This window comes from Pelophylax lessonae (assembly GCF_965119305.1).
Source record: "Pelophylax lessonae genome assembly, chromosome: 8".
In the NCBI taxonomy this organism is placed as follows: domain Eukaryota; kingdom Metazoa; phylum Chordata; class Amphibia; order Anura; family Ranidae; genus Pelophylax; species Pelophylax lessonae.
In genome coordinates, this window is record NC_138775.1 from 43,198,567 (window position 1) to 43,775,282 (window position 576,716).

The 576,716-nt window shown below is 45.2% G+C and overlaps 2 protein-coding genes across 2 annotated transcripts in view; one reads left to right on the forward strand and one right to left on the reverse strand.

The window, feature by feature from the left end:
- The first annotated feature begins 189,869 nt into the window (after window positions 1-189,869).
- On the forward strand, window positions 189,870-483,855 carry FRMD4B (FERM domain containing 4B). Its single transcript, XM_082264943.1, has 23 exons — window positions 189,870-190,048; window positions 221,275-221,340; window positions 223,313-223,407; window positions 245,583-245,675; window positions 268,506-268,590; window positions 308,792-308,848; window positions 327,447-327,469; window positions 386,566-386,649; window positions 389,260-389,325; window positions 391,418-391,475; window positions 400,758-400,844; window positions 459,807-459,883; window positions 461,768-461,906; window positions 464,630-464,765; window positions 465,934-466,067; window positions 468,976-469,095; window positions 470,467-470,695; window positions 470,892-470,948; window positions 471,221-471,362; window positions 475,202-475,327; window positions 478,246-479,045; window positions 481,252-481,387; window positions 483,458-483,855. The coding sequence occupies exons 1-23, from the start codon at window positions 189,887-189,889 to the stop codon at window positions 483,579-483,581; spliced, it is 3,096 nt and encodes a 1,031-aa protein (XP_082121069.1). The 5' UTR covers window positions 189,870-189,886; the 3' UTR covers window positions 483,582-483,855.
- A 68,585-nt stretch (window positions 483,856-552,440) lies between these two features.
- PDHB (pyruvate dehydrogenase E1 subunit beta) overlaps window positions 552,441-576,716 on the reverse strand; it is a 58,227-nt gene continuing 33,951 nt past the window's right edge. The window contains exons 9-10 of the mRNA XM_082266650.1: window positions 570,270-570,411; window positions 552,441-552,629 (exon numbers count right to left, since the gene is read on the reverse strand). Coding sequence (XP_082122776.1) covers window positions 552,481-552,629; window positions 570,270-570,411 — 291 coding nt within the window. The 3' untranslated portion in view covers window positions 552,441-552,480. The remainder of the gene's footprint in view (window positions 552,630-570,269; window positions 570,412-576,716) is intronic.

The window sequence follows — 576,716 nt, forward strand, 5'->3', positions numbered from 1 at the left end:
TAATATGTAAAAATCAATTTTTTTTTAAATTTTTGGCCAATTTGTTTTATGCTACCTATGTTTGGTAAAAAAAAATCACAATAAGCGTATTTTGATTGGTTTGCGCAAAAGTTATTACGTTTACTAACTAAGGGAAAGATTTCTGTCATTTTTGGTGTTTTTTTTTTTAACGAGTAATGGCGGCGATCTGCGATTTTTTTTTGCGGGACTGCGACATTGCGGCGGACAGATCGGACCCTTGGCTGACATTTTTGACACTTTTGGGGGTACCAGTGACATTACTGCAGTAATCAGTGCTATATATGTGCACTGTTACTGTAAAAATGACACTGGCAGGGAAGGGGTTAATTTTATTGGAGAGGGAGGGGTTAATGTATGCCTGGTGCTTACTGACGTGTGGGGGGGAGGTGACTGAGTGAGTCAGGGACAGATCGGAGTGTTCAGCTATGCTGAACACTCCGATCTGTCACTCCCTGTCACTTAGGAGATCCGCCCGCTCTGTTTACACAGGCGGCCGGATCTCCAAACTAGATTCCCTGACGATCGGGGAAGAGCAGCGGCGATCGCCGCCGCTCCTCCCCTGGCCCGACTCCCGCTGTGAATGAAAACAGCGGGAGCGTACCTCCGGCGGCGTGCGAGCGCCGCCTACAGGGGGAGGGGTCCAGCGACGTAGGTCTACGTCGCTGGACGATAACGAGCCACTGTGCCGTAGTAGAGGCACAGTGAGCGGACGTAAAGCGGTTAACCTTGTAGATATTATCATGACATATATTCTAAAATATTCTGTGTACATATCTATTTTTATTTTTAATACAAACTTGCAACAACAACATTAGCATATCAGGAAGACACATGTGTAGATCCCCTTTAGATATCTCTGTTGGGTTGATGGACATAAAAAGGCTTGTAACTGAGGGCATCATTTAGGCCTGGTAGAGAGGTGGCATTTAATATAAATATCCACCTTGCCTCTCCTTGTAATAATTTCCTGTCAAAGTTACCTCCCCTTGGATCTTCTAGAACCTTTTCAAGTACAGTACATTGGACCATGGTGGATGTATTGTCAATAAGAGCTACGCTTCTTCCTATCGGAGTATAAAAGACATTTTTTCTAATATTTTTTCTAATATAGCAAATATGATCGTATATTCTTTTCCAAAATTTTCTAAGAGTCTTCTCTACATAAAATGCTCTGCATTTACAGAACATTATGTATATATCACACCCGGGGTTTGACAGTCAACATAGCATTCATTAGTGTGGATGTTTCCATTCGGTAGTTGAAATGATGGTCCCTCAACTACCCAAATACAGTATTCACAAGCACCCCATTTTTGCATTCCTTTTACATCTTCCCTATCAGGGAGACCTCCTCTAAAATTACTCTGGACCAATTGGTCTTTTAACCACTTTAGCCCCGGAAGATTTTGCTGCTCAATGACCAGGCCACTTTTTTCAGCTTGGCAAACTGACAATTGCGCGGTCATGCAATGCTGTACCCAAACAAAATTTACGTCCTTTTTTTCCCACAAACTGAGCTTTCTTTTGGTGGTATTTGATCACCTCTGCACTTTTTATCTTTTGCGATATTAATAAAAAAATAGTGAATATTTTGCGCAAAAATTGACATTTTCTACTTTGACTGTTAAAAAATATCCAATATATTCCATTTTTGTCTTATATTTAGGACAAAATGTATTTAGCTACATGTCTTTGACCAAAAAATTCTCAATGAGCGTATTTTTATCCACTTTAAGACCGGAAGATATTACCCCCTTCCTGACCAGGCCATATTTTGCGATTCGGCACTGCGTTCGTTTAACGGACAATTGCGCGATGCTGTACCCAAATTAAATTTACATCTTTTTTTTTCCCTCAAATAGAGCTTTCTTTTGGTGGTATTTGATCACCTGTGTGATTTTTAATTTTTGAAAAAAAGAGCGACAATTTTGAAAAAAAAAAAAAATATTTTTCACATTCTGCTATATAACATTGCCAAAAAAAATTTAAAAATCAAAATTGTTTAACATTTTAGGCCAATTTGTTTTCTGCTACATATTTTTGGCAAAAGAAATAGCAATAAGCGTATTTTAAATTGGTTTGCGCAAAAGTTATTGCGTTTACTAACTATGGGAAAGATTTATGTCATTTTTATTGTTTTTTTTTTTTTTTTTACTAGTAATGGTGGCGATCTGCGATTTTTAGCGGGACTGTGACATTGCGGCAGACAGATCGGACCCCTAACAGACATTTTTGACACTTTTGGGGTTACCAGTGACATTACTGCAGTAATCAGTGCTATACATATGCACTGTTACTGTAATAATGACACTGACAGGGAAGGGGTTAAAAATGTTGGTGATCAAGGGGTTAAATGTATGCCTCATGCTTACTGACGTGTGTGGGGGGAGGGGGTTCTGTGACACAGACAGAGATCGCAGGTTCAGCTATGCTGAATCCTGTGATCTCTCCCTGTCTGTCACAGAGAAGATCCGCCTGCTTTGTTTACACAAGCAGGCGGATCTTCTCACACTTTCCCCGACAATTGGGGAAGAGAGGCGGCAACCGCCGCTTCTCCTCCTCTGGCCCAACTCCCGCTGTGTCTAAACACAGCTGGAGCGAGCCTCCGGCGGCTGCCGAGACCACTAGGAGTCCAGCAATGTAGGTCTACGTCGCTGGACCCAGGGGAGCCGCTGTGCTGCAGTAGCAGCAACGTGAGCGGTCGGCAAGTGGGTAAAGATCGACTTTTTTTGTATGTGACAAGTGATCCCATTTTTAAGGAAATACTTACAGGAATATCCCCAGATCACATACAAAAATAGTAGATATGATTTAGGAATAATACGATATTTGTGATACAGACTATGATGTACATTATTGATATGTAATCTGCTGTGCTTTTTTCTTTCTGGATAGATCAATTATTTTTCTTTGCAAACTATAACGTTTGAGGTCCTGAGGAAGCAATAATTGTGAAACGCGTCAATCCTCATCACATGTTAGCAAAGGAATATTGGAGAAGTTTCTTATTGGTGATCTGCATTATCCATATAAGCACCGATCTATATGTTTATACAGTATCTCACAAAAGTGAGTACACCCCTCACATTTTTTCTTTTCATTTCCCCTTTTATTTTCCTTCCCTACCCCCCGGTCCCTCCACTTCCTCCACCCCCACCACCCCAAAAAAAAAAAATCAAATTGATTAAATTAAAGGGTGTATCTCAGTGTAGGAACCATGGTTATCCACCCTGATCCACCCTCCACCCTAGTGTGAATAAGGACCTAAAAAAAATTGGTGAGTTATACACTAAAATATTTTATTTTATCAATCTGTGTATTATTAATAGATTTTTTTAAATGTATATTTCTATAGCGCTTTTCCCTGGGGACTCAAATTGCTATAAGAGGAGGTGAGGCAGCCTTGGGTGCTTCCAAAGTGGAACTAAAGTCTAATAATAAAAAACTGAGAGCAGGCAGGCTCTTTATATGCCATGTCTCTTCTGTAATAAATTAAACTTACCTGTCTGCTCGCAGTCTTGTACAGGTGATGTCATGATGTGATGTCATCCTGAACCAGCCAAAGACCTGTCATGGTCTTACCTTCTTGCTGTTCTCCTTCGTTTGACATGTGCTGGCGGCCATCTTGGTTTCTGGGTTTCTTGTAGCTTCCCACCCTGCGGCTCCTCCTTCCCACTGGGAGGAGCTGGATGCCTAGCTCATATATATAGGAGGTCTGTGGCTTCAGTTCCCTGCTTGGTCCTCCTGTGTTCACATGCTACTAAGACTGCTGCTACTTCTGGTTCCTGTTCCTGGCTTCGTCTGACTACCCTGTTGGTTCCTGATCCTGGCTTCGTCTGACTACCCTGCTGGTTCCTGACCCCTGGCTTCGCAAAGACTCTGCATCGGTTTCGCCATCCGTTTGGACTTTTGCTTTATAGCTTGTTTTTCAATAAAGCTGTCTTATTTTCACTTATCTGTTGTTGTACGTCTGGTTCATGGTTCCGTAACATTAGGACCAAGCCATGAATTCTGACGGTACAGGGCCATCCTCGCTACCCACGCTGGTTGCCAGACTTGATCAGCAGGATCACCTGTTGGGTCGGTTCGCCGTGGCGTTGCAAACCCTGCTTGAACGCACGGTACCACAGGCCACGAATTCTGACGGTACAGGGCCATCCTCACTACCCACGCTGGTTGCCAGACTTGATCAGCAGGATCACCTGTTGGGTCAGTTCGCCGTGGCGTTGCAAACCCTGCTTGAACGCACGGTTCATTTCGCTCCCGTTGCCGATGGGTCGGTTGTCGCTCCTGGGTCCGCTCCTACTGCTGCTCCGGTTGTTGCGCCAGAGTCTACCCCGACACCTGTTGTTGCGCCCGCGGTGTTTCGGGGTATGTCCGGTTCTGCCCCCCTTCCACAGCGCTTTGGGGGAGAGCCAACTCAGTGCCGAGGTTTCCTTAACCAGGTGGGCATTTATTTCGAGTTGCTGCCACATGCCTTTCCTACTGAGAGATCAAAGGTGGGCTTCTTAATCTCGCTGCTCTCGGACAAGGCCTTGGCCTGGGCCAGCCCTTTATGGGAGAACAACAATCCGGTGGTTGCCGAGTTTTCCGGTTTTGTTGCTTCTCTTCGGAAGGTATTCGATGTGCCGGCTCGTGCTGCCTCTGCTGCGAAGCTCCTTATGTCCATCAGACAGGGTTCACGATCCGTAGCTGAATACGCCATTGAGTTTCGTACCCTGGCAGCAGAGGTGGGCTGGAATAATGAGGCTCTGGTCGCTGCTTTCTCTCATGGTCTCTCGGATGCCTTGAAGGATGAGGTTGCAGCTAAGGACCTACCAGTGGAGCTCGAGTCTCTTATTTCTTTCCTGATTTTGATTGACACCAGACTCAGGGAGAGACCTTCCTTTAAGGAGAGTCTGCGGAGGCCTCCTAACAGATTGGCGCCTACCTTTGTTGTCCCACCCGTGCCTCCCTCTCCTCCCACGCCTCCTGGAGATTGTGTCGGATCGGGGGAGTCAGTTTGTGTCCAGGTTCTGGCGCGCCTTTTGCTCCCAGTTGGGGATTCATCTCTCCTTCTCCTCGGCCTACCACCCTCAGTCCAATGGGGCCGCAGAACGATCCAATCAGGCCTTGGAGCAATTCCTTCGTTGCTATGTCTCCGATCACCAAGACAATTGGGTTGACCTCCTGCCTTGGGCTGAGTTTGCCAGGAACACGGCGGTGAACTCTTCCTCTGGGACGTCTCCCTTCATGGCCAACTATGGGTTCCAACCTGCCGTGTTACCGGAGGTATTCTCTCCCCAGGATATTCCGGCTGTGGAGGATCACCTTTCCGTCCTACGTGCTTCTTGGGTACAGATCCAGAAGTCCCTTGAGGTCTCTGCGCAGCGCCAGAGACTCCAGGCTGATCGCAGACGAGCGCCTGCTCCTTCCTACCAGGCCGGAGACCGTGTATGGTTGTCCACCCGCAACCTCAACCTTCGAGTGCCCACTCCCAAGCTGGCGCCTCGCTTTGTTGGTCCCTTCCGAGTGCTTCGCAGGGTAAACCCGGTAGCCTATGCCCTTGCGCTTCCTCCTGGCATGCGGATCTCCAACGTGTTTCATGTCTCCCTGTTGAAGCCTCTGGTGTGTAATCGTTTCACTTCCTCGGTTCCTCGGCCTCGTCCGGTCCGAGTGGGCAATCGTGAGGAGTATGAGGTGAGCAATATCCTGGACTCACGCCTGGTCCGCGGTCGGGTGCAGTTTTTGGTTCATTGGCGTGGTTATGGTCCAGAGGAGCGTTCCTGGGTTCCCTCCGCAGATGTCCATGCTCCTGCCTTGCTCCGAGCCTTCCACGCACGCTTCCCTCAGAAACCGTTCTTTACTCCGCGGAGGAGGGGCCCTTGAGGGGGAGGTACTGTCATGGTCTTACCTTCTTGCTGTTCTCCTTCGTTTGACATGTGCTGGCGGCCATCTTGGTTTCTGGGTTTCTTGTAGCCTCCCACCCTGCGGCTCCTCCTTCCCACTGGGAGGAGCTGGATGCCTAGCTCATATATATAGGAGGTCTGTGGCTTCAGTTCCCTGCTTGGTCCTCCTGTGTTCACATGCTACTAAGACTGCTGCTACTTCTGGTTCCTGTTCCTGGCTTCGTCTGACTACCCTGTTGGTTCCTGATCCTGGCTTCGTCTGACTACCCTGTTGGTTCCTGATCCTGGCTTCGTCTGACTACCCTGCTGGTTCCTGACCCCTGGCTTCGCAAAGACTCTGCATCGGTTTCGCCATCCGTTTGGACTTTTGCTTTATAGCTTGTTTTTCAATAAAGCTGTCTTATTTTCACTTATCTGTTGTTGTACGTCTGGTTCATGGTTCCGTAACAAGACCGGCACCTGGAAGAAGCCGGGGAGAAAATACCAGCACCTGAGAGGGGCCCTGTGGGTGACAGACAGGTGAAGCAAAGGTAAGTATTGCTGAGTTTTCTTCTACTTTAATTCCACCTTGGGCACACTCAGTTTCCAATAATTATAAAGATGGATTCCAAAGAGCCATTCCCTTTTGAGGTGTGCCAAATCCCCCATATATAAATAATATGGGAATTTTTAGATACAAAAAAGGACATCCTACAATTGCTAAACTGATAAAATTTTATGGATGTACATGTTGACATAAAATGTTATGAATATATAATTAAAATTTAATAATTGACCAGTATAAAATGAGTAGAATACCAGTACCTAAAAATTCATAGTTGCCTCTTATAGTGTCAGTGTTACTCTGTTTTACCACTGGAGGGCAGCAAAGGAGTATATACATTTCAACAATTAAAGTACAACTAAAGACAACTTTTTTTTTTTTTTTTTTTTTTTTAATTTTGCACAGAGTGGAGATGGATTAGAACCCCTGTCAGTTGTTGTTGCTCCTTGTTAGGAAGATTTACCCTCTCTGTTTACTGTTATCATTAAAAGTGAAAGCAAATGCCAAATTTTGGGCTGACATCAGAACAGGAACAGAGAGGAAATATTCCACTGGAGACACTAGTTCTAGTGACAGCCAGGGATTCTCTCACTTTGCAGGGATTTCCTCTCACTTCCTGCTTTGGCTATGAGACAGGAAGTGAAGGGAAATCTCCACAATGGGACACAGATGGCAAAAAAAAAAAAAAAAAAAAATGACAGGGGTTATAATAACCCTCCTTCACTCTGTCCAAAACAAAAAAAAAAGAAAGTTTGCCTTTATTTCTACTTTTATGACCTTTCATTGTAAACATGAGGGCAGTCACTGCCAACCTGTCTTCTGAAAATGCTATTTTCCTGGCTGTCATGCTGAAACGTTGGCTTTGGCACAGACATGTGAATAGGAATGTCTGCCTTTTCCCTGGCTTTTCTGATTTGCTTAGTTGATCGAGCTCGCTAACATTGAAAATAATGAAGCCAAAGGATCAGCATAATGACCAGGAAGCTCACATTATCCGACAGCGGTGAGCAGAAGTGATAGCTTCCACGTTATCTGTGATGCAAGTGGATCCATGGTGGATCACTTTTCAGAGGGCAGTTGGCCGCCTGTTTTTACCCTCAAATGGCTCATTCACTTCAATGTCTGTGTTTAGGTGGGTGATGGAGAATGGTAAAATGTGGCTCAACTGCCACTCTATGGCTGCCTGTGTAAAGGGGCCCTAACAGAATTAAAGCTGAACTCCAGGCAGTTATAAAAGATACAAAGGGATGCAGCTCTGCATTCATCATCATCAGTAAAGGTAATTTTTTTAATGCAAGTAGCATAGGTATCTGAATTTGCCTTAATACCAGCCTCTTACAATCCTTTTACAGCAGAGCTCAGACTGGAGAAGGGAGAAGCAGCATAAGAAGCTAATCAGGTGTCCTGTGGTGCAAGGAACATGTTGATAGTAGGAGCTCATCAATATTCTGCTCATCATCAGGCTGGAGAAGGATAAGGCCTATAAGTGTTACTTAAAGCAGAACTATAGCGGAATTGTATCTGAGCACCGCACACCGGAAATGCTGTTTAATTCATTTTTAATATTTAAAGCAAACTCTCTTATCCATCCATGTCTACATGTTTTTTTTTATTGAGAAATTACTTTAAAGAACACCCCCCAGCATTTATAGCTGCAGCCATCTTGAGTAAGGGCATATAATTAATGTAACACTTACTTCCTGGAATCCATCTGCTCTTAGCTCAGGCATGCAGGCAGGAGAGTGTGTCTAGCTGAGAAAGCCCCTCCTCTCCTCCTGAAGACTCCTGGTATGTATGACATCATTTGCTTAGGTCTGGAAACCAGGAAGTAACTGAAGAAATGTAAAAAAAAAAAAAAGGACAGTGGAATAAGGGAGGATCAGAGCAGACAGGATCAAACAGCCTTTTTACACAATGCACAGGATTAACCCCTTAGGTTCCTCATAATAATAATAATATATAATACATAATACATAATAAATAATAATAATATACAAACTGGTTTTACTGTTATGGGTTTAGTAACACTTTAAGTTAAATCGGAGTCCCCCCCCCCCCCTTCAAAAATTAAAAGTCAGCAGCTACACATACTGTAGCTGCTGACTTTTAATATTAGGACACTGTCCTGTCCTGGAGTCCAGTGATGTTGGCACTGCAGCCGATGTTTCCATTGGCTGTCGGGTGCTGCCGCCGCCTTTGCTAGTGAGGGAACCCCGCAATGAAGCCTTGCGGCTTCACGGGCAGGTCTCTACTGCGCATGCGCAAAGCACGCTGCGCATTCGAATTGGCTCGGCGGCAGGGGAAGGAGGAGGGGGCCAAACTTCAGAGGGACGGACCGCGGCACCGTCTCCCGAAAGTGGGGAAGGGTACCTGTTAAAAACAGGTACCTGTTCCCCCCTCCCCCTGAAAGGTGCCGGAGGGGGGGGGGGAGAAAGCAAATGAGTGGAAGTTCCACTTTTGGGTGGAACTCCACGTTAATGACACCCCAAAACAGATTGCAATATGCAGTGCGATTGCAAGAATCAGATTGCATGGGTGTGATCGCCTATGTGATCCGATTCCAATGCAGCAAAAGAAAAATATGCCTGCACTTTTTTTTTTTTTGCTGTGCTGTGCTGTGCAGATTGGACAGATGCAGACTGAATGGGCCCAAATCGCACTGCAAAGGATCGCATGTGATGCGAATAGGAATGCTGTGCGATTCCTGTCTGAATCACATGCTGTGTCCCACACCGTATATATGTGAACTCAGGCTTATTGAAGGTTAAGGCTGCATTCACATGTCAGTGTATGATCGCGGGCAGTACCGCCGCGGTTCCGCCCGCGATTCGGAGATTTATTGCCTAGCGTTGCCCGTTGATTTGCAATAGCCCCCCAAACGCCGAGCGATGTTGCCACGATTTACGCCCGCCAAATCGCGGCAACATCGCGCAAACAAAATCGCGGGACGCAATACGCTCAATACGTACAAGAGCTTCTTTGGAGCGTATTGCGTCCCGCGATTTTGTTTGCGCGATGTTGCCGCGATTCGGCGGGCGTAAATCGCGGCAACATCGCTCGGCGTTTGGGGGGCTATTGCAAATCAACGGGCAACGCTAGGCGTCCCGCGATTTGCAATAAATCTCCAAATCGCGGGCGGAACCGCGGCGGTTCTGCCCGCGATCATACGCTGACATGTGAATGCAGCCTAAAATAAATAAATAAATAAATAAAAGAAAACAAAAAGTAAAAAAAACAAAAACAAACAAACAAACACCTGTTTTGGGTTTGGATATTCAAACAACTTGTTTTCTCATTGTGGTTTCTGGAAAGCAGAACAAGCATCATGTGCAAGTCATGTAAAGGGTTTAAAATAAGCGTCCAGTGACCGGACTTGTTGGTGTCGGTTTTGTTATTGTGACGCATTTTGGACAATTGTGCTTTGGTGGCAGCTGATGTTTTTGGCAGCAGAAGACTGTTATGGTTTTGCTAAAGTGGGTGTAATATACGAGTACAGTATATGAAGATCGGTGTTGTGGAGCAACTTGAAACAATGTGTACACTGCTTTTACTTTAAAATCCAAAATCCAGCCAAAATATTTTTTTTTTGGTTAAATACAATGGGTTATAATCTCAGGGTAGTAAGTAATATGGAAAAACTGATTAAAAGACCTGATTTAAACTCAAACACCAATTGTGTAATGCATTAAAAACTGTGACGGTACTCACCATCACTTGAAGTGAAAGAGATACTTAATGGGTTGGATTCCTTCAAGTGGGACAGTAATATTTGTCAGCCATGTATCTCGAGAAATATGTGAGGACTATTCCTGTTTGATTCTGAACATGTTCATTGAAAGAGCTAATCACATTGGCTTCTGTTTCATGTCCTTCAATGTCAGAGACAGGCTTTCCCTATTGTTTGTGTATGGAGATAATGTGTATTGTATTGCAGGAGCTCGAGGACGGAAAGTCTGCTAGGTAATTGGCTCAGGTTAAATGAATCACTGTCCTCTGTTAGTTGCTGAGTGGAAATAGTATACTGTTTGTGTTGGTTTGGATATGCTTATTCTATTTCTGTACACAATTGCATCTGCATATGATAATGTAATCAGGCAACCCCTGACCTGTGTTTGGTAATCTGATCAGGAGGGGGAGGTCCATGCTTTATATAAATTCTGTATGACTGTTCAAAAAAGAGAGAATCCAGTACAAGCTAAGTTGTTGGCTAGCTTTGTATGGGGGCTGCTAGGATTTGATATCTACGTTCACGATTGGGAGAAAGCCGTATACTAACGGAAGTCCACAAGTACAGTGTGGGTTGCGGTTCTGTTACAGGTACCAAGACTCACATCATACACACCTAAAAACATACATCCACCTCTCTCACTGAATATACATGTTTGAGTAAGCCCCTGTATACACAAATATATGTAATAAGTCATCAAACAATCAAAACTATCAAGGATAATGATGGTAATACTGTAGTGATCCCATGTATGGTGGGTAGATGTAACTATGGGAAGAAGTTCACTATTTGGTGGGAAGACAAGCTGATAGCCATTCAATGATTATTTTCTTATGAAAGATGATGGTAAAACTCATAAATGCCAATATTCCAAAGTGCCAAGTGAAAGGACAAACAAAGAAGCATAGATCTCTGGATGACCCCCATTGTTAACCACTTAAGCCCCGGAAGATTTTACCCCCTTCCTGACCAGGGGGTATTTTGCGATTCGGCACTGCGTGACTTTAACGGACAATTGCGCGGTCGTGCAACGCTGTACCTAAACGAATTTGACGTCCTTTTTTTCCCACAAACAGAGCTTTCTTTTGGTGGTATTTGATCACCTGTGCGATTTTTACTTTTTGTGCTATAAACAAAAAAAGAGCGTTTATTTTGAAAAAATAACAATATTTTTAACATTTTTTTATATGAAATTCCCCCCAAAAAATATGTAAAAACCAATTTTTTAAAAAAATTTTGGCCAATTTGTTTTTTGCTACCTATGTTTGGTAAAAAAAATCGCAATAAGCGTATTTTGATTGGTTTGCGCAAAAGTTATTGCGTTTACTAACAAAGGGAAAGATTTCTGTCATTTTTGGTGTTTTTTATTTTAACGCGTAATGGCGGCGATCTGCGATTTTTTTTGCGGGACTGCGACATTGCTGCGGACAGATCGGACCCTTGACTGACATTTTTGACACTTTTGGGGGTACCAGTGACATTACTGCAGTAATCAGTGCTATATATATGCACTGTTACTGTAAAAATGACACTGGCAGGGAAGGGGTTAATTTTATTGGAGAGGGAGGGGTTAATGTATGCCTGGTGCTTACTGACGTGTAGGGGGGGAGGTGACTGAGTGAGTCATGGACAGATCGGATGTCCAGCTATGCTGAACAGTCCGATCTGTCACTCCATGTCACTTAGGAGATCCGCCCGCTCTGTTTACACACAGCGGGCGGATCTCCAGACTCGATCCCCGACGATCGGGTAAGAGCAGCGGCGATCGCCGCTGCTCCTCCCCTGGCCCGACTCCCGCTGTGAATGAAAACAGCGGGAGCGAGCCTCCGGCGGCGCGCAAGCGCCGCCCAGAAGGGGGAGTGTCTGACGACGTTAATACTACGTCGTCAGACGATAACGAGCCACTCTGCCGCAGTAGTATTACTGTGAGCAGACGCAAAGTGGTTAAATCAGGACTTTTAACTCTTTTTTTTTTTCCAGTTTTATACTCACTGATATACTCCCACCATTTAAAGCCACTTTGAAGAACCTTAGCAGGTGATATTAGGGGCTATGTCAGAGTGCCTAATTTAGTGTTTTTTTTTTTTTTTTTGTAGTAACTTAGTAATATAAAATCTTTGTAACAGGAAAGCAGACAAAAGAAAAACACATTTCTAGTAATTGTGAAGGGATAGAACTCCTGACAGTAATTTATTTGCCATCCTTGCCTTAAGCCTCGTACACGCTACTGGATTTTTCTTGTTCAACCCAAGGGTTGAACGAAAAAAAAAAACTGACAGCTCATGACGGAGCCGTTATAATTTGATGTTGGTACAGCAATCTGACAGGGGGTGACCCCAGATCTCTTATTTACCTTTAAAATCAAAAGAAAAAATAAAAATTTTGGCAAAAGAAAAATGATATGTTTATGCCCGAGAACCAAGCGTGATTTTAGAGGTTTCTCCAGTCCTCCAAGGGCATAGAGCTGACTGTGGACCATCACTCGACTTCCTGCCCAGCAAACAGGCACATGGGATCGCTTCCGGGTTTACAGACAGCTCTGGTAAGCTCGGAAACAACCGGAAAGTGGGTGACCCCCTACCGCCGCCTCTAAAAGTGATACCATGGCAAAATCACCCACGGGACCACTTTTATCCAATGCTGAATCAATCACAGTAAAAAACGATATCCGGGTGTCAAAGTAATGACATATTTTTACTAAGGGCCGATTGGCAAGCATAACTTTTAAGAAAAAAATATTCCCCTCTGGGTGATTTTTGTACATTGTAAGGATTTTAACAAACTTTGTTGCAGATTCCTACTTTTTGTCACCCTGAAGAAATCATTGTTTATTTGTGTCCATGTGCCAAGTGAATCTGTATGGGAGTAGTTTTATAATTATCAACCAGCTGCTGCTCCTGCAGGGCTATATTGAGGAAGTCTGCTGGGTCTGCATCCCTTTAGACGTGTTCCTTTCGGGAGTATCTCACCAAAAATTACATTTTTGTTGCAGGGGATGGCTGAAATCTGACTTGTATCTTGGAGCGGACTTCTGGGAAAATCAGTAAGCCAATCACACAAGCAGGAAATTACATTTCGGGGGGGGGGGGGGATAATTTTTATAACATTCAGTTACAGTATGACTTGTGTTAAAAGTTGTAAATGCTATAATATTTTTTTTATTTGCTATTTTTTTCTCACAAAAGTGGAGTTACCCTTTAATTTATAGTCAGCCCCTGGCTTCTTATGATGCCTACCATAATCCAGCAACTACAGTCAGTTCCGGGACACGGTCATCTAGAGCTCAGGGCGAATATGCCAAACTGCGACCCCCCCCCCAGATATATGAGCATTATGTTTCAGCAAAAATTCCCCCAGATAAACAATGAGCATGAATCTGTATGCTTACCCCCTAAGCATACATTCCCCCTCCTCCCAGTATAAATCTGCCCCCCTGCTGAAATCCCCCCTCTCTTGCCCCCCATCCCCCAAATCCCCCCAGTTCAAATGCCCCCCCCCCAAAAAAAAATTCTCCCTCCTAGCAGAAATCCTCTACCCCTAAAATTTCCCCTTGTAGTACACATCTTCCACCCCGCCCCAAATCCCCCCTGCCAGCACAAATTCCCCCCAAATCCTCCTTTCCCCCTCCCAACACAAATCCCCCTAAATCACCACTATTTCCACCCCCCCCCCCCCACACACACACAATTTCCCCTCCTAAATCAATACTTACCCCCTGCTGCCCATCAAATGCCCCCCTCTAACACAAATCCCCTCCCCCTCAATCACTTTGTGGTGCCCCCCCCCCCTTCTTCACATGATACCACAGTGCCCAGGGCAGCCACCCCCCCCCCCCCCACAATTTCCCCTCCTAAAACAATACTTACCCCCTGCTGCCCATCAAATGCCCCCTCCAACACAAATCCCCTCCCCCTCAATCACTTTGTGGTGCCCCCCCTTCTTCACATGATACCACAGTGCCCAGGGCAGCCGCCCCTCCTGCCCATCCCTTGTCCCGGCCCTGACTACAGTATGTCCATCTGGAAATGTTGGCTCTCTCGTGCAGCTTTGTATGTCCCATCATCTGTTATATTTTCCATATAGAAAAAAAATAATAATCTATCAGGGATAGTGGGAGCTCATAATGAGCACAGCGGGTGTGCAGATCCAAGACTTAAGCCCCGTACACACGTACCGATCGTCGGCCGAACGATCGGCCGTCTTTTGTCCGAGGGCTGACGTGTCTGTTGAAAAGTGCAAAAGACTGCACACGAATTTTGTCGGCCAACAACAGCCGACTGCAGAAGTGATGTCATGTGATGGTTAACTTTCCTTGTCTTTTTTCTTTTCTGAGCATGCCCAGTCTTGCAAATCTGCTGTCTGTCGGCCGAAATCTGTACTGACTGGCGAACAATCAGCCGTTCTGGTGTCGGCATACAAAAATTTTAATGCTTGCACGACAGATTCTGTTCGGCCGAAAGTGCGCTGTCGGCTGTCGGAAGCATCATACTAACAAGCCGAAAATCGGCCGATCGTTCGGCAGCCGAACAGTTTTGGCCGACAATCGGTACGTGTGTACGGGGCTTTACTACAGATTTCCCACCAATCTCCGAGAGACAGAATGACTCTACATGGAACTTAAATATCACATTTGGATGGACTGACCCATCAAGACATTTAAAGCGGAGTTCCGGGCAGAGAATCGTTTTTTTTTTGAACATACCCCCGGGACAGTCAGGGCTAGCACATTCCACAATGGCTAGCCTCTGATCTGTCCCGGTTCGCACTTACCTTTTAGAAGAAATACTTACTTAGAAGTTTTCTTCCACAGCGTTTCCATCTCGGTTGTGGGCAGCTGAAGCCGGCGCGGTCCTCTTCTCCGTCTTCTTCCGCGTCTTCGTGTCCCAGAATGCGCTGCACCGGCCCCTCTCGTCACTTCCGGTGCGGCGCCGCATTCCTAAACAGCTTCTGGGCATGCCCAGAAGCTGTTTAGCAGGGGAATGCGGCGTCGCCCGGAAATGACGAGCGGGGCCGGTGCGGCGCATTGATTCCTGGGAGCTATGACGTTTAGCTCCCAGGAATCATCGCGAGGCAGGAAGTGACGGGGTGAGCCGCGGCGCTGGAGGAGGAAGCTGTCATAGGTGAGTATTTACGATCGTCAATAAAAAGGTGAGTAAACAAAAAAAAAAAAAATAACTATCCAATTCCTTTTCAGGTGCGGCATACCTAGCGGAGGGGCACAAAAAAAAAAATCTTTTTTGTGCCCGGAACTCCGCTTTAAAGGGGGTAACTCCACTTTCATGGCAAAAAAATAGCAAATAACAAAAAATAATAATATAGCGTAAATGTTATTAAAAATGATCTTTCCTTTTCAATTTGCAGCTCTGTAATTTTCTGTAAAATGCAATGCAATATGGCTACCTGGAGGTGTTCTGTATACAGAAGAAAAATAATTTCCTGCTTGTGTGATTGGCTTGTGAAGTCTGCACTAAAGTCAAATTTTTGGCATCCCCTGCAATAAAAATTTAATTTTTGATGAGATACTCCCAAAAGGAAATCATGTCTAAAGGGATGCAGACCCGGCAATTTTCCTCATTAGAGCCCTGCAGATGCAGCAGCTGGTTGATAATCATGAAACCACTCCCATTAGACTCACTTGGCTCAGGAGCACAGACAAACAAACATGGATTTCTTCAGAATGACAAAAGGTAGGAATTTGCAACAAAGTTTGTCAAAATCCTTACAATGTACATAAATCGCCCAAAGGGGAATGTTTTTATTTTCTCAATAAAAGTGGAGTTACTCTTTAACATGATATATTCTCCCACAATTTTTTCGGAGCTGTATTCCAATTCCGCTAAAAAAAAATGAATATTGCCTATTCGGCAATCAGCATTCTAATTGCGTTCACTATGGCGCGTTCTTCGGCTCCGTGAGTTATTTGATTTGGACTTTACAGGGAAATTTCTGATGCCTAATAAGTCCAGCTGGAGCCAAATCTCATTTTGTTATAATATCACTGGAAACCCGGGAACTGCAATCTCCATCCGTTTTATCTCTGCCGTCTGCGACAGCTATTGATTGCTGCGTTTTATCGCCATCCATCAGCGGTGATGACAGAGAGCAGTGGAGGGGATCGCGGAAATCAATATGTGCAGAATTTAATAATGTTTCGGAGATAGTTGATCCTAAGGACCAGGAGCTGAAGACTGAAATATAACCGAGCTAGAACGGCGAGGAAAGTAGACGGGATGTAGGCTGAAATGAAGCATAATTCCACTGAAAGCCGACATTTCGGTAGATTTATTGCAAGTCTAAAAAAAAAATAAAAATCCAGACATGTTAAAATATACAAAATAATTATTCAAATGAGCTGTACTTGTTATTACTAAAAAAACAGCCCTTAATCTCCAGTTCAGAGACTTTGCCTACGGTCAGATGATGTCATCAGCCTTCTGCTGATCCCCCTCCCCCACTGATCAGACTACAACACTGTAACTTTATAGCAAGGGTTAACCACTTGAGCTCCAGAAGATTTTACCCCCTTCACGACCAGGGCATTTTTTGCAATTTAGCACTGCGGTTTTTTACCTGGGAATTGCGCGATTATGCAACTCTGTACCCAAAAGAAATTTATATAATTTTTTTCACACAATTAGAGCTTTCTTTTGGTGGTATTTGATCACCACTTGGCTTTTTTTTTTTTTTGCAATATAAATGACAAAAGACCCACAATTTTGAAAACCCCCTAATATCTTCTATCTTCTGCAATAAAACATATCCAATAAAAAATCAAATGTCTTCATTCATTTTGCCCAAAATGTAGTGTGCTACTTATTTAAAAAAAAAAGTAAGCATGTATTGATTAATTTGCACAAAAGATATAGTATCTACAAGCTATGGGATATTTTTATTTATATTTCATTATTTAATTTTTTTTTTTTTACTAGTAATGACAGCAATTAGCGCCTTATCACGGGACTGTGATATTGTGGAGGACATTCTGACACTCAGTGACACTTTTGACACTTTTTGGGAACCAGTGACACTAATACAGTGATCAAACGAAAGAAGACCCACAATTTTGAAAAACCCCCCAATATTTTCTACTTTCTGCAATAAAACATATCCAATAAAAAATCAAATTTCTTTAATAATTTTGCCAAAAATGTATTCTGCTACATGCCTTTGGTTAAAAAAAAAAAAAAAAAAAAGCAATAAGTGTATAATGATTGGCTTGTGTGAAAGGTATAACATCAACAAACAATAGTATATGAGGGTGGCTGGCTGGCTGGTACAGGGCCTGTGGGTGGCTGGCTGGCTTGTACAGTGCCTGTGGCTGGCTGGCACAGGGCCTGTGGGTGGCTGGCTGGCTGGTACAGTGCCTGTGGCTGGCTGGTACAGTGCCTGTGGGTGGCTGGTACAGTGCCTGTGGCTGGCTGGTACAGGGCCTGTGGGTGGCTGGTACAGTGCCTGTGGGTGGCTGGCTGGCTGGTACAGTGCCTGTGGCTGGCTGGTACAGGGCCTGTGGCTGGCTGGCTGGCTGGTACAATATTGGCAAGATTGGCAAGTTTGGGGGCCGATTCCGATATATCGAGGAAAGTGCATATCGGCCCCCGATATATCGGCCTTGCCGATAATCGGTCTATCGCTAACTGACACCCCCAGCGATTTGCATATGAACTGCCCGCTAGTTTAATGCGATGTGGGAAACTGCAGTGGATTTGCAGGTTTCCCGCATCGCATGTATGTGAACCGGGACTCATATAACTAAGAAATGTTATTCTAACATCAGTTTTTATTCAGCAACTCCTGTGAAAAAAACAGATACATTGTACTTAGCTGTAGATGACAAGTGCAGGTAATACAATGTATCAAGGTTTGTTTACATTGTAACAAAAACTGGCACTGAAACACATCTGTGCTGAAGCTGCTAATGACAGATTCTCTACACAGACAGGAATCACTGATGACAATCTGAAAGCACACCATACTTGGAGGAATGAAAATAAAAATCACCGCTGACAGTTTTCTGGTACTACGACCCTTTAGGCTGCATTCACACTTGAGCGTAGCGTTTTTTACCGCGATTTTACCGCGATTTTTACCGCGATTTTTTCAGGCGTTTTTCATTGACATCCATCAAAAACGCTGGTAATCTGCCCAAAAAGAAGCTCATGTACTTTTTTCAGCTACAGGCGTTTTGCAAAACGTTCAGATGTGAACAGGGGCAATTTAAATGAATGGGGTTTTAGTTGTTGGGCGTTTTGGAAGCGTTTCTTTTGAGCGTTTTTGGAGCTGAAAACGCCCAGGTGTGAATGGAGCCTTAGGCCTCTTGCACACAATACTCCTGTTTGAGCATCTACTTTTCATCTGTTTTTTTTTATGTATTTGCACATATGCATTTGCGCAATTTCGCGTGCATGCGTGCATTTTTTGTCAAATGCGCAGAAATGTATTCTCATGTTCTTGTTTTATGCAATATGTAAATGGCCATTAATCCCACGTATTTGCGCGCATTTCACACATGAGGCATAAATTACTCACCAAAAATGCAAATTCTTCTATTTTGTTCTTACTGTAGAATGCACAGCGCTGGTTTACGCGCCTGTGTGCATAGGCACATTACACTTAATGGGCTGTATTTTAGATCTGTAAAAAAAAAAAAAAGCTATACTAAGCTTTTTTAGGCTACGTTCACATGTGGGCGTAGCGGATCACGGGCAGAATCGCTGCGATTCTACCCGCGGTCCAGAATCAATCATTGCAAATGGCGGGATGCCTTTGCGATGCTGATTTGCAATGGCACCCCAAACGCTGTGCGATGTTGCCGCAATTTCCGCCTGCTGAATCGCGATAACATTGAGCAAACAGAATTGCCGGACGCATGAAGCCCAAAAAGGTACAGGAGCTTCTTTTGTGCGTGATTCGCGGTGATTCTGCCCGTGATCCGCTACGCCCACATGTGAACGTAGCCTTATGCTGCAGTATGCAAGGGGCCTTACAAAGTTTTTCCAAACGTTTACTATTATTGTACCAAGTCTAAAAAGAATTATCTTTAGGTAGTAGATAACAAATCTGGAGGTAATAAGGACCTACTTTAATTTGCAGAATGCCAGTCCCTGTACGGAGTGTAGTAGAGCGGCATATTTACTGCCTTTACCATCTCCCTGTCACTGGTTGTTAAGGACATTGTCAATTTCACAGCCGACAGTCTCCTAGCAACCAGTGATGCTGCAGTGGGTGGAGCCGGATGGGGAACCTGAGACACTAGTTCCCTAACAGGTCTGCTCTTGCCTTATGATTGACAGCAGACAGAGAGTAGATTAGCCAATAGCAGGCTGTCTATTGGCTAAGGCTCCACCCACTTCCTGCTGTCAATCACAAGGGGAGGAAACTTGATGGGGAATTATTGTGGAATCTCTGTCAGGCTCTGCCCTCCAAGTGCGTAAATTACCGCCGCTGTGCTCTCTGACAGGTGGCGGGGAGGAAGCGCAGTGGCAGTGTGAGTGAAGCGTCTGTATGGATGGACATTCCCAACCTCATGGTGTGTGCTTCAGAATTTATTTACTTTTGGTGTAGAAGCTAAAAATGAGCTCCTCATGAATTCCCCTGACTGATGGCAAAACCAGGGGCGTAACTACAGGGGATGCAGGGGTTGCAATCGCTACCGGGCCCCATGCTCCAGGGGGCCCGGTAGCAAACCAGTGGGTGAACTTCCAGGATCGCAAAGGTCACACTTGCGACCGGACCCTGGCATTGCACCACTGTGGGGAGGCCCCAAGATTGCAGGAAGGGGGCCCACAAGATTGCAGGAAGGGGGCCCACTGCAGAACCTGTGAAAGAATCCTGCTGCGGGACCATAATAAAAGGCCATGCAATGAGTGTAAAGAGCCCCAGGATTAATTGGGAAGAGCCCTGGGCTTGAAGGTAAGGGCCCCGGCCAGGGGTCTGGGGGGCCCTTCATGGTTTCTTGCATCAGGGCCCTGAAGGTTCTAGTTACGCCTCTGGGCAAAACCCATGGGCCCAGGAGGGCCGGACTCTGGGACAGAATAGGTATGGCCTAGGTTTTTAACCACTTCTGGGCCGGAAGATTTTCCCCCTTAATGACCAGGCTATTTTTTGCTGCACTGAGTAATTTTAGTGGATAATTTCGTGGTCATGTGACACTGTACCCAAATAAAAATGGTGTCTTTTCTTTTCCTCACAAATAGAGCTTTCTTTTGGTGGTATTTGATCACCTTTGCGATTTTTATTTTTTGCGCCATAAACAAAAAAAGAGCGACAATTCTTAAAAAAAAAAAAAAAAAAAATATTGTTCACTTTCTGCTATCAAACATTCCCAATAAAAAAAAATAAAAAATCGAATTTTTTTCATCATTCTATGCCAATTTGTTTTTTGCTACATATTTATGGATAAAAAAAATCCCAATAAGTGTATATCGATTGGTTTGCGTAAAAGTTATCGCGTCTACAAACTGGGGAAAAGATTTATGTCATTTTTATTTATTTCATTTTATTTTTTTTTTACCTGTAATGGCGGCGATCTGCAATTTTTACCGGGACTGCGACATTGCAGTGGACAGATTGGACCCCTAACTGACATTTTTGGGGGTACCAGTGACATTTCTATAGTAATCAGTGCTAAAAATATGCACTGTTACTGTACTAATGACACTGGCAGGGAAGGGGTTAACCCAGGGGCAATCAAACGGTTAAATGTGTCCCTAGGGGGTGCTTTCTAACTGTGGGGGGGTGGACTTTTGGAGTGAACACAGAGACCTGTGCTCCTAACTGACAGAACAACGGTTTGCCGTGTTTACAATGGCAGACCGCCATTCTGTCTTCACAGGGAGCAATCGTGGCTGCCTGCCCCACAGATCAGCTTCGCCTCTGGTGAATGGGCACACGGGTGCCCCCACAATCGCTCCCATGAAGCGACTTACGGGTACGTCATTTCGTGGGAACATGCCGACCTCCTGCCGTATATATGGGGGCTGGTCAGCAAGTGGTTAAACTGTATCTAATGCCATTTTTTTAAAAAATACTTTTCCTGCCACTTCCTGTTGTGTCTGCAGGACAGGAAGTGAATAAAAATATCCCCAGTGGGACATCGATGAAAAAAAAAAAAAACGGCAGAGATTTTAACTATTCCTTATTATATTCAAAATGAATAGGGGAATTTCCGGCTTGGATATTTTTATGGTGTAGCTTTTTTTTAACTAACAATTTCCAAAAAAACAAAAAACAAAAATACATTGTAATTTAAATCTTTTTTTTTTTTATGCTAGCTTGTTATATTAATATGAATATTACATTTTAGTGAATGTTACAGTACAAAGGACTAAAATTGTCATTCCACAATACCCGAGTCTGTACCGAGACACAGCTCATTACTCAAGCCGCCGCGGGGTAAAGCTGACAAAATAATATAATCTAATGCTCGCAGGTCCATACACAGATAGAGATATGCTCTAAAATGAAATTGTATTGTCCTTGAGGGAACCACAATATTAATGTAGGCAGAGGCTCTACGCAGAGGCGCATTTTTCATGTGAAATGTGATTATGGGATCCTATTGACAGATTTTTATATGATTCACAATAAATGTCATTATTAAAGGGGATTTACAAGAAATATGTTGTTTTTTTTTTTCATTTGATGCAACTTCTCCATGTAGTAACATGTAGTAACCTTACATCCTGCAATTTCTAGGTTTTTTTTTTTTTTGGACCAGGAGCTGCAGTTACAGATTTCAGTTGAAGCTCCACCTGTTGGTGAAATCTGGAATTACTCCTCAATCACCTATAGAGGTTGTAAACTCCTTAAAGAGGAAGTAAACCCTCCTCTGACACTTTTACCTATAGGTAAGCCTATAATAAGGCTTACCTATAGGTACTGTAAATATCTCCTAAACATGTACCATTTAGGAGATATTTACTTTACATGCAGCAAGTGACGTCACTGGCGCATGCGCTCTGAAGGAACGGCCGCTGGTGCCGTTGCTTAAGAGTCCCGTGCCGTGACTGTCGGCTCCCGTGCTCGGGAGTGACGTCACCGCGGCTCCGGCCAATCAGATGGCCGGATGCCGCGATCCCGGAAGACGGGCGACTGGACGGGACGCACTGCGAGGGCTTCGTTCTAAGGTAAGTGTTTCATAATGAGCTAGTATGCGATGCATACTAGCTCATTATGCCTTTGTCTTTACAGGTTTCTTTTTTTCTCATTTTTTACTTCCTCTTTAATAAATGGGATTCTCTATAAATACTGCATTTCTTTTTAATGGTCAAAATTGTAGCTCTAAGCTCCACCTGCTGGTGTAGGCTGCTGTCAATTACAGCCAGTGAGCCAATCAGAAGAGAGCAGGGCTGAGCAAAGTTCTGTGTTTGAATGGACAATGTCCATTCACTGGAGTGTGGCTCCAGAGCAAGCCTGCTCGAGTGTCCCCATGGCAATAGGCTTGCCAGGATGCTAACCCCTTTCTTACCCAGTGTCATTAGTGCAGTGACAGTGCATATTATTAGTACTGATCACTGTATTAATGTCACTGGTGATGTCAGTGGCAGTTAATCAGTTCAGTTAGTGTCAGATTTCCTGCCACATTATCGCAGTTCCATTATAAGTCGTGATCACTGCCATTAGTAGTATAAAAATAAATAAATTAAATTCCAGTATATATACAACATATTTTTGTAGGAGCTATAACTCACACAAACCAATCAATATACGCTATGGGTCCTTTCACACGGGCTTTCCGCCCAGCGGACTCTGTTTTGCTCAGTGAGGATCGATCCGCCCATCCCCACTGAGCAGGCGGATGACATATCCGTCTCCGCTTACTTTGCAGACACAGACCTGTAAGATCCCTGCTCTCCTCTATGGGAGAGTGGATAAAAACGGACCGCCTGTCCGTTTTCATCCGATCCTATCTGATCCGATCCTTCAGACGGATTAAAAATAGGACAGGATCAGACAGGATCAGATAGCAATGGGTGTCAGCGGAGATGTCACCGCTGACATCCGCTGCTCCATAGAGATGCATGGAGCATCCGATCAGGTCTGCCTGAAAAAAACTGACAGGTGGACCGGATCGGAAAGTCCGTGTAAAAGGGGCCATATTGGGATTTTTTTTTTTTTACCATAGACATGTACATGTTGGTCAAAATTTATGAAGAATTTAGATTTTTTTATACATTTTTTATGGGATGTTTTATAGCAGAAAATAAAACATATTGTTTTTTTTTTTTTTTTTTTTTTTCAAAATGGTCTTTTTCATTTATATTGCAAAAAAAAAAAAAACCTAGTGGTGATCAAATACCACCAAAAGAAAGTTATAGTGTGGAAAAATAGTATAACTTTTGTTTGTGTACAGTGTTGCATGACCGCACAATTGTCAGTTTAAGTAGCGCAGTGCTAAGTACCAAAAAATGGCCTGGCCATAAAGGGGGTAAAATCTTCCAGAGGGCAGGTGGTTAAACCCAAATGCAACCATTTATTATATTGCAGCTCAGAACTTAGATGTGATGGCTGCATTCATTTTATTTTTTCTTCTTTCTTTTATTTTTACCTGGTAATTCTGCCAGTAAGTCTGTTGTTTTTTGCAACAGAACAAGGTGTCCTGTAGAAACTGAAGCTAGAGGGATGAGACAAACCATTTACCACTAGCATGGGGTGCTTACAATGATTAGCTTTTATTTATTCATGTAAAACCTTTATCCCCAAAGGAACAAAACTGTTTGCCTATAAAGTATTTGCTGGAATTTGCCTTTTGTTAGTGTATCTAAATCTGCTAGTCCATCTAACGCTCTCCTCCTCCCTGACTGAAATTGCTGCTGACCAATGGTGCTCCCTGTTCTCCTATATCCAGAGTGGGGGCGCTCTAATACAGGAGGTGTGTTACTGACAAGATCGCTAGGTGAAAACTATGGAAGAGCCCTGGGGCCATCATCATTTTTTTTTCAAGATTTCTGAGCTTGAAATTTTTTTTTTTTTTACAGAATTCTGAGTTTGAAAGTCAGAATTATGAGATTAAAACTCTGAATTCTGACTTTTAATCTCAGAATTCTGACTTTTAAACTTAAAAATTTCAAACTCAAATCTTTAAAAAATAAAAAAAAAATGTATGATGGCCCCAGAGCTCTTCCATAGGGAAAAAAAGGCAAAAAAAAAAAAAAAAGTAATGCAGCCACCACATGTAATGATTGGTAAACTGCAATATATTTGATTATTGGGTTTAATACTACTTAAAATACACCAGGAAAAATCTGAATGTTCCCTGAAGCATCTCAAACTGGTCTCAAATTCAAGCAAAATAATTGAAATCAAACTGCATTTGCCCATCAAACAAACCCACAGCTGTGAACATAGACCATAGCAGAGGGATAAGCAACGTATTGATCATGGGTAGGTGATAGATGGATTATGACTGACCCCGCCGTGCCTTCAGCTTCACCCTCCTGCCACCTCTAAGACCTCAGATTACAGCGTCACTAGAGAGCCAAAAGGAAGCTAACCTATTCTTCTTCCCTACTCCACGTGATCCTCCTCTCTCATCTGTAGAAGATGCAACATTGGGGTCTTTGGTTTGATTCTCAGCCATCCCAGTATCTGCATGGAGTTTGCATGTTCCGCCCATTTTAACATGGGTTTCTTCCCGATACTCCAGGTTCCTCCCACACTCCAAAGACAAGGTTATTTGGCCCCTGTCTAAATTGGCCCTGATATGTACACTACCCGGCCACTTTATTAGGTACACCTTGCTAGTACCGGGTTGGACCCCCTTTTGCCTTCAGAACTGCCTTCATTCTTCGTGGCATAGATTTAACAAGGTGTTAAAAACATTCCTCAGAGATTTTGGTCCATAGTGACATGATAGCATCACGCAGTTGCTGCAGATTTGTCAGCTGCACATCCAAGGCCATCTTACCGAATGGGTTGCCTGGGGGCCCCACCTGCCCAGCGCGCCAGCCCCAGCCAAGCATTAGTCCCAATTCCTGTGTGCATCCCGCCGCCAAACTTAGCAGATGGCAAGCACCCGTTGGCCCTGCGCTGCGGTCAGGCCACTTGGGCCGAGGAGGGGGAGCCCACAACTGCAGGAATGCCTGTCCGCCTCCACGGGAACAGGCACACACAGGACAGTCAAGTCTGACTCATGTCTGTGTGTGTGTTTATCGGACCCAGCTGTCCAACTTGGAAGCTGTCATTAGCCTGGCACTGCTGTACCAATAAATATCGCCTTAGCGATAATTTGCATTTTTTATTATCGTGGGTGATTGTGTAGGCGGGGCCTCAGTGCACTGCATTGCATGGGGCCCTTTAATGCTCTTAATATGGCACTGTGCTCATCTCCCGTTCCACCACATCCCAAAGGTGCTCTATTGGAAGGGGCCCAAAGTGTGCCAAGAAAAGATCCCCCCACCATTACACCACCACTACCAGCCTAAGCCATTGATACAAGGCAGGATGGATCAATGCTTTCATGCTGTTTACTCCAATTTATGACCGCATCATCTGAATGTCTCAGCTGAAATTGTGACTCCTCAGACCAGGCAATGTTTTTCCAATCTTCTATTGTGCCATTTCAGTGAGAATTGTAGCCTCAGTTTCCTGTCCTTAGCTGACAGGAGTGGCATTCGGTGTGGTCTCCTGCTGCTGTAGCCAATATGCTTCAATGTTTGTTGTCTTGTGCATTCAGAGATGGTATTCTGCATACCTTGGTTGTAACGAGTGGTTATTTGAGTTACTGTTGCCTTTCCATCATCTCTAACCAGTCTGCTCATTCTCCATTGACCTCTGACATCATCAAGGCATTTTCGTCCACACAACTGCCACTCACTGGATATTTTCTCTTTTTATACCATTCTCTGTAAACCCGAGAGATGGTTGTGTGTTAAAATCCCAGTAGATAAGCAGTGTTTGAAATACTCAGACCAGCTTCTCTTGCACCAAAAAACGTGCCACGTTCAAGGTCACTTAAATCCCCTTTCTTCCCCATTCTGATGCTCGGTTGGAACTTCAGCAAGTCATCCTCACCACGTCTAGATGCTTAAATGCTTTGAGTTTCTGCCATGGGATTGGCTGATTAGCAATTTGTGTTACCAAACAATTGAACAGGTTTACCTAATAAAGAGGCCGGTGAGTGTATGTACATGGATTATCACATTCTGCATGCCAGTCCTATTGGGGACGGTTGAGGAAAGACCTGGTGACCTTCCTCATAAAATAAAAAATGGCAAGAAAATTCTCTGGAAAAAGCTTTCAAGCCTTGGTACCAAAAAAGATCACAAGAGTTGGATGTGACTGAGTAGATACATACAAGGTACATACAAAGGTTTAGTAGATGATATTGTGAACTCCACACCAGTAATGGTTTCTACAGAGGCATTAGAAACTCTAACATTTATTTATTTTTCTGTATTTTTCTTTCCCGGCTTTCCTGCCATTCACAGGAACTCTGTTCCTTCCTGTTTTCTTTTTATACTCCAGCACTACGCACAGCTATAACTGGACAACGACGTAGAATGGCCTCAGATAGGCAGATGGCTCAAGGAGAACAAAGGTTAGACATCTTCCTGTCCTCTTTGAACTTTTGTGCCACCAGGACCCTCCACTGTCCCTTCCATCCAGATGATTGTCCTACACACATGGCAAAAGCTTTGTTCTCACTTTGTCCACAAAAAAAGAGGGTTGGTCTCTTTTCTTTTTTTTTTAATAGATTTCTGAATGTGCCAGAAAATCTCTGTGTATTAACCACTTCCAGTCCGGGCCAATTCTGACATTCCTTTCCTAAATTTTTTGCTAGAAAACTACTCACACTAGCTGCAGCCACGGCTCGTAGCAGGGGGTTCTGTTCTCTGTTTCAGGTGCGAATCAGATCAGAATTTTTGCAAGACGCACAGGACCATTTTCCTGTGGGATCGGTTTTGGATCCATCCCGTCATCACCCAAAGGGAAAGGAGGCGCCAGTTCAGGGTCCTTTATAACAACCTCCGTGCTCATGAAGACAAATTCTTCAACTACACACAGATGTCAATTAGAAGGTGTGATCATGTGTTCATGTCAACTTGCAACTGCCACAAGATATTTTTTTGAAAACGTGTATATGCATGGTCTTTTTCTAGTTTTTAGCATAGAATAGCTAGAACTAGAAGTGGTAAAAAAAAACTGAGAAAATAAAAACCAATGGAAATATAGTAAAAAATGGTGTATGCTTTTGCTTCCTATGTTGTCATCACCGCACATTTACAAGCAGTCACTGTACAATGTACGGCATTTTTACATGGACAATGTAGCTAATAGCCACATATTTTCTCTTTACTGTTTTGATGAATTGTTGGCTTTGTTCTCGAGCCATCTAGAGCAGTGATCCCCAGCCCCCAGGCCGCGGACTGGTACCGGTCCGTGGATCAAATGGTACCGGTCCGCCCAAAGAACATTACATTATTTCCATTTTAGAAAAAAAAATTCAGAAAAGGGTGGACCCGGGGCACAGAGCAGTGCGCCCTGAGCCCACCCATTTGTGTGACAATAGCGAATGAATATTCGCTATTGTCACACGGATCCTCCTCCTGGCCAATCAGGAAGCGGGTCCGAGACCTGTTTCCTGATCGGCCGAAAGGCGAACCCATGCCATTGGCCAAGGAGGAGGAGGAGGGAGAACTCGAGGAGACGTGGGAAGACTGAGGAGAAGCCGCCGCTGCAAATCAGGTAAGTACACTGGTCACTGTGCATTGATTGGGGGCACGCTGGTCACTGTGCATTGATTGGGGGCACGCTGTGGCACTCTGCATTGATTGGGGGCATGCTGTGGCACTCTGCATTGATTGGGGGCATGCTGTGGCACTCTGCATTGATGGGGGCATGCTGTGGCACTCTGCATTGATTGGGGGCACGCTGTGGCACTCTGCATTGATTGGGGGCACGCTGTGGCACTCTGCATTGATTGGGGGCATGCTGTGGCACTCTGCATTGATTGGGGGCATGCTGTGGCACTCTGCATTGATGGGGGCACGCTGTGGCACTCTGCATTGATGGGGGCACACTGTGGCACTCTGCATTGATGGGGGCACACTGTGGCACTCTGCATTGATTGGGGGGAAGCTGTGGCACTCTGCATTGATTGGGGGAACGCTGTGGCACTCTGCATTGATTGGGGGCACGCTGTGGCACTCTGCATTGATTGGGGGCATGCTGTGGCACTCTGCATTGACGTTCCCCCCCCCCCCCCCCTCAGTGGGCCACGGAAAAATTATCAAACGTTGACCGGTTCGCGGCGATAAAAATGTTGGGGAGCACTGATCTAGAACATCACCAGTTTCTGAAGGAGTATTCCAGCCATTGAAAGACTCATTATAACATTGAGGCAACTTTTCATACCTAATTTTTCTTCTTTATACCTCATGTGTGGCATTTGGAGATCGACATCATTATGTAACCCCTTTTTATTTATGCATGAAGTGAAATAATTAATACTATCATGTAGTTGTGGGTGTGATTGTGTTTGCCATATTATTTGTCCCTGTTCACCAGTGTCTTTCTCCTGCTCCTCTTCTTCCTTCATTTCCTCAAGCACCTCCTTCCAAGCTTGCTTGTTTTGTAATATAGAGTATTGTTAATAAGCATCATTCTTTATTAACTTTGCCATTTTAGGTACCTGGCAACTGGACATTCCTTTGCAAGTTTGTATTTTGAGTTCTTGGTTGGCAAAACTACTGCCAGCAATATTATAGATGATACTTGAAGAGCCATCTGGTACGTTCTTAGGGATTTGGTCCTGAAGAGGCCCACTACCAAAGATTGGTGCAAGATAGCAGAAGTTTTCTGGAACTGATGCAATTTTCCAATTGTGTCGATGCAATTGACGGAAAACATATACGAATAGTGAAGCCCATTGGCAGTGGAAGTAAATTCTTTAACTGTAAGAAATACTTCTCGTTTGTCTTACTAGCGGTGGCTGATGTCAATTATTGTTTTAGCTATGTAGATATAGGATCATATGGCAGCAGCTCGGACTCGAGTATATTTGCGTGATCCTCTTTCAGAAGAATGTTAAGGGAAAATGGATTGGACCTGCCACCCGACCTCCACTGCCATTTGTATATGTTGGGGATGAGGCCTTTGCTCTAAGTCACCATCTACTAAGGCCTTAATCCAATCTCTGAATGTTGACAAGAGTATTCAACTACCGCTTAATGAGGGAAAGACGAGTTCTTGAATGCGCTTTTGGCATTTTAGCTAACAAATGTTCCTACATACAGCAATAAATTTAAAAATGGAGAATGCAATATCTGCAGTCAAAGCAGCTTGTGTGCTTCATGCTATGTCGGAATTTGTGATACCTTTCTGAAGATTCCCTCATGCATGATATGGAGGGCGCACATTGGAATGCCAGTAGGGGTACAAGCAATGGTGCCACTGAGCTTGAGGAATTCACGTCCTTTTTCATGTCTGCTGCTGGTTCTGTTCTGTTCCCTGGAAGCAGGATGCTATTGCATAATGTATCTCATGTTAAAGCATTTTCTGTTTTCCTATGGTTACATATAGATTTTCCAGGTAGTGAAAAAAGGCTATACTGCAGCATTACGGTTTTTCTTTTATGCCACCCAGGCTGTTACAGCTTGTTACCCTGCGTGGGTGACATATACTTCAATTTTGTATGTTTGGTTATTTTTGTTGTTTTTTTTTTATCTATGTCTTTTTATGTGTAATTGCATTCAAATGCTGAATATTATCTTTAAAAAAAAAAAAAAAATGCTTACATATAATAAAACGACATTGCTTTGTCTTGTGTTCTGTGTTCACATTATATATACCTATATAACACAACAGACAGTAATGAAAGTACTCCACAAAAAAAAAAGGGGGGAAAAACACATAATGTAACCTGAGTATTTTTTATTTGAATATTTTTTTGCATACATTCACAAAAAATAAACTTTGTTTTTAGTTAACAATACCAATTTTTAATCTTTTTTTGGCAACAAAAACAAATAAAACATAAATTAACAGGTACTTAACACAAAAAAAAAAAAAAAAAACATAATTTCCACTGTGGGACTTCTACTGATTTTACTACGTATTTGTTTCTTCTTTTAGTTAACAAGACAAAGATGTCTTATGACTTGAATGTGTCTGTTTTTTTTTGTGCCCTAATGCAAGTCAACAGAATATTAACAGGTACTTAACACCAAAAAAAAAAACACATTACAACTGCTGGTAGGTTTTTGGTTCAGTGGACCCTGAACCTGACCTAGTGGGTGGTCCAGGGTAATCTGTTGATGCTCTATGGTAGTTTTGCCTTTCCTGAAAAGGCGGAACCTGAGTGGGTGTAGGCGGCATAAGTTGGTGAGTGGTTGGGGGGCAAAGGGTGGAGGTAATGGGGGTTGGAATTGGATGTAACATGCGGGGCCTTAAGGGATTCAGCATATTACCATATTTCTCAAAGTATGGGCGGTTTATTTGCACTTGGAGGGGGTGGGTACTGGTGATAAGGGGGATATGTGGGGAAGGGGGGGGGGTCTTACATACATGCTGAGTTTGTTGTTTGCTCCTCACCCACAAAGAATTGAGCAGTTGACATCAAAGCCATCTTGAGGGCATATTTTTTACTGGGGGGGGGGGGGCCTTTTTACAACCTCAAGCACTTACCCTTGTAGATCTTCTGCAAGACCTAGAGAAATCACTAGGCCCCGATTCAGCCTCCCCCTCTATTGGAGTAACATTCCTGGACACACCCTAACCACCTTGTGCACAGTTGGGCGTTTTTGTAGCTGGTGTTTTTTTGGGGCATTTTTTGGGCGTCTTTGGAGGCAGGCAAAACATCTGAACTTCTGTATAGTGGTATATATACACACACACTTATATGTATTTATACACATACACACATATAGGTGTGAAAATAGCAGAAACCTTATGCTTGCGCAAATGAAATAATTAACACCCATATGGCTTCTCTGCTATAACACCTATATATGTGTATGTGTATAAATACATATAAGTGTGTGTGTATATATACCACTATACAGAAGTTCAGATGTTTTGCCTGCCTCCAAAGACCCCAAAAAAATGCCCCAAAAAAACGCCTGCAATAACACACCTGGGCGTTTTTTTTTTTGGGCGCAGGCGTTTTTTGGGCATTTTTTTGGGGTCTTTGGAGGCAGGCAAAACATCTGAACTTCTGTATAGGGGTATATATACACACACATGTATGTATATATACACATATATAGGTGTGAAAGTAGCAGAACACTATGCTTGCGCTAATGAAATAATTAACAGGCATATGGCTCCGCTCCTATCACACCTATATATGTGTATAAATACATATAAGTGTGTGTGTATATAGACCCCTGTACAGAAGTTCAGATGTTATGCCTGCCTCCAAAGACCCCAAAAAAATGCCCAAAAAAAACGCCTACTGCAGAAACACACCTGGGCGTTTTTGTAGCTGGCGTTTTTTTGGGGCATTTTTTGAGCATCTTTGGAGGCAGGCAAAACATCTGAACTTCTGTATAGGGGTGTATATACACACACACTTATATGTATTTATACACATACACACATATAGGTATTATAGCAGAGAAGCCATATGGGTGTTAATTATTTCATTAGCGCAAGCATAAGGTTTCTGCTATTTTCACACCTATATGTGTGTATGTGTATAAATACATATAAGTGTGTGTGTATATATACCCCTATACAGAAGTTCAGATGTTTTGCCGGCCTCCAAAGACGTCCAAAAAATGCCCAAAGAAAAAGCCAGCTACAAAAACGCCCAGGTGTGTTTTTGCAGCAGGTGGTTTTTTTTGGGCATTTTTTGTGGGTCTTTGGAGGCAGGCAAAACATCTGAACTTCTGTATAAGGGTATATATACACACACACTTATATGTATTTATACACATACACACATATAGGTGTTATAGCAGAGAAGCCATATGGGTGTTAATTATTTCATTAGCGAAAGCATAAGGTTTCTGCTATTTTCACACCTATATGTGTGTATGTGTATAAATACATATAAGTGTGTGTGTGTATATACCCCTATACAGAAGTTCAGATGTTTTGCCTGCCTCCAAAGACGCCCAAAAAAATGCCCAAAAAAAACGCCAGCTACAAAAACGCCCAGGTGTGTTTTTGCAGCAGGCGTTCTTTTTGGGCATCCGCAATGCCCATAGACATACTTTATGTCCGTATATCATCCGCAAACGGATGGGATGATATGCGGACATACGGAGAAGATGACACTTGTGTAAAAAAAAAGAAAAAAAAGCACCAGAAAGGAAAAAAAAAACTGAACGGCCGTATGAAAGAGCCCTTAAGTAGTGTTGAAAGAATGCGCCATAATAGAACCTGATTGGCTCTCCTGCCTTTTGTGTTGGCTGCTATCTCTGCATAAGGTGCCCACAATGTCCAGATGCTGCTGGAGGAATGTACAGCAATTACTTTCGGTGGTTGCTGCCCAGCCATATAGTGGAACCTTAGAAGTAACTTTAGGAACCGCAAGGCGATTGTGCACTCGAGACTTCTACCATTGTTGGTTTATAAGGATCTAGGCATACCTGTTATGGCTAGCTAATGACTGCTTGCAAGTATCCCATCATTGATCTGGAAGTATTGAAGGAGTACTTCACCTAAGTTGGACAAAGCAATCCCACTATGGGATAGTCAAACAAACACCCACAGGCTCTTGATGTCATGACAACAGCAGAACTGTGAACTGCCTGCAGCTCAAAGAACCTCCCCAATAATTTTTAAACCATAAGCTGGCTTTAGATAAGGGTGAATGTCCATCTGGTAGAAAAACAAACTGAGCACCATATGCGGTACCCTCCCCATCCGCACCAACTATTCAAATCCCAAGGACAGGCCCACGGAGCACATTCCCCTCATGGGGAGTAGTCCCAAAGCCTACCCCAAAAATGCCAGCGCAGACGGAAAAAGGACAACGGACAGCACCCAAATGCTCCCGTAGCAAGTGCACTAATCTGGACTACAAAAAGCTCAAGACCCTTGAAAAACACAGCGAAAGTGAGGATAGAAGCTTTGGTGGCAGCCTTGCCTTGCCTTGAGAAACTGTAGTCTGCAGCCAAAAAGAAGAGGAAAGTAATGGCTGACAGAAAACCTTTCCATCCCGAACACATCCATCCCGACCACATCCAGAGATGGAAACTTCCTTTGGATGAACTGGGTGCAGACCAAAGAACTGATTAAGGATGTCCTGTTTGAGAAGACAGATAGAAACTACCTTAAACAAAATGGAGAACTGGGTTCTAACAACCTTGTCCTATAAACCAATGAACAGTTCCATGCCAGACAAGGCCACCAGTCTTAAACAGTCACCTCATCAATTAAAGGCTATGCGTGAACTACTTAAGATCCCACAAAGTCACATGTGCTGCAATATTAGGAGCTAATGCTGACCTAGTCCCAGTTGCAGGAGAGGACTTGTCCAGGAAGGAAACTTCTAAAGAGAAAGTCTTGAGGCCAAGATAAGCGTGTATCACATATCCAGTGATAGATTTAACATGAAGACCTCCTTGCTTAGCATCAAGGCATTCCTAGACTCCACAATGCCATGTCTCTCAGGATTTGAGCTTCAATCATCAAGCTTTCAAAGGCAGCTTGAAGCTGGATGGCAAAACACAATCCTTGGGAACAGTTCATCCTGATCCAGTAGATCCCTCTGAGCAACTGACCGGCATCCGTTTTAAGTGGATATACCACATCTGCCTGGATCAGCCTAGAAAAATTAGGAACACCAGAATGCTTTCCATGCTGAACATGCCAGACAAACAAGGGAAGGAAATATTGAGAGTCACAGGAGCATCCTACCAGAGGACCAATATACCCTAACCTTTAGTTTGACCTCAGAGGCCCAGTGGTTGACCTCTGAAGTTGCTTACCTGGGACACCCCTCCAAGTATTGCTCCAGGGGTAGAAGCAGGGGAGGACTGGGCCAGGGGTCAGGGGGGAAATTGCCCCCTGGGCTGCTCTGATGTCCTGTAAAAAGGCTGCACCACTTCTGCCACAGACATGCCTAAAAGATTCCTGGTGAAGAGAAGTAAAAAGTTCCTGCCACTGACATACTGAGTGCGGGTTGAAGACAAGGACGGAGCGCAGGCCCCCCCCCCAGCATGAATGGTGTAAACTGTGTCTGAGCAGAGGCCGGTTCCATGCCCCACTGGAGACTCTCCTCCCCTGACCAGCCCCGACCGAGCTGCCCCAGCTCCCCCCAACCGCCCCCTGCTGGCCAGGTTGGGAACCCAGATTCAGCCGGTGAGTAGACAACCTGGAGCAGGGCATCGGCCTGGAATGAGGGTCAGAAGGAGGACAGGAAGAGGGAGAGTGGGAGGGGGGCCAAGTCGCTGCACCATGGGCCTCTGGTTTGTAAGTGCCCCCTGGGCCGAAATTTGCCAGTCTGCCCCTGGGTAGAAGTCCATCTCACAGGTTTAGGCACTGCTGTCAGATGTAATCTGCTTGCCCCTGTGTATACTTGGAATTTTCATGCTTGACAAGGCTGGAGCATGATGTTTTGCCAAAGATACCAATCTGTCTTTTGCTACTGCAAAAGTCTGAATCCATCTTAAAATGAAAGTAAACCACCTTCATGGCATTGTCTGCTTGGATCCAGATTGTAAAAAAAAAAAAAAACACAGAACTTCTGGATGTTCCTTTGAGAAACAAGATGCCAAAGACAACCAAGCCCCTTGATATCAGGGGGGGTCTAGGTCTCTTCCCCAGATCCACTGTCTGGAGGTGTCTTTCTATGGGGATTCCTTAAATCACGAAGAGAGGACTTCCTTGCTTGAGAGCGAGATCCCTGGGCCTTAGCAATAGGGAAATCACCTGACCAAAGTCTAAGTCAATTTAACCCTCTAAGAACAAAGGTCTGTAAAGGCCTGGGGTGAAACCAGGCCAAAGGAATTGCCTCACATGAGGCTACCCTCAGTTCTAGGCCTCTCTTACAAAAGTGGAGATCCAAATCGCTCCTGGTCCGAGACCAGAGTGTGCAAAGTCAATCAGGAAAAGCTCTCTGTCCTGAGCTGAGAGTAGGGCCATTCAGACATTCCCAAGTTGAGTTGGTTCCAGCGACAGTCTCTGAAGGCTCTGAACCTTTCCAAATTACTGGAATATCTGGAGGACCATGTCAGGATGCTCAATTATTCCCCATCTAAAGATCTCTCTGAGAATATTTCAGGAAGGCGATACACAAAGTGCTGACCAATAGACGAGGGGCAGGATCCCAGATTGGTAGTGCATGGGTCTGATAGCAAGGTACAGAAAATTCTTAAGGGATGGGAACATTACCGTATATACTCGAGTATAAGCCGACCCGAGTATAAGCCGAGGCCCCTACTTTTACCACAAAAAGATGGGAAAAATGATTGACTCGAGTATAAACCTAGGGTGAGAATGCAGGGCGGCGGCATGGTGCAGGAGAATGCAGGGCGGCGGGCATGTAGCAGGAGAATGCAGGGCGGCGGGCATGGTACAGGAGAATGCAGGGTACTGGCATGGTACAGGAGAATGCAGGGTGACTGGCATGGTGCAGGAGAATGCATGGTGGCTGGCATGGTGCAGGAGAATGCAGGGTGGCTGGCATGGTGCAGGAGAATGCAGGGTGGCTGGCAGGGTACAGGAGAATGCAGGGTACTGGCATGGTGCAGGAGAATGCAGGGTACTGGCATGGTGCAGAAGAATGCAGGGTACTTGCATGGTACAGGAGAATGCAGGGTACTGGCATGGTACAGGAGAATGCAGGGTACTGGCATGGTGCAGGAGAATGCAGGGTACTGGCATGGTACAGGAGAATGCAGGGTACTGGCATGGTACAGGAGAATGCAGGGTGACTGGCATGGTGCAGGAGAATGCAGGGTGACTGGCATGGTACAAGAGGATCCGGGGTTGTGGGCATACTACAGGAGATGCAGTGCTGTGGGCATGGTACAGGTGGACCATGCCCGCAGCACTGCATCCCTTGTAGTATGCCCACAGCCTTGCATAATGACAGGTAGTGCAGCAGTTTCCCTTACCTGTTCCAGAGGAACCTTCATTTTAAAAATGGCGCCGCCCGGCGCCGACACATCATTGCGCACGCGCCGCCGCCGCTCGTATACTTTCGGCTATTCCCGGCCTCTCCCGAGCGGCGGCGGCGCGTGCGCAATGACATGTATGCGCCGGGCGGCGCCATTTTTAAAGCTCAAGCACGTCGGAGCGGCCGGGAACTTTTTTTTTTATTTGTTGACTCGAGTATAAGCGAGGGGGACGTTTTCAGCACAAAAAAATGTGCTGAAAAACTCGGCTTATACTCGAGTATATACGTTAATTATATTTGATGCCAACCGAAGCTAGAAAGTGTGTATTTTTTTTATGGAAAACTTACATCTGAACCCAGTCCCTTAAAGCTTCAAGATGCATACCAGGTAATACCACCTTGGGCTTTTGGATAGTAAGCTGTTTGCCACCACAACTGGGGCAGAAACGCCTTGACCCAGAAAACCTTCAGAAGATATGCAGAAGCTCCAAGTGGAGAACATAAAAGGGAATGGGCTGTTGTGTGGGTGTTAACTTTTTATGCAGCTATGCACTGGTCCTGAGGGCGGAAGTAGGCGGGGCTACTATCACAGGTATGCTGCCATGGAGGCACCAGGAATTTTTATTTTTATTTTTTGTGTGTATATCTATATATATATATATATATATATATATATATATACTGTATATATATATGTTAGTCATTAGACTACTGAGAAATAAAATTATTTTTGCAAAACAATATTGGCAAAATAAAGTCTAGTGCAACCCCAATAAAAGAAAGATGTATGGATTACTTTCTTAACCTAGGTGATCGGTAATGACAACGTTTTGGAAGAATAGATCCATAACAGAAATATACAGATTGCTGAGGTCGGTGATTGGGGTATAAATGAATGAGATCTGAACTGGTTAAACAATCCCGGGAAGACCTTTCACCGTTCCGATGATTCTGTACACACAGGCTTCTCCGAGCCTCACATGGAAGAAAACATCTCGCTTTCAAACAACACTTTGGTGCCTGTTTACACAGAACACTTCCTTATTTTGTTTTACAGAGGAAATCTGGAAATGTAAAAACAAACATTTAAGAAAAAAAAAAAGCCGGTCGCTGCGTTTAGAAATAAATAAAGTGGAAATAGAGGAAAAAAGAAAACCTAACTTCTAAAAACTGGAGAAAAGGAGAACAAAAATAGAATTATTGCCCACAGCAACCAATTAGAATTCCTGTATAACTTTCTTCATGAACGGGAAGATAAATTCTGATTGGCCGCCACGGATAATACATTTTGTGCTCAATATTTTTTCCTCCAATTGTAACGTGTCACTCCTTAGTGCTTTTTCAGGTCATTTTTTTTTTTCATTTGAAGCAAAAACAAGTATGTAGCACCCCATATGTTTTGGTCTGATGGGGGTTGCAGGGCCAGATTTAGACCTTGGGGGACCCGGGCACTTCAGGCTCAGGATCCCCTTATATACAGAGTTGGTTTACACTCTCACACATTTTTAAAATCCATGGCACAACCTCAAGTGCTTAGTGCTCAATGTGTGCCTCACTTGATTCCCCAAAATTCATTTTTTTTTAATTTCGTTTTTTTAAAAGTGACACAATATACCAGTCCAGAGAAAAAACTTTTACAGATAATGGCCAGCAAATTATTACCGGTACTTCCCAAGATACATTTAATAAAAGAAAGTTATTGTTTTATTATACCTTTTTATATAATTTTTAATTATTTATTTTTATGTTATATATATATTTTTTTAGATTGTTTTATGTCATTTTTGTATAGAGAGGGGGGGGGGTCCGAGGCAGTTGAGACTTTTGCCCCCTTATAAATTCAGGACTGGTTGCAGAGCTTCAGCGAATTGAAGAGAAGACAGGTAAGTTTTATACGTCTTTGTTTTCAGGGGTCTGATTTTCAGATTTTTTTGGGTGACACCAGGGCTGCTTTAATACTTTTATTGAAGTATAATATTCAATAGCCACAAAGATTTTTAACTACTTCAATACTGGGCACTTTCACCTTCTTTCGGCCCAGGCCAATTTTAGCCTTCGGTGCTGTCGCACTTTGAATGACAATTCCGCGGTCAGGCTATACTGTACCCATATGAATTTTTTTATCATTTTCTTCACACAAATACAGCTTTCTTGTGGTGGTATTGAAATCGCTACTGGTTTTTTTTTTTTTTTTTGCTAAAAAAAAAAAAGACCAAAACTTTTGAAAAAATAATTTGCTCTTAGTAGTTTGTCATTAAATTTTGTAAATAAATAATTTTCCTACTTCACTGATGTGCGCTGATGAGGCTGCACTGATGGGCACTGATAGTCGGTACTGATGGGCACTGATAGTCGGTACTGATGGGCACTGATGAGGGGGCACTGAAGTTCATTGATGAGGTGGCACTGGTGAGGAGGCACTAATATGCAGCACTAATGGGAACTGATAGGTGGCACTGATAGGCAGCACTTATGGGCAATGATAGGTGGCACTGATAGGCAGCACTTATGGGCAATGATAGGTGGCACTGATGACCAGTGCCCTGATTACCTTTAGATGTCCCCCCTGTGAGCAGATGCCGCTGATAGGCTCTCCTCCCCTTACACTCTGTCAGTGATTGGACACAGCCAATCACAAGGGTAAAGAGCCACGGCCGCGGCTCTTTGATAAGATCGGGGTCGGGCAATATCCCAGGAACACTGCGCGACTTTACTGGGCGTGTCATATGACGTCGTCCCAGAATGAGAACCGCACCCCTCTGCCGTCAATTGGCGGCAGGTGGGCAGCAAGTGGTTGATCAACTATGTGTGCACAGAATACCTTTACAAACCCAGATATGACCTGGTAAAAGTAGCAGTGACATCATCACTGGGCTGTACATAGCCTGTGCTGAGAGTAGAACTGTGGGAGGTGCCCAGCAGTCTCCACCCACTACAGACTGCCTGAAGAAAACTACAGGAGAGGGCAGAGCAAGACCTGTCACCCTGCACAAGACGAGAGCATAGCTCTGGGAGGGGCCCAGCAGGCTCCACCCACTACAGACTGCCTAAAAAAAACTAGAGGAGGGTCCAGAGCAAGCACAAGGCGAGAGAGCAGAGCTGTGGTAGGGGCTTAGCAGGCTCCACCCACTACAGAAAACTACAGGAGGGGGCGGATACAAGACCAGTCTCCCCGCACAAGGAGAGAGAGAGAGGTAATGACCATTCTTTATCACAGAATGCTCCCGCGTCACAAATAAGCATAATACTTTGTCTAATATGTTTATCTTCTAGGATTATCAGCTCCATCTAGTGGTTGTAATGCCTTATTTTCCTGAAATTGGGAAATTCTGCATTATGGCCGTTAGACGGTGATGACAATCCCTGCAATGATTCAAGGAAGACTAAACGTGACTCTTGTATTTAGACAACCGTTCTTTATCTCAGAGTTCAGCTTTAAGGCAGCACATACCAGTATAGGATGTTTTTATTTTTTGGCATCTTGTAGGTTTACTGATATGTGAAAGATAGGCTCTCCTGGTGGATCTCCTGGTCCAGTGAGTGGGAGGCTCATCATCACAATGCATTTAGTAACCTCCAGGAAACTTCCTCTGTGTGAAAGGTTGGTGTACATCCCTTAGAGTGACCTCAGCACAGCGATCCCCCGCTTTCCCACAGTCCTCATACAATGATAGGAAAACACTATACAGCCTGTGAACCTGCAGTAAGAGGATGGACAGTTATTGAGTCATAGCGATTTCTCAATAAAGCTTTATTAGACCCAAAACCAAAAATCTCATATATTGCAGCTTACCAATTATTAGATGTGGTGGCTGCTTTACTTTTCTTGGTAGCTATTTTCCCTCTGTTATCACCTAGTGATCTGGCCAGTAAGACACCTCCTGCATTAGTGAGACACAGCTCTGGATGAATAAGAACAGGAGGCACAGCACACGGAAGCATTGTCAGATTGGGGGGAGGGGAGTGATATTTTTATTCATTTATCTATTTACCCACGGTTTGTTTTTATGGATATACACTTATGAATTATGAAGAATAATTTTGCACTTTATTTGCTAATTAGCACTGTTGTTGCACCTTAATGAGATTCATTTATTTGAGGTTGTTGGTGCAATATTAGAATGCATATAAGCTGTACATAATTTGCACATTCTTTGCACTTTACCTACCCATTTTGTAATTTGCACATTAATTTTGCACTTTATTTAGTATACCTGTTTTGCGCTGTGTACCATTTTATTGAAGGACCTCTGACGTGTTTCGGGAGACACACTCCCTTCATCAGAGATCTGAGGAAGGGAGCGTGTCTCCCGAAACTCGTCAGTGGTCCTAGCACAGGGACGTGTCCTTTTCTACACTGAGGTGGATATGTTTTATGCGATTTTACTCTTCATGTTTGTGAATATGTTTGTGGCATTATAATACATTTTCAAAAGGTGTCGCAGGGTAATGCACTAGGCGTTTGCGCCTCCTTTCTATTTTGCTTTTACTGCTTTACAAATGTTACACATGTAACATATTGCTGGCAACAGTACAGAATATAGATCATTTATGGTTATGCCTGGAGCTCCACTTTAACCACTTGCCGACGGCCGCCCGACTATATACGTCGGCGGTCAGCCCCTCCCAGGCAAAGTGACGTACCGGTACGTCACTAGCCTGGGAGAGAATAGGGGGCGAGCGAGCGCCGCCGGAGGCGCTACCGCCCCCGCTCGTACCCGAAGAAGCCGGCGCGTGTGACCAGCGGACCCGATGTCCGCCGGTCACTCGCGATCGTCGGGTGGAGAGGGAGAAAGGCAGGCGGCTAATGTAAACAAAGCCGCCTGTCACTCTCCCCTGTGTAAAAGCACAGATCACTCGGTCCTGCTATGTAGGACCATTGATCTGTGCTGTTACACACAAAGCCACATCCAATCACAGTAAGAAACGCGCCCCCAGGGACCCACTTAACCCCTCCCTCTCCAATAAAGTTAACCCCTTCCATCCCAGTGTCATTTTTACAGTAACAGTGCATATGTATAGCACTGATTACTGCAGTAATGTCACTGGTACCCCCAAAAGTGTAAAAAATGTCAGTCAAGGGTCCGATCTGTCCGCCGCAATGTCGCAGTACCGCAAAAAAAATCGCAGATCGCCGCCATTACTCGTTAAAAAAAAAAAAACAATAAAAATGACAAAAATCTATCCCTTAGTTAGTAAACGCAATAACTTTTGCGCAGACCAATCAAAATACGCTTTTTGCGATTTTCTTTTACCAAACATATGTAGCAAAAAACAAATTGGCCTAAAATTTTAAAAAATTTTGATTTTTAAATTTTTTTGGGGGGAATTTCATATAAAAAAATGTGAAAAATATTGTTATGTTTGCAAAATTGTCGCTCTTTTTTTGTTTATAGCGCATGATCAAAAAATCGCACAGGTGATCAAATACCACCAAAAGAAAGCTCTGTTTGTGGGAAAAAAAGGATGTCAATTTCATTTGGGTACAGCGTCACACGACCGCGCAATTGTCCGTTAAAGTCACCCAGTGCCGAATCGCAAAATAGGCCTTGGTCAGGAAGGGGATAAAATCTTCCGGGGCTTAAGTGGTTAATATACACTCACAGGCCACTTTTTAGGTACACCTGTTTAATTGCTTGGTAATAAAAAATTGCTAATCATCCAACCACATTGCAGCAGCTCAATGCATTTAGGCCCCTAGAGGTGGTGAAGAAGACTTGCTGAAGCTCAAACTGAGCATTAAAATGAAGAAGAAAGGGGATTTAACTACTTGCCGACCACCCACCGCCAAATGGCAGCGGAGCGGCTCTCGTTCAGGGAGGTGGAACAGGAGATTCACATCATGGATGTGCAGCCGACAAATCTGCAGCAACTGTGTGATGCTATCATGTCACTATGGACCAAAATCTCTGAGGAATGTTTTTAACACCTTGTAGAATCAATTCCATGAAGAATGAAGGCAGTTCTGAAGGCAAAAGGGGGTCCAACCCGGTACTAGCAAGGTGTACCTAATAAAGTGGCCGGTGAGTGTACAGTATATCTGAAGAGAGTTTTCTATGTTCCTGGAATTCCTCTTTCCCGTTTTCTGTTCTATCCATAATAAATCAGAACATTATGACTCTGACAAATGATTCTCGTTATTTTATTAATAGCCATAAACTGCAAGATAAATATTTTTACAGGCAAATGAAATGTATACAGAGCTGAGGAAGGTGTCTGGGGGGATTTAACTGCCTTGTGAATATTCATAAAGAAAATAGGTCCTGACTGGTGAGAAATGATAAGGAGCGGCTCTAATACCCATAACAACCCATTAGATTTCAGTCGTAATTTTATCACATTTGATTAATAAATTAGGGCTTTTTATTGAAAAGTGAAGTATGGCCAAATGTGTTGTAGCACCCTCCTAGGTAGGTGCTAGAGAGAAAGTATAATGTTTTGCTCTGTCTGCTTACCAGAAGAGCTGCAGGTAAATCTTTATTGCTCTCTGCCTACCAGAGAGCAGGATCTGTTAGTAAGGTCTGCTCATTGTGCTCAGAGTGCAACTAATTCTGTCTGCAGAGTGTTTCACACTGGTCCAATAGGAAGGCATATTAGACAGTGGGAGGAAACCTGACAAATGAGTGCACAGGCGTTTGTTACAGCCCTGGTGATTTGGCAGAGGAAAGTGCCTTGGTGCATGCTGGGATATTGTCTAAAAGCCAGGAGCACATGTGCTCAGCGTCTTTTGGACTTGATAGCGGAGTCCCTGAGGGAGGGGTCCGCTGCCTCCTCCTCTGTAGAGGTGCCATGTGGCCTCAGGTAGTTGTCCTGAGGGCCTAAAGAGTGTCAGTGAGGAGCTGAACCCAGAGGTCCTGTGAAGCTGACTGGAAGGGGAGACACTGAGGGATCTGATTCTACAGTACAATGAGTACAGATCTGTGTCAAGTAACCTGACCTGAGGGGGGCCACCCTTGCAGCTAGAAGACTCAGTGGATGGGTGTCAGTAAAGGGGATGCTAGTGAGTGTCCTAAAGAGAATGTAGATCACTAATGCCTCGTACACACGCAACGATTATCGGCCAACCGATCGGCCGTCTTTTGTCCAGTGTTGTTGTGTTGGTTGGAATGTGCTCTAGACTGCACACAAATTTTCTCGGCCAACAAAAAACAACTTCAGAAGTGATGTCATGTGCTGGTTTACTTTCCGTGTGTTTTTTCTTCTCTGAGCACGCCCAGTCTTGCTCATCAGATTTTTGTCTGTCGAAATCTGTACTGACTGACCGAAAATCGGTCGTTGTGTTGACAGCCAAAAAAAACTTTATAGTCTGCACACCAGATTTTATTTGGCCGAAAAGTCGGAGTCAGTTGTCGAAAGCATCATACTAACAAGCCGAAAATCGGCAGATCGGACGTTGGCCGAAAATTCCTGGCCAACTATCGACGCGTGTGTACGGGGCTTAAGTCTATTGCTGGAGAGAGAGAGCAAGGAGACTTAACCCTTTGCATACATGTGGCAGTATGGAATAAGCAGTACAGCTGCTTCCACAAGCAAACTGGTGAGGCCAAGTGAGAGTTGTCCTTATCCATTGTGAATAGTTACAGTTGCAGTATCCCACTATTCCCTTCTCTCATCCAAGTTCTAAAATAAATACTAAAAACCAATACCCCTGGACTGTTTATTGAGTGACGAGCCATAGGAGTAAGGAGAGATGTGTGAACTGAACTGTACCCTAAGTGACTGTCTGCAGGTAATCAGAGGAGGCCCAACAAGTCATCATACAGCAAGCCCTACAGGGACAGTGCTACATTGATTTTGGTACATTTGAACAGTATAAATACAGTACGTTACCTCCAATGAATTGTGCTCCATCTCTGGCTGCTGCAGCGTTTGTTACAACATTTACTCAGTGCACAGTTCCCTGTCGGTGCCGAATGCCCGGTGCAGAGACTTGTGGTTCTGGCTGTGTACAGATGACACAGGAGGTCACTCGCTCAGCACCTCCTCCATTCAGAAAATCCTTACATTCTTTTTACTGAATACAAGGCTTTTTCCGAATGGAGGAGGTGCGAATAAATGTCACAATCTCTGTCCTCCAATCACAGATCACCTTGCATTCAGTGAAAAGAATGAAAGGCTGTTTATGAAAGTAGTAGGTGCCAAGCGAGCAGCGTGCTGTAAGCCAAGGCTGCATGCTGATATCCCCAAAAGAGTGCAAGGCTGCTTATGATTGGAGGAGGTGCCAAGCGAGTAACTCAAGAGTACTGTGAACCCAGGCTGCATGCTGATATCCCCCACGACAGCTCGGGCATACCTCCCAACTTTTTGAGATGGGAATGAGGGACACCTATTAGAAAGAATATATAGGCATAGGACACACCCCCTGTCATACCCCCTTTAACCACTTCAGCCCCGGAAGGTTTTGCCCCCTTAATGACCAGGCCATTTTTTGCGACACAGGACTGCGTTATTTTAACAGACAATTGCGCGATTGTGTGACGCTGTACCCAAATAAATTGATGTCCTTTTTTCCCACAAATAGAGCTTTCTGTTGATCACCTCTGCAATTTTTATTTTTTGCAATATAAACAAAAAAAGAGCGACAATTCTGGAAAAAAAAAAAACTTTCTGCTATATAACATTCCCAAAAAAATTTTTTTGAAAAAATCTAATGTATTCATCATTTTAGGCTAATTTGTATTCTGCTACATATTTTTGGTAAAAAAAATCCCAATAAGTGTATATTGATTGGTTTGCACAAAAGTTATCGCAACTTCATACCAGGGGAAAGATTTAGGTCATTTTTATATATTTTTTTTTTTACTAGAAATGGCAGCGATCTGCGAACGTCATCGCTCCCAGGAATCAATGCGCCTGCACCGGCCCCGCTTATCATTTCCGGTGTGGCGCCTCATTCCCTGCTAAACAGCTTCTGGGCATGCGCAGAAGCTGCGGAGGAATGCGGCGCCGCACCGGAAGTGACGAGCGGGGCCGGTGCAGGCGCATTGATTCCTGGGAGCGATGACGTTCAGCTCCCAGGAATCATTGTAAACTGGAAGTGACGGCGCGGGCCGCGGCCACAGAGGGAGGAAGTCCGACAATGTTTCTTTTATTGAATGTAATGGTGTGAATTTTTCTCAATAAAGCTTTTTCTTGATTTAAAAAAAAAAGACAGCTGGCTTCCTTATTTGTTTAAATAAAATAAAAAAGATTACAGGGAAACTGTCTTGGAAATCATTATGTGGATGAAGCCTCTATCAAGGAAGCAAAATGGACCAGCTGCTTACAGACCACTTCCCAGAAGAATTGCGCTGCCATCATACACACCAGCAATTGGCAAAATGCTTCAGCGCAGACTACTGGGTCTGGTAGGCAACGATGCGATTGGATCCCTTGTTGTCTATGGCTCCTTTGAACAAGTCCCCTTAGGAATTAGCAAAGCAGTTTTAAAAGAGGAGTGCCAGTCTCTCACTCCCTTATTACCCATCATATCAATTACAGCAATAGAAAATACATTACAATGCCAGTGAGAACAGTAACTATAGATTGATGATTTGTAAACATTGCTGCCAATTGTGTTTGCTGTCAGAATTATTGGTCGCTGTTAAACAGAGTATTGATTACTGTGAGGTCACAGCATGGAAAAGAATCAATAACTGCCACCATCACATTTCCCAATAACTTTCAAATGTCACTTTTATTTCCCTCTAGGACCGTTATATTTTTCCAAAATGTAATTTTTTTTGTTTGTTTTGTATTTTTATTATCATTAATTTCCCTAGTGGTAATCCCAAGTGTGGCTCGGGGTTAATTTTCAGTACCAAAAGCGGTAACCCTGAGCCACACTCGGGATTACCCTGTAGTAAAATTTACCTGCGATCCCCCGATGTCCTCCGATGTAAAGGCAGGCGTCCCAATACATCTGGCAATATATTGTGTGTGTGTATATAAATATAAAACAAATAATAATAATTGAATTAATAAATAAATAAATACTGTATATATATATATATATATATATATATATATATATATATATATATATCTATATATATATATATATATCTATATATATATATATATATATATATATATATCATTATTAATAAAAATATATAATATATCATTCATTAATATATAAAATATATGATGTATATCAATAATAATCTATAATTATTCATATTATGGTTATTTATGGGGGGGGTTTCAGGCCAAACCAAGTCAAAGAGCAAGTCAAAGAGCTTGCACAGATGAATATGGAGGATGTTACAGGTGTCAAACACAAGGCCCGCTGGCCGAATGCGGCCCCCCAGGCCATTTCATGTGGCCCTCGCACCTCTCCTGCAGCTGCAGCACCCCCCTTGTCTCTGCCCCCACCTTGTCTCTGTAGTCGACAGCAGAGAGGACAGAACTCCTTTGCCAGATTCTGCACTCCTCTGTGCAGCTGTAGAAAGGCTCCTCTTTGCCCCCCCAGGACACGGGGTGCTCTGGACATCTAATCCTACAGATATAACCGGGCCTTTTGAGGGCAACCATAATGCTGATGCGGCCCACGATGAAATGGAGTTTGACACCCCTGTTATAGAAGCTTTACTGTCCCAACGTTTTGGCGAGTCACTGTCCACCTTTGTCAATAAGATAAATTCCCCATGCTCGATAAGTGGCCAATAAAGGGACACCCCCTAAACCAAAATCTCCCACCCGAATCATACTTGGATCTATTTTTAAAACAATTTGCTGTGAAAATATCTCCAGCATTCACACAGTCATCACAAATATTTTCAGCAATTTGCCTAATTTGTTTATTTCCAGGGATTGTCAGCGCCATCTTATGGCCATAATGCAGTATTTTCCCAATTTAGGCATTTCAGGAAAAAAAGGCAATATGACCCCTAGATGGAGCTGATGATCCTATGAAATAAACATATTAGTTGATGGTGCTTTTTTGTGATGCAGAAGCTTCCTGTGGTAAAGGCCGGTCATTGCTGCTCTCTCTCCTTGTGCAGGGTAACTAGTCATTTCCCCCCCCCCCCTGTCGTTTTTGCCGGCAGCCTGTAGTGGGTGGAGTCTGCTGTGTCCCTCCCACAGTTCTGTGCTTTGCACAGGCTATGTACAGCACATGATGTTACTGCTACTTTTACAAGGAAAAATCTGGATTTGTAAAGGAATTTGGTGCGCTCCATATGAATTTATAAATTCTTTGTAGCTAATGAGGAATATTTTTGTATTGAAAGTTCAGCTTCTAAGGGCTTATCAGTTTATGGTTGTCACCTATAATTGGTTGATATGGGATTGCAGCACTTAGCTCTACTTTATCAAATACAACATTGTTCATAGTCCAGTGTATTAGGGTTCTCAATGCATTTAGGTCTAGAGAGCTTCCATGATACAAGTAATTATAGTGACCTAGAAGACTGCCTCCGGAGGCCCACACTTCTCCTTGCTGATATATTTTTACCCCCCCCCCCCCCTCTAAGTGTACCGTACTCATTTATTCATGAAAGCAAAAGAGACCAAGGAATAACAAATCTGACAGAAGTTAGGAAATCAAACGCACTCACAGGCCTTTGAAAGGTTGCTTTAGCAATCCGAAAATTTCCAGCCGGCCTTCAAATCTGTCAGCGTCCTCCGTGCTTCATCCTGAAGAGTGTGACACCATTTTCTGGGATGGCATAGATTTCTCTGCTGTGGTCTGCGATGGAAGATCTGAGAGCTGAGGTGTAAAATCAGACAGCATGGCCAGAAGGGTGACGCCCCACTCAATGTTAGAGTTTGGGAATACAGTGGGGTCACCTCCCCGCCTGCGGCATGATAGTTGGACAGTGAAGCAGCAACACAATTAGAAGTAAACTCGGCTCACTCTGCTCTCTCCTCCTGTTAGCATGTTACCTGTCAGCACATAGGAGGTCCTGATTGGCTCTTCTTCCTGTGCTTTTATGCAGGAGATAACAGGAAGCTAACATGGAGACAGATTACGATACATCTGCTACTTGTTCATTAACCACTTCCGGACCACTTACTGATTATTCGCTGCGGCAGGCTGGCTCATACAGGCAAAACGACGTAGATCTACGTCGCTTGCCTGGGGGCAACTAGGGGGTGAGCGTGCGCCGCCACGCTCCTTCCCCCAATCGTCAGCGGGGAAGCCGATGCGGGTGTCAGGTGGCTCCGATTGCCGACTGACACCCGCGATCGTTTCCCGCTGAGAGAGAAGGGCGGTCAGCTGTTGTAAACAAAGCCGACCGTCCTTCTCCCTGGGATGATCACAGAGCTCATGTGATCCTTTTATATAGGATCACATGTCTCTGTGATCATTTTACAAGCCACGCCCCCCCACAATTAGAATCACTCCCCTAGGCTCACACTTAACCCCTTGATCACCCACAGGGTTAACCCCTTCCCTGCCAGTGTCATTATTACAGTAACAGTGCATATTTTTAGCACTGATTACTGTAGTAATGTCACTGGTCCCCCCAAAAGTGTCGAAAATGTCAGTTAGGGGTCCGATCTGTCAGCCGCAATGTCGCAGTCCAACAAAAAAAAACGCAGATCGCCACCATTACTAGTAGAAATAAAAAAAAAACAATAAAAATGACATACATCTTTCCCGTAGTTAGTAGAAGCGATAGCTTTTGCGCAAACCAATCAAAATACGCTTATTGTGATTTTTTTTTTTTTTTAACCAAAAATATGTAGCAGAAAACAAATTAGGCTAAAATGTTAAAAAAATTTGATTTTTACAATTTTTTTTAGAGAATGTTATATAGCAGAATGTAAAAAATATTGTTTTATTTTTTCCAAATAGTTGTATTTTTTGGTTTATTGCGCAAAAAAATAAAAATCGCACATGTGATCAAATACCACCAAAAGAAAGCTCTATTTGTGGGAAAAAAGGGACGTAAATTTTGTTTGGGTACAGCATCGCACGACTGCGCAATTGTCCGTTAAAGTAACACAGTGCCGAATTGCAAAATAGGGCCTGGTCTAGTCTTAAAGTGTATATATATATATATATATATATATATATATATATATATATAGCGGGTAAAATAAGTATTGCACATGCTAAGTAGATTTCTAAAGATGCTATTGACATGAAATTTTCACCACGTCGGTAACAACCCATGCAATCAATACATACAAAGACACCAAAACAAATAAGTTCAGAAATTAAGTTATATGTAATAAAATGGAATGGTACAGAGAAAAAGTATTGAACATATGAAGAAAGGGATGAAAAGCCAAGACACCAGATGAAATCTGTCAGTAATTAGAAAGCAATCCTGCCCTTTGTCAGTGCAAATTAATATCAGCTGGTTCAGATCTCAACTGATGGCCTATAAAAAGGTGTCTCATTACCAAGGTGTCACACAATAAACATCTCATGAGGGGTAAAAGCAAAGAGCTCTCTCAAGACCTTCGCAACCTTATTGTTGTAAAACATACTGATGGCATTGGTTACAGAAGGATTTCTAAACTTCAGAATGTTCCAGTGAGCACTGTTGAGGCCATAATCCAGAAGTGGAAAGAACATAATTTCACCATAAATCAGCCACGGTCAGGTGCTCCTCGCAAGATTTTTGACAGAGGAGTGAAAAGAATTATCAGAAGAGTTGTCCAGGAGCCAAGAACCACTTGTGGAAAGCTTCAGAAAGATACGCAATTAGCAGGTAAAATTAGTCCAAAGAAAAGAATAATTAATGCACTCAACTGCCATGGCCTGTATGCACCACGCAAGACTCCATTGCTGAAGAAAATGCATGTTGATGCTCATTTAAAGTTTGCTGCACAACATTGAGACAAGCCTATGAAATACTGGGAGAATATAGTCTGGTCAGATGAGACCGAAATTGAACTCTTTGGATGCCATAATACACACCATGTTTGGAGGTCAATTGGCACATCACCCCAAAAACACCCCAATACCAACAGTGAAGTGTGGAGGTGGGAACATCATGGTGTGGGGCTGTTTTTCAACATACTGGGAAACTTTGTATTATTGAAGGAAGGATGAATAGAAAAATGCACCAAGACATTCTTGATAAAAATCTGCTGCCATCAACCAGGATGATGAAGATGAAATAGGGGTGGACATTTCTGCAAGACAATGATCCAAAACACAAAGCCAAGGAAACTCTCAATTTGTTTCAAAGAAATGTTAGAATGGCCCAGCCAATCCCCTGACTTGAATCAAATAGGAAACCTATGGAAAGAACTAAAGATCAGAGTTCATAGATGAGAACCTCAAGATTCTGGAAGATTCTGTGAAACAATGGGCTAAAATCACACCTGAGCAATGCATGTGACTAGTTTATCCATTCAGGAGGCATCTTGAAGCTGGCATTACCAACAAAAGATTTTGTACAAAGTATTAAATACTTTTCAGTTAGCGTGTTTTCCCTGTGTCATTCCATTTTATTACACATAACTTCATTTCTAAACGTATTTGTTTTTTTTGTTTTTTTTGTATGGATGGATTGCATGGATTGTTACCAACGTGGTGAAAAGTTTAAGGGCTCTTTCACACGGGCCGCCTCTGCAGGCGGATCCGTGTTGCTCAGCGGGGATCGATCCGCGATCCCCGCTGAGCCGGGCGGATGACAGCTTGCAGAGCGGAGAGGGAGGTGTCTCAGCACCCGCTGCCCTCTATGGGGGATCGGAGGAGAGCGGACCGCTTGTCCGCTCTCATCAGATCCCCTCCGATCCGATTACTGAACGGATGGAAAAATAGGGTTTCCATCCGTCCAGATTTCACGGACAGGATCGGATACGGATGGCAGCGGGTGTCAGCGGAGGTGACCTCCGCTGACACCCGCTGCCCCATAGAGCTGCATGGAGGATCCGATCAGATCCGCCTAAAAAACTGATAGGCGGATCTGATCGGACCGCCCGTGTGAAAGAGCCCTAAGTCAATAGCACCTATGGAAATATATATACCTAGAAAAATGGTGACGTGTTCAATTCTTATTTTACCCGCCATATACTGTATACTGTGTGTGTGTGTGTATGTGTATATATATATATATATATACAGTATCTCACAAAAGTGAGTACACTCCTCACATTTTTGTAAATATTTTATTCTATCTTTTCATGTGACAACACTGAAGAAATGACACTTTGCTACAATGTAAAGTAGTGAGTATACAGCTTGTATAACAGTGTAAATTTGCTGTCCCCTCAAAATAACTCAACACTCAGCCATTAATGCCTAATGTACAGGTACCTGATTTTGCCTGTAGGAGCCGCTGCCCCGCAGTTCATATACGTGGGACAGTCGGCAAGCAGTTAAGGATTTCTCTAGAATTTCCAAACCTATTATATATTCTTGGAGTAAAAAACTATAATATGTTATTATTGATGGTATTAAGGTTTGAACAAACTCACAGATACAGATTTAGCTTCTCTGGATAGTCTGAGGTGGCCTGTAATGCACACAGTGCTCTGGACGGTGCTCTGGACAGTGGTCTCAGAAGGCCTGTAATGCTGCACAGTGCTGTGGATGGGGGTCTTAGGGGAGGCCTGTAATGCTGCACAGTGCTCTGGATGGGGGTCTTAGGGGAAGCCTGTAATGCTGCACAGTGCTCTGGATGGTGATCTAAGGGGAGGCCTGTAATGCTGCACAGTGCTCTGGGTGGTGGCCTGAAGGGATGCCTGTATTGCTTAACAGTGCTCTGGATGGTGGTCTAAGGGGAGGCCTGTAATGCACAGTGTTCTGGGATGGTAGTCTAACTCTGATAGGCCTGTAATGCTGCACAGGGCTGGATGGTGGTCTGAGGGGAGGCCTGTAGTGCACAGTGCTCTTGATGCTGGTGGTAAGAGGAGGCCTTTAATGCACACAGTGCTCTGGATGGCAGTCTGAAGGGAGGCCTGTAATGCACAATGCTCTGGGTGCTGGTGGTAAGAGGAGGCCTGTAATGCACACAGTATTCTGGACGGTGGTCTGAGGGGAGGCCTGTAATGCACACAGTGCTCTGGACGGCGGTCTGAAGGGAGGCCTGTAGTGAACAGTGCTCTGGGTGCTGGTGGTAAGAGGAGGCCTGTAATGCACACAGTATTCTGGACAGTGGTCTGAGGGGAGGACTGTAATGCACACAGTGCTCTGGACGGTGGTCTGAAGGGAGGCCTGTAATGCACAGTGCTCTGGGTCCTGGTGGTAAGAGGAGGCCTCTAATGCACACAGTGTTTTGGATGGTGGTCTGAGAGGAGGCCTGTACTGCACACTCTCACAGTGCTCTGCTGTGGATGGACGTGAGTTGGGACTTTCACCGGGAGGCCTGTAATGCACAGTGCAGCTCTGAACAGTCGTTTTAGGAGGCCTGTGATGCTACACAGTGCTAACTGCTAAGCATGGAGCTCAGTGGAAACCGAAAGTTCAATATGGTAAATATCGCTTCCTCAATTGACTTTTGTCATAGTTATCGTCAGTGGACAAAAACATGGTGTATATTTCGTTTAGTTTTCGTCACTGTAAAAAGGCCGCTGATAAAAATGTTTTAGTTGACTCTGGATACAAGGCATTTCTTACCTTCCCCATCCATTCCCTGATTTAAAACCACAAGCACTTGATTTACTAAAACTGGAGAGTGCAAAATCTGGTGCAGCTCTGCATTGAAACCAACCAGCTTCCTTTTTTTTTTTTTCTCAAAGCTTTATTGAACAAGTTGAAGTTAGAAGTTAGCTACTGTGCACAGCTGCACCAGATTTTGCACTAGCCGGGTTTAGTAAATTAACCCCAGAGTGTTGTATTCTCTCTCATTGAATGATACAGAATTCTCATTGCTGTGCCTGATAATATTAGTGTAGAGGTTTCCCTAATGACCCTTGTAGGTTCCATCTATAGGGTCTTTCTCACCACCCCCTATTCATTTCCATGCTTGGCTGAGGCTTCAAGAGGCTCATTACCATAAAGACCCAAATTAACAGCATCCATGAAATTGGGGAAAATACAAATTGAGAAAACCATTATGATAATGGCAATGTAGATAATTACTCCATTCCATTCGGTGTTCACTGTAAATAGTTCTATATGAGCATAACAGTAAATAATAGACTCTAAAAATTCATGAGTTAAAGCCGATGTAAACTCAATTATTAAAATCTTTTATAGGCTTTAACATGGTTGGAATTGCAAAAGTTATTTTAAATTCGTCTGCTTTTATTAAAATAATACCTGCTATGAAAGTCTTTGTTTAGGGCCGGCACTTATTATCCTTGTTATAGGGTGACAACGCTTTCTCCCAGTTGTTCTCTTATGCTGTCACATGGGTTTAGAAATGACCATTTCAACACACATTACGCAGGCATAAGCTACTGTTGTCACCATCAGGAAACCCACCCTGAGAAAAGCCATGGATGGAGCCATCACCAAAGTGCATGTAGGTAGGAAGTGCCTGCAAATAGGCTACAGGAAAACAACACAGAGAAAAAATACTGCATAAAAATTGGAAGTTGCTGGTAATACACAGTGCTTTGACAAACATTGTTAATGGGCTATAGTCTACTTCTTCTTTAACCACTTGCCGACTGACGCACGCCGATCTACGTCGGCGGTCAGCCCCTCACAGGCAAAGTGACGTAGGGCTACGTCACTAGCTTGTGAGGGTCTAGGGAGCAAGCGCGCGCCGCCGGAGGCGCGCTCCCGCTCCCGCGTGGTCACGGACCCCCCGGCGCGTGTGACCGGCGGACCCGATGTCCGCCGGCCACTCTGCGATCGGCGGGGGAGAGGGAGAAAGTCAGGCAGCTTGTGTAAACAAACTGCCTGTCATTCTCCCCTCTGTATGAGAGCTGATCATATGGATCTACTATGTAGATCCGTTGATCACTCTGCATACAGCTGAAGCCACAGCCAATCACAGTTAGAATCACGCCCCTAGGGACACACACAGCCCCTCCCTCTCAAATAAAGTTAACCCCTTCACTACCAGTGTATTTTTACAGTAACAGTGCATATATATAGCACTGATTACTGTAGAAATGTCACTGGTAACCCCAAAAGTGTCAAAAATGTCAGTCAAGGGTCCGATCTGTCTGCGGCAATGTCGCAGTACCGCAAAAAAAATCGCAGATCGCCGCCATTACGCGTTAAAAAAAAAACAACAAAAATGACAAAAATCTTTCCCTTAGTCAGTAAACGCAATAACTTTTGCGCAAACCAATCAAAATACGCTTTTTGCGATTTTTTTTACCAAATATATGTAGCATAAAACAAATTGGCCGAAAATGTTAAAAAATTTTGATTTTTACATTTTTTTTGGGGGGAATTTCATATAAAAAAAAGGGAAAAATATTGCTATTTTTGCAAAATTGACGCTCTTTTTTTGTTTATAGCGCGTGATCAAAAAATCGCACAGGTGATCAAATACCACCAAAAGAAAGCTCTGTTTGTGGGAAAAAAAGGACGCCAAATTCGTTTAGGTACAGCGTTGCACGACCGCGCAATTGTCCGTTAAAGTCACGCAGTGCCGAATCGCAAAATACCCCCTGGTCGTTTAGCAGCCAAATCCTCCGGGGCTTAAGTGGTTAAGTATATGTAAACCCTCGCCTTATAAAACAACCCATTCAGTTTAAAATAAAAATGAAAGGCAATTAGGGTATACATATAAAAAAAACATTTAAAATATATTTTTTTAATACATGATCACATATTGTTTTTAGCTGCATAGAGAGCTGGGGGAGGAGAAACAGCAGCTCAATTATGTTCCCAGTGAATGGCTGTGCAGGGGGAGGAAGGGGGGGGGGTTGGCATGTCAGGACAAGTTATCAGCACAGCTGGAAAACTGACCACTCTGTGCTCTCATGCCTAACATGTTACTTTTTTAATAGGAAAGCAGAAGGACTGTCAGGAACATCAGGAATTTCACATAAAGGAAGCAATACAAAAAAAAACAGGATACTTTCTCATACAGGTACATGGTACAGCAGGCACATATCAGGAATATGAAATGTTCAGCTTATATATGCTTTAACCACTTACCTACAGGGCACTTTCATCCCCTTTCTGTCCAGGCCAATTTTCAGCTGTCAGACTTTGAATGACAAATGTGCGGTCATGCAACACTGTAAACATATGAAATTTTTATCATTCTCTATTTACATAGTTACATAGTTAGTGAGGTTGAAAAAAGACATCAGTCCATCCAGTTCAACCTATGATGTGTGTGTGTTTGCTTTTAACCGTATATTGTATACCCCTGTATGTTGTGGTCTCCAAGGTGCCCATCTAATAGTTTTTTGAAACTATCGATGCTCCCAGCTGATACCACTGCTTGTGGAAGAGAATTCCACATCTTTACCGCTCTTACAGTGAAGAACCCCTTACGCATTTTAAGGTTAAACTGCCTTTCCTCTAGTTTTAGTGAATGGCCACTTGTCTTATTGTATCTCCTCTCTCTGAATAGTTTGTTCCTTATGCTAGGGTCGCCAGTACAGTATTTCACAGAAGTAGAGATTTATTTTGGTGGTATTTATTCACCACTGGCTTTTTTATGTTTTGCTAAATAAACGGAAAAAAAAAAAAAACAGTTTTATAGTTTTTGATAGTGAAGGAGTAAAACTTTTCATCTGTTTTTCTCCTTCACTGATGGGCACTGATGAGGCTGCACTGATGAGGCTGCAGTGATGAGCACTAATGAGGCAGCACTGGTGGGCACTGATGAGGAGGCACTGATAGGCATTAATGGACACTGATAGGTGAAACTGATGAGGAGGCACTGGTGAGCACTGATTGGCAGCACTAGTGAGCACTGATGGGCAGCACTGGTGGCCACTGATAGGTAGCACTTATGGGCACTGTTGGGGCTGCACTAATAATCAGGAGACTGATAATCAGTGCCCTGATTATTAGTGTAGATGTCCCATTCACACAAGCCAGTTACCGGCTCTCCTCTCTTCATGCTGCCAGCTTGAAGAGACATCAAATAAAGTCCTCCCTAAACACGCCCCACGGGCCATGCTGCGGCGTGGTCTGTCACCTGCTGTGTTCACTGGACACAGCAGGTGACTGATCAGTGTACCGGCCGCTGCCAGTACCATTTGATCAATGCGACCAATCACAGCTGATCACATTACATGTACACAATGAATGGCTTTGATTGATACCATTCATTGTGTGCAATTGTGTTGATTTCTGTGATTGGTCACAGTGATCACATTGTACAGACAGGGCCAATCACAGCCCTTTGGACCATGTGATTAGCCATGTCCAATCACAGCTGACCACAAAAGTGAACACTGAATGAATCAATTTCATTCAGTAAAAAGGTTGCTCATAACAGTGAACTTCACTGGTATAAGCAATCATAATTTGTAAAAAAAAAATTCTGATCACTTCCCTTGAGTAGTACAGTGTTACTATGGTAACACTGTATTGCTCTGGTCACAGTGTATTAAAAAAAATCATAAAACTAAAGTAATAAAAAATAAACAACATTTTTTTTTTTTTTTACATACTGTCACCATCCAGTGTCCTTGACCACTGCCACACCAGTTATATGATGATGCTGTACTGCACTAGTGACAGTATGTGACCCATGTCGGGGGTATTTGTACTGTCCTAACATTTTGGGGCCTCAAGAAATGAGAATGTCAGTACACCAGGATTGATCAATTTTCATAAATATACCCGGCATATATTCCATAGTTTGTGGATTCTATAATTATATACAGACAGTCTACAGGATGATATACGCTGTGTGGGGGTAATTATTTGTATCCGATGACTTATGTTTGTGTTCGCACTCTTAGAGAGTCTCATAATGTCCTATAGAGGGTTAGTTTTTCTGTTAGTGTCGTTTTGCAATACATACTCTATGATAAATGCATTATTTGTTCCAAATGACAAGTTTGTATGCTGTAACAGACATATACAGGCCTGGACTGGCCATAGGGCAGACCAGGCATTTGCCCGTTGGGCCAGGGCCACCGGCTCCATGGCCAGTTAATGAACAGGCTGCACAGCGGGAGGTAAATGGCGACCGCGGCCTGGACAGGGTTAACACAGGCTGCGGCCACCGCTTACCTGCCGCTGTGCGGCCATGCCTGTGTCTCCTCCGGTGGAACTACAGACGAGGTTGATGGCTGCAGGGCTGAGCCTCAGAGCCGCCACTGACAGTTCCCTCTCCTCTCCTCTCTCTGCAGGGCCTATCTGCTCCTCCTCCCGCCCCTCTCCTCCTGGGTCTGCCCCGCCCACACTTCCCCGAGGAAGTTTAAACCCAGAAGAGAAAAGCTTCAGACAGCCTGTGCCAGAGACTCCCTCCTGGAATGAGTAAGCTCACCCTCTCTCCTGCCTCTTAGTATATAAAATTTATTTAAGGAGGACTCTGTGGACTCTGATGCAAGAGGGGGCTTTGGTGAGCAGAGACCCCCTTACATCAGAGTTCCCCTTTTGTCCACAGCATTCCCCCTTAAATCAGGGTTCCCAGAACACCCCTTACATGAGAGTTCCCCTAAATCAGAGTTCCCTTTTACATTTGAGTCCACAGAGCTCCCCCCCTTACAGTGTAAGTGGAAATTCTGCAGGCCTTAAGTGGGGCTCTGTGCAGACTCTGGTGTAAGGGGGGCTTTGTGTGGACTGATGTAAGGGGGGCTTTATGAGGACTCTGATGTAAGGGGGGGCTTTGTGCAAACTGTGATGTAAGGGGGGCTCTGTGCAGACTCTAATGTAAGCGGGACTCTGTGCAGACTCTAAAGTAAGGGGGGCTTTGTGAGGACTCTGATGCAAAGGGGGCTTTGTGTGGACTCTGATGTAAAGGGGGGCTCTGTGCGGACTCTAATGTAAGGGAGCCCTTTGCTGACCCCCAATGTAAGGGGGGGGCTTTGTGTGGACTTTGATGTAAAAGGGGCTGTGCGGACTCTGATGTAAGGGGGGCTCTGTGTGGACTATAAAGTAAGGGGGGCTCCGTGAGGACTCTGATGTAAGGGAAGCTCTGTGGACTGTGATGTAAGGGGGCTCTGTGCCGACTCTGATGTAAGGGGGACTGTGCAGACTATGATGTAAGGGGGACTGTGCAGACTATGATGTAAGGGGGACTGTGTAGACTATGATGTAAGGGGGACTGTGCGGACTCTGATGTAAGGGGCACTGTGCGGACTCTGATGTAAGGGGGACTGTGCGGACTATGATGTAAGGGGGACTGTGCGGACTAAGATGTAAGGGGGACTTGAGGGACTATGATGTAAGGGGGACTGTGCGGACTATGATGTAAGGGGGACTGTACGGACTATGATGTAAGGGGGACTGTGCAGACTATGATGTAAGGGGGACTGTGCGGACTATGATGTAAGGGGGACTGTGCGGACTATGATGTAAGGGGGACTGTGCAGACTATGATGTAAGGGGGACTGTGCGGACTATGATGTAAGGGGGACTGTGCGGACTATGATGTAAGCGGGACTCTGCAGTCTATGATGTAAGGGGAACTGTGTGGACTATGATGTAAGGGGGACTGTGCAGACTATGATGTAAGGGGGACTGTGCGGACTATGATGTAAGGGGGACTGTGCGGACTATGATGTAAGCGGGACTGTGCAGTCTATGATGTAAGGGTAACTGTGTGGACTATGATGTAAGGGGGACTGTGCGGACTATGATGTAAGGGGGACTGTGTGGACTATGATGTAAGGGGGACTGTGCGGACTATGATGTAAGGGGGACTGTGCGGACTATGATGTAAGGGGGACTGTGCGGACTATGATGTAAGGGGGACTGTGCGGACTATGATGTAAGGGGGACTGTGCGGACTATGATGTAAGGGGGACTGTGCAGACTATGATGTAAGGGGGGCTCTGCAGACTATGATGTAAGGGGGACTGTGCGGAATCTGATGTAAGGGGGACTGTGCTATGATGTAAGGGGGACTGTGCATGTGAGGGAGCAGGGGTGGGAGGAGCTGGAGATCTGCTCAGTAAGCAGAGTTTTAAAGGGGGCATGATTGCTAGGGGCAGTGCATTCAGTCATGGACAGTGCCTCTTTACAGTGCAGTCCCCTTTTATATCACAGTGTCCCCTTTACATTACAGTGTGGAGGACAAACTCTGAATACCCCGTCGCCAGACACCCCCCTCCCTGGAAAATTTGGCTGCTCAGTCTAAAATGCCCGGGCCTATTTGTTGTCCCTGTCCTGGCCTGCGACTGACCCTTGAAGCCCAGGGAAGCCTCCACCTATAACAGAGCCCTTGACTGCGCTGCCTCTCCCCCATGATAATGACTGGGATAATGACTCCTCTCCCTAGATGATCCCCACAAATCCCGCCTTCTCCTGCGATCGTCTTCTATAACACAATATCCATCTCTCTGCTGCAGGAAGTTAATTTTTCACAGTAAAAAGGAGAACGTTGTATTTCTTTTCTTTCCAAGTGCAGCTTGTGTTACATGTTCCAGCGCTGGCAAGAATGTAAAGTGGATTTATGATGTAATGCTGAAAGATTAAGAAATTCTAGAGATTGCACATGGAGTCATTGAGTAATATGGAGGTAACAGGAGGGACGCCAGCCATGAAGCGTTCCAAATGGTCACATCTGCCGCCGCTGGCTGGTAATATATTTCTGCATGAAGGCTGATTTGTGTCAGATTCCTCCTCCCCTGTCAGCACCATCAAGCTCAACAAAAGTTGATTTTTATCCAGGCGGAAAATTGTCAGCCAAATAGTGACACCAACTGTGCTGTTACACCAATATGAAGAATATAATATAATGCATAGTTGTAGTAATGTTATTATAATTGGTCATTATGCTGCCATCTTGTTGTTGTTTCAGTTGTTGAGTTGTTGCACTTGCTTTCTGTCTATCCTTTCTGTGTTCCCTCCCACCTGTGATGTATTTCCTCTTCCTCTTTCTTTATGCTTGTGGGAATAGAGATGGCCACATCTATCCAGGCCTTCATACAATCTGCTCACATCCAGGAACACATTACCATGTTTTGACCTGCAGATACCATCCTTCAATCATCTGCTACATTTTGTTGTCTGCTATACCCACTGCTTGCAATAAAACCTATGTGGATAGAAATAAACAGTGTCTGGTGAGTTCAGCTATCTGATAACGATTGTCCGCGGTGATTGTATCTGCCTATACAGGCCAGGAATAGGTCTCAGCAAGGGATAAGTCAATAATACAACAATTGGAGTCAGAATACCATCCATTTAGCTACAATCGCTGGTATTCTTTAAACTCTGAGAACGTCACCAGAAGTGACGAAACGCGTCAGTTTGGACCGCATAGCATCATCACGTCACGTCTAGGTGGAAAGCAAGACGGAAGCCAGCCCGCCACTCTGCGAGGATGACGAGCAGCCCGCACCACGTATACCAGTATCCACCAGTTATCACAGCAAGCGCTGTATTTGATCTTTCCTCAAGATCATTCACATTGTGTTACTTTAACTGACAATTGCCTGGTCATGCAGCATTGTACCCAAATTAAATTTGTGTCTTTTTTTTCCACAAATAGAGCTTTCTTTTGGTGGTATTTGAACACCACTGGGGTTTTTTTTTTTTGTGCTGAAAAAAAATGTTTTTCTTTTTGCTATAAAACATATACAATAAAAGAAATTCAAAAAAATCAAATTTCTACATAAATTTAGGTCAATATGTATTCTGCTACATATTTTTGATAAAAAAAAATCAATAATATTGATATTATATTATTATAATATTATAGAGGGTTGGTGAAATTCTCGCGCTGTCTCTCTAATTATTGTCTACAAAATAGGCACCTTTAATGCTGCAGGTACTAAAATTGGTAACCTACACAATACAGATAAATAAAGTTGGGGGGAGTACCGCGCTTTAAAAGTGCTTAAATAACATAGATAAAAATATATAAATATGTAAATAAGTGAAAAAGTGCCAAAGTGCTTCTTAAATAATATTAAAATTGTGTCTTAATGTATACAATAATACAATCCAATATAATTCATACAATAAATGTAATAGGTGATGAAATATTCACTAAATAAAAATAAATCTTATTGAAACCAACTATATCAATCCATTATACAGTGAAAAATTTATATAAAATTAAAATCGGTGACTTATTTAAATATAAAAGGTGCTCTAAATAGGTGATATCCAATAAAGTGCTGAAGTGTCCTTTTAAAATTATTTTTATGAATATATAATGTGATGAACACAATCTTCTTAATCCAAATTTCACATGCAGGTGCTTCGTGCGGTGCCCACTAGGTGTCCTAAGCGCTCACCTCACTGCTCCTTTAAAAGAGCCTTAGGTTGTATTCCCCAGTATGCTGTTCCTTCCTCCTTATTGGCATATATGTACCATTATAAATCCTTGGTTATATCTCCCTTGTAAATGCAGCTATCTTCCAGGGGATATATGCGGTTCTTTGTATCTCCAAAAAAATCAAATTGGGCCCAACATAGTGAAGTACGTCCCATAAATTTTATTTAGAAAAGTAAGAGTAACACTCACATTGCTTTGCGTCTTATTTCTAGCATAACATACGATCCTTTGCCGATACGTCACTTCCGGTTTAGCTATCCTACGCGTTACGCTGCGTCATCACGCAGCTTCTTCCAGGGATAATATTATTAATAATATACAATATTGATTTGTTTATACAAGCGTTATAGCATCTACAAACTATGATATATACACTGGAATTTTTTTTTCTTTTTAATACCAGTAATGGTGGCGATCAGTGACATATAGTGGGACTGTGATAGTAATGCGGACAGTCTGACACTAACTGACACTTAGTGGGAACCAGTGACGCTATTACAGTGATCAGTGCTAAAAATATGCACTGTCACTGTGCTAATGACACTGGCTGGGAAGGGGTTAACATCTAGGGGCGATTAAAGGGTCAAATGTGTGCCTAGCAGTGCTTAGTGTGTTTACTGGAGGTGGTTTTACTAAGGAATGTGCTGGTTTTTATTCCCTGCTTTGCAGGTAAACAAAAACCAGCACATCCCTGCTGAGAGGACAGAGCTCTGTATGGTTTACACTGAGAGAGCTCTGTCCTGTCTTCCTCCTGCCGATCAGCAGATGGCAGCGGTCATCCATTAGCCGGCATTCGCTGATTAGCTTGTGCTGCGTCTAATCACAGCCCAGCGGGAGCGCTGGCGGTGGGCGCGCATGCTATTTACCTTGGGCACCGGAGAGCCACTCTGCCGCCATACTCATTCATGAGGCGATCGGCAAGTGGTTAAAACTATAGGTTTATGACTAGATTTAAGGGCTCTTGGTTGTGGCAGTGCTCCGCATGCAATATGACTGTATTTCCCTGACCAATGTGGCTTGCGATCAATGCTCTGCCCCCTTTCCAGTTCTCTTTTTTTCCTAATTTATAAGACTGTTGGAGGCCTTATCTCTACGCGGTTTAGCTTCGGTTCACACTAAATCGCAACCCGTTTATGCAAGTGTATGTTAAGGTAATGACATCCCAAAATCAGTTTGCAAAACAAAGTGAGATTTGCAGAATCGGATTATATGGTTGTGAACACCCATGCGATTTGATTCTGGTGCAGACAAAAAAAGGGTCCTGCACGAGTTTGGTGCGAATGCGATGCAATTTGAGACATACAAATCCATGGCTCACATCGCACCCCAGAGACAGCGCATGTAATTCGCACAGGAATGTGCTGCGATTCCAGTGCAAATGCCCTAGGTCGGTGCACCCTTTTCTTTTTATTGTTGTCTAGACTATAAGGATACCCATTGTCCTAAGGGGGCAGCAAAACCACTGGCACTAAGGATTTTTTACACTGTGTCCCTCTTGGCTAACCATTGTAAGCATTGGGAGAATGATTTTTGAATGTAGAGTCTCTTGTTGGACCTTTCAAATAGTTTTGGCCATTATATGAAGATTGCTTCTTTACTTGGAGGTTGATTTATTGAGATATTTTTGACAGCTCCTATATGGGGGTCACAATTGTTCCAATAAGCATTGCATGAGAGTGAGAGGTGTCACCTTGGCTATCTATGAAGTTCTGAATTCTCACAGATGTAGTACTTTCTTCTCTTTATAGCTTTGTGAACACATTTTGGATATACAGTGGGGAAAATAATTATTTGATCCCCTGCAGATTTTGTAAATGTGTCCACTTACAAAGAAATGAAGGATCTATAATTTTTATCATAGGTGTAGTTTAACCACTTGCCGACCAGTCACGTTGACTGTACTGCGGCAAAGTGGCTCGATTCCGTCCAGCGACGTAGACCTACGTCGCTGGACTCCTCCCCCTGTAGGCGGCGCTCACGCCCCGCCGGAGGCGCGCTCCCGCTGTTTTCAGTCACAGCAGGAGTCGGGCCAGGGGAGGAGCGGCGGCGATCACCGCTGCTCTTCCCCGATCGTCGTGTTTACACAAAGCGGGCGGATCTCCTAAGTGACAGGCAGGGACAGATTGCAGGGTTCAGCATAGCTGAACATGCGATCTGTCCCTGTGTCACTCAGTCACCTCCCCCCCCCCCCCCACACGTTAGTAAGCACAAGGCATACATTAACCCCTCCCTCTCCAATAAAATTAACCCCTTCCCTGCCAGTGTCATTTTTACAGTAACAGTGCATATTTATAGCACTGATTACTGTAGTAATGTCACTGGTACCCCCAAAAGTGTCAAAAATGTCAGTCAAGGGTCCGATCTGTCCGCCGCAATGTCGCAGTCCCGCAAAAAAATCGCAGATCGCCGCCATTACTCGTTAAAAAAAAAAACACCAAAAATGACAGAAATCTTTCCCTTAGTTAGTAAACACAATAACTTTTGCGCAAACTAATCAAAATACGCTTATTGTGATTTTTTTTTACCAAATATAGGTAGCAGAAAACAAATTGGCCAAAAATGTAAAAAAATTTTGATTTTTACATTTTTTTGGGGGGAATTTCATATAAAAAAATGTTAAAAATATTGTTATTTTTTCAAAATAAACGCTTTTTTTTTGTTTATAGCGCAAAAAGTAAAAATCGCACAGGTGATCAAATACCACCAAAAGAAAGCTCTTTGTGGGAAAAAAAGGACGTAAATTTCGTTTGGGTACGGAGTCGCACGACCGCGCAATTGTCAGTTAAAGTCGCACAGCGCCGAATCGCAAAAAGTGGCCCAGATGTAAGACAGCAAAATCCTCTGGTGGTAAAGTGGTTAAATGATAGAGACAGAATATCAACCGAAAATCCAGAAAAAAAACACAATACAAATGTTATAAATTGAGTTGCAGTTCAGTGAGTAAAATAAGGATTTGATCCCCAAGCAAAACATGACTTAGTACTTGGTGGAGAAACCCTTGTTGGCAAGCACAGAGGTAAGACGTTTCTTGTAGTTGGTAACCAGGTTTGCACTCATCTCAGGGGGGATTTTGGTCTACTCTGCTTTACAGATCTTCTCTAAATCCTTAAGGTTTCCTGGCTGTCTCCTGGCAACTTGAAGTTTCAGCTCCCTTCATAAATTTTCTAGGGGATTAAGTTCTGGAGACTGGTTAGGCCACTCCATGACCTTATTGTGCTTCTTCTTGAGCCACTCCTTTGTTTCCTTGGCGGTATGTTTTGGGTCATTGTAATAATGGAAGTCCCATCCATGACCCATCTTCAGTGTTCTGGCTGAGGGAAGAAGGTTCTCATCTAAGATTTTACAATACATGTTGTAAAAATTCTGACTATGACCCTAAGAACACCATCCCTACAGTCAGGCACGAAGGTGGGAACATGCTTTTATGCTGTTTCTCTGCTAAAGGTACAGCCGGACTTTACCGCATTGAGGGGCCAATGGACTGGGTCATGTATTGTAAAATCCTAGATGAGAACCTTCTTCCCAGAACACTGAAGATGGGTGGTAGATGGGTCTTCCAGCATGACAATGACCCAAAACATACTGCCAAGGCAACAAAGGAGTGGCTCAAGAAGAAGCACATTTAGGTCATGGAGTTGCCTAGCCAGTCTCCAGAACTTAATCCTATAGAAAATTTTTGGAGGGAGCTGACACTTCGAGTTGCCAGGAGACAGCCAAGAAATCTTAAGGATTTAGAGAAGATTTGTAAAAAGGAGTGTCCCAAAATCTGGTCACTAACTACAAGAAACGTCTTACCTCTGTGCTTGCCAACAAGGGTTTCTCCACCGAACACTAAGTCATGTTTTGCCTGGGGATTAAATAATTGTTTTACTCACTGAACTGCAACTCAATTTGTAACATTTGTATCATTTTTGGTTGATATCCTGTCCCTATCATTTAAAATACAACGATGATAAAAAATTATAGACCCTTCATTTCTTTCTAAGTGGGCAAACTTACAAAATCTGCAGGGGATCAAATAATTATATCCCCCCACTGTACACATTTATATGGACTTTTTCTCTATTTTGATTTGTGGCTTAGTTTATATTCGTAGCCTCAGTTTCCTGATCTTAGCTGTCAGGACTGTCATCCGGTGTGGTCTTCTGCTTTTGTAGCCTGTCTGCGTCAAGGTTTGACGTGTTGTGTGCTCAGAGATGATATTCTGCATACCTTGATTGCAACGAGTGTTTTTTTTGAGTTACTGTTGCCTTTCTATTGTCCCGAACCAGTCTGCCTATTCTCCTCTGACATTATCAGGGCATTTTCATCCACACAACTGCTGCTCACTGGATATTTTCTCTTTTTTGGACCATTCTTTGTAAACCCAATAGACGGTTGTGTGTGAAAATCCCAGTAGATCAGCAGTTTTTGAAACACTCAGACCAGCCTGTCTGGCAACAACAACCATGCCACATTCAAAGTCACTTAAAGCGGAGTTTCGGTCTATTTTGCAACTTTAGGGATCCCTGGAGTGCTCGCTATGCTGATCAACAATTGGGCATTTTACATTTTTTTTGGGGCTCCCTTACCTTATTTTCAGGCCATTTTTGATTGCATTTCCTCCTTCTCCCCCCTCTGTGGTCACGGCCACCGACATCACTTCCGCCTTTGCATTGCATCCTGGGAGCTGTTTGTCATCTTTCCCAGGAGGCTGAAATCAGGAAGAACTCCCAGAACAGTCCCTGGAATCAGGAAGAAGGATGCAGCAGATTACACTGTGGCTTTAGATGCCCACATCCAAGATGGCCGCACTCAGACAGCATTTTTAAAAGGAAGATTTTGACTAAAATCCAATACTGTACACCTTGTAAGTATGAGAATAGCGGTTCTGTAAAGGGTGATGGATTAGTATTATAGGGGTATTTTTTGTTAAAAAGGTATTTGAGGCCGGAACTCCGCTTTAAATCCCCTTTCTTCCCCATTCTAAAGCTCAGGTTGGACTTCAGCAAGTTGTCTTCACTACGTCTAGATGCCTTGAGTGTATTGAGTTGCTGCCATGTGATTAGCAATTTGTGTTTCCAAGCAATTGAACAGGTGTACCTAATAAAGTGTCCTGTGAGTGTATACAGTATATCCATTTTCATAGAACATTTTTGTCAAACGATTTAAGCGATTGCTTACATTTATGACTGAAGATTGTATTTTCAGTTGATCATCTGTGTTGCATTGTATAATATTGGAAAATGCACCTGAACTGATCATAAATTGCTGTGTCTGGCCATTTAGGATTGCTCTGTAGCTTATCTGTTATAGAAACCTGAAGATTCAAGATGTGATTTTGACATCTGTCAGAGCAGAAATGCCGACAGTTGAATTAATGGTCCACCAATGGGCAGGGCTCTGTTGAAAAGCAAAAGCTGAGGAATAAATGAAATACGATCCCTGCGTTCTGCTGCCTTCCAATTAGGGTGACTCCATACAATAAACAGACTACTAATTTGGAATGATAAACTTGCCAGACGCTTCATGGACAGGCTGGTACAGTGCGGTGCAGATTAATAAATATTTTATGGGGCAGTCTCCAGTTTCTACAGAGCAAAATGTTGCATTAAAGGGAACCTGTGATGAAAGAAATGCATAGTCTTCCATTCAGGGCCGGATCTAGCCTGTCTAATCTGGGGGTGCAGTAAGAAAAAGTCAAGGGGGCAGAACAATCCCCGCAATGGTTGATTTTTTAGGCCCTGTAATAGCTGCCTAAATAACACAATTTTTACTAAAAATACACTAAAATCATTATTAACACAAAAACAGAACATACTGTAACTTACAAAATTCCCATTAAGTTGCTACCATGTACAGGCCAAGTGTACGCACATGAGGATGCACATAGGGTTGCCACCTCATCACTTACAGAGGAGTTCCGCCCCCCTTAAAAAAATTAAAAGTCAGCAGCTACAAATACTGTAGCTGCTGACTTTTAAATAGTAGAACTTACCTGTCCTGGGAGCCCGCAATGTCGGCACCCAAAGCCGATTTACATATCGGCTCTCGGGTGCCACCGCCGCCATCCAAGGTAAGGGAACCGGCAGTGAAGCCTTTTCGGCTTCACTGCTGGTTCCCTACTGCGCAAAGTGCGCTGAGCTTTGTAATTGGCCCAGCGGCGGAGGAAAAAGGAGGGGACCGAACTTCCGAGGGACAGCGCCGCGGCACTGTCTCCCAGGAAGTGGAGAAGGGTACCTGAAAAACAGGTAAAGATGAAAGGTGCCATATGGGGCACCAGAGGGGGGGGAGGAAGCAGATCAGCGGAGTTCTACTTTTGAGTGGAACTCCGCTTTAAGTCTCGGTTCACACATATGCGATGCGGGAACCCTGCAAATCCACTGCGGGTTTCCACATCGTACTCAACTTGCTTCAAATTGTTGGGGGTGTCAATACAAAGTTTAAACGACACCCAGTGCCATCTTAAGAGCATTGCACTGGGGCCCCGCCTACACAATCACCCACGAGAATAAAAATGCAAATTATCGATAAAGCGATATTTATTGGTACAGCAGTGCCAGGCTAATGACAGCTTCCAAGTTTGGTGGCCGGGTCCGGTGGACACACACACGGACAGGAGTTAGACTCAACTGTCCTGTGTGTGCCTGTTCCCGTGGAGGTGGACAGGCATTCCTGCAGTCGTGGGCTCCTCCTCCACGGCCCAAGTGGGCTGACAGCAGCGCAGGGCCGACAGGCGCATGCCACCTGCTAAGTTCGGGGGCGGGATGCACACAGGAATTGGGACTAATACTTGGCTGGGGCTGGGTCACTGGGACGGTGGGGCCCCCTAGGCAACTGCCCAGCATGCCCATTCGGTAAGATGGCCCTGACGACACCCCCAGATCAGGTCACATATCGCAGTGCGAACTGTCAGTTCGGACATGAATCAGGTCACATAGGTGTGAACACCTAAGCGATCCGATTCTGGTGCCGACCCAAAAAAGGGTCCTGTGCGTGTTTGGTCCGAATGCGATGCAAATTCAGCCATACAATCTGTATGGCTGAATTTGCATCGCACATACATTGCATGTGATTTGTAGAGCAGTGTGCAGCGAATCAAATGCGATGTCTGCCATTGCATATGTGTGAACCGGCTCTTAAACCTAAACACATATTAATTGCACAGGTTCTGATTAAGGTGGTAAATAACCCGTACATGGGCTTTAAGAAGCGGTTGTACCAGGATAATGCCTCTAGCTGCAGGCATAACCCGGTACCATTTTTTAGAGCCAGCGGTTGGCTTTCAGGAGATAGCAGCCGATGTGGCTCAGCAGCCGCTCGGCCGTCATCCCAGCGAGCGGGATGGAATGTCCAACCCAACTGCAGCTATGCTCGGGTACACCGTTGCGCAAATACCGCGTGACAAAAAATATTGCAATGACCGCCATTTTATTCTCCAGAGTCTTTGCTAAAAAATATAAATAATAATTGGGGTTCTAAGTAATTTTCTAGCAAAAAATACTGATTTTAACTTGTAAATAACATGTGTCAGAAATAGGCTTGGTCCTTAAAGAAAAACTGCACTGCATCTGGGCACCACAAACCAAAAACGCTATTTCATTTATTTTTAGTATTTAGCAAACTCCCCCATCCATCCATGTCTCTATGCTTTATTTTGCTCAAAATAATTTTTTAAAAATGCCCCCTGGCATTTCTGGCCGTGGCCATCTTGAGTAAGGGCAGATGATTCATGTATCATTTACTTCCTGGAATTCGTCTCAGGCGTGGCCCACACGAATGTCTGATCCCAATCAGACATCCGTGTGGGCAGGGCTGTGATGAGCCAGTACAACTGGCCCTGTTGTATCGGAAGGGGGTGAAAGTGCCCTGTTTTGAAGTGGATAAAGCTCATCTAAATCTCTGTCATCTGATCCTTGCTCTGCTAGTGTAATGATGAACAATCCAGAATACATGACACATAATGGTCGGCTCTATGTATTTCCCTGTTGTTGGTTGAATAGGAGTGGTTTTGTTTCATCTACACATTAGCAGCACCTGTTCTAGGACAGGCTGTGCCCGATTTCAAAGGTAACTAAAAGGATTCGCTTTGCTTCAACTCTAAACACACATAAGTGCGTTCATTCATCAGTTCATTACCTGCTCATCACTCAGTACAGAAATTATTACATGACACGAGCAAGAGGAAATAATAGAATTTTTGTAAGAACTTACCGTAAAAATATTTTCTCTGAGTCCTCTGACAGTCGCAGCCCATTCAGTATGCTTTCACCATTGGGTAATGGTGCCCTCTGCAGGAGTAAGCTAGGCAGTGAAAAGGTTTAGTAAAAAAACTTTACACTAAGACACACCTCTTGGGGGCTGTCCCTCAGACATTACCCATCAGCCACTTGGTGCTGCTCTCCAGTTTTGTAGCAAGCAGTACAGAAAGACAATCAACCCCAAAAAATAGAGGGGCGGGGGCTGCGACTGTCAGAGGACTCAGAGAAAATAATTTTACGTAAAGTTCTTACAAAAATTCTATTTTCTCTTACGTCCACTGACAGTCGCAGCCCGTTCAGTATGCCTTCACCATTGGGATGTCCCAAAGCAGTGCAGGTATGAGGGGTGGGAAGACGCAACCAAAGAAAGGCAACGTGGCAACCAGGCCGGAGAAAAAAAACTGAGCCAACAGGGCAACAGAAGCTCAACAGGAGCCAACCCCAGAACAAATTCACCCCAAGAAGAGACAGAACAACCGTCTCTTCAAACAACCGCCGCGCTCAAAACTTTCAAAGAAAAAGACAAAAAAACTGAGACATAGGTCCCAGCTGGAAAACCTAAACCTACTCCTGACGCTAGGCAGCAAGAAACTGGAGAGCAGCACCAAGTGGCTGATGGGTAATGTTTGAGGGACAGCCCCCAAGAGGTGTGTCTCAGTGTAAAGTTTTTTACTAAACCTTTTCACTGCCTAGCTTACTCCTGCAGAAGGCACCATTACCCAATGGTGAAGGCATACTGAACGGGCTGTGACTGTCATAGGACGTGAGAGAAAAAGTATTTCCCCCCAAAATAAGCCTGGGTCTTATATTAATTTTGGCTACAAAAAATGCATTAGGGCTTATTTTCGGGGGATGTCTTATTTGTACCTTCTTCTCTCCCCCTCTCCCTCCCTGTTAGCTCAGGAGTCAGCATCTCTGTATTCCCAAAAATAAACCCTAGGTAAAATCATTTAATCCGCTCTGTAAATGGATTATATAATGTTCAGTGTGTGTCTCTTTATGTTACATTGTAGGAAATCCCTTATTTACAGCGTCGCTGGGCGCTCACATGACCCGCCGAAGCTCTTCTTTCCCGCTACGAGCCGTGCAGAGGGAGATGCCGAGTTCCCCGTTGACGTCAGCCCTGCTCCAACCACTGCAGAGGGAGATCCGAGATCCCCCGCTGACGTCAGCCCTGCTCCGAGCACTGCAGAGGGAGATGCCAAGATCCCCGCTGACATCAGCCCTTCTACAAGCACTGCAGAGGGAGATGCCGAGATCCCCGCTGACGTCAGCCCTGCTCCGAGCACTGCAGAGGGAGATGCCGAGATCCCCTCTGACGTCAGCCCTGCTCCAAGCACTGCAGAGGGAGATGCCGAGATCCCCGCTGATGTCAACCCTGCTCCGAGCACTGCAGAGGGAGATGCCGAGATCCCCGCTGATGTCAGCCCTGCTCCTAGCACTGTAGAGGAAGGGGCCGCTGACATCAGCTGGGAGGAGAGAAGGAGAGCTCTGGTGGGTCACATGAGTGCCCAGCGGTGCCGTAAATAAGGTATTTTCTACAATCATGCTACATAAAGACACACACTGGACATTATATAATCCTTTTTACAGCGTGGATTACATTACTTTACAAGGATTTTAACTAGGGCTTATTTTCGGGGTAGGGCTTATATTGCAGCCATCCTACAAAAAAGGAGATAGGTCTTATTTTCGAGGTAGGTGTTATTTTTGGGGAAACATAGTAGTAGCAGTAAAAGTAGACTTTTGGATTCACACCTTGGTGTTTTTGTTTGATGCATTTTCTTAGGCCAGGATCGAAATTCCCTGCTGAACTGGACAAATTTAGATCCATCCATTGGCAGGCTGGTTGTACTGAAGTCCATCTATCAATCAATTTTAGTACAACCAGCCTGTCAGGTTTTTCTCATGTGATCACTGCTAGCAGCTATAGCAGCCAGCAGTGATCATTGTATTCTGACAATGGGGAAACCTCCCGCTGTCTGACTATAATAACACAGCAGGAAGGATTCCCCTATCAGCACTGACTGTGTTGATGGGAGAATCCAGTGATTTTCTTTCCTTCAACCATGGGTTACAGGAAAGTAAATTGCATAATCTGTGGCTTGCTGCACTCTTCCAATATGAGCCGACTTTCAGATTGGCTGTTAGGTGCTGCCGCCGCCATTTGTCATAGGGGAGAACGTCAGTGAAGCCTTTTGGCTTCACAGCCGGTTCCCTACTGCGCATGCGCGAAGCGAGCTGCACCATTCAATTGGCCCAGCAACGGGGGAAGGTGAAAAGGGGCCGAACTTCGGAGAGACGGCGCCACTGTCTCCTGGTAGTGGGGAAGGGTACCTGTCAAAAACAGGTACCCGTTCCCCCCTCCCCCCTGAAAGTCAAATGACATGATCCCCTGCAGTAAGATATGGCAAGATGGGGGGATGATGTATAGCATCGCCCCTCCATCAATAGATCCTATTTTATTCATAGAAGCTGTAATGCAGTTGGGCAGAAAGGGTGGGATATTCGGGATTTCTTGATGAGAACCTGCGACAGCCTCTTAGTTGCTTTAACCCAACCGCACCATAAGATTATGGCAGTGGAATGGTGGGGAAAAGACAGAGGAGTAGGATTTCTATTAACAGAAGAGGAATCAGCACAAGGAACACATCCTACTGACTGTAAGCTATGTCCCTTGTGCTGATTTCTCTGGTTTAGATTTTGGCTGCATGTAGGTTTTAAGCTAGCCATGCCAAAAAGATAACCTTATGGGTTCAACGATATTTTTCTACTTTTCTCAAGTATCACTATCAGCGTCTTGCAATTCGATATACAACAAAGCTCAAATAGGAGAGAAACAAGCAGCACAGGAGCCAATCAGTGCTCCTGTGCTAACATGCTGAAAGGAGGAGAGGGAGGAGTTCATTAGTCTGCTTCTTCTTTCACTGACCAGTCACAGGCTGGAGAAAGGACAAGACAATGCATTTAGTGGCGTTTAGTTGTGTTTAGAATTTCAAATCTGATTTTGAATGTGTAGAATTCAGTTTTCTCTGAACCAACTGACCACACCTAAATGTAAGTAAATGTTCAATGCCAATGGCACCACTGAGAATTACATGCACTTATATGTATTTAGAAACGTCCTCTAAATACATATCAATGCAGGTTTGACAGTGTAAGTGCGAATGGCGCCTAAGCCTTAATTGCAGCAGACGTAAATCTTATCTCCTGTCATGCTAGACAGGGCTGTGCTGTGCAGCAGAGCTGTTTACATTTCAGTACTGGATGGATAGAAATATAACTCCCTACCTTTGGCAGGTAAAACAACGCCCATATAGTATGTCAATTATTTGTGTATGTAGCTGTAGCTACAAGGTCCTAGTGATTGCACCAAGTCATTGGCCTGTGACCCTGACAATAGGTTTTGTATCGGATGACTTATGTCTTTGGTCTGCATTTTTCTCTTTTCTGGATATTTTAAGAGAACTTACTCTACAGGAGAAACCTGTTTATAATGAATAATTCCTGTACACTGTGACCTGTAAACATGTTCCTATCTTGTCAGTCTCATGTACCTGAATAAGAGAGTTATGGTAGTGGTTATTTTAATGGTTAAAGGTCATCACCGTCCTAGAGGAATGTAAGCATGCCCCGGACGCTTCAAATTACTAGGTGCCCATTTGCCTGCAGTGCAATTATCATGACCATCAGTGAAGAGATATATTAACTGTACGGGCAAAGATTGTTCATGACCCTGATGACCGGCAAGACCCCATTCACACTTCTGCATTTAAAGTGGCCCCCCTATCAATATAAGGTCAAAATGAATGTAAAGCCACCCTATAAAAAAATTCAGTATACTCACCTTTTTGTGTTACATATTCCTCCTATGCTAATCTCTGTCCACCACAGATATCTGACACTTCTGGGTGTGTCAAAGACCTGATCCCCCACCACAAGATAGGGAGAGGATTTTTAAGAAAGAGACTGCTGAAAAGGTAAGCATGCTACAATATTTTGCATTATAGCCAAAAAATTACAAGATAATATGAATGGCCCATTAACCACTTTCACACCCTTCCTGCCCAGGCCAATTTTCAGCTTTCAGCGGTGTCACTTTGTGAATGACAATTGCGCAGTCATGCAACACTGTTCCCATGTGAAATTTTTATAATTTTCTTCACACAAATAGAGCTTTCTTTTGGTGGTATTTAACCACTTGCCGTCTGAGTACGGTAATACTACTGCGGCAAAGTGGTTCGTTATCGTCTGACGACGTAGTACTACGTCGTCAGACACTCCCCCTTCTGGGCGGCGCTTGCGCGCCGCCGGAGGCTCGCTCCCGCTGTTTTCATTCACAGCAGGAGTCGGGCCAGGGGAGGAGCAGCGGCGATCGCCGCTGCTCTGCCCCGATCGCCGGGGATCTAGTGTGGAGATCCGCCCGCCTGTGTAAACACAAGCGGGCGGATCTCCATAGTGACAGGGAGTGACAGATCGGACTGTTCAGCATAGCTGGACATCCGATCTGTCCATGACTCACACAGTCCCCTCCCCCCCCACACGTTAGTAAGCACCAGGCATACATTAACCCCTCCCTCTCCAATAAAATTAACCCCTTCCCTGCCAGTGTCATTTTTACAGTAACAGTGCATATATATATAGCACTGATTACTGCAGTAATGTCACTGGTACCCCCAAAAGTGTCAAAAATGTCAGTCAAGGGTCCGATCTGTCCGCCGCAATGTCGCAGTCCCACAAAAAAAATCGCAGATCGCCGCCATTACGCGTTAAAAAAAAAACACCAAAAATGACAGAAATCTTTCCCTTTGTTAGTAAACGCAATAACTTTTGCGCAAACCAATCAAAATACGCTTATTGCGATTTTTTACCAAACATAGGTAGCAGAAAACAAATTGGCCAAAAATTTTTTAAAAAATTGTTTTTTACATCTTTTTTTGGGGGGAATTTCATATAAAAAAATGTTAAAAATATTGTTATTTTTTCAAAATAAACGCTCTTTTTTTGTTTATAGCGCAAAAAGTAGAAATCGCACAGGTGATCAAATACCACCAAAAGAAAGCTCTGTTTGTGGGAAAAGAAGGACGTAAATTTCGTTTGGGTACGGCGTCGCACGACCGCGCAATTGTCAGTTGAATTCGCACAGCGCCGAATTGCAAAAAGTGGCCTGGACGGAAGACAGCAAAATCCTCCGGTGGTAAAGTGGTTAATCACCGCTGAGGTTTTTTATTTTTTACAAATTAAATTAAATGAATTAAGACTCAAAATTGTGTTATAAAATTTTGCAAACAGGTATTTTTTCTCTTTCTGATGTGCACTGATGAGGCTGCACTGATGGGCACTGATGAGGCGTCACTGATGGGGACTCATAGATAGACTGCACTGATTGGCACTGAAGAGGCAGCACTAATGAGGCTGCACTGATAGGTGGCACTGATAGGCAGCACTGATGGGCATTGATAGGGGGCACTTATAGGTGACACTAATGAGGAGGCACTGATGGGCACTGATTGGCAGCACTGATGGGCACATATTGGCAGCACTGGTGGGCACTGTTGGGACAGCACTGATAATCAGGACCCCTTTTACACAAGCCGGTTATCTTCTGCCTTCTGTTTACCTCCGTGATCAGTTGTCAATGAACACAGCTGATCATGCGGTAAAGAGCCGCTGATTGGCTCTTTACCTCAATCTGTGATCAGCAGTGTGCTCTGTGATCACAGAGCATGCTGCCTGTGCCCCGAAGTGGGCATGCGCGATCACAGTAGGCCATATTATGACGGCCTCCCAGAACTGGATGACTGCGCTAGTGCGGTCGGCAAGTGGCTAAGCCCCTGTTCACACTGAATTTGGCTTTGAAATTTTCTCCAGAGTCCAGGTTGTCCCGGACCAGCCCCCAGCCAGAGACTGGACAGTGAAAGAGGAAAGCATAACGGCGATGAGCTCATCTCTATGTCACTCTGCTTCCTCCACCTATCAGTATGCCTCTGGTCAGCACATGAACTGATTGGCTTCTTGGGCCTTCTTCCTCTTCGAACTCCAGCTCTGCTGTACAGGGAGCACTAGAGGCTGATACCAGGTCAAATTCAGGTAGTTTTACTGAGGGCATTTAAAAAATAGGTTTAATGATGTATTAATGGTTACAGAGCTTTATTAAAGTGGTATTAAACTTAAAACCAAAAATATATTAGATTGCAGCTTACCAATCATTAGATGTGGTGGCTGCATTAGTTTTCTTTTCTCAAGCTGTATCCCTCTGTTTTTACCTAGTGATCTAGCCAGTAACACATCTCCTGTATTAGTGAGATACAGCTCTGGATGAAGGAGCACAGAGGACACATTTGGACAGCAGCATTGTCAGTCTGGGGGTGAGTATTATTCAATGTTTTAGCAGATTTAAATACACTAACAAACTGAAGCCAAACTCCAGCTCACACTTTATAATCTGTTACAGTTAAAGTGTTATTAAACCCACAACAGTAAAATCAGTCTGTATATGCAGTAAAGCATGCTTGGTATTCTCATTGGAGAACCTAAGGGGTAATCCTCTGCATTGTGTAAAAAGGCTGTTTGATCCTGTATGCACAGATCCTCCCCTTCTTTCACTGACTCCAAAATATCTCCTAATAAAGCAGAGCCTTTGGAGTCAGGCTGCACATACTCAGTTTGGTGTATATTTCTAGAGAGGTTTTTTCTTTTCTTGGGAGAGTGCATGTGATCAGCACAGAGCCAATCAGCACTGTCCAGACAGAGGGCCAGGGGTCCTGCAGCCTCATAGGACAGCTCAGTGCAGTCTGAAAACTCCTACAAGCTTCACCAGGAACTGATAGAAATCACAAGACTGCTATATACTGCTGATGAGAAAAGGTATTTAGCAGTTTATATTTACTAAAATAATTGCATCTCCATGTTCTGTGTACTGTGGGAGAACCGATATAGTGAATGCAGGCTCCTGGGTTTACTAACACTTTAAAAGTTTTGCATGAATAAATAAAAGATGATCATTGTAAACACCCCTGTCAGTGTTAAGTGGTTTGTCTCATGCATGTAAACTGATACATTCTGCTGGAGAGCTTGAGCCTCTGAAAAACAACAGACTTGTTGGGTGGATCACCAGATGAAAATAGAAGAAAGAAAGCCTAAAAAAGAAAAATAATGCAGCCATCACATCTAAGAATTGGTAAGCTGCTTTTGGGTTTAATACTGATTTAATGTGTGTCTTCTATATCTGCAAAGACTTCAGCTTCAACCTTCCACCACTCTAACTCCAGAGGTTATTATTGCCGTTTGTGTCCCCGTCTGTGATATTTCCTCTATTTGTACTGGTAACCACTGTTACTGGGATTGAAAGATCCAAAAGTTTGAGAACAGGGAAAATCTCCTGTAACATGGCAGAAGCCTCTAGCACAGCCTTTCTCATTAACAGGGGAACCCCTAAAATAACTTTCAGGTTTCAGGCAACTCCTGATAATATAAAATAAAAGGACTCATCCAATAAACTAGCCACCAAAGAGATGATTCCTACCACAGCGCCAATGATTGAACACTAACAAGCTCTTAATGCAGGTAGCAATAATACATGAATCAAAATACAAATGAATAAATGATAATAAGTGATGCTAGCTAGCATTCAATACAAATGAACAAATAAAAAATTCCACATTCCCATAATAAAAAATTCAGAAATGCAGCGCATCTAAAAAGTCCCAAGAGAGTGAAAACGCGCAATGCGATTACTTCAGGTGCACAGGTGTAACTGAACAACAGTTCATCCAAATATCCTTTGTGACAGTCCTTAGAGGATAATGCATGCATGTGCCGACCACCACACCGCGTGAAGGGAAGGGTAATGACCCCCCAAAGTGTGTACACTTACCAGATGCCTGGTAAAAGCAAGTGTATCAAGCCAACCTTTCAGCAGGCTGTATATGATGGCAATTCTCAACGACTGCAAAGGAAATAGGGGTCCATATAATAAAAAAAAGTAGAGGGACCATAGCGTAAACCAAATTAAAACAGGACTTTATTGAACTAAATAAGAATTGCACTCACATATTCCTTGAATAAACAACGCATAACAAGCTACTCAGTACATCACAAGATCCATCCGGGCAGCGGAGGATTTGTAGAGGGCCGTCTCATCAGCACACATCAGCTGTGCCCTGCAGCGTCTCCACACAGACACAGACGCGACATCACTTCCAGGTGACCGGACGAGCGTAGTGTGTCATTCGTCTAGCATTGCCGTACAGCCAAACAACCCGACATGTTTCGTCACACGGACTTACTCATGGGATTGGCTGTACGGACCGGCAATTGGTGGTCAGTGGGAAGAACGCCTCTTTTATTGGTGGTCAGTGGGAAGAACACATCTTATATTGGTGGTCAGTGGGAAGAACACCCATTATATTGGTGGTCAGTGGGAAGAACACCTCTTGTATTGGTGGTCAGTGGGAAGAACACCTCTTATATTGGTGGTCAGTGGGAAGAACACCCATTATATTGGTGGTCAGTGGGAAGAACACCTCTTGTATTTGGTGGTCAGTGGGAAGAACACCTCTTGTATTGGTGGTCAGTGGGAAGAACACCTCTTATATTGGTGGTCAGTGGGAAGAACACATCTTATATTGGTGGTCAGTGGGAAGAACACCTCTTATATTGGTGGTCAGTGGGAAGAACACCCCTTATATTGGTGGTCAGTGGGAAGAACACCTCTTATATTGGTGGTCAGTGGGAAGAACACCCATTATATTGGTGGTCAGTGGGAAGAACACCCATTATATTGGTGGTCAGTGGGAAGAACACATCTTATATTGGTGGTCAGTGGGAAGAACACATCTTATATTGGTGGTCAGTGGGAAGAACACATCTTATATTGGTGGTCAGTGGGAAGAACACCTCTTATATTGGTGGTCAGTGGGAAGAACACCCATTATATTGGTGGTTAGTGTGAAGAACACCCCTTATACTGGTGGTCAGTGGGAAGATTGTTCCCTACGTTGGTGGGAAAGAACACCTCCTATATTGGTGGTCAGTGAGAAGAATACCCTAATATTGGTGGTCAGTGGGAAAATTGTTCCTTACATAGGTGGTCAGTGGCAAGATTGTTCTTTACATTGGTGGTCAGTGGGTGGAATGCCTATTAGGTTGGTGGTCAGTGGGAATTATACCCTCTTGCAGATAGCTAAAAAGACCATTGGTTACTTATTTGAGAGGCAGAAATTGACGATTGCTCAAGGAACCCCTAGTAACCTTTACGGGAACCGTAGTTGAGAAAATCTGCTCTAGCGTCTCCCCTACCATGAAGGCAATCTAGAACAGTTAACAACAGTTAATAAAAGGCAGCCATTATTATTATTTTTTTTTTAAGATTTAAGGACATAAAAGGACTAAACGCTATAGATTCTATTTTCAGACCTTTGATGTTTGGCACTCTTATACATTAGTTGACAGTCTCTTGTAACACACAATCTCTTGCACCATGCAGTAAGTCACTTGCAATGTGTTAGCTCTCTCTTGTCATGGGGTCTCGTGTCACATGCTGGCTCTCCAAAATCACAGCTGTTCTCTCTTTGGTCACAGTAAAGTAAAATTAAAGTGGGGTTTTTGGTGGGTTTGTGGTCTAACCAAGCACAACCTCTCAGGTTGGGTGGCAGATAAAATTGGATTCATGCATCTGGTGTCAGTCTACCGAAACAAACCGCCGTATAGACTGCAACGGTGGCGGTGGCATGGGATTAATGTGGGATTCTCTATCTAGGAGGGGAGGAGGGAGTGTCTATGAGGAAGGGGCATCCCCTACGTTATCACACACACACAAGCTGGGGATTGTATTGCAGTCACTGAGACAGGAGCTGATGTGACAGGCAGCGCTCCCCATGCAGCAGCAGCTGAGAGGGGAGGAGAGAGAAGTGTGGCTTTGTGTAGTGGAGACAGAAAGAGCATTTGAGGGAATAATAGGACTGGTGCTGGCTAGCAGAGGCGTGGTGCATTGAGTGTAGTGTGTGTACTCCGGGATACAATCACTGAACCTCACCGACTCAGCAGTCACCCACATGGGCAGAGGCAGAGCCTTAACCAACCTTGTCTGTGAATGAAAGCACCCCGTCGGAGGAGCTGCTCCACAACAAAGAGGTAGGGACCCCCCCACTTATCTTCCTTTGCATTTGCTCCAGCACAGATGAATCTGCAAAACAACCGACATGGCACTAAGTTATTATAGATTGCATGCAGAGGATATGGAAAATGTGGCAGCAAGGGATCATAAAAAAAAAAAAATATATATATATATATATATATATATATATATATATATACACACACATTGGTCTTCCATTGGAAATATAGATTGCATTGCAAATGCAGAGCAATATTATTCAAGCACAGTATGCTAAACTGCATGTATGGAAAGGAAATATTGATACTGGATGCTAGCAAATATTTACAATATGTAACAATACAGCTGCGGAAACAAAAACATTATAGTAATAAAAAAAAAAAAAAATGACATTTAAAATATTCATGTAAAAATAAATATAAATATACATGTATACACACAATACCATATATATATATATATATATATATATATATATATATATATATATATATATATATATATATATATATATATATATATCTAAAAATAAAATTATATATATACACACACACACATATCTATTTCTATATAAAGAAACAATAATTATATATATATATATATATATATATATATATATATATATATATATATATATATATATATATAATTAAATATATATGTATGCACACTATATAGATAGATAATACAATATATATAATATATATATAATATGAACACACAACAACTACAGATATACTAAAGATTATATCAGCAGAAAATATTGATACTTCCATGTGTTGATTGACTGATTTGTTCTAAAGCCGGTTCCCCCTCCCCGCCACCACCACCCTCCACTGAGCTGTAGTTACATTATGTTTGATGGATGTGATGTTGAGGATAATCCTTGTACTATGATCACCATGGGACTGCCCCAGGGTATTGGCTGCCACTCCAGAGATGCCCATTGTTTGGAGCCTGTTGGCCCCCTGGGGCTCTTCTCTGCAGCCTGCACACTCAATGGCACTGCAGCCTGTAAACCATGACAAGGCAGAACGGTGTGGAGTGGATTGTAAGCCTTGGGCATCCTCTCCGCCTAATCACCATTATTAATGGGCAGGACGGTGGCAGAGTTCATGTTCACTGGCTGAGACACAATGAAACAAACACAGGATGTTGCATTGGGACATGACCCGGCTTCCCATACAAATTTATAGGGTAGAACGACAGCACAATGTATTGATTGTTTTCTTGGCTGTGTACAATTATCATTGGGGTATAGTTTATTGTGTTGCTGTGTTATATATTTATTACTTTTGTATATTTAATGTAAATATGTTGTTTTGCAACACAAAATACGTATATGGTAATAATAATAATAATGTACTTCAATACCTGTGAATTAAAACATTCTGTTAATACTGTATTTACGGACAGCTGTTGACATTTTGGTAATTTTCTGGTGTATTTTCACACTTGGGAAATGTAGCCCATATCCACCAAGGTCGCTATTCACACTGCAGTACAAACTGTGCGCCGTGATTCCAAACTGCTGCATGCAATGGTTTGGGTGATTTTTCCACTAGCTGTAAGGATAGAGGTTCCATCAAAAAAATGCTGCACTGAAGTTGTTTTGGCAACTTTGGATCTTTTGTAGGAAATAGTGAAAACATGAAGTTTGCAGTATGAAGACTGGCAATATGTTGCACATGATATGTGTGTATGATTATGATAACTTGGGCTCATGCACATGGGTGTACTGTGATTTTACATCGTAAAATTTAGAATCTTGCTGGCAGCTAGCAGTCGTCTAAACACTGTACACATGTATCATGTTTACATTTGTACAAAATACAGTATTAATGCAGCTTTTATTGGTTGCTAGGACGCAGGCCACCATTGCCACCTAGTGCCTGCTGCTAGGACGCGGACAGCTATAGCCACCTAGCGTTCTTAGTTGTTGGATGCAGGTAATAATTCCCAGATAGTGTCCTTCATTGTTAGGATGTAGATGACTATTGCTGCATAGCAACCCTTGCCATAAGGATCCAGGTGACCATTGTCGCCTAGCGTCCTTTATTGCTGAGATGCAGACGGCCATTGTCACCTAGCAGTTGTGATTGCTATGATGCCAGCGTCCACTGCTGCCTAGCATCTTTCATTGTTTGAACACATGTAGCAATTTCTGCCTAACATTCTTAGTAACTAGGATGCAGGCAGCCATTGTTCCCTAGTGTTCTTCGATGCTAGAACGCAGGTGGTTATTGTAGCCTAGGATCCTTTGTTGCTAGGACAGAGGCAGCTATTTCTGCCTGGCATACTTAGCAGTTAGGATGCAGGTAGCCATTGCTGCCTGGTGTCTTTCATTGCTATGATGCAGGAAGTTATTGCCACCTTGTTGATCTAGTTGCTAAGACGCAGGTGGTATTTCCCGTCTAGTGTGCTTTGTTGCTAGGATGCAGATGCCCATTGCTGCCTAGCATCCTTTGTTGCTAGGATACAGGCAGCTATTGCTGCTTAACATTTTTAGTAGTTAGGATGCAGGCAGCTATTGCTACTTAACATTTTTAGTAATTAGGATGCAGGCAGCCATTGCCGCCTGGTGTCCTTCGCTGCTAGGATGCAAGTGGTTATTGCCGCCTAGTGGCCTTAGTTGCTAGGACACAGGTGGTTATTCTTGCCTAGTGCTCTTAGTTGCTGGATGCAAGTGGTAATTGCAGCCTAGTGGCCTTAGTTGCTAGGACAGAGGTGGTTATTCTTGCCTAGTGGCCTTAGTTGCTAGGACACAGGTGGTTATTCTTGCCTAGTGCTCTTAGTTGCTGGATGCAAGTGGTAATTGCAGCCTAGTGACCTTAGTTGCTAGGACAGAGGTGGTTATTCTTGCCTAGTGACCTTAGTTGCTAGGACAGAGGTGGTTTTTCTTGCCTAGTGGCCTTAGTTGCTAGGACACAGGTGGTTATTGCCGCCTAGTGTCCTTAGTTTCTAGGACACAGGTGGTTATTCTTACCTAGTGTCCTTAGTTGCTAGGACACAGGTGGTTATTCTTGCCTAGTGGCCTTAGTTGCTAGGACACAGGTGGTTATTCTTGCCTAGTGGCCTGGGTTGCTAGGACAGAGGTGGTTATTCTTGCCTAGTGGCCTTAGTTGCTAGGACACAGGTGGTTATTCTTGCCTAGTGGCCTTAGTTGCTAGGACAGAGGTGGTTATTCTTGCCTAGTGGCCTTAGTTGCTAGGACACAGGTGGTTATTGCCGCCTAGTGTCCTTAGTTGCTAGGACACAGGTGGTTATTCTTGCCTAGTGGCCTTAGTTGTTAGGACAGAGGTGGTTATTCTTGCCTAGTGGCCTTAGTTGCTAGAACAGAGTTGGTTATTCTTGCCTAGTGGCCTTAGTTGCTAGGACACAGGTGGTTATTCTTGCCTAGTGGCCTTAGTTGCTAGGACACAGGTGGTTATTCTTGCCTAGTGGCCTTAGTTGTTAGGACAGAGGTGGTTATTCTTGCCTAGTGGCCTTAGTTGCTAGGACACAGGTGGTTATTGCCGCCTAGTGTCCTTAGTTGCTAGGACACAGGTGGTTATTCTTGCCTAGTGGCCTTAGTTGCTAGGACACAGGTGGTTATTCTTGCCTAGTGGCCTTAGTTGCTAGGATGCAGCCGGTCATTGCTGCCTTGTGTTCTTCAGTACCATGACACAGGCAGCTCTTGTACTACAAAAAAGTAATTTGTGCTTTATCTTGTATGTGTGTAAAGGTTAGCACAAGCATTTATATGCATTCAGTGTAAAACACCGTGCAATGCAGGATTGTGGATGCATATTTTTCATATTTTCATATTTTGCGGTTGTGTGGATGAGGAAAATAGCAAACCATACACCTGAGTTTAGATCTCGTAAAACAAACAGAGAAAAATGTTGTTTTGTTTTTCATCCATGTGCATAAGCTCTTATGATTACTGTTGGTAGTTCTGTTGTTTCCTATATGACTATAATTAAGGTAATTTGCTATGCCTGTGTCTGGGTCAAATGACGACTTTTTTGTACAAGCTCCGCCCCTTGCGCCATGTGATTTTAGAAAAAAACTAGCTACTGATCCTGCAGTCTGTGTCATTTTTACAACATATTTTTAACAGTACTAATTAACAAACAAGAAGAGATGGCTTTGGCTCTGTTTACACTGGAGCATTTTTCAGCTTGTAAAACGCTCATCTCTGAAGTCTTAGAGATAGGATTATAGGATATAATCCTATAAAGTATAGGATTGTGTATTTGGGATTGTATGGTTGGGTTTTCAATACTGTGTTTTTTTTTTTTTTTGTTGGTTGAACCAGATGGACTTGTGTCTTTTTTCAACCTGAGTAACTATCTAACTATGTAACTATATGTCTCAAAACGCCCAACAAGCAAAATCCCATTCATTTCAACGGCCCCTGTTCACATATGAGCGTTTTGTCACTTGAAGCAAATGGCCTGAAGCTCAAAAAAGTACGTGAGCTTATTTTTTTTGGCAGATTACAAGTGTTTTTGTTAGATGTGAATGCCTGCCAGTGGCGGCTGGTGCTATCCATGCCTCTAATGTACATGCGGGGCGCCAGGCGCATGGAGTTCAATGGGACTTTTTTTTTTTGTAGCATGTGATTAGAACCAGACGCTCTAATAGGCTAAAAAAAAAAGGCTGGGCTCGGGGCGCAGAGCACTGCGCCCTGAGCCCACCTAGTTATGTAACAATAGCGAATGAATATTCGCTATTGTCACAGGGATCCTCCTCCTGGCCAATCAGGAAGCGGTTCTGAGACCCGTTTCCAGATTGACCGAAAGGAGAAGCCATGCTATTGGCCATGGAGGAGGAGGGAGGAGATGCAGAAGACTGAGGGGGATGAAGCCGAAGCCGCCACCTCCGCAGTTTTCTGCTGCAGCTGCACATGTCCAGGCAGGGTGAGTGAGCCGGCAGGGAGGGTTGTTATGGTGTGCAGCCTGGTGTGGTTCGGGGTTAGTATTGTCTGATCCGTCTGACGCCAATCCCCCCGGCCCATGGAGCACCAGCATTAAAGGCCCGCACACACTTGACAGAAATCTGACGACATATCCTCCGATTTTTCTCTCTCTTGCTCAGCATTCATAACCGTTTTTAGTTGACAGTGCATAAATGTTCCCAAAATTTCTCGTCCGATTTTTTTTTTTTTGGGACATTTGTTCCTAGACTTCTGGGTTGTCAGCAACTTCAGATCATGCGCGGTCTTTCATATCCGATTTACGTACTGCATACACATTAAACGAAAATTGGTCGTGCTGGGGACAGACGATAAAAATTTTGGTGTTTGTCCCTCCGTTTTTTTTCGTTGAAAATGTCGGCATCGGCTGCTGAAAGTTGTGTACACACTAGCAGAAAATCGTACGATTTTACCTCGGGCGGGAATTTTCGGCAAATTTTCTCTCTTTTCACTGTGATTCTGCCAGTGATTCCAAATCGCCGCAATACATGTAATGTGTGTCTTAGTGCCAATATTCCTAATGCTACCCCAAACTCTGTGTGATTCTGCCGCATTTGTCACGCGACTGAACCTGCGCCACAACTGCAGCGAATCGCGTGTTTGAAAATCACGCTAAGCTTGTTTCTCACAAAGGAACAGGAGCTTCTTTTGGGGCAAAATTGAAGTGACTGGACTGCCCTATGTACAACTTGCAGAAACTTGTGTTAAATTGCGCTTTTAGCCTTGGTTCACACCGGGGGAACTTCATGTGATTCGGACAGGAATCGCACCACATTACTGTTCAAATCACATGCGATTCTTTGCAGTGCAATTTCAGACCATTCAGCTAGTATGGCTCAATTCGCACCGCATCAGCACGAAAAAGGTGCATGCACCTTTTTTTGCCACGCTGGAATCGGATCGCAGATAATCTGCAGTAGGGCAGCCCTCCTGTGCGAACTGATGTACTTGTACGTCCCCCCCCCCCCCCCACACACACACACACACACACACACACACATAGTTAAAAAGCACTCCCTAGGTCCTAGGAGCAAATTTAACCCTATGATCACCCCTGATGGTAACCTCTTCCCTGTCAGTGTTATTTATACAGTGACAGTGCATTTTTTTTAGCACTGATCACTGTATTGGTGTCACTGGTCCCCAAAAAAATGTCACTTAATGTCTGATTTGTCTGCCGCAATGTCGCAGTCCGGATAAAAATTGCTGATCGCCGCCATTACTAGTTTTAAAAAAATAAAAAAATATTGTTTTTTTTTTTTTTTTATAACTGCTGATCTTTTTTTTATAGCGCAAAAGATAAAATAACGCAGACGTCATTAAATACCACCAAAAGAAAGCTCTATTTGTAGCAAAAAAAAAGCACATACATTTTATTTGGGTACAGTGTCGTACGTCCACGCAATTGTCATATAAAGTAACGCAGTGCCGTATCGCAAAAAATGGCCTGGTCATTAAGGGGGTAAAACCTTCCGGGGCTGAAGTGGTTAACATCATTGACTGCTTTTAAAAATAGTACTAAAAAATCTACCCCCTCCCCCCATGCACACTCACGCCCCACATCCCTGCGGCCCAAATTCTGCCTTATTTTTGTCGCGTTTCCTGTGGTTTTTGGGTTGCAGCTTAATTAGAGATTGTGAGTTAAGTTGTGACTGCAGACAGACTGGAAGTATTCATCTCTTGGAGAGGACAGACGGCTCAGCCCAGCATCGCAGTGACAATGATAGGAGTGCGGGAAGTTGCAGGTGAAGCCGCTATTTTATGCGTCGGGGGGCTGCAGCACCTGTAGCGACGTCGTGGTGGACGAGGGGTTAAACAGATTTGAATGCGGCGGTGACTCTGGGCGCAATTTGTGGTTTTTTAGTCCCCCGCTATACAGACTCAAGAGGGCTCAGTGTCTGCCTGTGATATATTTTCTGCTGCTTTGTGAGCTAAATTGAATAAATCACTTTTATTTCAATTTGTCTAAAGCGCTTTGTCTGCATCTCTGTACGGTCTAATCAGTCATCGTGTCTGCGTGGCAGAAAATTGGTGCGAGCTGTTGAAAAGACTCTGCAGCTGTCTGAGCTCATAGGTAACTACATTTATCATTCTTCTAACAGAGCCACTACAAGATCAGTGCTACCTGCTGGGAGTACCGCCATTGCATTGATTTAAAGGGCCGGTCCACTCAAAATGAATGCTTCAGGTGACAGAGAGTTAAAACACTTTAGGGCTTCTTATGTTGGGAATTTGATTGCTGTGGCCATTATGAGAGGTGTCCACTCTCCCTTCTGGAATTTTTATATCATGCAGAAGTAACTGGGGGGACACCATAAAGATAGGTGGGAATTATGTTATGGGGATCTTTTTTGAGATTGTTAGATACAGAGAAAAATGGGTGGAAAGCATCGCTCCCAACTGTCCCTGATTTCAAGAGACCGTCCCTGATTTGGAACAATTGCGGATTTGGTGCTATGGAGGAAATGAAGCACGACAAGGTGTATGCGGATTATGCTTGTGTTGGGGCGAAGCACGGTGCTTTCCTGATACTGGGATTTTGAGGATAATGAACTATTTTGGAGTCAAGCAATACATACAAATATTTACAGCCCTTTCCTCCTTGATTTGGTTGGACAAATGGATTTGGGTGGATTGTTCCCTTCCCCCTCTCTACTCTGGATGTGATTGTGTCTGGCTGTATCTTTCCCTCTTCGTATTTGATTCCCTTTCCATTGATATGCTAGCAGACCATCTACCCGGGATAAGGCAAATATCCTCTATCTCCTCTGAAATCCCAATTTAGTTTCTTCACTTCCTTCTGAACCCTCCTCACCTAATACCCCTGATGAAGCCATATAGGTGAAACACGTTGGGAAGGGAACGGCTCTACCCTCTACTATGCACATGGGTACATACAGTGTACCCATGTGCATATCACACATGGGTACATCTGTTAGATACAGAAAAAAATGGGTGGAAAGCATAGCTCCCAACTGTCCCTGATTTGAAAAGACGGTCCCTGATTTGGAACAATTGCGGATTGGGTGCTATGGAAGAATTGAAGTACGACAAGGTGTATATGGATTATGCTTGTGTTGGGGCGAAGCACGGTGCTTTCCTGATACTGGGATTTTGAGGATAAGGAACTATTTTGGAGTTTAGCAATACATACAAATATTTACAGCTCTTTCCTCCTTGATTTGGTTGGACACATGGATTTGGGTGGATTGTTCCCCTCCCCCTCTCTACTCTGGATGTGATTGTATCTGGCCGTGTCTTTCCCTCTTCGTATTTGATTCCCTTTCCGTTGATATACTGGCAGACCATCTACCCAGGATAAGACAAATATCTGCTATCTCCTCTGAAATCGCAATTTAGTTTCCTCACTTTCTTCTGAACCCTCCTCACCTAATACCCCTGAGGAAGCCATATAGGTGAAACACGTCGGGAAGGGAACAGCTTTACCCTCTGATATGCACATGGGTACACTGTACATACTGATACTATGGGAGAGATTGAGTCTTTTATTGAGCAGGTTGATTCTTTTATGTATTCTATTGTTATGTGTACTACTATGATGTATGGATTATATGTATTTTGATTGATTTGAATAATGAATTTTATCTTTTTTGATATTAATAAAGTAATATTTTTTATGGATTTATGATTTTTTTGTGGGGTAGTCAAGCACTGGAAAAGCCATATTTCTCTTTTCTTTTGTTTACCATGTGTCATATTTGGGGTGTGGTGCTTTACAAGATTGACGAGGCCGATACAATATTACTGATTTGGAACAATTGCAGAGTTTTGCCCATTGGGACTTTAGATGAAGCGCCACACAACCAGTAATAAAAACATAGTATACGTTTATTGAGTATATACCAGCAAAAAAAAGGGGAAAAGGTGTCATAATGCCAAACAGTTGGCTGAAGAATATAAATCCATTATATTGGTATATACAGAAATCAAATAGAACATAGTAAATGTGTCATTGCATCTGTGGTGACCCGACGCATTTCGTGAGTTCAGTCTCACTCTTCAGGGGTTGATGCATAGACATAAGATATAAAGTAAAATGATTAAAAAAAATATAACATAGTAATGAACATGGATATGTATCTGGTAGATTGGAATGTGGCAAACAGTTCTTGTATTAACAGAGTCATGGACTCCAGAGAGAGAGATATCATTTTGCCCCTGTACAAATCATTAGTAATACCTCATCTGGAATATGCAGTTCAGTTTTGGGCACCAGTTCTTAAAAAGGATACCGGGGAACTGGAGAAAGTGCAGAGAAGGGCAACCAAACTGATAAGAGGCATGGAGGAGCTCAGCTATGAGAAAAGATTAGAGGAATGGAAAGTATTCTCTCTTGAGAAGAGGAGATTAAGGGGGGATATGATCAACATGTATAAATACATAAGGGGTCCATATAGTGAACTTGATGTTGAGTTATTCACTTTAAGGTCAACACAGAGGACAAGGAGGCACTCTTTACGTCTAGAGGAAAACAGATTTCCTCTCCAAATTCGGAAAGGTTTCTTCACCGTAAGAGCTGTGAAAATGTGGAATAGACTCCCTCCAGAGGTGGTTCTGGTCAGCACAGTAGATTGCTTTTAAAAAGGCCTGGATTCTTTCCTGGGTGTACTTAATATAATTGGGTACTAAAAATTTTTTAGGTAAAGTTGATCCAGGGCATATCCGATTGCCTCTCGGTGGATCAGGAAGGAATTTTTTTCCCCTGCTGTAGCAAATTGGATCATGCTTTGCTGGGGTTTTTTCGCCTTCCTCTGGATCAACTGCGGGTATAGGATTGTGTATATGGGATTGTATGGTTGGGTTTGTAATACTGTTGTTTTTTTTTTTGTTGGTTGAACCAGATGGACTTGTGTCTTTTTTCAACCTGACCAACTATGTAACTGTGTAAGACTAAAGCCCCGTACACACGTACCGATGGTCGGCTTACAAATGTTCCTCTTTTCTCCCCGGGATGTCGGTGTCTGCTGAAAAGTGCAAAGACAGCACAAGGACAGCACAAGAATTTTGTCCGCCGACTGCAGAAGTGATGTCATGTAATGGTTAACTTTCCCTGTGTTTTCTATTTTCTGAGCATGCCCAGTCTTGCAAATCTGCGGTCTGTCGGCCGAATTGTGTACTGACAGGCGAACAATCGTCCGTTCTGGTGTCGGCATACAAATATTTTCATGTTTGCACGAAAGACTTTTGTCCGCGGATTGTGCGCAGACATCTGTCGGAGGCACCATACTAACACGCGTACAATCGGCAGATCCTTCGTCCACCGACGTTTGTATGCCGACGATCGGTACGTGTGTACGGGCCTTAAGGGATCCATACTCACAAAAATGCAGGATGATGCATGCCAAAATTGCACCGGCAGCCATCTGACCCGGGGGGAGCTGCGGGTAAAGGTTCCAAAATGGGCCAGCAGCAAAAAACAGGAAAGATGGAAAAACTGGCAAACAGAACGGTCCAACATAACCTGCCAGGATGGTGGCTAGAAAAAAAAAAAAAAGAGTGTAAATGGGTGGTGATGTGCAGAATTAAAATGAAAAACGATGGAAAGGTAAAAAATCAGAAAGAAAAAAAAATGTTTTTAAAATAATGATTGAATGGCCAAAAGCAATCACATGGTAAAATTAGGAATGGTGAAAGTGACCTGCACAGCTGAATTAAAAGAATCCACAAGGTGAAACTAAGTATATTGGTTATAAAGTATAAGACCCGGTTCACACTCATGCGAGTGCCAGGTTCGCATGTAATGTCGGAGCGCACTGCTCCGACATTACATGCGATCAGCTGTGCGGTGCGAGTTTAGCCATACAGTTTGTATGGCTAAATTCGCATCGCACCCGGTGCAAACACGCACAGGAGGCATTTTTGCAGCCGCATCAGGATCGGATCGCACAGCGGTTCACACTTGTGCGATCCGATCCTGTGCGAACTGCACGATCGCACTGCGATATGCGATCAAACTGGGGGTGTCGTTAAGATTACATTGACACCCCCAGCGTATCGCATATGGCAGTGTGAACTGCCGGGGGTGCGTGTGCGATGCGGGAAAAGGCTGCGAATTCGCAGCCTTCCCGCATCGCAATAGTGTGACCCGAGCCTAAATGCAACTTGGTGAGGCAGTGACACCAGTGAATGGGATTATCCCAGGAGTGCAAGGTCAAATCAGGTCAAAGAATTAAGTATGTGTGACAAATAGAAGGAGAGATTTGGAACAAAGTCCCTCTGTCCCTCTTTCCTCCTCATTTGTCCCTTATTTTGGTCTGATCTATATATATAGTTGTATATAAAATGTACTATTTATCTTTCAAAAAGTGTTTCCCAGTGCCAAACCTTTCAATTTCTAAATTGCTGCGTTTGTAAATTTCAAAAGCCAATATAAAGGAATAAAATAATAATAATAATATTAATAAATAAATAAAGGAATAAAATAATAATAATAAATAAAGGAATAAATTACTAATAATAATAATAATAATAAATAAATAAATAAAGGAATAAAATAAGGTAAAAAAAAAAATCACTGGTGAGTTTAACTAATAATTTTTTTTGTATAATTCTCCTTTAAGGGGGGTGTGGCAGGGGGTGTGTCCTATGCCTATGACATACTTTTGCTAATAGGTGTCCCCCGTTCCCATCTGAAAAAGTTGGGAGGTATGGGGGAGAGGGTGGTTGTCATCTCATACCTATGGATACCTTAAAGGCGAAGTTCTGCTTTTCCTCCTCCTTCCGCCTCCTCTTTAACCGCTTAAACTCCAGAAGATTTACCCCCCTTCATGACCAGGCCATTTTTTGCTATACTGCACTGCGTTCGTTTAACTGACAATTGCTCGGTTGTGCAACTCTGTACCCAAATAAAATTTGTCAATTTTTTTCCCCCCACAAATAGAGCTTTCTTTTGGTGGTATTTGATCACCTCTGCGGTTTTTTTTTTTGTTTTTTTGCGCTATAAACAAAAAAAGACTGAGAATTTTGAAAAAAAAAAAAAGAAAAACAATATTTTTTACTTTCTGCTATAAAACATATCCAATTAAAAATTCAAATTTCTTCATAAATTTAGGCCAAATGTATTCTGCTACATATTTTTGGTAAAAAAAATCCCAATAAGTGTTTATTGATTGGTTTACACAAATGTTATAGCGTCTACAAACTATGGGATATATTTATAGAATTTTTTTTTTATACTAGTAATGGCGGCAATCAGCGACTTATAGCAGGGCTGCAATATTGGGGCAGAAAATCGAACACTAACTGACACTTTGTGGGAACCAGTGACACTAATAAATTGTCACTGTACTAATGACACTTGCTGAGAAGGGATTAAACATCTAGGGCGATCAAAGAGGTAAACAGTGTGCCTAACCAGTGTTTATGTGTATACAGTGTGCTGCTTTCACTAGGTGAAGTAATTCGATTCTAGTCCCTGCTTTGCCAGAACACAGAATCCACCCCTTCCCCCCTGTCAGAATGGCGATCTGCCTTGTTTATATAGGCAAATCGCTGTTCTGTGTTGTTTACCATCAAACGGGGGGTGCCAAAGGACACCGAGTGCCCGACACCCACAGATCGGCTTCTACTGTGAAGATTCACAGCAGAAGTGTCCCACCGGAGGTGAGTGCACACCCCCTGCAGACGGTAGTGCAGGATCACGTATATATACATGCTACAGCTGCCGCCCTGTAGCAGTAAAAGTGCTGTAGGGCGGTCAGCAGGTGGTGCCAGCAAATGATCCTGCCTTGAAGGTCTTTGTTCAGGAACTTCTTGTTATAAGGTGACAACATTCTTTCTGTATCCCAGTTGTAAGTCTATGTTGTTATATGGGCTTCCAATGGAGATTGTGAATACACAGGCATAGTCTGCTGCCTTGGTCCCCAAACTGTGCCCTGCGGATCAGATGCAGCCCTTTGCTTGCCTTTACCCTTTTGGGCACTGTTCCTCCCATTGACGCCAACGATGGGGCAACATTCTTTCCACTGACACCAACAGTAAAAACACTATTCCTCCCACAGACACTAACGTGGAGGCATTATTCCTTCTACTGACACTGACAATTTTTCATCCCACTGACACCAATGAGGGGGCACTATTCCTCCCTCTGACAACAGCAACAGTACAGTATTCCTCCCTCTGACACCAACATATAGGCACTATTCCTCCCAATGACCCCAACGATGAGGACCCAGTTCTTCCACTGACACCAAGAGTGGTACACTATTCTTTCCAGTGACACCAACGTTGACGCACCATTTCTTCAACGGACACCAACAGCAATGAGGCACTCTTCCTTTCATTGACACCAATAATGGGGCACTATTCCTTTCACTGACACCAATAATGGGGCACTATTCCTTTCATTGACCCCAACAATGGGACACTATTCCTTTCATGGACACCAACAATGGGACACTATTCCTCCACTGACACCAACAATAGGGCACTGTTTTTCCCACTGACACCTATGATGAGGCACCATAACTTTACATACAGCAATAATGGGTAACTATTCCTTTTACCTGTAATAATCAGTTTTTTCATTGCACACGTTCCTGGGGAGAGCTCCAGGATACTGGGTGTTGGAGCTACCACCAGCTGGAGACTAGGTCATGAAAGCCACAATGAATATATTTGCCAGCAAATGGTGTGCTGACATATTCATTGTGACTATTCCAATGATGGGGCATTATTCATCCAACTGACACCAACGATGGGGTACTATTCCTCCCATTGACACCAAAGACGAGGCACTATTCCTTCCACCAATATAAACAATGGGGCACTATTTATCCCACTGAAAATAACAATGGGGCATTATTCCTATTCCTACCCCTACTGACCACAGGCTCTATATAATTTTTTATCCCACTGACCACCAAGCCTGAAACATTGGTTTCTCCCACTGACCACAGTCCATCCCCCCTAAAGTCTGAAGGATATTAAACTGGCCCTGGCGTTTGAACATGTTGAGTAAATAGGCACTCAGTTACACTACTGTCACCATCAGCACACTGGCCCTAAGAAATGCCACGCAGCCATCACTGGGGTGAATGTAGACAGGAAGTGGCTGCTTTTGTGCAGGAGGAAGGCACAGGCGCTCCATCCAGGCCCCACCTGTATAACTCTAAAAGTTGCTGTGGTCACCACATTGAGTGGTACTAATGTTTAGGGCAGTATCCGCCCAAGGATGAATGCCTGGAACACAAGAAGCATATTGCCCTAAATCAGCCTTTTTCAACCAGGATGCCTTCAGATTTCTTTAAGGTTGCCTTTGCAAAATGCATAAAAATTTCCCAAAAATATACAAGCCAGCGGGTGGATGAAGCCTTTTAGTTACATAAAGCCACAGGTTTTTATTGTGCTCCATTACAACCTTCAAGCCACCAGTATCCTAACAACCAATGACGTTATCGGTTGACGTCAGGCGCCTGTACAGCATCCTTGTTTGTTTCTCCCCTGCTCCTCTGTCTGCACTGGGGTCACATTAGCTGAGTGAGGCAGAGAAACTGACAGAGGAAAGAAAAATTGGAATAGTAGACAATACCAGTGTGAAAAGGTGTGTTTGCTTTAGAACAGGGGTCTCCTAACTGCGGCCTGTTGGCTGGATGTGGCCCTTTGCTTGCCTTTATACCCTTGGGGCACTAATCCTTCCACTGATAGGAGGCATTAGTCTTTCCACTGACAGCAAAGATTGGGCATTATTCATCCATCTGACACCAGTGATGGGGCACTCTTCCTCCATCTGACACCAGTGACGGGGCACTATTCCTCCAATTGACACCAGTGATGGGGCATTATTCCTCCATCTTACACCAATTATGGGGCACTATTCTTCCATCTTACAACAATGACGGGGCACTATTCCTCCATCTGACACCAATGACGGGGCACTATTCCTCCAACTGACACCAGTGATGGGGCATTATTCCTCCATCTTACACCAATTATGGGGCACTATTCTTCCATCTTACACCAATGACGGGGCACTATTGCTTCATCTGACACCAATGACGGGGCACTATTCCTCCAACTGACACCAGTGATGGGGCATTATTCCTCCATCTTACACCAATTATGGGGTACTATTCTTCCATCTTACACCAATGACGGGGCACTATTCCTCCATCTGACACCAGTGATGGGGCACTATTCCTCCATCTGACACCAATGATGGGGCATTATTCCTCCCACTGACACCAATGATGGAGCACTGTTCCTCCATCTGACACCAGTGATGGGGCACTATTCCTCCATCTGACACCAATGATGGGGCACTATTCCTCCACCTTACACCAATGATGGGGCACTATTCCTCCACCTTACACCAATGATGGGGCACTATTCCTCCATCTGACACCAATGATGTAATTTTTTACTCCCACTGACCACCAAACCTATGGCATAGTTTGCTCCCACCAGTGCTAGGGCATTTTCTACTCCCGCTGGACACAGTTTCCCCCCGAATATTTGAAGGGCAGTCAACTGGCCCTTTGTTTTGAAAGTTTGGAGACCCCTGCTATAGAAGAATAAATCATCTCTATTGTTGGGTGTCCTACATGTGTGGACGTTGCTGCATTATATAAAATATTTGTTTATTTTTTCTACATTTTAGAATGGGATGCCTTGAGATTGTGCAGAATTTTAAATGGTGCCTTGACTGGGAAAAGGTTGGGAAACACTGGCCTTAATATTAGTAGCACTTTTTGCACCGTTTACCAGCAGCAGCTTTCAGCCTTTGATAGTTTTAGACCCTGCCGCCAGCGGGGCTGGGACGATACACCAGTGCTTTCCACCCTCATGATAACACTGCGATTGGTCACACACAACCTAGTGTGCATGTGGCTTAAAATAAAACATCTTCAATAGAAAAAGAAGTGTAAAATAAAAGTTCTACATCTGAAAGCTGTGTTTATGCTGCCTTTGTGTCTGTAAATTGATTCCCAGTGGGAATTGCTCCATGGGGGGCGGCCATGGCAGTGCTAAACATCGTATGTCCCATCCATTTACAGGTTAATACACTTACACCACGGTACAGTAGACCCGCCCTGCTGGGCCGCCGGGGGAATTGTCAGGAGTGTTTTGCATTCCCAGGTTGCCCCATGACTCATTACTTATTCATGACTATTGTCTACACGCATTAATCAAGCCGTTTATCTTTCACAGCCTGTTAATGTATACGGCGTGGATTAGAGGCCTTCAATTATTGACATTACAGGGGGGCCATTCTGCTGTATTTATGGAAAAGAAATTCACTTTTGCAATGTAATTATGATATTTGTCTCGGGGACAAGTCGGGTCTTTTCTTGTGTAGCAGAAAGTCGGCTCTTACTGGAGACAATGCGCTGGTTAAATCTTCTCTTCCTCCAAGTAATGACAGACTAGGAGGCCATGAGCTGGATACACACAGGAAACACTTCCCTTTGGATCTATTTTAGACCTCTCTAGTTTTTCGTTGTTGGCTTTTTATGTGTTCAGGGTTCATGTCTTTAAAGGGAAAGTACCGTATATTTTGCATGATCACATATTTTGCATTTTAATTAAAGAACTACCCAATATTAATTTTGGATGTGACTTTTTAAATTTTTTACATGTTTACGCTTCCTTTTATATATATTTTTTTATGTAGAGGTTTGTAGATAAGACTAATGGCCAGGCGGTTTAAAGCATATCTAAAGGCTAAAACGTAACCCCCCAATTTCCCCCTCCTCCTCTTGATTTTTTTTGACTTGCGTGCTAAACGCGTTGTCACTGCAATTGACCCTTCATTGGTTCCAGGCTGGCTCTTCCTAGTTCCAGGTACCAGTACGTCACTTCCGCCCCAGGGCCCTGAGGCGGATCTACGTTACGCTGGAGCGCCGGCAGGTCTGGCGTTGGCTCTCGTCCGCTCATGGTTCCCTAGGCAACTTCCACCTTTCAGCGGCTTTGTTCCCTGATCGCCGAATGGACCCAGCAGCTATTCACTGGTCTTCACTGTACTGGAACAACCTGGTATCGTATTTTAACTGACTTGTGTCCATTAACTTGATTGCAAAATAAACTGTTACCCTGATATCGTTTCTGGCAATATCTGATCACTACCAAGATTACACAAACCCGTGTAGTGCTGTCTTCTCTGGTTGCCTTCCTGATTTTTTTTATTTTACCAATTCTGACACTTCGCTCCTACATATAAAAATCTACTTATTTTTTCTAGAAAATTACTTAGAACCCCCAAACAATATACATTTTTTTTATTAGCAGAGACCCTAGAGAATAAAATGGCAATCGTTGCAATTTTTATGCCACACGGTATTTGCACAGTGGCTTTTCAAATGCAAGTTTTTTGGAAAAACTACACTTTAATAGATTTTAAAAAATAGTTACTGTAATTCTTTTGTGTAATGTGAAAGATGATGTTACGTCGAGTAAATAGATGCCTAACATGTCTTGCTTTAAAACTACTGTGCTTAAAATTCTCCATAGGCATTGCTTTGAACGCCTTTAAGAGTTTAGAGTTACGCAGGGGGTCTGGTTCTAGAATTATTTCTCTCTCTAACGCTTGCGGCGATACCTCACATGTCTGGTGCAATCACCGTTTACATATACATATGTATGTGTTCACGTTTGTGCGTAAACATGGGGGGATGGAGGTGCTTTAATTTTTTTTTCTATTATTATTTTTTATTTTATATAAAACCTTATTTTTTACACTTTTTTCTTGATTATCTTTATTGCTATCACAAGGGATGAACAACATGCCTTGTGACAGCATGGGCTGTGACAGATCCTCTTTATGGAGAGATCTGGGGTCTGTAAGACCCCAAATTTCTCCTCTGGCCTCCAATGCTACCGATCAGCCAAGCGGCCAGCCAAACAAAGCGGCGGAACTGGAAGTGACGACATACCCGTCACTTCCTGTTTCTGGGGTTAGAGAGAGAGGAACATTGTCAGTTCCTCTCTCTCTGTTCCATGCAGCCGATGCCGCCGGCTGCATCACTCCTGGGCTCTGCGATCAGACAGTAGAGCCTAGGAGAGGAGACTGTGGGGAAGTGATTGAGTGGCTATTTAGCCACTCAAATTACTTCTGCTACAAAAGGAATCGGCGGCTAAAAAATTGTAGGTGCAGGCATCATCCCGGTATAACTACTGCAACCCGAGGACATCCATTGACGTCTTAAGAGTGGCAAGTAGTTAAAAAAAAAAATATACATAATTTTTTCCTGCAGTCTTCTAGGTGGTCCTTAAATGTCATGGTAGCTTCCTCTCCATTAAGTGTAAGTTCACCTTTTCAGAAAAATTAAACTAACACCCTACACCCTCCCCACCCAAACCCTGATGTACTTACCCCTGGGGGTGATGAGCTATCAGTTTCCATGCAGCGGTCCAGGGATCTCCACTGCTCTTCCTCTTGTTTTAGTAGGGCTTTAGGGATGTATTGGTCAGCGCCAGCATATGACCACTGTGACCAATCAGAATTGCTCTCACCCAGTCCTGAAAGCTGTATAGAAAGAAAGAGAAGTAGAGCAGGGATTCCCAGACCACTGCATGGCCACATGCTCATCACCCACAGAGGTAAGAAGAGTGGGGACCCGGGGGGGTACGGGTGTTGGTTCACTTTTTCTGAAAAGGTAAACTAACCCTTTAAGCCGGTTATACACATAGGTGTGCACACGGTGTGCCGGATGTGCCTGGGCACACCCTAATCACCTTGTGCGTATTAACATTATCACTCTGTGTTCAGGCATGGAGATGGGAAAGATCCCCCTCTTATCAGCTCTGCCATAAAAGAAGTGCCTAGACACCTCTTTCACTGTGCCGGCAGGGAGATCAATGTGCTGGAGTCATATATATGTAGACACACTTATGCATGTGTGTTTGAACTTTGGGGTGCACACCCTATTGCAATAGGCTATGCACACCTATGGTTATACACTTGTAGAATTTTGTTTGAAATGTTTTATTTGTTTTTAAATACCATTCCCCAATGTGTTTAGGACCCACTCAGTGGCCTACGAGTGCCGGTTACCCGTTTTAGTAACTTCAGACCAGGCAGAGACAACTGTTTAAATGCCTTACTTAAAAAAGTGCAAAAAAAAAAGCATTAAAAGGCATAATTCTTATTTTCCTAACTCTAACAATAGGGTGTGTGCTGCCCCGGCATACCTGCAAAGGTAGTGTTCGTGTAATACAGAGTCCATCAGAGGCATTCTTTCAGAGCTGGTATCTTTGGGGTGTTATTCTCTGTCTCATTCCCTTACTGGCATCAGACCTGATGCGCTCCCTGGATCTCTCAGAAGTCTTGTAGCCTCTTCAATTCTCTTGCGGGGCTCCCTGTACCGGATCACTGTCCCATTTATATCTTACAGGATTAGTGGGCTGGACTCAAGAAACCACCAAAGAACTGGGAAAGGTGTTAACTTCTACCCTCCCAGCCAAGACAGCGCCTAACTGGCATATTGCCTACAAATGTGTGGTCAGATCCTCTCCTGCTGTAGCAGGGAAAGGGTGGGGGTGGGCAGGTATAACTCATGAACTGAGAGTCATGGAGCACTCTGAGCCCAGCCTGTGTCTTGATGTGCCCTTTGGGGTATAAAGGAGAGGGTGGGCTCACAAATGGGAAATGGGCAGAATGACATGATAGTTGTCCCACACATGCACGCTGTAGTTATATTATCTCTGCAGCATCTGGCACCATTCCCACTGCAGTCAACATGCTGTTTAAATTAATTAAATTGTTAGCAGATAATTGAAAGTGTTTTTGGCATTGTTTAGTTAAAACACAAAAAAGAGAAAGTGCACCGGCCTAGTGCAACACCTTCTGACACCACTTACATAAAAGGTTGATCAAAACACTCACCTAAGGAGTAAAATACAGGCATATCATCATATACCAAATTTGGGGTCTCTTCCTTCTTATCATTCTTCCTCAGCGCTCCTCAGAGCTCCTCAGAGCTAGTGAAGTAGTACTTAACAACGCTTTTAGTAAAATGAGCATTCAGGAGCTTATCAGTGGTAGTACTGGACATGAAGCCCAACAGACCATGGCCAAATGAGAGACCACCACAGCAAGTGACCTGTTCAAGGAGGGTAGACTAGCTGTGTCCTACGTTGCCTGGGCATGCCTCGGAGAGGGGATGGAATTATGATGAGCTTCAGGGATCAGCTCCTTCTCAAGCCTCTTGAGCCTGAAACATTCCACCACCGTAATGCTTCTGGAAGTAATTCCATTGCCTCTCTAAGGCACGTCCAGGTAACTTAGGACACAGTTAGTCTACCATCGTTGCACTTTCTGTGGTGGCCTCTCCATTGGTCATGGTCTGTTGGGCTTTGTGTCCCTGCTTGACCCCAGAACTACCATAGAAAGACAATAGGACTTCTTCCCAAAGTGTTATTGTGGTGGCATGTTTCAGGCTTCAGAGGTATGAGAAGGAGTTGATCCCTGAAACTTATCGTAATTCCATCCCCTCTCCGAGGCATGCCCAGGAAACTGTGAGGGTGCTGTTAGTCTATTACCCTTAAGCAGGTCTCCTAATATGGTGGCCTCCCCATCGGCTATGGTCTGTTGGGCTTTTATTTGCTGCTGGACCCCTGCACTGCCATTGATGTGCTGCTGATTGTTTATTTTACTGTAAGTGTTTTCAAGTTTTACTTTACTACTCTATGGAGTTCTGGGGAAGAAGGTTTGTCATTCATAATGTATTAGCAGACTTGCGCCTACTGCAGGTGCTAAAGATGTCTTTTAATGGAATCTCCAGTCTCTGGAGGGAATGGAATTACTACCAGGAGCAGTATTGTGATGGCGTGTTTCGAGCTCAAGAGGCTTGAGAAGGCGTTAATCCCAAAATGCATTGCCATGGTAACACTACTGGTAGCAATTTCGTCCCCTATCTGAGCCATGCCCAGGCAACTGGATACATCGCTAGTCTACCATCGTTGAGCGAATCTCTCACTGCGGCGGTTACTGCTGATGGATAGATCTATCACACAGTCCTGGCACTGGCCATGGTGTGTTGGTCTATCCCAGCTGGATAGCTTAGGAGGGATCCGACTGTGTCCAAACACGCCAAAGCTCATCCCTGCTCCCTATACAGACAGCAGCAAAGACATGGAATGGTGTTTCCCCATTGCTGTGCAAGTTGTGAGGGCACCGTGGTCTCCCTGGGGGCAGATGGATACGCCACTGTCTTCTGTTGTCAAAGTGCTGGATTCTCCCTGATCATCAGGAACTGCATTACCAAGCGTGTTCCTTCCCTATTTCCTTTTGGATGGATGGTGGACTTTCATGGACTGATTGCTTTATTTGATTTACACATGTCAGTGTGCTGCTATTCTTTCTGTCTTTTTGTCTTCTACCAAAACCTCACCCACCTTGCAAACAGATTTGCATTTAAAGTTTACTTATACTCAGGGCTTTTTTTCAGCGGGAACGCGGGGGAACTGGAGGTGTGCTGCAGGGTCTGTTGATGCTGGTTACTGGGGATCTAATGTCACTGGAGGGAATCTATTATTGCAGGGGGTCTGTGGCTGGGGAGATCTGTTGTTGCTGGCAGGGGATCTATTGTTGCTAAGGGTGGGTCTTATGTTGCTGAGGGATCTACTGTTGAGGAAGAGGTCTATTGTTGCTGGCTGCTGGAAGATCTGTTGTTGCTTCCAGGGGTCTATTGTTGCTGAGGAAGGGGTGGTATTTTCTTGTAGGTGGTCCATTGTTGCTGGGGGGGGGGTTTATTCTTCCAGAGGGTCTGCTGGTGCTGGCTGCGAGGAGATCTGTTGTTGCTGCTAGGGAGGGGGTTGTTTTGTTGTGAGTGGTCCATTGTTGCTGGCTGCAGGGGATCTATTCTACTGCTTTTCTTGTTATCATTAACAAGCTCAATACAAATTAGTTAGTACCACAAATGTTACTGTATTATCTAAAAGGGGTGGTCTTGGGAGGTGGGTAATGGGTGGAACCAAGAAACGGTGCTCAGAGGTGGGTAGGGGCGGAGACAAGGGGTGACTTGAAAAGGGGGAGTTCCTGCACCTATTCTCTGTGAAAAAAAGCCCTGCTTATACTTTAACGCATGTTATATTAGGTCAGACCATTTATTTTGAATGGGCTGCCAATGTACCAACTCACCTAAACCAGACATGGATATTTTTTAACGCAATGCACAGATGGTTCTCCATAGGAATATATAGCGCTTAATGGAGACCGAGACACCAATACAGAGTTAATGGCAGCTTTAACCTTCCCACATTCTACTTACACTAAAAATATTAATTCCAGTTCAGGGTAGATACAGATATGATGCTAAATTCCCTGTAATAGTTTTAGTTTTCAGAACTTTTAAAACTGAAATGGAAATATTTCTTTTAGTTCAGGCTGGGCTAATATTTCCAACAACAAATACACACTGGGATGTAATTATCACCTTTATTAGTAATGAGAACTTATGTGAAACCTTTCATGCAGAGAAGGATTAAAATAGCCAGTCATGAGCAATAAGGTCGTCTGACTCAATGTGTATCTAAGGAAAGAACAGAAATGGAAAAAACTGCAGCTTACCAAACCTGAGATGTGATGGCTGCATTCGTTCTCTTTGTTTAGGCTTTTCTTCCTTTTTCACCTGGTGATCCTGCCAATAATACACTTCCTGTTCTATGGTGACAACGCTCACTCACTGCACTGTATCTATGGAGAAGCAGCATGATCACCCTTGGATGAGAAGTGTGTTAAGGTTACAGAACAGCTCCCTTCTTCCTCCTCTCTATTATATAGAGGAGGGTGTTCTGTAGTTCACAGGGATGAGCTGGGCGGGGCTGATAACCCATTTTAATTTACACTGTGTAGATGGATCTGAGGATCCTAGTAAATAAGTATTTATTTTATATGATCATTAGCGCCATCTAGTGACCATAATGCAGTATTTTCCTGATTCCCTCTTTGAATAAATAACATTTGTACTAGACTAGAAAATAGCCTTGTAGTGTTTGATTTTGCATCTTTCATACAGGACGACGTGCTCTGTGAATTTTTTGTAAACACAATCCTTAGTTAGTAGTTTTTTTACCCCCTTTGCCTCTGATGACTTTTAATAAACAGCCACTCACCTGTCCCATGATACAGCGCTATGATCGGCCCAGCTGTTTTTAACCTGTTTCCTCCCTCCCTGGCGCCAGCATCTTACCTATGGGCACCTGGCTGGGACAGCTTGTGGCTTCAGGTGCCGACAAAGCATGCACAAGCGGCGCTGCGCACTGAATGGTCCAGCAGTCTTCTGGGACCTGTTAGATGTCCCATTAGACTGCAGGGGGAGGGGGGGAATGAGAACTTTCACTTCTGATAGCTTGGGTGGTCAGAAAGGAAGTGGAAGCAGGACCCAGGGCCGGCCCTACCATGGGTCCCGATGGGTCCATTGGACCCAGTCAGCACTTTGAGAGGAGCAGCAAATTGACTCCCAAGATTTTTTTTCCAGCAGTTTTGTGTATCATCAGTTTGGGGGGCGTTACGGGAGGCATTTTCCCATCTCATACTGCCGTCCGTATTGCAAACTGATGAGTATGAGGAGGGGGAGCGTCTCCTATGGGGAACGTCCCTCGCATGATCGTGGTGTGCATAATGATGTCAAACATCTGCGCACTCCATCTCACGCAGGGCAGGCTGGATCTTCTAGGGCAGTGGGTGCGACAGACACAGGAGTGACAGGAGGACTGAGGACAGACAGTAGGTGTATGGTGGACCGGTCCGGTGGTGAGTTATGGAAGAAGATAACAGTATATATAATATTTTCAAAATGTTATATATAATGGATGTGTGGGACTTTTGGTGGGCCTGATTTTTTTTTGGAGGGGTGGACAGCATTTCATTCTTGGACCCAGGCAGCACAATGTCTTGGGCCAGCCCTGACAGTACCTATCAAAATTGGGTACCCACTCCCCCCGTCTGCTCAATTTCAGAAACAGGAGCAGGGGAAGAGGCCTTGAAGCGGAACTTCCCCTTTTGGGGGAAGCTGCGCTCTAAACACTAAAAAACACTAAATAAAATGTATTTATCTATGTATTCTTTACTCAAAAAAGCCCCTCCAAATCTCCAAATACTTTTTTTTTTTTTTTTTGCTGGTGTTAGGGGGTGGCTACTTTCGTTTTGCATGGTTCCACTGTATGTGGAAACCTAGCCACACTCTCTGGTTTGCTTGCTGGACTAAGGACTATAGGATTTGTAGTAGGGAATCGGCCGATATGCACTTTCCCCGATATATCGGCCTTTTGATTTACTGATATTTCGGGAAAGTGCATGTACCGGGGTGATGCCTTTCTGCAGCTAGAGTCATCATCCCGGTACCGGTGTCCATAGCCAACGGTCGGCTGTCTTGTAATGACAACCAATGCGGCTGAGAAGCCGCTCGGCTGTCATTCCAGGGAGGGGACGTTCCCCCCCCCCCTGCCTTCCGCAGCTCGCCCGGGTCTCCTGTCCCACCGGGAGACCCGGGCATCCTACCTTCACCGCTGCCGTCTGACCGAGTCTCCATTTCTTTGAATTCGGCGCCGCCGAGTACACGGAAGTGATGTCGTGTCATGACATCACTTCCGGGTACTGTCGGCGCTGAATTCAAAATCTTAAAGCATTCAAAACTTGGTGTTTTGAATGCTTTAAGTGCAGAGGAGGGGTTTGGGGTCAGATCCCTCCACCACAGTACCTGTAGACATTAAAAAAAAAAAAAAAAAAATGTAATGGCCAATACCGATATCCGATGACCAAAATATCGGTATCCGCGGTAAAAAAACGATATCGGTCGATCACTATTTTGTAGTATACATGAACACAACACAGTGAGCTGAGGGGTAAAAGGAGAGGTACGGGAACAAGGAGGGAGTGGTTTAGCCAAACATTGATGTCAGGCCTGAGAGAGTAAAGAGGGTCAGCAAACAGCCTCCTATGGTACGGTGTGATGGAATTTTAGGATGGACATTCAAGTTTTATATTATTTTTTCCCCTCCATGGACCACTTTAATCATGGATGATATATATATATATATACTGTGTATATATATATATATATATTGTCTCTATTTATAGACTTGCGAATCATTTTCAGCATATGTCAGAAACTGCTGGTCATCATAAGCTGCTAGACTCCTATTAAACATGAAGAATTACATAATTACCCACATCTCAGTGAAATCAATATTTCATCGCGGTAATGGCATTCTCATTTTTCTTCCTGGATGATATGCGATTCCCAGTAATTTCTTTTTAGCAATGATCTCACAGGAAAATGATGACACCTGGCCGAGTGGTAATCGGGTCAGATCTCCTGACTGTGGTAGGTCGGATGTTGCTCTGTACAGAAGCAATTGACTGCATGCGGTGTCACCAAAAAAAGGGAAAGTACAGATTGACATTTGCTCAGAAGGGAGTAATAAGGAACCTCAGACTGTATCCTGGGACATGGGAAAGTGAGGATGTATTCACGAATTAGGTTTTTCACTGTTGGCTGGCACTGCAAGCTCTTGGCACATGATTCTTTACTGCAGTCCCTGCTCTGAAAAGTAAAGAGGACATTGTCATATTTAAAGCAGATCTCCAGCTTTTCCTCTCCAAAACAACAGATTCATTGTGCATATAAATGAATCACAACCCCACTGTCATTTTATCTGTATCTTACCTACTTTACCTGTATATACTGTAACAGGTTCCATGTCTGTGATGTCACTCCTTCTCCTGACTGAATTTCTAAGTTCTCTCACTTCCTGTTTCCTTCCCTTACCAGTCCTGATACTACATGTCCCATAATGCTTTGAGCCTCTGTAGTTTCAGGTAGGGTTCAGGCTCTGGGAGGGTGTGATCTGTGAGGAGGGACTTGGGAGGTTTTCGACTCTTCCTGTAGGTGTGACTGGGCTGGATTGAATGCTAATTAGGATTTATTCAGTCCCACCCACCATCAGAGCTGTGAAGGAAGTTACATCATTTGCACAGACTGAAAGACTACAGAGAGGTGTGTTATAGGCTAGAGATGCAGCAGGAAGTGGCTGTGGAAGGGTCTCAGTCTACACCCAGACTATACAGAGTGTCACATGGTACAAAGCCACAACTAAAGGCAGAATATCAGAGGACCTGCAGACAGCAGAGCAACATGGTACAGAGGTATGATCTATGCTGGGACTGATCATTCCATTCAGTTCTAATGAAAAGAAAGTTGGAGTTCAGTTTTAACCAATATATTAGTCCCAGTCTCTAACACTGTCTCCATGGTCCACACTTGACACACACACTTTCCAGATGGTCTTGGCCAGACCATGTCTACTTCCTGGCACAGTCATGATTCCACTCTCAGTTAAAAACCTTTTTTAATTACTGCATGCTCAGTAACTCAAAAAAGGGTGTTGTTGTGATCCCAGGACACCGTCTGGGACACAGCATCATTGCAACAGAGGTCTAAGATGTGTCCCAGCATATCAGCGACAGTTGGCATCCATGCAAAATGCAGAACTGGAAAATAAGAGACCCCATATTTAAAGGCTTGGGTTCAGTTGTAAAATATGCAACAATAAAGATTTAGCAGCATCCGACTTGATGACTGCTATTCAAGCCTACTAGCCCTCATAGTGTAATATAATTAACCACAGGGCCACTTACACACTTACAAAATAAAAAAATAAAAAAAAGACCATCCCTGTAAAAGAAGCGACAATATATTTACCTTTCCAGGAGCAAGTGCCTTGAAACTCACTGCTTCAGTGCACCCCAGCTGTTCCTGCTAATCCACTTTTTCATGTCTGTGACTACCTGCTCCTATCGCTGCAGAAAGTGGCTTCTCCTACTGGCTTGTACATCAACCCATCCAACCAGCCTGCAGCGTCTCAAGAGCACTGAAGTTGCAGCATTTGAAGACATGAAGAAATAGCGCACACAAGGTCAGCAGTCACTATTGGTCTTGCATTGTACATGGTGACATTGGAGTTCCCTCTTATGGATTATCCCCTAGAGCAGTCATTCTCTACCAGGAATCAGTGTAAATGTAACATAGAAAAACATCAGCGCTAAAGGTCATTAGAAACCTCAAGTCTATTGAAGTCTATAGAAGCAATCATGAGTGATACTCCCCTTCTAATCTCATTAGAGCAACGTTTCTCAACTCCGGTCCTCAGGGCCCACTCTCAGGCCAGGTTTGCAAGAAAACTGAAATACCTCACAGGTGATATAATTTGCTGCTCAGTGATTGCATTATTCTAGTCTGCATCTCCCCAAGGTAATACTTAAAATCTGGCCTGTTAGTGTGCCCTGAGGACTGGAGTTGAGAAACACTGCATTAGAGTATAACAGATAGGTCCATAAGGAGCTCTGCAATCTATAGGCTTTGCTGCCCTCTTCAGATAGGGGAAAACTTAAACCATATGGATGAAACAAAGAGAAAAAAAGAGGGAGCACCGGCCTAGTGCATTACCATGCCAAAGATTTAATAGGAAAAGATATTTTCCAACATACTCACAAAAGTATAAGACTTCAGGCATATAAAATCAATCCAGTGCAGATAATTAAACGCTGTCCACTTAGCTTACGTGTTTACGTGGGCATAGCTTACGTGTTTCAAAGGCAGTGCCCCTGAAACGCCTAAGCTATACCGGAGCAAATGGGCAGTATTCAATTATCTGCACTAGATTGATTTTATATGCTTGAAGTCTTATACTAAGGCCCCTTTCACACATGCTGTCCGTTTGTCCGTTTTTCATCCATCCGTTGACGGATGAAAAACGGACATCAATGTATCTCTATGTAAAAACGGATGACAACTGATGATCATCAGTTAACATCCATTTTCATCCGCTTCCGTCAATGTCCGTTTTTTTAAATGTATGAATGCCCTATTTTTCATCCGTCAAAAAAACGGATCGGACGAAAAATGGATGACAACGGATGAAAAACGGATGAAAAACGGATGACAACGGATGAAAAACGGATGACAACGGATGAAAAACGGATAACTGACGAAAAACGGATAACAACTGACGAAAAACGGAAGAAAAACGGATAACAACTGACGAAAAACGGATGACAACTGATGAAAAACTGATGAAAACGGATGAAAAATGGATGAAAAACGGATGGAAAACTGATACATGATACGTGACTGAACTGATAAACTGAACGGACCGTATGTGTGAAAGGGGCCTTATACTGTGGTACACCAGCAGGTGTGACAACGTCATAGGCCGCTAACTCCTCCCTACATGTTTCGTCAGTGCTAGGGACATCCTTAGGGACATCCTCAGGGACATCTGGGTACCATTTATATAACTTTATTAAGGAAGAATTCCAGCTGAAATTGATGAGGGCCAGAAAATGGCTGAAACAGAAAGTGATGGTCACTCGGCCACTCTTTTTGTTTATTATTCCAACAGAGATTGCTTGAGGTTTCTTGAGCATTGACTAAACAAGCTCTCATTTGGCAGGGTTCCATGGCCAACACCACTTAAAAGAGTCACCAGTGATCTTTTTAGCTGTCTACAGGAGTGGAATTCTTCCCACTGACCCATAATAAGTTGGTTTTAGCCCTGGAAATGATATCAAGGGTTCCCCTGGAGTAAAGGGGGTTGGGAAATGCTGGTCTAGATTTTCTAGTAAATTGTATTTCTTCATACATTTCGCATTATATAGCATTGGTTTTATCTGGAAATTGCAGCAGCTGTGGCAGTTCTGCATACAATTAAAAATAGCTGACTTGCAATTAGCATCTTTTCAGTACAGCTGTAATCAATGAATAGAAGTACAGACGATTACCAAGAATGGAACCGACTTTCATCATCATCCAAGAACTACTGCTTCTCGTTTATAAATACTATGCATTTGGTTCATTTATGTAGCCTTGGAAAATTCTACGGCGTGGATGGAATTGTTCAAAGGAGCCTGGGAGCCTAAATGCCAGGAACAGCCATTTAAAGGGCTCGTTCATACTAACGGTGCTCTCTGAAAAGTGTTTCACGTTCAGATAACTCTTCAAAGAGCATTTGACAGGCAGTGAAGAGGCATTGATTCACCACTTTACTGCTTACTTTAACCCCTTGATCGTCACCGCTTGCAGAAGTACTTGCATGGGTTGTGTTTGGTGGGCGCTACACCCACTGCAAGTGACAGGGTGTATAATTCCTTCCGCAGCTGCAAAGCAAGGTATTATGGCTGAGACATGTTTGCACACCCTGTTCTGTCTCTGCATCTAAAGGAAGTAGTAGTTGGGGTGCAGTAAAAGTGCCCCCCCCCCCCAAGCTCATGTGTGAACAAACTCAAATAGGGCCTTTCACTACACCATTCATTTGAACAATTTTCCCATAAGATTATGCAGTGTGTTCATGTAATGTATTTAATGCAGGGTATTTACCTTTACAATTTTCCTATGTGTAGTCATACCAAAGCCCTAAGACTACTGCTGGATGCCGCCATCTTGGATGTGATATCAGCAGCTCCAGCAAACTCTGGTCTGTCGCTCAAGTCACACTCTGTAATAATCCATTTAGCTCCTCCCCTGGCAGCTACATAAAAAGGTTACGTAGGGAGGTGAGGGGATCGGCGGAGGAGCTGGGCCATCACAGACAGTGATTAGATACCCCCCAAATGAGGAGAGGACTATGATGTGTAAGAAGCAAGGGGGGTGCTCCAGCACAGTGGTCGCTAAACTGCTGCCTTTTGCTTGCTTTTATCCAGCCCTTGGGGCAATATTTCATTTTTTGACACCAATATTCATGTATAATTCCCCCACTGACACTAAATGGTCGCACAATTACTCCAAGTCACACCAACAATGGGGCACAAATCCTCTCAATTACATTAGCGATGGACAACAGTTCCTCCCAGTGACACCAACGATGGGGCATGATCCATTTCACTAAATGACATCAACGATGGGGCACAATTCCTCCCACTGACACCAAAGATGGGGCAAGTTTACTCCTACTGAGGCCGGGACATTTTCTACTTCCAATGGCCACAGACTGGCCCCCCACTAAAGTCTGCAGGACAGTAAACTCACCCTTTGTTTAGAAAGTTTGGAGACATAATTATATGTCTAGGTAATGAACTCTTCTGAAGTAGTCAGATTTGTCTTCTTAAGTATGTCATATAATATTATTGGGAGGTTTTTGTTGAAATAAATGTTCTGGGCTTCTGGCATCAGGGTCTATTAAACATTTATCTGTTATAACTCAATTTTAGGATTGCATCTATTTAATGATTGACAGTTGTTCAATGACTGTCCAAAATTAAAAGTTTAAATAAAGTGTATTCATTATAATTGATGGCAGACTGAACACAGAGCTGACACAGATACTTAATGGGCATTATACCCTCTGATCAGATTGCCTCTGGTGACAGTCTCCTGTCCATTAGCAGCCTCAAACTGCGGCAAGGGGTTTTTATCACGTGCATGGTTGGCCGCCTTGAATTCTCATCTGCTACATGGAGCTACTGACACGTGTAAAGTAGGTCAGCATTTCGGATCAATCGTCTTTTTATCAGGAAGGCGAGCGCAGACGGCACTGACAATTGTGTAAGGTCTACAGACTTGTATGGCCAAGCTGTATATAATTAGTGGTCTATGCTGTGGAGGTTTGTATACAGTAATTATGAAGGTTACCTAAAAAAAACTTTATACATGCCTACTCCAATGGGGATGGTGTGACGTGAACTGTAGTAGGCTTTTCATGACAAGTAGTTATAATTATGTTTAGTTGACTACTGCTCTTAAAGGAAAACCAGGTGTCCACAATTCATCAAAGGTCATGGCAATAGTGAAAAGGGAAAATATTTAAACAGGTTGGTTTTAGCCCCCTCCCCTGCACCCTCCTCGAACGTTACACTTACCTGTCCAGGCTACTCCAACATTTTTGCTATAGAGCTTGCTGGGATTTGAAAGTCTCTCAGCTGGGCTATCCTTTTGTGCTTTCCCCAATTAATAGGGTGTAGGACCTCGGACTTGCCCTGAACATCCTGGGAGGGGGGGGGGGGGTCATGTGGCCTTTTTGTCAGGTCCCCCCCCCCCGTCCCATGGGGTCTCCCTTTGGGGGAGCAGCACTTAGTACTTGGGTTGACTTTGCTTCAGCAAGCCTCCTGAAGAAAGGGATCCACCTGGTTTTGGCTGGGTGGACCATGAGTACCCCAGTCCCTGTCAGGAGCCTTGTGCCCCAGGGGATCAGGGCCAAGGTCCTTTCTCTTTGGAGGAGAACGGTGTGTACAACCTTGTGCACTTTTGTGTGTGCTTCACATTTTGCCCCCCTGCCCCTTTTTTATGCTGGTCGGCTTTGGCTGAATATGAGAAAAGGGTTTTGCCAGACCTTTCAGCTAGGTGGACCTGAGTGTGCCTTACCCTCGGCAGGAACTTTGCATCTCAGGGGGTCAGGGAGGGGTCCTACTTCTTCGGGAGGAGGACCAGAGACGTGCCCTAAGTACACTTTTTTGTTTATTTATGGTGTTGGGTTTTTGCACACCCACCACTGGCTTCAGTACAAAAAAAATGTGCATGACTACCACCAGGGCAGCTTTAGGCTTGGGCCCGCCAGAGGCCTTACAACCAACATTCCCCAGGGCCCGCCCACTGGCCATCCCACCAAAACCAACAGCCCCATATATTCAGCAAAGAGACATCCCCATATATTCAGCAAAATGACAGCCTAATCTAGCAAAGAGACAGCCCAATCCAGCAGGGACATCCCTACATATTTAGCAAAGAGACATTCCAATTCAGCAAAAAGACATCCCCATATAGCAAAGAGACATCCCCATCCAGCAAAGAGACAACCCCATTAAGCAAAGGGACATCCCTATCAAGCAAAGAGACATCCCCATCCAGCAAAGGGACAGTCCCATCCAGCAAAGAGACATCCCCATATAGCAAAGAGACAGCCCAATCCAATACAGAGACAGTCACGGCACAGGCCCAAATCCAGCAACATTGTCAGGCAGTTTACCAAAAATGTGATGTCTAACAACTTGTCCCTAGCACAGCTCTTCCACATGCCTGAGCTGGGACTGGTGCTCAAACCAGCATCCGGTCTGCAGGGAGAGGTGGAGTGCAGATGATATCACTGGAAATAAATGAGCTGCATCGGATCACTCCGCTCCCTCACTGTCTCTGGGGAGTAAGTAAGTTAACAACTTGTTGGTTTGAGGGCCTGGACCCATACCAACAAGTTGTACTAGTCACTAAACAGCGGCAACAAGTGTTGGTTGGGGCCTGGGCCCCTCGGTACGCCTGGGCCCCCTGCAGGTGTATGGGCTGTCCCCCCCTGATGGCGGCCCTGACTGCCACAGTCTCCATTCATGCCTATGGAAAGGCAAATCACCAATAGTCCCAGACAGAGTAAGAAGATGTCATACTGTCTCCCATATAAAGGAAACTTCTTCAGGAGGTGGGGGAGCTAACCAACTATAATTGATAAAAGAACATATAATTATTATAACAAAACATTGAGAAAAATCCATATAATGTGAATAAATATAATGTACCATAAGTTTACCAATCCAATGGAGGTCCAACAGCTCAGGGAGGGGCAAGCAAGGCCACAAGAGAAACACATAGAAGAACTTTACTTTACCCATATAAGACACCCCACGTACATGTGGAAATCATTGGACTCAGAATTTGTATTGAATTACTACTATTAGGTTTTAATGTCTATGGGTACTGAAGGCTTTATATCAAACACCTAGCGTATACTGTTTGGTTTTTAATGGTTTCATAATTGCCAGTTTAAAAAGTGTATTTTAATTACTATTGTCGTAATATGACACCTTAAAAGTCCACCTTGTTTCTTTCATTTTTTTTTAATCAGTTGGCATTTGTTTGACTGTGTAGCAATGCCACCAATTCCGTTTTCGTAATTCTATATCTGGAATAGCGTCTTCTGTAAGTTTAAAGACTTGTGTCCAGAAGCTAGCTACCGATGGACAAGGTCCAACAGATGTGTGCGTAAATCCCTTTCAACTGTTTGTTACTGAATTTCATGTTTTAAGCTCTTCTTTAAAAACAGTGATAAATTCACTAACCTCCCCAATCTAATCAGAGATTTCTGGTCGAAACCCATTTCTGGAATTCACCATTCTTCTTCCTCCTACACTTTCAGGGATGCGTAATTGGTGGGAGACAAATTCTGAAAAATGATTTTCATTACCCAGCCCAGCCAGTGACCCGGATTAAAGTCTAAGCGTATGTAGCCAGATAGAATTCCTGGCATCATGCTCAACGGCTTCCACTCCCGAGCCCAGCCCATGCCTCGCCATGTGCAAAACATCTCTTTGTGCTGAGAACTATTTGGATGGTGATGTTGTAAACACATGTATTTGTCAACCTACAGAATACTTTAAAAGAGCACTCCAAGGCCAACTGCAAATAAAGTCTCATAGTAGATCAAAATCCTAACTAGAATATATTTAGTTTGGTAAAGCACTGTGTATCATAAACAACTGCCTTTTGTTTTTGTTTTTCTTGTTTTCACCTTTTTTGATCCTTTCTTGTGCTTTCAGCGCTGCTGATCTCCTCTGGCCACTTTCAGTCTAAATGTACACTCTATTGTCAAAAGTATTGGGACATCTGCCTTAACTCGCACATGAACTTTAATGACATCCTAGTCTTAGTGCGTAGGATTCAATATTGAGTTGGCCCACCCTTTGCAGCTATAACATTTTCAACTCTTCTGGTAAGGCTTGCCATCTCCACTCTAATTCATCCCAAAGGTGTCAGGACTCTGCAGGCTAGTCAAGTTCCTCCACCACAAACTCGTTAATCCATGGTCTTTATGGACCTTGCATTGTGCACTGGTGTGCAGTCATGTTGGAACAGGAAGGGGCCATCCCCAAACTGTTCCACAATGTTGGGAGCATGAAATTGTTCAAAATGTCTTGGTATGCCGATGCCTTAAGAGTCCCCTTCACTGGAACTAAGGGGTCAAGCCCAACCCCTGAAAAACAAACCCACACCATAATCCCTCCTCCACCAAATGATTTGGACCAGTGCACAAAGCAAGGTCCATAAAGACATGGATGAGCGAGTTTAGGGGGGAGGAACTTGACTGGCCTGCACAGAGCCCTGACCTCAACCGGATAGAATACCTTTGGAATGAATTAGAGCGCAGACTGCGAGCCAGGTCTTCTCGTCCAACATCAGTGCCTGACCTCACAAATGCCCTTCTGGAAGAATGGTCAAACATTTCCATAGACACACTCCTAAACCTTGTGGACAGCCTTCCTAGAAGAGTTGAAGCTGTTATAGCTGCAAAGGGTGGGCCAACTCAATATTGAACCTACAGACTAAGACTGGAATGCCATTAAAGTAAATGGGCGTGTAAAGGCAGACATCTCAATACTTTTAACAATATAGGTTATATCTTTGATATAGACCAGTGGCCTCAAGACTGCAACCCGCAGCCTGGATGTGGCCCTTTGTTTGCCTTTATGCAGCCCTTGGGATACTATTCCTCCCACTTTCTGTATGTGAGGCCTACTGCCTTCAACTGACACCAAGGAAGAAGCACTACTGTTCCCACGGACATCAACCATGAGAGATTATTCCTCCCTGACACCAAAGATTGGGCACCTTCCACTGACACCAGCCATAGGGACTATTCTTCCCACTGACAACATCAATGGGGCACTATTTTTCCCAATTACATCAAAGATGGAGCACTATTCCATTCACTGACACCAATGATAGGGCACTATTGTTCCCAGTGACAATAAAGATGATGCGCTTTTCATCCCACTGACATCACAGATGGAGCAATATTCCTTCCGCTGATATCAATGATGGAAGTACTATTCTTCCCACTGATGCCAAAGATGGGGCACTATTCCTCCCACTGACACCATATCAAGTCAAGAAATGAGAGCGGGTGGCTGTACTGCACTGCTGTGGTGTGAACAACTAGAGTTTTTCTGTGGTTCAGTGGTATTGTTGGTGCTGTGTGTCATGGGGGAGATCTGTGTGTCATTGGAGAAGGAGCTGGTTATCTGGCAATTGGTTTGCTTTGCACTTTGGCTGTAGAAGGTGGTGATGGTGACCACACTATTTAACACTCTTTCACATTTTGCAGCACTGCCCTTTGCATGCTGCCATTACTTGTCAACATAACTGACCCAGTCCCTGGGACACTTCTGGATGGTCCCACCCAGATCATGAGCATGTTCTTGGGGACCCTGCCCTTAATTATGCAAAACTTGCTGCCATGACCCCCTCAATTCATATCATTTATTTGGTTATTAAGCATGCTCAGAAACTCGAGAAAAGGTGATGCCTTTATCTCAGAATACAGCCTAGGACACATTTTTGGGGCAGAGTGCCTAGATGTGGGACTGTCCCAGCAAATCCGGGACAAATGGCATCTATGCCATTATACTTCACTTGGATGATCTGAGCAAACTTAAACCCTAGCAAGACACATGGAGGTCTCAAATTCTTCCCTCAATATAGCACATAGCACAGAGAAGGTGGGTCAATCACAAGGGTAGGTGATTATTTCATAAGTAAAGCACTTCCAAAATACAGTATATATGTCTCGAATCTGCATTTAGCAGCTGGCTGGAGTTATTCTTTACTCAAATCCAGGTTGTCACATTTCACACAAGACTATCATCCCACGATTTCGATTTAGTACCATTTTACAAGATAGTAGCACAATTAACTGCAAATGGAATACGACTGATATGTGATAAAATATGACGGAAGCATGTATATTTCTTTGGGACATTGTAAAAAAAAACTGTTAAAATATTTCTTCGACACAGCTAGAGCTGAGAGGTCTTTTCAGGTTATTTGCATAGTTCCCGTTCTCAGACTGGAGGTGTTAAAGTTACACTATCGTAAGTGCAGGCAGGGAGCTGGATATAGCGTTCTGTGATATGAGCTGCATTTTGTTGAGTGAAAGTTTGTATGTGTTTTCTTTACTGTTCTTAGGTGATAAAATAATGCAAAAGTAGATGTAAGCCCAACCACTTAAATCTCACTTTAAATATTTTAAATCTGAATTTCTCAATTAAATAATACCTGGCTGATAAAGCCATAGTGGACTTGTTTGGGCACTTCCTTGTTCATGGCAATGACACCTTGTCCCTGTCTGCGTTGCCCTGTCTGCATATTAAACCAACGCTAAAATGGATGTAAACCCAACCACTAAAATCTCACTTTCAATATTTTTAATCTGAATTTCTCAATAAAATAATACTTAGCTGGTATTGCTATAAGGGCCTTGTCGGGCACTTGCGGGTTCATGGCAACCACACTCTATTCCTGTCTGTATTGACCTGTCTGGGTGATAAAGCAACACAAAAAACACAAAAATGGATAATAAAGCAACCCAAAATGGATGTAAACCAACCACTAAAATCTAATTGCAATAGTCACTTTCAAAAACTTTTATCTGAATTTCTCTATTAAATAATACCTGTTGATCCTACCGTAAGGGCCTTGTTCCTGGTATTGGCAACAACGCTCTGTCTCTGCCTGTGTTATCACCCTATCATGCACTCTCCCAATGGAGACTTTAGGCAGCCATGCCAACACACATTGCACAAGCAGGGTCTACTATTGTCACCATGAGGAAACTCACCTTGGGAAATACCATACAGCCATCACTGGAGTGCATGTAATCAGAAAGTGTCTGCAAAAGGCAGCAGGAAATCAACAGCATGGAGGTGTTACAAAATAAGGAAAAAAGTGAAAAAAAGTATCTTGTTATACTAAATAAAATGGGTCAGAGAGAGTAGATATTCTGCTCAGGAATAAAATGTTCTCAGGCTGCCACTGACACCAGGGTTCCTCCAGTCATCAACAACTCACACAGTCTATACCAAGCTTCAGAGGAGTAGAAAGGAACTGCTCAATGAATAAAAGCCTCAAAACACTTATTTTGTGTCTTCCAGCACAGAGGCTTATCCATCAGGATATGCAAACCCTCTAACGCGTTTCACTCGGTCAGGAATTCATAGCTCCTGAGTGAAACATGTTGCAGTGTTTGCATATCCTGATGGATCAGCCTGTGTGCTGGAAGACACAATAAAAGTGTCTTGAGGTTTTTATGCAGTGAGCAGTTCCTTTCTTCTATTATGGAGCTTGTTATAGACCAGTGGTGTCCAAACTGTGACCCGGGGTCTGGATGCGGCGCTTTGCTTGCCTTTATCTGGCCTTTGGGGCACTATACCTCCCATTGATGCTAGGCACTATTCCTTTCACTGACACCAATGATGGGGCACTATTCCTTTCACTGACACCAATGATGGGGCACTTTTCCTTTCACTGACACCAATGATGGGGCACTTTTCCTTCCACTGACACCAATGATGGGGTACTATTCCTTTCACTGACACCAATGATGGGGCACTTTTCCTTCCACTGACACCAATGATGGGGCACTATTCCTTTCACTGACACCAACATTGGGGGATTATTCCTTTAGCTGACACCAATGATGGGCTATTCCGCCCCTTGATACCAACAATGGGGCATTATTCCTCCCATTAATGCCAATATTGGAGCATTGTTTACTCCCATTGATGTTGAAGCATATTCTATAATCACTGGCCACAGTCTGGTCCCCACAAAGTCTGAAGAACAGTTAACCGGCCCTTTGTTTAAAAAGTTCTGAGACCCCTCATTAAAAAAACAAAAAAAAAAACAGGAGTTGTCTATAATATATAGAGCTTTAGCAAATTAATGAAATTTAGGAAGACTAAGGCCAGCCATACATGGTTAGAATCTTGGCGGGATCAGCAGGAACCATCCGAATTTCGAACTTCGGATCAACTTGGGTAAAACCAGCCTGCTGGATTCTCTTACGTTATCACTAGTGGTTGCTATAGCTGCTAGCAATAATCACTGTCTTCTCCCGGTGGATTTGGCTTCCCCCACAGGGGGCAGACAATAGCTTGGCAGGAGAGATTCCCCTGTCAGCAATATCCATGTTGATAGGGGAATCAGGCAAAAATCTCTCCTGCAACCCGTGGTTGCAGGAAAGAAATTCGCATGGGTGGCCTAAGTTTACGCTAAAACTGCTGTGTCTCTGAAAAGCAATTCATGTTTGGATCGCTTTTGAGAGTTGTTTCACAGGCAGAGAGGAAGCAATGCGATGACTCTTCACCCTCCTGTTTTAACCCTGCAATTGCTGCACCAATGGGCCACAACTGTCTGCATTTCCAAGCGCTTTCCCATTCCCTTGAATAAGTTGTGCTTGGTAGGAAGTAATGAAATGATAGTTTTTGCTGCGGGTGCAAAGAAAGAATCATGACTTCAACATGTGAACACCTCTGCTGCAGATTAAGTGGGGTGCTAAAAACAGGGCTCAACTGCACTTATTAATGCCCCAGACCGCAAGTCTAAACACTTGCTTTAAATGCTCTGAAGTCACATAAAATTAAAGGGAAATAATATGGATTTGTCCATGCAGTGATTTTGCATTGTTAATATACGTAATATCTGAAAAAAAATTTTTTTTATTCTCATTTAGTAAATCTTCCCAGTCGGGGCTGAAACTAATTTTGTTTGGATTGAAGTCTCGGGCCATCAGGACATTTTCGCTTGTAATACAAAGCTCATCTTGTTTTACATATCTAGTTATACAAAGCGATTCTCATCTAGACGGCTGTACTGTATATAATCACCAATTTTGCCAAGTAAGAGCTCCTCTCCCATGACCGGTATGTGAACAGAATCCCTAATAGGCAGATAAAGGCGCTGGATTTCGTTGATTCAGCACAGAGAATATCATTTTTCTCATTGTGTTTGTGTCCAGTGTTGTATTATTTAGTTATCCGCGGGGGCCCCCTGTTGTGAGATGCGTTCGGCGTTCACCTCCAGGATTGTTTTGTCTTCCAGGCAGATATAATGCTTAGACCCACACACAGCTGTTACCTCCATAGAAGCCTCCTGTGGTCACACCGCCTGCGGGCAAACCCTCCATCCACTGCAAAACCCCCTCCCAGACATATTTTAAGCATACATTACTACATTTTTTTTAAAAAAACTGTCAAATGAAATAAAAATGAGATCCAAACTACTGAATATTGTGAAGAAAACTGTTATCCAATGTTTGCCTTTTGTTTTCGGATGCAGATAACACCTTGCTTTAGGCAACGATCTAGCCTAGCCATGCCATGCAATTCCATCCAGCAACAGGACCTATTCAAATCAGCAGTTAGAGAGGCTTTAAGGGCCATACACACTATACAATTTTCTTTAGATTTTTTTCCTTCAGACTTACCAAAACCATATAATATGAGGTCAAACCTAAACACTTTCAATTTGTATGCAATCAGGCAGGCCCTTGCACTACATAGAAAAGGTAAATCTAAAGGAAATCTGACCACAAAAGTTGTATAGTGTGTATCCAGCTTTATGCCCCATACACACGTGCAGATAATCTGAAAACTTTTGTCTGCAGACTTACCAAAACCATACAATATGAGGTCAAACCTAAACACTTTCAATTTGTATGCAATCCGGCAGGCCCTTGCACTACATAGAAAAGGTAAATCTGAAGACAAAAGTCTTCAGATAATCTGCACGTGTGTATGGGGCATTAGGCTCCGTTCACACCTAGGCGTGCCAGATCGTGGGCGATATTGCCACAATTCTTTCCGTGATTCCAAATCACTGCAAAATGCCAGATGCGCTTGCAATCCCTTTTCATTTCAATGGCACCCCAATGGTGAAATTTCTTTTGGGCGACAGGCGTCCCACGATTCTGTCTGGCGACAATTGCGGCAAAATCGCGCCGCAATTGGGGTGCCTTTAAAAGTAACGGGGATCGCAAGCGTGTCCTGTGTTTTGCGGCAAATCGGGATCGCAAGCAGAATGGCAGTAATTTTGCCCTGCATGTGAACGGAGCCTTAAAGTATGTAAATCCTCACCTTGTAAAACAATCCATTCAGTTTAAAATAAAAGACAAAACATTTGTGTATATATATATATATAAAAAAATTATAAATACTTTATTTTTTTATAAGTGATCACATACCCACTGTTTTTAGTTGCATAAGAAGCTGAGAGAGCTTGGGGAAGAGAAAAAGCAGCACACTGGTCTTTCCAGTGTGTGCTCCTGCTTGGTGTGGTCAGTTTTTAATAGGAAAGCAGGGGGACTGGCAGGAACCAGGTATTTTACACAAAGGAAGCAATACAAAGAGAACAGGATACTTTTTCATACAAGTACATGGTACAGCAGGCACATATCAGGGATATGAAATGTTGGGTTTACAAAAATTTAAGGTGCAGAGAACTGATTTGTAAATCAGTTCTAGGTCAAAGTGACCACAATACAGAAAAGTGACCACAATGCAAAAAAGTGACCACAATGCAGAAAAGTGACCACAATGCAAAAAAGTGACCACAATGCAAAAAAGTGACCACAATGCAGAAAAGTGACCACAATGCAAAAAAGTGACCACAATGCAGAAAAGTGACCACAATGCAGAGCTGCTAAAGTCACCAACACTCATTGACTGCTTCCAATGTTTGAGCCTTACCGTTGGTTAGCAGTAGCTAGACTTGGGAGGTAGACATGTGCCCTTCAGAAAATCTAACTGCCCATTCAGGAACTAGAGGGGTCTTCACTACAATCTAAGTGCCAGTTTCAAAGGATTTATGGAGACATAGGCTCACATTAAGGACACAACTTCTACCACTTTACAGAATTCTGGATCGTCCACATCCTAAATATGCTGTCCAGTTCTGGTCATCAATCTCCAGAAAGGATGTGCTGGAAGTGGAGAGAGTCCAGAGAAGGGAAACAAAATTAATAAGGGAACTGGAGGACCTCAGTTATGATGAGCAACAACTACAAACCTTCAACTTAACCGGTTGCCGACCGCCGCAAGTACATATACTGCGGCGGTCAGCCCCGGCCAGGCAAAGTGACGTACCGGTGCGTCACTAGCCTGGGAGCCAATAGCGGGCGGGCGTGCGCCACCGGAGGTGCGCTCATGCCTCGCTCGTTCACAGACACCTCCGTGCGTGTGACCGGCGGACCCGATGTCCGCCGGTCACTCGCGATCGTCCGCAGTGAAGGGAGAAAGGCAGGCGGCTAATGTAAACAAAGCCGCCTGTCATTCTCCCCTGTGTAAAAGCACTGATCTAACGGTCCTGCTATGTAGGACCGTTGATCTGTGCTTTTACACACAAAGCCACATCCCTGCACAGTAAGAAGCACACCCCTAGGGACACACAAAGTCACTGCAGCTCTAATAAAGTTAACCCCTTCCCTGCCAGTGTCATTTTTACAGTAACAGTGCATATATATAGCACTGATTACTGCAGTAATGTCACTGGTACCCCCAAAAGTGTCAAAAATGTCAGTCAAGGGTCCGATCTGTCCGCCGCAATGTGCAGTCCCGCAAAAAAATCGCAGATCGCCGCCATTACTCGTTAAAAAAAAAAAATGACAAAAATCTTTCCCTTTTCCCCCTTAGCAAACGCAATAACTTTTGTGCAAACCAATCAAAATACGCTTATTGTGATTTTTTTTACCAAACATAGGTAGCAGAAAACAAATTGGCCAGAAATTTAAAAAAAATTTTGATTTTCACATTTTTTTGGGGAATTTCATATAAAAAAATGTGAAAAATATTATTTTTGCAAAATTGTTGCTCTTTTTTTGATTATAGCGCATGATCAAAAAATCGCACAGGTGATCAAATACCACCAAAAGAAAGCTCTGTTTGTGGGAAAAAAAGGACGTCAAATTTGTTTAGGTACAGCTATGCAGGACCACGCAATTGTCCGTTAAAGTCACGCAGTGCCGAATCGCAAAATACCCCCTGGTCAGGAAGGGGGCAAAATCTTCCGGGGCTTAAGTGGTTAATCTCCCTGGAGAAGAGATGCCTAAAGGGGATCTTCACTGAACCACCCTATCCCTCCATCATATTTATGCTTCTCCTGATTACCGGGTGGTGTGTTGGGTACATTTGAGATACTCACCCACCCATCCTGCTGAGATCCTCCTGACTTCCATCACCACTCGGTCCCGCACCACCATTTTTTATGAAGTCATCAACAGACCTGCCTGCTTTTCCCGGTCCAGCTGGCACGCCTCTCACTGGGCAGGCCCTTCTCCACTTCTGTGAGTGAAGGAGGCATTGGGAGTGTCTAGGCGAATGACATGCATAGGGGGGCAGAACGGCCCCTTTTTTTTTACAAAAAAACTAAAAGGTAAATAAACAAAATAAACAGAAGAAAATTATATTGCTAATCAAGTAGAGGAGGGGAGGAGGGGTGGCGAGGAGGAAAGTACCTACAGAGGGTGAAGATCCTCTTTAGAAGGAGATATGATCGTGATATACAAATCTTTAAAATCGTTCTTAAAGTGGAGTTCCACCCTAATTTTATACTTACCTCCATCTTCTCGCTCCGGGTCACCTCAAAAACAAATAAATAATCGCATTTTTTTTTTTTTTTACTTACCTCGTAGCGAAGAAAATATACTTACCTTACTTCCTTCTTCCTCCTTCCTCGGCCGCGGCCCGTCGTCACTTCCTGGCTTTGCAATAATTCCTGGGAGCTGAACGTCATCGCTCCCAGGAATCATTGCGCCTGCACCGGCCCCGAAGTCAGTTCCAGGGCGCGCGCGTCATCCCCTTCTAAACAGCTTCTGGGCATGCCCAGAAGCTGTGGAGGGATGACGCGCGCCCGGAAGTGACGGCGGGGCCGGCGCAGGGCATCGTGGGACCGAAGAAGGCGGAAGAGGACTCCGAAGAGGATCTCGCTGGCTTCAAGCTGCCCACATCTGAGATGGCAGCGCTGGACAAGACTTTTTCAAGGTAAGTATTTGTCCTAACAAGTAAGTGCAACCCGGGACAGATAAGAGGCTAGCCATTGTGGAATGCACTAGCCCTGACTGTCCTGGGGGTATTTAAAAAAAAAATTCCAGGGTGGAACTCCGCTTTAAACTGTGTAAGGGTTTCTTTATTGTTAGAGCAGTAAGTATGTGGAACTCCCTGACGCAATTGGTGGCGTCAGCCTAGATAAATTCAACGTAACTTTTAGATGTGTTTCTTAGTGAACACAATGCACGGGGATATTGAAAATGGTAGTGACATAAACACACACACAGGTTGAAAGGGCCAGTGTCTTTATATAACCTTACCAACTATGTATCTATGTAACTTCCACCAAACTAACTCTAATCTGCTCAACATAAGACAAACTTGATGCCTTTTTCTGATGTCTGGTCCTGCACCTGCTAACCCCCAGGCTCCTATTAAGGAACTTCACTCTTCCAATCAACATAGGGTCTATTGATGCTGGCTCCAGTGGTATCTACTGTGTTGTTACATTGGGGGTCTATTGTTATTGGGGTCATATTTTTTTTAGGGGGGTCTATTGTTGCTGGGGAGGGTATTGTTGTTGGGAGATCTATTGTTGCAGGGGGATTTATTGTTGCTTGCTGGGAGGTGGGTAGGAGACAGAGACAAAGAGACTACCTGCACCTATTCTCTGAGAAGCCCTGGTGACAATATTTCCCCCCAATAATTACAGTACAGTGAGTGAGCGTTGTCACCCTAGGACAGGAAGTGTATTACTGGCAGGATCGATAGGTAAAAATAAAGACTGAATAAGGAGAATGAATGAAACTATTACATCTAAGGACTGGTAGGTAAGCTGCAATATAAGACATTTTTGTTCTCGTATTTCGATACACAGTATTTCACAAAAGTGAGTACACCCCTCACATTTTTGTAAATATTTTATTTTACCTTTTCATGTGACAACACTGAAGAAATGACACTTTGCTACAATGTAAAGTAGTGATTGTACCGCTTGTATAACAGTGTAAATTTGCTGTCCCCTCACAATAACTCAACACACAGCCATTAATGCCTAAACCGCTGGCAACAAAAGTGTGTACACCCCTAAGTGACAATGTCCAAATTGGGCCCAATTAGCCATTTTCCCTCCCCTGTGTCATGTGACTCGTTAGTGTTACAAGGTCTCAGTTGTGAATGGGGAGCAGGTGTGTTAAATTTGGTGTTATCGCTCTCACTCTCTCATACTGGTCACTGGAAGTTCAACATGGCACCTCATGGCAAAGAACTCTCTGAGGATCTGAAAAAAAGAATTGTTGCTCTACATAAAGATGGTCTAGGCTATAAAAAGATTGTCAAGACCCTGAAACTGAGCTGCAGCATGGTGGCCAAGACTATATAGCTGTTTACCAGGACAGGTTCCACTCAGAAACAGGCCTCGCAATGGTCAGCCAAAGAAGTTGAGTGCACATGCTCAGCGTCATATGCAGAGATTGTCTTTGTGAAATAGATGTGAGTGCTGCCAGCATTGCTGCAGAGGTTGGAGGGGTGGGGGGGGGGGCAGCCTGTCAGTGCTCAGACCATACGCCACACACTGCATCAAATTAGTCTGCATGGCAGTCGTCCCAGAAGGAAGCCTCTTCTAAAGACAATGGACAAGACAGCCCACAAACAGTTTGCTGAAGACAAGCAGACTAAGGACATGGATTACTGGAACCATGTCCTGTGGTCTGATGAGACCAAGATAAACTTATTTGGTTCAGATGGTGTCAAGGGTATGTGGCGGCAACCAGGTGAGGAGTACAAAGACAAGTGTGTCTTGCCTACAGTCAAGCATGGTGGTGGGAGTGTCATGGTCTGGGGCTGCATGAGTGCTGCCGTCACTGGGAAGCTACAGTTCACTGAGGGAACCATGAATGCCAACATGTACTTTGGCATTCTGTAGCAGAGCACGATTCCTTCTCTTCGGAGACTGGGCCGCAGGGCAGTATTCCAACACGATAACGACCCCAAACACACCTCCAAGACGACCAATGCCTTGCTAAATAAGCTGAGGGTAAAGGTGATGGACTGGCCAAGCATGTCTCCAGACCTAAACCCTATTGAGCATCTGTGGGGCACCCTCAAATGGAAGGTGGAGGAGCGCAAGATCTCTAACATCCACCAGCTCCGTGATATCATGAAGGAGTGAAAGAGGACTCCAGTGGCAACCTGTGAAGCTCTGGTGAACTCCATGCCAAGGAGGGTTAAGGCAGTGCTGGAAAATATTGGTGGCCACACAAAACATTGACACATTGGGCCCAATTTGGACATTTTCACTTAGGGGTGTACTCACTTTTGCTACCAGCAGTTTAGACATAAATCGCTATGTGTTGAGTTATTTTGAGAGGACAGCAAAGTTACACTGTTAGGCCCCGTTCACACTGGGGCGACGCTAATTCCCGGGGCGACCTCACAGGTCGCGGCACGCTGCTCGCACCGCGACCTCGGAGCGGCCGGCACGGACTTCATAATATTGAAGTCAATGCAGGTCGCTCCAGGTCGCCCCAAAGAAGCTCCGGACCCTTTTTCTAAGTCGGAGCGACTTGTGTCGCTCCTATTAGAACGGGTCCACAGCTTCTCTATGGCAGGCGACCTACGGCGACCTGTCAGGTCGCCCCAGTGTGAACGGGGGCTTATACAAGCTGTACACTCACTACTTTACATTGTGTTGTCACATGAAAAGGTATAATAAAATATTTACAAAAATGTGAGGGGTGTACTCACTTTTGTGAGATACTGTACTTTACCAATGGCGGTGGGCACCTAGTCAGTCATGTACTTGTATGTCATTGTGCCTGTATGGGTTTAGGACTGTAAGCGGCAATATTGGGCATTTTTGTTCTTGTGTTTAGATATACTTTAATCTCCTCTCCACTTGTTGTCTGTCACCTCGTCAGAATACCATAAATTCCATACGCCATCTACAAAGCCGCTTGTGTTGGATAGGATAAAAATACCTTTCTTTTATTTATCGCTGTGTAAAGTGTTACAAGCTAGACCCTCTTCAGCTCCTGGAGTGCTTTTATTCCAGATGAACCCCTTTGTGATGGCACGCGTTGCTGGAAACGATTGAAATGTACACAGTAACCTCAGCAGAACTCTCGGGAAAGAGTGTTGCCGTCTTCAAGAAAACGACTGATTGTTTAAGATGAGCTTTGTGACAGCGACCGTCAGCTGCTTCCTTTTTTTCACCCCCTCAAGTGTATTATTTTCACTTGTTCTTTAATCTGAGGAACCATTATACCTATTAAGGGGCTGACACAGACCGGCTGTGAGCCGCAGCGGGTACCTGTCACTCATCGCACAATCAAAAGCTAATGCAGTCTCTGCGAGAAGCTTCCCTCCGCTAAAAGTGCAGCTTTATCTCATTAGTTGGAGTTCACAGCAAAAAGTCAACTGAATTCAGGAAGCATTTGTGTAAAGCTGCCCATGTATGAGTCAGTTTTTTTCGTTCAACCCGCAATAAAAACGGAATCAGTTCCCCATCTACAAAACTGATGCGGATGGGGGGGATCCTCCCCGCTGAGTTATTGTATTCTGACAGTGGGGAGACTTCCCTAGCAATAGCTGGTGGCACCGATCAAGTGAGGAAAGTCCAACAGGGTTCGTGTACAGAAATTGATTGGTAGATTGACTTCCATGCAACCAGAGTGCCTGTACATGGGTCAAAATTTGGCTGGTCCCTGCTGAACCGGCCAAATTTCGATCCATGTATGGCCGGCCTAAAGTGGTTTTAACCCTAAAAATTAAATAAATGATCCTGTTCCTTTAAAGCAAGATGTAAAGCATAGTGCTCGTGTGGTGTCATTTGTCCCTCATTATGCTGTAAAATACCTGGTTGATCCTGCCTGTTCCTGTGTCCCTCTTAGTGTGCTGACCACGGTAATCATGGCTGCTGATCCATGATACTGTGGTCAGTTTACGGGCCTCTGTCAAACTGCAGTCTCTCCCTCTTCCCCTCCCTCCCTGTGACCCATAATATCTTTATGTGCCGCTCAGGCTCAGTAGATGTGGGGTGTGTGTGTGAGTTCCTCAGCAATCCACTGCACTGCGCTTTTCCACTGCATGGAACCGAACGGTTCGGCTCGCTTTTGTGCTTTTCCACTGCTGGTACCGCATGGTATGGTGTAGGAACGGTTCGGTACGGTACGGTACGGCGGCGCTTTTCCACTGCATGGAACCGAACGGTACGGCTCTCAAAAACAGTACCACCTCGATTGTGGTTCCAAGAGGTACCATACCCGGTACCATATCCCACAATCCTTTGCATGCAGTCACTACTAGCCACTGATTGGTCAGGGAATCCCACCCACCCCGTTGTTATCCCACCCACTTAACTTTAGTACTACTTTAGTGGAAAAGCAAACCATACCGTACCGAACCGTTCCAACACCGTACCATGCGGTACCAGCAGTGGAAAAGCAAACCGGGCCAAGCAGGGCAGAGTAGAGCCGAGCCGGTACTTGCAGTGGTAAAGTGCCAGTGCTGGTGAGGGATGGAGCCCATCCTGGCGCCTACAATGGCTCAAGGGAAGGAAAGGAGGTGATCCCCGATGCCACACATCAATGTGGTCCTATGGAGGTGAACAGAGTGGCAACCTCAGCTTGGACTCCAACCAGGCCACGCCTTTAACACGCTTCGCTCTGCCCTGGAGGCGCCATGACTAAACGTGTTGGGATCGTGGCCTGGTTGGAGTCCAGGCTGCTGTTGCCACTCTGTTTAGTTTCATAGGACCACACGGATGTGCGGCATCAGGGATCACCTCCTCTCCTTCACCTCCCTCCCTGCCTGTTAATTCAGGAATCTGTGTGTCAGCCATCTCCTCCCCGCCCCTCCCCTTCTACCGTTATGGCTTTAAAATCATGAATCCCAAATCCTGGAAGCCCCTCTGTTCCAGCAAATTATACTGTGCAGTATCTGTATTTTAAAAATTATGCAGCAAAATACCTTATTTCAGAGCGCCACTGTGCAGTCTTGCTACCTCCTGCCGCTCTCCTCCTCTCCTCCCAGCTGACGTCAATGGGGAATCTCAGCCCCTTCTACTGTAGTCCTTGTGCACCGTAGTGCACAAAGCAAGGTTCATAAAGACATGGGTGAGCGAGTTTGGGGTGGGGGAACTTGACTGGCCTGCACGGAGTCCTGACTTCGACCCGAGAACACCTTTGGGATGAATTAGAGTGCAGACTGCGAGCCAGGCCTTCTCGTCCAACATCACAAATGCCTTTCTGGAAGAATGGTCAAACATTGCCATAGACACACTCCTAAACCTTGTGGACAGCCTTCCCAGAAGAGTTGAAGCGGTTATAGCTGCAAAGGGTGGGTCAACTCAATATTGAACCCTACGGACTAAGACTGGGATGCCATTAAAGTTCATGTGTGTGTAAATGCAGGTGTCCCAATACTTTTGACAATATAGTGTATATTGGTACGGTACACACCCAGTTATTCAAAAACTTAAACTGGAGGCGGAGCCATGAAATGGAGTTTTTACGTCTAGCCATCCGCTATAACACTTCTCACGGTTGTTTGTTCCATTCATAATGAATTGCTGCGACTCTTTACCTCGACTCCGGAGACGGCGCTTGACGTATTGTTTAAAATGTTTGTCAGTCAGGAAATCCTGTGAGATTGCTATTTCTGTGGAGATTTTGAATGATTAAGATGTTGTTTGAGCACGTTGTGTTTTCTAATCCCCTGGCCAGCCCCGGGAATTGCGCCTGACACTGAACATATTAATAAAACATAGGTAGCATATGGTCGGGACATACGTACTTTCTGCGATGCCTGAGCGAGCCACATTGCCACATCACACCAGCCAGTTGCATATGGCCGGGGCAGCTGTGCCTCCGATAAGAGATTCAATGCTACGACGGCCCTGAAAGTTTCAAACTGTTCTGTTAAACGGGGGAAATCGCACGCATATGCAGCAAGAAACCATTTCATGTTATATTTTATAATATGTGATCTCTTTTTGTTGCTTGATCTTATTTTCTGAATGATTACTGTGAGAAAATCACTTACCCTAGGTCCACATCTACGCAGCTGCAGTCGATGCGTTTTTCCAGCACATTTTTCTTTTTTTAAACCCTCGTTTTTTTTATGCGTTTTTTGCATGCAGTTTTCATGCAATTTGTGGTCTTTCTTTTTTTTCTCCTTAACCACTTGTCGACCAGCCGCCATAGTTTTCCTGTGGCAGGTCAGCTCTATTACGCGAAACGACGTACCTGTACATTGCTTCGTGTAATAGATAGTGGGGGCGCGCACACACACCAATTGGCCAGAAAGGGAGCCAATCGACAAGTCCGGCGGTTGCAATGTCCGCCGGCCACCTGTGATCGCTCTCCATAGAAACAGAAGGGTGGTCTGCCTATATAAACAAGGCAGACCGCTGTTCTGGCAGAGATTATCACAGGGATCCCCTATTCCTCCTATTTAGGAACACGGGTCTCTGTGTTCATCTATTGAGTCCATCCCCCACACAGTTAGAAAGCACCCCCTAGGGACATATTTAACCCTTTGATCGCCCCTGGTATTAACTCCTTCCCTGCCTTTATTAGTTTCACTGGTCCCCAAAAAAGTGTCAAAAGTGTTAAGCCCCGTACACACGTAGCGATTGTCGGCCGAACGATCGGCCGTCTTTTGTCCGGTGCTGTCCTGTCGTTGAAAAGTACTAAAAGACTGCACACGAATTTTGTCGGCCAACAACAGCTGACTGCAGAAGTGATGTCATGTGATGGTAAACTTTCCGTGTGTTTTTTCTTCTCTGAGCATGCCCAGTCTTGCTCATCTGCTGTTTGTCGGCCGAATTCTGTACTGACCGAGGAACAATCGGCCGTTCTGGTGTTGGCCAACAAAAATTTTAAAGCCTGCACACCAGATTCTGTTTGGCCGAAAAGTCGCAGTCGGTTGTCGGAAGCATCATACTAACAAGCCGACAATCGGCCGATCGGACGTTGGCCGAATATTTACGGCCGACAATCGCTACGTGTGTACGGACCTTTAGTGTCCAATTTGTTCGCCGCAATATTGCAGTCCCACTATAAGTCTCTGATCGCCGCTGTAAGGGTCCTTCAACACGAGCTTTCTGCCCGGCGGACTCTGTTTTGCTCAGCGGGTGATCGATCCCCTGATCCCTGCTGAGCAGGTTAATGACAGGTCTGTCTCCGCTCTGTGTGCTGGGATGGAGCTGTCAGATCCCTGCTGTCCTCTATGGGAGATCGGATGAAAATGGACCGTCTGTCTGTTTTCATCCTATCCGATCCTCCAGACGGATGGAAAATAGGGTTTCCATCCGTTTGGATTTCCCGGACAGGATCGGACCGGAGAGCAGCGGAGATGTCTCTGTTGACACCTGCTCCTCCATAGGGATGCATGGAGCATCTGATCAGGTCCACATAAAAAACTAACAGGCGGACCGGATCGGAAAGCCCGTGTGAAAGGGGGAGAACCAGATTTGCTGCAATTATTGATGTATGCCATCGCTCCGGCCTAGCCATTCCAGCTCCAAGACGCATGACCCAGATTGCCATACAATCTGGCAATTTGGTTTACAACCACTTTAGTAAATTAAATAAAACTAGAAAAGGAGAATGAATAAAATAATACTAAAAAAAAAAAATTTAAATAAATGTTGAGTTGTGACAGTGGAGGGATTAGGAAAGGGCCCTTACTAGTAAAAAAAAAAAAAAAAAAAAAATTGATAAATAAAAAATTCCATAAATATATCCCATAGTTTGTACACACTATAACTTTTGCGCAAACCAATCAATATACACTTATTGGTATATTTTTTTGTTTTTTTTTACCAAAAATATGTAGCAGAATACATATTGGCCTAAATTGATGAAGAAATTAGATTTAGACCGCATTCACACTGGTACGACTTGGACCGCGACTTGTCAGCCTGACAAGTTGCGGTCCTCGCGCTCCCATTGTGTAGTACAGGAGCCGTTCTAATAGGAGTGACACAAGTCACTCCGACTTAGAAAAAGGGTCCTGTACTACTTTGGGGCGACCTGGAGGCGACTTGCATTGACTTCCAATATGTGAAGTCCGTGCAAGTCGCGCCGAAGTCACGCTGCACGCGACTTCACAGGTCGCCCCCTAAGTCGGAGCGACCTAATGTGAACGGAGGCTTATTTTTACATTTTATGTATTATAGCAGAAAGTAAAAAAATATTTAAATTTTTTTCAAAATTGTCGGCCTTTTTTTTTATTTATAGCGCTAAAAATAAAAATCACAGAGGTGATCAATTACCACCAAAATGAAGCTCTATTTGTGGGGGAAAAAAAGACAAAAATGTATTTTGGGTACAGTGTTGCACGACTCTTGCAATCGCCAGTTAAAATATCGCAAAAAAAAATGGCCTGGTCATGACGGGGGGTAAATCTTCGGGAGCTGAAGTGGATAAGTATTCATAGATTGTTCTCGGCAGTCTGCACTCTCCATGGCCTGACAATTAATGAGGACAGCTCTGCTCTAATACCAAAGGACTTGGGAAGCAGAAAATGAATTGAAGGTATAAATAAATCAGTCTCGGCAGGCCTCTGTAGATTGTGGTGATGGGTTAGTGGCTCCCAGGAGTTCCTATAACTCAACCCAGCAGCTGTCTCCAGGAGTCACCCAACAGCTGTGAGTAAGTCAATGCCAAGGCGGGCACACTGCAAGCAGCCCCGAATGTCTTCTACCAATCCTGTGTGACTGATTGCTGCAATTTCATACAATTAAACTTATTCACATGCAAATTCCCCCCTTGGATAAGTGATACATAAAATTCACTGACAGTATTTTCCGTAGCTGTGCAAGACTGAAAAAAATACTAAAATTGGAGATTATATAAATGTTTTGCTTAACCACTTAAGCCCCGGAAGATTTTACCCCCTTCTGACCAGGGGGTATTTTGCGATTCGGCACTGCGTGACTTTAACGGACAATTGCGCGGTCGTGCGACACTGTACCTAAACGAATTTGATGTCCTTTTTTTCCCACAAACAGAGCTTTCTTTTGGTGGTATTTGATCACCTGGGCGATTTTTTGATCATGCGCTATAAACAAAAAAAGAGCGACAATTTCCCCCCAAAAAAATGTAAAAATCCAATTTACGGCCAATTTGTTTTATGCTACCTATGTTTGGTAAAAAAAAAATTGCAAAAAGCGTATTTTGATTGGTTTGCGCAAAAGTTATCGCGTTTACTAACAAAGGGAAAGATTTTTGTCATTTTTGTTGTTTTTTTTTTTAACGCGTAATGGCGGCGATCTGCGATTTGTTTTTGCGGGACTGCGACATTGCGGCGGACAGATAGGACCCTTGACTGACATTTTTGACACTTGGGGCTACCAGTGACATTTCTACAGTAATCAGTGCTATACATATGTTCTGTTACTGTAAAATGACACTGGCAGTGAAGGGGTTAACTTTTTTTGAGAGGGAGGGGTTATGTGTGTCCCTAGGGGCGTGATTCTAACTGTGATTGGCTGTGGCTTGAGCTGTAGGAACAGTGATCAACGGTCCTACATAGAAGAACCGTATGATCAGTGTTTCTACACAGGGGAGAATGACAGGCGGCTTTGTTTACATCAGCCGCCTGCCTTTCTCCCTCTCCACCGAGGATCGCGCTCGCTCCCCAGAGCCTCACTGGCTAGTGACGTACCCATACGTCACTTTGCCTGTGAGGGGCTGACCGCCGCAGTATATGTACTTGCGGCAGTCGGCAAGTGGTTAATTAACTACTTTAAGACCGGAAGGATTTGCCCCCTTAATGACAAGGCCCTATTTTGCGATTCGGCACTGCGTTACTTTAACGGACAATTGCGCGGTCGTGCAACGCTATACCCAAAAAAAAAAAATTGATGTCCTTTTTTTCCCCACAAATATAGCTTTCTTTTGGTGGTATTTGATCAGCTCTATGTTTTTTATTTTTTTGCGCTATAAACAAAAAAAGAGCGACAATTTTGAAAAATAAACAATATTTTTCACACTCTGCTATATGACATTCTCAAAAAAAAAAATTTTAAATCAAAATTTTTTAACATTTTAGGCCAATTTGTTTTCTGCTACATATTTTTGGTAAAAACAAAAATTGCAATAAGCGTATTTTGATTGGTTTGCGCAAAAGTTATCGCGTCTACTAACTACGGGAAAGATTTATGTCATTTTTATTGTTTTGGGGGGTTTTTTTTACTAGTAATGGCGGCGATCTGCTATTTTTTGTGGGACTGCGACATTGCGGCAGACAGATCGGACCCCTAACTGACATTTTTGACACTTTTGGGGGGACCAGTGACATTACTACAATAATCAGTGCTAAAAATATGCACTGTTACTGTAATAATAAAAATTGGCAGGGATGGGGTTAACACTGTGGGTGATCAAGGGGTTAAATGTTTCCCTGCAGGGGTCTTCAAACTATGGCCCTCCAGCTGTTCAGGAACTACAATTCCCATCATGCCTAGTCATGTCTGTGAAAGTCAGAGTTTTACAATGCCTCATGGGACGTGTAGTTCTGCAACAGCTGGAGGGCCGTAGTTTGAGGATCCCTGACCTAGGGGAGTGTTTCTAACTGTGGGGGGGGGGGGGGGCGTGGCTTCTGAAATGACCATAGAGACCTATGATCCTATATAGAAGGATCACATGAGCTCTGTGATCATTCCAGGGAGAAGAATGGTCAGCTGTGTTTACAACAGCCGACCGCCCTTCTCTCTCAGTGGGGAAAGATCGCGGTTGTCAGGTGGCAATCTGAGCCACCTCACCCGTGCATCAGTTTCCCCGCTGCCGAGTGGGGGCGGGGTGCGCCCCCTAGCTTCCAGCGCGCGACCGACGTAGACCTACGCCGGTTTTCGTGCAGGAGAGCCACCCTGTCGCAGTAAATCTGCGGTGGGTGATCAGGAAGTGGTTAATTGTATTCATCAATAGCCACAAAGGATATAAATCCATTTTTGTGCACCAAATGCCTTTATAAACCCAGATATAACCTTATAAAAGTAGAAGTGACCTAATTACTGTGCTGTACATAGCCTGTGCAGAGAGCAGAGGTGTGGGAGGGATCCAACAGGCCCCACCCACTACAGGCTGCCTGCAGAAAACTACAAGAGGGGCGGAGACAAGACCAGTCACCCTGCACAAGGAGAGGGAGAAGCAGTGAGTGGTCTTCATTACAGGAGGCTCCTTTACAGAGGGGAAGTTTCACACTGGATCACTACACAGATCTGGAGGAAATGCACAGAGAGTACCAAAATGTATCCGTTTATGGACCGCCCCATGCATATATTCTGCGGCAGGGCGGCCCTCCTGCATGAAATGACGTACCTGTACTATATTTCCTGCACTGGGTCTGGGGCTGCCAGCGCCCCACTCCTGCTGTGATTGGACACAACAGGAGCCAATCAACACCCGGCAATCATGTGTGAGAAAGGCGGAATGGTCCCCCACAGTTATTACCTCTTGTATCTCTTGACCCTCCCTCTTTGATTGTAAGCTCTAAGGAGCAGGGCCCTCTGATTCCTCCTGTATTAAAGTGTATTGTATTTGTACTGTCTACTGTCTAAGTTGTAAAGCGCTGCGTAAACTGTCAGCGCTATATAAATCCTATATAATAATAATAATAATGGCATCCTGCCTATGTAAACAAGGAAGACCTCTGTCCTGTGAAATGAGAAGATGGAGATCCTGTGTTTCTGCTAAGCAGGAACCCTGATCTCTGTCTTCACCCAGTCAAAGCACCTCCCCCACACAGTTAGTAAGCACTACCAGGGAACACAATAAACCCTTTGATCTTCCCTGATGTTAACCCCTTCCCTGCATGTGTCATTAGTACAGTGACAGTGCATTTAACACTGATCACTGTATTAGTGTCACTGGTCCTCAAAAAGTGTTACTTAGTTTCAGATCTGTCCGCAGCAATGTCGCAGTCCCGCTAAAAATCGCTAATTGCTGCCATTTCTAGTAAAAAAAAAAAAAAACTTTAAATAATTAAAATTCCATAAATCTTTCCCATAGTTTGTAGACGCCATAACTTTTACTATTTATACCCTCTCTAGCTTTAGTAAATAAACCCCTTAGTGTCAGATTTGTCTGCAGCAATGTCGCAGTCCCGCTAAAAATCCCTAATCGCTGCCATTTCTAGTAAAAATAAAAATGTAAAAAATTAAAATTCCATAAATCTTTCCCATTATAGTTTGTAGACGCTATAACTTTGACTATTTTTGCCCGCTCTAGCTTTGGTAAATAAACCCCTTAGTGTCAGATTTGTCCGCCGCAATGTCATAGTCCCGGTAAAAAACACTGATCGCCGCCCATTACTAGTAAAAAAAAAAAAAAATGACATAAAAATATTTCATAGTTTGTAGACACGATAACTTTTGCGCAGACCAATCAATTTACACCTATTGGGATTTTTTTAACCAAAAATATATAGCAGAATACAAATTAGCCTAAATTGATGAAGAAATTCGATTTTTTGGATTTTTTTAATTGGATATGTTTTATAACAAAAAGCAAAAAATATTGTTTTGTTTTTCAAAATTGTTGACTTTTTTTGTTTCTAGAAAAAAAAAAAAAACGCAGAGGTGATCAAATACCACCAAAAGAAAGCTTTATTTGTGGGGAAAAGAAGACATGTGTGTTTTTTTTTTTTTGGCTACAGAGTCACATGACCGCGCAATTGTCAGTAAAAGTAACGCAGTGCCGTTTTACAAAAAAAAAAAAACCTGGTCATGAAGGGGGGTAAATCTTCCAGGGCTGAAGTGGTTAAGGAAGAATACACATGATGATGACAATTTTTACCTGCTACCCATCTGTGCGCATGCACAGGGAAACCCTTACACGTGATGTACGGGAAACTGTAGTGCAGATGTGCCAATGGGCTTTTGGGACCTGAAGCTCTGCGGCACATCTGCGCATGCATTGAAACCAGGAGGGGGCCCAGACATTATTCTCGCTTAAACAAAAATTATATAATTCGCAGCACAATAAATATCTGAAGAAAAAGGATCCAATTTATTTAATTATTATTTATTTATTTATTTATTTTTTTCAGGATCCAATTTAAAGTGGTATTAAACCCGAAAGAAAGCATTTCTTATATTACAGCTTCCCAATTCTTAGATGTGACGGTTGCATTCGTTTTCTTTTTTAGGGTTTCTTTCCTTTATTTTCACCTGGTGATCCAGCCAGTAAGTCTGTTTTTTTTTTTGTTTTTTTTTAAACAGAACACAATGTTTTGCAGATGCAGCAGTTAGAGGGTTGAGACAAACCATTTACCAGTGACAGGGGTGCTTACAGTGATCAGCTTTTGCAAAGATGTCAAACAAACTTCTTTCATGTTGTCATTATGGGGTATTGTAGGAAAATAATGAATTTAATCCATTTCGGAATAAGGCTGTAACATAACAAAATGTGGATGCACAGTATACATCAAATGTGTTATTTTACAGGCATTTCTTTGTTAAGGTTTTTTTTTTTTTTTTTTTAAGCCACAAAGTCACTTAAAACTACAAAATAAGAACATAGAACTCTCATGATTGTCTGATTGGTGTAACTAATCTATGATTACAAAATGCAGTTAACAGTATTCAAATCAGCTGGTAGTTCATCTAATGGCACCTAGGTGGCACTGTCCCCCACAAGGAAATCAGGGCAATCATGTCCTTGCTCTACTGAGACAATTTTTTGAACTTTCATTGCTTGCCTCTTTCTAGGATTCTGCTTACCTGTCTGCCTCTGGATACAAATTTTTTGCCATAACTCACTTTAGATTAAAAACATTTTGATAGAGCTGAGGCTGCGATGTCCACAGGATCACTTGACATAACCTGCTGACAGTGTCCTGTCGGATAATTATTCAACAGGACAACGGCGTTGCACTCCCTCTAACCATCGCTATGCTCGTTTCTGGTATCTTCTTTCTTCAGCCATTGGGCAGTCAGTGACAATGGAACTCCCATGCATGCCCACTAGAGCTACACCACCCGCCTCTACTGTACCAAGAACAGTCACTGCACATGGGCCACAGGCCCTGTACTCTGTATCAAAAAATAAATAAAATAAAATAAAATAAAAAATCAAATTTTTAAAATGTAACAATTTTCAGTTCTTATGCTTTCAGAGCTGTTTTGGAGACCGAGGATAGTATAAACCAGGGTAATGAATCAAGGAGGTCCAGTCGCTAAAAGTATCATTGTATGTCCATCAAAAATATATCAGGTTCCCCCATCAGAGTGCCCTCTTACATCAGGTGCCCCCTTTAGAGAACCCTCTTATATTAGGTGCCCCCCATCAGAGTGCCGCTTTATATCAGTTGCCCCATTATAGAGCCCTTTTTTACATCAGGTGCCCCATCAGAGTGCCCATTTACATCAGGTGATCCATCAGAGTGCCTTCTTACATCTGTTGCCCCCATCATAGTGCCCATCTTACATCAGGTGCCCCCATCAGAGTGCCCATTTACATCAGTTGCCTCCATCATAGTGCCCTTTTACATCAGGTGTCCCATCAGAGTGCCCTCCTACATCAGTTGCTCCATCAGAGTGCCCTCTTACATCAGGTACCCCATCAATGTGCCCTCTTACATCAGGTGCCCTCTTACATCAGGTACCCTCATCTGAGTTTCCCTTTACATCAGTTACCCCCATCAGAGTGCCTTTTTATAATGGGTGCCCCATCAGAGTGCCCCTTTACATTAGTTGCCTTCATCAGAGTGCCCTCTTACATCAGATGCCCTCATCAGAATTCCCCCTTACATCAGTTACCCCATCAGAGTGCCTTTTTACATTAAGTGCCCCATCAGAGTGCCCCCTTACATCAGTTGCCTTCATCAAAGTATCCTCTTACATCAGGTGCCCCATCAGAGTGCCCCCTTACATCAGTTGCCTTCATCAAAGTATCCTCTTACATCAGGTGTCCCATCAGAGTGCCCCCTTACATCAGTTGCCCTATTAGAGTGCCCCCTTACATCAGTTGCCCCATCAGAGTGCCCCTTTACATCAGGTGCCCTCATCAGAGTTGCCATAAAACATGTTAAGCTGTGCTTTTACCCCCACCCCTCCCCCACTTGCTACCCACTTTAGTTGCAGGGGCAACGGCTGGGGGTGTACACATGTTGAAGCCACTATTCAAAGCAAGAATTATACCCCGTTGTATTCGTCCAGTGTAGCGCTCCTTGAACGTGGCCCATTCATGTGATTAGGGCCGCTCTGCAAGCTCCACACAACTGCATGCAGTGCACGTGGTTGCGACTCGCTAGTGCAGGGATAAGGGGTTAAAGCAGGCGGAGAGGAGGCGATACATCTCCTTTCCACTGCTTGTCAAATTCTCTCTGAAGTCACTGCTAATGTTAATGAGCCCTTAGGGATTCCTCATTTGCTATGAGGCTAACTGAGAGCAGTCTATGTACAGTATGTATATATACAGTATATATTCATTCAATGCTATTCCATGGCTCAGCTCACTGGGCACCATGGCTAACTTGATGCCGACAGTGTCCTGGCTGGGATTTGAACCAAGGACCTCAGTGCTGCATAAGGACTAACCATTACAAGGCAAACTACTCATTCTCTAATATACAGATGACCACTAGAGGGAGTATAATGTTCATATTACAGGACAATGAGCAAAATGTAAAAATCATGTCACAAATTGTGTGAAAGCGGCTGCAGATCTGACTCTCACCAGGCAAGATGGTGCTGGACACATGGATGATGAGTCCTTCTTCTTTAATTAAAAATAGAAATTCATTGTGACAGCATATTACATCATAAGCAATGTATTTCCACAGGGAGGAACAGACATTAACCACTTCAACCCCAGAAGGTTTTACCCCCCTGACCAGGCCACTTTTTGCGATTCGGCACTGCGTTACTTTAACAGAAAATTGCACGGTCGTGCGACGCTGTACCCAAATACAATTGATGTCCCTTTTTTTCCACAAATAGAGCTTTCTTTTGGTGGTATTTGATCAACTCTGTGGTTTTTAGATTGTGCGCTATAAAAAAAAAAAAGAGCGACAATTTTGAAAAAAACGCCATATTTTTTACTTTCTGCTATAAAACATTCCCAAAAAAAAAATGTTAAAAATTTATTTTTTTAACAGTTTAGGCCAATTTGTATTCTGCTACATATTTTTGGTAAAAAAAAAATTCCAAAAATCGTATATTAATTGGTTTGCGCAAACGTTATAGTGTTTACAAACTACGGGATAGATTTTTGGACTTTTTATTTATTTTTTATTAGTAATGGCGGGGCTCTGCAATTTTTAGCGGGACTGCGACATTGCGGCGGACAGATCGGACCCCTAACTGACATTTTTGACAATTTTTGGGGACCAGTGACACTAATACAGTAATCAGTGCTAAATAATATGGACTGTTACTGTATAAATGACACTGGCAGGGAAGGGGTTAATACTGGGGGTGATCAAAGGGGTTAAATGTATGCCTAAGTTGCTTACACACTGTGTGTGTGTGTGGGGGGGGGGGGGGGGTTCTGTGACAGGCACAGACAGATCGCAGTTCCAGCTTAGCTGAAACTGGTGATCTCTCTCTGCCTGTCTGACAGAAGATCAGCCTGCTTTGTTTACATAAGCAGGCGGATCTTCTCTCTTTTTCTCAGACAATCGTGGGAGGGCAGCGGCAATTGACGCTATTGGTCTCTTCTGCCATAATACCTTCTCCCTGTCTGTCTGTGCTTGTGTACACTAAGCCGCGCATGCACAGCTCAGCATACATTTACAGCACAGGCAATGTGACTCCTGTGCACATGTGCAGGCGTGATGCCATCCTGGCCTGGCCAACCAAGCCAAAGCATTGGAGCCTAAAAGGAAGACCCAGAGAAGATGGCAGCACCTGTGATTGATGGGAGTGCTGACAGCGCAGCTCTGGATGGGATCGCTAGCCTGGAAAATCTGCTATAGTATGCATGCTTATTTTTTTCTAGCATATTGTAGCTAAAAGCTTCATGGGGTACAATTTACATTTATTTATTTTTTGCTGCAGAGGTTTATTTCCCTTTCAAACATGCATGATCTTAACACTACCACCTAGTGGCAGGACTAATAAAACACAGATTACATATGAAAATGGTTGTTGCACCTACGCTTCCATAAACAGCATGCTAACAAAAATTATATTTCGGGAAAATGCTGCAAAATGGGTCCAAAATCTGCACAAACTGTAAATATGCTACAGTCCCCTTTTAACCTGAGGCTGGGCAAGTGAAATCAGTTAGCATTTCCTGGGTTTTGATGGTAGCTCAGCGTAGTATAAATTGCTTCTTTAGTAATTTGTTCAGCGCTTAGCACATATTGGTTACTTATGGAGCCGCAGGCTAATGAACTTAGTTTGTATTAAGTGTGCTGCCTACTGAAGAACATGTTCTCATTACGATTCAAGGACAGCGTTTGGTATTCCGGAGAGCGCGCATATGCAGATTTATAGAGCATTCCGGGCATGGCGGCTCCTCTCCAGCTTCCTACACTGAGTCCGAGCAAACAGAGCAGGACCACTTAACTACAACTCTGAATGTAAATGCTTATTTATTCCGATGTTACCTTTCATTATATTCTGCTTATTCAGTAAGTAAATGTAAAGACATAAATGTAGGATATGCAAATTGCAGTTACCCCACAACAACCTGTCACAAATCACTTCTTAAAGAGGCCCTGTCACCAACTTAAACACTTGCAAGAAAAGCACAGAAAAATCAAGTATTTTAGATGCTTACTTGCATTGTTTTTCTGTGCTATAAACTTTTTTTTTGCTTGTAATATGTCTTTGAATGTGCTAAAAAAAAATTGACTACTGCATGAGAGTCAATTCCCTAGCACTGCCCCCTCTCTCCTGCCATGGCATAGCCTGCTCTGTGTCTAGAAGTTTCCAATTACTGTCTGTGCTGACCCAGCTCCTCCACTCCCCTCCCCCTTCACCTCTTTTATATAGCTGCTGGGGTAGATGTTAAGGGGAATACTATAGAGCAGGGGTTTTCAAACTATGGCCCTCCAGTTGTTGAGTAACTACAATTCCCATCAAGCCTAGTCATGTCTGTGAATGTCAGAGTTTTACAATGCCTCCTGAGACGTGTAGTTCCGCAACAGCTGGAAGGTTGAGGATCCCTGCTATAGAGCATTGGTTCTCCGCCACCAGGCTGTGGCCTACTGTCCTGCTGCAACCTCCTCTCTCCTGGGAATCCTGTCATCTGCAGATCCTGCAACCTCCCATAGAGCCTCCCAGCTCCTCTAATAACCCCCAACCTTCCATAATGGCCTCCCTGAGAGCCCTCAGCCTCCACTGTGCCCCTAACCTACTATAATGGTCTACAGTGTTCTCAATTACCCTAGAGAGCCCTCACTCTCCACAGTGCCCCCAACCTTTAATAATGGTCTACAGTGCTCCCAGGCTCCCTGAGAGCCCTCAACCTCCACAGTGCCCCCAACCTTCCATAATGGTCTACAATGCTCCCTGGCCCCCTAAAGAGCTCTCAGCCTCCGCAGTGCCCCCAACCTTCCATACAGTGCTCACAAGTCCCCTAAAGAGCCTTTACCCTCCACGGCGTTCCCGACCTTCCAAAATGGTCTACAGTACTCCTAGGTGCCCTAAAGGGCCCTTAGCTTCCACAGTGCCCCCAACTTTCAGTAATGGTCTACAATGCTCCCTGGCCCCCTAAAGAGCCTCCACAGTGCCCCGAAACCTTCCATAATGGTCTACAGTGCTCCCAGGCTCCCTGAGTGCCCTCACCCTCTACAGTGCCCCCAACCTTCCATAATGGCCTACAATGCTCCCAGACCCTCTGAGAGCCCTTGGCTACCACAGTGCCCCCCCCCCCACCTTCCAGTGCCACCCAGCATTTGCATCCCCATACATTTATTGTGTAACTATAAACTTTATTCATTACTATTGTGGCATGCCCCCATTCAATGCAGAGATGCCAGCGTGCCCCCATTCAATGCAGAGATGCCAGCGTGCCCCCTTTCAATGCAGAGATGCCAGCGTGCCCCCTTTTAATGCAGAGATGCCAGCGTGCCCCCTTTCAATGCAGAGATACCAGTGTGCCCCCTTTCAATGCAGAGATGCCAGCGTGCCCCCTTTCAATGCAGAGATACCAGTGTGCCCCCATTCAATGCAGAGATGCCAGTGTGCCCCCATTCAATGCAGAGATGCCAGTGTGCCCCCTTTCAATGCAGAGATGCCAGCGTGCCTCCATTCAATGCAGAGATGCCAGCGTGCCCCCATTCAATGCAGAGATGCCAGCGTGCCCCCTTTCAATGCAGAGTGAACAGCGTGCCAAGCCCCCCCCCCCCCCGAGACCAGTGCACTTACCTCAGGCAGCGGCGGCTTCTCTTCAGTCCCCCGGCGTCTCCTCGAGTCCTCAGTCCTCCCGCCTCCTCCTCGGCCAATGGCATGGGGTTTGCCTTTCGGCCAATCAGGAAGTGTGTATTGGACCCGCTTCCTGATTGGCCAGGAGGAGGATCCGTGGGACAATAGCGAAATTTCATTTGCTATTGTCACACAATGGGTGGGCTTGGGGCGCACTGCTCTGCGCCCCGGGTCCACCCTTTGCTGAAGCCTATTAGAGCTGTAATCAGGTGACAAAAAAAAGCCCCATTGAACTCCATGCGTCCGACTCCGCGCATGCAGATTAGGGGACGGATGCATGGATGGGGGGTGGCGCCCCTGCGCCCCCAATGCACCGGCCCCCACTTTTTGGCAGTATTCACAGGCAGCTTGACACTAGAAATTATGTTTTTTGAGTCTTTTATAGTGTAAGAAGACAATGACTTTCCTAAGCCCTGTCTGCGAAGCACATAACAGTGAATGAGGGAACATAGAAGAAACAGGGAGCGTCTATCTAGGACTGAACTAACTAGTACTAAATAGAAGGGAAGGACTGAGGAATATAGCAAATCACATAAGTAAACAAGTTCCTTTTTAAATGCAAAATCACGTGTAAGTGTAACATGACAGTACTTCATTGGCTTTTCTCTCCAATAAGAAAATAATCTATTCCTACTTATTCTTCCTAAAGTTGCGGCAATTTTAACTTGGGCTGCAATGTCACCGCCTGTCAAACATGCCCATTGAGATCAAATGCTTGGCACAGTCCCGCAATGCAAAATTACCATATCATACCTTTAAAGCTTTTGTTACCCCCAACACTTCATACTCCTGATATAGGCCCAATTCTAATGCAAATGAAGCAAAGAACAAAAGAAGGAGACAGCTTGGAACGCAACAACGATGATATTCAAGGAGGGCCCAGTGGCCTAATGGATAAGGTGTCAGCCTCCGGAGCTGAAGATTGTGGGTTCAAGTCCCATCTGGGTCGTTGTATTTATGTTGCTATATATAATGGAGAAAATCCCACAATTCCACAAATCTTCCTAGCTTAAATCCAAACAGTCACATCTTACATTATCCATAATGTAAAATAAAAAAATCCAAAAAGAAAGGAATTGATTCCAACTACAAGGTCATCCTTGGCTGGTTGTCAGGCACTCTCCAGTTGAACCTAAAGAGTCTATTAGCAAATGTGTTATGCAGAACTTTTTGAAGCTGCATGATTTGCAAATAAAGCAAAGAGCAAAAGAAAAACTCAGACTGATCAGTGCTATGCAACATGACCCAGTGCCCTAATGGATATGGCATCAGTCTCCTGAGCTGAATATTGTTAAATCCAGTCCCGTTTGGGGTGCTGTACTTATGTTGGTATACATAATGGGATCTCTTCCAGCAGCAAGATCTTCCAATCTATTTTGGATGGTATAGCCCAACATGTTACATTCTCCATAACAAAAAAAAAAAATCCACCAATTCTGATGCAATTGAAGCAAAGAACAAAAGAAGGATACAGCTTGCAACGCAGCAATTATGGTGCGGCAGGGAGGGCCCAGTGGCCTAATGGATAAGGCGTCAGCCTCCGGAGCTGAAGATTGTGGATTCAAGTCCCATCTGAGTCGCTGTGTTTATGTTGTTATATATAATGGAGTAAATTCTACAAATCTTTCTTACCTTAAAATCCAAACTGTTTAGGATGTTATGGCCCCATATCTTACATTCTCCATAATGTAAAATAAAAATAATTCAATAAGGAAAAAATCCATTCCAACTACAAGATCACCCTTGGCTAGTTGTCAGGCACTCTCCAGTTGACGTATCTCTGGTGTTGTCAGGCACTCTTTAAATGCACTCTCCAGTTGAACCTAGAAGTCTATTAGCAAATGTGTTTTGCAGAACTTTTTGAAGCTGAATGATTTGCAAATAAAGCAAAGAGCAAAAGAAAAACTCAGACTGATCACTGCTATGCCACATGACCCAATGCCCTAATGGATAAAGCGTCAGTCTCCTGAGCTGCAGATCGTGGATCCAAGTCCCATGTGGGGTGCTATAATACTGTTGGTATACATAATAGGATCTCTTCCAGCAAAAAGGTCTTTCTTCCAATCCATTTTGGATGGTATAGCCCAGTGATGGCACACCTTGGCACCCCAGATGTTTTGTAACTATATTTCCCATGACGCTCATGCATTCTGCAGTGTATTTGATCATCATGGGAAATGTACTTACAAAACATCTGGGGTGCCAAGGTTCGCCATCACTGGTATAGCCCAACATGTTACATTCTCCATAACAAAAGAAATTCCACGAATTCTGGTGCAAATGAGGCAAAGAACAAAAGAAAGACTCACAGGAGTCCACTTGGAACCCAACAACAGTACCTTGACAAGGAGGGCCTAGTGGCCTAATGGATAAGGCGTCAGCCTCCGGAGCTGAAGATTGTGGGTTCAAGTCCCATCTGGGTCGTTGTACTTTTGATTTTATCGATAATGAAGTAAATTCCACAACAAAATCTTCCTACCTTAAATCCAATCTGGATGTTATGGCTCCACATCTTACATTCTCCATTAAATAAAATAAAAAAAATCCAATAAGGAAAGAGAAAACCCCTCATAATGGGCATAGCAAGTGTGCAGACCTGAGCTCTTCAGCTAGTCTGGTGCTGACTCATCTAAGGCCTGTTTCACACGGCTTCAGCTTGTATAAGAGCAGTGTGAACAGCAAGTTTTTTGAAGCATTTAAAGTACCATTCAGCTCCAGTTTTTAAATGATGACACCAGATCCTAATGGGAATGCTGATTGTCACTTTAAACAAGCTGCTGGCATGCTTCAGCGTCTTTTGAAAGCCTGCTAGCAGTTTGCTTAAAATGCCATTCAGCTCTCCTTTTAGAATCCATGTTCAGCATTTACAAACAGGAGATGAATGGAACTTTAAAAGCTTTAACAAAGCTTGCTAAAAGCTCTGTAAATGCTTTGTCAAAGCTCGCTGTTCACACTGCTCTTATATAAGCTGAAGCTCAAGCATTCTGCAGTGTATTTGATCATCATGGGAAATGTACTTACAAAACATCTGGGGTGCCAAGGTTCGCCATCACTGGTATAGCCCAACATGTTACATTATCCATAACAAAAGAAATTCCACGAATTCTGATGCAAATGAGGCAAAGAACAAAAGAAAGACTCAGAGAAGTCCGCTTGGAACCGAACAACAGTACCTTGACAAGGAGGGCCCAGTGGCCTAATGGATAAGGCGTCAGCCTCCGGAGCTGAAGATTGTGGGTTCAAGTCCCATCTGGGTCGTTGTACTTTTGATGTTATAGATAATGCAGTAAATTCCACAACAAAATCTTCCTAACTTAAATCCAATCTGGATGCTATGGCTCCACATCTTACATTCTCCATTAAATAAAATAAAAAAATCCAATAAGGAAAGAGGAAACCCCTCACAATGTCTGTGCTGATAGTCTGGTGCTGACTCATCTAAGGCCTGTTTCACACGGGCTTCAGCTTGTATAAGAGCAGTGTGAACAGCAAGTTTGTTGAAGCATTTAAAGTACCATTCAGCTCCAGTATTTTTTTTATATGCTGACACCAGATCCTATTGGGAATGCTGATTGTCACTTTAAACAAGCTGCTGGCATGCTTCAGCGTCTTTTGAAAGCCTGCTAGCAGCTTGCGTAAAATGCCAATCAGCTCTCCTTTTAGAATCCGTGTTCAGCATTTACAAACTGGAGATGAATGGAACTTTCAAAGCTTTAACAAAGCTTGCTAAAAGCTCTGCAAATTCTATGTCAAAGCTTGCTGTTCACACTACTCTTATATAAGCTGAAGCCTGTGTGAAACAGGCCCAAGTGTTCTTTCACACTGGCCGCAGGGGAATAGTAAAAAAAGGCAGCTGAGCCACTCAGCCAGCCCCCGGAATAACAATACAGCCTGACATGCTGCAACCGCAATGCTTTTCTTTACAGTTGCGCCAATTTTAACTTGGGCTGCAGTGTCACCGCCTGTCAAACATGCCCATTGAGATCAAATGCTTGGCACAGTCCCGCAATGCAAAATTACCATATCATACCATTAAAGCGTTTGTTACCCCAACACTTCATACTCCTGTTATGGGCCTGCTGTACCATCTACTTGTATGAGAAATGATCCTGTTCTCTTTCTATTGTTTCCTTTATGTGAAATCCCTGGGGTTCCTGACAGTCCCTCCGCTTTGCTATTAAAAACTGACCAAACTAAGCAGGACAGCACACCGTGGTCAGTGGTTGGATCTCTTCCAGCAACAAGATCTTCCAACTCATTTTGGATGGTATAGCCCCACATGATACATTCTCCATAACAAAAATCCACCAATTCTGATGCAAATGAAGCAAAGAACAAAAGAAGGAGACAGCTTGGAATGCAGCAACAAAGGCATGACAAGGAGGGCCCAGTGGCCTAATGGATAAGGCGTCAGCCTCCGGAGCTGAAGATTGTGGGTTCAAGTCCCATCTGGGTTGCAGTGTTTCTGTTGTTATATATAATGGAGTAAATTCCGCAACAAAATCTTCCTACCTTTAATCCAAACTGTTTAGGATGTTATGGCCGCACATCTTACATTATCCATAATGTAAAATAAAAAAATCCAATAAGAAAGGAATTGATACCAACTACAAGGTCACCCTTGGCTGGTTGTCAGGCACTCTTTAAATGCACTCTCCAGTTGAACCTAAAAAGTCTATTAGCAAATGTGTTATGCAGAACTTTTTGAAGCTGAATGATTTGCAAATAAAGCAAAGAGCAAAAGAAAAACTCAGACTGATCACTGCTATGCAACATGACCCAGTGCCCTAATGGCAGAGGCGTAACTAGAGCCTTCAGGGCCCCGATGCAAGAAAACATGAAGGGCCCCCCCAGATCCCTGGCCGGGGCCCTTCCCTTCAAGCCCAGGGCTCTTCCCACTAATCCTGGGGCTCTTTACTCTCGTTGCATGGCCTTTTATTACGGTCCCGCAGCAGGATCCTTTCACAAGTTCTGCAGTGGGCTCCCTTCCTGCAATCTTGGGGCCTCCCCACAGTGGTGCAATGCCGGGGCCCGGTCGCAAGTGTGACTTTTGCAATCCTGGAAGTTCACCCACTGGTTTGCTACTGGGCCCCCTGGAGCATGGGGCCCGGTAGCAATCGCAACCCCTGCAACCCCTGTAGTTACGCCCCTGCCTAATGGATATGGCATCAGTCACCTGAGCTGAAGTTTGTGAATTCAAGTTCTGTGTGGGGTGCTGTACTTACATTGGTATACATAATGGGATCTCTTACAGCAACAAGATATTTCTTCCAATACATTTTGGATGGTATAGCCCAGTGATGACAAGCCTTGGCACCACAGATGTTTTGGAATTATATTTCCCATGATGCTCATGCACTCTGCAGTGTATTCCTCCGGAGCTGAAGATTGTGGGTTCAAGTCCCATCTGGGTCGCTGTGTTTTTGTAGTTATATATAATGGAGTAAATTCTGCAACAAAATCATCCTACGACTTCGGGGGGCGACCTGTGAAGTCGCGTGCACCTCTGTGCACCGTGACTTCGGCGCGACTTGCAGGGACTTCATATAATGGAAGTCTATGCAAGTCGCTCCGAGGTCGCCCCAAAGTAGTACAGGACCCTTTTTCTAAGTCGGAGCGACTTGTGTCGCTCCTATTAGAACAGGTCTTGTACTACTCAATGGACCACGACATACCGCGACTTGTCAGGCTGACAAGTCGCGGCAGTGTGAATGGGCTCTAAATCCAAACTGTTTAGGATGTTATGGCCGCACATCTTACATTCTTAATAATGTAAAATAAAAAAAAAACAATAAGAAAAGAATTGATTCCAACTACAAGATCATCCTTGGCTAGTTGTCAGGCACTCTCCAGTTGAACCTAAAAAAGCTATTAGCATATGTGTTATGCAGAACTTTTTGAAGCTGCATGATTTGCAAATAAAGCAAAGAGCAAAAGAAAAACTCAGAGTGATCACTGCCATGCAACATGATCCAGTGCCCTAATGGATATGGCATCAGTCTCCTGAGCTGAAGATTATGGACTCAGATCCCGTGTGGGGTGTTGTACTTTCATTAGTATACATAACAGGATCTCTTCCAGCAAAAAGATCTTTCTTCCAATCTATTTTGGATGGTATAGCCCAGGGATGGCAAACCTTGGCACCACAGATGTTTTGGAACTATATTTCCCATGATGCTCATGCATCATACCATTAAAGTGTTTGTTACCCCAACACTTCATACTCCTGATATGGGCCTGCTGTATCATGTACTTGTATGAGAAATGATCCTGTTCTCTTTGTATTATTTCCTTTATGTGAAATCCCTGGGGTTCCTGACAGTCCCTCCGCTTTGCTATTAAAAACTGACCAAACTAAGCAGGAGAGCACACCATGGTCAGTGGTTGGATCTCTTCCAGCAACAAGATCTTCCAACTCATTTTGGATGGTATAGCCCAACATGTTTCATTCTCCATAACAAAAAAAAAATCCACCAATTGTGATGCAAATTAAGCAAAGAACAAAAGAAGGAGACAGCTTGGAACTCAACAACAACAATATGACAAGGAGGGCCCAGTGGCCTAATGGATAAGGCGTCAGCCTCCGGAGCTGAAGATTGTGGGTTCAAGTCCCATCTGGGTCGTTGAGTTTATGCTGTTATAATAATGGAGTGATTCCAACTACAAGATCATCCTTGGCTCTTTGTCAGGCACTCTTTAACCTCCCTGATTATTTCGGGTTTTAGGTGCTGAAAGCGGTACCATTATTTGGCATGCAATTCTTAAGAATGAGCAGCCCAAACCAACTATTTACATATGATTTTTTTTTTTACTGTGCGTTCTTCTTTATAACATCTCAGGTATGATACATTTTGAAACACAAAATCATAAATTATAATATAATAAAAAACTATAAATAAGTTAAAGTATGTATGTATGTATGTATACATATATATACATGTGTGTATATAGATATATCTATATCTATATCTATATATATATATATATATATATATATATATATATATATATATATATATATGTATATATATATATATATATATATATATATATATAAAGTACAGTAAAACTGCAGGAAAGGGCATTGGGGGGCAAACTAATGTGATTTTTTTTAATTTTGCAATGTATCAGTGTGTTTGGAGTGTTTTAAATTTGAATTTGCCGCTGGTTCCACCTCCCTGTGAACGTCACGTCGCAGGAGACGGAAGCCGGGGCACGGAGAGGATCGGGAGGAAGATCCGACGCCAGACACCGCCGGGATACACCGCTGGATCACGGTGACAAGGTAAGTAACCCCGCTTTCAGGATCCAGCGATCTTCCTAGCGGTACCCTTTTGGCTCTGAATTTTAACCCTGAGCCACGCTCGGGAATACCGCTAGGAAGGTTAAATGCACTCTCTAGTTGAACTTAAAAAGGTTTTCTTTACAGTTGCAGCAATTTTAACTTGGGCTGCAGTGTCACCGCCTGTCAAACATGCCCATTGAGATCAAATGCTTGGCACAGTCCCGCAATGCAAAATTACCATATCATACCATTAAAGCATTTATTACCCCAACACTTTATACTCCTGATATGGGCCTGCTGTACCATCTTCTTGTATGAGAAATTATCCTGTTCTCTTTGTATTGTTTCCTTTATGTGAAATCACTGGGGTTCCTGACAGTCCCTCCGCTTTCCTTATAAAAACTGAACAAACTACGCAGGACTAAGCAGGAGAGCACATCGTGGTAAATGGTATACATAATGAGATCTCTTCCAGCCACAAGATCTTTCTTCCAATCTATTTTGGATGGTATAGCCCGTTACATTCTCCATAACAAAAAAAATAAATCCACTAATTCTGATCCAAATGAAGCAAAGAACAAAAGAAAGACTCAGAGAAGACGGCTTGGAACCCAACAACAACAACATCACCAGGAGGGCCTAGTGGCCTAATGGATAAGGCATCAGCCTCCAGAGCTGAAGATTCTGCGTTCAGTTTCTCTGTTCTTATATAAAGGCATCCTTACATCTACACCTGGAAAAAAAAGATACAACATACCTACCCTTCAGATGGCCCATGGGTTAGAATTCCTACAGGAGTGGATGGGCAGTGACGCAAGTGGGAGGGGGCTCAGCATTACTGCCACACCCCAGAGGGAGGAGCTCTCTAGACCTCATGGATGGGGTTTGAGCCAATGTGCTGCTATTTAAACCTGGGAGTAGAATACGATACAGTGGCTCTGAGGAAGAGGCGTAGGCCTCGAAAAGCGTCAGCCGTCATCCTAATAGGACAATGGACTTTTGTATGGACTACTTCTGACACTCAACTTTCTGAGTCCGATATCATTGAATTCATCTGCGTTTAGCCATTTTTATGTTACAACAATAAAACCATTATTGAGGATAATGCGCTAGGTCGGTGCGCCCTTTTTGTGTTTTTTGTCTGCAGTACTTTTGGACTGCTCCAGTCCTTTAGGGCAGCAAGACCATAGCCATCTGAGACGCCTTTTGCAAAGTCCTGTGGGAAGAGCAGCCGGGGAGCCCCGTTTTCTGAGTGCAGGAGAAAGGTGTGTCTTTCACCTTATTTTGTTTGTAGCAGGAATTCAACACCTGCTGATGCGTAGAATAAGCATGTCTCTGCCGCATGAAGTGGTTCCTCTTCAAAGACTTGCATGTCACTATAGCTCTAAGTAAAAACAAGAGGTTTTGTACTTTCCTCTTCCTTCAGTCTTTACTGTCTCCAATAGCTGCAGCTACCTAAAGAATCTTCACCTTTGAGTTTCTGTTGCTTACAAGGGGCTTACAAGGCAATACTGCCAGTCCAGAAAGCAGTGGGTACAGGTATAGCCTGGTATCATCTCTCCATAGTGCAGGCAGGCACAACCTACATGAGAGTGGCAACTCTGCTCTGAATTCAGGAGGAATGCAGCATTGTTGCCACACCATCACAGGAAGTTTCATTAGGTGGACTTTGCTGGCATTTGTGTAGAACCCATAGGCAACCCTTGGATGACTCATTTTTTTCTAGTGAATATATAAACTGCAGCACCTCCAAAAACAATACCAAACAAACCTCAGAACTAATGTGATGAATAAAACAAAATTCATCAACTCATGATGTGCAAATCAACATAAAATAAACACAATCCGTCAGTGTAATAAAAAGTGTCCATATAAATTGTGATAAAAACACCAGTTCATAAATATAAGTGTGCAAAGTTTTCCACCACTATTGTGTGGAGTAATAGATGACTATGAATATCCACAGTGCCATGACCACCATCAACACTCCACACTCACCAAAAGCTAAGGCTGACTGAATATGAGTAGCAAAAGCACTTTACAGTAATAAATAGCCCAGATGGCACTAAATCACTTTAAATTGCTGTCCCTTTAAGAGGTCTCCTCCCTGGCTGTGACACAAGTCCGCTACCGTCATCTGGGATCAGGAGGTAAGTAGTACAGCTACATGGGGTAAGTACTCGCAACAAGGAGCCATACAAGGCTCTCATTGTGCAGTATTTATTGTTAGAAACAATCCAATAAACCATACATCCAAAATTTTGCAAACAGCCAAAACTTACAAATATGGCCGCCGCATAACACTCCATGCGGTGGCGTGACGTCAGCACTCTCAGACTCCACTCAATGCGTTTTGCTCTATATAGCTTCCTCAGGGGCCCAAGGTGATGAAGTGCTTATATCCTATACATATAGATATCTCAATTTTCCCCACTGGAGCCAAATATGGTCGCCAGCAGCTGTTTGAACGAAAAAAAAATGACTCAGTTCCCCATCCACACATATGAGGCCGATGGGGGACCCCTTTCCGCTGGGTCCTTAGTATTCTGACAGCTGGGTGACCTAATGAAGAGAGATAACACTGCTCAGGCTAGTCAAAGTCCACGATTCAAGGTGGGTGCTGAACCTCGGCTCGCCACCAGGAGAAGCATGAAAGAAGAAAATGGTCGCACACCACCACGGAATCCAATGAAGAAAAGTTCCTTTATTCACATAAGTGGTACAAGGTACAGCAGGGTAGGGCAGTAGACGCGTTTCACACCACTGCTACGTGCATGTTTACTACCAGTGAACAAGCACGCAACTGGGCAACTTCCCTGCTGTCAGAATACACTGATCAGTGCTGCCAGCTATAGCCGCTGGCACAGATTAAGCAGAAATTTTCCAACAGGGCAGTTGTATAGATGTACAACCACCTTGCCCATACATGGATCAATATTCGTCCAGTCCCTGCTGAACCTGCCAAATTTCAAACCATCTATGTCCAACTTTAGCCTGTGTTTAGATGAATTGATATTAAAGAGTTGCATGTTTTTTGGTAAATTTATGGAATTGATTTTATTTCCCAGCAGGGGACATATCCAATAGGGACCAATAAAACTTTTTGGTATTGGAGGGACTTTGCAGTGGACTAAGGCTGATCGAAAAAAAGGAAACGGATTCCTCCATCCACACAAACAAGGTGGATGGAGGAATCCTCCCAACTGTGCCATTGTATTCTGACAGCAAGGACACCTCCACTGTCAGAATACACATACATATTACTTCCTGGTTTCTTACCTAGCCAAATGATGTCATACATCCCAGGAGTTTTGTAGAGGGAAGGAGGGGTATTCTCAGCTAAGCACACCCTCCTGCTTGTATGCCTATGCTAAGGGAAGATGGATTCCATGAAGTAAATGCAACATGACTTATTTGCACCTACTCAAGATGGCCATAGCCAGAAATGCTAGGGAGCCTTTTTCAAAGTGATTACTCAGCACAATAAAGCAGGGGGACATGGATGGATTGGGGAATTTGCTTTGAATATTAAAAAAAAAAGAAATTAAATTGCATTTGTACTTTGTGAGCACCACAAAGTACAAATGCAATTTAATTCCTTTTTTTTTTAGCAGCGTAGTTCCGCTTTAAGAGAAAACTGTAACTGCAAATGTAGCTATAATTTAGTGCTGCAGTGCTTTTTTTAATGGGAAACCATAGTTCTACTTTAAACTACCTATAAAAATAAAAAGTGCAAGGAGGAAAAAAAATAACAAAGTATTATATAGAGCTATTTATTTGTTTAATTCATTCCCATTTTGCTGTATTGATTTTTACACTTTATATAAAAAAGTGACAGCTTTCCTTAAAAACAATAAAGATGAGGCGGAACCTCTGCACCACAGTTCTCCAGAATGATATACAGTTTTCTTCAGGGTTATAGAAGCAATCATCTTTTTTATGGTTATTGTAGATGCTGCAATTACATTCTCAATGTTTGCAGCTTGGTTGAAGCTTTGGTTTTGGCACCGATTAATTTACCCCAATCTCACTGATTTATCATTTTATATTTATGGCACATTTATAAAGGTGATTTTTCATGAATTTTCTCCAGTTCTTTTTCATGTGCATTTACTGATTTTGTAAAGGATGACACTGGCTAAATAAATACCCCAAAAGAACCCCGTTGGTATATGGGAACCCAATCACTAAAACTTCATATAAGCTTTATTGCAATATTGTAAATTTAAAAGTTTATTTTTAATATTGGTAAATCTGCAGCTTTCATAAAAATGATGCCTGGTGATCCTGCCATGAAGGTTCTAGTGCAGTCACTTAGCACCTATTCGCACGTGAACAGTTTTTGTTGCGTGTTTGTGCATTTCTCTATGCGCGACAATGAATCTCATCAAGAAGTCCATTTTTTTCTGTAGTAACTGTACATATCTCTAACATTAGTCATTTGGGACTCAAAAAGGTTTTTTTCTTTTTTTTTTTTTTTGTGAACTTTAAAAAATAAGTTTTGGAATTAAAAAACACATACATACTCACCTAGGAGGATGAAGTATTGTTCTGACACGGCATCAGTTCCCCGCCGCCTCTCAGACTGAGAACTGAGCGACTGCTTAGTTCTCGGTCTTTAGTGAGCAGAGAGCCGATGACTGTCAGTCACCGGCTCTCTGCTCTGCCCCTCCAGCATTCACTGCAGCGCTAAGCTGTCAAGGGGGTGGGAGAGGCTGGCTTAATCTCCCAGCGGTGTGCTGAGAGGCTAAGCCAGTTGCCAGTCAGGGATTTGGGTGGATCCTGACATAAAAGTCAGGATTTTTCCAGAACCTAATTTGACTGAGTGATGTCAGCCAACAGCGGGTAAAGTCCCCTGTCTGCTGAATATGGGTCACACGAGTGCAGAGCGAAGTGCACTTCTATGAACCACAGGAAAAGTAGGGCCAAAAGAGCTTTTGCCGCTGTTTCGAGGATTTGTTTTGTGGGGTTTCTGTGTTTGAAGTATCTTTGCCCATTCTTCCTTACAAAAAGTCTTCCAGTTCTTTGAGATTTCTGGGCTGTCTGTTGCGCACTGCTCTTTTAAGGTCTATTTATAGATTTTCAATTATGTTGAGGTCAGGAGATTGTGAAGGCCATGGCAAAACCTTCAGTTTACGCCTCTTGATGTAATCCCCTGTGGATTTCGAGGTGTGTTTAGGATCATTATCCATTTGTAGAAGCCACCCTCTCTTTAACTTCAGCTTTTTCCTAGATGGCATCAAGTTACCATCCAATATTTGCTGAAATTTTATTGAATCCATTTTTCCTTCTACTTGTGAGATGTTCCCTGTGCCACTGGCTGCAATACAGCCCCAAAGCATGATTGATCCACCCCCATGCTTAACAGTTGGACAGAGGTTCTTTTCATTAAATTCTGTGCCCCTTCTTCTCCAAACGTACCTTTGCTCATTACGGCCAAAAAGTTCAATTTTAACCTCATCGGTCCACAGAACTTGTTTCCAAAATGTATCAGGCTTGTCTATATGTTCATTTGCAAAGTTCAAACGCTGATTTTTGTGGTGAGGACGTAGAAGAGGTTTTCTTCTGATGACGCTTCCACGAAGACCATATTTGTACAAGTATCTCTTTATAGTGGAATAGTGTACCACAACTCCAGTGTCTGCCAGATCTTTCTGGAGGGATCGTGCAGTCAAACGTTTGTTTTGAATTGTTTTTCTCAAAATCCTGCGAGCTGTTCTGTCTGATATTTTTCTTGGTCTTCCAGATCTTGCTTTAACTTCCACTGTTCCTGATGACTGCCATTTCTTAACCCCCTCCCATCCGCGCTACAGCCTATATACGGCTGCAGCGCGGACTCGAATTTTCGGGAGGCCGTTTTTAAACGGCCTCCAGTGACACGCCCCCCCGCGCGCTCCCACGAGCGCGCATCGGGGAGAATCTGTGTCGGCCGTGTCCCTTGGACACGGCCGATCACAGATCGTGGCGAATGGCCAATCACAGCGGCCATTCACCACGTGATCAAGCCGTCCAATGAGAGATGATCTCATATGTAAACATATGAGATCATCTCTCATCGCCGGCGCTCCTTCCTCACACAGACACTGCAGTGTGAGGAAGGAGGGGGAGCCGACAGCCACTGGGGACACAGACAAATGTAATCAGGGCACTGATCACCAGTGCCCTGATTACTGAAGGTAAAAAAACCACACACATTGCCCCCTCATCAGTGCCCACAGTGCCCGCCATCAGTGCCCCCATCAATGCCCACAATCAGTGCCCATAGTGCTGCCAGTCAGTGCCCATCAGTGCCTGCTCATCTAGGCACTGATGAGCACTGACTGGCAGCACTATGGGCACTGAGTGTGGGCACTGATGGTGCTGCCCATCAGTGCTCATCAGTGCCGCCCATCAGTGCCACCCGTCAGTGTCCATCAGTGCCATCCGCCAGTGCCCATCAGTGCCGCCTATCAGTGCCCATCAGTGCCGCCCGTCAGTGCCACCTCTCAGTGCCCAGCAGTGCCACCTCTCAGTGCCCAGCAGTGCCGCCTATCAGTGCCGCCTATCAGTGCCGCCTATCAGTGCTCATCAGTGCGGCATATTAATACCTCCTCATCAGTGCCTATAAGTGCCACCTCATCAGTGCCCATAAGTGCCACCTCATCAGTGCCCATAAGTGCAGCCTATCAGTGCCCATAAGTGCAGCCTATCAGTGCCCATCAGTGCCGCCTCATCAGCGCACATCAGTGAGGGAGAAAAATGTATTTTCAAAATTTACTCGCAGAAAATAAGAAAAACTTTTTTTTTTTTTTTCAAAATTTTCTGTCTTTTTTCTTTTTTTTTGTAAAAAATAAAAAACCCAGAGATGATTAAATACCACCAAAAGAAAGCTCTGTTTGTGTGAAAAAAATGATAGAAATTTCATATGGGTACAGTGTAGCATGACCGCGCAATTGTCAGTCAAAGTGTGACAGCGCTGAAAGCTGAAAATTGGCCTGGATGGGAAGGGTGTTTAAGTGCACAGTAGGCAAGTGGTTAATTACATTCCGAACAGAGGATATTGACATCTGAAAACGCTTTGCTATCTTCTTATAGCCTTCTCCAGCTTTGTGAGCGTCAACTATTTTCAGTTTCAGTTTTCTAGACAAATGCTTAGAAGATCCCATGGTGCTGATTGTTGTGGCATGGTCAGATGAGTCTGGGCATTTAAAACCTGTGAGATTGACATCACCTGGTCTTCCCAGACGATGAACGAGAATAATCCGTGACACTGGCAGGTCTCAGCCTTGCAAAGGGGGCAGTGCATGGTATAAATAATTCTGCAGGGTGCCCAAACTTTTGCAGATGCCATTTTTCTGTTTTCTGTAATTTTGAAAGTGTCAATGATGGAAATAAAATCTAACTTTTGTTGACAAGAATGTCTAATCTGTAATTTGCTGCATTTTGGAGATTTTTCCATATTTCCTTGGCTTCTTTATGCACATAAATACAAGGAAATGTACGGTCACATGATCCCCTGATGACGTCAGCACGTCTGACGAAACATGCGTCGGGAGCGTGAGACCGTAGAGTTCCGGTTTGGTGGAACGCAGGAGTGGAGTGGCGTCCCATCCACCAGACCCTAAGCTTTGTGTTATTGGAATGAAGGCGTTATGAATATCATCTTGGAGTAAGTGCAATTTTAATCATTAAACCTTGAGTATTAGACATATTACACTATTGGAGTCTCCTTTCTATTTTCCTGCATTCGGTTACCATTGACCCCGGAGTTTCCTATGCTAGCTGAGCCTGATTTAACAATGAGGATATCACAAGTATAGCCTGGAGACCTGTGTGGAGATCAATGCTGAATGTGACCCCCTGTAATTAAGGGGTCAACTATCTCTGGTAAGGAGTACCTAATCTGAGCACTGGGTGGAGTTTATAATGGTTTGTCGTTTTACTGACCCTGCTATTACTGTGTCTGGTGGAGATGTAGAGGCATGAGTCATCACAGAGCCCATCTAGGAGCCAGACATCCAACATTTTCAGAAGTGATTGGATGTATGGAGTCTGTTGGCCGCAAAAGAGTGAAGTTTGACAGCAGGACAGCAGAGTATAGAACATTCTCTTCTGCAGCTGATGTGAAGACATCTACACTAATTCTGATGCAAATAAAGCGGAGAACAGAAGAAAGACTCAAAGGAGACAGCATGGAACCCAACAACAATGACTTGCAAATGAAGCAAAGAACAAAAGAAGGAGACAGCTTGTAACGCAGCAACAAAGGCATGACAAGAAGGGCCCAGTGGCCTAATGGATAAGGCGTCAGCCTCCGGAGCTGAAGATTGTGGGTTCAAGTCCCATCTGGGTCGTTGTGTTTATGCTCTTATATATAATTCAGTAAATTCCACAACAAAATCTTCCAACCTGTTTAGGATGTTATGGCCCCACTTCTTACCTTAAATGCTCTACCCATTTGAACCTAAAAGCTATTAGCAAATGTGTTATGCAGAACTTTTTGAAGCTGCATGATTTGCAAATAAAGCAAAGAGCAAAAGACTGAAACAATATGACCCAATGCCCTAATGGCTAAGGCGGCAGTCTCCTGAACTGAAGATTGTGGATTTAAGTCCCGTGTGGGGTACTGTACTTATGCTGGTATACATAATAGGATCTCTTCCAGCAAAAAGATCTTTCTTCCAATCCATTTTGGATGGTATAGCCCAACATGTTACATTCTCCATAACAAAAAAATACCACTTATTCTGATGAAAAAGAAGAAAAGAAAGACTCAGAGAAGACGGCTTGCAACCCAACAACAATGACTTGACAAGGAGGTCCCAGTTGCATAACCGATAAGGCGTCTGCCTCCAGAGTTGAATATTGTGGATTCACGTCCCATCTGGATGTTCTGGCTCCACATCTTACATTCTCCATAATATAAAATAAAAAAATCCAATGAGGAAACCCCTCATAATGTGCCTAGCAAGTGTGCAGACCTGAGCTCTTCAGCTAGTCTGGTGCTGGCTCATTCAAGGCCTGTTCCACACGGCTTTAGCTTGTATAAGAGCAGTGTGAACAGCAAGTTTGTTGAAGCATTTAAAGTACCATTCAGCTCCAGTTTTTAAATGCTGACACCAGATACTAATGGGAATGCTGATTGTCACTTTAAACAAGCTGCTGGTATAGCCCAACATGTTACATTCTCCATAACGAAAAAAAAAAAAAAAAAAATCCACTAATTCTGAAGCAAATGAAGCAAAGAACAAAAGAAAGACTCAGAGAAGACAGCTTGGAACCCAACAACAATGACATGATCAGCAGGGCCCAGTGGCCTCATGGATAAGGCATCTTCCACAGCTGAAGATTGTGGGTTCAATGTGCTTATTTTGTTATGAATAATGGAGTGAATTCCACAAAAAATACTTCCTACCCTAAATCCGATCTGTTTAGGATGTTAATTGCCTCACAACATGCATTCTCCATAATATAACATAAATAAATCCAATAAGGAAAGAGGAAACCCCTTATAATGGGCATAGCAAGTGTGCAGACCTGAGCTCTTCAGTTAGTCTGGTGCTGACTCATATAATGCCTCGTACACACGCATCAATTATTGGCCGGGAATTTTCGGCCAACGTCCGATCGGCAAAGGTGCAAACAATATCAATGTTCACAGTATAGCAATTCACAGAATTATTCAAATTGATAGCCCCTTAACCACTTGCCGACCGCCGCCCGACTATATACGGCGGCGGTCAGCCCCTCACAGGCAGAGTGACGTATCGGTACGTCACTAGCCTGGGAGGGTCTGGGGAGCGAGCGCGCGTCGCCGGCGGCGCGCTCCCGCGTGGTCACGCACCCCCCCGCGCGTGTGACCAGCGGACCCGATGTCCGCCGGTCACTCTGCGATCGTCGGGGGAGAGGGAGAAAGGCAGGCAGCTTGTGTAAACAAGCTGCCTGTCAGTTCTCCCTGTGTAGAGACACTGATCATACGGATCTACTATGTAGAACCGTTGATCAGTGTAACTACACCTCAAGCCACAGCCAATCACAGTTAGAATCACGCCCCTAGGGACACACACAGCCCCTCCCTCTCAAATAAAGTTAACCCCTTCACTGCCAGTGTATTTTTACAGTAACAGTGCATATATATAGCACTGATTACTGTAGAAATGTCACTGGTAACCCCAAAAGTGTCAAAAATATCAGTCAAGGGTTCGATCTGTCCGCCGCAATGTCGCAGTACCGCAAAAAAATCGCAGATCGTCGCCATTACGCGTTAAAAAAAAAAACAACAAAAATGACAAAAATCTTTCCCTTTGTTAGTAAACGCGATAACTTTTGCGCAAACCAATCAAAATACGCTTTTTGCGATTTTTTTTACCAAACATATGTAGCATAAAACAAATTGGCCGAAAATGTTAAAAAATTTTGATTTTTACTTTTTTTTTTTTGGGAATTTCATATAAAAAAATGTGAAAAATATTGTTATTTTTGCAAAATTTACGCTCTTTTTTTGTTTATAGCGCGTGATCAAAAAATCGCACAGGTGATCAAATACCACCAAAAGAAAGCTCTGTTTGTGGGAAAAAAAGGACGTCAAATTCGTTTAGGTACAGCGTCGCACGACCGCGCAATTGTCCGTTAAAGTCACGCAGTGCCGAATCGCAAAATACCCCCTGGTCAGGAAGGGGGTAAAATCTTCCGGGGCTTAAGTGGTTAATTAGGTGCAATAGTGCTCAATGAAGTGCTGATGCCAAAGGTGCTATAGGTGCATCAGCACTTCATTGAGCACTATTGCACCTAATTAAGCGACTATCAATTTGAGTATTTCTGTGAATTGCTACACTGTGGACATTGATATTGTTTGCACCTTTGCACTTATATTGAGCACCTTATTTTGGCCCAGTTCCATTGTATTTAATATTGTTTTGATTCAGCACTATTGCACTTTATACACTTACGTATGTTCTAATTCAGCACTATTGCACTTTATTGTTTATGTATTCATGTTATTCATACCTAAGTGTTCATATTTCACCGTCATTGCAAGCGCTACTTTTTGGCATATTCATCATTCTGGGTTTTTACTTAGTGGGCAGCAGCTGCAGCACACATAATTTACCACTAATTTTTATTTTTAACACATTCAACTCCTAACACGTGTTATAATTTTTTGCCTTCCAAACTATTAGAATGTTTTTTATATTTTAGAACCGGGTGCCCCCGAGACTGTCCATAATTTTTAAAGGGTGCCTTGAGACTGTCCATGATTTTTAAAGGGTGCCTCGAGACTGTCCATAATTTTTAAAGGGTGCCTCGAGACTGTCCATAATTTTTAAAGGGTGCCTCGAGACTGTCCATGATTTTTAAAGGGTGCCTCAAGACTGTCCATGATTTTTAGAGGGGGCCTCAAAAATGTCCATGATTTTTACAGGGGGCCTCGAGACTGTCCATGATTTTTACAGGGGGCCTCGAGACTGTCCATGATTTTTAAAGGGTGCCTTGGTTGATTAAAGGTTGAGAAACACAGATTCAGGTGATCACATATCAGTGGCAGGGTTTCTTTGTGATCACATGCTTGAGGAAGGGGTCCTGCATGGCCCTGAAATATTGTACTTTACTGCACCTTAATAAATGCTTGGGCGTCCTCTTGAAGATCCATGGTGTGCTGGCAAAATATGCTTTCATTATAACAGTTAATCACAGTGATTAAGCAATCAGGAAATCCGTCCTGCTCCATGGGCAAAAAGATGTACCTAACGGGACGCCGAGCCCCGACAACAAGAAGGGGTTAAACATTTACAATAGTCCACTTCAAAAAATGTCCCGGGAAGACTGATCCATCACAGATGACTAATACTAGTCTACTTCAACCATAAAGGATCCAAGAAAATTATTTAGGAATTATGTGGGTGACTTTTGAGTCATTAAAACAGCTCCAGCCTTTCTGTAGTATTGCATTACAAATAATCCGTACATCTACAGCACTATGTGCTTGTATACATTCATGCCTTTACACAACTCCATACATACGACCCACCCATCCTGTATAAAGCCTCCTGTTCTTACTGTGCTCCAGCAAGTCCTGGAATGGTAGCAATATGTGATTTAATTTCCCGGCTTGGAGTAACTGACATTTACACCGTCACTTTTGCCAGGGTGGAGCCGTAGACCCGTGTTTACTGCCAAGTAAAGCAAAAATCTAGACTTTATATGTTCCCGAATCCCTCAGTAATTGCAGATCCTGGAGGAATACATAGTAACAGGTATCATACAAAAACTGTGCTTAGAAACAAAGTCTGAACTGGTTGTGTATAATGCGCAACAGTAGATATAATTATTATAATCAGTTACTTTCTTTAATGGGTTTGAACCCGTGCAAAGGTCTTTGCCCATGAACACTGGTACACAGTTTGCTAGAGACAATTGCTGTATCAAAAATCTGATGATGTCGTCTACGCATGTGTGGCCAGCTCAGGTTAAAGTGGACCTTTCAGTAAGTTTACAAGGCTTCATCAATTAAATCTTCATGATGTATTATACAACAACCTAATCATAAAAAAAAAACTGTACCTTTCATCATGAAAAAGCCATCCTTAAAGTGATAAAAACCCTCACAATTAAAATGCCTATAATACTGCAGACTTCAGAAGTTACTATCACTGCTATGTGCCTTTCTTGTCTATATGAAAAAACATGTAAAAACACTTCCAAATTGCCCGAGAGGTGCTCAATTCAGGTGTGAATGGGGCCTTATGGAAAATTACAGAAGGGAGTAGAGGGTGTCATCCATGTAGGGAAGTTTACAAAGTTGATGGACACATAACTGAAACAGCACTTATGGCTGCAAAAGTCAAAGAGATACAGTTCCTTGAAAAAGTATTCATACTCTTTGAAATTTTTCACATTTTGTCATGTCACACCAAAAACATAAATGTATTTTATTGGGATTTTATGTGATAGACCAACACAAAGTGGCACATAATTGTGAAATGGAAGGAAAATTTGGAAGGATTTTCAACATTTTTTACAAATACAGTAAAACCTTGGATTGAGAGTAACTTGGATTGGGAGCGTTTTGCAAGACAAGTAAAATTATTTTTATAAATTTTGATTTGATAAACAAGTGATGTGTTGCTATAAGAGAGGTATCATGTCACTAGTGGCCTACTGGATAAAGCATCAGCCTCCAGTAACTGAAGCTTGTAGGGTCAAGTCCCATCTGGTTCTCTATTAATGTTTCTCTGTTGCCATATAATGGCCTCCTTCTATAGATTTGAGCTCTTTAGCCTTAAGGGCCATACACACTATAAGATATTCTGAAGACTTTTTCCTTCAGATTTACCTTTTCTATGTAGTGCAAGGGCCTGCCAGATTGCATACAAAATGAAAGTGTTTAGGTTTGACATCATATTATATGGTTTTGGTAAATCTAAAGGAAAAAGTCTTCAGAAAATCTTATAGTGTGTATGGCCCATTAGCTGCTGTGAACTCACCTGAGGGCTTTTTCACACCATGTCCATAGAGCAGTAAAAACAGGTGACTGAGCTTTGGCTCTACTGTCCCTTGCGGGCCACTGCAGAAATACTTACTCTGATCAGCTCTCCGGCTATAGATGCCTACATGTGGGGCCTAGTGGCCTAATGGATAAGGCGTCAGCCTCCGGAGCTGAAGATTGTGGGTTCAAGTCCCATCTGGGTCGCTGTTTATGTTTCTCTCTTGCCATATAATCGAGGCCTCATACCCTAAAGCTGAATTGAATGGATAAGGCATCTGCAGACTTGAGCTCTTCAGCCTTAGCTGCAGTGCACTCATCTGAAGGCTCTTTCACACCATGTTCATATAGCAGTAAAAACAGGTGACTGAGCTTTGGTGCTACTATCCCTTGCGGGCAACTGGAAAAAGAAATGACTCTGATCAGCTCTCCTGCCATGTGGGGCCTAGTGGCCTAATGGATAAGGCGTCAGCCTCCGGAGCTGAAGAGTGTGGGTTCAAGTCCCATCTGGGTCGGTAATTATGCTTGTCTCTCGCCATCTTATGGCTTCCTTATATCCTGAAGCTGAATTAGACGGATAAGGCGTCTGCAGACTTGAGCTCTTCAGTCTTATAGCTGCTGAGCACTCATCTGAGGGCTCTTTCACACCACTGTACATAGAGCAGTAAAAACAGGTGACTGAGCTTTGGCTCTGCTATCCCTTGCGGGCAAGGGGAGAAAAATGTACACTGATCAGCTCTCCAGCTATAGCTGCCTCCATGTAGGGCCTAACTGATAAGGTGTCAGCCTCCGGAGCTGAAGACCATCTGGGTTAGTATTTATGTTTCTCTCTTGCCATTTAATGGCCTCCTTCTACCCTGAAGCTGAATTAGATGGATAAGGCGTCTGCAGACTAGAGCTCTTCAGTCTTATAGCTGCTGAGCACTCATTCTGAGGACACTTTCACACCACGTTCATAGAGCAGTAAAAACAGGTGACTGAGCTTTGGCTCTGCAATCCCTTGTGGGCAAGTGGACAAAAATTTACACTTATCAGCTCTCCAGCTATAGCTGCCTCCATGTAGGGCCTAACTGATAAGGTGTCAGCCTTCGGGAGCTGAAGATAGTGTCTTCAAGACCATCTGGGTTGGTATATATGTTTCTCTCTTGCCATTTAATGGCCTTCTTCTACCCTGAAGCTGAATTAGATGGATAAGGCATAGCTCTCCTACCTCTCCTACCTCTCCTACCTCCAAGTAGGGCCTAGTGGCCTAATGGATAAGGCATCAGCCTCCGGAGCTGAAGATTGTGGGTTCAAGTCCCATCTGGGTCGCTGTTTATGTTTCTCTCTTGCCATATAATTGAGGCCTCATACCCTAAAGCTGAATTGAATGGATAAGGCGTCTGCAGACTTGGGTGGAGAAAGCGTCTGTTAGGATTTCCTCCACATAGGGCCTAATGAATAAGGCTTCAGCCTCCAGAACTGAAGGTTGTGGTTTCAAGTCCCATTTGGGTCGCTAATTATGTTTCTCTCTTGCCATATAATGACGGCCTCCTATCCTAATGCCCCGTACACACATGCAGATTATCTGCAGACTTACCAAAACCATATAATATGAGGTCAAACCTAAACACTTTCAATTTGTATGCAATCCGGCAGGCCCTTGCACTACATAGAAAAGGTAAGTCTGCAGACAAAAGTCTGCAGATAATCTGCACGTGTGTATGGGGCATAAGGCTGAATTGGATGGAAAAGGCGTCTGCAGACTTGAGCTCCTCAGCCTTAGCTGATGTGCACTCATCTCAGGGTTCTTTCACACCACGTTCATAGAGCAGTAAAAACAGGTGACTGAGCTTTGGCTCTGTTATCCCTTGCGGGCAAGTGGACAAAAATTTACACTGATCAGCTCTCCAGCTATAGTTGCCTTCATGTAGGGCCTAATGGATAAGGCGTCAGCCTCCGCAGCTGAAGATTGTGGGTTCAAGTCCCATCTGGGTCGGTAATTATGCTTGTCTCTCCCCATCTTATGGCTTCCTTATATCCTGAAGCTGAATTAGATGGATAAGGCGTCTGCAGACTTGAGCTCCTCAGTCTTATAGCTGCTGAGCACTCATTCTGAGGACACTTTCACACCACTGTACATAGAGCAGTAAAAACAGGTGACTGAGCGCTGGCTCTACTATCCCTTGCGGGCAAGTGGAGAAAAATTTACACTAATCAGCTCTCCAGCTATAGCTGCCTACGTGTAGGGCCTAGTGGCCTAATGGATAAGGCGTCAGCCTCCGGAGCTGAAGATTGTGGGTTCAAGTCCCATCTGGGTCGCTGTTTATGTCTCTCTCTTGCCATATAATTGAGGCCTCATACCCTAAAGCTGAATTGAATGGATAAGGCGTCTGCAGACTTGGGTGGAGAAAGTGTCTGTTATGATTTCCTCCACATAGGGCCTAATGAATAAGGCTTCAGCCACCAGAACTGAAGGTTGTGGGTTCAAGTCCCATTTGGGTTGCTAATTATGTTTCTCTCTTTCCATATAATGGCGGCCTCCTATCCTAAGGCTGAATTGGATGGAAAAGGCGTCTGCAGGCTTGAGCTCCTCAGCCTTACCACGTTCATAGAGCAGTAAAAACAGGTGACTGAGCTTTGGCTCTGCAATCCCTTGTGGGCAAGTGGACAAAAATTTACACTGATCAGCTCTCCAGCTATAGTTGCCTCCATGTAGGGCCTAACTGATAAGGTGTCAGCCTCGGGAGCTGAAGATAGTGTCTTCAAGACCATCTGGGTTGGTATTTATGTTTCTCTCTTGCCATTTAATGGCCTCCTTCTACCCTGAAGCTGAATTAGATGGATAAGGCATCTGCAGACTTTAGCTCTTCAGCCTTAGCTGCTGTGCACTCATCTGAAGGCTCTTTCACACCATGTTCATATAGCAGTAAAAACAGGTGACTGAGCTTTGGCTCTACTGTCCCTTGCGGGCAACTGGAAAAAAAAAATAACTCTGATCAGCTCTCCTGCTAGGACTGTATCCATGTGGGGCCTAGTGGCCTAATGGATAAGGCGTCAGCCTCCGGAGCTGAAGATTGTGGGTTCAAGTCCCATCTGGGTCGGTAATTATGCTTGTCTCTTGCCATCTTATGGCTTCCTTATATCCTGAAGCTGAATTAGATGGATAAGGCGTCTGCAGACTTGAGCGCTTCAGTCTTATAGCTGCTGAGCACTCATTCTGAGGGCACTTTCACACCACTGTCCATAGAGCAGTAAAAACAGGTGACTGAGCTTTTGACTTTACTAACACTTGCAGGCTACTGCAGAAAAACTTACTCTGATCAGCTCTCCTGCTATAGCTGCCTACATGTAGGGCCTAGTGGCCTAATGGATAAGGCGTCAGCCTCCGGAGCTGAAGATTCATTAGGCCCTCCACATAGGGCCTAATGAATAAGGCTTCAGCCACCAGAACTGAAGGTTGTGGGTTCAAGTCCCATTTGGGTTGCTAATTATGTTTCTCTCTTTCCATATAATGGCGGCCTCCTATCCTAAGGCTGAATTGGATGGAAAAGGCGTCTGCAGGCTTGAGCTCCTCAGCCTTACCACGTTCATAGAGCAGTAAAAACAGGTGACTGAACTTTGGCTCTGCAATCCCTTGCGGGCAAGTGGACAAAAATTTACACTGATCAGCTCTCCAGCTATAGTTGCCTCCATGTAGGGCCTAACTGATAAGGTGTCAGCCTTCGGGAGCTGAAGATAGTGTCTTCAAGACCATCTGGGTTGCTATATATGTTTCTGTCTTGCCATTTAATGGCCTTCTTCTACCCTGAAGCTGAATTAGATGGATTACGCGTAGCTCTCCTACCACTAAGTAGGGCCAAGTGGCCTAATGGATAAGGCGTCAGCCTCCGTAGCTGAAGATTGTGGGTTCAAGTCCCATCTGGGTCGCTGTTTATGTTTCTCTCTTGCCATATAATTGAGGCCTCATACCCTAAAGCTGAATTGAATGGATAAGGCGTCTGCAGAATTGGGTGGAGAAAGCGTCTGTTAGGATTTCCTCCACATAGGACCTAATGAATAAGGCTTCAGCCACCAGAACTGAAGGTTGTGGTTTCAAGTCCCATTTGGGTCGCTAATTATGTTTCTCTCTTGCCATATAATGGCGGCCTCCTATCCTAAGGCTGAATTGGATGGAAAAGGCGTCTGCAGACTTGAGCTCCTCAGCCTTGGCTGCTGTGCACTCATCTCAGGGTTCTTTCACACCACGTTCATAGAGCAGTAAAAACAGGTGACTGAGCTTTGGCTCTGCTATCCCTTGTGGGCAAGTGGACAAAAATTTACACTGATCAGCTCTCCAGCTATAGCTGCCTCCATGTAGGGCCTAACTGATATGGTGTCAGCCTCGGGAGCTGAAGATAGTGTCTTCAAGACCATCTGGGTCGGTATTTATGTTTCTCTCTTGCCATTTAATGGCCTCCTTCTACCCTGAAGCTGAATTAGATGGATAAGGCATCTGCAGACTTTAGCTCTCCAGCCTTAGCTGCTGTGCACTCATCTGAAGGCTCTTTCACACCATGTTCATAGAGCAGTAAAAACAGGTGACTGAGCTTTGGCTTTACTACCCTTTGCTGGCCACGGGGGAAACATTTACTCTTATGAGCTTTCCTACCTCCATGTAGGGCCTAGTGGCCTAATGGATAAGGCGTCAGCCTCCGGAGCTGGAGATTGTGGGTTCAAGTCCCATCTGGGTTGCTGTTTATGTTTCTCTCTTGCCATATAATCACGGCCTCATATCCTAAAGCTAAATTGAATGGATAAGGCGTCTGCAGACTTGAGCGCTTCAGTCTTATAGCTGCTGAGCACTCATTCTGAGGGCACTTTCACACCACTGTCCACAGAGCAGTAAAAACAGGTGACTGAGCTTTTGACTTTACTACCACTTGCAGGCCACTGCAGAAAAACTTACTCTGATCAGCTCTCCTGCTATAGATGCTTACATGTAGGGCCTAGTGGCCTAATGGATAAGGCGTCAGCCTCCGGAGCTGAAGATTGTGGGTTCAAGCCCCATCTGGGTTGCTTTTTATGTTTCTCTCTTTCCATATAATCGAGGCCTCATACCCTAAACCTGAATTGAATTGATAAGGCGTCTGCAGACTTGGGTGGAGAAAGCGTCTGTTATGATTTCCTCCACATAGGGCCAAATGAATAAGGCTTCAGCCACCAGAACTGAAGGTTGTGGGTTCAAGTCCTATTTGGGTCACTAATTATGTTTCTCTCTTTCCATATAATGGCGGCCTCCTATCCTAAGGCTGAATTGGATGGAAAAGGCGTCTGCAGACTTGAGCTCCACAGCCTTAGCTGCTGAGCACTCATCTGAGGGCTCTTTCACACCACGTTCATAGAGCAGTAAAAACAGGTGACTGAGCTTTGGCTCTGCTATCCCTTGCGGGCAAGTGGACAAAAATTTACACTGATCAGCTTTCCAGCTATAGCTGCCTCCATGTAGGGCCATTTAATGGCCTCCTTCTACCCTGAAGCTGAATTAGATGGATAAGGCGTAGCTCTCCTACCTCCATGTAGGGCCTAGTGGCCTAATGGATAAGGTGTCAGCCTCTGGAGCTGAAGACCATCTGGGTTGGTATTTATGTTTCTCTCTTGCCATTTAATGGCCTCCTTCTACCCTGAAGCTGAATTAGATGGATAAGGCATCTGCAGACTTGAGCTCTTCAGTCTTATAGCTGCTGAGCACTCATTCTGAGGACACTTTCACACCACTATCCATAGAGCAGTAAAAACAGGTGACTGAGCTTTTGCTCTGCAATCCCTTGCGGGCAAGTGGACAAAAATTTACACTGATCAGCTCTCCAGCTATAGTTGCCTCCATGTAGGGCCTAACTGATAAGGTGTCAGCCTTCGGGAGCTGAAGATAGTGTCTTCAAGACCATCTGGGTTGCTATATATGTTTCTGTCTTGCCATTTAATGGCCTTCTTCTACCCTGAAGCTGAATTAGATGGATTACGCGTAGCTCTCCTACCACTAAGTAGGGCCTAGTGGCCTAATGGATAAGGCGTCAGCCTCCGTAGCTGAAGATTGTGGGTTCAAGTCCCATCTGGGTCGCTGTTTATGTTTCTCTCTTGCCATATAATTGAGGCCTCATACCCTAAAGCTGAATTGAATGGATAAGGCGTCTGCAGAATTGGGTGGAGAAAGCGTCTGTTAGGATTTCCTCCACATAGGACCTAATGAATAAGGCTTCAGCCACCAGAACTGAAGGTTGTGGTTTCAAGTCCCATTTGGGTCGCTAATTATGTTTCTCTCTTGCCATATAATGGCGGCCTCCTATCCTAAGGCTGAATTGGATGGAAAAGGCGTCTGCAGACTTGAGCTCCTCAGCCTTGGCTGCTGTGCACTCATCTCAGGGTTCTTTCACACCACGTTCATAGAGCAGTAAAAACAGGTGACTGAGCTTTGGCTCTGCTATCCCTTGTGGGCAAGTGGACAAAAATTTACACTGATCAGCTCTCCAGCTATAGCTGCCTCCATGTAGGGCCTAACTGATATGGTGTCAGCCTCGGGAGCTGAAGATAGTGTCTTCAAGACCATCTGGGTCGGTATTTATGTTTCTCTCTTGCCATTTAATGGCCTCCTTCTACCCTGAAGCTGAATTAGATGGATAAGGCATCTGCAGACTTGAGCTCTCCAGCCTTAGCTGCTGTGCACTCATCTGAAGGCTCTTTCACACCATGTTCATAGAGCAGTAAAAACAGGTGACTGAGCTTTGGCTTTACTACCCTTTGCTGGCCACGGGAGAAACATTTACTTTTATGAGCTTTCCTACCTCCATGTAGGGCCTAGTGGCCTAATGGATAAGGCGTCAGCCTCCGGAGCTGAAGATTGTGGGTTCAAGTCCCATCTGGGTCGCTGTTTATGTTTCTCTCTTGCCATATAATCACGGCCTCATATCCTAAAGCTAAATTGAATGGATAAGGCGTCTGCAGACTTGAGCGCTTCAGTCTTATAGCTGCTGAGCACTCATTCTGAGGGCACTTTCACACCACTGTCCACAGAGCAGTAAAAACAGGTGACTGAGCTTTTGACTTTACTACCACTTGCAGGCCACTGCAGAAAAACTTACTCTGATCAGCTCTCCTGCTATAGATGCTTACATGTAGGGCCTAGTGGCCTAATGGATAAGGCGTCAGCCTCTGGAGCTGAAGATTGTGGTTTCAAGTCCCATCTGGGTTGCTTTTTATGTTTCTCTCTTGCCATATAATCGAGGCCTCATACCCTAAAGCTGAATTGAATTGATAAGGTGTCTGCAGACTTGGGTGGAGAAAGCGTCTGTTATGATTTCCTCCACATAGGGCCAAATGAATAAGGCTTCAGCCACCAGAACTGAAGTTTGTGGGTTCAAGTCCCATTTGGGTCACTAATTATGTTTCTCTCTTGCCATATAATGGCGGCCTTATGAATAGAATAGAATAGAATAGAATAGAATAGAAAAGATAAGGCAAGGCGTCTTCAGACTTGGGTGGAGAAAGCGTCAGCCACCAGAACTGAAGGTTGTGGTTGCAAGTCCCATTTAGGTCGCTAATTATGTTTCTCTCTTGCCATATAATGGCGGCCTCCTATCCTAAGGCTGAATTGGATGGAAAAGGCGTCTGCAGACTTGAGCTCCTCAACCTTAGCTGATGTGCACTCATCTCAGGGTTCTTTCACACCACGTTCATAGAGCAGTAAAAACAGGTGACTGAGCTTTGGCTCTGCTATCCCTTGCGGGCAAGTGGACAAAAATTTACACTGATCAGCTCTCCAGCTATAGTTGCCTTCATGTAGGGCCTAACTGATAAGGTGTCAGCCTCGGGAGCTGAAAATAGTGTCTTCAAGACCATCTTGGTTGGTATTTATGTTTCTCTCTTGCCATTTAATGGCCTCCTTCTACCCTGAAGCTGAATTAGATGGATAAGGCATCTGCAGACTTTAGCTCTTCAGCCTTAGCTGCTGTGCACTCATCTGAAGGCTCTTTCACACCACGTTCATATAGCAGTAAAAACAGGTGACTGAGCTTTGGCTTTACTACCCTTTGCTGGCCACGGGAGAAACATTTACTCTAATGAGCTCTCCTAACTCCATGTAGGGCCTAGTGGCCTAATGGATAAGGCGTCGGCCTCCGGAGCTGAAGATTGTGGGTTCAAGTCCCATCCAGGTCGCTGTTTATGTTTCTCTCTTGCCATATAATCACAGCCTTATGAATAGAAAAGAATAGAAAAGATTAGAAAAGATAAGATAAGGCAAGGCGTCTGCAGACTTGGGTGGAGAAAGCGTCTGCTTTGATTGCCTCCACATAGGGCATTATGGATAAGGCATCAGCCACCAGAACTGAAGGTTGTGGTTGCAAGTCCCATTTAGGTCGATAATTATGTTTCTCTCTTGCCATATAATGGCGGCCTCCTATCCTAAGGCTGAATTGGATGGAAAAGGCGTCGGCAGACTTGAGCTCCTCAGCCTTAGCTGATGTGCACTCATCTCAGGGTTCTTTCACACCACGTTCATAGAGCAGTAAAAACAGGTGACTGAGCTTTGGCTCTGTTATTCCCTTGCGGGCAAGTGGACAAAAATTTACACTGATCAGCTCTCCAGCTATAGTTGCCTTCATGTAGGGCCTAATGGATAAGGCGTCAGCCTCCGCAGCTGAAGATTGTGGGTTCAAGTCCCATCTGGGTCGGTAATTATGCTTGTCTCTCCCCATCTTATGGCTTCCTTATATCCTGAAGCTGAATTAGATGGATAAGGCGTCTGCAGACTTGAGCTCCTCAGTCTTATAGCTGCTGAGCACTCATTCTGAGGACACTTTCACACCACTGTACATAGAGCAGTAAAAACAGGTGACTGAGCGTTGGCTCTACTATCCCTTGCGGGCAAGTGGAGAAAAATTTACACTAATCAGCTCTCCAGCTATAGCTGCCTACGTGTACGGCCTAGTGGCCTAATGGATAAGGCGTCAGCCTCCGGAGCTGAAGATTGTGGGTTCAAGTCCCATCTGGGTCGCTGTTTATGTCTCTCTCTTGCCATATAATTGAGGCCTCATACCCTAAAGCTGAATTGAATGGATAAGGCGTCTGCAGACTTGGGTGGAGAAAGTGTCTGTTATGATTTCCTCCACATAGGGCCTAATGAATAAGGCTTCAGCCACCAGAACTGAAGGTTGTGGGTTCAAGTCCCATTTGGGTTGCTAATTATGTTTCTCTCTTTCCATATAATGGCGGCCTCCTATCCTAAGGCTGAATTGGATGGAAAAGGCGTCTGCAGGCTTGAGCTCCTCAGCCTTACCACGTTCATAGAGCAGTAAAAACAGGTGACTGAGCTTTGGCTCTGCAATCCCTTGTGGGCAAGTGGACAAAAATTTACACTGATCAGCTCTCCAGCTATAGTTGCCTCCATGTAGGGCCTAACTGATAAGGTGTCAGCCTCGGGAGCTGAAGATAGTGTCTTCAAGACCATCTGGGTTGGTATTTATGTTTCTCTCTTGCCATTTAATGGCCTCCTTCTACCCTGAAGCTGAATTAGATGGATAAGGCATCTGCAGACTTTAGCTCTTCAGCCTTAGCTGCTGTGCACTCATCTGAAGGCTCTTTCACACCACTGTCCATAGAGCAGTAAAAACAAGTGACTGAGCTTTTGACTTTACTAACCCTTGCAGGCTACTGCAGAAAAACTTACTCTGATCAGCTCTCCTGCTATAGCTGCCTACATGTAGGGCCTAGTGGCCTAATGGATAAGGCGTCAGCCTCCGGAGCTGAAGATTGTGGGTTCAAGTCCCATCTGGGTCGCTGTTTATGTTTCTCTCTTGCCATATAATCACGGCCTCATACCCTAAAGCTGAATTGAATGGATAAGGCGTCTGCAGACTTGGGTGGATAAAGTGTCTGTTATGATTTCCTCCACATAGGGCCTAATGAATAAGGCTTCAGCCACCAGAACTGAAGTTTGTGGGTTCAAGTCCCATTTGGGTTGCTAATTATGTTTCTCTCTTTCCATATAATGGCGGCCTCCTATCCTAAGGCTGAATTGGATGGAAAAGGCGTCTGCAGGCTTGAGCTCCTCAGCCTTACCACGTTCATAGAGCAGTAAAAACAGGTGACTGAGCTTTGTCTCTGCAATCCCTTGCGGGCAAGTGGACAAAAATTTACACTGATCAGCTCTCCAGCTATAGCTGCCTCCATGTAGGGCCTAACTGATAAGGTGTCAGCCTCGGGAGCTGAAGATAGTGTCTTCAAGACCATCTGGGTTGGTATTTATGTTTCTCTCTTGCCATTTAATGGCCTCCTTCTACCCTGAAGCTGAATTAGATGGATAAGGCATCTGCAGACTTTAGCTCTTCAGCCTTAGCTGCTGTGCACTCATCTGAAGGCTCTTTCACACCATGTTCATATAGCAGTAAAAATAGGTGACTGAGCTTTGGCTCTACTGTCCCTTGCGGGCAACTGGAAAAAAAAATAACTCTGATCAGCTCTCCTGCTAGTACTGTATCCATGTGGGGCCTAGTGGCCTAATGGATAAGGCGTCAGCCTCCGTAGCTGAAGATTGTGGGTTCAAGTCCCATCTGGGTCGGTAATTATGCTTGTCTCTTGCCATCTTATGGCTTCCTTATATCCTGAAGCTGAATTAGATGGATAAGGCGTCTGCAGACTTGAGCGCTTCAGTCTTATAGCTGCTGAGCACTCATTCTGAGGGCACTTTCACACCACTATCCATAGAGCAGTAAAAACAGGTGACTGAGCTTTTGACTTTACTACCACTTGCAGGCCACTGCAGAAAAACTTACTCTGATCAGCTCTCCTGCTATAGCTGCCTACATGTAGGGCCTAGTGGCCTAATGGATAAGGCGTCAGCCTCCGGAGCTGAAGATTGTGGGTTCAAGTCCCATCTGGGTCGCTGTTTATGTTTCTCTCTTGCCATATAATCACGGCCTCATACCCTAAAGCTGAATTGGATGGATAAAGGATCTGCAGACTTGAGCTCTTCAGTCTTAGCTGTTATGCACTCATCCGAGGGCTTTTATACCACATTCATAGAGCAGTAAAAACAGGTGAGTGAGCTTTGGCTTTACTACCACTTGCTGGCCACTGGAGAAACAATTACTCTAATCATCTCTCCTGCTGTATTTGCCTCATAGTAGGGCCTAGTGGCTCCCAAGCTGAAGATTGTTGGTTTAAGTCCTACCTGGGTTGCTGTTTATGTTTCTCTGTTGCCATACAATGGCCTCCTTCTATCCTCAAGGTGAATTGGATAGATAAGCTAAGGCATGCTGTGCACTTATCTGAGGGCTCTTTCACACCACGTTCATAGAGCAGTAAAAACAGGTGACTGAGCTTTGGCTTTACTACTGCTTGCAGGCGCCACTGAAGAAAACTTTACTTTGATCAGCTCTCCTGCTATAACTTCTTCCATGTGGGGCCTAGTGACCTAATGGATAAGGCGTCAGCCTCTGGAGCTGAAGATTGTGGCTTCAAGACCATCTGGGTTGGTATTTATGTTTGTCTGTTGCCATCTAATGGCCTCCTTCTAACCTGAAGTTGTATTAGATGGATAAAGCGACTGCAGACTTGAGCTCTTCAGCCTTAGCTGCTGTGCACTCATCTGAGGGCTCTTTCACACCACGTTCATAGAGCAGTAAAAACAGGTGACTGAGCTTTGGCTCTACTACCCCTTGAGGGCAACTGAAGAAAAATTTACTCTGATCAGCTCTCCAGCTATAGTTGCCTCCATGTAGGGCCTAGTGGCCTAATGGATAAGGTGTAAGCCTCCTGAGCTGAAGATTGTGGCTTCAAGTCCCATTATGGTTGGTATTTATGTTTGTCTGTTGCCATGTAATGTCCTCCTTCTATCCTGAAGCTGAATTAGGTCAATGAGGCATCTGCAGACTTGAGTTCTTCAGCCTTAGCCAATTGCATGGTTGTGCAACACTGTATCCAAATAAAATTTATGTCCTTTTTTCCCACGAATAGAGCTTTCATTTAGTGGTATTTGATCACATCTGCTGTTTTTATTTTTTGCACTATGAACAAAAAAACTGACTATTTGAAAATAAAAAACAATATTTCTTTCTTTCTGCTTTAAAATATATACAATAAACAAATGGAAAAAAAATCAAATTGCTTCATCAATTTAGACCAATATGTATTCCGCTAAAGGTTTTTGGTAAAATTATTCCGATAAGCGTTAATGTGGCAGACAAATCGACACTAAGTGACACTTTTGGGGACCAGTGACGCTAATACACTGATCAGTGCTAAAAATATGCACTATCACTGTACTAATGACACTGGCACGGAAGGTTAACATCAGGGGCAAGCTTGTTAACTGTGTGGAGGTGCTTTTCCTGTGGGAAGGCAGAGATCCATGTTCCTGCTTTGTAGGAACACAGGATTACAGCTTTCCCTTCTCGCAGATCGCTGCTCTGTCTGTCTCCCAAATGATTGGTGGGTCCTGGTGGACATCGCATCCACCAGCCCCACTGATTGGCTACCGTTGTGTCCTATCACAGTGAGAGTGGGCCCCCGGCGGTGCGCGTGCGTGCCCCAGACTTGGAAGTGAAGGGTCACGTACAGGTAGGTGCAGGTACGTGATCCTGCCCAGGGGAGCCGCTTTGCCCCTGTATATTTACTGTATACGGTTGGCAAGCAGGTAAACGATTCAATTTATGGCCAATTACTTGCATATAAGCCTTCAAAATAGGAACTTTTGATTTTTCATGTTCGGCCCCCTAGACTTTAATTAAGGTCGCGGCTCGGGCTGAACTTTTCCCCTGTTTGGGAGTTCTGCTACAAGGTGAACAGGGGGGTGTTCAACCCATCTATAGTCTTTAGCACACCACAACTTATGATGTGGCATGGTGCTCTGTATTGTTAAAAAATGTTCATGTTTATTTTTATCCGTTATGGTACATTGGTAGTCTATTCATAATGAATTGGCTGCCTTAACGCAATGCTGATTACTGAACATACATTAACACTGGGAACGTTGCGAAACGGAGCTGTGAATGAGCCCTGATGGTCAGCCAACAAATTGCAAGTCAGTTGGAAAATGGTCTGCTTGAATCATCATGGCTGTAAGTGAGCAAGCAAACATCAGTTTCCATTACACGGATGGGTTAACTTAACTGCAAAAGTGGGGTGCAAATAGCCCACGTAGCTTAGGAGTTAAATTGGGAAACTAGGGGTGAAAGATTCATCTTCTGCAAGCTTGAAAACATTTTGCCATTTGTAAAAGTGCTGATATAACAAATATATATATTTTTTCATTTTAAGGACATGCCCGGATCTTGAAGGAAATGATAAGCATAGGGCATACATGGCAGGGTGGAAGGAAAACCAGGCAGTAGGGGGTTAAATTAGTTGTTGGGATATGAGAGGTCAGGACCTCACTGGCCTAGCAGAGTGCAGGTTGACTTGTTTAGAGGCAATAGCACTCAGCTTTGTCCAGTCTTAGCAATGGAACAATTTCTGAATGTGCGGCCCAGAGAGGAGGGTGCCTTGTTCCTTCACTCCGATGGTTCATTTCTGTCCAAATTTCAATTCCTTGTGGTTTTCCATAAGTGTCTATCAGAGGCAGGGTTGGTTGCTGGAGATTGTTCCTCCCATTCTTTCCACATCGAGACAGTCTCTGAGGCGTCACGGTGGGGTCCTAATAAGTAATAATGAAACGAATAGGCAGGTGTAAGTCCAAGAGATACAATATATGTGCGGCCTCACCTGCTGTAGTCTATCAGTGATGCGTGGTGTTTTTCCTCCTGTCTGTTTTTCCTCTCATTCTTTTTATTATTTATGTTGTTTGTTGCCGGAACTACCAGTACAGTCAGTGCATGGTCATCTTTATGTCTTTACAGATTTTCCCCAGTGTCTCATCTGGATTCTGGGGCACTCTTCTGCGTTCTGGGGGGCAAAGAGGGCAAACATTAGGCCCAATGGATGGCAGTTTTGGGGTTTCAAGAGAAGAGGGCATTGTTAGATGGATTGGGGTGCCAGGGATAGTCTGGCAGAGGGTCTTACCTGAGGTTCACCGATTGACCCGACTGGACAGACTGCCGGATGTTTTTGTCTTACATGCTGGTGTGAATGACTTAGGTCTATGTTTCATGAGGGAACTGATTAGGGATGTGAAACTGGACTTCCTACGACTTTGGTCTTCCTTCCTTGACATGATCAAAGTATGGTCAGATATGGTGGCCCGCACTGCATTGAGAGGGGCCAGGTCAGTGGAGAAGTTGAAAAATGCCCAGATCAAGGTGAGTAAGGAGGTGGGCAGATTCATTGCTAGGAATGGTGGATTAGTGGTTAAGCATGTGGAGTGCATCTCAATGCGGTGGGTATTGACCTGTGGACCTTAAGATTACAGGATGGTATCCAGAGGGTTTTCCTGGTGTGGCGGTTGGGGTCCTTGATGAGGGCCCAAAACATGGTGTCGAACGATAAAATGGTGGGACCCATCTCAGGTATGGAGTCCTATGATTGGTCTGGTTCAGTCTAGACCAGTGATGGCAAACCTTGGCACCCCAGATGTTTTGGAACTACATTTCCCATGATGCTCAACTACACTGCATTGGGCATAAGCATCATGGGAAATGTAGTTCCAAAACATCTGGGGTGCCAAGGTTCGCCATCACTGGTCTAGACCAACCGGGTAGTGTAAGGTGGTGGGGGTCTATGGTCAGTTACGATAGTCCTCAGGTGGTGTTTTGGCAGCTGGTGAAAGAACCTAACTTAATGCTACCACAGACTCCAAAGTTGTGGGAGATGGTATCGTCAAGGATCTGCAACCATTCTTTGATCTGGATTGGTTTGACTGTTTTATGTTTTTTTGTTATTTTTGGTTTTGTTTAATAAAAGGCCGACCTGGCCATTTATTCCCAGTGCTGAGTTAGTGTTGTCATTTAAAGGTAAAGAGGGAGTTGATGTTGGGTACTGATCCAGGTAATATGTTTAAACAGATGGGATCTGAACTACCCTAGTCATGTTTCCTAAAAGAATTCCACAATTTTTACAGTTTCCCTGGTTGTAGGGCTGTGACATCCTGTTTGAAATCTGGCAGTCAGCAGATGTTAAAGAGATCTAAAAATGGCTGTATCAGCAGAATAAGGGGTTGGAAATACTACAACATCAGCAGAGCAGCTGCAGGTGCAATAAAGTCCACATTATTCAGACAATAATGGCCATATTTCATGAACGTGTGCTTTAGAAATGAGGAAATGGTCGATTCACTAAGCGATATCAATCTTCATTTACAATAAACGACCATCATTATCAGGAATGATAGCCAAGGAGAGTTTAAAGAGAACCTGTGCCTTGGTTCAATCCCCAACCCCCATGTCACTGCTTTGTTCTGTAGGTATTGGAGGATGGGACCACAATGTGTGGCGGGGGACACAGGTATCCGACACTTCCATTATTGTCAAATGCAGAAGAGCCTGATGGAGGCCTCAAAACTAAAACAGAGAGGAGGGAAAAGACACAGGCAGTGGTGTATTTAGGTTTTGTGCTGCCCTAGGCCTGACTAAACTTGTGCACCCCCTAATTTAAATATGACCCACCCATTCCTGTAAACGCCACACCCCTTCCTGTTTATGACCCACCCTGTCACCTGTAAACCACAGACCATAACCACAGTCTATCAGTGCCCATCAGCATAGCTTCATCAGTTCCCATACGTTTAGCCTCATCAGTGCAGCCTTATCAGTGCCGCCTCTTTACTCATATCAGTGTGGCCTCATCAGTGGTCACCAGTGCAGCCCATCAGTGGCCACCAGTGCAGCCTTATTGGTGCCCATTAGTGCAGCCTTATATCACGGGATTAGTAAGATTACTCTTTTAAGATATTTGGACTTGTTTTTGCTGCCACTGATTGTAATTATAAGATTATTTAACTTATTTGTATAATAAATAGGAAGTTCATAGTCATTATACAAATAATTAAATTTTTGTTTGCTGCCCCCCTGCAAAGTGCCGCCCTAGGCCTGGGCCTTGTTGGCCTAGGCCAGGATACAGCACTGGACACAGGGTGGTGGTTAGACAAGTATTATACTTTTTCCATTTCAGGGAACTTTCATTTGCATATTTTTAGGCGATTGATATAGTCAATCTAGAGTGAACCGGTGCTTTGCCCATGCAAAATAATACAATAGGTTCACTTTATTTTGGCCCTCTCCAGCAGCACAAAGTAACCTTGTTTTCGCTCAATCACTGTTGCTTTTAGATCCATGTAAGCTAGCATGCCTCCAGAGTTTAGCTTAAACACAGCTATGGACTCCCTGTAGACAGCACTTATTGGCCCAGTACTGTCAAAAGCAGTAAGTTACATGATCCCCCATATCTAAAAGTACTGGGCATTTCCTTTGGTTCTCGGCATAGAATGGTGCAGCAAGGAAGAGAAAGAGTACTAAATATATGCTAGGGATGGATAAAGCTGAAGATTAAGTATGACAATTTTTATATAAATACATAAGTCCAGTTTGGATCAATATACGTATGCATGTGCCATACTTGTGGGATCCCTGTGGAAACTGGAAATCACTGTGGTAGGCACCACTTGCTTCTAGGTCCAATTCTAAGAGAATGCCCTATAGCTTACTAAGCTTAGGAGGTCTTTTGTTTGGCATGGGCTCCATTCAGAGAACCTATTTGTAACCCATAATTTATTATTGAATGGCAAGTATTGCATTATGTATGTACCATGCCTGTGGGATCTCTGTGGAAGCTGGAAATCATTAATTCAATGTCCTCCACTGGCTTCTGGGACCTGTGAGTAGCATGGGCATTAAACTCCCTGGCGGTATTCCCGAGTGTGGCTCAGAGTTAACTTTCAGTACCAAAAGCGGTAACCACGAGCCACGCTCGGGTTTACCCCACAACGTTACTCACCTTCCCTGCGCTCCCCCGCCGTCCTCTCTGCCATCCTACCCGTCCTCCTCACAGTATCTTCCCGCTCTGTGCATGGCCGATTGCCGGCACTTGCCTTCCGGTTCCCTCCCTGCGAGCGTTGCGACGCAGGGGGGTGGAACCAGCGGCAAATTCAGAAGTGTAAATACACCAAATGACATGATACAAAGCTGTGATCCTAACAGATTACACTGTATCATGCCATTTCACCACAGGATTTTACCTGGTGACTTTTCCAGTGCCCTGCCTGTGCTTTTCCAGTTCTTTGTGCCTGGAAAATAGAGAACGGCCATGGTGTCCAAAAAGCATTCTTTTTTCAAAAGCAGCCCCACAGCTAGGCACAATATATTTTCCACAGCCAGGTGGACACAACACTCTTGCTCGTTTCTTCAATGATTAGTCTAGGGGATGCTGTTTTCATTTTTAACGAACTTGGATAGGGACGAGGGTGGTGGTGGGCTACTCCAAAGTAAGAACTATGTACACCAAGGATTTAATCTTCCTTTCCTTCTTAAGTAGTATTAGACACAACAGAGCAAAGTCCCTCTTTCTTTAGTGGACACAGGGACAGCGCTACCAGTAAGGCGACCTAGGCAGCCGCCTAGGGCGCAACTTAGCAGGGGGCGCCGGCGGAGCCTGACCCGAGGTAAGTGACTTACCGTAAGTCACTGAAGGGGTTTTAACCAGTGGCAGCCATCCCATCCATTAGGAGCGCAGGGGCACTGCCCCCCTATCCAATACATCCGGCTCCCTAATCTACATGCAGGACGCCGGGTGCATGGATTCCAATGAGAGTTTTTTTTTTTTTTTTTAAGCACATGATTATAGCCAGAGGCTTTATAAGGCTTCAAAAAAGGGTGGGCTCGGGGCACAGAGCACTGCTCCCTGAGCCCACCCAGTTGTGTGACAATAGTGAATGAATATTTGCTATTGCCACACTGATTCTCCTCCTGGCCAATCAGGAAGTGGGTCCTGAGACCTGTTTCTCAATTGGCCAAAGGAGAAGGCATCCTATTGGCGGAGGAAGAGGGAGGAGACAGCTGCCGAGAGGGGACATGGAGGAGACTGACGGGGAACCCGTCCAGAGGAACAATGTACTGTAAGTGAACTGGTGCCTGGGGGGGGGGGGGGGGGGATATGGTGTGAACTAGACTCTGGAATGAAGGGGGGGTCTGTGCCAGATCTGTCGGCCGCCCCGCCCCAACCAATGGAGCACCAGCTGCCACTGCTTTTAACCCCTTCAGCAACTTGGGATGGGGATGGGAGAGCATATGGGGGGGGGGGGGCAGGAATTTTTATTTTGCCCAGGGTGGCAAAAATCCTTGCACCGGCCCTGAGTGGACAATATCTGGACAGAACTCTTTGGAACCACCAGCAGGTGTCCCCTTTAACTAGAGCAAAAGTCCCCAAGATCCAGAAATGTCTGTACTCACAAGGCCCAAGGACAGATGGCTTTCACCTGACAATCTGCCCTCCAGTGATACCAGACATATCTGTGGTAGACAGCTCCCCTCAGTCAACTTCTTCAAAAGCACCTGGGTCTCTGCATTCTTCCCCTCAGGTCACCCATCTGAGACCTCTTTCAGCAGCTTGTGCCTGGGGAGAGCAATGTGTCCTCTCCAGACTGGATTCCTCCACTCTGGGACAAGACCCAGAGCTCTATGGGCTCCAAGAATAAATGCAGTCACCCAGCCTGCCTTCAGAGCCTGCCTCTCAGGGATAGGCCAGGGCTGAATCCATATTCATGCCACCATTTGCATAGCTTCACATTTTCTATCCTGAAACTTCTCCAGTCTCCTGGATACAGAGGAAGCTTCAAAGCGCTGCGCAAACTGTTGGCGCTATATAAATCCTGTATAATAATAATAATGCCGAAATCTAGGGAAATCTCCCCAATGGAACACATACAGCAAAATTAAAAAAAAAAAAAAAAACTGATAGGTATTTTAACCCTACCTTACCAATTGCAAAAAATACTTTTGGCAAAAATTTGAAATCTGACCGGATTGACCTTTGTCTATGTATGGAACAGGGGACATTAGATTGTAAGTTCCTTTGGAGTCAGCCAGGCAGTGATGTGATTGGCTGTCTGCATTCTGTAAACTGCAGTGTAACCTGTCAGCAGTCTGTAAATATGGGTAATAAATAATAAGTGTATAATCTCATATCCCGGCAAACACTAATATACCGCTTACCACTTAATTCCAGAGACTTATTTAATGGATTAAAGTCATGAACACTACAGATAAATGATAGCCACCAAGTGACTTTTTAATTAACATTGAATTCATTTTTGAAAAATCATTTGCATTTTAAATGAAAAGATTAGAATCCTGAAGCCATGTACAATGTCACTCTTCCCCCCTAGAGACTCATTTACTTTGGTTTAACCATACTGTTATGGAAAGAGTACTGACAGCAGGTAGAGATGTCCTCTGGCCAAGATTGCTTTGTGTGGAGGGTGGTGAGGACCAACTGTGTATGAACTTTTAGTGTGAAAATCCAGAGTGTTGAATGTCCCCCGACATGGGTGTCCACAGAACTTTTTTCAGAGGGGGGCATTATTTGAAGGTCACCCATTCTTCGCCCCTTTTCGACAATGTCATGAAGGCGACGTCAGTCTCTGCGCAAGCCGCGACTCGCGAGTATTTATTTTTTAAGGGGAAGCAGCAGAAGTTATTTTTAAGAGTCGGTTCACACTAGCCCGACTTGCCAGGCGACTTGTCAGCCTGACAAGTCGCGCTCCCTCGCGGTCCATTGACTGCTACAGGACCCGTTCTAATAGGAGCGACACAAGTTGCTCCGACTTAGAAAAAGGGTCCTGTACTACTTCAGGGAGACCTCGGAGCAACTTGCATAGACTTCCATTATGTGAAGTCCCTGCAAGTCGCTCCGAAGTCGTAGTGCATGGCAATGCACAAGTCGCCCCCGAAGTAGTGAGGAGTCGTGTCGCCTCAGTGTGAACCGGCTCTAAAGCGTTTGTTGACCTAAAATTAAAAAATATTGATCCTGTTCCCTTAACCACTTCCGGACCGCCTGCCGCAGTTTTACGTCGGTACTTTGACATTAAATACCGGGGTTACGGCAGCAGATAGCTGCCACAACCCCGGTATTTTTTTAAACAGCTGGCGGTCCGCTTTTACATAACGGTGGTCCCAGCGGTGGATTCGCCACAGGATCACCCTTATGGGCAGTGGGAGAGGTCCCCGGACCCGTTAACGCTTACCGGACCCGGTAACGCTTCCTCCGGTCCGCTGTCCTCTTTGGCACTCCACTCTATGGCCTTGGAGGACCGGAGAGACGTCATACGTCGCTTCCTAGCAACGAATTTAAGGAGCCCATTTTGGTTTTCATCATGAAAAAATACTTTTTTTCTTTTTTCTTTTTTAGTGTAGATGTGAGATGTGAGGTCTTTTTGACCCCAGACCTCACATTAAAGAGGTCCTGTCATGCTTACTTCTATTACAAGGAATGTAAAAAAAAATGTAAGCGCCCCATCCCCGTTAGCTCGCACGCAGAAGCAAACACATATGCAAGTCGTGCCCACATAGGTAAATGGTGTTCAAACCACACATGTGAGTAATCGCCGCGATCGTTAGAGTGAGAGCAATAATTCTAGCCCTAGACCTCCTCTGTAACTCTAAGCTAGTAACCTGTAGATATTTTTAAATTGTCGCCTATGGGGATTTTTAAGTACCAATGTTTGTTGCCATTACATAAGTGTGCGCAATTTTGAAGTATGACATGTTAGGTATCTATTTACTCGGCGTAACATTATCTTTTTACATTATAGAAAAAAATTGGGTTTGTAAGACCGCTGCGCAAATACGGTGTGATAAAAAATATTGCAACAATCTCCATTTTATTCTCTAGGGTCTCTGCTAAAAATAAAAATATATAATGTTTGGGGGTTCTAAGCAATTTTCTAGCAAAAAAAAACTGATTTTAACTTGTAAACAGCAAACGTCAGAAAATGGCCTGGTCCTTAAGTGGTTAAAGCATGTTATAGAGCACAGTGCTTTGCTGTGTAATTTGGCCCCTTCTATCACCTAAAATACCTGGCTGATCCTGCTGGCTATGTCCTCCCCTCTGTAAATTGACCACGGTATTCCATGGCTGCTGAGCCCTGACACTGGGGTCAGTCTATGTGCCTCTGTCATCAGCAGCCCTCCTGTCCTCCTCTGTCCTTGCTCCCCCCTTCCTCCCTGCCTGTCTGCTCCTGTGTCAGTGCCCGCTCCCAGTGCTGGGGACAAGGTCACCTGGAACTCAGGGCGAACATGCCAAATTGCGCCCCCCCCCCCTCCCCCAAGATGTACGAGGATTATGTGTCATCAAAAATTCCCCCCCCAAAAAAAACATTCCCCCTTCCTGGCACAAATCCTCTACCCCTCAAATTTCCCCTCTAGACACAAAAAATCCCCCCCACTCCAAATCCTAGCACAATTTCTTCTCCACCAATCCCCCATCCTAGCACAATCCCAACCCCCCCCCCCCCCAAAAAAAAATCCCCTCCTAGCACACATGCCCACAATCATCCCTATTAGCACAAATACCCCTCCACAATAACAGATTCCCCTCCTAGCACAACTCCCCCCCCCACCATATTATTTTTCTAGCTTAAACCCCCAAAATCCCCCATCCTAGTACAAATCCTCTTTCTCCATTTCGCCTCTTAACACAAATCACTCCCCAAATCACCACTCCTACCTCATCTCCCCAAATTTCCCCTCCTAGAACAATTCTTACCTCCCTGCTGCCCCCCAAATTTCCCCTCCCCCCAATCTACTTGTGGTCCCCCTGATCCTCACATGATACCGATATGACATGCTATTTCGATTTTTTTTTTTACCAAAAATATGTAGCAGAATACAAATTGGCCTAAAAGGATTTTTTTGTTTATAGTGCAAAAAATAAAAATCGCAGAGGTGATCAAATACCACAAAAAGAAAGCTCTATTTGTGGGAAAAAAAGGACATCAATTTTATTTTGGTACAGCGTCGTATGACCGTGCAATTTTCCGTTAAAACAACGCAGTTGTTTCGCAAAAAATGGCCTGGTCATTAAGGGGACAAATCCTTCCGGTCTAGAAGTGGTTAAACATAGTCAGGTATGATTTTCAGGTGCGATTTCCAATGTCATACACTTTAAAAATGTGTGCCTGAACTGCTAAATGAAATCGCATTGGATTTTAAGACCGGCCCCACACATATGTAAACCCGGTCCCACCGCCATAAGTAATCCATTTTCATTTGCTCAAAAAAACTGTCTCATGACACTAAAAATATGTATCGGTAATTGGTATCGGCAAGTATTTGAGAAAAAGTACTAGTACATAAAAAAAAAAACTGGTATTGCTGCATCTGTAACACAAATGGCAATAAAACCACTTAGTCAGGGGCGTGTCCTGTACCATCTCCTAGGACCTAGGGGGTGGAGTTGTATGATGTGTATTGTATATGCATAGGCCATACACATACAATACACATCAAACAGCTTTACCCCTAGTTGCTAGGAGATGGCAGTGGTGTGCAGTCACGGGCCGGGTTATGTGGTGGAAGGGCGGGGCTACTGACAGTGGAGTTTGTCAGACAAGTGTCTTCTAGCAACATAAGTGCTGATTGTTGGTTTCCATAACGACTAAAGGCCAAACATTACAGGATGGGGATTCCTCCTACAGACCTACTTTGTATCCAGTAGTGGAGACTCAGAGGGAGGAGCCTATGCCAGTGGCCTATCGCTGAGTGGCTTTGCAGCGCTTTTCTTTGTGGCGGCTATTTTGAGCTCCAGCATGGAAAATGTCTGTAAGACATCCATGTGAGGCAGGAAGAATTAGAAGCTAAGCTAGCTAAGAGCCGCAGAAGATGGAAGGTTTATGTGTGTCTTGTGGGTACAATGACAGTGTCAGATATGTGCTGTGTACTGTGAGTAGGCTCAGCCTCCATTTATCCACACTACTCTAAGGCCTAGTATACATGGGTGTACTTCAGCGTACACCTGTGTGAGGGCCTTGTTTACCCCCATGGGGATGCCCAGGTGCAGGCAGCCCCATTCATGTGTCCGGGTTTACCCCACCTGAAACTTGGACACAGGGTTTAAAACTGGGACTGTCTGGGTGGGAACCCTAGTGTCTGCTGTAGTATGCCTTTGGGAATGAGGCCTAAACCATGCCCACTATACAGTACTTTGTAGTCACACCTAAGTCACCGCAGCGCGCTTTGTGCACTGAGCAGCATTCCCTCGTTTTCCCTTTCTTTGCTGGGCCCCAGAAACTCAATCTGTGCCTGGTTGGGGACAATAGTGACTAATTCAAGAAAGGTAAGAACTTCAGCTATTTTGTAAAAAAAAAAAAAAAAATTGTAAAAATTTTTTTTTGAAAATAGTAAAGGAGGTCTCCGGGAGAGACCAATATTAGATATAGAAGTGAAGAACGAGTAAAAGAAGGTTTGTTTTACATAGTCGGCAACCTGGCTTCCTTTTAAGGGACTTTACGTAATGCTGGGAGATGGAGCGGTTTCCTGAGCACGTAACCACTGTGATTGGCCTGGGTTCACACAGGAGCGGTGCGGGAAACGGCATGCAATTCAGACAGGAATTGCACCGCATTCCTGTTCAAATTGCATGAGATTCTTTGCAGTGCGATTTGAGCCCATTCATTTTGTATGGGCTCAAATTGCACCGTAAAGGTTGCGGTAATCTGTATCAACGAGTTCTTGAGAACAAGTATCAGTACTCGTACTCACTGATAAAAATCCAGTATCAGTGCATCCCTAGTAGACATACTCCCTACATTGTCCCTACTCCTCCTCCTTTCCCTACCTCTAAGCACTGTCCCTGCCAGCCTGGGAAGCTGTCCTTACACTATATTGTAGAAAGTCGCCAGCACACCAACGATCTTCTTCGATTTCGTCCAAACAATTTTTATTAAAGAAAGATCACATCATAAAACTCTTCCTTTAACCTCTTCCGGAATGCCCGCCACCGATATACTGCGGCAGGCAGCCCCTCCTGCGCGAACCGATGTAGGGCTACGTCGGCCGCGCGCCTGCAGCTAGGGGGACTCTCGGCAGCGGGGACTCTGATGCACGGGCAATCCACGATCGCGTAAACACAGCAGACCGTTCTCTCTTGAATGATCACAGGGTGCCTGTGATCCTTCTATATAGGATCACAGGTCTCTATGGTGATTCCATAAGCCCCGCCCCCACAAAGTTAGAATCACTCACTTAGGCTCACATTTAACCCTTTGATCTCCCACAGTGTTAACCCCCTTCCCTGCCAGTGTCATTATTACAGTAACAGTGCATATGTTTAGCACTGATTACTGTTGTAATGTCACTGGTCCCCCCCAAAAGTGTCAAAAATGTCAGTTAGGGGTCTGATCTGTCCGCCGCAATGTCGCAGTCCCGCTAAAAATCCCAGATCGCCGCTATTACTAGTAAAAAAAAAAACAATAAAAATGACATAAATCTTTCCTGTAGTTAGTAGACACGATAACTTTTGAGCAAACCAATCAAAATACGCTTATTGCAATTTTTATTTACAAAAAATATGTAGCAGAAAACAAATTGGCCTAAAATGTTTAAAAATTTTGATTCAAAAAAATTTTTTTTTGGGAATGTTATATAGCAGAAAGTGAAATATATTGTTTTTTTTTTTTTTTTACAGAATTGTCGCTCTTTTTTTGTTTATAGCGCAAAAAATAAAAATCACACAGGTGATCAAATACCACCTATAGAAAGCTCTATTTGTGGGAAAAAAAGGACACCAATTTTATTTAGGTACAGCGTCGCACGACCGCGCAACTGTCCATTAAAATAACGCAGTGCCGAATCGCAAAATATGGCCTGGTCATTAATGCCTCGTACACACATTCAGATAATCGTACGATAAAACTCGCTTTCGACTTGATCGCACGATAATCTGATCTTTAGTATACAGCTTTCGACAGCCGATCACGACAGTTCGTCCAACAAAATCCAAAGGGACAAACACGAAAACTTCTGTCTTACGATAGCCTAGCGAACGACAATCATTTATTCAGTACAGTATGCGTCCGCTAAAAATCGATCGGCAAAGACCGCGCATGATCAGGAACACTAAAATAGCACGGAAAAAGCCTGGCTGCCATTGTTTTTGTTTTGCACCATCTGATACGTAGCTACGCAACCAGGAAGCTTTTCCAGAACCTTACGAAAAAAATCCTACGTTTTATATGCATTGTTGAATTCGATATTAGTATCATGCAACAAAATGCGAACGACGTCGTCCGATTATCTGAACGTGTGTACGAGGCATAAGGGGGCAAATCCTTCCGGTCCAGAAGTGGTTAAAGAAAGATCACATCACAAAACACTTCCTTTAAAGCGGAGTTCCGGCCCCAAATTTGACATAGTCGATTTTGGGCCATCTGCTTGCCATAGGTCACCTGAAACAGAAATGGATAATTACGATTTTTTTTTTTTTTTTTACTTACCTTGTAATTGCAGAAAAATATACTCACCTTTCTTCCACTTCCTCCCTCGGCGGCCGCGGCCCGCGCTGTCACTTCCGCTTTGCAATGATTCCTGGGAGCTGAACGTCATCGCTCCCAGGAATCAATGCGCCTGTACCGGCCCCGACGTCAGTTCCGGTTCAGGCGCGTCATACCTTGCTAAACAGCTTCTGGGCATGCCGGATGCAGGGATGACGCTGTGGCCCCGGAAGTTACGGCGGGGCCGGCGCAGTGCATCGTGGGACCGAAGAGGACGCAGAAGAGGATCGCGCTGGCTTCAAGCTGCCCACACCTGAGATGGCAGCGCTGGAGAAGAAATTGAGTATTTCTTCTTGCAGGTAAGTGTGAACCGGGACAGATCAGAGGCTATCCATTGTGGAATGTACTAGCCCTGACTGTCCTGGGGGTATTTTCATTGAAATCTTTTTTTGGTGGCCGGAACTCCGCTTTAATAAAAAAAGTTTGGATGAAGTCAAAGATCCTTGTTGTGCCGGCGAATATCTCCAATATCGTGGATGTTTCAGTATCCAGCTGGCGGTCGGTACAGCACCCAGTACTTTAAGAGCTCATTCCAGGAACATGTGCGATAGGAATATGGACCGTGTCTGTCCCTACACTAGCCACTCACATAAAGTGCACCACACCCAGGAGCCGGAGTCCTAAATAGACTCTGTCTGACCCAAAATGGCTACTAGAGTCACATGGGGTGCCAGTGTCCAGTCTCCTTGTGACCGCAGAAAGTCCTCACAGCTTCTTCTTCTTCTGCATTGCCTCTTTGGTTGAGCGCCACCTGCAATGGGGAACACATACTGCACCTGCCTACACGTTACGCAATCAGGAAGAGGTTAAAATGCTGGCCCAGTTCCATTTAAAGTAAAAGTCCTCCTCTTGTGATTTTTGAGTTAGTAGTTGAAGCCGTGTGTAATAAGTATTTTTGCATCTTCAAGAGATTTAGGAAATAACCTTTCGTACCTTAAAATACCAGGATGAGCCAACCTCACTTTTCCATCTCTGCCTCTAGCCGTCCCCCCAGCTCAACACACTGCTACAAACAGTGTGTCATGAACTGTCTGAGTCCTCGGGGACCCCTGCCAAGCCTCACTTTCACCATAACTACCCAGGCTCCTTTCAAGTTTTCCCCTGTGGCCTATTATCAAGTGTTTACCGCCTGTGTGATTCATCTGCGACGCTGCAAGTGATCTCTTCATTAATACCATTACGTGACTTTTATCCCTGGACCAGATTGCTGTGCCTTGATGAAGCAAAGTAATCTTTGTCTTCTGTAAGACGATGCAGCAATAGAAGACAACCGCTCTGCCAATCTGTTTACCAAGGTGTCACCGGCAACAATACTTTCCCCCTTTTTTTTTTTACCGGTTGGATATATTTCATTGCATTTCCCTAACGACAAATTCAGTTTAACGCCGCTGTCTTCCAAAGGCGACATGTGATTCCAACTGTCATGATGTCATTACTTCCTGATGGGACGGGTGGAAGGATTGAAATTTTCGTCTTGAAAAAATAACTTTTTGTGATCTTTTTTCGTTCCCCTCGGATCTTTTTTTGGAAACGGCTTACGTTTTAATTAAACAACGTCACTTTTGCTACTGTAGCTTACCAGATTGCTGTAAGCTGCTTGTGAGGGACCTGGATGCTCCGGGTAAAAAGCTCAGCCGTTAGAATCGTTGGCCAGACTTCAAGCAGCAGTTGGACTCTGCCCAGGAAGCCTGCTGAAAGACAAGTTTGTTTAATTGACCCTAGCCGTTTTTTTCCTTTTTTTCCTGTTTCTTTTTTTTTTTGCTGTGCGTGGAATAAAGCTGCTGGATCATTTGCTGCCGGAGCCAGCTGTGCATCAGACGGGGACAGGTCCGTTGAATGAGAGTCTTGTGAACCATGGCTTCGGTGTTTATGTGCGGGGTGGAAGACATGCTGTGCAACGGGAGCCGCTTTGTGTGGAACTTGACCGTATCTACGCTGAGGAGGTGGTACACGCACAGGGCCAGGGCATGCCAGCTGGTGCTGAGGACTTGGTGCGGCCTCAGGGAGGTCTATCAGGTAAATAGGCTTAAAGGGGGGGGAGGAAAAAGTTGACTTTCAGTTCTTAGCGGTTAGAAGAGCACTCCGGCTAAAACGCTCCATTCACTCTCTGAACAGTTGCTTCAACTTAAAGCGTATCTATGGTCGCAATTTAAAACATTAATTTCCATATTGTATTTTAACTATTTCTAGCCTACTCCTATTAACCACTTGACCTTCCGAAGGTGTCCCCCCCCCCCCATGACCAGGGCATTTTTTGCTATTCGGCACTGTGCTACTTTAACTAGCAATTGCTCAGTCATGCAACAATGCACAGAGGCGTAACTAGAACCTTCAAGGCCCCAGTGCAAGAAACCATAAGGGCCCCCCGGACTGCTGACCGGGGCCCTTCCCTTCAAGCCTGGGGCTCTTTCCACTGATCCTGGGGCCCTTTACTCTCGTTGCGGGGCCCTTTATTACTGTCCTGCAGCGGAACCCTTTCACAAGTTCTGCAGTGGGCCCCCTTCCTGCCATCTTGGGGCCGTGGAATGCCAGGGTCCGGTTGCATGTGTGACCTTTGCGACCCTGGAAGTTCCTCCGCTGGTGTCAGTAGTTTTTATTTTTTGGTATTTTAATTGTATTATTTTTTATCATTTTGTCTTATTTTTTTACAATGTCACTGACTATGACTCTGTCCATTCAGAAAAGGAAGGAGCTGGTAAATTGCATATTTACCGACCCTTCCTGGTTCTCTATTGTAACGCATCCCCTGCAGCAGCCGGCAGGAGAGGGGAGGGAGCACAGTGGGGGGGGCACAGTAGAGGGGGGACCAGGGGAGCACACAGGTGCCCAGAGACAGCAGAACACAAGTGAACTGGATAGGAGGAGTGGCGGGGGGCAGCATAAAGAGGAACCAATCTCCTCCATTTTCCTCCTGCACCTACAGGACGAAAAAGAAGGACAGTGATTTCTCTACATGGTGCCCCCGCCGCCCCTCCTATCCAGGTGTACAGGGGAGCCGCACACGCCCCCTGGAGCATGGGGCCCGGTTGCAATTGCAACCCCTGAAGTTATGCCCCTGCAACAATGTATTAAAATGAAAAGTATTACAATTTTTTTCCACACAAATAGAGCTTTCTTTTGAATGATCCTCAAGTTTCTAAATTTACTTCCTTCCACGTTCACATTGGTCTGATTTGACATGTCAAATCGCATGTCAAATCAGAGCCAATTCCCGTCCGAATCGGTGTGATGCTGACTTTGCGGCACTGCGACAATTCCCAAAAGTAGTTTCTGCACTACTTTTGGTGACTTCAGGGGGCAATTTCAATAGACATCTGTGCAGGAACCCGCACAGATGTCTATGAAATCGCCCCCCGAAGCCGGACTGAAAATGGCGATTTGAAATTGTGCAAGTTCAGTTGAAGTCGCATCATTTCAAACCCCCCTCAGTGTGAACCTACAGTAACACATATTCACCTGTATACACACATATTCACCTGTATACACACATATTCACCTGTAACACATATTCACCTGTATACACACATATTCACCTGTAACACATATTCATTTTGGAGCCATAATACCACTTATCACAGCTACAGGTAAGTTTTCCTGCAGTTTCTCACATACACTATATTACCAAAAGTATTGGGACGCCTGCCTTTACACGCATGTGGCATCCCAGTCTTAGTCCTTAGGGTTCAATATTGAGTTGGCCTACACTTTGCAGCTATAACAGCTTCAACACTTCTGGGAAGGCTCTCCACAAGATTTAGGAGTGTCTATGGAAATGTTTTACCATTCTTGCAGAGCCACGTCATCAATTGACATGAAAGACTACAAGTCCTATCTTCCACCGCAGCAGAGGGACTCATAGTGTTTAATGGAGACAAGTGCAGTGAGGTCACCACACTGATAGTAGTGCGCGGATTTCAGTCACAATGCTATGCAGGCTTCAATTCAAAAAGTTAGGAAATTCACTTTTTTTCATTTTGCAGTATGGGTGCATTTGTTCATTTTTTTATTTACAAAAGATGGAATATGCCTTCAAATTTAAAAATGCCATACCCTTTGTGTCCCATATACCAGAACCTGTGCATTGAGGCTGCTGTAAGCTCTTTCTGGCACCCTCTCTCATCATCGGTCTCTAGCAATCCTTAGATAGCAAATATGAAAATTCAGAATGGAATCAGATGTTTGTAGGAAAAAACATTTTTACACATTTTGCCCACACACAAAGACGCTATCCCTGCTTTCTCAATTGGCTGGAACTACTTCTTTTTCCAAACATTTTAGTAAGTTTTAAAAAAAAATCTTTACAAAAACAAACAAATAAATTATACATAAAAAAAGGGAGTCCGATATCTATACTATAATTTTACCAACAGTATTGAGTAGGGATTGACCGATTATCGGCACCACCGATATATATTGGGGGCCGATCTGCACTTTCCCCGATATATCGGAGTCAGCCCCTGAGGTGACCAATATTGCCGATATTTTGGGAAACTGCTTGTACCGGAGTGATGCCTGCAGCTAGAGGCATCACCCCAGTATCGGCATCCATAGCCGACGTTTGGCTGTCTTGTAATGAAAACCGATGCGGCTGAGAAGCCGCTCGGCTGTCATTACAAGGAGCGGGAGAGGACGTCCCCCTCCGCCGCCTTCTGCGGCTCAGCTGGGTCTCCCGTCCCACCGGGAGACCCAGGCATCCTACCTGCACAGCCACCGAAGACCCGATCAAAGCCGCATTCGGCTCTGATCGGGTCTCCATGTAAAAACCTGGAAGTGATGTCATGACATCACTTCCGGGTACTCGGCGCCACATTAAAAAAACTGACAGCATTCAAAACAGCCAAACTTGGCATTTTGAATGCTTTTCAGTGCCGAGGAGGGGTTTGGGGTCTTTTAGACCCCCAGATCCCTCCACAAGGAGTACCTGGGGAAAAAAAAATTTTTTTTTTACATGTCCGAAAATATCAGCCGATACCGATATCTGATGACCAAAATATTGGTATCGGTATCGGCATTAAAAAAAACGATATCGGTCGATCACTAGTATTGAGTATCAATCATGTTATATTTTGCACCAATATTTAGAAAATATTATATTTATTAAAAACCTTTTTTAAGCAAATATAAAATGTTCACAGTAACTATTCCAGGACAGCCTTTCTCAACCAGGGTTTTGTGGAATTGTAGGATCCCTCTAGAGGTTCCAAGGAGTTCCTTGAGCAATGAGCAATTTATGCCTCTCAGATAAGTAATCATTGATGCCAATTATTTTTTTTTTTAGTTATCTTTAAGGGAGATTCTCTTCAGTAACCACCAATGTCAGAAGCATTATTATCAGTGACCATCACACTAATGTATCATTAGGTATAGATATATTCATTTTTAGCACGGTCCTCTAAGACTCCATTCACACTACCGCGACTTGTCAGGCGACTTGTCAGCCTGACAAGTCGCGGTCACTCGCGGTCCATGCAGTGCTACAGGACCCGTTCTAATAGGAGCGACACAAGTCGCTCCGACTTAGAAAAAGGGTCCTGTACTACTTCGGGGCGACCTGGAGGCGACTTGCATTGACTTCCATTATGTGAAGTCGTGGTGCACGGGACTTCACAGGTCGCCCCCGAAGTCGTGCAGAAGTCGTGCCGCTGCAGTGTAAATGCGGTCTAAAACAGGAAAGGTATTTTAAGGGCTACTCTGTGTTTAAAAGGTTAAGAGAGGTTGATCTCAGGATTGTGAGCTTTGACATTAGAGAGAGCAATAAAGAGCTTACAACAACCTCTCAGTACAGGTACTGCTAGATGGGATTGCATGAGGAAGAGCGAGGGGCACTTTAAAGAGATTCTGTCATTAAAAAAGATTTTGAAAATATAGACCTCCCTGCTGTAGCAAAGAGAAAAAGCCAGATGAAAGATTTTCACAAAACGACACTTTCAGCAATGTCAGATTTCTGGACCTAGATTGAATTATGATAGAAAGTTTCCCCTAAGCAGTCAGACAGAAATAAAACTTCTATTCAAAAATAAAAAAAATACTGGAATAGGCTTAAAAGAGAAGTTCGGCATTTTTTTTCTTATATAGTTACCTAGGTGGATGCTGCATCTGTCCCATCCACACCCCACCCTGGCTTTAAGTTGGTCGCTTGATCCTCACTGGAGCGCTGGGCTGTGGAGGGGGCAGAAGAGGATGGCTCAGGCTCTAAGTGGCTCGCTGAGTGGCTGAGCCAGGTGTCAGGTGCCAGTCCAGGGTGGTGGGCAGATCCCAACCATATTGTTGCGATCTTGCCGCAGCCTTGATCGGCTTCGTGACGTCAGCTGGCAGCTGGCTTCAGCCTACTGTCTGCTGAAAACAGGCAACAGGAGTGCAGAACGAACTGCACTCCTGTGATCCTCAGGGGAAGTACAGCCAAATGAGCTTTGGCTGTACTTCTCCTTAAATATACACCAGCCTTTCTCAACCTTTTTACCCCACAGGAGTCTCAGTTTTTAGTCTTAGGGAACCTTCACTAAAACCTATTGGTTATTAGTTAGCAGGAAGAATGCCCTCCTTACAGACAGCTGGAAAGATCATTGTTGTCATGCAGTTGGCTTTGTCAAATGGCGTTGGCCCTGGAACTATGCAGGCACCATTAGATGGGAGATCATTTAGCCTCTGAACCCCTAGCACACTCTGGAGGAACTCTGGGGTTCCATGGAACCCTGGTTGACAAAAGTTGGCATACAGAATATGGGCAAAAGTTTGTTGACACCTCACCAAAACCAAAACCAAGGGCCTTATTATGGAATTTCTTCTCACCTTCTTTGTGGCTATTAAGAGCCTCCACTCTTCTTTGAAGACTTTTTACAAGATTTTGGAGTGCGTCTGTGGGAATTTGTGTCCACTTAGCCAAAAAAGCATTTGTGAGGACAAGTACTGATGTTGGACAAGTAGACCAGGCTGAAATTCACCATTTCAGTTCATCCCCAAAGTGTTCAGTAAGGTTGAGGTCAGGGCTCTGTGTACCACGGTGTCACTTGAGTTCCTCCAGACCAAACTCGCCTAACTTTGTTTTCAAGGAGCTGGCTTTGTGCATAGGAGCACTGTCATGATGGAACAGAAAAGAACATTCTACAAACTGTTCTAACATAGTGGAAGCACACAATTCTCTTTCTCTGCTGTAGCATTAGGCTCCTTTCACACTATCCGTCCGTCGGACGGATTCCGTTTTTCTCAGCGGGGGATCGAGCCGCCGACCCCCCGCTGAGCAGGAAGATGACAGCTGTGTCTCCGCGCTGTGTGCGGAGACAGCTGTCAGTTCCCCATGCATCTCTATGGGGGAAATCGGATGGGAACGGACCGTCGGTCCGTTCTCATCCGATCCGCTGGACGGATGGAAAATAGGGTTTCCATCCGTCCAGATTTGACGGATCGGATGTCAACGGACATGTCTCCGCTGACATCCGATCCCCCATAGAGATGCATGGGGGGACCGTTCAGATCCGCCAAAAAAACGGACAGGCGGATCTGAACGGTCCGCCTGTGTAAAAGGGGCCTAAATGGTACATTTCAATGGAAACACCTGAACTCAACAATTTGGTTTAGGAATGTGGTGTTCAATAAGCTCAAATAGGTGTGATGGCCAGGTGTCCACATACGTTTAGCCATATATTGTAGTTATTCTCAGTACAAATGCAATTTCACATTGGGTCCTTCTTAAACACAGAGAATAACAAACCAGACTCAGTCCAGACTGCCTGTTATTCTCAGAATGAGATCTACCTATAGAGAAAGTAGCAGTTGGTCACAATTAACTAGACTTGTTCAAATGAGTGCCAGAGGTATACTGAAACGTCCATACGCACACAGGTAGCATATGCGGGTAGGTGCAGCTTGGTGCGGTGGCAGTAATGACAGATAACTTCAGATAACTCAAAACTTGTATTGCAGAGAATGTCCAATTACAATCAACCCCAGTGGGAGAGCGCCCTTCCAGCTAAACACTAACAGTTCTGTTCAGTGTAGAGATGTAGCGGGAAAAGATGCACCAACAGCATCTGCCTTGAGAGGGTGGCCGGCCTGGTTCTGAGCTCTGAGGAAGAGGCTTATGCCTCGAAACGCGTCAGCTGTCATCCTAATGAGACTATGGACATCTGTTTGGACTACTTCTGATACTCAAGTGCATGAGTTTGATGTGATTGACTTTCACCTACGTTTGTGAGTAGCCATTTTTATGTTTCAATTAATAAAGCCTATATTGAGGATAATGCGCTAGGTCGGTGCGCCCTTTTTCTTGTTTTTTTGTTTGCAGTATTGTTGGACTGCCCCAGTCCTTGAGGGCAGCAAGACCTAAGCCATCCGAGACGCCATTTATAGAGTCCAGTCGGAAAAGCAGTTGGGGAAGCCTGGTTTTTCTGAGCGCAGGAGAAAGGTGGTTCATTTACCACATTTTGTTTGGCCGGCCTGGTTCCAATGGGGAGACTTCTGTGCAGAATTGAGTGTCCCTAGCCTGTCCCTCCTTGTCAGGAAACTTTCCCTGCCGTTAATCACTTTCCCGAACAGATGGGTGCTCTTTCCCTACTCTGTCCCCTTTGCCAAAGTGCGCCAAAACCTGCAGGCAGGGACCTAAAAGGGTTCTGCTTACCCAGTATGGCTGCCAGGGGGTACCTGAATGCAGCATATCCAACCAAAATTCTGCATTCAGGGCCCAGGAAACCATTGAGAAACCATGTTTCACCTGACTTCCTCTCCAGGCTGCAATACCACCCTGGTTGAGCACCAACTGCAGTGGAGAAAGCAGACAGCACCTGCCTACACACAGACACGTTAATCCATTTGCTGAGGAATGTGTCAAAGCATATGTTGATATCAGAGAACATCGTGACAGTAGATAGTCACATTCAACTGGACTTGTTCGGTAATGCTGAAGAGGTTTTGTAGCTTCTCCAAGCCCCCGTCTCCAGTTCTAGTGAGTGTCAGTAAAATACCACAGCATTTATTATCAAACAGGTAGCACCAACACTGTGTTAGGCCCCGTTCACATTGCCACGATCCGACTTGGGGGGGGGGCGACCTCCGAGGTCGCGGTGCGAGCAGCGCGCCGCGACCTCGGAGCAGCCGCCACGGACTTCATAACATTGAAGTCTATGGCGGTCGCCCCAAAGAGGCTCCGGACCCTTTTTCTAAGTCGGAGCGACTTGTGTCGCTCCTATTAGAACGGGTCCGCAGCTTCCCTATGGAAGGCGACCTACGGCGACCTGTGAGGCGACCAGGTCGCCTCACAGGTCGCCTTAGTGTGAACGGGGACTAACAGTGTTGGTGCTACCTGTTTAAATATAAATATTATGGGTAATTTCCTAAAACTGGCCAGAGCAGCGCTGGCTGAGGCCATACACAGCCATAGCCACATAGGAAGCACTGGGTCAGTTTCGAGCAATAGCATGCTATGGGTGGATTTATGCAAGTCACAGGCTGTGTCATGTCCCTCCAGCCTGTAACTTAGAATTACAGGGAGGTGAAGCCTCTGTCAATCAAGATGTAATATTCCACCCCATTGTGTTTAGCTGTTAGTGGGCATGGAGGAGAAGGGAGGGAGTGGACATGTCCCACGTGTATGACTCTATAGTCAGATGGAATGCTCAGATATACTAGGGAAGAAATGCTCAGGGTAGAAAATACACTGTGCCAGTTGCAGTGTAGCTGCCAACACTGCTCTACAAAATCCCTAGCTGCAGTGCGGACTTGAACAGAAGGGGGAGATAGAGAGCAGCAGGATCAACCAGGTTTTTTGCAGAATACAGAAAACGAATCCCATAGTGACTGAGTATGAACAGGGTGTAATACAGTGATTGTGATAATGACTCTGTTCACTCTAGTCTGTGTCTTTTGGGTTATAATATAACACATTGGTGTCAGTGGAGCAGTGCACACTGCAGAGATGGCTGCAGGGGCGTCTTGTGCTGTGATTGCCAATACTGGATCTGTAATGAGTGGAAGCCTTTCACTGTCGCAGCAATGCAGCAGAAATCCTACGGTCAGTTTTCCCACTACAGTAGTGTGAAACAGCCCTTTGCACATCATTGTTTCTTATACATGATTAGTACCATGCCGTGACCGGACTCTACAAACAAAAAGACCATTTGTTAGGCAGTGCTAAAGAGGCGTACGCTACATTTAATTGCTTTTAGGTTACAGCTCGCACTTTGACAGCTGGAATTAATATAAATGAATGCAATTATTGAGGTCTCTTCAACTCTCATTCCTTATAATCATATAAGGCAATTATTCAGGCGATAGTCCGTTGCCTGTCCAGTTCCACGTTGCATTTAACAGATCATTTTTGAGCTGCCAATTAGGATGGAATGTACGCTTATTCCTTCAGATTCTTTTGGTGAGATAGAAGGTCGCATGTAGCCATTGGCTTACGGAATATAACTTTATGTAACAAATCCTCAGATCGTTCACATATATGCGATGCGAGAAACCTGCAAATCCACTGCGAGTTCCCGCATCGCATTCAACTCGCAGGCAGTTCACACTGCCATATGCGAATCGCTGGGGGTGTCAATACAAAGTTAATGACACCCTCAGATCAGTTTGCATATCGCAGTGCGAACTGTCAGTTCGAACATGAATGGGATCACATAGGTGTTAAAACCCATGCGATCCGATTCTGGTGCGGACCCAAAAAAGGATCCTGTGTGAGTTGTGACAGAATCCGATGCAAATTCAGCCATACAATATGTATGGTTGAATTGGCATCATACAGACATCGCATGTGACTTGCAGAGTAGTGTGCTGCAAATCACATGCGATGTCTGTCATCGCAATATGTGAACCAGGGCTTAAGCAATGATGTGGAAGTTTCAAATTTCAATATTTTATTGCATTCTGTTTTTATTCACAATTTGTACAGTGTCCCAACTTTTTTGGAATCGGGTTTGTAGAAACTAATGAAGAAAGGAGGTAAAAAGCCCAAAGCAGGAACAAATACATGTAGCTGCCATCTAGTGGCAAGATAAAGGTATACCACACAATGTAATTAAACAGTGGGAGGTATATGAGAACAATCTGTAGAAAATGTTTTAAAAGGATATTGAAAAATACATTGAGTGTATATTAAATATACAGCCCGGAGAGAAACCAAAGACAGGAACACCGCATAAAATAACATTGCGCTAAGTGATCTAGAACAAATAAATGTCCATAAAACATATAAAGTCCCAAATTGTGAACGTGAATAGTTGAAAAAAATGATGGTGTAAAACTCGATCAGCACACAAGCAATCCGAAGTCTCTTAGGTAATATGCTGCTTACCAGACAAGCAATTAAAAATTGCAGGATTCACATGCCAGGCTGACTTGATTGTGAAGATTCTGTGTTGGACACTCAATTTATGGTGTCCTAAATCATGAAAAAAAGAGAAATATCTCCATAGCGCAATAACGTAACAATAAGTGTTAAATGATAACCTTAGACAATTCCACCACATAGAAGGTGTGAATATCCGTCACCAGTTGTGAAACTGCTTACCAGAAAAATATATAGGAAAAACACAAATGACAATCTCAGTGTTAAGGGAGGAAGGAGAACCACCACCGATTGTATAGCCTCTTACCAGATGGAAAGTATATTCAGCAAAATAAGAAGAATCCTGAGTACACCCGAACGTCAACAGTGACACTCAATGACACTCTGAGCCCCTTACCAGACCGAAATATTCAGTTGCTCAGGATGTAGTCTTGCTCTATGCGCTCCCCCAGCGTTATACACACAGCAGACAATCTTAGGAACCAGGGTCAGGTGTAGGATAATGCCAGCAGATTGAGCCAAAACAATCCCGACAAAAGAAAAAGCGCCAATAGTGTAAAATCTTAATGGCTATTTTATTAAAAAAGAAATGCACTTACAATCACATGGAAGATTAAAAGCATGTAGGAGTGTAGAAGCCGCCGGCCGAACGGCAAGGCACATCCGCTTTCCCAAACGCTTCCGGGGATGACGTCAGCACGTCGTGACCTCACGACGTTTCGTCCAAGGAGACGTTTTGAAACGTCAAGGAGACGTTTTGATTTGTGTTTTTCCTATATATTTTTCTGGTAAGCAGTTTCACAACTGGTGACGGATATTCACACCTTCTATGTGGTGGAATTGTCTAAGGTTATCATTTAACACTTATTGTTACGTTATTACGCTATAGAGATATTTCTCTTTTTTTCATGATTTATGACACCATAAATTGAGTGTCCAACACAGAATCTTCACAATCAAGTCAGCCTGGCATGTGAATCCTGCAATTTTTAATTGCTTGTCTGGTAAGCATATTACCTAAGAGACTTCGGATTGCTTGTGTGCTGATCGAGTTTTACACCATCATTTTTTTCAACTATTCACGTTCACAATTTGGGACTTTATATGTTTTATGGACATTTATTTGTTCTAGATCACTTAGTGCGACTTATTTTATACATATTGATTTGAGGGTGTGGTCACACTTGAAGTTGCTGCTTCACTTATTCATATTTTTCACTTTTAGCGCAGTTATTATTCTTTTTCACTATAAAATAACATAAAATGACAAAAAAATTATAAAATCAAATGTACCTGTCTGTTTTTTTTTTTTTTAAGGGAAGTTCCCCTTTAATAACTGAAAAAGCAAGCAGAGTGTATAAGACCGGTGCTCAGTACACAATTTTCCTCCCGTGTTTGTCACAAAAACCGCCTATCCCATCTGAAATATTAGCGCTCATTTCCTTTGCTGGAGTCATTGCCAAACACTAACAGAAGCTTCAATTCAAACAACGCGGAGCTCCGAGTCACCGATCTGTGCCGAGGAGGAGAGCAATCTCCCTGTATTGTTCCAAACAGCGGATAAGTTATTCCTGGAGTCAGCCAGTAAAAACGACCGCATTAAACAATCAGCGTTCCCTGACCGGAAATCATCACATTGATTTTTCCTTCATATTGCAAAGTGTTTCTTCCGATAACATTTTCAGTGACAATTCAAACAAAATTAAGACTTTCCTAAATTAACATCGGCATGGGATTTCTAACCATCAGCTGAAGAATAGTTTTCCATTTCACTAAACTTTGTATCTACTTTTGTTAAAAAAAAAAAAGTTTGATGCTGGACTGCGATGTATTGCGTTTTATTACGCATTTTGGAGCATTTCCACTCGTCAGGCATAGGGCAGTCCATTCATTCGCCTGGGCTGCCCTATGCAAAACAAACACCCCAAATCTTTTTTTAGTGCATAGCATGCTTTTTTACCGCACATTTTGACGCATTTGTGGCACATTTGTCACGGGGGCAAAATGTGTTTCTGCTTCCAGCACTTGGGGTGTCCTTACAATGGCACTGCAAGCATGACACACATTTGCAATGCGTTGGCAATGGGTTTCTAATGTGTGCTGCAAAACGCGCCTTTTCTGTGGCTTTGTCGCACGTTCCAGAAACGCCCATGTGTGAATGCAGACATAAGCTGGCCATGCGTGGTTAGAAAATCATTCTTAAAAGCATTCAATACACTCGTTCTTTTTTCGTCCTCGCTCCGGACACCTTTAAAAAAATAAAATAATATGTTACCTTTCCATGTGGCCTTCCCAGGTTAAGCCTCTCCTGGGCAAGAAGACCCACTCTTGTGGGCTGTAAATCTCCCTCGATGGTGGGTTCCCCTTGGTGCTGGGGATTGAATGTCCACTGGGGACACCCATAACCATACAAAGCCTATCTACCGCTGGGGGAATAACCAAGATACACAAGTGCCCAACCATACCAAGATATAAAGTGTCTAAAATACTACCAGGCCCAAAATCTGAATGACCCACATGCTATACAGCTAAGGGGTCCATATAGTCTGGTAAGTGCGTCATCTATTGGGGGTGCACGTTCACTTTTTGCACGTATATCCACGGATTAACACCTTTCTGAAGCACAGAGCATGCTATTTATGGTTTCACTGGACACTTGCTGATTTGGATGTTTTTTTCGTTTTTTGGTTTTGCACATGTGTTGCACAGTATTATTTCATTATTCACTTGTTTAATTAATATATGTTTGGTGGGAGGATATATTTTCTCTTAACACCTTTAGCGATAAGACATTTATATGTATATTTATAGATTTGCACATTACTTTTTTGCGCTGTGTTTTGAGTTGTTTGTTACAATACACTCGATTGTTTGACTTTCGAAACATTAATGGACTAATTTCGATTATCGAAATGCAATGTTTTATGGTAAAAAACCGAACCATAATGCCGGATTTTTGGAGCATATTGATCGATTTTCTAAACATTAATGGAATTGATTGAAAACAGTTTGAAAAAATCTGCAGTGCATGCGTGTATTAAAATGTATCTCCCCATCATGTAATCAGTAAGCGAAAAATGTACAGTTTCTGTGTGTGTCAGGAAAGCACACAATTTTGCGCACATTCTGGCAAGCAGTAGTGTGAACCGAACCTGGAATGCGCAAGTATTGTATGGTAGTGCATTGCATTACAAAAAAGATTTGTATGATTTTTGGCACGTTAGGGTCCATTAGCAGCTCAGTTAAATTGAAGAAGATGTCCTAACGCAACACAAGGTAATGCGTGACATGACATGCATGAATGCGCTGAAAAGAGGAAAAGGCTCATTAACACTATTACGTTGCGGTAGCATAGTGTGGTGTTGCAGCAGAGAGCAATGCATGTTACATGCGTTGGTTTGATGCAGTGCCATTCAATCCTGCCTGCGACAATGTATGAATACAGTAAACACCCTCCATCGCGGGGGGTTACGTTCCGGACCCACCCGCGAAAAGTGAAAATCTGCAAAATAGAAAGACCCATACACTCTAGGCATGTTTTTATAACTGTCACTGTACTTTTAAAAGCATTTTAAGGTCTTTAAACACACTTTTAAAACAATAGAAACACATAAAAGATACTGAGAGACAGAGCAAGAGCAATGGAAAACACAAAAATATTTAATTAACAATGATTTAATTAGTAAAATAATATTAACCACTTAAGCCCCGGAAGATTTTACCCCCTTCCTGACCAGGGGGTATTTTGCGATTCGGCACTGCGTGACTTTAACGGACAATTGCGCGGTCGTGCGATGCTGTACCCAAACGAATTTGACGTCCTTTTTTTCCCACAAACAGAGCTTTCTTTTGGTGGTATTTGATCACCTGTGCGATTTTTTTATCATGCGCTATAAACAAAAAAAGAGCGACAATTTTGCAAAAATAACAATATTTTTCACATTTTTTTATATGAAATTCCCCCCAAAAAAATTTAAAAATCAAAATTTTTTTACATTTTTGGCCAATTTGTTTTCTGCTACCTATGTTTGGTAAAAAAAATCACAATAATCGTATTTTGATTGGTTTGCGCAAAAGTTATTGCGTTTACTAAGGGAAAGATTTTTGTCATTTTTTTTTTTAACGCGTAATGGCGGCGATCTGCAATTTTTTTGCGGTACTGCGACATTGCGGCAGACAGATCGGACCCTTGACTGACATTTTTGACACTTTTGGGGTTACCAGTGACATTACTACAGTAATCAGTGCTATACATATGCACTGTTACTGTAAAAATGACACTGGGAGGGAAGGGGTTAACTTTATTGGAGAGGAAGGGGTTAAGTGTGTCCCTAGGGGTGTGTTTCTAACTGTCATTGGATGTGGCTTGTGATGTAAAAGCACAGATCAACGGTCCTACATAGCAGGACCGAGTGATCTGTGCTTTTACACAGGGGAGAATGACAGGCGGCTTTGTTTACATTAGCCGCCTGCCTTTCTCCCACTCTACCCGACGTCGGGTACGAGCGGGGGCGGGAGCGCACCTCTGGCGGCGCGCGCTCGCCCCCTATTCGCTCCCAGGCTAGTGACGTACCAGTACGTCACTTTGCCTGGGAGGGGCTGACCGCCGCCGTATATAGTCGGGCGGCGGTCGGCAAGTGGTTAATAGGTCTTACAGAAAAAAAAACGCAATATACCGGGACCGCTAAAACTGAACCGATAAGTAACGGGGGTTTACTGTATACCAAATACCATGTACTATGTGCAGTGTGGTAAAAGAAATAGGGAATGCACCTTTTTTGGTGTGTTCTGGTGCACTGGTCAGCCCATTCAAATGAATGAGATGCCTTTACACAACGCACATTAACATGCGGCACAGCACATTAAAGCCTCATAACCATGTGAGTGGCCCAAAGGGCCCTGAAAAAAAGGTTGCAATGTTGTCTTTTAAAATGGGGATAGATAGACAAGTAAAAAAAGATTGAGGAAAAGCTTCATTGAGCCCAGCTTCAGTCCATTATAGTCTCTGGGAAGGTGATTATTATTATAATTTTTATAAAGTTGGGTTAGAGCCCCTGTCAGCTTTTTTTCATTGCACAACACAGCTTTATCATTAAACAGCCCAAAAGTATTAACAGTAATGCACTCACAAAGTAGTGTGATACTTACTGAGGACCTCCTGGATATGATGAAACGCGTAGAGATGGGAGTTCTGGTTGTGCCATCACCGCTATTTGGAGCACACATTGATTTCATAGAGGTACAGAGCAGTGGCACTTCTACAGTATTGTGTTGGCAGGTCATTCTCGGTGCCAGGAGGGCACCCCGCGTTGTGAGTTCATTACTCTTAATACTTTTGGGGTGTTTAATAATAAAGCTGGGTTGAGTTTTTATGCTTTCCTTGGTCGATTTCTTATAACTTCTACATATCAGATATAGGGTTCCCATGACATTCCGGAGGGGGATTCAACATAAGGAGACAGTGAATTATTTCTGGGTGTAGTCTGACCCTCTTATCAATATATGGGGTCATTATTTATTGGTGAGTGTGACCCCTGGTGGAGGAGTGTGGTTGCAGCACTTGGAAGATTGTTCTTTAGACACTTTATTGGACTGTATGTTATATTTGTATGTTGCACGTATTGAGCACTGGCAGCTCTTTTTTTTATTGCAAATACCCTTAGAAGGGTATAGGTCTATTCCTTATATTTATGATTTTTTTATTTGGATATATCAGTACAAAAAAGTGAAGTGTGCGCAACCTATGGCATTAGGGTGTGCACCCCAAAGCTCAAATACTTGTGCGTGCCTGTGTGTGCTCATGTATGTATATGTGTGTGTATATATATATATATATATATATATATATATATATATATATATATATATATATATATATTATATAATATATATTTAGAAACACTCATATACACATTCTTATAAATAAATGTAACATTTTTTAAATTGTATAAAAACATGGACAGTGTTAATAGGGCAGTGGTTGTAAAGCAATGGATGTGTCATTAGGGCAGAGGTTGGTGTTAGTAGGGCAGAGGTTGGTGTCAGTAGTTTTTTATTTTTATTATTTGATTTTTGTATTATTTTTTCCAAGTTTATTTTTTACATTTTTTTAAGAGCCTCGTTGGGGGGCTTCGGAGCAATATCAGCAGGGAGAATTTGCCCAGGCACACCCGGCACACCCCCTGTGCACAGCTAAGTCAGTACACTAAATTGTGTTTGAGTTCATAGAGTTATTTATTGCACATATCCCAGGACTTTTTGAATTTTAGGATTCTTTTTTTGCACATAATAGCACTTTATGTACCTATTTATTTAACCGATTAGTTTTTTACATAGCGGATATGGACAGCTCAAGAAACATTTTTTATTCCTCTCAAACCCCTCAGCCCTGCTGCAAGCAGTGGGTTGGCTCTTGGGAGGAGTCATGCAAATATCAGAATGCCTTGATGGATGGATGGATGGATGGATGAATGTGAGTCTAAAGGAGAGGGTGTTCCTAGGTACGATGCATTTTCTAGCAGACCGCCCCTAGGTAACCCCCACCTGTGATGCTGATCCTCCATGACAGAAAGAAATGAAATCCGGTGGGGACGGCCAGGGACAGTCCGGCTGCGGAGGAAAGAGCTATGATGATGCTAGATGTCCACCGGCCAGGAAATGAGGCGGGTTCTATCTGATTTGCTGCAGCTTCTAATGCATATTACGAGAAGCTCACAGTGTGCAGTGTAATTGATTTTAGTAGAGGGAGCAGCCTGTACAATTGTGTAATACCAGGGCTCTTTATCAGCAGGAACGCAGTTCGGGCACCTCCAGCATTAAATGTGTTTTATGTCAAGGAGTGCTGGAGTGTTCTGGGGGGTATATTGATTCTGGCTGCTGGGGGATCTATTCTCGCTGGTGGGGATCTATTTTTGCTGGTGGGTGGGGGGGGGGTCTTATGTGTGTGGGAAGTATCCACTGTTGAGGGAGAAGTCTATTGTTGTTGGCTGCTTGAGGATCAATCGATGCTGAATGCTGGGGATCCATTTTTGTGTGGGGGTCTATTGTTGCTGGTTGGGGTTTTAAGTTGCTAGGAAGGATCTACTGTTGAGGAAGAGGGCTATTGTTGCTGGCTGCTGGAGGATGTATTGATGCTGGCTTCTGGGAGATCTATTGTCACTGATGGGGATTTATTTTTGGGTGCAGGTCTTTTGTTGCTGGGAAGGATCTACTGTTTAGGAGGAGGGCTATTGTTGCTGGCTGCTGGAGGATCTATTGATGCTGGCTTCTGGGAGATCTACTGTCACTGGCGGGGGATCTATTTCCGTGTGGGGGTCTATTGTTGTTGGGTAGGTCTATTATTGATGGCGGGGGTCTTATGTTGCTGGGAAGGATCTGCTGTTGAGGGAGAGGTCTATTGTAGCTGGCTGCTGAAGGATGTATTGATGCTGGCTTCTAGGAGATCTATTGTCACTGGTGGGGATCTATTTTTGTGTGGAGGTCTATTGTTGCTGGTGGGGGTCTTTTGTTGCTGGAAAGGATCTACTGTTTAGCAGGAGATCTATTATTGCTGGCTGCTGGAGAATCTATTAATGCTGGCTGCTGGAGGATCTATTGATGCTTGCTGCTTGGAGATCTATTGTCGCTGGTGGGGATCTATTTATGTGTGGGGGTCTATTGTTGCTGGGTAGGTCTATTGTTGCTGGGGGGGGTCTTATGTTGCTGGGAAGAATCTACTGTTGAGGGATAGGTCTATTGATGCTGGCTGCTAGGAGATCCGTTGTTGCTGGTGGGGGTCTGCTGTTGCTGGGGTAGTGTTTTGTTGTGGGGGGTCCATTATTGCTAGGGGGCAGGTCTGTAGTTGTGTAGGGGATCTATTGTTGCTGAGGGGCGTCTACTGTTGCTGGGGCTTATCAAATTCCATACAAATTACTTAGTAGCACAAAATGATCCTTGGTTCTGTATTCTCTAAAAGGGGCGGTACTGGGCGGTGGGTAGAGGGTGGAGCCAAGGGACAGTGCTCAGAGGTGGGTAGGGGGTGGAGCCAAGGGACAGTGCTCAGAGGTGGGTAGGGGGTGGAGCCAAGGGACAGTGCTCAGTGGTGGGTAGGGGGTGGAGCCAAGGGACAGTGCTCAGTGGTGGGTAGGGGGTGGAGCCAAGGGACAGTGCTCAGAGGGGGGTAGGGGGTGGAGCCAAGGGACAGTGCTCAGAGGTGGGTAGGGGGTGGAGCCAAGGGACAGTGCTCAGTGGTGGGTAGGGGGTGGAGCCAAGGGACAGTGCTCAGTGGTGGGTAGGGGGTGGAGCCAAGGGACAGTGCTCAGAGGGGGTAGGGGGTGGAGCCAAGGGACAGTGCTCAGTGGTGGGTAGGGGGTGGAGCCAAGGGACAGTGCTCAGTGGTGGGTAGGGGGTGGAGCCAAGGGACAGTGCTCAGTGGTGGGTAGGGGGTGGAGCCAAGGGACAGTGCTCAGTGGTGGGTAGGGGGTGGAGCCAAGGGACAGTGCTCAGTGGTGGGTAGGGGGTGGAGCCAAGGGACAGTGCTCAGTGGTGTGTAGGGGGTGGAGCCAAGGGACAGTGCTCAGTGGTGGGTAGGGGGTGGAGCCAAGGGACAGTGCTCAGAGGTGGGTAGGGGGCAGAGATGAAGGGTGACTCAGAAGAGGGGAGTTCCTCTTCTATTCTCCGAGGAAAAAAAGCTATTTGCAAGGTTAAAATGTAATATAATGTGCAAGTAGGCCTGAGATCAGTGGAGTCTGGATCTGTCTGGAGTTTTGGGGGTCCTTTGTTGCTAGGGGCAGGTCTGTAGTTGTGTGGGGGATTTATTGTTGCTAAAGGGGGCGTTCATTGTTGCTGGGGTGGGGGCCTATCAAATTCCATACAAATTACTTAGTAGCACAATATGATCCTTGGTTCTGTATTCTCTAAAAGGGGTGGTACTGAGAGGTGGGTAGGGGTGGAGCCAAGGGACAGTGCTCAGAGGTGGGTGGGGGTGGAGCCAAGGGACAGTGCTACATAGTTACATAGTTAGTGAGGTTGAAAAAAGACATCGGTCCATCCAGTTCAACCTATGATGTGTGTGTGTGTTTGCTTTTAACCGTACATTGTATACCCCTGTATGTTGTGATCTCTAAGGTGCCCATCTAATAGTTTTTTGAAACTATCAATGCTCCCCGCTGATACGACTGCTTGTGGAAGAGAATTCCACATCCTTACCGCTCTTACAGTGAAGAACCCCTTACGTACTTTAAGGTTAAACCGCCTTTCCTCTAGTTTTAGTGAGTGGCCACGTGTCTTATTGTATTTCCTTTCCCTGAATAGGTTTTTCCATATGCTAGGGTCGCCAGTACAGTATTTGTACATTGATATCATATCCCCCCTCAATCGTCTCTTCTACAGAGAGAATAAGTTCAGTGCTTGTAGTCTTTCCTCATAGCTGATGTCCTCCATTCCCCTAATTATTTTTGTTGCCCTTCTCTGGACTCTCTCCAGTTCCAGCACATCCTTCCTGAGGTCCGGTGCCCAGAACTGGACAGCATACTCCAGATGTGGCCGGACCAGAGTCTTGTAGAGTGGGAGAATAATCTCTTTATTTCTGGAGTGAATCCCCTTTTTTATACATCCCAGTATTCTGTTGGCTTTGCTTGCAGCGGCTTGGCATTGCATGCCATTGCCGAGCCTGTTGTCTACCAGTACTCCCAAGTCCTTTTCCATCTTAGATTCACCCAGAGGTTCCCCCCCTAGTGAGTAGCTTGCTTTCTGGTTTCTGGCCCCCAAGTGCATTACTTTACATTTTTCAACATTAAACCTCATCTGCCATGTAGTTGCCCACCCCATTATTTTGTTCAGGTCCGCTTGCAAGGTTTCCACATCCTGCATAGAAGATATTGGCATGCTTAGTTTAGTATCATCCGCAAATACAGAGATTGTACTAGATATCCCCTCCTCTAAATCATTTATGAATAAATTAAACAGGATTGGTATCAGGACAGAACCCTGGGGGACCCCACTTTCCACACCCGCCCAATCCGAGTACTCCCCATTAATCACCACCCTCTGTACTCTCCCCTGGAGCCAGTTCTCTATCCAGGTACTCACCTTATGGTCCATACCTACCTTCCTTAGTTTGTACAGTAAGCGTTTGTGGGGAACGGTGTCAAAGGCCTTTGCAAAGTCCAGATACACCACATCCACAGGTTTACCTTTATCTAGGTGGCAGCTCACTTCATTGTAGAAGGTTAATAGATTGGTTTGGCAAGAACGATTTTTCATAAATCCATGCTGATTACTACTAATAATACCATTTTCATTACTAAAGTCTTGTATGTGGTCCCTTATCATCCCCTCCAAAATCTTGCAGACTACTGATGTTAGGCTGACCGGCCTATAGTTACCCGGGATACACCTCAGCCCCTTTTTAAATATTGGTACCACGTTGGCTTTTTTCCAATCAGCTGGCACCATACCCGTCTGTAAACTATCCTTAAAGATCAAGAATAATGCTCAGAGGTGGGTAGGGGGCAGAGATGAAGGGTGACTCAGAAGAGGGGAGTTCCTGCACCTATTCTCAGAGAAAAAAAAGGTTAAAATGTAATATAATGTGCAAGTAGGCCTGAGACCAGCGGAGTCTGGATCACAAGACTGGCTGAACAGAATTGAAAAATGTATTTGGCAGTGAGCATGGCGATTATATGTGCCTGGAGTTTGTCTGTAGAGTGCAATCTCCTTGGATTAGAAGTCCTTGCAGTCTCTATGTAGACACAGAGCACACACAGTTCCTCTCCCATATGTAACCATATACACTTCCATGGACATTGTGCAGAGTGTACGGCATACAAAGCTTTTGTTTCCAGCCCTGAAATCTGACGGATGTCATTTCCTTCAGACTGCCTGGTAACGGAAGGAGACGGAGTTCACTCCGCGTCTTCTACTTCCACTGTGCAGTATTTATAAGCAAGTGCTTATTACAGCGGCGTCCAGTGCTATGAGCCGCAGTCTGACCGCGCTTTCCACGACTCTGCGTCTGACCGGACGGTAAGTGACTTTCTTACATCCATCATATACACCGATGTTATTGGGTGTCAGGATTTTACTTACATTGTATCTAAACTCAATACTGAAAATGTCGTCTACTGCACCATAGTATATGGAAGCTGCATTCATTTACCAGGCGGTTTTTCTCTTTATTTTCACCCGGTGATCCCGCCAGTAACGCACTTTCTGTCCTAGCATGGAAATCCTCTCTTATTCCACTGTGGGGGATCAGCAGTGTCCTTCTTAGGACCGGTGTTCTATTAGAATAGCGCTACCTATCAGATTCTGCAACCAGAAGTGACATACGAACTAGAACAACTTACTGCGCATGCGCAATGCATTCCAACATGGCCGCTATGTGTCCCAATAGGTTTCCTAATGTGACAGAACAGGACATCTTCTTACTCCCATGCAAGTCTTGAATCTTACATTTATTTTAGCTGTAAACTCACTTTACATACTGAAATAGAATATTTCACCGCGACCGAGTGAAATAATCCATTTCACTAAATAATCTGTTTATCGCTGAGCAGTGCGGGTGTACCAAGATGGCTGTCGCCACCTTCTACCTGCAGGTTGCTCGCTATATTTACTAGAATGCAATAATACAAATGTAATACTGTGATTCAGTTTATAAGGTGAGTTCAGTGCCTTTTTGATGCATTTTTGATGTGTTTCAGTGCATTCCAGTGCGTTTTTGATGCGTTCCAGTACAGTCCAGTGCAGGAAAAATTCAGCATGTTCTACTTTTTTTGTAGAACTGGAATGCCCTGGAACTGATCTCACTGGTGTGAACTACGCCATTGGAAACCTTTTAATGCAGAAAAAAAAACGCACTGGACTGCATGTGGCGTGAACTGGCCCTTAAGGTTAAGAAACAAAGAGGGAGAAAAATGCTGGACCACCCTAAAAACGCATCAAAAATGCGCTGGAATGCATCAAAATGTGTCAAAAACGCACATGCAGAAAAGCATCTGGCACGCATCCGGACTGCGTTTCTATGGTGTGAAGTGGAACTTATACTACTCATGATACTGGAATGCACATTGAGGGCCAGTTCACACCATAGATGTACCATGGATGCATTCCAGATACTTCTCTGCATGCGTGTTTTTGATGCTTTGCAGGGCGTTTTTGATACATTTTTGGTGCGTTTTTGATGTGTTGCACGGCGTTTTTGATGCATTTTTGGTGCGTTTTTGATGCATTTTTGGTGAGTTTTTGATGTGTTGCACGGCGTTTTTGATGCATTTTTGGTGCGTTTTTGATGTGTTGCACGGCGTTTTTGATGCATTTTTGGTGCGTTTTTGATGCATTTTTGGTGCGTTTTTGATGTGGTGCAGTGTGTTTCCCCCCCCCCCCTCTTTTTTATCAACCTTAAACAAGGACATGTGTGTTCCAGTGTGTTTTTGGTGTGTTTAGTTGTGTTCCGGTGTGGTTTTGATGCGTTTTTCTGTGTTCCAGTACAGTCCAGAAAAAATGCAGCTTGTTCTACTTTTTTTTCTGGAACTGACCGCACTGGTGTGAACTATGCCATTGAAAACCTAATACCCTACTATCCATGCGTTTTTTATGCAGAAAGAAAATGCACAGGACTGCAAGTGGTGTGAACTGGCCGTAATGCACACTTGCAGCGCTGGGCAATGCAACTCATACACTTAGCACTGCAGCTCACCACAATGTATGGGAACACACTGCCATGCTTTGTGGTGCATCAGAAAAAAATGCTGCATGTTTGATTTTTGTTCCTGTGCCTAACACAACGTCTGTTACCATCTGACACATCGGATATTAACGCATGTGTGATAACGCAATACACAAGGACAGGCCCTTTAATTCTCCCCCCCCATCTCCTTGGTGAAGTGGCGAGTTTATTTACTCTGTCACCTGTTTCATTAGACAGCTATTGTTTGCTATAGTCAATGAGATGGATTTTGGCAGGCGGCAGCTTCCAGCAAGGGTGCGGATCAAAGAGTCTTTAGCAGGACTTGGTAATGAGCTCCTGGGGTGAGAGGAATGGTGCCAAGTCTGCTGGAGGATTAACAAAAAGAGCCAATGACCCTCCTGGAGACATACAGAACGCCGGCTGCCGGCCTCCCCGCAGGGCTCATCATTACTTAAAGATGAAAATCTCCTTTTATAAATGTTTATAGGCCAAGGACACATTTATAATTCCTTCTACCTGCAGCAGAATCCCCATTTGTTATCTTTATTTCCACTTTTTCCAATTCTTCAATTTGCTGGTTCTGGCCCGGCTCCCCTTGTGAAGTGCTATAGATTGCACTGGCTGATCAGTTAATAGTAAAAGGAAAACCAATGCATTACCAATGAAGCAGATGTGAAAAAAGAAATAAAACCAAATCCCTAAATGTATCCGAGTAAATACCCGTATTAAAGCAGCCAATGATAGCGTCACAACATACCGATAAATGAATAGTAAGGCCTCATGCACACCGCACTTTATAAAAATGCCAGTAGCTTTGTAGTGAGTTCTTCAGCTTTTTTGCATAAGCGTTTTTCAGCGTTTTTTGGCGTTTTTAGCTAAAAATCACCTCTCTGCTATTTTAGTAACTCCCACTTACCCACAATGCAATGCTTGCCAGAATTGCATCACATGTGAACACCCATGCGATAAGATTTAGGAGCGAGGAAAAAAGGGTCCTACAACATCTTGGTGCAAATGTGGACCCTTTTTTCACCACATCAAAATTGCATCGCATGGGTGTGAACACCCATGTGATGCGATTCTGTCCAGCTCACTGCTTTTTGAAATCTGTTTCGGGGTGTCGTTCATCTAACATTAAGCCCCCATTCACATCGGGCAGATTTGACATGTCAAATGGCATGCCAAATCAGAGCCTATTGCCGGCAACGTCACTGTCCAAATTGGTGCAACCCTGCTTTGCGGCACTACTCCGATTCCCAAAAGTAGTTTCTGCACTACTTTTTGCGACCTCAGGGCGATTTTAACCACTTTAAGGCCGGAAGGATTTGCCCCCTTCCCGACCAGGCCCTATTTTGCGATTCGGCACTGCATTCTTTAACTAACAATTGTGCGGTCGTGCGACACTGTACCCAAATACAATTGACGTCCTTTTTTCCCCACAAATAGAGCTTTCTTTTGGTGGTATTTGTTCACCTGTGCGATTTTTATTTTTTTGCGCTATAAACAAAAAAAGAGTGACAATTTTTGAAAAAAAAAAAAAACTAAATTTTTTACATTCTGCTATATGAAATTCTCAAAAAAAAAATGTAAAAATCAAACTTTTTTAACATTTTTGTCCAATTTGTTTTATGCTACATATTTTTGGTAATAAAAAAAATCGCCATAAGCGTATTTTGATTGGTTTGCGCAAAAGTTATTGCGTCTACTAACTACGGTAAAGATTTATGTAATTTTCATTGTTTTTTTTTTTACTAGTAATGATGGCGATCTGCGATTTTTTGCGGGACTGCGACATTGCGGTGGACAGATCAGACCCCTAACTGACATTTTTGAGACTTTTGGGGGGCCAGTGACATTACTACAGTAATCAGTGCTAAAAATATGCGCTGTGACTGTAATAATGACACTGGCAGGGAAGGGGTTAACCCTATGGGTGATCAAGGGGTTAAATGTGAGCCTAGGGGAGTGATTCTAACTGTGGGGGGGCGTGGCTTGTGAAATGATCACAGAGACCTGTGATCCTATATAGAAGGATCACATGAGCTCTTTGATCATTTCAGAGAGAAGAACAGTCAGCTGTGTTTACAACAGCCGACCGTCCTTCTCTCTTAGCGGGGAGCAATCGCGGGTGTCAGGCGGCATTCTGAGCCGTCTGACCCATGCATCGGCTTCCCTGCTGCTGAGTGGGGGCAGGAGCGTGCCTACGGCTGCGCACGCTTGCCCCCTAGCTTCCCGCGCGCGACCGACGTAGGTCTACGTTGATTTGCGCAGGAGAGCCACCCTGCTGCAGTAAAAAGGCGGCGGGTGGTCGGGAAGTGGTTAATAAACATGTGTATGAACCCATACAGATGTCTGTCAACTCGCACTGACACGTAAGTTTAAATTCATGCGTGTTCAATTAAATGATTTCAAACCCGCTTTCGAACCTCTGCCGTTGCCGGCAATAGGCTCCGATTTGACATGCGATTCGACATGACAAATGGCATGCCAAGTCGGCACAAGGTCAATGGGTGCTTCATGTTCCATGAACGATACCCCAAAACAGATTGCAGAATGCGCTTGCCAGAATCGCATGGGTGTTCACACCCATGGAGAAAAAAAGGGTCCTACAACATTTTGGTGCAAATGTGATGCAATTTGAGCCATACAAAATATATGGCTCAAGTTGCATCGCACAGACAACACATGTGATGTGCACAGGAATGCGGTGCGTTCATGCTGGGGATAACATGCTGGGGAGTTTATTGGCTGCAGAAAAAAATGGCTTCAGACGTTTTTTTTCTGCAGCCAATAGAAAAACAATAGAATAGAATAAAATGGAATATAATCATCTTCCAAAATTCTGATTTTGCATAGAATAAATTTGAATTCAAATAGAATGGATTAGAATAGAATCGAAAAAAGAATATAATAGAAATAATATAACTTTCTACCGAAATTTAAATTTCAAATAGAATAAATTAGAAATTAAATAGAATAGAAAATAAATAAATAAAATAGAATAGAAGAGGATAGAATAGAAAAAACAATAGAATTGAATAAAATAGAAAGAATATAACCGTCTAAACTCAAATAGAGAAAGTTCAAATTCGAATAGAACAGATTAGAATAGAGTAGAATAGAATAGAAAAAAAAAATAGAATATAACCATCTTCCGAAATTCAAATTTTGTATAGAATAAATTTGAATTCAAATAGAATGGATTAGAATAGAATAGAAAAAAGAATATAATAGAACTAATATAACTTCCTACCGAAATTCAAATTTCAAATAGAATAAATTAGAGATAAAATAGAATAGAAAATAAATAAATAAATAAAATAGAATAGAAGAGGATAGAATAGAAAAAACAATAGAATTGAATAAAATAGAAAGAATATAACTGTCTAAACTCAAATAGAAAAAGTTCAAATTCGAATAGAACAGATTAGAATAGAGTAGAATAGAATAGAAAAAAAATAATAGAATATAACCATCTTCCGAAATTCAGATTTTGCATAGAATAAATTTGAATTCAAATAGAATAGATTAGAATAAAACAGAAAAAAGAATATAATAGAAATAATATAACTTTCTACCAAAATTCAAATTTCAAATAGAATAAATTAGAAATAAAATAGAATAGAAAATAAATAAATAAAATAGAATAGAAGAGGATAGAATAGAAAAAACAATAGAATTGAATAAAATAGAAAGAATATAACCATCTAAACTCAAAAAGAGAAAGTTCAAATTCGAATAGAACAGATTAGAATAGAGTAGAATAGAATAGAAAAAAAAATAATAGAATATAACCATCTTCCGAAATTCAGATTTTGCATAGAATAAATTTGAATTTAAATAGAATAGATTAGAATAGAATAGAAAAAAGAATATAATAGAAATAATATAACTTTCTACCGAAATTCAAATTTCAAATAGAATAAATTAGAAATAAAATAGAATAAAAAATAAATAAATAAAATAGAATAGAAGAGGATAGAATAGAAAAAAACAATAGAATTAAATAAAATAGAAAGAATATAACCGTCTAAACTCAAATAGAAAAAGTTCAAATTCGAATAGAACAGATTAGAATAGAGTAGGTAATAGAATGTAACCATCTTCCGAAATTCAGATTTTGCATAGAATAAATTTTAATTCAAATAGAATAGATTACAATAGAATAGAAAGAAGAATAAAATAGAATAGAAAAAATTCCGAAATTCCAATTTCGAATAGAATATATTAGCAATAGAACAGAATAGAAAAGGATAGAATAGAAAAACAATAGAATTGAATAAAATAGAAAGAATATAACCGTCTACCGAAATTCGAATAGAATAAATTCAAATGCAGATTCGAATTTTCAGAATTTGGTCGAATTGAATTCAATTTGACCAAATTTGGAAAATTCTAAATGAAACAAAACGAATTCTGAAAACCAATTAAACAAATGTAACTAATGAATCGAAACTAAACAAAACAATTTTTTTGGTTCTGCACATGTCTAGTTGTGGGTTGCTCCCTACTGTACAATGCAATGAGGTCAGTGCTTTAAGTGGACCGGTATGCACTGGTACTCAGTACTGCCACTTCCAAGTTCCAAATATGGCTCTTGAGCATACCACCACCTCTCCGTGCGCCTTAGCACACCAGTACGCTCATTTTGGACATCTGCGCCATCAATTGCCCCCCCCCCCCTAAGAATATTTCCCACTCCAGAGCCAGACCAGTCACCACCAGTGAGTCCCCCTGCTCCGGAGTCCCAGCCCAGGCCAGGGGGGGTGCTCTGTGGGGACTCTGATGTGGGGTGGGGGCGCGAAAAAATGTATAGGCTATAATAGAGTACCGGCACCTCTTTTGGGCCACTTAAAGCACTGAATGAGGTGCCATTCACAATGAACAGCACCACAACGCACTGCACCGCAGGTGTAATTCTGAGTATTGTGCAACAACGCACAAGTTCGAATGATCCACCAATCATTTCTACAAACTCCCACATCTGGAATGTCTGTGGAAGGAAACGGTTAATACCCAAAAATATGGTGTATCTGTGAGTGACGGTAATGAAATGTTGGATGTGACAGACAATCGATGTTAATAACTGATGTCTATGACACTGCTACAAGGCCAGTCTTGACATGTGAACACTGCGGGCTGGCTGGAGATGTGTAATTGTACTCTGTGGACTGAGACGGCCTTTTCTGAGCGCTGCGGAGGGATGGAGGTGGACAAGATCAAAGATCTTCCTAGAAGTGCAACGTGTTCTTTTAGTAGTATTTCTACATATGATCCTCGGGTAAAACCAGCAGACTGACATTTAAGAACCGCAACACAGCAAAACCTCCACGCTGCCATCATTTAATCGCCTTTTTTTGTTTCTTTCTGTGTCCTGCTCCAGAAGGAGACTTGGTTGTCCATTACTAGTTTTTAAAGCCAAATGCCCCATACACACGTACCGATTGTCGGCCGTAAATATTTGGCCGACGACCGATCGGCCGATTGTAGGCTTGTTAGTATGATGCTTCCGACAGCCGACAGCGCATTTTCGGCCGAACAGAATCTGTCGTGCAGGCATTAAAATTTTTGTTGCCCAACACCAGAACGGCCAATTGTTCGCCAGTCAGTACAGAATTCGGCCGACAATCAGCAGATTTGCAAGACTGGGCATGCTCAGAAAAGAAAAAACACACGGAAAGTTAACCATCACATGACATCACTTCTGCAGTCGGCTGTTGTTGGCCGACAAAATTAGTGTGCAGTCTTTTGCAGTTTTCAACAGACACGACAGCCCTAGACAAAAGATGGCCGATCGTTCAGCCGACGATCGGTACGTGTGTACGGGGCTTAACTGCAACCAACCAACATTTTCTTTGTGTTTAACCACTTCAGCCCCAGAAGGTTTACCCCCTTCCTGACCATCCCCCCCCCCCCCTACCTCCTTCCTGACCAGGCCATTTTTTGCGATATGGCACTGCGTTACTTTAACTAAAAATGATGCGGTCGTGCAACACTGTACCAGAATAAAAACGATGTCCTTTTTTTCACACAAATAGAGCTTTCTTATGGTGATATTTGATCACCTCTGCGGTTTTTATTTTATTGCTATAAACAAAAAAAGCGACAATTTTGAAAAAATAAATATATTTTTTACTTTTGTCTATTAAACACATCCAATAGAAAAATGTAAAAATCAAATTTCTTCATCAATTTCGGTCAATTCCCCTCCACCATATCACCTCTTCTAGCACAAATCCCCCTCCTAGCACAAATACTACTCCCCCATCCCAATACAAATCCCCCTAAATTACCACTCCTAGCACAACCCCCTCTACATTTCTCCTCCTAGAACCATTCTTACCCCCGGCCTCCCCCCAATCCCCCCTCACATGATAGCACAGTGCCCAGGGCAGCTGTCCCTCCAGCCCACCCCCAGAGATGTATAGTAACTAAGTAGAACTACTTCACTACTGTACTTAAGTACCGAAAGGCGGTATCTGTACTTTCCTAGAGGCGGTATCTGTACTTTCCTAGAGTAAAATTTTTTTCTCCTACTTCCACTTTTACTTGGTAATGATTAAGCACACAGTCAGTGTGTGAAACGCGTCTACCTTGTCACGATTGTCATATTTGGATGTCCAGTCAATAAATCTGGATTTTGACTCAACCTGGAGTGCTGCCAATTCCTTTTCTTTTATGAAGTTTTCACGGAGGCGAGCCGGGGCATGCACCTGTGTGAGTCATCAGGCAATTACACCACCTTGAGCAGTGAGTCCTTGTCTGTTCAATTCCACTTTTACTTCACTACATTTTTTAAGATGATTTCAATACTTCTACTCCGATATTTTTTTTTTGTGCTGCATAGTTACTCGTTACAATTATAAAAATTACCACTGCCAGAACAGTAGATGGCAGGTTTCATGAAGCTCAAAACATGTGTATTATCAGCTCATACGAAAATAAATGCTACTGTATGTATAAATAAAAGCTGCATTTGAAATAATAAAAAACAATATGATCTTCAAACTTTTGACTTCTTTCTTTAATAACTACATAACACAGTACTTGTACTTTTACTTTCAGTACTTGAGTAGCAAAATTTTTAAAAAAACTACTTGCAATACTTAAGTACAAAAAATGTTGAATACTTTAGTACTTCTACTCAAGTCACTTTTTGATAGAGCACTTCCACTTCTACTCAAGTCACTTTTTGATTGAGCACTTGTACTTTTACTCAAGTATGGGTTTCGAGTACTTTATACAACTCTGCCCACCCCTTGTCCTGGCCCTGAGGTTATTACTCTGCTCTCTGCTGTCAGCAAGCCGCCTGCATTTGAGTGACAGCACAGTTCTTGGTGGTAGAGCCTATTTAGCTTATACTGCTGTCCCTTTTGCAATACAGGAAGCTAATATAAAGGGGAATGTGGTTACTTTTACTATCTGTATTTAAAACGCAGTACAAAATTTTATAACCAATATGTAACATAGAGGTTTTGATTTTTTTCATTATAGTTATTTATGTAGGGCTTTACATACTGCACATTTACATCAGTCCCTGCCCTCTAGGAGCTTACAATCTAAAGCCCCGTACACACGTCCCGAATGTCTGCCGAACAATCGGCCATATTTTGTCCGGTGCTGTCCTGTCGGCTGAAAACTGCAAAAGACTGCACATGAATTTTGTCGGCCAACAGCCGACTGAAGAAGTGATGTCATGTGATGGTTAACTTTCCGTGTGTTTTTTCTTTTCTGAGCATGCCCAGTCTTGCTAATCGGCTGTTTGTCGGCCGAATTCTGTACTGACTGGCAAACAATCGGCTGTTCTGGTGTTGGCCTACAAAAATTTTAATGCCTGCACAACAGATTCTGTTCGGCCGAAAAGTCGCTGTTGGTTGTCGGAAGCATCATACTAACAAGCCGAATATTTACGGCCGACAATTGCTACGTGTGTACGGGGCTTTAGATACAATCTCGCATACTAGGGCCAATTACGACCAGTATGTGGGAGGAAACTCATGCAAGCACAGGGAGAACATGCCAATTTTTTTGCAGATAATGTCCTGACTGGGATTCAAACGAAGGATCCTGTTGCTGAAAGGCAGATGTGCTAAACACTAAGCCATTGCACCGATTAGCCCTCTTGCTGTTTGGCTTTAGCAATTTCGTCTCACGTCCTGAAGCCGGGAGGACTGCCAATAAGCAGATTAGCTGATTTTACAGGGCATGCTGCCTGCAACTTTTTTTAAATCTTTAAATCTGACATTTGAATTCTAATTAGTTACCAAAATGCATTACTTCCGTAACTGCCAAGAGTGCACACAGACAGTGGCAGTTATCACAAATCCAGTGACATATAGAAGGTAAAGAGTGTGTGTATGTGGAAGTTGGGGCTTATTTCACAAGGCTTACAGACCACATCTTGACAGGTGAAAGTATGGAAGTCTTACATTAATTTTGTCTTTTTTACCTTTTATTATTGGAATAAATAAACTGGTAAAAACTAACGTGTATCTACAGTACGTACATTGACACTTCAGCTCTATTCACACTTGGCGCATTGGGATCACGGCAGAATCACTGTAATTCTGCCTGCAATCTCAAAACGGACTACAATCGCAAAATACAGGTTCAGATGCCACTAGTTTCAATGTCACCTAAAACGCGGTGCAGTTTTGCAGTGATTTATCGCACAGCAATTGCGGCAAATCGCATTGCGTGAAGCTTGTTGCCCAAAAGAAGCTCCTGCTTCACACAATGTGATTTGCTGCAATTGGCGCACGATAAATTGCTCGGCAGATGGGCAAAACTGCATGGCCTTTTAGGTGCCATTGAAATATTGACACCTGAACCTGCATCTGTGATTGTAGTGTGTTTTGAGATCGTGGGCAGAATTGCAGCAATCGCCAAGTGTAAAGGGAGCCGAAGTGGTAGAATGTTATTAAAGCGGAACTAAACCCATCAATATTCAAAAGTTTCAAAAGACAGTTACAGTCCCAGCATGCCGGGAATGCTAACTGTCACATTTGCTTGTGCCCTCAACCAAATTGTCAAACATCAAATGGCTGGTGTCATAACTGATCACATGTGCAGCACCATGGAGGTTGCAGATCGAACAGAAGCTAAAATGAGAGCTTGCTTGGCCAAAAAAGGATAGGAGGGGTTTAGTTTCGCTTTAAAATGTCACTTCTTCGAGGGCATGCTATAGTGTTATAATGATGTAACTTAAACCTATTTACATGCAGGACCCATCATCAAATATATCACTTTACATGTCAGTGGAAGGGATATAACTATTCCTTTGTCTTGCAGATGGCAGAAGGCCGGCATTGCAAGGTGCACCTCTTGGATGACCGCAAGCTGGAGCTTTTAGTACAGGTACTGTATGTGCTACTTGGTTTTCCTCTCTGTCCATAGAAGACACGTCTGGTAGCTGTTGGGATAGATGTGGAAAATCCACTAAAGCAGGAGGTCTGTAAATGTGGTGAGGTCATCTTTGTAAAGCTTAACATACCTTCACCAGGATTGAAGGACCCAGCACAGTTCTGACATCAGTGCTTTTGGAATAAGAGAGAAACAGAAATTATATTGTAGGGCCACACTGGTGAACTAATCTCTTTCATATTTTCTAATTTACAAGAATATTAGATACATAAGCTCTTTGTAGATAATCTTTTTATTAAGCATTAATTATTTACACACTTAAATAGAAGACCGATAGAACACCTTTGGGATGAATTTGAGCGGAGACTGCGAGTCAGGCTTATCGAGTTGAGGACTCTGTGCCAGCCAGTCCAGTTCCTCCGCCCCAAACTCGCTCATCCATGTTTTTATAGACCTTGCTTGGTGCACTGGTCCAAATCATTTGGTGGAGGGGGATTATGGTGTGGGATTGTTTTTCAGGGGTTGGGCTTGGCCCCTTAGTTCCGGTGAAGGAAACTCTTAAGGCGTCAGCATACCAAGACATTTTGGATAATTTCATGCTCCCAACTTTGTGGGAACAGTTTGGAGATGGCCCCTGCCTGTTCCAACATGACTGCACACCAGTGCACAAAGCAAGGTCCATAGAGACATCTCCCGCTGCTCTCCTCCTCTCCTCCCAGCTGAATCAATGAGAAATCTGAGCCCCTTCCACTGTAGTCCTTGTTCACTATAGTGCACAAAGCAAGGTCCATAAAGACATGGATGAGCAAGTTTGGGATAGAGGAACTTGACTGGCCTGCACAGAGTCCTGACTTCAACCTGATAGATTACCTTTAGGATGAATTAGAGCCGAGACTGCGAGCCAGGCCTTCTCCTCCACTATCAGTGCCTGACCTCACTGATGCGCTTCTGGAAGAATGGTCAAACATTCCCATAGACACACTCCTAAACCTTTTGGATAGCCAAAAGAGTTGAAGCTGTTCTAGCTGCAAAAGGTGGGCCAACTCAATACTGAACCCTACTGACTAAGGACTAATGCCCCATACACACGTGCAGATTATCTGCAGACTTTTGTCTGCAGATTTACCTTTTCTATGTAGTGCAAGGGCCTGCCGGATTGCATACAAATTGAAAGTGTTTAGGTTTGACCTCATATTATATGGTTTTGGTAAGTCTGCAGACAAAAGTCTGCAGATAATCTGCACGTGTGTATGGGGCATAAGATTGGGATTCCATTAAAGTTCATGTGTTTGTAAAGGCAGGCGTCCCAATACTTTTGACAATATAGCGTTTCCAGTGTAAGAGAGCAATGTTGTACAGTACTGAGAAATATTCTAATAATAAAAATTAAATAAAAATCTGGAATTATGTTGCTGTACCCCCCACCCCCCACCAATCTCTCACCACCACCCCTCTGCAGTGAAATTTAGTGGGAATAGGAATTTTTAGAAGACGGTCCCTTCAATCTACAATTTCTCACATTTCCCTAATGGAGTACCATCACCCATTGGCAAAATCCAGACTGCCCTCAAACAAGATGTGATGACTGAGGGGGGACATCTGTTTCCTGAGCCTACTGACACTAAAGAAAAGCAAGGAAGTAGTGACAGGCGAGTGTTGATATTGCATGGATTCATCTGCTTCTAGATATTTTCAGAGAAGAGCTAGACAGAGTTATGGGCATACCGGATGGGGGTCAGGGGATGAGACCACTGCACAATTATTCCGTTCAATGATTGTCCTATATACACAATGCAAGCCCTTTACTCTTGTTATGTAGAGTAAACTCACCTCTGCCCTCTTCAAAACAGATAAAAAACAACGGCCAATCAAATGCCAGAGATTATTTATTTTCCAGCTAATTGGATATTTTATTGATAATATAATTTTTCATAGATGTAACAATTTCTTTTATTTCTTGTTACAGCCAAAACTCCTCTCCCATGAATTGTTGGATCTTGTGGCTTCTCACTTCAATCTGAAAGAGAAGGAATATTTTGGGATCTCATTCTTGGATGACACGTAAGTAGTTTTCTATAATGCCGCAATATCTATAGCTTTGTAGTTCTAGTACAAAGATCCAGCAACTGATGGTCTCCTGCAGTCCTCACGAATGCTTAGGCTGGCCATAAACCTGCAAATGTTGAGCCAAGAATGAGCCACAATAAGAGATCTGCCATTCCCTGTGTTGGCCTGAACCTGCGGCAGGCATGGTTTGCATCTTACCCAATATGTTGAAGTTGCACATGGGGTTAACTTTTTCCCCTTCACAATAAGAAAAGACAAGGTTTGGCCTTGTAGCTCAAATTTTTTTCTAGCAAGAAAAGCTCTGAGCTAACGATGATCCTAACTATTGACCCCCTAGAAATTCTACACAACTCAGCCTGTTCTCATTCAATGTGTGGACACCGTCTTAAGTTTAGTCTGCCCTCTGATCTCACCTGTTCAAGTGGTGAAAATCCATTGGAGTGTAGAACTTGAACTGGTTGGCAGTTGGAAAGGCAGCAGGGGGAAGAATGGTTTTGGATGTATTACTGGTAATTTCAGTACTGGAACTGCCAAAGTTTTAAAGCTTGTTGTGATCATTGCATGCACGCTCAATTCAAAAGCTAAACTCTGCAATATTTCCCTCCCCTCAATGGTCCGTTGTCCCCTTGCCAGCATCTACTTCCAGGTGCCGGACTGTACCCACTCTAATGCCCCGTACACACGTGCAGATTGTCGGCCGAAAAGATTCGGCCGACGACCGATCGGCCGATTGTAGGCTTGTTAGTATGATGCTTCCGACAGCCGACAGCGCACTTTCGGCCGAACAGAATCTGTCGTGCAAGCATTAAAATTTTTGTATGCCGACACCAGAACGGCCGATTGTTCGCCAGTCAGTACAGAATTCGGCCGACAGACAGCAGATTTGCAAGACTGGGCATGCTCAGAAAAGAAAAAAGACAAGGAAAGTTAACCATCACATGACATCACTTCTGCAGTCGGCTGTTGTTGGCCGACAATATTCGTGTGCAGTCTTTTGCAGTTTTCAACAGACACGACAGACCTTGGACAAAAGACAGCCGATCGTTCGGCCGACAATCTGCACGTGTGTACGAGGCATTATTGGCCAGTATAGTATCATGTCACTCATGCCGGCACACAGGCACTCAGCCGAAACGTAAACTGAGCTACGCTTGCGCAGATTAGCGTACATGCCAAAGAAGACTTCAAACAGTCAGGTAGGTTTATTTTATTGCAGAAGACACATTGCATGTCTCTTCTGCAATAAAGAGCATGCTTGCTTGCTGTTTTTAATGCGGGACCTTAGTTTAGTTCAGTATTTCATCCAGACATTAATGCATTGCTTCAGTCCACCCCTCTCCCTTCTGTCAGTAATCTGTTGATCTTGGAACACACAAACTGGTGATCCTAGACCACTTATGGTGATCCTTGAACATATATACTGGTGATTTTGGAACACACTTGCTGCAGATCCTGGAATACACCTGCTCGTGATCCTAGAAGATTTCTACTGGTAACCTTAAAAGAACCCTACTGGTGATCCTGAAATACACCTGCTGGTGTTTCTAGAACACTCCTACTGGTGAACCTTGAATACACCTGAAAGTGATCCTAGAACATTCTTACTGGTGATCCTGGAATACACCTGCTGGTGACCCTAGAACGCTTCTACTGGTGATCCTGGAATACACCTGCTGGTGATCCTAGAAGACTTCTACTGGTGATCCTGGAATATACCTGATGGCGATCCTAGAACATTCTTACTGGTGATCCTGGAATACACCTGCTGGTGATCCTAGAACACTGCTACTGGTGATCCTGGAATACACCTGCTGGTGATCATAGAAGACTTCTACTGGTGATCCTGGAATAAACTTGATAGTGATCCTAGAACTTTCCTGCTGGTGATCCTGGAATACACCTGCTGTTGTTCCTAGAACGCTACTACTGGTAATCCTGGAATATACCAGCTGGTGATTCCAGAATACTTCTACTGGAGATCCTGGAATTCACCTGCTTGTGATCCTGGAAGACTTCTATTGGCGAATCCTGGAAAATACCTGCTGGTGATCCTAGAACACTCCAGTAGTGTTTCTGGAGTTCACCTGCTGCTATTTCTAGAGCACTACTGCTGGTAATCCTGGAATGTGCCTGCTTGGGATCCTAGAACATTCCTACTGGTGATCCTGGAATATATCCGCTGCTGTTCCTAGAACACTACTACTGGTAATCCTGGAATACACCTGCTGGTGATCCTATAAACACTTCTCCTAGTGATCCTGGAATACACCTGCTGGGGATCCTAGAACACTCCTACTAGTGATACTGGAATACACCTGCTGGGGATCCTAGAACACTCCTACTAGTGATACTGGAATACACCTGCTGGTGATCCTAGAACACCCCTACTGGTGAACTTGGAATACACTTAATAGTGATCCTAGAACATTACTACTGGTGATCCTGGAATACACCTGGTGGTGTTCCTAGAACGCTACTACTGGTATTCCTGGAATATACCTGCTAGTGATCCTAGAACACTTCTACTGGTGATCCTGGAATACATCTGCTGGGGATCCTAGAACGTTTCTATTGGTGATCCTGGAATACACTTGCTGGTGTTCCTAGAACTCTACTACTGGTAATCCTTGAATATACCTGCTGGTGTTCCTAGAACGCTACTTCTGGTAATCCTTGAATATACCTGCTGGTGATCCTAGAACACTTCCACTGGTGATCCTGGAATACACCTGCTGGTGATCCTAGAACACTCCTAAGTGTAATGTTCTGGTACCTTTGGGTACCCTAATTACTCTTTCATAAGTGTATGCGCCCCACCATTCTCTTTTGGTAAGGTGCGCATACACCTTTAAGACTGATGCTGTCATCACTGAGCGCCGGACTGGATGGCTATTTAGATCGCCGGCTCTCACTCACATGTGTTCGTTCAAACTGCTTTGTGCCTTGATGCTAACCTGTCTTGAAGCTCACATGCTTGCGAGCATACCTCGCTGTCGGAACCACGCTGCGCTGATCCCTGTATCCCGCTACCGGATCATCCGCTCTTGCCGAACCTCTCCTCTGCTACATTGCTATTAGTGATAAGTACCCCACAGGGGTATAACCTTTATACTAAAGCTTACACTATCTAGCTCTGCATACTAAGGACTATTACTACATCTGCATTATCTAAGATTGCTAGCTCTTGAGCCTACTACCACCTGTTCTTGCACTGGGTTGATCTCTCTTGTATGTCCACCTGCTACTCTGTCATCTACTACCATACATGATTGCTAAACCTATCTGCATCCCATCTGCTACTATCTTACTTTCAAGAACATTTCCTTTCAAGTGTCTGTCATCTACCATCTCTACCCAACCTGTCTCTTCAGCCTATCATCACTGTGTTACTATATACATAAGTCACTCTAGGAAACATCTTATTGAGTGTGTGTATTTACTTGCTGAATTGAGATCATCCACACATGATGAGTCATTGAGAGTTGGGAATGGTGTCTCAGCGTTTCTCTACATGACTACTGAAGTGGAATATTTCTGCAGCTGAAAATCCACATCATACGTAAAACGCAGGAGCGTTACACTAAGGTGATCCTGGAGTACACTTGATAGTGATCCTGGAACTTTCCTGCTGGTGATCCTGGGATACACCTGATGCTGTTCCTAGAACACTCCTACTGGTAATCCTGGAATATACCTGCTGGTTATCCTAGAACACTGCTACTGGTGATCCTAGAACACTCGTAGGAGTGATGGTGGAATACAACTGCTGATGATCCTAGAACACCTCTACTAGTGATGCTGCAACACCCTCCATGATGTCTCTCACATACAGAGAGCATGAAATAAAAATTCCAGTTCTAAAAAATGTGTTACAGCATTCAATATCGTATTAAAACCTCCTGAAAGTTTGAATGTGAATAGGGGGAATTGGTATAGGAAACAGAGAAGGAGAGAAATGTACACAGTGCAGGCTCCAAGATGTACATTTCTACTGCTCTCTATGCTTATCCTGCAGGGATTACACAGAACACACATCAGAATGTACATACATAGTTACATAGTAGGTGAGGTTGAATAAAGACAATAGTCCATCCAGTTCAACCTGTGTAGGTGTGTGTGGCTGTAATCATCTCACATACCCCTGAATGTTCTGATCCTTGAGATGTACGTCTAAGAGTCTTTTGAAAGCCACCATACTTCCCGCAGAAACCACCTCTTGTGGTAGAGAATTCCACAATCTTGTAGCCCTAACAGTAAAGAACCCCCCACGTTGCCTGAGGTTAAAACGCTTCTCCTCTAATCGCATTGTATGTCCTCGAGTCCTCATGCAATCCCTTTGACTGAACAGCTTTTTTTCTAAGCTGAGATCCCCATTGAGATATTTAAAAATTGCTATCATGTCCCCCCTCAGGCGTCTCTTCTCCAGGGAGAATAAATCAAGCGATTGCAGACGCTCTTCATAATCAAGGTCCTCCAATCCCCTAATTAGTTTAGTTGCCCTTCTCTGGACTCTCTCCAGCTCCAACACATCCCTTCTGAGGACTGGTGACCAGAACTGGACAGAATACTCCAGATGCGGTCGGACCAGAGTTTTATAAAGTGGAAGGATTATAGTCTTATCTCTGGAATAGAAAAAACACTTCTCTACATTAAACCTCATTTGCCAAGTCGTTGCCCACTCCGTTATTTTGTCCAGGTCATCCTGTAGGATATCTGCTTCATGCTGTGCAGTTATTGCCCTGCCCAATTTTGTGTCATCTGCAAAAACTGATATCGAACTACTGACCCTGACCTCAATGCTGTTTATGAATACATTGAACAAGGTTGGTCCCAGGACTGAGCCTTGGGGGACCCCGCTTACTACCTCAGACCAGTCTGAGTATGTGCTGTTTATTACCACCCTTTGGACACGCCCTTTTAGCCAGTTCCGTATCCAAAAGCAAACCCTGCTGTCGATACCTGCAGACCTTATTTTATAAATTAAGCGCTTATGGGGAACTGTATCAAACGCCTTAGCGAAATCTAAGTACACCACATCCACTGGTCTGCCCCTATCTAGCTCACAGCTCACCTCCTCGTAGAATGTTAAGAGACTGGTTTGACAAGAACGCCCATTTGTAAACCCGTGCTGGTTACTACTGATGATGCTTTTGTCTTTAGCAAACTCTACGATATAGTCCCTTATCATCCCCTCCAGAAGTTTACATACTACTGATGTCAGACTGACAGGCCTATAATTTCCCGGTATATGCCTCTGACCCTTTTTGAATATCGGAATCACGTTTGCTTTCCTCCACTCCCCTGGTACATCTCCTGTCCTAATACTGTCCGCAAAGATCAGGAACAGTGGTCTAGATATAACCTTACTGAGTTCCTTTAGTACTTTCGGATGTACGCCATCCGGGCCTGGTGATTTGTTTGTGTTAAGTTTATCCAGTACATTTCAGTAACTTTTCTGGTTCGAGTTTTACAAAAAAGAGCCACCTTTTATCACTAAGGCTCGGTTTCCACTAGTGCGGCTACGAAGTCGTGCTACTTCTAGCACGACTTCGTAGCGAAAGTAAACTGCGGCTTCAGTGAAACTTGTCCCTCATATATAGAGGGAAGTCGCACTGAAGACGGCTCAAAAGTAGTGCACAATCTACTTTTGAAGTCGCCGCAACTAAAGCTGCGGCAGTGGAAACGGGCCCCATTGAAAACAATGGGTTTTGACTTGCTGTGCGACTTGACATGTGTCAAGTCGCACCGCAAGTCGCACTAGTAAAAACCGAGCCTAAGAAGCCATCCTGTAGCTCCAGCCAAGTAAATGTGTTTGGGCAGGGAGGATGTTTTAGTCTGCTGCAGATAGGGGAAAGTATTTCCACAGTCACCTCTCCCCAGTGAATAAACTGCAACACTGTTTCAACATTAAGTAACAAAGTAATAGGTTGCAGCAGGGGGCTGATCTGTATCAGACGTTTGTGAACACATCCAGGAACTGCACAGGAACTAGGATTTAGATCAGCCTTTCCCAACATTTTCAACACAGAGGAACCCTTGAAATAAATTTCTGGTCTCGGGGAACCCCTGCTAAAAATTAAAAATCTACAACTCATGAGACATTAATGCGACAGTCAGTGAGAAGAATGCACCTTACTCTTGTCATCATTGGGAAGAATTACCCCCTTACAGATAGCTAAAAGGAACAATGGTGTCATTGGAAACTTATCTGAGAGGCAGAAATTGCCCATTAATCAAGGAACCCCTAGCAACCTCAGGAGGAACCTGGTTGAGAAACCCTGGTGTAGATGGTTGTGCCATCTATGAGCTAGCATATTTCAGTCTGGGTTCAATAAAAACTTGTTACCCACTATAACTATTTCATTTTATCAGGGGGTGATGTACAGCAATTTTCCCGGGGAAGGATTTAGCCATTGCCATTGATGTCTCCTCAATTAAAGTCTCAGACTGAGTGGCTGCGTCAGGCGTAATCCTAACATATGTTTCATTTCCGCGTCCTTTCGGAATGAAATTCATTAAACTTATTTGAGATAATTAGGCTGTAACTGCTCGCTAAGTGTGGTGCTGTACAGAATGACCCATTTCATTTCGCTTGCTAATACTGAACAAGATGAGCTCTTGTGCGGAGACAACGAATTCCCCCGTCTATGACCTCACTCCGAGACCTTGGAAATTAATAACCGTTTTCTTCAATAATTGTATTCTCTCCTCGCTTCTTGTTCCGTCTCCTGTGCTATCTGTGGCTGTACAGCTGCTAGACTACAAGTCCTGGAATGACCCGCCAGATGAGCCAAATGTTATAATTAATGACTTCTGATTGGTGCCATGGATTAAGTCAGGCAACAGTCCCGCCCTGGATTTGGAAACAATCACATCTGCAATGGCAGAGGACGGCATCATTTTAGGGGGGCTCCAGGCACGTATAAAGGACACATCAATGTAGCTAGGTATTAATTCATTACTTGACCTCTGGAAGATTTACCCCCCTTCTTGACCGGGCCATTTTTTTCGATAAACAAGCAAAAAATTGGGGGAGCAAACCCTGAACATGTATATCTAAAGCCGGTGCAGCTATGGACCAAGCAACATGTATATTAAAAAAGACCATGCAAAAGAAATGACTATTAAATATGGAGACAATCCATAAATAAAAATGGGGGTTTAGTCCCACCATATGGCCATATCGTGCTCAAGCCCACCACTGCGTCAAAGTACCCCATTATCAGTGGGTCCCACACTATCCATAGAAAAGGGGTGAATCCAGCCTCTCTTACCCTTGGAGACAACACTCCTTGCTGGGATGGATGCATTTTTTGCAATATAGCACTGCATTACTTTAACTGACAATTGTGCAGTTATGCGACGCTGTACCCCAAAAAAATGTCAGTTTTTTTCCCCACAAATAGAGCTTTCTTTTGGTGGTATTTGAACACCACTGTGTTTTTTTTTTTTTGTTTTTTTTTTTTTTGCGCTATAAACAAAAATAGACCAACAATTATGGAAAAAAAAACAACAATATTTTTACTTTCTGCTATTAAACATTGCCAATAAAAGAATGTAAAAAATCAAATTTCTTCATCAGTGTAAGGCCATGGCTCCTTTCACACGGGCGATCCGATCCGCCTCTTTTTTTTGGCGAACCTGATCGGATGCTCCATGCATCTCTATGGGGCAGCGGGTGTCAGCGGAGACATCTCCGCTGACACCCGCTGCTATCCGATTCAATCCTGTGAAATCCGGACGGATGGAAACCCTATTTTCCATCTGTCTGGAGGATTGGATCGGATGGGATCGGATGAGAACGGACAGGCGGTCCGTTCTCATCCGATCTCCCCATAGAGGACAGCGGGGATCTGACAGCTCGGTCTCTGCACAGTAAGAGGAGACGGACCTGTCATCCACCTGCTCAGCGGGGATGGGCGGATCGATACCCCGCTGAGCAGAACGGACTCCGTCGGGCGTCCGTGTGAAAGGGGCCTAAATGTAGTCTGCTACATATTTTTGGTAAAAAAAAAAATCCCAATAAGCGTATATTGATTGATTTGCGCAAAAGTTATAGTGTCTACAAACTATGGGATATATTTTTGGATTTTTTTTTGCTAGTAATGGCGACAATCAGCAAATTCTAGCGGGACTGTGATATTGCGGCACACAAATCGGACACTAAATAACACTTTTGGGGGACCCGTGACACAAATACAGTGATCAGTGCTAAAAAAAAATATGCGCTGTCACTGTACTAATGACACAGGCTGGGAAGGGGTTAACATCAGGGACAATCAAAGGGTTAACTGTGTGCCTAGTCAGTGCTTGTGTACTGTGTGGGAGGTGCTTTTACTAGGGGAAGGCATGGATCCATGACCTTGCGTGCAGTAACACAGGATCCATGCCTTCCCTACTGACAGAACGGCGATCCGCCTTGCTTACATTGGCAGCTCGCAGTTCTGGCTCTCTGCCTAATGATCCGCAGGTGCCGGCGGACATTGAGTCTGCAGTACCCACAGATCAGCTCCCGATGTGTAAAATCACAGCGGGAGGGGGTGGCCAGTAGCGCACATACATGCCCCAGACCGGGAAGTGCAGGATTGCCTTGCGGCAGAATATGTCAGTTATATGGCCGGCAAGGGGTTACATTTTTGTAACTATGTACGTATCCCATTTTGACTTCATATTAGCCTTTTGTAATAAGACTGGGAGGGCAGGGGGGGGGTTAGATGAGGAGCAACACTGAGAGCCAATCAGGTGTGTTGCTTGCAGAGATGCTGACAAGGAGCATGCTGATAGGAAGAGAGAGCAGAGCAGAGGGAAAGGAGCCATTAAAAATGCATTGCACCCTTAACCACTTGCCTCCTAAGCCTGACACATTTCATATACCGTACATAAAAAAATCAGCATTTTTAAAAAACAGATAATTACTTACTTAAAAAACATATATTTTATGAAAGCAAAGGCCGGGGGATAAATACACTGAATACATTTTTTTATGTCACATGATATTTGCGCAGCAGTTTTCTTAACGCAAATGTTTGGAAAAAAATCCACTTTAATGAGTTTTAATGCAGACAAACACAATATGATACCCTATAGTTAAGTAAAATATAAAAGATGATGTTACGCCGTGTAAATAGATACCTGACATGTCACGCTTTAAAATTACGCACGCTCGTGGAATGGCAACAAACTACGGTACTTTCATCAAAAATTTCATAGGCAACTTTAAAATGTTAATGTTAAGTTAGCAGTTTAGAGTTACACAGAAGGTCTGGTGCTAGAATTATTGCTCTCGCAATGATGTGCATGGCGATACCTCACATGTACAGTGTGGTTGCCGTTTACATATGCGCACAGGACGCGTTTGCATTTGCCCCTGAGCACAGGGGGACAGGGGCGCTTTCATTTTGTTGTATTTAACCACTTAAGCCCTGGAGGATTTGGCTGCTCAAAGACCAGGCCCTATTTTGGGATTCGGCACTGCCTGACTGTAGCGGACAATTGCGCGGTCGTGCGACGCTGTACCCAAATGAAATTGATGTCCTTTTTTTCCCACGAACAGAGCTTTCTTTTGGTGGTATTTGATCACCTGTGCGATTTTTACTTTTTGCGCTGTAAACAAAAAAAGAGCGACAATTTTGAAAAAATAACAATATTTTTCACATTCTTTTATATGAAATTCTCAAAAAACAAAATGTAAAAATCAAAATTTTTTAACATTTTAGGCCAATTTGTTTTCTACTACATATTTTTGGTAAAAAAAATCACAATAAGCGTATTTTGATTGGTTTGCGCAAAAGTTATTGCGTTTACTAACTACGGGAAAGATTTATGTCATTTTTATTGTTTTTTTTTTTTTAACTAGTAATGGCGGCGATCTGCGATTTTTTTTTTTTTTTTTGCGGGACTGCGACATTGCGGCGGACAGATCGGACCCCTGACTGACATTTTTGACACTTTTGGGGGTACCAGTGACATTTCTACAGTAATCAGTGCTATAAATATGCACTGTTACTGTAAAAATGACACTGGCAGGGAAGGGTTAACTTTATTGGCGATCAAGGGGTTAAATGTATCCCTAGGGGCGTAATTCTAACTGTCAAGGGGCGTGGCTTGTTAAATCATAACAGAGACATACTATCCTACATAGCGGGATCACATAGCCTCTGTCATGATCTAAGGGAGAATGACAGACGGCTGTGTTTACATCAGCTGTCTGCCTTTCTCCCTATCCTGAGCGAGATTGCGAGTGGCCGGCGGACATCCGAGCCGCTGGTCACACACGTGGGGACGTTAGTGAACGAGCGGGGGCGGGAGTACGCCGGCGGCAGCGCGCGCTCGCCCCTACAGGCTCGTGGGCGAGTGACGTACCGGTACGTCACTTTGCCCAGGAGGGGCTGACCGCCGCGATATATAGTCATGCGGCGGTCGGCAAGTGGTTAAAAAAAAATAATTTACATCTATTTTTTTCTTTTTACAGTGGGGTTGATTTACTAAAACTGGAGCGTGCAAAATCTGGGGCAGCTCTGCATATAAAAGAAAGGGGTGGTGCGCTAGCTGTGCATAGAAACCAATCAGCTTCCAGGTGTTTCATTAAAGCTTAAGGGCCTGTTCAAACTGATGCGATAGAAGATATCGCATGTGGTTCACACTGCACTGCTGTGCAAATCAAATGCGATGTCTGTGTGATGCAAATTAAGCCAGACAGATTGTCTGGCTGAATTCAGAATGCATTCGGACCAATCTTGTGCAGGACCCTTTTTTTGGTCTGCACCAGAATCGGATCGCATAGGTGTTCACACTTTTACGATCTGATTCCTGTCCAAATTGACAGTTGGCACTGCGATATGCGAACCGATCTGGGGGTGTCATTACCTTTGTATTAACACTCCCAGTGGTTCGCATTTGGCAGTGTGAACTGCCTGCGAGTCGGGTGCGATGTGGGTACTCGCATGGGATTCGCAGGGTTTCCCGCATCGCACCAATGTGAACCAAGCCTGAGTGAACAAGCTGAAGTTAGAAGCTGATTGGTTCCAATGCACAGGTGCACCAGATTTTGCACTCTCCAGTTTTAGTAAATTGCCCCACTGTAAAAAAAAAATAAAAAAATTATAAAATAAATAAATAAATAAAAGTTGGGGAGACCAACTTCTGTCACATGTAAGGCTGGGTTCACACATATGTGAATTCACATGACAGAAGAGTGTGACAGGCTCTCAATGAAGCCGATTCACACACCTCCAGGGCGGCCGCGGTCCGCATTTGGAAAGGGTCCTGTGCGTCTTTGGTTCCGATTCAGGTACGAATTCAGGCAACTATTTATACCTGATTTGCACCTGAATCGGTGAACAGGGACGCACAGGACCCCCTGCTGTGAACCGCGACTGCAGCATGTGTAGACCCGCCCTTAAATCGATCCATTGGCTGTTTAGCTGCTCGTATCACTTTTTCTTTATAAAGCATCGCCTGCAGAAAAAAAGATACCAGAGTAATGATTGCAGCTGCAGCCATGATCCTGGTAGAACCACCTAAACCAGAGGACGTATGGGTACTTCCATATGAACCAAGTGGTTAAAAACCAACAACACTATTGTAACTTCTCTCTCACCATCGACACAAATGCATTTTTCCAAAATGGCAACATTTTCTTGAAACCTCTTAATTTTAGCTAAATGAAAACTTAATTTTGCTAGATTTAAAGTGAATGTAAGCCTAAAAATTAAAAACATTGTATAGTGCAGTTTACCAAACCTTAGATGTGATGGCTGCCTTTGTTTTCTATTTTTCAGGTTGTTTTTTCTTTTCTTTTTTTACATCTGGTGATCCTGCCAGTGACACATTTTCTTTTCCAGGCTGACAACGCTCACTCACTGCACTGTTTCTATGGCAGCGTTGTCACAAGTTTATAGAACACCCTTAACTCATAACAGAGGAAGATGATCATCAGAGAGTGTGGGGAATAATGGTAACTGATAACAGTTAGCAGAGGCAGACAGCACATGAAGCTTACAAGGTTTCTGGCAGGATCAACAGATATTTTTTGCATTGATCAGACAGATATAAGAAAACACCTCTATAATTCTATATATATTCTATATATTATATATTCCTATAATTACCAGACCAAAAAAGGGAAAAAAATAAAAGGTGCATTGTTAGGGTGTCAGTGGCGGCCGGTGCGTTGGGAGTGCAGGGGCGCCGCCCCCCCTATCCATGCGTCTGGCCCCTTAATCTACATGCGGTACGCCGGACACATGGAGTTCAATGGGGTTTTTTTTTCTTCTGAAGCACGTGATTAGAGCCAGAGGCTCTAACAGGCTTCAGAAAAGGGTGGACCCGGGGCGCAGAGCAGTGCGCCCCGAGCCCACCCATTGTGTGACAATAGTGAATGAACATTTGCTATTGTCACACTGATCCTCCTCCTGGCCAATCAGGAAGCGGGTCTGAGACCCGTTTCCTGATTGGCCGAAAGGTGAACCTTTGCCATTGGCCAAGGAGGAGGAGGAGGACTCGGGAGACGCAGAGGACTGAGGAGAAGCCGCCGCTGCATCAGGTAAGTGCACTGATCTCTCTGAACGCTGTGGTCACTCTGCATTGAAGGGGGCACGTTGTGGTCACTCTGCATGGAAGGGGGCACGCTGTGGTCACTCTGCATGAAAGGGGGCACGCTGTGGTCACTCTGCGTGGAAGGGGGCACGCTGTGGTCAATCTGCATTGAAGGAGGCACGCTGTGGTCACTCTGCATGGAAGGGGGCACGCTGTGGTCAATCTGCATTGAAGGAGGCACGCTGTGGTCAATCTGCATTGAAGGAGGCACGCTGTGGTCAATCTGCATTGAAGGGGGCATGCTGTGGTCACTCTACATTGAAGGAGGCACGCTGTGGTCACTCTACATTGAAGGGGGCACACTATACTTTGATTACTGAAGGCCCCTTTCACACTTTTGTGACCTCAATTTCATGCAATTTTTTGCCGCGTTTTTTGCCGCAAAGCAATGCCTATTACATTTTTCTGTTTGTGCACCCCCCCCCCCCCCCCCAAAAAAAAATTTGAGCACCAGCCGCCACTGGTGTACATGTACAGTACTTTAACGTTTTGTTGTTGTTCAAGGAGTTGGTGACAAGGGGTTAAATCTCATGTTTACAATCGATTCAAGTCGTTACTTATGGCGCCAAATCTTTAAAGTCGTTAATCCGTATGGCAAACCGCCGTTTAATTAGAAAGGAAGCGCATTGTTAATAAGAATCTAATTTCATTTCTGGGGAAATTATTCATAATCGTTAGCCATGGAGCGATCATATGTTCCCAGAACAGTCACGAACAACCCGCTTACACGAAACGCACCCGCATGTTATTAATATTTAAGGAGCCTGACATTCTCCCCTCTTTGAATAGAACCGGCTATGATGAATCAATTAGCAGCGGTTCATATGTAAAGTGAGGCTGCTATAATTACTTCTTTGAATAATTTAGGAAAAATTAATAAGGGCCGGGTGTCTGGCTCTGGGGGTATTGTACTGCCAGGCTATTCATACACTGTGCCAGCTATTTCCTGCCATTGATAGCGCCTCTGAAATAAGCAGCGTAAACTGACTTACGCTATGATATTTAATCTTTCTTGCACAGGACGCAGCGATATTGTTTAGGGAGAGATTTGTAATCTTGATAAAACAAGAGACTAAGTGATTTTCAGCTCTCGAGGGGCAATTTCTGAATACAGCTCATATTTTACTGAAAGGTTTTCAAGAAGTGAAATGGCAGGTACGTGATGTTGTTAGAGGGAGCGTAGCGAGCCCTGGAGCCTTAAAGGGAACCGGAGCTCAAAAAGTGCCTTATAGGGAACATCTGGAAACGTTAACTGTACTAAAGCAGTACCCTAAAAGATTTACTCTGTGTCCTGAATTACTTAGGCAAAAAAGCCACGCTCTTCCTCATGGCCTCATAGCTGTATATCTGCACCCCCCTTCGACCCCCTCTAGACTTGTCTCTACACCGCCATCCCCAACTGCTCCAACACTCTGTATCACCTTGCACCCCTTGTATTTCCACAACACCAACACTCGGCACCCCCTGCATTCCATGCTGTCCCACACTCTACACCCCCTTCATCCCCCCTACACCTTATCTACACCTGCATCACCAATTATTCCAAACACTCTGCATGACCTGCACATTGCACCCTGCACCCCTTGTAATTCCACAACACGATCGCTTGGCACCCCCTACATCCCACGCTGCCCTGCACTCTGCAACCTGTTCAACCCCTCTACACTTTGTCTACATCTGAATCCCCAGCTTCCCCAGCACTCTGCATCACCTGCACACTGCACCCCTTGTATTTCCACAACACCAATGCTTGGCACCCCCTACATCCCATGCTGCCCTGCACTCTGCACCCTGTTCAACCCCCCTACTCTTTGTCTACATCTGAATCCCCAGCACTCTGCATCACCTGCACACTGCACCCCTTGTATTTCCACAACACCAATGCTTGGCACCCCCTGCATCCCACGCTGCACTGCACTCTGCACCCTGTTCAACCCCCCCTACACTTTGTCTACATCTGAATCCCCAGCTTCCCCAGCACTCTGCATCACCTGCACACTGCACCCCTTGTATTTCCACAACACCAACGCTTGGCACCCCCTGCATCCCACGCTGCACTGCACTCTGCACCCTGTTCAACCCCCCCCCCCTACACTTTGTCTACATCTGAATCCCCAGCTTCCCCAGCACTCTGCATTACCTACACACTGCACCCCTTGGATTTCCATCACACCACCACTCGGCACCACCTTCACCCCCCTCTAGACTTGTCTCTACACTGTCATCCCCAATTACCTCAACACTGCATCACCTGCACACTGCACCCCTTGTATTTCCACAACACCAACACTTGGCACCCCCTGCATCCCACGCTGTCCCACACTCTGCACCCCCTTCATCCCCCCTACTCCTTATCTACACTGTCATTCCCAACTACCCCAACACTCTGCATCACCTGCACCCCTTGTATATCCACAGCACCAACACTCAACACCTAATGCATCCCACGCTGTCCCACACTCTGCACCCCCTTCACCCCCCCCCCTACACCTTATCCACAACATCTTTCCCAACTACAACATTCTGCATCACCTAAACATTGCACCCCTTGTATCTCCACTACACCAACACTCAGCACCCCCTGCATCCCATGCTGTCCCACACTCTGCACCCCCTTCACCCCCCCCCCTACACCTTATCCACAACATCTTTCCAAACTACAACATTCTGCATCACCTAAACATTGCACCCCTTGTATCTCCACTACACCAACACTCAGCACCCCCTGCATTCCACGCTGCCCCACATTCTGCACCCCCTTTAATCCCCCCCTTATCTACATCTGCATCCCCAACATTTTGCATCACCTACACCCCTTGTACTTCCACAACACCAACATTCAGCAGCCCCTGCATCCCATGTTGTCCCACACTCTGCACCCCCTTATGCCCCCTATACCTTATCTACACCTGCATTCCCAACTACCCCAACACTCTACATCCCCTGCACCATGCACCCCTTGTATCTCCACTACCCAACATTCTGCACCCCCTGCATCCCCACTACCACAAATTCTGCACCCCTTGCATTCCCCATTACACTTTATTTTGCAACTTCACCCACACTTTTCACTCAGTGTATCCCCACTACCCCAACGCTCTGCACCCATTGAATCCCCAACGCCCTCACACTCTGCACCCCCTGCATCCCCCATTACACCTCACTCTGCAACTATTGTGTTCCCATTACCCACCACCATGCACCATCTGCATCTCCCACCACACTATTTGTACCCTCATTACACCTCACACTCCACCCCTGCACCCCCCCCCCCATCCACTACCCTGCACTCAGCATACTCCACATTCTGCACCCCCTGCATCCCCCAGTGACTTATGATCTGCACCTCTTGAATTCCCCGTTACCCCACATTCTACATTCCTCAATACATATTACTATGTGCTACTGCATCCTCCATTATATCTCATTCTGCCCCCCCTGATATAGGCGCCCCCCCCCCCCCCCATGACACATATTTGGACTCTTCCCATCTTGGAGATTTAGGTGAACCTTCGTCTGGAAGGGGGTGTGCCCACTGGACCCAGGAGCCCCTTCTGTAACAGTTGTCATGGGCCCTCTGTGATGTTGTAGTCTGGAATGAGGTGTGAAGAGATGGGGGACCAAGGGTTTGAAAGTGGTGGACTGTGGACCGCTCACAGACAACCCCATCTGGGCCCCCCTGCTGATCCCGGGCTTGGGTCCGGTACAAAAGTGTTGATTATACCCCCCTAAAACCATCTAATACCCTGGCACCCAACCTGTGGCTTTGAAAGCCCCTGCAAGCAGCAGTTGGTGTTTTCCATACCTGGATGCCTCCTCAGGCCAGTGAAGGAAAAATCTTTTTTAGGTTGGCTTACAGTTGTCGAAAGGCTCAAGTTATTTCTTTCACAAAGGATTTATTAAAAAGTCTGTCAACAAAATGGAAACCGAATCAATAAACGAATCGATGAATAGCAAAGGTAGGGTAGAAAACAGCATGGTAAGCCAGTATCATGGGTATAATAGGATTGGAAGCAGAATGAGAAGCATTGAACAAATGTAACATGATTACACACCATGTCAATTTTACAGAGGATTTATAGCATCACTCGTGATACTTAATACAGGGGTGGATGAAATAATAAATTGAGTGTTTTCATCAAAAACATGGGGATAAGAGAAAGAGGAAAATATAGGCAGGAGGGGGAAGAAAGAGAGAGAGAGTAGGGAAGAAAAGGAAAGCAGTAGAAAAATATTAGGGTTAGATGTTGGGTGGGTGGAGGACAAGTCCTGAATCAAATAGATACTAGTGACCTATTAAAATGTGGAGGTTGGAAATAGGTTATCCAGAGTTACAATATTTAAAGCTCAATTTCCGGGTACAAAATCTTTCATTTTAACATATTCCTCCATAGCAAAAAATTAATTTAGGTCAACTTTTTGAGCACAACATGCCTTTGCAAACCTAACTACCTTGTAAACTTAGTACCGTATATACTCGAGTATAAGTCGACCCGAATATAAGCCCAGACCCCTAATTTTACCATAAAAAAGTGGGAAAACTTATTGACTCGAGTATAAGCCTAGGGTGGGAAATGCAGCAGTTACTGGACCCAACTGGACCACCGCGAGACACAAAACAGGGGCTGCGGGCATGGTACAGGAGATGGCGCAGGTCATAGTATAGGCATTGCACTGGTCATGGTAAGGGCATGGCACAGGTCAGGGCACAGGGCACAGGTGATGGTACAGGCATGGCACAGGTCATGGTATAGGCATGGCACAGGTGATGGTACAGGCATGGCACAGGTCATGGTACAGGCATGGCACAGGTCATGGTACAGGCATGTCACAGGTCATGGTACAGGAGATGGTATAGGCATGGCACAGGTGATGGTATAGGCATGGCACAGTATGTACAGGCATGGCACAGTATGTACAGGCAGGGCACAGTAGGTACAGGCATGGCACAGGAGATGCAGTGCTGCGGGCATGGTACAGGAGAATGTCCTGTACCATGCCCGCAGCACTGCATGAGGAAATGCAGGGGCTGCGGAGGAGTCTCACTTACCTGTCGATGAGGAGCCTTCGATTTTAAAATCGCGCTGCCCGGCGCCAATACGTCATCGCAAATGCGCCGCCGATGCTCGGGAAAACCCAAACACGTTCGGCTATTCCCGGGCATGCGGCACATGCGCAGTGACACGTCAGCGCCAAGCTGCGCCATTTTTAAAAAGACAGTGAAGCCAGTGACTCGAGTATAAGCTGAGGGGGGGCATTTTCAGCATGAAAAAACATGCTGAAAAACTCGGCTTATACTCGAGTATATACGGTAATAACATCATCACTACATCGTACTTTGTACTTAGCTTGTGCAGAGAGCAGAGCTGTGGGAGGGGCCCAATTGGCCCCACCCACTAACAGCTACCTGCAGAAAAATATGGGAGGGGCAGAGACAAGACTAGTCACCCTGCACAAGGAGAGAGAGCAGCAGTGAGCGGTCTTTTATACTGGAAGCTCCTGCACAGAGGTGAAGTCTCACACTTGATCACTGCACTGATCTTATCTGGAATATATATAAAACACACACCAAGATTCAGATACAGTAAGGGTACACATGGCTCTTGTACACAGACAGCATTTCCTTATCTTTGTGTTCAGCTTTAAGGAAACTTTTGTAGGAGTCAGTCAAAATTATTGTTAACTTTTCCCTAATCATGATTCCATTCAATTTATTTTTGACTTCCTCAAAGCTCAAGGAAGTAGTTTTTCAGGCTCTGGTAAGTGGCAGCTGTATATACATTTAACAATAGCTAGAGAACATTATTGAAGTGTAAACGACCGACATTTGGTCCATGTGTATGGCAGCCAGAAAACCAGCAGCAAACCGGCTACCGATCAGTGCTCACAGCTGATGGCTGTGAGCACTGACTGGAATGTTCTGGCGGGGGGCCATCCCTGTGTCAGAACACAATAGCTCAGTGGGGGAGATCGCTGTACTAACATCAGATTGTTAGTACAGTGGCTCCGACTAGAGCTGACAGTTTTTTTTAGTTGAACAAAATAAACCTCATAGTGTGTACCAGGCTTTAGCAGCTCACGCCCCCCTCCTGCCACATCCCAGCAGTGATTCAGCAGCTCAGTTTCCCTTGCTCTATCTCCCAGCCATGACTCAGCAGCCCAGCTCAACCTACTCCTCTATCCCAGCAGTGACTCTGCTCCTCCTTCCAAGCGGTGACTTAACAGCTCAGCCCCCCCCCACCCCCAGTAGTAACTCAGCAGCTTAGCTCCCCCATACAAGCAATGTCTCAGCAACTCAGCTGCCCAACCCTGCCCCCCAGCAGTGACTAAGAAGTTCTGCTCCCCCCTGGCTTCTACCTGCGTTGACAAGCCCGCTGGGTTGAACAAAAAAAAAAAACTGATAGCGTGTACCAGGCTTTAAGCATACTAGCTCATTATGAAATACTTACCTTAGAACGAGCACCCGCCGTGCCGCTCGCTCACCTGTATGACGGGCGACATGTCCAGTCGCCCATCTTCCGGGATCGCGGCATCCGGCCACCTGATTGGCCGGAGCCGCTGTGACGTCACTCCCGCGCACGCGCACGGGAGCCGACGGTCACGGCACGGGACTCTGAAGGAACGGCACCAGCGGCCGTTCCTTCAGAGCGCATGCGTCAGTGACGTCACTGGCTGCATGTAAGGTAAATATCTCCTAAACGGTACATGTTTAGGAGATATTTACAGTACCTATAGGTAAGCCTTATCATAGGCTTACCTATAGGTAAAAGTGTCAGAGGAGGGTTTACTTCCTCTTTAAGCCTGATACATGCTAGTAGTTTTTTTTTTGCTCAACACAGCTGGCTGAAAGAGGAGCCACTGTACTAACAATCTGATGTTAGTACAGCAATCTCCCGTTTAGGTTTTGTGTTCTGACAGGGGGACGGCCACCCGAAAGAACACTCCAGTCAGCGCTCTCAGCTATTGGCTGGAAGCGCTGATCGGGAGCGGATCGGCAAAACTTTTTCGGTCATACCCGTTCGACAGAAGCCAGTCAACTGGCCGGCTTCTATCAGACTGGCTGCCGTACATACGGGCCGAATGCAAGTACATTGATAGAAGCCAAAAGGACATATAAAGGCTGCCTGATATTTGGCCCGTGTGTACTAGGCTTTACACTATTTTCTAATTGCTCGTGCAATCAATACAATTTTCGTTTTTGACCACAGTGACAAGAAAATTCAAAAGACAGGATGTAAAAAAGGGAGAGACTGGTTACAAAGAAGATTGAGGATGTAGCATCCTATCTGTATGAAAGTAAGATTTCATATAAATTCAGAAGTTAATGGAAAACCTTGACACCGTCAAGTATAAGTAGGCAGTGTAAAGCCCCATTCATTGCTACAGGTTTGGGTGGGGTGTTCCACTCCAAGTGGGAACAGGAGCAGTTAGGGATCCCCAGAAGGGGAATATGTGGCAAACTCAAACCTTCAGAAAATGTAACAGAAACCCAAAATTGTAACGAATAGAAAAAAAAAAGGGATTGATGGCTTTTGGATGGTGAGATGAAGATACAGGTACTGCACAGCATCCTACTAAATGTAGAGAGGTCCATGGCAGTTCATAGGTCGCATGTAGATAGGACAGAGGGGTGGTTGGCAGCTAGATAAAAGTTAGAAATATTGGGTACAGAAAGGCCTCCTAGATGGATCTTGCTTTGACAAGTGTAGTATTTGTCATTGGATTGTAGTGTGCACAAATGTGAAAGCATTGGTTTGTAATGGGACTGTAATAGAAGTGATTTCTAGAAGTCTAATGCAATGTGTCTCATGTCTATGACTACTTCTTAAAGTGTTTCTTCAGTTCAGAAAAAAAATAAAATCAACAGCTACAAATACTGTAGCTACTGACTTTTTCTTTTTAGCTAATGACTTTTAATAAAAGGACACTTACCTGTCCAGAGATCTAGCGGCCTCCTCGACCTGGCTATTTCTTCACTAGTCTTTGGGTCCCTGGTGACGCACCTTTAGTGTGGGAAGCCAGCTGTGACAGCTTGCGGCTTCACAACCAGCTTCTTACTGCGCATGCGAGTCCCGCTCTGTAAATGGCCCTGTGACATGTCCCAAAAAGCTGCGGGTGAATGGGGGGCTGAACTTCCACTCAGATCACCTAGGCGACCCGAGCAAAAGCGGGTGCATGTACCTGTAAAAATTAAGTACCCACTCCCCTCCCCCAAAAAAAAAAAAAAAAAGATATGGCGAATGTGGTGGTGGTGGTGGGGGGGGGTCTGGGGAGAGGACTTTAAGGTGGAACTTCCCCTTTGGGCGAAGTTCCATTTTCAGGCATATCCCCAGTCTTTAACAACTCCTAAACTATGTGGGCAGTTTTTGACCTTCTCCTGTTGCATGTCTTCAGTAAGTCACCACTGATAGTTGCATGGATTAATGCACATTGAGGTCCTATATATCAAGCAAGTTGACCATGGCTGATCTAAAGCTTTGTGCCTTTGACTGCTAGTCTCACCTGATTTGGAGAAAGACATGGTGAAGTCCCTAATGTGCTGCTTACTGTTCTCCTTGCTGGAGAGAAACTTGCACCTGAGGACCTGCAGTGCAGGAATCTCCCTGCTTCTTCTTTATTCATTCTGGGCTCCACCTGCTTTTTTCCACCTGTCCTGATGCTCATTTCCCCTGCTGTTACTATATCATCAGTCATCAGGGGGGCAGTTCTGCTCCTTTACCAAGTTGGTCACCCCCCACATAGAGACCTAGTGCAGACCAAGGCATGGCAAGGTAAAAAGATTAGCTGCCGAAAGCCTATATGCAATAGTGGTTAATGGTTTTTTGGCCTATTTCTTGCTTGCCTCGCCTTTACTGTACAAGTTCTTTTTAAAGTGAAAAAATACCATAAAAAAATAAAAATAAAACAGTTTATATTTACTTGTCGTGACACTTGTTCATAATTCTGTCCAATGCTGAGAAAACCTGCCAATGAAGTTTCAGCTCTAACACTAACATTCCCTGCCATGTTTTGTTGTTCCTCCTGCAGACCCCTATGTGACTACAGGGCACACCAGTAATGTAGGGGACTATGAAAGAAAACATAAAATGAGGCAAGGGATTGGAGGTTGCCCTTCATGCAGGGCAATCATGGTTCCAATAGTTATGTCCTGACAGGTTCCCTTTAAAATGACCCTGGCATTTGACTATGGGGTATTGTACTTATGCAACTTTCTGATGATGCCTTTTATTGTATGTTTACATGCAGTGCTAAACTCAATAAACGTTTGTTTGGTTAAAAAAAAAAAAATGACCCTGGCATGATAATTAAAAATGAAGAATTATTATTAGAAAAGAAGCACCAAAAATGACACATATACGCAGTTACCAGTGCTTATAAACCTCAGTTTAGGCTCTAGCCTGGCCTTTGTTATCCCACTAGGCAGTGACCAATGAAGACGAGGCCATGTTGGATTATAGGGCATCATGGTCTTGATCTGTAATGCAGAATAAACCTTAAGTCAATGGCTATGAATGAATTGTAAACACAATAATTACAGAATCTTGAAAACAGTATTTTATTTTCTCTTACAGAGGGCAATACTCTTGGCTACAGATGGAACAGAGAGTTCTTGATCATGACTTGCCAAAGAAACCTGGGCCGGTAACGCTTTACTTTGTGGTAAGGTACGTCATCACTCTTCTCCCGTTTGCAGGGCTGCATTCTGGGTAGCATCTTTAAACTGGGTTGATGGATAAATACAAAAACTGAACTCTCATGAATATAAAAACTGACCTGATGGACAAAAATACAAATCATTTGGCAGGTAAATCAGCTCTTCTGTATTTTATCTGTGTATTTAAAGTGGTTGCAAATCCCTACATATACCCAGTGAAGTGACTACCCTAAGGTGATACACAGAGATTAAAAATCCTGCTACATAAGTTGTACCTGTTTATCTGCAGCCTTTCTCCTCTACAGCTGTCCAGAATTTATGCAGCTTGTCTGAGCTTTCAGAAAGCAGGGGGTGGGGGGCTGATGTTGTACTCTGTAGATCTCACACCCGGTTCACACTATTGCGATGCGGGAACACTGCGAATATACTGCGTGTTCCCGCATCGCATCCGCAGCACAGGCAGTTCACACTGCCATATGCGATACGCTGGGGGTGTCAATTCAAAGTTAACGACACCCCCAGATCAGATCGCATATCACAATGCGATCTGACAGTTCGCACAGGAATCGGATCGCACTGGTGGGAACCACCATGCAATCCGATTCTGCTGCGGACCAAAAAAGGGTCATGTGCGAGTTCACTGCGATTGCGGTGCAAATTCAATACAAACTGTATGGCTGAACGCGCACCACACAGACATCGCATGTGATTTTAGGAGCAGTGCCCTCTGAATCATATGAGATGTCTGTGATTGCAACAGTGTGAACCGACACTCAGTGATGGGAGCTCTTAGAGCTGATTGTAGGGAGGGGACACACCCCCTTCACACAGCAGGAACAGAGCTGAGGTTGTCAAACACAAGTTGTGTGCTGAAGTTCCCTCCCCTGTCACCATTTTGCTCTTGGTTTCAGGAAAACCTGTCAGAAGTGATTTATTCTGATAAAAGAGGAACAATGCAGCAGACATAAATAACACTCAGTGCTCTGAATTGATACAAATGCACTCACTATAGAGGAATATGCTTTGTTAATATTTCATGTAAGAGGTTTACAAGCACTTTAAAGGATAAGTTCACACCCCCCTATATTCTAGCACCCCTATGTACTAATATATCATTAGTGTACTTATTTTGCTGAAATAATAAAAGCTTTCTAATTATCTTGCACACCCCTTATCTCTGTGTCCAGCTGGCTGTATAAAAAAAAAAAACATCTCCATAACTTCTTGGACAAACCTTGGGATGTAACACAGGAAGGAGTTTACCAGCTGACCTCATTAGCACACACCCTGCATCATCTACCCTCCTACTCCAGATAATCACTACCACCCCTCATCAGGTATATGATTTTTCTATACAATCAGTTAATATTGTTCTCACTGAATACACAGCTCTAGATTGTTTATTTGGCAGAGTGTGGAGGAGCTGAGCGATCAGGCTATTATCTGATCACTCAGCTCCTGCACACACTGCCAAATGAACAATCTATGGCTATGTATTCAGTGAGAACAGTATTCATTGACTGCATAGAAAATGTGTACCTGATGAGGGGTGGTAGTAATTAGCTGGAGTAGGAGAGTAGATGATGCAGGGTGTGTGTGCTAATGAGGTCAGCTGGTAAACTCCTTCCTTCTTCAAGAGAAGTACACTAAGGCCCCTTTCACAAAAGCGGACCGTTCAGATCTGCCTGTCCGTTTTTTTGGCGGATCTGAACGGTCCCCCCATGCATCTCTATGGGGGATCGGATGTCAGCGGAGACATGTCCGCTGACATCCGATCCAATCCGATCTGTCAAATATGGACGGATGGAAACCCTATTTTCCATCCGTCCAGCAGATCGGATCGGATGGAATCGGATGAGAACGAACTGACGGTCCGTTCCCATCCGATTTCCCCCATAGAGATGCATGGGGAACTGACAGCTGTGTCTCCACACACAGCGCGGAGACACAGCTGTCATCCTGCTGCTCAGCGGGGGATCGGTGGCTCGATCCCCCGCTGAGAAAAACTGAATCCGTCCGACGGACGGATAGTGTGAAAGGAGCCTTATGGTATATTGGTACATAGGGGAGCTGGAATTTAGAAATAATAATAAATAAAAAAGGTGAACTTATCCTTTAACTGTTTGCGTTGGGTTCAGCTTCAAATCTTATGTGATTACTAAGTGATTGCAGTTCATCGATAATTTACCCCACATAATTGTGCAGTACCAAAGTTCAAGATTGATTGTGGTTCCATTTGTTTGTCCAGTATTACTGAATGAAGATAATGAGCTAGTCACAGGCCATTTTAGAGTAAAGGTAAGTGTATGCTGCTGGGAGACCAGAATTTAAGGTTTACTGCTACAGGGCGGCCACACTGCAGAATCACGTGTATATACATGATTCTGTACTTCCGGGTTTTGGACAAGAGTGCACGCCGCCGCCGGCTCGCTCGCTCGCGCTGTAATTGCGATTACAGCGATGTCCCACAGCCCTGATGTTCGCTGGAACCCGCCATTCGTTCAGTACACTGACAGAATGCCAGTCTTTCTATGTAAACAAGGCGGACTGTCATCCTGTCAGTACGGAAGACAAGCAGAGACATTGATCCATGCCTTCTACTAGTAAAAGCACCTCCCCCACTACAGTGAAACATTAGCTAGCACACAGTTAACCCTTTGATCGCCCCTGATGTTAACCCTTTCCCGGCCAGTGTCATTAGCACAGTGACAGTGCATATTTTTTAGCATTGATCACTGTAATAATGTCACTGGTCCACAAAAAAGTGTCAGTTAGGTGTCCGTTTTGTCCGCTGCAATATTGTAGTCCCGCTATAATTTGCTGATTGCTGCCATTACTAGTAAAAAAATAATATGCCCCTGTATATCTTTTGTGCAAACCAATTAAAATACGCTTATTGGGATTTTTTTTTACCAAAAATATGTAGCAGAATACATATTGGCCCAAATTGATGAAGAAAATAGATTTTTTTTAAACTTTTTTATTGGATGTGTTTTAGAGCAGAAAGTAAAAAATATAGTTTTTTTTTTTTTAAATTGTCGGTCGTTCTTTGTTTCGAGCGCAAAAAATACAAAATGTAGAGGTGATCAAATACCCCCAAAAGAAGGATCTATTTGTGGGTAAAAAATACATACATTTTATTTGGGTACTGTGTTACACGACCATGCAGTTGTCAATTAAAGTAATGCAGTACATAAGAGAAAGAAAGTTCCCCGCCTGAGGAGAGCAGCACGCCGGTCTTCCCCTTCGGAGTGAGCGCTTGGCTGAATTGATTGTTTAAAGTAATGCAGTGCCGTATCGCAAAAAATGGCCTGATCAGAAAGGGGGGTAAACTTTCCAGAGGTGAAGTAGTTAATCTTGTAAACGTTTTTTTTTTTTTTTTTGTTATTTTTAGTTTTGGATAAAGAAAGGAATGGTTATGTCCTCTGTTAGTTTGTTCTTCCTTTTTAGCTGTCTGTTTCCCAGAGACACAACAGGAAGTAAGAAGAGATCTCTCCAAATTACTTTGAATATCACTAAAAGATTTCCTCTCACTTCCTGTTTCTGTGACAACTTAAAAAATGTGGATTTGCCATCACTGTACCAGAGATGATTGTCACCAAGACTAGTAGGGATGGTAACTCTCTCCAGAGGGGACACAGATGGCAATAAAAATGAGATTTTAACTTTTCCACATTTTATCCAAATTTTAAATTTTTTTTTTTTATACACTTTAGGCCCCTTGCATATTTCTAGGAGTAGTGCTTCCCTCCCAGTGTTTTATTGCACCCAGGAAGGACATGTGTAGTGTCCTGCAATTCTGGTGACCAAAGGCCCGTACACACGATACAAAAATTGGAAGGAAAATTTCGTCCGACGAAGGATCTGCCGATTTTCGGATTGTTAGTATGGTGCTTTCGACAGCCGATTACGAATTTTCGGACATCAAAAACGGAATGTGCATTCTATAAAATTTTTATCGTACGTCAACACAATGTCCGATTTTCATTTAATTAGTACAGCTTTCGTCCGAAAAAAAAAGCGTAAGAGCAAGACTAGGCATGCTCAGATACGAAAGAACACAAAAGCAATCCAACACATGACATCACTTCTGAAGTTGAACTCTGTCGTACGGGAATTTTTGTAGGAAAGTAACCTCTTCACTTTCCTTATGAGACTTGCATGCCACAAAAAATGGAGGACAGATCGTTCGATAATCTGATCGTGTGTACGGGCCTTAACACCCATGGCAAACTGGATAAACTGGGTCTGAACACTGTACTTAGTGGTTCCGGTGTTTAGGGCCCTGTGCATTCAGGAACAAAGGAACCTCCCTAAACACACAGGGCCCCAAAACCTAGGTACTACTCGGTACAGCATTCATTACCCACAAGCCACAATATGACGTGGCACCGGGGGGACTCATTGCACCTAGACTGTTCAGGAAGCCTTAAAGTGCTGCAAACTATAAATTTCTGCTGAATGTTGTATTACACTAGTGACCAGCAGGGTGTGCTACACGCTTGGCATCCCCATACAGATGACAGGAAACGCTTGTTGCTGTTGTAATCCTTGATTTATCCAGTGTGCTATGGGTGTTAGTCACCAGAATTTCAGGGCTGTGATGATATCTTTAGTCAGCAAGATGAGCCGGTGACATCCCTGTGAACTGGGTCAGAGAACCTCAATTGTTGAGTAAAATAAAGGATGCAACAAAGGCGAAACTCTGGATGTAATCAGCTGGTGGCTAGCTTATGAAATGTCATGTTTATTGGCCATGTAGTCATAAAGGTTCAAGGATTTTTCCATCCTATCCCTGCATCGCCTCACCTCAGCCTTCAGATCTGGGTTTGGTCTGCAGCTGTCCAGCAGTTAAAGGAATAGTTCACTTTTCAGAGAATTTTCATTTGCTTTATGAGGCGGTCACAGCTTGGACCTGGAGCACTGCCTGCTGTTTACTGTGCCTGCCCAGGTCATGCTGACACCGAGGAGTACAAAGAAGAGTCTTTTGTTAGTATAGAAGGGTTAGATCTGCTCGATTGGTACTGTTTTCTGCTTCTTGGTGAACCTAAAGTGGAACTCCAACCAAATCATTTTGTATTAATTAGAGTAGGAAAGGGTTAGATCCTGAGCCAAGTTTTTATTGTTGTCTCCCTCTGTAAACTTAATGTGGTACTCCAGCAAAAACTGCCTATAGATGGTCAAATGTTTCTGAAGAACAATGGGGCGATGATGTATCTGGCAGTCTGTGCATTGCATACTTTGGCAATACTTTTCCTCCTTTATCCCTCTCCTCCTTCCATACCCTCTTTTTTTATTTCATTCCCTTCCCCTTCCGCCTTCCTTCCTTCATTCATCCATCCATTAGTCTCTCCCCTTCTTTGTTCCTTCCTCTCTTCTTTCCTATATTCCTCCTTCCTTTCATCCTCCCTTCCTATCTACCTTCCTTCCATCCTCCTGCCCATCTTCCTTCCTTTCTTCCTTCTTCCTTCCTGTAGTCTTTCCCCTCCCTCTCTCCTCCTTCCTTCTTTCCCTTCTTACTTCCTATCTATCTTCCTTTATGCCTCACATCCATCCTTCCATCCTTCCTTCCTTCCTTCATTCCTTCCTCCCTTCCTCTAGCTCCACCCTACGTCCGTCCCCACTTTCCCTCCTTCCCCCCTTTTTATTTCCTATTTTCATTCATCCTTTAGTCTCTCTCTTCTTCCCTTCCTTCCTTTCTCCCCACTTTTTTTGCTTCTCTATCCCAATTTTTTCTCCACCCCACCTTCCCTCCTATATTCCTTTGTTTTTCCATCCTTTAGTTTCTTTCCTTCCTTCCTCCCTACCTTCTTTCCTTCCTCTTTAGCCACCTTCCTTTTCTCTCCCATCAGCGCTTTTTCCTTCCTTCCACCCCTTTTTCCTTCTTTCTTTTCTCTCTCCCAACTTTCTTCCTTTCTCTATCGCCACCTTTCTTTCCTCCCTCCCCCCTTTCCTTCCTTTCTCCCCTGTTTCCTTCCTTCCTCTCCACTTTTCTTCCACTATCCCCATCTTTCGTCCACCCCACCTTCCTTCCTCCTTCCCCTCCTTTATTTCTTTTGTTTTTCCTTCCTTAGTTCCTTCCCTTCCTCCCATCTTCCTTCCTTCCCTCTTTTCTCCCTGCTTTCCATTCTTTCTTTCCTTCCCTCTTTTCTTTTTTGCTTCCATTATTTCTTCCTTCCTCCCCACCTTCTTTGCATTCTCTATCCCCAACTTCCTTTTCTCCTCCATTGCCAATTTCCTCCCTTTCACCCCCCCCCCTTTTTTTTCCTTTTTTCCTTCCTCTCTCCCAACTTTCTTCCCTTTCTCTATCTCCACCTTTCCTCCCTCCTCCCTTTCCCTCCTTCCTCCCCTTTTTGCTTCCTTCCTTCCTTTCTTCCTTCCTCCCTTCCTTCCTCCTTTCCTCCCCACTTTCATTTCTTCCTCTACCCCCATATTTCCCCTACCCCATCTTCCTTCCTTTCCCTCATTTATCCCCCTGTTTTTCCATCCTTTAGTTTCTTTCCTTCCTCCCTTCTTCTTGCCTTCCTTCCCTCTTTTCTTCCTGCTTTCCATCTTTCTTTCCCTCCTTCATTCTTCCCTCCCCTCTTTTCTTTTTTGCTTCCTTTCTTTCTTCCTTCCTTCCCACCTTCTTTCTGTCGTCTATCCCCACCTTCCTTTTCTACTCCATCGCCAATTTCCTTCCTTCCACTCTTTTTTTATACTTCCTTCATTCCTTTCCTCCCCCTTCCCCACCTCCTTCCTTTCTTGTTTCCTTCCTTCTTCCCTCCCCTCTTTGCTTTTTTCTTTCTATAATTTCTATCTTTTCTTCCTCTATCCCCACCTTCCTTTCCTCCACATTTCCCGCTGTGTGTTTTCCACGGTAGAGTTCCAGGATAGTTTGTCTTCCATGCTGCCACTCCTGAAGCTCACACAAGTCCATAGCTGTGCCCTGACAAATAGGAGCGGGCAGAAGCACACAGCAGCAGCTTGTTCTTCATTGCATGGAAAGCGTCGTATTAATCAAAGGAAAGCTGAGTCCCCAAACTCAGCCACGTCTTCGTGTCCCGAGTGTCGTCTCCTTTCATTGAAGTATTGTTACCAGTGCAGAGAAAGCAGAAGACATAATGGAGACATTGTTATCACTCTGCGCAGTGCCCGGGAGAGAGAATTCTGCCTGCTTTACAAGCCTGTTAGTAGCTCATCATTAACAAAGTCTTAAAGTATGTCTAAAGCCAGAAGTTTTTCATTTTGGATAGAGTAGGGAAGGGTTAAATCTTCTAACTTTTAATCCATCTGTGTTCCATTGGGTAGATTTCCCTTCACTTCCTGTCCTGCAGACACAACAGGAAGTAAAAGGAAAAATCTCCAAAGTAAGGGAACTACGCTCCAGGACAGTTGTAATGAAAAAGTGTTTCCATTAGAAGTCTAGTCCTGTTCTGGGGATAACTCAAAAGTATTTCAAGTAGAACTCCACCCAAACAAAACAACATAAAAATTATATATTATTAAATATAAATATAATGCAATATTTACCTTTAACCACTTGCCACCCAGGCCAATTCTGACACTTCTTTCCTACATCTAAAAATCATAATTTTTTTTTTTTTGCTAGAAAATTACTCAGAACCCCTAAATATTATATATGTTTTTTTAGCAGAGACCCTAGGGAATAAAATGGTGGTCATTGCAACTTTTTATGTTGCACAGTATTTGCGCAGCAATTTTTCAAACGCTTTATTTTATTTGGAAAAAAAACTTTCATGAAAAAAAAACAAAGCACTAAAGTTAGCCCAATTTTTTTGCATAATGGGAAAGATGATGTTATGCCAAGTAAATAAATACCTAACATGTTATACTTTAAAATTGCGCACACTTATGGAATGGCGCCAAACTTTGCATCGGTTGTCATTACAAGACAGCCGACCGTCGGCTATGTATGCCGGTACCGGGGTGATGCCTCTAGCTGCAGGGATCACTCTGGTACAAGCACTTTACGAAATATCGGCAATATCGGTAACCTCTGGGGCCGATTCTGATATATCTGGAAAAGTGCATACCGGGCCTCGATATATCGGTCGATCCCTAATAGGAATGAATAGAATAATAGAGACAGGGACAATCCTTTATAGTCAAACATCTACTTTTATATGATAACTAACAAAACTGGGTGCAAAATTGCAGAGGACACATATACATACTTTTATTTTGTTTTTGGATGTAGGTGATGGCGTGTAAACCTTCCATATGCAGTCAGGCAGTTCATATTGCAGCACAGCTGTTGACAGAGAAAAGTGTTTCAGTGGTTGTGCAATGAGATAGCAGCATGTATGGCCTGATTTATAATAGATCATTTGACAGTGGATATTGGTTTGCAGAGGGTAGCCTGTGGCTGATGGGCTTCTGGTTACTCATCGGCCTCTGGGTATAATGTTGGCAGCACCCATTCTGCCACAACCCCTTTACAGGGCACTCCGTGAACTTGACCTGAGAACAGAATCCATTATATAATAACTAGGGGAAAGGGGATCGTGTTTAGGCAAGCAGACTGGTTATACTGGTTTTTCCAGTTTAGAAGCGAGGTTGATCCGTCGTAAACTAACACTTGGAATTAAAATAAAGAAGACTGAGTCAAGTGTGATTAGAACAGCCATGTTTACCCCACTTAGCACAGTTTAACACTGCTGCTAGGCAGCTTATTGAACACTTAGGACAGGGGTGTCAAACTCATGTTCATCGCGCATTATGGCTGCCCTCAAAGGGCCGGTTATATCTGTAGGATTAGATGTCTAGAGCACCCCACACTCCCTTACACCCTTACATGGGATATCAAGAGCCCCACCACCATCAGAAGTCAAGAGTCACCCACCCTTCCTTACATCACAATGCACCCCCTTAGCTTGTGCTGCAGCCAGGAAGAAGATGCGGGTGGATCTGGGAAGAAGTGCAGGGTCTGGTGGAGAACCAGAGGAGGGCTGGAGTCAGCTTCCAGAGTCGGCCCAATGCTGAGACCAGGGGAGGCAAAGGCAAGGTGGTGTGCAGAGAGGTGCAGGATCTGCAGGAGGAGTTCTGCCCTCCTCTCTGCTGCAGACTGCTGAAAAGGGGGGGGGGGCAAAGAAGAGCCTTTCTGCAGCTGCACAGAGGAGTGCGGGATCTGGCAAAGACGTTCTGTCCTCTCTGCTGCTGACTAGAGAGACAAGGTGGGGGAAGAGAAAAGGGGGGTGCCACAGATGCAGGAGTGGTGCGAGGGCCACATGAAATGGCCTGGGGGGCCGCATTCGGCCCATGGGCCTTGTGTTTGACACCTGTGACTTAGGGGTTTTGTTACTAAAAAACGTATTGCACTTATTTATCCAATGAAACTGCATGTTCATTCCTTTTGTATGAATCAGCTAGCATTCACTCATTCATTTTAGCCTCCTCTCACATTAATTGCGGCTTTTACATTGTGCGAATTCATCAGTGCGACTTTGGGTATGACTTGGAAGACATTTGTGTGCCTTTATGCACAGATGTCTATGCAAGTCGCACCCGTAATCGCCAAAAGTAGTGCAGGAACTACTTTTTCAAATCCGTATGGCACGGCAAAGTTGGCGTCGCACCGATTTGAACAGAGTGATTGCTGGCAATAGGCTGGGTCTTGTCATGTGATTTGACCTGTTAAATCGCATGACAAGCCACTCCAATGTGAACGGGGGCTTCTGCTTTTTTTTTTGCACAATGTATAATTGTGTGGCTGCTCTGAGAATGGGGAAAAATCGAAAGATCTTAAGGTATTTTCTCTTAGGGTTGAATATTTTTATGTTGCACCCAGTACTTCTTATATTCGACAGAGCAAGCCATACATCATCATGATATCATGTATAATATAATAAAAAGGAAAGTTTTGGTAAAAGCATTCAGTTAAAGCGTTAGTCAATTATTACAGAAAAAATGTAAAGGTGAACTAAGACTGTACACAGGGATCCAATCACAATGTAAAGCACCACGTGCTCTTTAAACAGGAATGCGGTGCGATTTCTGTCCGAATCGCATGCAGATTGTATGGCTGAATTCGCATCACATTCGGACATAACATGCACAGGACCCTTTTTTGGGTCCGCAGCAGAATCGAATCGCATGGTGGTTCACACCTATGCAATCTGATTCATGTCCGAATTGATAGTTCGCACTGCGATATGTGAACTGATCTGGGGGTGTCATTAACTCTGTATTGACACCCACAGCGATTAGCATATGGTAGTGTGAACTGCCTGCGATTTTAATACGATGCGGGAACCTGCAGTGGGTTTGTTGGGTTCCTCCATCCCATATGTGTGAACCGGCACTTAGTCACTATAACAAGCCTGGGTTTACACAGGAGAGGTGCGGGAAATCGGCTGATTAAGATAGAATTGACACACCATTCCTGTTCAAATCACATGCGATTGTTTGCAGTGCGATTTGAGCCTTTTTATTTTGCATGGGCTCAAATCGCACTGCAAAAGTATTGATTGGGTATCGGAGCATTTGTACCAGTACAAGTACTCGCACAAAGACTTAGTATCGACACCAATAACGATATCAGTAAAACCCTAATACTTACCCCTAGGGATGCTGAGCTCTCAGTGCCCACACAGCCTGGGTAGCAGTTTGGGGATTGGAAATCCCTGCTCTTCTCCCTCTTCTGTGTGCAGCGCTTCCAGGACGCTACAGAGTGGTTCTGATTGGTCAGCACCATCAAAGAGCATCGCTCTGATTGTGCTGGAATGTAGGGAGGGAACAGCGGAGATTTAAAATCCCTGGACCACTACACAGGCTGTGCGGGCACTGACAGCTCATCACCCACTCGGGTAAGTACAGGGGGGGGGGGGGTGTACAGTGTTAGTTCAACTTTTCATTTTTTTCTGAAAAGGCAAACTAACTCTTCAAATAGGATATTCATGATTGTGTGAAAAATACTGTAGCTGCTGACTTTTAATAACAGGACACTTACCTGGCAAGAGATCTAGAGCCATCCTCAGCCAGGCTGGTTCTTCACCGATCTTTACGTTCCCGGTGGCAGCAGGTTTACTGCAGAAATCAAGCTGTGACTCCTTGTGGCTTCGCAGCCAGCTTCCCACTGCACATGAAAAGATGATTTTGAGTGGTCCTGCAGCCTCCTTGGACCTGTGACATGTCCCAAGAGGCTGTGGGCACAAAGGGGGGGGGGGCATACTTCTACTCGGATTGCCTAGGCGATTCAAGAGGAAGTGGGAGCCGGTACCTGTAACGGTATTAACCGTCACTGGGAGTGAAAGACAGATACTTAATGGTTTGATTGCTTCAAATGGGGTCTGTATTTACACTTATGCTAATGTGTATTGAACTTCAATGTCAGACAGGCTCTTCCTATTGTTTGTGTAATGAGGTGGGATGTGTATTCCCTCCAGACAGCTAGATAATTAGTTCGGATTGATTCTGTTTCTGTATACAATTTCATCTGCATATGATAATGTAATCAGGCAACCCCTGACCTATGTGTGGTAACATGATCAGGAGGGGGAGGTCCATGCTGTATATAAATTCTGTGTGACTGTTCAATAAAGAGTTCTATTTCACTCTCAATCTAGAGTCCTGTCTCTTATTGGGGGAATCTGCTACAAGGGAATGCTATGCTCTTCATACTCCCTTGAATCATCACTAAGCTCTTGTAAGAGCTTGTTCCTGTGCCTGCTTCACCTCTGGGGAAAGAGAGGTTCACCCACTGGAACCTGGAGCCTTGTCGTAGGTCCAGGGTAGGTAGGAGATGGCGAGACCCCAACCAAGCTGCGGCCGTGCGTGGGGTCTGTGGTGGTTATGGTGTCTGGTGGAGTGCTTGGAGCCCTTGGGAAGCACTAGGAGCATCCGTCAACGGAGGTACCCAGTCGTGGTGTCAGTTGATCCGTTACAGTACCTGTCAAATACAAGTACCTGCTCCCCCAAAAAAATAAGTGTAGCCAAACGTGATAGAGGAGGGGGGGAGGAAATGGAAAAGCGGAATTTCCCCTTTTGGGTGGGGTTACGCTTAAGGTCCCTTTCACACTTGTGTGACTTTGCTGTGACTTGAAGCAATGCCTGTGTAATCTTGAGGTCTATGGACCTCAAGTCTCATCAAAGTCTGACCAAAGTAGTGCAGGGACTACTTTGAAGTCGCTGCAACTTGAAGTCACACAGATATGAATGGTACTCATTGGAAATCATGGAGTATGACTTGTCATGCGACTTTGCAGTCCCAAGTTGCAGGACAAGTCGCACAAGTGTGAAAGGGGCCTTAAGCAGTGTTTTTACCACATCCAACTGCTCCCCTTTAAGCCACAAAGACAGCGGACGGGGATGTACACATGCTAGAGCCACAGTGCTTGGCATCACAACATGGCAAAAATGATCCCCTTGTCCCATTCAGCAGGAAGTACCACTCGCCAAATGCAACCCATGTAAGTGAAAAGAGCCATGGCCACAACTACCCAGCAACAGCATGCCATGGTTGCGGCACTGGTGGTGTGGATTTTTAGGGGTTAAAAAAAGTAGTGAAGAGGTGACATAGCGCTTCCTTACTGTCTATCAAATGTCATTTATCCCCAACGATGACCAATCGGGCTAAACATTGAACCATGACACTCTGCTCTTGTGTCTTTGTGCATCTTGGGGCCTGTCCGGGTCCTCAGGTTTCATTTTGCGTAGATTTCTATCGATGCGCTAATGCATCTGTTTCCGGTTTGAAGCCCTACGTTACCATGGAAACATGCGCCCCATAAGACACAAACCCTCCTCAGTTTGGAGCTTTATCTCCAGTACGTCTGCGGGATCGACTTCATAACAAGCTGCAAGAATCTGCCTGTTTGCTGCCCCGCAGCCGTTTCTGAGCGTGAAACTGACACCGCGCTGACCTTTCACAACCCGACCGCAGACAAGAAAGGCGACTGTTCATTATTTCATATTGCTTACATCTTTACACTTTTGCACTGGTTAGATGATAATAACAGAGCCTGTGGGAGAAACAGCTTCAGTTTCTCGCACATTTGACCGCAGGGTCTCCTAGAGATTGAATTATCATACACACAAACACGACACAATGAACGCTCACTCCGATTTAACCATTTGTGACAGCGAACAATAGAAATATACAATCTCTTCTGCCCAGTGAAAAATGGAGGTGGATGCTAATTGTCCTTATTTCCAAGAGGTGGCTTGAAGATGTTTCATGCTAATTAAACGTAGGTCACCTTTGGTAAGACTCAAGATCTAACTGTATCTAAGCATAAGAATTAAACATGTAAGCTGAGGTTCTTTTAATGAAAAATTTATACCAAAATGATCAACAGATGCAGAGTTAGGTAGCTGAAGTTATGTGCAATTCTTGACTTTTCCTTGGAAAGTAGGGTTTGGTTCTATCTCTTCTCAGCTCCCAATTCTCCATATTTTTAATGTGACCGATGACCTCATTAATGAACAGTCAGGCTCATGAGATGGCAAAGGGCAGGGCTTTCCTTAACTAAAAAAGTTCAAGATTTCTATATAACTGCCTATATATACTGTATATACAGTAGTCAGGGCGGGTGCTTGACTATTTTGCACCCTAGGCAAGACCAGCTATTTGACCCCCCCCCCCTCCAAAAAAAAAATATAAAGGCTGCAAATGCAGCCCGTGCTGGGCTACTTTCTCATCTCCTTGCAAACGTTAGTTGGAGACTGATTGGGGAGCTGGGAGGAAGTGATGTTGCACAAAGCATGGCTTGCATGGCAACTCATTGGCTTAATACCTCTTCTAGCAGGAGTTTTCAGCAGACGGCTTCGTTTCCAGATAACATCATCCAATCTAGCAGCTGTATGTGTGTGGGGAACAGGGCAGCCATCAGAAATGTTGGGGCCCCTTATGCACCTTTAGGCCTGGGCCCCCCAGACCTGACCCCCTTACATCAGAGTTTACCCCTTTCATTAAGGTCCCCAAAGTTCCCCCTCTTGCATTAGGGTCCCCAAAGTCCTCCCTCCTTTCATCAGTGTCCCCAGAGTTATCCCCCCCCCACCTTACATCAGGGTTCTAAGAGTCCCCTCTCCTTAAATCAGTGTCTCCAGAGTTCCCCCTCCTAAATCAAGATCCCCAGAGTTTGCCCTATAAATCAGAGACCCCACTTTGTTTCCCCTTACATTAGGATCCTAAAGTCCCCCTTACATCAAGGTTTCCCAGAGCTCCCCTTCCTAAATCAGTGTCCCCAGAGTCCCCCCTCCTTAAATCAGGGACCCCAGAGTTCCCCCCCTACATCAGAATCCCCCTTTCATTAGGATCCCCGAAGTCACATCAGGGTCCCCAGAGCCCCCCTTAAATTAGGATACCTAAAGCCCCCTTACATCAGGGTCCCTAACGCGACCTTACAAAATCCCCTTACATCATAGTCCGTAGAGCCCATTCCCTTTCAATAAGGTCCCCCAATTTTGAAGGGAGGAGCCGAGTGGGGTAAGGAGAGGTTTAATAGTTGGGGTAGTGGGAGGGGAGGATGGAGTATTGTGAAGACCCCAGCTTACATCAGGATCCATTCCTTATCATTGCAGAAGTTAGTTGCAGGACAGATGGAAGCTTGAAGGCTGGGCACTGGAACCGAATAGGTTTGGAGGAGGTACTTCCTCCTCTGAATGCTTGGGCCTGGGAAGGGGAAAACATGTGATTGGTTGCTAGGACATGGGTGGTCCTAGCAACCAAACCCTAGTGCTGAGAACAGTGGGTGGTGGCAGCGGTGGATGCTTGCAGCCGCCGTGCACTTAGGGACAGCTCTGATTGCGGTTACTGAGCAGCGCAGCTGTGGTAGCAGGGACGCTGACTGGGTATTTGAGCAGGATGTTCTGGGGGTTTGGACCCAGCGACAGTTGTGCATTTTTACTGTTCCCCAGCCGTAAGTGTACACAAAACCTTAGATGGAGGTTTACACCTAAGCAGTCCCAGAAAAAAATATGTTAATCTGTTTCCTATAAAACAAAAACACAGATTTTAATTAAAATATGTATGGGAAAACCATTATAATGCTAGTTTTTCCTATTTTTTTCTTTTCCTTATTTTTTTTTTTTGTTTCTTATTTGTATTATATTTTGATATTTTTTATTTTTTTATTTTTTTTAATTGATCTTTATCTATCTACAATAGTTACATGTAGGTGTAGGTCTAAGCAGTCACAGACAGAAATTATTTGTTGATCTATGTTCTATAAAAAAAAGACAGATTTGAATTAAATGTGTATGGGACACCCGTTATAGTGCTAGTTCAAAAATTGTAGTTTTTTATCTTGTTTTTCTCATTTTTTATTTTAAATATTTTATTTTCTTCTTTTTTTTTCATTTATTTTTTTCCTTTAAGCAGTTAATTTTTTTGTAAAGGTATATACTAGTGTTTTGCCTTAAGCCAGCATCCTAGAGAGAGTTCAGAGTATAGGTTGATATGGGTATATACATGTCACGGCTGTCGCACGCGGTTGTCTGAAATGTAATAGAAAACCAATTTATCGCTAAATGGAATTTCTCTCTGCCGCAGAAGGAATGGAGGGGACTCAATTTACATGTCTTACAATAAAATTGTTGTCTGATATCAGCATTATAACCCATAATTGGAGTATGTTGTTCACCGGGGTTTTACTATTCACAAAAATGTTACATCTTTTCTTAAAGGAAACTGGTCCTGAGAAAAACATGGAGGTTCTCCTAGCTTATCCTTTTAAAAATAATAACTTTCTGGCCATCATGCTGATCCTTTAACACCAACACTTTCGGAGTCCCTGTCCTGGAAAATGTAGAAGTCAGTGGACCTTTAGAAAAAATCAAAAAATTCTACCCAACAAAAATGATTACTTAATAGGGGCAAAAGAGGACAACTGGGGACAGGTTTCAGACTAAAGCCCCGTACACAGGTACCGATCGTCGGCCGAACGATCGGCCGTCTTTTGTCCGAGGGCTGTCTTGTCTGTTGAAAAGTGCAAAAGACTGCACACGAATATTGTCGGCCAACAACAGCCGACTGCAGAAGTGATGTCATGTGATGGTTAACTTTCCTTGTCTTTTTTCTTTTCTGAGCATGCCCAGTCTTGCAAATCTGCTGTCTGTCGGCCGAAATCTGTACTGACTGGCGAACAATCGGCCGTTCTGGTGTTGGCCAACAAAAATTTTAATGCTTGCACGACAGATTCTGTTCGGCCGAAAATGCGCTGTCGGCTGTCGGAAGCATCATACTAACAAGCCTACAATCGGCCGATCGGTCGTCGGCCGAATCTTTACGGCCGACAATCGGTACGTGTGTACGGGGCATTAGATAAACAGGGACAAAGTAAAATCCCAACTCTATGAATAGAAGACCGGCAGATAAATAAAATGTCCTCCTTTTCTAAAGAATGCTCTTCATTGCTGGAAGCTATAGTACAGCTTCTTTCAAGGAAGGAAGGGGGAGGAAATGGCGGGCATAGTTGGTATTCTTGACAAGTGCCTATACCAGGTCCAGTGGCAGCGGACAGAATATTTCAACTAGCACATGCGGCACCAGCACAAGGGACACTTCTCATTAAATATAAGTACTGTCCTTTGTGCTGATTTTTTTTTTAAATTTACCTAAACTTAGGCTTTTGGCGTACAGGTAAAGGCTCCAGTGATGAAAATCTGGTCCTGCCAAGGTAAAACCCCTCGCCTGTTCTTCTGGCTTCACAGGAGTCAGAAGTATATCCCTCTCACTCCTTCTTCTGATTAATTCATTACATTGGTGATGTAATCAGGGGGTTAGGTGTAGGAGGCTCTGCTGGTCATATCTTGGGTTTCCATGTGACAACTTCCTGATGAAGATACCCCTGGTGGTACTAAAATGTCCCACTTTTTCTGTATGACATGCTGGATGAATGACAGTAAAGGTGGTTTTACTGCAAGAAGATTGAGGTGTGCTGGCGACATATTTTCTTCTGTCTGCTGTGGCGTGATCCACTAGTTGTTTCAAGCACCCCACCTTTGTGGTGTTCCAGCTTGGTGTGCAATGGATATGTATATGATAGCTCCTATTGAACCCACTCAAAGGAAGTCCGTCAGCTAATTCCAGTTATTTATTTTTTGCAAAGGTTAACCTTCTGATTGGACACAGGCTCCTGGGAAACTTGGGATGAGAATGTGGAAGCTGTATGTGGGCTACCCCAGAGAAGGAGGGTTACCTTGTAGTGTTACAGTATGCAACAAGACTGTTAGGCTACAACAATGTCTCTGAGTTGCCTACATTCGGCGAGTCATACATGTGGGGATCTGACCATTCAATGCCACAACTCCAACAATGGGCATCAGATGCATACCATGCATGGAACGAATGTCACATGGTTGGTCATATCTGGGTAAATGATACTGACAGAAAGAGCGGCAGACATCTTTGAAATCCATAATCATTTATTGTAGATTATAACAGGAAAAACAACGGTAGCCAATGTGATGGAGGGGCCAGCAATCCCCTTCAATGAATATGACAATGCTTCCTCCAGGACTCCTGGTAATTATTCTTTTACAGTCATGGTAGACTTGTGCTAGAGATAATTGTGCAGGTTCTTATGAGCCTTAAAGCGGTTGTTCAGTCATAAATTGAAAAATTAACAGTCATCAGCTACAAAAACAGACACTCAGCGGTCCCAAAACCAGGTACTCCCCCCCCCCCCCCCCCAAAAAAAATGTTGTGCCATGCCAAATGTAAAGGAGGAGTGGGGGAGGGAGGAGGAGCGAGAGCAGAACTTCTCCTTTTGGGTGAAGTTCCGCTATCAGAGTCTTGTAGGAAGCATTGTCATACTCATTTCTGAACCTTGATGAAGGAGGATTGTTGGCCCTGAAACCCATTGGTGTCTTTTCTCTTCTTGTTATAATCTACAATAAATTATTATGGATTCTTAAGACGCTCTTCTGAGGCTCCTTCTATCAATTTAATTTGGAGTTTTCAATTTGGGAGGCCATTACCCCTTGAGAAGGCCCCTGCATTAGTGTAGAGCCATCAAGGTTTAGTTGGCAAGCCCAACCAACATCTTCTGTTTTAATAGATAAAAGATGTAAGTCAAGTGCTTCACGTCTTTATTTTTGGACATTTACAATATCTGGATAAATGGCAGTTTATATAACATCAATTGATCCATACCATTTTTTCCTCTCCAACTCCTGCCACTCCAATACCCAACATTAGTGATACCAATAACATAAAATGGCGTAGCTGACCCCAAAAATGTGTCACACCATCAGTAAAATGTCATAAGCATACATAAAAATACAGTATTTTCTGGGAGCGCCTTATTCATGAATGATCCGCATAATGACAACAGCCTTACACATCTAAATAACAATGACACATTATGCTAACGTATCCCCTAGTTCTCTTTAGCATGACATGAAATCCGCAGGGTTAATCTTATCTGTCTGTACCATATGGGGATTCTGTTACTTGTTTTGCTTTAATTAATCCATTCGGTAACAGAAAAGCGAGACTCATCCTCTAATCTACAGTAGTGGACCACAAACGTTGTCACTGATCATAGCCTTGCACTTATCTCTATAGAACATTGGCTTAATGCTGTCAGTTCCGCCATTGATGTAATGTTGTTAGGACAAGGGAGCTGTATATACGCAATGCATAAAACCCGGCATTCCGTTTATGGTAGAAATGGCCTGGTATTGTGGCTTCTTTTTGTTTTCTTAAAGCTGAACTCCATGCAGATATTAAAGAAACAAGACATGACTAGACGATTAAAGATGATTTGTCACCATTCTGCTCTGACCATCACTCTCCTCCTTCATTATAAATAACCACATGACCACAGGTTGGAGTTAAATGGCCATAGCAGCCTTTTATTAACAAAAATGTAAACATAACAGGTAAATAATACGTTAAACCCAGTTTTTTACTGGAGCCTCAAGGTCCCGGTAGGCATCAAAGAAGGAGGTACCTGTGTCCAACTTAATTAGGCCTCCAGCCGCCACAGCACCGGCTCGGGGACAACCAGTCGCAGGTACCAACATACCAACTTCTGGGAGCCGTACCTCAGACGGGTCCCTACCAAGTATAAGTTTGCACCATTTGGGAGCCGTACCTCAGACGGGTCCCTACCAAGTATAAGTTTGCACCATCTGGGAGCCGTACCTCAGACGGGTCCCTACCAAGTATAAGTTTGCACCATTTGGGAGTCGTGCCTCAGATGGGTCCCTACCAAGTATAAGTTTGCACCATCTGGGAGCTGTACCTCAGACGGGTCCCTACCAACTATAAGTTTGCACCATCTGGAAGCCGTACCTCAGACGGGTCCCTACCAACTATAAGTTTGCACCATCTGGGAGCCGTACCTCAGACGGTCCCTACCAAGTATAAGTTTGCACCATCTGGGAGCCGTACCTCAGATGGGTCCCTATCAAGTATGAGTTTGCACCATCTGGAAGCCGTACCTCAGACGGGTCCCTACCAAGTATAAGTTTGCACCATCTGGGAGCCGTACCTCAGACGGGTCCCTACCAAGTATAAGTTTGCACCATCTGGGAGCCGTACCTCAGACGGGTCCCTACCAAGTATAAGTTTGCACCATCTGGGAGCCGTACCTCAGACGGGTCCCTACCAAGTATAAGTTTTCACCATTTGGGAGCCGTACCTCAGACAGGTCCCTACCAAGTATAAGTTTGCACCATCTGGGAGCCGTACCTCAGACGGGTCCCTACCAAGTATAACTTGGCACCATCTGGAAGCCGTACCTCAGACGGGTCCCTACCACGTATGAGTTTGCACCATACTAACCTACCAGAATCTTGTACCCCGCTGCCATGACAAAGAACCACCTCAAAAGAAGAAAGCCTCTATTAAAACAAAAACCAAAAACAAGGGCGGTGGACCCCAAAACCAAAAGTCAGAGAAAACAAGAAAATACAAGAAAATGGGAGGGAGGGTGGGAAATATTCTCCAATGCAGCTTTCCTCTGACTGAAGACTTCATAAGGCCCCTAGCTTGACCTCTCCCTGTAGCCCCACCCCTTCTTGACCAAAACACTAATTAAAAGTCCCACCACTTATATTTTTTATCATACTGGGCTGAAATCCCCTCCTTATCCCAAAGCCCTTTAACCCCTGTCATGCCGGCCCTCCGTCTATGTCTCTTCTCTCCTTTACTCTGGGCCTCTCTCAAATGCAGTTTTTGTAGCTGACTTTTACTTTTTTGGAACCTGGCTGTAGGTCCTCTTGAAAGTGTATTTAAAGTGTACCTACATTTTTATTTTTTAGTTTTGTACATTGTAGGAAAGTGTTTTATTTCCATCTGCATACCCACTTCGAAGATTCATCCTCTCTAACGTGATTGTAAACGATCACCTTGTAAAATGACCCATTCAGTTTAATATAGAAATGAAAGGCAAAACATGTGTGTAAGATTTTAAAAAAACATTATAAATACATTTTTTTTTACTTTTTTATAAGTGATCACATTCCCTCTGTTCTCAGCTGGATAAGAGCTGGGGGAGGAGAAGCAGCAGCACACTGAGCTTCCCAGCGAAAGGCTGTGCAAAGGGGGCATGTCAGAACAAGTCTGATCATTGGAGAAGAGCAGGCTGAATTCCTACTAGAGAATTGACCATGGTGTGTTCTCCCGCTTAGTGTGGTCAGTTTTTGATAGGAAGCAGAGGGACTGGCAGGAACATCAGGGATGTCACACAAAGGAAGCAATACAAAGAGAACAGGATACTTTCTCATACAAGCACATGGTACAGCAGGCACATATTAGGAATATGAAATGTTGGATTTACATATTCTTTAGGACTACATCTAGGAGTGATCATCACAAGTAAATGCTGGCTGTGCGGAGAGCAGCGAATACTTGCAGCCGCATCTCAGAGCCACAGCAGGAATCAGCAGACTCCGGCTGCTACAAATTTGCACCGGCCAAAATCGCCAGTGTGAATGTAGCCTAAATGCTCACATAATCTTACAGAAAGGTTGTTGTTGAAATGTGTGGTCTGGTGACAGGGTCCCTTTAATTTATTATCTTCCTTAGCACTTTACCCACTTGCTGATCCTCATGATTGGCCATAGCGATCACATGATTACAATGTAAACAAAACCGTCATGAATGGCTTCTATTCATGACTGTTGTGCTTACTATTGTGATGCTGTGATTTGCCCACAGCAAACACATGGTACCTGGGCCAATCACAGCACCTTGCACCATGTGATTGGCTGTAGCCAATCACAGATCACAATATTAAGCAACACAGTCATGACTGGAAGTCATTTATGACAGTAGAAACTATTGCTTATAACAGTGATCATCACTGCTATAAGCAATAATAGTATAAAAGTAAAAAATAAAAAAATCCCTCATCCCCCTCTCCCCCCGAGTACTACAGTGCTTCTATGGTCACACTGAATTACTCTGATAACAGTATGAAAAAAAAAAAAAAAACTCCCAAAATCTAAAAAAGAAAAGATATTTAAAAAATTGAATAAAAACATGTTTACTTTTTTCTTTTTTCTTTTTTTTTTACAAACTGCCACCAAGCATGATGATGCTGTACTGCACTGGTGACAGTATGTAAAAATAAAATGTGAACATTTTTTTAAATTTAATTTAATTTCTGCATTTTCCAAAAAATTGTGACAATAAAATTTCAACTTAAAAAACTCACCATGACACCTACTAAACAACTTGGGGTGTCTATTTTTCAATAATTGGCCATTTGAGGTGTATTTGTATTGTCCTGGTATTTTAGGGCCTCAAGAAATGAGATAGACAGTCAGTACATCAGAACTGATACATTTTCAAATATACTGTATATACCATAGTTTGTAGACTCTATAGCTTTCGCACAGACTAAAAAATATAGGCTGATTTGGGTTGTTTTTTTTCAAAGAAATATAGCGGACTACATTTTGGCTTAAATTTATGAAGAAAGGTTATTTTTTGCAAAATTTTATTACAGAAATTAAGAAAAACTTGGCTTATTTAAAACAAAAGTAATATTTTTTTTTATTTTTTTTAGCAAAAAATAAAAAAAACCCAGTGGTGATTAAAGAGGTTGTAAACTCTCATTTTTTTTTTTTTTTTCACCCTGCAAGAGAAAGACATAATGAGCTAGTATGCATCGCATACTAGCTCATTATGCAATACTTACCTTAGAATGAGCCCCCGCCGTGCCGCTCACTCACCTCTATGACGGGCGACATGTCCAGTCGTCCGTCTTCCGGGATCGCGGCATCCGGCCATCTGATTGGCCGGAGCCGCGGTGACGTCACTCCCGCGCACGCGCGAGAGCCGACAGTCACGGCACGGGACTCTGAAGGAACGGCACGAGCGGCCGTTCCTTCAGAGCGCATGCGCCAGTGACGTCACTGGCTGAATGCAAGGTAAATATCTCATAAACGGTGCAAGTTTAGGAGATATTTACAGTACCTATAGGTAAGCCTTATCATAGGCTTACCTATAGGTACAAGTTGTAGAGGAGGGTTTACTTCCTCTTTAAATACCACAAAAAGAAAGCTGTATTTGTGTGAAAAAAATGATACAAATGTAATTTGCCTACAGTGTTGCATGATCGCGCAATTGCCAGTTAAAGTAGCACAGTGCTGAATAACAAAAAATGCTCTGGTCATGAAGCGGGTAAAACCTTCTGGAGGTCAAGTAGTTAAAGGAGACCTGTACACAAAACATAAGGATTATTATAAAGAATACTATAGTATTAGTATTTATTTTGTGTTTGCTCTTTGTTCTCAGGCACACCTTTTGTCAGAACAATGGTTGTGTTCCACAATAGTTTTTCGACTGTAACAACTGTGAATGCCTCTCCCAGTTATGGGCTGTGAGCAGACTTCATCTATACACATAAATCACTTGTTTTATATTTCTTTCTTCTTACAGGTTTTACATTGAAAGTATAACATTTCTGAAGGAGGTGACAACCGTTGAATTGTTCTTTCTGAATGCCAAGGCCTGCGTGTTCAAGGTAATATTTGAAAATAATTTTTGGTGAATATCAGAGAAAATTTGTATATCCTATGTCCCTGACCATTGATTTTAGATCATTGTTTTATATCCTTTACCTTCAAAAGTGCCCAATCATATATTAACATTTCTAGGTGACATGTTCTGCAAGATAAAAGCTGACTATCGATGGTTCGAATCTCGACGGGTTCCTTCTGATTCGAACCGTGTGTGGGCAGGCTGAATGTACTGAGTTGATCATTCGATTAACTTGTGTACAACCAGCATGCCGGATTTACTTGTGATTATCGCTAGCAGCTGCTATAGCGGCTAGCAATAATCACTGTCTTCTACCGGCGGGGGACAGCTTATCCCACCCCCACCGGGAGAGGACAATGTCTCCGCAGGAGGGATTCCCCAGTCAGCACTGTCTGTATTGACAGGGGAATCATGCAAAATTGCACCGTCTATGGCCTGCTTTATGATTTCATGTTTTCTCTCTCCCTAATGCCTAGTACACACGATCAGAAAATCGGACGCAAAATATCGCATTCGAAGAGATCGTACGATAATCTGATCGTTAGCACGCAGCTTTCGAGAGCCACGACAGTTCATCCGAAATTATCCAAAGGGACACACATGAAAATTTTTCTCGTACGATGCCAGATCGTACAATTTTTGTTTAACCAATACAATATTCATCTGAAACAAATTGGAAGAGCAAGACCACACATGCTCGGAAATGAAAGAATACATTACAATACAATATAATACATTACATTACTTCTGAAGTCGTATTCTGTGGTTCGAGAATTTTCGGAAGTTTAGCAACCTCTTAATTTTCTTTTTTTTTTTTTTTCCACAATAGATCTTTATTAAAAGTAAGTTAAATTATTACATTATATATGGTAATATATAACTTGTACAGCCCCCCCGACTGCCCACCTACAAGTGGACATAGTGTTGCTCATGAGATTAAACATTGAACCAAGTTTGACAAGGAAGTTTGACCTGTGTGCTCCTTCCACCAATCACCCCAAACTCACTCACCAGATGGAATGGCTGGTAAAGTTATAAACCAGCTAGTGCGCCTTTTTTTATATATAATATAGTCAGCATACAGGTCCACAATCCACTCTATGTTGTCCCCATCAAGGATGGTAGTAATGCTTGTAACCTCTTTACTGCGGATCACTGTTTGGGGGGGGGGGGGGTGTATAAGCACTGCTGCTTGTGTGAAAGGAGATTAACTGACCCCACTTCTTCCTTAATTTGTGTTTCCCTGCATTATAGTTACTGGATATTTGAAACTGTATGTCCAAGCATTGCTAAAATTTACCCCTAACCCTCCCTTTTCTCTTCTAGATCATGTTCTGCCATTGTTTTTCTTTGACCTTGTTCCTGAAAGGATAAGCAGCTTTTATTACTCCCTATGACATCACCAGGCCTGTAAAATCCCTGCAGGGGCAACTGGGGGGAGGTCAGTTCCTATTACCTTAGGCCAGAGAACCTTCAGGGCCCCGATGCAAGAAACCATGAAGGGCCCCCCAGACCCCTGGCCGGGGCCCTTCCCTTCAAGCCCGGGGCTCTTCCCACTAATCCTGGGGCACTTTAATCTCATTGCATGGCCTTTTATTATGGTCCCGCATCAGGATCCTTTCACAAGTTCTGCAGTGGGCCCCCTTCCTGCAATCTTGGGGCCTCCCCACAGTGGTGAAATGCCAGGGCCCGGTCCCAAGTGTGACCTTTGAGATCCTAGAAGTTCACCCACTTGTTTGCTACCGGGCCCCCTGGAGCATGGGGCCCGGTAGCGATTGCAACCCCTGCAACCCCTGTAGTTACGCCCCTGCCTTAGGCATCCCCTCCCAAGAACTACAGTACATCTCCCAAGAGTCCTTTGCCAACACACAGTGTGTAGACAGGCTTTTGGGGGTCCGGGTAGTAGACCTGTTTTGCTGGGAACTAAATCGAAGTATGCATGTGGAATAGGATGGGCATTGGTGGGGATAAGCATGGTCCTGTAGTCCAGCAAGCAAGGCTGACAACGCTGCTTGGAATTTCAGTGCAGAAAAAGGCACTCCAAAGACATACTGGTGGGTTTATTGTACAAAATGGTCTTAGCATACGTATGCGGGTCTAAAAAACACAACTGCATCCTCCTATGGTACACCTTGGGAACAGTTTGTTGAGTGGTACGTATTTCAAGGATGGAGCCAAAGAATAGTAAACTTCCAAAGTTAGAAATGACCAACATAATCATGGTAACAGGAATGGGATGGGAAACAAGAAGAAATGTGAGCGTATTGCAGAGACATGCTAAATCTATTTTTTTGTATTTTGCCCTCACATACACCTAAAAGTGTAACTCCACTTTCGTGGAGAGAAAAAAATGGCAAATAAAGAAAAAATAATTTAGCGTATACAATTGCGACACAAGTCATATTGTAATTCAATGTACCTTTCCTTTCCAATCTGCAGCAGCTGTAATTTTCTGAAAATGCAATGCAATATGGCTACCTGGAGTTGTTCTGTACACAGAATGTATACTGACCACACCCCAGAAACATAATTTCCTGCTTGTGTGATTGGCTCACTGATTTTCCCATAAGTCAGATTTTAGGCATCCCCTGCAACAAAAATGTCATTTTTGGTGAGCTACTCCCAATAGGAACACGTCTAAAGGGATGCAGGCCCAGCAGCTTTCCTCATTAGTGCTCTGCATGTGCCACAGCTGATTGATAATTATGAAACCACTACCATTAGACCCTTGCAGCATAGGGGCACATAGGAATAAACAGTGATTTCTTCAGAATAACAAAAGGTAGGAATCTGTAACAAAGGCTATAACCCTTGCAATGTACATAGATCACCCAGGGGGGAATGTCGTTTTTTCTCAATAAGAGTGGGGTTACGCTTTAAGCCTGGTACATCGTAGTGTACAGTGCTTTAGTGGCCTGCCTCCCTTTTCCTGAATTTACACAGCTACTTAGGAACACAATTTAATTTATATGTTCTAGAACACAATGAGGTTGATTTAATAAAAGAGGTAAAGTCTGTTCATTCTGCAAAATGAATGTTTACTTTGCAAAGTGTATATTGACTTTGCATAATGAGTGTTAGAAAATAAAGTGAACCTGTATGCACATTGAATACCCAAGGGAAATGAGGGCTACATTACCACGGGCAACTGGGGGTGCATAGTATACTGCATTTAGCTGTGGCCAGATTGTGTGCGGACAGAATTCGGCAGAAATAGTAATCCTGGACACACACTCACTGCGTTTTGGGGTCAGTCAGAGGCTTGGATGATGAGCAGTTACATGCGAACAGCAGCGGCGGCGCCCATTATTTACTAACATTTCAAAGTGAGCATTCACCTTACTAAGTGAGCAGTTTCTACTCCTTTAGTGAAGCGACTTCAAAAAATGTTTTGTATTGAAAGCGCGCAAATCATACTGTATTAAATGTATGAAAACGTATTCATGGAAATTTAATAACTGTTCTATCATGAGTGATATTTGCTGGTCCTGTCCATAACCCTGTACCATGCCTAACCCTGACCCCTTCCTTCCTCTTCATTCCCTTCTCATCTTCCCTCTCCCATCCGGATTCTTCCTTTCGGTCCCCAGATCCCAATTTCCTGAGATTATACTTTTATCTGTTAAATTGTTCTTCATTAAATTATGTATATTATAATACAAATAAGCAGGGCAGCCATTAGAAATTTTGGGGCCCCTAACACAGCTTTAGGCCGGGGCCCCTCCGGGCCTGACCACCAACATTTCGCAGGGTCCGACATCTGGCCATCCTACCGAGTCCTTCAGTGCACCCACTTCTATTTTAACACTCTTACAACTTAATATATGAAAAAGAATCTAAGCCAGCAAAGAGACATCCCTATTTATTCAGCAAAGAGACATCCCAATCCAACAAAGAGAAGGCCTCATATATTCAGCAAAGACACATCCCAATCCAGTAAAGAGAAAGCCTCAAATATTCAGCAAAGAGACATTACAATCCAACAAAGAGAAGGCCTCATATATTCAGCAAAGAGACATTACAATCCAACAAAGAGATGGCCTCATATATTCAGCAAAGAGACATTACAATCCAACAAAGAGATGGCTTCATATATTCAGCAAAGAGACATTACAATCCAACAAAGAGATGGCCTCATATATTCAGCAAATACACATCCCAATCCAGTAAAGAGACAGCCTCATATATTCAGCAAATACACATCCCAATCCAGTAAAGAGACAGCCTCATATATTCAGAAGAGAGACATTACAATCTAACAAAGATACGGCCTCATATATTCAGCAAAGAGACATTACAATCCAACAAAGAGACGGCCTCATATATTCAGCAAAGAGACATCCCAATCCAGTAAAGTGATGGCCTCATATATTCAGCAAAGAGACATTACAATCCAGTAAAGAGACAGCCTCATAAATTCAGCAAACAGACATCCCAATCCAGCAAACAGACATCCCAATCCAGCAAAGAGACAGCGCAATCCAGCAAAGAGACATCCCTTCATCTGCATCAGCTTACTCTGCAGCCGCCCTGCTTTAGCAATTGCTAGCTACTACAGCAGCAACAATTCGGTCTTGTTGGTTGGGGCCTGGGTGGCTGGGCCCCTTGGAACGCCCGGGACCCCTACATGTGTATGGGCTGTCCCCCCGGATGGCTGCCCTGCAAATCAGACACAACCATAGTGTTTACTTTTTTTATTGATATCAATTTTAGTACTTTTGATGAAATATAAACAAAAAGTATACAAAAAGTGTGCTAACAAGAATGTTTTTGGTTGCCCATTGCAGCCACTCAGAATCAATCAGATAAAAAAGTTACTTGTCCAAGGCTCAGTTCACACTAGTGCAATTCCAAAGTCACTTGATTTCGAGTGCAACTTGCATGTGACTTTATACGCTCTTGTACTCAAGTAACAAGAAAGTCGCATCAGAGTAGTGCAGAAACCTTTTCAAAGTCAGTGCAACTTTAAGTCACATAGATTGGAACAGATGCCATTGAAATCAGTGGGCTGCGACTTTGGATATATAAAGTCATATGACAAGTCGCTCTAGTGTGAACGGAGCCTTATGCAGCATTTCTCAATCCTTTTTCAGTTATAGAACCTTTTAGGCCCCTTTAACACTATCCGTCCGTAGGACGGATTCCGTTTTTCTCAGCGGGGGATCGAGCCGCCCATCCCCCGCTGAGCAGAAGGATGACAGCTTTGTCTCCGCACTTTGTGCGAAGTCACAGCTGTCAGTTCCCCATGCATCTCTATGGGGGAAATCGGATGGGAATGGACCGTCGGTCCGTTCTCATCCGATCCGATCCGCTGGACGGATGGAAAATAGGGTTTCCATCCGTCCAGATTTGACGGATCGGATGTCAGCGGACATGTCTCCGCTGACATCCGATCCCCCCATAGAGATGCTTGGGGGGACCGTTCAGATCCGCCAAAAAAACGGACAGCCGGATCTGAATGGTCCGCCTGTGTGAGAGGGACCTTGGTAGTATGCAAAATCTCGAGGCAACCCAGTATAAAATGTAAAACATGTACATGTTACTTATTAATGCAAAATTGGAGCCTGTGACCATGCACACAACTGCCTTGATAAAGGTATTAACTTCATATTGGAAACCCCCCCTCACATCAGTGGCCCTCCTTCACATCAGAGTTCCCAAATCACATCAGAGGTCCCTCCATCACATCAGAGTCAACCCTTCACGTCAGAGTTTCCTCATTGTGCCAGTGGTTCCCTCATCACATCAAAGTCACCCCTTCAGCTCAGAGTTCCCAAATCACATCAGAGGTCCCTCCATCACATGAGAATCAACCATTCACGTCAGAGTTTCCTCATCATGCCAGTGATTCACACATCAGAGTTCCTCTATCACATCAGAAAAAAAAAACATTGGCACCAGAGGAATGTGATGTAAACAATTCAATCAATAATATTCACAAAGCCATAAATATGAAAAGTCCATAAATCAAAAGTCTGATTAAGACGCGGAAGCTTCGAAACACGTTACCTCCCTTTTTACATCAGCACAGCCTCCTGAGTGATGTCACGTCTGGTCCGGCGCCATCTTGTGTTTCACGCTGTTTTACGCTGCGACTGGCCGCTTCCTGCTGTTATCTATCCACACACAGAGATGTATAGTAACTAAGTAGAACTACTTCACTACTGTACTTAAGTACCGAAAGGCGGTATCTGTACTTTACTAGAGTAGAATTTTTTTCTCCTACTTCCACTTTTACTTCACTACATTTTTTTGATGATTTCAATACTTCTACTCCGATATTTTTTTTTGTGCTGCATAGTTACTCGTTACTATTATAAAAATTACCACTGCCAGAACAGTAGATGGCAGGTTTCATGAAGCTCAAAAAAATGTGTAATGTCATGTGTACTTTTGACTTTTGACTTGTTTCTTTAATAACTTTAACTTTAATAAACGTTTGACTTCTTTCTTTAATAACTACATAACACAGTACTTGTACTTTTACTTTCAGTACTTGAGTAGCAAAATTTTTAAAAAAACTACTTGCAATACTTAAGTACAAAAAATGTTGAATACTTTAGTACTTCTACTCAAGTCACTTTTTGATCGAGCACTTGTACTTTTACTCAAGTATGGGTTTCGAGTACTTTATACAACTCTGTCCACACATCTGGAGAACCCAGATGGCACCCTGGTTGAAAAACACTGATCTAAAATTTAAAATTGAACATAAAAACTCATGGTATGCAGAATCTCAATGGTGTAAGGCCACATTCATTGTTGATCTGCAATAGTACAAGTGCGTTATGTTGTGTTATTGTCAAAAGTATTGGGACACCTGCCTTTACACACACATGAACTTTAATGGCATCCCTGTCTTAGTCTGTAGGGTTCAATATTGGGCTGGCCCACCCTTTGCAGCTATAACAGCTTTAACTCTTCTGGGGAGGCTGTCCACAAGGTTTAGGAGTGGGTCCACGGGAATGTTTGACCATTCTTCCTGAAACACATTTGTGAGGTCAGACACTGATGTTGGATGAGAAAGGCTTGCTCGCAGTCTCCACTCTAATTCATCCAAAAGGTGTTGTATCGGGTTGAGGTCAGGACTCTGTGCAGGCCAGTTAAGTTCCTCCATCCCAAACTCGCTCATCCAGGTCTCAATAGACCTTTCTTTGTGCACTGCTGCGCAGTCATGTTGGAACAGGAAGGGGACATCCCCAAACTGTTCCCACAAAGTTGGGAGCATGAAATTGTCCGAAATGTCATTGAATGCTGACTCCTTAAGAGTTCCCTTCACTGGAACTAAGGGGCCAAGCCCAACCCCTGAAAAACAACCCCACACCAAAATCCCCCCTCCACCAAATAATTTAGACCAGTGCATGAAACAATAATTTGTTTCTTATGTTGGAGGTGCAGTACATCTGGGGGTGGCCCACCAATATGACAAGTTTATAGGCTCAGTCATGTTCTTGGACAGTTCTGCTTTTAGAATGCTGGATGGCACACAAAGCAGAAACAAGAGATCCGGAGCTACCCATCATCTTCTTTTATCACCTCCTGTACTTGGAAGTCAGTTCAGAGACGATCCTGCACAGGTTTAACGCACAATCATTTCTTTATCCAGCCTGCTGTAAGGTTGGAGACCCATAAACAGTGACAGCATTATAATAAATGGTGGATGTAGCCAGCGGGTCTCAGCAAAGGAAGGGGATTGTGTTTCTACATGTTGAGGGCATGTTTGCCCTCAGATTAAGTCCGACCTGTTCAAAAGGTCCTGCTATGTGTTTGATGTTTACCTGAGCTGAGTGCATGTAATGGAGAAAACCGCACTAATTTATACTTTCTGCTAATCTCCGGCAGGCCTTCACCTTCCTGGCCAGCTTACTATTGTACGGCATGGTGCCAAAATAATGAAGTTTGTAAATATACTTAATTACATAGAATAAGAGATTCAATGAGCTATGGACATTCAAGTATGTACATATTATTAACAAGCAGTAAATAAGCTATAAGGGGCCTTTCTGAGTTTTGCAGGTATTGGCACGCTTGTTTTTGTGTGTTGATATGCACTGGGTTAAGGTAGCCCATTCATTTTAAATGAGTTGGCAGTAAACCTTAATGAAAATTTTCAGCAGCACAGCACACCCACACTTAAAAAAAAAACTGAAGTTGTTTTCTCAGCAGCTCAGCTCCCCCTGCATCCCCTATCCCAGAAGTGTCTAAGCAGCTCAGCTCTCCTTCCCAACAGTGACTCAGCAGCTCAGAATCACCTGTCTCAGAAGTGACTTAGCAGCTCAGCTCCTCATCCCAACAGTAACTCAGCCACCCTGCTACCCATCCTAACAGTGACCAAGCAGCTCAGCTCCTCCTCCCAACAGTACTTTGTTCCTCCATGCCAGCAATGTCTCAGCAACTCAGCTACCCTACCCCCCCCCCCGGTAGAAGTGACTCAGCAGCTCAGCCCCCCATGCTCCCCCATCCAAACACTGACTTAAGCCATGTACACACGGGCTGAATGCTGGGCGAATTTGGCCTGTGTATGCCAGCCATTCCAACAAAAGCCATCTGGTTTCTGTCGGATAAGAATGCTGGAAAACCAGCAGCTGACTGTCTCCTGATCAGCACTCTCCGCCAATGGCTGAAATGGATTGGAGTGTCCTGGCAGGGAGGCCGCCCCCCCCATCAGAACACAACAGCTCAGTAGGGGGGAGATCGCTGTTCTAACTTTGGATTGTTAGTATAGCCACTCTGACTGGAACTGACAGTTTTTTCGTTGAACAAAAAAAAAAATCACAATATGTACTAGGCTTTAGCAGTTCATGTCCCCCTCCTGCCCCATCCAAGCAGTGGCTCAGCAGCTCAGTTCCTCTTGCTCTATCTCCCAGGCATGACTCAGCAGCTCAGCTCAACCTGCTCCCCTATCCCAGCAGTGACTCTGCTCATTCTTTCAAGCGGTGACTTAACAGCTTAGCCCCCCTCACCCTCCAGGAGATACTCAGAAACTCAGCTCCCCCTGCTCCCCCAAGCAAGCAATGTCTCAGCAACTCAGCTGCCCAACCCTGCCCCCCAGCAGTGACTAAGAAGTTCTGCTCCCCTCTGCTTGCAATGACTCAGCAGCTCAGCACCTCCTGCTCCCACATCCAAGCAGTGATTCATCAGCTCAGCTCCCCCATCCAAGCAGTGGCTTAGCAGCTCAGCCCCCACACCAGCAGTGTCTCAGCAGCTCAGCTCCACCATCCAAACGGTGACTTAGCAGCTCATGTTTACCTTCTCCCCCATCCCAGTCTTGCTCTACCTACTCCCCTTTCCCAGCATTGACTTAGCAGCCAAGTTCCTTCTGCTTCCCCCCTACTAGCAGTGAGTCAGCAACTCAGCTTCCCATTGCTCCCTCCCCCACAGGTGACTCAGAAATTAAGCTCTTCTTGCTTCCTCTCCCAGCAGTGACTCAGCGGCTCAGCTCGCCCTTCTCCCTGTCCCAGTAACAATTTAGCAGCTCAGTCCCCCATCTCCCTGTCCCAGCAGCAACTCAGCAGCTCAGCCCCCCTTCTGTCTGTCCCAGCAGCAACCCAGCAGCTCAGAACCTCCTTCTCCCTTTCCCAGTAGATAATCAGCAGCTCAGCCCCCCTTCTCCCTGTTCCTGCAGCAACTCAGCACCACCTCAGCCCCCTTCTTCCTGTCCCAGCAGCAACTCAGCAGCTCAGCCCCCTTCTCCCTGTCCTAGCAACAACCCCGCAGCTCAGCCACCTTCTCCCTGTCTAAGCAGCAACTTAGCAGCTCAGCCTCTCCTTCTCCCTGTCCTAACAGCAACTCAGCAGGTCAGCCCCCCCCCCCTTCTCTGTGTCCCAGCACCAACTCAGCAGCTCAGCCCCCTCTGTCCCAGCAGCAACTCGATCTTCCAGCAGTAATCTAGCAGTGATCTAGCAGCCTTCACATTAAAAACAAATGTATAATTTTTGCTTTGGCTCTGGTATTCATGATGAAGCCTATAAAGTGTTAATCTGGCAGGAACAATGCTGTATTTGCAGTGCTCCACCAAGAGTCATTATAGCAGTACGGGCCCATCACATCATTTCTGATTTTTATAGTCCAGTTCCCACGCTATCAAGGCCAATCCATTCTTCCAGCAGGAACAATTGCAGTTACATTGCATGCATGAAGCAATTAAGCAAAATATAGGAAGCAGACTGAAGGAACAAAACATTTAGTTTATGGTGAAGTTGGATAGATTAGGCCTTTAACAGGTTAATCGTATAACCTATGTAGGCCATTTGTCATTGTTAGGTTTATGACAAGTGTCACCTGTGATTTCTACACAGAAATCTGCACTCTGATGGACTTGTCCGCCTTTTCAACCGTGACGCTCTGTAAATCTGAACGATTTTCCATAAACAGGAGTTGGGATCTTGGCAGCTTAGGCTCGGCATACACACAGGCCAGCCGGTTGCAGGTGTGCAGCGCTCGGCATTGTAAATGACGCTGTCAGTCCAATTTAAGATTTATAAGATGCAGAAACTGAGCGGGTTGAAGGTCAGTCCACAAGAATCTGTATTCACTGACTGAGCTGGATCCTCCTCCTATATGATCTGCAGTCCCCGCACTGCGTCAGTGCTCAGGTACACCCATACCGGCCAGACTGGAAGATAATTACACTTATCACACAAAGCCTTGAAGCCTTCTTTTCTAGTGTTATCTCCACTTAGGCCGTCTTCTTAGGAACTTCTTTTATTGCCGGAAGCAAGCAGGGTAAAGTACATTTTTTCAAGATAGAGTAGGGAAGGGTTAGAACCCCTGTCTGTGTCCTATTGAGGAGATTTCCTCTCACTTCCTGTCATGGTGACAACAACAAGAAGTCAGAGGCAGTCTCTCCAAAGTAATGGGAAATTCCCATTGAGGTTTTCCATCTGTTTCTGTACCAGTGACAACTATGACATCTTGGATTCTCCACCAGTTTCTGCCTTGGTGACAGTGACAGTGGTCACCAGGACAAACACAGAAGAAGAATTTCAGACAACATAAAAGGAAATGAAAGGGCATTATACCTAAAAGCAAACATTTATTATATGACAGTTTAATAATTCTTTGATATGATCAGGGGCTGACTGGCAACAACTTTCGGCCCAGGGGGCAAGTACAAACCAGAGGCCCATGGTGCAGCGACTCAGCCCTCCTCCCACTCTCCTTTTCCTGGCCTCCTCCTGACCCCCATTCTAAGCTGAAGCTCCACTCCAGGTACTCTCTACTGACTGGCTGAACTCGGGGCTGGCCAGGGGAGAAGAGTCTCCAGTGGGGCATGGAAGCGGCCTCTGCTCAGACACAGTTTGCACCATCCATGTTGGGCGGGGGAAGGTCTCCGCTCTGTCCTTGTCTTCATCCCGCACTCAGTAGGTCAGCGGTGGGGAATTTTTACTTCTCTTCACCAGGAATCCTTTAGGCATGTCTGTGGCAGAAGCGGTGCAGCCTTTTTACAGGGCATCAGAGCGGCCCGGGGGGCAATTGCCCCCCTGCCCTCTGGTGCAGCCCTCCCCTGGATATAATGGCTGCATTTGTTTTCTTTTTTAGGCTTTCTTTCCCCTAATTTGATCTGGTGATCCAGCCAGTAAGTCTGTTGTTTTTCAACAGAACACATGCTTCTTCAAATGTAGCAGTTTAGAGTGTTGAGAAAATAGATGCATTTTGAAGTTGACATTTAATCTGCTTATATTTCGCCTTTCTTGATTCCTCCTTTTCCCCTTGCCTACATGCTGATGAGATTTTAAAATAAAACATTTCAATTTTTATTCTATACCAGGGGTGTCAAACTCAATTTCATTGCGGGCCGCATCACCATTATGGTCGTCCTCAGAGGGCCAGTTCTATCTGTAGCCCACCACTATCAGAAGTCAAGAGCCCCCACATCACAGTTCTTCCCCTTTACCAGGTGCTGCTGCTGAAAGAAGAGCCAGAGGAAAAGCTGGGAAGCAGCAACTGCAGGGTCTGGAGGTGGACCAGAGGAGTGCTGAAGTCAGCTGCCGGAGTCTGCTGAATGCTGAGACCAGTAGAGGCAAAGAGGAGGGGGTGCTGTGGTTGCACAGAGAGGTGCAGGATCTGTAGGAGGAGTTGTGTCGTCCTTTCTGCTGCCAACTGCAGAGGGAAGCACAAGATCTGGCAGAAGAGTTCTGTTCTCTCTGCTGCCGTCTGCTGAGAGAAGGTGGGGTAGAGATGAGGGAGATGCAGCAGCTGCAGGAGTGGTGCAAGGGCCACATGAAATAGCCTGGAGGGCCAGATTCGGCCCGTGGGCCTTGTGTTTGACACCTGTGTTCTATACCTTAGTTCAGACATCTGGGTTGCTATGCTTCTCTATGCTATGCAGGCAGATCGTGGCTAGTGGAAGAGGCATAGCTTCCTGAAAACATCCCAGCACCCTGCCTCAGTACACCTCTCAAATGTTTTGTGTTTATGCACATTTTTTGTGCGTGGCGCTGCATAAAATGTAGGATGTCTGCATTGTGCATGTATGGTGTGAACAGAGCATATTGAGATCAATTGCTTTTTCAGCGCCTTTGTGTTAAGCCCCCGTTGATCAATGCAGCTGGTGTGCATGAGTCCTAAAGAGGACTGCCACCGAATGGGCAAGGATGAAACTGCTGGCAACTTTATGTGGGAGTGGTCTAACTCATATAGAGGTGTGACTAAGAGAATATGACATGAATTCTGAAGATCTGGTCCCTCCCCCACCCTGTGACTGGACAGTGAAAGGAAAAGCAGCATACTGATGAGCTCATCTATATGTCACTCTGTTCTCTCCTCCTATCAGCATCCTTCTTGTGAGCAAAATTTATTGGCTAATTCTGCTGCTTCCCAGCTCCTAGTCCGAGCTCTGCTGTACCAGGTCACATCAGAAATACTTTGTGGTTAGACATCCTCAGTCTCATTAAAAACAACATTATACTTCTATAAAAAAAAAAAAGAAGCCATGGCTGTGTCACTTCCTTCCCTCGTGTTTTTTAGATCAGCCCTTATGATGGATTTGAAGTAAAACTAGAGGAGTGATTTTCTTGGTTTCCCAGCAGCTTGAAGATGTCAGAAGATCTCTGGAGAGTGAAATGTAAACAGTGCTGTCCTCTTCCTGGTACATGGACAGCGGATTCCTCCCGTAGAATAACATTACAATTTCCTTACCTCCTCTTCTCACTACAAGCTGAAGGTCTGTAGGGGGCCATTCACATCTTCACATTGAGGCACATTGTACCGCATGTTACTGCAACCGCGCAACGCATTACTGAATGGCACCCCAATGGCGATGTGATACACTGCATTAAAAAAGGGGGGTAGGTGGGTAGGGTTTAGTGTATTTAAGCTGAACTCCAGCCTTCCCTTCAGTTTTGCACAGTTAAAGAGGAAGTAAAGCCTGTAAAAAATGTTTTATTTTTGGTTACCTGCAAAGTACCGTATTTTCCGGCGTATAAGACGACTGGGCGTATAAGACGACCCCCCTCATTTTCAAGTTAAAACATAGGTTTTGGGCTATACTCGCCGTATAAGACTACCCCCCTTCCGAAGCAAGGCAACACCATTGAAAAACATCAGATTTCTCATAGATCTCCAAGGTACCCCAAGTTCTGTAATAAATGTAATCTCTCATAATATCTCAAAGGTACCCTAAGTATTACCAGTAGATGTAATCTCAAGATGCTGGCTGAGCGGGAATCCTGTACCTGTATACCGTATGTACCGTAGCTTCGGCTACATACAGTGTACCGCTCTGAGCCAATCACAGTAAGCGATGTATTCTATTATTGAATGCAAAGCCTGCTCGGATTGGCAGAGTCAGAGAGGCGGGCTGATGTTACTCTGCCAATCCGAGCAGGCTTTGCATTCAATAATAGAATACATCGCTCTCCCTGATTGGCTCAGCGCGGTACACTGTATGTAGCCGAAGCTACGGTACATACGGTATACCGGTACAGGATTCCCGCACAGCCAGCGTCTTGAGAGATTACATCTACCGGTAATACTTATACTTAAGTTACCTTGGAGATATTATACTCGGCGTATAAGACGACCCCCCATTTTTGGGGTTCAAAAGTAGTCTTATACGCCAGAAAATACAGTAAATGCATAATGTGCTAGTATGCGACGCATACTAGCACATTATGTGACACTTACCTGCAAATGAAGCCCGCGTCATCCCTGCTGGAGGCCACGTCCATCTTCGTCTGTTTTTCTTTCCGGGTCTGCAGACTCCGGCTGTGCTACTGGACGGAGCCACGTGACGTCACTCCCGGAGCCGCCAGTCACAGCACAGGGCTCTGAGGAAACGGCACAGGCGGCCATTACTTCAGAGCGCATCTACCAATGACGTCATCGGCTACATGCAATGTAAAGATCGCCTAAACGGTGCAAGCCTTGTTATAGGCTTACCTATAGGTACAAACAGTACAGGGGGATATACAACCTCTTTAACTCTGATGTAAGGGGGCACTGATTAAAGGGGGTGGGGGGGACTCTGATGGGGACACTGCTGTAAGAGGGGACTCAGATGGGGATCCTGATGTGGGGGACAGGGACTCTGATGGAGACACTGATGTAAGGGGGAGCAGCACTGATGTTAGGGGGAACTCTGCTAAGGACCCTGATATAAGGGGGATGGGGACACTGATCTAAGGAGTGCACTGATGTAAGGGGGAGGCTGATGAAGACACTGATGTAAGAGGGGGGCTCTGATGACGACACTGATGTAAGGGGGGACACTGATGTTAGGGGGGACTCTGATGGGGACCCTGATATAAGGGGTGCTCTAATGGGGGCACGGCTATAAGTGGCAACTCTGATGAGGAGCCTAATGAAAGAGAGGGGACTCTGAATGGGACACTGATGTTAGAGGGGACTCAGATGTTAAAGGGGACTCTGATGGGGATCCTGTAATAAATTTTGAGGGGACAGCCCATTAAAATCGCCAAAAATGTTTCAATGCAATGCACTATGGTGCGTTATCATAAATTGCAGCACCCTGCAATGTATGTGTGTGTTGCCTTGGTGCATTGTGGTGCCATTCAAATTGAGTGGCGCTGCCATGTATTAATGACTGGAACGCATTTCTGAAGTTCCGCTTCAACCACTTCCAGACTAGCCACGTTTTTAGAGCCAGCGGCCAGCTCTTGTAATAGCAATCAGAGTAGCTAACTAGCTGCTCGATTGCTATTACAAGCAGTGGGAAGGGACGTTCCCCCCCCCCCCCTTCCCACTGCCTTCCGTGGCTTGCTCGGGCTCTCTCGTTCCACCAGCTTGCTGGACAGCCAGACAAAGGCGGAATCAGCTTTGATCAGCTGTTCTTCGTAGTCCCCCGGAAGTGATGACATAACATCACTTCTGGTTTACCCAAATGTCAACGGTGTCATTCTTTAAAAATTGAAAGCATTCAAAAACACCGCTCTTGGTGTTTTGAATGCTTTTAAGGGATATGAGGGATTTGGGGGTCTTATGGGCCCTAGGTCCCTCCATAAAGATGGCAATTGTTTATCATATGCAGTGCTTCAGTAAATGAAAAAAAAAATGGTTAGGGCTTACATTTAAATAAAGTAGTTCATATATAAAACATTTATATTAAAAAATAATAATAATGTATTATTTTCATAATGCAACCCACCCCAACACATGGTATATTGTGCTCTATGGTGGATATGTGAAATAAACACAGATTCATCCCATCCAGCGTTCTTCACCTTTAATAAATCTGGTGCTTATCATGTTGATATTGCATAATGTACAGTCAGCACACAAGTTGTTGGGTAAATGGAAAAAGCAGAAACAAAATGAGGACATGATAAAACAGTAATATAGTTCATTGTTTATTGCCTGACACGGCCCACACTTATATGACCGTGGAAAACTCTGACCTGGCGGATTGCTCACATACAGTAAGGAGTGCCGATTGTACATTTACAGCACCAAGGTCTGACCATGCTGGAAGTGGAACATTTTCTACATTAAAATCACTTCTATTATACTACACTTCTCTGTTTGTCTCATTCAGTAATCAGTAGCAGGAATGACATTTTATAGCCATGCTGATACTGAAGACAGAATGACATCAGGTCAGCTCACTGCAGCCAGGAGCTTGTTTTAATCAATTTAAGTCCAGGGTGTTTATAAACGAAATACAAAAAAACTATCAGCGCAAACCTATTATATGTGATAAAATAACTCAACACCAATTCACTGTGCATAAATCAGGTGTGTGAACTTATAAATCAATAGTGGTGTCCGGCAGCATGCACCAATCGTGTTTCACAAATCACAATAAACTATAAATCATACAAAAATGTGATGCGCCAGAAATATAAAATCAAAAAGTGATGACAATAAATCATATCCAGTTCATAAGGCACATAGCAATGTGTGTGCTTCCAATAAAATGATATAAAGAGTGTCCCGTGTTCAGATGAAGAAAATCCAGTGATGAAAACAACTTGTAATCACCAATATAGTGAATCCCTCCACCAGGTGAATCAGCCTCTCACCTTTCTGAAGGACCCAAACGGGCCAGCAATCACATGTATCATTGATCAGACTTCCAGGAAAGAGCCACACTATATTGCACCTCGAGGGATCCCGGGACATATAGAAAACAGATGAAGAAATCTAGTGCTCTCCGCTTACTAATGAGGGTATGCTTTATTAGAGAAAGGCAGATCAACTCACATTTGTCGGGCACTCAGCTGTGCCTGCTGTATAATCGATGTCAGCGATCTGTTACCAGAGAGAGACTCTGCGTCGGCCACGCACGCTCCGCCCCCCTATACGCGTTACGTCGAGCGTAATGCTCCTTTGACTTCCTCGGTAGGGGTCTGTTTATAAACGGCCTATGGACAGCAAGGAGTTAAATGATAGGTTCACCTTTGTAAAGAAATAAAAAATAAATGCACACTTTTTTGCAGGTAAAAAATGTTCATTCATTATTTTTCGGACTTTGAGCCTGCAAAGCATTGCACCGAAATTCAGCAGATCACGGGTGCAGTGCAGGGCTCTTGCAGGCTGTCTGTGTAAGCTGTCAGCTGGTACCCTGTACTGGCAGCCAGTTACACACTGACAAGAAGCATCAATGAACTACCTAGAGCGTTCAACAGTGCCCTGGTGCAGGGGCGTAACTACAGGGGTTGCAATTGCAACCGGGCCCCATGCTCTAGGGCAGCCCTCAAAAATTCCACTCGCCTGCTCGCATTTTGCGAGTGGAATTATGAGGATGGCGAGCTGTGCCTGCCGCAGCCGCCGCCGTTAACAGGCAGCCTGCGATTACATTCTTCTTTAGAAAAGGATGGGCTCGGGGAGCAGAGCACTGCGCCCCGAGCCCACCCAATGTGAAGTCGGTTCTCCTGGAGGGAGGGGGAATCTCTCTGGCTGCGGGCAGACGGAAACGTGGGAAGTGGGGGTAACGCTGGGAGTTATAGTCCTCTCCACCAGGCAGCTCCTTGGCACCGGAAGCACACTCCCAGTCCCCACAATACACTTCCGCCACACAGCACAGCGAACCAATCACTTTGTGAGTAGCGGCACAGCGAACCAATCAGGTGTGCAGGCACGCGTGATTGGTTCCCTGTGCCGCTGCTCACCGCTCAGTCAGGAGAGCTGCAGGACGCCGGACTTAACATGTGGGACGGATGTCGGGCTGTATTCTTCTGCCGTCACTGGGAGTCCCCAATATCGCATTATCCGGCGATGTGACTATCGCCCACGCCCGCAGCACGATATTCGATGTTACATCGAATATCGTTCAGCCCTAATCTGAACGGTCCACCTGTGTGAAAGGGGCCTAAGAAGGCACCTGGACTCCCATCACCAAGCCCAGTGGGAACAACGCCGTCAGAACCCACAAAGCCACACTCCAGGCTCTCACCGTCCAGCCTCTTCTCCTTCTCCTCTCTCCACACAATTGTCCTCCACTCCACCTTCCATCATGCTGTCCTCATGTTTTTCTAGTATAAGGCTTCCGTTTCCCAAATGTTCAAACGTAAAAAAATGATGCTGCCGGATAACCCTCTTGCCCAACGGTTGACAGCTGGCTTGTCGGAACTGATAGCCCGCCAACTACTGCCATATAAACTGGTGGACTCGGAGGCCTTTCGAAAATTTGTGCTCATTGGAACACCACTATGGTAGGTCCCAGAGCTAAATGGCCATGTTCGGCGGCAAGTGAATGTATCTCTGGCACACAGTGTCGGTGCCAAGATACATCTGACCACAGACACGTGGGCTAGTAAACACAGGCAGGGAAGGTATATAACTTTTACTGCCCACTGGGTGAACCTTCTGATGGCCGTCAAGCATGTAACCCGTGGCACCCATGTAGATTTGGTTTTAACACCACAGATTGCATGCAGGCCTGCCTCTTCTTCTCCTCCACCTATTCCATTCTCCCTCTCCTCCTCGGCTGACTCCTCCTTTTCCGCTGCTACCGTCTCTTCCACTGCGCCGCCCAAGATCCCCAGAACCTATTCGGCATGCCAGGTGAGATGTTGCCATGCTTTGCTGCGTCTGTTGTGCATGGAAGCCAAGAGCCACACTGGTCCTGCACTCCTTTCAGCTTTGCGTTCACAGGCAGATCAGTGGCTAACACCGCTCAATTTGACAGTTGGTAAAGTGGTGTGCGACAACGGTGCCAATCTGCTGAGAGCGCTGAAACAAGGCAAAATTACACATGTGCCATGCATGACAAACGTCCTGAACTTGGTCGTGCAGCGATTCGTTGTCAAATACCCTGGGTTCCAGGACGTCTTGCAGCAGACCAGGATAATCTCAGCCCATTTCAGAAGATCTTACACAGCCATGGCTCGCCTTGCTGACATTCAGCTGCCACACAACCTGCCCGTCAGGCGTCTTATTTGTGACTGCCCGACACAATGGAACTCAACCTTGTATATGCTTGATAGGCTGCTCCAGCAGAAATGTGCAGTTAATACTACCTGTATGAACTCTGCAGCAGGACAGGTTCTGGGGAGCTTGGTTTTTTTTTTAACCGCGCCAGTGGCTGCTCATGCGCGACGCATGCAGACTTCTGCGGCCATTTGATGAGATCACCAAATTGGTCAGTCGCAGCCAGGGCGCCATCAGTGACATCGTACCTTATGCCTTCTTTCTGGAGCGTGCATTGCGTTGTGTCATTGATCAAGCCGTCGAGGAGCAGGAGCAGGAAGATGAGGAAGTCGCAATGCTGGATGAATATAGAAAGCATATTATAGTGGATTTGTATTGTGCAGCATTGTGACTGGTGAGTGGGTCTGCAGCGATACTACAACTACAAAGGGTGACAAACCCAATTAGAAAAAAGTATTATAACTGGAGTGATAGACCAGTGGTCCCCCAAAACGACAGATTGAAGCGGGGGTTTTATATAACAATATACTTTCATAATAGTGTATTTGGGTACTGCAGACATTTTGCCTCATCGATGTCACTTTCCCCAGCACTAACATTAGAGATCTCGGAGTAGGCAGCAACAGAGGGGACCAACCTCCTTGGGCTGATCTGGGTACTGTCATCAGAGTGCTGAGTGGCGGCTGTTGCTACCTCCTCTTCCTGATCCGATGCCAAGAATGGCAGCGCATTGTAAATGTCTTGTGATGGATCGGAAAATAATTCCTGTGACTCAAGCGGAGGGTATATAGTGGTGGTGTTCGTGGTGGTGTCTTTGGGGGTGCACACAGCAGAGAGTGAAGAGGGTGCAGACAGAGAGGATGAGGAGTGTGCAGAAGAGGAAGGCTGAGTGAGCCACTCAACCAAGTCTGGTGCGTCCTTTGACGTAATCGATCGCAACTTCCCACTTTGGCTCCGGCCTGGTGCTCCTGCCCTACCCCTACCACCGCTGCGGAAGGGCCTGCCTCTACCTCTGCCTGTCATTTTTTAAATGACCCTGTGACAAAAGTTTTTAGAGAAGCGCAGTATATGTGGAAGAAGGTATATAACACCCCGCTTCAATCTGTCGTTTTGGGGAGCCACTGGTATATCACACCAGTTATAAATAAAATTTCCCTGTAACTTTTGTCACTGTGTGTAGCAGAGTTAACGCAGCGAATGAGGCAAAATTTCTGCAGTACCCAAATACATACCTCCCAACTTTTGAACTTCGCAATGAGGGACACTAAAAGAGGAATACAACCTGCGGCGTGCGTAGCGCACCGCAGCAAATTGTGGGTGTGGCCAATTGCGTAGCAGTGGGAGGGGCTTAAGGGATAGGGTAAACAAAACCCAGACTTCCATGTACTCATAAAATATGCTTTGATTGCTCAGCCTACCTTAAAGAAGAACTTCATTAAAATAGTCAGAGACTGCATAGCAACCAGCAACTGTTGAGACAATGAAGACTTTGGTGAGAAGTATATAATGTACAGTATTGTGTATATAGTGCAGGAGAGTGTAATGTACAGAATGCAGGAGACAGGAGTGTGTAATGTACAAAATGCAGGAGACAGGAGTATGTAATGTACAGAATGCAGGAGACAGGAGTGTGTAATGTACAGAATGCAGGAGACAGGAGTATGTAATGTACAGAATGCAGGAGACAGGAGTGTGTAATGTACAGAATACAGGAGACAGGAGTATGTAATGTACAGAATGCAGGAGACAGGAGTATGTAATGTACAAAATGCAGGAGACAGGAGAATGTAATGTACAGAATGCAGGAGACAGGAGCATGTAATGTACAGAATGCAGGAGACAGGAGTATGTAATGTACAGAATGCAGGAGACAGGAGTATGTAATGTATAGAATGCAGGAGACAGGAGTATGTAATGTATAGAATGCAGGAGACAGGAGTATGTAATGTACAGAATGCAGGAGACAGGAGTATGTAATGTACAGAATGCAGGAGACAGGAGTATGTAATGTACAGAATGCAGGAGACAGGAGTATGTAATGTGCAGAGCGCAGGGGACAGGAGTGTAATGTACAGAATGCAGGAGACAGGAGTATGTAATGTGCAGAGCGCAGGGGACAGGAGTGTAATGTACAGAATGCAGGGGTCGGACTCTGCACCATCCACCCCCCAGCTCTATCCACCCCAAATGCCCACCCCAGCTTCATCCACCCCCCCAGCTCTATACACCCCAAATGCCCATCCCAGCTCCATCCACCCCCTCACCGGCTCTATACACCCCAAATGCCCACCCTAGCTCCATACACCCCCCTAGCTCCATCCCTCCCCCAGCTACACCCCCCCCCCTCAGCTAAATTCACCCCCTTCCCAGCCTCCCATCCCAGCTCTATCCATCCCAAACACCCTGCCCAGCTCCATATACCCCAAATGCCCAACAAAGCTCCATCTACCCCTCAGCTCCATACACCACAAATGGCCACCCCAGCTCCATCCACCCCCCTAGCTACATCCCTCCCCCAGCTCCATCCACCCCCCCCCCCCCAGCTTCATACACCCCAAATGCCCACCCCAGCTCCATGCACCCCTCCCCTAGCTACATCCCTTCGTCAGCTCATTCCACCCCCCCAGCTACATTCACCCCCTTCCCAACCTCCAATCCCAGCTCTATCCATCCCAAACACCCACCCCAGCTCCATATACCCCAAATACCCAACAAAGCTCCATCTACCCCCCAGCTCCATACACCCCAAATGCCCACCCCAGCTCCATACACCCCCCCTGGCTAAATACCTCCCCAGGTCCATCCACCCCCCCCAGCTACATCCCTCCCCCAGCTCTATCCACCCCAAATGACCACCCCAGCTCCACACATCTCCCCCGGTCCATCCACCCCCCCAGCTACATCCCTCCCCCAGCTACATCCACCCCAGCTCCATTTACCCCCCCCGGCAAAATCCCTCCCCTAGGTCCATCCATCCCCCCCAGGTCCATACAACCCCCCCCCCCAGCTACATCCACCCCAAATGCTCACCCAAGCTCCATACACCCCCCTGGCTAAATCCCTCCCCCAGGTCCATCCACCCCCCCAGCTACATCCACCCCAGCTACATACACCCCCCCCGGTTAAATCCCTCCCCCAGGTACATCCATCCACCCCAGCTCCAAACAAACCCCCCCCAGCTACATCCACCCCTCCCCCCCCAGTTAAATCCCTCCCCCAGGTCCATCCATCCACCCCAGCTCCAAACAAACCCCCCCAGCTACATCCACCCCTCTCCCCCCCGGTTAAATCCCTCCCCCAGGTACATCCATCCACCCCAGCTCCAAACAAACCCCCCCCAGCTACATCCACCCCTCCCCCCGGTTAAATCCCTCCCCCCCAGTTAAATCCCTCCCCCAGGTACATCCATCCACCCCAGCTCCAAACAAATCCCCCCCAGCTACATCCACCCCTCCCCCCGGTTAAATCCCTCCCCCAGGTACATCCATCCACCCCAGCTCCAAACAAACCCCCCCCCCAGCTACATCCACCCCTCCCCCAGGTACATCCATCCACCCCAGCTCCAAACAAACCCCCCCAGCTACATCCACCCCTCCCCCCCAGTTAAATCCCTCCCCCAGGTCCATCCATCCACCCCAGCTCCAAACAAATCCCCCCAGCTACATCCACCCCTCCCCCCCCGGTTAAATCCCTCCCCCAGGTACATCCATCCACCCCAGCTCCAAACAAACCCCCCCCAGCTACATCCACCCCTCCCCCAAACAAACCCCCCCCAGCTACATCCACCCCTTCCCCAGGTACATCCATCCACCCCAGCTCCAAACAAACCCCCCCAGCTACATCCACCCCCCCCAGTTAAATCCCTCCCCCAGGTACATCCATCCCAGCTCCAAACAAACCCCCCCAGCTACATCCACCCCCCCCCCCAGTTAAATCCCTCCCCCAGGTACATCCATCCCAGCTCCAAACAAACCCCCCCAGCTACATCCACCCCTCCCCCCCGGTTTAATCCCTCCCCCAGGTACATCCATCCTCCCCAGCTCCAAACAACCCCCCCCAGCTACATCCACCCCTCCCCCAGGTACATCCATCCACCCCAGCTCCAAACAAACCCCCCCCAGCTACATCCACCCCTCCCCCAAACAACCCCCCCCCCAGCTACATCCACCCCTCCCCCTGGTACATCCATCCACCCCAGCTCCAAACAAACCCCCCCCCCCAGCTACACCCACTCCTCCCCCAGGTACATCCATCCACTCTAGCTCCAAACAAACCCCCCCCAGCTACATCCACCCCTCCCCCAGGTACATCCATCCACCCCAGCTCCAAACAAAGCCCCCCACCCAACTACATCCACCCCTCCCCCAAACAAACCCCCCCCCAGCTACATCCACCCCTCCCCCAGGTACATCCATCCACCCCAGCTCCAAACAAACCCCCCCCCAGCTACATCCACCCCTCCCCAGGTACATCCATCCACCCCAGCTCCAAACACACCCCCCCTAGCTACATCCACCCCTCCCCCAGGTACATCCATTCACCCCAGCTCCATACAACCCCCCTCCCCTCGGCTAACACCGCAGCAAGAGGACACTAACCTGTTGGACGAAGTAAGGGAGATCCAGATGACAGATCGCAGAGACCTCAACTCCCGGGTCCCGCTGCACCCGCCCGCAGGTCCTGCTCGGCACTTCCTGTAATGTGTCAGGGGAAGATAACTCCGCGGCCGCCTGACACAGACGGTAGTTAAAAAGTGCAGGAGTGAATCTCGCTGCAGCATTAACTACAGTCTGTGTCAGGCGGCCGCGGAGTTATCTTCCCCTGACATGTTCCTCTGATTGTCCCCCGCTGCAGCGACCGCGGCCGGCGCAGCGGCGCTGAGATGCAGGATCGGGAGGCGGAGCTGGGAGGAGGAGGGGGGAGCAGAGATGGCCGGCCACATTTTCCGGGACTTAAGCCCGGTTCCCGGGACTGCGGGACTCCCGCCAAATTGCGGGACAGTCCCACGGAATCCGGGACGGTTGGGAGGTATGCAAATACACTATTATGAAAGTATATTGTTATATAACACCCTGCTTCAATCTGTCGTTTTGGGGGCCACTGGTTTATCACACCAGTTATGAAAAATATTTTCTAGTAACTTTTGTCACTGTGTGTAGCAGAGTTAATGCCGCGAAAGAGGCAAAATGTCTGCAGTACCCAAATACACTATAATATGCTTTCTATATTAGAAAGTATATTATAAGTGTATTACACCCCTATATACTGCACACCAAACAATAGTACACCTATACCAGTCCTTTAAAGGACTTTTGTGGACCTATTACCGAGCGATTTGTGTCACTCAGTGCCGGTTCACACTGATGCAATGCGGGAACACTGCGAATATATCTGCGTGTTCCCGCATCGCATCCGCAGCACAGGCAGTTCACACTGCCATATGCGATACGCTGGGGGTGTCAATTCAAAGTTAACGTCACCCCCCGCTCAGATCGCATATCGCAGTGCGATCTGACAGTTCGCACAGAATCGGATCGCACTGGTGTAAACCACCATGCAATCCGATTCTGCTGCGGATCAAAAAAAGGGTCCTGTGCGTGTTCACAGCGGTTGCGGTGCCAATTCAGCCATACAAACTGTATGGCTGAATTTGCACCGCACTGACATCGCATGTAATTTTAGGAGCAGTGCGCTTCGAATTACATGCGATCTCTGTGAACGCATCAGTGTGAACCGGCACTGCTCCTAAAATTACATGTGATATCTGTGCGGTGCAAATTCAGCCATACAAAATTTGCATCGCAATCGCAGTGAACATGCAGAGGACCCTTTTTTTTGGTCCGTAGCAGAATCGGATCGCATGGTGGTTCACACCAGTGCTATCCGATTCTGTGCGAACTGTGCGATATGCGATCTGATCTTGGGGTGTCGTTAACTTCGAATTGACACCCCCAGCGTATCGCATAAGGCAGTGTGAACTGCCTGTGCTGCGGATGCGATGTGTGAACCACCATGCGATCCGATTCTGCTATGGACCAAAAAAAGGGTCCTCTGCAAAGGTCACACTTGCAACCGTCCCCTGACATTCCACAACCGTGGGGAAGCCCCAAGATGACGGGAAGGGGGCCCTAATGGTTTTTTTGCACCGAGGCCCCCGAAGGTTTTAGTTACGCTTCTGCCCTGGTGGTTCATTGAGAACTACAAGCCGACAGCTGCAAAGGATGTTGGTACTTGTAGTTCTCACATTCACCGAACTCTCTGAATGAATGATGCGGCTGGGTGATGGGCCTTTTTTTAGATTGTGACAGCGAGCAGGCAGTGAAGATCCTCTACTCACTGTCAAAACGGGGGATTGTGGATGAATATGGATGTAACATGTTACGAAAGGTGAACTTATCATTTAACTACTTCTGGACTGGAAGGTTTTACCCCCTTAACGTAAGTCCATATGCAGCGCTATCACATTTAAATGTGGGTGAATGAAGAGATGAAATTCCTCCACCAATTTCTGTGTAAAATAAAGCACACTGCACCACCGTGAGGCCCTCCAATCTCCTTACCAAGATGAAGGAATACAATGGGCAGTATACAACAGGAAGTGATGTCAGGTACAGACAGGAAGTAGTTTCATTTACCCATGGTAACATTTGTGGTGGTCAGCTGGAGAGTGCCATGGATTTATTAACCTCACATTACTATTTCCTGAGAGGCTGCAGTCTTGGATTCACAGCTCCAGATGGAGTTTTCATTGCCACTCTGAAACCTTTTACAAGTTTGGTTGTTTCCACTTCACAAGATATATTGTATACTGCCCATTGTATTCCTTTATCTGGTAAGGAGATTGGAGGGCCTCACGGTGGTGCGGTGTGCTTTATTTTACACAGAAGTTGGTGGAGGAATTTCATCTCTTCATATACCCACATTTAAATGTGATAGCGCTGCATATGGACCTACATTAACTATATTGTTTTTACAATTTATACTGGCTGCTTGGTGATTTACCCATGTTTTATTTTAGCGCAGATTGTTTCTTGTTATATTTACCCCCCTTAACCACTTTAAGACCGGAAGATTTGACCCCCTTCCTGACCAGGCCCTAGTTTGCGATTCGGCACTGCGTTATTTTAAAGGACAATTGCACAGTCGTGCGGCGCTGTACCCAAACGGAATTTACGTCCTTTATTCCCCATAAATAGAGCTTTCTTTTGGTGGTATTTGATCACCTGTGCGATTTTTAATTTTTGCGCTATAAACAAAAAAAGAGCGACAATTTAAAAAAAAAAAAAAAAAACAATATTTTTCACATTCTGCTATATAACATTCCCCCCAAAAAAAGTTTTAAAAATCAAATTTTTTTTAACATTTTAGGCCAATTTGTTTTCTGCTACATATTTTTGGTAAAAAAAATTGCAATAAGCATATTTTGATTGGTTTGCGCAAAAGTTATCGCGTTTACTAACTACGGGAAAGATTTTTGTCATTTTTATTGTTTTTTTTACTAGTAATGGCGGCGATCTGCGTTTTTTTGGGGGACTGCGATATTGCAGCGGACAGATCGGACCCCTGACTGACTTTGACACTTTTGGGGGGACCAGTGACATTACTACAATAATCAGTGCTATAAATATGCACTGTTACTGTAATAATGACACTGGCAGGGAAGGGGTTAACACTATGGCTGATCAAAGGGTTAAATGCCTCATGCTTACTGACGTGGGGGGGTTCTGTGACAGACAGACAGACAGAGATCAGAGGTTCAGCTATGCTGAATCCTGTGATCTCTCCCTGTCTGTCACAGAGAAGATCCGCCTGCTTTGTTTACACAAGCAGGCAGTTCTTCTCACTCTTTCCCCGACAACCGGGAAAGAGAGGCGGTGATTGCCACCTCTCCTCCTCCAGCCCGACTCCACTGTGTCTAAACACAGCCTCCAGCTGCGCACGCGCCACCGATACCACTAGGAGTCCAGCGTCGTAGGTCTATGTCGCTGGACCCAGGGGAGCCGCACTGCCGCAGTAGGATTACTGTCAGCAGTCGGCAAGTGGTTGATGACCAGGCCATTTTTTTTAAGATTCGGCACTGCTTTATTTTAATGGAAAATTGCACAGTTGTGCGACGCTGTACCCAAATACGATTATGTCCTTTTTTTTCCCCCCACAAATAGAGCTTTCTTTTGGTGGTATTTGATCACCTATGCAATAATTCTTACATTAAAAAAAAAATAATAATAATTCACTTTCTGCTATATAACATTCCCAATTAAAAAAAATATATATATATAATTTTTTCATCAGTTTAGGCCAATTTGTATTCTGCTACATATTTTTGGTAAAAAAAAATCCCAATAAGCGTATTTTGATTGGTATGCACAAATGTTATCCCATCTACAAACTAGGGGAAAGATTTGTCATTTTTATTATTTTTCTTTACTAGTAATGACGGCGATCTGCGATTTTTAAAGGACTGGGACATTGCAGCGGACAGATCAAACCCCTAACTGACATTTATTTTTTATTTTTGGGGGGACCAGTGACATTACTACAGTAATCAGTGCTAAAAATATGCACTGTTACTGTAATAATGACACTGGCAGGGAAGGGGTTAAATCAGGGAGATCAAAGGGTTAAGTGTGAGCCTAGGGAAGTGTTTTCTAACTGTGAGGGGGATAGGCTTGTGGAATCAACACAGAGACCTGTGATCCTAAATAGGAGGAACACAGGAGCTCTGTTTTAATTCCAGAGAGAACAACGGTCTGCCGTGTTTACGGACAGGATCGGATCTGAGAGTAGCGGGTGTCAGTGGAAATGTCACCGCTGACATGCGCTGCTCCATAGGGGTGCATGGAGCATCCGATCTGGTCCGCCAGAAAAACTGACAAGCAGATCGGAAAGCCCGTGTGAAAGGGGGAGAACCAGATTTTCTGCGATTAATAATGTATGCCATCGCTCCGGCCTAGCCATTTCAGCTCCAAAACGCATGACCAGGATTGCCATAGAATCTGGCAATTTGGTTTACAACCACTTTAATAAATAAATAAAAAGGAGAATAAATAAAATACTAAAAAATAAATAAAAATAAATGTCGAGTTGTGACAGTGGAGGGGGTAGGAATCCAATGATGCAAATTGGGTGGGGGAGGGTGAATGTCTGCTTAAGGCTCCGTTCACATGTGAGCGTATGGATCGCGGGCAGAACCGCCACGGTTCCGCCTGCGATAAGGAGATATATTGCAAATCGCGGGACGCCTAGCATTGCCCGTTGATTTGCAATAGCCCCCCAAACGCTGAGCGATGTTGCCGCGATTTCCGCCTGCCGAATCGCAGCAACATTGCGCAAACAAAATCGCGGGACGCAATACGCTCCAAAGAAGTACAAGAGCTTCTTTGGAGCGTATTGCGTCCCGCGATTTTGTTTGCGCGATGTTGCCGCGATTCGGCAGGCGGAAATCGTGGCAACATAGCGCGGCGTTTGGGGGGCTATTGCAAATCAATGGGCAACGCTAGGCGTCCCGCGATTTGCAATAATCTCCGGATCGCGGGCGGAACCGCGGCGGTTCTGCCCGCGATCCAAACGCTGACATGTGAATGCAGCCTTAGGCTACATTCACATGTAGGCATTGGCGTTTTTCAGGCATTTGTTTGGCATTTTTGCTAGCGTTTTACAATCGTTTTTTTGGGCGTTTTTGCAAGCGTTTTACATGCGTTTTTTTGGCGTTTTTGTGTAATGAGGTGACCAATGGAAAAGCAGAGTGTTTTTTTACAACATTTGCAAAGTAACCTCCCAGGGACCTCCTCTTCTGCATGATCTTTTTTTTTCTGGTTCTGGACATGCTACAGAGCTGAAACTTCACAGGTACAATTTTTAGACCCCCCAGTCACTAAATCCAAAGAAATCTTTTTTTTTTTTTTTTTTAATTTTTTTTTTCTTTTCAATAATTGGCTTTCTATCAAAAACGACAATTTTTAAGAACTTTTTTTTGCCTGATTCATAGTCCCTGTGGCATGACTCAGAACCCTAGGCACTTTTTAGGGGCATTTATTGGGTTTTAGGGCTTCAAAATGGTGTTTTTTGATTCCATATATATATCTACATTACGGTCACCTTGGCATAGCAGAGTCAATTTACCCTAAACTACATTACGGTCACCTTGGCATGGAAGAGTTCGGTCATCCTGGCATAGTAGAGTCAGTTCACCTAAACTACATTATGGTCACCCTGAGTTTGGTCACCCTGGTATGGCAGCAGGCTAAGTCAGCTAAACTTCATTACGGTCACCTTGGTATGGCAGGGTCTGGTCACCTAAACTGCCTAAACCTAACCGGAAACTGCTGTCCTCCATGTTTCAGGAAAATGTGCTCACAGCAGAGGCGTGCCAAGGGGGTGGAGAGCTGGGTGGAGAGCTGGGTGGAGAATTGTGCTGTTTGGGCAGATCAGGAGCAACAAAACGCCTCCAAAACGCTCCATACCACTTTGCATTGATGTCTATGGGACAAAACGCTTGTAATCTGCCAAAAAAGAAGCTCATGTACATTTTTGAGCGTTGGGCGTTTTGCTCACAGCGTCAAAACGCTCAGATGTGAACAGGGGCCATTGCAATGAATAGGATTTGTCTTGTTGGGCGTTTTGAGAGCTGATCCTAGAGCAGAAAAATGCTCCAAAAACGCCCCAAAACGCCTTCATGTGAACGGAGCCTAAATTAGAACCTTTAAAAAACAAGTTCCATACTGTTCATAGAAACCAGGCTTTAAAATCATTATTGCCTGTAAATCAGAATGTCTGTCTACATTTAGAGTAATGCTTGTGTATACAGCACTATTAAGGAGTTAATGAGACAGATTATCAGGATTTGTAATTGACAAATTATGTTTATATTAGAAGATAATCCTTGATAAACGCCCTTCCCCCCCACCAGATCCATCAATTAACCTCCCAGACCTGGTGTGACAATCTGCTATTCTATATCTTTCAGGTTTTTCCTGTATAACCCTATTATACCCCGACGATCTGTCTTCTGAGTCTTCGCACTGGGACATTGATCGCAACCCACAATTCTGCAGCTCTGGCAGCTCGCAGAGCAGACAACACACCCTCTAATAATTCCCCATTGTTACTGGGGTGTGGTAAACTTCACATGAACTGCTCTGCATAGGAAGGACACCGGAGATTAATATCCCCTTAACACTTTGTGGACCAACGCTCTGGTCTGATCCGATCTGATATGGTGGTGCCAAGTCGAAAGCATAGTAATGTAGGAGAATATGCAGTATGAATTCACTGAGAGTTAAAGGTGACCTCCGGCCTTCCCTTCAGTCTAAAGCCTCGTACACACGCACCGATTGTTGGCCGTAAATTTTCAGCCAACGTCCGATCTGCCGATTGTCGGCTTGTTAGTATGATGATTCCGACAACCGACTGCGACTTTTCGGCCGAACAAAATCTGGTGTGCATGCTATAAAATTTTTGTTGGCCAACAACAGAACGGCCGATTGTTCCTCAGTCAGTACAGATTTCGGCAGACAAAAATCAGATGAGCAAGACTGGGCATGCTCAGAGAAGAAAAAACACACGGAAAGTAAACCATCGCATGACATCACTTCTGAAGTTGGTTTTTGTTGGCCGAAAAAATTTGTGTGCAGTCTAGAGCACATTTCAACCAACACAACAACACTGGACAAAAGTCGGCCGATCGGTCGGCCAACAATCGTTGCGTGTGTACGAGGCATTACACAGTTGTTCAGGCTCCTCTCCTGTACTGAAGTTGCTTCCTTTGATTTTACTGCACACTGTAAGCTTCTCACAGTGTGCATTAGAAGCTACAGCATGTCAGAGTGAGCCTGCTTCATTTTGTGGGAGGCCTCAGCAGGATCCACCTGCTATAGGCTGTCTGCTAAAACTGGGAGGGGGGGAGACAAGACCAGTCACCCTGCACAAGGAGAGAGAGCAGCAGTGAGCGGTCTTTTTTACAGGAAGATCCTGCACAGAAGCAAAGTTTCACACAGAATCAGTGACGGCCCGTCCATTAGGGGCGCAGGGGCTGCCCCCCTCTCCTTGCGTCTAACCCAGGGCACCAGATTCATGGATTCCAATGAGGGTTTTCTTTTTTTTTTCAAGCATGTGATTAGAGGCAGAGGCTCTAATAGGCTTCAAAAAAGGGTGGGCTCCGGGAGCAGAGCACTGCGCCCTGATCCCACCCAGTTGTGTGACAATAGCGAATGAATATTTGCTATTGCCACACTGATTCTCCTCCCAGCAAATCAGGAAGCGGGTCCTGAGACCTGTTTCCCAATTGGCCAAAGGAGAAGACGTCCTATTGGCGGAGGAGGAGGGAGGAGACGGCCACGACTGGTGACCGATTGAGCACCAGCCACCACTGCACAGGATAGTCAGGATAGCCTAAACCTGTGTTGGAGCGATTTAGAAACTTGGCTCAGATTTTCCTGCTCTCTGTGTGGTCCCATTGAGGGGATTTCTCCTCAATTCCTGCCCCCGTGACAACATGTCATCTGCTGTGACTGGCCCCTAACATTTTTTGTTGCTGGAAACAATTGTATGTGTTTTGCTGCAATTTGTAGCTCAGTTGATTCTTTTTGTCTTTTTGCAACATTGAGGCTGGGTTCACACAGACATTGCATGTGATTCGCACCGCATTGCTGTGCAGGTACCATGCGATGTCTGTGCAATGCAAATTCAGCCATACAAACTGTATGGCTGAAATCGCAGCACATTGGCACCATAATAGTGCAGGACCCTTTTCTTGGTCCGCACTGGAATCGGATCGCATCGGTGTTCACACCTATGTGATCTGATTCCTGCACCATTTGACAATTGGCACTGCGATCTGCTAACTTATCTGGGGGTTTCATTAACTTTACATTGACACCCGCAGCGGTTTGCAGAACCAGTGTGCGATGCTGGATCGCAGGGTTTCTGGCATCGCACCAGTGTGAACTGGGACTGAGTACAGAATCAGCAGCTTTAGTTCCAGTTCATACTGGTGCGATGCGGGAAACCCTGCGACGTGTGAACCGGGACTGAGTACAGAATCAGCAGCTTTAGTCCCAGTTCATACTGGTGCGATGCGGGAAACCCTGCGACGTGTGAACCGGGACTGAGTACAGAATCAGCAGCTTTAGTCCCAGTTCATACTGGTGCGATGCGGGAAACCCTGCGACGTGTGAACCGGGACTGAGTACAGAATCAGCAGCTTTAGTTTCAGGTTAATAATGGTGCTATGTGGGAAACCCTGCGATTCAGAGCCTGTTCCCGCATCACACCTGAATCACACACTGGTTCACACTGATATCTGTGAACCGCTGAGGGTGTCAATGTAAAGTTAATGACGCCCCCAGATGGGTTTGCAGATCGCAGTGCAAACTGTCAAATGTTGTAGGAAGCAGATTGCATAGGTTTGAACACCCATGCGATCCGATTTAGTGCGGACCAAGAAAAGGGTCCTGCACCATTTTGGTGTGAATTCGATGCGATTTCAGCCATACAGTTGGTATGGCTGAATTCGCATCACACAGACATTGCGATCTACACAGAAATGCGGTGCGAATTACATGCAATGTCTGTCATCGTACCAGTGTGATCCCAGCCTTAGTCGTCTTATCCAATGTAGCTGCTGATCATCATGTGACACCGGCAATCTATGGCTGCAGAGACACTGCAAACCCACATTACTAGAAAACATAAGCAGAGAGATTAGCAGCGGCTACAAATCTCTGTGATAATGTTGCTGGTCTGACATGGCCCCCGGGGCGTACAATACAAACATACACACTTGCAGATACGGAGATCAAAATAGTTCAGTTTACACACAATAATCTGCACACCTCCAGCGAGCCGAATTCCATTTTTTGGGGCAAAGAAATATCATGGATTAAGTATTTCAGCTCAGCTCTAAAATTATCTATATGTCATAGTTGCTGCACTGCGGGGATATCACCCTAAGCCCTGGTTCACACCAGTGCGACTTCAAAGTTGCATGACAGGCTGCACCCCATTTGTGAATTTGAAGAAAAATTCCTGCACTATTTCTGTGCAATTTCAGTGTGACTTGCATTGACATAATAGTCGCACTGGTGTGGACAAGGGCTTACTCTAAGAAAACGATAAAAGCACAGAGGGCGCACCGGCCTAGCGCATTACAATTAAAATCTGTGTGCATCATACTCGCAAACAAATGACTTGTTCAAGCGTGATGAAATATATATACAAGTGTGTATGTGTATCTATGTGTGTGTGTGTGTGTATATATATATATATAACAGTCCACCAAAATTCCATGCAGCATATTCTACTAATTGGAGGATGTAATGCAATATAGGATAGGATAGAATGTGATGCAATAGTGGGATGTAGTTCTCCAAATGCAAGTGGTTGTAAACCCCTACATAACAAATAAATACTTACATAAGTTGTACCTGTTTAACTGCAGTCTTCTCTACACTTATTCAAAGTCCAGAATTTACACAGCCTGTCTGAGCTTTCAGAAAACGGGGCAGAGCCTAGTATGGATTGCTCAGAGATCCCATTGAAGGGGCACACAGAGCTTTTTTTTTTATTTTTTTTTTCCTTGTCCACAGTGGTGCAAAAACCTGAAACAAAAAACATGCGTGTAAAACTAACGCTAAAAAGTGAACTTAAGGGTGGGCTTTAGTCTACCCCCTGAAGGGGTAGGACCTCTACCCTGATCCCCCGGGGCACCAGTCTCCTGACAGGGACATGGGATACCAATGGTCTGCCTAGCCAGAAGGCCTGGCAAACCTTCTTCTAGGTCAGCCGAAGCTGACCTAGAAGTACCGCGTTTAAATGGGAAATACTTGGTCGAGGGGCTCTCCCGAAGAGAGATCCCCCAGGGGCCGGGAAGAAGGAACCTGAGGGCTACACCTTCCCCCCCCCCCCCTCCCAGACGTCAGGGTGAGCCTGAAGGACACCCTTCATCCAGTGAAAAAACACACAAAAGTGAAAGTGAGACAAAATGTGGGAGAAAAATAAAATAAATAAGTGGCTGTGCAATAGTGCACTAGCCGGGTCCTGGAAGACAAAATTGAAGCCAAAAGGCCCAGCCCTAAAAGGCGCAGTGTATAAGCGTTTGGTGACTGTGACCATGTGTCTTTTCACGCAGTGGGGTCTCACACCTAGGTGTTACCAAGAGCACCCCTAGGGCGACCACTCGCAGGGGGCACAGACACCGTGGACTCCCTGCCTTCCCAGCCCATTGCAAGACACGGTAGATCCCTCAAACCAGGAGGTACTGGGCTCTTCCAGTTTTCCCGGGGGGATTACTCCCATGATGCTCCAACTCCCATTTGGCGCCCCAGTTTCTGTCCCAGCCGGTATTAACCTTCCAAGCCCCCATTACTCCAGCAGGGACACCTAGCCAGACACTCGCACCTTGGTGAGGTCAGAATACCAGCATGACACCCCTACTGGATCACTGAATATAACAGATTTTTTACAGGAAAAAACCCGTAAGTGAACAAAAAATGTGCATTTGAAACACACACTAAAAAGTGCATTTAAGTATGTGCTTTTTGTCCACCCCCCAAAGGAGTAGGACCTCTACCCTAATCCCTCGGGGCGCAAGGCTCCTGACAGGGACAAAGGGTTTACAATGGTCTGCCTAGCCAGAAGACCTATCAGACCCCGTTCTTGTAGGTCAGCCAAAGCCGACCATAGAATACTTGGTTGGGGGTTCTCCCGAAGAGAGACCCCCCTAGGGGCAGGGGAGAACGGAACTTGAGGGCCACACATCCTCCCCCTGGACGTCAGGGCAAGCCCGAGGACTCACACCCTTCATCCAATGAGAAAACTACACACAAAAGTGAAAACCGTGACAAACAGTGGAAGAAAAATAAATTGTGAATAAAAAAGGGGCTGTGCAATAGTGCACTGGCCGGGCCCTGAGGCCTGGTAGACAAAAATTGCCCCGGACTTAGCCAAAAGGCCCAGACCTTTTCACACAGTGGGGTCCCACACCCAACTGTTACTAAGACCCCCCCCCCCCCAAGGGTGGCCACTCCCAGACACTGCGGACTCTCTGCCTTCCCAGCCCATGGCCAGACAAGGAAGAATGTTCAAAACAGGAGGTAAAAGGCTTTTCCATCTTTAGCAGGGGAATTACTCCAGTGCCTGTGGGCGCCCGGCTTCTCCTTCCAGCCTGTACTAACCTTCCAAGTCCCCTCCACTCTAGCAGAGATTCATACCTATACATTCCAACCTTGGACAGGCCAGAATGACAGCACAGAACCCCTACTGGATCACTGATAAGAACAGCTACTACACTTGATCACAGAACTGATGCTGTCCATCACAGGCTGTGTGCTGGGGCTCCCTTCCCGTCACCTTTTTTCCATTGGTGTGAAAACCTTGTCAGAGGTGACATATGCTGATAGCAGAGGAATGAAGTAGCAGACAGAAATTACACTTAGTGCTCTGGATTAAGACAAGTACATGCTTATAGGTTATTTGGCTCCTGTCTAAATTGGCTAGTAAGTGTATGTATGGCCCTAATATGTGTATGTATGAATGTGAGTTAGGGACCTTAGATTGTAAGCTCCATGAGGACAGCGACTGATGTGAATGTACAATATACAGTGCCTTGCGAAAGTATTCGGCCCTCTTGAACTTTGACCTTTTGCCACATTTCAGACTTCAAACATAAAGATATAAGATTTGGGAAATCTTTTTGTATCCAAATCCGGCTTTAAACTTCTCCACAACAGTATCTCGGACCTGCCTGGTGTGTTCCTTGTTCTTCATGAAGCTCTCTGCGCTTTAAACGGACCTCTGAGACTATCACAGTGCAGGTGCATTTATACGGAGACTTGATTACACACAGGTGGATTCTATTTATCATCATTAGTCATTTAGGTCAACATTGGATCATTCAGAGATCCCCACTGAACTTCTGGAGAGAGTTTGCTGCACTGAAAGTAAAGGGGCTGAATAATTTTGCACGCCCAATTTTTCAGTTTTTTGTTAAAAATTTTTGAAATATCCAATAAATTTCATTCCACTTCATGATTGTGTCCCACTTGTTGATTCTTCACAAAGAATTACAGTTTTATATCTTTATGTTTGAAGCCTGAAATGTGGCAAAAGGTCGAAAAGTTCAAGGGGGCTGAATACTTTCGCAAGGCACTGTATATGTAAAGCGCTGTGTAAATTGATGGCGCTATATAAGTACCTGTAATAAATAAAATTCATAAAAGCGAAAGTTTAGCTTCTATGACTGGAGGAGGTGGGCGGAAAGGGTGGGCGTAATTAGCACTCTTGATGATTTTTGCTAGCAGGTCCGTCCACAAATCGAATTTTGTCCGATTCAGCAGGAGATATATTTCACCCAAAGCTAAACTCCCGGATAGACAAATGCTGTCAAGATACAAGATCCATATGTATTCTTTCTTAAATCCTGGTGTGCTTTGTCTATTTCTTCCAGTTCTATGCAATAATCTGGTGTGAAACGTTATGTCTTCCTATAATGAAGGCCGCCCACTGCTGCTCTCTCTCCTTATGCAGGAGTTCTGGTCTTGTCTCCACCCCCTTCTGTACTTTTCTGCAGGAAGGCTGTAGTGGGTGGAGTTTCTGGGCCCCTCCCACACCTCTGCTCTCTGCACAGGCTATGTACAGAACAGTGATGATGTCACTGCTACCTTTACAAGTTGCAAAGGCATTTGGCACACTAAGTGGATTTTTATCCATATGGAGGACCTCCATCAACCAGTGCAGATATACTAGATGATTCTCTGAACAAAATCGCTCTCACTGTGGGTAATACACACACACCTTTCATCGTCTTACGGTCCTTGTATGTGCAGGAGCCTTGCGATTTGGCTACATTTGTTTTGGTTTGATGTGCTTGATAGCGCATATATTGGAGCATGCCATTGCTATACATGTCTTCTTTGTATATTTGATGATGTTGTATCCACTTTACCACCGGAGGGAGGATTTTGCTGTCTTACGTCTGGGCCACTTTTTGCCATTCGGCGCTGTGCTACTTTAACTGACAATTGCGCGGTCCTGCGACGCTCTACCCAAACGAAATTTACGTCCTTTTTTTCCCACAAACAGAGCTTTCTTTTGGTGGTATTTAATCACCTGTGCGACTTTTTTTTTTTTTTTTTTTTACTTTTTGCGCTATAAACAAAAAAAGAGCGTACATTTTGAAAAAATAACAATATTTTTCACATTTTTTTTTTATATGAAATTCCCCCCCTCAAAAAAACGTAAAAATCTAAATTTTTTTAAATTTTTGCCCAATTTGTTTTCTACTACCTATGTTTGGTAAAAAAAAAATCACAATAAGCGTATTTTGATTGGTTTGCACAAAAGTTATTGCGTTTTCTAACTAAGGGAAAGATTTTTGTCATTTTTGGTGGTTTTTTTTTTTAACGAGAAATGGCGGCGATCTGCAATTTTTTTTTTTTTTTTGTGGGACTGCGACATTGCGGCGCACAGATCGGAAACCTTGACTGACATTTTCGACACTTTTGGGGGTACCAGTGACATTACTACAGTAATCAGTGCTATACATATGCACTGTTACTGTAATAATGACACTGGCAGGGAAGGGGGTTAATTTTATTGGAGATGGAGGGGGTAATGTATGCCTGGTGCTTACTGACGTGTGTGGGGGGAGGTGACTGAGTGACACAGGGACAGATTGCAGGTTCAGCTATGCTGAACCCTGCAATCTGTCCCTGCCTGTCACTTAGGAGATCCGCCCGATTTGTTTACACAAGCGGGCGGATCTCCAGACTGGATTCCCCGACGATCGGGGAAGAGCAGCGGCGATCGCCGCCGCTCCTCCCCTGGCCCCACTCCCGCTGTGAATGAATACAGCGGGAGCGAGCCTCCGGGGGCGCGCGTGCGCCGCCCACAAGGGGAGGAGTCCAGCGACGTAGGTCTACGTCGCTGGACGGGAACTAACCACTTTGCTGCAGTAGAGCTCCAGTGAGCAGTCGGCAAGTGAGTATATCTGCACCCATTTCTCCCCCCGAAGAAGGAAGGAACATATGTTTCTCAAATGCATAGGTTTGCTCGGTGAACAACCACAAGGATTTTGGCTTTCCACCTCTTTGGGTCAACGTGGTGTTCCAGCATATCCGAGCCTTAGGGTGCTTTATGTAAACCATGCCCTATGTCATCATGTTATGGATTTCATGATGTGATGTATTTCTGACCATGTGGTCAGTTTTTAGAATGTTTAATAAAAAATGTTAATTTTTAAACACTACATTTCTACTATCCTTTCTATTCTGCCTTAATTGCCAGTTCACAAATATGCAATGACAGACATCGCATGTGATTTGGAGCGCACTGTTCTGCAAATCACATGCAATATCTGTGTGTTGCGAATTCAGCCATACAGATTGTATGGCTGAATTTGCATTGCATTCAGACCAAAGTCGCACAGGACCCTTTTTTTTGGTCTGCACAAGAATCGAATCGCAGGGGTGTTTTCTCACTGATGTGATCTGATTCATGTCCGAACTGACAGTTCACACTGCGATATGTGAGCTGATCTGGAGGTGTCGTTAACTTTGTATTGACACCCCCAGCGATTTGCATATGGCGGTGTGAACTGCCTGCAAGTTGAGTGCAATGCGGGAACCCACAGTGGATTCGCAGGGTTCCCACATCGCATATGTATGAACCGGCACTAAAAGTCCCAATTAGAGTGATAATGTTCTATATTTTCCTATAATAAAGACGACTCATGCCTCGTTTCCACTGAGCGGTGCGGTTTGGTACGGTACGCAATTTTTGTCATTTCCATTGTCAAAAGTTGTGAATGGTACCCTAATTCCTAACCGAAACGTTACGTACCACTTTTTTGGGACCCTTTCGTTGGGGTACCAAGCACATTAGTACCGTACCAACAGGGTGGAGCTACACTGTTGAGGTACTGTTGAGCTGAGGTACTGTTGGCGGTGGAAACGCAAGCCTGATCAAGGTGTACTGTTCAGAACCGTATGGAAATGTACAGAACCGTACCGCTCAGTGGAAACAAGGCATTAGTGTTCCTCTCTCTCTCTTTATGCAGGGGTACTGGTCTTGTCTCCACCCCCTCCTGTACTTTTCTGCAGGAAGGCTGTAGTGGGTGGAGTTTCTGGGCCCCTCCCACAGCTCTGCTCTCTGCACAGGTTATGTACAGCACAGCGATGATGTCACTGCTACTTTTACAAGTTAAAGAGGAAGTGAACCCTCCTCTGACACTTGTACCTATAGGTAAGTCTATATTAAGGCTTACCTATAGGTACTGAAAATATCTCCTAAACATGTACCGTATAGGAGATATTTACCTTACATGCAGTCAGTGACGTCACTGGCGCATGCGCTCTGAAGAAACGGCTGCTGGTGCCGTTTCTTCAGAGCCCGTGCCGTGACCGTCGGCTCCCGCGCACGCCGTCACAGCGGCTCTGGCCAATCAGATGGCCGAATGCCGCGATCCCGGAAGACGGGCGACTGGACATGTCACCCGTCATACAGGTAAGCGGGCAGCACGGCGGGGGCTCGTTCTAAGGTAAGTATTTCATAATGAGCTAGTATGCGATGCATACTAGCTCATTATGCGTTTCTCTTACAGGTTGCAAAAAAAAAAAGTTGTATGGGTTTACAACCTCTTTAATCTCTGGGGTTGTAAAGGCATTTGACACACACTAAGTGGATTTTTATCCTTAATGGCTATTGAGGAATATAAATAAAAGTTTTTCTGCCTGAAGTTCAGCTTTAAACTTTCCTTACTTTATTTAAAATAAAAAAAGGTGGAGTTGGGTTTTTAGTAATTATTATTATACAGGATTTATATAGGGTTTGTGCAGCGCTTTACATATTAATAATAGAAGCCGTACTTGGTGCAGACATGCCTGTAAATGACAGTTTAAGAACATCATTATGTATTATTATACTGCTGTAGATTAAAAAAAAACAAAAAAAAACAAAAAAAAACAGGCTAGACATAAAACAGCAAGTCCAGGCTTTGTGTCCTCATGCACTTGTCTTTGAGCATCAGACCGCACCATTACAAGCTGAGGGGGGGGGGGGAGAGCTGTACAAACTTAGCTGACTTAATGCACTACCCTCCCCCTGAACACAGAAAATCATTCTATAATTATAATATTGCATGCTCCATCCCTTTGCATTGATAGCGAATTCTCCCCATCTGGTAGCATACAGCTCGCACCTTCACACAGACAGCCAACTCTTCCAAAGACAGGCTCCCCCCCTGTAGCATGGAATGGTATGATCTGTTGGTGTAACAGAAGCTGGAGGTATACAGCAGTGACAGGCATGTACTCGTTGGGATCACTCAGCTGGAGCTGACCATCTCCTTGTCTTTGCAGGGGCAGATAGACGTGGCCAGTGAGACTGTCTTCAAGTTGTCTGCACTCATCCTGCAGGTAAGAATTCTCACACGAAATTTTTTTTTCCATATTAAAATCCAAACAGGAAAAAAGTTGTTGAAGTTTGTGCCGTGTACCTGCTGAGTGTATGGCGGATCTTGTGTCACAGCATGTAACTCAATCATCATGACACCTGGATTACCTGGATTGCATGTTCTCTTTTTTTTTTTTTTTCCAAAATGGAGTTTGCATGTTCTCTCTCTGCTTGTGTGGGTTTCCTCCTACACTCCATAGACATGCTGGTAGGTTGATTGGCTCCTGTCTGAATTGATGGGGACTTTTAGATTGTAAGCTCCTTAGTAGTAAAGTAGTAAAGCGATGTTTAGAATGACAGCAAATTCATTTGCAGTTGGTGATAGCATTGTCAGGATGAAGTTGATTTGTTTGGGGGACTTAACCACTTCTGGACCGGGAAGGTTTTACCCCCTTAATAAACAGGCCATTTTTTGTGATTCGGCACTGCGTTACTTTGACAGTTGCGAGGTCGTGCGGCGCTGTACCCAAACAAAATTGATGTCTTTTTTTTCCCACCTGCAAATAGAGATTTCTTTTGGTGGTGTTTGATCACCTGTGTGTTTTTTTTTTTTTTTTTTTTTTTTTTTTTTTGCGCTATAAACCAAAAAGGGTAACAATTCTGCAAAAAAAAACCCAATATTTTCACATTCTGCTATATATTATTCCCAATAATAATAATAAAAAAAATGCAAAAATCAAATTTTCATCATATTAGACCAATTTGTATTCTGCTACATATTTTTGGTAACAAAAAATCCCAATAAGCGTTTTTTGATTGGTTTGCACAAAAGTTATCACGTCTGCAAACTAGCGGAAAGATTCATGTCCATATTTATTTATTTATATTTTTTTTTATTAGTAATGGCGGTGATCAGCGATTTTTAGCGGCACTGCCACATTGCGGCAAACAAATCTGACCCCTTACTGACCTTTTTGACACTTTTGGGGGGACCACAGTGACATTACTACAGTAATCGGTGCTAAAAATATGCACTGCTACTGGCATGGAAGGGGTTAACCCAGGGGGGATCAAAGGGTGAAGTGTATGCCTAGGGGGTGTTTTCTAACTGTGGGGGGGGGGGTGGGCTTGTGGAATCGGCACAGGGACCTGTGATCCTAAATAGAAGGATCACAGGTGCTCTGTGCTGATTCCTGAGAGAGCAACGGTCTGCTGTGTTTACAACAGCAGACCGCTGTTCTCTCTCCATGGGGAGTGATCGCAGGTGCTTGCACTACAGTCTAATCATTTAGCTTATAAAGGGCATTACCCTAATGGGCCATACACACTATAAGATTTTCTGAAGACTTTTTCCTTTAGACTTACCAAAACCACATAATATGAGGTCAAATCTAAACACTTTCAATTTGTATGCAATCTGGCAGGCCCTTGCACTACATAGAAAAGGTAAATCTGAACGAAATCTGACAACAAAAGTTGGATAGTGTGTATCCAGCTTAAGGCTCCTTTCACACAGTAAGTCCGTCAAACGGACTCCGTTTTTCTCAGCGGTGGATCGATCCGCCAATCCCCCGCTGAGCAGGACAATGACTGCTGTTCTCCACGCTGTGTACGGAGACACAGCTGTCACAGCCCCATAGATCTCTATGGGGGAATCGGATCTGATCCGCTGGATGGATGGAAAATAGGGTTTCTATCCGTCCAGATTTGACGGATCGGATTGGATGTCAGCGGACATGTCTCTGCTGACATCCGATGCCCCATAGGAATGCATGGGGGGACCGTTCAGATCCGCCAAAAAAACGGACAGGCGGATCTGAACGGTCCACCTGTGTGAAAGGGGCCAAAATCCGAACTTCTAATTAATACAACGCTAAAAGCAATAGTGGGCGCTATCCCATGTTAGTCACGATCCCATGTTAACCAATCAAAATAAAGGTTTTTGATTGGGACTGTGCTAGAATTCCAAAGCTTCACAGATGTTAAAATGTGGCGATTAGCCCCAATGAGGCTTGCCGCTGATTTGTATCGTTTTCAATATCTTTTTATTAATTTCATAACATTACAAGACATTACAATAACCAAAAAAAAACAACATGTATACATAACCAAAAAACATGGTGTTCCCAGAGTATACACGTTGCATCACCTGTCACATACCCTAAAGGTTTATACTACTCCTCCCCCCCCCAAAAAAAATAGAAAAACCCACAACACCATACCACCCCCCCCCCCCCCCAACCTTGAATTAGTGAACTTTATAGAAAACATTTTAATGTATATTAGACCGCATTCACACTGGTACGACTTGGACCGCGACTTGTCAGCCTGACAAGTCGCGGTCCTCACGCTCCCATTGTGTAGTACAGGAGCCGTTCTAATAGGAGGGACACAAGTCGCTCTGACTTAGAAAAAGGGTCCTGCATTGCCTTGACTTCCATTATGTGAAGTCCGTGCAAGTCGTTCTGCACGCGACTTCACAGGTCGTCCCCTAAGTCGGAGCGACCTAATGTGAACGGAGGCTGAGTCCCCGTTCATACTAAGGCGACCTGGTCGCCTCACAGGTCGCCTTCTATAGGGAAGCTGCGGACCCGTTCTAATAAGAGCGACACAAGTCGCTCCGACTTAGAAAAAGGGTCCGGAGCTTCTTTGGGGCGACCCGGAGGCGACCGCCATAGACTTCAATGTTATGAAGTCCGTGGCGGCCGCTCCGAGGTCGCGGCGCGCTGCTCGCACCCCGACCTCGGAGGTCGCCCCCCCAAGTCGGATTGCGGCAATGTGAACGGGGCCTGAGTGATAAATTAAGAAGAGTATCCCAAAATATTAAACCATTCAACTACAAATACCATCCTGTGAAAATGTGAAGAGAGGGAAAAAAAAAAACACAGAATTTTTTTTGTTTTTGTTTTAATTCCCTCCCCTCCCCTCCCCTCCCCTCCTAGCACCACTCCCTAACACCATCCAATTACCTTCAATTGGTGAATTATTTTTTGTATTATTATTGGTCGCAGAGCAGCAGTTGTCTGTGATGTGCGTGCAATCGCAACTCAAAGCAATGGTAAAGTTTTTGTTACTAATTGTTGCAATCCAAAAACGATCGCATGTAAACATTTAAAAAAAAACAGCAATCTCTTATATAAGTCGTAACATGAGATAAACCTTTTTTTTTTTTGCTGCACAGTTATTTCAAGGTCAATAAGAATAGAGTTGGCTGAACTCCAGACAAATATAAAAGACAAACATTTATACAGCGCCGTAATCATTAATGAATCATTTACCCCTTAACACTGGCATACAGTATATGTAGCATTGGTGGACTGTAACGCCAAGCTGCTATATATAAGCATAGAGCGTCTCTTGTTTGTACCAGGAGCATGGTCACCCAGTGAGCGCGCTGTCACAGACCACGCTCAGTCCCTCTTTATGATTGGGTGCCTGTGGGGCAGGCAGGCTCCCTATCACAGCCAGTCCTAGTGATCACATGACCAGGAAGCCCACACCTCCAGCATTATGAATGTTTAGGACTATTTGCCACGAGCTATAGAGTTAAGTCCTTTTTGAACGCAAGCAGTAGAAGTATTTGGGACTTGGCAGGGCTCAGGCTGATAGAGGGAGAAGCAGCACCAATTAGTTGTTGTGCAGTGCAGTGAGTTTATTTATAGAGAGTGGAGTGATGAGCTCATTATTATATCGCTTCATCTTTCACTGTCCAGTCACAGAATTGGGGACCTGTAAATAAAAGTGAACTGCAGCAAAGATTAGGTCTCCTCTCCTGCGATGGTGGAGCTGTGCAAATCGGAGTACCTGGGCATTTCGCTTTTTGTCCGGAGTTCAGCTTTAGGCCTCATGTACACTGGGTGTTCTGAAGGCCTTTTCTCCTGGTAGGGGAAAAGCAGTGTAAAAAAAGAAACGCACCTAAAGCCTTGTTTTGCAAACGCATTTGGATGTTCCTTCATTTCAATGGCCAGAATATGAATTTATTCTTACCATTGAAATGAATGAATGCTCAAGCACTAAAAGCACCTAGCGTTTAGGCACGTGGGGCGTTTTATGTGCCAAAACGCTCCTCACCTGAACTTATGAGTTAATCCTCTGCATTGTGTAAAAGGCTGTTTGATCCTGTCTTCTCTGATCCTCCCCTTCTTCCACTGTCTCCATTCCATCTCCTGATAGTACAGAGTGTTTGAAATCACTCTGCACATGCTCAGTTTGGTGTGTATTGCTAGAGAGCACCGTCCAGACAGAGGGTCTGGGGTCCTGCATCCTGATAGGACAGTCAGAAGAGAATGAAAACTCCTCCTACAAGCATTGCTAGACACTCACAGAAGTCACAAGACTGCTATATACTGCTGATGAGAAAAGGCAATTAGCAGTTTATTATTACTAAAATAATTGCATTTCCATGTACTGTGGGAGACCAGATATAGTAAATGCAGGGTCCAGGGTTTAGTAACACTTGAAAGAACTCCATATAAAAATGTTATTCTCCCATGCAGTGGGGCTTACTGCATGGGTCACCTGCTCATTTAGTCTAGGGGCGCTAGGGAAAGCTGTACTTATCCGGTCCTTCAATCCTCTGGGAAACTGCGCTCCTCCACGTCCAGTGGTGGACTGTTCCTGCCGTCCTCACGGCCAGAGCTGACGTATGGCGTGATGACGTCAGCGACAGTCCATTCACAGGACCGCTTGCGTGCGGAGGGGCAGGAGCAGCAGAGACCGGTCTTGTGGTCGGCAGATTAGGTAAGTATATCTCCAATCTGCAATCCCCTATACAAAAACGTGCATTTAACTCATGCAGTGCAGGCACAGCTCCACTGCATGGGAAAATAATTGTTATCCCGGAGTTCTTCTTAAAGCTGTTAACAATCTGCAAAGTTTATGTTTTAATAAAAGTCAGTGAGCTGAATGTAGTTAGTAAATGACTTTGTGTATGTGTTGCTAGGATCTCCTGTGCGTAAATGGTCATGGTTTTTGCCCCTAGTCCTGTCGCCAGCGATCCATGAAGATAAGCCACAATAGAGGTGGCAATTAAAATACAAATCCTTGTTCTCCTATTGATTAGAGAAAATAAAAGTCAAACAGCAGCTAAAATGTGTAAAAATTGTTTATGAACTAAAGCTGGTCGCACACTAGTAGAACCTCTTGTTGGAATATTTTGTTTTAACCACTTAAGCCCCGGAAGATTTTACCCCCTTACTGACCAGGCCCTATTTTGTGATTCGGCACTGCGTGACTTTAATGGACCATTGCACAGGCGTGCGACTCTGTACCTAAACTAATTTGACGTCCTTTTTTTCCCCACAAACCGAGCTTTCTTTTGTTGGTATTTGTTCACCTGTGCGATTTTTTTTTTTTTTTTTTTTTTTTTTTTTTTTTTTTGATCATGCGCTATAAACAAAAAAAGAGCGTAAATTTTGAAAAAATAACAATATTTTTCACTTTTTTTTTATGAATTCCCCCCCCCCCCAAAATGTAAAAATCAATATTTTTTAACATTTTTGGCCAATTTGTTTTCTGCTACATATGTTTGGTAAAAAAAAATCGCAATAAGCGTATTTTGATTGGTTTGCACAAAAGTTATTGCGTTTACTAACAAAGGGAAAGATTTTTGTCATTTTTGTTGTATTGGCGGCGATCTGCGTTTTTTTTTTCTCGGGACTGCGACATTGCGGCGGACAGATCGGACCCTTGACTGACATTTTTGACACTTTTGGGGGTACCGGTGACATTACTACAGTAATCAGTGCTATACATATGCACTGTTACTGTAAAAATGACACTGGCAGGGAGGGGGTTAACTTTATTGGGGAAGGAGGGGTTAATTGTGTCCCTAGGGGCGTGTTTTTAACTGTGTAGGGATGTGGCTGTTCATGTAACAGCAGACATCCTATGATCCTACATAACAGGACCGTTTGATCTCTGCTGTTACACAGGGGAGAATGACAGGCGGCTTTGTTTACATTAGCCGCCTGCCTTTCTCCCTCTGTAACTGACGATCGCGAGTGACCAGCGGACCCGCGGCGGAGGTGTCCATGAACGAGCGGGGGCGTGAGCGCGCCTCCGGCGGCGCGCGTTCGCTCCCTATTGGCTCACAGGCTAGTGACGTACTGGTACATCACTTTGCCTGCACGGGGCTGACCGCCGCAGTATATGTACTTGCGGCGGTCGGCAAGTGGTTAAGAAAGTTTGTTTACTTTTTCTAAGGGTCAGAGTCAAAATGAATTTCACTTTTAATCTCTGATGAGAAATTACGAAAGAGTGGGATGGACATTTTTTTTCTTGAACGAATTTCTAACCCTGTATGTGGTTTTTTGTTCGGAAAAGTCCATTCATTGCAAAATTGAATGTTGATAGCATACCAAATTTTAATATCCCTTTTGAATGACGTTCTTCAGGTCATTGAATGGATTTTTGTACGAATGTTTGTATGAACGTGCATTCAAAAGTCTATTATGCTTTGTTCACACTTCAAGTAGTGAGAACGCAGGTTCCCACTCACAATTTATTTATTTTTACATGTGTTTGTTGTGCCAAAAGAAGCTTCTTTATCACATTTGAGAAGCTCAAGTATCAAATGTTACCATAAAGTAAATGATTCCGAATGGCTGCACTTCCAGAAATCCTCTTTATTGAAGCTCATGTAACAAGTGGTTAACAGATTGAGCAGGGAACAAGGAGGTAGACGCGTTTCGCGCAAATATTAGCGCTTAGTCATTACCACCAAATTTTGCCACATTTTCGCATGACAACCAAGGCAAAATTAAGGCATTAGGAATGAATGGCACACAAACCTGTGTTTTGCTGTGATTTTTGCAAGATTTAGAAACACCAGCAGAATCCTGCCAATTTGTGCCTGCATCGTTTAGATGTAAACGGGGCCTTAGTTCTGTCCCATAGCCAAAACAGTAAGTCAGAGGAAAACCCTCCAAAGTAAAGGAATCCCTTGTTGTACCATTGGAAGATTTAGGCCCCTTTCACACATACGGTCCGTTTGTCCGTTTTTCATCCATCTGTTAACGGATGAAAAACAGACATCAATGCATCTCTATGTAAAACGGATGAAAATGGATGATCACCCGTTCACATCCATTTTCATCCGCTTCCGTCAATGTCCGTTTTTTGGAACGGATGAATGCCCTATTTTTCATCCGTCAAAAATATGGATCGGACGAAAAACAGATGTAAACGGACAAACGGTCTGTTTTTCGTCCGTTTTTGCATTGGTAGTGGATGTAAAAAAAAAAAAAACAGATGAAAAAACGGATGAAAAACTGATACATTTTGACGTGACTGAACTGATGAACGGACCGTATGTGTGAAAGGGGCCTTACCCTCTATTCTTGCTCTGTTGACAACCCAAAAGTTGGAATTCTTCTTTCACATTAACTTTTGGTGATAACAGAAAACAGGACAAATTGAGTGGTTGAATCTTCCTAATGGGGACACAGGCAGCAATCAAAACATTTCCTTTAGTTACAATTGTAATATTTTGACACATTCTTGGAAAAGTTTTAGAAAGCCCAATTGTGAGTGGTTCTCTTCAAGGGTGGCTTAAAAATTTTCATTTTCCATTTTTTTTTATTGGCAATCACCCACATAAATAAATGAGAACAAACATTTCTTCGCTTATCATGTACAGGTGTGTGATTTCCAGTTGTCAGTAGATGCCTCCATGTATGGTCCCAGTTTGATGTTGTCTACACTTTTACATCTAGTTCAGCCCAACTGTGCCTACAATTGTTTTCAATCACTGTTGGGTTTTATTGCTGTCTGTGGCCCCATTGGTGAATTTTCTCTTCCCTTCTGTTTCCAGTGAGGTCCTGTCTCACTTGAAGACACCCAAGACAGGTCCCCAATGGAGTGATTGAGACAAAACAAGAAGTGCAGTAAAAGGGAAACAGGAAATTAGAAAAAAATCTCACCACTGTAAAAAAGCAGAATAGACCTGTGTAGAGGTGTAGAGGTCATGGTATAGCTCAGGGGTCTCCAAACTTTCTAAACAAAGGGCCCATACTGTCCTCCAGGCTTGCGGGGGGGGGGGGGGGCTGTGGCCAGTGGGAGTAGAAAATGTCCCATCATTGGTTTTAATGAGGGGGGGTATCGCCCCATCATTGGTGTCAGTTGGTGGAATGGTGCCCCAAGGGCCAGATACAGGCAGACAAAGTCTGCATCTACTCCCTGGATGGCAGTTTAGAGACCACTGGTATAACTAATAGTAGTTAGTTGCATTCACCTGGACTTGATATGTAGTGTTGAAGATGTTTTATGCTTACCCAAGTTACTTTTCAGTTCTAATGAGGATTCGGAAAGTACCCAGAAATTATGTCCATACAGGTTTTCATTCACATTAATACAATAGAATGTTTACTGCCAGGCCTTGACTGTCCAAGGCAGAACAGGTGTTTGAAAAGCTCATTCTTCTTACTTTATTCCAAGTTCCACAAATATGTACGCAGAAGTTGGCTTCTGGTGAAGATCACGTCAACTGCAGTTTATCCCCATCATCTGCCTTCCATCTGCAATATGATAACCCATATCCTACGGTATACACCTGCTGACTTTGTGAAATGTTTGGCTATGCACACCCTGCACCATACCTTGCTCTGTCTTGATGATGGCTCACTGTGCACTTAATCGTAGGATGTTGGAGGGACAGACACATTTGTCCTATCAGCTTTTCTCAACTTTTCAAACACAGAGGAACCCTCAAAATAACCTTCCTGTCTCAGGGAGCCCCTGCTAAGGTATATCTATAACTCATAATTCATTAGTGTGATGGTCAGTGGGAAGAATGCTCCTTACACTTGTTAGTGGAAGAATTTCCCCCTTACAACAAGCTAAAAAGATCAATGGTGTCAGTGGGAACTTATCTGAGAGGCAGAAATTGCTCATTGCTCAAGGAAACCTCTAGCAACCTCTAGAGCACACATGTCAAATACAAGTCTGGCACTCAAGGCCTTGTCATGTGGCCCTTGCACCCAGTTTTGCAGCTGGAACGTGGCAGAACTCCCTTCCACCACCTCCAGCTCTCACCCTCTGCTCCCGTTCCCTACAATGTGAGGCAGAGCCACCTACACAGGAAGGTACTAGAGCAGGGGTGGGGAACCTTTTTTCTGCCAAGGGCCATTTGGGTATTTATAAAATCATTCGGGGGCCATACAAAATTATCAACTTAAAAATGTGCCTGTTATATTTGGTCTAACATTTAATTAACTCACCCCTAATGTGATGGCTGCAACTGCTTCTCTTTGGTGAGGTGTGTGATGTTAGCTGGTATTGATGATGTTGCTACTCGCAACTGGTTTTCTAGGTTTGCGTCGGTCAGTCTGGAGCGCAGTCGACTCTTTGTGGTGGTGAGTTTTGAAAAGAACTGCTGGCGGGTAATGCTGGTGGGTATAGCTGGCTGGTACTGCTGTGGGTACTGCTGGTTCAGGCTGGTACTGCTGGTTTGTACTGTGCTGTGAGTACTGCTGGCTGGTACTGCTGTTGGTACTGCTGGCTCAGGCTGGTACTGCTGATTCAGGCTGGTACTGTGCTGTAGGTACTGCTGGCTGGTACTGCTGGCTCAGACGGATACTGCTGGCTGGTACTGTGCTATGGGTACTGCTGACTGGTACTGCTGGCTGGTACTACTGGCTAGTACTTCTGGCTGGTACTGCTGTGGGTATTGCTGGCTGGTACTGTGCTGTAGGTACTGCTGGCTGGTACTGCTGTGGGTACTGATGGCTCTGGCTGGTACTGCTGTGGGTACTGCTGGCTCTGGCTGGTACTGCTGTGGGTACTACTGGCTCTGGCTGGTACTGCTGTGGGTACGGCTGGCTCTGCTGTGGGTACTACTGGCTCTGCTGTGGGTACTGCTGGCTCTGGCTGGTACTGCTGGTTCTGGCTGGTACTGCTGTGGGTACTGCTGGTTCTGGCTGGTACTGCTGGTTCTGGCTGGTACTGCTGGCTCTGGCTGGTACTGCTGGTCCTGGCTGGTACTGCAGTGAGTACTGCTGGTTCTGGCTGGTACTGCTGTGAGTACTGCTGGCTCTGGCTGGTACTGCTGGCTCTGGCTGGTACTGCTGTGTGTGCTGCTGGCGGGAAATGCTATCTAGCAGCGGCGCCACGCTGGAGGAAGAGGTGATGTTTCCTGTATTGGTCACAGGCGGAGTGCATTTGATATCACTCCGCCTGTGACTCACTCAGACTGTCAGAATGGAGCCGGAACTATACAGAAAGCATTGGCTCCATTCTGACAGATCAGCTGAGAGACACAGACTAAGCTGCACGGGGGGCCTGACTAAATGACTTTAAGGGCCGCATACGGCCCCCGGGCCATAGGTTCCCCACCCCTGTACTAGAGCTAGGCAAGGTAGGAGAGAGGGAGATGCAAGAAAGCTTCAGTTAGGGGGGTTGGGGTTGCACACTGTGCATTGTGCCCCTAAACCCTGCACTCTGTACGTAACACACTACTGAACCCTGCACTCTGTACACAGCGCACTCCTGAGATATGCATTCTATACATAGCATAATCATGAGTTCTGCATTCTGTACATAAAGCACTTTTGAGCCCAGCACTCTTTACGTAGCACACCTCAGATACAACCGGCCCTTTAAAGGGCAACTATACTGCCTATGCAGCCCACGATTAAAATTGAGTTTGACACCCCTGCTCTGGAGGAACCCATGGGTTCCATTGAACTCTGGTTGAAAAACCCTACTTCAGATGTTCAGGTGTTTCAAGGAGCTGCCATGGCTCAGGCAGGGAGAGGAGAGGCAGCTAGTAACTCATAATGCTGTGCCTCCTATGGAGGTCATATTTTTGTTCTTTTTGTTATCTGCATGACAGGTGAGCTTTAAATCTACGGGCAACTTAAATTCCTTGTGATCTGTGTACGTTTAAACACATTTTGTTATTCCACAATGCTTTGAGATAATGCACCATTTATTTCAAGCCTGCTGGGAGTTTGAAAGATGCATCAAAGTTGTAGATAAGATTCTCTTTGACACCCAGATGTGGTGACATTTTTTCCATTCCGGAGTTTCAAGATCGCAGCACTGATGAGACGAGTCCTGTGCGTTGTATCAAAAACAAGTCCTACACTGTTGCATCAGTCTCTCTAGACTGACCAGCCCTTCTCTAAAATGCACAAAACCTATAAATATTAAATTCTGCATAGTGCACAGGTTGTGTGTCAGACCGGGAATATAAATATTTCATGACATCCCTACTCTGGTATGGTGGAAGTAGTTTGTCTAAAGGATAGAGATCAGAATTGGAGAATGTCAGTAAATGTTACAGTCATTCACTATATTTTGATAATGTTTAAAGCCCCGTACCCACGTACCGATCGTCGGCCGAACGATCGGCCGTCTTTTGTCCGAGGGCTGTCTTGTCTGTTGAAAAGTGCAAAAGACTGCACACGAATTTTGTCGGCCAACAACAGCCGACTGCAGAAGTGATGTCATGTGATGGTTAACTTTCCTTGTCTTTTTTCTTTTCTGAGCATGCTCAGTCTTGCAAATCTGCTGTCTGTCGGCTGAAATCTGTACTGACTGGCGAACAATCGGCCGTTCTGGTGTTGGCCAACAAAAATTTTAATGCTTGCCCGACAGATTCTGTTCGGCCGAAAATGCGCTGTCGGCTGTCGGAAGCATCATACTAACAAGCCTACAATCGGCCAATCGGTCGTCGGCCGAATCTTTACGGCCGACAATCGGTACGTGTGTACGGGGCTTAAGGCATCTTAAATCCAGCCTGTGCCATGTTCATGCAGGACAAAGCAATAGGTTCTCTTTCATGGGGGCCCTTAATGTACCAGCTGCACATACTCTCCTTTTCTTGCGCTCCTTCTTGCCTCTGAGCACATAGCTCACTTTCATTCCTTCCATATAACCGCACAGGGGTTTGTGATTGACTACTCATCACATGAGGGCAGGGAGAAAATCTTCAACCCTGTACAAGCTTTATGTCATGACTTGGTGCTTACACAGGGCTAACACTCTTCACTTTGGCCTTGGAAGGGTGAAGGAAAGGTGAGCATGTGCAGTTGGAGAAGCTGATATTAAAGTGAACCCATTGCTTTGTCCTTCTAGGCAAAACACATTTTATTGTAAATTGTGCATAAGGTATTCTAGAATGTCTTTCCAAGGCAGGCCATAGATGATGCAATTTTCTTTCCTGCAACTGCGGGTTGCAGGTAAGAAAATAGCACAAATTTTTTTATTCCCCCCCCCCCATCAACAGTCAGCGTTGATGGGGGAATCCCTCCAGTGGACCTTTTGCGTTTACGCCAGTGAGGAGGCACGGGGAGACGTCCTTGCCAGAACACAGTGATCGCATGCTAGAGATCGGACATGCTAGTTTTACCCAAGTCGATCGATTTGGGTAAATCAGCCTGCCCATAAATGGTTTGAATCTCGGCCGGTCCCTGCTGAACTGGCCCAGATTCCAACCATCTATGGCTGGCTTAACCAGTATTAATTTTTTACCATATTTTAAGTGTTGTTTAGCACACCTAAGGACAGCTTTAGTTTTTTTAGTAGAGTTGTTTTTTAAATAACCCCACCAACCCCACCCCCTGCTCAGTACAGATACCCAACAAAATACTTAAAGTTCCTCCCAATTTCTACAGTGTTCACTGTGCTGGCCCTGGCAAGTGGAAAGCTTCTCATTCATAGGCAGGGCTGCATAGTGAAGATGATTGAAAATTGTGAATAAGGTAAGTATTTTACTAGGCAGGCTGCACATTGGGGAGGGGGGGGGGGGTGTTTACTTTACCAAATGTGAAATTGTCTTTGTCTTTTAAGGGCTCTTTCACACGGGCGATCCGATCAGATCCGCCTGTCAGTTTTTTAGGCAGATCTGATCGGATCCTCCATGCAGCTCTATGGGGCAGCGGGTGTCAGCGGAGACATCTCCACTGACACCCGCTGCCATCCGCATCCGATCCTGTCCGTGAAATCTGGACGGATGGAAACCCTATTTTTCCATCCGTTCAGTGATCGGATCGCATCGGGTCGGATGAGAGCGGACAGGCGGTCCGCTCTCATCCGATCCCCCATAGAGGGCAGCGGGGGCTGAGACGCCTCCCTCTCCGCTCTGCAAGCGGAGACGGAGCTGTCATCCGCCGGCTCAGCGGGGATCGCGGATCGATCACCGCTGAGCAGCACGGACCTGCCTACGGAGGCGGACCGCGTGAAAGAGGCCTTAAGTAATTTTACGTGCTGATGATTCCAGGCCATTCCCTTGTTGTAGGATTGCTGTGCTGTAGGTTCAACTAAGATCAATTTCTGTGAAGCTGAATCTATCCTAAAGGTTTACATTGATGTTAGATAGGCAGTGTTGGGGTAGTTACTCAAAAAATGTAACTAGTTACTTCTGTAAATTGTAATGAGATTACTTTACTAGTTACTGCATTTGAAAAGTAACTTCACTACTTATTACTTTACTTACCTCTTTCTTAATCGACCGTGTAGGAGAAGATACATGACACTCTTTCTGCATAGAGTTTAATGTATAAACGCAGGCTTTGGGAAACATGAGAACAAAACCTGAAAAAACAGAATAAAACATAAAGTGCAACAAAAAGTCATAAACTTCATCCCTCTCTATTCTTCGAAATAACGATTGTATCTCACGGCTTGGGTAACGCAGGAAAGCGCGTTCCTATAGCCTAGTAAATTGTAGTTTGTAAGTGTAGTTACCAATATTAGTATTGTAACTAGTTACATTACTTCGTTACCAAAAAAAGTAATGTAGTTACTGTAATCAGTTACTTTGTAACTAGTTACCCCCAACACTGTAGATAGGTCTCTTGTCTTAGTAGCAATCCAGTGTTAGTGAGATGGCAACAAAATTGAGATCGCTGTTGTCCTCTTTGGCACCAGGTTTGCCTTTACACGATAACCCCGACCTAACTACAGTGCTTCGTTTTTGGGTACAAAGTTACCCACAAATCAATGTGAACCTGTTGCTCAGTTCATACATATCAAACGATTATCTACTGTCTACAGCCAGCCTAAAGCCTAGTCCACACCACTAGTTCTTGCTGGGTTGAATGGAAAATCCAATGCTAGTACAGCGATCTCCCCTGCTGAGCTATTGTGTTCTAACAGGGGGACGGCCCCTCCTCGCCAGAACACTCCGGTCAGCCATTGGCTGGGAGAGCGGATTGGGAACCGGTCAACGGACCTTTTTTGGCCGACCGGCTTCCATATACACGGGTCAAATTTCGAAGCCGCTTAGGTCCAAGGAGCTGTACTAACTATCTGATAGCCCTTGCTTAGCAATTGTGTTCTGACAGGGGGACGGCCTCCTGCCAAAACATTTCGGTCAGTGCTCTCAGCCATTGGCTGAGAGAACTGTTTGGAAGGTCGGCAAACCTTTTTCGGTCATGAGCCTTTGACAGAAGCCGGCTGCCATACACAAGAGCAGAATGTTGGGCGGTTTCTATTGACCTGGCCAACATTTGGCCCGTGTGTACTAGGCTTTTTGATAACCATGGGCCTTGTGTAGCACTTTTAAAAATTCTGATTGATAGTCTTTTCTTTAAAAAAAAAAAAAAAGTGTTTTATTAAGAAAAAAAAAAAGACTTACAGCAGACTTGCTTTACCAGAAAACAAAATTTAAGGAACTGGGTTGACTTTTTTTTTTTGCCAATGTTCTGTTGTGCAAGTGATCTTCTCTTTTTTGCCTTTTTCAGATAATTAAACATGTGATTTCTTAGTTTGTTTCTTTGCCCTTTTAAGTTAAATGATGGTACACACAAGACCGAAGAATAGTGAGAATTGTGCATCAAAGAGTCTAAAGTCGTATCAACTAATAAATGGCAAAAGGTGGATTTGGGAGGGAAAGCTTACTGCAGGTAAACTAAGCAATCTCCCCCAGTGTTCACTCTTAATTACAATAAAGAAAAAAAAAAAAATACTGTTACTGAAATATTCGTAGAGCCTGTGGTTTTACATAAAGTTTTAAAAGTGAGGAAGCCACACACACACCTCTATATAGACACCTCTATAAAGGAGCCTCTGCAAAGTGTGGTCCTACTCTATTCTATACAGCTAATAACTGGGAAATAACATGAAGTTACCTAACCTGAAAAAAAGGAATGCCTGGAGGTTAGCACAGCACTTCCTAAAGGTTTAGTGGCCCAGTAGAGATCCAAAGCTGATTGAAAATGCTAATGTTGGTTTGTTCTAATCCAACTTTGGATAGCACTGCCCCATGCCAATTAGACCATTTTATAGAGACCCCTGAAGACCTCTCATGATGCTGTCAATCTTGGGTAGCACCTAACCGTACAAATGAGACCCCTTTTTATTAAAGCAATGGAAGACCTCTAATGGTTCAATAGTAACCTTGGAACACACCACACTGTATAAAATTAACCTTTTCATTGAGGAAACTTAAGACCTTAGTTGGTTCCATACCAAGCTAGGAACCTGGGTAACCAAAACTGAATCCTATATGTCTTTTGACGTCTTGGGAAGCCTCCCGATGTTTTTGAACAGTTCTGCCCTTCACCATGTCCAAAGTCAATGACTACACATAAGAAAATCTGAAGAAAAGTTTCGTACGACGAACGATCGTACATGAACATAACATCCCAATATCCATTTAATTTGTACAGTTTTCTTCCGAAATAAAAACCATAAGAGCAAGACTACGCATGCTCAGAAACTAAATAATACATACAAAACAATTCAATACATTACATCACTTCTGAAGTTGTATTCTGTTGTACGAAAATTTTCGTATGTTGAAAAACTTCTTCACTTTCGATATGAGACTAGCATGCAAAAAAAAATGGACGAATATTTGTCTGATCGGATTGTGTGTACCAGGTTTTAACCTAATTCTAGATGGCTATTGTTATTCACCGATTAGTTTTTCAAACAGACTGTTTTTTGTTTTGTTTTTTTGGCAAAAGATAATTAGACCTTTTGGGCATTCATGTCTACACAAGTCAAACTTCCTATAAATGCAGTGAAGCGGGATATCACCATATCGGGTTTTCATTTAATATTCTGCTTTATTAGCAGGGACCCTCTTTCACAGTGCCTCAATAGGATCATTTGTGCTCCACACATGGGAGGGTGTACTATAGAGAGAATTCCCCTGGAGATTGGGACTTTATAGGCACTTATCGAGTAATAAAAACCATCTTTTATTTGTATCACAAGGATAAAAACATATATAAAAAATGCACACTATGGAACAATATACATGGAATGTAAAGAAATTGCATTGCACCAATACATATGTCTGAAGAGATATACGGATTAACGTCAAGATTACCCGATGCGTTTCAAAGCTTGCATAGCTTCTTCTTCACACATGGGAGGATGTCTTGTCAGGTAACATGCCAATCTCCTCAATATATGGCTCAGCTTAAGTGTAGTACACACTGGCTGAATATCGGCCGGCATCGGCTTGTTCAACAGAAACCTGCCGACATTTGGCCCGTGTGTATGGCAGCCAATCCGACAGAAGCCGGCAGATTCTTGACCGAAAAAGGTCTGCTGATCAGCTCGGCACACCATAGCTCAGCAGGGGAGATCGGATGGCTAGTACAGCGGCTCCGTTCTGAGCGGTCTTTTTTTTTTTTTACATTCAACCCATTTTTAAGTAAGTTCACAATTTTGTGTTGGGCCGCATGCAGCCCATGGGTCACAGGTTGGACAGCCCTGACTTAGAATGTATAACCTATTTTGTTCTGCAGAAACTTGGACTGTAATTCCTCGTTTCCAGTGAGCGGTACGGTTCGGTACAGTTCAGTACGGTTCGGTACGGTACACCTTGATCAGGCTTGCGTCTCCGCTGCCAATAGTACCTAAGCTCAACAGCACCTCAACAGTATTGCTCCACCCTGTTGGTACGGTACTAATGTGCTTGGTACCCCAACGAAAGGGTACCAAAAAAGTGGTACGGTACGGTTTGGAATTAGGGTACCATTTACAACTTTTGACAATGGAAACAGCAAAAATTGCATACTGTACCGTACCACTCAGTGGAAACGAGGCATAACTGAACAAAACTTATTGCGATATTGGGAAAGTTTAAGGATAGTGTCTGATTGGTGATGCTATCCAATTGCATACCAATGATGTTCGTGTAGGTCAAGGGTAGGCAACCTTGGCTCTCCAGCTGTTGTAGAACTGCAAGTCCCATAAGGCACTGCAAGACTCTGACAGCCACAGGCATGATGGGATTTGTAGTTTCAGCACAGCTGGAGAGCCAAGGTTGCCTACCCCTAGTGTAGGTGATCTGGTATCAGGCAGGAAGCTTCTATATAACTCCCCCCCCCCCCCCCCCCGTCCCCCGTCCCCGGCATCCAGCAAATCCTCAGTTTCCTTGGTTTGTAGTGCAAAACGGCAAGAAGATGTGAAGTGGCAATAGCCCAGATATAATTTAATTCCCGTAAAGATCATAGGGACAATAAACTGAGCCGACATGTTGCCAAACCAACTGCTGACGAGATCCGTGAAGATTATCGCACTGGATAAAACACTATTCAAGGTCCAGTTATTATTTAGTCCCGATCTATTATTTCCTATTACAAGCCCTGATGGAGGTGTTTTTGAACCCCCAAAACTTGTTGGATACTCTTTTGTTGCCCTTTTTTTATTAAAATTGTAAACTGTGCTGCGGTACTTCTCACTGTATGGTACCATGTTTCTTCTCACTGAGTTTTGCAAAACTTATTGTTGAGTAGTAATTATACAGAAACTGGAGAGCACCATGTTGTCCTAGAATGCTCCAAAAGGTTTTGAACTGCTATGTAATCTGTAACAAACTTTTTTTTCTTTTTGTTGCCTATGGGCTTGATAAATATATTCATTAAAAAGGTTTTGTTACATCTGTTCAATAAATGCCAATGATATCTGTTGATCCTGCCATAAATCTTGTGAGCTGATAACTTCATATGGATTCAGCTTATGCTTCACGCTTATCATTTAGCATTGTTTCCATTTCTTTTTATACAGGGGTGTCAAACTCAATTACTTTGTGGGCTGCATCAACAGTATGGTTGCCCTCAAAGGGCCAATTAATATCTGGAGTGCAGAGTTCAAGATTATGGCCCGGCTCTAGAAATCTCTGAGTATGCGGCTCTGTCTTGCTTTGCAGGGAGATAATTCTCTCCCTCAGATTCTGCAGATCTGTTCCCGGCATGCCCTGCCGTGAGCACGTGAAGGGATCTGTAAGATCCGGGAGCTACTGAGAGAAAAGTTGTCCCTTGTAAACCCAGAAGGCTTCTGTGTTAACAAGTGACAGCGGGAAGCGGGAGCGGAGGGTTATAGCTGGAGGTGGCGGAATGGAGGTCCACCATGTTCTGGCTGCAAAACTAGATGGGAGGGCCTAATGAACAGGCTTGGTGGGCTGGATTCGGCCAACAGATCTTGTGTTTGACTTATGGGATCTATAAGATAGGCATAAATACGGTACAGTAAATGGGTGTTGTTACCTTTTAAGATAGGCTCTGGCAGGATCAACTGGTGAAAGTTAATAAAAACCTGAAAAAGAAAACAAATGCAGCCACCACATATAAGCATGGTAAGCTGCAAAATGTTATATTTTTGTTCTTTGGTTTAGATATACTTTAACTTTTTTTTTCTCCTTTTTGTTTTCATGTGCAGGAGGCTCGAGGAGACTACAGCAGGTAATTAATCACCGTCTGGTTTGTCTTGTACGTTCTTGCCACACACTGGTTTGTCAATGGTAGGCATAGATGCCAGAGTCTACTTGTGACGCAGAGTCTCCCTCCAGGGCACTTAGAGCTGTGCCTGGAGAACAGAGGGAGAGAGGTCGGCAGACGGGAGGGGGGCGGCTGAGGAAAATGCGCTGTCAGTCCAAAAATAGGCTTGGATAAGATCTCCTAGGTTTCAGCCCAAAATACATCAGCTCAGCAAGACATTGAGTGCTTTCGAGCTGTCTGTCATCTTGGGGTTTAATTAATTCCCTGCTTGTTCATTATGTTCTTAACTTCAGGTCTTGCAGTGAAAAAAGCTTCTGTTCCAATCCTGGATATTAATTTTATGGTGCTTGTTTTAGAAAAAAAAAAAAAATTCACAAAGTGATTTTGTACTTTTGTGCAAAGGGCCAATAAAACCAAATCGCAGATCTAGAACGGAACATTTAATGTATATATACACCCTAGCATCTCCTATTTGCCCCCCTTTTTTGTTCTGTGAATTATATATTCTGTGAATTATATAATTGAAAGCATTTATATCTACTACTGCTGCAAGTTAAAAAAAAAAAAAGGGAAAAATAAAATGGATCCTTCTAGAAATCGAAAAGCGATCAAATCCATGAACAAAGCATGATCGATAATTTTCCGCCCTGGGTGATTGATCACATCTGATCTAAATTGAGTCTAATGTTGGCCATACATGCACAGAATTTCAGCCGAAAATAGTCATTTTAGGAAAGATTGTTCAAAAATCGGGCTGTTAGAGCGATCCGACTTGCCGGGGCGACCTGCAAGGACTTCATATCATTGAAGTCAATGCAGGTCGCTCCAGGTCGCCCCAAAGTAGTACAGGACCCTTATGCTAAGTCGGAGCGACTTGTGTCGCTCCTGTTAGAACGGGTCCTGTGCTAATCTATGGCAGGCGACTTGTCAGGCGACCAAGTCGCCTGACAAGTCGCCCCAGTGTGAACCGGCTCTTACTGAACACAAGTTTACAGACGATTTTGATCGTGTGCCTGGCAAATGTCGATGGATCCATAGCGAAAAAGTTTATCGTTTCAACGAAAGTTTATACATGTATGGTAAAATTGAAACGAAAATAATATTCTGACTCGTATTGCGCGTTTCTTAGAAATATCAGTTATGTTCATTATGATCATGAAAACGATTATGTAAAAGAGTTTATTCTGTCAGTTGGTGGCCAATTCGCTTTCGAAACGACGAATAATCGTTCAGTCTGCAAACGGCCGAAATTCTGTGCGTGTATGGCCAGCATTAGTTTAAGGTCTAAGTCTAAGTTTGTTCAGAAGGGATATTATGCCTATGTGATTGTTTGACGATTTATTTGTTTTGGTTAAATTGTACATCGCGTTTTAAATAGTTAATTTTGAAGGATGTATGACCATCAAAACTTTACTTGCTGCATGCTTGTTCTTAAGTGAATCTAAAGCGCAAACTTTTTTTTCTTTGTATAGCATGTGAAAGGATTAGAATCTCTGTCCGATGTTTATTGCTATCACCCGGTAGCATTAACACCTGTGAATGCACAGTGCCTGCAATTCTATGCGAGAACCCAAACAGGGGTTCCCGCAATTAGCTGCGAGAGGCAACCCCATTGAAAGTAATGGGAGGCTGCCGGTTCTCACAGCTAATCATGCCCTCTCTCATGCAGCGATCACATGCGAGTGATCAGCCCTGAATGCAGACAGCTTTTGTCCAGGACTCATCACTTGCATGGGTGCGATTAGCTATGAGAACCGGCAGCCTCCCATTTCTTTTAATGGGGCTGCACCTCGCAGCTAATTGCGAGAACTCCCACTGAGGTTGTCGCATATAATTGCAGGCACGGTGCATTTGCAGTTGTAATTGCACCCTAAGGCCCCTTTCACACATACGTCAAAATTTATCCGTTTTTCATCCATTTTTCATCCATTTTTTTTTACATCCACTACCAATGCAAAAATGGATTAAAAAACTGACTGCTTGTCCGTTTGCATCCGGTTTTTGTCCGATCTGTTTTTTTTTTGACGGATGAAAAATAGGGCATTCATCCATTCCGAAAAACGGACATTGACGGAAGCGGATAAAAGCAGATGTTTAACGGATGATCATCCGTTGTCATCCATTTTTACATAGAGATGCATTGATGTCCGTGTTTCATCCATCAACGGATGGATGAAAAATGGACAAACAGACCGTATGTGTGAAAGGGGCCTTAATCTCTCTGTTTCTCCCGCTAAACATTGTTACTTGGCCCGAAAGTGGTGGGAAAATCCAACAGGAAGTAGATGGGAAATCTTGGGACACCTGTTCGGTGAAAACTGTCCTGGGGGGGGGGGGGATTCCTCTTACTTCCTGTTTAAGGGAGATCTCTCCAACGGGATAAGGACAGCAATAAAAAAAAGAAAAAGGCCCGACCAGGTTTTTAATTCTTACCTTCTGTAAAAAAGTTTTGCCTTCAAACATATATTTTAAAACCAAAGGATCTAGCAATCTAATAATATAAATAAATGTTTTAGAAGCATATCGGAAATAACAAACTATGTAAAGTTCTGTACTTGCTTAGCTTCCAAAAAAAAAAGGGAAGAACCTTTTATTTTTATTATTGTCTGTTGATTAATCATTTGTTTCTGCGCACTCACCAGAGATCATGGAAGTCTTTTTAACATTGATGCTGTTGAAATAAATTGAATGCATTTAAAGGAGAGCAGCCAGGGCTAAAAATATACAAAAGTGACTCAGTCCATGATATATGTTTCTGAGAAGTAAAAGCCCAGATTAGGTTGTCTGCACACACAATGTAAAAGTTGTTCATTTACTTTGACTTTTGTTGAGCTTACACTGGCCTCGCCCCTCCTGTGCGCTGGCACGAGGCTCATAAATTGCTGGTTTACCCCAAGCTTTTTTCTTGGCTGTGTTTACCCTTTAATTCACTTTCTCCTTGACAAACATGCCGGCCTCCAGGAACTAAAGTCTTGGAGAAAACTTTTTTTTTATATTTGAGGTGGATGGAGGCATTAAGCACACTACACTGAGCAAATACGGATCATAAAGGTCAGTCACGGGCCTGTTAATGATTCACCCGGTTCCCGCTCTCACCGCCAAAGTGAAGGGCTGATAATGGAAGGGAAAGACCTACTGCCCACGCTGTGTCGGTGGCCTGGCAGATTAATAATCTGTGAACATTTGAACTTGAGACTGCCCAGCTAACTCCATTACCTGCCATTAATAAAGCACGTCCCAATATACTCAGCCATGCTGTATATGCAGATTTAGCCCAAATCAGCTGGCACTTTGCAAAAGAGAATGTACATTGGTCTCTTATGTATTTACTTTATCATGGTTAGTGTTAAAAATCAATAAAAAAAAAAAAAAAGTTTTAGGCCCCTTTCACACAGGCGGACCGTTCAGATCCGCCTGTTCGTTTTTTTTGGCGGATCTGAAAGGTCGCCCCATGCATTACTATGGGGCATCGGATGGCAGCGGAGACATGTCCGCTGACATCCGACCCGATCCGCTCCGTCAAATCTGGACGGATGGAAACCCTATTTTCCATCCGTCCAGCGGATCGGATCGGATGAGAACGGACCGACGAGATGCATGGGGAACTGACAGCTGTGTCTCCGCACACAGCGCAGAGACACAGCTGTGTCTCCGCACACAGCGCAGAGACACAGCTGTCATCCTCCTGCTCAGCGGGGGATCGGCGGACCAATCCCCCGCTGAGAAAAACGGCATCCGTCCGACGGACGGATAGTGTGAAAGGGGCCCAATTCTTTGAATTAGTTAAATATAAAACACTGTGTATGAAATGTGTATTTAGATTTTCATCCAGCAGGTTGGCTCTTTTCGTATGTTTTCTAGGCTTTTTTTTACCCCTGTGCAAAAAAGCCTGCTGTTTGCAAAGCTCAGTAGCTCAAACTAGTGAGTCAGAGCAATGACTCCCCTCCTGCTTGTCCATCAACACAGCTTCATACAGAGCTTAGTAGCTCAAGCTGCTCTTTTATAGACACAGGTGAACAAGGAGTGACTCATCCTACCTCTCCCTCTCTCTGCCAGCCTAGTACATTAAATGTATGCAAGGTTTTAATTAGAAAGATAAAGTCTAAAAGGAAACCTCTTCTGCTGTACAGTCTTCAAAAAAATAAAATAAAAGATCTAGTGCATTTAGATACACTTTGTATAAAATGTTGATTTTTTTTTTTTTATTTAACAAAGAATTTACAGTATGTTACTAGAAAATAATGATTGTACCGTAAAAGAAACTAGAATGCTTGGGGTCAACACTCAAGCCTGGTACACATTATCAGTTTTTTTTTTTAAACTGACAGCTCAGATTGGAGCCTCTGTACTAGCAATCCGATGTTAGTACAGCAATCTCCCCCACTGAGCTATTGTGTTCTGATAAGGGGACGGCCCCCTGCCAGAACTCTCTGGTCAGCGCTCTCAGCCAGATTTTCTGTCTGTCGCACTGGCTGCCATACACACAGGCTGATGTCGCCCATTATTCGGCCTCATGTGTACTAGGCTTTAGTCCTGTTTTTTACTTTTTGTAGGCTGAATGCTTTTTGAAGTTTTTAAATTCTGAAAGATTGCATGGAATTGCATATAGGAATATGATCCACCTGCCCAGGGTTTTTTGTTTTTTGGCTTTGCATTGTTAGGATACATCAAGCCCATACACATAATGGCCTCATCTCCGAGCCGGCATCTCAGTCCAGTAAAGTCAATGCCAATCCTGGTTGATGGCTGAATAAAAATGTCTCGGTCCTGGAGAGACAAGCAGATGAAGGCATTGTCTGATCTCTGGGAGGAATAATAAGGCTTCATGTACACGGGACGTTTGAAAACCTCTCCTGAATGCTGGAACTTGACAGCTAGTACCCGATGGCTAAAACAACAGTTTCTCCACGTTTACATGCCGTGTTTATGCGCATTTAGCGGTGTTTGCCATTTAGAAGCGTTATTACATTGTAAAATGGCCAGAAATGTATCCCCATTCAAAACGCCTATAACCACTTCCCAACCGCCCCTGCGGCAGGGCGGCCCTACTGCGCGAACCGACGTAGGTATACGTCGGTCGCGCGGCTGCAGCTAGGGGGCGAGCACACTCGGCAGCGGGGATGCTGATGCACGGGGCAGGCAGCTCAGATTGCCCCCTAACACCCGCGATCGCTCCCTGCTGAGAGAGGATGGTCAGCTGTTGTAAACGCCACCGACCTTTCTTCTCTCTGCAATGGCCAGAGTGCCTGTGATCCTTCTATATAGGAACACAGGTCTCTTTGATAATTTCACAAGCCAACCCCCCCCCCCCCCCCACAGTTAGAAATATTGCCCTAGGTACACATTTAGCCCCTTGATCATTTACTGTGTTAACCCCTTCCCTGCCAGTGTCATTATTACAGTAACAGTGCATATGTATAGCACTGATTACTGTAGTAATGTCACTGGTCCCCCCAAAAGTGTCAAATGTCAGTCAGGGGTCCGATCTGTCCACCGCAATGTCGCAGTCCCGCAAAAAAATTGCAGATTGCCGCCATTACTAGTAAAAAATAAAAATGACATAAATCTTTCCCGTAGTTGGTAGACGCGATAACTTTTGCGCAAACCAATCAAAAATACGCCTTTTGCGATAAAAAATTGTAGCAGAAAACAAATTGGCCTAAAATGTTAAAAAAAATTTTTAATTTTTTTTTTTTTTGGGAATGTTGTGTAGCATAATGTGAAAAATATTGGTTGTTTTTTCAGAATTGTTGCTCTTTTTTCGTTTATAGCGCAAAAAATAAAAATCACACAGGTGATCAAATACCACCAAAAGAAAGCTCTATTTGTGGGATAAAAAGAAAATCAATCAATTTTATTTGGGTACAGCGTCGCACGACCGCGCAATTGTCCGTTTAAAATAACGCAGTGACGAATGTCAAAATATGGCCTGGTCATTAAGGGGGAAAATCTTCCAGTCCAGAAGTTGATAAACAAAGCGCTTATAAACACAAGTTACCGCGCTTAGACACGTTTGCACACTGTTACAAGCATTTGGCATTTCAAATGCCAATAAACTTCTGTCTGAATGATTTTTTTTGGTTAAAAAAAAAAATGCCACCTAACTCGACTGCCTTTAAACGACTATAAACAACGACTAATGGCTCGTTTCCATTGAGCTTTCTGGTACGGTTCGGTTCGGTACGGTACGCTATTTATGCCGTTTCCATTATGAATGGTACCCTAATTCCGAACCGTACCGTACCACTTTTTTGGGACCCTTTCGTTGGGGTACCAAGCACATTAGTACCGTACCAACAGGGTGGAGCTACACTCTGCAGAACTTTGATTGGTTGACAGAGAATCGTCCATCACAGCTTTCCTGCTACACCACGCCTATCATGAAAGGGTACTATTGGCAGTGGAAACGCAATGTGTACCGTTCCGAACTGTACCGTACTGAACCGAACCGTACCGTACCACTCAGTGGAAACAAGGCATTAGTGTACATGGACAGATAAGATAACAAAGAGGAGAGTTCAGGGGCTGCTGAAAAAACGCCCAACTGCTCCTAAACGTCTGTTTTTCAGCAGCAGCAGTGTACGTGAGGCCTGAATACCCGGAAGTGTTACATTTACACATTTCTTAGCATGCATGCCCTAAACACCAAAATAAATATATCTGATGATAGGTCCACTTTAGTTCCAAGCATGTGATTTTGCAAACCAGGGACTTCACAGCCTCTTTCTACCTAATTGTGGAAGCTCCTGATCATTCATCAGTAGTGAACCTGTCCTGTAGCTGTCTCACATCGGAAGTGACTCTAACATTTGTCCCCGTTATCGCAGAGAGCAGATTAAGTAGTATTGATTTGCAAAAATCAATTAGGAGATTAAATGACAGTGTTGCTTTAGAGGACCAGCTATTCCCATAGGCACACATAAGTAGCTGTTTTAAAGTGGGCTTAAAAGTCTCAATTACCAACACATTTGTATGTTCTCTGCCCTAACCTGTACCTTGTTGTTTTATATATCACATGCCACACCACCAGTTTTACTGGTGTGGTTCCTAGAACCTCGGTCAAGCAGTGGTTGAAAGCAACCACAACCCAGGGGGTTGTCTCACCGTGCACATGTTGACATAAGCTAGACCAAGTACTCGTTCTAGCTTGCAAGATGTTTTTCCACCACAGTAAAAGCTGTATAACTATCATTCTGCTTTCTTTGGAAAAGGAAAGCCGTTTATAGGTAACCCAGTACCCAACAGCTTTACAAACGATGCATTGGTAGCCACTGCTCCGTTACGTTGTACCTGATGCACAGCTCAAGGGTACCTCCACACATGTATGGCCTATTTATTATCTCCTACTAAGTCATTAATATTGCATCATCTGGAAAGTTGCCTTCTGGTCTCTTCTGCTCACCCACAGTTCATAAATTGGTGCCATGCTGTGATTGGGTGCCTGATTTCAAAAGCTGTCTCTGGCCTCCTAGTGACCCTGATGAGATTTGATCTAACCGTGGAAAAGTGCTGTTATGGCAGTCATGCTGCTCAGACCAGTCTCACAAGGCTCACTCTGTCCGGGCACAGTTTAATAACAAATATCCTGCTCAGCAGAGGGCATCCAGTGTCAACAGCTGTAAACCAATTGAAGCCCGTAGGTGGCGGCGATGAACAGAACGGGTAGGTAGCACAGTAGCTTAGTGGTTTGCACTCATGCAGCATTTGTCCTTGGTTTGAGTCCCAGTTAGGATACTATGTACATGGAAGGAGCAAAAGCATGTGTAGGATGAGGAAAAAGGGATTTTATCTGTACCCCCCCCCCCTCCCCCAAGGAATGACTCCACAACATTACCACATTTTCAGAGTATTCTATGCATTGCATGGGGACAAGTCACAACAATATGGGAGTCTGAGAAGGTGCAATATGTGTACTTGTTTTTAATCACGTCTTGTTCTATTCAAAATGTATAGTTTTATAATACTCAGAAATATTGTTAATGTTGTGGAGTCATTCCTTAGGGGGGTACCAAGATTGTGGAGTCATTCCTTGGGGGGTACCAAGAAAGTCCCTTTTATTTCCTCTTCCTACACATGCTTTTGCTCTTTGCACAGATTTTTGGATGTGGTGCCCCATTACTAAACTTTTTGGCACTTTCATTAGGATATTCACTATCTGCATGGAGTTTGCATGTTCTCCCTGTGTTTGCTTGGGTTTCCTCCCACACTCCAAAAACATGCTGGTATATTAATTAGCTCCTTTATAAAACTGACCCTAGTATGATAGTTCACGGAGCGCACCCAAGATGGTTGCCTCACCATTTTCCAAAACCATAGATCAAGTGCTTTGAGTCCCAAGGAAGAAAAATGATGAAGAAATATTAATGAATTTAATAAAAAGTAGCCACAAGAAAAGGGAAAAAAATGGATTTTTAGGGTGCAATGCCCCCTCAGGAATAATTTTTACATCAATACAGTGTGCCGGTTCACACTACCGCGGCACGACTTCGGGGGCGAACTGTGAAGTCGCGTGCACCGTGACTTCGGCGCGACTTGCATGGACTTCATATAATGAATGTCAATGCAAGTCGCTCCAATGTCGCCCCGAAGTAGTACAGGAACTACTTTCTAAGTCGGAGCGACTTGAGTCGCTCCTATTAGAATGGTTCCCGTAGCACTGCATGGACCGCAACTTGTCAGGCTGACCAGTCGCCTGACAAGTCGCGGTAGTGTGAATGGGCACTAAAAAGAGATTACATTTATTGTATCTGCGTCTCAATCCTAACAGACCAATCCCCATAACATATTAGTTTCCTCCACACTACATATAATGGACAAACGTTTGTTACAGAAATGGGAGATACAATGGGGATTATTTACTATAACTGGAGAGTGAAAAATGTGGTGCAGCTGTGCATGGTAGCCAACCAGCTTCTAACTTTGGCTTGTTCAATTAAGCTTTGGAAAAAAAAAACTGAGAGCTGCACCAGATTGTGCACTCGAGAGATCCATGGGTCACAATGCGTTTCTTTCAGGGAACATAACAATTGATTGTAATATAAATAATACTGCATCCTCATTCAGGTCAGAGATGGACACTCTGGAAACTGGGACCCAAAGTCCAAACCATAAAAGAGGAGTGGGTAGCAATGGAGCTCAAATGATGAGCCATCAAAAGTGATAGGAGGTGTCTCTTAAAAATTGATTATTTCCAAAGAACCAACGCAACAGTTTTCTTTTTTCCCCCTGAGGGCACACTTCCTTCTGGGTCCAATCATAATATCCATCCAAGTCAGCAGCATCCACTGTTAGCATATGAAAAAGTACATGCCAATCCATTGGACACCATATGGGTACATTTTTTTGGGCTGGAGGCAAAAACCTTGGACCGGATACATGCCAATATGAATATTTTAGGAGAGGAAGATGGTTTGTGATTCCAGGGTGGGACAAGCGTCAGTTGCCAGTTGTTTAGTCTCATCCTGACGGGGTTGGGGTGTGGGGGGCGGGGGGGGGGGGGAATTGTAGCTTTGCTTAAACTGTCTGCAGATGGCTTTCCTTTAGCTGGCCATACACATACATACACTATATTGTCAAAAGTATTGGGACGCCTGCCTTTACACGCACGTGACATTTAATTGCATCCCAGTCTTAGAGCTGTAAATTGTGGGCCAACTCCATATTGAACCCTATGAACTAACAGCTTCAACTCTTCTGGGAAGGCTGTCCACAAGGTTTAGGAGTGTGTCTTTCAAATGTTTGACCATTCTTCCAGAAGCACATTTGTGAGGTCAGACACTGGTGTTGGACGAGAAGGTCTGGCTTGCGGTCTCCACTCAAATTTATCCCAAAGGTGTTCTATCGGGTTGAGATCAGGACTCTGTCCAAGCCAGTCAACTTCCTCCACCCCAAATTTGCTCATCCATGTCTTTAAGGACCTTGCTTTATGCACTGGTGTGCAGTCATGTTGGAACAGGAAGGGGCCATCCCCAAACTGTTCCCACAAAGTTGGGAGCATGAAATTGTCCAAAATGTCTTGGTATGCTGACGCCTAAGAGTTCTCTTCACTAGAACTAAGGGGCCAAGCCCAACCTCTGAAAAACAACCCTACACTATAAGCGACCCTCCACCAAATTATTTGGACCCTTGCACAAAGCAAGGTCCATAAAGACATGGATAAGGAACTTTGGGGTGGAGGAACTTTACTGGCCTGCACAGAGTCCTGACCTCAACCCGATAGAACACCTTTGGGATGAATTTAAGCAGAGACTGCGAGCCAGGGCTTCTTGTCCAACATCAGTGCCTGACCTCACAAATTCACTTCTGGAAGAATGGTCAAACATTCCCATAGAGGCCCTTAGGGCTGTAAAAGATGGCGCACAATTGCCATCCCCGTGTTAAACTCCTATGAAATAATCTGCAATTATGCGATAACATTGTGAAAAAAGTTAATAATTAAATAAACAAGTTATGTTAGGAAACATGCCTAGATTAACAAAAGATTCATTCACAATAAGTTGCTTTATACGACCAACACATCAATATTTCCCAAGGTTCACCGCTGTCCGGCTATGGGTGTAATACCCTGAATGTACAATGTGCATGTGTAATCTCTTCAAGGTCAGCTGTCCATAATGAAATATTTGAGAAGGTACGTTTTCGCTCTTCCCCAGGTGAAAGGTGGGGGGTGCCTTTTATAATCTATTATCTTTTTACAGCCCATGCACCTCTGAGTGTTGGCTTTGTGCGTTTTGATTGAAGAGTGACATGTCAAGCATCAAAGCTCCTAGATCTGTAATGAAATTTCTTTTTAGATTGACGGGGTCAGATCTGAAGTGGTATTTTTCCAGTCTGTACAGGCCTTTCTGAGCTTTGAGTCTTCTGTAACATAAGCTAGATAATAAAGTCTGTAAAAAAGAGAACGGGGGGAAAAAATGTGATAGTGACACCTTTTACATAATTGTATTCCTAGTGCTAACATGATAGCCAAATCAAAGGCTCCATGCCTGAATATTTCGGTGCTTGAAAATGTTCAACACCCGCTGCCGCTGCCTTTCCAGCTGAAGAGGAAATGGTTGAGGGGGAGTAAAAACATGGCTCAACTGCATGGTTTTACCACCTCCATCTGTCAGTGTAAATGAATCCTAACAACCAGCTTACTGACCGAGAAAGCATCGATTCACTACATGTAGTATACACTTTATATATACTGTATGCAGAAATGTGTGGCCACCTGGTTGCATACCTCCCCAACGTTCTGAGATTAAAAGAGGGACAATATTTAGCACAAAGGTTATAGAGGTGTGCCCCTCTAATGCCCCCATTATGCAAACCAGGGAAAATGAATAGGTAATAAAAAGTTAAAGAGGAGTTCCGCCCCCCCCCTCCAAAAATTAAGTCAGCAGCTACAAATACTGTAGCTGCTGAGTTTTACTAATAGGGAACTTACCTGTCCAGGCATCCAGTGGTGTCTTCACCCAAGTTGATTCTTGAATCAGCTCTCAGGTGCTGGTGCTGCCATCTTGGCTAAGTGAAGCTGGTTTCCAACTTGCCAAGAACTCCAACCATGTCAATTCCGGTGACTCTACACCAGGAATAATTGGAGATTTAGACCACATGGTGCTTTCACAGAACAGGCGGCAGCGTATACACTCCGGTACACACTATGAGTGGACATTTTTAGTCTGCCCGCTAGTAACCAACAACATGGCTGCCTCCAAGGCGCTGACAACTAGCGGGAAGACTAACAATAGCGTGTACCGGAGTGTAAAGGCTGCCGGTGTTCTGTAAAAAAAAAAAAAACACCAAGTGGTCGAAATCTCCAATTACTCCTAATGTAGAGTCAAAGGAAGTGAAGTGGTTGGAGTTCTGGGCAAGTTGGCGTTTTCGGCAGAACACTGGCTTCCTACTGCGCATGTGCGAATCCTTCTGTTCTCTGTGAATGGGCCAGCGGCAGGGGGAATCAGGAGGTGCCGAACTTCGGCTCACTTCACCACAGCAAATTGAGTCGTAAGTGGAATCGGGTACCTGTCAAAACCAGGTACCCGATCCCCCTCTCCCCTCCAAAAGGTGCCAAATGTGGCAGTGGAGGGAGGCAGACAAGCAGAGCTTCCCCTTTGGGGTGGAGCTCCGCTTTAAGCCCATGAGTGCTTATTTTCACCTTCTACCTTTTTTCTTATTCTAGAAGCTGGATGAAAAGTTTTAGTGTAGTAGTTAGTAGAAGTTATCTCCGCATCATGGATGAACCCTTAAAACAACTTTCTGGCCTCTTAGGGAACCCGTGCCAATAATAACTCTATCTACAGCTCATACTACATTAGTGTGCCGGTCGCTGGGAAGGATGGTTCCTACACTTGTGGCAATGGAGAAGAATGTCCCCTTATAGATTAAAGGAGAAAAAAAAACACACACATTCACACACACACACACACACTCCCCTCCATGCTGCAGTTATTCCCTGCTGGCTTTAAGCCTGAGAACTGAGCATGACTGCTCCAAACAGAGAGCAGTAACTGTCAGTCACTGCTCCCTCTTCTGTCCTTTCAGCACTCACTGGAGCACAGGGCAAAGGAAGGGTGTGGGAATGGCTAACTTTGGCTCTTTCATGCAGTGAGTGATTGAACCAGGCATCTGGGTGGATCCCGACAATATGGTGGGTATCCTTCCAGAGCCTAAAGTGACTCTGTGCTGTCAGCCAACAGCAGACTTTAGCTTTGGCCATACTTCTCTTTTAAATTAACTTTAAGGCCTCATGTACACTTGACATTATAAAAACGCCGGTAGCATTAGCTGTAGAATGCTGCAATAAAAATATGAGTTTTGCTGTGTTTTTGCATTAGCGTTTTGCCATATTTTAACAGCGATACAGCCTTTTTATAACTGAAACCCCTCTTCAAATGCTTCATATTTTTTTTTTTTTTAAGCCTGAAAACTCCCTTCCAGCCAGAAAACGGTTGATAAGCCTATGTGTGCATGGACACATAGGATAACCAGAGATGTATAGCAACTAAGTAGAACTACTTCACTACTGTACTTAAGTACCGAAAGGCGGTATCTGTACTTTCCTGGAGTAGAATTTTTTTCTCCTACTTCCACTTTTACTTCACTACATTTTTTCGATGATTTCAATACTTCTACTCCGATATTTTTTTTTTGTGCTGCATAGTTACTCGTTACTATTATAAAAATTACCACTGCCAGAACAGTAGATGGCAGGTTTCATGAAGCTCAAAACATGTGTATTATCAGCGCATACGAAAATAAATGCTACTGTATGTATAAATAAAAGCTGCATTTGAAATAATAAAAAACAATATGATGTTTAAACGTTTGACTTCTTTCTTTAATAACTACATTACACAGTACTTGTACTTTTACTTTCAGTACTTGAGTAGCAAAATTTAAAAAAAAAACTACTTGCAATACTTATACAAATAAGTATATAATAATTGCAATACAGTACAAAAAATTTTGAATACTTTAGTACTTCTACTCAAGTCATTTTTTGATCGAGCACTTCCACTTCTACTCAAGTCACTTTTTGATCGAGCACTTGTACTTTTACTCAAGTATGGGTTTCCAGTACTTTATACAACTCTGACATACTGGGGAGTTTACTGGCTGTAGAAAAAAAACGCTTGAATCCAAAACCAGCGCTTGTAAACACGTCCAGTGTGCATGAGGCCTAAAAGATGACCATTGCTGGTGCCTCTGGTGTTGTGACGTGACATGGTTTGTACCACTTTGGTTTGACCTGTAAGAGCCGGTTCACACTGGGGCGACCTGTCAATGTTATGAAGTCCGTGCCGGCCGCTCTGAGGTTGCGGTGCGAGCTGCGCACCGCGACTTGTGAGGTCGCCCCGGCAAGTCGGATCGCTCTAATGTGAACCGGCTCTAAATGTGGAGAAAATTTTAAATAAAGGCAAGTGAAAATAAAAAACATAAAAAAATGATATATATATATATGGGATACCATATAAAATAATACCTTTTAATGATTGGATTTCATAGAGTAACTCCCATATAGTTACCAGAATACAATTTTATTCACTATAGTGGGCTTGCATAGAGAACATTTTGTATAGAGATATATATATATATAATCAATCAGACAAAGAGAGGGATTTGGTTCCAAAAAATTGCTAGTCCATGAAATGAGGGACAGTTGGGAGTTTCTGAGTTCATAGAACAATTCTAAAAAAAGGAGAAAAATCCATCCACCCTCAACCCTTTATTTATATTTGTTCGCAATACACCTTGTCTACACCGATCCACCCCGAATGATAACCGCCTTGTCTCATCCATCAATTAAGAACACAATTCATGAAACTGCAGACAAAGCAAGTAGAAGATGATGACATAAACTATATACATAAATATGTAGACGTATGATGTAGGCTTCCTGGCATGTACTATAATACAGTTCTAGACACAATTAGGGAGGCATAACCTGTCTTGTGGTCTGATCTATTACAAGATTATCAACTGGCCTAGAGCCAAGGCTTGTAAGGAGCAGGGCTATTTCTGAAGGGGGTCTACATCCTTGTCACACCAACAAAACATTGGCACCGACCCAGTCCACAACACAACATTAGGAAGCCTCATGAATGACTCAATAAGAGACCTAGCACTTCAGGAAAAAGTGTAGTGTCAGCGGGATGCATAATTGCAATGATTCTTGGAACATCATGGAATGTATTTACTATAATCTTATAATGGGTGGATGTTTTATAAGAACCTTCCTTGAAAATCAAAAGTAGAAATTATTATTTATTTGATCGAAACAACTATGTGTGCCATTAGGTCACATTTTAATTAGAGTAAAATGTAAGTATTTTCATAAAATTATTTTTTATCACCAGCTGTATGGGCCAAGACTTTATTTTTTTTTTTTTTATGTATTTGAGATTTTACTTTATATATATATATATATATATATATATATATATTGCTTTATCAAAGTGTATGTAAGGTGAGTGTGGTGTGGTGTTTTTTTTTTTTTTTTTTTTTATAGCTTTGGATAGTTTAGAGAGCACTACAGGACAAACAAGTTTATATGGAAAATTTTGACACACTTGGTCAGTGTTGAAAACCTGCAGGATCCATGGAACCGCATGGCACCAATGCTTGACGACATGGGGTGCTGGAAAATTATATATAGATGCCTTTCTTTTACAGCTTACGCATCTTTACATGTGACCCAGTGAGGGTCACTTTAAATCAAGATTTCAATGACCTTTGTAGCTTGGCACTCTGTAGTGTCCATCCTCAAAGTTCACAAAACAAGCTCAGTGTCTGCCTCCCCTCTCTGCCAATCCCTACACTGGCTCCCGATTGCCCAGCGAACTAAATTCAAAATACTAACCATAACATCATACAAAGCCATTCACAACTCTGCCCCGAGCTACATCACCAATCTTGTCTCCAAATATCACCCAAACCATCCTCTCCGCTCCTCTCAAGACCTCCTACTCTCAAGCTCCCTTGTCTCCTCCTCCCATGCTCGTCTCCAGGATTTCTCCAGGGCCTCTCCCATCCTCTTGAATGCTCTACCTCAACCTGTACGGCTATCTCCTACTCTAGCTGCTTTCAGGCGATCCCTGAAAACTCATCTCTTCAGGGAAGCCTATCACACCACCAACTAATCTTCCATCAGCTCATTCCCTACTGTTACAACCTCTTGTAACACCTGCCCCACCCCATTAGATTGTAAGCTCTTCTGAGCAGGGCCCTCTTAATCCTCTCTCTATTTTATTGTATTGTAACTGTTTTGTCTCCCTCTAACATTGTAAGACCCCCTTCATACTGGGGCGATCCGACTTGCCGGGGCGACCTCATAGGTCGCGGCGCGCAGCTCGCGCCGCGACCTCGGAGCGGCATGCACGGACTTCATAACATTGAAGTCAATGCAGGTCGCTCCAGGTCGCCCCAAAGAAGCTCCGGACCCTTTTTCTAAGTCAGAGCGACTTGTGTCGCTCCTATTAGAACGGGTTCACAGCTTCTCTATGGCAGGCGACCTGTCAGGCGACCAGGTTGCCTGACAGGTCGCCCCAGTGTGAACGGGGTCTTAAGCGCTGCGTAAACTGCTGGCGCTATAGAAATCCTGAATAATAATAATTTGTTTGCTCAATTCAGGCTTCAGCACTCTGTTAATCCTATGCCCTTTTCCTTTGCACCTGCCCTGGGGTTTACATTATGGATTAGATGGCTGTCAGGCTGCCAAGTCAGTACTGGGAAGAGGGGGCTGAGCTACAGAGATAAAGTGAAAGTAAAACTGAAAAGCTTGGGCTACGAGAATTGAGGATGAGTTACTCCACAGGGCCTTTAGTTATATAGATTTGTGAGAGCTTATTTTTTGAAGTTTTATTTACTTGCTGTTGTTGTTATTACAATATGTAAACCTCTGAATAGCTTTTCTCAACCTTTTATTGCCGGTTCACATTTGTGTGATGCGGGAACGCTGCGAATATGCAGCGTGATCCCGCATCGCATCCACACCTCTGGCAGTTCACACTGCCATATGCGATATGCAGGGGGTGTCAAATTAAAGGTTAACGACACCCCCAGTTGCGATTGCATATCGCAGTGTGATCTGCAAGTAATGATTGCACTAGTGTGAACCACTATGCGATCTGATTCTGCTGCGGATTAAAAAAAAGCCTCATGTGCGAGTTTAGTGCGGATGCGGTGCGAATTCAGCCATACAAAGTGTATGGCTGAAATTCGCACCACACATGAGATTGCATGTAATTTAGGAGCAGTGTGCTCCCAATTACAAAAAAATGTTTTTGCTTCAGTGAACCCCTGCTAATAATGATTTTATTTACAGCTCACAAATTACTATATCTACAACTCCTGATGCATTTGTGTGATGGTCAGTGGTAAGAATGCTAATTACTCTTGTGGTCATTGGGAAGAACCCCTCCGTAAGGATAGCTAAAAAAATCAATGGTGTTAGTGGTTACTCATCTGAGAGGCAGAAATTGTTCATTGCTCAAGGAACCCCTAGCAACCTCTGGAGGAACCCTGGTTGAGAAACCCTTGTCTAGATAATGGTGACAGCTCTATTTTAGGCTCACATATACAGTCTTAAAAGTGGAATAGATGGTGTATAAATTAGGATGCTTAGCATGCATGCTTTATGCTCTGTGAAGCCGTCCCCGGCACAAGCTAATTTTTTAGGCAACAACAGCAATTGGTTGGAAAAATCCAACCCGGTGATTGTGTTTTTTTTTTTTTTTCTCCAGGATCAGTCGTTCATGAAGTATGTGAATAGGTCCCTGACTACCCATAGTCATACAACTATTTCCTGACCCAACCTTTAGTACACCACTGTTTTATTCCATTCTGGGTGCTGGAGAACACATTATTGTTGTGAACAAAAGCCAGTTAAAGATATTGTAATGACAACTCAATACATAGATAACGTGCCTGCTAAGTACTAAATCCTTGTAGATAATGAGAACAATTTAGGCTGGTATGTAAAGTGGTTTGTCAGTGTTCACTATCTGAACAAGGATGAATTGCTATTCATACTTAGATAGTACATGACCTTGGCATTTGTTAAGTGACATCCCGATACCACAGAGACATTTACTAGTCATTTGTAACCCAAGTGGCCCAGTCTGCTCAAGATGTTCATTCAATCAGGTTTTAGCTGCTAGATTGCGGCTGCTATTCATAATTCTTAAGACATGGACATGGTGACTCAATGTCTTGAACTGATGCATTACAACTAACTAGGTTAAGACTGAAAGGGGATTAACCTGTTGACCTAAACACACAGAAACTAACAACCCTGATTGTTTTCACTCAGACTGGGGTCATTTCTGTTTAATTCATCTCTGTCCAAACAGATTTTGTCCTTATGACTAAGGTGGACATAGTTGGGGATTAGTCTTGCCAAGAGCAATGGGTGTGTTGACACATCTGTCCATCCTTTCTTGCATGGAGACCTGATAAGATTATTTTTTGAAATCTGACTGTCTGGTGGATGTGGGCTGATGTGCAGTATATGCCTTGGTTCCTTTCATTCAAAAAAATATAGAGAGAGTAGTTTTACTATGAAAGAATCTCCATCCTGGTGGTTAAAGTGTACTTCTGAAGCTCAGGAGGGTTGGTTATTGGGAAAATTTTAGACCCAGAGTTGTATAAAGTACTCGAAAACCCATACTTGAGTAGAAGTGGAAGTGCTCGATCAAAAAGTGACTTGAGTAGAAGTACTAAAGTATTCAACATTTTTTGTACTTAAGTATTGCAAGTAGTTTTTTTTTTAAATTTTGCTACTCAAGTACTGAAAGTAAAAGTACCAGTAGTTTTGAAAAAAAAAATTGCTACTCAAGTACTGAAAGTAAAAGTACAAGTACTGTGTTATGTAGTTTTTAAAGAAAGAAGTCAAAAGTTTGAACATCATATTGTTTTTTATTATTTCAAATGCAGCTTTTATTTATACATATAGTAGCATTTATTTTCGTATGCGCTGATAATACACATGTTTTGAGTTTCATGAAACCTGCCATCTACTGTTCTGGCAGTGGTAATTTTTATAATAGTAAGGAGTAACTATGCAGCACAAAAAAAAAATATGGGAGTAGAAGTATTGAAATCATTGAAAAAATGTAGTGAAGTAAAAGTGGAAGTAGGAGAAAAAAATTCTACTCCAGGAAAGTACAGATACCGCCTTTCGGTACTTAAGTACAGTAGTGAAGTAGTTTTACTTAGTTACTATACATCTGTGTTTAGACCACATGATCTCTATGGTTACAGACCACCCATAAATATGCCATAGAATGATTACTTACCAAGGAACATAATATAAGGATCAGATGAGTGTCACATGATCCATCCCATAGTACGCCCAGTTTCGCTTGAAGCTCCTCATAGTTGGAACTGGGGTTCTATTATCTGACTGTCATACAACATAGCCTATAAACTTAGTTTAAGGTAAGGAATTGTTTAAAGAGGTTGTAAACTCAGTTAAATTTATTTTTTTTTTTTTTTTACAAGCTGAAAGAGAAACACATAATGAGCTAGTATGCATCGCATACTAGCTCATTATGAAATACTTACCTTAGAACGAGCCCCCGCCGTGCCGTCCGCTCACCTCTGACGGGCAACATGTCCAGTCGTCCGTCTTCCGGGATTGCGGCATCCAGCCATCTGATTGGCCGGAGCCGCGGTGACGTCACTCCTTCAGAGTGCATGCGCCAGTGACGTCACTGGCTGCATGTAAGGTAAATATCTCCTAAACGGTACATGTTTAGGAGATATTTACAGTACCTATAGGTAAGCCTTATCATAGACTTACCTATAGGTAAAAGTGTCAGAGGAGGGTTTACCTCCTCTTTAATTAGATGAGCTGGTCATCTCCTGATACACCACATTTCACCCTCTGGCAGTAGCAAATACCTACCAGTGGACTGATCTAAAAGGTGACGATCATTTGGACACGTTTGAAAACCTTTTTTGATCATTATTGCTGCTCTTTATATGTTTCTTCTATGCATTCCTTCCCTGTAGCACAAACCTACAATGTTCAGGAAAACCAATATCGCATGTTTATGTAGCAAACCAGCCAAAGGAAGTTGGAATACTCAAATTGTGCTGGCACAACTAACTGTCATTTATCGTCTTTGGCCAAATTTTAGTGTAACATCCACCAAATATGTCTTGGATAGAGTAGGGAAGGGTTGGAACGTCTGTGGCTCCTCTTAAATTCTCTATCTATCTATAATGGTGACAACCATTATCAAAAAAGGAAGTGGTGAACATCTTCCATGGACAGGGTGATAGGAGAAATCCTGACACCCAGAGTCTGGGGCAGCTGTGCATGGTAGCCAATCTGCTTCAAACTTCAGCTTGTTTAATTAGGCTTTGACAAAAAACTGGAAGCTGGTTTCTTTGCAGAGCTGCACCAGATTTTGCATGCTCCAGTTTTAGTAAATACCCCCTGGTGTCACCAAGACAAGAAGAAAAGTGAAATCTCCAGTGACTACTCGAACAGCAGTAGAAACTGGCAGAGGTTCTAACCTTTTTCCACCTAATGCAAAACTGTAAGCAGGTACCCCATGTTATTGAAGAACATACAGTATAACACTACTGCTTTCCCACGATTCAGCACTTGTTGCTTTAAAGAGGTAGTATACCGCTTTTTGCGAGTTTTAACTACAGGTAAGCCTATAATAAGGCTTACCTGTAGGTACAATGAATAAACCGTGCCGGTTTAGGAGATATTTGCACTGCATGCAGCCGCTCACGCGAGCGGCGCATGCGCTCTGAAGGTCCGGCGGACCTTCAGCGTTCCTTGCCGGGAGCTTGCCAGAAAATGACTCCCGCGCGCATGCGTTGGATTGACGTCATCGCGGCTCCGGCCAATCACAGCGCCGGAGCCGCCGAACACGGAAGAGACGCCGAGGGATCATGTCAGCTCCCACAGCGGTGTCCCGGGGGTCTGTGTCAGGGCTTCGTTCTAAAGTAGGTAATTCATAATGAGCTAGTATGCGATGCATACTAGCTCATTATGCCTTTGTCTTGCAGGGTTTTTTTTTTTTTTTAAGTATACAACCGCTTTAAATGCCAATAGCCAGGCTCAAGTGCTATCACCTCGGTGCATCAGAGAGCGTCAGTTACCCTGTGCAGCCATTGACATTCAAAAAGGGATTACATTAGCAGACTGGGCAGCTGAAGAATGCTGAAAGGCAAGAGAAGGTTTTCTATGTGTAGCACCCTACAGGGTAGGTGCGAGGTAAAAGCATAGTGGCCATTGGCTGCCTAACAGCAGGGCCATGATTTTCAGCTGGGCTGTCATGTCTCCCAGGTGTGTCTACTGAGAGGGGAGTCTCCCCACTGGCTCCATGAGAGGATTCTCATTGGGCAGTGGAGGAAACCCAATCAGTGGTTCATTCAGGCCTGTATCTAGCCCAGAAGGCAGATTCTGCTGCAGAGGGTTCTGGGAGTGGGTATAAGTTTGAGGGGAACGCATGATGCAGCATCTTTGGCAGGAAGCAGAGTCCCAGGAGGGAGGGTATGGCTGTCTCTCCTCCTGTCAGTTGTAGCCATACCTGCTACAAATGTGCATAGTATGTTCTACATCCTTCCAAATAGAGCCATAGCAATAGTTTTGCAAAGCGTTAAAATCCATCAGATGCTTATGGCTCTGTGTGTTTCTGCTGCGGGGATTCACCTTCTCTATTTGTTCCTAAAAATTATTTTGTCCAGTACAGAAGGAGAGATCTTAGTTACAACATGGACACGTATTCCAGTGACAACTGTTTAAATTTCTTTACACACGCTACAGCCTGATATTGTACAATCCTTTTGATCAAAAACCTACCAAAACATTGGCCTGCCTGATTGGATTTACATAGATTGGATAGTTTAGGTAGGTAGGTTCTAATATAACTTTGGTAAATCTAAAAACAATTGCACAAAGATTGTGTGATCAGATTTGAATACAGTACGTACTGTCAGCTACACGGGCATTCCATTTGTTTCATCAGGCACATTATTTTTAAAGAAAAATGGATTCGGTTTCACATAAGTATTTCATCAATTTTTTTATCAGTTTTCTTACATCCACTACCAATGCAAACACTGACCGTTTGTCTGTTTTACATTTGTTTTTCGTCTGAAAAAAATAGGGATTTCTCTATCGCTCATTGACAGACGTAGTCTTCTTGATTCTCAAGAGCTGGGTTATGTTGTCTCCGCAAGAGTAGGACTAGGCAGAAAGACAAAGCGTTCTGGCTCCACCTTAGGGGCAGTCCCTGAGGGTATATCCTCCCTCTCTCTGCTACAGGGAATCAGTTTTTTTCTGTCTAGCGCCCCCACCCATAACTGGGGTGGGGGGACGTCTTCGCCGGTTCCCGGATCCATGGCTTTCCAGAATCCCGGACAAATGGGTTTGCGAAGTCGCACATGGAAGTCCTACATTGCATGGTGTGAACCTTTGGGGTTCCGTCCTCGGTCTTATTCGATTAGTCGAATATTAGCTTTCCTGCAACAAGGGGTTGAGCAGAAACTGGCCTTGAGTACTATCAAGGGTCAGGTCTCAGCATTAGCTATCTTCTTTCAGAAGCCTTTGGCTACTCATTCCTTGGTGCGGAATTTCATCCAGGGGGTGCGACATCTGGCTCCGCCAGTGCACGCGCCGTTACCCCCCTGGGATCTTAATTTAGTGTTGTCGGTTCTTCAGAAACCTCCCTTTGAAGATATTAGGGAGATTCCTCTACCTACGTTGTCCCAGAAGGTGGCCTTCTTGGTGGCTATTACTTCTGCACGCAGGGTGTCAGAACTGGCCTCATTATCTTGTCGTTCACCATATCTGGTGGTTCATAGAGATAAGGTGGTTCTTCGTCCGAATCCATCCTTCCTACCAAAAGTGGTTTCAGAATTTCATCTGAATGAAGAAATTGTGTTACCTTCCCTGTGTCCTAAGCCCAGTCATCCTCGGGAGTTTGCTTTACACTCCTTGGATGTGGTCCGGGCGATCAGGGTATACTTGAAAACGACAGACTCGTTTCGCAAGACGGATTCACTTTTTGTGATCCCGGATGGACCCAAAAAGGGGTTGCCTGCATCTGCCGCGACCATTTCCAGATGGATCAAACAGACGGTAGTACAGGCTTATTCTATTAAGGTCGGGAGCCCCCGTTCCCTGTTAAGGCGCACTCCACTCGGGCGCTTAGTGCGTCATGGGCCTTTCGCCATCAGGCGTCAGTGGTCCAGGTGTGCAAGGCGGCTACCTGGTCGTCGGTGCATACCTTTACAAAACATTATAAAGTTGATGTAATGGCATCGTCTGATGCCTCGTTTGGCCGCAAGGTTTTGCAGGCCGCAATTTGAGGAGACCAGTGGTCTACCTCGAGTGTTTTTTCCGTTGGAAATTTTTCTTTTAGTCTCATTCTTTGTTTATAATGAGCCTTTAAAACTTCTAGTTTGGCACCGGTTGGGCCTTCTAGATTGGATTTGATTTTGTCAATCCCACCCCTCATTTGTGGCACTGCTTCTGGATGTCCCAGCTCTTGAGAATCAAGAAGACTACGTCTGTCAATGAGCGATAGAGAAAAATGGATTTTTGTAAGATCTTACCGTAAAATCCTTTTCTCTTAAGCTCATTGACAGACGTACTACCCACCCCTCTATCATTGAGTTGGGTTGGGTTAAATTCTCTGTTACTGCTTTAGAACAGAACTGATTCCCTGTAGCAGAGAGAGGGAGGATATACCCTCAGGGACTGCCCCTAAGGTGGAGCCAGAACGTTTTGTCTTTCTGCCTAGTCCTAGATTTTACGGTAAGATCTTACAAAAATCCATTTTTCTTCTGTTTCAAAAAATGGATGTTAACGGAGGTGGGTGTCAGTGGATGATCATCCACTGACATCCGCTTGCCCAAAGAAATACATTGTGTCAATTTTTCATCCGTCAACGGATGAAAAACTGACAAATGGAACGCCCCTGTGAAAGGGGCCTAAGGTTACATTCACACCAATGCAGTTTGCTTTTGAGCGTTTCTGCATTTTAATTTATTTTTTGCGGGTTTTTATCGCGATTTTACAGCGATTCGTGTTTTTTATGGAGTTTTTTTCAACAAACTTGTTGTAGGGCAGAATAAAAAAAAAAACGCAAATCATGACAAAAGTGCGGTAAAAACACACTACGTGCTCTTCTGTAGCTTCTCTGTTGAAGTCTATAGATCTAAAAACGCCAAAAAGCATCGTTTTGCATTTTTAAAGAAGTCCCTGACCCTTTCCAAAAATGCAGAGGCACAAAAATGCATTGATTTAAATGTGTTCCATAGGAACCCTCAATAAACAAATGTCCTGCATTTCTGCAAAGAGCATGAAAAAACACATTGGTGTGAATGAAGCCTAAGATGGGATTTTCTTGGAGATTTCCACTTCCTGTTAAGTCTGTGAGACAGGAAGTAAAGGGAAAGCTTCTCCAGTGAGACAGAAACTTAAAAAAAATCCAACCTGACCAGGTCTAAATATTTCCTAATGTATCCAAAAAATAAAAAATGTTTTGGCTTCAAATACATGTTAGGCCCCTTTCACACAGGGGCCTCCATCTTGCGGATTCCGCTTGCTCAGCAGCGGACACCTTCTGCTCCATAGGGGAGACTGAAGGGTCCAATCAGGTCCGCCTGAAAAACTGACAGGCGGACCAGATCGGAAAACCTAAGGGTCCTTTCACACGGTCCACCCCCGTAGGCAGATCCGTGCTGCTCAGCAGCGGATTGTAAACACAGATCCCCGCTGAGCAGGAAGGTGACAGCTCGAGCTGAGAGGGAGGTGTCAGAGCCCCATGCATCTCTATGGGGGAATCGGATGAGAGCAGACCGCCTGTCTGCTCTCATCCGATCCGCTGGACGGATGGAAAATAGGGTTTCCATCCGTCCGTATTTCACGGACAGGATCAGATGCGGATGGCAGCGGGTGTCAGCGGATATGTCTCCGCTGATATCCGCTGCCCCATAGGGATGCATGGGGCATCCGATCAGATCCGCCTAAAAAACTGACAGGCGGATCTGATTGGAGCGGTCGTGTTAAAGGACCCTTAAGCGTCCCCCCCCCCCCCTTTCCCCCTTTATTTGTTTACCCAAAAGTACAAACTAGGCAAGAATAAGCATACTGTAGAAGGGTACAAAGATAACCAGAATTCAGTTTGATGGGTAGACATTAGGGTCTGCTTAGCAATAAGTGATTTTTTTTTTTAAAATAGAACATCACTTTAAATCAATATTTGTTCGTTATACCGAGGTGCTCCTTTTGGGGTTTTACTGATTTAATCCTAGAGCCATATTTGGCTATATTATAAAGAACTGCTTGTGTCTTGGGAATAGTTGCCATTTAAGGCAGCCATATCAGCGGGCCCATAGACCAGGCTCTTTTCCACAAATGCATCTTTTGATTCTGCAGGAAGTTTCTTATCGTGACAAAAATAACCATGTTTAAATTTAGAGTGTGTTTTCACTAAGGGGTTTTTATGCAGGAAAATGAAGAACAGGGTCCCCATGGATACACGGTGAGAATAGTGTAGTCTTAAAATAGCTGACCTGTGAGATTTCCAATCTTGCCTTTTGTGTAGGAAAATGAACCGTGGCCAGCACAATATGACATGGATGAAGTTTTATATTGTCCACGTTGAACTGACGGGTGTTATACCTAACCGGTGATTGCGATAGAGAACGTTGGGTAGATGTAACAGTTTCTGTTAAGACCATTTTATATTTATTGGACAATTACTAAACTTATTTTAAAATGGTGGTGTGACCTGTAATCCTTTTAGATTATCCCCTCCAGAGCAACTGAAGATGCATATTAGGTGGACTTATTTTTGTCTGTGCTGAAATGAGAAATAAAGAACATAGAGGATTGACAATATATATTTTCACTTCTCGTTTTCAGATATTAGGTAAAGCAGCTATACTGTATGGATTGAACCAACATATGTACAGAACTGCTAAAAGTGGACACATGCTTTCCTTAACCACTTAAGCCCCGGAGGATTTGGCTGCTAAAAGACCAGGGGGTATTTTGCGATTCGGCACTGCGTGACTTTAACGGACCATTGCGCGGTCGTGCGACGCTGTACCTAAACGAATTTGACGTCCTTTTTTTCCCCACAAACAGAGCTTTCTTTTGGTGGTATTTGATCACCTGTGCAATTTTTTTGATCATGCGCTATAAACAAAAAATAGCGTCAATTTTGCAAAAATAACAATATTTTTCACATTTTTTTATATGAAATTCCCCCAAAAAAATGTAAAAATCAAAATTTTTTTAACATTTTCAGCCAATTTGTTTTATGCTACATATGTTTGGTAAAAAAAATTGGAAAAAGCATGTTTTGATTGGTTTGCACAAAAGTTATCGCGTTTACTAAGAAAGGGAAAGATTTTTTGTCATTTTTGTTGGTTTTTTTTTAACGCGTAATGGCGGCGGCGATCTGCGATTTTCTTTTTTTTTTTGCGGTACTGCGACATTGAGGAGGACAGATCGGACCCTTGACTGACATTTTTGACACTTTTGGGGTTAACAGTGACATTTCTACAGTAATCAGTGCTATATATATGCACTGTTACTGTAAAATTACACTGGCAGTGAAGGGGTTAACTTTATTTGAGAGGGAGGGGCTGTGTGTGTCCCTAGGGGCGTGCTTTCTACTGTGGTTGGCTGTGGCTACTAGTGTAGGAACAGTGATCAACGGCCCTACATAGTAGAACCGTCTGATCACTGTTTCTACACAGGGGAGAATGACAGGCGGCTTGTTTACATCAGCCGCCTGACTTTCTCCCTCTGTACCGACGATCGGCGAGTGACCGGCGGACATCGGGTATTGGCCCGCTATTGGCATCGCCCGCTATTAGCTCACAAGGAAGTGACAGGCAAGTGACGTACCGGTACGTCACTCTGCCTGGCTGGGGCTGACCGCCGCAGTATATAGTCGTGCGGCGGTCGGCAACCGGTTATGCAGGACAAAGCAACAGGTTCATTTTAACCACTTCAGCTCTGGAAGGTTTACTCCCCCCCCCCTCCCCCCCTTCATGACCAGGCGATTTTTTTCTAAGGGCTCTTTCACACTTGTAGTCCATCAAACTGACTCCGCTTTTCGGCGGATCGATCCCCCGCTGAGCAGGAGAATGAGAATGAAAGGGGCCTAATACAGCACTGCCTTACTTTAGCTGACAATTGCACGGTATGCGACACTGTACCCAAATAAAACTGATGTATTTGATCACCTCTGCATTTTTTATTTTTTGCACTATAAACAAAAAAAAAAGACAGACCATTTTGAGAGAAAATTACATTTTCTGCTATAAAACACACCCAATAAAAAAAGTAAAAAATAAAATTTCTTCATCAGTTTGGGCCAATATGTATTCTGCTCCATGTTTTAGGTAAAAAAAAAAATCCCAACAAGCGTATATTGATTGGTTTGCGCAAAATTTATAGCATCTACAAACTATGGGATATTTTTATGGAATTTTTTTTTTTTTTACTAGTAATGACAGCAATCAGCGATTTTTAACGGGACAGAAAAATCTGTGTGAACCAGCACTGACTGTATCACTTGGCACTGGCTTCCGTTCAATGAGTGACAGCCAGAAGAGTTGCTGCCAGTCATTTTTCTTCTGCAAAGAAAGGGCAAGATGCCATTCAGGCTGGACTTGCAGCGCTAACATCTTCTCATAGGGAAGGGCAATAGTCCTCTGGCCATGTAATATGACCCGTCCTTCTAGTGAATGATGTCACGGCCAAATCTGTTATTCAGCCCTTTCCATGTGTGTCTGAGGTGTATTTACCTTCTGAGTCATTGTGTATTCTACCTTCAAACTATGACTCTTTAAACAGAGTTCACTGTCAAGATAACTGCAAGAGCCACGACTGAAAAACCTTGGTGAATATAATGCAGTAGGATCCTGTTTAGGAAGACGGGCCAATTGGCTCCTAACACAGGACCGGGGACCAGGCTGCGGCTTGAACCTACAGTGATTTGGTCTTGCAAGTCTTTTCTATTAAAGTGATTGCAAAACAACCCATTCAGTTTAAAATAGAAATGAAAGGCAAAACTATTTTTATAGATTTAAAAAAAAAAAAAAAAAATATATATATATATATATATATATATATATATATAGAAATACCTTATTTCCCTTTTTTATGAATGATCACATCCCCTCTGTTCTCAGCTGCATAATAGCTGGAGGGAGGAGGAGAAGCAGCAGCAAACTGAGCTTGCCAGTGAATGGCTGTACAGCAGGGGCGTGTCAGGACAAGTCTGATCATTGAAGGAGAGTACACTGAGTTCCCAGCATAGCTAGAGAACTAAGCACACTGTGCTGTCCTGCTTAGTGTGGTCAGTTTTTAATAGAAAAGCAAAAGGACTGGCAGGGACACCAGGGATTTCACATAAAGGAAGCAATACAAAGAGAACACAGGATACTTTCTCGTACAAGTACATGGTACAGCAGCCACATATCAGGAATATGAATTGTTGGGGGTAACAAACGGTTTAAATGAGAGATCGGGCCATCAGAATCCACTAGGCCACGGCCACATGGAAAACATGTCTGCTACATTGGCGGTCAGTAAGAATAAGGCAGGCCAAAGAAGATACGATTTTCTTTCCTGCAACCACGGGTTTAAGTGTGGATTTCTTTTCACAAAATTTTAGTAAAAGAGCTTACTAAACCCAGGAGCCTGCATTCACTATATCGGGTCTCCCACAGTACACAGAACATGGAAATGCAATCATTTTAGAAAATATAAACTGATAAATACCTTTTCTCATCAGCAGTATATAGCAGTCTTGTGACTTCTATTTGTGTCTGGTTAAAGCTTGAAGGAGGAGTTTTCATTCTGCTCTGACTGTCCTATAAGACTGCATGACCCCTGACCCTCTGTCTGAACAGTGCTTATTTGCCCTGTGCTGATCACATGCACTCTCCCAAGAAATAAAAGGCTCCTAGCAATACATCCTAAACTGAGCATGTGCAGAGTCCCTCCAAAGACTGTTTTATCAGGTGATGAGTTGAAGACACTGGAATAAGGTGAGGATCAGAGGAGACAGGATCAAACAGTTAGAATCACTCCCCTAGGCTCACATTTAACCCCTTGATCCCCCATAATGTTAACCCCTTCCCTGCCGGTGTCATTGTTACAGTAGCAGTGCATATTTTAGGACTGAGAACTGTAGTAATGTCACTGCTCCCCCCCCAAAAGTGTCAAAAATGTAAGTTAGGGGTCCGATCTGTCCGCTGCAATGTTGCAGTCCCGCAAAACAATCGCAGATCGTCGCCATTACTAGTAAGCAATAAATATGACATAAATCTTCCCCGTAGTTAGTAGACGCAATAACTTTTGCGCAAACCAATCAAAATACGCTTATTGCGTTATTGTTTTTTTGTTTTTTACCAAAAATATGTAGCAGAAAACAAATTGGCCTAAAATGTTAAAAAAATTTGGTTTTTAATTTTTTTATTTTTTTTTTCATGAGAAGGTCATATAGCAGAATATAAAAATATTGTTTTTTTTTTTCCAGAATTGTCGCATTTTATTGTCTATAGCGCAAAAAATAAAAATTGCACAGGTGATCAAATACCATCAAAAGAAAGCTCTATTTGTGGGGAAAACAGGACGTTAATTTTGTTTGGGTACAGCGTTGCAGGACTGCGCAATTGTCCGTTAAAGTAACGCAGTGCCAAATCGCAAAATAGGGCCTGGTCAGAAAGGGGGCAAATCCTTCCGGAGGTTAAAGTGGTTAAAGAGCTGCATATTGGTTCTAGTGTATCAGGGGAACCGGGGTCAGCAAGGCACATGTGGGGCACAAAGCCATACTGCTACTCGGCAAGTCAAGCAAGAGGGGTAGTGTAGTTGCTATGGGTAACCAAGCACTTGTACAAGTCACAACGTTACCAGGTCGTTGGATGTGATACCTGGTAAAGGTGACAGGTTCTCCGGTAGCGAGGGGGGCGGTGTTCTTGCTCTTTTCCCAGTGGTCGGTTTCCAGTAGCAACTGGTCACATGGTATGGGAAGGAAGTAATTAACTAGTACACGCTTGAGATCCACGGCGGAACCCCATTCTGTAACTGGGAGTGAGGTAACAGAGGTACACTGGACTAGTTGAGATGGCACAGGCTCAGCAGCAGTGTCCCTCCGAATGCAAAATACATCAAGTTACAGTGTGTAGTGACACAGGACAGCACTCTTACCGTCCATTCACACTTGTACGACTTGTCAGGCGACTTGATCAGCCTGACAAGTTGCGGTCCTCACGCTCCCACTGTGTAGTACAGAAGCCGTTCTAATAGGAGCGACACAAGTCACTCCGACTTAGAAAAAGGGTCCTGTACTACTTGGGGGGCGACCTGGAGGCGACTTCCATTATGTGAAGTCCGTGCTGCATGCGACTTCACAGGTCGCCCCCTAAGTCGGAGCGACCTAATGTGAACGGGGTCTTAGAGGAACGCTGTGGCTTTATTAGTGCACACAGTGTAATGGCTCATCTCTAAGTCAGGGAACTGCCTTAAAGCGGAGTTCCGGCCTCAAAATCGATTTTGGGCCATCCGCTTGCTGAGGGCCACCTGAAAAAGAAATGGATGCTCCCAATGTTTTTTTTCTTTTGGACACTTACCTTGATATTGAAGAAAATATACTCCACTTCCTCCCTCTGTGGCCGCGGCCCGCGCCGTCTCTTTCGGCTTGCGATGACTCCTGGGAGCTGAACGTCATAGCTCCCAGGAGTCAATGCGCCTGCACCGTCCCCGCTCGTCACTTCAGGTGCAGGTGTGGCATTCCCTGCTAAACAGCTTCTGGCACAGGCTCAGCAGCAGTGCGCATGTGTGCTATCAGCGACTCGCTCCCGCTGTGATTGGACACAGCAGAAGGCAATTAGCGGGTCTGGCCAACCCAATGTTCGCTGGGGCCTGACGAGCTTTCCAGAGGTAGACAGCAGGGTGGTCCTCCTATGTAAACAAGGCAGCTCGCTGTTCTGTGACAGGGGAATACAGAGATCTTGTGTTTCTTCTAAGCAGGAAAACAGATCTGTCTTCTTGCAATACAAGCACCTCCCCCACACAGTTAGAAAGCACTCCCTAAGCACACAGTTAACCCTTTGCTAGCCCCTTCCCTGTCATTGTCATTAGTAAAGTTACAATGCATATTTTTAGCACTGATTAGTTTATTAGCGTAATTGGTCCCCCAAAAAATTTCACTTGGTGTCCGATTTGTCTGTCTCAGTCGCTGATTGCCGCCATTACTAGTAAAAAAAAATCAATAAAAATTACTTAAAAATATTCCCTAGTTTGTAGACGCGATAACTTTTGTGCAAAGCAATCAATATACACTTATTAGGATTTTCTTTACCAAAAATATGTAGCAGAGTACATATTGGCCTAAACAGATGAAGAAAGTTGATTTTTTTTACATTTGTTTTTTTTTTTGCTGTGTTTTATAGCCGAAAGTAAAAAAGTTTTTTCTTTTTTTTTTCAAACTTGCCGTGGTTTTTTTTTTTTTTTCTTTAGAGCACAAAAAAAAAACCGCAGAGGTGATCAAATGCCACCAAAAGAAAGCTCTATTTGTGGGAAAATGGACATAAATTTTATTTGAATACAGCGTCGCACGACAGCGCAATTGTCAGTTAAAGCAACGTAGAGCCATATGGCAAAAAAATGGCCTGGTCAAGAAGGGGTTAAAACCTTCAGGCGCTGAAGTGGTTAATATTTATACAAATCCAGGAACAAAAATTTTAAAGTATTGCAGCTTATCAGTCCTTCAATGTTGTGGTTAAACTAGTTGTCTTTTATTCCCGGTTCACACTATTGCGATGCGGGAACACTGCGAATATACTGCGTGTTCCAGCATCGCATCCGCAGCACAGGCTGTTCACACTGCCATATGCGATACGCTGGGGGTGTCAATTCAATGTTAACGACACCCCCAGATCAAATCGCATATCGCAGTTCGATCTGACAGTTCGCACAGGAATCGGATCACACTGGTGTGAACCACCATGCAATCCGATTCCGATGCGGACCAAAAAAAGGGTCCTGTGCGAGTTCACTGCGATTGCGGTGCGAATTCAGCCATACAAAGTGTATGGCTGAACCCGCACAGACCTCGCATGTGATTTTAGAAGCAGTGCGCTCCGAATCATATGCGATATCTGTGATCGCAATAGTGTGAACTGGCACTTAAGGCTTATTTTCCTGTATTTTTATTTGGTGATCCTGCCATCAACACACTTCCTGTCCTAGGGTGACAACACTCAGTGGCTGTACTAAATCTATGGAGGAGCAGTGTTGTCACCCTTGGAAAGGACTACAGAACAGCGCCCCTCTCCTCATCTCTTAAGAACCGCTATAAGATGTTCTGTAGTTGACAGAGATGACCTGGGCAGAGCTGAATACACTGCTGAAAGCGCTGGATTTCTGGCAGGATCAACAGGCATTGTTTTACACTCACTGAACATCTATAACAAACCGCTTTCATTGGTATGATTAACAGACCGAAAGAGAGCAAATAAGAGAAGTTCATTGTTGGGATTTACTGTTTCATACTACAACCTGTGTAAATGCTGTAAGGTGATTGATTCACACAACTTGTATGAGACTTGCCAGACGTAAAATCTTTAGCTTTCTCATGCATGAAATGTCCTAGCTGGGAGCTAGTAAATTAAACTGCAGGCAACCGCTCAGAGCCAATCCAAAGTCTCTGGTGCATGCTGGGAGAATTCTGTCCAGACGAGGTTCTGGAATTAATAGATCTCTGTGGCGCTGTTCTGCCTGCAGGTCTGTGTTGTTTGCAAAGCAGTTCAATAAATCCCTTACCTGGACATAGCCTAATAGCCAGAACACACGTTCTGAAAATCCGAAAACAGATCGTCTTTTTATTTTTAGCATGCTAGTCGCATATCGAAAATGGAGCGGTTACTAAAGTTATGAAAATTCTCGTACGACAGGATAGAAATTCAGAAGTGATGTAATGTGTTGCAGTGTGTTTGTATTATATTTTCAGATGTCAACTTTACTGATTAACCACATGCCGACCAGCCGCCAGGTACGGCAAATTGGCGGGAGCGTTCCTATGGGCGCGCGCGCTGCTGGAGGCGCGCCACCACGCCCATTTGCCAGCGGGAAAGCCGAATGCCGCCGGCACCTGCGATCACTCCCCATGGAGAGCCAACGACGGTCTGCTGTTGTAAACACAGCAGGCCGTTCTCTCTGTAATCGGCACAAAGCACCTGTGTTCCTCCTATTTAGGATCACAGCTCTCTGTGTTGATTCCACAAGTCCCTCCCCCTCACAGTTAGAAAACCCCCCCTAGGCTCACACTTAACCCTTTGATCGCCCCTGGGTTAACCCCTTCCCTGCCAGTGTCATTATTACAGTAACAGTGCTAAAAATATGCACTGATTACTGTGGTAATGTCACTGGTCCCCCAATAAATTGTAAAAAATGTCAGTTAGGGGTCCTGCAATGTCGCCGTCCTGCTAAAAATCACTGATTGCCGCCATTACAAGTAAAAAATAAATAAAGACATAAATCTTTCCCCTAGTTTGTAGACGTGATAGCTTTTGCGCAAATCAATCAAAATACGCTTATTAGGATTTTTTTTTTTTTACTAAAAATATGTAGCAGAATACAAATTGGCTTAAAATTATGAAAAATTTGATTTTTTACTTTTTTTTTTTTTGGGAATGTTCTATAGCAGAAAGTAAGAAATATTGTGTTTTTTTTTTTTTTTTTTCAAAACTGTCGCTATTTTTTTGGTTTATAGCACAAAGAATAAAAATCGCACAGGTGGTCAAATACCACCAAAAGAAAGCTCTATGTGTGGGGGAAAAAAAGGACATCAATTTTATTTGGGTACAGCGTCACACGACCAAGCAATTGTAAAATAATGCAGTGCTGAATCACAAAAAAATGGCCTGGTCATTAAGGGGGAAAATATTTCGGTCCAGAAGTGATTAAACGAAAATCGTGCGATCTGGTATCGTACGAGAAACATTTTCGTGCTTGTCCGATTGGATAATATTAGGTGAACTGTTGTGATCGGCTCTCGAAAGCTGTATACCAACGATCCGATTACCGTACGATCGCTTTGAAATTGGTATTTTTGGTCTGATTTTCGGATCGTGTGTACGGGCCATTATTCTGGCCATATAGGCGTAGATTTGTCCTGTTCAGCCGCCAATACATTTCTCCATCCCACTAATCTGCCTGGATGGAAGAATCTCCCCTGCTGGCTATTGTATTAGTACATAGCATAGTAGGATTTGCTTTGTTCATATTTTATGTCTGAGGTTTACAACTGTAAAGGACCCCTGCAGTGAGAGAAATATGGGGACTGTCATTAAAAAGGTTGTAAACCCTGGGGATACAGAAACAAAAAAAAAAACCAATAAGACCAAGGCATAATGAGCTAGTATGCATCGCTGTGAGTGGCCGGAGCCGTGATGACGTCACTCCACGCATGCGCACTGGAGCCGCCTGTCATGGCACAGGGTTTTGAAGAAACGGCGGGGGTGGCCATTCCTTCAGAGCGCATGCGCCGATGACGTCGGTGTCGTATATAGTAAATATCTCCTAAACGGTGCAAGTTTAGGAGTTATTTACTGTACTTATAGGTAATCCTTATTATAGACTTACCTATAGGTACAAACAAACCAGGGAAGTTCAGTTCCTCTTAAAATGCTAACTACCAGTCAAGTTGATCCAGTGGCTTCAATACCCTCGAAGGCCGGCCATACATGGTTCAAATTCCCGCTGAACCGATTTGAACCAATATTGAGCAGTCTGAATATACCAAGTTGATCTATTGATCAACTTGGGTATTATTGGAATTATCGCTAGCGGCTATAACAGCGGCTTGCGATAATCGGAAACAAATCCGGCAGGCTGGTTGTACCCAAGCTGATCAATCAATCAACTTGGGTACAACCAGCCTGCCGGATTTGTTTCTGATTATCGCAAGCCGCTGCTATAGCTGCTAGCAGTAATCACGGTCTTCTCCCAGCGGGTTCCAGCATCCTCTGCCACCCCCTCACCGATAGGAGCAGATGATGACTAGGCAGGAGGGATTCCTCTATCTGCACTATCCATGTTGATAGGGGAATCGTGCAACCCTTGGTTGAAGGCAAGAAATTTTCACCGTCTATGGGCTGCCTAAGTCATGAATCTGTAGGCATTTTTTCTTGTACTTGTTCCAGGACAATGACTCTAAAAGGTTTGTAGCCAGAGGCTGCCAGGCATCCAGCATTTTCAGCACTCACAATATTTCCTTCAATACAAGTTTTGTCCTTTAAGTGCCGATTCACATTTGTGCGATTGCGAAGATCACATGTAATTCGGAGCGCACTGCTCCTAAATTACATTCGATCTCATGTGCGGTGTGAATTTCAGCCATACACTTTCACCGCATCCGCAATAAACACGCACGAGGCTTTTTTTCATCCGTAGCAGAATCGGATCGCATAGTGGTTCACACTAGAGCGATCCGATTCTGTGCGAACTTGCAGATCGCACTGCGATATGCGATCGCAACTGGGGGTGTTGTTAACTTTTAATTGACACCCCTTGCGTATCGCATATGGCAGTGTGAACTGCCAGAGGTGCGGATGCGATGCGGGATCACGCTGCATATTCGCAGTGTTCCCGCATCGCACAAATGTGAACCGGCACTAATAGCGTATTGTCGAATGTAGAAGGAACGGTACACTTGGAGTATTTTAGGCTGAGGCTGTGTTTGTTTTCCCTCTGAATTGTTGTGCCAGAATTTCATCTCACGTAACCAAGCAGGAAAAATGAAAACAGAATTGTTTCTCTAAATGGTTTTGCCGGTGGCGCTGGAGCTTTCATCTGCCAGAATCTGCCAAAGTGAGGAAGATTTTAATAACCTCATAGAAGTGCAACCTGTTGGAACAGATGCAGCCCCAGCGTTACAAGAACAGACGTCTGCTGAAAATGTAAACACGAGCCTTGTTCTTACGCCTGCATCTCGTGGCCACGATCGATTTCATATGGGTTATAATTATACTCAAACACAGACACCAGTAACAACTGGAGGATTAATCCCATTACGTTGTATGCAGAAGAGATTGTCTACCTGAAAGGGGAAAAACAGAAGTGTTTTGTAGGGGTGTTTAAATCCCAATTGAACTAAATACATTCCAGGTACACTAAAACAAAAGGTGTGCAAAGCCTTACAGTTTTACTTTAGTAAAACGAAGCCACAGCCTGTAGAAAGGCCCGTCCGCTGCCAGCATACTACCGAGAAGGAACCCTGCTCTCTGTGGGGAAGCTGTGATCTCTCTGCAGAGGTCTAACGCATCCCCTGTTTAGTCAGAGGTAAAAGCTGTACAATCCGTGAGGAGCACAAGCTTTGCTGATTCCACAGCTATAATTCTGACTCAATAGGGGATGTGTTGGACCTCTGCAGAGAGACCACTGCTTCTCTACAGAAAATACTTGCAGGTATAGGCTACTCAGGCTATGACTGCTTTAAAAGAAAAATACACTGTTCGCCATGGAACACCTTTCGTTTTGATACACCTGGAATAATTTAAATCAGGGGTCTCCAAACATTCTAAACAAAGAGCCAGTTACCTGTCCTTCAGGCTTTGGGGGGGGGGGGGTAGACTGTGGCCAGTAGGATTAGAAAATACCCTGGTGTCAGTGAGAGGAATGGTGCCCCATCATTGGTTCAGTGGTAGGAATGGTGCCCCATTATTGGTTCAGTGGGAGGAATGGTGCCCCATCATTGGTGTCAGTGGGAGGAATAGTGTCCCATCATTGGTGTCAGTGGTAGGAATGGTGCCCCATTATTGGTTCAGTGGGAGGAATGGTGCCCCATCATTGGTGTCAGTGGGAGGAATAGTGTCCCATCATTGGTGTCAGTGGGAGGAATGGTGCCCCATCAGTGGTGTCAGTGGGAGGAATAGTGTCCCATCATTGGTGTCAGTGGGAGGAATAGTGTCCCATCATTGGTGTCAGTGGGAGGAATGGTGCCCCATCAGTGGTGTCAGTGGGAGGAATAGTGTCCCATCATTGGTGTCAGTGGGAGGAATGGTGCCCCATCAGTGGTGTCAGTGGGAGGAATAGTGTCCCATCATTGGTGTCAGTGGGAGGAATAGTGTCCCATCATTGGTGTCAGTGGGAGGAATGGTGCCCCATCAGTGGTGTCAGTGGGAGGAATAGTGTCCCATCATTGGTGTCAGTGGGAGGAATAGTGTCCCATCATTGGTGTCAGTGGGAGGAATAGTGTCCCATCATTGGTGTCAGTGGGAGGAATAGTGTCCCATCATTGGTGTCAGTGGGAGGAATGGTGTCCCATCATTGGTGTCAGTGGGAGGAATGGTGCCCCATCAGTGGTGTCAGTGGGAGGAATGGTGCCCCATCGTTGGTGTCAGTGGGAGGCATGGTGCCCCATCGTTGGTGTCAGTGGGGAGGGATCATGCCCCATCAGTGATATCCGTGGGAGGAATGGTGCCTCAAGGGTTGGATAAAGGCAAGCATAGGGCCACATCTGGCCCCCGAGCCACAGTTTGCATGCCACAGATTTAGACAGATGGGCTTTATCCAATTCCAATTTAATTAAAGTGGACTTCCAGCCATTTAATGATTATTATTATTAATTACTATTTAAACCGAAGGACAAAATATATTGTAGCTTACAATATACAATAGGTAAATCCTTAGATGTAGTGGTTGTATTAGTTTTCTTTTTTGTCTTTTATTTTCACCTAGTGGTCCTGCCTACAACACACATCTTGTCCTGGGGTGACCACGCTCACTTGCTGTACTGTATCTATGGAGATTCAGCATTGTCACCCTAGGGAGGCGGGGGGGGGGGGGTGGGGTGGGGGGGAGTGTGTACGGACTAAAGAATAATTCCCCTCCTAGTCTACTCCCAAACATAAGAGGGTCCTTGGTAGTCTATAGAGATAGCTGGGAATAATGCTAACTGATGATAGAATAGGTAAAGAGCACATAAAGTTAACAGCTTATTGTATTTCTGGAAGAATCAGTAAGTATTTTTTTTCACTTTTCGAACAGATATAATAAAAAAGCTTTTAATGATATATTTAACCAACCAAAAGGAAGCAAATAAGAGCCGTTCATTGTTAGGGTTGACATACATTTTAAAGTGGTTGTAAACCCTTCCATATACCCAGTGAAGTGACTGGCCTCTGGTACACAAAGATGAAACACATCCTCCTACATAAGTTGTACCTGTTTATCTGCAGCCTTCTCTTCTCTACATCCATTCAAAGTCCAGAATTTCTAAAGCTAGTCTGAGCTGTCAGAAAAAAGGGGGTGGAGAGCTGAAATTACACTCTGTAGAGCTCAGTGAGGAGAGCTCTGAAAGCTGATTGGAGATAAGGGTCCCCCCCCCCCACTTCACACAGCACACAGGAACAGAGCTGAGGCTGTCAATCACAGGCTGTGTGCTGGAGCTCCCTCCCATGTCACATTTTTTCTCTTGGTTTTGGGAAAACTTATCAGAAGTGATTAATGCTGGTAGCAGAGGAACGAAGCAGCAGACAAAAGTGACATTTAGTGCTCTGGATTGAGACACTATAGGGGGATATGCTTTGCTCAAATTTCATGTCTGTGGTTTACTGCCACTTTAACTCACTTCCACTCAAATGGCCCCTGATGTATAGTCTGTACAGTGTAGTACAAACATTAGACTGTAAGCTCCTTTTGGTGTACAAGGGCTGATATGAACAGACCACTTTATTCTGTAAAGCAGTGGTCCTCAACCCTGGCCTACAGGGCCCACTAACAGGCCAGATTTTAGGTATTACCTTGGGAAGATGCAGACTAGTGTACTGCAATCACTGAGCAGCAAATGATATCACCTGGGATGTATTTCAGTTATCTTGAAAATCTGGCCTGTTAGTGGGCCCTGTAGGCCAGGGTTGAGGACCACTGCTGTAAAGCACCATGAACTGAGTTGATGCTGTGTAGGCAGAGGATATGAATATTTGTCATCACCAGGACAGGAAATGATGGGAAATCTCAACAGCAGAGGGATAACCATAGCATTGAAAACAAAATTCTTTACAACAAAAAAATACAATTTCGGTGTCCCCATTTATTTCCTATCACTTCCTGCCCAGATGACACCACAGGAAGTGAAGGCAAATCTCCCAAACAAGGAGACACAGAGGACAATAGTAGCCTGGCACAGGGTCTCAGCCTTCCCCAGGCTATTTAAAAAAACATCTCAACCAAAAGCCTTCTGATTAGGAAAGTCACTGCGGTGTGTTTTATGCTTCCAGCAACTGCGTTTTACATTTTTCTTTCAGTTTTAATAAAGAGTATAAGGAATTTTAAGCACTGGCTTTCTAGCGTAGCTTGTCCTGGTCTTGTAATAAATCGGCTAATCGTTGTAATATATAACGCACGGAAAGGTCTGGAAAGGGCTTTGAAGTAGGAATTAATTCAGAATTCCGTAGTAGAATGAATTCAGTCCGTTGCAGGATTTGGCCCATTGTAGTATTTAATCCTCTCTGCGTGGCTATATAAAGAATGCTGACCGCTCTTTGTAAACTGCTGACTTGAAGCAAACCTGTCATGGCCCCGAGCTTACTGAATTAACCTTATGGCACATCAGCAAGGGCCATTAGATGCTGGCATGGACTGCGGGGCTGCTGAAGCCTCTGAACCTCTTTTACGAAAATACCAACATTGGCCTGAGCATAGACATCCCAATGCCGGAGTACAGGGCCTGTATGCTCAGGTACCAGGCACTGCGTTTTGGGATGGGGAGGGGAGGGGGAGGGGGAGGCAGCATGCTTGTGTTCCTTCATGGAAGGATTCTCATAGGACATTTGTTAAAAAATCTTGCACCCCTTTATGCATCAAGACAGATTTGCTTTAAAGTCTGAGTCTATCCAAAAGTTATATTTTACTTCTAGGTGGAACCTGCTGAGATGAGTCAGCCCCTGGCTTCTTCTATGTTTTGGAAGCTCCAACAAGCGATTTCCTTTCCTTGCCATAATTGTCAGATCTGTTCCTGTTCACCTGGGAATTTGGGGTATTCCTGCCCCCCCCCCCTTTGTGTGTTAAAGCTCCTCCTGTTCCATTCTCTGTAATGTAAGATACAAATTTCAGCAGGTAGAGTAGGTGTCCCTTTGTAATGGACGGAGCAGGTGTGAAGAAGGAACTCATCGCCAAAATCTCACAAAGTTTCCTGGAGAGATCTAAGAAACAGGCAGGTAGCGTCTACCAAACAATGAAGTATCTGTTTTGGGTGAACTGACACTTTTTGGTAAACTGATTTTATGAGCTTGTACATACAGGTAAGACTATAATAACGCTTACCTGTAGGTACAGTGAATATCTCCTAAACTTCCGGTGTTTATTCATACTGGATGCAGCCAGTAACGTCACCGGCACAAATGTCCTGAAGGTCCAGCATACCGTGCTGGACGCATCGCGGCCCCCGCCACGTATAAAGCCGGAGCCCGCATACCCGATAGGAAGACCAGGGAAGGTATAAGCCCTGTCAGCTATGTCAGTACAATGCTGGAGGGCTTAGTTGTTAGGTAAGTATTTTATAATGCGCTAGTATGTAATGCATACTGGCACATTATGCCATTGCCTTGAAGGGGACTTTTTTTTTTTTTTTTTAAATGGCGCGATTTACTTCTGCTGTAAGATGTGAGTAGAAATGAGGGTTTTACAATAATGAAACAATGCAAAATGTTAGCATTTAATAAATGTTATTGGACAACAGATCGTGTGTGTGTGTGTGTGTCGTGCCAGCATCTGCCAAATACTGAAATGGGCGCTTCGGGTGAATTGACCTTTTGAGATATTTATACATATTAGATTGAAATCATTGCGATGCAGTACTGAAAATTGTTGTCATTGGATAAATGTTTTTGGGTGACAGATATTTCTTCTATGCCTGCGGCAACCTTAGAGCAATGGGGGTCAACCTGTGCCCTCGGCACATTTAGAGCAATGGGGTCAACCTGTACTTGTGACACCCTTGGAGCAATAGGGGTCAACCTGTGCCTGCGGCACCTTTAGAGCAATGGGGGTCAACCTGTGCCTGCTGCACCTAAGAGCAATGGGGGGGGGGGGGTCAGTCTGTGCCTGCAGCCCCTTTAGAGCAATGGGGGTCAACCTGTGCCTGCTGCACCTTTAGAGCAATGGGAGTCAACCTGTGCCTGCTGCACCTTTAGAGCAATGGGGGGTCAGTCTGTGCCTGCAGCCCCTTTAGAGCAATGGGGGGGTCAACCTGTGCCTGCAGCCCCTTTACAGCTCTGGGGGGGTCATTCTGTGCCTGCAGCATCTTTAGAGCAATGGGGGTCAACCTGTGCCAGCGGCATCATTAGAGCAATGGGGTCAACCTGTGCCAGCAGCACCTTTAGAGCAATGGGGGGTGAACCTGTGCCAGCAGGACCTTTTAGAGCAATGGGGGTCAACCTGTGCCAGCGGCACCTTTAGAGCAAAGGGGGTCAACCTGTGCCAGTGGCATCTTTTCAAGCAATGGGGGTCAACCTGTGCCTGCAGCACCTTTTTTGGAGCAATGGTGGTCAACTGATGTGTATGGAGCCTGTGGATATTCAGCATAAGGGAGACTATCAGAGAATGCAAACATTTCACAGGAAATGGTCAGAGTGACCACATGCTGGAGATGTGCATGGAGACAGGTGACATGCTGAAGTGGGACAGTCACAGACAGAAGACATGTTACATAAGACTGCTAGAAATCACTGCCATTACAGCCTTTTTCAAAATCAATGACCCCCACCACCTCTTCTGAGTGCTCTGGTTTGGGGGCCACACAACAAAGACCAAAGGTTCGTATGTATCCATCAGGCCACATGTTGGGGAACAGGGCATAGGAAGTAGAACATTAGTGCCTAAACCTCTTTGTGCTTCTCATTCTTATGGGTCTTGCAAACAGCTCACAGTGGGCTCCGCACATGACAGGTTAGCAGTCTATCCAGTGGAAGCGGAAGGCCACCCTGAGAATGGCTTGTTAGAGGGGTCACATGGAAGGCTGGCACTTGTCTGAGGACCGGACTGCTTTTTAGCTCCGACCTGGCTTTGCTGACAATACAAACTGACAATTATTTTTATCACTCTTCAATCGGCCTCATAAAACCAGACACTGTTATATTATCACTGGCTCCCTGTTTTCCTTCACTAAAACAGCACACAGTAATAACAAGCTGGGCTGCGCCTGCACTGCGGGGAGTGACAAAGGGAGTTGCGCTAATGTAGCTAAGCTGTTCTTTGTATTCTCAGGAAGAAGCAGGAGTGTAGCAATAACAGTCTGCTCACGGTTTCCACTAGATATCAAGCTGGCCGTGAATAATCTTGGCTCGGCTTATGGTAAATCCCAGGAAAAAAATGAAACCAGACGTTGCTTCTGGCTGCTTATCAGATGTAGAGTAGGTGCGGTGAGCCCAGTGCCGGGATATATGGCAACATTTCTATTAAAGTGTACCTGTCTCCCCACCACATTATGTTACCAGACACAAGGGGTTGATTTACTAAAGGAAAATAGACTGTGCACTTTGCAAGTGCAGTTGCGCTCATTTTCCCTAGAGATTAGTAAATGTGGTAAAGGTCTGCTGATTTCCATCCAGGCATGTGCAAGCAAAAATGCTGTTTATTTTCCTTGCACCTGATTGGGTTTTATTTACAAAGTCAAACTTCACCACAATTACATTAAGAGCCGGTTCACACTAGCGCGACTTGTCAGGCGACTTGTCAGCCTGACACGTCGCGCTCCCTCGCGGTCCATTGACCGCTACAGGACTCGTTCTAATAGGAGCGACACAAGTCGCTCTGACTTAGAAAAAGAGTCCTGTACTATTTTGGGGCGACCTCGGAGCGACTTGCATAGATTTCCATTATGTGAAGTCCCTGCAAGTCGCTCCAAAGTCGTGGTGCATGGCAATGCACAAGTCGCCCCCGAAGTAGTAAGGAGTTGTGTCGCCTCAGTGTGAACCGGCTCTTACTAAGAAAAAAAAATGCAACTGCACTTGCAAAATGCACAGACTATTTGCCTTTAGTAAATCCGCCCCAATGTGCAACTAAAATTCATACACTGTTGTCTTTCTGTAGTTCCTTCTACATAGATCTCAATGGTCCGTATAGACCGCTATAAACAAAATGTATTCTATGAAGCAGAACTTTGGCCAAAGATAAAACTTAAAGCGGAGTTCCACCCTCATTTTCTTCTTTTCGGACTCCTGTAGGGAAAAGCATGTTAAAGAACTGGACATTTTTTTTTTTGGGGTCACTTACCTTTATTTTAGGGGAATCCTTGTCCGACTTTCTCCTTCCGCGGCCTCGGACGTCACTTCCGGTTTCGCATTGCGTCCTGGGAGATGTGTGTCATCCATCCCAGGATGCAATGGGAATGGCCGAGCGCTACTCTGATCGCCAATCACAATCTACAGCGAATGCGCGAGATTGCGATCGGCATTCCGGGTAGACGGAAACCAGGAAGAGGGACACAGCGGCTTCAGACGCCCACACCGGAGATGGACGCGCTCTGCAATCAATTATAAAGGTAAGAATTTATCTATATTCAATTACTGTACTGTACTGTAATGTGGGAATAGTGTTAGTGTAATTGGTGATAGTTTAGGAATAGGGGGGTATTTTTATCTCAAATGTTTTTGTGGCCGGAACATCGCTTTAATAGTGCATTAAAACGTAAAATAACAAACCCAGCTTTTGATGCAATATTCACCTTTTAGTCCGGAGATGTCTTCAGTCTGATGGCCAGCATCATTCCACCCACTTCCTCTGAGCCCAGGTTGCTCTGGACCTGCCCCAGCCTGTAATTGGACAGTGAAAGGAGACGCAGCACAGTGATGAGCTCATCGGTCAGTCACTTTACTCTCTCCTCCTGACAGTATGTTTCTTGTCCGCACATGAACTGATTGGCTCCTTGTGCTGCTTTCCCCTCTCCTAATTTGAGCTCTGCTGTTCAGGGACAGTGAGAGGCTGATACCAGGTCAAATTCAGGTATTTCTATTACTTGCATTTAAGAAATGCATATAATTATGTATTAATGATTACAGAGAGGCATTATTGGTTGTCTTTAAGATCTGCCTGGAGTTGGTATTAAATATAAAAACAGTTACATTTAGACCCCATTCAGACTAGCGCGACTTGTCAGCCTGACAAGTCGCAGTCGCTTGCTCGCCATTGATTAGCACAGGACCCGTTCTAATAGGAGCGAGACAAGTCGCTCCGACTTAGAAAAAGGGTCCTGTACTACTTTGGGGCGACCTGGGAGCGACTTGCATAGACTTCCATTATGTGAAGTCCCTGCAAGTCGCGGTGCACACACAGGTCGCCCCTCGAAGTCGGATCGCCTCAGTGTGAACTGGCTCTAAACCTTTTAGTCAGCCTCATTTGTTATTTTGAAAAGCCAGTATGTAGGAAATGTAGTAGTTAATGTGGTTAAAAAAAAAAAAAAAAGCAATTGTGCTATTAAATAATCCTTTTTCACGTATTAATTGTTTATGGTCTTTGGAATTGTGTCCTTTGCCTACATACTTCTATGCTATAATGTGCCCACTTTCCTGTCTTGGAAAGTTGGTAGGTATGCCAATGCATTTCCTACATTATGTCATTGAATATGCAAATTCGACAGTGTTTAATATAATGCAAACAGTCCATTTAGGCTCCGTTGACATTAGTGCGACTCCAAGTGCGACTTTACACTCTGACACTCAAGTCACAAGAAAGTTGCATCAAAGTAGTGCAGGAACTCTTTCAAAGGCACTGCAACTTGAAGTCTCATTGATTGGAACAAGTGCCATTGAAATCAATGGACTGTGACTTGTCATGCTACTTTTGTGTCCAAGTCCCATGACAAGTCGCACCAATATGAACGAAGCCTAACTGGCACAGAGCATGCGTACTGTGCTTCTGAAAACCCTGGTGACACTACAGAAATTCTCCTGCCGTATAAGAAAATGGTTACCTCTTGGCAAGAGCTCCCAAAGTGTATTTCTGTCTGGAGAGATAAAAGCTTGTTGTTGATTGGTTGCTGTGGTTTAGGACAGAGCATAAACTGAATATAGTGTTTGCTGATCGCACTCTTGGCATTCCTGCCGGGAATAGCAGTCATTAAACCCTTTTATCCTGAAATGTCAGTAAATTCTGTCACTGAGAATCGCATTTTGTGCTAATGGAGATACAAGTGCATTGCCTACCGTTTCCGGAGACTGAGACCCACCTGCAATAATGTATAATTAGCTGACACTAAGTAGATAAAAGTTTCTAAATGAGACCATTAAGTTCTAATGTGAGGTGGCTAAATCATTTGCTGCTACTGTAGGACTAGCGAAACCATTTTCTTCACACGCACTTATTTTCGAGGCCTAGAACTCTCTGATGGTGATATTCAGTCTCTGGTATATAGCCTCGAAAAATCAGACATGAAGCCCAACTCCAACTAAAATGGTCTTCATGGCTTTAGATGGAGTCTGGAAGGGTCGGGTCACCTCTTTGGGTTTTATTGCTGTCTGTATCCCCATTAGGTAGATTTCCCTTTGTGTCCTTGGCTTCATTGCTCCTCTTCTGGTGGCCTCTCCAACAGTGCCATCTTAAGAGCATCATAGGCCCCCAGGCAATGCAGTGAGCTGGGGCCCGCCTACACATTCACCCACGAGAATAAAAATGCAAATTATCGATAAGACGATATTTATTGGTACAGCAGTGCCAGGCTAACGGACGGGAGTCAGTCTCGACTGTCTTGTGTTTGCCTGGAGGCGGACTGGCATTCCTGCAATTGTGGGTTCCCCCTCCACAGCCCTAGTGGCCTGACAGCAGCACCGGGCCGACAGGCGCTAGCCACCTGCTAAGTTCGGGGCAGGATGCACACGGGAATCAGGACTAATGCTTGGCTGGGTTGCAGGGCAAGTGGGGCCCCCGGCAACTGCCCAGCGTGCCCATTCGGTAAGATAACCTTAACCTCCAAAAGATTTTTATTGCTGTCTGTGTCCCTACTGCAGAGATTTCCCTTCATGTCCTTGGCTTCCTTGCTCCTCTTCTGGTGGCACCTCCAAAAAGATTTTTATTGCTGTCTGTGTCCCCACTGCAGAGATTTCCCTTTGTGTCCTTGGCTTCCTTGCTCCTCTTCTGGTGGCACCTCAAAAGATTTTTATTGTGGTCTGTCCCCACTGGGGAGATTTCCACTCCTGTCCTTGGTCCTCTTCTGGTGGCACCTCCAAAAAGTTCTCATTACTTCTGTCTCTGTGGCAGTGGTCACCAAGAGAAATATAGAGGATGAGTCTCCTTGGTGGGAAAATGAACAGCAGTAAAAAGCTATAAAAAACTCTAATGGGCATGCCAGACCAAAAAGCTCAAACCTCTTAGTACAGTGGCCTGCGTGACTGGATACCAGTTGATTGAGAAGGTGCTCCTATTACATAGATTTGGTAAATCTAAGGATGATTGTATAGAGTTTGTACAGTCCGATTGTAATGTATATTGTGAAGTATAAAAAAGAGAATGGCGCCATATAGTGTACTAAGTCAATTTTATTAAGTTTGCAAATAAAATCAAGGTTTATGCATTCACAAGGGTACAATAGTCAGGGCATATCATTGAATGAGTCCCGAGCATGGATTGATAGATCAACTAAGTAGACCAGATGGAAACTGCTCTTCTTGTGGGAGCCGTCTGAGAGCCGGAAGCCTCTGGTACTTGAACCGCTGAAGCAGCTGTGATTGCCAGCAGTTGAAGAGAACCCCACACATTATTACCACCGTGAGCTCATTAGGATCACAAGGAATGCTGGAACACATTTCGGGAGGCAGCAAGCTCCCTTCATCAGAGGCTCCTTGGTGCCACTGTTTTTTTGTTTACCCTTCTGCAGATGCTTGTCCCCCAAGCCTGAATACTGGGAGGCAGCCCTATGTTTGGTAATTTATAGTGTTTTGTGCATAGTTGTAAGCTAAACGTCCAGGAACTTTTTTTTTGCTCCAAAATGTGTTATAATTTTATCTACATTGTTTCTAGTTGGGAGTCACAATTTGGTACAATACCAATTCATAAAATACACAGTTGGCTACATTTTTTTTTTTGTGCTCATTTTTTTTCTTTTTTAAGTTACTTTTACTACTCAATCTCTTTTGGTTCTGGTTGTACACCACAGGAATTATTTCTTATTATTGTGTATGGTGAGCCTGATAGTCGAAAATCTTTTCATTTTAGTCTTTGACCATAACAAGACAACATGAAACACCCAACACATTTTGGGGGCTCTGACACTCCTTCATCAGGGCTTATAAATGCTGTAACTGGATTCCACAAGGTACTTTTGGAGAATACACAGCTGCACACTGATGATGTCATACAATCCAACAACATTTTTTCAAAAAAGCCCTACAAACGCGTTTCACCCGAACAAGGTTTAATCGTAGAGGTCTGCTAGGGGTGCTTTTAGTACTTTTATACATATACTAAAGAACAGTATTAGTGGTATTAGGTTGTATTCCAAGAGACTCTGCTGCTTCTGCTGATACTGCTCTGTATTCTATACATAGAAGTACTAAAGACACCCTATTGCAGGGATCCTCAAACTATGGCCCTCCAGCTGTTGTGGAACTACACATCCCATGAGGCATTGTAAAAGTCTAACATTCACAGACATGACTAGGCATGATGGGAATTGTAGTTCCTGAACAACTGGAGGGCCATAGTTTGGTGACCCCTGCCCTATAGAGTCACATTACACCTTAATGAATGCAGGAGTGTCTGAGACTCCTTTTAACAGTTCCATATTGTCTGGATATGAGCAAACACTACTAATATTAAAAGATTTTGGAATCTTAGATTTTTGATCTGGCACGTTCATTAGACATTTTACAATTGGATCTTAAGCTTTGGGTCCACTATATAAGGGGCACCCTGGTTTTGTTGAGGTCTCCCTGAAGCTCTTGCATTCCATATGAACTTGATTTAATTTTATTAACATTAAAAAACTGAAGTCAAATCCAGTGCTTCCGATATACTGTACATATCCCAGCAATAAACACCTGCCAGGGATTTTATCCCTCTGAACACTCTATCCAAAAAAAAATAAAAAATGTTGGCCTAAAGGCCAAAAAAAAGCTGTGGCCTTTGATACAGTATAGCATGCTATGTGCAATTTCATGACATATACACAGACAGATTTGTGTATATGTTGTGTGTGTGTGTATATATATATATGTATATATATATATATATATATATATATATATATATATATATATATATATATATATATATTATAGTGCTATTTTGTGATTCTGCAGCCAAAGTTTCTAAGAGCATGGTGCCTGTGACCGGTCTTTTAAAAGATTCACCATTTATTTACCGCCTATGGCTAGATAAGTTGTGGGTTAGTTTGAGAGGTGTAGCCTATGTATACTGTACTAATATTGACATGTCCTCAGGATAGATCCTGCCCTGTTCTGCTGTATGGTCTCATTGCTTGTATTAAAAAAGAACCTTACTCTTACCTTATTAGAGAAGCCACGTACTACTTGGCTGCTGAAATCACTAAATAGAAGTAATTGTTTTTTACATGATTATTGCTATGAAAACCAAGCTAATATTCATGTTTGAATAAGATTATGATTACTTTTTTTTTTTTTTTTTTTATATTACTATATACACTATATTACCAAAAGTATTGGAACACCTGCCTTTATATGCACATTAACTTTAATGGCATCCCAGTCTTAGTCAGTAGGGTTCAATATTGAGTTGGCCCAACCTTTGCAGCTATAACCGCTTCAACTCTTCTGGGAAGGCTGTCCACAAGGTTTAGGAGTTTGTCTATGGCAATATTTGACCATTCTTCCATTCGTTCACATCAGTGAGGTCAGGCACTGATGTGAACGAGAAGGCCTGGCTCTCAGTCTCTGCTCTAATTCATCGTAAAGGTGTTCTACCGGGTTGAGGCCAGTCAAGTTCCTCCACTCCAAACTCGCTCATCCACGTCTTTATGGACCTTGCTTTGTGCACTGGTCCAAATCATTTGGTGGGGGGCGGATTATGGTGTGGGGTTGTTTTTCAGGGGTTGAGTTTTGCCCCTTAGTTCCAGTGAAGGGAACTCTTAAGGCATCAGCATACCAAGACTCAACCCCTGAAAAACAACCCCACACCATAATCCGCCCCCCCCCCCCCCCACCAAATGATTTGGACCAGTGCACAAAGCAAGGTCCATAAAGACATAGATGAGCGAGTTTGGGGTGGAGGAACTTGACTGGCCTCAACCCGGTAGAACACCTTTACGATGAATTAGAGCAGAGACTGAGAGCCAGGCCTTCTCGTTCACATCAGTGCCTGACCTCACAAATGCATTTCTGGAAGAATGGTCAAACATTCCCATAGACACACTCCTAAACCTTGTGGACAGCCTTCCCAGAAGAGTTGAAGCTGTTATAGCTGCATAGGGTGGATCAACTCAATATTGAACCCTACAGACTAAGACTGGGATACCATTAAAGTTCATGTGTGTGTAAAGGCAGGCGTCCCAAAAGCCACATACTATGAAAACACAGCTAATATTCATGTTAGTACATTAAGAATAATAATAATATTTTTTATAACATTTTAAATTGTATACTATATCCTCAGCTGTGCTTTGGGAGCTGAAAACTTCATGAGTCCATTTAGGCTAATCTCTCCAGGAGCTTGGAAAATCTCCTAATGTATTACCTATTGGTCAGTGAGGCTACCCCTGACACAGAGGGACCAAGTGAGTACCCTTTGGTTATGGGCCAATACAATAGGCATTAGTGCCAGAAAATTAGTGTTGGTAGTTATCAGACACTTCCTGGTAAAGCTTACGTCGTACAGGAAGGATGAAAAAAAAAATTGTTATTGGAACCCCAGATAACAGTAAAAACCAGAAGGGGTTCTAGCCTTTCCCAACTCTAGGAGGGAGATCCACCTCTGTCTATTTGTCCTGTTTACCATTATCATCAAAAGTGAAAAAAATCCAAAACTTTGGGTTGTCTCCAGAACAGTAGAGGGAAAATCTACAAATGGGGACACTGGTTCTGCTGACCCTGGTGAAAACCAGGGATTCCTTCACTTTGGAGGGATTTCCTCTCACTTCCTGTTTTGGCTATGGGACAGGAAGTGAAGAGATATCTCCCCAATGGGACACAGATGGTAAAAATAAAACTAATGGGTTATAACTCTCCCTTACTCTATCAAAAATGGGGAGAAATGTTTTGCCTTCTAGTTCTACTTTGACGGTTGTGTTGGAAAAGTACAAGAGGAACTAAAAACCCCACCTTTAAAGTACTATGAGAAGGCAATGCTGTATTTTAAATATAAATAAAAAATACTATCAGTCCAGTCATTTTACATCACCATAAATTTTGGCTCCAGCAGCCCAATAATCTGATATCTAGTACAGCGGGCAGAGGAGAAGGTTTGGTGGCCTGGTGACAAATGCTGCTTAATGAGGCCCAATCTGTGATGTCAGCGCATGCTGGCCTAGTGGGGGGGCGTTGTTCTGGGTTACCAGCAGGCCGTGAAATCTCAGTCTGGCTCCTGTGTGGACAAGACAAACATAATAAAACAAGTTCCCTGACAAAAATAGCTGGGGAAGCTTCCCTTACAATAGGGCGTCTTGTCTCCCCTCAGAACATGTGTTAGAATTTTTGTCACTTGCATATGAGGCCCGGCAAAATAAACACCGGCTGCTGTCTCCTTCTAGGAACCCTTGTTGATATTGTAGCCTAATCTCTGCAGTGAGGTCATGAAAAGTGAATGCATCTCCGCTTTTTAATAAACATCATTTATCCATGACAGTCCCTAAACAAATGTAACCACTTGTCTACTGGTGCAATTTTTATTTTTTTTTTATTTTTGCACACATGTTAAAATCTGCATTTTTCTTTTTTTTTTTTTTGCTGGGAAATTACCATAATCCCCAAAACTATCATATATTTTCTGAAAGCAGAGGTCCTGTAGAATAAAATGATGTTAATTTTAAATATTATATCATTTTTATGTTACACCATATTTGCGCAACCGTTTTAGCATATGCATATGTTCAGGAAAAAATACTCTAATACAATTTTTGATAAAAAAAAAAAAGGGGGTTACATCGAGTAAATAATGTCAATTCTTAAAATTGCCTTCAGCCCTTGAAATTGTGAAAAACTTTAAAAGCCTTTACAGGTTATTAACTTAGAATTTCTCATAAATGATGGCCCTAGAGAGCCCCATTTGTGTGGAGAAATTAGTTTTTTTGCACACATTTGCATTGAGGTGTGTGTATAGGGGTGCTTTTCAAAATATAAACTAAAAAAAAAAAAAAAGTGTATATATGTGTGTGTATATATATATATATATATGTATATATATATATATATATATATATATATATATATATATATATATATATATATATATATATATATATATATATATATATATATATATATATATATATATATATCCAGATTCCTGCACCTAAAATTTAATGTGGAAAACCGACATACAATAACACCTTTCAGTGGTCATTCAATATTAACAGTTTCGGGCTATATTGATAGCTCCCTTCTTCATAATAGAAAACACACTGTATGTATATACTGTTTGAGTGTTAAGCGTATGTGTGGGTCTCCCTTGACATGTCCTTTTGGATGAAACGCGTCGGGTCGTGACACTTTGGCATAGACGTCCCGCTGCTGAGTGATTCTGGGTTGCCAGCAGCAACAGATGTGAGTTTTATTTATTTTTAATGTTTTTTGCACTTGCTGTGTAATCTTATCTTTGGAATAAACCATACTACACTATGGGAACACCTCTGGGGTCTGGGTGAGCTTTTTTTCTCACTGGGATCTCATTTTAAATGATTGGTGACTCCATCCGCTGTGTGGCAGATTTCCATGTGTGTTTTGAGGCCTGTTTGCTATTGTAATGGCAGCTGCATGATCTGGTGAGTGCCCATTTTTTTCCCATCAGTGGCAGTACGTTTGTCTGGACACCATTGCATAACTATTTGCTCACTGGATTGGTGATCTTAATATACACCAATTGATTGCATACAAGAACTTCCTCTTCCACACATATCATATGAACTGTCATTTAATAATTGTTAATTTTTGCATAAGGCGCTACACTTTTGTTTACTAAATATATTATATATATATATATATATATATATATATATATATATATATATATATATATATATATTTTTTTTTTTTTTATTATTATATTCTATATTCATTTATCTTTTTATTGCTATCACAAGGGGGCTAACTAGCCTTCTACAGTATGTGATGGCATGGGAAGGTGACAGGTCTTCTTTATGGAGATATCAGCGGTTTATTAGACTCCCAATTTCTCCCATACCCTCCACTGCAGCTGATCAAGCACATGTATTGCTTGATTAACTGCTGCCCCGGCTACAGTAGCCTGGTAAAGACCTCCCTGAACCTGGAAGTGACATGATGTATGTTGCTTCCGTGTTCATTCTTTATGGGCGGATCAGGAAATAGATGTTCCTGAGCTCCTCCTGCTCTAAGTTTTCTAGTAGTTTCTCTTCTTAAAATCTTTATTTTTTTTATTATTATAGTAGTTTACCCCAGTTCCAGGCTCTCTGGAGAAACAGAAGAGACCAGGAACCACTGCTGGTGTCAGCAGAGGGGGGCCCCACCTTGTGGAGCTCTATAAAAGAGCCGTCCGGATCACGTATCTGAAAGCTGGGAGTCCTCTGTATAAATCAATACCAAGCTTACCGCTACAGCAGCAGATATGAGCTTGTTTTAACCCCTAAATTACCATGACTTTTATAGCTGTACCTTGGTAGGCAGGAGGTTAACAGGGACTAGGGGAGGACTGGGCCAGGGGGCCAATTTTCCCCCGGGCCGCTCTGATGCCCTGTAAAAAGGCTGCACCTCTTCTGCCACAGACATGCCTAAAGGATTCTTGGTGAAGAGAAGTAAAAAGTCCCCGCTGCTGACCTACTGAGTGCAGGATGCAGACAAGGACAGAGCGCAGGTTCTCCCCCAGCATTGATGGTGTAAACTGTGTCGGAGCAGAGGCCGGTTCCATGCCCCACTGGAGACTCTCCTTCGCCAGGCCTCTCCAACCGAGCTGTCACAGCTCCCCCCCCCCCCAAATGCCCCCTGCTGGCTAGGTCGGGAACCCAAATTCGGCCAGTGAGTAGTACCTGGAGCGAAGCTTCAGCCTGGAATGGAGGTCAGGAGGAGGCTGGGAAGAGGGAGAGAGGGAGTTGCTGCACCACGGGCCTCTGGTTTGTACTTGCCCCCTGGGCCGAAAGTTGCCAGTCAGCCCTTGACAGGAACTGTATAGGTGTAAGGGACTGACCTGAACCAGCAGTAGAAAAAAGCTAGTAGGAACGGATTGTTAGTTTTTGGGGACCTTTTCACAAATTGGAATTGTACATATAACTGTAATGAATGTAAAGAAGTATAGAATATATATAAAATACCACTGGGGCAAATTTTGTTATCAATAGTCTTCGATGTAAACTTCTCCCTTTCGGCATCCTGAAATGTTCCAAAGCAGTATACACCATTTATGACCGGAGTATTGATTTACTGTCTGTGTTCAAAAGATTACGGCATGTTTGACAAGTTGCTAAGCTATTGTGATTAGGCACAGAAGCCATGCTGCTCTGTTTTCAGTTTGATTGCCTACCAACATGCAGGAAAAAGGTAAACACCTAGAGGGGACATTGGTGAATCTTATCTAGGGAATCCTGCATGGATATGGATGAGCATCTTTAAAGTGTAGCTTAGATTCACAATTGAGCTTTAGCGCTTTCATGTGAATGTGGAGCGTTTTTTTTCTTGGGGGGGGGGGGTCGAATTTTTGCGCACGGTTGGAGCGTTTTTTTTCTTGGGGGGGGGGGGTCGAATTTTTGCGCACGGTTTTCAGGCTTAAGCGTGTTTGTTTTATCCAATGGAAAACTAGTTACGAGGAGAAGAAAGTTGTTAGGCATGAAATTGCGGATTACATTCAGTTTTTTAGGTGCTTCTATTACAGTCTATTGGGGTCGATAATGTAGAGTCCTGCCCCCAAGATGCTCCTGTACATTTTTGAGCAACAGAACGTTGTGAACAAGCACAATAAAGTACCATAGACATCTGGCGTCTAGCATGTAAGCCCTTCTGAAAATGCGCTTTAATGAGGATTGAGCAAAAGAAGCATAGGGTAGGATTTAATAAGTTTTACATTATAAATTTGCTACTTTTTTTTTTTTACATAAAGTTGTAGCTGTTCAACAACGGTCATTCTATTGTCTGTTGGGCTTTGCTCAGATTTTGGTGGGAAGGGCCAGCAGGCATTTATATACCTCATAGCACCTTCTTGTGGTCTTCTTTCAAGAGTGGGATTTTTTATATGAAAGAAAAAATCTTTGGTATCCATGGAAATGCAATTATTTTAGTAAATAGAAACTGCTAAATACCTTTTCTCATCAGCAGTATATAACAGTCTTGTGACTTCTATCAGTGTCTGGTTAAAGCTTGTAGGAGGAGTTTTCATTCTCCTCTGACTGTCCTATGAGGCTGTATGATCCCTGACCCTCTGTCTGGACAGTGCTGATTGGCCCTGTGCCGATCACATGCACCCTCCCAAGAAAAAAAAAAAAACTCACTAGCAATACACGCCAAACTGAGCGTGTGCAGAGTGACTACAAAGGCTCTGTTCTATTAGGAGATAGTTTGGGGACAGTGTAAGAAGGGGAGGATCAGAGAAAACAGGATCAATCAGCCTTTATACACAATGTGGAGGATTAACCCCTTAGGTTCCACAGTGAGTATAACAAGCATGCTTTACTGCATATACAGACTGATTTTACTGTTGTGGGTTTAATAACACTTTAAGTCCCTTTACACATGGCTTAGGCCTCTTTCACACTAGTGTGACTTGTCCCGCGATTTTGGACCGCAAAATCGCATGAGAAGTCGTTTTCCATTATTTTCAATGAGCCCCATTCATATCAGTGTGACTTGAAGTCGCACCGACTTCAAAGTAGTCCCTGCACTACTTTGGCACGATTTTGAGGCCAAAGACATTCAAGCCCAGTCAAAATCGCGGCAAAATCGTGGTAAATCGCGCGACTTTGAAGTCGCACTAGTGTGAAAGGGGCCTTACTTTGGGAAAGTTTGCATTTTCATGTTTCTAGGAAATAGATTTTCGTTTGGTTCTGGCTGCCATGATAGTAACATTTGAATGCCCCCTGATTTTCTGCCAGAGAGAAGATTTATTAGGTTGTACCAATGTAGGAAAGTGATCTTTAACATTCTTTAAATTCCACAACCAAAACCATGGTTAGAGAACTTTTATCAAACTGACTGTCAGATTGCGCCCAACTAAAAAAACTCCTCTGATCATCTTCAAAGTATATAAAAAAATACACATACGTTTTAACACTAGAAAAATGTCCTTTGTAAAACCAGATTTACACGTCTTCTTATCAGGCCAATGAGTTCCCCATTTAGTAACCGGAAATAAAGCACTGCGGGGATTGCCGGGGAAACATTATAAATCGTACTAAAAAATAAAGCCGTATCTGCTTTATTGATGTCTGGAGGTGACTGAAAAGGGGGTAAAATGTCCTTAGATGTGCTCTGCTGCATTCATTTTTCAGGCTTAGATCATTTTTTGAAAGTGAAAAATACATGATCCTGCCAAAATCTTCTGTATTGTAACTTCCTGTGCACTGAACTGAAATCCTACATAGATAAAGGGGTTGTAAAGGTTCAGATTTTTTTATTTTATAAAAATTACAAATCTGTTATACTTACCTGCTCTGTGCAAGGGTTTTATATAGGGCAGCCCCGAACCTCCTCTTCTGGGGTGCTCCGTCGGCGCTTCTGGCTCCTCCTTCATCAGGTGCCGCCACGGAAAGCCGCTTTCCATGGGGGGCCCCCCTGCCTGTGTTCATTGACACAGACAGCAGGTCTCGGCCCCGCCCCCTGCGTCACAGGATTTGATTGACCGCAGCGGGAGCCAATGGCTCCTTCTGCTATCAAGCTAAACAATGAGGACAGAGACAGCGGCTGGAGCCACTGGGCTCGTGCACATTGCTGGAACGGCTGGGCTCAGGTAAGAAGAAAGGGGGGCTCTGGGGGCAGCTGCAACAAAGGTTTTTCACCTTAATGCAAAGAATGCATAAAGGTGAAACACTTTGAGCCTTTACAATTCCTTTAATCTGGTTGAAAAAAGACACTAGTCCATCCAGTTAAACCCAGGGCTTTTTTTCAGCGGGAACGCGGGGGAATGCATTTCCGGCACCACCAGAACAGAATGTATGTAATGACAAGGGATGCCCGGGTGTGCTGGTGGGTCTGTTGATGCTGGCTAATAGGCAATCTATTGTTGCTGAAGGGGATCTATTTTTGCAGAGGATTTGGGTCTATAGTTGCTGAGGAGGTCTTCTGTTGCTCATGGGGGATGTATTGTTACTGGGGTGGATCTTATGTTGCTGGTGGGTCTTTGCCGCTTGCTGCTGGAGGGTCTATTGATGCTGGCTACTGGGTAATCTAGTATTGCTGGAGGGGGATCTATTTGCGCAGAGGATCTATTGTTGCTGGGGAAGTCTGTTGTTGTTGGTGGGGTGGAGTATCTATTGTTGCTGGGGTGTGTCTTATGTTGCAGGACATCAATCATTGCTGGGAGGGATCTACTGTTGAGGGAGGGGTCTAATGTTGCTGGCTGCTGGAGGGTCTATTGATGCTGGCTGTTGGAAGTCCATTGTTGCAGGGGTGGATCTATTGTCACTGGGGTGTCCATTGTTTCTAGATCTATTATATTGCCTTTCTTGTTGTTAATTCTCTAAAAGGGGTGGTACTGGGAGGTGGGTAAGAGGTGAAACCAAGGAACGGTGCTCGGGGGTGGGTAGGGGACAGAGTTAAGGGGTGACTCAGAAGGGAGGAGTTCCAGCACCTATTCTCTGAGAAAAAAATCCCTGGTTAAACCAATATATAAATCTGAAACCATATTACCAGCTTTCTTCATTTTACTTTAGGGAACTACAGAACATCTCCCATGTCATTGAAATGATAAAAGGGGAGGTGTTTGTTGTCCCAAATTAAAGCGGAGCTCCACCCAAAACAGGAAGCTCCGCTTGCCTGCCTACTCCCCCCCCCCCCCCCCCCCTCCACTGCCACATTTGAGTGGCCATGTAAAATCAGATTCAGCCAACCTACTCTCCCAGCCAGAAGGCTACAACAAGGTGTCTGCCATGGTCAAGAAGGGCCTACAGGCATTTAAATATTTGTGCGCTGTTTTTATGGGATCTCTAAGAACAGACCAGGTAGGCAAGCTTGCATTTACCATAATTCCACTTGTGAGCCAGCACCTAGGGGTGAAGGAGGCATCGAGTCTCAGCATGAAAGGAGGGGGTGCAGGTGATACTGAGAGGAGCCAGAAGACTCTTTACAGCTCAAGAAGCATGAAACCATTTCTCCTTTCTCTTTAGTGTTAGTCTGTAAGGTTCCTTTTTATCCCTGTATATATACGTTCTGGCTGCAATAACTATTTTTACAAAGTAACCACATGATTCAAGGAGCGGGACTTGTACACGTCAGCATCATCATTCATTTGTGCCAGGGGTGGCATATCTAAATATTGCCCTGCTGATCTGCGGGGAGATTTACTGGTGTGCAAAGAATCTGGTGCAGCTGTGCATAATAACCAATCGGCTTCTCATTCACATTTAAGGCCCTTTTCACACGGGCTTTCCGATCAGGTCCGCCTGTCAGTTTTTCAGGGGGACCTGATTGGATGCTCCATTCACCCCTATGGAGCAGCGGATGACAGCGGTGACACCCGCTGCTATCTGATCCAATCCTGTCTGTGAAATCCAGACGGATGGACACCCTATTTTCTATCCGTGTGAAGGATCTGATAAGATCGGATGAAAATGGACAGGCGGTCCGTTTTCATTCCATCTCCCATAGAGGAGAGTGGGGATCTGACAGGTCTGTCTCTGCAAAGTAAGCAGAGATAGACCTGTCATCCGCCTGCTCAGTGGGGATCGGCGGATCGACTCCCGCTGAGCAAAACTGAGTCCGCTGGGCGGAAAGCCTGTGTGAAAGGACCCGAATGCGGCTTTGAAATCGTGTAACTTCATCTGAAATGGCACGATTGATTTCAAAGCCGCATGTCAGTGCAACTTTGAAGACATCTATGTTGCTTCATGCACATATGTCTATGCAGGTCGCACCCGAAATCGCCAAAAGTAATGCAGGAACTACTTTTTTAAATAAATGCGGCACCGCAAAGTCTGCATCGCATCGATTTGAACATGGCCATTGCCGACAGTAGGGTCCAACTTGTCACGTGATTTGACTTGTCAAATGGCATGACAAATTGCTGCAATGTGAACAAAGGGCTAAAGCTGGATACACACTTTTTCCTTAAGCTTTACCAAAACCATATAATATGAGGTCAAACCTAAATACTTTCAATTTATATGCAATCAGGCAGACCCTTGCACTACATAGTTGAAGGTAAATCTAAAGGAAATCTAACAACAAAAGTTGTATAGTGTGTATCCAGCTTTATTGTCAAAGCCTAATTGAACAAGCTGAAGTTAGAAGCTGATTGGTTATTAGGCACAGCTGTACAAGATTCTGTGTGCACCAGGTTTAGTAAATCTCCCCCAATAGGAGCGGAAGGTAAGATGGTGGCGCACACATTCAGGGCCAGATTAACGTAGGGGCTATTGGAGCTGCAGCTCCAGGCCCCCACCTTAATATAGGCCCAGTAGGGGCAGACTGACTATTCAGCTCAGGGCCAGTAGGGGGCCACATGAAAGGCTCCTGCCACCTCCTGCAGCAAGGGAAATATGACAGTTGGGGGTTTATCAGTGCGGTGGTGGGGGTAATTACAAGCACCAATCTCCCTCTTTGACTCTACATGAAGCAGCTGAAAGCTGCTTCTCCTCCTCTCCCTCCTGGGGCTTTCAGCTGCTTTCTTTGTGAGCCATAGAGGGAGATCAGTGCTTATAATTGCCCCCAACCCCCCCGGACTATTCACTCCAGACTGTCCATCAGATTCCCCCTGCTCTCTAGGTACTAATCCTTAATTATCACTGACTGTGTTCATTCATACCTGAAACCCTTAACCACCAAAATCCTCAGCACCAGGCCCATGATGTTCTTAATTCAGCCCTGCACACATTGGCATAGGAGCTGAGTGGTAGAACATCTGGGACATCACTAGAAGGAGGTTTACCAACAATGGAGATGGGTGCTGTAATAAATTTTCTTGGGTCACATTGATTGTAAAAAAAACCTCTGAAACTTCCCAAGCACATTGTTATCCCATTGCACTCATGTTGGCGTATAGCAGATAAAGGGTTAAACGTTTTTTGCTCTAAGTTTCTATGCAGCCTTTACTGCGTTCTGCAGGCAGAGGTGTACATATCCCACCTTTTTATTGTATGCTTTGTCATATGAGAGCCACCTGCTTTGAAATGTGAGTGCGTGGTGTAAATGAACAATACTTCGTGCTGCTAAGTAGTTCATCCCCTACCAAGAACGACGAACAATGACTTTTTTTTTTCTTCTTTTATGTTTTGCAGTGATGAAAATGCACGAAAAGATCTGAAGGTTTTGCCAGCTCTTCCCACCAGAACTCTGCAGGAACACCCCTCACTTACCTACTGGTATGCTATTAAAATTTATATTTAATGGGATGAGGTTATTACAGTACTGGTCATATGCTTGAAGGCCTAGGCATTTGGTGTGTTTAATGCTGTCAAGGACAAGCAAAGGTAAAACTGGCTGATCCTTGCCTTCAGCAGTGATCAGATGACCACATGACGTGTGATTAGCACCCAAGGGAACCCAGAGCAGTATTTTCTTCAGGAAAGATATTTCAGTCCTTATTTTACTCCCAGCAAATCTGTTTAACCACTTTACCACCGGAGGATTTTGCTGTCTTACGTCCAGGCCACTTTTTGCGATTCGGCGCTGTGCGACTTTAACTGACAATTTCGCGGTCAAGCGACGCTGTACCCAAACGAAATTTACGTCCTTTTTTCCCCACAAACAGAGCTTTTTTTTGGTGGTATTTGATCACCTGTGCGATTTTTACTTTTTGCGCTATAAACAAAAAAAGAGCGTTTATTTTGAAAAAATAACATTTTTAACATTTTTTTATATGAAATTCCCCCCCCCCCCCCAAAAAAATTAAAAAATCTAATTTTTTTAAAATTTTTGGCCAATTTGTTTTCTGCTACCTATGTTTGGTAAAAAAAAAAATCACAATAAGCATATTTTGATTGGTTTGCGCAAAAGTTATTGCGTTTACTAACTAAAGGAAAGATTTCTGTCATTTTTGGTGTTTTTTTTTTTTTTTTTACGAGTAATGGCGGTGATCTGCGATTTATTTTTTTTTTGCAGGACTGCGACATTGCGGCGGACAGATTGGACCCTTGACTGACATTTTTGACACTTTTGGGGGTACCAGTGACATTACTGCAGTAATCAGTGCTATAAATATGCACTGTTACTGTAAAAATGACACTGGCAGGGAAGGGGTTAATTTTATTGGAGAGGGAGGGGTTAATGTATGCCTGGTGCTTACTGACGTGTGTGGGGGGGGGAGGTGACTGAGTGACACAAGGACAGATTGGATGTTCAGCTATGCTGAACACTCCGATCTGTCACTCCCTGTCACTTAGGAGATCCGCCCGCTCTGTTTACACAGGCGGGCGGATCTCCAAACTAGATTCCCCTACGATCGGGGAAGAGCGGCGATTGCCGCCGCTCCTCTCCTGGCCCAACTCCCGCTGTGAATGAAAACAGCGGGAGCGCCGCCTACAGGGGGAGGAGTCCAGCGACGTAGGTCTACGTCGCTGGACGATAACGAGTCACTGTGCCGCAGTAGAGGCACAGTGAGCGGAGTTAAAGTGGTTAATGTAGCTATTTGTTAACCAGGGCTTTTTTTTTTCTCAGATAATAGGTGCAGAAATTCCCCCGTTTGGTGTTACCCCTTGTCTTCACCCCTACCTACCTCCGAGCAGCGTTCCTTGGGTCCACCTCCTATCAGCCTCCCAGTACTGCCCCTTTTAGGGAATACAGAAACAAGTAACATTTATGGTACCTAGTCATTTGTATGGAATTTGGTGATAACAAGAAAAGCTGTAAAATAGATTCCCTGCAGCCAGAAACAATGGACCATCCGCAACAAAATATACCCCCCCAGCAAAAATAGACCCGCAGCAGCAACAACAGATCTCCCCACAGAGAGCATAAATAGACCCCCAATCATCAATAGATCCCACAGGAACAATGGACCATCTGCAACAAAATACCCCCTTTCCCAGCAAAAATAGACCCCCAGCAGCAATAAAAAATCTCCCCACAGCATTATTAGAACCTCCAGTAGCTAGCTACAATAGACTGATCCCTCAACTGTAGATACCTTTTAAGTGGCAACTTACCCCCCCCCCCAGCCTCTAAAGATGAACCCCAGCAACAATGGATCCCCCAGCAGCAACAATAGACCTCCCCAGCAACCATAACCCCCCCCTTCAAAAATATATCTCCCCCAGCAACAATAGATCCCCCAGCATCAATAGACATTGTAGCACAACCCAGAACCCCTTGCCATTACATACATTCAGTGCTGAAGGTGCCAGAACTGCGTTCCTCTACGTTCCTGCTGAAAAAAAGCCTGTTGGCAGAGCAGTAGTGGTTACCACTTCTGCCTTTATAGCACTATTCATTTTGAATCCTTGGCCATCTGTGGTCACAACATACACTTCCATTTTATAATGTCAGCATTGTAATAGTAATACAAACAATACTAGAAAAATCTCCTTTCATGTTGTGAGTGCTTCTGGTCTGCTGGCCATCCCTTTCCACAACTTCCTGAATTCTCTGCATGCTTTGCAGCTTCTCCTCTTCCGTTTATTTTCAATTTCTAAGGACTACATATCCCATTGTACCTTGCTGCAAACCATGATTCCTGTACTGACTCCGCCTCCTGAAGCTCCTCCTCTCAGCACATCTGTAGTTCAGAAGGCAGGATCTGTGAAATGTGTGACACAGCAGTGCCTATACACAGGGAATAGTGACTACGTGTCACAGAATTCCAGGAATTAAGTGTGTGGGGATCGTCACAAAGTAAGTTTACAAACTTCCAGAGCGTTCCAAGTAATAGAAGTAGGCTAGAAATAATTGGAATACAATGTGGAAATGAATATATGGTTTTTCAATATGACCATAGATATGCTTTAAATAAAAAAAATTCTCTGTTTTACTTTTAGTGAAGATCGAGTGATTGAACATTTCAAAAAACTAAAAGGAGTCACCAGAGGACAGGCAATAGTCCGGTAAGATCTGTATGAACAATTTTCCCTTTTATATACAGTGTCCAATTTATTAGAGCAGAACTACACTACGGTTGGTACCAGTCTGAAGGTTGGCTATGCTTCTCTCCAGATCAACATAAAGGAAAATTTGTTTTAGTTGTTTTCTATGTTCCTGTTGCTGAGCTTACCCCCTTTACTTCTATATCCAAAGAAAAAAAAAGTTTGCAGTCCTTGCCTAGAGTGGGAAAGGGTTAGAACTTCTGCCGGATTTGTATTACCCATTGTCACCATTGGAAGATTTCCCCTCATTCCCTGTTCCATTGCAAAAAAAGCATCATTGGGATAGGAAGTGAGAAGCAGTATTCCCAGCATGGACACAGACTGCAATATAATATGGTAGAAGTTCTAGGTTTTTCCAACTCGAGCGGGAGGAATAGTGCCCTATGTTTGGTGTTCGTAGTAGGAACGAGTACTGATGCCAATAGAAGAAATAGTGTCCCATCTTAGGTGTCAGTGGAAGAAATAGTGCCCCACCTTTTGTCAGTGAGAGGCAAAGTGCTCAATCTTTGATGTCAGTGGGAGGAATAGTGCCCAGTCTTTGGTGCCAGTGGGAGGAATAGTGCCCCACCTTAGTTGCCAGTGGGAGGAATAGTGCCCCACCTCTAGGTGCCAGTGGGAGGAATAGTGCCCCACCTCTAGGTGCCAGTGGGAGGAATAGTGCCCCACCTCTAGGTGCCAGTGGGAGGAATAGTGCCCCACCTTAGGTGCCAGTGGAAGGAATAGTGCCCCACCTTAGGTGCCAATGGGAGGAATAGTGCCCCACCTTAGGTGCCAGTGGGAGGAATAGTGCCCCACCTTAGGTGCCAGTGGGAGGAATAGTGCCCCACCTTAGGTGCCAGTGGGAGGAATAGTGCCCCACCTTAGGTGCCAGTGGGAGGAATAGTGCCTCACCTTAGGTGCCAGTGGGAGGAATAGTGCCCCACCTTAAGTGCCAGTGGGAGGAATAGTGCCCCACCTTAGGTGCCAGTGGGAGGAATAGTGCCCCACCTTAGGTGCCAGTGGGAGGAATAGTGCCCCACCTTAGGTGCCAGTGGGAGGAATAGTGCCCCACCTTAGGTGCCAGTCGAAGGAATAGTGCCCCACCTTAGGTGCCAGTCGGAGGAATAGTGCCCCACCTTAGGTGCCAGTCAGAGGAATAGTGCCCCACCTTAGGTGCCAGTCAGAGGAATAGTGCCCCACCTTGGGTGCCAGTCAGAGGAATAGTGCCCCACCTTGGGTGCCAGTCAGAGGAATAGTGCCCCACCTTAGGTGCCAGTCGGAGGAATAGTGCCCCACCTTAGGTGCCAGTCGGAGGAATAGTGCCCCACCTTAGGTGCCAGTCAGAGGAATAGTGCCCCACTTTGGGTACCAGTCAGAGGAATAGTGCCCCACCTTGGGTACCAGTCAGAGGAATAGTGCCCCACCTTGGGTGCCAGTCAGAGGAATAGTGCCCCACCTTGGGTGCCAGTCAGAGGAATAGTGCCCCACCTTAGGTGCCAGTCAGAAGAATAGTGCCCCACCTTAGGTGTCAGTGAGAGGAATAGTGCCCAATCATTGGTGTCAGTGGGAGGAATAGTGCCCCACCTTTTGGTGTCAGTGGGAGAAATAGTTTCTCATCGCTGGTGTCAATGGGATGAATCAGTGGGAGAAAGGTGAGCCCAAGGGCCAGGTAAAGGCAAGCAAAGGGCCACAGTTTGGAGACCACTACTTTAAAGTTTAGTAACCGAGTCTGTCCTTCACTTCCCATGGTGCACAATATCAAGATATTTTTCCACCTACTATTTTTACCTAATTAACTTACTTCTACTTTAAGTAAATAACTAACTTCCACTTTTGACATATCCTAGAGAACATACAAAAATTAGGTTGTAGCCCCATATTGCTATGTTTAAAATCCAAAAGAAATCATGTAAATCTGGTTCAGTTTGGACTGGCTAGAACACTAGCTGTCTCTTTTTGTCCTAATTTACGTAACGGGCAGTGCTGCTTATGAATTCTATTTCATTTATGTTGTTTTAGTTCTGTCTGTTTTATGTGACTTTTATTCTTATTCTGCTGCTCCCTTTTCTTGCAGGTATATGAAAATAGTGGAAGCGTTGCCCACATATGGTGTTCATTACTACAAAGTAAAGGTCAGTGCTTGCTACCCTATAAACACATCCATAAAACTGTTATTTTCTTGTTCAGAGACTTTATTACTAAAGCAGGAAAGCCCTGTCTAACAGAGTGGGGAAAAGAAATGCCCCGGCTGCATTCAACAGTTTGATCTTTTATGAAGGTTTTTGACTACTGGATGTTTTTATATTGCTTTCATTTCCGTTGAATGTTGTGTGGATAAGTCAGCTATGAGCCACATTCCCTGTGCATTTTTGAGGTCACGCTCATCCTCTGCATGTGTCCTACTTTTCAGAGTATAGAAGACAGAGAAGAGGCTGCATTGTGGCACTGTAATAGTACCATAGCTGTAAAAAAAAAAAAGAAAAGTGGCTGCATCCAGCAAGTGAAATTATTATTTTACAGGATTTATATAGTGCAACAGTTTGCACAGTGCTTTGCAATATAAAGGGAGACAGTAAAGTTACTATACAATTCAAGACAAAAAGAGGGCCTGCTTGGGAGAGCTTACAACTAAAAGGGAAGGGCAAGTGGTTCAGCTGAAATAACTCTGTGGTGATTAGTTGACAAGTTAAGAAATGCTAGGTTGAGGCGGATAGAATAGGAGATGGCTGACTAGATTGGGATAGTGAGTTCCAGAGGATGGGAGAGGCTCTGAAGAAGTCCTGGATGTAAATATGGGAGGCGGAAACAGAAAGAGCTAAAGGTCTTGGGATGAGTGGAGAGGATGATTCGGGTAATACGTTGGCGTTGATTTACTAAGAGGACATATGCTGTGCACTCTGCAAGAGCAGTTGCTCCAGAGCTTAGTAAATGAGCAAAAGCTCTAACTACCATCATCCAATCATGTGCAAGCAAAAAATGCAGTTTTTTAAATTTTCCTTGCAGGTGATTGGGTATTCTTTGCAAAGTGAAGCTTTGCCTCATATACTAAGCTCTTGAACAACTGCACTTGCAGAGTGCAAAGACTGTTTGCCTTTAGTAAATCAGCCCCTCGAGACAAGGTTATGTAGCTGGGGCAGAGTTGTAAATAGCTTTCTAGGTTGGTGTTAGTATTTTGAATGAAATCAGTCACCTGTCATTGCTATCCAGGAAACACTTTAGGGTTGATTTACTAAAGGCAAAAAGACTGTGCACTTTGCTAAGTGCAGTTGCTCCAGAGCTTAGTAAATAAGGTAAAGATTTACTATTTACTTTGCAAAAAAATACCCAATGATGAGCAAGGGGAAAAAAAAAAAAATGTTTTTGCTTGCACATGATTGGATGATAAAAGTCAGCAGAGCTTCTGCTCAGTAATCTTTGGTGCATTTGCACATGCAAAAGTGCACAGTCTATTTGCCTTTAGTAAATCAACCCCTGAATGTGTTGAATTCATTTGGCTCACTTTCAATCTGAGTTTTAATCCACTGCAATCAGATTTCAGAGAGCTCCTTAAATATGGCAGCTGTCTAGTGGCTGGCTTACAGGTATTTTGTTAAATAGACCTGAATAAGAGGGATATTGGATTACACATCCTGCAATGTGATCCATATAGAAGGGCACACTCCCTCCCACTCGCCTAGCAAAGATTAGACCAAAAAAAAACTCAACTAGGGTTCCTCCAGAAATCGCTAAGTGTTCCTTAGGTGGACGCCGATCTACCTCCCATCTGATGGGATCTGTCTAGTTCCAGGTCCAACAGAAGTCCAAGACAGACAAGCCGCTCAGGTGAGACGCTGATCAGGTGCGTGTCAGATCCGCAGTCCAGTCAGCACTTCAAACACAAAAGTAGTGACCGCACTCCAATATGAATAGAAGCATTGAAGCTTATTCACCACCAACAGAATCCATACAAGACTGAACACATCATGGACAGGTACATAGGTTGATACGTTTCATGACACTACGATTGTTATGAGTAAGCGATTGTAGTGTCGTGAAACGCGTCAACCTATGTACCTGTCCGTGATGTGTTCAGTCTTGTATGGATTCTGTTGGTGGTGAATAAACTTCAATGCTTCTATTCATATCGGAGTGCGGTCACTACTTTTGTGTTTTAAGTGCTGCCAGGTCCAACAGCACTTGGCAGATCCAGCGGCATGATGCCAATGATCTTTTTAGCTGTTCTGACTGCCACTATAGGAAGGCATTCTTCTTATGGACCTTCAATGCAGGGGACATTTTTCCTACTGATCCCAAATGAACTGGTGTTAAAGTGGGTTCCTGTTCCCGAAGAGAAGACCTGAAAATAATTGGATTGGACCATCTTTCCTAATTCGTTTTACTTAACCTGCATGCAGGCAGTGCTGGACCTTCTTATTAGCAAGCCCAGCATCACCCAAGATTAAATGATTATTTGTAATTATTACAGGTACTAATCAATTTACACAGTGCTTTACATATATATTATACGTTCACATCAGTCTGTGCCCTCAAGGCAGATTCCAATCTAAGGTTTCTAACTTAAGCCCCATACACAGGGGCCGAATGTCGGGAGGCACCGGCCGGATCAATAGAAATCAGACCACATTCAGGCCGTGTGTACTGCAGCCGGTCCGACAGAAGCCAGGCGATTGCCGGCTTCTGTTGAAGGGGCATGAAAGAAAAAAAAGTCTGCAAACCAGCTCCTGTTCATTGTTCATTGCTCTTTATTGTTAATACAGCGGATCCGATATAATCTGTCGGTTTGTTTTTGTTCAGCCCGCTCAGTTGAATGAAAAAAAACTAGCATTGTGTACTACGCTTTACATTCACACTGGGGCCAATTTACAGACCAGCACCTCTTTGGAGTTTGGGAGGAAACCAGAGTACCTGGAGGAAACCCTACACAGGTGCAGGGAGAACATTCAGACTCCAGGCTGGTAGTGCCATGGTTGGGATCTGAATCCACGACCCTAATGCCGCTACGCGGAAGTGCTAACCACTGTGGTTCCATAGTGTGTGGAAATAAATTGCACATGTGATACTAAACATTTTAGCTGGAAATTTAAAAAATAAAATGGAAACAGTAAAAATGTTTTTTTGTTTTTTTTTTAAAGTGATTCTATAGGCAAACCTTTTTATTTTTAAATAACAAACCTGTTATACTTACCTGATCTGTGTAATGGTTTTGCACAGAGCAGCCCTGATCCTCCTCTTCTCGGGTCCCCCACTTGTGCTGCTGGCTCCTCCTCCCGCCGAATACCTCATAGCAAGCCGCGCGTGCTCGTCCCTGAGCTGACTTGGCCCCACCCCACTTCCTAACTAACTAGCTGTGATTGACAGCAGCGTGAGCCAATGGCTCCCATTTTTGTGTCTGCGCCAATGAGGAGAGAGGGAGCCGAGAGAGCTTCGGCTCTCATGGCCATTGCTGGATTGAGATCGGGCCCAGATAAGTATAGGAGGGAAGGTTGGCTGCTGCTTGCAGAATTTCTTTTTAATGCAGAGAATGTTTTATGTAAAAAAAACCTTCTGCCTTTAGAACCACTTTCAATTCTTAACAGCAGTTTTCCTTTAAATTTGCACTGATGAATAGACATTTAATCAGAATGCTTGCTCATGGCATATCCTGTTTCCGAAAGTGAAAGTAGCTTATACATGACATGAGCTTACCATAAACTCCATCCAGATGTTCTGGAGGAATGCACATTCCATTTTTACTAGTTCTTCAGTTTGTACTTGGCTCCACGGAGCGTGGCTGGTGGGGATTTTACTGTATGAGTCCAAAAGGGTCTTAAAAGCACTACAGGCCTATTATTATGTTTTATTGAAAGGTTAGAAGCTGTAGCATCCTCAATTAACCCAAATTGCCACGTGCTAAAATGGAAAAGAGCCTGCAGTTATAGCAGACAGCCCCACTTATCTACTTCTGGATGTTAGCATTGACTGCTCGCTAATCACATAGTGAGTATGTGGCAATAAGCCATTATGAACAGGAGGGGGGGGGGGGATTAGCCCACAATCCAATGGGGCATCTACATCAGAACCATATGTAGCACCCTACAGGGTAGGTGCTAGGTAAAAGTATAGTGGGCCTTGGCTGCCTAACAGCAGGGCCATTTTTTCATCTGGGCTGTCATGTCTCCCAGTTGTGTCTGCTGAGAGGGGGGGGGGGAGTCTCTCCACTGGCTCCATGAGAGGATTCTCATTGGGCAGTGGAGGAAATCCAATCAGAGACACATTCAAGCCTGTATTTATCCCAGAAGGCAGATTCTGCAACACAGGATTCTGGGAGTGGGTATAAGTTTGAGGGGAACGAATGACACAGTGTCTTTGGCGGGAAGCAGAGTCCCAGGAGGGAGAGTACGGCTGTCTCTCCTCCTGTCAGAAGGATCTGGTGTCTCGGGTGGCTGCCTGGGAATCCAGAGAATGCTGAGTTGAGCTGCAGAGGGGATCCGGTGTGCTAAGGACCAGTGGAGGAAGAGGGGTTCAGTTCCAAGAAAGCCTGCCAAGGTCGTGAGTACTATAAACTGCCCCTAGGGGTCTGCCAAGTGTAGAGGGGACCACTCCAGAGAAGGTTCCAGGGATCCAGTAGTCGGCTAGCTGTAAATGGGGTGCCTAGTCAGAGGACCCTGAAGTGTAGAGGGGCGCCAGCGGTTGGGCCCTGAAGAGCTAATGTGTACAGTGTGCAGTTTACAGAGTTAAGAGTTGCAGCGGCACAAGCAGTGCCAAGGAGCTACCTCAGTCAGTGAAGGACTGAAGGGAGCTGTTCAGTGACTTTTGAGCTAAATTGAGTGTCAGGAGTCAAGTGTTCTGGATCTTCTGAGTTAACAAACCAGTTAAAGTCCAAGTTCCAGCACAAGTTCAGCATAACAGTATCTTCAAACGCCAGGAAGTGCTAGTCGGCATTCAGCTGGCATCAAGACAGTGCCAACGGGCATTTTTGTATAAAGTCCCAGTTAACCTAGTTGAACCGGAGGAGTATCCCACTCATTCCCTTCTCCCATCCCCAAAATACAATAAACAAAACCAACCAAAGATGCCGGAGTGGTCATTGTCTCAATTCTCACACTTGGGTTCACAACTTAAATGTGTTGGAAGTGTCACCGGTAACAATGGCAGACCCATATCAGGCTCAAGGCCTGGAAATATTGCTACACATAAATCTTTATTTGTAGCCCACATACATCCAAACAAAAGCTACGCCCCACTTACAGTTCTAGAAAGCAGAAAAGCCTGTCCTCTTGCCGTATGCTGTAGAGAAGGACCCTTGTTCTCTCTGTGGAAGCAGTGGTCTCTCTGCACAGGTCTGGCATGCCTCCTAATGAGTCAGAGCGAGAATGCTCAAATCAGCAGGGAGCATGAGCTTTGCAATTTGCTGATTAGAGAGCTCTCACTCACTCAGAACTTCAATTTTGAGTGTTAACGTCAGGGTGGTGAAGACCAGGCAGTGCAGATCCCGTTGAAGGAGGTTCAGCCTTTCTATTATTTTTATGGTCATTATTTTAGACTTTTTAAGCTTAACAGGTCAGGGGGGAAACTAGAACCTCCCCCCGCTACATCTAGGTGGAATGTACCAAAATGTCCTGCAGGAACATACGGAAAAAAAAACTACAAACAATAGCGGCTCTGTTCTGATTGTTATGGTTGATAACAATCAAGGCAGTTGATCTTGTAGAAACTGGGCTTAATGTTTTTCTTTTCGGTGACATTTTGTCCTTTTTAACACATTTTTTCAAAACACCATTTAAATTTCCATTGAACCATATCCTTAAGAGGTAGAAAAACTGTTCTTGGAAACTACTGCACCTTCTCGCTACAATGCATCCCCCTTACTCTACTGCATTTAAAGGGCCAGTAAACACAGTGACGTGACTTTTATAAATTACTTTGAATAGCAATCATACATAAGTATAATGCAATAAACTATGTTATACTACAGGCACCCCTCTTCACAAGTCCTCCGACTCGGAGTGTTGGCCTAGAGTTCCGGCAGTTGCTTACTGCGCCAATGAATTAATCCGAAATACTCGCGAAGAGAAGGGGAAGCGGCTTACTGTGCAGAATGCTATAAACAATTAATAAACGCTCTGATGTACAGTCTGTTCTGCTTGGTGGCAGATACCCCATTGTTTGGGTGTTCAATTCATTTGTACTAGGCTTTAGGCCGCTTCCCCTATGTGAGTATATTGGATAAATTCATACTTAAAGTGGTTGTAAACCCTTCCATATACCCAGTGAAGTGACTGGCCTCAAGTGATGAGATGAAACAAATCCTTCTACATAAGTTGTACCTGTTTACCTGCAGTCTTCTCTTTTCTCCATACGTTCAAAGTCCAGAATTTATAAAGTTTTCTGAGCGTTCAGAAAAAGGATGCAGAGAGCTGAAGTCACACTATGCAGGGCTCAAGGAGAAGAGTTCTGATAGCTGAATGGAGGGAAGGGACACACCCCTTCACACAGCACACAGTACCAGAGCTGAGGCTGCCAATCAGCTGGAGATTCCTCCTCTGTCACCTTTTTTCTCTTGGTGTCAGGAAAACTTGTCAGAAGTGATTTATGCTGATAGCAGAGGAACGAAGCAACAAACAGAAATTACACCCAGTGCTCTTAATTGGGACTAGTACACACTATAGAGGGATATGCTTCGCTCATATTTCATGTCTGAGATTTACAACCACTTTAAGTGCCCAACACTTTTTGGATATAGTATGGAATGGTTAAAACTCCTGTAATGCGTTTCTTGCCATCTGTGTGCCATTGAGGTGATTTTCCAGTCATTTTCTATCCCCTTGACACAGTAGGAAGTATCCTATAATTGTCCCATCTGGGGGGCATGAATCTGTCCTTTTTTTTCTATTTTATTTTATATATTTTTTTGTTTAGCCTGCTGGCTGAATGAAAAAAAACAAAAAAACTACTAATCCCCAATGGCCAGTTTAAAGCAGAACTATAGGCAACTCTTTTTTTCCTTTTGGAGTAAGGAAGAGTCTAAACCCCTATCAGTTTATTTTTTGCCATCTGTGTCCCATTGAGGACATTTACCTTCACTTCCTTTCCCATAGCCAAAACAGGAAGTGAGTGGAAATCCCTGCAAATTAGGGGAATCCCTCTGGGACCCCCAGGTCACTGGAACTAGTGTCCCCATTAGATTTCCCCACTATTACTTTTCTGGGAACAACTCAAAATTTGAGATTTTCTTTACTTTCACTATTAATGATATTGGTAAACAGGAGAATCTCCCTAATGGACAGACAGAAATTAAAACTGACAGGTGTTCTAATCCCCATCCACTCTATCCAAAACTAAAAAAAAAAAAAAAAATATAGTTGTACTTTCCACTGGTGCCTTTTGAACAGTGCAGTCATGTTTGGATACTCTGCACAACTACTGTAACAGGAAAGTGTAGGTAAAACTATAACAATGGAGATTGGTAGTAAATGTCAATTCGGCTGTGGATCTATTTCTCTTACTTTACTTGACTTTAAGAATTCTGCTAATGAATCATTAAAAAGAGAAAATAATCTGCCACACCAAGATTATATAGTCCAATAAGTAAGTGAATGTCTATAAAACCAATAATAGGGGTTAGGGGTAGTCCAAGATGATCTGTGTAGGATGAGATATAATGGGGGGGGGGGGGGGGGGCACTGGCACCACCTGCGGCTGCTATCCTCTGAGTTGTGACGAGCTCTTTGTGATTCATTAGGAGAAAGTAACAAAGGGAAGAAAGCGCCAGCTAAGTGTAGTATCCTGGCTAAAATGTATTAACAATGGATAAAAACACTCACAAGAGGTATAACCAGCCCGTAGGAGCTAAATGCTCTGCGCACGTAGCCTTGCCTTCTCATCTGGTCCTCCATCCTTCTGGTGGCATCACTTCCGGTGTGTGTTCCATGTTAGCGTGGCTTCCCGTGGCTCCTCCAGGCTCCCAAGCAAGCCATCTTCCTCTGCCAGCAGCTGGCACACCCCACAGAGGTCCTGCAGGTCGGATCATGGAGGAATATACACCTACATACTTTGCACCAGATGAGCTTTTTATCCTATACCACTTGTGAGTGTTTTTATCCATTGTTAATACATTTTAACTGGGATACTACACTTAGCTGGCGCTTCTTTCCCTTTGTTCTTTTCTGCTAATGAATCCTTGCATCAGAACTGTACATATAGCACAAGCCCAGTGCATTTTCAGAGAGACAAGCAACCACCCCTTCTGTAAATAATTCTAATCTTAATGTTTGTGAAGTCTCAATGACTCTGACAGCCATACATAAATGGAATAATGCTTGAGGCATATACTGTGTGTATGTATGTATGTATATATATATATATATATATATATAAAACTCTACCTAATGTTGGGTAATAAATAATATTTCACTAATTGTTTCTAAATAGGAGCTAGTGTAAGTGAGTTTTCCCATTCCCCTGTAATAGCTGCACAACAGCGTTTTGACTGCGAGAGAGAGGACAGCACTCTAAGCCAATGAGGTTCTGCTGTAGTAAACGTGTTCATGGGGGAGCATGCTCATTGGAGGAGAATGAAGAGTGATCAGTATGAATCCCCATCACTTTTCTGTCCAATCAGCAGGCTGGGGGTTGTTGTGCTGCTTTATGGAAGATACAGGTTTTATATAAAGCGAAAGTAAACCGCTGCAATAAAAAAAAAAACGAGAAACTTCCCCCTGCAAAATATTAGCATAGTGTGCTAGTATGCATCGCATATTAGCACATTATGAAATACCTACCTTCAGGGCCATCTTTATTACTGATTGGGCCCAGGACAAACATTTTCCCAAATTCACGAATCAACTATTTACGGGCTCAAGGGGCAGCTGCTTTGGGCCCCACAACAATGAATGGGCCCAGGACAGCTGCCCCTTTTGCCCTGTGTTAAAGACAGCCCTGCCTACCTTTAAAACTAAGCCCTCTAGCGGTGCGCTGTCACTGCTGAGAGGGCTTCCATCTTCCCCCGTTCTTCCTTTTTTGGTTCGCAGAGCCTGACTGTGTGAGTGGCCAGAGCCGCGATGATGTTACTCCCAGGCATGCGCGCGGGAGCTCTTGGTTTCGGCGCAGTGCTCTTGGGGTCCGAGCCTTCAGAGCGCATGCGCCAGTGACGTCACCGGCTGCATCCAGGGTGAATATCTCCTACACGGTGCACATTTAGGAGATATTAATTTTACCTATAGGTAAGCCTTATTTTTCTACCACTTTAACACTGTCCAACATGCTTGTTCGGCAAACTTTTTGCTCCTTTTTTGCCTGTACTGTAAGCGGGAGTTGAATGGGACAATCTATGGTAAGGATAACATGAATAAGCCTTTCCTAAGGGCCTATGATAACTAGGACTTCTCTAATCTGTTCATGTTAGGACTATCTCTGAATATATTTTCATCTTTCAGGACAAGCAAGGAATTCCTTGGTGGTTGGGAATAAGCTTCAAGGGAATTGGACAGTACGATATCCAGGACAAAATAAAGCCAAGAAAGGTTGGTGAACACAAGCCATTTTTATTATGTGCATTTTGTGTGCAGTTATCATTTAAGCGTGTAAGCGCAAATCTGAAATCAGGCCTGTGGTGCATTAGGAGCTCTTTCACATAGGCATTGAATTCTAAAGATGCCTTTACCATGCAATAACACACCTATAGCATTAATGAGCGTTTTGGACGTGTTGCACAGGCGATCAAAATGTGTCAGGCAACGCTTTTCAAATGCCCTATTGTTTTTTTGTTTTTATATTTTACTAGGCTAAAATAGGAAATGATCACTTTGACGCTTTAGAATCGCACCCTAAATGAGCGTGTTTACAGTGCGTTTGCATGCAATTGTGGTGCGTTTCCATGGAAGTGAATGGAGGCAGTTGCAAAGCGTCAAGGCCTGCTGAGCTCTGCAGGCAGCATTCTCTTTGGCTTGTTGCAATATTAGGCAATGCCAACGCTGCAGTGTATACACCTCCGTCAACTCTTCTATTTTAGCACATTTGAATGGCGTTGATAGGCGTTCAGGAAGTGGTGAAAACATGACTCAGTTGCCTTATATTAACACCTTTGTGACACACTTGCAGTTGGGGGGACAGTAAAACCTCAGTCAAAGTAGAATTTATAGGCAAAACATTTTTTAAGTTTGGATAGAATAAGGGAGGGTTATAACCCCTGTCAGACTTTTTTTTTTCGCTATCTGTGTCCCATGACAGAGATTCCCCTTCACATCCTGTCTAAAACAGGAAGTGAGAGAAAATCCAATTAAGGGAATTCCTTAGACTAGTGTCCCCATTGGAAGATTTCCCCACTATTTCTTTTCTGGGGACAATCCAAAGTTTGGGATTTTCTTTTACTTTTAATGATAATGGCAAACAGGACAAATAGAGAGAGTGAATCTCCTCAATGGAGGCACAGACTGCAAAAAAACTGAGCGTTCAAATCCCTCTCCATTCTATCTAAAACCAAAAAGATTTGCTTTAAGTTATACTTTAAGCCACAGTTTTACTGCCCCCCCCATCCCAACTGTTTCCTCTGAAAAAGCAGCAGCTGGGGTGTACACATGGTGCAGTAGAATTCTACCCCCTGCTGCATTTTGCTGGCACTACCACCCATTGAACGCAACCCATTAGGGGACGGAGCCACTCTGCACTGTGCCGGATTGCAGCATTTAGAGGGTTAAAACATTGCCTCCTCACTACCTGTCAAACTGCTCTGAAAAGTGATCTAAGAGCGGATCGCTTTGCATCTCTTGCCTACTTTTTGGACTACCAATGATTAGCAACAAACTGGTTATGAGCAGCCCAACCCTAGATTGTCTTTTGTAAGTTCTTTATAGTAGCATCCCTTACCACCACTCAGCTTTTAGGGCTTGGTTACACTAGCAGCAAGGACCGCCACTCCTTTGAAAAGCGATCCAAGCAGGGATCATTTTTCAGAGGAGCGCAGTCCTTGCCACTATTGTGAACAAGCCCTAAAAGCTGAGTGGTGGTAAGAGACGCTACTGTAAAAAACTTACAAAAGAGGTGACGGGTCAGAGGTTGTGTTGCTTACAAGAAGTCTGTCCAAAAAGCAGGCAAGAGGTGGGGAGGTGGCAGAACTACAGATTTTGAAGTCTTGCAGTCCTTTTGGGCCCTGTGCTGCTATACAGTGCAACAGGGATGGGTGAGTTACAAGATTATACATGCTAATTTACAAATAAATCAGTTCACATTGCGGTGCGGGGACACCGCATGTAATTCACACAGGAATCAAAGCACATTCCTGTGCGAATTACATGCGGTGTCTCTGGGATGCAATTTGAGCCATGGAGTTGTGTAGCACAAATCGCACCGCATTCGCACCAGACTTGTGCAGGACCCTTTTTTTTTGTCCACACCAGAAGTGGGTTGCCACCCATGCGACCCGATTCTGCAAATCACACTGCGATTTTGCAAACCAATTTCGGGGTGTCGCTAACTTAACATAAACTGTGCAATCTTTTTACATGAATGGGTTGCGATTTTCATGCAGTGTGCAATCCGCAGCGAATTTGCTGTAAATTCGCACCACTTCTAGTGTGAACCAAGGCTTCTTTTATGTGCATTTTCATTGTGTATATGCTTGGCTAAAGTTGCCCTTCAAAACCCCAACGGAAATCGTTTTTTTTATATTGGCTCTTCCGAGTCTTGAGTGGGGTAATCAGGGGCCAATCACACCAGTGCTGGGCAAAATTTTTAAAACCATTTAGCAAATGTGCCTAATTTTTGCTTATGTTACTATTGTTGTTATTGGAAGGACATGTTCTTGGCTCACTGAGCAGTTCCTGCTGGCTCCTAAACTGGACTGACTAGCTCATCAGATCTGATTCAGATTTTCCACCCCTACGATCTAATGTAGACATTGTAAGCGATGCATATACTGTATTCTAAAACAGAGGTGCCATAGGTGTTGGCGTTTTGAGTCCCAGTTCTTTTTGGAACAAAAATATATTTCTAAAGCTCACTACGCATGTTACAATCTGACCTTACCATCTATTTTTTTTTATTTTTTTTTTAATCGCCTTTAGATTTACCAAAACTGTGTAATATGAGGGCCTACAGGAACTATCCAATCACTAATGGCGCTTTTCCACTGCATGGAACCGTACCGGCTCGGCACGCTTTTGTGCTTTTCCACTGCGGTACCGCATGGTATAGGGTCGGAACGGTTCGGTACGGTACGGTATAGGTTTGCTTTTCCACTGCATGGAACCGAACGGTACGGCTCTGAAAAAACAGTACCTACTCGATTGTGGTTCCAACAGGTACCAAACTGGTACCATATCCCACAATCCTTTGCATGCAGTCACTACTAGCCACTGATTGGTCAGAGAATCACACCCACCCCGTTGTTATCCCACCCACTTAACTTTAGTACTACTTTAGTGGAAAAGCAAACCTATACCGTACCGTACCGAACCGTTCCGACACTATACCATGCGGTACCGCAGTGGAAAAGCAAACCGGGCCAAGCAGGGCCGAGTAGAGCCGAGCTGGTACTAGCCGGTACTTGCAGTGGAAAAGTGCCATATGTCTCCAATCAGGCAGGTCATTGATGGATCTCATAACGTGTGTGGTGAGCTTCAGTAGAGGCCTATCAAATGAGTAAAACTTGAGGGGCTTCAAAAAACATTTTGTGTGAACCAATATGAACTGAATAACTTGGATCTAAGCTGAAAACGTGGTGCTGTGCACATCATTACCTATCTTATTGCAGGTATTCTCTCTTTATCTTTAAAAAGATCTTAAAGTCACTTGACTGAACCAGTAAAAGCTTTAAAGCTAGTGCAAACTTACCTCTTCACTGCCTGCACTGCTAGATGCAGCTCTGTTAAAGAGGGATCATTCCCTAAATTTGTTCAGAATCCTGCAATTCCGGAAGTGTTGATCTACTGCACACATGTCAAACACAAGGCCCGCGGACCGAATATGGCCCTCCAGGCCTTGTCAAGTGGCCCTCCCACCCAGTTCTGTCACTTGCAGGCACAGCGGCTCCTGGAACGAACAGATCCCTCTATACACTGACAGCAGGGACAGATCTCCAGAATCTGAGACGGAGAATATCTTTGAAAGGTGAGGCAGAGCCACCTTTACAGGGAGGTACTAGAGCCAGGTAGGAAAGAGAGAAGAGAGAAAGCTTTGGGGAGGGTTGGGTTGCACTTTGTACATAGCTCACTCCTGAACCTGCCCGTAGCACTCTCCTGTACCCTGCCCGTAGCACTCTCCTGAACCCTGCCCGTAGCACTCTCCTGAACCCTGCCCGTAGCACTCTCCTGAACTCTGCACTCTGTACGTAGTGCACCCAAGATACAACCAGCCCTTTCCGGACAACCATACTGCTTATGTGGCCCCTTGATGAAATTGAGTTTGACACCCCTGATCTACTTTGTCCTCCGCAGTGCTCTGTGGTTCCCCTGCTGCCAACCCCCTAGGTCACCATAGGACACAGCACTGATATTTGTATAAACCTCTTGACGCCAGCCACACTCAAATATGTGGCCTCTTGGCGGGTGGGTCTTGGTGCCGAGCGGCAGCATACTTGCGTGTATTAGTGCAAATACAGCTGCGCCGAGAGCTCTAGCCCTGCACATTTATCAGCGGCTAACAAAAAAACTCCCGATCGTTGTTTGCAATCCGGAGCTTTTCGTTCATGTGACAGCCAATCACGGCAGCCACATGATCATAAACCCCTCCCCGCCGCCTGGCATCCTAAACCCTTTAAAGGGCTAGGAGACACCGGCTCCAAGGGGTTAAAGTAGAACTATAGGCAAAACTTTTTTGTTTTTTTTTCTTCTTTTTTTTTTGGATAGAGTAAGGGAAGATTATAACCCCTGTCTGTTTTTTTTGCCATGTGTCTCATTGCAGAGGTTTCGCTTCCTGTCCCATAGTCAAATCTTGGCAAATTAAGGGAATTCCATGGGGTCGCCCAGGTCACCAGAACAAGTGTCCCCATTGGAAGTTTTCCCCTCAATTTTTTTTCTGGGGACAACCCAAAATTTGGGATGTCCACTTTCAATGATATTGGTAAACAGGACAAATAGAGAGGGGGGGGGATCTCCCTAACAGGGGCACAGACAGCAATAAAAGATGAAAGCTGTTCTAATCCCTCTCCACTTTATCCAAAACTAAAAAAGAAAGTTTACTTTTACTTATACTTTAATCTATATCTTTACTCTTGAGTTGTTATACTGTAGTCTTTCTTCTCAACAAGGACTTGATTTTTGATTATTTTCCTGTATTTCCTCCCTGCCAAAGAAAAAGAGTCAGGTTGAGCGTTGGCTGCAAGTCTGTCCATTTCCAGGCCTGTGTTCATTGCTGAAAACAGGCTCCTAAAAATGTATAATTTAAGCCTCGTACATAAGATTTAGATTATCGGACGAATTTTCGTTCGTTTTTTGTTACATGTTAGTCTCATATGGAAAGTGAAGAGGTTACTCAACATACGAAAATTCTCGTACGACTGAATTCAACATCAGAAGTGATGTCATGTGTTGAATTTTATATGTGTTCTTTCGTTTTCGAGTATGCGTAGTCTTGCTCTTACAATTTTTTTCAGATGAAAACTGTACTTATTAATCGGATGTTGTGTTCACGTACAATAAAAATTTTATAGCCTGCACATTCAGTTTTTGTTGTCTGAAAATTCGGAATTGGCTGTCGAAAGTGCCATACTAATGATCCGAAAATCGGCAGATCAGTCGTCTGAAATTTTACTTCTGATTTTCTTATTGTGTGTATGGGCCTTAATGAGCTGCTCTGAATTGTAATTAAAAAACCTAAAGGGTTCTTTTTTAGCCTCCATGGGGGGCGTTGCAGGCTGACACTGGGCTGGCATTCCTGCTCTGACAGGGAGAGAATACAGGTAAATAATACACACATCCAAGATAAGGTTGTATTATGATTGGCCCTGAGTTTAGGCAGGAGACAGGGCAGCCTCCACCGGGGCCTTGCAGCCTGACACTGGGCTGGCATTTTTGCTCTGACAGGGAGTGAAGAAGAGAATATGCGCAAATTACAACACATGATCATTCAGCCAAGGTAAGGTTTTGCTATTATAACCTCTTATGAGTGTAGATTCAAACTTCTACAAAAATCCTTTTCTTAAAAGTTCTTCAGAGAGGTTCATCACATAATTTAATTTTGTCAGGGTCACCTTGAAGTTGCTCTTTGCCCGGCAGTAACATCAGTTTCCTCCCCCTAGAGCAGCAATCTGCCTATTATCCTGAATGAGACTGTTCAGAGACAGACCGAACATTCCTCCACTGCCATCAGTAAATGACTATGTTGCAGTTTAGAATAAAATGGCATTGCTTATTATAGACTGGCAGTCTGACTCACAGCACATACTCCATTACTTCTCGTGAGTCACATATTATGTATTTATGACATTTTTTGCACAGGTTGAAATTTTTATAGAAGAAACTATTTAAAGGATTGAGCAATACAAGCTTCTATAAAATATTCTACTTTACTAGAATGTAATTAGGAGCTGAAGCTCAGGCCCATGTGTGTCAAAAAATGGGCTAATTTGAAGTCCTTGGGTCATGGGCTCTTTGCCTAATGGAGTGTTTGTTCTCATAATGTTTTTGTTGGGTTTTGGGTAAATGTCCCAACTTCTAAACTGCGAACTTGTGTTATGTCTGTGGTTCAGTAAGTAATGGTTCCTCGCTTGTGTGGATGGAGGAATCTGTTTCAGAGGAGGAATCTATGGTCAGCATTAGACAATGGTCTTGACAATAAGTTTCCCCATTTGAAAGATTTTCCTTCCATTTTTTTTCTGGTAACAGATCAAAATTTTGGATTTTCCTTCACTTATATGGCACTTTTCCACTGCAAGTACCGGCTCGGCTCTACTACTTGGCCCGGTTTGCTTTTCCACTGCTGGTACCGCATGGTACGGTATTGGAACGGTTCGGTATGGTACGGTATAGGTTTGCTTTTCCACTAAAGTAGTACTAAGGTTAAGTGGGTGGAATAACAACGGGGTGGGTGGGATTCTCTGACCAATTAGTGGCTAGTAGTGACTGCATGCAAAGGATTGTGGGATATGGTACCAGTTTGGTACCTGTTGGAACCACAATTGAGTAGGTACTGTTTTTTCAGAGCCGTACCGTACCGTACCGTTCGGTTCCAGGCAGTGGAAAAGCGCCATTAGTCACCAGGACAAATACAGTAAATATCTCTAACATGGGCTCTCAGGGGACCCTCCAGTCTCTTCTATGGAGCACCAGTGTCTGCTGACACCCGCCACTATCCAATCTAATCCTGGATAATTAAAACAGATGGATGGGGGACCTATTTCCCTATCCGTCTGGCTGATGAGATGGAAACGGACAGGCGGTCAGTTTCTATCCGATTCATCCATAGATGAGTGGGCTTTGTCCATGTCCACCCTGCATAGCGAAGCCGACACGGACCTGTCATCCGCCTGCTAAGCGTCGATAAGAGGAGAGATCCCCTGATGAGCAAGGGAATCCCGCTTCATGGAGGCACCTGTGTGAAAGGGGCTCAAAGGTTTTGACATTAGGTAAACTTTTATTCAAAACAGCCGTATTGTACCTTCATACCTTTTACAAACCTTTTTGAAACTAAAACTGTTCCTATATATGTTTCTGCTGTATACTGATCTGAAGTCCACCTTTTTATAGCCTTACAATGAGTTTTGACATGCTCATGTTTTTTTGATAGTGGGGTGGACCTATGCAGTAGCCCTTTTCATTCCACCCTGAAAGTGTGTCTGGTATTCCTCCACCTATTCTATAAATATTATCTACTGCTGCAGCTGAATTTGGAGGGCGGAGGCTAGGTTGGGAGAGAATGTCAATGGGGAAAGAGGTTACCTACGTTGATTCATAACTTTCCCACGCTTCTAAGTAAAATGGCGGCTTAGTTGTTTCCAAATTGTCACAACTTATTATGCAGTGACACAGCTACAGCTATTGTTTGTGGCATCAGGTGAGACTGATATAGGAACAATTAATATTCTACCTAGTCAATTTCCTCTTATGAATATCTTTATACTCCACCTTTCAGAAGTTGCGGTAAACACGGTGCTCACCAGATCTGCAACCAGTTCTTCAGCTTGAACAGTCTTTCGTAAAAAAAAAAATAACATTCCATAAATAGTAACTACTTTCATTAATAATGAATAATAATGAATTTAATTAAACCCTAAAATCTGAATAACAATGACAGAAGCTGACCTCGGCACTTAACCTGGTTTGCTGTTGTTTCTTCTTTAAAGGCTTGACTTTTTTCTTAATTGAGCCAGTCCAAAGATTGCTTCCTCGGGTTTCCTGGTTTCTGGTGGCAATTTTGCCTTGCATGGTCCAATGGAGACAGCCCGTTATGTGCACTCCCAGGCAGGGCCAGATCTAGGGGGGTGCTGGATGTAATTTATGCCCCTCCAGGACCAGTGACATTGGTGAGGAGCTAGGGGGCACTGCTTATTCTCAATAATGCAGAGTCAGCATGGCTGCACAGTGTCCAGCCCCAAGGTATGACGGTTTGTGAAGGAAGGACTGAGGGCTCTGATGGGGGGCACTCCAATGTGTAGGGGAGACTTGATATGATGGGATGGGCTCTAATGTGTAAGGGGGACTCTAAAGTGAAGGAGGCTCGGATGTGATGGAGGGAATGCTGGTGTGAGGGGGAATCCGATATGATGGGGGAGACCCTGATGTGAAAAAGTGATTCTGATGTGAAAAGGGACCCTGGTAGGAAGGGGTAGCTCTGATTTGTAGGGGGAGATTGAAGCTCATCACTTTCATCTGCAGATAAATGAAACAAAGTAGATACAAAAGTAACAATGTTACTTAGTTGATAGCCTTAGTTTTACCTATAAACAATGTTTATTTAAGCATCCATGGTGAAGATTTGAAGCTAGGACTATTTGTTAAGGCTCCGTTCACATGTAGGCGTTTTGGGGGCGTTTTTGGGGAGTTTTTCTGCTCTAGGATCAGCTCTCAAAACGCCCAACAAGACAAATCCTATTCATTGCAATGGCCCCTGTTCACATCTGAGCGTTTTGACGCTGTAAGCAAAACGCCCAACGCTCAAAAAAGTACATGAGCTTCTTTTTGGGCAGATTACAGGCGTTTTCCATTGGTTTCTATTCAATCTAAAAACGCCTGTAAATCGCGGTAAAAATCGCGGTAAAATTGCGGTAAAAACGCGCGAAAACGCTACGCTCAGGTGTGAATGTAGCCTAAGGGGGGACAGATGGCTCTCTTGTCATGTGAATGGGGGACTCTAATGTGTGTTGATAGTATGTCCCCTGACTTTTTAATTGCACCCCAGGTCAGACAGTCTAGATCCGACCCTGCCCCCAGGAAACCAATGTTGGGTCGTAGTCTGCATCAATATGCACAGGTAGCCAGAGGAGACCTACAGGGCACGCATGCACAATGGTGCTTGGAATCATGGCACATGTAGTCCCGAGGAGGGGATCAGAGGAAGTTATAAGTGCAACTAGAAGTTTGGGAAAGCAATGCAGAGGAAGCCGAAGGCTGCAGTTTTAAACAGATCATATTGTGTTTCAGAACTTATTTAGAAGCAGACATTTGGAGCTTATGTACGTGGGTGTATTAGGGCAAAAAATTTAAAATACGGTCATATCTCGGCACTCAGGATCAGGTGTTGCATACAAATGAATTACAGAATACTCCTGTATGTAGCTGAACACAGGTAAACACCTCTTCAAGCTTAAAACACCCATACAGTTGTATGCCGCTGGGCGCAGACTGTGTCCAGGTACATATATACGTATGCGTGTTTACACTCTGCATATACCTACATACAGCTGCACACAGCCGTATCCTGTAATTATTTGTATTGGCTCCTGGGCACGGAGATGTGACTATATTTACTGTTACGTGCCCCTGACATGCCCAGGTGCATGAGCCCCTATTGTCGTTTGCTCAACTGGTCTATAAAGATGTCATGCCAAACGTAAGGCTTTAGTAATACACATCACAGCACCAGCTGATACCAATGATTCTAGGCTCAGAAAATGCATTTTACACATCTAAAGCCCAAATTTTTTATTTATTTTTTGTTTTGGGTAGAGGGTGGAAAGATTAGAACCCTTGTCAGATTTTAATGTTGATTATATCCTCAGTGGAGAGATCCCCCCCCCCCCTCTCTATGGTCACCGAGAGAGAAAACAATGGGAAATCCAGAATGTTTAGTGGGGAAATCTTCTAACGGGGTCACCGATTTCATTGACATCTGTCTAAAGGGCCGGTTCAAACCAGAACGTGCGCGCTTTTACATTTTCCCACGTGGCGTATTTTTGACAGTATCTTTATTTTCAATAGGCTGCCAAACGAGCGGGAAAGCGTAAAATTTTGCCGCACTAAAACGCATGATACTGTGGTACAATGTAGTTTGGTGTGGCCTGAATGCACCCATGTTTGCCAGATGCATGGGGGTGCTATTAATAAACAATACCCATGTGCATCTAACAGAGAATGGCCTAATCCCATACTGCAAGGGGTGTTCAGGAATCCTAAGAAGAGATTTCTCTTCAATTTAGGGTGATAAATGCTTACTTCCTATCCAAGAGACTCAACAAAAAGTGAGGGACAATATCTGCGGAGTTGGGTTTTAAGAGATCAGTGTGTGGCAGTTCCTGCTCGACAGAAGTCAATCTTTTGATCAACATCTGTCAAAGGGTTAGGTTGGAAAACATTTCAGTGGCCACACCGGTGTCCTCGTCTCGTTTGTGTGCATAGCCAGCTTAACGCTGCTGACCCAGGGGAAACTTGATGTGACATCAGCCTTCGGTTGGGGGGGGGCCTAAGTTCAGCCCAGTCAATTGCCATCAGATGGTTTTCCAGTGTGATAGTGATAGATGCCAGAGCTGGTGACAGATTGCTTCAGCACTTAGCAAATGCAACTGCTGTAAAGTATATGCTAAGTTACTTTGGAAGCCAGTAATGATACTTAATGCTATTACTGAGTTCCACCCTTCTAAACCAAAGTCTCACAATTTGAGCTTGCAAGATTACATTAAATGCCTAAGCACGTGCCAATTTTGTAATATTTTGTGGGTATGGCATCCCATGGGGGCTTTTCTTTGTAATTATTCATTAAGCCCCCCCCCCCCGAAATGCAAATCCTGTTTATATTTGAAGAGCATGCAGGACTCCATTCTTTATCATGTAAACATAATTAGCATAATCTCTCCCTGTGTTCTCCTTGGTATGTGTGAGGCAAGGTGATTGAACATCTATCTAGTAGGAGTCCCATTCAGATGAATGTGTGTAATGTTATAGACGTTTCTTAACTTATACAAGCCATTACTCCATTAGAACCTAAAAAATTAATTGGAGACATTGTGAAACGTCTTCAATATTACAGAACCCGTCCAGTTTACTGTGACATGTATTACTAGATATGCCAGGAGTTTGATAAATCAGAACCTTTACAGACATGATTGATTGTCCTTTCTAGGCAGAGTGAAATAGCAGTATGGTGGGCAGCTGGCTGGAACATTCATCTGGTATTTTTTTGCATTGGAATCTGCAAAGCATTGCAACCGTGGTCAGTAGATCCTTGGTGCAATGTTCTCCTGCAGAATGTTCCTGCAGTCGCAGGTCTGTATCAAGGTAAGCATTTTCAGTTACGGGGCTGGGGGAAGTATCAATGGACTACAAGTGAGGTGATGCTATTGTACTTGTGCTCAGTTAAAGTGGTTGTAAACGTCAGACATGACATATTAACAAAGCATGTACTTGTCTCAATCCAGGGAACTAAGCGGCACTTTTGTCTGCTGCTTCGTTCCTCTGCTACTTCTGACAAGTTTTCCTGATAGCTAGAGAAAAATGGTGACAAGGGAGGGATCTTTAGCTGATTGACAACCTCAGCTCTGTTCCTGTGTGCTGTGTGAAGAGGGGGGGGGGGGTGTCTCTTATGTCCAATCAGCTCTCAGTAAGCTCTACAGTGTGTAAATTCAGATCCCTTTTTTCTGACATCTCAGACAAGCTTTATAAATTCAGCACTTTCAACAGATGTGTAGGGGAGAAGACTGCAGATAAACAGGCACAACTTATGTAGGAGGATGTGTTTCATCTCTGTGTATCACCTGAGGCCAGTCACTTCACTGGGTATATTTAGGGGTTAAAAACCACTTTAAGAATTAGGAGTCCCTACATATCATGTTAAGCCTTCTCCCTCCATGCTCTGTCATTCACCTTGGCATATGACGTCCGCACTCCGGGTGATGTACATATCGCAGGATGCATATCGCCCCATTCACTAACAGAGTCAGTGGCGATTCTAGTCGCCCATCTTTAGAAGGCTGTGCCAGAACCAGGAGGATCTGGTGCAGCCTCCCAATGATAATGAAGACATGGAGGTGCGGGACCCAACGGCAGTTGTAGAGTAGAGCAAGACAATGCTGAAGCAGGGGAGAAAAAAAAAAATAAGGGGAAAGGGTGAAATTCCTCTTTATTTCAACCATTCAATTTTATATAATAAGTTAAATTTCCAGTGACCGCAGCGCATGTATAACCATCATACAGTGTGACAGGAGATCCTTCATAAGGCTCATGTTCTCAATCAGCTTACTTCGTGTATACATTGTGACCAGGTGACTAAAGTAAAGAATGCTACATTTCAAGCTAATCATGAAACCACTCGATTGTCTTTCTTTTGAATATGTGTGGTTGTACTTTTACATTTTCCTGAGGCCTTGAGGGTAAATTTGCTGTATTGGTGTTGCTGAAATCCAGCCGCATGGTGAGGAGGAACCACACCCTGATCTCGATATCTGCTAAAAAGAAATAACCTGGGGTACAGTTGTCCTAGTAAATTTTTTTCTTTTTTACTTTTTACACAATGAACAGAGAATCCGAAACGCTTAGCAGGTTTGTGCTGCAGTTTAGGTTTGTGTGGTTTGGTGGGATTAGATTAGATTGATGCTCCATGTTGGTAAAGGTACTGTAGATAGTGACACAGGACCCCATGTATCTGCATTCTAAGGCTTTTCACATATACCAGATTTCACCAAAGATTAAATTTTCAAAAGTTTTAACAGTAAATGTAATTTCAAAACAAATTTCAGTCTGTAGCTTTCGTTAAAAGAATACCTAGTGATCCTGCGATAAAGGTCTTTGTGCAGGCTCTTCTTGTTTAAGATGGCAATACTCTGTGTCTCCCAGTATGAGCTTCCCATGGAGACTTCAAGTAGCCATTTTAATACATGGCCTGCTGTTGTCACCAGAAGGAAACACACAGCCTGAAAGGGCAGTCGAGAGGCAGTCCTCACTGGAGAGCATGTAGACAGGAAGTGGCTAAAAAAGGCTGACAGGGGTCAGCAGCACTGATACAGACGGTCCGCTCTCATCCGATTCCCCCATAGAAAGCACACATTGCGGAGACGGAGCTGTCATCCGCCTGCTCAGCTGGGATCGGTGGATCGATCCCCGCTGAGCAGAGAATGGTCCGCACCGGACAGCGGACCGTGTGAAAGGACCCTTAGAAAGAATGCCGGTGGCAGCACACAGTTGATCCGAAAATCGGCTGGGGGTGCTGACATCACGGGCTCCCTGGACAGGTAAGTGTCTATATATTAAAAGTCAGCAGCTACAGTATTTGTAACTCTTGACTTTTAATTTTTGTTCCCTAGCTGGAACACCGCTTTGATGAACTACCGCAGCGCTCAACAGCACCATGGTAGTTATTTGAGAACTAGAAGCCGACAGCTGCAAAGGCTGTCGGTAGTTGTAGTTCATTCAGTTACAGACCACTGTGAATGAATGACACTGCCATGTGGGTGGTGCCCCGCATGGCTTCACTCTTTTCAAGATGTGACAGCTAGTACAGGGAACTTCTCCCCATACTACAGTCACAGAGAGAGAGAGAGAGAGAGAGAGGGCAGGGGAACACGGAGCGGCTGCAACAGTGAGAACATGCTACATGTTCCACCCTAAAAACAGGTGGAACGTATAACCTGTTCCCAAAAGTGTACTTATCTTTAAGTGGGCCATACACAAAGATTAAAAAAAAAAAAACGAACCAATTCCTCTATCCATGTTATACCATGCAGAAAATAAATATCCAGCTATAGCGTGTCATGCTTACCCCTAACACAGGTGGTCAGACACAATAGCAGCCCCCTTTCTCAAAAGAAAGGCAGACCTACCGGTACTCGGTTGCCCCCAGGACTTCTACACAATGCTATAGTGCCCAGTTACCACGCCAGGGAATGCGCAAACTGAGCAAAGCAAACAGGTACTTGCAGTTGGCAGACAGGCAGAGTGGTTCAGAGAATAGTTGATATCCGATCCGAGGTTGTCAACGAGGGAATCCAATCTAGCAGAGCAGGGCAGACAAACAGGGAGCCTGGAACACGTATTACACACGCTATCACAAGCATTAGACTGCAGGCTTGGCTGGCTTAAATCTGTTCTGGTCTCCACCCAGAGACTGACCACATTAATCACCTTGCAGGTGGACAGACAGACAAGGAGAATGCCACAGCCAAAACCAGGATGCTGGAACCAGCAGCTATGATGGAGCAGGAGCGCACATACCTGTATCTGAATGCCAGATGCTGTTCAGCCAATCTGCCCTTCTCCTTCAGTTTTTCCAATAACAGAAGGATGTTGGGCAGAAGGGTGCCAATAGGGCCACTCATGTGGCCAATTTTGGCCAGTTCATCAGGAGGTTGCTGTAATTATCTCTGTGAATGGCCATCTTTACAGGTAAGAGACTTGTGAAGGGAAATTTCACTGAGCCACCAAGAGCTCTTTCTAGCTCAGGGGTGTCAAACTCAATTTCTTCTTGGGCCACATTAGCATTATGATTGCTCTCAAAGGGCTGGTTGAATCTGCAAGATTAGATGTCCAGAGCACCCACCCCTCTTACATCAGATATCAAGAGCCCCCCCACCATCAGAAGTCAAGAGTTCCCCACCCTCCCTTACCTTGTGCTGCTGCTGGGGTGAAGCTGGGGCGTTGCTGGGAAGCAGAAAGTGCAGGGTCTAAACGAGGACCAAAGAAGGGCTAGAACTCTCCTGCAGCGGCAGGAGAGGTGAGAGGGCCACATGAAATGGCCCGGAGGGCCTTATTCGGCCCACGGGCCTTGTGTTTGACACCTGTGTTCTAGCTCAATGTTTAAATGTATATTCAACATAAAAACAAAGATATGGGCGAGCAAGCTTGTAAAATTTTGAAAGTCATACCAACAATGACTTTAAGGTAAAAATAAGTAAAAATGTACACTTACTAAAAACGCATTATACCTACTCTTTAGGCATCTGGCTTTCATGAGAAATGGGTATTATAAATATTCAAATATTATCCAGTTCCCAGTCCTGTATGGTTTTACAATACTCTCTGCTTCCTCATTTGACTTGGTGATTATCCTCAGATATTTTTATATGTTCTTCAATTGTCTAGGTGTGTTTGGGAAAAAAAAATCTTTAGTCACTTTAATTATTAAGTGGATTTGTGTGACTGTAACTTTTTAACAAGGCAACCCTTGACAATGAGGGTGACCCAGTTTTAAATGTACTTTAATGCTAGATGGCAAATGTTCTTCCCGTGTGATGCTTTTTATATGGTTTATTTAGGTAACCGTATGTAAGGGGTAACATTGGCATTGGTGGCATCCTCGAGATCTTCTGCTTGCCCCACACTTGGTCCTATAACATGACGTGACATAGGAGTACTATGTTATTATACATGACTTACCTGCTAGTAACAACTATGGTATGAGATTGGCCCTAAAGCCAAGCAGTGTTATCTCCAATATAAAATGAGGGAAACCGAAGCTCTTGTTATATGTCAACCTATTTTATCCATATCTGAATGCAGCAATTTTTATTGTCATTCTTGTGATTCAGGAGGTTGATTTAGGTATCAACTCCCAGATGATTAAAGAGTCTGAATGGGAAAAATGACAGGGTCTCTTACAAGAACAGCCTGGCCATTCACGAATACTCTTCTTCTCCGTGCTTCGCCACCACTGTGTTCCTCCGTCAGAGCCGAGAGTCCGGAAACCCTGTATAATGGTGTAGAATCTCTGTCAGGGTTGTAGCACTCTGTGTTCCCATGAAGGAGATTTTCCTCTCTACTCGTCTAGGTCTTCTGTAGGGACAGTATATAACCACGTGGGCTCCGGAAGATTTTACCCCCTTCATGACCTAAGCATTTTTTGCTATTCGGCACTGCGGTGCTTCACCTGGTAATTGCGCGGTCTTGCAAAACTGTACACAAAGAAATGTATATAATTCCACACAACTAGAGCTTTTCTTTTGGTGGTATTTGATCACCACTGGTTTTTTTTTTTAATTAAAAAACCAAGACTGAAATTTTTGAAAAAAACAAAACAAAAACATTTTACTTGCTGCTATAAAACATATCCAATAAAAAAAAATAAAAAAAAAAAATTTCTTCAAAAATTTAGGCCAAAGTGTATTCTGCTACATCTCTTTGGTAAAAAATCCTAATAGAAGTATATTGATTGGTTTACTTATTATTATTATTATACATGATTTATATAGCGCCAACAGTTTGCGCAGCGCTTTACAATGTGAGGGAAGACAATACAGTTACAATACAGTTCAAAACAGGAGGAACTAGAGGGCCCTGCTCGTTAGAGCTTACAATCTAGTTTACTTGAAGGTTCTAGCATCTACAAATGATGGTATATATACTAGAATTTTTATTATTATTTTTTTTTAGTAATGGTAGTGATCAGCGACTTACAGTGGGACGGGCAATCTGCCACGACACTGGGTGGGGACTGTCTGACACCAGTGACACTAATACAGTGATCAGGGATAATACTATACACTGTCACTGTACTAATGACACTGGCTGGGAAGGGGTTAACATCTAGGGGTTAACTGTGTGCCTAACAATGTGTGCATTATGTACTGTTTTTACTAATCAATCAGGTTGATTTTTCTCCCTGCTTTGCAGGGAGAAAAAACAGCCACATCGCTGCTCTGTGTACAGAGCCCTGTGTTGTTAGTTAACACAGGGCTCTGTTCTGTGATCCGCTAAGTCGGTCACATCATTGGCTAGGACCTGCTAAATGACTTGTGATGTACCAAATCACAGCACAGATTGGGCGTGTGCCCCCTTCACAGGAATGCGGGATTACGTACATGTACGTAATGTGGCGCAGAGCGACCATCCTGTCGCTGTATATGTGCATAGAGGGGGTCTGCAAGTAGTTAAATCTGATAGAAACTTCTTCATGGGACCATTCCTCTACTGGCTTCTGCTCGCCTAACAAAAACCATTCAAAATTCTAACAATGTAAAAGTTATCCACAACTCTGCCCTGAACTACATTACCAACCTCGCCTCACAATATCTCCCAAATCATCTCCTTCACTGCTTCCAAGTCCTCTTGCTCTCTAGCTCCCTTGTCTCCTCCTCAAATGCTCTACTTTAGGACTTCTCCTCTCCCATCCTCTGAAATTCTTCACCTCAACCCAGAGGCGTAACTAGAACCTTCAGGGCCCCGGTGCAAGAAACCATGAAGGGCCCCCCCCGGACCCCGGCCGGGGGCCCTTTCCTTCAAGCCTGGGGCTCTTCCTACTGATCCTGGGGCGCTTTACTCTCGTTGTGAGGTCCTTTATTACGGTCCCGCAGTGGGACCCTTTCACAAGTTCTGCAGTGGGTCTCCTTCCAGCCATCTTGGGGCCTCCCCACGTTGGTGGAAATCCAGGGCCCGGTTGCAAGTGTGACCTTTGCGATCCTGGAAGTTCACCCACTGGTGTCAGTAGTTTTTATTTTTTGGTATTTTATTGTATTAAAAAAAAGGAGGACAGTGATTTCTCTACATGCTGCCCCCACCCCCCTCCAATCCAGGTGTACAGGGGAGCCACACAGGCCCCCTGGAGCATGGGGCCCGGTTGCAATTCCAACCCCTGCAACCCCTGTAGTTACGCCCCTGCCTCAACCCCTATGTCTATCTCGTACTCTGTCCACCTGAAGGCGATTACTGAAAACACATTTCTTCAGGGAAGCCTATCCTACCACCATCTAAAAACTGAAGTTTACTTTCTCTATCCACTCCTCACTCAGTTTTTACTTTTTGTGTAATGTTCCCCTTTAGATGTAAGCTCTTATGAACAGGACCCTCTTGCCTCAAATTGTGTTGTAACTGTACGGTCTTGGTTTTTATTGTAAAGCGCTGCACAACTTCTTTGAGCTTTATAAATCCTGTATATTAATAATAATAGTTTTGTAGATTCTCTGTGGGAAACTATGGATAAGACTTTTGAGATGGGGGGCTGGTAAGTCAACTCACAGCTAAACCAGCCCAGATATTGAACTTTTTTGTTTTTTTTTTCCTTTAGCCAGCCTTCTCTGCCATCAGAATACACTGATCCGTGGTGCTGGTTATAGCCAGCAGCACTGATCGGGGAAAAAAACCTGACGGACTGATTGTACGCAAGTCGATGGATAAACCGACTTGTGTACAACCAAGCCTGCCCATACATTTTTATAGAAAGGTTTTTAAGAATACAACTGCCACTGGAATCAGATATACAGATATGAGCATAATATGGATGACTTGCAAGTCAGTAGCAGTCATACAGCAAGTAGAGAAATTGTAGCAAATGACAAAACATTTAGCATGTCAAACAGTACATGGTGCTATAGCAAAAAAACTATGTAGATGGAAGAAAATGAAATCTGTGCGTCTATACCAGAGAAGTGGGCGCTAGTGGATGAGATACTTCTATATAGAGTTCACTATGCAAAAAACAAAGTGCATAAGTAAAAATCATTCCTACGGAAGAGCCTAGGTAAATAGGAGAAGGGGAGCAGGCCGGGGGGGGGGGGGGGGGGGGTTAGTTTCAGATAAGAGGAAAATGGAAAAAGGGACATCCGGAGCACAGGGACTGGAAACCCAGGGTCTCAGTGCTCAGAGCAATGGGTAACTTGCTGTTGGTATAGAAGGGTGAGCATATTGGATCCATGGGGTCCATATTTTAAGCAATTTTTCGTGCTATTGGTGCTATTGTTTGTTTTGCCACCAGTAAGTAGTACATAGGTAGCCAGTTTGAACTGAGGTTCGTGTGAGGTCTGGAGGTTTCAGGTGTAGCAGGACATACCAAAGATCTCTTGGGAACGGACAGGTTAATAATGATTGTAAAAGATTAATGACTTTTGTGCAGAACCGTGAGAGTATAGGGTAAGTCTACTATATGTGGATGACGTCTCCTGGAGCAGAACAACCCCTGAAACGGGTATTAGGAGTGGATGGGTAAAGATGTGGCTAATGAGATGGGACCAGGTACCACCTCGTAACCCTTTTTAAAATTTGATTCGGTTGTGGGGATATTAATGGAACAGGAAGTCAGGGTGGTCTAAATTTGTGACTAGCTTCATGAATTAAAATTTCAGTCTATGTATGACCAGCGTAAAGTGGTTCTAAAGGCAGGCGGTTTTTTATCTTCAAGAATCCTTTGCATTAGGAAAAGAAAATCTTGTGTGTGCAGCAGCCCCCCTTAGCCCCCCCCAATACTTACCTGAGCCCCATCTTGATCCAGCGATGTTGCACTAGAGCCTCGGCTGTCGGATATTCTCCCTCCTCATTGGCTAAGACACAGCTGCGGGCGCCATTGGCTGTCAATCAAAATCAGTGAACCAATGAGGGGAGAGAGGGAACGGGGGAGAGCTACAGCTCTTTGTCTGAATAGACACACAGCAGTGAACGCTTTTAGCTTGGGTGACCCTAAAAAAAGAGGCTTGCTGTGGGGGCACTTGGCAGGAGGGAGCGGCGAGGGACCCCAGAAGAGGACGAGAGGTGATACAATATCTCTCATGGGATCACTCCTTCCTTCCCGTAACCACAAAAAATAAGTTTTGGGTGGGGTTTGACAGACTTTTAGATTAATTAGCCAGAAAGTCATTCAGAGTGGTTGCAATTGTTCATATCAAACATCTTTTCCCTTGTTGATTCCTTCAGCCTTTGCTTACAAACTGTACTACAGTATATAATTGAATGCTAAGCAAACAGGTTTCTGATTTATTGCATCTAAATACAGGTTTGCCATCAGGGGGGTACAACCCATACAGATTTAGGGGACCCAGGCATCTTGAGGGGCCCGGGAACGGGGCCCTGGTGTTTCACCACTGTGGGGGGAGCGCCGCCTGATGCCTGCTGCTTCTTCTAGTTTTGATGTATGGCTGCTCTGATTTCCGCCAATATCAGTGGCGGCCTCTTGTTTAGGCGATGCACATGTGTGTGAATTCTCCTCGCATGCAGAGTTGAGAGCGGGGTCTGGTGCTGTCACAGACTGCCATCATCTCAACCCCCCACCACCACCGCCGCCACTGATTCCATCCAGGGGCATAACTACAGGGGACACATTTGCAACCTGGCCCCATTCGCCAGGGGGCCCATGCGATCCCCTGTATACCTGGATGAGTGGGGGCGGCAGGGGCAGCATTTAGAGGAACCGATCACTCAATTTACCTACTGCAGCCACTAAATGCTCACTTCTCCTCCTCTCCTTCCTACAGGCATTTAGCGGCCAGGTGGTCAGGCCCAGGTTTAAAGCTGTGTAAGGGGCCCCAAAACTTCTGATGGCTGCCCTGTCTAAATATATATGGTGTATAACATGGAGAGAAAGTATGCATCTTTCCAGCTGACATGAGTGAGAAAGGCCCTTTGTTTTGTGGAATGTTACAAGTCTCAGCTGTGTGTGACGCTCCCGAATCCTGACATAGCATCTCATGTGGGTGGTAGAGAGTGCAGGCTAAAAATTGTGTAAGTCGGCTACAGGTGACTGAGACTGCAGGAGGAAGTATCATCCTTCGGTTGACTTTGGGTCAGAGAGAGGCTACAAAATGAAAGCTGCTTTCCATGAACTCAAGCAATGCTGGATTAAAACTGTCATAACTGGTCTTATTAAAACACATAAGTTCTGATTCAGTAATCATGAAGTCACCCGGCTTATAAACTAAAATCTGTAGAGTTATAGGATGAGAAGTCTGTAAAATGGACTCATTAGTGATCGAGTTTATGTGTAATAAAGTATACGGACTCCATAAATTAGAAGTATGCACATTGGCACGCTTCTTCCCTTTGATTTGGCTTAAAGAGAAACTATAGTTTGTGAGCCTGGCTTGTACTTTGTTTTCCAAAAGTATTTGTTAATGTGGCTTCTATACTTCAAAGCCGCTCATAGACCGATCGAAATTCGGCTGGTTCAGCAGGAAGTGGCTGAATTTCGCTGGAGCGCTGATCAAACTGAAATTTACCAGCAGTTCCGTTCATGAGGAGTCGATTGATAGATGATTGATTTATCATGATTGATAGATACACTATGTTGTCAAAAGTATTGGGGCGCCTGACTTTAAATGATCATTAACTTTAATGGTATCCCAGTCTTAGTCTGTAGGGTTCAACATTGAGTTGGCCCACTGTTTGCAGCTATAATCGCTTCAAGTGCAGAAATACAGCTGAAGGTGAATAATCCTCAGATAAACCCTGTTAAGCACAGAGAAAGGGTGCTGGCTCTGCATGCATCACATAAGAAAATGAGGATGTCTGGACAGTCGCACTCATGCAACTCCCATTTATTGGAATTAACAAAATCCATACAGCATCATAGTGGAACAGAAACCGCTGACACGTTTCGCACCTTCACTAGTGCTTAGTCATAGCTACATGAATAAGCACTAGTGAAGGTGGGAAACGCATCAGCTGTTTCTGTACCTCTATGATGCTGAATGGACTTTATTTATTACAATAAATGTGAATTGCAGCCTCGCATATCGTCCCTGCCCATGCCCAACATCAGTGCTTCAATTTGACAGCTCCAAACACACTCATTGCGCTGTCTCCAGCTTGCCCATCAATCCCCGGCTGTGCTGGATAGATGATGCACTGCTGCATGTCCTGATATAGGCTGCAGTCATTTATGTTCCATCGCACTCCTGAACCTTGGGGTCTGTACAACGCACTCCTGAACCTTGGGGTCTGTACAATGCACTCCTGAACCTTGTGGTCTGTAAAACGCACTCCTGAACCTTGCGTTGCCGTCTGTACAATGCAGTCCTAAACCTTTCACTCTGTACAATGCAGTCCTGAACTTTGGACTCTGTACAACGCACTCCTAAACCTTGCGGTCTGTACAACGCACTCCTGAACCTTGCGGTCTGTACAACGCACTCCTGAACCTTGCGTTGCCATCTGTACAACGCACTCCTGAACCTTGCATTGCGGTCTGTACAACGAACTCCTGAACCTTGCGTTGCAGTCTGTACAATGCAGTCCTGAACCTTGCACTCTGTACAACGCACTCCTGAACCTTGCACTCTGTACAACGCACTCCTGAACCTTGCACTCTATATAAAATGCACAAACCCTTCCACACTTAGCGTAGTGCACTCTTCAACAGTTTGTGCAAACCATTTGTAATGGAAGCTTTTTATTCATTTTTTTTTTTTTCTGTTATTATTGTACAGGGGTTTGTGTCCTTGAGACTCCAGCTTGTGGCACAGCAATCAAAGCTTTTTTATAAGCACAATGAAGTGTGTTTTTATTAAGCATTTGGCCACACCCATTTTGCCACGATACGTGCGCAAACGGTCACTTCCTCTCTCAAGTGTCCCTCACTCTGATCCTTATCCTCTGGTAACTTTCCAAGTTACCCAGCAGGTGATTGGTTGCTAGGACCACGTAGCAACCATTTACCTGCTGGGTAACTTGAAAAGTTAACTCTGGCAACTCCCGCTGTTTATTCTCTCTCCAGTTCTGCCTCTGTCCTGCTCTGCTCTCCTGTGTCTCCCCCTTAGCATGCCTGAATCAGATAGGAAGGGGCAGAGCTGTGGGGGGGGGGGAGGGCTGTGTAATGCAAAAGGAGTCCAGAGGTGGGTGGGGGGTGCCTGTGTAATGCAAAAGGGGCTCAGAGATGCGGAGGGGGGCTGCGTAATGCAAAAGAGGTCCAGAGGTAGGAGGGTGTGGGGGGGGGGGGTTGCTGTGTAATGTAAAGTGGTCCAGGGGTGTGGGAGGGGGGCTGTGTAATGTAAAAGGTTTCCGGAGGTGTGGGGGGGCTGTGTATTGCAAAAGGGATCCAGAGGTGTGGAAGGGGACTGTATAATGTAAAGGGGTCCAGAGGTGTGCCCCCCCCCCCGTCAAAATGCTCTAATTGGTGTTACGCTCACCTTTAATCCAGCACTGGGCAAAGCTCCCTGGCGCTGATCTTTACGGCCCCTTTTGATGTCAGAAGGGGGGCATCATGGGATCAAATTTACCTTCGGGCTGAAGCCCCTGATCTTTTTCCTACCTAGCAACACCCCTGATGTTGGCCCACCTCGTCTGCCCCTTCCCTCATCTCCCTACATAACCTTTTTATATAGCTCATGGGGGTGGAGTGAAGGGGAATACTATATAAGTGTCACTTGTGTAATGACTCCAGGTATGCTGGAGCTACTAATAGTACACACCATAGTCACAAGGCTTTTCGATGTCCACACAAGACAGCCTTTTACAGGTAAATTATAAACTGAAAATATATTAAATTCACATATCTTATGGGACAACTGTTTGAATAAATAGTCTGATTACAGGGTCTCTTTAAAAATAAAAAAAAGTCAGCAATCACAGTTATTTTTATTTTTTTCTCCTTATAACGTCTCTTTTACAGGCTAAGAACAGGGGTAGTAGAGGTTGTGAGAGGTTGTAGGGCCTGCATAGGCGTCTCCAAACACCCTCTCCATTGCCATCACCTTGATCAAATGTGCACCTAAATCACAGCAGAGGTTATAGGTTTAAGGTAAAAATACCAATACTAATTAAGGTAAAGGTAATAATACTGTAGATTAAGATTTTAAATTGTGGGTGTTTTTAGATGTAGGAACAGCTGTAGGGATTGGGGTTGAAGTTCAGGACTTCCAGTTGGTATGTTGCACTGGAGCCCAAGTGTGTCAGGCTAGCCCACTATTTCCTTGTAATGTAACATGTAATTTATCAATTCTTGGATAAGGTGACTTGCATTATTTTTTTTTTCCAATATTTGGTCCCTTTATTTTTAACTGGTAATCCTGCAAATAACCCATTCCTGTCCTATGTCTGCCTTGCTTGATCTACATTGCAAAAGGGATGTGGAGATTAGTAGTTTACAGAAGAAAGATTACATTGTTTTTGCAATCAGTGCAACTCATTGGAAGTGACAGAAACGTTTAATTTCTGGGAAGATCAAATTTCTATTTTCAGTACTTACTGAAATAGTTTTTATGTTAAAAAAGGAACATTAAAGCAACCACTACATCTAGGGACCGGTAAGCTGCAACATATTCCATTCTTGCTTTTGGGTTTAGATATGTTTTAATGAGTCTGTGGAGTAAGATAACCACAGCCTTAGCACAGTTTGAGAGGCCATGATATTTACACTATATCCTTTTACTAAATCTGACTTCTTGCTGAGTCCTGTGTATTTATTTGTAGGGCTTTATCTGCCGCAAAAGGAACCGTCAGCATTTGGCCTAAACATTTGTTGACCACCAGCAGCCTGACTTGTACATGTCTCTAAAAAGAGCAAATTTGTTTCAGCTAGAAAGGTCATACCGAGCTAAACTCAAACCTGCCAGTCGTCCGTCATCTCAAATCTCCTGGTGGCTCCTATACACATTTCCATCTATGAAAAAAAGCCACAAAACATTTGGGAAATTATTTTGTTTATGTCCCGTCAATCAATTTTTTACAGGTCAATGTAAAGGGAAAAAAATAGGTTACATTTTTGGTATTATTTATTGGGTTTGTAGAATGTGGTGTAATAAAATAAATGTATTTCATTTTGTTAAATCTTCAAAAAATATATATATATATTTTAGCTGGAAACCATTGTAATCTGTTTGTAGTTAGATTTTATTGATTTTTTTAAATTGTGGCACTATTGATTTTCTAAATTGTGGCACAAATAAAAGAAGAAAAAAAAATACCCCAAAACAATTGAAAATTTCTATTGTGTAAAAATAAATGTGTATATGGCTTACATGAGGAATCTGTATTAAAAAAAAATTGCAAAAGAAAAAATATATTCAGTTTGCATTACCATTTTGCTCCAATATTACAGGCTAGTTAATTCTTAACTTAAAAGACCCTGTTTTGGTTCATTTACTTTTAAACTTTAAGTTTGATGCACAACACCATTAAATTGAGCTCTGCCATAACAAGAGTAGGTGTACGTGTTTAGGGGACAACATTATATCTTTACAGCTAGGGTTTATTTAATGAACTGCATATGGACAGTGTTTACTATGCAAACAAATACATTTCCTGACAAGTGTGAAAGGTGTGCTCATTAACCTGGTTGACCTCATATAAAATTAAAAAATGCTGTGTGTAATATATATATATATTTTGTTTGTTTTTCTTCTCATAATAGCAGGACAATGAATGGAATGACAGAAATTGAATGAATGAAATGAGTGAATTTTTCTAATAACTATTTGCAGCTTTTAAAAAATAGACTAATGATTTAGTTACTATCCTTATGCTTGACACAAATACAATTTTACAAAATAATTGGAATTTTCAGTAATTTCAATATTTTTATATTATGTGTTTTTTTTGTAATCATTAGGAGGGGTTTTTCAATAAATGTTTTATAGATTTTTTTTTTTTTTTTTTTTTGTGCACATTTGACCAAACCTAAATCAATTAAAACAAAATACTACATGCCCATCTAAATAAATGAAAACAATTGTAACCCATTCCAATTGTTTCGTTTTCAATTTGCCTTTACTCTGGGTTCACACCTACACTATATTGTCAAAAGTATTGGGACGCCTGCCTTTACACGCATGACCTTTAACGACATTCCAGTCTTAGTCTGTATGGTTCAAGATTGAGTTGGCCCACCTTTTGCAGCTATAACAGCTTCAACTCTTCTGGGAAGGCTGTCCACAAGGTTTAGGAGTGTGTCTATGGGAATGTTAAACTGTTCTTCCAGAAGCGCAATTTGTGAGGTCAGGCACTGATGTTGGGCGAGAAGGCCTGGCTTGCAGTCTCCACTCTAATTCATCCCAAAGGTGTTCAATTGGGTTGTGGTTAGGACTCTGGGCAGGCCAGCAAGTTTGGGGTGGAGGAACTTGACTGGCCTTCAGAATCTTAAACTCAACCCGATAGAACACCTTTGGGATGAATTAGAGTGGAGACTATGAGCCAGGCCTTTTTGGTCCCCCATCAGTGCCTGACCTCTCAAATCTGCTTCTGGAAGAATGGTCAAAACTTCCCATAGACACACTCCTAAACCTTGTGGACAGCCTTCCCAGAAGAGTTGAAGCTGTTATAGCTGCAAAGGGTGGGCCAACTCAGTATTGAACCCTACAGACTAAGACTATGATGCCATAAACAATAATGTGCGTGTAGGGGCAGGTGTCACAATACTTTTGACAATATCGTGTAAGTGTTTTTTTGTGCGTTTAATGCACTATAGTCCCTTTAACATGGTTTCCTATGGATCTAATTCACTTCTGTGTGTTTTGAGCCAGTGCGCCTTTTGGAAAGCATTGATGTGCAACCAAAAAAGAGGAACTAGTCCATTTAAATAGGAAGTATCTGAAGAGAGCTGGAGGAGCTCAGAAGTACTGAGTTGCAATAAGGGTGGTAAAAAATGGGGGGGAGGGGGGGGAGCAGTATTTTTTATGGGAAAAAAAACATGGTAATTGTTTTGAAACACAAAAGTATTAAGAAACCGGTCTATAACAAAATGTTATATATGTCATTTTTATATATTTTAGTTTTTTAATTTTATTATAGCAGAATGTATTTAAAATAATAAAGAACAATAAGTTGACTTTGCTGTTAATATTGAATCTGGATCCATAAAACACTACTGAATTCTTTCACCCCTGTATGAAGGATGAAGCCTTTGTGTTCAGGCCTCTTAACACAGACCTGTGAAATAAGGTGAATTTGGCCGCCTATTTGATTTGGTTCCCGAGGCACAATAGCCGGCCCATTGACTTTCCATCTGGGTGATCTAATCACCACCACATCTCTTCCTCTCGTGTGCTTTTCTCACACACAGTGAGCCATTGATCAGCCCTGTGATACCATATGCAGCAAATGGCCACATCGCAGATAGGAAGATGAATTGTCCAATGTCCTCATCCAGGGAGATTTATCCCCTAAATACAAGTAAAACCCTTCCAACGTAATACACTAATATTAATGTTAGAAAAAAATAGGTTAATGGATAAGTCCACCCTAAAACTAAAATCTCTGCATCTATAGATCTCCACGTTCTAACACTAACCTATCTAGGCCTGTAAAGAATAAATCAGTATACTTACCTTTTTTAAAGCCGATCCGACCCGATCCCACGCTGAGCTGTCAGACGCGGTTTTGCTGTGGAGGCGGATACAAAGGACACAGCCGAGAATGGAAGCCCCGTAGTAACTCTATGGGTGACGTCACTCTGCATTCATATTACAGCCGTTGTCGACAGGGTCTTCTGCAGAGCTTCCGCCACTGGAGATCGGGTCGGAACGGCTTCAAAAAAGGTAAGTATACTAATTTCTTCTTTACAGGGCTAGATAGGTTAGTGTTAGAATGTGAAGATCTTTATATGCAGGAATTTTAGTTTTAGGGTAGACTTACACTTTAACAAAAACAGGAGCAAAGATTTTTAATTTGTTCTTAAAAGGGTTAGTTACTAAAGCCAACAATGAAGCTGATTTTTTTTTTCTTGCTTATCCACATTTTCCAACTGCTGCAAATTGTCAGTGCAGTGCAGATGAACAAAATCTTCAGCCACTGTCCAAGGCAAGATGGTCTTAAAGCGGAGCTCCAGCCCCACAAAAATGTAAAAGTCAGCAGCTACAAATACTGTAGCTGATGACTTTTATTATTAGGACACTTACCTGCCCAGGGATCCCGCAATGTCAGCACCTCAGTTGATTTTTCAATCAGCACTTGGGCGCTGCTGCCGCCATTCCTTGTAAGGGAAACTGGCAGTGAAGCCTTGCGGCCTTACAGCTGGTTCCCTACTGTGCATGCGCGAAGCACGCTGCACTTTGTAAATGTCCCAGTGTCGCGGGCAGGAGGATGGGACCGAACTTCTGGGGGACCTTGTCATGGCGAGGTAACCTGGAAGTGGGGACAGGTACCTGTCAAAAACAGGTGCCTGCTCCCCCCAAAAGGTGCCAAATGTGTCAGCGGAGGGGGGGAGGAAGCAAACAAGTGGAGCTTCCCCTTTTGTGTGGAGCTCCGCTGTAAACCCTCACTTTGTAAAACAAGCCGTTCAGTTTAAAATAGAAATGAAAGGTAAAACATTTGTGTATACATATAAAAAGAAATTATTATAAATACCTTTTTCCCTTTTTTTATAAGTGATCACATTCCCTTTGTTCTCAGTATCATATAAGCTGGGGTAGTAGAAACAGCAGTACACTGATCTGAAAGGCGGTGGGGGGAGGGGGGGGTCATGGGGGTGTTCGTCAGGACAAGTCTGATCATTAGAGGAGATCAGGCAGACTTCAGCACTTCCTGAAGCTTGTTGAAAGCCTGCTGAAGCTTGCTAGCAGCTTTATTAAATTGGCAATCAGCATTCCCTTAAAGATATGCGTTCAACATTTACAAACTGGAGAGGAATGGTACTTTAAAAGCTTCGACTTTAAAAGCTACACATTGCCCTTATACAAGCTGAAGCCCATGTGAAACAGGCCTTACAGGAGGAGATGGTCATAGACTGTAGCTGTCAGAGACTGGGGGACATGTTACATGAAACTTCTAGCGGTCACAGCCGTTATAGACATATTACCATTCTAAACTCCCATTACTGACTACTGGGTTCTATGAACACACTGCAAACACCAAAGGGCCACATGTGGCCCTCGGGCTGCAGGTTGTGCACCAGGTGTCTAGGGGGACCATACATAGACCTTAGTAAGGGGGATCTCTGGTGGTCTGTTGGCAAGTTTTTTAGTCTTACCTTTTAAGGCCAAGAGAAATATGTAAATTGCAATAACCATTTAGCAACCAGTCAGTGCTCAACTATGGTTGGTTTTGGGTACTGCACTTGCCATTCTATGCCTGATTGAAAAAAGAAAAATCCCCTTTTGTTGTCAGTTTTGTGAATGTGTGAATATTGAATTTTCTAAAGTAGATTTCATTAACTTGAAAAATGCCTATCCCTACAGTTGCATATATCAGAAAAAGAGATCATATGTATTCTCTGGGGGGCTAAGCCAGCTTTATACACTATATAACCTGAAGTATTGGGACGCCTGCCTTTACACGCACATGAACTTTAATGACATCCCAGTCTTAGTCCGTAGGGTTCAATATTGAGCTGGCCCACCCTTTGCAGCTATAACCACTTCAGTTCTTCAGGGAAGGCTGTCCACAAGGTTTTGGAGTGTGTCTATGGAAATGTTAGACAATTCTTCCAGAAGCACATTTGTGAGGTCAGGCACTGATGTTGGACAGAAGGCCTAGGATGGAGTCTGCGCTCTAATTCATACCAAAGGTGTTCTATTGGGTTGAAAGCAGGCCAGCCAAGTTCCTCCACCCCAAGCTTGCCCATTCAGGTCTTCATGGACCTTGCTTTGTGCACTGGTGTGCAGTCATGTTGAAATAGGAAGGGGCCATTTCCAAACTGTTCCCACAAAACTGGGAGCATGAAATTGTCCAAAATGTCTTGGTATGCTGACGCCTTAAGAGTTTCATACACTGGAACTAAGGGGCCAAGCCCAACCCCTTAAAAACATCCCCACACCATTATCCCTCCTGACCAAATGATTTGGACCAGCGCACAGCAAGATCCATAAAGACATGGATGAGCGAGTTTGGGGAGGAGGAACTTGACTGGCCTGCACACCGTCCTGACCTCAACCTGATGGAACACCTTTGGGATGAATTAGAGCGCAGACTGCGAGCCAGGCCTTCTCGTCCACATCAGTGCTTGACCTCACAAATGCGCTTCTGGAAGAATGGTGAAACATTCCCATAGACACACTCCTAAACCTTATGGACAGCCTTCCCAGAAGAGTTGAAACTGTTATAGGGTGGGCCAACTCAATACTGAACCCTATGGACTAAGACTGGGATGCCATTAAAGTTCATGTGCATGGCGTCCCAATACTTTTGGTAATATAGTGTATTCTTACAAGTAAAGCAGAGTGATGTGTCCTGCAGTTCAGCTATACAAATTGTTGAATCACAGTCACATTGGACAATAATTGACGGCCTTATGATTGCAAAAAGGCTTTTCAGAGCCATTTCCTTGCTGACGTCTGTAATAACAGGTGACGTTACATAAAGGCCAGCGTCAGCTTCCAGAAAAAGCCTTCCGAAAAGCAACATTACTGTGAAATCATCTTTAAAGGAACTATTGATTTCAAAATACAGTGCTTAAAAATAACATGTGGTTTGCAAATCACTGTGAGGAAAGCAACTTTTGTTGGTCTGCAGACAATGCAGCAGCTCCATAAATGTTTTTTTCCCTAAATGCTGTTAAAGTGTCAATATTTATCCCAAAGTAACCCAACTGGTCACATTTTAGTGTGTGGTAGGGCCTGCGTCAACAGGCTTTGGGCTGCTTCAGTACTTCTTCTCTCCCCATTATAGGAATGCAAAAGCAGCTAAAGCAGATGAACTGCACCTGCAATGGTTGGCAAAGTGGGTTTGGATGCCATTCAAAATGAATGTCCCCGCATCGCACTAATATACTGGATGTAACTTACGTTGGTGTTATTGCAGCAGGATAATGCAAATAGGCCATTAGGGATTATTTGTGTATACTAGCACTATCTGGTGCTATTCTGCATGACATACAGTTGCAAGGGAGTTTATAGACTTTTGATAATATATCAATATTTGTTCGCTTAATAACTGCCAACATTAAAGTGGAAGTAAACCCAACGATTTAACAGTTTCAAAAACAGTTACATTCCTGGCATGTGTCAGGACGGTACATATCACATTGGTTTTGCTCTCAACCCAACTGTAAAACCATCCAATAGCTGGTGTCATAACTGATCACATGTGCAGCATCATGGCAATTGAAGATTAAACTGAGGCCAAGATGGCAGCTTGCTTGGCTAAAACCGATAGGAGGGTTTACTTCCACTTTAAAGCGGAGTTCCACCCTGAAAATTGCTTGCTCTGAATTACCTTTAAAACAATTGGATAATTATTATTTTTTTTTTTTTTATTCATTTACCTTGTTTTTAAAGAAAATATACTTACCTTACTTCCTCTTCCTCCCTCTGTGGCCATGGCCCGCCGTCACTTCCTGCTTGCGTTGACTCCTGGGAGCTGAACGTCATCGCTCCAAGGAGTCAATGCACCTGCACCGGCCCTGCTCCTCAGGGCATGCCCAGAAGCTGTGCAGGGATGACGCGCCCGCGCCGGAACTGGCGAGCAAGGCCAGTGCAGGGCATTCTGGGACCTAAGAGGACGCCAAAGAGGACGCCCTAGCTTCAGCTGCCCACACCTGAGATGGCAGCGCTGGACAAGAAATTTTCAAGGTAAGTATTTCTTCTAAAAGATAAGTGAAATCTGGGACAGTTCAGAGGCTATCCATTCTGAAATGCACTAGCCCTGACTGTCTCGGGGGTATTTTTATCTAAATTTTTTTTTTCAGGCCGGAACTCCGCTTTCAGATCATTTTTCAAATTTTTGGTAGAATAAAGTAGAATAGAGTTGAATTTGAATTGTGCTTCATGCTTTAAAAAAAAAAGAATGAAAAAGTTTTATAGATGTTGGAGGGTAGAAGTAAGTGCATAACTTGACCACCTAGGCTGTACCAGGTTGATAGAAGAATAAAGAGGAGTAGAAGGCAGGAAAAGACAATTCTATTGGCAGCTTATACCGGCCATGAAGGTCTTTGTTCAGATCCCTCCTGTTATGGGGTAACTATGGTCTCCCCAGTTGTGTTCCTGCGTTGTCATCCTGCTTGAAGGAGTCTTTTGGTGGCTCTGAAACATTGCCGTGCTGTTTTAAAGATTATGTAAACATGCTGTAACATGTACGTGTATGAAAGTTTCCTGTTCTCTTTGTATTGCTTCCTTTGTGTGAAATCCCTGGTGTTCCTGCCAGTCTCTCTGCTTTACCATTGAAAACTGACCACGCTAAGCATGAGAAAACAGTGTGGTCAGTTTTCTGGCTATGCTGAGAACTCAGCCTACTCTCCTCCAATGATCAGGCTTGTCTTGACACCCCACATAGACTTTCACTAGGAAGACGGGCTTGCTGCTGTTTCTTCTCACCCACCTCTCTATGCAGCTGAGAACAGTGGGTGAGGGTATGTGATCACTTATAAAAAAAGTTTTGCATACTGGTGTGCTAATGGCAACCATTTGCTATACCGATTTATAATCCACAGCAATATGGGTTGAGCCATTCCAGCACCCAATACCTTGTGTCAGATGGCGTATGATATGCGCCTGATCTTACCTCTTTTGTGTTATCACCCTGCCACATATGCTCCTGATGGAGACTACAAGTGGCCCCTGCCGACACGCATTGCGCAGCTATGTACAACTGTCTTCATTATCAGGAAGGTGGGTACACAGCAATGATGTGCATGTAGACCAGTGTTTCTCAACTCCGGTCCTCAGGGCACACCAACAGGCTAGGTTTGCAAGAAAACTGAAATACATCACAGGTGCTATCATTTGCTGCTTAGTGATTGCAGTATCCCAAGTTTGCATCTCCCCAAGGTAATACTTAAAATCTGGCCTGTTAGTGTGCCCTGAGGACCGGAGTTGAGAAACACTGATGTAGACCAAAAGTGGCTGCAAAAGACTGGCAGAGTTCAGGCAGCAAGGAGATGAAAAAGAAAAGAAACAAAAACAAAAAAAAACAGTTGGTTATAAAACATTGCGCTTTAGCAAATTAAATGGCATTTACTTAGTGTTTACTTTATATATTTCATATATATATCATGTCCCAAGGTGGCATCTCCATAGCTTGCTTCCAGGCCATTGATTGATGGCTCCTTATGGTTATCTCTGTAGTGCTGAAATGTTAGTCCACATCACACTATGCCTGCCTTGTATGGCATAAAATATCCACATCATGAAATAGCTGCATCCATTGTGTACATAAATGCTTGACTACAATGACATTATCCATCCTGTTCAGGGCTGAATATAGACCTCACCCCCCACAGTGTGGTTCATACATCCCTTTCCCCGATATCTCTCCAGTACACAATAGCTTACTGACCACCGTGTTTTGGTTATTAGATACTGAGGAGCGCACAGCTCCAGTTTCCGGACAGATAACAGATGTATTTTGCAATATTTCACTTGCAGCCCTCAGCTGAGTAACAAGCTAAGATGTAATACGTCCAGTAGACATGCACACAGCTTACGTATTCTCCCTGATATCCGTGCGCCAGGGGCAAAAATGACTAATTGAAGGCATCTGCCAAGAATCCTATCTTCTGCCGTGCCAGTGTCTCATTTCCTTCTGAATATTGATCAATAACCGCAGCTTGGATTTTTAGTATAGCAGTAATGACTCTATAATTATATTTACTTGTGTAGTAAAGAGAGGATGTCTTCTTTATCTTGAGCTAGCCAATAGCCTTTAGACCAGCAGTGACAGCTAACTTCAGTCATTTTTGTATTACAGGCCTGTAAATTCCATATACCTGGACAAGGGATAAGGGGGGGTTGGGGTTACTTTAGTGTTCTTATCACCTGCTAATGTCTCCCCAGATACCAGAAGAATTAAGCCTCGCACACACTACTCGTTTTTTTTTTCGTTTGATCCAGCGGGTTGAATGAAAAGAAACCTCACAGCTCCAGTCGGAGCCGTTGTACTAACAATCCAATGTTAGTACAGCGATCTCCCTCGCTGTACTATTGTGCTCTGACAGGGGGACGCCCCCCCCCCCCGCCAGAAAACTCCGGTCAGCGCTGTCGACCATTGGCTGAGAGTGCTTATCGAGAGGCGTTCGGCAGACCGTTTTCGGTCATGAGCCTTCGAATGAACGGCTGGCTTCTGTCAGACCGGCTGCCATACACAGAGGCTTAATGTCGGCCAGTTTCTATTGAACTAATGTAGTCCATGTGTACTAGGCTTAAGAGGGTCAGTCCTGCATTGGTACGCGTACGCTGGTTCTGTGGTAGCGTACTCGGCTGCCTCGTGGGGAGCCCCGGGTTCGATTGCTGGCCAATGCAAAAAAAAAAGAGGGTCAGTCCACCCTAAACTATGTTTTCTAGATCCTTGAGGAGTTCAACAATTTGACGATTTCTTTTCTCTCGGAGACTTGGTTGGATCTCAGCATTGAGTTCCCAGGTCTGTGTTTTGGCCACTATTAAGGGCTTCAATTTTCTCACTAGACTTTCTATTTATTTTATTTTAAGAAGAGGGTAACCAGATACGCTGGAACACAAAAGGTGGCTAGGATTACCTAAAACGAATGATGGGTAGGAATATAGATATACCTGGGAGATTGTATTGTCTCTATATCCAAGACATGGAGGAAGATATGGGTTGATTGCCCATAAGGCTTTATTTATCCTATTGAGGATACTCACACACGTCTAATGTTTGAATACACACATGAACCAAGGGAAGGGTTTGTTTTTATATCACCTTCTGAAAAACCTGCAACATCTGAGAGACTTTAATGCTGTGGCACACAACATTGTCAGCGACAAGTGATCCCCTCTACCAAAACTCTCAAAAACACAAGCAGTGAATGTACTGAGCAGATGGTGGCTGCACAGTCCACAGGATCTCAAAGGAACCCACATATGACACCCAATTTGGCGTCAATCCATTTTTTTTTTTTTTTTGCAGCTGGGGCCTCTGGTATCCTGGTTTGTTTTTATGTCCCAGCCTGCAGCTTTATTGTGGGCTGCACTACATGTCATGTCCTGGGCCCCTCTTTGACTGTTCAAGTCTCAGCTGTGAATGGTTAGTGTTCATGTGTCGGAAACATCCACAGTCCCACTGAACAATGATTTCTGAGCATATGAATGAACTAATTGGCAAATCTATTGAAGCCACCTTATGCCTAAATGCATTCCATTAATAGTTACATGGCATTTCCCAGGGTGGGTTTCCTGATGGTGACAACAGAGGACCATGCGTGCGTAATGCCACTTGCAGCCTCCATAGGTATCTTGTGTGACAACACCAGAAACCCACTGGAGGACAAGGACAGAGCGTTATCCCCCTATAACAGGGTGCTCTCGAAAAAGGACCCTCATAGCGAATATTATTTTAATGAAACCTGCAGATTTAAAAATATTGAAAATAACTTTTAAATGTACATGCTAAGATTTCTGAGATTTTAATGCTTGAGTCTACATATACTTTAGACCCCATTCAGACTAGCGCGACTTGTCAGGCGACTTGTCAGCCTAAGTCGCGCTCGGTCGCTCGCCATTGATTAGCACAGGACCCGTTCTAATAGGAGCGACACAAGTCGCTCCGACTTAGAGAAAGGGTCCTGTACTACTTTGGGGCGACCTGGGAGCGACTTGCATAGACTTGCATTATGTGAAGTCCCTGCAAGTCGCGCCGAAGTCGCGGTGCACGCAAGTCGGATCGCGCCAGTCTGAATGGGCTGTTAAGATTACAGTAAGCCCCCCTCCATTGCGGGGGGTTACGTTCCGGACCTAGCCGCGAAAAGTGAAAATCCGCGAAATAGAAAAACCCTATTAAAATGCATTGTAGGCATGTTTTTTTTACTGTCACTGTATGTGTAAAAGCATTTTAAGGTCTTTAACCACTTAAGCCCCGGAGGATTTGGCTGCTAAAGGATCAGGGGTTTTTTTGCGATTTTTTACTGCGTGACTTTAACGGACAATTGCGCGGTCGTGCGACGCTGTACCTAAACGAACTTGACGTCCTTTTTTTCCCACAAACAGAGCTTTCTTTTGGTGGTATTTGATCACCTGTGCGATTTTTTGATCACGCGCTATAAACAAAAAAAGAGCGTAAATTTTGCAAAAATAACAATATTTTTCACATTTTTTTATATGAAATTCCCCAAAAAAAAAAGTAAAAATCAAAATTTTTTAACATTTTTCGGCCAATTTGTTTTATGCTACCTATGTTTGGTAAAAAAAATCGCAAAAAGCGTATTTTGATTGGTTTGCGCAAAAGTTATCGCGTTTACTAACAAAGAGAAAGATTTTTGTCATTTTTGGTGTTTTTTTTTTTAACGCATAATGGCGGCGATCTGCGATTTTTTTTTCGGTACTGCGACATTGCGGCGGACAGATCGGACCCTTGACTGACATTTTTGACACTTTTGGGGTTACCAGTGACATTACTGCAGTAATCAGTGCTATACATATGCACTGTTACTGCAAAAATGACACTGGCAGGGAAGGGGTTAACTTTATTGGACAGGGAGGGGTTAAGTGTGTCCTAGGGGCGTGCTTTCTACTGTGTAGGGACATGGCTATTGGTGTAAAAGCAAAGATCAACCGTTCTACATAGTAGAACGGTCAGATCTTCACTTTTACACAGGGAGAACTGACAGGCAGCTTGTTTACACAAGCTGCTCTGTCTTTCTCCCTTCACAGGAGCGATCGTAGTGTGGCCGGCGGACATCGAGTCCGCCGGTCACACGCACTGACTTGCCTGTGAACGAGCCGCGGCGGGCGCGCGCCTCGGCGGGCGCGCGCCCGCCCGCGATAGGCTCGCAAGTCAGTGACAGGCGAGTGACGTACCGATACGTCACTCTGCCTGGCCGGGGCTGACCGCCGCAGTATATAGTCGTGCGGCGGTCGGCAACCGGTTAAACACACTTTTAAAACAATAGAAACTCATTTAAACACATAAAAGATACTGAGAGACATAGCAAGAGCTATGGAAAACACAAAAATATTTCATTTTTAATGATTTATATAGTAAAATAACATTACAAAAAAACCTGCAATATACCGGGACCGCAAAACCTGAACCGCGATGGAGCGGGGGTTTACTGTACTTCTCTTTCCTATTAATAGTTTTGCATACTATCAATATTCCATGATTTTGTAGCTGCAGGCAATTTTTTCTAAATTCCTGTTAAAAAAAAAAAAAAAAAATTAGCAGACACCCATTTATCAATTTTTAGCCCACGTTTCCCCAATAATTAACCATCTAGTCAACCTGCCAAGGTTTCGAGGTTGCTCATATTTTTTGAGGCCCTGCTTTGTAAGAACAGAGGATCAATGTCTTCCATACTGTTTTTCTTGAACAACTATTTGTGCTGCCAAACTTTTGCTCTTATGAACTTTGCCCAGTTTACAGACAGGTGGGGAGAGAATTTCTACTATTGACATGTAAAACATCCGATCTATAGAGGCACAACACAGGCAAGCATATTCTGTTGCTTGTTAAAGAAACCAACCATTTGAGCAAACCTTTTGGCTCCCGTGCACATCTGGGCTTCCTGTTCTGGACACAATGAAGCCTGTGAACCTGGAATGTTATCCTGCCGGGATACCGTTACAGGGGATGAATGAGAGAATCACATGGCCAAACCTCATTTCCCAGTGAAGAAAAAACATTGTTTTACAATTAACTGTTTACCAGATTGTGTACAGTGAACTCTAGCCCAGTCACATTTTTGTTATGGCAATGCGAGCTAAAATGCACATGTTCACACGCGCTATCACAACGTATGGCAATGCACCTGCTCTTGTTGCAGTGGCTTTCATTGTAAATGGCACTCCAAACACATTGTACAGTAGAGCTCAATGCACCACAATGTATATACCGTGTGTTGTGGTGCGCTGGGATTTTATGAGGTTGATGTATGCTATTTCATATATTGGGGTTTGTTGGCAGCCCATTCATGATGAATGGCTGCCTTAATGCAACACATGCTAATGTGTGTAATAACGTGCATTAACGCAATGCATTAGAATGCTTAAAGTGGGAGTAAACTCCCATGGATGATTTTTACCTGTAGGTAAGCCTAAAGTATAGTAAGGCTTACCTATCGGTACAGTAAATATCTTCTAAATGTGCAAATGTTTAGGAAATATTTACTTGTGAAGCCGCCGATGACTTCACCGACGCGTGCGCTCTAAAGGAACGGAAAAACTTCTGAAGGAATATTTGGTTCCGAATCAAGTTAAACTCCAGGCAAATGGCTAAAATTTAAAATACAGTACACACACCATAAACCAGGGGTCTTCAAACTATGGCCCTCCAGTTGTTCAGGAACTACAATTCTTATCATGCCTAGTCTTGTCTGTTAATGTCAGAGTTTTACAATGCCTCATGGGATGTGTAGTTCCGCAACAGCTGGAGGGCCGTAGTTTGAGGATCCCTGCAATCTTCTTAAGGGCCATACACACTATAAGATTTTCTGAAGACTTTTTCCTTCAGATTTACCTTTTCTATGTAGTGCAAGGGCCTGCCAGATTGCATACAAATTGAAAGTGTTTAGGTTTGACCTCATATTATATGGTTTTGGTAAATCTAAAGGAAAAAGTCTTCAGAAAATCTTATAGTGTGTATGGCCGATTAGTCTTGTGATCACCGCATCCCTGCCAGAGAACATAGACAGGTCCCGCAACCTTATTTTTCTCCACTGCGGTTAAGCAGTACAGCATGGTCACTGACCTCTACCTCCTTCTATCCCAATCTGCTGTTTGGTCAATTAAGGCTTCAACACATTGTGATCTCTGCATTAATCTCTCCTCCTGTCAGTAAGCTTCAAGTTTTAGACTGACAACAAAGGATGCATTGCAGTAGAGACAGATTTAGTTTGTGTGCAATTGTGCAGCACAAAACCGTGCATGGAGCAAAACTGTCACTTTTCACTTGATAAAATGTCAATCAGGTGGGTGATGCAATTTCCTGATAATTTTGCTGATGATCAGAGATAAAAATAGAATCACTGGTATTAATGGCTCTTGCTTTAAAAATAATAAAATTGCAGCTGCAAAGGTCAGTCATTATAGGGGATTGCCAATTTAACAATATCGGCTATATAAGAGGTGTGTCAGTTAACACTTTGATGTGAGAGCCTTCAAAGCAACACAAGGCAGCTAACAGCATTCCTAACAGGACAATAAGTGATGAATTGCAGGTGCATTCAATAAAGCCGTAAAGTAATTTAAAGGGTCAGTCCACCCAAACTGATATTTGATATGTGAAGAGTTAAATCACCTAAGTTTTGGGAATTTATTGGGGATTGGTAAATTCTTGGGTATGCACCAGTGTTAATTTCGTCGACTAAAATATTTTCGTTGACTAAATTAATACTATTTTAGTTGACTAAAATACAACTAAAACAATTCAGATGACTAAAATACGACTAAAACTAAAATGGCATTTTAGTCAAAAGACTATAACTAAAACTAAATTGAAAGTTAATGTCAAAATTAACACTGGTGTGCACACTTGCTGTGGACATTATGAGGAGTTCCAACTCTGCCTGCTGGATATTTATTGTATTTTTTTATTATGGAGAATGTAAGGGGCAGGGACACACAGCAGTGGATGTGACCACCTAAAACTCCCACTTGGATAGGAACTGTATTGGGCATTTTGGCAGGAGGATCTTGCTGTTGGGGTTTCTAAAACAAGAAGCCAGGGGCTACTTCAAGGTGACAACGCTTTGCATAGGTTTCCCAACTATACTCCTTCATTGTCACCTTAAAGTGTTACTAAACCCAGGAGCCTGCATTCACTATGTCTGGTCTCCCACAGTACACAGAACATGGAAATGCAATTATTTTAGTAAATATAAACTGCTAAATACCTTTTCTCATCAGCAGGAAATAGCGGTCTTGTGACTTCTATCAGTGTCTGGTTAAAGCTTGTAGATGGAGTTTTCATTCTACTCTGATTGTCCTATGAGGCTGCAGGACCCCTGACCCTCTGTCTGGACAGTGCTGATTGGCCCTGTGCTGATCACATGCACCCTCCCAAAAAAAAAACAACCCTCTAGCAAAACACACCAAACTGAGCATGTGCAGAGTGCCCCCACGGCTCTGTACTATCAGGAGATGGATTGGGGACAGTAAAAGAAGGGGAGAATCCGAGAAGACAGGATCACACCGCCTTTTTACACAATGCAAAGGATTAACCCCTTAGGTTCCACAGTGGCTATAACAGGCATGCTTTACTGCATATACAGAGGGATTTCATTGTTGTGGGTTTAGTAACACATAAGTTATCCCCTGACTTCCTACAGTGTATGTCTCCGACTACTTCAACAGCAGGATTCTCCTGCTATAATTCCCAATTTGGTTTGTGTCCAACTAGAAGTCTTGGGTGGTTCCACCACAGTTGTGTGTCCCTGCTCCTCTTGTTACATCCTCTACAATAAAAAAAAAATCGCATTAAAGTCGCACCCTAATATCGTCAATGAAAATGTTCAAATCAGTGCAACGCCATCTTTGCGGTGCTACACCACCAATTTGAAAAACAGTTCCTGCCCTTTTTTTTTTTTTGCAATTTCAGGTGTGACTTGCATAGACATCTGTGCAGACAAAGTCGCACATATGGCAGCCAAGTTGCACTTGAAGTCGCACTGACCTGCGGCTTTGAAATTGTGCAATTTCAAGTAAAGTCGCACAATTTCAAAGCCGCATTCAATGTGAACTGGGGTAATGGAGACAGCAGGTGTGCAAAACTTGCCAGTCCCCAATAAAAACCCTCAGGAGAGGTGGTTTACTCTTCAGCATTTACTACAATCTCAAATATCGGATTGGGGTGGACAGGCAAAGTGGGGGCCAATTATAATGGGGACAGCAGGTGTGCAAACCCAACAGGAAGTTCATGAGCAAGGACCTTCATGGCAGAGTCATTAGGTATTATTTTAGTGAAATAATTATTTAAAGCTTATATGAGATTTTACTGATTGGGTTCACTTATACTTTAAGCCCCCGCTCACATCGGTGCAATTTGACAGGTCAAATCGCAGCCTATTGCCGGCAATGGGAGTGTCCCAATCGGTGCGACGTGGACTTTGCGGCGCCACATTAGCTGGTATTAGCGCCTGAACATTTTCCTTATATTTGCTTCCTACAACCCCTTGTATAGAACTTAGGACTCAGACTGGGAGCAGCAGAAGTGTGAACTCAAACAGTCTCTACTGCTATAAATCTATTGCTGTTGCTCTAACTCTGGGAGCTTGCTGACAGGAGGAAAAAGCAGATGTAATCACAGAAATGACCTCATCATTGTGGCAAATCTTCTTTACTGTCCAATAGGCAGGGTGGGGGTATGTTGATGACCAATCTGTACTGCTCATCTACAGCAGAGAAAAGTAAGGTCACCAACCTGTCTGTGCTCTCCAGCAAGAGGGCCAGGATCACAAGACTATGGGGTTGATTAAGGGCTCTTTCACACGGGCGGTCCGATCAGATCCGCCTGTCAGTTTTTTAGGCGGATCTGATCGGATCCTCCATGCAGCTCTATGGGGCAGCGGGTGTCAGCGGAGGTCACCTCCGCTGACACCCGCTGCCATCCGCATCCGATCCTGTGCTGAAATCTGGACGGATGGAAACCCTATTTTTCCATCCGTTCAGTAATCGGAGCGGATCTGAGGAGAGCGGACAAGCGGTCCGCTCTCCTCCGATCCCCCATAGAGGGCAGCGGGTGCTGAGACACCTCCCTCTCCGCTCTGCAAGCGGAGACGGAGCTGTCATCCGCCCGGCTCAGCGGGGATCGCGGATCGATCCCCGCTGAGCAACACGGATCCGCCTGCGGAGGCGGACCGTGTGAAAGAAGCCTTAGAGTGCAAAATCTGGTGCAGCTCTGCATAGAAACCAATCAGCTCCCAGGTTTTTTTGTCAAAGCTTAATTAAACAAGCTGAAGTTTGGTGCAGCTGTGCATAGTAGCCAATCAGCTTCTAACTTCAGCTTGTTTAATTAGGCTTTGACAATAAAACCTGGAAGCTGATTGGCTACTATGCAGAGCCGCACCAGATTTTGCACTCTCCAGGTTTTGTTGTACCCCCTGATGGCCAGGCCATTGTTTGCGATACGGCACTGCATTTCTTTACCTAAAAATTGCGCGGTCATGCGACACTGTACCCAAATAAAATTGATGTCCTGTTTTCCCCACATCAGAGCTTTCTTTTGGTGGTATTTGATCACTCCTGCGTTTTTTTATTTTTTGCGCTATCAACAAAACATAGCGACAATTTAAAAAAAATATATATTTTTTTACTTTCTGCTATAAAACATTTCTAACAAGAAAAATGTAAAACATTTCTTCATCAGTTTAGGCCAATATGTATTCTGCTACATATTTTTGTAAAAAAAAAAAAAATCCCAATAAGCGTATATTGATTGGTTTGCGTAACAGTTATCCCATCTACAAGCTAGAAAATTTTTATAGCATTTTTTATTTCTTTTTTTACTAGTAATGGCAGCTATCAGCGGATTTTAGCGGGACTGCGACATTGTGGCGGACAGATCAGACCTCTGACACTTTTGACACTTTTTTGGGGGAACAGTGACATTATTACAGTGATCAGTGCTAAAAATATGCACTGTTTCTGTACTAATGACACTGGCAGGGAAGGGGTTAAGATCAGAGGCGATCAAAGGGTTAAGTGTGCGCCTAGCTGGTGCTTGCTAACTGTGTGGGGGATGGTCTGACTACATGACGACCCGAGATCCATAGCAGGAATCTCCTACTTTCCTGTCAGAACGGCAATCTGCCTTGTTTCCATAGGCAGATCGCTGTTCTTCCCCTGTTGGGGAAGGATCGCAGGTGGCCAGTGGACATTGGGTTTGCTGGGCACCATTGTTTGGCATCCTCCTCTTTCCAAAAAGCGCACGCACCACCCAGTGGCCAGTGACGTACAGGTGACGTGATTTTGCGCAATAGAGCCAACCTGCCGCAGTGGTTAAATAGAAGGAGCTGCTAACCGATATTCCTGGAATCCAAAAGTATTTTATTGAGTCTGCAAATGACAACAAAGATTAAAAGGTAGACGACATATTGAGGGCCAACAAATCCCCCTTCATCAGGGCTTTAACACTTGCAGAATGTTTGTAGACTAAAATTGGGCACCCCCCCCCTTCTTATGTAAATTTGCCCCACTCCTTTTTTAATGGATGTAACTCCCTCTAAAATTGAAGGACTACAAGTCTCAGCATGAATCCCTGAGATCGCTCTCTCCCACTCCCTCTCACCCCCCCCCCCCCTTTGAGAGAAGGGTGATGGAGAGAGAGAGGGGGGGTGAGAGAGAGGGGGGGTGAGAGAGAGGGGGGGTGAGAGAGAGGGGGGGGGATGAAAGAGAGGGGGGGATGGGAGAGAGGGGAGTGAGAGAGAGAGAGAGAGAGAGAGAGAGGGGGTGAGTGTGTGAGAGAGAGAGGGGGGTGAGAGAGGCGGCTCTAGCAACCAGTGGCCAATAGAGTCTCCGGTGGAAGGGGGGCGGCTTTGTTGCTGCCCCCCTGCAAAGTGCCGCCCTAGGCCTGGGCCTTGTTGGCCTAGGCCAAAATACAGCACTGCCCTCTGGAGATATCAATCTAAACCAGGAGGGTGATTAGTGAGTGGAAGGCATTGTCAGTGGCAGAGCAGCAGGATCACAAGACTAGCTGACCAGAGTTACTTATCTTTTGCCCGGTAGGTCACGTAATTGTTGTTTTTTGCCCACAGTTCTGCTTTGAGTTCACCGAACGCCTCTGTAAACCCTTACAATTTACAGAAGTGAGTACTGTGTCATATTAGATAAAAGGAAGTTTTTTTTTTTTCTTAAGCTTCTGCTTTAGAAGACTCATGGACCCCATGTCATTCCAGGCCATCTGAGATTGTGGTGACAGCCGATGACATCATGCGTGAGGTCACAACACCAGAGGAAATTGAATCATATTTTCTGAAAGTTTATTCTTAGAGAAAAGTGTGGTTTTGGAAAGTCGAGATTCATCCTGACCTGTTACCCCCTGAGATCCCCGAAGTCTGTATTGCTAGCTGAAGCTTTGCGGTCTCTTGAATGAGTTTCAGCTGAGGAATAGCGTACAGTGACGGGGCTTTAGTCACTGTCAGCGAGCCGTGGAGACGTCGGTGGATGAGACCGGTTCCTATCCAGGGAAAGGACAGTTCTCATAGTGTGGAATGTTGAATATGATTAGTCACGCCGTGATACACAAATGACACAAGTAGAACGAGGCTAGGTGTGTCTTTAAGACCTGCACTCCTCCTTAAATCTCACTATTAATGGTTGACTAGCTCAGGATCTAGTGAGTCTGTTCCTTACTCATGAATAATATGTCAAGTCCATGCTCATTTTATATCCCAGATTAGAGAAAATCTGCAATTAGAACTGTCATTTCTCCTCCTTTGCAAACACACAAATTGTAGGATTCTAGAAGTAAATCTCTTTCCAGCTTTTTTACCTTTAGGGCTCATTCACAACATATTTGTTGAACTGCAAAGATCAGCGGTCTCCAAACTGCGGCCCTGGGGCCAGATGTGGCCCTTTGCTTGCCTTTCCCCAGCCCTTGTGGTACCATTACATCCACTGACACCAACAATGGTGTACTATACCTCCCATTGACACCAACAAAAGGACACAATTCCTCCCGCTGACACCATTAATGGGCCACCTTTCCTCCCATTGACACCATCAGAAGGGTACAATTCCTCCCACTGACACCATTAATGGGCTACTATTCCTCCCACTGACACCATTAATGGGCCACTATTCCTCCCACTGACACCATTAATGGGCCACTATTCCTCCCACTGACACCATTAATGGGCCACTATTCCTTCCACTGACACCAACAAAAGGACATAATTCCTCCCACTGACACCATTAATGGGCCACCTTTCCTCCCACTGACACCATTAATGGGCCACTATTCCTCCCATTGAGACCATCAGAAGGGTACAATTCCTCCCACTGACTCCATTAATGGGCTACTATTCCTCCCACTGACACCATTAATGGGCCACTATTCCTCCCACTGACACCATTAATGGGCCACTATTCCTCCCACTGACACCATTAATGGGCCACTATTCCTTCCACTGACACCAACAAAAGGACATAATTCCTCCCACTGACACCATTAATGGGCCACTATTCCTCCCATTGACACCATCAGAAGGGTACAATTCCTCCCACTGACACCATGGGCCACTATTCCTTCCACTGACACCAACAAAAGGACACAATTCCTCCCACTGACACCAACGATGGGGCAGAGTTCTTTTCATTGATATCAACGATGATACACTATTCCTCACAGTGACAAAGATGGGGCGTTTCCTCCCACTGGTCGCCAGGACATTTTCTACTTCCACTAGCCCTAGTACTGAAGGACAGTAAATTGGCCCGTCGTTTAGTAAGTTTGGAGACCCCTTGCATAGATGGAACACAATGGCACATAGAAACTGTTCTCTATATGCCCAGCATTGAGGTGCACTGCAGTGGGCTGTGTAAAAAAATAAATAAAAATGCAGCATCTCTGCCTTTTTCTGTAGTGCAACACAAAAGAAAAAAATAAGTCAGTCAACCACACGATTCAACCATAGAATTGTTTAAACGTGCCAACAAAGTAGATCTGAACCCAAACTGGATGGCGTGTCATTTGCTTAAGGGTCCGTTCCCACCAACCAGCGCTTTATAACGTTGTGATGGTCCAGTAGGAATCACCGCTCTGTACCGCACCATTCCTTTTTTTTTTTTAAACAAACTTTATTGAAATGTCACACAAACATTTCAGAAAGTCCAGTTGCCCACTGCGCAGTGCCCCGAAAGAAAGTGTATGCACTACTCTTTTTCAGCACACTGTGTCTGCACACCACCAAAACACAGTGGTGTGAATTGGGCACACAGGAGACAAGGCATTTGCTGTGGTGGGACTGCGTTAGAATAACCGCACTGTTTAGTCCCATTGCATCTGGTTGGAATGGAGACTAAATGTTTACCATAAAGAATTACCATGGTTTTACTATTCCCGTTAAATACAGTTTCATCCCTTTATGTATCTCTGTGTCGCTGATCTCCTGCAGTGCTGTCTATATGCACTCAATCCAGTGTAGGATGTACATCAGTGTTCCACAGACAGCTTGCATCCAGGGACGGCGTTTCTGCAGAGTTATGGCTACATACAAACTGGCTGCAGCTAACTGGCCAGATTGTATACAGCCATATCACAGAGTGTTGCAGAATGCATCAAACTACCCGCTGTTATTTGACCATCTGAATGAAGCCAAAGATTATCCAAGGTGGAGCCACAGAGTAGGACATTTAATTTATTGGGAGGTTAGTATTTAAATTAAAACCCTATCTGGTAGAAATCTAGTTTCCCAAAACAAGGGGTACTATAAGCAGCTGCCTTTTTTAAATTCTGTTTTTACCATTTTTCATCCTTTTTTTTATCTCTGTGCCGTTAATCTCCTCCAGCCTCTTTCAGACACTTCCTGTCTGCATTCACTTGCTCTAGTGCTGCCTGCACGTCGTCGCTCTGGACCAGCGTCCCAATTTTGTCATCACTGGACTATGCCTGTGTGGTGTAGTACTGCAGCTAGTAGTCTCCAAACAAAAAATTGGTGCTCTGCATCTGTCTCCTGCCCTCTGAGAAGTGGCCTTCTGACCAGCCTAGGCCACACATGTGGCTACCGGACACTATACACTTGGCTTCTCCTGAATACTTCAGCCTTGCAGCCCTTCAAGACCAGGGTAGTCCAGGACCACTGCAAACAAAAAATTAACACAGGGGTGCACCAGCCTAGCGCATTATCCATGGGCAGCACAGTGGTGTAGTGGTTAGCACTTTCACCTAGCAGCATGAGGGTCGCTGGTTCGAATCCCAACCACGACACTACCTGCCTGGAGTTTGCATGTTCTCCCTGTGCCTGCGTGGGTTTCCTCCCACACTCCAAAGACATGCTGGTAGGTTAATTGGATCCTTGAGGGCAGGGACTGATGTGAATACACAATGTATATGTAAAGCGCTGCGTAAATTGACAGCGCTATATAAGTACCTGAAATAAATAAAAAAAATAAAAATATGATCCTGCATAAAAGGCTTTATTGATGATTATCACAATATTAGGTTGCCGCCAGCATCAAAAACCGTGAACCGTCCTCAATAGGTAGAAATGGCTTATGCGTTTTCGAGGCTAAGCCTCTTGCTAGTAGGCTCTGAGGAAGAGGCTTAGCCTCGAAACGCGTAAGACATTTCTAGCCATTGAGGACGGTTCACCTTACGTTTCTGACACTGACAGCAACCTAATATTGCGATATGCATTTACCAAGAACACATTTGTGAGTATTTGTATTCCTTTATTCAATAAAGCCCTTTAGAGAGGATATTGCGCTAGGCCGGTGCGCCCCTGTGTTTGTTTTTTGTTTGCAGCTAGTAGTCTCCACCAGGGGCACATGTGACAAGATGACAATGCAAGGGCATGATTGGCAGACAGTTGTCCCCATAATAACAAAGTGCCTGAGCAAGGACCTTCTTGGCACGATCACCAGGTGGTGTTTTGTTTTTTTATTAAAACTGAAGATTTGAAAAGATTAAAAAGGTTGAAAATAATTTTTGAAATTACACAACATGTTAAAACTTATGTGAGATTCCAGTGATTGAGATTAGATCTACTTTACCTCCCATAATGCTTTGTGTCAGTAACTGTCAGGGCTTTGAACACTCATTGACAGTAAAGAGGCAAGGTTTCCTATAACAGAGAATGCCAAAAAATAGAAAGCAAAGAAGATTGTACATATTTTAAAAAACAGGTAGTTGTCTCACCAATATTTGTTGGGTGAATCACCTGCCTCTCAGATGCTCAGAGCCAGTTACTATGCTAATTGGCAACTGGTGTAGAGTACTGACACACGTGCAGTTAACACCTTCCTTCCTTTTCTTGTATCAGTTGCTGTCACAAAGGTATTTACTAGAGATCTGAGAAATCTTAATATGCAACTAGCCCCTTTTGATGGTTGGATGCATTATTTGTCATCCATTTGGCAAAATTAACATGACCTGATCCTTCACTAAAGCAGAACTCCCAAGAATTTTTTTTTTTTTTTTTTTTTTCAGATCCCCTCCCCCCAATATAAAAAAATGATTGCCAATCTCCACTTTCTTTTCCATCCTCCATCATTGTCCCCAGCTTCCTGCTCCATGCTCCATCATTGTCCCCAGCTTCCTTCTCCATGCTCCAGCATTGTCCCCAGCTTCCTTCTCCATGCTCCAGCATTGTCCCCAGCTTCCTTCTCCATGCTCCATCATTGTCCCCAGCTTTCTTCGCCATGCTCCATCATTGTCCCCAGTTTTCTTCGCCATGCTCCAACATTGTCCCCAGCTTTCTTCGCCATGCTCCAGCATTGTCCCCAGCTTTCTTCGCCATGCTCCACCATCATTGTCCCCAGCTTTCTTCTCCATGCTCCATCATTGTCACCAGCTTTCTTCTCCATGCTCCATCATTGTCCCCAGCTTTCTTCTCCATGCTCCATCATTGTCCCCAACTTTCTTCTCCATGCTCCATCGTTGTCCCCAACTTTCTTCTCCATGCTCCATTGTTGTCCCCAGCTTTCTTCTCCATGCTTAATCATTGTCCCCAGCTTTCTTCTCCATGCTCCATCATTGTCCCCAACTTTCTTCTCCATGCTCCATCATTGTCCCCAACTTTCTTCTCCATGCTCCATCATTGTCCCCAACTTTCTTCTCCATGCTCCATCATTGTCCCCAACTTTCTTCTCCATGCTCCATCATTGTCCCCAGCTTTCTTCGCCATGCTCCATCATTGTCCCCAGCTTCCTTCTCCATGCTCCAGCATTGTCCCCAGCTTTCTTCTCCATGCTTAATCATTGTCCCCAGCTTGACCCCACCACAGATGTAATCAGCACCCACATATATAAAGGCTGCTGATCTATCCCAACACTAATACCCCAACTAAACTAAATAACCACCAAGACATCATTTTGGAAAACAATTTTGGCTGTAGCGGCTATTTATTAACCAATAACCAAATAAAACAAACATTCCTTAAAACAGGAACAATATTAAATAATACAATAGACATAACCATAACCATACGGTTACTGATCTTTGGAGGCCCCAAGTATCAAGTATCCACTTTCGTATCTGTGTAACAACTTACACGGTCCCCAGCCGCACCGCACTGGCTCGGGGAACCACCTTAACATTCTGCAGATACCTCTCAGTCTAGCTTACCAGTTAACCCACCGTTAACTGTCCTTCCACAGGGGACTCCATACCTCAGATAGGTCCCCATATATGATAATCACAGCAGATTTTAAACGCCTCCAAAGACCCTAACTGCCAAGGCAAGATGACCACTCAAAGAATAACTGCTCCATTACAGGGGCGGGCGGAAATGTTCTTCCTCCACGTGTCTTCTTCACTGGATACAGGAAGCTTTTTCAGCTCCAAAAACGCTCAAAAAAAACGTTCCAAAACGCCCAAGAAGTAAAACCCCATTCATTTAAATTAAATGGCCCCTGTTCACATCTGAGTATTTTAACGCCTGAAGCAAAACGCCTGTAGCTGAAAAAAGTACATGAGCTTCTTTTTGGGCTGATTACCAGCGTTTTTGATAGATGTCAATGCCTGCCTCCAAAAACGCCTGAAAAAACGCCTAAAAAAAATGCGCGGGAACGCTACGCTCAAGTGTGAATGCAGCCTAATCCTCTCTTTCCCGGATTACCCTGCCCCCCTTGTCATGCTAGCCCTACTCCCTTTTTTTTTTTTTTTTTTTTTTGTTTCAGGCTATACTTTCTTCTCCATGCTCCATCATTGTCCCCAGCTTTCTTCTCCATGCTCCATCATTGTGCCCAGCTTTCTACTCCATGCTCCATCATTGTCCCCAGCTTTCTTCTCCATGCTCCATCATTGTGCCCAGCTTTCTACTCCATGCTCCATCATTGTCCCCAGCTTTCTTCTCCATGCTCCATCATTGTGCCCAGCTTTCTACTCCATGCTCCATCATTGTCCTCAGCTTTCTCCTTGATCCAGCCCTGAAGGTTCTCTTTGGGCAGAATGATACTGTGGTTCTACCCATTTCCTGTGAGCCCAGCCTGTTATTTACATGCACTCTAGGGGGCATCATTACCCAGGGTGGGTTCAATGTATTCCAGGAATGAGCAGGGCTGTCATTTCAGAGTAGAATCAAAGTGGAAGAACGCCCATCCCCCATTGAAGAAAGAAGACATACCGGTGACATCATCAGACCAGCTAGAAGACTGCAGGAAAAGAAGAATGTTTTGGGTTTTTGGGTAGCAGGGGTCTAACGTCTAGTACACACGATGAGAAAATCTGATCGTTAGTACACAGCTTTCGAGAGCTGATCATGACAAGTTCATGTGAAATTATCTGAAGGGCCAAGCAGGAAAATGTTTCCCATAAGATAACAGAACGAAAGATTTTCATTTAGCCCGTACAGTATTGGTCCATAAAAAAAATCCAGGCTTGATCAGAAACACAAAATAAACCCGGAAGGAGAAAGGAAAACTAATATAGGAGAAGTGAATAACAATATTAGTTAAAAACAAAAATTCTCCTAAATACGACACTAACATTGTTTGGTAAATATAAAAATGTTCTACTTGAGGATAGCAATGCGCAACTACAACACTCCAAACGGATATAGCCGAGTGGTGTGGCAAACCCCGGGGGATACATGACATCACTTCTGGTTGCACGCTGTTACATTGCTACGCTCACGGGAAGTTGTACTGGATTGTAAGAGAATTTTCCTACGCTTAGTAGCAATCTTGGGTTCGATATAATAGCATGCACAAAGTCACGAATGATCATTTGTCTAATTTTCTCATTGTGTGTACCAGGCACAAGGCTGGCCATACATTATATTTATTTATTACAGGTACTTATAACTTATATAGCCCCTTTAATTTATGAAGCTCTTTACGTATATTGTACATTCACATCAGTCCCTACCCTCAAGGAGCTTACAAGCTAAGGCCCCTCACTCACATTCATACATACACATACTGGGGCCAATTTACCTACCAGCATGTCTTTGGAGTGTGGGAGGAAACCCATGCAGGCACAGGGAGAACATGCAAACTCCATGCAGGTAGTGCGGTGGTTGAGATTCAAACCAACAACCCTAGTGCTGCCAGGCAGAAGTGCTAACCACTTAGCCACTGTGTTAAATTTGCCAAAACCATATAATATTAGGTCAAACCTAAACACTTTCAATGTGTATGCAATCAGGCAGACCCTTGTACTACATAGTTGAAGGTAAATCTGAAGAAAATTGAATAAGAAAATTGTATAATGTAGCCAGCCTTATGGTGCCCATATACTAGACGAAAAATTGTTCAAAAACCCATCATTTGGACAGTTCACTTGTTTTTCGTCCAGTTAATGGGCACAAATCAAAAATTGGCTGTTATGTTTTTGAACCAAAAAATCGAAGGAAAAGTTTGGAAAACGCCTGCCTAACGGATGATGAATTGAAAGGTTAATGTGTTTCTTGCCCATTAAAAATTTAAAAACATAATTAATTTATGTCCATTGAACGATTTATCATTTGAAATTTGGTATTTACGATGGCAATATAATTTGCTCTCACGACCGTGTGTTCATTTTTGAAAACTCATTTGAATGATTTTTCGACTGGTGTATGGCTAGCATAACCCTCAGTTCACACTTGTGCGTCTGATTTCCATGTGTTTTGCGTGCGTTTTTTTAAAATGGGGTTGTATGCATTTTTCATGTTCTTCTGTTAAAGTCCATGCGGCACCAAAAAAAGTACCTGCAGCTTTTTTGCACCAAGTTGTATGGAAGCGTGTTGCTTAGATCTTGTTGTGCATTGTGGCTAAAGTGCTACAAATCACAAAAATGAACGAGGTCCAAGGCCCCTTTCAGAGGGGGCGGACTCCGTCAAGCAGATCTGCCTGCTCAGTGGATGATCTGTTCGCTGATCTCCGCTAAGCAGGCGGATAACAGGTCTGTGTCAGCTCCGCAATGCAGAGCAGACCTAGACACAGCCCGCTGTTCTCTATGGGGCGGTCAGATGGAAACGGACCGCCTGCCTGTTTCCATCTGACTGTCGTCTGATCCGCCAGACGAATGGAGAGCGGATCCCCATCCATCTGTTTTTAGTAGACCGGATTGGATCGGATGCCGGCGGGATTCAGCAGACACATGTCGGCTGACATCCACCACTCCATAGAGTGCTATGGATGGTCCGATCAGGTCCGTCTGAAAAACTAACAGGCAGACTAGCTCAGTCCATCAGTGTTTGTCCCAGTACACACTGGTGCGATAACAGACATCGTATATGATTCGGAGCGCTCTGCGCTGAAAATCACATGCGATGTCTGTGCGATGTGAATTCAGCCATACAGATTATATGGCTGAATTCGCATTGCATTCGGACACAACTCGCACAGGACCCTTTTTTTGAGTCCGCAGCGGAACTTGATCGCATAGTGGTTCACACCTATGCAATCCGATTCATGTCCGAACTGACAGCTCGCACTGCGATATGCGAACTGATCTGGAGGTGTCGATAACTTTTGCATTGACACTCCCAGCGATTTGCATATGGAAGTGTGAACTGCCTGCGATTTGAACGCAATGCGGGAACCCGCAGTGGATTCGCAGGGTTCCCGCATCGCAAAGGGGCCTAAGTGCCGGGGTTCACATTTGTGCAATTGCGGAGATCGCATGTAATTTGGAGCGCACTGTTCCTAAATTACATACGATCTCATGTGTGGTGCGAATTTCAGCCATACAATTTGTATGGCTGAATTTGCACCGCATCCGCAATAAACACGCACATTAAGGCTTTTTTTCATCCGCAGCAGAATCAGATCGCATAGTGGTTCACACTAGTGCGATCCGATTCTGTGCGAACTTGCAGATCGCACTGCGATATGCGATCGCAACTGGGGGTGTTGTTAACTTTTAATTGACACCCCCTGCGTATCGCAAATGTGAACCGGCACTAAAAGCTGCAGTTCGCCTAAAAAAAATAAAATAAAATCTCAAAAAAAATAAAAATAAAAAAATAAGAAAACAATAATAATATTTATAGGCGCCTTTTTTGAAACAACCAAGGTCACCTTACAAAGATAGCAACAGAACAACAAAAAATACATTTAATAAAATAAATCATACTGGTGAAAACTATCGTAATTCTACTGTATTGATCAATAAAAATGTGCGTTATAATTCCAAAGTTTAGCCCACCCAAAGTAGAGGTTACTTTTTTTTTTTTAATTTTGGCTTCCACTACTTTCAAAAGCAAAACTCTATTAAAAACAAAAAATCCTAATAAACACACAAAGAAGTCTATAAACAAAAAGGTGATTAATTAAAAAAAGAAAAAAAAAAACATTTTATGGATACATAATCAGCAGAACAGTGTTTGGGGGTAAATACAGAAACATTAATTATTTATCGGGGAGGGCGTGTTGTATTCTTGGAATCTTACGGAAGCTGATTGTAAGATTAAAAGGAAAAAAAAAAGGGAACAGAATGTAACTTTTATTTATTTTTATTTGTTCTCATTGACATGGTCCCAGAATGTAGGGAGGGAGGAGAGCCTGGGGTTGGGTAGAAGGTGTCTTCCAGTAAGAGATGAGATAGGCATGTGTATGTAAATGTTCCTGTGTGTGCTGATACAGGCTGTGATGTAATTGGTGTGTCATCAGTGGGATGGTCAGGGCTGGGAGTTTCACCTTTCCAGTATCTCAGAGCTCTCACAAAGTGTCAGGCGAGCAGCAGAGACACATGCAGAGCCCATCTGTGGATTACTAGCATACAATGGGGGATTTAATATTCCAGGAGGGAACACAATAGGTAAGCCGGCAGTCAATGACATTCAGTGTTTGCAGGGCTGACGCTGGACATTTGGCGTGCAGCTGTTGGTGGCTGGGTGCTAGCGCTTGCAACATGTCATTGTGTACAAGTGTTAACAAACCTTTCCGCCTTGCTGAGAACAAGATTTTCTGCTTTTTGTTTTTTTTATATACTGCCCTTTAAGTGTGTTAGAGATGTTTTATATAGGGGGTTTGCATTGCCATTTTTATTAAGTTATCTGTACCCTTTAATCTTTAAACCTGGCATGGACTTAGTATGGGAATAGGCATTATTTTATTACAGGTATTTATAGCACTAATAATTTCCATGGCGTTTTACTTATGGTACATGCCTGATGAAGGGGTACTGTATGACCCCGAAATGTCACAGTTAACACTGTGATGTAATCTTTGAATAAACACCTGGACTTTATTTCACGGATCCTTGATGTGCTGGAGACACAAACTTTGGTTTAGATACGGTACAGTCTCATCCATTCCTGCCCAAGGAGCTTACAGTCTAAGGCTCCTGTCTTACATACATACTAGGGCAAATTTAGAGAGGAGTCCGTCTACTTACCAGGATGTCTTTGGAGTGTGGAAGAAACTGGGAGCACTTGGAGAAACCAACGCAAGCACAGGAAGAACATGCAAACTCCATGCAGATCATGTCCTGGCTGGGATTTAAATGGAGGACCCCAGTGCTGCAAGGCAGAAGTGCTAATTACTATGTCACTGTGCTGCCCATTGAGGATCTGTTGTGCCATTCTTAAATTCTCACTCTTGGAACAGAAAATGTTGGAGAATCTCTGAGAAAAACAAGGATCGCTTTTAAAATCTATTTTTTTTTCTCTGCTGTTAACCCTTTTCTGATCTTGGAAGTACTCACACAACCAGATGTAAAGCGAGCACAGATTTTAGTTGTTGCATCTATTGGTATGTTGAAGAAGTCCTGACTGAATGTTCCTGGGGTGGCACTTGCACTTGGGTTGGACTTTGCAGGCCAACGACTGTTGTTTGCCCTGGAGACTGGCATACCTGCATAGCTCATAGACATACATGGCTGGGTGTGCACTGGGGTTCCTGTACAGTGAGACTTCCATATTGGAGGCACTGAACATGCAGGGAATAAAAACCAGCTGAAAATTGTGACCAATGCCGCTGATCACGCTGTCAAAAGGAGGACTTTCTGCTGTTCTTGGTGCAGTAAAAGGACACCAGAATAATAAGTAACGGAGGACAGAAGAACAACATGTTGTGGAACTAAAAGTACCAGCATTCCTATCTTGGATTCTAAAGAAGCATAGCGGGAGTTCCTTTAAGCAGTATTAAAAACCCTAAACCAACAATGTATTATATTGCCGATTTACTAATTTTTAGATGTGGTGGCTGCATTTGTTTTCTTTTCTTTGGCCTTTTTCCCCTCTGTTTTCACCCGGTGATCTTGACAGTAGCATCTCCTGTCAGTGTTTCAGGCGGACCTGATCGGATCCTCCATGCATCCCTATGGGGCAGCGGATGTCAGCTGCTCTCCGATCCAATCCCATCCGTGAAATCCGGACGGATGGAAACCCTATTTTCCATCTGTCTGGAGGACCGGATCGGATGAGAATGGACAGGCGGTCCGTTTTCATCCGATCTCCCCAAAGAGGACAGCGGGAATCTGACAGCTCCGTCTCCGCACACAGAGCGGAGATGGAGCTGTCATCCGCCTGCTTAGAAGGGATCGGTGGATCGATCCCCTGCTGAGCAGAACGGACTCCGTCCCGTGTGAAAGGACCCACTAAAGGAGAGCAGGAGGCACAGCAGAGTTGTCAGTCTGGGGGAGGGGAGTGTTAAATGTATTATCAGATTTTAATAAATTGAAGCCAAACTCCAGCTAGCACTTTATAATCAGTTACAGCAAACAATTTTTTTTCTTTTGGGATAAAGGTTTTGCATAAATAAATAAAAGCTGACCATTCCCTGTCAGTGTTAAATGGTTTGTCTCATCCATGTAAACTGATACATTCTGGTGGAGAGAGTGTGCTTCTGAATAGCAACAGACTTGCTGGCTGGATCACCAGGTGAAAATAAAAGAGACTGAAAAAGGAATCTAATGCAGCCGTCACATCTAAGAATTGGTAAGCTGCAATATAATGTTTGCTTTAGGATTTTATACTGTTCAGATATAGACTTACAGAACTCTTTGGGACCTGTAGTTCTGGGAAAGATTGTGTCCAATGTATCCGAGAGAGATCTAGATGCATTTTTTGAGCATTGGAAAATTCTAACCTAGAACAACCAATCAGACTTTAGATTAGAGAGACAACTGAGATTTATTTTTGGTTGCTATGGGCTGCTACACTTTGTTACAGTTTGTCTTGTTGTTAAGCCTGGCAGATTGGCATTTCAAGTTCCGGAACTTCTTAAGTTGCCAAGTTTGGCATGGGGACAATTGTTAGTTCACTTCTACATGTGGAACTCGATTCAAATCTATGGAAATATAAGCTCCCTTTAACAAACTGCATGCAAAACTCTGTATACACAAAATATATTGTTTGCGGCTGTTATGTGTGTTTAATACATCCTTTAAAAACATGTATTTGCCTTCTCATGTATTGCAAGGTTAAATATTTTCTGCATAGTTTTTTGCTTTCGGAGCAGGCTTTCACTGTACTACAATGATAAAACTTTGGACAGCTGACTGCTGCATTTATTTCTGTGCATACAGCAGATGGGACATGTTTATAAAGGCACATTCATAGAGTCTAGATCAGCCATTCTTAACCAGGGGTCCTCCAGAGAAGTGGTCTCCAAACTGTGGGCCAGCTGCAGCCCTCTGCTTGCCTTTATCTAGCCCTTGGGGCACTATTCTTCTCACTGCCACCAAGAATGGGGCACGATTACTTCCACTGACACCAACATTGGGGCAATATTTCTCCTACTGATATAAAACAATAGAACACTGTTCCTGCCACTGACACCCACATTAGGACACAATTCCTCCAAATGACAACAATTCTTTCCACTGAAACCAATGATAGGGCACTTGTCCTTCCACTGATACCAGCCATGGGGCACTATTCCACTGGCACCACAGAAGGCGCACTTTCCATTTAAATGACACCAACCATGGGGCAATATTCCTTACACTGACACCAGTGATGATGCACTATTCCTCCAGTAATATTAATAATAGGGTAATAATCCTTCTGCCAATGCTAGGGTATTATCTACTCATACTTACCACAGTCCAGCTTCCCTAAAGTCTCAATTACATTAAACTGGCCCTATGTTTAGAAAGTTTGGAGACCCCCTGCTCTAGAGAAGCCTTTCTTAACCTCTGTTCCCCCAGAGGGTCGCAAAGAACCCCTGCTAAAACAAATTTGGTGGGGGTCAATGGGAAAATGCCCCTTACATTGGTTAAAATGTCACCCTTACAGACAGAAAAAGAGATCATGAAGCTGCTCTGCCAAGTGGTGTTGGCCCTGGAACTGTCTAGGCACCATGAGAGTGGAGGTCAATCAGCCACAGCCCAACAACCTCTAGAGCAGCCATTTTCAACCAGGGTTCTTCCAGAGGATGCTAGGGGTTCCTTGAGCTGTGGCTGATTGACCTCCTGTTTGGTGGAGTCTACAAAGTTCCAGGGCCAACGCCACTTGGCAAAGCCAGCTGCATGACATTGTCTTTTCAGCTTTTCGTAAGGGTTACATTCTTCCTACTGACCAGCTAGATCAGATGTATTTTTGTTATTGACCTCCAAAGAATTGGTTTCAGTAAGGTTTCCCTGAGACCTAGAAATTATTTTAGGGGTTCGTCTGGCATAAAACGTGTGAGAGAGTTTCTGGGTTAGACCCTCTATCCATGTAGTCTGGGAGATTCACACCATTGTCACAGAAACCAAAAGTGAGGGGAAATTCAAAATGTTAGAGTTGTCATTAGAGCAAGAGGTGAAGGGAAATCCTCCAATGGGGAAACATATTCTGGTGACAACTAAGTGGGAAATTACTCTAACTTTTGGTTAGATTTTTTTTTTCTTCCTCTTGCCTGTTGTTCAGAACAGAAAGTGAAGCGAAATCTACCCAGCAGGAAACAGACAGCAGAAAAATAGCATAGGGGTTTTAACCCCTTCCTACTCTATCCTAAGCAAAAAAAAAAGCGTTGGCTTAGAAGTGCAAATGCATTAACCAATTTTCTGCTCCAGGTTCCCTTTTTTTGATAATCCATTCCTTCCACTGAAACCAATGATGGGGCACATGTCACATGTCTATAGGCCTAGGCACCAGGTCATGTGATCTCTGCTGAGATGGGCTAAATCTTTACTTTAGCAGCAATTACATTTTAGCCTTTTTACACAGAAGAGTCCCCCTTCGGAATTGGAGCAGAATGTAACGAAAGTCACTTTTGTGACATCCATGTGCTTTGCTACAGGAGATTTATGGACCTAGATTGGATCACGCATAGGTAAAAAAAAAAAATCAGAACAGAACGCCAACCTTTTCATTTTTTTTCTGGGATTCGACGGACACGAGGATAGGCAAATCTAATCGGATGTATGTCCATTTAAATCCACCTATAGACTTAAGCTGATCATAGATGGAGCGATTTTCTTCCTTGCAACCCTGGGCTGCAAGAAAGAAAATTGCTTGATTCCTCCATCAACACAGTCAATGTTGATGGGGGAGATCCTCCCATAGAGCTATTGTGTTCTCCTGGCGGTGAGAACACGCAGGGATTATTGCTAGTGGCTATAGCTGCTGGCAATAATTGTGTAAAAAAATCTGACATGCTGATTGTACCCAAGTTGGTCGACTGATCAACTTGGGTACAATTAGCTTACCCGTACATGGTTCGAATCAGGGGCGTAACTACAGGGGTTGCAGGGGTTGCAATCACAACCGGGCCCATGCTCCAGGGGGCCTGTGCGGCTCCCCTGTACACCTGGATAGGAGGGGCGGCGGGGGCAGCCTATAGATAAATCACTGTCCTCCTTTTTCCTCCTGTAGCTGCAGGAGGAAAATGGAGGAGATTGGTTCCTCTGTATGCTGCCCCCGCCACTCCTCCTATCCAGTTCACTTGTGGGGAGTTCCCAAGATGGCAGGAAGGGGGCCCACTGCAGAACTTGTGAAAGGGTCCCGGTGCGGGACCATAATAAAGGGCCCCGCAATGAGAGTAAAGGGCCCAAGGATCAGTGGGAAGAGCCCCAGGTTTGAAGGGAAGGGCATCGGCAAGGAGTCCAGGGGGGTCCTTCATGGTTTCTTGCACCAGGGCCCTGAAGGTTCTAGTTATGCCTCTGGTTTGAATATTGGCTGGTCCCTGCTGAACCAGCTGGGATTTGAACGGTCTATGGCTGGCTTTACATGGAACTTCGGATCAGGTCCTCCCGACAGACAGAGCTGATCGTATCACCAGTGTAAAAGGGGTCTTAGCCGATTTACATTTTTTATTTTGTAGTTTTTATTGCAAACGCTAAAAGGTTTCTCATCCTAAAGCCTGGCACAAGTATTGGACTCCAATTTGCAGAACATGTCCTTTTCTTTGGGATCTCGCTGTATGTTTTGCTGTTCTTTGTAGTGAAGGCCACGTTCTGTTTACAGTGTTTATTCCAAACCTTTTATTTTCACCGTAAATAACAACCGCAACCATTCCAGCGTGATTTAAGCTTCCAATTGCCTTGCTTGCTCAGGCTTCCTATGGTTGTAATAAGTTTTCACCGCAGAGCGTGCTGCACATTAAATAGATAATGATACGGTTATTTATAGCAAAACCTTTTTTTTCTGTCTCTCTCTTGCAGCTATTTCAGTGGAAGCAGCTGGAGAATTTGTACTTTAGAGAGAAGAAATTTGCAGTGGAAGTTCACGATCCCCGCAGGTAAAAAAAAAAAATCTTGTTTGTTAATTCTCAGAATTTCAGTGTGTCAGAAGAACAAGCAAGTTGTCAGAGATTGACTATTCTGTATCAAATAATATATAATAGTGTTGAGTATTTTGACCCCCAAGATAAACCATGCCATGTCCCCAATTGGAAGCATTTAAAAAAAAAAAAATTGGTTTGGAATGGGACTTTTATGGCACCGATATTAGTACACCGATTATAAAAATCATACAAAATGTATTCAACAAATCTCAAAAAAATCACAAAAACAAGAACAGGTATAATAGTGATCATGATGCAATTTGGATGCAAATTTCTCATGTTCCAACGCGCTCCGACATAGTCTCTTCTACAGGGAAACTGAGGAAAATACATGCAAACCAAATAGATCACATAACTTACAGAAACATCACACTAGGGGAGTGCACCTACATGGCCACACAATAAGACCGATCCATCTCAACCTGACAGAATCCGCAAACGCACATCTTGTGTTGTCCTAGTAAAAAATGTCAGCCCATGCTCTGAGGGAAACAGGATAGCAGGAGCATTGCAGCTAGAGGTACAAATCAGCAGACAACCACTCCCCAGAGTCAGGATGTGCTGACTTCTTCCTCAGTGATCTGCTTTAATTGTAATATGACCATGAAAGCCACCAGTTGAGCACCTGTGGTCTGTGGCCACATTTAAGGCTCATGCACAGGAGAGTATTCCTCAAGGCTTTTCATGAATGATCAGTTTTAATGGTAATACGACCATGAAGGCCACCAGTTGAGCACCTACGGTCTGTGGCCACCTCAAGGGCTCATGCATAGGTGAGTATCGGAGCATATACCATAAAAATTGCCATATTTCATCACCCAGGAGTGACAGATGCTGCGTACAGCCTCCTATACAAATTAATTGTACAATATGGCTATAGACGCATATTCGCAGCTCTAAGTACAAATGTGTATGAGTCGTACATCCCTGAGCCCAGAAGTCTATAGCCATATCCTGTAATTCATTTGTATAGGAGGCTGTATTACATGCCCCCTTACCCCCCTGTGCATGAGCCCTTGAGGTGGCCACAGACCATAGGTGCTCAACTGGTGGCCTTCATGGTTGTATTAGAATTAAAGCAGATTCATAAAAAGCCTTGAGGAATGGACCCTGCAAGACCCCAAAACATTGGTTTCTTATCACTTATGGGACACTGCCGGCACAATAAATATGTGAAACTCATTTATTTGGAGTGCTAATGACTTCATATCTTCCTACGCAATGTAATTCAGTGCATGGGAGCCACAGGTGTTGCGTACAGGCACCTTTGCAAATAAATTACAGAATACAGCTGTATGTGCGTGTATACACAGCTCCGAGCATCAACATGTATATATTTATAGACGGATGCCCCTGGACGCAGAAGCGCATATGCATTTTTGTGATTGAAGCTCAATGTACAGAAAACATGCAATTCATACAGAAGTACGCATCTGGTTGCAGGAGTCTACATCCAAGGGCGTAGGCATGTTTACACTCACAGCTGTGTATAACCGCATACAGCCATATCTTGTAATTCATTTGTACAGACAGTTGTACGCAACACTTGTGGTTCCCGAATGCCGAAATCTTACCATATTTTGCGTTGTATGTCTCAATACGCCCAAATGCGTGAGCCTTAAATTTGCTTTTCACATTAAACAATTTTTTAAACAACAAAATGTAATTTAGCTGTAAAATAGGCCCTATTCCTAAGTTTACAGTGGTAAGGGAATGCTTGTAAATTTCACATATTTTTATACTTACCATCTGTCAATCTGAATAGTAGGGCATGCATTCATGTGTCACGCTTATCTATACCATTTATCAATCTGAATTTTTTTTCCTTCAAATTTTTAGAATAACTGTGTCAAGGCGAACCTTTGGACAGAGCAGTTTTGTAGTTCAGACCTGGTATGCCAGCAATTCTCTAATCAAGTCCATATGGGTGATGGCAATTAGTCAACATCAGTTCTACCTGGACAGAAAGCAGAGCAAAGTGAGTCAATATAATCCAACTGCTTTTTTTTTTTTTTACTGTTGATACTGTCTCTAAAAAAAAAATATATATAATATATATATATATATATATTTTATATAATATATTTTTATAAGAATTACACAGATTCTGAGGCTAATTGAATGCAGATAAGGCACCAATTGAGTTTAATTACCACCTTAATCAGCCACAGACCCTGTGTAATTAATATGTGTTTGGTTATCTATATATATATATATATATATTGTATATACAGCAAAGCTCAAATTGGCAGAGGGAGGGGCAACACTGGGAGCCAATCAAGCACATGTGCTGACAAAACATGCTGGGAGGAGGAAAGAGTAGAAAAATCCTATAATTAATATTGTTTTTATTATTATGGATTATGTTAATAATAACAATTCTGTCCTAGAGTAGCTACACTCACTCTTCCACTGTCGATGGTGGGAGCCATAGTCGTCACCCAGGTTTGACTACAAACATGTCTTCCTCTTTATTTCCATTATGCGGGGGGGGGGGGGGGGGTCGGATTAATAGTTTATAGAAAAAAAAACTGTGTTAGTGCTTTCAGTTCAGCTCACGGGAAGTGACAAGTACACTGCATTTCTGGAAGGATTGACAGGTATTTTCTGTACTTGCTGAAAATGTTCTTGGCATGAACAGTGAAAATTAAGACAGCCACCACATCTAAGGACTGGCAAAATGCAATATTTACACTTTTGTTCTCAAGTTTGGTTAGCCCAGGTTCAGACTAGAACTCGGTGTTCAAAACGCCCTGCCCTATCAGGTGTTAGTGCAATGTTAATGACACCTCAAACACAGGTGACAAACGCAGTGCGTTTTGCCTGAACCGGACTGCATGGTACAAAAGTATGTGATCCGGTTACAGTGTGTTTCCAAAAGCAGTGCATGCACTAATTTGGTGCGATGTGGTGCAGTGTGAGCCCATTCAAATCGGGTCAGATCGCACTGCACTGAATCGCATCAGAATTGCATGAGAATTCAGTGCGATTAATAGGTGATTTATAGTGTGACCTAGCCTTATTCTTTAACTAGATAAAGAAGCTCTTCTATCATAAGAGCTGTGTGCGGTTTGTTGCATGTTAGAAGATGTGAAAGAACCCTGATCTTGGGAAGGCTGAGAAAAATAAAAAGAGGGAACGACACATATAGCTATATAAATATCTGTAATAAATAAAACTAAAATAAATGTAGGTGAGCGATTGTTGTATCTCATATATGTAATCAATAGAATGAATGAGGATAGGGTAAATTTGGCTTTCAAAATGCATCTAAACCTAAGAACAGAAATTAAATCTATTGCAGCATTCCATTCCTTAGATGTGGTGGCTGCATTCATTTTTATTTTTATCAAGATGAGTGCTTTGTCTGCAAGTACAGAAAAGCTTATCCTGCCAGAATTTCAGTGTCGTTCTAGTGCAGTGATGGCCAACCTTGGCACCCCAGATGTTTTGGAACTACATTTCCCATTATGCTCATGGACTCTGCAGTGTATTTGAGCATCATGGAAAATGTAGTTCCAAAACATCTGGGGTGCCAAGGTTTGCCATCACTGTTCTAGTGTATAACTTTTAGTGCTATGAGCTATCTCAAACAATCTTATCTGCTTCTTGTGTGAACTGAACAAACCCCTTGCCCCTATGTAGTGGAAATAAGGAAAGCAGGAAATGTTTGTAGTCCATATCAGAAGAGCAGCCTAGTGTGACCACGCTGCTCCTCCATAGATACAGTGGGGTGAGTAAGGCTCCATTCACACCTGTCGTTTTTTGGGCTTTTTTCAGGCGTTTTCTTTCGGGCTTTTTTCAGGCGTTTTTTTCTGGCTTTTTTCAATCGTTTTTTGCAGGTGTTTGGAGGCAGGCATTGACATCTAACAAAAACGCTTGTAATCTGCCAAAAAAAAAGCTAATGTACTTTTTTCTAAACTTCAGGCATTTTGCTTCAGGCGACAAAACGCTCAGATGTGAACAGGGGCCATTGAAATGAATGGGATTTTGCTTGTTGGGCGTTTTGAGACTTCACAGATGAGCATTTTACGAGCTGAAATACGCTCAGGTGTTAACAGGGCCCAATAGTTGTCACCCTAGGACAGGAAGTGTGTTACTGGCTGGATCACCAGATGAAAATACATAGTAATACATAAGGTATAAAATACCTTAAAAAGAAAACGAATGCAGCCACAACATGTAAGCTGCAATATATTACATGTTTGTTCTTGGGTTCAGATACACTTTAAATCATGGCCTGGTTCCAGTTGGGGTTCACAGAGCAGCCAATTTGTACTTTGTTTCTTATGGGTAAAGCAGAGAGAAAGGCATGATGCTAATTGGCCTGGCTATTTGCAATTTAAATTTCATTGTCATTACCGTGACATTATCTCATCAATTTAAATAATTTCATTATCTATCAATGAGAGCCATTAATTTTGTTGTTTTGTTTGCAGCCGTGGAGAAAGTCAGCTTGCAGGAAAGATGATGCTAATTGATTCAGTCATTTATCTTTTAAATTCCATTTAGCTGTGTACTATAACGCAATCACTGACACTTGTGGAGCCTAATTGGCTGGTTCCATAACGCTTTCAGTGTGGCAGGGCCAATCCCGGTGTATTTGTTGATATGCGGCAGAGGAGGACAGTATTAGTTCTAGGCTCTTATTATATCGGTGTGTCTTGCTGTCATTTATAATTTTTTATCCATCATCCACAGGCGAAAATTCCAACCGCACGCAGTCTGGACGAACTTTCTATGGACCTGACGGAAAACAGCACAATCCGAATTTCCAAAATGGTGGATGGGAAAAACCCAGTGATCATGGCCAGCAGCGGTAGTTTAATCTCTTCAGGTAATAAGGGCACACTGCTGTCTTGGTCATGCCATCGGGCACCACATGGGCTTTAGATCTCTTGGCTTTTTGAATATATAGTACATTGAGTGGGATGCCAAATTCATCACCCGTCCCCGCACCTTGGCACTACCTATCTCTTCCCAACCAGCCCTTGCTTGCCTCTGCCTCTCTCTGGCTTACCTATTGACACCCCACCCCCATGCACCTTCTCAAGGATCGCATCTGGTTGCTTGACTACAGTCTGCCTTATATGGCTCAAATTTTGACCAATTTATGCAGAATCTACAGAAATCTGAGCTGTATGTGCCCTGGTTGGACAAAAGTCCATTGAACAATCGACTTTTGTGGAAGGAGCTAGGTGGAAAACTGGCAGCTGAACATTGCCTGCATCCAATCAGATGTAAGCACTGTTCTGGTATTCTGACAGCTGCTAGATCTGGCTGTCAAAATACAACAGCTGACAGTTGAGATTGGTCGATCCACGCTGTTTGTGCATGGGTGGGGGAATACGTTAAGATTTCCTATAAGATCTGTATGTATGGCCTGCTTTTGCTTCTCAGTACAGGACCTAATATACCTCCCTTAGTATGCATTGTAAAACATTATCAAATGACCCACCTTACCATTGTCACATATGAAGTATATACTACATTATACCTGGAATACATACTATACAGCAGCCTTATTCAATCTTTTTTGTGACCCAGAGGAACCCTTGATTTTCTGATCTCTGGGAACCCCAAGTAAGATTATTCCATTGAGGGTGCATCAGGAAAAGGCCTCATACATTGATGGTGGAAAGTGGGAAGAATGCCACCCTTACAGGGGTCTCTAGAATGACACCCTTGCAGTCATGCTTCTTGTTCTGCCAGTTGGCGTTTGACCTGGAACTGTGCAGGCACCTTTAGATGGGAGGTCAGTTAGCCAAAACTTAAGGAACCCCTAGCCAACCCTGGAGGAACCCTAGCTGAGAATTGCTGCTACATAGTGATACACACCTACTGTACCTAACCCAAACCCCTTGTAGTGGTAAAACTAATAAACTTTTACAATTTAACTGTAACATTGCAGAAGCCTAAATATGTGGTGCAGACAGCCATTATTTGATGTATTAAAGCTGTCATTGGGGATGTTTGGAGGCTTGACCAGTTGTTTTATGTTCCAGGTTCCATTGATTCAGAAGTCAGCGAGGAGCAAAAAGCAGAGAAAATCCAAGAGTTAAAAAAGAAAGAGAAAGATTTGCAGGATGTGCTGCTGAAGAAAATTGAAGAGCTAAAGAAAATATGTATGCGGGAGGCGGTAAGTAACGATATAAGCTAAGTTTATGGGAACCACTTAATTGAGGAGGGCATTGCGGTTCCATATAGCATAGGCCCTGTGTTTGCTATAACCGTATTCTTGGCAGAGCACCAGGGAGGGCAGTATTTATCCATTTACTATTGGCATTTATATAGTGTATTTTAGCTATTGCTTTACATACTGCACATTCACAATATATGTTCCTTGGGGGCCAGGACTTATCTAAAGTCCCTATCACACATGCATACATACATATGCTAGTGCTAACTATCTAGCATCTCTTTGGAGTGTGGGAGAACACTGGCCTATCCAGAGTAATGCTTGTATGGAGAACATGCAAACTCCATGCAGGAAGTGCTGCAAGGCAAAAGTGCTAACCACTAAGCCACTGTTCTGCCCTATCAATGGGACTGTAGTGTCAAACACTCCCAGACATTACAGTCCATATTCTAAGAAAAACAACACAAAGCTAACACAATCATCCAGCTGGTTCACACCAGATGAATTTTGATTCATAGGGCTGACCGTACAATATACAATCTGATTGTACAATCTTCTTTAGATCTACCATCAACTATGTAGCGCAAGTGTCTGTACGATTTGATACGAATTAAATACTTTCTTTGTGTTTCCTCATGTTTAATTTTAGTAATGCTAAGGGAAATTTATGCAATCAGATTTTATTGTATACAAATTCAACCTAAGGCTTTATGCACACCGCCATATGATGTACAACACATACAGTATCTCACAAAAGTGAGTACACCCCTTACATTTTTGTAAACATTTTATTATATCTTTTCATGTGACAACACTGAAGAAATGACACTTTGCTGCAATGTAAAGTAGTGAGTGTACAGCTTGTATAACAGTGTAAATTTGCTGTCCCCTCAAAAGAACTCAAATTGCATCCATTAATGTCTTAACCACAGGCAACAAAAGTGAGTACACCCCTAAGTGAAAATGTCCAAATTGGGCCCAAAGTGTCAACATTTTGTGTGGCCACCATTATTTTCCAGCACTGCCTTAACCCTCTTGGGCATGGAGTTCACCAGAGGTTGCCACTGGAGTCCTCTTCCACTCCTCCATGACGACATCACAGAGCTGGTGGATGTTAAGAGACCTTGCACTCCTCCACCTTCCGTTTGAGAATGCCCCACAGATGCTCAATAGGGTTTAAGTCTGGAGACATGCTTGGTCAGTCCATCACCTTTACCCTCAGCTTCTTTAGCAAGGCAGTGGTCATCTTGGAGGTGTGTTTGGGATCATTATGTTGGAATACTGCTCTGCGGCCCAGACTCCGAAGGGAGGGGATCATGCTCTGCTTCAGTATGTCACAGTACATGTTGGCATTCATGGTTCCCTCAATGAACTGTAGCTCCCCAGTGCCGGCAGCACTCATGCAGCCCCAGACCATAACACTCCCACCAATATGCTTGACTGTAGGCAAGACACACTTGTCTTTGTACTCCTGACCTGGTTGCCGCCACACACGCTTTACACCATCTGAACCAAATAAGTTTATCTTGGTCTCATTAGACAACAGGATATGGTTCCAGTAATCCATGTCCTTAGTCTTCTTGTCTTCAGAAAATGGTTTGCAGAGTTTTTGTGCACCATCTTTAGAAGAGGCTTCCTCCTGGGACGACAGCCATGCAGACCAATTTGATGCAGTGTGCGGCGTATGGTCTGAGCGCTGACAGGCTGACCCCCCCACCCCTTCAACCTCTGCAGCAATGCTGGCAGCACTCATACGTCTATTTCCCAAAGACAACCTCTGGATATGACGCTGAGCACGTGCACTCCAATTCTCTGGTAGACCATGGCGAGGCCTGTTCTGAGTGGAACCTGTCCTGTTAAACCACTGTATGGTCTTGACCAACGTGCTGCAGCTCAGTTTCATGGTCTTGGCAATCTTCTTATAGCCTAGGCCATCTTTATGTAGAGCAATAATTCTTTTTTTCCGGATCCTCAGAGAGTTCTTTGCCATGCGGTGCCATGTTGAACTTCCAGTGACCAGTATGAGACATTTAGAGTGATACATGACACTGGGGAGGGAAAATGGCTAACTGGGCACAATTTGGACATTTTCACTTAGAGGTGTACTCACTTTTGTTGCGAGAGGTTTAGACATTAATGGCTGTGTGTTGAGTTATTTTAAGGGGACAGCAAATTTACACTGTTATACAAGCTGTACTCTCACTACTTTACATTGTAGCAAAGTGTCATTTCTTCAATGTTGTCACATGAAAGGATATAATAAAATATTTACAAAAATGGTGTGTGTATATTATATGCAAAAACCATTTAGCTGCTGACAAATACTGTAGCTGCTGACTTTTACCTGTCCAGGCATCCAGCGGTGTCCTCACCCAAGCCGATTCTTGAATCGGCTCTCGGGTGCTGGCACCACAATCTTGGCTAAGATGGCGTTCTAGCCTTGTGGCTAACAGCTGGTTTCCTACTGCGCATGGGAAATTCGTGCTGTGCTCTTTGAATATGCTGGCTGCAGGGGGAAGGAGGGGGGGGGCAAACTGCCACGGCAAACTGAGCTGGAAGTGCAAGCGTGTATCTGTCAAAACCAGGTACCCGCTCTCCCCCAAAAGGTGCCAAATGTGGCAAAGGAGGAGGCAGACAAGTGGAGCTTCCCCTTTTGGGTGGAGCTCCTCTTTAAGCAGATCTATTGTATAGTAGAGCATCTTCTTCACATTTTTAGTGCACTGACTTCTACACAAGTCAGTTCAAATCTATCCATTCAAAAAATGTAATGCACAGCATTTAAATGCACATCAACTCACAGGCATTCTGGGGTGAACAAGCCTGTATAGGAAAAAACCAAAGCTGATAAAGTTATGCAAGTAGTTTTGTAAAAGTAAAATAATATTCATTTTGTGTATTGTTCTTTCAGGAACTGACTGGGAAACTACCATCAGAATATCCGCTGAATCCCGGTGAACAGCCACCTAATGTCCGGAGGAGAATGGGCACCGCATTTAAACTGGATGACAACTTTCTCCTTGGTGAAGAGGTAGATACATACAAATGTTCTCTTTTCCTGTATTTAGAAACAACTGAGACTGTTGCTTTTTATATCTACGGAATGTAACACAATGCTGCTCTAATTCTGCATGAGGCTCCTATCAACTATTAGCAGCAGTTGGACAATGTATAGAGAAGACTACATAGAGGTTGATTTGCTGAATGCTAACATACAGCAGGGGTTGTTTTACAAAAAGCATGTAGACTGTGCACTTTACAAAGTGCAGTTGCTCCAGAGCTTAGTAAATCCATCCAATCACGTTCAAGCAAAAAAGCATTTTTTTTTTTTATTCTCCTTGCACAGGATTGGGTAATCCTTTCAAAGTGAAGCTTTACCTCATTCACTAAGTCCTGGAGCAACTGCACTTGCAGAGTGCACAGTTTAATTGCCTTTAGTAAATCAACCCCTTTGTGCACTGCAAGGGCAGTTGCTCTAGGTTGGAGGGGAAGCTCTGCTAAATTCTATCATCCAATTACATGCAAGCAAAAATGCATTTTTTTTTATATTCCTTGCATGTTCCCCTCCTAGAGCAATTACACTTGCAGTGCACAGACTATTTGCCTTTAGTAAATCAACCCCATAATGTCAGGAAATCTCTGCTGTCTGCTAGCCATAATAGTAGGTGAGAAATAGTAACTAAAATTGAGAAAGGCATAATAGATACATGATGATTCGAAAAGATAAACTCAAGGCCGGGCAAAAAAAACTTGAATGCAGCTCTTTACTCGTAAATGGATTTTTTTAATGCAAGGAATGTAAGTATCTGAATTTGACTTGGTATTTTGAGTTTTTCAGTCCCTGTATAGAAGAGCTCAGACTGGGCAAAGGAGAGGCAGCACAAGGAGCCATTCAATTGTTCTGCAGTGTAAGGAACATGCTGCTTAGAGGAGAGAGCAGAGTGACAGAGATGATGAGCTCATCCATGTGCTGCTTCTCCTTTCACTGTCCAATCATGGACTGGGGTGTGGAGAAGACCTGTAAGAGTTACTGACCTGCAGCAGAAAAAAACACCTGGCCCCCTCCCCTCCAGACCAGGCTGTGCTGGGTGACAGAGCTGTGTAAATCTCAGGACTGGATGAACAGAAATAAACATCCTTTTGGCATAGTTAAATGTGCCTGTGTATTTAGTGGTTTGTCTGGCATTCAGCTTTAAAACTGTCAAATGTTTTCCCAATGGAAGTTAAGATAATAAACCTGGCTAGTCTGCATCATGATGTCTATTGCAGGCAGGAAGTGAGAGTGACATTTCCCGTGTGTCCACTTCTTTATCCTGCTGTGAAACACATTGCAGTATTTCCTTTTTCGGTCTGTTTTATCCAGGGTCTTGATTTTGTTATTTTTTTTTTTATTTTTGCTCAGGATTCCGATTTAAAGAACCTGGAGCACAAATTTCTCGTCCAGCAACAAATGGTAGAAGCTACAAAGAAACTTCTGATGGAGCCGGACCTGAGCAAGAACGCCAAAAGGAAAAGGAAGCAGGACTACAGCGACTCCATTAAAAGGTTACAGGACATAGAGAGTGCAATCAATGAGTACAGAGTGAAGAGCGGGAAAGATCCAACCAAGAGGGCCTCTCTGCTGATACAAGGTATGGCGCCATGCTAATGACAAGGCTAGAACATAACTTATATTGGTGTAGCCGTGTTTTATAGCTGTTATTCCAGTAGCAGTATACAGTACTGCACACCCTTTATTGATGTAATACTGTATAGCTTTTATGAATGCATCCGCTGATCATTTTGTCCTCTTGCCCCACTCACTAATTTTTTTTTCAAACTTTCTAGATGACATCATCCCTTCAGAAAGCAGTTCCTTATCTGATACAACTACATTTGATGATGGTAAGTATCACCTGACTATTTACACTATTGAGCAACAGAGAAAGAATAACTGTCCCTCAAGGTTTTGCCATTTTCTGGAAATGTTGAGTTCATGTACAGAACGGTTAAACGCAAATATTTGTCTATCGGAAAGATATGTATGGTTTGCAGTGCCCTCTGCTGGCTGCTTCTGTATAATGGAGTTCCAGATGGCTTTGCCTTGTGGGTCAGCAATGTGCATGTTTTTTATGAATTTATTAAACTTGGACTTCATTGTACTTTCTCAATTACAGATGAAGCTCTTTATCTGCAAGGGCAGAGGTCCTGTTCCCTACAGAATTCTCCTAAAATTCGACCTCCAAAATCCGTGGGGGACAGAAGCCTGTCTAGAAAGTCTTCCCTCAACGAGCAGTTCTCGGACATGAGGATGTCAAGGTAAACAAAGAACCTATGTCCTATTTTGATATGGGATACAACTGCTGTTGCCCTTTGTTGTCTGCAAAAGTTTTCAAAGTTTTATGGTTTGTAGGACATTGGCCTTTTATAGAGTCGGTCCTCCTCTGGTGACCAAGGCAGGTTGGTAGAGTTGGGATCTTACTGCTGGAGATCACAAGGCAACCTTTCCCAATCTTTTTTACGCCAGGGGAACCCTTTAAATATTTTTCAGGTCTCAGGGAACCCATGCTAAAAATAAGTATACCTACAGTTATGCGTACATCAGAGTAAGCACCTAATTGTAACATGTTTGATATATAAAATTATTATGGCATACCTAGCATATCTGATACCCTGGGAAGATAATTATTTTTAAACCCTACTGCTCTGTGCAATTTTTTAGTTATAATCTTGACAATTGTGGTATCCCCCAGCATTGAGGTCAGTGTAGAATTGCCACCTTTGCGTCAGTGGTCAGTGTAAGTAGGAGATGAATTTGCTCAAGGAATCCATAACAACCACAGGAGGAACCCTAGTTCAGATAGGCCTTGTTCATATGAGTTTCAGCTTGTAAAAAAACAGCATTTGTAATGCAAGTTTCTGGCAGTTTGTTGAAGCCTTTAAAGAAAATCTCAATTCCAGTATGCAGATAATAAACATACAGTAAATCTTAGTCGGATTGTTAACTGTTGCTTTAAAAAATCTACAGCAGCCTTTCTCAACCTTTTTACCGCCGAGGAATCCTTGAAATAATTTTCTAAAATTATTTCTTCAGGGGTCAATAGGAAGAATATTCCTTACATTGGTGGCCTGCGGGAAGAATGCCCCTTACATTGGTGGCCTGTGGGAAGAATGCCCCTTACATTGGTGGCCTGCGGGAAGAATGCCCCTTACATTGGTGATCAGTGGGAAGATTATTCCTTACATTGGTGATCAGTGGGAAGATTATTCCTTACATTGGTGATCAGTGGGAAGATTATTCCTTACATTGGTGATCAGTAGGAAGATTATTCCTTACATTGGTGGCCAGTGGAAAGAATACTTCTTACATTGGTGGCCAGTGCAAAGAATGCCCCTTACATTGGAGGTCAGTGGGAAGAATGCCCCTTACACTGGAGGCCAGTGAGAAGAATGCCCCTTACATTGGAGGTCAGTGGGAAGAATGCCCCTTACACTGGGGGCCAGTGAGAAGAATGCCCCTTACATTGGTGGCTAGTGGAAAGAATTGCCCCTTACATTGGTGGCCAGTGGGAAGAATGCCCCTTACATTGGTGGCCAGTGGGAAGAATGCCCCTTACATTGGTGGCCAGTGGAAAGAATGCCCCTTACATTGGTGGCCAGTGGAAAGAATGCCCCTTACATTGGTGGCCAGTGGAAAGAATGCCCCTTACATTGGTGGCCAGTGGAAAGAATGCCCCTTACATTGGTGGCCAGTGGAAAGAATGCCCCTTACATTGGGGGCCAGTGGAAAGAATGCCCCTTACATTGGTGACCAGTGGGAAAAACTCCCCTTACATTGGTGGCCAGTGGGAAAACCTCCCCTTACATTGGTGGCCAGTGGGAAAAATGCCCCTTATATTGGTGGCCAGTGGGAAAAATGCTCCTTACATTAGTGAGAAGAATGCCCCTCCTACTGTGGTGGTCGGAACGCCACTTTTGCAAACCAGCAAAATGATCATTGTTGCCGGCTCTGCTGAGTGGTGTTGAACCCAGAGCTTTGCTGGCACCATCAGGTGGGAGGTCAGTCAGCCACAGCTCATGGAACCCCTAACAACCTCTGGAGGAACCCTAGAAATGCATCTAACCCTGGTTAAGAATGGATGGGCTGCAGGATACAACAGGCTTTGAAAAATGTAATGCTGACGATTACTGAAGTCTGCTTGTTTAAAGTAACAGTCAGAACTCCCAATGAGTTCTGTGTTGAAGCTCCACAAACTGAAATTTATGCTTTAAAGATTTCAACAAAGCTGCTTAAAGTTTTCTGAGAGCTCTGCAAAAGCTTGCTGTACCCAGTACTCCTATACAAGCTGAAGCCTGCATGCTTAAGGCCCGAGACACATATGAACCAAGTAAGCGATTCACCAGCACCCACCCATACTTGAAACTCCAGTTCTGCATAGGCTGCACATTGCATTACACTGTAGGTAAAGCCAGCCCTACACGTGTTTCCATCGGATCTTTGGTTCGAATTGTCAAATTATTGTTTGATACTCTCAAGTGATCAAGTAGCATTTTGGTTGCTGGACTAGGCTTATTTTCAAAGTGTTCTACTTTTTTTTTTTTTTTTACAAATGAAGGGAAATTTAAAACTTCAACAACTCCAGTTGGTTTGGAGAGAGCAGATCAAGTCCGCACTTACCTGCATCTGGCTGGTATGCTCTAGATAAGTCCTCTGTCCGTGTCTGCTGGGGCACTAGTTCTGTAACAACCAGTTCAGCCTTTGTTTTAGGCATAACAATAATCGGAGCTTGAGGAGTAAAGCGAACCCCTGCAACCAAGGGACGTTTGTCCTGTGTTAGTAATGATATATATGGGAAGGTTAATCAATTCAGCCACGTGTGTAATGAAAGGAGAAGCCGTGTAGACAATATATGATGCATTCTATAAGTGTGCGTAGTATTCAGTATTCATCTATGTCATAAATTATACCCTGCGGTTTATCGGTGGTACTGTGAAGATTAATTTGGGTCATTAAGACGAAAGAAAACAAGCCTTTTTCATCAATCTCTCCATAAATCACTTACCATTCAGTACTCAGACCTTTATGTAGCTTATTTGTATTTCCCCTGATTCCATATTGAATGCCAAGAAATATATCACTTATGTATTTTTAATGACGTGTATTCTGTCAAAAGCCATAAACTTATTTTATATCTCATTCAAAAAAAGTGCAGTTCCCTGAAATCTGGCTCTGTATTAAAGTTCTGAATGCCAGATAAAAGTTGAAATCAGGCCTGCTGGAGTGCCTGATCCATAAGTTGATGTGCAGAGACATTTTTCCAAGCATGTTGTTATAGCCTAACTGAAAATGTATTTGAAATCTGCTAAATATACTCCAAATGCATCAAACAAAGTTGTAAAGGTCTTACAGTTTATTTTCTGTAAAAAAGTAGCCACATCCTGAGTAGAAAAGTCTGTTGCTTGCCTGCATGCTGCAGAGAAGAACCCTTGCCCTCTGTGTGGAAGCAGTGGTCACTCTGCCTGCGATTTGCTGTTTGCAAAACTATAAGACTCAGCTAGGGGCATGACCTGTGCAGAGAGATTGCCGCTTCCACACAGACAGCAAAGGTCCTTGGGTAGCTATTGGTGGCCTGAAAATGCTAGTTGCCTTGCTCTCTATGGCTTTATTACTTTTAGTCACTAGCTCAGAAGAAGCATGCAGATTAGAACGACGTCAGACTTTCCTTACATGCATGCTTGTTCCAGGTCACTGGCATTAACAAAAGGAGAGTTTAGCAATGGCAGATTCACATATTTTGTACAGAATTCTTTTAAATCATTCTGACAGATATCACCTGATCAGATAAGTAGTCCTTTCAGGGACTGGAATGGTTTTTCATTCGCATTGTGGTCCATTTGTATGAAAAACAGTCCCAGTCACTCTCGGGTGGCAGAACCAATCTTCACCTCCAGGGCACAGCAGGGATCTAAAAGAAATTTCCTTTACACAGCTTGTTTTCTAATACCTGTTCCAGTCCTTGTAAAATGTACAGCTTTGTATACGACATCCACTTCTAGATTCTGTGAGCGCAGCATCGTATTTTTGCATCACTTAATTTTTTATATTATTGTGTTACAATATATATTATATTGTGTTCATTTTTTGTTCCCATATATAGTCACAGAGAGCCTACATCAACGCACAGCAGCCCCTACAAGACAGCTGAGCGGAAGCCTTACGGGGGAAGGAGCGTACCTTCAACGCCTGTACTAACACGAAATGCCTACAGCAGCAACCACCTCCAGTAAGTTCAGGATGTGTATCTCTCCAGCACTGCAAGGCAGGAATGTTAGTGCAGCTTGGTCCGGGTACTTCACACCAGCTGTATTCCAATAGTGGCCCTGTATCACAGGAACATTCATAATTCAGAAAATGCTGACAACTGGTACTTGGCTACAGAATCGAAATTCAAAGCTCTTATTATTTTTGATTGAATGATTTAGAACCCACATGAATGTTGACCTTATTTGATACATTTAAATTCAATCTGGTCAAAAATGTATTCAATGATGCAGAAATGCCTTTGGTATCTGCTTGTAACTGTGTTAGTCTTCAAATTGGTTCCTGTGTTTCTGTGGGGCCCAGGCTGTACATGGTGCCAGAGCTTCTGCCTGTCAAGAGCTCTCCTTAATTCCTCCACTCTCAAATGTCACCAAAACTCTACTGCCCATTGAAGGCCTGGCCTTTGAATGACAGAGGGAGAGGAGCCTAGGTACAGTAGTGCTTGTACCTCCACAGAGATACATTTTAAGACAGACTTACACAAAAACCAGGGGTCTCCAAACTTTCTAAACAAAAGGCCAGTTTAGTGTCCTTCAAACTTTAGGGGGGCCGCACTGTGACCAGTGTAAATAGAAAATGTCCTGCGGTCAGAGGGAGTAAACCATGTTACATAATTGGTATTGGGGGAGAGTAATAGTGGCCCATTGTTAGTGCCAATAGGAGGAATATTGCCCCATAATTGGTGTCAATGTGAGGAATAGGGCCCCATTATTTGTGTCAGTGCACCCCATTGTCGGTGTCAGTGGCAGGAACTATTCCCCACTGTTGCTGACTGTAATAATGCCCCAAGGGCCGGATAAAATTGAGCAAAGGGCCATAGTTTGGAGACCACTGCCTTAAACCAACCAGAATAATTTGCAAGTGGCTGCCTAGTTTTATGGCCAGTGGAAGCCATGCTGTATCTCTTCCTGCCCCTTACCATAGCATCATTGAGCCCTGAATCACAAGAAGAAAATGTCCTACTACTTCATGGGAGCTGAGCTGTTTTTTTTGTTATTCTAAGACATGCTTACATGGTGAGAAGAAGTGTCCACCTACAACTTTTTGAAAAATTGTCCACATGTGTATAACTGTTCTATAATGGCCCCCAAAAGGGTTGTTCCTCTGAAACCACATCAGATTTATGGAGTGTGATCAGTTTAGATGCATTCAGTGCTTACTTTTTTTTTTTTTTTTTTTACTTGTTTATATCAGATTTCTCAATTTTTTACCCCTGAGGAACTCTTGAAATAATTTTTAGGTCTCAGGGAACCCTTACTAAAAATGAATACATCAGGGGTCAATGTAAAAAAAATACCCCTTACATTGATGGTCAGAAGGAAGAATGAATCCCTTACAATGGTGGTCAGAAGGTAGAATGTATCCCTCACAATGATGGTCAGAATGGCACTCTTACAAACAGCTAGAGAAAGATGATTGAGGTCATACCAGTGGTTTTGGCAAGTGGCAATGGACCCAGAATGACGTACCATCAGTTGGAGGTCAAACAGCCACAGCTCAAGGAACCCATGGCAACATTTGGAGAAACCCTACGGTTTCACAGAATCCTGGTTGACACCACTACTGTATAAATATCTACATTTATAGGGCTTTAATGGAAGTTCAAATCATTATTCATCAAAGAAAAGAGAAAAAAATGTATCCGACTCTTATGCAGCTAATATTTAACAAACATTCTATTGCAAAAATAGAAAATTGGAAGTTTAAAAACAATTGTATACCTTTTAAAACTCCCAAAATGATCTTCAAAAAATATAGGTACATCCTAGAATATAAATAAAAAAACTTGTACCACACATATAATGTATGAATAGTAAGGATGTACTAACTATGCTTACTGTAGTAAACTATATATCAGGGGTCTCCAAACTTTCCAAATAAAGGGACGATTTTATTGTCCTACAGACTTTAGTGGGGCCAGCGGGAGTAGAACTTTTCCTGGCATCAGTGGGAGTAAACATCGCCACATTCAGTATTAGGGGAGGAATAGTAGCCCATTGTTGGTATCATTGGGAGGAATAGTTCTCCAATGATTGGTATCATTAGGAGAAGAATAGTGTCCCATCGCTGGTATCATTTGGCGAATATTGCCCCTTTGGTATCTTTCAGAAGAATAGTGCCCCATTGCTGGTATCATTGGGCGAATAGTGCCCCTTTGGTATCATTCAGAAGAATAGTGCCCCATCGCTGGTATCATTGGGCGAATAGTGCCCCTTTGGTATCATTCAGAAGAATAGTGCCCCATCGCTGGTATTATTGGGAGGAATAGTGCCCCTTTGTTGGTATCATTGGGAAGAATAGTGCCCCTTTGTTGGTATCATTGGGAAGAATAGTGCCCCCATTGTTGATGTCAGTTGGCAGAATAGTGTCCTATATCAGTGGGAGGAAGAGTGCCCCAATGGCCGGATAAAGTCAAGCAAAGGTCTCCAGTTTGGAGACCACTGCTATATATCTTTTGAAAATCATTTTGGGGGTTATTTGGGTTTTCTTAGGTATACCATTGTTTTTAACCTGTGTTTTTGTGTCTTTACAAATTTCTATTTTATAAAAACATTGTTAAATGTTGGCTGCGTAAGATTCAGATAATTTTTTTTACTATTTTCTTTCAGTACATATTTACACAGTAAATAGGTGTCTTTAATTTTTTCTATTCTGGGCTCCGGACTTTTTAAGGAGTTTTTTTTTTAGGAGTTAATTTTGCAAGGTGTAGGGCTTGGAGGCCTGTTCACATGGTTGGTCGCTGTTCTTGGAATCCTGGTTGAGAATTATTGGTTTAGAGTAAATAAAACCCAAAATGGTTCAGTGCTAACCACCTTCTTTGTGCAGGAAAAGTGAGATCAATCAACTGTGTTTTACCTAATTGTTTTCTGCTTTCTTTAGAAATGAAGGTTTAAGCTACGAAAGCAGGCAGCGCCGAGGCAGTTTGGAGTCACATACCCCCCTGATTGATTCCATTGATGGAAGCGCTACATTTTTGCTTACTAACAGCCAGCGAAGCAACAGTACGGAGATCCTAGATGATGGGTCCTCTTACACCAGCCAGTCTAGCTCGGAGTACTACAGCACTCCTCCAAAACAAAACCAGTGCTACACAGCTCAGACCCTGGACAACCGCTCCCGGGATAGGAGGCGGCACAAAAAGCAGAACTTCTCAGTGGCCAACACGGGTAGCATGCCGAATTTGGCACACAAGGACACTCGCAACAGTGTTTACCAAATAGCCCAGAACCAGCCATCGTCGAGCTACTATATTACAGGGTATTGCGCATACCTGGATAGCGATCCTTATTACAATGGGGGATATATTTATGAAAATGATACAGAGGGACAGTACAGCGTTAATCCTTCTTATCGATCTTCTGCACATTACGGGTATGATCACTACAGGGACGCAAGGTATGACGGGGACCAATTTGTGCCTCAACACCCATATGCAACGTTAAGGCTTCCCAGGAAAAAGCCGGCAGCAAAGACCACTGAGCAGATCACCAAGAACATTCATAAGGCTATTGTGGCCGAGCATTTGAGGGGCTGGTATCAGCGAGCTTCAGGTCATAAGGACCAACCCCATGGAGTGCAAGGAATGGTGGAATCTGAGCGGGGTTCACAGAGGAGCTTGTGCTATGCTACTATGCAAGTCCCCTCATCTCCCAGTGTCCGCGTACCATCTTGCTCCTCTGGTAAGAAAACCTGATTATCTCTCCTGACCTGATTGTCTCTCCTGATAGAACATTGTAGCAAACAGTGATGATCAAACTGAGGGGCTGCATTATCTAGGGGGTTTCTGCCAAATCTGGGAAGGTCTATAGGGAAACCACAAAAAGCCAGACTCCCAGGCAACTATAATAAAATTCAACCTTCGACTAGTTTTGGGCAGATATTGGTTAGTTTTCAGCATGTGCCACATTGCATCCTGAAAACTTGCAGACAACAATCTTGCATTCTTCATTTGTATGGGTACCTTTTTCATTTTGAACAGCAGAGTGGCGGCTTTGGAGGATTTGCCCTCTCTCACTAGTGGGCTTCTTGGTTGGGAAAATGTTGCCCAGAGTAAGAAGTTAGCCCCTCTGCACCATTTTTCTAGTGAAGGTTGAAGCAGATCTCCGGCCAAACAGTTAAATACGCAGCTGAGGTACATTTATTGAATTTGTTTATTGACCAACAGTGTAAATTGTTGACCAACACTTTATTGCTTTGCAGTTAAGGCCCCGTTCACACTGGGGCGATCCGACTTGCCGGGGCGACCTCATAGGTCGCGGCGCGCTGCTCGCACCGCTCCCTCGGAGCAGCCGGCACGGACTTCATAACATTGAAGTCTATGCAGGTCGCTCCGGGTCGCCCCAAAGAAGCTCCGGACCCTTTTTCTAAGTCGGAGCGACTTGTGTCGCTCCTATTAGAACGGGTCCGCAGCTTCTCTATGGAAGGCGACCTACGGCGACCAGTGTGAACGGGGACTTAATGATAAAGCTTGGTCACAGCCCGGCCTCTAGCCTTCTGATTGGACAGTGAAGGAGCAGCAGTGCTCTGAGTTATCATTCTGCTGTCCTCCCAAGGAATTTTCAGTCAGGGCTGAGCCATTGATTAGGCAAAAGAGGTGGCCGCTTTGGTTGCTTCACTAGAAGGGGTAGCTAAAGAAATAGGATCTGCAACCCATAGATGGGGGGGCATTTTGGCCTTTTTGCCTTGGGACCTTGTCCTAGCAACTGTACACAGTGTTAGCCTAACAGCATTGCACAATGACTTAGAGCCCTGATTGGCTCAGAGTGTTGACCCTCCCCTCCAGGAGTCCGATAAGTAAAGCTAACCATACACAGAGGGTTTTATTTTGATCATCAGCCAGCAGGCTGATCAAAAGAAAATGAACGGATTCCCCCATCCACACAGCACTATTGTATCCTGACAGCAGGACTCCGCTGCCACAATACCCTGATTAACACTGTACCCTATTGGCTGCATGTGCTGATCGAACACAAATTTTCCAGCGGTCCCGTTCAAGAGGAACTGATCACTAGGTTGACTTTTCGAAAGAGAACAGCCATCGATATATATCGAAATGCGTTCAGTCTCTGCTGAACCGGCTGAATTTTGATCTATCTTTGGCCAGCTTGAGAGTGCCTTATTGGCCTTCGTTTTTTAGAACCCCGATTGGTGCAATCCACTCTTAATTTGTGATTTCATGTGGTGGGGAATCATTAAGTGCACTTCTCAAGGTGACTTGTGCTAATTCAGAATCGGATAATCATATTTGAATCCAGCTTCTCCCAGTTCAAAGCAAATTAGCGTTTTACAGATACCATGATCGATGCCGGAACTCGCGCAAATTCTCCTGTATCACAACCTATACCTTCAGACTCAGTTCACATATGTGCGGGCTGGTTTGTAGTGCGATTTCAATGCCTGGTAAGGTGCGATTTTGTTCAATGATTCAGGTGTGACTCCAATGCGAATTATAGTGTATGATATTAGAAATCACACCTGAACTGGACTGAAATCGCATAGGACTCTTTTTCGAATTGCACTGCGGCCGGCCCACACATATGTGAACAGGCTGTAAATATTCACTGAAACGCACATAAAAACTGATGTGAAACTGATGTCTCTGCAAGTGAAATATGTGTTTTCCCTTCAGTTTTCATGCCTGTATGGTGTGAACGGGCCCAAAAGAAAACTGTTGCATGACACTAAAAATAGGTATCGGTATTAAAAATCGGTCACATGACCAAAAAAATAGGTATTATTAAAAAAAACTGGCATCAGTGCATCCCTACAGCAAATCCTACCTACTGTCCACAGGGGTCTTAGTTTGTGATATTCTCTCTGCTACATGTCTACCTTAAAGTTAAATAGTGGAAAAAATATATTGAAGTCTTCATTGTTTAATTTCAGTGTCTTCCACGAGTACCCCCTCAGGAAGTCGGCGGGCACATAACAGCACAATGGCGTACCCAGACTACAACACTGGATCTCACTCGCAGTACACCGGCTACTCCACAGCATACAGCAGCATACCTCTGCCAAGCAGGTGAGTTCGGATTGTGGTCAGACCTGACTAGCTGCTGCATTCCCCAACTGCATTGTCCCATAACATTCTGAAACGTGCCCCTCTAATCGTGTTTTTTCTTCTGCTATTGTCTGTGTGGGCCAGGCGATTATTTAGAAGACATGGGAACGACATTTGTTAGTATTGGAAAATTCTTCTCATTCCAACCTTCTAACCTTTGTTTACTAGAAATACTGAATAAATGGCCAGTGTCATTTCCCATTCATGGGGCAACATAACATTACCTCTGAGGTATATGTTCTGCCCAGGGGCTGCATCATATTGGTGATTCTGCTGCTGGAGACACCTTGCCAGTGGCAAGTTTCTCTAATGGCGGTCATTGGCCTCTTGTGACATGACCTTTGAGGTTTTACACTAAGAAAGTCATGCAGGGAAAAGCAACAGTTTCCCTCTACCACTGAACTTAAAAAGAGAGTTGTCCAATTAGTCTATGGCGTGTATGTAGAACAATTGTTCTTCCTACTGGCTTGTATGTCCTGGAGTAACATATGAACTGGCTGGAGAAACCACTGTGTGTGGTGGGAGGGGCAGATATTCACACACCCAAAAGTGCGTTTCAAGATACAGGTAGCTGAAAGGTAAGTATAGTGGGTCTCCTTTTTCAGTGCTGGTCATTTTAACCATCTCATTACCCCACTGTAACAAATAGTGGGGAGGTGGATGCTATTTTCTGAAAGGCCAATTTAAAAATGGCTTAAAGAAAAAAAAAAAAACCATGGCTGGCCAGTGCTTTTATGAACTGCTGTGATCTGAGCTAATGTTGGACAGCTCAGATCACAAGCACAATGTACAGAGCCAATCAGAGTGGCTCTGTACCTTGGGATCGCTGTGAACCAGGCACAGTCATCACAAATGTAAATACTGCTAATGTTTACAAACATTCAGCCCATTTACAATTGAAGATGGAGAGTAGGTCCCCATTCACACTAGCGCGACTTGTCAGGTGACTCGGTCGCCTGACAAGTTGCAGTGGGTCGCCTGCCATTGATTAGCACAGAACCCGTTCTAATAGGAGCGACACAAGTCGCTCCGACTTAGAAAAAGGGTCCTGTACTACTTTGGGGCAACCTGGAGGCGACTTGCATTGACTTCAATGATATGAAGTCCATGCATGTCGCGCCGAGGTCGCGGTGCACGCCGTGCACCGCGACTTCACAGGTCGCCCCGGCAAGTCGTGTCGGCCCTCTGTGAATGGGCTATAAAAGGAGCACTGAATGTTTCTAAACACAGTAGGAAGGAGGATCAGCAGATGGAAGGTGAAGGTGGGGGAGTCTTAAAGCGTTAAAAGTGCTACTGACCACCACTGATGATGGGATTTTATTTTACTGTAAGGTTGGGGGGGGGGGGGGTGGCTCTGGTTAAAGTGCCCCTGACCACTGATGATTGTAGGATTGTTTTTTTTATATGGGGTGAAGAGGAGATTAAGCCTTGGTTCACACTAGGGCGACCTGTGTCGCCTCACAGGTCGCCGCAGGTCGCCTCCCATAGGGAAGCTGCGAACCCGTTCTAATAGGAGCGACACAAGTCGCTCCGACCTAGAAAAAGGGTCCGGAGCTTCTTTGGGGCGACCAGGAGGCAACCGCCATAGACTTCAATGTTATGAAGTCCGTGGCGGCCGCTCCGAGGTCGCGGCGCGCTGCTCGCACCGCGATCTCGGAGGTCACCCCGGGAGGTAGCGTCGCGGTAGTGTGAACCGGCGCTTAAAGTGCCACTGGCCACCAATGATTGTTAGATTGTAAATAAATGAAACGTAAATGTAAGCAATCCCAAATGTTTGGTCTTTTTTTCTTTATATAGTAAGAAATAAAAAGTGGTTAATAGAGATGAGCCATGGGGGACAAAAGCCTGCAAGACTCCATCTGCCTTTGAAATGCCACATTTGTCTGCAAGAGTCCTTTGAACATTTATATTCAGTATCTTTGGGACAATACATTCCATCATTTTTAGGTCTATAATTACTTTACAGAAAAGTATATTTTTACATAAAAACCTCATCAAGTAAAACATTGTATCTCCCGTTTTGATTGCCAGGGGTTTCGTCACTTATCCTACCCAGCTGGACGACCCAGAAATCTTGCCTCTACCCAGTGAACCCCTACCCACAGACCAAGACATCCTGTGGCATGAAGATTCCAAACCGGGCACCTTAGTTTAAAGCGGCCAATTCTTCATTCCTCACCTCACGTGCCTTGCACTAATTGCCATATCGTAGGACTTGCCGGCGCATCGAGGTATCCTTGACTGCCCAGGTGGCACAGGTCTGCCATAACGAACCGGGCAACTTCCTACTGGATTTTTTATTGGTGTGGCATGGCCTGTGGGCTTACAAGCACTTGGATTTTATAATCAAACATGGAAAGCACTTTGTGGAAGACCCGTGTGCATGATCAGGACAAAAGTTTCAAACTGTGAACTTCAGTGGATCTGAACCTGGACCTGGTAGCCCAAAAAAAAAAAAGGCTCTACGGCTTTGTCAAGAAAAAGCACAAACTTTGATTTGGGATCAGCACAACGGACAACATATACAGTTGTTTTGGCCTCATCGCAGTGAATGAGCATGTGGTTTGAAATGGTTTAAATCAGTATTGGTAATTTCAAATGAAGGATTTTAGCAAGAAAGTTGGGGGGGGGGATGTATTTTCTAAAGCCACCATTTTTATCAACCACCAATCCAATGCTTCCATTTAACAGAAAAAAAGCTAGTATGAGGGGAAACTACCCAAAATTGTAAATAATGGGAATGTAAATACATTTTTTTCCTACTTTTTAATGGCATTGTATGTTTTAATATAATATTTCCATAATCCACAATGTTGAAAGGCCATCTCTCTATATGAAATGTTATTTCAGTTATATGTGGTCAGTTATATGGGGTTACTCACATAATAAATCAAAGAGCTTCTTATATTTCTCAGTGACTCCAGTGATGAGTTATCGTTGTCCTTGTTCCCACAGCTGTCCAAGTCATGCAACTTCACTATATGGCCAAAGGTTTATGGACCATCACACTTATATTGGGCTTCCCATTCCAAACCCTTGGGTATTAATATGTAATTTGCACTCCTTGCAGCTATAACAGCCTCCGCCCTTTTGAAGAGGCTTTCCACCAAATTTTGGAGTGTTTCTGTGGGCATTTGTGCCCATTGGGCCAAAAAAGCCATTGTAAGGTCAGGTATTGACTTTAGATAAGGAGATCTGGCTCACAATCGCATTCTAAATCATTCCAGTGGTGTTAAATAGGGTTGAGGTGAGGACTCTGTGCAGGCCAGAGTTCCTCCACACCAAACTGGTCAAACCAGGTCTTTATGAAGCTGACCCCTCCAGATTGTTACCAAGATGGTTGGAAGTACACTATTGTATTGTATATACTGTAGTTTGAACCATACACTTCAACTCAATAATTTGGAGGGGTGTCCAATACTTTTGCCTGTATAGCAGGTGTGATGGTCAGGTGTTCACAAACTTTTGGTCATATATGGCATAGTTGAATGGTTTCACAGTGATTGCCCCCGGCTGTTCCTCCATATTGTAAAATAATGGATTGGGGAGTCCAGCTGCGAGAATGTGACACCTTTATTGTGGCCTTGTAAGAGGGGAGTGGACACAACTACTACTAAAACCTTATAACTGGAGTCTGTAGGTGACCATACACAGGGCAGTTTTTCAGAGCATTCGACAAAGATTTGGAAGATGCTTAATGAGCATTTGGTTATTGAAATGATGATCAATGAATGATGATTGATTTCCATTGGACAGAACAGAATTCACATTGGAAGGAACCGTTTGGAACTGTCTGTTCTCACATAAGTTGCAGAATCGCCAAGCCTTGTTACATTTTGTGGCCTACACACTTATAGTGACATGCATGTGGAACTCTGATCCTTCACTCTTCTCCATAGAGGAGGGAGGATTGGGACCCGCTTTCACAAAGGTTTGCCATCAAACTGGAAAATCTCCTTGTGCAATATCACAGACAGGGCCAGTGACGTGATGTGTCGTTTATAAGCATTTTTAAATGGGATACATAAAATTTTAGGGTCATATGTCACTGTGGTGGCTCAGAATTTGAACAGTACTATTATTTTTTTAGACTATAATTTCCCTATACGCGATATGATTGTTTTTCATTGATTCCACTTCAAGTTGGAAAATCATTTTTATCAATTGGTCATCGAAATCAAAATCGTTTTCATACTTAAGATGGCCATAACATGGATTGAAATTCGGCTGGTTCAGCAGCATCCAGATTAATTTCATTCCATGGGTAGTCCTCTCTGTTCAATAAAAAACGGTCTTTTCACCAACTTCTGTCAAACGATCCAGGTGGAAAACCAGCATTTGACCAGTGCATGCAGCCAATCATCTGCAGCACTGATCGGTGTATTCTACTGGTGGTGGACTCCTGCTGTCAGAATACAAATACTCCAGCGGGGAGGGTTCCCCATCCACCTCGAATATGTGGATAGGGATCCTCAGTTGTTTTTGAACAGCTGCGTGGCTGAACAATGAATGGCCAACTTTACAATACATCTGTGCCCAGACTATTCTGTAGATATCAAAGTATTTAGATGATCTTTACAAGTTGTAAAAGTAAAAAAAAAAAAAAACAGGCCATTGCTGACCTTGGTATTGTGGAGCAATTCATTCTCAAAGATTACAACAGAGACTCTAAAGTGGTGTTTCAGTCAGTCTCGAACAGCTTAGACCAGGCTTTCTCAACCCGGATTCCTGGGGGTTCCCAAAACAGTGGCAGATTCATCTCCCACCTACATTGGGGCTTTTTTTCTTTTTCACAGGTAATTCTTACTTAATTTATTATTCCCTTATAAAGCAGGGGCGTTTTGAAAAAAACAAATCAATCTGGGGATCAAATATCTAAATATTCCATTTTCTTTATTCAATTTAAAATGTTCTACAACTTACTGATCATTTTAATGGACCGTGATCTGTAGACCTAGTAATGTTTTCGCAAGGGTTCCAGAGGGTTACAATGCTGCAAACTTTTTTTGACTAAAGATCCACATTAATACACGAGTAACTTTCGAACGTTCGTTCGATTTTCTAATCGTTTGTGGAGTCATATCGATCATCTTTCACCAAAGTGATGAGAAAAATCAAAGGAGTAGGACTGAAAATTTTTCTTGAACAAACACATTTTACAGTGCATGTGGTTTTCATATGGGAAAGTCAATTCACTCCAGAATCAAATTAAAGTAAAAGTACTTTCAAACGCCATTCATCAAATCTTTGAATGTTCTGATGAGAATATTCGTATGAAGGTTCATCCAAAAATCTACTACTGTATGGCCCCTTTCACACGGGCACACCGCCCGACGGAGTCCATTCTGCTCAGCGGGGGATCGATCCGTCAACCTGGGACCAGACAGCTCTGTGTGCAGAGACGGAGCTGTCAGGTCCCCGCTGTCCTCTATGGGGAAATTGGATGAGAACAGACCACCTGTCCGTTCTCATCCTTCAGCCGGATACCGCCTGTCCGTTCTCATCCTCCAGCCGGATGGAAAATAGGGTTTCCATCCGTCCAGGATCGGATTGGATAGCAGCGGGTGTCAGCGGACATGTCTGACATCCGCTGCCCCATAGGGATGCATGGAGCATCCGATCAAGTCCGCCTGAAAAACTGACAGGCGGATGGGATCGCTCGTGTGAAAGGGGTGTAAGGCCAGTTTAAGAAGGGCTGGATTAGACCCCGTTCACACTGGGGCGACGCTACTTGCCGGGGCGACCTCACAGGTTGCGAAGCGCAGCTCGTACCGCGACCTCGGAGCGGCCGGCACGGACTTCATATCATTGAAGTCAATGCAGGTTGCTCCAGGTCGCCCCAAAGAAGCTCTGGACCCTTTTTCTAAGTCGGAGCGACTTGTGTCGCTCCTATTAGAACGGGTCCACAGCTTCTCTATGGCAGGCGACCTGTCAGGCGACCAGGTCGCCTGACAGGTCGCCCCAGTGTGAACTTGGTGTTTGTTTTCATTAGAAGGTTGGCCAGCTGCCAGAAAAAATACAGGAGAGGATTTGAGATGTTTGTTGTGAAGGTTGAGGATGAATTTTTCTTCAGTGCTTGCAGCTACAGAGGTCATTGTCATTTTGTTTTAAAGCTCTTTTTCCACTTAAGCAGCCGATAGAAGATTGGATTTCCTTTCTTTACACCGTGGGTGGAAGGAAAGAAAATTGGTCAATTCACTCAGCTGACTGTGTTGATGGGGAAATCCCTCCTGCAGCGCTATTGTGTTCTGTCAGCAGGGGGGCACGGGGAGCCATCCCAGCCGGCAGAACACAATGGTTGCTGCTAGCGAATGTAGAAGAATCTGACAGGCTGTTTGTTAATCAGCCTGCCCATACATGGATCAAATCTTACCCAGTTCCTGCTGAACGGGCCGCATTTTGATCCGTGAATGGCCAGTTTGATTAGGAATATGAAAATACAATAATGTTTATAGTCTGGGCACCTGTGCGCTGTAATTAAAATTAGATGAACCAAAATCGGATTGCATTTGTCGGATCTTCTGTAAACTGCCCACCTTTGGTCAGACTTAGAGATGTAAAAAGCTGGCAGGTGAGATGACTTACCAATGTCCATCCTAAAGTAATTCAGTTTTGGGTGGACACTAGTGAGCCCCATTACTGTGGGGGTGAGTTGGCCTTTAAAGATTATTTGATGGTACAGCTCGATTTTTATACATGATCACCAAAGTTTTTTTTTTATATATAAAATGGGTATAATCTGCTGGTCAGGTATCAAGAATATCTTTGTTTATTATTTGCTTTAGAACAATTTTTGGAACAGGAATTCCTCACGTGGTAGGTACGGGTGGAAAGCAGAAAGTGTGAAAAAGCTGGAATGTAGACTTGTTTTTTTTGTTAAATATTTTTTTTCCTGCTGATGTATACAATACGGTCTGAATTAATATAAAATTTTCTTATTTCATCACTTGTGTCTTTCGTGGATATTCATTGCTAAATGTTGCTTTTGGCTTTTTTTTAGGGCTCGTCCACATGCACCATAAGCACTGTCGCTGCTCTAAAAAAATATTCTATGTTCACTTTTCATTGTACTTTACAAAAATACCATGCGACCCAGCAATGCTTTTCCAATAGTAGTGTATGCAGTAGTGGGGTGTCATGCGATTTCAGGCTACTCAAATGCTGAAATCGCACTGCACAGAACTGCATGTGAATCGCAGAGGAACTGTACAGCGTTCCACATGCAGTTCCTAGTGTAAATGGGCCCTTAGAATATCACCCCGTCCCCAACACATAAATGCAGTAGGAGGTATTGCAGGGACATTTTTTTTTGTCTGTGCCGTATATTTGCAGCACATAAATTGGTGAAAAACTGAAAGTTAATGCACTGCAAATAACTAAAAAGGTGTGAAGGGGCCCTTAAAGTAGACAGAAATTGTTACTAGTTTGCTAAAGCCCTGTATGGGATAAAAAAAAAATGACCACTTCTTATATAATACTTTTTTACCTTTTTTCATTCTTTGTTGCATCTCAGTGCTGCAGATCTCCTGCAGCTTTTTTTACATCTACTTCCTATTTCTCTGGGTGTGTTTCCTGATGGTAGCAGCTGGACCATGCCTGTTGCTCCAAACCTTTTGAAAAAAATAAAAATTAATAATTTTTACTTTCTGCTATAAAACATATCCCATAAGAAAAAAATCAAATTTCTTCATAAATTTTGGCCTAAATGTATTCCGCTACATGTTTTTGATAAAAAAAAGATCCCAATAAGTGTTTATTGATTGGTTTGGGTCTGTGGGCAGGCTGATTGTACTCAAGTTAATCCATCAATTGACGTGGGTACAGCCAGCCTGTCGGATTTTTAGCAGACCATTATTACCAGCGGCTATAACCACCAGCAATAATCATTGTGTCCTCCTGGCAGGGACGGCTTTCACGCAAGGAACATATAGCTCCACGGGAGGGATTCCCAGGGCTGTGTTGATGGGGGAATCTTAGCGATTTTTTTTTGGTTGCAGGAAAGAAAATCACTCTGTCTGTTGTGGGCCTTGGAGTCCTTTCACACTGATCAGTTTCTCAGTTAAAATTTTTTTCAAGAAAAATGCATTGAAAACCTTGGATCTCTTCACACCGGTCAGTTGTGTTTGAGTCCTGCTTGCTGCATTTCTGGTGTGTGTTTGGTACATATTTAAAAAAAAAAAAAAACGCATCCCTCCCATTAAAATGAATGGAAAACGCATCATAAACACACCCACAGTTGTATTTTTGGTGCATTTTTTTAGTCGCGTGTCCAAGACTCCCAGGTGCATGGGACATACATGTGAGGTAGCGCCACAAACATCAGAGGGAGGGCAATGAGTCCATCTCCAGACCTCCTCGTGTAACTCTAAACTGGTAGCCTGAAAAGGCTTCTAACCACTTCAGATTTACCACCCTTAATGACCAGGCCATTTTTTGTGATACAGCACTGATTACTTTAACTGACAATTGCGCAGTCGTGCGACGCTGTACCCAAACAAGGTTTATACCATTATCTCCCACAAATAGAGATTTATTTTTTGTTGTTATTTGATCACCTTTGTTGTTTTTATTTTTTGTGCTATAAACAAAAAAACCCGACCATTTAAAAAAAAAAAAAAGCCAATATTTTTAACTTTCTGCTATAAAACACAGCCAATAAAAAATTTGAAAAATCTAATTTTCTCTTACGTCCTCCCGACAGTCGCCGCTGCCTCTAAGTCATCACTGTTGGGTATTGACTTCTGCTCCGTAGGAGTAGCTAGGCATAAAGACTTAGTCAAAAGAACAAAGGCATTTGCATATACACACCCATGGGGGCTGTCCCATCTGGTCAATACCCCCCTGCAGTGACCACTCCCAACTCAGTTTCATTCTGCCTAGCGTCAGGAGTAGTTAGGCTTCCCTGTGCTGGGGCTACAGTCTCAGCCTATCTAATCTTTTTTATTTGATTTTCTTTTGAAAATGTCAGTTTTTTTCTTACTTTACTAGCTGTTTATTTTGTCAGTTTTAGTTTTAGTCGATTCTTCGGAAGAAGATGGATTCATGCGGTGCTGGGATTCGGACTGACCGCCCTGGTTCTCCAGGGCAGAGGGTCAGATGGACCCCCAGCCCGCCATCGAGCGTTCAGCCGTGGTTCGTCCTGGCACTATGAACGACCCATCCCTGCTCGCAGCAGGGATGCAGCCGTGAGGTGGCTACCTCACAGGACACATCTGCGATGCTGCAGTGTCATGTCCCTGGCTAACGGCACTCCCTGTCAGATGAGGACAGCGGCTTTCCGTTCATAGAGGCACCCCACGCCATCTGGTACAGGTATGTACTTCTGTGTGGGGCCTCTGTCTGGGGTGGCAGTCCTGTGTTGCTGTGTGTCCCCCATGTCTGTGCCTGTGACTCCCTGATGCGGTCCCTGCGGGGAACGCTTGTGCATGCGCTGCGGTGCTGTATGTTTTTGGGGGTCCCCTTCCCTGTGTCACTTCGGTGCTTGTTGGGGGTGCAGACTGTGTGTGTGGCGGCCGCAGCGGGGTAAATCCGCGCGGTCCGCCATTTTAGGTATGGGCAGGCATGTTTGGCTTCTCTATGGGCAATCTACATGCTGTTTTGGCGCCATCCACTGCCATTTTTCGGTCACAGAACGATCGTTCCATGCAATCCTATGGGGCAGCCATTTTCCCTGAGTCATGCAGCTTATAGTTCAGCCTAGGACATTGGTAGTAACACTCTGCAGGGCTCTGCAGATTATCTCTCTCAATTACTTCTGTATTGTCATTGCCGGCTCAGTTGCTCTTCTCCTGTTTGGGGGTCTTTGTCACTGTAGCTGTAGTGGTGGGCTGCGCACTCCGCAGCGGTCTTAAAGGGGCAGTACCATATTTATTGCACTGTTGTTTTTTCATCTTTTGCAATGGATTCTCGGGACAGCATATTCCCCCAGCTCTGGTGGGGGACCCCTGTTTCCCTGTGGCCCCTCTGAGACCTGATTTGGCCGCTGTAGTGGCGACCTTGGTGTCCATTATGGATGGCTGAACGTGCTGCTAGTAAGAGGCCCAGATTGTCTCTGATTCAGATGGTGATATGGCTGCTGCGGCGAGCGTGCCCTTTTCAGGGTCTCGCTCATCCTTAGACCCGCTGGGGTCTGAGGGGGAGGCTGAGGTGGAGGGGGTTGATACCTCCTCCCCGGGGTCGCCTGAAGAGCGAGCGATCATGGATGAATTGATAGTTTCTATTAAGGAAACACTACCTTTGGAGGATGAGCCCAGTCCTCCGGGCATTGTGTCCTCATTTGGGACACCCAGGACCCGCAAGTCGGCGCAGGTTTTTTCCCTGTCTCGCTGAGTTTCATTACACTGTTAATAAACTGTGGCGTCCCTTTGCACCGGCTAGGGACTCACGATGGTGTGTGCCTCCACGGGTAGTTCACACTAGGGCAGTGTTTAACAAGGCTACCTTGGTTCCTTCTGAGGATATCCCGTTTTTTTTCGGGATCCCACGGACCGGCGGTTGGAGTCTCAGGCCCGCCGTTCCTATACGGTGGCGGGCTCGTTGCCCAGACCCATTTCCGCGTCCGTTTTGGTGGCTCAGGCGGTGGCTGATTGGTCTAAGGTGCCTGGGAGCAACCTCGTGTCTAAAGGTGTTCCGCCTGCCCGGCTGGTTATGGTGGATCAATTCCACCAAGAAATCCTGTATCTGTGTGATGCGGCCTTACATGAGGCTCCTTTAGTAGCACGCCTCTCTGGTGTCTCGGTACTTAATCGGTGACTGATATGGCTGAGGAGCTGGTCGGCTGACCAGTCCTCGCGGAAAATAGTTGCTGATTTTCCCTGTGCTGGTTCTCGCCTTTTTGGCGAGGCGTTGGATACCCTGGAGGCGTCACGGGGGGGGGGGGGGGCAAGAGCACCTTGCTACCCCAAAACCCGAAGAGCAAGTCCTTTCGTGGCAAGCAGGGTTCTGTGTCTCGACCCACTCAGGGGTCCTTTCGTGCCCTTCGGAGCCGATCCAAGGGCAAGCCCTTCAGGGCCCAGGGCAGCCAGAAGTAGCCTGGGACGGGCAAGCAGAAGTCAGGCATTGCCGACTCGGCGGGTCAGTCCGCCTCTGCCTGAAAGGGCGCCCTCATCCGTTTTCAGGGGTGGGGGGACATTTGCGCGGTTTGCAGCCGCTACAGGAGTTCGGATGGACCATCAACTTTCAGAATTTGACGTTGTCTCCGTCGGTTCGTCTTTCCTATCTGGGAATGATTCTGGACTCTGCTCAAGCAAAGGTGTTCTTGTTGGAGGACAAGCTCCGGACCTTGCAGGATGAGCTCTGGTCCCTCAGGGATATCCCGTACTCGTCACTCAGGCCCTGTATGCGGGGCCTGGGATTGCGGGGTTCGGCCTTCAAGGCAATACCCTTTGCTAAGTTTCAGGCGGAGATCCTGGCCAGGTGGGACAGACTGCCTCAGTCCCTGGACTCCTTGAGTCGTCAGAACAGATTGGCTCTTCGTTGGTGGCTCCAGTCCCCGCCGGTGGTGGAGGGCAAGTCCTTCCGTCCGTTGTTGTGGACGGCGCTTACCATGGATGCCAGCCTGTCGGGCTGGGGTGGAGTCCTGGGCAAACTGTCTGCTCAGGGCACTTGGTCGGAGGCGGAGTCCTCCCTCCCGATAAATGTGCTGGAATTGGGAGCGACAAAACTCTGTCTCTTCCAGTGGTCGGACCGACTTCTGGGCCATCCTGTTTGGGTACAGACGGACAATGCTACCGCAGTGGCTTACATCAACCACCAAGGGGGCATCAGGAGTGCCTGGGCGGCCCGGGAGGTGACCGACCTGTCTTGGGCCGAGACTCATGTCCCGGCGATCTCGGCAGTTCACGTTCCGGGTGTGGAGAATTGGCAGGCCGACTATCTGAGCCGCCAGACCCTGGACCAGGGGGAATGGTCCCTACACCCGGAGGTCTTCCAAATGCTGTGTGCGACGTGGAGATCCCCGGACATGGATCTGTTCGCATCTCGGCTAAACCACAAGGTGGAAAGGATCGTGGCAAGAACGCGCAATCCTCTGGCGGACGCCTCGGATGCGTTGGTGGCCCTTGGCATCAGTATCGTCTGATGTATGCCTTTCCTCAGATTCGGTTGCTATCCAGGTTCCTCCACAGGTTAGCCTCGGAACTGCACCTGGTGCTTCTGGTGGCGCCGGGCTGGCCACGCCGGTCCTGGCACACCAACGCTGTTCACCTGGCAGTGGCGCCTCCGTGGCGGCTGCCAATGCGGGAAGATCTCCTATCTCAGGGTCCGATCTTCCATCCTGCTTTACGGTCGCTGGCTTTAACGGCCTGGCTGTTGAGACCCAGGTCCTGAAGGACAGGGGTCTCTCCCCTGAGGTCATCCCTACCCTTGTCAAGGCTAGGAAAACTTCCTCTGGTAAACTCTATTACCGTACTTGGAAGGCCTATTTCGCCTGGTGTGAGTCCAAGGAGTTCTCCCCTCGCTCGTACTCGGTGTCGAGAGTGTTGGCCTTCCTCCAGTCGGGGGTGGACCAGCGCCTGGCGCTGGCCACGATAGAAGGCCAGGTGTCTGCACTGGCCATTCTTTTCCAACGCCCTGTGGCGTCTCATTCCCTGGTTCGCACCTTCATTCAAGGTGTGCGACATTTGGCTCCTCCCAGGAAGGAGCCCTTACCTCCATGGGACTTGAACTTGGGGTTCTGTCCGTGTTACAGCATGCTCCCTTTGAAAACAGAAGGGAGATATCGTTGCCTCTGCTGTCTTAAAAGGGTTGCCTTTTCGGTGGCAATCACTTCGGCTCGCAGGGTGTCGGAACTGGCAGCGTTATCTTGCCGTTCTCCATATTTGGTGATTCACAAGGATAAGGTGGTTTTGCGTCCGCATCCCTCCTTCCTTCCCAAGGTGGTTTCTGAGTTCCACCTTAATGAGGACATTGTCCTGCCTTCGCTTTGTACGAAGCCTAAGCATCCTAAGGAGGTTGCTCTGCATTCCTTGGATGTTGTCAGGGCGATCAGGGTCTCCCTGTCGTCTATGAAATCCTTTCGGAAGACGGATTCCCTCTTTGTCCTTCCTGAGGGACCTCGGAAGGGCATGGCTGCATCTGCAGCAACTATTGCCAAATGGATCAGACAGACCATTGAACAGGCTTATGCCTTGAAGGAACGGGTTCCACCCTTCCCTGTTAAGGCGCACTCTACTAGATCTGTGAGTGCGTCCTGGGTCTATTGGCATCGGGCCTCGGTGGCCCAGGTGTGCAGGGCTGCGACTTGGTCGTCGGTGCACACTTTTTTTCTAAATTCTACAAAGTAGATGTTCTGGCATCAGCTGATGCCTCCTTTGGCCGCAAGGTTCTCAGTGCGGCAGTGCCATGAAGGACCCTTGTTTTTTTATGGGTCCCTGGCTGTTGGTGTTTGCTTTCCTGGGCTGTTGCTCCTGTTGTGCTTTCCTGGGCTGTTGCTCCTGTTGAGCACTGCTTTCTGTTGCCCAGCAGGTTCTCTTACTGTGCATGTAAGGTTCCTTTCTCTGATGTGGGTACTGCGTTGCCTTTTCTACGGTTGCGTCTCCCACCCCTCATGTCTATACTGCTTTGGGACATCCCAACAGTGATGACTTAGAGGCGGCGGCGACTGTCGGAGGACGTAAGAGAAAACTGAATTTTTGTAAAATCTTACCTGTAAAATTCCTTTCTCTGAGTCCTCAGACAGTCGCCGCCCCCGCCCCTCTTTTGGGGTTCTTATTACCTACTGCTATGCTACCAAACTGAGTTGGGAGTGGTCACTGCAGGGGGGTATTGACCAGATGGGACAGCCCCCATGGGTGTGTATATGCAAATGCCTTTGTTCTTTTGACTAAGTCTTTATGCCTAGCTACTCCTGCGGAGCGGAAGTCAATACCCAACAGTGATGACTTAGAGGCGGCGGCGACTGTCGGAGGACTCAGAGATAGGAATTTTACAGGTAAGATTTTACAAAAATTCAGTTTTTTCATCAATTTAGGCCAATATGTATTCTGCTACATATTTTTGGTAAACAATCTTTGTTTTCTCTTACGTCCTCCGACAGTCGCCGCCTCTTCATATTCGTCACATATGGGGTATTAGACTTTGCTCCGAAGGAGTAGCTAGGCAACAGAATATGTTAACATTAAAGCTTTTAACATATCCCACCCTCAAGGGGTGGTCCCCTCAGTCAATACCCTCCTACTTCCTGCAACCATATCTCAGTTTCAATGTCTAGCTTGTCAGGAGTGGCTGGCTCTCTCTGTGCTGGGGCTTTGTGCCCCAGACTCTTTCTTCTTTTTTGATTTTTTGTTTGAGTTTTCTCTCTACCTTTACTTAACTGTTCTTTTTGTCAGGGTTAGTTAGTTCTTCGGATGAAGAGGATCATGCGGGCTGGGTCTCGGGCTGATCCCCCTGGTCGCAGGTCGTGGGTCAGTGGCTTCCCAGCCTGCCATCGAGCGTTCAGCCAGGTAACGCTCCTGGCACAGTGAACAACCCATCCCTGTTCGGTGCAGGGATGATTGGTGAGGTGGCTACCTCACTGGACGCTGTGCGGTTTCTTAACCCCCATTCTGTGCGTCTTGTATGCGACTCTCCCTGCCTCATGTGCAGCGGCTTGTTCGCCTGTGCGGGTCCCCCACGCCATTGTGAGGTAAGTGTATCTATGTGGGGACCTGTCTGTCTGGGGGGGTGTCAGTCTGGGACTGTGTAACCTGCCTCTGTTCACACTGTTTGTCTCCCTATCACTCGGCTGCATGCTGTGGGCTGCAAGGGGGGGGGGGGGGGGGGAGCTGTGTGACACTGTGTGTGTCAGCCTTGTCAGTGTGAGAAGCTGTGTGCTGTGGGGCATGTTTTGGGCATGTTTGGGCACTATACAGCGATCGCTGCGGCGATCTGACATGTTTTTTTATACATGGATGACATGTGTGCATTACTGTACTGTGGAGCGGCGGTTTCGGCGCCAAACGGCGCCATTTTGCCTACACTCGCTCCGGCCGCATGTTCTACATGCATGGCGGCCATTTTCTTGTAGCCTCCCATAGGCTTTCATAGAGCGCCCTGGCAGCATCACTTCCTCTTCTCCAGGAACACCGATCGAGGCAGCAGCAGCGGCGAGGGTCTCCTCAGGTTATATCCTTCTTATCCATTGCCTGTGTCAGTTTTATTGTCCCTGTGGGGGTCTCATTGTGCTTGTGTGTGGTGCGGTGGGCTGCGCTCGCCGCGCTTGTTAAAGGGGCAGTTAACCCTTTATTATCCGGCATTTGTAATAGGGGCAATGGATTCTCAGGAGGGCAAATTTCCTACCGCCTTGGTGGAAAGCCAGGGGACCGCTGTTTCCCCCCCAGGGGGGGATTCAGCCACTATTGTGGCTGGCCTTGCTGCTCAGGTGCAGATGCTGGTGGCTGCTCAATCTACTAAAAGACCCAGAGTTTCTCTTTCCTCTGATTCTGAGGGTGAAGGTGATGGGGCTGTTATGGCGGGGGCCTCCTTATCGGGGTCCCGCTCCTCCCTGGATCTAGTGGGGTCCGAGGTGGAGGCTGAAGTTGAAGGGGTTGATAATTCTCCCCCTGGCTCGCCTGAAGAGCTTGCAATCATGGATGAATTGATTGCTTCCATAAAACAAACGCTGCGTTTGCAGGATGAAGTGTGTCCCCCCGCTGCCTTGGCGGCTTATGGGACGCAGAGAAAACGCAGGACACCGCAGGTTTTTCCCTGCAATGATGATTTTCAGCGCGCTGTTAAGGAACAATGGCGCAATATTCGCAAACCTTTTGCTGTGCCAAGTAGGTTCAAGCTGCGTTATCCTTTTTCGCCTTCCACTGATGAACGGTGGTGTGTGCCACCCCCGGTGGATCACGCAATTGCGGTTTTGAACAAATCCACTGCGATTCCTGCAGAGGATTCCCCGGTGTTCCGTGATGCCACGGATAGAAGACTGGAGTCTCTTGCCCGTCATACTTATTCTGTTACGGGTTAGATGCTTAAAGCTCTGTTTGCCTCTCTTATGGCGGCCCAGGCTGTCGCAAGTTGGACGCAGATGCTTAGGCGCGTCCTAGTGGCCGATTCGGCCTCGCCGGCGACACTGGATATGGTGGATCAAATCCACCAGGGTGTCATGTATCTGTGTGATGCGGACTTGGACTTAGTCCCATTGGCTGCACGTGTACACAGCGTGGCGGTGTTGTCTCGCCGCCTGGTTTGGTTGAAGTGTTGGTCGGTGGACCAATCTTCGCGTAAGACCTTAGCCAATCTGCCTTATGATGGGTCTCGCCTTTTTGGGGAGTCCTTGGATGCGTTGATTAAGGGGATCACCGGAGGTAAGAGCACTCTCTTGCCCCATTTCCCCAAGGCTAAGGGGGCTTCTGGGAAGAAACATGCTAATTTTCGGCCTCCTCGGGGTCCTTTCGTGCCTTTCGGTCGCACTACAAGGGCAAACCGTTCAAGGGACAGGGCTCTCAAAAGAAGCCCTGGTCTGGTAAACAGAAGTCCGGTCAGTCCGGACCCGCTGCCCATAACAGTGAGGCCTGAAGGGGCGCCCTCACCCAGTTTTGGGGTGGGGGGACGCTTGCTCGGTTTTCTTCAACCCTGGTTGGCCCGCGTGCGGCACCGGTGGGTTCAGGAGATCGTTCGATCTGGTTACAAGATGGAGTTTCTCTCTCGGCCGGAGAGAAGATTTTTTCCCTCAAATCTTCAACTGTCTCCAGAGCGTTTACGGGACCTGCACCTGGTGGTGCGGGACCTGAGGGCTCAGGGAGTGGTAGTTTCGGTGCCTCATCGGGACAGATTTCGGGGGTTTTATTCCAATCTGTTCACCGTGCCCAGAAAGGAGGGCAAGGTTCGTCCAATTCTGGACCTGAAGGCTCTGAACCGCTCTGTGCGGGTTCGCAAGTTACGCATGGAATCCCTGCGGTCGGTGGTGGCTGCCCTGGTTCCGGGGGAATTCATGGCATCCATCGATTTGAAGGATGCGTATCTTCACATCCCCATTTTCGAGGGTCACCAGAGGTACCTTCGATTTGCCATTGCGGAGGATCACTACCAGTTCGTGGCGTTGCCTTTTGGTCTCGCCTCGGCTCCGCGGGTCTTCACCAAGGTGCTTGCACCGGTTCTGGCATTGTTGAGGGCCCAGGGCATTTCTATCCTGGGGTATCTGGACGACATTCTGGTTCGGTCTGCGACCAGCCAGGGTCTGGAGAAGGACCTGTCTGTCACGATGCAAACTCTGCAGGAGTTTGGTTGGACGATAAATTTTCCAAAGTCGACACTGAGTCCGTCGGTTCGTCTTCCCTACCTGGGAATGATTCTGGACTCGGTGCAGGCGAAGGTCTTCCTGCCGGAAGACAAACTCAGAACTCTTCAGGAGGAAGTCAGGTCCCTCAGGGACGTTCCGCACTCGTCTCTGCGGACGTGCATGAGATGTCTGGGATTGATGGTCTCGGCCTTCGAGGCTATTCCCTTCGCCCAGTTTCACACGCGGGGTCTCCAAGCGGAGATCCTGTCCATGTGGGACGGGCGACCTCAATCTCTGGATCTTCAAATCTCGTTGAGTCATCGCACCAGAAGAGACCTTCTGTGGTGGCTCCAGTCCCCGATGGTGTCCGGGGGCAAGTCGTTTCGTCCTATCTCGTGGACGGTATTCACCACGGATGCCAGCCTGTCGGGCTGGGGTGGTGTTCTGGGCGTTCTGTCCGCCCAGGGGACTTGGTCGGAGGGGGAGTCCTCCCTTCCGATCAACATTCTGGAATTGCGTGCGATAAATCTCTGTCTTCATCGCTGGACGGACCGGCTGCAGGGCTGCCCGGTTCGGGTGCAGACGGACAATGCCACGGCGGTGGCCTACATCAACCACCAAGGGGGCACCAGGAGTGCCCGAGCGGCTCGAGAAGTGGCCGACATTCTGTCTTGGGCCGAGACTCATGTCCCGGCGATAACGGCGGTTCACATTCCGGGGGTGGAGAACTGGCAGGCGGACTATCTGAGTCGCCAGACCCTGGATCAGGGGGAATGGTCTCTCCACCCGGCTGTCTTCCAGATGTTGTGCGCGAAGTGGGGTCTTCCAGATGTGGACCTGTTCGCGTCTCGTCTCAACAACAAGGTGAGGAGGTTCGTGGCAAGGACGCGCGACCCTCGGGCAGACGCGTTGGACGCGTTAGTGGCCCCGTGGCATCAGTACAGGCTGATGTATGCGTTTCCACCGATTCAGTTGCTGTCCAGGTTCCTTCGCAGGTTACACTCGGAACGCAGCACGGTGATTCTTGTGGCACCGGACTGGCCTCGCCGGTCCTGGTACGCAGACCTCGTGAATCTGGAGGTCGACGCCCCGTGGCGTCTGCCTCTTCGAGACGATCTCCTGTCTCAAGGACCGATATACCATCCTGCTTTACAGTCGCTGGCTTTGACGGCCTGGCTGTTGAGACCGAGGTCCTGAAGGAGAAGGGTCTCTCCCCAGAGGTCGTTCATACCTTGATCAACGGGAGGAAGTCTTCCTCGGGGAAGGTTTATTACCGTACTGGGAAGGTTTATTACCATACTTGGAAGGCCTATTTTGCCTGGTGTGAGTCCAGGGGGTTTTCACCCCGCACGTACTCGGTTTCCCGAGTGCTGTCCTTCCTTCAAACGGGTGTCGATCAGCGTTTGGCGCTGGCTACGATAAAGGGTCAGGTGTCTGCGCTGGCCGTTCTGTTTCAACGTCCCGTGGCTTCCAACTCCTTGGTTGGCACTTTTGTTCAGGGAGTGCGGCATCTGGTTCCTCCTAGGAGGGATCCTTTGCCCCCTTGGGACTTGAATCTCGTTCTATCTGTGTTACAACGTGCTCCTTTTGAACAGATCAGGGAGATCTCGTTGTCTATGTTGTCCAAAAAGGTCGCCTTTTTGGTTGCGATCACTTCGGCTCGCAGAGTGTCGGAGCTGGCGGCTTTGTCCTGCAAGTCTCCGTATCTGGTTGTTCATTTGGATAAGGTGCTCTTGCGACCTAATCCTCCTTTTCTTCCGAAGCCAGTTTCGGAATTCCATCTTAATGAGGATATTGTCTTGCCTTCGCTGTGCGCGAAGCCTAAACATCCAAAGGAGGTGAGATTACATTCTTTGGATGTTGTTCGGGCGATAAGGGTTTACCTTAAATCGACTGAGTCTTTTCGAAAGACGGACTCCTTGTTTGTTCTTCCAGAGGGTCCTCGGAAGGGCATGGCGGTGTCGGCCTCTACCATCGCCAAATGGATCAGGCAGACCATTGAACAGGCGTATGCCTTGCAGGGGAAGGTTCCCCTTGTGCCTGTGAAGGCGCACTCTACTAGATCTCTGAGTACGTCTTGGGCCTGTCGTCATGGGGCTTCTGTAGCCCAGGTGTGTAAGGCGGCGACCTGGTCGACCGTGCATACTTTCACAAAATTCTACAAAGTAGATGTTCAGGCATCGGCGGATGCTTCCTTTGGCCGCAAGGTTCTTAGTGCGGCAATTCCCTAGGGTCCCTTGTTGGGGACCTCTGGCTGTTGGGATAAGTTTTTTATCCCCTGGTTATTTGTCTTTTCCTGGGTTGTTGCTCCTGTTGAGCACTTGTTTTTCCTGTAGCCCAGCTGGTTTCCTTCCTTTGGTAAGGTTCCTTTCTTTGATGCGGAGACTGCGTTGCCTTTCGGCGCGGATGCGTTTCCCACCCCTCATGTTTGCACTGCTTTGGGACGTCCCCATATGTGACGAATATGAAGAGGCGGCGACTGTCGGAGGACGTAAGAGAAAACGGAATTTTTGTAAAATCTTACCTGTAAAATTCCTTTCTCTGAGTCCTCCGACAGTCGCCGCCCCCGCCCCTCTTCTGGGGTTTGGTCATATACTCTACTGCTATTCCACTGAAACTGAGATATGGTTGCAGGAAATAGGAGGGTATTGACTGAGGGGACCACCCCTTGAGGGTGGGATATGTTAAAAGCTTTAATGTTAACATATTCTGTTGCCTAGCTACTCCTTCGGAGCAAAGTCTAATACCCCATATGTGACGAATATGAAGAGGCGGCGACTGTCGGAGGACTCAGAGAAAGGAATTTTACAGGTAAGATTTTACAAAAATTCCGTTTTTTTTTTTTCCCATGATGGCGACCTGTGACTTATGGTGGGACTGCAATATTGCTTCGGATATTCGGACACTGACCTTTTTTGGGGACCAGTGACACTAATGCAGTGAACATTGCTAAAAAATATGCACTGTCACTGTACTAATGACACTGGCTGGGGAGGGGTTAACATCAGGGGGGATCAAAGGGTTAACTGTGGGCCTAGCCAGTGTTTTGAAAAACTGTGGGAGGTGCTACTAGGGGAAGAGATGGAATTTATTCCCTGCTTTGCAGAGACAAATTCCATCCCTTCCCTCCTGTCAGAATGGCAATCTGCATTATTTATTGCCATTCTTTCTCTGCCAAATGATTGGCGGGTACCCTGCACCTGCTGATCAGCTTCTGTTGTGTGTAATCACAGCGGAAGCGAGGCGTCGGTGGCACGTATGCGCACCACCTACCCGGGAGTGTCTGATCATGTTTAAATACGTGATCCGGCCCACAGGTACCACCCTGTAGCAGTAGACCTACTATGGGGCACACCTGAAGTGGTTTATATAACATAAATTTGGGTATTATATAGTGTTTGTGTTCAATACAAATTATTAACCACTCCCTGTCCACACTATAGCCGAAAGACGGCTTACTTTGCTGGTACAGTGTACATTGACGTCCTCCTGCTATCACGCCACCTGCCTGCACGCCCCCTGTGGGCGCAGGCAGTGCTCTCTGTGATTGCTGAGTCCTTTGGACTCAGCTGATCACAGATTGGGGTAAAGGGCCAATCACAGCAGCCCTTTACCTTGTGATCAGCTTTGTCCAATGACAGCTGATTACATATGTAAAAACAAGTCGGTCATCTGCTTTCCTTTCCTCACACTGACAGCGTGAGGAAAGTAGAAGAGTGCTGATCACTGGTTTGTGTTAAAGGGACATCGGCACGGCTTATCAGTGCAGTCCCAACACTGCCCACACGTGCTGCCTATCAGTGCCCATCATTGTCACTTGTCAGTGCCCATCAGTACCGCCTACTAGTGCTATCCATCAAAGCCGCCCACTAGTGCTATCCATCAGTGCTGCCTACTAGTGCTATCTATCAGATCTATCAGTACTGCCTACTAATGCTATCCATCGGTGCCATCTACTAGTGCTATCCATCGGTGCCGCCCACTAGTGCTATCCATCGGTGCCGCCCACTAGTGCTATCCATCGGTGCCGCCCACTAGTGCTATCCATCGGTGCCGCCCACTAGTGCTATCCATCGGTGCCGCCTATTAGTGCTATCCTTCAGTTCCGCCTACTAGTGCTATCAATCAGTATTGCCTACTAGTGCTATCCATCAGTACCACCTATTGGTGCTATCCATCAGTGCCGCCTACTAGTGCTATCCATCAGTACCGCCTACTAGTGCTATCCATCAGTACTGCCCACTAGTGCTATCCACCAGTGCCGCCCACTAGTGCTATCCACCAGTGCCGCCCACTAGTGCTATCCACCAGTGCCGCCCACTAGTGCTATCCTCCAGTGCCGCCCACTAGTGCTATCCATCAGTGCCGCCTACTATTGCTATCAATCAGTATTGCCTACTAGTGCTATCCATCAGTATTGCCTACTAGTGCTATCCACCAGTGCCGTCCACTAGTGCTATCCATCAGTGCCACCCACTAGTGCTATCCATCAGTGCAGCCCATCAGTGCCACCCACTAGTGCCACCCACTAGTGCTATCCATCAGTGCCACCCACTAGTGCTATCCATCAGTGCCGCCCACTAGTGCTATCCATCAATACTGCCTACTAGTGCTATCCATCAGTATCGCCTACTAGTGCTATCCATCAGTACCGCCTACTAGTGCTATTCATCAGTGCCGCCTACTAGTGCTATCCATCATTACCGCCTACTAGTGCTTTTCATCAGTGCCGCCTACTAGTGCTATCCATCAGTACCGCCTACTAGTGCTTTTCATCAGTGCCGCCTACTAGTGCTATCCATCAGTACAGCCTACTAGTGCTTTTCATCAGTGCCGCCTACTAGTGCTATCCATCAGTACCGCCTACTAGTGCTTTTCATCAGTGCCGCCTACTAGTGCTATCCATCAGTACAGCCTACTAGTGCTATGATGGATAGCACTAGTAGGCGGCACGGATGGATAGCACTAGTAGGCAGCACTGATAGATAGCACTAATAGGCAGCACTGATGGATAGCACTAGTAGGCGGCACTGATGGATAGCGCTAGTAGGCGGCACTGATGGATAGCGCTAGTAGGCGGCACTGATGGATAGCGCACTAAAGGAAAGGTGGCACTGATGGATAGCGCACTGATTGATAGCACCAGTAGGCGGAACTGATGGATAGCGCCAGAAGGCGGAACTGATGGATAGCACTAATAGGAAGTACTGATGGATAGCACTAGTAGGCGGCACTGATGGATAGGCGGCACTGATGGATAGCACTAGTAGGCGGCACTGATGGATAGCGTACTGATGGATAGGCGGCACTAATAAATAGCGCACTGATGGATAGCACTAGTAGGTGGTACTGATTGATAGCACCAGTACGCAGCACTGATGGATAGCGCCAGTAGGCGGCACTGATGGATAGCACTAGTAGGCGGCACTGATGGATAGCACTAGTAGGAAGTACTGATGGATAGCACTAGTAGGCGGTACTGATGGATAGCGCTAGTAGGCGGCACTGATGGATAACGCCAGTAGGCGGCACTGATGGATAGCGCCAGTAGGCAGCACTGGTGGATAGCGCTAGTAGGTGGCACTGATGGATAGCTTTAGTAGGATGCACTGATGGATAGCGCCAGTAGGCTGCACTGATGGATAGCACCCGTAGAACGTACTGATGGATAGCACTAGTAGGAAGTACTGATGGATAGCACTAGTAAGCAGCACTGATGGATAGCACTAGTAGGCGGCACTGATGGATAGCACTAGTAGGCGGCACTGATGGATAGCACTTGTAGGCGGCACTGATGGATAACGCCAGTAGGCAGCACTGATGGATAGCGCCAGTAGGTGGCACTGATGGATAGCACTAGTAGGCGGCACTGATGGATAGCGCCAGTAGGCGGCACTGATGGATAGCGCACTGATGGCTAGGCGGCGCTGATGGATAGCACTAGTAGGCGGCACTGATGGATAGCGCTAGTAGGCGCCACTGTTGGATAGCACTAGTAGGCGGCACTGATGGATAGGCGGCACTGATGGATAGCGCTAGTAGGCGGCACTGATGGATAGCGCTAGTAGGCGGCACTGATGGATAGCGCTAGTAGGCGGCACTGATGGATAGCACTAGTAGGCGGTACTGATTGATAGCACCAGTAGGCGGCACTGATGGATAGGGCCAGTAGGCGGCACTGATGGATAGCGCTAGTAGGCGGCACTGATGGATAGCGCTAGTAGGCGGCACTGATGGATAGCGCCAGTAGGCGGCACTGATGGATAGCGCCAGTAGGCGGCACTGATGGATAGCGCACTGATGGCTAGGCGGCGCTGATGGATAGCACTAGTATGCGGCACTGATGGATAGCACTAGTAGGCGCCACTGTTGGATAGCACTAGTAGGCGGCACTGATGGATAGTGCACTGATGGATAGGCGGCACTGATGGATAGCGCTAGTAGGCGGCACTGATGGATAGCGCTAGTAGGCGGCACTGATGGATAGCACTAGTAGGCGGTACTGATGGATAGGGCCAGTAGGCGGCACTGATGAATAGTGCACTGATGGAAAGCACTAGTAGGCGGCACTGATGGATAGCGCTAGTCGGCGGCACTGATGGATAGATAGTGCACTGATGGATAGGCGGCACTGATGGATAGCACTAGTAGGCGGTACTGTTTGATAGCACCAGTAGGCGGCACTGATGGATAGCGCTAGTAGGCGACACTGATGCATAGACGGCACTGATGGATAGCACCAGTAGGCGGCACTGATGGATAGCGCACTGATGGACAGGCGGTACTAATGGATAGCACTCGTAGGCGGCACTGATGGATAGCGCCAGTAGGCGGCACTGATGGATAGCGCACTGATGGATAGCACTAGTAGGCGGTACTGATTGATAGCACCAGTAGGCGGCACTGATGGATAGCACTAGAAGGCGACACTGATGGATAGTGCCAGAAGGCGGCACTGATGGATAGCGCACTGATGGATAACACTAGTAGGTGGTACTGATTGATAGCACCAGTAGGCGGCACTGATGGATAGCACTAGTAGGCGGCACTGATGGTTAGCACTAGTAGGAAGTACTGATGGATAGCACTAGTAGGTGGCACTGATGGATAGCGCCAGTAGGCAGCACTGATGGATAGCACTAGTAGGTGGCACTGATGGATAGCTTTAGTAGGCTGCACTGATGGATAGCACTAGTAGGCGGTACTGATGGATAGCACTAGTAGGCAGCACTGATGGATAGCACTTGTAGGCGGCACTGATGGATAACGCCAGTAGGCAGCACTGATGGATAGCGCTAGTAGGTGGCACTGATGGATAGCGCTAGTAGGCGGTACTGTTTGATAGCACCAGTAGGTGGCACTGATGGATAGCGTCAGTAGGCGACACTGATGGATAGACGGCACTGATGGATAGCACCAGTAGGCGGCACTGATGGATAGCGCACTGATGGACAGGCGGTACTGATGGATAGCACTCGTAGGCGGCACTGATGGATAGCGCCAGTAGGCGGCACTGATGGATAGCGCACTGATGGATAGCACTAGTAGGCGGTACTGATGGATAGCACTAGTAGGCAGCACTGATGGATAGCACTTGTAGGCGGCACTGATGGATAACGCCAGTAGGCAGCACTGATGGATAGCGCCATTAGGCAGCACTGATGGATAGCGCTAGTAGGTGGCACTGATGGATAGCACTAGTAGGCGGCACTGATGGATAGCGCCAGTAGGCGGCTTTGATGGATAGTGCCAGTAGGCGGCACTGATGGATAGCGCACTGATGGATAGCACTAGTAAGCGGCACTGATGGATAGCGCCAGTAGGCGGCACTGATGGATAGCGCATTGATGGCTAGGCGGCACTGATGGATAGCGCTAGTAGGTGGCACTGATGGATAGCACTACTAGGCTGCACTGATGGATAGTGCACTGATGGATAGGCGGCACTGATGGATAGCGCTAGTAGGCGGCACTGATGGATAGCGCTAGTAGGCGGCACTGATGGATAGCACTAGTAGGCGGCACTGATGGATAGGGCCAGTAGGCGGCACTGATGGATAGTGCACTGATGGATAGCACTAGTAGGCGGCACTGATGGAAAGTGCACTGATGGATAGGCGGCACTGATGGATAGCGCTAGTAGGCGGCACTGATGGATAGATAGTGCACTGATGGATGGGCGGCACTGATGGATAGCACTAGTAGGCGGTACTGATTAATAGCACCAGTAGGCATCACTGATGGATAGCGCACTGATGGATAGCACCAGTAGGCGGTACTGATTGATAGCACCAGTAGGCGGCACTGATGGATAGCGCCAGTAGGCGGCACTGATGGATAGCGCACTGATGGATAGCACTAGTAGGCAATACTGATTCATAGCACCAGTAGGCTGCACTGATGGATAGCGCCAGTAGGCCGCACTGATGGATAGTGCACTGATGGATAGCGCTAGTAGGCGGCACTGATGGATAGCGCTAGTAGGCGGCACTGATGGATAGCGCTAGTAGGCGGCACTGATGGATAGCACTAGTAGGCGGCACTGATGGATAGGGCCAGTAGGCGGCACTGATAGATAGTGCACTGATGGATAGCACTAGTAGGCGGCACTGATGGATAGCACTAGTAGGCGGTACTGATTAATAGCACCAGTAGGCGTCACTGATGGATAGCGCCAGTAGGTGGGACTGATGGATAGCGCACTGATGGATAGCACTAGTAGGCACTGATGGATAGCGCTAGTAGGCGACACTGTTGGATAGCGCACTGATGGATAGGCGGCACTGATCGATAGCACCAGTAGGCGGCACTGATGGATAGCGCAATGATGGATAGCACTAGTAGGCGATACTGATTGATAGCACCAGTAGGCAGCACTGATGGATAGCGCCAGTAGGCCGCACTGATGAATAGCGCTAGTAGGCGGCACTGAAGGATAGCGCCAGTAGGCGGCACTGATGGATAGCGCCAGTAGGCGTCACTGATGGATAGCGCACTGATGGACAGGCGGTAATGATGGATAGCACTAGTAGGCGGCACTGATGGATAGCGCCAGTAGGCGGCACTGATGGATAGTGCACTGATGGATAGCACTAGTAGGCGGCACTGATGGATAGTGCCAGTAGGCGGCACTGATGGATAGCACTAGTAGGCGGCACTGCTGGATAGTGCCAGTAGGCGGCACTGATGGATAGGCGGCACTGATGGATAGCACTAGTAGTCGGCACTGATGGATAGGGCCAGTAGGCGGCACTGAGGGATAGTGCACTAATGGATAGCACTAGTAGGCAGCACTGATGGATAGTGCACTGATGGATAGGCGGCACTGATGGATAGTGCACTGATGGATAGGCGGCACTGATGGATAGCACTAGTAGGCGGTACTGATTGATAGCACCAGTAGGCGGCACTGATGGATAGCGCACTGTTGGATAGGCGGCACTGATGGATAGCACTAGTAGGCGGCACTGATGGATAGGGCTAGTAGGCATCACTGATGGATAGCCCACTGATGGATAGGCTGCACTGATGGATAGCGCACTGATGGATAGCACTAGTAGGCAGTACTGATTGATAGCACCAGTAGGCGGCACTGATGGATAGTGCCAGTAGGCAGCACTAATGGATAGCGCTAGTAGGTGGCACTGATGGATAGCGCTAGTAGGCGGCACTGATGGATAGTGCACTGATAGTTAGGCGGCACTGATGGATAGCGCACTGATGGATAGGCTGCACTGATGGATAGCGCACTGATGGATAGCACTAGTAGGCAGTACTGATTGATAGCACTAGTAGGCTCCACTGATGGATAGCGCCAGTAGGCGGCACTGATGGATAGCGCCAGTAGGCGGCACTGATGGATAGCGCCAGTAGGCAGCACTGATGGATAGCGCCAGTAGGCGGCACTGATGGATAGTTCACTGATGGATAGCGCTAGTAGGCGGCACTGATGGATAGCGCCAGTAGGCGGCACTGATGGATAGGCGGCACTGATGGATAGCGCACTGATGGATAGCACTAGTAGGCGGTACTGATTGATAGCACCAGTAGGCAGCACTGATAGAATGCGCCAGTAGGCGGCACTGATGAATAGCACTAGTAAGCGGCACTGATGGATAGCACTAGTAGGCGGCACCAATGGATAGCACTAGTAGGCGGTACTGATGGATAGCACTAGTTGGCGGCACTGATGGATAGCACTAGTAGGCGGCACTGATGGATAGCACTTGTAGGCGGCACTGATGGATAACGCCAGTAGGCAGCACTGATGGATAGCGCCAGTAGGCAGCACTGATAGATAGCGCCAGTAGGCAGCACTGATGGATAGCACTAGTAGGCGGCTTTGATGATAGTGCCAGTAGGCGGCACTGATTGATAGCACACTGATGGATAGCATTAGTAGGCGGCACTGATGGATAACGCCAGTAGGCGGCACAGATGGACAGCACTAGTAGGCAGCACAGATGGATAGCGCCAGTAGGCGGCACTGATGGATAGCGCCAGTAGGCGGCACTGATGGATAGCGCACTAATGGATAGGCGGCACTGATGGATAGCGCACTGATGGATAATGCTAGTAGGCGGCAACTATGGATAGCGCACTGATGGATAGCACTAGTAGGCGGTACTGATTGATAGTGCTAGTAGGCGGCAGTAATTGATAGCGCTAGTCAGCGGCACTGATGGATAGGGCCAGTAGGCGGCACTGATGGATAGCTCACTAATGGATAAACGGCACTGATGGATAGCACACTGATGGATAACGCTAGTAGGCGGAAACGATGGATAGCGCACTGATGGATAGCACTAGTAGGCGTCACTGATGGATAGCACTACTAGGCGGCACTGATGGATAGCACTAGTAGGCGGCACTGATGGATAGCACTAGTAGGCGGCACTGATGGATAGCACTAGTAGGTGGCACTGATGGATAGCACTAGTAGGCAGTACTGATGGATAGCACTAGTAGTCTGAACTGATTGATAGCACCAGTAGGCGGCACTGATGGATAGCACTAGTAGGCGGCACTGATGGATAGCGCCAATAGGCGGCACTGATAGATAGCGCCAGTAGGCGGCACTGATGGATAGCACTAGTAGGCGGCACTGATGGATAGCACCAGTAGGCGGCACTGATGGATAGCGCCAGTAGGTGGCACTGATGGATAGCACACTGATGGATAGTGCTAGTAGGCTGCACTGAAGGATAGCGCACTGATTTATAGCACTTGTAGGCGGAACTGATGGATAGCACCAGTAGGCGGCACTAATGGATAGCACCAGTAGGCGGCACTGATGGATAGCACTAGTAGGCGGTACTGTTTGATAGCACCAGTAGGTGGCACTGATGGATAGCGCCAGTAGGTGGCACTGATGGATAGCACTAGTAGGCGGCACTGATGGATAGCGCACTGATGGCTAGGCGGCGCTGATGGATAGCAGTAGTAGGCGGCACTGATGGATAGCGCTAGTAGGCGCCACTGTTGGATAGCACTAGTAGGCGGCACTGATGGATAGGCGGCACTGATGGATAGCGCTAGTAGGCAGCACTGATGGATAGCGCTAGTAGGCGGCACTGATGGATAGCGCTAGTAGGCGGCACTGATGGATAGCACTAGTAGGCGGTACTGATTGATAGCACCAGTAGGCGGCACTGATGGATAGGGCCAGTAGGCGGCACTGATGGATAGCGCTAGTAGGCGGCACTGATGGATAGCGCTAGTAGGCGGCACTGATGGATAGCGCCAGTAGGCGGCTTTGATGGATAGCGCCAGTAGGCGGCACTGATGGATAGCGCACTGATGGCTAGGCGGCGCTGATGGATAGCACTAGTATGCGGCACTGATGGATAGCACTAGTAGGCGCCACTGTTGGATTGCACTAGTAGGCGGCACTGATGGATAGTGCACTGATGGATAGGCGGCACTGATGGATAGCGCTAGTAGGCGGCACTGATGGATAGCGCTAGTAGGCGGCACTGATGGATAGCGCTAGTAGGCGGCACTGATGGATAGCACTAGTAGGCGGTACTGATGGATAGGGCCAGTAGGCGGCACTGATGAATAGTGCACTGATGGAAAGCACTAGTAGGCGGCACTGATGGATAGCGCTAGTCGGCGGCACTGATGGATAGGCGGCACTGATGGATAGCACTAGTAGGCGGTACTGATTAATAGCACCAGAAGGCGGAACTCATGGATAGCACTAGTAGGCGGTACTGTTTGATAGCACCAGTAGGCGGCACTGATGGATAACGCTAGTAGGCGACACTGATGCATAGACGGCACTGATGGATAGCACCAGTAGGCGGCACTGATGGATAGCGCACTGATGGACAGGCGGTACTGATGGATAGCACTCGTAGGCGGCACTGATGGATAGCGCCAGTAGGCGGCACTGATGGATAGCGCACTGATGGATAGCACTAGTAGGCGGTACTGATTGATAGCACCAGTAGGCGGCACTGATGGATAGCACTAGAAGGCGACACTGATGGATAGTGCCAGTAGGCGGCACTGATGGATAACACTAGTAGGTGGTACTGATTGATAGCACCAGTAGGCGGCACTGATGGATAGCACTAGTAGGCGGCACTGATGGTTAGCACTAGTAGGAAGTACTGATGGATAGCACTAGTAGGTGGCACTGATGGATAGCGCCAGTAGGCAGCACTGATGGATAGCACTAGTAGGTGGCACTGATGGATAGCTTTAGTAGGCTGCACTGATGGATAGCACTAGTAGGCGGTACTGATGGATAGCACTAGTAGGCAGCACTGATGGATAGCACTTGTAGGGGGCACTGATGGATAACGCCAGTAGGCAGCACTGATGGATAGCGCCATTAGGCAGCACTGATGGATAGCGCTATTAGGTGGCACTGATGGATAGCACTAGTAGGCGGCACTGATGGATAGCGCCAGTAGGCGGCTTTGATGGATAGTGCCAGTAGACGGCACTGATGGATAGCGCACTGATGGATAGCACTAGTAGGCGGTACTGTTTGATAGCACCAGTAGGTGGCACTGATGGATAGCGCCAGTAGGCGGCACTGATGGATAGCGCTAGTAGGCGGTACTGTTTGATAGCACCAGTAGGTGGCACTGATGGATAGCGCCAGTAGGCGACACTGATGGATAGACGGCACTGATGGATAGCACCAGTAGGCGGCACTGATGGACAGGCGGTACTGATGGATAGCACTCGTAGGCGGCACTGATGGATAGCGCCAGTAGGCGGCACTGATGGATAGCGCACTGATGGATAGCACTAGTAGGCGGTACTGATGGATAGCACTAGTAGGCAGCACTGATGGATTGCACTTGTAGGCGGCACTGATGGATAACGCCAGTAGGCAGCACTGATAGATAGCGCCATAAGGCAGCACTGATGGATAGCGCTAGTAGGTGGCACTGATGGATAGCACTAGTAGGCGGCACTGATGGATAGCGCCAGTAGGCGGCTTTGATGGATAGTGCCAGTAGGCGGCACTGATGGATAGCGCACTGATGGATAGCAGTAGTAAGCGGCACTGATGGATAGCGCCAGTAGGCGGCACTGATGGATAGCGCCAGTAGGCGGCACTGATGGATAGCGCATTGATGGCTAGGCGGCACTGATGGATAGCGCTAGTAGGCGGCACTGATGGATAGTGCACTGATGGATAGGCGGCACTGATGGATAGCGCTAGTAGGCGGCACTGATGGATAGCGCTAGTAGGCGGCACTGATGGATAGCACTAGTAGGCGGCACTGATGGATAGGGCCAGTAGGCGGCACTGATGGATAGTGCACTGATGGATAGCACTAGTAGGCGGCACTGATGGAAAGTGCACTGATGGATAGGCGGCACTAATGGATAGCGCTAGTAGGCGGCACTGATGGATAGATAGTGCACTGATGGATGGGCGGCACTGATGGATAGCACTAGTAGGCGGTACTGATTAATAGCACCAGTAGGCGTCACTGATGGATAGCGCACTGATGGATAGCGCACTGATGGATAGCACCAGTAGGCGGTACTGATTGATAGCACCAGTAGGCGGCACTGATGGATAGCGCCAGTAGGCCGCACTGATGGATAGTGCACTGATGGATAGCGCTAGTAGGCGGCACTGATGGATAGCGCTAGTAGGCAACACTGATGGATAGCACACTGATGGATAGGTGGCACTGATGGATAGCACCAGTAGGTGGCACTGATGGAAAGCGCCAGTAGGCGGCACTGATGGATAGCGCACTGATGGATAGCACTAGTAGGCGATACTGATTGATAGCACCAGTAGGCGGCACTGATGGATAGCGCCAGTAGGCCGCACTGATGGATAGTGCACTGATGGATAGCGCTAGTAGGCGGCACTGATGGATAGCGCTAGTAGGCAACACTGATGGATAGCGCACTGATGGATAGGTGGCACTGATGGATAGCACCAGTAGGCGGCACTGATGGAAAGCGCCAGTAGGCGGCACTGATGGATAGCGCACTGATGGATAGCACTAGTAGGCAATACTGATTGATAGCACCAGTAGGCTGCACTGATGGATAGCGCCAGTAGGCCGCACTGATGGATAGTGCACTGATGGATAGCGCTAGTAGGCGGCACTGATGGATAGCGCTAGTAGGCGGCACTGATGGATAGCACTAGTAGGCGGCACTGATGGATAGGGCCAGTAGGCGGCACTGATTAATAGCACCAGTAGGCGTCACTGATGGATAGCGCCAGTAGGTGGCACTGATGGATAGCGCACTGATGGATAGCACTAGTAGGCACTGATGGATAGCGCTAGTAGGCGACACTGTTGGATAGCGCACTGATGGATAGGCGGCACTGATCGATAGCACCAGTAGGCAGCACTGATGGATAGCGCCAGTAGGCGGCACTGATGGATAGCGCTAGTAGGCGGCACTGAAGGATAGCGCCAGTAGGCGGCACTGATGGATAGCGCCAGTAGGCGTCACTGATGGATAGCGCACTGATGGACAGGCGGTAATGATGGATAGCACTAGTAGGCGGCACTGATGGATAGCGCCAGTAGGCGGCACTGATGGATAGCACTAGTAGGCGGCACTGATGGATAGTGCCAGTAGGCGGCACTGATGGATAGCGCACTGATGGATAGCACTAGTAGGCGGCACTGATGGATAGTGCCAGTAGGCGGCACTGATGGATAGCACTAGTAGGCGGCACTGATGGATAGTGCCAGTAGGCGGCACTGATGGATAGGCGGCACTGATGGATAGCACTAGTAGTCGGCACTGATGGATAGGGCCAGTAGGCGGCACTGAGGGATAGTGCACTGATGGATAGCACTAGTAGGCAGCACTGATGGATAGGCGGCACTGATGGATAGCGCTAGTAGGCGGCACTGATGGATAGTGCACTGATGGATAGGCGGCACTGATGGATAGCACTAGTAGGCGGTACTGATTGATAGCACCAGTAGGCGGCACTGATGGATAGCGCACTGTTGGATAGGCGGCACTGATGGATAGCACTAGTAGGCGGCACTGATGGATAGGGCTAGTAGGCATCACTGATGGATAGCGCACTGATGGATAGGCTGCACTGATGGATAGCGCACTGATGGATAGCACTAGTAGGCAGTACTGATTGATAGCACCAGTAGGCGGCACTGATGGATAGTGCCAGTAGGCAGCACTAATGGATAGCGCTAGTAGGTGGCACTGATGGATAGCGCTAGTAGGCGGCACTGATGGATAGTGCACTGATAGTTAGGCGGCACTGAGGGATAGCCCTAGTAGGCGGTACTGATTGATAGCAGCAGTAGGCGGTACTGATTGATAGCACCAGTAGGCAGCACTGATGGATAGTGCCAGTAGGCAGCACTAATGGATAGCGCTAGTAGGTGGCACTGATGGATAGCACTAGTAGGCTCCACTGATGGATAGCGCCAGTAGGCGGCACTGATGGATAGCGCCAGTAGGCGGCACTGATGGATAGCGCCAGTAGGCGGCACTGATGGATAGTGCACTGATGGATAGCGCTAGTAGGCGGCACTGATGGATAGCGCCAGTAGGCGGCACTGATGGATAGGCGGCACTGATGGATAGCGCACTGATGGATAGCACTAGTAGGCGGTACTGATTGATAGCACCAGTAGACAGCACTGATGGAATGCGCCAGTAGGCGGCACTGATGAATAGCACTAGTAAGCGGCACTGATGGATAGCACTAGTAGGAAGTACTGATGGATAGCACTAGTAGGCGGCACCAATGGATAGCACTAGTAGGCGGTACTGATGGATAGCACTAGTTGGCGGCACTGATGGATAGCACTAGTAGGTGGCACTGATGGATAGCACTTGTAGGCGGCACTGATGGATAACGCCAGTAGGCAGCACTGATGGATAGCGCCAGTAGGCAGCACTGATAGATAGTGCTAGTAGGCTGCACTGATGGATAGCACTAGTAGGCGGCTTTGATGATAGTGCCAGTAGGCGGCACTGATGGATAGCGCACTGATGGATAGCATTAGTAGGCGGCACTGATGGATAACGCCAGTAGGCGGCACAGATGGACAGCACTAGTAGGCGGCACAGATGGATAGCGCCAGTAGGCGGCACTGATGGATAGCGCCAGTAGGCGGCACTGATGGATAGCGCACTAATGGATAGGCGGCACTGATGGATAGCGCACTGATGGATAATGCTAGTAGGCGGCAACTATGGATAGCGCACTGATGGATAGCACTAGTAGGCGGTACTGATTGATAGCGCTAGTAGGCGGCAGTAATTGATAGCGCTAGTCAGCGGCACTGATGGATAGCGCTAGTAAGTGGCACTGATGGATAGGGCCAGTAGGCGGCACTGATGGATAGCTCACTAATGGATAGGCGGCACTGATGGATAGCACACTGATGGATAACGCTAGTAGGCGGAAACGATGGATAGCGCACTGATGGATAGCACTAGTAGGCGGCACTGATGGATAGCACTTGTAGGCGGCACTGATGGATAGCACTTGTAGTCGGTACGGATGGATAGCACTAGTAGGCGGCACTGATGGATAGCACTAGTAGGCGGCACTGATGGATAGCACTAGTACGTGGCACTGATGGATAGCACTAGTAGGCAGTACTGATGGATAGCACTAGTAGTCGGAACTGATTGATAGCACCAGTAGGCGGCACTGATGGATAGCACTAGTAGGCGGCACTGATGGATAGCGCCAATAGGCGGCACTGATAGATAGCGCCAGTAGGCGGCACTCATGGATAGCACTAGTAGGCGGCACTGATGGATAGCACCAGTAGGCGGCACTGATGGATAGCACACTGATGGATAGTGCTAGTAGGCTGCACTGAAGGATAGCGCACTGATTTATAGCACTTGTAGGTGGAACTGATGGATAGCACCAGTAGGCGGCACTAATGGATAGCACCAGTAGGCGGCACTGATGGATAGCACTAGTAGGCGGTACTGATGGATAGCGCCAGTAGGCGGCACTGATTGATAGCACTAGTAGGTGGCACTGATTGATAGCACTAGTAGGTGGCACTGATTGATAGCACTAGTAGGCGGCACTGATTGATATCACTAGTAGGCGGCACTGATTGATAGCGCAAGTAGGCGGCACTGATGTATAGCACTAGTAGGCCGCACTGATGGATAGCACTAGTAGGCGGCACTGATGGATAGCGGCAGAAAGCAGCATTGATGGATAGCAATAGTAGGCCGCACTGATTGATAGCACTAGTAGGTGGCACTGATGGATAGCACTAGTAGGCGGCACTGATTGATAGCGCTAGTCGGCGGCACTGATGGATAGCAGTAGTAGGGGGCAGTGATTAATAGCGCTAGTCGGCGGCACTGATGGATAGTGCTAGTAAGTGGCACTGATTGATAGCACCAGTAGGCTGGACTGATGGATAGCGCACTGATGGATAACGTTAGTAGGCGGCAACGATGGATAGCACTAGTAGGTGGTACTGATTGATAGCTCCAGTAGGCGGCACTGATGGATAGCACTAGTAGGCGGCACTGATGGATAGCACTAGTAGGCGGCACTGATGGATAGCACTAGTAGGCGGCACTGATGAATAGCACTTGTAGGTGGCACTAATGGATAGCACTTGTAGGTGGTACGGATGGATAGCAGTAGTAGGCGGCACTGATGGATAGCGCCAGTAGGCGGCACTGATGGATAGCGCCAGTAGGCGGCACTGCTGGATAGCGCACTGATGGATAACGCTAGTAGGCGGCAAAGATGGATAGCGCACTAATGGATAGCACTAGTAGGCGGCACTGATGGATAGCGCCAGTAGGCGGCACTGATGGATAGCGCCAGTAGGCGGCACTGATGGATAGCACTAGTTGGTGGCACTGATGGATAGCGCCAGTAGGCGGCACTGATGGATAACGCACTGATGAATAACGCTAGTAGGCGGCAACGATGGATAGCGCACTGATGGATAGCACTAGTCGTCGGCACTGATGGATAGCGCCAGTAGGCGGCACTGATGGATAGCGCCAGTAGGCGGCACTGATGGATAGCACTAGTAAGAGGCACTGATGGTTAGCACGAGTAGGTAGCACTGATGGATAGCGCCAGTAGGCGGCACTGATGGATAGCGCCAGTAGGTGGCACTGATGGATAGGCGGCACTGATGGATAACGCTATTTGCGCACTGATTGATAGCACCAGTAGGCAGTACTGATGGATAGCACTAGTCTGCGGCACTGATGGATAGCACTTGTAGGCGGCACTGATGGATAGCACTAGTAGGCGGCACTGATGGATAGCACTAGTAGGCGCACTGATGGATAGCACTAGTAGGCGCACTGATGGATAGCACTTGTAGGTGGTATGGATGGATAGCACTAGTCTGCGGCACTGATGGATAGCACTTGTAGGCGGCACTGATGGATAGCACTAGTAGGCGGCACTGATGGATAGCACTAGTAGGCGGTACTGATGGATAGCACTAGTAGGCGGCACTGATGGATAGCACTAATAGGCAGTATTGATGGATAGCACTAGTAGGCGGCACTGATTGATAGCACTAGTAGGTGGCACTGATGGATAGCACTAGTAAGCGGCACTGATGAATAGCACTAGTAGGCAGCACTGATGGATAGCACTAGTAGGCAGTACTGATGGATAGCACTAGTAGGCGGCACTGATTGATAGCGCAAGTAGACGGCACTGATGTATAGCACTAATAGGCGGCACTGATTGATAGCGCTAGTAGGCGGCAGTGATTGATAGCGGCAGAAGGCGGCACTGATGGATAGCACTAGTAGGCCGCACTGATTGATAGCACTAGTAGGCGGCACTGATTGATATCGCTAGTAGGCGGCACTGATTGATATCGCTAGTAGGCGGCAGTGATTGATATCGCTAGTAGGCGGCACTGATTGATAGCGCTAGTCGGCGGCACTGATGGATAGCAGTAGTAGGCGGCAGTGATTAATAGCGCTAGTCGGCGGCACTGATTGATAGTGCTAGTAAGTGGCACTGATGGATAGCGCCAGTAGGCGGCGCTGATGGATAGTGCACTGATGGGTAGGCGGCACTGATAGCGCACTGATGGATAACGCTAGTAGGCGGCAACGATGGATAGCGCACTGATGGATAGCACTAGTAGGCGGTACTGATTGATCGCTCCAGTAGGCGGCACTGATGGATAGCACTAGTAGGCGGCACTGATGGATAGCACTAGTAGGCTGCACTGATGGATAACGCCAGTAGGCAGCACTGATGGATAGCGCCAGTAGGCAGCACTGATGGATAGCGCTAGTAGGTGGTACTGATGAATAGCACTAGTAGGCTGCACTGATGGATAGCACTAGTAGGCGGCTTCGATGATAGTGCCAGTAGGCGGCACTGATGGATAGCGCACTGATGGATAGCACTAGTAGGTGGCACTGATGGATAATGCCAGTAGGCAGCACAGATGGATAGCACTAGTAGGCGGCACAGATGGATAGTGCCAGTAGGCGGCACTGATGGATAGCGCCAGTAAGCGGCACTGATGGATAGCACACTAATGGATAGGCGGCACTGATGGATAGCACACTGATGGATAACGCTAGTAGGCAGCAACTATGGATAGCGCACTGATGGATAGCACTAGTAGGCGGTACTGATTGATAGCGCTAGTAGGCGGCAGTAATTGATAGCGCTAGTCAGCGGCACTGATGGATAGCACTAGTAGGCGGCAGTGATTGATAGCGCTAGTCGGCGGCACTGATGGATAGCGCTAGTAAGTGGCACTGATGGATAGGGCCAGTAGGCGGCACTGATGGATAGCGCACTAATGGATAGGCAGCACTGATGGATAGCGCACTGATGGATAGCGTACTGATGGATAGCACTAGTAGGTGTCACTGATGGATAGCACTACTAGGCGGCACTGATGGATAGCACTAGTAGGCGGCACTGATGGATAGCACTTGAAGGCGGCACTGATGGATAGCACTTGTAGGCGGCACTGATGGATAGCACTTGTAGGCGGTACGGATGGATAGCACTAGTAGGCGGCACTGATGGATAGCACTTGTAGGCGGTACGGATGGATAGCACTTGTAGGCGGCACTGATGGATAGCACCAGTAGGTAGCACTGATGGATAGCACTAGTAGGCGGCACTGATGGATAGCGCCAGTAGGCGGCACTGATGGATAGCGCCAGTAGGCGGTACTGATGGATAGCACTAGTAGGCGGCGCTGATGGATAGCACTAGTAGGTGGCACTGATGGATAGCGCCAGTAGGTGGCACTGATATATAGCACACTGATGGATAGTGCTAATAGGCTGCACTGAAGGATAGCGCACTGATTTATAGCACTTGTAGGCGGCACTGATGGATAGCACCAGTAGGCGGCACTAATGGATAGCACCAGTAGGCGGCACTGATGGATAGCACTAGTAGGCGGTACTGATGGATAGTGCCAGTAGGCGGCACTGATGGATAGCACTAATAGGCGGCACTGATTGATAGCGCAAGTAGGCGGCACTGATGTATAGCACTAGTAGGCGGCACTGATGGATAGCACTAGTAGGCGGCACTGATGGATAGCGGCAGAAGGCGGCACTGATGGATAGCACTAGTAGGCTGCACTGATTGATAGCACTAGTAGGTGGCACTGATGGATAGCGCTAGTAGGCGGCAGTGATTGATAGCGCTAGTCGGCGGCACTGATGGATAGCAGTAGTAGGCGGCACTGATTGATAGCGCTAGTAGGCGGCAGTGATTAATACCGCTAGTCGGCGGCACTGATGGATAGTGCTAGTAAGTGGCACTGATGGCTAGCGCCAGTAGGCAGCACTGATGGATAGCGCACTGATGGGTAGGCGGCACTGATAGATAGCGCACTGATGGATAACGCTAGTAGGCGGCAACGATGGATAGCGCACTGATGGATAGCACTAGTAGGCGATACTGATTGATAGCTCCAGTAGGCGGCACTGATGGATAGCACTAGTAGGCAGCACTGATGGATAGCACTAGTAGGCGGCACTGATGGATAGCACTAGTAGGCGGCACTGATGAATAGCACTTGTAGGTGGCACTAATGGATAGCACTTGTAGGTGGTACGGATGGATAGACCTAGTAGGCGGCACTGATGGATAGCACCAGTAGGCGGCACTGATGGCTAGCACTAGTAGGTGGCACTGATGGATAGCGCCAGTAGGCGGCACTGATGGATAGTGCACTGATGGATAACGCTAGTAGGCGGCAATGATGGAGAGCGCACTGATGAATAGCACTAGTAGGCGGCACTGATGGATAGCGCCAGTAGGCGGCACTGATAAATAGCGCCAGTAGGCGGCACTGATGGATAGCGCCAGTAGGCGGCACTGATGGATAGCACTAGTAGGTGGCACTGATGGATAGCGCCAGTAGGCGGCACTGATGGATAGCGCACTGATGGATAACGCTAGTAGGCGGCAACGATGGATAGCGCACTGATGGATAGCACTAGTTGGTGGCACTGATGGATAGCACTAGTAAGAGGCACTGATGGATAGCACGAGTAGGTAGCACTGATGGATAGCGCCAGTAGGCCGCACTGATGGATAGCGCCAGTAGGCGGCACTGATGGATAGCGCACTGATGGATAGGCGGCACTGATGGATAACGCTAGTAGCGCACTGATTGATAGCACCAGTAGGCAGTACTGATGGATAGCACTTGTAGGCGGCACTGATGGATAGCACTAGTAGGCGCACTGATGGATAGCACTTGTAGGTGGTATGGATGGATAGCACTAGTAGGCGGTACTGATGGATAGCACTAGTAGGTTGCACTGATGGATAGCACTAGTAGGCGGCACTGATTGATAGCGCAAGTAGGCGTCACTGATGTATAGCACTAGTAGGCGGCACTGATTGATAGCGCTAGTAGGCGGCAGTGATTGATAGCGGCAGAAGGCGGCACTGATGGATAGCACTGGTAGGCCGCACTGATTGATAGCACTAGTAGGCGGCACTGATGGATAGCACTAGTAGGCGGTACTGATTGATAGCGCTAGTCAGCGGCACTGATGGATAGCACTAGTAGGCGGTACTGATTGATAGCGCTAGTCGGCGGCACTGATGGATAGTGCTAGTAAGTGTCACTGATGGATAGCGCCAGTAGGCGGCACTGATGGATAGCGCACTAATGGATAGGCGGCACTGATGGATAGCGCACTGATAGATAACGCTAGTAGGCGGCAACTATGGATAGCGCACTGATGGATAGCACTAGTAGGCGGTACTGATTGATAGCGCTAGTAGGCGGCAGTAATTGATAGCGCTAGTCAGCGGCACTGATGGATAGCGCTAGTAAGTGGCACTGATGGATAGGGCCAGTAGGCGGCACTGATGGATAGCTCACTAATGGATAGGCGGCACTGATGGATAGCACACTGATGGATAACGCTAGTAGGCGGAAACGATGGATAGCGCACTGATGGATAGCACTAGTAGGCGGCACTGATGGATAGCACTAGTAGGCGGCACTGATGGATAGCACTTGTAGGCGGCACTGATGGATAGCACTTGTAGTCGGTACGGATGGATAGCACTAGTAGGCGGCACTGATGGATAGCACTAGTAGGCGGCACTGATGGATAGCACTAGTACGTGGCACTGATGGATAGCACTAGTAGGCAGTACTGATGGATAGCACTAGTAGTCGGAACTGATTGATAGCACCAGTAGGCGGCACTGATGGATAGCACTAGTAGGCGGCACTGATGGATAGCGCCAATAGGCGGCACTGATAGATAGCGCCAGTAGGCGGCACTGATGGATAGCACTAGTAGGCGGCACTGATGGATAGCACCAGTAGGGGGCACTGATGGATAGCACACTGATGGATAGTGCTAGTAGGCTGCACTGAAGGATAGCACACTGATTTATAGCACTTGTAGGCGGAACTGATGGATAGCACCAGTAGGCGGCACTGATGCATAGCACTAGTAGGCGGCACTGATTGATAGCACTAGTAGGTGGCACTGATTGATAGCACTAGTAGGCGGCACTGATTGATATCACTAGTAGGCGGCACTGATTGATAGCGCAAGTAGGCGGCACTGATGTATAGCACTAGTAGGCCGCACTGATGGATAGCACTAGTCTGCGGCACTGATGGATAGCACTTGTAGGCGGCACTGATGGATAGCACTTGTAGGTGGTATGGATGGATAGCACTAGTAGGCGGTACTGATGGATAGCACTAGTAGGTTGCACTGATGGATAGCACTAGTAAGCGGCACTGATTGATAGCGCAAGTAGGCGGCACTGATGTATAGCACTAGTAGGCGGCACTGATTGATAGCGCTAGTAGGCGGCAGTGATTGATAGCGGCAGAAGGCGGCACTGATGGATAGCACTGGTAGGCCGCACTGATTGATAGCACTAGTAGGCGGCACTGATGGATAGCACTAGTAGGCGGTACTGATTGATAGCGCTAGTCAGCGGCACTGATGGATAGCACTAGTAGGCGGTACTGATTGATAGCGCTAGTAGGCGGCAGTAATTGATAGCGCTAGTCAGCGGCACTGATGGATAGCGCTAGTAAGTGGCACTGATGGATAGGGCCAGTAGGCGGCACTGATGGATAGCTCACTAATGGATAGGCGGCACTGATGGATAGCACACTGATGGATAACGCTAGTAGGCGGAAACGATGGATAGCGCACTGATGGATAGCACTAGTAGGCGGCACTGATGGATAGCACTAGTAGGCGGCACTGATGGATAGCACTTGTAGGCGGCACTGATGGATAGCACTTGTAGTCGGTACGGATGGATAGCACTAGTAGGCGGCACTGATGGATAGCACTAGTAGGCGGCACTGATGGATAGCACTAGTACGTGGCACTGATGGATAGCACTAGTAGGCAGTACTGATGGATAGCACTAGTAGTCGGAACTGATTGATAGCACCAGTAGGCGGCACTGATGGATAGCACTAGTAGGCGGCACTGATGGATAGCGCCAATAGGCGGCACTGATAGATAGCGCCAGTAGGCGGCACTGATGGATAGCACTAGTAGGCGGCACTGATGGATAGCACCAGTAGGGGGCACTGATGGATAGCACACTGATGGATAGTGCTAGTAGGCTGCACTGAAGGATAGCACACTGATTTATAGCACTTGTAGGCGGAACTGATGGATAGCACCAGTAGGCGGCACTGATGCATAGCACTAGTAGGCGGCACTGATTGATAGCACTAGTAGGTGGCACTGATTGATAGCACTAGTAGGCGGCACTGATTGATATCACTAGTAGGCGGCACTGATTGATAGCGCAAGTAGGCGGCACTGATGTATAGCACTAGTAGGCCGCACTGATGGATAGCACTAGTCTGCGGCACTGATGGATAGCACTTGTAGGCGGCACTGATGGATAGCACTTGTAGGTGGTATGGATGGATAGCACTAGTAGGCGGTACTGATGGATAGCACTAGTAGGTTGCACTGATGGATAGCACTAGTAAGCGGCACTGATTGATAGCGCAAGTAGGCGGCACTGATGTATAGCACTAGTAGGCGGCACTGATTGATAGCGCTAGTAGGCGGCAGTGATTGATAGCGGCAGAAGGCGGCACTGATGGATAGCACTGGTAGGCCGCACTGATTGATAGCACTAGTAGGCGGCACTGATGGATAGCACTAGTAGGCGGTACTGATTGATAGCGCTAGTCAGCGGCACTGATGGATAGCACTAGTAGGCGGTACTGATTGATAGCGCTAGTCGGCGGCACTGATGGATAGTGCTAGTAAGTGTCACTGATGGATAGCGCCAGTAGGCGGCACTGATGGATAGCGCACTAATGGATAGGCGGCACTGATGGATAGCGCACTGATAGATAACGCTAGTAGGCGGCAACGATGGATAGCGCACTGATGGACAGCACTTGTAGGCGGCACTAATGGATAGCACTTGTAGGCGGCACTGATGGATAGCACTAGTAGGCAGCACTGATGGATAGCGCTAGTAGGCGGCAGTGATGGATAGCGCTAGTCAGCGGCACTGATGGATAGTACTAGTAGGCGGCACTAATGGATAGCACTTGTAGGCGGCACTGATGGATAGCACTAGTAGGCGACACTGATGGATAGCACTAGTAGGCGGTACTGATTGATAGCGCTAGTCAGCGGCACTGTAGGATAGCGCTAGTAAGTGGCACTGATGGATAGCGCCAGTAGGCGGCACTGATGGATAGCGCACTAATGAATAGGCGGCACTGATGGATAGCGCACTGATAGATAACGCTAGTAGGCGGCAACGATGGATAGCGCACTGATGGATAGGACTAGTAGGCGGCACTGATGGATAGCACTAGTAGGCGGCACTGATGGATAGCACTAGTAGGCGGCACTGATGGATAGCACTAATAGGCGGCACTGATGGATAGCACTAGTAGGCGGCACTAATGGATAGCACTTGTAGGCCGCACTGATGGATAGCACTTGTAGGCGGCACTGATGGGTAGCACTTGTAGGCGGTACGCTTGGATAGCTCTATTCGGCGGCACTGATGGATAGCACTAGTAGGCAGCACCGATGGATAGCATTAGTAGGCGGCACTGATGGATAGCACCAGTAGGCGGCACTGATGGATAGCACTAGTAGGCGGCACTGGTGGACAGCACTTGTAGGCGGTACGGATGGATAGCACTAGTAGGCGGAACTGATGGATAGCACTGGTAGGCGGCACTGATGGATAGCACTAGTAGGAGGCACTGATGGATAGCACTAGTAGGCAGCACTGATGGATAACACTTGTAGGCGGCACTGATGGGTAGCACTTGTAGGCGGCACTGATGGGTAGCACTTGTAGGCGGCACTGATGGATAGCACTAGTAGGAGGCACTGATGGATAGCACTAGTAGGCAGCACTGATGGATAGCACTTGTAGGCGGCACTGATGGGTAGCACTTGTAGGCGGTACGCTTGGATAGCACTATTAGGCGGCACTGATGGATAGCACTAGTAGGCGGCACTGATGGATAGCACCAGTAGGCGGCACTGATGGATAGCACCAGTAGGTGGCACTGATGGATAGCACTAGTAGGCGGCACTGGTGGACAGCACTTGTAGGCGGCACTGATGGATAGCGCTAGTAGGTGGTACTGATGGATAGCGCCGGTAGGCGGCACTGATGGATAGCACACTGATGGATAGCGCACTGATGGATAACACTAGTAGGCGGCACTGATGGATAGCGCACTGATGGATAGCACTTGTAGGCGGTACTGATTGATAGCGCTAGTAGGCGGCAGTGATGGATAGCACTAGTAAGTGGCACTGATGGATAGCGCCAGTAGGGGGCACTGATGGATAGCGCACTAATGCCAATGGATAGGCGGCACTGATGGATAGCGCACTGATGGATAACGCTAGTAGGCGGCAATGATGGATAGCGCACTGATGGATAGCACTAGTAGGCGGTACTGATTGATAGCACCAGTAGGCGGTACTGATGGATAGCACTAGTAGGCGGCACTGATGGATAGCACTAGTAGGCGGCACTGATGGATAGCACTAGTAGGCGGCACTGATGGATAGCACTTGTTGGCGTTGCTGATGGATAGAACTTGTAGGCGGCACTGATGGATAGCACCAATAGGCGTCACTGATGGATAGCACTAGTAGGCGGCACTGATGGATAGCGCCAGTAGGTGGCACTGATGGATAGGCGGCACTGATGGATAGCACACTGATGGATGGTGCTAGTAGGCGGCACTGATGGATAGCGCACTGATTTATAGCACATGTAGGCGGCACTGATGGATAGCACCAGTAGGCGGCACTAATGGATAGCACTAGTAGGCGGCACTGATTGATAGCACTAGTAGGCTGCACTGATGGATAGCACTAGCAGGCGGCACTGATGGATAGCACTAGTAGGCGGCACTGATGGATAGCACTAGCAGGCGGCACTGATGGATAGCACTAGTAGGCGGCACTGATGGATAGCACTAGTAGGCGGCACTGATGGATAGCACTAGTAGGCCGCACTGATTGATAGCACTAGTAGGTGGCACTGATGGATAGCACTAGTAGGCAGCACTGATTGATAGCGCCAATAGGCGGCACTGATGGATAGCACCAGTAGGCGGCACTGATTGATAGCGCACTGATGGATAGGCGGCACTGATGGATAGCACTAGTAGGCAGCACTGATGGATAGCGCTAGTAGGCGGCACTAATGGATAGCGCTAGTAGGTGGCACTGATGGATAGTGCACTGATGGATAGGCGGCACTGATGGATAGCACTAGTAGGCGGCACTTATGGATAGCGCTAGTAGGCGGTACTGATTGTTAGCACCAGTAGGCGGCACTGACGGATAGTGCACTGATGGACAGCACTAGTAGGCAGCACTGATGTATAGTGCACTGATGGATAGGCGGCACTGATGGATAGTGCACTGATGGATAGGCGGCACTGTTGGATAGCACTAGTAGGTGGCATTAAAAGATAGGTGGCACTGATGGATAGCGCACTGATCGATAGCACTAGTAGGCGGTACTGATTGATAGCACCAGTAGGCGGCACTGATGGATAGCGCACTGTTGGATAGGCGGCACTGATGGATAGCACTAGTAGGCGGCACTGATGGATAGTGCCAGGAGGCAGCACTGATGAATAGCGCTAGTAGGTGGCACTGATGGATAGCACCAATAGGCGGCACTGATGGATAGCACTAGTAGACGGCACTGATGGATAGCACCAGTAGGCGGCACTGATGGATAGCACCAGTAGGCGGCACTGATGGATAGCGCCAGTAGGCGGCACTGATGGATAGCACTAGTAGGCGGCACTGATGGATAGCACTAGTAGGTGGCACTGATGGATAGAACTAGTAGGCGGCACTGATGGATAGCGCCAGTAGCTGGCACTGATGGATAGGCGGCACTGATGCATAGCACACTGATGGATAGTGCTAGTAGGCGGCACTGATGGATAGCGCACTGATTTATAGCACATGTAGGCGGCACTGATGAATAGCACCAGTAGGCGGCACTAATGGATAGCACTAGTAGGCGGCACTGATGGATAGCACTAGTTGGCGGCACTAATGGATAGCACTAGTAGGCGGCACTGATTGATAGTGCAAGAAGGCGGCACTAATGTATAGCACTAGTAGGCCGCACTGATTGATAGTACTAGTAGGTGGCACTGATGGATAGCACTAGTAGGCAGCACTGATTGATAGCGCCAGTAGGCGGCACTGATGGATAACCCACTGATGGATAGCGCACTGATGGATAACGCTAGTAAGCGGCAACGATGGATAGCACTAGTAGGCGGCACTGATGGATAGCACTAGTAGGCGGTACTGATGGATAGCACTAGTAGGCGGCACTGATGAATAGCACTAGTAGGCGGCACTGATGGATAGCACTATTAGGCGGCACTGATGGATAGCACTAGTAGGCGGTACTGATGGATAGCACTAGTAGGCGGCACTGATGGATAGCACTAGTAGGCGGCACTGATGGATAGCACTAGTAGGCGGCACTGATGGATAGCACTATTAGGCGGCACTGATAGATAGCACTATTAGGCGGCACTGATGAATAGCACTTGTAGGCGGCACTAATGGATAGCGCTAGTAGGCGGCACTGATGGATAGCACTAGTAGGCGGCACTGATGGATAGCACTAGTAGGCGGCACTGATGGATAGCACTAGTAGGCGGTACTGATGGATAGCACTAGTAGGCGGCACTGATGGATAGCACTAGTAGGCGGCACTGATGGATAGCACTATTAGGCGGCACTGATAGATAGCACTATTAGGCGGCACTGATGGATAGCACTAGTAGGCGGCACTGATGGATAGCACTTGTTGGCGTTGCTGATGGATAGAACTTGTAGGCGGCACTGATGGATAGCACCAATAGGCGTCACTGATGGATAGCACTAGTAGGCGGCACTGATGGATAGCGCCAGTAGGTGGCACTGATGGATAGGCGGCACTGATGGATAGCACACTGATGGATGGTGCTAGTAGGCGGCACTGATGGATAGCGCACTGATTTATAGCACATGTAGGCGGCACTGATGGATAGCACCAGTAGGCGGCACTAATGGATAGCACTAGTAGGCGGCACTGATTGATAGCACTAGTAGGCTGCACTGATGGATAGCACTAGCAGGCGGCACTGATGGATAGCACTAGTAGGCGGCACTGATGGATAGCACTAGCAGGCGGCACTGATGGATAGCACTAGTAGGCGGCACTGATGGATAGCACTAGTAGGCGGCACTGATGGATAGCACTAGTAGGCCGCACTGATTGATAGCACTAGTAGGTGGCACTGATGGATAGCACTAGTAGGCAGCACTGATTGATAGCGCCAATAGGCGGCACTGATGGATAGCACCAGTAGGCGGCACTGATTGATAGCGCACTGATGGATAGGCGGCACTGATGGATAGCACTAGTAGGCAGCACTGATGGATAGCGCTAGTAGGCGGCACTAATGGATAGCGCTAGTAGGTGGCACTGATGGATAGTGCACTGATGGATAGGCGGCACTGATGGATAGCACTAGTAGGCGGCACTGATGGATAGCGCTAGTAGGCGGTACTGATTGTTAGCACCAGTAGGCGGCACTGACGGATAGTGCACTGATGGACAGCACTAGTAGGCAGCACTGATGTATAGTGCACTGATGGATAGGCGGCACTGATGGATAGTGCACTGATGGATAGGCGGCACTGTTGGATAGCACTAGTAGGTGGCATTAAAAGATAGGTGGCACTGATGGATAGCGCACTGATCGATAGCACTAGTAGGCGGTACTGATTGATAGCACCAGTAGGCGGCACTGATGGATAGCGCACTGTTGGATAGGCGGCACTGATGGATAGCACTAGTAGGCGGCACTGATGGATAGGGCTAGTAGGCATCACTGATGGATAGCACTAGTAGGCGGTACTGATGGATAGTGCCAGGAGGCAGCACTGGTGAATAGCGCTAGTAGGTGGCACTGATGGATAGCACCAATAGGCGGCACTGATGGATAGCACTAGTAGACGGCACTGATGGATAGCACCAGTAGGCGGCACTGATGGATAGCACCAGTAGGCGGCACTGATGGATAGCGCCAGTAGGCGGCACTGATGGATAGCACTAGTAGGCGGCACTGATGGATAGCACTAGTAGGTGGCACTGATGGATAGCGCCAGTAGCTGGCACTGATGGATAGGCGGCACTGATGCATAGCACACTGATGGATAGTGCTAGTAGGCGGCACTGATGGATAGCGCACTGATTTATAGCACATGTAGGCGGCACTGATGAATAGCACCAGTAGGCGGCACTAATGGATAGCACCAGTAGGCGGCACTGATGGATAGCACTAGTAGGCGGCACTGATGGATAGCACTAGTAGGCGGCACTGATTGATAGTGCAAGAAGGCGGCACTAATGTATAGCACTAGTAGGCCGCACTGATTGATAGTACTAGTAGGTGGCACTGATGGATAGCACTAGTAGGCAGCACTGATTGATAGCGCCAGTAGGCGGCACTGATGGATAGCGCACTGATGGATAGCGCACTGATGGATAACGCTAGTAAGCGGCAACGATGGATAGCACTAGTAGGCGGCACTGATGGATAGCACTAGTAGGCGGTACTGATGGATAGCACTAGTAGGCGGCACTGATGAATAGCACTAGTAGGCGGCACTGATGGATAGCACTATTAGGCGGCACTGATGGATAGCACTAGTAGGCGGTACTGATGGATAGCACTAGTAGGCGGCACTGATGGATAGCACTAGTAGGCGGCACTGATGGATAGCACTATTAGGCGGCACTGATAGATAGCACTATTAGGCGGCACTGATGAATAGCACTTGTAGGCGGCACTAATGGATAGCGCTAGTAGGCGGCACTGATGGATAGCACTAGTAGGCGGCACTGATGGATAGCACTAGTAGGCGGTACTGATGGATAGCACTAGTAGGCGGCACTGATGGATAGCACTAGTAGGCGGCACTGATGGATAGCACTATTAGGCGGCACTGATAGATAGCACTATTAGGCGGCACTGATGAATAGCACTTGTAGGCGGCACTAATGGATAGCGCTAGTAGGCGGCACTGATGGATAGCACTAGTAGGTGGCACTGATGGATAGCGTGAGTAGGAGGCACTGATTGATAGCACTAGTAGGCGGCACTGATGGATAGCGCTAGTGGGTTGCACTGATGGATAACGCTAGTGGGTTGCACTGATGGATAGCGCCACTAGGCGGCACTGATGGATAGCGCCAGTAGGTGGCACTGATGGATAGCACTAGTAGACGGCACTTATGGATAGCGCCAGTAGGCGGCACTGATGGATAGCGCACTGATGGATGGGTGGCACTGATGAATAGCACCAGTAGGCGGCACTAATGGATAGCACTATTAGGCGGCACTGATGGATAGCACTAGTAGGCAGCACTGATTGATAGCGCCAGTAAGCGGCACTGATGGATAGCGCACTGATGGGTAGACGGCACTGATGGATAGCGCACTGATGGATAACGCTAGTAGGCGGCAACGATGGATAGCGCACTGATGGATAGCACTAGTAGGCAGCACTGATGAATAGCACTAGTAGGCGGCACTGATGGATAGCACCAGTAGGTGGCACTGATGGATAGCGCTAGTAGGCGGCACTGATGGATAGCACTAGTAGGTGGCACTGATGGATAGCGCTAGTAGGTTGCACTGATGGATAGCGCCACTAGGCGGCACTGATGGATAGCGCCAGTAGGTGGCACTGATGGATAGCACTAGTAGGCAGCACTGATTGATAGCGCCAATAGGCGGCACTGATGGATAGCACCAGTAGGCGGCACTGATTGATAGCGCACTGATGGATAGGCGGCACTGATGGATAGCACTAGTAGGCAGCACTGATGGATAGCGCTAGTAGGCGGCACTAATGGATAGCGCTAGTAGGTGGCACTGATGGATAGTGCACTGATGGATAGGCGGCACTGATGGATAGCACTAGTAGGCGGCACTGATGGATAGCGCTAGTAGGCGGTACTGATTGTTAGCACCAGTAGGCGGCACTGACGGATAGTGCACTGATGGACAGCACTAGTAGGCAGCACTGATGTATAGTGCACTGATGGATAGGCGGCACTGATGGATAGTGCACTGATGGATAGGCGGCACTGTTGGATAGCACTAGTAGGTGGCATTAAAAGATAGGTGGCACTGATTGGTAGCGCACTGATCGATAGCACTAGTAGGCGGTACTGATTGATAGCACCAGTAGGCGGCACTGATGGATAGGGCTAGTAGGCATCACTGATGGATAGCACTAGTAGGCGGTACTGATGGATAGTGCCAGGAGGCAGCACTGATGAATAGCGCTAGTAGGTGGCACTGATGGATAGCACCAATAGGCGGCACTGATGGATAGCACTAGTAGACGGCACTGATGGATAGCACCAGTAGGCGGCACTGATGAATAGCACCAGTAGGCGGCACTGATGGATAGCGCCAGTAGGCGGCACTGATGGATAGCACTAGTAGGCGGCACTGATGGATAGCACTAGTAGGTGGCACTGATGGATAGAACTAGTAGGCGGCACTGATGGATAGCGCCAGTAGCTGGCACTGATGGATAGGCGGCACTGATGCATAGCACACTGATGGATAGTGCTAGTAGGCGGCACTGATGGATAGCGCACTGATTTATAGCACATGTAGGCGGCACTGATGAATCGCACCAGTAGGCGGCACTAATGGATAGCACTAGTAGGCGGCACTGATGGATAGCACTAGTAGGCGGCACTAATGGATAGCACTAGTAGGCGGCACTGATTGATAGTGCAAGAAGGCGGCACTAATGTATAGCACTAGTAGGCCGCACTGATTGATAGTACTAGTAGGTGGCACTGATGGATAGCACTAGTAGGCAGCACTGATTGATAGCGCCAGTAGGCGGCACTGATGGATAGCGCACTGATGGATAGCGCACTGATGGATAACGCTAGTAAGCGGCAACGATGGATAGCGCACTGATGGATAGCACTAGTAGGCGGCACTGATGGATAGCACTAGTAGGCGGCACTGATGGATAGCACTATTAGGCGGCACTGATAGATAGCACTATTAGGCGGCACTGATGAATAGCACTTGTAGGCGGCACTAATGGATAGCGCTAGTAGGTGGCACTGATGGATAGCGTGAGTAGGAGGCACTGATTGATAGCACTAGTAGGTGGCACTGATGGATAGCACTAGTAGGCAAGACTGATTGATAGCGCTAGTGGGTTGCACTGATGGATAGCGCCACTAGGCGGCACTGATGGATAGCGCCAGTAGGTGGCACTGATGGATAGCACTAGTAGACGGCACTTATGGATAGCGCCAGTAGGCGGCACTGATGGATAGCGCACTGATGGATGGGTGGCACTGATGAATAGCACCAGTAGGCGGCACTAATGGATAGCACTAGTAGGCAGCACTGATTGATAGCGCCAGTAAGCGGCACTGATGGATAGCGCACTGATGGGTAGGCGGCAGTGATGGATAACGCTAGTAGGCGGCAACGATGGATAGCGCACTGATGGATAGCACTAGTAGGCAGCACTGATGGATAGCGCCAGTAGGCGGCACTAATGGATAGCACTATTAGGCGGCACTGATGGATAGCGCACTGATGGATAGGCGGCACTGATGGATAGCGCCAGTAGGCGGCACTGATGGATAACGCTAGTAGGCGGCAACGATGGATAGTGCCAGTAGGCGGCACTAATGGATAGCACTATTAGGCGGCACTGATGGATAGCGCTAGTAGGCGGCACTGATGGATAGCGCCAGTAGGCGGCACTGATGGATAGCACTAGTAGGCGGCACTGATGGATAGCACTAGTAGGTGGCACTGATGGATAGCGCCAGTAGCTGGCACTGATGGATAGGCGGCACTGATGCATAGCACACTGATGGATAGTGCTAGTAGGCGGCACTGATGGATAGCGCACTGATTTATAGCACATGTAGGCGGCACTGATGAATAGCACCAGTAGGCGGCACTAATGGATAGCACCAGTAGGCGGCACTGATGGATAGCACTAGTAGGCGGCACTGATGGATAGCACTAGTAGGCGGCACTGATTGATAGTGCAAGAAGGCGGCACTAATGTATAGCACTAGTAGGCCGCACTGATTGATAGTACTAGTAGGTGGCACTGATGGATAGCACTAGTAGGCAGCACTGATTGATAGCGCCAGTAGGCGGCACTGATGGATAGCGCACTGATGGATAGCGCACTGATGGATAACGCTAGTAAGCGGCAACGATGGATAGCACTAGTAGGCGGCACTGATGGATAGCACTAGTAGGCGGTACTGATGGATAGCACTAGTAGGCGGCACTGATGAATAGCACTAGTAGGCGGCACTGATGGATAGCACTATTAGGCGGCACTGATGGATAGCACTAGTAGGCGGTACTGATGGATAGCACTAGTAGGCGGCACTGATGGATAGCACTAGTAGGCGGCACTGATGGATAGCACTATTAGGCGGCACTGATAGATAGCACTATTAGGCGGCACTGATGAATAGCACTTGTAGGCGGCACTAATGGATAGCGCTAGTAGGCGGCACTGATGGATAGCACTAGTAGGCGGCACTGATGGATAGCACTAGTAGGCGGTACTGATGGATAGCACTAGTAGGCGGCACTGATGGATAGCACTAGTAGGCGGCACTGATGGATAGCACTATTAGGCGGCACTGATAGATAGCACTATTAGGCGGCACTGATGAATAGCACTTGTAGGCGGCACTAATGGATAGCGCTAGTAGGCGGCACTGATGGATAGCACTAGTAGGTGGCACTGATGGATAGCGTGAGTAGGAGGCACTGATTGATAGCACTAGTAGGCGGCACTGATGGATAGCGCTAGTGGGTTGCACTGATGGATAACGCTAGTGGGTTGCACTGATGGATAGCGCCACTAGGCGGCACTGATGGATAGCGCCAGTAGGTGGCACTGATGGATAGCACTAGTAGACGGCACTTATGGATAGCGCCAGTAGGCGGCACTGATGGATAGCGCACTGATGGATGGGTGGCACTGATGAATAGCACCAGTAGGCGGCACTAATGGATAGCACTATTAGGCGGCACTGATGGATAGCACTAGTAGGCAGCACTGATTGATAGCGCCAGTAAGCGGCACTGATGGATAGCGCACTGATGGGTAGACGGCACTGATGGATAGCGCACTGATGGATAACGCTAGTAGGCGGCAACGATGGATAGCGCACTGATGGATAGCACTAGTAGGCAGCACTGATGAATAGCACTAGTAGGCGGCACTGATGGATAGCACCAGTAGGTGGCACTGATGGATAGCGCTAGTAGGCGGCACTGATGGATAGCACTAGTAGGTGGCACTGATGGATAGCGCTAGTAGGTTGCACTGATGGATAGCGCCACTAGGCGGCACTGATGGATAGCGCCAGTAGGTGGCACTGATGGATAGCACTAGTAGGCAGCACTGATTGATAGCGCCAATAGGCGGCACTGATGGATAGCACCAGTAGGCGGCACTGATTGATAGCGCACTGATGGATAGGCGGCACTGATGGATAGCACTAGTAGGCAGCACTGATGGATAGCGCTAGTAGGCGGCACTAATGGATAGCGCTAGTAGGTGGCACTGATGGATAGTGCACTGATGGATAGGCGGCACTGATGGATAGCACTAGTAGGCGGCACTGATGGATAGCGCTAGTAGGCGGTACTGATTGTTAGCACCAGTAGGCGGCACTGACGGATAGTGCACTGATGGACAGCACTAGTAGGCAGCACTGATGTATAGTGCACTGATGGATAGGCGGCACTGATGGATAGTGCACTGATGGATAGGCGGCACTGTTGGATAGCACTAGTAGGTGGCATTAAAAGATAGGTGGCACTGATTGGTAGCGCACTGATCGATAGCACTAGTAGGCGGTACTGATTGATAGCACCAGTAGGCGGCACTGATGGATAGGGCTAGTAGGCATCACTGATGGATAGCACTAGTAGGCGGTACTGATGGATAGTGCCAGGAGGCAGCACTGATGAATAGCGCTAGTAGGTGGCACTGATGGATAGCACCAATAGGCGGCACTGATGGATAGCACTAGTAGACGGCACTGATGGATAGCACCAGTAGGCGGCACTGATGAATAGCACCAGTAGGCGGCACTGATGGATAGCGCCAGTAGGCGGCACTGATGGATAGCACTAGTAGGCGGCACTGATGGATAGCACTAGTAGGTGGCACTGATGGATAGAACTAGTAGGCGGCACTGATGGATAGCGCCAGTAGCTGGCACTGATGGATAGGCGGCACTGATGCATAGCACACTGATGGATAGTGCTAGTAGGCGGCACTGATGGATAGCGCACTGATTTATAGCACATGTAGGCGGCACTGATGAATCGCACCAGTAGGCGGCACTAATGGATAGCACTAGTAGGCGGCACTGATGGATAGCACTAGTAGGCGGCACTAATGGATAGCACTAGTAGGCGGCACTGATTGATAGTGCAAGAAGGCGGCACTAATGTATAGCACTAGTAGGCCGCACTGATTGATAGTACTAGTAGGTGGCACTGATGGATAGCACTAGTAGGCAGCACTGATTGATAGCGCCAGTAGGCGGCACTGATGGATAGCGCACTGATGGATAGCGCACTGATGGATAACGCTAGTAAGCGGCAACGATGGATAGCGCACTGATGGATAGCACTAGTAGGCGGCACTGATGGATAGCACTAGTAGGCGGCACTGATGGATAGCACTATTAGGCGGCACTGATAGATAGCACTATTAGGCGGCACTGATGAATAGCACTTGTAGGCGGCACTAATGGATAGCGCTAGTAGGTGGCACTGATGGATAGCGTGAGTAGGAGGCACTGATTGATAGCACTAGTAGGTGGCACTGATGGATAGCACTAGTAGGCAAGACTGATTGATAGCGCTAGTGGGTTGCACTGATGGATAGCGCCACTAGGCGGCACTGATGGATAGCGCCAGTAGGTGGCACTGATGGATAGCACTAGTAGACGGCACTTATGGATAGCGCCAGTAGGCGGCACTGATGGATAGCGCACTGATGGATGGGTGGCACTGATGAATAGCACCAGTAGGCGGCACTAATGGATAGCACTAGTAGGCAGCACTGATTGATAGCGCCAGTAAGCGGCACTGATGGATAGCGCACTGATGGGTAGGCGGCAGTGATGGATAACGCTAGTAGGCGGCAACGATGGATAGCGCACTGATGGATAGCACTAGTAGGCAGCACTGATGGATAGCGCCAGTAGGCGGCACTAATGGATAGCACTATTAGGCGGCACTGATGGATAGCGCACTGATGGATAGGCGGCACTGATGGATAGCGCCAGTAGGCGGCACTGATGGATAACGCTAGTAGGCGGCAACGATGGATAGTGCCAGTAGGCGGCACTAATGGATAGCACTATTAGGCGGCACTGATGGATAGCGCTAGTAGGCGGCACTGATGGATAGCGCCAGTAGGCGGCACTGATGGATAGCACTAGTAGGCGGCACTGATGGATAGCACTAGTAGGTGGCACTGATGGATAGCGCCAGTAGCTGGCACTGATGGATAGGCGGCACTGATGCATAGCACACTGATGGATAGTGCTAGTAGGCGGCACTGATGGATAGCGCACTGATTTATAGCACATGTAGGCGGCACTGATGAATAGCACCAGTAGGCGGCACTAATGGATAGCACCAGTAGGCGGCACTGATGGATAGCACTAGTAGGCGGCACTGATGGATAGCACTAGTAGGCGGCACTGATTGATAGTGCAAGAAGGCGGCACTAATGTATAGCACTAGTAGGCCGCACTGATTGATAGTACTAGTAGGTGGCACTGATGGATAGCACTAGTAGGCAGCACTGATTGATAGCGCCAGTAGGCGGCACTGATGGATAGCGCACTGATGGATAGCGCACTGATGGATAACGCTAGTAAGCGGCAACGATGGATAGCACTAGTAGGCGGCACTGATGGATAGCACTAGTAGGCGGTACTGATGGATAGCACTAGTAGGCGGCACTGATGAATAGCACTAGTAGGCGGCACTGATGGATAGCACTATTAGGCGGCACTGATGGATAGCACTAGTAGGCGGTACTGATGGATAGCACTAGTAGGCGGCACTGATGGATAGCACTAGTAGGCGGCACTGATGGATAGCACTATTAGGCGGCACTGATAGATAGCACTATTAGGCGGCACTGATGAATAGCACTTGTAGGCGGCACTAATGGATAGCGCTAGTAGGCGGCACTGATGGATAGCACTAGTAGGTGGCACTGATGGATAGCGTGAGTAGGAGGCACTGATTGATAGCACTAGTAGGCGGCACTGATGGATAGCGCTAGTGGGTTGCACTGATGGATAACGCTAGTGGGTTGCACTGATGGATAGCGCCACTAGGCGGCACTGATGGATAGCGCCAGTAGGTGGCACTGATGGATAGCACTAGTAGACGGCACTTATGGATAGCGCCAGTAGGCGGCACTGATGGATAGCGCACTGATGGATGGGTGGCACTGATGAATAGCACCAGTAGGCGGCACTAATGGATAGCACTATTAGGCGGCACTGATGGATAGCACTAGTAGGCAGCACTGATTGATAGCGCCAGTAAGCGGCACTGATGGATAGCGCACTGATGGGTAGACGGCACTGATGGATAGCGCACTGATGGATAACGCTAGTAGGCGGCAACGATGGATAGCGCACTGATGGATAGCACTAGTAGGCAGCACTGATGAATAGCACTAGTAGGCGGCACTGATGGATAGCACCAGTAGGTGGCACTGATGGATAGCGCTAGTAGGCGGCACTGATGGATAGCACTAGTAGGTGGCACTGATGGATAGCGCTAGTAGGTTGCACTGATGGATAGCGCCACTAGGCGGCACTGATGGATAGCGCCAGTAGGTGGCACTGATGGATAGCACTAGTAGGCAGCACTGATTGATAGCGCCAATAGGCGGCACTGATGGATAGCACCAGTAGGCGGCACTGATTGATAGCGCACTGATGGATAGGCGGCACTGATGGATAGCACTAGTAGGCAGCACTGATGGATAGCGCTAGTAGGCGGCACTAATGGATAGCGCTAGTAGGTGGCACTGATGGATAGTGCACTGATGGATAGGCGGCACTGATGGATAGCACTAGTAGGCGGCACTGATGGATAGCGCTAGTAGGCGGTACTGATTGTTAGCACCAGTAGGCGGCACTGACGGATAGTGCACTGATGGACAGCACTAGTAGGCAGCACTGATGTATAGTGCACTGATGGATAGGCGGCACTGATGGATAGTGCACTGATGGATAGGCGGCACTGTTGGATAGCACTAGTAGGTGGCATTAAAAGATAGGTGGCACTGATTGGTAGCGCACTGATCGATAGCACTAGTAGGCGGTACTGATTGATAGCACCAGTAGGCGGCACTGATGGATAGGGCTAGTAGGCATCACTGATGGATAGCACTAGTAGGCGGTACTGATGGATAGTGCCAGGAGGCAGCACTGATGAATAGCGCTAGTAGGTGGCACTGATGGATAGCACCAATAGGCGGCACTGATGGATAGCACTAGTAGACGGCACTGATGGATAGCACCAGTAGGCGGCACTGATGAATAGCACCAGTAGGCGGCACTGATGGATAGCGCCAGTAGGCGGCACTGATGGATAGCACTAGTAGGCGGCACTGATGGATAGCACTAGTAGGTGGCACTGATGGATAGAACTAGTAGGCGGCACTGATGGATAGCGCCAGTAGCTGGCACTGATGGATAGGCGGCACTGATGCATAGCACACTGATGGATAGTGCTAGTAGGCGGCACTGATGGATAGCGCACTGATTTATAGCACATGTAGGCGGCACTGATGAATCGCACCAGTAGGCGGCACTAATGGATAGCACTAGTAGGCGGCACTGATGGATAGCACTAGTAGGCGGCACTAATGGATAGCACTAGTAGGCGGCACTGATTGATAGTGCAAGAAGGCGGCACTAATGTATAGCACTAGTAGGCCGCACTGATTGATAGTACTAGTAGGTGGCACTGATGGATAGCACTAGTAGGCAGCACTGATTGATAGCGCCAGTAGGCGGCACTGATGGATAGCGCACTGATGGATAGCGCACTGATGGATAACGCTAGTAAGCGGCAACGATGGATAGCGCACTGATGGATAGCACTAGTAGGCGGCACTGATGGATAGCACTAGTAGGCGGCACTGATGGATAGCACTATTAGGCGGCACTGATAGATAGCACTATTAGGCGGCACTGATGAATAGCACTTGTAGGCGGCACTAATGGATAGCGCTAGTAGGTGGCACTGATGGATAGCGTGAGTAGGAGGCACTGATTGATAGCACTAGTAGGTGGCACTGATGGATAGCACTAGTAGGCAAGACTGATTGATAGCGCTAGTGGGTTGCACTGATGGATAGCGCCACTAGGCGGCACTGATGGATAGCGCCAGTAGGTGGCACTGATGGATAGCACTAGTAGACGGCACTTATGGATAGCGCCAGTAGGCGGCACTGATGGATAGCGCACTGATGGATGGGTGGCACTGATGAATAGCACCAGTAGGCGGCACTAATGGATAGCACTAGTAGGCAGCACTGATTGATAGCGCCAGTAAGCGGCACTGATGGATAGCGCACTGATGGGTAGGCGGCAGTGATGGATAACGCTAGTAGGCGGCAACGATGGATAGCGCACTGATGGATAGCACTAGTAGGCAGCACTGATGGATAGCGCCAGTAGGCGGCACTAATGGATAGCACTATTAGGCGGCACTGATGGATAGCGCACTGATGGATAGGCGGCACTGATGGATAGCGCCAGTAGGCGGCACTGATGGATAACGCTAGTAGGCGGCAACGATGGATAGTGCCAGTAGGCGGCACTAATGGATAGCACTATTAGGCGGCACTGATGGATAGCGCTAGTAGGCGGCACTGATGGATAGCGCCAGTAGGCGGCACTGATGGATAGCACTAGTAGGCGGCACTGATGGATAGCACTAGTAGGTGGCACTGATGGATAGCGCCAGTAGCTGGCACTGATGGATAGGCGGCACTGATGCATAGCACACTGATGGATAGTGCTAGTAGGCGGCACTGATGGATAGCGCACTGATTTATAGCACATGTAGGCGGCACTGATGAATAGCACCAGTAGGCGGCACTAATGGATAGCACCAGTAGGCGGCACTGATGGATAGCACTAGTAGGCGGCACTGATGGATAGCACTAGTAGGCGGCACTGATTGATAGTGCAAGAAGGCGGCACTAATGTATAGCACTAGTAGGCCGCACTGATTGATAGTACTAGTAGGTGGCACTGATGGATAGCACTAGTAGGCAGCACTGATTGATAGCGCCAGTAGGCGGCACTGATGGATAGCGCACTGATGGATAGCGCACTGATGGATAACGCTAGTAAGCGGCAACGATGGATAGCACTAGTAGGCGGCACTGATGGATAGCACTAGTAGGCGGTACTGATGGATAGCACTAGTAGGCGGCACTGATGAATAGCACTAGTAGGCGGCACTGATGGATAGCACTATTAGGCGGCACTGATGGATAGCACTAGTAGGCGGTACTGATGGATAGCACTAGTAGGCGGCACTGATGGATAGCACTAGTAGGCGGCACTGATGGATAGCACTATTAGGCGGCACTGATAGATAGCACTATTAGGCGGCACTGATGAATAGCACTTGTAGGCGGCACTAATGGATAGCGCTAGTAGGCGGCACTGATGGATAGCACTAGTAGGCGGCACTGATGGATAGCACTAGTAGGCGGTACTGATGGATAGCACTAGTAGGCGGCACTGATGGATAGCACTAGTAGGCGGCACTGATGGATAGCACTATTAGGCGGCACTGATAGATAGCACTATTAGGCGGCACTGATGAATAGCACTTGTAGGCGGCACTAATGGATAGCGCTAGTAGGCGGCACTGATGGATAGCACTAGTAGGTGGCACTGATGGATAGCGTGAGTAGGAGGCACTGATTGATAGCACTAGTAGGCGGCACTGATGGATAGCGCTAGTGGGTTGCACTGATGGATAACGCTAGTGGGTTGCACTGATGGATAGCGCCACTAGGCGGCACTGATGGATAGCGCCAGTAGGTGGCACTGATGGATAGCACTAGTAGACGGCACTTATGGATAGCGCCAGTAGGCGGCACTGATGGATAGCGCACTGATGGATGGGTGGCACTGATGAATAGCACCAGTAGGCGGCACTAATGGATAGCACTATTAGGCGGCACTGATGGATAGCACTAGTAGGCAGCACTGATTGATAGCGCCAGTAAGCGGCACTGATGGATAGCGCACTGATGGGTAGACGGCACTGATGGATAGCGCACTGATGGATAACGCTAGTAGGCGGCAACGATGGATAGCGCACTGATGGATAGCACTAGTAGGCAGCACTGATGAATAGCACTAGTAGGCGGCACTGATGGATAGCACCAGTAGGTGGCACTGATGGATAGCGCTAGTAGGCGGCACTGATGGATAGCACTAGTAGGTGGCACTGATGGATAGCGCTAGTAGGTTGCACTGATGGATAGCGCCACTAGGCGGCACTGATGGATAGCGCCAGTAGGTGGCACTGATGGATAGCACTAGTAGGCAGCACTGATTGATAGCGCCAATAGGCGGCACTGATGGATAGCACCAGTAGGCGGCACTGATTGATAGCGCACTGATGGATAGGCGGCACTGATGGATAGCACTAGTAGGCAGCACTGATGGATAGCGCTAGTAGGCGGCACTAATGGATAGCGCTAGTAGGTGGCACTGATGGATAGTGCACTGATGGATAGGCGGCACTGATGGATAGCACTAGTAGGCGGCACTGATGGATAGCGCTAGTAGGCGGTACTGATTGTTAGCACCAGTAGGCGGCACTGACGGATAGTGCACTGATGGACAGCACTAGTAGGCAGCACTGATGTATAGTGCACTGATGGATAGGCGGCACTGATGGATAGTGCACTGATGGATAGGCGGCACTGTTGGATAGCACTAGTAGGTGGCATTAAAAGATAGGTGGCACTGATTGGTAGCGCACTGATCGATAGCACTAGTAGGCGGTACTGATTGATAGCACCAGTAGGCGGCACTGATGGATAGGGCTAGTAGGCATCACTGATGGATAGCACTAGTAGGCGGTACTGATGGATAGTGCCAGGAGGCAGCACTGATGAATAGCGCTAGTAGGTGGCACTGATGGATAGCACCAATAGGCGGCACTGATGGATAGCACTAGTAGACGGCACTGATGGATAGCACCAGTAGGCGGCACTGATGAATAGCACCAGTAGGCGGCACTGATGGATAGCGCCAGTAGGCGGCACTGATGGATAGCACTAGTAGGCGGCACTGATGGATAGCACTAGTAGGTGGCACTGATGGATAGAACTAGTAGGCGGCACTGATGGATAGCGCCAGTAGCTGGCACTGATGGATAGGCGGCACTGATGCATAGCACACTGATGGATAGTGCTAGTAGGCGGCACTGATGGATAGCGCACTGATTTATAGCACATGTAGGCGGCACTGATGAATCGCACCAGTAGGCGGCACTAATGGATAGCACTAGTAGGCGGCACTGATGGATAGCACTAGTAGGCGGCACTAATGGATAGCACTAGTAGGCGGCACTGATTGATAGTGCAAGAAGGCGGCACTAATGTATAGCACTAGTAGGCCGCACTGATTGATAGTACTAGTAGGTGGCACTGATGGATAGCACTAGTAGGCAGCACTGATTGATAGCGCCAGTAGGCGGCACTGATGGATAGCGCACTGATGGATAGCGCACTGATGGATAACGCTAGTAAGCGGCAACGATGGATAGCGCACTGATGGATAGCACTAGTAGGCGGCACTGATGGATAGCACTAGTAGGCGGCACTGATGGATAGCACTATTAGGCGGCACTGATAGATAGCACTATTAGGCGGCACTGATGAATAGCACTTGTAGGCGGCACTAATGGATAGCGCTAGTAGGTGGCACTGATGGATAGCACTAGTAGGCAGCACTGATTGATAGCGCCAGTAGGCGGCACTGATGGATAGCGCACTGATGGATAGCGCACTGATGGATAACGCTAGTAAGCGGCAACGATGGATAGCGCACTGATGGATAGCACTAGTAGGCGGCACTGATGGATAGCACTAGTAGGCGGCACTGATGGATAGCACTATTAGGCGGCACTGATAGATAGCACTATTAGGCGGCACTGATGAATAGCACTTGTAGGCGGCACTAATGGATAGCGCTAGTAGGTGGCACTGATGGATAGCGTGAGTAGGAGGCACTGATTGATAGCACTAGTAGGTGGCACTGATGGATAGCACTAGTAGGCAAGACTGATTGATAGCGCTAGTGGGTTGCACTGATGGATAGCGCCACTAGGCGGCACTGATGGATAGCGCCAGTAGGTGGCACTGATGGATAGCACTAGTAGACGGCACTTATGGATAGCGCCAGTAGGCGGCACTGATGGATAGCGCACTGATGGATGGGTGGCACTGATGAATAGCACCAGTAGGCGGCACTAATGGATAGCACTAGTAGGCAGCACTGATTGATAGCGCCAGTAAGCGGCACTGATGGATAGCGCACTGATGGGTAGGCGGCAGTGATGGATAACGCTAGTAGGCGGCAACGATGGATAGCGCACTGATGGATAGCACTAGTAGGCAGCACTGATGGATAGCGCCAGTAGGCGGCACTAATGGATAGCACTATTAGGCGGCACTGATGGATAGCGCACTGATGGATAGGCGGCACTGATGGATAGCGCCAGTAGGCGGCACTGATGGATAGGGCTAGTAGGCGGCAACGATGGATAGCGCCAGTAGGCGGCACTGATGGATAGGGCTAGTAGGCGGCACTGATGGATAGCGCTAGTAGGCGCACTCCATGTTGAGGGGGAGGGGAGTCCCAGGTGAGCACTGTGTTTCTGTCCATGTTGGGGGTGGGGGGTGCAGGCAGAGAGGTGTGGGGGGGGGGGGGGGAGATTCTATTTATTACAATGACTCCTCCCCAGATATCTACATAATAATCATAATGTGTGATGAACTCTTTTTTTCCTCTGAGCCCAAGAATCAGCGGCCTGCTTTTACTGCCCCCCAGGTGAGTGAACCCTCAGGATTGGGGTGTAGAGGACACTGTGATTGGCCACCTGGAAACCCCACAGTGCCCCCTACAGTGCTGGGAACTTCCCCTGAACTCCTCTCCCCAGAGGCACTGGGAAAGACCTGCTGAATGCGGATAATAAAAGTATTTGTGGAAGTGAGAAGCGCCCATCCCCCTCCCCTCCCCCGCACATTATACCGGACACAATGAGAAGACTCGGTAATAATATTCCTCATCCCGCTCAGCCAGCCCCTCCCCTCCTGGGCGGAGTCATTATGGAGGATTTCCAATCACTGCACTTACATAAATTAATTTAAAAATAAATAAAAAAATACAAATAAATTAATTGATCAATTAAAAAAAAATATGAATGAATTAAAAAAAAAAATTCTCCCCCCAACTGCGCATGCGCCGGGCGGGAATCTGACGCATGCGCACTAGGTGGCGGGAATTTCGGGACCGAACTGCGCATGCGCATGGCGGGAATCTGACGCATGCGCACTAGGTGGCGGGAATTTCGGGACCGAACTGCGCATGCGCAAGGCGGGAATCTGACGCATGCGCACTAGGTGGCGGGAATTTCGGGACCGAACTGCGCATGCGCAAGGCGGGAATCTGACGCATGCGCACTAAGTGGCGGGAATTTCGGGACCGAACTGCGCATGCGCAAGGCGGGAATCTGACGCATGCGCACTAAGTGGCGGGAATTTCGGGACCGAACTGCGCATGCGCAAGGCGGGGATCTGACGCATGCGCACTAAGTAGCGGGAATTTCGGGCCCGAACTGCGCATGCGCAAGGCGGGGATCTGACGCATGCGCACTAAGTAGCGGGAATTTCGGGCCCGAACTGCGCATGCGCAAGGCGGGAATCTGACGCATGCGCACTAGGTGGCGGGAATTTCGGGACCGAACTGCGCATGCGCATGGCGGGAATCTGACGCATGCGCACTAGGTGGCGGGAATTTCGGGACCGAACTGCGCATGCGCACGGCGGGAATCCGACGCATGCGCACTAGGTGGCGGGAATTTCGGGACCGAACTGCGCATGCGCAAGGCGGGAATCTGACGCATGCGCACTAGGTGGCGGGAATTTCGGGACCGAACTGCGCATGCGCAAGGCGGGAATCCGACGCATGCGCACTAGGTGGCGGGAATTTCGGGACCGAACTGCGCATGCGCAAGGCGGGAATCCGACGCATGCGCACTAGGTGGCGGGAATTTCGGGACCGAACTGCGCATGCGCAAGGCGGGAATCCGACGCATGCGCACTAGGTGGCGGGAATTTCGGGACCGAACTGCGCATGCGCACGGCGGGAATCCGACGCATGCGCACTAGGTGGCGGGAATTTCGGGACCGAACTGCGCATGCGCACGGCCGGAATCTGACGCATGCGCACTAGGTGGCGGGAATTTCGGGACCGAACTGCGCATGCGCAAGGCGGGAATCTGACGCATGCGCACTAAGTGGCGGGAATTTCGGGACCGAACTGCGCATGCGCAAGGCTGGAATCTGACGCATGCGCACTAGGTGGCGGGAATTTCGGGACCGAACTGCGCATGCGCACGGCGGGAATCTGACGCATGCGCACTGAGTGGCGGGAATTTCGGGACCGAACTGCGCATGCGCACGGCGGGAATCTGACGCATGCGCACTGAGTGGCGGGAATTTCGGGACCGAACTGCGCATGCGCAAGGCGGGAATCCGACGCATGCGCACTAGGTGGCGGGAATTTCGGGACCGAACTGCGCATGCGCAAGGCGGGAATCCGACGCATGCGCACTAGGTGGCGGGAATTTCGGGACCGAACTGCGCATGCGCACGGCGGGAATCCGACGCATGCGCACTAGGTGGCGGGAATTTCGGGACCGAACTGCGCATGCGCACGGCCGGAATCTGACGCATGCGCACTAGGTGGCGGGAATTTCGGGACCGAACTGCGCATGCGCACGGCGGGAATCTGACGCATGCGCACTAGGTGGCGGGAATTTCGGGACCGAACTGCGCATGCGCATGGCGGGAATGTGACGCATGCGCACTAAGTGGCGGGAATTTCGGGACCGAACTGCGCATGCGCAAGGCGGGAATCTGACGCATGCGCACTAAGTGGCGGGAATTTCGGGACCGAACTGCGCATGCGCAAGGCGGGAATCTGACGCATGCGCACTAGGTGGCGGGAATTTCGGGACCGAACTGCGCATGCGCAAGGCGGGAATCCGACGCATGCGCACTAGGTGGCGGGAATTTCGGGACCGAACTGCGCATGCGCAAGGCGGAAATCCGACGCATGCGCACTAGGTGGCGGGAATTTCGGGACCGAACTGCGCATGCGCAAGGCGGGAATCCGACGCATGCGCACTAGGTGGCGGGAATTTCGGGACCGAACTGCGCATGCGCACGGCCGGAATCCGACGCATGCGCACTAGGTGGCGGGAATTTCGGGACCGAACTGCGCATGCGCACGGCCGGAATCTGACGCATGCGCACTAGGTGGCGGGAATTTCTGGACCGAACTGCGCATGCGCACGGCGGGAATCTGACGCATGCGCACTAGGTGGCGGGAATTTCGGGACCGAACTGCGCATGCGCATGGCGGGAATCTGACGCATGCGCACTAAGTGGCGGGAATTTCGGGACCGAACTGCGCATGCGCAAGGCGGGAATCTGACGCATGCGCACTAAGTGGCGGGAATTTATTTTTTTTTATTTTAAAATTATTTATTTATTTTTTGGATGTTCGGATTGGTCGGTGTTATTGGACGTTTCCGGGAAAGGAGAGGAGACGGCAGTGATTGGAAATCCTCCATAATGACTCCGCCCAGGAGGGGAGGGGCTGGCTGAGCGGGATGAGGAATATTATTACCGAGTCTTCTCATTGTGTCCGGTATAATGTGCGGGGGAGGGGAGGGGGGATGGGCGCTTCTCACTCCCACAAATACTTTTATTATCCGCATTCAGCAGGTCTTTCCCAGTGCCTCTGGGGAGAGGAGTTCAGGGGAAGTTCCCAGCACTGTAGGGGGCAATGTATGGTTTCCAGGTGGCCAATCACAGTGTAGAGGACACCCCAATCCAACTGGGGGCAGTAAAAGCAGGCCGCTGATTTGCTGTCTTATAGATTTGCGGTATATTACACGGACCTGGGCTCAGAGGAAAGGAAGAGTTCATCACACATCATAATGTAGATATCTGGAGAGGAGTCATTGTAATAAATAGAATCTCCCCCCCCCCCCCCCCCACACCTCTCTGCCTGTACCCCCCAACATGGACACAGTGCTCACCTGGGACTCCCCCTTCCCCTAGGAGGATCTGGAGGTTGGCAAACCCCCCCCTCCCCTCCCCTCCCCCAGGACAAGTAACAAAAGAACCTGTTTTATTTTAACTCCAAACCTCCCCCCTCCCATTCCTTTTATAATTTCCATCTCTCCAGAGATGTTTTAATGTAACCCTGAGGCGGTGTAAGGTGAGAAATCCACACCCTCCCAGCACTTCTCAGCTCCTCAGGTTCAATGAGGTAGGTGCACAGGAAGTGACGAGGGTAGCGGTGAGGTAGGTGCACAGGAAGTGACGAGGGTAGCGGTGAGGTAGGTGCACAGGAAGTGACGAGGGTAGCGGTGAGGTAGGTGCACAGGAAGTGACGAGGGTAGTGGTGAGGTAGGTGCACAGGAAGTGACGAAGGTAGTGGTGAGGTAGGTGCACAGGAAGTGACGAGGGTAGCGGTGAGGTAAGTGCACAGGAAGTGACGAGGGTAGTGGTGAGGTAGGTGCACCGGAAGTGACGAGGGTAGTGGTGAGGTAGGTGCACAGGAAGTGACGAGGGTAGCGGTGAGGTAAGTGCACAGGAAGTGACGAAGGTAGCGGCGAGGTAGGTGCACAGGAAGTGACGAGGGTAGCGGTGAGGTAGGTGCACAGGAAGTGACGAAGGTAGCGGTGAGGTAGGTGCACAGGAAGTGACGAGGGTAGTGGTGAGGTAGGTGCACAGGAAGTGACGAAGGTAGTGGTGAGGTAGGTGCACAGGAAGTGACGAGGGTAGCGGTGAGGTAAGTGCACAGGAAGTGACGAGGGTAGTGGTGAGGTAGGTGCACCGGAAGTGACGAGGGTAGTGGTGAGGTAGGTGCACAGGAAGTGACGAGGGTAGCGGTGAGGTAAGTGCACAGGAAGTGACGAAGGTAGCGGCGAGGTAGGTGCACAGGAAGTGACGAGGGTAGCGGTGAGGTAGGTGCACAGGAAGTGACGAAGGTAGCGGCGAGGTAGGTGCACAGGAAGTGACGAGGGTAGCGGCGAGGTAGGTGCACAGGAAGTGACGAGGGTAGCGGCGAGGTAGGTGCACAGGAAGTGACGAGGGTAGCGGCGAGGTAGGGGCACAGGAAGTGACGAGGGTAGCGGTGAGGTAGGTGCACAGGAAGTGACGAAGGTAGCGGCGAGGTAGGTGCACAGGAAGTGACGAGGGTAGCGGTGAGGTAGGTGCACAGGAAGTGACGAGGGTAGTGGTGAGGTAGGTGCACAGGAAGTGACGAGGGTAGCGGTGAGGTAGGTGCACAGGAAGTGACGAAGGTAGTGGTGAGGTAGGTGCACAGGAAGTGACGAGGGTAGCGGTGAGGTAAGTGCACAGGAAGTGACGAGGGTAGTGGTGAGGTAGGTGCACCGGAAGTGACGAGGGTAGTGGTGAGGTAGGTGCACAGGAAGTGACGAGGGTAGTGGTGAGGTAGGTGCACAGGAAGTGACGAAGGTAGTGGTGAGGTAGGTGCACAGGAAGTGACGAGGGTAGTGGTGAGGTAGGTGCACAGGAAGTGACGAGGGTGGGCATTTCTCACGGGTAGGTTTTTCCTGACAGAACAGTGGGATCGGAGTGTAGATTGTCAGGGGTAGTGAAGAGGACGACCCCTTTTACACAGCTCAGTGGGGGATTTCCTGTCCACTCCGCTGAGCAGTCACACTTCTCTATAGGGAAACTGACCGCCTGTCCCTTCTCATCCCATCCGCCAGACGGATGGAAAATAGGACAACCAGCTGTTGGATTTTGCGGGCAGGATCGGATAGTGAGGGTGTCCACTGACATCTGCCACTCCATGGGGAAGAGCGGAGGGGACCATCAGCTCCTCCTTAATACTGACAGGCAGACCTTATCTGAAAGCGCGTAGGAAAGGATCAGAAGGAGGAAGCTTTCCTGGACCAGTCTGGCCATTACATTGGCTGCTGCACAATTCCTGTGAGCTGATGTTTTCAGCGTGTCTTATTGCTAAATATACAGCATCTCACAAAAATTAGTACACCCCTCACATTTTTGGAAATATTTTTTCATATGACAACACTGAAGAAATGACACCTTGCTACAATGTAAAGTAGTGAGTGTACAGCTTGTATAACAGTGTAAATATGCTGTCCCCTCAAAATAACAACACACAGCCATTAATGTCTAAACCACTGGCAACAAAAGTGAGTACACCCCTAAGTGAACATGTCCAAATTGGGCCCAAAGTGTCAATATTTTACATTATTTTCCAGCACTGCCTTAACCCTCTTGAGCATGGAGTTGACCAGAGATTCACAGGTTGCCACTGGAGTCCTCTTCCACTCCTCCATGATGACTTCACAGAGCTGGTGGATGTTAGAGACCTTGCGCTCCTCCACCTTCTGTTTGAGGATGCCCCACAGATGCTCAGTAGGGTTTAGGTCTGGAGACATGCTTGGCCAGTCCATCACCTTTACCCCCAGCTTGTTTAGCAAGGCAATGGTTGTCTTGGTGGAGGTGTGTTTGAGGTCGTTATGTTGGAATACTGCCCTTCATCCCAGTCTCCGAAGGGAGGGAAATCACGCTCTGCTTCAGTATATCACAGTACATGTTGGCAATGAACTGTATCTCCCCCGTGCTGGCAGCACTCATGCAACCCCAGACAATGACACTCCCACCACCATGCTTGACTCTACGCAAGACACACTTGTCGTTGTACTCCGCACCTGGTTGCCACCACACACGCTTGACACAATTGAAACCAAATAAGTTTATCTTGGTCTCATTAGACCACAGGACATGGTTCTAATAATAAAAGGCAAAAAGCAAGAGACCTCTAAGTCCAGTGTAAAATCATTTAATGATACACAATAAGAGAACACTTATACAAACATTTGTGAAGAGCAGGCATATGGGGACATCACAGGAGTACGTTCCATAAACTCCCTGCTGGCTCCCTTTCCCTAAAAGTCATCTAGCAGCATGGGGGGGATTGAAGGAGAGGTGTGGGAGGAAGGTCCGGAGCTGAGGTCGCAGTGGAACGCAGGAACCTGGTGACGTCACGGGTGCGATGACATGTTTTGGAGCATGCACAGTAACGCTCCTTCATCAGATTGGTTATGGAACATACTCCTGTGATGTCACCATATGCCTACTCTTCAGGAATTTTCATCTAAGTCTTCTCTTATTGTGTGCCATTAAATGGTTTTACACTGCACTTACTTTTCTTCATGTTTACCTTTGGAGCGTTTGTTATTTGGCTGGGTGGATGGTGAATAATGCTGAGCTGCACAGAGGACAGAGGGGTTGATTTACTAAAACTAGAGTGCAAAATCCAGTGTGGCTCTGCCTAGAAACCAATCAGCTTCCAAAAACTTCATTGAACAAGCTGAAGGTAGAAGCCGATTGGCTACTATGCACAGCTGCAGCAGATTTTGCACTCTCCAGTTATAGTACCTATTTTCAGCATTTAGGGAGATCAAGATGAGGAGAAGGAGAAAACGTAGAAAAGTAGATCAACAGAATTTGTTAAATAAAATCATCACGGTCAGATAACTGTATGCATAGTAACACTAGGTGCTTGGCGCAGGTGGAGATGTGCAGGAGCGTTCATTAACTCACACAGATTGCAAGGTGTACTTCACTGCCAAATCAAATTGGCTCAGCCCCTGGCTCTCCTGAGGGGTCTTAACAAGGGACAGAGTCGGTGACAGCTGTTTGGACCCGAACACCACACACTCACGGGCCGGAGGAGACCCACACAGACTCAGAGGGGATGTCTGTATCTTTTGCAGAGCACTTCCACCAGCATCTAACAATGAGAGCACTGGTAAACTGCAGACTATGCAGCCAGAAAAAATGCTGTTAAGACAGAGGATAACTAGAAACCAAACCGAGAGGATGCCGACTCAGTGAGAGCACCCAAAAGCTGGAGACCATGCACGATGTTTAGCTTTTGCTTCCACGAGCTCCAATGTCCCCTCTGAGTCTGTGTGGGTCTCCTCCAGCCCATGAAGGTATCTCCTTGTCAAGACCCCCTCAGGAGATCCGGGGGCTGAGCCATCCATTCAACCTGGCAGTGAAGTACACCTTACTTACCACACCTATGTGAGTTTTTGAACACTCCTGCACATCTCCACCTTGATTTGCTCCAGGCCCCTATTATTACCATACACACAGTTATCTGACCACAATGATTTTTTTTTCTCTCCTCCAGACACACTGATGGCTAGGGACAACTGCCCCTGGTTTTGTTTACATTCATCTGTCAGCGGGGAATCCCATCAGCTGTCAAGGACACAGCACCCTTAACAAACGATAATGCTGCATTCTTTTGTGTATATTTCAGTTGTCAGCAGGAGAATCCCGCCGACAGCTGAAAGAACCGGGCCAGCAGGTATCGGTGCATTTGCACGAGTACCAATACTCATGCAAATGCTTACCATTGGTACAACCCTAGTAGAAACCTTTACTGTAAAATAAAACAAGACTCAGATCAAATACAGGATTTTATTGTGGTACAAAAAAGGAACAATGTGTGTATTTCCTTCATTGTCAGGACCATTCAAGAGAGAAGCGGTTTTATACAGAAGTGCCTTAGTTACTCTAATAAATATTGTCAATCTTTTAAAACATCTTTCACTATGAGGAGGACAGATTGGATGGAGTGTCGGAAGAGGCTATGCTGGCACTGGACAAAAGCCACCAATACAGGAACACCCTCCAGGATTTAACCAGGTTGTCATTTACTCAGCATAGAATGAAATTCTTTCTTCCTATAAAACATTTTTCCAAAGTAAAATGGGACATAGATGTCAGGACACCTGGTTTTAGAATGACATGTATATGACCTTTAAATGACTTTATATATACAGTATTATATGCATTCAGATAAGATTTAGAGTCTTTTTCACTGCAAATATGATATCCTTTACTTGGGGTATGCAGTTTTCTTCCAAGATCTTGGCATAAGGCATGGGGACATCAGCTCCAGTTACACGGAACACGGGGGAATCCAGGTAGTTGAATGCAGGACCTGAAAAAGAAAAAATATATATCTTTAGATATCAATTGACACTCCCATAAAATGTATATTCCAAAAACCAAGAAGCCACCACGGTGGAACTTTCAGTTTCTTTAAGAGGGACTCAAAAGGATACCTCGTAGCGAAACCCTTAGGGATAGGTATCCCAACCATGTGTTTTGGAGAGCCCCTCTGACTAGCAACAATCTCGTCAAAATAGGCAGGAAAGGGGAAAACCTTAGTCACCTTGGATGGTAGCAAATTGCACTGGTGCTGCAGTAGTTGTGTCTTCCATTTTTAAAGTTTCCCACACTGCCTTTTCTTGTGCAGATGTAGTGGAAGAGGAACCATCCTCACTGTCAGTGCACTCCAAGTACGTGGACGCAGACCCCGTGGGGTGACTCACGTCCGCGGTGGCCAAATCAGCCTCAGAATCTGAGGACGCAGGTGAAGGCAGGGGGGTTTCTTTTGTTGGCTCTTCAAAAAAAGACCTACAGACACAAGGGACTGCAGGACCACCATCAGGGCCACCAGGGCGGACTGAGAATCAGAGAGTCCTGCAGCCTCAGAGAGTGTAAAATAAAACAACAGGATTTTATTGTTGTACAAAAAGGAACAATGTGTGTATTTCCTTCATTGTCAGGTGGCGACACATGCTCTAGGGACTGCTAGCAATAGCTCTACAAAAAAACACACACACACACACGAAAGGCTGTGAAACTCCCCACTGCTGCACCGATGGCACCACAGGTCCCAGCACACCAAGCTAGCTGCTATAGTAGAAGAGGGAGTATATACAGCCCTGGGGACTCACCTCCCACTTTGGGAGGACAGAGCGCGCCAAGCTGCCTGCTGGACACCAATCAGAAAGGAAGAGGAAACTGAAGTGCCATCACTTGAGGTCCACCGCCGATCACCGCTCCATTCGGCTACAAGAAAATGGCCACTGCATTGACTTGCATTGGAAGCCACTAAAAAATGGTGCCGGACTACACAAACATGGCTGCCGAGCTCCCATGCTTTCAGCCACGGGAAAATAGCGGTGCCACGCGACTCCTAGGATCCCAGGGACCCCACAGGTACATTAGTGCAGCAAGGGGGACCCAAGTCAGGGACCCCCCCTAGGACATTTCCGCCCATAATAATGGAAAATTAAGCCACCGCAGCACGCTTCCTCCCCCCTTCAGCCACAGCTCACCTCACACCCCACACCAGGCCAGAACAGCCACTCCAAAGAAGGGGGGGGGGTTGGGTGTCAGCGCAGGGGAACCCCGGTAGTGAGGAGGGGGCAACATTAGGGTAGGGCACATGGGGGGCCTAACAAACCCAGGGAGGGGCCCTCCTCCACCCCAAATTTCCCAGAGGGGAGGAGGGACACTATTCACCACACCTAAGGACTGGCGGGCACCACTCTGGACAGATCACCTCCCCGTCTTGGAATGGGGGTGCTGCGGCCAGAGGTATGCTGCGACTCATGCCGCGTCCAGGTCGTATGCATCCTCGCAAGGTATTTCACTCGCAGGCCAACCTAGCGCGGAGCTGCGGTCTGCATGTGCTTGCTGGCCAGACTGGGGAGACCGTAAGGATCTAGGATATTCAGTGAGTCACCCAGTCTGGCATTTGATTTGAAAAAGGAAAAAATGCTAGGACCAAAAGCTCCCAGCAGGGAGCTAGGTCCTTACTCCTGACTAGGCAGAAAAAAACTGAAGTCCTATAGCAGGAAGTGGGAGTATACCCCCTGGGACTGCCCTATAGGCGTAGTTAATTTTCCACCTAGTGTCCTATTCCTAAAGAGAGCAGAATAACCCAAGGGTTAAAGATAAGGAGCTGTGTCTCAATGATCATCAAAGAAAAGGATTCTATGACAAAACAAGAATTCAGGAGGAGGGGGGGACACTACTCACCACACCTTGGCATCAGGCAGGCACCACTCCCAGCAGTCCACCGCCCCATCTTAGAATGGGGGTTCTGCGGCCTGAGGTATGCTGCGACTGATCGTGACCAGGAGTATGTGACCTCGCGAGGTGTTTCACACGTCGACCAGTCCCTGTCCAGTGGGGCTATGTTGCCAACCTAGTACGGAGATAACCGTTGGGTCGCGCTCGCAGGCCAGACTGAGAAGACCATAAAAGGATCTAGGATGTCCATTATGTCGCCCAGTCCGGCTGTTGATTGTAGTTCACACAAACAAAATGTAAAAAGAAAAAAAAAAAAAAAAAAATTCCATTTAAAAAAAGGAAAAATGCCAGGACCGCAGATCCCAGCAGAGAGCCAGGTCCTTACTCCTGACTAGGCAGAAAAAACTGAAGTCCTATAGCAGGAAGTGAGGGTATACTCCCTGGGACTGCCTCAGGAGCATAACCAAAATTGTTTCCGCCTAGTCCTACTCCTGAAGAGAGAGCAACATAACTCAAGGGTCAAAGATAGAGCTGAGTCCGTCAATGAAAGAAAGAGAAAAAAATTCAAACACCATTTTGGTGTGGATGCGGCGCAATTTGAGACATACAAAATGAACATTGCAGATATTTACATGTGATTTGCACAGGCATGAGGTGTGATCCCTGTGCGAATCACATGCAGTATCCCGCATCACACAGGTGTTAACCAAGGCTCAAGCAGCCAAAAAGCATGAACTTGGAAGGAAGCCCAGGAGAAGATGGAAGCACCCCAACACTGACAGCGTAACTCTGCAGATCTTCCTTTGACAGGTTAAATCTATACTAGCTTATTATGAAATACTTACCTTAAAACAAAGCCCTCACAGTGCCGCCCGCTCAGCTACAGGACGGCTGACGTGTCTGACCATCCTGCTTCCTTGTTCGCATCCTCCGGCCATCGGATTGGCCAGAGGCGCGATTACATCACTTCCGCGCGGGAGCCGCTGTTCATGGCATAGGGCTCTGAAGGAACGGCACGAGTAGCTGTCCCTTCAGAGCGCATGCACCGACGTCATCGGCTGCATGCACTGTAAATATCTCCTAAACTGTGCATGTTTAGGAGATATTTATAGCACCTATAGGTAAGCCTTAATATAGGCTTACCTATAGGCAAAAGACTTTAAAGTGGGTTTACAACCACTTTAGCACTGCAGGGCCCCTTTTTAAATTTGTTCAATTCCACTTCAGGGAGTGGATATGTATGGATTAGTTTGGAAGAATAGGGATATTGTTAAATCCACCTAAAGCCACCTCTAAGATCATTCAGAATTCATTAACAGTATGATACATGGTACATCTGACCTGCAGTTGACCTCCTCCAAATGGACTTTGCATTTCCATAGACTAAAGCCCCGTACACACGTACCGATCGGCCGTCTTTTGTCCAGGGCTGTCGGTGTCTGTTGAAAAGTGCAAAAAAGACTGCACAAGAATTTTGTCTGCCGACTACAGCCGACTGCAGAAGTGATGTCATGTAATGGTTAACTTTCCCTGTTTTTTTCCTTTTCTGAGCATGCCCAGTCTTGCAAATCTGCGGTCTGTCGGCTGAATTCTGTACTGACTGGCGAACAATCGGCCGCTCTGGTGTCGGCATACAAAAATTTTAATGCTTGCATGACAGATTCTTTTCGGCCGAATGTGCGCTGTCGGCTGTATCATACTAACAAACCGGCAGATCGGTCGTCGGCCGACGATTGGTACGTGTGTATGGGCCTTTAGAAATACAAAACCTGTCTGATGCTGTAATCCTTACCTACTCTATCCAAAACTAGAAAGAAATAGTAATTTGCTCCTGCTGCCATCTGTGTGGCTCGGCCTTCTTAGATCTTCATCATCATGACGCTGTTATAACGATGATGAAGGCTCACAAGAAGAAAAAAAAAGAAAAAAGAAAAAAAAAGACCCACAAGAAGAGATCATTCTGAATGCAGGCAAGAGAATCCACCAGGCCCAGACTGGCCATATGGCCGGTTGATGACCAGGCAGCACAGAAGGGAGTAAACAACGACCGCAGTCCAGACAGCTTCAAAACTAACTGGTGGCCGCCGCTTACCTCCTGGTTGGCTGGAAGGCTGAGCGCCTCTCACACAGCTCAGGGCTAATAGTTCACCCACTCTTTCTCTGCACAGACAGAAGAGTAGCGCGCTCATCTGTTCCTCCTCCCGCCCCTCTCATCTTGGGTCTGAAGTTTGAAGCCAGAAGCCACCAGCCAGAAGAGCAAAGCTGACAGCCAATGCCAGAGCCTCCATCCTGGAATGAGTAAGCTTGTCCTCTCTTCTGCATTCCAGTGTGTAAACAAATTTTAAACAAATATGTGGCCACTCAGGCGGGTAGGCCTTGGCACTGAGCGGCCGCATATGAGCGTACCAAACTGCAAAACACAGCTGTGCTAAGAGCATGCACCCTGGGTGCTCCAAGCACAATTGCCTGCTGCGAAAGCTCTCGATCGCTGCTTTTGATCAGAAACCCCTTCAAGGGCTGGGAGGCGTCAGCACAAAGTGGTTAAAGAGGTTGTAAACTCGTTTATTTTTTTTTTTTTTTACAACCTGAAAGACAAACACATAATGAGCTAGTATGCATCGCATACTAGCTCATTATGAAATACTTACCTTACAACGAGCCCCCGCCGTGCCGCTCACTCACCTGTATGACGGGCGACATGTTAAGTCGCCCGTCTTCCGGGATCGCGGCATCCGGCCATCTAATTGGCTGGAGCCGCGGTGACGTCACAGCATGGGACTCTGAAGGAACGGCACGAGCGGCCGTTCCTTCAGAGCGCATGCGCCAGTGACGTCACTGGCTGCATGTAAGGTAAATATCTCCTAAACGGTACATGTTTAGGAGATATTTACAGTACCTATAGGTAAGCCTATAAAAGGCTTACCTATAGGTACAAGTGTCAGAGGAGGGTTTACTTCCTCTTTAAGGGGTGCTCTGTGGAGTCTGATGTAAGGGGCTCTCCACCAAAGCCCCCCACCTTGCATCAGTTCCCCTTTACACCAGAGACCACAGCATTCCCCCTTACATTAAGAGCCCACATAGCTCCCCCCTACAGTGTAAGTGGAAATTCTGTGAACTCTAAGGGGGGCTGTGCAGACTCCCATGCAAGGGAGCAGTGGACAGGAGGAGCTGAGTGAGCAGAGCAAAAAAAGGGGGCACTGATTAGAGAGGAAAAAGGGGGGAGGGCACGATCACAGGGGGCGCTGTGATATAACTGGATTTTTGTCTTACCGTAAAATCCTTTTCTCTGAGGTTTACTGACGGACACAGCTCCACGTCACCCTTGGGCTTATGCTGCTCTCTTCAGGAGTAGGATTAGGCAGAAACCTTTGGCTATGCCTCTGAGGCAGTCCCAGGGGATATACCATCACTTCCTGCTATAGGACCAGTTTGTAACAAGCAGTGTCAGAAGAATACATAACCCAACAGGGGGGCGGGTGGCTGTGTCTGTCAGGGAACCTCAGAGAAAAGGATTTTACGATAAGACAAAAATACAGTTCTCTTTGGTTCACTGATGGACACAGCTCCATGTCTTATAGACCCTCGGGATGTCCCAAAGCAGTGTGAACATGAGGGGTGGGAAAAACACAACATATACAATTCCCAACAAGGCTAAACGTAGCCAACCAGGTAAAACAAGAGCTCAACCAGAGCTGGAGCTCACCATCAGGGAGCCTCTGCAACAATTTGTAGCCAAAAGCAGCATCCGAAGATGCAAGTACATCCACCTTCTAAAAAAAAAAAAAAAAAAAAAAAGCTATGAATGTGTGTACAGACGACCACGTAGTCGCCTTGCACACCTGAACCACTGACGCCTGATGACGGAATACCCAGGAGGCACCAAGCGCCCTCATAGAATGCGCCTTGACAGGGAAAGGAGGAACCCAACCCCTAATTGAAGAGCCCTGCCCCACTGTCTACCTGATCCATCTGGAAATGGTCGCAGCAGACGCAGCCTGCCCCTTACGAGGTCCATCCGTAAGTCAAAAATAAATAAAATCGGATTACCGAACAGACTTAACCGCCGCCAGGTACAATTGCCCGACCTACATCCAGAAGGTGTAGAGCAATTACTTTAGAGTGTTTCACTTGGGCCAAAAGGACGACAACACAATATCTACATTCAAATGAAACCCAGAGACACCATAGGAAGCAACGCCTGACAGGGTAGTAACACCACTTTGTCCCCAGTAACCACCAGGTAAGGTGACCGACAGGACAAGGCAGCCAACTCTCCACACCCTACGCGTAAAAGTAGTAGCAACCAAAAGTCCACCTTCTGAGACAGTGAGCAGAGCATGTTCATGAACATTTTCAAAAGAAGGCTTTTGAAGTACCGACAGTACCAAATTGAGATCCCACAGAGGTACTAGGGATTGCACTGGAGGAGCCACATGGCAAACCCCCTGCACAAAAGTGTGAACCAAGAACTTCGCCGCCAACGGCCTTTGGAAAAAAATATGGCCAAGGTGGAAATCTGGCCCTTGATGGTGCCCAGAGCCAAACTCTGATCTACATCTAGTTGTAGAAACTCCAACAGACGAGACAGAAAAAGGAACGAGACTCACGCCAAGTAATGTACGCCTTCCAAACTCGATGATAAACCTTCCTAGAAGTAGATTTCAACAGTGTAGGAATCATGACTTCCAAGGAACGTCCGCTACCAGCCTTACCAGGCCTGCATACCAAGACTAGCGAGACCAGTCTGGCACCACCATAATGACTGGAAGCCCTTCCACCTTGATTCTGCGTAGCAGTCTCGACAGAAGTTGCATAGGAGGAAAAGCGTAAATCAGACAATACTGACCCCAGGGGACCACCAGGGCATCTGTGGCGTTGGCCAGAGGATCCCGAGACCTTGACACGAACCTCTGCACCTTCCCCAAGACATCTCTCCACCCGGACAGACTAGCATCCGTGGAAGCACTGTCCAATACAGGGGAAGAAAGGACTTCTCAAGTGAGGCTTAGCCACCATATCAAAGACCCTCCTTTACTCTGGCTCAGATTGTCCAGTGACTGCAGGTCCATTTGGCAAGAATCTCTCTTTGCCGAGGTCTGGTATGGAACTGAGCAAACGGAAGCGCCTCGAAGGTGGATACCATCAGACCCAGCACTTGCATGCAAGTCCTGAGCGACTACCAACAATTGGACATCCTGAAACTTCCAGTAGCGACGCCTGTGGAAGAAACGCCCAGGCCGAGGCTGAATCCAGCGTCAGACCCAAGTAGGTAAGTTAGGTGGACAAAGTCAGAGCCGATTTCTGAAAATTCAGTGTCCATCCAAACTCTTGTATAGTTTGCACAGTAATGTGCAAATAGGCTTCTAGAGCCGATGAAGACTGCAACGCAGAAGCAGATGAAGACTGCAACGCAGAAGCAGATGAAGACTGCAACGCAGAAGCAGATGAAGACTGCAACGCAGAAGCAGATGATGACTGCAACGCAGAAGCAGATGAAGACTGCAACGCAGAAGCAGATGAAGACTGCACGCAGAAGCAGAATGTCTAGGTAGCCTAGTAACACGATCCCTTTCTGTCGAAGCAAGGCCAAAACTTTTGGAAAAGCGGGGAGCTGAAGCGAGAAAAAGCGTAACGCCACAAATTGACAGTACTCATCGCCCACGGCAAAGCGAAGAAAAAGGCTGGTGCCCGTCATATTGGAATATGAAGGTAAGCGCCCTTGATATCGCTAAGAGGCCAAAAGATCATTGTGATGAAGGAATGCCACTAGCATGCGAACTCCATTCAAAATTTCTGAACCCGCATGAAGTGGTTCAGAGTGTTGAGGTCCAAGATCGGGCGGACCTTGCCTTCCTTCCTGGGAATGGTAAACAGATTTGAACAGAAACATTGAAAATGTTCCGACTCTGGAATCGGCACAATGACTCCTTGTGATAACCGGTCCTGCAGCCGGTTGCGAGACTAGTGTAAGTGGGAAGGAAAGAGCCTTGCCTGAGTCAAGGACCGAAATTCGATCCAGAAAGAAACAAAGATGACCCCCCCACCCCATATACGGGTGAGGGCGCCCGTTCAGGCTGAAGAAGGCTCGTCTGCGGAACCAACAGGGCCCGCTTTTGACTTGCCATTTCAGGGTCTCTTGAAGCCGCTCACGAAAGTATGGCTGGGTCTTGAACCCTTTTCCTGCAATCCAGTTGGACGAAAGGGTCACGTGTCGGCAGAGAAAAAAGGACCACGTTTACAAACGAGGTTCCTTGCCCCTAGCAACCTGTGGAAGGTACTCTTACTTCCCGTAAGGCCCTTAATGATCTCCTCCATAGAGCCACAGAACAACCGATCACCTACAAAAAGGAAGATCAGTCAGCACCTTGTTTGGAGCCTGGCGGCCGACCAGTACTTCCACAAAATAATGAGGCGAAGGATCACTGCCGTCACAGATACTCTGCCAGCCAAGGGGGCCGCATCCAAAGATGCATCACAAATGAACTGTAGCCCCTGGATCAACTGATCTGCCAGTCCAGGAGGGTGTTGACCCCCTTCCAGATCCTGGCATAACACTTTTTCCCCATACTGTTAAGGTCTGGGATACCAAGGTGATAAACACCAGCCTCAACATTGAACCTGCCACGATGAAAAGGTAACGGACCAGAGCCTCAGCTCTCTTGTCCACAGGATCCTTAAAAAGATGGAGAATCCTCCACCGGCAAAAGTGTGGCCTTATTTGTCCTGGAAACCTGAGAGTCGACCGATGGTGGAACCGTTCTTTTTGGGGAGTCTCTCCTGAAGAAACTATCGCCTAGTGAAACGCTTAGGTATTCCAACCATGCATTTTGGGGAACCCCACTGACTAGTGACAATCTCGTCACAATAGGCAGGAAGGGAGAACTCCTTTGGCACCTTGCAAGGTTTGCGGGTGCCAACCTGCACCGGCATTAGCTGAGTCCTCCAACTTTAAAGTTTCTGCACTGACACAATCAGCCTTCATCAGCGATTTTCCATGCGTGGCTGAGGAGGATTCGTCCTCGCTGTTGCGTGGACGCAGACCCAGTGGGCTGACTTCATCCGCTGCAGCCAAATGCACCTTAGACGCAGAGGATACAGGTAAAGACGGGGGGGGGGGGGGGAAGGGGTGCCTTTGCAGGGCCATATCAACCTTTGATTCAAGGGATTGCAGGGCTGCCGTCATGGCTGCCAGAGCAGACTGAGACCGAGGGTCCCGCAGCTTCAAGGAGTGGGTCAGGTGGCGATACACGCTCCAGAGTCTCCATGGAAAATCAGAGCCACACTGTGCACAAAGTGTTTTTTTAATTTAAAAAGAAACCAACCCCCCCCCCCCCCCAACCACAGGAATCAACGCACCTGCGGTGCAGTATATAGCGGAGGAAGGATCGTACACTAGAACTCACCACCCCAGAGCTGGAGAGCGCCAAACCACCTGCCACACTGCGATCAAAGAGGAAGCGCCGACACTGACACTAGTGGCCCCCGCAGCACATCACCGCACTACAAGAAAATAGCCGCCACCATTTTCAATGGGAAACCCAAAACATTGCTGCTGGACTACACGACATGGCCGCTGAAGCCAGAGAACACCATCCACGGCAAAATGGTGGCGCTTGTGCAGGACCCCAGGGAAATAAGAATCCAAAAGGAGGGGACCCCCCCCCCGCAGCACCAAAGGTACAGGCACCCCCAAAAGGGGGACCGTCAGCGATGTACACCTACTGCCCTCTGGCCCAGCACCAGTGAAGCCCCCCCCCAAAAAAAACACCCGTGCCACCCGAAGAGGGGCAAAGGGGGGGTGTGGACAACAGGGGGCAGGGGGAACACCGCTACTAACCACACTTTGGCATCAGACGGGCACCACTCCCAGCAGTCCACCACACCATCTTGGAATGAGGGTGCTGCAGCTCGAGGTATGCTGCGACTTTGATCGGACTACCATCGTGACCGGGGCTGTCGCGTCCAACCTAACGCGGCGCTAATAGTTGGGTCGCGCTCGCAGGCCAGACTGGGAAGACCACAAGGATCTAGGATATCCAGTGCGCCGCCCACTGTTGATTGTAGTTCACACCGGAACAAAATTAATAAAAGAAAAAAAATTCAATTTAAAAAAGGAAAAAATGCCAGGACCGCAGATCCCAGCAGAGAGCCAGGTCCTTCCTCTTGACTAGGCAGAAAAAAAACTGAAGTCCTATAGCAGGAAATTATGGTATACCCCCCGGGACTGGCTCAGGGGGGCGTAGCCAAAATGGTTTCCGCCTAGTCCTACTCCTGAAGAGAGCAGCATAAGCCCAAGGGTCTAGAAGACATGGAGCTGTGTCTCATTAAACGAAAGAGAAAATAGAATTTTTGTAAGAACTTACCATAAAATTATTTTCTGAGTCCTCAGTCGCCGCCCACTCATACAATCTGCACGTCTGGGTATTGGCCTTCTCCACAGGAGTAAGCTAGGCAGAAGATTGTTAGAACATTCACAAAAACTTTGTATAGACACACCTACAGGGGGCTGTCCCTATGGTCAATACCCACAGCTAGCTTCATTCCCAATTCAGTTTGGTAGCAAGCAGTATAGCGATCCATGAACCCCAAAAGAGGGGTGGGGGGCGGCGACTGTCAAAGGACTCAGAAAATAATTTTACGGTAAGTTCTTACAAAAATTCTATTTTCTCTTACGTCCTCTGACAGTCGCCGCCAACTCATACAATCTGCACGTCTGGAACGTCCCAAAGCAGTGTAGATGTGAGGGGCGGGAAAACGTAACCGTCAAGAAAGGCAACGCAGCACCCAGGTCAGAGAAAATAAACTTTTCTGAACCAGAAAGGTAAACACTGGGAAACAAGAAAGCTCAACAGGAGCGAAAGCCCAGGAAAACAAAACAAAAAAAGGGAAAACCCCCAACAGGAGGAGAAAGGCCAAAACTACCCTGTCTCCCCTAAGGCACTGCCACACTTAAAAAACTTTGCGGCCAAAAGAGGCATCAGCCGATGCCAAGACATCAAGTTTGTAAAATTTTGTAAAGGTATGCACGGACGACCAGGTCGCCGCTTTGCACACCTGAGTCACCGACGCCTGAAGGCGGAAGGCCCAAGACGCACTAATCGCTCTGGTAGAGTGCGTTGTGACAGGGAAAGGTGGAACCTGATCCCTAATTGAATAGGCCTGCACAATCGTCTATAGGGATATGTGTATCAGGTGCGCTATCAATAAGGTGATGATTGAAATTAATTCATTTGCAAGGTGCAAACAAGGGGAGGGTTTTAAACAAACCAACCGTGTACTGTAAACATCAAAGAAAAATGAAGGTGTTCAACAAAATGTGCTTTTAACATTAGAAGGGTTTCATCAACAAACATTAAACCACAGCAATCACAGTGAAAACACCAAAGTGTGTCTCAGGTGTGCATGGTGATGTATACAGTCCCAAATTATATACAAAAATAGTCCAATTAAATTTGTTGTGATGAAGCCTTTGAACAAAAGAGGTGAAGATTACGTGACTAAATTCAATGTCCCACCACCAGCGTAGCTTCTTACCAGAAAGATGAGAATTTAGGGCATATTATATATTATATATATATATATATATATATATATATATATATATATATATATATATATATATATATATATATTTATATTTGTGATTCCGCTCCAGAGATCAAACACCAAAAAGGTTGGGAAGATGTGACCCCTAACACCATCCAAGAGGAGTGGGGATGTTGAGCCTCTTACCAAATCAATGAATGGGTAGAGCTGTAAATCAACAGACACTTCTCCCTTCCAACACGGTAGGTGATGGGTCGGTCTCTGGTAGGTATTCGCTGTTCTTAGCCTCAGTATAAGTGGGGAAAGAAAGGAACCGCCAATGGTGCATTATCTTTTAACATTTTATTGAATGTAAAGAAATCACACTTACATTTAGATGAGAAAATGCTCGCATTGAAATCACCCTATGCGGAACACCGATGACGGCGGCTGCCTGCAGTGCAAACCGCCGTGTGACGTTGTGTGTGATGACGCGGCGCCTCCTCTCTGTAGCGTTTCCTCCCGATTGGGCATCAACTGAGATAGGAGGGGAGCCCGCGTCATCACTGCCGCCATTTTTATAGCCTGATGGGAAAGTGTTTCCGGTGTCTGCAAAGGGGGTACCTGTCATTACTGGTCGATTTGCCTGCGCTCTCAAACCGTTATAATGCCAGGTGATTCTTGCATATTAAATAAAATGGAGCAATAAAGAAGAATTTCTTACTAAAAGTTCCACGATCTTTATTTTGATTAAAAACCAATTATGTGCAGACCGGACCGGGTAAGCACTTCCGCAGGAAGCACTACCTCTGATCTGATGTGTGTACTGGAGTAGGTGAACACTTCTGCCGGAAGCACCACCTCTGATAGGATGTGTGGGCCGGAATAGGTGAACACTTCTGCCGGAAGTACTACCTCTGCTGTAAATGCATTGCCTTTGGACACCGATTGGCTGGTTGCATTCCAACACCGATTGGATGAGGGCAAGACACTTATGGAAACTTGACAGTTCCGGTGTCTGTAAAGGAAGTCCATAGCCTTAAGTATTAAAATAATGTTTCGTCTGCCTGAGCCATTTTGAGATGGTTGCCGCAGACGCAGCCGTACCCTTCCGAGGTCCCACAGGAAGGACAAAAAGACAATCCGACTTTCTGAAGGATTCATTAGACAGGTAAACCCTGATCGCCCGGACCACATCCAAGGAATTCAAGGCAAACTCCTTAGGATGCTTAGGCTTCGCACACAGCGAAGGTAAGATGTTGAGATGGAAGTCTGAAACCACCTTCGGAAGAAAGGACTGATGAGGTCGCAAGACCACTTTATCCCTATGAACAACCAGATAGGGGGGAGCAGCAAGACAGGGCCGCCAACTCCGACACTCTGCGAGCAGATGTGATCACCACCAGAAAGGCAACTTTCCGTGACAGCACCGGCAGAGGAATCTCCAGGAGGTTCTCAAAGGGAGGACGTTGCAAAACGGACAGAACCAAATTCAGGTCCCAAGGGGGCAAGGGTGCCCTCCTAGGGGGAGCCAGATGACGCACCCCTTGAATGAAGGTGTGGATCAAGGAATTCGATGCCAAGGGACGCTGAAAGAATGGCCAGCGCAGACAACTGGCCCTTAATAGTGGTCAGCACAAGACGCTACTCCAAACCAGTTTGCAGGAAAGCCAAAACTTTTTGCCACCGAAAAGGAGCGTGGATGGAACCCCTGCGACTCGCACCAGGCGAAATAAGCCTTCCAGGTACGATAATAAATCTTACCTGAGGAGGCCTTCCTGGCCTTGAGCAAGGTAGGAATGACCGACGACGAGAGACCTGTCTCTCAAGACCTGGCTTTCAACAGCCACGCTGTCAAAGCCAGCGACTGTAAAGCAGGATGGAAGATCGGCCCTTGAGACAGAAGATCGTCTCTTAGTGGGAGCCGCCAGGGAGGCATGATGTCCGCGTACCAAGACCGGCGCAGCCAGTCTGGGGCCACCAGAATCCCCAACCTCGGTTCCGAGACCAACCTGCGAAGGAATTTGGACAACTGAATCTGGGGAAAAGGCATAAATCAGCCGATACTGATGCCAAGGCATCAACGCGTCAGAAGCGACCGCTAGAGGGTCTCGCGTTCGTGCCACGAACCTTCCCACCTTGTTGAGAAGAGACGCAAACAGATCCACATCCAGGGATCCCCACCGCGCACACAGCATCTGAAACACCTCTGGGTGGAGGGACCATTCCCCTTGGTCCAGGGTCTGGCGACTCAGATAGTCCGCCTGCCAGTTCCACACCTGGAATGTGAACTGACGAAATCGCCGGGATCTGCATCTTGGCCCAGGACAGAATCTCGGCCACTTCCTTGGCCACCCGTGCACTCCTGGTGCCCCCTTGGTGATTGATGTAAGCCACCGCAGTTGCGTTGTCCGTCTGGACACGCACTGGGCAGCCCCAAAGTTTATCCGACCAACGGAGCAAACAGAGCCTGATTGCTCGCAGTTCCAAGACATTTATCGGCAGGGAGGATTCCCCCTCCGACCAAGTGTCCTGGGCAGACAACTTGCCCAGAACTCCACCCCAGCCCGACAGGCTGGCGTCCGTGGTGACCACAGTCCATAGCAACGGACTAAAGGACTTGCCTTCCTTCAGAGCCGGAGACTGGAGCCACCACAAGAGATCCGATCTGACTTGGAGGCTCAAAGAAATCCTCCTTTCCAAAGACTGAGGATGTCTGTCCCACCAGGCCAGAATCTCCGCTTGAAGAGATCTCGTGTGAAACTGTGCAAATGGGATCGCCTCGAAAGCAGACACCATCAAGCCAAGGGACCGCATGCAGGTCCGAAGTGAGGAGAACTCGTCCCTCAGGGACCGGACCTCGTCCTGCAGGATACGGAGCTTGTCCTTCAGAAGAAAGACCTTCGCCTGGGCGGAGTCCAGAATCATCCCCAGGTAAGGGAGGCGAACAGAAGGGGACAAAGTCGACTTCTGAAAATTGATGGTCCACCCAAACTCTTGGAGCGTCTGAACCGTGATCGACAGATCGCGCAACAGAGTGGCACTGGAGCTCGACCTTAATAGGAGATCGTTCAGGTAACCGAGGATGGCAATCCCCTGTACCCGCAACAAGGCTAGAACAGGAGCCAATACTTTGGTAAAAACCCTTGGAGCCGAAGCGAGGCCGAAAGGCAACGCCACAAACTGATAGTGCTCCTGCGCTATTGCGAATCGGAGGTTCCTCTGATGACCCTCGTAAATAGGGATGTGTAGATATGCATCTTTGAGGTCGATGGAAGCCAGGAAATGCCCTGGACTCAGGGATGCCACCACCGACCGGAGGTACTCCATTCGGAACTTCTGAACCCGCACAAAGCGGTTTAGAAACTTTAAGTCCAGAATCGGACGCACCTTGCCCTCCTTTCTGGGCACTGTGAACAGATCTGAGTAAAAACCCGAAACCTGTCCCGCTGTGGAACCGGGACAACCACCCCTTGGGCGAGGAGATCCTGAACCGCCCAATGGAGATCTCGGAAACGATCGGGGGTTAAATGAAGATTTGAGGGAAAGAATATGTCTGCTGGGCGAGATCGAAACTCGATCTTGTACCCTGACCGAATGAGTTCTTGAACCCACCTGTCCTGAATCTTGGCCAGCCAAGGTTTGGGAAAACAGCGCAGATGTCCCGCCACCCCTGAAACAGGCTTCAGGCAGAGGCGGACTGAGCCGCTGTGCCAGTGTGGGCGGCTTGACTTGCCCGCCCAAGGCTTCTTCTGGCCACTAGAGGCCTTGAAGGACTTACCTTTGTCTTGCGCCTTGAAGGCACGAAAAGGACCCCAGGTTAGGTTTAAAGGAGGGACCCCGTTTGCCGCAGAATGGATTTTCCCCTGGACACCTGGGGCAACAGAGTGCTCTTGCCCCCAGTGATCCCCTAGACCAGTTCATCCAGAAAGTCCCCAAAAAGACGACTCCCAGCATAAGGGATGTCAGACTCTCTTCAATACACAGGTATAAAACAGCCTGAACCATTTGATCCACCATCTCCAGAGCAGCAGGAGAGGCGAGTCAGCAATCAGAGTGCGCTTCCACAACAGCTTGAGAGACCATTATCGAAGCGAACACGGGTTTTAGCAAGGAACCCGCTACCAGATAGATGTGGCGGGAAAGTTTCCACCCGCCTATCCGCCGGGTCTTTAAACACCGGAGAATCCTCCGCGGGCATTAAAGTGGCCTTATTTAACCTGGACACAGTGTGGTCCACCTTAGGAGACGCAGTCCAGCGAGAATCAACCGGATCCGCAAAGGGATAACGGTACTGAAATCTCTTTGGCACCACAAAATTATATGTTTTATATGGCGCCATTGTTCATTCACGGTTTCGTGAAACTCTTCGGGACAAGGAAAAACCTGACCCGATTTTTGGGCTTTGCGGGTCCCAAAGGAAGACCACTTACCGGACAGGTGGGGCTCATCATCCAAATTTAAAGTGTCTTTAACAGAGCTAATAAGCGCGGACACCGCATCGCGGTCCCGTGCTGATCTGTAGAAGGAATCCTCCTCCTCCACATCCGACTGAGAGGACTGAGACCCCTCAGGGGGTACGCTGTCCGTGGCAACCAAATCTGGCTCTGAATCAGAAGACTGAGAGGGCATAGGCCTTTTCTTAGAAGCCCGGTCAGACATCAACAAATCCACTTTTGACGCTAAAGTCGCAAGTGCAGCAGTAAGTGAGACTATAGCAGAGGATTCAGGAGTACCTGAACCCTCTACCAGATCTGGGGGGAATTTGCTATCCTGGGACTCCATAATAGCAATCTCAATTTAAATGACGCTGGCCCTTTAAATCGGCGATTCCCGCAGTCCCCACCGCAAATGGAGAGCAAGTGCTGTGCTACAGGAAACTGCAAAAAAAATGAATGCTAGCAGGAATGCAGGCCAGGAAATACAATAAAAGCCCCCCACAGTGTGCTATACTTGCCCCACACTGCTGAACGATCTGAAGGGAAGAAAGAGGAAGTGACCTCACGCCCCTAGAGGCAGAAACAGCCCTGAGCCACAAAAAAAATGGTTGCCAACACAAGTCTATGGGAAAAGCTCTGGGAAAATGACTGCTGTCCAAACAAGGACATTTTACCAACACTAAAGATGGCGCCCTGATCGGCGCCAAAAGCATAGTAGAAAATGGCTGTTGCCCTCACTATGAGGCCAAACAGCCTTCCCACACCTAAAATGGCGGCCGCGCGGTTTTGCGCCACACACCATGAACTGTTCCCCAAATAGTTGCACAAGCACTTCAGGGACATAGGAGACCCCCGCAACCCCCCATACAGCGGTGGATCCGCCGCAGGGACCGGGAAGGGACACACAGGGACCGCACCTACAGACATGAGGGGGAAATCACAGAACCCATACCGAACTGCCATCCCCATAAACAGAGGGCCCACATACACATCCCGACAGACAATGCCAGAGACAGAGGGGTAGCATGGTACTCACCGGTCCAGCGAAAACGTGGGCACCGCTCTGTGACAGGAAGCCTCCCACCCCGAGTTGGGGTGCCGTCAGCCGAAGGGGACACTAGCAAAACGCGGGCGTACCGCAGTTGAGACGTCCTGGCGAAGATAGCAACTTAGCAGGCTTGACCCTGAGGTCAGGGACATAGCAGGTTATTGGTACGCCCAGGCCTCGCAAACGACTAACGCTCGATGGCAGGCTGGGATTCCGTAAGGTTCTAGAATAACCAGTGCGATTCCCAGACCCGCAAACGCTGTAGTCTTCCAAAGTCTGACTAACTAAGCGCAGGAACAAATAAAAAGCTATCTTTAAAAAGAAAAAATACCTTTCTAGAGAGAAAACATAAAAAGAAGAAAAAAGCTGAGACTGCAGCCCCAGCCAGGGAAAAGACAGCCTACTCCTAAGCTAGGCAGCAGCAAACTGAATTGGGAATGAAGCTAGCTGGGGGTATTGACCATACCCCCCTGTAGGTGTGTCTATACAAAGTTTTTGTGAATATTCTAACAAAATCTTCTGCCTAGCTTACTCCTGTGGAGAAGGCCAATACCCAGACGTGCAGATTGTACGAGTGGGCGGCGACTGTCAGAGGACGCAAGAGAAAAAGGGGATTGCACTGGACGTAAGAGATAAAACAATTTAGTTCTGAGTACTCCAGCTGGTATAGATGGGGGCACAATGACATGTTTAGGAGACCTTTTCAGAGACATGTAAATACATATCTTTATTGTAGTCTTACCTTCCATAATCCTGGCACAGATTTCAGCTCCCACACCAAACTGAGGCCACCCTCCCTCTACTGTGACTAGATGGTTGGTCTTCACAACGCTGGCTTCTATCGTTTCAATGTCCATTGGTCGGATTGTGCGCAAGTTGATAACCTTCAAAAAGGACAAGGATTCAGTTTCAAGTTTAAAAGTTATATGTAAAAACAAGTAGTACACACAAATATTTTAGCTGGACTTTACTCTTTAACCACAAAAGCACATGATGTACAGTAGTACTGTGAAAACGTTTTAGGAGGTTGAAAAAAAAAAAAAAAAAAAAATGCTGTAAAATAAGAATGCTTTCAGAAAATAGAAATGTTCATAGTTTATTTTTATCAATTTAAATGGAAATTAAATGAACAGAAGAGAAATCCAAATCATAAAATGTGTTTAGACCACCTTTTTCTTTAAAACCGCATCAATTCTTCAATTCTAGGTACACTCGGACACAGTTTTTGAAGGAATTCGGCAGGTAGGTTGTTCCAAATATCTTGGAGAACCTCAGATCTTCGGTGAATGTAGGCTACCTCACTTATTTCTAATCCCAGACAGACTCCATGATGTTGAGATCAGGGCTCATGATGTTGAGATCGGGGCTTTGTGGGGGCCAAACCATCACTTCCATGAATCCTTGTTCTTCTAAACACTGAAGTTTTAGGTTTCCAAGCATAGGACATGTAAATAAGGCGAAAACTCAATGCGCAAAAAAAAATATCAAGTGGGGTGTATAAAAATGGCAGCAGGTGAAATATTGGCTGTAGCAGGAGGTATTTTGTTGGCGAAGGGCTGGAGAGCCGTACAATAATTAGTGTCTGCAGGCAACAGTGAAGCATGGTGGAGGTTCCTTGCAGGTTTAGGGATGCATACAGAAATACAGGCAAATACTTATCCATCATGCCATACCATCAGGGAGGCATGTGATTGGCCCCAAACATACAGCCAATATCATTAAGAACTATCTGGGTTTACATGAAGAGACAAAGATTTGAGGCAGCTGATATCCACACAAGATCTGTGCTTAGTTCGCCAAGATGTTGTTTGGAACAACCTAGCTCCCGAGTTCCTTCAAAAACTGTGTGCAAGTGTACCTAGAAGCAATAATGCGGTTAAAAAAAACAAACAAAAAAAAAAAAAAACAGGGGTTAGGTTGCCTGGTAACTTTTTCTAAGAAGTCTTCCAGGGCAGCATCAGAGATAGACTCCTCCCACCTGAAACAGGACACAAAATAGTCCACCTTTAAAAAAAAAATGTCAGTCATACCTTCTGCCCCAGTAATATCAAAGCACTGAAGGAACCCTCAGTAAGCTTATGAATCCGCAAACCCCTTTATTTTGTTGTTTAGGGTGGGAACGAGTGCTGCCCTGGAAGACTTCTTAGAAAAAGTTACCAGGTACCCAACTCGGTTTTCTCTAATCGTCATCCAGGGCAGCATCTGAGAGGATGTAGCAAGCAATACTTACTAGGGAGGGGAAAAAAGTATGGAGCACCGTGCGACCGAATGTCTGGTCCTGACTGGACAGCTGGTCGATGCAGTAATGCCTTGCAAAGGTATTGAAACTCGAACATGTCACTGCCCTGCAAATCTGCTCCGGTGTTGCCCCGGCTCTTTCTGCGCTTGATGATGCCCAAGCTCTGGCCGAGTGGGCCTGTGACTCCGCTTGGCGAGGCAAGGTTTAGTGCTTGGTAGGCAGTCTGAGTTGCAAGCTTTATAGATCTGGCCATCGTACTTCGAGGCCAACTTTCCTTTCTGACTCCTGCATGGAGGATGAATAGTGTGGTTGTTTTTCGCCACTCTAATTCTGTCGAGGCAAGCTATCAGGATCTTTCTTACATCCAGCTTGTTTTAAGTGACTTTTCCTGCTATCCATTGAGTATGGAAGGGAGGGAATAACCACCTCCTGAGTTCTGTGGAAAGTTGGAGACTTTTGGTAGGAAGGCTGGGTCTGGCGTGAGGATAATTTTATCTGTCAGAATTAAGCAGTAAGGTTTCATCACGGATAGAGCTTGTATTTCGCCGACTCTTCTTGCTGACACAAGCGCTATTTTTTATCCGAACATTCCCCCAGTGGTTTAAAGGGTGCGGAGAGGAATCCTTTAAAGTACCCTGGAGAGATCCCATGTCTGCGTTCTGCTGAACTTTATGGGTCTGGCTTTTTTCAATGAGAGAAGGAGCCTTCTTATGAGCGTGTCTGCCAGCCTAATGTCCTAGGTGGGAAGATGGGCTGCCACTTGAACCTTCAACGTGTTATGGGAATTGCCCTTGTTCAGCTGATGCGTCCACTAGGAATGTTGCCGCTCTGGTCAGTGTGGGTATGGTCTTCACCAGCTCCTCCCTTAGGGTATCGCCTTCTAGTTGCTCTTGCAACTGCATCAGCCAGACTAATAGGGTCCTAGCCATGCAGGTGGAAGCTTTGGCTGGATTTAGATTCACGTCTGCAGCTTCCCAAGCTCTTCTCAGAAGTGCCTCCATCTTTGCGTCCATGGGATCACAGAGTTCCGGAATCGTCGAAAGCCAAGTCAGACTTGTTTGTGACTCTGGCGAGGAAGGCATCTACTTTAGGGCGTTTTGCCCAGGATTTAGTATCCTCCTCTGTGAAAATATATCTGCGTTTAATCGCAGCTGGGGTAAAGAGCTTCTTTTCCGGTTCTTCCCATTCTTTGACCAAGTTTTTTAGAGTCTCGAAAATGTTTTTTTTTTTTGTTTTAAGCCCTTATACATCTTATCGTGTAGAGAAAGCTCTGCGATTTTGTGTTCTCTGATACCCAGTGTATCTGCTATGGCTCTCAGTAAATTAACCGTGTCTTCCGAGGAAAGATCTTCGTCACCTGAGTCCGCGCATCGGCCATCTTTGAATTCATGAGTTGTCTGACTCAGTTCCACTTGGTCCACCTGATCCCCGCTGTATGAGGGGATGGTTGTCTTACTGGTAGATGGAATGGTCGCCTGGCTTGAGCTTCCAGTTTTTCTATGGCTGTGCTAAGGGCCCGATCGGGATTTTATTTTCCTTTTTAAAAAAAGATTTAAGCATGTCCTTAAGGAACCCTTGTGACTCTTTGGCCACCATTTTGTTGATTCATTTCTGGCATAGTGTTTTTTTCCATTCTGGAGGAACCCTGTGAGGCGCAAGCATTGCTACTGGCCTTTGCCTTTTTCTCTTCTGGGATCTTTGTCTGAAAACAAGCACAAAGGACCCAGTGAGACAGGCAGTTGCTATACACCACAATGAAAGATCATTTGTAGCAAGGTAAATCGAGAGGGAACTCCAGAGTGCTCTGGCTTACCTTGGAGCTGTCCTGACTGGCAGGATCTGCAGGGCGGAAAACTGGATTTTTGACTTACCATAAAATCCTTTTCTCTTAAGCTCATTGACAGACGCAGGACTCCTATCTTGATACTGCCACCTACAGGAGTAGGACACTAGGCAGAAAAAAAAAAAAAAAAAAAAGTTCTGGCTACGCCTATGGGCAGTCCCAGAGGGTATACCCAACTCAAACAGAGGGGCGGGTACTGCGTCTGTCAATGAGCTTAAGAGAAAAGGATTTTACGGCAAGTCAAAAATCCAGTTTTCTCCGTCGCTCATTGACAGACGCAGGACTCTTATCTTGATGTCCCAAAGCAGTGCCATAAATGAGGGGTGGGATAACAGAAGAAAACATCCCATAAAGACCAAAAAACATAGCCAACCAGGAAACACAGGACTCATCGGAACAAAAAGAGGAGACCCACCTGAAAACCAAAAACAGAACCCCCGAGGTAGACCAAGGGTCCCCTCAAACAGCAGCCTGCAAAACCTTGCGGCCAAAAGAGGCACCCGTAGATGCCAGCCCAACAACCATATAAAACATTGTAAAGGTATGAACAGACGACCAGGCAGCCACCTTGCAAACCTGAAGCACAGAAGCCTGATGTCGGAAAACCCAGAAAGCACTAAGTGCCCGAGTAGAGTGCGCCTTAACAGGGAAAGGAGGAACCTGACCCTTAATCGAACAAGCCTGCACCACTGTCTGCCTGATCCATCCGGAGAAAGTCGCAGCAGACGCAGGCAACCCCTCCCTAGGGCCAACCGTGATAAAAGAGCGAATCCTACTGACGAAAAAAAGAGTCAGCCGTGGCCAGGTACACCCTGAGTGCCCGAACCACATCCAAGGTGTGCAAATTCCGTAGGATGGCTGGGCTGAGGACACAGGGAAGTCAACACAATATCCTCATGTAAGTGAAAATGGAGACCACCTTAGGAAAGAAGGACGAATCCGGACGAAGAACCACTTAATCCCCCATGAACCACCAGATAGGGGGAACAAAAAGGACAACGCAGCCAGTTCCGACACCCTGCGTGCCGAAGTAACAGCCACCAAACAGGCCACCTTCTGGGAGAAGGTAAGCAGGGGAATCACCCAGTACCTTCAAAAAGGGAGGTTTCTGGAGAACCGACAACACCAAACTAAGGTCCCAGGGCGGTAAGGAAGAGCGCACCAGAGGAACCAGGTGCAGCACCCCCTGGATGAAAGTTTGCACCAGGGAATGAGTGGCTAGTGGCCTCTGGGAGAAAATCGCCAAGGCCGAGACCTGACCCTTAATAATACTCAAAGCTAGCTTCTGCTAGCTTCTCTGGAAGGCCAAGACCCGAGCCACCGAGTAAGAACGTGGAGGAACCCCGAGGTACTCACACCACGCAATATAAGACTTCCATGCACGATGAGAGATCATTCTAGAAGGTCGCTTTCCTCGCTTTAAGCAGAGTAGACTGGCTCTCAACAGCCGAGCCGTCAAGCCGCAGACCCTCCCTGAGAGGAAGCCTTCAAGGAGGCGTCTGCGACCAGCCTGACCAAGTCGGCGTACCAGGCACGACAAGGCCACAAGAATGACTGGAATGCCTTCCACCTCTCTCCTGTGAAGAAGCCCCAGGCCGCAACTTGAGAGGAGGAAAGGCATACAGCAGCTGATACTGCCCTCGCGGGCCACCAGCGCGTCTGTGGCGTCTGCCAGAGGATCTCGGGAGCGGGCTACAAACCTCTGCACCCTCCTGTTGAGCCCCCTTGATCGAAGGTCTGTCGGCTGAGAAAAAATCAGCCTGCCAATTTTCTATGCCTGGAATGTGAACAGCGGAGAGAGCTGGAACAAGCATTCCGCCCAACGAGGATGCCAACCACTTCCAAGGCCGCAAGGACACTCTTGGTGCCTCCTTGGTGAGTGACATAAGCCACAGCCATGGCATTATCCGACTGAACCTGCACTGGACAGCCCCGAAGACCCAGGCAAGCCTGATCGCTCTCAGTTCCAATACATTTATCGGCAACCTGGATGCTTCCAGGGACCAGATTCCCCGAGCAGAAAAACCTGCCGAGAACCCCTCCCCACCCGGATAGACTGGCATCCGTGGTGACAATCGTCCAATAGAATGGAAGAAAGGAGATTCCTCGACTGAGCAACGGAGACCGAAGCCACCATAGCAGGGACCCCGTGGTCCGCTCGCTCAGCCGGATCGGATTTGTCCAGAGAATCGGGATTCCTGTTCCATGGGAGAAGATCTCCTTTTGGAGGGTCCACGCATGAAACTGAGCAAAAAGGTACCGCCTCAAAAGACGCCACCAGCAGTCCCAGAACGCTCCTGCAGGTCCGAAGGGACGATCATTTGGTGGACAGCAACAGTCACTGTTTGGATTTACTGGAGTTTTTTCGCAGGGAGAAACACCTTGGCCAAGGACGCAGCCAAAGCCAGGCCCAGATAGTCCCGTCTCCTGGAGGGGACCAGGGACGACGTCAGCAGGCACACAAGCCACCTGAACTCTTCCAGAGAGGTCATGGTGATCTCCAAATTCACCATCAGAACCTGCAGAGACTCCACACGGAGGAGGTCAGCCAGGTAGCCCAGGACCGATATCCCCCGTTGCCGCAACAGCACCAGAACCAGAGCCAAAACCTTTGAGAAGACCCGGGGAGCAGAGGCGAGACCAGAGGGTAATGCCAAACAGATAATGGTCCTCTCCCACTGCAAAGCGCAGAAAACGTAGGTGTCCTGCGCAAACGGGAATGTGAAGGTAGGCACATTTTATGTCAATGGAGGCTAAAAAGTCCTCCGATGCAGGGAGGCCACCATTTCTGGGCACCGTGAACAGATGCGAGTAAAAACCCAGAAAAGCATTCTCTAGTTGTACCCAGTCCTGTACAGCCCCCAACACAGCCCGTAGGCAATCCGGGGACAGCCTCACAAAGGAAGGGAACAACCTCACCGGTTGAACCGATCGAAACTCGATCTTGTACCCCCACCGCATGACCTCGTGACCCAGTAGTCTTAAATCCTGGAGAGCCACAGATTTGAGAGCCGGCCAGACGTCCCCCCCACCCCTGACAGGGGTGGGGGCACACCCTCAGGCCGAAGCGGAAATCGTCCCCAGAGCTGGAGGAACTCGATTTCCAG

Bases quoted from the DNA above. Each gene is read 5' to 3' on its own strand.
- FRMD4B (XM_082264943.1), top strand. From the start codon at position 189,887: ATGGCTTCGGTGTTTATGTGCGGGGTGGAAGACATGCTGTGCAACGGG. The intron at 466,068-468,975 runs GTAAGTAACGAT...TTGTTCTTTCAG, and splicing joins AAATATGTATGCGGGAGGCG to GAACTGACTGGGAAACTACC. The intron at 471,363-475,201 runs GTAAACAAAGAA...TCCCATATATAG, and splicing joins TCGGACATGAGGATGTCAAG to TCACAGAGAGCCTACATCAA.